The sequence below is a fragment of the Equus quagga genome, chromosome 6 (genome assembly GCF_021613505.1).
Source record: "Equus quagga isolate Etosha38 chromosome 6, UCLA_HA_Equagga_1.0, whole genome shotgun sequence".
Taxonomy (NCBI): Eukaryota; Metazoa; Chordata; class Mammalia; order Perissodactyla; family Equidae; genus Equus; species Equus quagga.
Genome location: NC_060272.1, coordinates 126,410,197 through 126,986,912, shown reverse-complemented (window position 1 = coordinate 126,986,912; position 576,716 = coordinate 126,410,197). Strand labels below are relative to the sequence as shown.

Here is a 576,716-nt window from a genome sequence, read left to right as displayed (position 1 = left end):
GATACTGTATAATAACATTTATGTAAATTTTAAATACACACAACAATGATATACAATATTTATGGATACTTAAGTATGTATGAAATGTTCAAAAAAAATGGATGGGAATGGGTAAACATCAACTTCAGGAAGAGTTGCCTCTGGAGAGGAAGGGGAATAGAGTGGCTTAATTATATCTGAAACTTTTTTAGTTCTTTAAAAATAAGATCTAGAGGAAGCCCTGATGGACTAGCGGTTAAAAGTTCGGCACATTCTGCTTCGGTGGCCTGGGTTCATTCTGGGTGTGGAACCACACCACTCATCTGTCAGTAGGCATGCTGTGGTGGCAGCTCACATGAAAGAACTAGGACTAGGGACCGGCCTCATGGCTGACTGGTTGAGTTCGTGCACTCTGCTTCAGTGGCCCAGGGTTTCGCTGGTTTGGATCCTGGACACGGACCTAGCACCACTCATCAGGCCATGCTGAGGCAGCATCCCAGGTAGCACAAGTAGAAGAACCTGCAATTAGAATACACAGCTATGTACTAGAGGGCTTTGGGGAGAAGAAGAAGAAGAAGGAAAAAAAAGATTGGTAACAGAGGTTAGCTCAGGTGCCAATCTTTAAAAAAAAAAAAAAAGAACTAGGATTTACAGCTAGAATATTCAACTATGTACTGGGGCTTTGGGGAGGAAAAAAAAGAGAGAGAGGAAGATTGGCAGCAGATGTTAGCTGAGGGTGAATCTTTCCCCAGAAAAAAGAAAAAATTGTGTTTTGGAAAAAAACAATAATAATAAGATCTAAAAGAACCATAGCAAAAGGTTAAGATTTTGCTTTATAAAATATGGGTTAGACCTGGATAGTTAAAACAGGTGTTTATTTTATTATCTTCTGAACTTTTCTACATTTTTGGAATATTACCTAATTTATACAAAATAAATATGCAAACTGAATAGATGTATTTTAAAATGTAGCCAGTATCCCTTGGGTAAAGATGTTAAAAGAAGTGGAAACAACTCCTTGTCTACATCTTTACAGTAATTCCCTTGGGTAATTAGTGTGCTATAATATATGATCACATTTTTTCTCTTAGCGTTGCAGATAATTAGATTATTCTGGAATCAGAAATCCAATGTAATGTTCAGATGTCTTTTAAAAATTATTATTTTTACAGTAACTACATTCACTGTAGGAATTACCAGCGCAAAATCTTGCCTTAGGAATTTCCCCTCAATCAGGAGTAGACACCAGGTGCTTCGTCTGTCCTGCATGATGGTCCCCTGCCCAAACCTGGCTGATCAAAAGATGGACACCTAACTCAAATGTAAAATTTGGATTTGAGGGATAAAGAGACTTGGAATTTTTGAAACTCTGACAAGTTAATCATGGTTATCTAAGGGAAAGTTTCACCGACATCTCTACTGAGAACCTAGTGGGTGTCCAGGTGCCCGCTTTTCCTGCGGCTTACTTGGGCCGCTTTTCACTGTCTTCTGCACCTACCCTACCTTCTTCTAACAAATTTCCTGTTTGGCTGAAGGTGGTCAGAGTCTGATCTTGTTACTGGTAACCAAAAGAACTGTAACGTATTAATAGAGAGTATTTTACTCACGTTTAGGTGACTGTGTGGAAATTTACCAGCTCTCTTCCCCCAATTTTCTTCAAAGGTGGTGTAGATAAATCCATTGATTTTGGCTTCTTTTACTCACCATTCACTCTATATATATTCAGCATTTTGTTATTAGTTTCTTACCTTCTTTTCTGTGCCCTAATCCCAGTTTCCTCCCCCTTCTCTGTTTATTATAAGTAATATTCCGTATTCTAGTCCTGAAACCAGATCTGTATAAATTCTTGTTGGTATTATATTTCATTTCTTACAATCTTCTATTTAATGGTAGGCTCTTCTTAATTTCCGTGTGTCATTTAAGGCAAATGAAAATAACATATGTTCCTTTTAAAAATAAAAAGCTTCTCATCCTTTCTTAAAGAAACCTATGTTGTTTACATGGTTTAGTTTTGAAAGGAGAAATTTAGTGTTTCCATTAAGATTCAAGTTGCTGTCTCTAGCTAATGGCAATTTTGTTTCCTCCTGTTGACAGAACTCTGATTTTGAAATTTATACCAGAGTTATAGATGGAACATTCTAAAGGATCTTTTCCCGAATTAAGTGTTTTCATTAAATGAAATTACTAAACTCCTCCACATATAAATGTTTTGTAACTTTATCTACCAAACCTTGTGAAAGAGGAAGGAAGATAAGGAAGGTTATAGAAGAGACATATGCCTGCTTTGTACCTTATTCACATGGTGATTAACGAGGGAAAACACTTGATTTCATACGTCAGCTAATTGGAAACTGGTTTATCACTTAACTCCACATCCTGGTGACATGCAGTGGAAAATGTAGAGAAAATGGGGGCATGTTGAGTGTCTGAGGATCACACTGTCCATCTTTCTTATTCTAGCAAGGCTTCACTTAGAATTATTCAATGAATTCAATTTGCTTCACCAACTTTTCCCAATCAGTTTTTCCTGCGGTTTTGAGATAGTTGATGGAGATTAGAGAGTAAGATTCTAAAAGCAATTTAGGGTGAAGATAAAAGTCCTTGAGAGCTTGAACACAGAGATTTGACCTCATTATCATTCTGCTTACCTAGATGAACCGATCTGCCAAAGCCATATTTATGTTCAGTGAAAACTAGGGAGTCTGAAGTTCTTTTCCCTTTTCACGTTTCCTTTAATTGATCAACGTATTTTACTCTTGGTTAAGGGAAAATTGGTTCAATTCAATGTGTTAAAATTTCATCTTTCACCATTTATATCTGCTTTACCTTAACAAGTTATATAGCCTTTACTGCCTCAGTTTTCTTATCTGCAAAATGGGAATGATGCTGGTTATAGTACTTATTACATAGATTTCTTATGATGATAGAATTAGCTAATGTGTGAAAAGTACTTAGAATAATGGAGATTTATCATAAATACATAGCAATAACTATGTTGGTTATTGTAATTAATATTATTTTTTTATCAAATATATCTTCTTTTTTGGTCCCATAATCACCACCTTAAGCGAGCGTTTCTCCACCCAACTCTTGACCAGTTGCAGAAGTCCTCTATCCTGAAGTCTGGATCTAGTATTTCCTATAGAAAAACATGTGGTATAGTGTCATGTGGATTCTTCTTGAAATCAGACAGACATAATCTGAATTTTGGCTCCTCCATATTCTACCTAGTAACACTTGGAAAGTTATTCATCTTCAGTAAATCTCGGTTAACCCATCTTTGTAGCCGCCCCTGACGCAGGAAGGGTTAATAATCACTGGAAAAAGCTGGCCAACAAACTGTGACCCGGAGGTGAGAAGGCCGGTTAGCCAATGACGGGTAAGACCTCCAGGGGGAGGCAACCTAAGACAGGCGTCAGTCGCCCGGGGGCACAGATGGAGACATGATATCGGGAGCAGGAGGGGCCGTTGCCTAGGAGGCCTTGCATGCTCCGAGATAAAATATATGAGCACATCAATAACATGATAATATCAAAACAGAGGCCAAGGGAGGGCTCCTTGAGAAATCACTAAGAATTCTTGGCATTCGCTAATTACTTCATCCAGAACACCTGTGTATGTTTAACAGCTGTAAGCTATGTATATATTGAAACGCTGGTTATAATAAACTCAGAGTGGCCATCAGTCCTCTCCGCATCTATCCTGATGTGTACATTGGACTGCGACACCAACAATCTTTAAAGCGTGAAGACTCTTAGGAAGACTTAGTATACAGTATGTATATTAGCACTGAGTAGGGGAGATCCTGGCACATCTCTAAGTGCATCCCTTTCTCATTCTGATAATATTCAAATACTTGGACTGGCATTTCAGGACCATCAAAACTTTTCTTTTCTTTTCCACTCTCCCGTTACTTTACTGCCCACTCTGCCCTCCCTACATATAATAAGGAAATGGTTCTTTGATACTGTGAAATCATTTGGACTCTCATTTGGACTCTAATTGGTTATCTTTATTTTATGGCTCCTCACATTTTATACTGCCTGCATCTCAAGGCTACGATGTTTCCTAGACTTATTTTTGCTGATCTATTGCTTTTACATCCTTTCAGAATTTGCAAATTGGGAACTCTCTTGCAGATATGGTTTATTGGGCCAGCCCATTTTTTTTTTAATTGAATGGAAATGCCTTTAGGTAAGGTGAGAAATCCACAGTGCATTGTAATAACCATTACTCCTTCACATCCTTAGGTCTCCTGCCTGGCCCCTGAAGCTATTGGGTTTATCACTGGAACTCCTTCTCTTAATTAAAGCTAACACAAATGAATCACTACCTTGTCTGCCTCCCCTCGATTCAATTAAAACCTTTCTTGGCCCCTTCATACAATCTGATATAAGGCAGAAAAAGTGAGTTTGGGGGTAAGACAATTGATTTTAATCTCTGCAGCGAATAATTGAATAACTTAGCAAGACTCCCTTGCTCATCTTTAAAATGCAGGAAGTAATTCTCAAATGCAAATAACAATTCTTCTCGGGCTATGTTGACAATGACCTAAAAGAACATATATAAAATAATCAACACAGTGCTTGATCCAAAGTAAGGAATCTATAGATATTAATAAACCCTCTGATCGGTTTTTGTAATTTGACAGGCGTGGGCATTGGGATTAGATAATCATCTACTTCTTCCAGCTCAAAAACAGTAGGAGACCCATGGAATTCCCAATGTTATAATTTAAGTATTCTCTGTTATATTTTCTTCTTATAATATAATATAATATAATATGGTTCTTTGTTTCTGCATAGTGCGTGTGTGTGTATATATATATATATATATATATATATGTATTATATTCAATGTACTCCTGTATACTACATTATGACATTTCTAATGCCATACTGATACGGCAGTTTACTACTCTTCTTGCTGTAAGTTTCTGTCTTTTTTATGGAGAGGAGAAGGAAAGAGAGAAAGATACTAACATGGTGGGAGCACGAGCTACAGGCTCCCTGCTAGGTCCTTTGCAAACACTATTGACTCTTGTTGACGGAAGTAGTCACAGATGGCACACAAGTGCCCGAGTAAAGGAGTGGGTGGTGGTCGACTCCAGAGAGGGCTCAGTGTCCCTGGAGCATCAGTCAGTGCGGTTTTCAGAGACCAGTACAGAGATAGTGTTAACTCAGCGCCAACTGTGTGGAAGTCACCAAAGAGAGCTGTCACTGCATTAGATCGAAGATTTCCGGACACAGTTGTTTTGAATTTGAGAAGTCCCTTGATAACAGAGCAGGCAGCTATATTAGATAAAAATGAGCTTGTCAAAATCATGCCATTATCACCAATTATTAACATTTCTTTTGTTGGAATCATAATGGTTTGTGTTTATGATTTAACAAAAGAATCAAGATCGTGTCAAACGAGCATGTCACCCTCCTCTCACATTCTAAGAATGGCCAGTTTGAAATTCGTGAAACAACACCTATTTTTACCTTATTGATTAAAAGCAAGAAAATGTGTTTTATTTAAAATGAATGCTCCACATTCAAGCATTTTTAGTAGTTTGTGTGCAAAGTGTTATATAAAAGGCATGTAGACTTATGCTAAATATGGAAAAATCAAGTAGGGGATTTTATATATTCATCCATCTATATTTTTTGTTAATACATTTTTATCACTGTTTCTGGGTTAAAACTAAAAAATCCATAAAATTTCTGAGGCATTCTAAATATGAGTGTTGCTCAGTCCCAAGTGGCCTCCGCTCACTAAATTATTCAGTGCTCTACATAAATGTGTCAAATTTATTCACAGGGCATAAATGAAGAGATCTGGTGCTTGATAATCCAGAACTGTCTTTTTAATAATGAATAAAATCTTTTGAGGATACTGCAAAAAGGATAACAAGTAGCCCTTAAAACTTTCTCTTGGTTCCAGAGTTGTGCTATTGTACATTTAGATCAAAGGAGATTTATAAGAATTTGGTCGTAAGCTAAGTAAAACATAGGCCTAAGTAGACATTTATTGGACTGATCAAGTTGTAAGTGGGAAATTCAGAGGCTTATTAAATCTGTCCAAGACACTTGGGGAACTTTGTACTTCGAAGTCTCATATTCCCCTTCTGTCTTTTATGCAATTGTCATTTCCTGATGTAATAAATATATCATTTGTCCCGTTATTTGTGTTTTAGAAATGTCTGCTCTCTTCTCTCAAAGATCATCTACAATGGAACATTTGGCAAAGGACACACGTTCTCACATTTGTCCCTGCAGCCTGCTTCTCCTCTGGGACTTGCCTCCTAACTGCTGGCTTTGTGCTCTGCTCTGGGTGTTTCCCCTCTGCTCCTTTCTGCCCCCTCCTGGACTATGGCCTCTTCTTTCAGACTCTGAGGCACAGGACTGTTGTGTGTGGCAGAGTTTACCAAAGCTTTAGGGATGTTGTTCTCCAAGTGTGTGGTACCAGCGCCATATCACCCACATCAGCATTGATGAGGTACAAACATGCTCCTCCCAGAGCTCATCGCTGCTCCCATGAATCAGCATCTATGAGGATCTGACCTAATAATCTGTATTTTCAACAAGTGCTTTAAATGATTCTTAATCACCCTAAAGAGAACTCTTTTGGGTTCATCAGTCATTATGTGGGAAAGAATCAGCTGTATAAAGTAGCAGACAATGTGAAAAACTTAAATTTGATTCTTAGTTGTCATTGTCCTGATGTTTTCTGGATATCCATGGCACAAGACTGACTCTCTTAGGGGACCACTTTCTCTTTAGGCCTCTCTGGTGGATGTGGGATGTGCTGCCCAGATTCTGCTTCTGGGAAGGCCTTGCTGTCCAGCTGTGAGGAGAGCTATAAGCAGACAGCTTGCAGCTGCCAGGTCCTTCAGGACCGACCTCAGCTGGAGAGGATACCTGTTTCCGTTCCAGCACCTGGTGACTGAGTGAGGGGGGAAAGGCCACTTCGGCCTATTGCAAGACAACCTTCACAGGCAATAGCCACTCCAGAGTTCCCTGCGTGAGGCTGTCTTGCCAGCATTACAGTTTGTCTTCTTTCCCTGCCTAATCCTGCTTCTTACCCTTCTTTTCACAGTTGTTGATTCCTAATAAACGTCTTGCACCCCAAACTCTGTCTTAGCATCTGCTTCTAGAAACTCACCCTGTTGTAGCCTCTGCCCATGGTCAAATTGTAGAGGCTTCTTCCTTCCTCTGAAAATAGCCCATGTCAGGCCTCTGGGCCTCTCTCAAACCACGAAGGTATGTTTCCAATATTTTTCTAACTTTAGAATTCACAAAATTTCTTGTTCCAACTGGAATCAAGCTTCAGCTCTGGGGCTGACTTTCCATGTTCCAGAGCACAATAGGTTGTTCTATTTTTCTAATACCGGCTTGGCCATCTACTCCTGCAATGATTTATGCTGCACTCCAACGAGAACAGTCAGGTTTGGTTTTAATGAGCATATTTGGGCACTTCGTTTCAGAGAGGTGAGACCATTTTTGTTGCTTCACCAACTCTGATATTTCAGTTTTTTGCATAATTAGTCTTCCCAGACCTCTTAATAGTTCTGATAACTAGATAACCAAACATCTAAAATTTTCCTTTCTATCTGGAAAGTTGACTCAGTTATTTAGAAAATGCTGTTGATTTTCTATCCTCGTTGTTGTCTGGACCATCTATTCCTCTGCCAGTGGATGTTGTTCTGACAATGGAGTTTCTGATTAGTCAAGCCATCCTCAAAAGGACCTCTCAATTTCACCGAAGCACACAAACATTTGACAGAAAATGTGTACCTCCTCCTAGACAGAAGCGCTTGTTTTTAATCTCGCTGCTGAGCCAATAGTATTCTCTGTCTTGAAAGATCACAGAGTTCATTTCAGTATTTTAAGGCAAATTAACCTCTGCAGACAGTCTGGGCATTATCTTAGGTAATGGAATGAAATGGTTTTCTGTTGGGAAATACTGCATAGTTTGAGTTATTTTTATCTTCCTACCACATTACTTCAAAATTAGCAACTGCATTTATTATTCATTCTTTCTCACATTGACATTGTCTAGCGGTCCTTTCTATTTAACCTTTTTGAAGGCTATCAAAAATATGTTCAAGTACTTTAGTCTAAAAGTATGTTGGTATAGACCTGACTCTTAGGTAAGAAAATAAAGCTGTTAAAGAAATAGAAGACTGCGTTTAACTGAAACATGAAAGAAACAAAAGCTAATAAGGATTTGGAGGTCAGTCCAATAGGTTAGGTAGGTGTCCACCTGGGCAAGGCGCCAGCTGATCACACTGCACTGACAAGATGCAAACAAATTGGAACACTTTGTGATGACAAAATAGATCTCATCTTGCCCAGATATAGATTTAACCCAATTTTTAAACCATAAGCTTGCTGGCGTAGTGAGAGCACCTACACATTTTTATTATCTAAGTCCTAAAGGCTGAGATCATTTCTTCATTAAACAAACAGATGTAAAACTCTTACTGAGAGTGATAATGGCATTGGTATTGTTTCTCTATGCTATGTGGAGGAAAAAGGCAAAGAGGACTGAAAAATGGTATAAAAGGTGAGTTTGTCACGGGTATAGCCATGTGTGATGGTTATAGGAAAAGAAATAAGACTTCTGTGTTTCCAGCCTTAGCAAACTGTTTTTTCAGAGTTGTACTATTTCTTTTGGATTTGGCCCCTCCCCCCGACACATACACTTTAACCCTAGCTTTCTGTCTAGAAATCCTTGCCAAATGTTGCAGCATCACTAGAAAAGAGAAAAGGATGAGGAGAAAAAAAAGAGTCAGGCATCCTGTTGAAGTATATTCAGCTAGTGGAACCTGTGGGATCTCGGGTTGTTTACCAGCTGCTCCTACACTCTCTGCTGAACCTGGACTAATTTCACAGCTAGAGTTGAATTAGCAATTCACATGGCATGCTCACCAGATGCTATTGAAGAATGTGCAGGAGAGAGCAGCATAATCACCCTGAAAACAGAATTTGAAGAGCACCTTGTCCTTTTAGCATCAGGAACTCAGCTAAACAAGATGACTGATTTATCTGTGCACCTCATGCCATTATTAAATAAGCAAAGATGAGAACGCTAGCATGATATTACACAACAGTGTTATTGGTATGAGTCACAGTACCTGTAATTTAGCAGTCACATTGTCTGGCTCAAACAGGTGGCACAGTCTGGCAGATGGCAGTGAGGATTTCTTTAAAAGATTCACAGTTTCTTGCAAATTGCTTGCCTTCTCTTTTCGCTTTCTAAAATTTATGTGTGTGTGTGTGTGTGCCAGATAATATGATATGAATCATATTCGTATACGATTCACATTCATAAGGTATGCGCTTTTATATTTTGAGGCTAAGTTGTTAATTATATATAGGTTCAGAATTGTACTAACTCCCTGATGTTTCCCCTATTAATGTTTATTCAACATTCACTCAACAAACATTTCTAAGTGCTTATATGCCAGGTACTATTCTAGACACTTAGGATATATTGATCAATATAACAGAAAAAAAATTCCAACATTGTGTACCTTACAAACTAATAATCACCCAGTTTATAAATATATTTTGCTTAAAATCAATTTTATCTCATTTTAATATTGCTATGTAATCTTTTTTAGGTTGGTATTATCTGATACACCTTCTTTTTATATCTTTAATTCCGACCTTACCGAAGGAAACTTTGTTAGGCATGTCTCTTGTAAGCATAGTATAGCTATTTTAAAAAAAAGGAAAATCTCTGCCTTTAAACAGAGAAATTTTACGTTTTTTGAGACTAATGATATATTTGGATATATCCCTTTATTTTGTGTGTGTGTTTTTTAATACTAAGCTTTCTTTGCTTCCTTTTAATTATTTTCCTTCTTTATTATTAAAGTTTTCTTTATACTCCTTTATTCCCTCTATTAATTTGAAGTTATGCATTCTGTTTTTATTATTTTAGTGATCATCTTAAATTTAATCGTTTCCTATTATCTTAACAAATACTTGTCTTAACCTTGTCGAATGTTAATGAACGTCTCTGTTGTTGTCCTCCATGTACCAAGACCTTAGAATCTTTTAAAGCTGATCACCCGCCTCATCTTTCGTGTCTATATTTTGAACTTAAATCCTCACAGTCATTATTATCAGTGCCTTTTATAGTCAATGCATTCATTTATTTATTTGCTTGTTCTATTTTACGCTCCACCGTTTTCTTCTGAGTTAAATGCCATTCTCTTGAAGTATGCCTGTCAGTACTCCTTTCAGCAAGATCTGTGAGTGGTAAATTCCCTCCTGCCTTTGACTGTAAATGTCTATTTTTACCTCACTCTTGACTGAAAGCCCAATGGTATGTACAATTCTAGAGGGACCAATATTTTCCCTCAGCACATTAAATGCATGCTTCCACTGTCCTCTTCTCTATTGTGGTTGATTGTAAGACTGTGGTCAATATAGCAGTGTTATTTTTAGGAATTTTAGGGGTTTGTCTTTTACATTTAGGAGGGTCTTTTTTTTAGTGAAATGTTGAAGTATGGGTTTCTTCCTTGCTGGACACTTCTGATACTCACTGTACTGCTTCGAGATTGATGTCTTTCTTCAATTGTGAATGATTTTCATTCACTGCACTTTGAATATTACCTCTCCGTCCTCCGTTCTCTCTATTCTGTTCTTACAGAATCACTACTGTGCATATATTATGACTGTCATCATACCCTCGTGTATAAACTTTGTTATCTTTAACTCTTTCTCTGTGCTGAATTCTGGGCAGTTCCGTAAGTTCTGTTTTTAGCTTACCAAATTTCTCTTCAGGTCTGTCAAATTTGTCTTTTAAATTTAGCTATAAAATTTTCTTTTAAATTTTACTTTAACGCATGTTTTAGCTTACTTTATCAAGCACTCCTCTGTGTTTGTAAAAGGAAGTTACCATGAGTAAACTAGTCTACTGTAGTGATGGAAATTCATGACCATTTTTCCAGTAAGTTAAATTAGTTTGTGGAAGGCCTCAAAGATAATTGAAATGATTTTTTATTCTAAATATTAACAAGAATCAATATGCAGGCAATTCTATTAAAAGGCAAAGAGAGGAGGAGGAGATCTGTATATTCTGAAAGAAACTACTAGTTTACTTGGGCTGATGTAACAAAGTAGCACAAACTGGGTGGCTTAAACATTAGAAATGCATTGTTTCACAGTTCTGGAGGCTAGACATTCAAAAATCAGTATATCAGCAGGGTTGGAGCCTTCAGATGGCTGAGAGGGAGACTCGGTTCCATGTCTCTCTCCTACCTTCTGTTGACTTGCCGGCAATCTTTGGCATTCTTTGGCTTCTGTTCCATCGCCCCAATTTCTGCCTTCAGTTTTACATGGCATTCCCCCTGTGTGCATGCCTGTGTCCAAATTTTTCATTTTTATCAGGGTATCATTTGTGTTGGATTAGGGGACCATCCTAATTACATCTGCAATTACCCTATTTCCAAATAAACTCACATTCATAGGTAATTGGGGTTAGGAATTCAACATATGAATTTTGGGGGATACAAGCCAACCCATAACAGAGAGTCTTAGAAGGAGGCAGCCTGAGTTTGGAGTCAGAGAGATCTCAGTTTGACGTCTGGCTCTGCCAGTTACTAGCTTCGATGAATTCCTCTTTTTCATCGTCTATAGAAAGAGAAAAAATTATTATGAGAATTAATTAATCTAATGTATACTAGGCACAATATTGTCTGCATGAATTACTTCCTCAGTGAATGGAAGATATCGTTGTCCTTTCTAACTGAGAGACTTGTTAGCCTCATATCTCTTCAAGTTCTGCCCTGGAAATTTATGTAGTTACCCCTGAAGGGAATAGGGAACATTTTAGCAGTGCCTGGAGTAGAATCATGTGGTGCGTATAAAGGAAATTCAGAGAACTCACTTGACAATGGTTCACGTTATTGAGTGATTACTGTGTCTAACCCAGCACCCAGCCCTTTACGTGCATTACCTTTTCAGTCCTCAATACTCCCCTAAGACAAAGAGGATGGTTACTTCCATTTTACAGATGAGGAAACTGACGCTCAAATAACTCAAGTGACTTGTCCCAAGTTACACTGCCAATGAGACTTGAAGCGTGGGTTTAAACTTCAGTCAGTCAGATTCCAGAACCCAAACTTTTATAACGGCTATAAAATGAGGAGACTGATTCTAAACCACATCTAAAAATCAGCCTTGTTACCTCTGAAGGCATTTCTATTACTTCTCACGTTTCTATAGCTTCCTAAGATTTCTAAATCACAATGGTTTGTATACCTGTACCAACCATTCAGTGTTTTGTCCTAAAAGTTACGCAGCAGCACATTTGTGACAGTCTTGCTACTGTGATACAGGGTCTGTTCAAATTCTATCAAGTTGATGGCTTGTTGGTGGGATCTTGACTAGATTTTCACTTGGAGTTTACATTTATCACAGTTTTTTACTGAGTTATAATACAATGAATATATTCAGCAGTTAGGGCGATATCAGTGAGCTCTGCGGTGACCCATGTGACCACCTCTGTCTACACCTGTTGCTTGTACATGATTTGCTTATTCAAGATTCTCTCGAACAATTGGCTTTGGGCAAGGAGAGAGATTCCTCATGCATTGGTGCTCAGCTGTACTAGATATGTAGTGGCAGCTATATTTTTGCATTGACCTTACTTTTGCTTTAACTAAACTGAAAATTACTTGAATAAATTTGTGTCTTCACTTAAAATATTTCCTTGAAGAAACACAATGTTTCTTTTTGTAAGGAGTAAGAATCCCTAACCAGTGAATATCTGTAGGCTTTTGAGTTACTTGGGGGAAGGAAGCAGTGAAAAGAATTCTAGTAAAAAAATAGGAATCATGTAAAATTCGGTATCTTATCTCTAAAGTCTCCCCACCATGTTACAGATCTGTTATTGGCAGTGTACCCCTTCAGCCTCTGGTGTCTGTTCTTTCAGAACACAGTCACTCCCTTACCTGCATTTTGTCTCTGGTCAAGGATACCCCAAACCTCGAATCCTGAGTGACCAGACCAAAACAATAGTCCAAATTGTCTTATTATTAAAAACAAAAAATAATAAAATAAACTCCATTATGTTCCTTGGCCAAAGAAAGCCTCCTTTGTGCAGGAGTCTCAGCTCTCTTGCTTAGCTGAGGCTGGAGATCACATCTTCTACCCCCAGAGCATTGAAAACCCAACACTAGAGTTCAGATCCTGCTCTGAAACCTCAACAGACTATCATGATATCAGGTACCTTGCCTCTTCTGGACTTGGCTTCTCCCTTTGTTGCTACACCTGCAGAGGTCCCTTTTCCTCTATTAGGTGCAGCTCTCTGGTTTAGCTCAGTGTGTGTGTGTGGACTTCACAGGACTCAGGATTTCTCTGTCTCTGTAGCAGAAAGGAAGGCTATTTGCAAAACCTTTGCCCACCTTGCTGCTGAAGTCCTTGAACACTTTCTATGTGTATGTATAATTTTTTATAAAGAAAGAAATAGATATGGATTATTTTTAATAAAATCAGGACAATATATGTCAGGCTTCCTTTGCCCAGCACCCCAAGAATGGCTTCTTGAATTTTAACCCCCTCCCCCAAAATTGCATGCTATTTTGTTGTTTGTGTACATGAGTGCATTTTTCTAGGTGGAGGGTTCATAGCTTTTATCAGAATATCGGTATAATCCCTGACCCATGCAAAACTCTGAGAAATATCAAATATAATTTTGAAAATGTGTTATCCTCCTTCAAATTATGTTATGACCATTACCCATTTAACTCAACATTCTCGTAAGGCATGCTTTTCAAAGGGACCTAGTATTCCATTGTATGAATATGATGAAATTCACAGTAAAATTCCTGAATTATTAGATTTTATTTTTTTTCTGTGTCGACTATGATGAAAAATACAATGAACGTTCTTGAAAAATAAATGCAGGAGCTTGTATCTAACCATTTCCCTATGGTGATTTCTTCGGAGTGGAAATTTTGGGTCCAATAGTAAAGTCATCGTTAAAGTTTTAGATACATACTGCTATTTTATGTTAAATTTATGCTTTTAAAAAGTATGTGTGTATACTAATTTTTAACTTTACTTAATCCATATAAAATAATGGAAGTGCTTCTTGAAAACATTTTGACAAAGCACCAGAATAATGTGCCATGAATAATAAGTAAAGATTTAAATTCAGCTGCATTGATGCTGCTGTACAGCTGAGATTTAAGTGTATACAGATATTTTTCTGTGATAGTACAATGTTCATTCTTATTCACTTGCTCCCAGTTTCTATATTTAATTCAGTAGAATAACCTAATGGCTATTTTTTGTTTGTTTTTGGTGAGGGAGATTGGCCCTGAGCTAATATCTGTTGCCAGTCTTCCTCTTTTTGCTTGAGGAAGATTGTCCCTGGGCTAACATCTGTGCCAATCCTTCCTCTATTTTGTTTGTGGGTCACTGCCACAGCATGGCTTGACAAGTGGTGTAGGTCCATGACCAGGATGCGAACCTGCGAATCCAGGCTGCCAAAGTGAAGGACACCAGACTTAACCACTATGCCACCAGGCCGGCCCCATAACGGCTTTTTTTAGTTTGCTACTTTTTCAGAGTGTAAGGGCTTTTAAGGAAAGCAAACATTATAGTAAGTAAACAGTATTGTATTGTGTAAAAAATAAGATAGGAAATTAAACCAGTTTTCCTAGAAAGAATGTAAAATAAGATAGGATTATGGAGTGTTAGTGAGAAATGGCAAAATCAAAGGAGAATTGCTGTAATAAAAGGCATTGGTTAGTTGCCAAATAGGAGAAAGAAAAAATCCCAGGGGGTACAGAAAATACTCCCAGGCAAGACCCTAACATGTTTTTGAGAAAATCAGTGAACTACCTCTAGTATCTAGGTGAGGAACTATACATCAGATTGAATGTTTGCATCCAAGCCTTCTTCCTTCTCTGAATCCGCACTCTTGTCATGGCCTGTCATGGGAAGAGTGAATTTTCCACCCTTTGACTTTGGGCTTAGCCATGTGATTTATTTGGCCATTGGTATATAGATAAAAACCATAGTTTGTTAGTCTCAAATCCAGCCTTCCAGAAATTTTGCATGTTTCCCCTTTTCCTCTTGGGCCTCTGCCATCACTTGAAGCAAGCATGCACCAGCCAGCCTACTGATTCTCGGAGCAAGAGGATAGACACATGGAGGAGGGACATCCAGCCTTAGGCAACATGAAGCAGAGCTGCCCCAGTTACTCAGCCTGCAACACAGGTGCCCCAGCTGATTCCCAAACTCATGAGCAAGAAATACACACTTATTTGTTGTGTGGCACTGAGATCTTGTAGTTGTTATGTAGCATTATTGTAGCAGTATCTAATTACTCCAGAGACTCAACTTTTCTTTACTGAGCTAATATTGCAAGTATGAACTTCCTATAGTTTCACCTAAGTCAAAAGAGAGTTCAGAAATAGCCCAAGAAACAAATTGTCAAGCAAAGGAAGCAATAGATCGAGCACAGTATGATGGAAAACAAAGGAATACAGGAACAAGCTGGAATGCTGTGAAATGGATAGGGGCCTTCAGCTGTGTTTGACTCAATTGTTCAATGTTGTTGATGGGTTTTTGTTCAAGAGAATTAGTTGACAACATTAGAAAATTTGTAAGGTGTCACATAAAAATCCTATTTCTGGCTTTTCTTGTAAGGTCAAAAGGGACAGCAAAACTAAGGGTCCCTCAATGCAACAATTGGCTGGAGTTGAGGGGAAGCTACCTTCTTAATGCAGGGACTGAGCTCTCCAGTTTACTCTAGCCCTCACCCAGCACATCTCCCTCATTTAGTTTCTTTTTTAGAGGAATGGATATAATAGTGTCTACTTTGTATGGTTTTGTGAGAATGAAAATAGAATACCTAGCAAAAATGCCTAAAACAAAGTAGGTACTCATTAATAATATCCTTTACTTTTAGGTATTCAGTAAAGGACAAGTCACTTAATAGTAGCAATTTACATATATTTCTTGTGACATAAAATTTCAATCAATTAAAATGCATCCTTTAAACCCTCTCTGAATCTCTGGATTGTATTTGGGTACTCAGCCATCCAAGGGTCGAAAAGAGCAGAATGAGAGTTTGTGAAAACAAGGCAAGTTTTAATTGTGTGCCTACCTAAGGTATCTTCTGAACCAATTTAATCAGAAGGAAATAAATTGCTAATCATATTTTCACTTAGATCAATTGATTCAGACCCCTCTATTGAGTTGAAAGAACCTAACAACGATAGATCAAATTTGTTTAGCATTTTATAGGTCACAGAGGAATTTCATATTTATTATGTAATTTTATCTTAACGTGGCATTCCAACATAGATATTTAAATCTGAAAGAGATAATGCAATTCCAAAACAGAAAAAAATCACCACCACATTTAAGCTACTTTTTAATTTCACCCATTTATCAATATTTCATGAGTGTCTCCTAATTCAGGTACTGGACATATTGAAGTAAATATTAGCTACCATTTGCTAAACTCCCATTATGTTACAGCTTTCTTTCATCAAAAAAAAAAAAAAATCCCTCATTCTCAACACAGCCTTCTTCAAAGTCACAATCCAGCGACAAAATGATGTATACAGTCCACAGTCACTTTCAAACCTAAGCACTGCCAGATAGTACATATAACATCTGCTGTAATTCATCAACCCAAGTTTGAGAATCTTGGCTCAATCAGAGCTTCAATGCTGTATTTGTGTCTGTATTTATCTCCCTTGTAAGCCCACGAGTGTCATGAACAGGGTCTGTGGTATTGCCTTGCCAAGACTGACAATGGGCAGGCCGGACGGCAGTCAATCGGAGGCACTAAACTTCATTGGAAATGTATGATGGAGGAGAAAATTAGATTTACAAGAACTCTCAGGGAGAGAAAGTCTATGGTTGAAAGAAGAACCTCCCATCCTCCACAATCAGGGGCATACTAAATAGTTTCCAGTGTGGGCTGGTCTGGTTCCCTTTCGTTTCTCTAGCTGAGCTCAGAGCTGAACTGTTTGGAGCTCTAGAGGAGGCATTGACCATTGGAGGTCCTCCAGCTTCTTCTTCTCCTTGGAGAGCTTCCCCTCTCCACCAAATGTTGAATAAATATACAATAACTACTTAAGGAATGTCAACTTGGTGAAGTGTCCTCAATCCCAGTGCAGGTTCAAAGCATTTGTTTTGTTTTGTTTGTTTCCTAATGTAAGAAATGAAAGTGGCTAAGGCCTCCTTTCCTCTGGGGGAAAAAAAAAGTAGATTTAGGAAGAAAAATCTGAGGAGAAATCTTGTGAATCAGAAAACATCAACAACAAAAAGATAGTTTGGAGACTTTCATCTCTCATGCCTTCCTTTAGCTGAATATGGGGAAAGGGCTGAAGCAGACAGGCTCCTACTCTGATTGGCTGAAATGGAACCTCTTTCTCTTCCTTGATTTCCCTCCCCTGTCCCCTAAGCCTGCATTCATTCCTTCAAGACCTCATTTCTGATGGATTGGTAGGGTTAAATCCTGTATCATGGGTGGAATTTGGACAGTGGGAAAGAGAGAGATTAAGTAGGGAAAATCTGTCCCACTTTCTTTCCTTTCCTCAGCCTAACCTCTCTGAAAACATAATAACTCTACTTTTCAGATGAGAAAAGAGAGAGAGAAAACCTCCGTTAAAGATCTAACGGCTTCTCCTCTGTAAGAAATTAGAATGAGGTCTCTGCTCTCAGTTCAGTATCTTGCCACTTCAACTTGCCTCAATTTTATAAATCTGAATGATTCTTATTGGAACATTACTGGTTTGTAAAATAAGGTAAAAAGCTCTCATAAGAGTTTAAGAAACATTTTTATGCTTTTAGATACAATAACTACAATTTTAACATGCTATTTTATTTGTTCAACTGTTAGCCCATAATATTTTCCAAATAAAAATGAATAATTCAGTGCTTCTTAAAGTTTTGTATTGGAAATGGTCCAGGATTTTCACACATAAAGCTGGTTTTTTGTTTCTTGTTTTTTTTTTTTTTTTACCATTGGAGACTCGAACTAAATTTACCTTATATCACCCTGCAAATTTCAAGAGCTGGCCCCTAGTGAATGGCAAAATCGGAGTTGTTTATTTAGAAATGTTAGTGTCGATAAGGTGAATAACATTTGGAAATTAAATGTGTATCCTAATGGCAATTTGCTGATAATAGTTTTAATATAAATATTTCTGATCTTATCTTTTATCTTTGTATTATGACTGAATCAAAGAAAATTATAGATAATAAGATAACTTCCAAAACGCAACTTCTCTTTATGCAAAAATCTACAACAGTTCATGCAAAATTTTCTTCTGCCTACATTTCAACAAGAATATGAAATCAGACAATGCAAATTGTTAGACATAATTAGAAAAAGAGGATACTGGTGTTTGGAAAAAAGAAAAACATAGAAAAAGCGTAATGGAAGGTTAAAGTCTTGAAACTTGGGGGGGGGGGGAATGACAATGTCGGAAAGGTAAGCAATGCCTTAGAACTAGGATTTTGTGAGATGGAAGGGAAAGTTTACTATAAAAGAGGCTGTGGGTATGCGCTTTGATAAGCCATTACTGTGAGGAGAGCTGATAATATTTTGGATTTTGTGGAGAAAGCTTAAGAAATCTTTTCTCAGAAACAGTTTTTTATTTCTCAATCATTTCAGTCATTGTTGGGGTTGCCAGATGAAATAAAAGAAGTTCAGTTATATCCATTTCAGATAAACAGTATATACGTACGTCCTATATATTGCATGGGGCACACTTATCTAAAAATGCTTCTGAAAATACTTATGTGAATTTAACTTGGCATTCTGTATTTTTATTTGCTAAATCTGGCAACCCTAGTCACTGTGCATCTCTGAGAACATGGCAGGACTTAGCATACGGGGATTATGAAGAATGGTATGAAACATTAGAAAAAGGACCAAGTACAGAAAAATATGCTTTTCAATATGTACTTAATATACAATGAAGTCTACATATATATATATATATAAGAATTGAAATTTTGGAAAAGGGAAATCCTGAGAAGTTTATCATGAACAGAAGATGGCAGAGGGAAATCAATCGTGGAGGTTTCAATACTACTGATTTAAAATGTATTATATGTTGTTGATGTTGTCTTTATGTACTGTTATTGATTTTTATTTTAGTGATGGAAAACAACATTAAGCCCTTTCATAGATTTATTCCTTTAATCCTATTTCCCCAAGAAATCTTAAATCCCTCCAGGTTTCATTCTTTTCACACAGTGGTTTTGGGAAGGGGCTCTTTAAAGTATGAAAGAAACAACAGTATAGTGTTAATTGGGTCAAACTGTGCATGGGGCCTTTCTGTTTGCTCTGATAGGAAATGGGCAAATTAGCATATTAATGAAGACATCACACTCTTTTCTTGCAGGGTCAAAGTCATTCCAATTTTAGATGGTTTTTATTTGAGCAAAACTGTATTGTACATTTTGTGTAAAATTTGGCAAGTGCGGTTCCCGCCTGAGGGGTGATTTGCCAAAATGGAAAGGCAGATGGTACATCATGATGTATTGCTATAAGCTAAAATATTTTGCGTTATCCTCATCATCATCCTCATCACTGTCATCATGCTTTTAAACTTGTCTGAAGTTGTCTGATCAAGAGCCATTGCTCACAATATTTCTCATTTGGGATGCCATCTTCTCCAGCTTTTCCTGGCCTGAATTGATCTTTCAGTGGTCATTTCAAATGCTCCATGGACCCTTTTTCACTCCCCAAATCTCCAGGATCATTTCCTACTGGTTCCTCCAGCCCTAATCATAGAATGTTAGAAGCGGAAAACACTGTCAAATTTAATCCTCTTATTTTAAAGAGGAAGAAATTGGTGCCCAGAGAGGTTAACGGATGGAGTCAAGATCAAAGAACCAGTTAAAGGACGAAGGGAAGAAGTAGGATTTACAATAAAAAATGTTCTTTAGCTTTCGAGCCCTTTTCACTCTTGCAGACCGTTTTACCTCATCATGTAAACTACTCATTTGAGTTTATATTTCTAGGCTTGTAGACCTGGAGAGGACCTGGGATTTAGCCTTACACTGTTCATTATATTTGCATTTATGTTATGTGTCTAACCAACCAGCTTCAAGTTTTTTTCAACAAACATTGCATTTCAAACTCTTTTGTATCTCCCAGAGCAGTAACCTGAGTTTCTAGAATGGGGTTGGCAAATACATTTATTTGCAATTGATTTTAATGTTTGCCTGAAGGGATAGTTAGGTAGGACTTTGTAGCCTCAGGAAAGTCTGCCATTTTGAATTAGAGATGTTTATGTCTACATCCTTGGCCACTAAGAATGAATTAAGGGCTAAGGAACATGATCCACTGAGCCATTAATGTGTGAAATCCATCAGACTCTTGACATCTTCAACATTTAAAATGCAAAGCCATTTAATGAGGTGTAAACTGAGCCTTAAATTGGTAATACAACTAATATGTGGAAGAATATGATTTTAATCTGAGTCTCTCTAATGCTAAATTCCATTCTAGATAAATGAATGTTAATTAATAATCAAAAAGGCTTATATTAATTGCATCTTGTGTTTACACTCTTTCCCATGACTCCATGGGTGGTATTGGAAGGAGAATGGGTCACTACAATGTTTAAGGTCTCCTTAGTTGCCGATAGACTCAACCTGGAGTTCCTGAAGGATGGAGGAAGCATGAGGAAATTCCAAAAACTGTTCCTGCAATTTAGAATTACTCTGAATGCTACTCAGGTTTAACCAGAAAGAGCACCGGTGGACTATTCCTGCTAGTAACTGGAACAACACCTATCCTTAGTGATTGAGAGAAATTTAGTTGTATTTTAAAGCAAGCATTGATTTGTCTGAGAGAACATTGATTTTTTTTTTCATAGTGAGACCAAATAATATGAAATGAGATGATAGACAGATGATTGATAGATAGATAGGTATATACTTTTGCCTGAAATAATAGATGGCGTGTTGACATTATTTTTCTTAGTATTTAGTAGATAGTAGGACCAAGTTTTAGTGTCTCCTGTGGTGTTATCTGTAATACCATTCAAAGACAATTGTACAAGACAACCCCTGTAGCTCCTTTGAATGCACAGACATCCGGGAGTGTTTTCACATTCCCAATACAAAGTGTAAGCGGTTTTCAGTTAGAGAACATGCCCCAGCAAAAGGATAAATGTTTACATCTGAATGAATGTGTCGATTCTGCCATACCAAATTCCAGCTGAGAAAGAATTATACATTGGCCTGTGTAATAACTAAACTGGAGCGTGTGGATTTTTATGTTGCTGCTGAGTGTTGTTATCGTTTTCTGTTTCTGAAAGTAAACCATGGACCTCCTTCAGCAAATCACAGACAAAAAGTCAACTCTGAAAGATAGCTTCTGACAAACACCCCAGTGCTAAATCGTGTGTTTCTTTACACTGCAAGTCATCATGTGGCAATTTTTAACTCAATTTGGCATTTAACAGAAAACCGAAGTAATTTTCTCAGAAGTCCAATAGAGCCTGTCTCTGCTGTGGTAAAATCCTAGAATCAGCATCTTCTCCTAAGTGGAGCAGAGGAGAAGATTCTGTTTACCCGTGGTTATGAGTTATCCCTCGCTGAGAGATTGCATGGAGAATCCATGACATCCGTCTGGAGAAGAAAGTAGTCCCAGAAATGAATTGGATATTTTTGACATTATTTACTGATTAGTTTGGAGCTAGTAAGGTGCAAATAACCCTAGGAGGAAGGACTCATTTACTTAAATTCATTTACAGTGCGATGTAAATGGCCCATATAAGACCTTTTGTTTATGCAGACATTCCCAATTTAGTCAACAACAAATAGTGAGCACTCATTCTGTTCTAGGTATTGTGCAGATACTAGAGATACTAGAACAAACATGACACAAGTCCCTGCTCTCTTGGAGGTCACAGTTTAAGAGGAAGGAATGACAAGCAGGGAGATAAATACCTTTCCAAGTAATGGAGGTCTCATAGAGATAAGCATACAGTGCGAAGGGAGTCCAGAGCGAGGGCCTGTAGCCCAGACTGGAGCAGTGAGAAAAATAGAGAAGGCTTCCTGGGAAATCTAGTCAGGCTTATAGCCCAGTAACACTTAGAGAGAATAGGAATGCCCTGGGACCTGAAGAAAGTGGAGCATGGAAAGAAAATGGTAAAAGGAAGAGGAATGGGAGACCCAGTATTTCAATGAAACTTTGCAGAAGCTGTGCGTGGTCAGGGAATCGTGGCTCCCTGAGGATATGGCCCCAATCTGTCTTCTTTGCCTCTGCATCTCCTGAATTTCAGAGGATATCTGGCACATAATGGACAATGAATAAATATTTGTGGAAGTAATAATGAAATGTTAATGAATACACATCTAAAGAGAGGAAGAGAGCACGTTGTGGGGCAGTGTAAGGAGCATCAGACAAGCAATCAAAGTCCTAGAATCCGGTCCCAGTCCTACAATTATTTAACTGTCATCAATTCTCCAAAGACCAAATTTGCTCACCTGTACAGTAAGAAGTTGGCTCCCTGGAGCATTCAACTAAAAGAGAATCCTTCCTAGCCTCACTGCAATTTTGAGCAGTATGGAAGGAAAGTCAGCTTTCTAAGATTGTCTACTGAATTTCAGAGCTGATGTTTCTAATGCTTTCTTAGTTACCAAGAATTGCAGCATTTATTTGTCTCTTGTTTTTAATATCCCAAATAGTTTTAAATTTAGATTGTATTAAGACATGTCAAAAGAGTCTACAATGGAATGATATTAACATCACAACAAATAATTCAGAATATTAGTATTCCTTCAAATTTTAGGCTCTACCAGGCATAACTCTCAAAAGAGAGGACAAGATCATTTATTGGAAGGAATTTAAATGTAAGAGTTTAAACATTTTACGCACATCTAGCCATTGAGAATAAAGGAGCTGGAAATCCACAATGCACAGGTAAACAGGAATCAGAGATTGATGTCAGTGCTGTTGTATGGCATGTCTTCAATGCCAACATTTTCTATATCATTGTTTATTGTGCTTATTCTAGAGTGCTGGTAAAGGAGATATGATGGAAAAGTTGAAAAATGTTTTTCTCTCCATTATTCTGGTCACTAGATGTAAAAATATTCCATGTACTACTTTAGTATAGGAGCTGTGTTAACTGATCATGCTAATTAGGTCCCTGATCATTGGTGGAATGCAATTATTTATTAATTCCAAAAATATTTGCAGAATACCTCTTGTGTACTAGGTACTCTTCGGGATACTGGGGAAACAAAGGTGAATAAGAGAAATCAAATGCCTGCCCTCAGAAACCTCAGAGAACTTGCATTCTAGTATGTGAGATAGACAAGTCAACAATAAATATGAAAATATCAGGTAATGATTGATGCTTCAAAAAGGAAAGCAAAATGATTAAAGCCTGAAGATCTAATGTATAACATTGTCAATATAGTTTACAACACTGTATTGTATAATTGACATTGCTAAGAGGGTGAAACTTTAATGTTCTCACCACCTATATACACATATGGTGATGGATGTGTGTTACTTGCCTAGATGGGAGGAATCCTTTCACAACGTATATGTATATCAGATCATCACGATGTATACTTTAAATATCTTAAAATTTTATTTGTCAGTTATACCTCAGCAATGCTGAAAAAAAGAATTTCAAAGAAGTCGGTGAAAAAAAAGAAAAGAGAACAAATTAAGGGCATTAAAAGTGACAGGAGATTACTTTAGTCAGAGTGGTTATAGAAGGCCTCACTGAAGGGGTAATACTTAGAGAATGAATGATGTGATCAAAGTGAACTGTGCAAAGATTTGGGGAAAGAGCATTCCAACTCCGGAGTACATTTCAAAGGGTAGTAAGGATGCAAAGGCTGCTGGAGTGAATCGAGTAAAGGAGACAACAGTGGAGGTGATACCTATGAGACATGTTACACTTCTAAGGCCATGATAAGTAGTTTGGATTTATTTTAAGTGTGATGGAAAGCTCTTGGAGTGTTTTGAATAGGAATATGATATGATATATACGTGTGTTTATATACATACAATATGTTATATAATTTATATTGAGAATTATCTATCTGTGTTTTACAATATATGTATAAATTATATATTATAATGCATGTTATGTGTGTGTGTGTATATATGGAACACCATGACACTCCAACAATTACAGTTTAAGAGAAAGATGAAGAACCAACCAAGGAAATTGAGAATTCAAGTCATTAAGTTAAAGGGAATATGGAGGGTAGACTGTCCTAAAAAACAAGAAGAGAAAATGCATCAACGAGGAGAAAATGATCACTTGTATCAAGCACTGCTGAGTTGAAAGCTGAGAATTGACCATTAGATTTGGCAGGATGGATGTTTTACTGGCGACTCTGCTGAGAACTTTCCTGGGAAGATGAAAGCCTGATCAGAGTAGGGTGAAGACAGAATGGGAGTATTCCGGGCAAGGTGACAAAGTCCATTTTGATACACCCTCTTGGTTCTTGTATATAGGAAAGTCAGATAAAATCTGAAAAGAGAGAGCAAAGACATGGCTGGGCTATTAAAAAAAAAAAAAAAAAAAACAGGAAAAACCTCCATGGACTAGAAAGGAAACAGGAAAAGCAAAGTGGTCATTGAAGAACTGCACCTAAGACATCTTACCTTAATCGTAGAACAATCTGACAGAGATTTAAAAATAAGTATGCCTAAGATGCTCAAAGGAAAATGAATTTTTCATTTAAAATATAAGAATAGGAAAATACTAAAGTAACAACTAGAAAAATAAAATAAACAGGTAAATATATCAAAAGACCTATCAGAAATTTTGGAAATAGAATCGTAGTAGCTACCAGAGGACAAATTACCTTGAGAGTAATGGCAGCAGACTTATTGTGACCTCAGGTCTTTCACCAGGAGCATTAGACAACAGAAAAATAAAGGAGCAACATCTTCAATGGGCTTAGGGAAAGAAAATAACAGTTAGATAAAATATTTACCCAGCTAAATACTTTTATGAGATTAGGCCAAAAAAGATATTTTGAAACATGATATTGAAGCGTTTACCACTCAGACCTTCATTAAATGTTTTAACAGTATCCTAAAAATATATAATTCAGCAGTGAACTAGAAAATATAAACATATAACAAGATATGTGCTCGAGTGACGAAGATTAATCAATGTACAAAATCTCTTAGCAGATTAAAGGGATAGAACCATATATCTTTTCACTACGTACAGAAAAAAAATTCAATAAAATCCAACAGCTATTCAGAACAAGTTCTTAAGAAGCTAATAAATGAGAATTTCTTTATCTATACAAATCTTACATAATTATGATTAATAATAAAATTTCAGAAACTCAAAGCCAGGATTCAAACAGACACCTGCCATTTCTACTTCTCTTTAGTATTTTGCTGAAGATTCTAGCAATAGGAAAACAGAAGAGTTATAAGAATTAAGAGGTTGAGGTAAAGCTCCCTTTTTTTCCATATGATGTGATATGTATATTGGAAATCAAAAAGAGTTTACAGACAAACTCTTAGGACTAGTAATAATAAAGGAAATTAAATAAAAATATGGTGGGATACAAAATCAAAATATAAAAATCAATAGCATTTTTATATGTAACTTCGAAAACAGCTGGTAAATGAACTGTGACCTAGACCTCACACTTTATAAAAAAATAAATTCCTCAAATGTAGAAGTATAAGACATCAGAAAAAACATAGGAGAAAATCTTTGGGATCTAAGGCTAGGCAGAAGTTCTGACTGGACACCAAATGCATGCTCCGTAAAGGAACACTTGACGAATTTGACCCCATCAAAATTAAAAATTATTGCTCTGCCAAAACCTCAGACTAGGAGGATGGAAAGATATGCTGCAGACTTGGGGTACAAATCGTTTTTCCTTCATGAAGATCTTAGGTGAGTGAAGGATGTATAATGCCCGTAACATTTCTTATCTGGCAGTTCTATCATTCTACGACTTCATTTATGGGGCTGTAACTTTTTGTAGCATCCTGAGTTTCCATAAACATGATTCAAAAGTTTGATGGTAGCAGCCACAGTACCCGAGAAAGGAGTAATTTGTTAAGTAGAGCACAGAATGTTCTGTAACTGCTTTAACATCTTGGGAGCTATATAGAACTCTGCATTTCCAAAAAGGAGAGTCCTAACCAAATACCCATATATCAATGGCTTTCGTTCTTTATTTACTTAAACAACTTATTGAAGAGATGAAGAAAACAAAAGAGAAAAACAAAAGATCTTGTGACAATATTCTTTAAAAAGGCAAAATGTTTATAGGATTCAACAGTACAAGAAAAGTAGAAGCTGCCACACGAATTAAGCAAATGCATGTAGGTGATTTGTTAATTAGAGGTGACAAATAAGTGTGCATGTGCAAAATACTCTTCATAGACTTTTTCTTGAATGACAGAGAGTAACGGAAATTGGGCTGGGAATCAGGAAACCTGAGTTTTCTTCTTGATTTGTTTTAACTGTTGGAAAGCCAGAGTTAATTCACTTCATCTCTCAAATTCATTTCCCCCTTTGTAAAATGGGGTGGCATCCTGGGGGCACCTCTGAGATCCTCTTCGAGCCAGAATCTCTCTGCCGCCCACCTGCGGGCTGTGGAGGTGAAACGACTGTGTCTCGTGCGTCACACTTTGGGAGCGTATTGGTTATGCCAGTGACTCACTGCCAGGGATAATACAGGGCGACACACAAATAAGATCCCAGAATCCAATTGGCATTTCTTTTCTCATTTCCAGAGTGCTATGTTCTAACAAGTTTAAAAGTTCTTCAATTTAAAAATTCCACCCCTGAAGCAAAGTGAATCAAAGCACTTGTGGCATTTGAATCTCTGTACCTTGGGAGTGATTTATTGTGTTTGAATTTTCATTGTGTTTCTATTGGGGGAAATAGGCTGCTGGGCAGAGTAAACATTTCCACAGTGCGAAAATATGCTCCAAGCAGCCCTGAGCATGTGCCAAGAAGTTCTAATGTTGCTTGAAAATTATTATTGCTCCATTAAGGATCCCTGAATTTCTGAATAGTCAATGTAACCACGTGATTAATTTATACTTCCCCAACTCTAGATGACTGCTTTCCAAATGCTCTTTAATTTCACTATATTTACAAAATAATTAAAATGCAATTTACCAGGTTTCAAGAGTGTTTGCCATAGATGTTCATAAATGTTTCAGGTAGCACCACTTTCTGAGTTTTTCCTAATAGCATCTTCCTCCCCTCCAATCCTTTTAATTCAACACTTAACAGGTACAGCAATTCTCATAAATAAACATGTAAATTGATTGAAAGAAGTGATTAAATGGCATTCGGAGGGTAGTGCTCTAGCATTTTTTTCCTAGAAAGTCTGTTAAATGTTTTCAATTAAAAAGAAAAGAGGGGAAACTCACAACTCTGAAATGAGGGTCTATGAATTAGTGATATTTTAAAGATCTGGCTCCCTTAGAATGGGTAGTGGCTCTGGTGGGGGTGGAGGGGAAAGAAAAAGAAGAGAGGGATTAGGTCACACCACTTAGATTCTTTCATCTGTGGAAAAGACCTTTCCACCTGATTAAGTGAAGACGAATGAGTGAAGAATCACAGTGTTCTTAATCAGCTTAATCACCTTGAAAAATTGAGGTAGCTGTTCTGCCTACCAGCCATGAAGGGCCTAAGTGATACTGGCCAAGTTGGTTCAACACCTTGATAATCACATTGTACATATTGTCATAGATCCAGGCTGACTACATATGCCCCTAACCTACTTTGAAATTACTCAGAATTGGCATTGTTACTAAAACTTGACAAATGAAAAAAATGACCTAAAAACAGGACTTACTGTTTTTAATGTTTCCAAATATCTTCCAGAATCTAACAGAGAAAGAGGGTATCAATGTGTCATCTGATCCAGGCTCTAGACCTAATGGAGGAGACATTTAAACCTGTGATCTTACTGCTTGGGATAGAAGGTTTTTAATAACAGTAACCCACAGTAACAGTGTCAGTAACAAGAAGTTAATGATGAGGGTGTCAGATATTGCTCAGTAGTTTTTACGCATTGCTTTCCTTTAATTCTTATTCATTTCTATGAAGTAGATACTATTGTTAGGTCACCTGAGACTTGGGGAAGCAGCTTGCAGATTGAAGTTTCTTCTCCAGGGCCACCTGGTGAGGAAGAAGTGGAGCTGTGAGGAATGCACACCCAGGACCTGTGCCTTTGGAGCCAATCTTGGCTCTCTCACCACCCAAGACTGGCTGAGTCAACAAGATGTTGTATCCCTTCTTTCTTATTTCCAAAACCATCAGCTGAAACTTAAAATTAGTTTCTGTTCTTTTCTTTGTGAAGGTAGTAGTGCCCCAAAATCATTTTGAAATGATTCTACTTATACAGGAAGCTGCCTCCACTTTGAAGAGAGGAAGTAAACGTATAAATTTTCCTATACCTGCATTTACAGATTTGTGTATCTCATCAATCTCTGGTTTTTCTCAAAAATACTTTTTGGTTATCCCTTCCAAAATATTTGCAATGTGGATAACATACACATAAAGAAGAAAAATAGACTATTTTCATGTAAATTTTATAGGACAATTTTCTGAATTGTTTACAAAACAATGTTGGCAAAAGAAGCTTCATCCAGCATTTTTGTTTAGCAGTATCCAAATATTGTAAGAAAAAGATTTTAACAAAGTATCTCATGGTAGAACTCAAGTGACAGTAAAACAGAAATGGAAATATTTACTCAAATGTTTATTTATATTGAATAAAAAAATACAAATTGTCTAGAGTGAAAATGCATTTTCTGTAATTGTGTTTTTTGCATGCATTTAAATATAAACAAGGAGATCACAGACATATCCGGAAAATAAGAATTCATAGGTTCACCCTGGCTGTGAAAGAATGGCTGTGCCATTCTTACAGGAAATACTGTGGATTTTAAGCAGGTAATAAGTATGTTTTAATTTAAAAAATATTCACTTTAAGACATTGTAACAATTTAAGTTGGAGTTAACCCACGGTAGTTATTGCATAAACACAAATTGATTAGTTCATTGATTGATTGGCAGACAAGATGAGAATACCTATACCTGCCCACTTTCATTCGCCTATTTGCAAGAAATCAAGTTTGCATATGGAAATTAAAACTTTCAGGAGTTACATGTATTAATAACAATGTTCCAGAAATTCTTTCAGTGAATCCTGTCAATAACATGTCTCAATTTCCACAAATATATTTAACTTTTTCACATTTCCAAGCCATAGTAAATAGTTGGGCACTTTAACGTGTAGATGCCTGAGGACAAGAGACTTCTCTCTATGACAGTGCAGGCTGAACAAATGTCGCTGTATTAATATCAGTTATAATTATGAAATGTTGCAATTATTATGAACTGACTTTAGAGCTGTTTTGTTTCTCTGCAAAAATACTTAGGTTTTATTAAAATATCAGAGTCACCAAAAATCTAGACCATGTATGTATTAGTCTACTAGGGCTGTCATAACAAAACACCGCAGATTGGCTGGCTTGAACAACAGATGTTTATTGTCTCTCAGTTCTGGATGCTAGAAGTGCAAGATCAAGATGCTGTCAGGCTTGGTTTCTGGTGAAACATCTCTTCCTGGCTTGTGGATGGCCACTTTCTCACTGTATCCTCACATGGCCTCTCTTCTGTGCTCATGAAGACAGAGAGAGGCCTCTCGTGTCTTTTCTTTTTCTTAAAAAGGCCCACCTTTATGACCTCATTTAACCTTTATGACCTCCTTAGAGGCCCTGTCTACAAATATAGTCACATTAGAGGTTAAACCTTCAACATATGAATTTTGGGGGGAACACAATTCAGTCCATAACAACACACAGGAAGCCATGTTTTCTCTTAAGCATCTTCAGTGCAGACAATGGTTGTAAACCACTGACATGAAGAATGTCCAGCCAGCGACATAAAGAGAAGGAAAGACATTCCATGCACATGGATTGGAAGAATAAACATAGTTAAAATGTCCATACTACCTAAAGCAATCTACAGATTCAATGCTATCCCAATCAGAATCCCAAGAACATTCTTCACAAAAATTGAACAAAGAATCCTAAATTCATATGGGGCAACAAAAGACCGTGAATTGCTAAACAATCCTGAGCAAGAAAAACAAAGCCGGCGGAATCACAATCCCCGATTTCAAAACATACTACAAAGCTACAGTGATCAAAACAGCATGGTACTGGTACAAAAACAGGTCCACAGATCAATGGAACAGAATTGAAAGCCCAGAGATAAAACCACACATCTATGGACAGCTAATCTTCGACAAAGGAGCTGAGGGCCTACAATGGAGAAAAGAAAGTCTCTTCAACAAATGGTGCTGGGAAAACTGGACAGCCACGTGCAAAAGATTGAAAATTGACCATTCTTTTTCACCACACACCAAAATAAACTCAAAATGGATCAAAGACCTAAAGATTAGGCCGGAAACAATAAGTCTTCTAGAAGAGAATATAGGCAGTACACTCTTTGACATCAGTTTCAAAAGAATCTTTTCGGACACTATAACTCCTCAGTTGAGGAAAACAATAGAAAGAATAAACAAATGGGACTTCATCAGACTGAAGAGCTTCTTCAAGGCAAGGGAAAACAGGATTGAAACAAAAAAACAGCTCACTAATTGGGAAAAAATATTTACAAGCCACTTATCCGACAAAGGGTTAATCTCCATAATATACAAAGAACTCACACGGCTTAACAACAAAAAAACAAACAAACCGATCAAAAAATGGGCAGAGGACATGAACAGACATTTCTCAAAAGAAGATATAAATATGGCCAATAGACACATGAAAAGATGTTCATCATCGCTAATCATCAGAGAAATGAAAATCAAAACTACACTAAGATATCACCTTACACCCGTTAGATTGGCAAAAACATCCAAAACCAAGAGCGACAAATGTTGGAGAGGTTGTGGAGAAAAAGGAACCATCATACACTGTTGGTGGGAATGCAAACTGGTACAACCACTGTGGAAAACAGTATGGAGATTTCTCAAAAAGTTAAAAATAGAAATACCCTATGACCCAGCCATCCCATTACTGGGTATCTATCCTAAGAACCTGAAATCAGAAATCCCAAGAGTCCCTTGCACCCCTATGTTCATCGCAGCATTATTTACAATAGCCAAGACGTGGAACCAACCTACATGCCCAGAAACTGATGATTGGATAAAGAAGATATGGTATATATACACAATGGAATACTACTCAGCCATAAAAAAAGACAAAATTGGCCCATTCGCAGCAACGTGGATGGACCTCGAGGGTATTATGTTAAGCGAAATAAGCCAGTCAAAGAAAGATGAACTCTATATGACTCCACTCATAGGTGGAAGTTAACATATTGACAAGGAGATCTGATCGGTGGTTACCAGGGAAAAGAGGGGGTGGGGGGAGGGCACAAAGGGGGAAGAGGTGTACCCACAACATGACTAACAATAATGTACAACTGAAATCTCACAAGGTTGTAATCTATCATAACATTAATTAAAAAAAAAAAAAAAAAAGAATGTCCAGCCAGGAAGATATTTCAGGCAGCAGTTCAAAGGTGCTCAATAGAGCTTCAGTCAAAAAGCAGCAAGCCTACAGAAGATACAGTAGTAGGAAGTAGTTGAAGCCATAAAGATTGCAGTAGAGTGGCTAAGTTTCATTATCTAAAATGCTTTGTGAAGGAGAGGGAATGTAAGACCTCAACTCCGGAAGTAGCAGCCCAACGGAAGTGCAACCAGGGGAAAATTAAGCTAGACTCAAGGACTGAGGTGCAAAGTGGAATCTCACTCAGAGGAGTAAGCAAACTCCTAAGGTAAAAATAGGGACAGAATGAGGCTGATTCAGATCTGAGCAGAGGGTTTCTAGGTGGGGGAAGTACAGGTCCAATATCACTAGACCCCCGGCACATGATTTCCTGGAAATCACACAAAAACTCCCTAAAGTTATCATTTACATGCCACGGATGACGTCATCTATGTTTAGATAGGTGAGAAACCAACTGGAGGGCATATGTGTAGTAAGTCAGCAAAGGTAGGGAGTAAACCTTGTTTTCTGTCTAAGTGTCGTGTCATGATTTTCTACTCGATAAATAAGGTTTCTATATTAAAGACAAGCAGAAAGACATAGAATATCTTACAAATACTCCCCTCCACCAAAAGAAAAGTATTGAAATAACCAACCTTCTGCACACTAGTCAAATACAGGGGAATATATATTCTGGAATCCAAGACAAAATTTAGGGGTAAATAAAAGCCCAACCTTAGTAGTTGCGTAGATATAAGTGCAAAAAGGCAGGAAAATCACTCCACATAAGAGCTAGACTTTAAAAAAAAAATCCATTAGCAAAGAAAGAGAGTACAAAGGCAGAGAAGGAGGGAGGGCCAGCAAAATGAATAAAGATAAGAAGGTAGGAAGAATTTCAGATCTACAGTTTCCTTGAGTACTTAGTACATGTCTGAAGGTGACATTTTAAAGTGCTGCCACAAGTCATCTGAGTAAAAGATTGCTCAACTATCGAGCCCTACAGAATAGCACATGCAAACGAGCACTTAACAAATAGTCTTTTCTGACGCTGATAATGATATAGTAAAGCTACAATCTGCCGTCATACAAATGGATGTAATGGAATTCTTGGAATTTCAACAAATGGATAAAGCAAGAGACTAAAGTACCAGGAGGGGGAATATATGTGTTGATAGCTTCATGTCAATACCATTTAGATTCCTAAATCAGTGCTTTAAGAAAGCTAAGGGTACTTTTGTAAATTCTAAATTTACAAAATGTATATATTCCTAAATGTATAGGAATTGAAATGAACCCAGACTACCCCACATATGTTTAACCTGTCCACTAAGAAAAAACTGACTTTGAGCACCTGCTATTTTTCTTTTCAAATATGACGAAATACATTATTGGAAAGGCTGGCTTTACCAGGAACCCTTCACTGTCATCCTAGCTTTGCTCTAAGTCACAAGATAAAATACTTGGATAAAATTCTTTGCAGAAAATCAGAACCTCCTTGTCCTACAATTTTTCAATTAATTTTTTTCCTGATTATAACAGTATTAAAGGCTCATTATTAATATTTTTTAGTTCAGTCTATGTAGTACGTGAAAGCCTTTTGAATTCCCTCATTTTGGATATAGCCACTGTTATCATTTGAATGTATGCTTTCAGAGGTTTTCCAAACAAATATAGACATATATAGGTGTCTGAGTACATGTATGTATTGTTTAAACAAAATTTGAATCGTATCTTATACAAGGTTATCAACTTAACCTTTTCTTTATTAAGATATCTTGGCCATCTTTTGCTGCCAATATATTATGTTAAACTTCACTTTTGGAGTTGGGGAAGATCAGGAATTCTGTTTTACCCGTGAAAGTCTGAGAGGTCTATTGGACATCCAAGTGGGATACTGAGTAGGTCATATAATCCTGGAGCTCAGGAGAGAGAAGCACTGAGTCCGAACACTTTGGGGTTGGAAAGGGTTGAGTTCTTCATCATTCCAGTTCCTGTTGCTATGGGAGTTTCTTATAACAGCCTGGGGAATATGCCCTGCCCTCCTGAAGGATTGTGCAGAGATAAAGACTCTTGGATAGGAAAGGATAATTCCGTATTACAAAAGGAGTCGAGCTTTTTTTTTGAATAACTGCTCAAAAAAAATGCAATAAAATTTATTCCAGACTCCTACTGAGCTATCCAGGACAAAAGGGTCTCAGTCAGTCAGAGGTGCCATCCATGGGGCATCTCCTTTGAAATCTCTCTTACCATCTTTGCTGCGTGCCTAGACCTTGATGCTCAAGATTCTTCAACTAGTAAGTTTGGAAACAAGATTCAAACCAAGTTTGTTTTTTTTTTTTAAATTCCAAATCCTATGAACTTTCCATTACACAGAGCGTTCTCTTTTCTTTGTAGTTCTTTTGAATTTTACAATAGTATAGGAAAGTAAATAAAATTGAATAAAATAAATTGCTTAATGGCTCTAGAGAAGTTGATTTCATGAATCTGCTAGAGTTGGTTATCCGTGGGAGGAATACCCTTGCAAGCAATCGGCATGACAATTCTTACACTCTGAACTATCCACATAGCATACACACCCAGACAGCAGCGGCGGTGCCTGGAATGAGCCTTTTACAGCTAATAGTGTAAGCAAAGACTTGTTTTGTGTGCTATAAATGAGTGAATAGTTATTTAAAATGAAGGAAGACAGACCAGCAGAGTATGTAATTTTTGGCTTAAAAGTCCTCAATTAAAACTAGAAGAAGGTCATCATTGCAGTTTTAGGATGTTGCTCCATTAATAATTCATTAGAACTTATTCTTACAATTGAACATGTTGAATATAAGGTAATATTCACATCTCACAAATGAAGAAACTGAGCCTCCAAAATAAAGACTTGCCTAAAGTAGCTTTGTTAGTAAAGTATGGAGCCGTTCAAACTGGGCTTCAGGTTTCTCAGGTGTGAAATGGAAAATTATAATTACCTGGGAAGGAGTATTGATATGATGGTCACATATAACTATACCATATAGATAAAGCACCTTGAAACCTGTATATTGCTACTCATATTTTATTGTTATTGTTAGTGAAGGGAGGAATTTTTACACTGGTCAGCACAAGTACTGAAGTTGGGTTGCTGCACCTACAGATATAATAGAAAAACCCAGAAATATCCTTGCATATGAATAATTCCTTTTCAGTTAGAAGATTTCAGGAATGCTGTTTACTTGATATCATCAGTGATTTTGGATGGTGGTTAGTTGCAACAAATGACTATTCCCCCCCACCCTCAATTCTGCCTCTTCTCTGTTATTAACCTGAAGAAATGAGATTGGACAATATATAGATCACTAATAAATATGTGATACCAAATGCGAGAGTAAGTGAAATAGAAATCACAATGGGTCCATATATAAAGAATCTGAAAATTAGGTTAGGCCCATTTTCCTAAGTCTTAGGCTCAGAATTAGGGTTTACTAATGCAGATTATATACTAGTTGCTAAATGTAGCAGTTGTTAACCTAAGGTCAAAAAAGGAAACATTTTGTTCCCTGAGGGACAAAAAGCCCTCCATTTCTAATGAATATTCATTTATAATTTATAATTCTAACTTGACCTATTTCTAAAAGAATTTATAAATTGACTCATAACAAACGGAAGACCTTCAAATTCAATATGTCATTGGTCACGAATTAAGAACTTAACTAGGCAGACATTCATCTTACCAAAACCTAGAAAAATGTTATAATGTTATAAACAATTTCTAGAAAATTTGCTCATAGCTTTTTTTTTTTCTGCTTTTCGATGAGTAAGATTGGCCCTGAGCTAACATCTATGCCCATCTTTCTCTATTTTGTATGTGGGATGTTTCCACAGTATGGCTTGATAAGTCGTGTGTAGGTTCGCACCCAGGATCCAAACCCGTGAACCCGGCCATCAAAGTGGAGCACGTGAACTTAATCACTACCCCACCAGGCCATCCCTGCTCATAGCTTTCTTAACTCTTGCTTGTCTAAACCCTTAAATGCTGTCAATGAGATTAAACCAAAGCTGCTGAGGTACATTTTGTTGACTTTTTGCTTTGGGCCCTACCTGGAAGTCACTTCTGTGTTTTGAAAGTTTCCTTTGTTCCATGAAAACTTTCTCATATTTTCCCCCAGCCTATGCTTTCTAGACTGTTTCTAGTAATGTTTTTTAAACATCAGATTTGCTCAATATGTATGGCCAAGTTATTACAGCTGTTTAATTTTTTAACCAATATAGTGACTTCATTTTCTTCTTCTATCAGTAGACTGGCTTTTTTTTTTTTTAACTTAATTCTTACTAGCTTTTAAGATTGTGTAAATTTCAGGTGTACATTATTATATTTCAGTTTCTGTATAAACTGCATCATGTTCATCACCAATAGTCTAGTTTTTATCCATCACATGTGACCCTTTACCTCTTTCACCCTCCCCCCTCCCCATTTTCCTCTAGTAACTACTAATCTGTTCTCCTTATCTCTGTGTTTTTTATCTTCCAAATATGACTGAATTCATATGGTATTTGTCTTTCTCTGTCTGACTTATTTTGCCAGGCATAATATCCTTAAGGTCCATCCATGTTGTTGTAAATGGGATGATTTTGTCTTTTTTTGTGACAGAGTAGTATTCCATCGTATATATATACACCACATCTTTATCCATTCATCCATTGATGGGCACTTGGGTTGTTTCCACATCTTGGCTATTGTGAATAATGCTGCTATGAACACAGGGATACATAAATCTCTTTGAATTGTTGATTTTATATTCTTTGGATAAATGCCCAGTAATGGAATAGCTGGATCATATGGTATTTCTATTTTTAATTTTTTTGAAAAATATCCATACTGTTTTCCATAGTGGCTTCACCAGTTTGCATTCCCACCAGCAGTAAATGAGGGTTACTGTTTCTCCACATCATCTCCAATACTTGTTGTTGCTTGTCTTGTTAACTGTGGCCATTCTGACATGTGCGAGGTGATATCTCATTGTAGTTTTGATTTGCATTTCCCTAATAATTAGTGATGTTGAACATCCTTTCATGTGCCTATTGGCCATCTGTATATCTTCTTTGTAAAAATGTCTGTTTATATCCTCTGCCCATTTTTTAATCAGGTTGCTCATTTTTTTGTCGTGGAGTTATATAAATTATTTATATATTTTGGAAATTAACCCCTTGTTGGACATATGATCTGTAAATATTTTCTCCCAGTTGGTGGGTTGTCTTTTTATTTTGTTGATGGTTTCCTTTGCTTCACAGAAGCTTTTTAATCTGATGTAGTCCCATTTGTTTATTTTTTCTTTTGTTTCCCTTGCCTGAGTAGACATGGTATTTGAAAAGATGCTGCTAAGACCGATGTCAAAGAGTGTACTGCTTATTCTTTCTTCTAAGAGTTTATTTTTTTGTTATGGTATTCTAAGTCCCTCTTAAACTGACTCACATCTACTTAGATAATTTGGTTTCTCTTCTTTCCCTAACTAGCATCCTTCAGTCCAGTCACTGTGGTCTTCTTGGTGTCCTTTTATGCTCATGACATTTTCTCTACTTATAGCGGCAACTTGCATCCACCCATAGTTCCTGCCTCAACTATACCTACCTCTTTACTTCTTTCTCCTTTCTCAATCTTATTTCCCCGCTAAGTTATAAACTGATTTGGGATACTGACAATGACATATTTTTTTCTGTGGTGGTTGTTCTTAGTATCTGGCACATATTAGGTGCATAATAAATATGTGAAAAATTATTTCTATTTTATCCGTTTTTGTGATGGAAATAAATGCATTTTTTTTCTTTTTGGGAAAAATGTAGTGGGGAAAAAATCTAACAGCAAAAGCACAGTGAGCCCAGAAACAGACGAAATAACACTTTTCAAACAACCACATTAGGACTGTGCCAGTGTAAACATGGCACAGTGAGGGCTTATTTTTTATCTTCCCAGTTTAGAAACCCCATGTGCACACTGGTGCCTTCTACACGTTTTTTGAAGTAGGCCTCTTGTGAAGCATTATGCCACACTATGTCTTATATGCCATGACAAGTTGCATTTTCCTACTTATGTTACTATATTTTTGGAATAGCTATGTAAGTCTGTCCAAATTAAAAAATCTAGTGGAAATGGAAAAGCTAAATAGAAATTCAACACAATATTTTAAATGTTTAAAAATACTACACAGACTAAATATATAAGTCTATGGGAAAAAGTAGATAAGTGATGGAGGAAAGATTTTCTCTTTGCACTATTCTATTCAGAAGGTTTTCTTAGCCTTTTGAAGTTGAGTCATTAAGAAAATAAGCTTTTTCCTAAAAGTATGTTTTGCAGTGTAGTTGCTAACATCAGAATAAATTACTGACTGGATGCACTATTATCTGGCCTTTGATGATAATTTTTCTGTTGTATGGAGCCCTAGTCCGTCCTTCACTTTTGGGGTTTGGAATCCAGAGAGGCAGTAAGAGAACTCTCCCATAAATTTCAGGAGAACCCCCCAAAATTACGTTCACACCTAAGCCACCTTTTCTTGTTCTGCTTTTCCTAATGTCTTATTTATTGTGCGGTCTTTCTAATTCTAATTTTTACTATATTTTTTTTCCTTTCTTTTTTCTTTCTGCTTCTACTGCCATCACAGTGTTCCCCGTAATTTCTCTTACTTATGATTACCATTCTGGCCTACACCCAGGGAAGGTGTGGCAGATAGAAGAATTTTATTGACTATTTCTTAATCTTTTCTTTACTAATACCAAATGATCACTGAATTCAAGCCATAATGTCTTCATTCAATTATTTTATATAAAAGCAAATATTAATCTATTTTTATATGACACTTTTCTATTCTCTATGAAAAACAGACCTTTTAAAAATCCCAAATTTATTTGCCAAACATTTTCTCTCATAAACTCTGTTCCTCTAAATATGACACTAATAATAAAAGAAGCCTTTTGACTTTAACTAGACAGGTCTTATATTCCATTATGCCATCCACCCAGAAGTAATGCTCGGTGGAGCATTATACATGATACCTAAAGGTGTGCTCCAGATGGAAACACCATCAATAGACTTTGTAAAAGCTCTACGCTTTGCAATACGTTGATTTCACAACTGCCCTCATCAATTATAGTGACATCTTTTAAATTAGGTATTTTATGGAATTCAATAGTTTATGTAAGTTTAATGTATTTTTATAATACATTTATGAACTTCTATATTGATTGGCTCATTTTGGAGACTGACTAAATTTATAATTAGAGCTGCTTAAAAGTGACTTTAATAGACTCAAAGTAATACAGAAGGTGTTTCTTTCCATATTGGTTAACAATAACAGCTTTTTGTTTAAGTCAAATTTGTAAAAATTACACCTTAATATGCAAATCCATTTTTTCATTACTGATGCAGAGCAAAAAAAGCCAAGAGAATAGCAAACACTAACATTTTGCCTCTAAGTACTCACGGACATAAAATAAATGAGGCTTAGCTATTGATTGTCTTTGGCCTACATTATCTGCCCAGGAACTATTAAGGAGGCTTTTCCATCTTCCTTTCATGCCTCATTTTCTCATACTATCTAATGAAGAGCTTACTTAAACTGTAATGTGCTACTCTCCCAAAAGTACGTTTTTATGGCACTAAAAAGCAATACTTGTGTATCAGGGGCTGTTTTTACAGCTACATTTATTGGCTTGTTGCACTGTATGAAATTATAAAATATTTTAGAGCTGGACGACATTATACATTCTTTTAATTAGTTTATGATTTTAAAGTTTATTCTATCAGTCCAAACACGCTGAATAACAGATATGACTGTAATAGTCACACGATTGTGAGATGCTCTCCTAAGCCCTCTGAAAATACGTATTTTATAATTCACCAATGTATATATCTTTAAGAAGGGTTTGTTGCGAGGTTCCAGTGATAAATATGTGTAAAAGGTATTTTCATTTTTGACAAACTGAGTTTAGTGAGAGTCCCTCTCAGAGGTTAATGAGTCAGCATTTGGGTGGAAAACCTGGAATTTCATTAGGAAGATCTAGGCTGGAAATAATAGTGTGTGAGTGTTCAGTTATTGAAACCAGAAGAATGAATGAGATCATTTGGGAAGATGGTGTGGCAGGAAAGAAGAAGTCAAAGGTGGAGTATTGAAAGTATTGCTATATAAGGAGTGGAGAATAAAGTAGTGTCTGTGAGACTGAGGAGTCAGAGAAGCGTACGGACCAGTGGAGGGTGGTGTCATGGAAATCTAGGAGGAAAGCCCATGGAAAGGAAGTGTAAGATATCACAGGAATAATTTCTTTTTTTGACGCTTCTGTTATCTTGAGACCTGGAAACCAAAGATAAATGTATTATCAATTATCGACCTTTTCCTTCCTTTGTCTTCCCTCTTCTCTTCCTTCCTCCCTTCTTCCTTTCATTTTATCTCTATTCTTTCCCTCCTTCCTTCCTTCCTTCCTTGCTAAATGACCAAAAAAATTGTATCTCACTTTAATTTGCATTTCCATGCTTATTCACAAGGTTATGTAATTATTGGCAATTTGCTTTTCTTCTGTGGAGTTTCTTGAGTTCTAAATCCAGTACATTCTAAGTCTGTAGGGAAATGGACAAAATATAGTGATCATAAAACAGGATGTTAGCTATAAATGTCTGGTAAATAAGTTTATCAAGTATCAGCTAGTAAGATATCAACTGTACGTAGATGTGGGTATGTGGGTTTTCTAGGTTTGCCTTTTGCAAACAGAACATAGATAGACAGCGGATTTTCTTTTCTCTGCCTGTCCTCTCCAAAATTTATAGTCTCCGGCTTATAGGGAAACCTAAATTCACATTCACATTTCAGTAATCACTGATATTTTTAGACTTACTGTTGGCACCTTAGCTTATCTATTTGCTATGTTTCCTTTTAATTTCTCTTTTTCCCCCTTGGCTTTGTTGGATTGATGGGGTTGGATCATTATTGGTTCACAGTTGCTTCATCCTATTTCCACTCTTTAGTGGTAGTGATTCTTAAGATTTTATTAAACTTTGAAAAGTTTTATTTTTCTACCAACATCTAGAATTAATCAGTATCTCTATCCTCATTCAAACAAACCAAGAAACTCAGCATGCTTTCTCTTTTACCTGCCCCTGCCTTATCCTTAGTTGAAATAAATAGTTCCTGATTGCTAACAATACGTGTATTATGCTTCAAATATTTTTTCATACGAGTATAGTGGATGACAAATTTGCTCACCAGTGTTGCTTGGATCTTACAGGTTTCTTATTTTGGAGTATGTTTTCATTTTGCTAGAATATATTCATTACAAATTTTTTCAGTTGGTTAATAGAATATTATAAAATATCTTTATTTTGCTTTATTACTTACATGGTATTTTGCTGGATATGAGATCAAGGTTTTTTAGGACATTTCGCTATTATTTCCTATCTTCCACTGTAACTTCTGAAGTATCATGAACTAATCTTATTCTCATTCCTTTCAATATAACTTTTGTTCTTTTTCTTGTAGCTTTTTGTCATTTGCTTTCTGAAACATGCTCACATTTCTACTTTTCTTAATCTTTCCACACAGTACTCAGTGATTCTCTTTCTTTTCATGGTCATCATATTTTTTTCCAATTTGGGGATCTTTAATTTATTCTATTTTATTAAAAATTTTCTCCTCATGATCTCTATAATACTCCTCTGGAAATCCTGTTAAATGAGTGTTGGAACATTCTGCCTCTTACTTCCACTGTTTTACTTTAATTTCTTTATTTTTTTGTAGTGCATTCTGAGATAATGTCTTACCTGAATCTTTCAAACAATTTTCTTCAGTTTATAGCTAATCTTCTTCTTAGCTCATGCAAAAAATTAGCAGCCTATTATTTTTATTTTCTTCGGAAATTATGTTTTAAAAATTGTTCTTGGGCCAGCCCTGGTGGCTTAGTGGGTACATTTGGTGCGTTCTGCTTCAGCAGCCTGGGTTCAGTTCCCAGGCATGGACCTGCACCACTCATCGGTGGCCGTGCTGTGGCGGCAGTTTACGTACACCATAGAGGAAGACTGACAATGAATGTTAGTTCACAGTGAATCTTCTTTATGAAAAAAGAAAAATGTTCCTATGGGTATGATAGTATCTTAAACCTTTGGGAATCCTAATCAAAATAGTGTTGGTTTTCCTCAAATGTCTTGGGATTCATCTTTTTCTGTCTATAAAGGAATGCAAGTTGTGATTTCAGGGACATGTGCTTAGTAATTAGGAAGGGGGACAAGACGTGTAATAAGATGTGATATGTTGGAGACACAACTCCACCTCTCCAATCCCAGCTCCAACTCTCATAGTCTTCTAGGCCCAAACACCCACGTGATGGCTCCACTCGGGGTTTCATCCTGGGACTAAAAGTGTAAGGATGGTGTAAGAACAAAACAGGAAGAGGAGCGGATGGCTCCTGAGTGGTTAGAATTAGAGAGAGAGGATGCCCCTTAAGGGGAAAAGCAATACCAAGAAAAACCTCTAATATCACAATTTACCTTCAAGTCTGGGATCATTTTCATTTACTGTCAACAAAGAGAAGTTTCTAGAAGGTGGCATATTTTATTTCACCTCTGTGGCTGTGTAGCTATAGCATCTGGTATGGACATATAGAAAGTTACCCACTCTTCACTGATCAATCTAGAAAGGCTTCATGAAAGAGATAGGATTGTAGAAGAGAGATCTTTTACAAGCATTTGTGGAAATGTCCTGTCTGTAAAGTGATGGTTCTTCAGTGAGAATGAGATGAAAGAATGTCATTAGTTTAACACCCAATGTGGCCGTGTACTGTGCAAGGTGCTTTTATGTATAACATTCAATTTTCAGAAGCATATCCTCATCACTTTACATTTGAAGAAAACCAGGATTAGTAGAGTTAAGTAACTTATCCAAAGTCGTTCATCTGGGAAATGGTAAGTCTGGGTTTGAATGTATTAATGTCAAAATAAAATGTAGATAATTGTTACCAGGCATTTGAATTGAACTCATTGCAGTAGCACAAGATATTTGCTTCTCATTTACTTAAGAGAAAAAGCTAAAGGAAACATATTGATCATTGACTGACAGGCTTTCCAAAGAACTACGAGCACCTAGGACTTTACCAGCTACATCCTTATATACATATTGAATAATAAGATCAAAAGACTGATCCAAATTCTCAGGTAGGACTGACTGAGATCTTCTGTCTACTTCCTAATTCTCCATGTTCTACTTTGAGTGCCTTAGGAAACAGACAAGCCGTCTGTCTTTCACACCAAGGCTAGAAAATGGCATTCTCAATTCCTCCTCTGCATTTCCAGATGACTTCCCGTTTCTTACCTATGGCTTAGAAAAGAAGGTGACAGTTATAGCAGTTGTAAAATGTTGGAGTGAACAAGCTTCTATTCAGGATCTGGATAAATGAGCCAAAGGCTACTTTCTTGTGAAAAGTACGTGCAAATATTATGGATATAAGTAAGTCAGCATAGGTTAGTCTTATTTCCAAGATTTAAAGAAAAAATCTCCAAAAGTCTTTAAGTAAAAAATATGAATCCTGGGATCCTTGGGTAGTCCTCATTGTTCACCTTAATCTCTACCCCACAGAATAGTATTCTTTGTGTCCTATCATTGTCATATACCTGTATGCTCTTATGTCTCTCACGTACTAGACACATGTTGATCAGGTTAGCTTAAATGTCTATCAGTATTCACTCTAAATTGAATATCCCATGAATCCATAATTCTAGGATTTAATGGATTTCTGTTATCTATTTGTTGTTTGAGTGACTTCTCAGATAAGTCACATATAAACTATATTACTAACTTCACTTACTCTGAAACAGCTAGGGAAGTCTTGGAGAAGGGGTCGAGAGTAGATACTACATTTATTAGAATATCTCCAAAAATTTATTATTTTATCTTCTCTATATGGCTGCTATATGCTCAGCTGGATGCCTACCCAGTTTTCATCCTCACTTGTCATCTTTGCTAACAGAATCTCCATATCGATTTTGGAAGCAATGTGTCAGCTATAAATACTTCTTTTTCTGGATCCCTGGCAATGAAAGGTGGCCATGTGTTGCATTCTGGTGAAAGAAATGTAAGTAGAAATACTAACAAAGGGATTCTCTTCAAGAATAAAAAGACAAAGCCTCATAAATAGAAGCGCTTTGCCCTTCTCCCTTTGATAATTCCCTTTCTGGCTGTCTGGAAATACAAATCATTGCCTGGAAATATAATAGAACAAAGACCACAAGGTAAAGACTATGGATTGGGTGGATAGGGGATTCTTGTGTCCGTAACGGCATACGTCTTTGAGCATCTCAGTCGGCTCAGGAATTTGAGAGAAATAAGCTCCTCTCTGGTAGAGTTGTTTCTGTTTTCTATTATTTGTAGCTAGGCCAATACAATGGGTTAATACTTATGTAAATTTATTAAATCAAACAAGCTACAATTATTTTTAGGATAATTACTCAATGTTGAGGTGGTTCACCACTTGTTTCTTTTAGGAGTCCTTTGCAGTTTGGCCTTTATTTTCTTCTTCTCTCCAGGACGGGGAGGACCTTTCCAAGCATTCTGTGTGTAGCAATGTTTCACAGTCCCTCTAGGTAGGTGCTGGTAAGAATTCAGAGACAATTGACGATTAGGGGTCTCTTTAGCTGAAACCATTCTGTGCAGCTTCTCCAATGGAGGGGCTAATTAACAGCTGTCAGTATTTCAGGAATTAGAAGAACTTTGGAAGAGACCCAAAATGATTTTTTAAAGCTCTACTTTTAAAGAAAACAACAAAATTAGACTTGACAGGACTATATGGTGTTTTACTGTAACCTGAAGCTACGTTATGCGGCTCCAGATTGCCAATAGCATATCCTTCATTACAACTGTGACGGCCTTTATATTACATCCCTCCTTTGCAGTAATTTTGGATTCTTTCTAAAAATGTGCTCCAGGCTAGCACAAAGCTTTCAAGTTCTCAGCGTATGAGTTAATGCTGTATGTTGTTGTTAATACTTTGTTTGGCATAGTAAGTTTTCCCCCTAAGACACTAAAAACTGGGAGCTGGATAGTTCAGACAGATTGATCAGACGTTGTTCCCCCATCTCACTTATTCTCACTGGCACATGCAGGATACATTCAACTCTGTAGAAAATTCCTGTCCAAGTCTGTTTCGACAGGGTCATAGCAGAGACAGCTGAAACTGAAATTTTGAAATCTGATGCAAAATTATTTTTGAAGATACCATTTGCAACAACACTGAGTGCCCCCTATACCGTGGATGCACACGAGAAACTTCCCAGAGGCTTAGTACTAGAAAAATTGTCTTCTGGTGATTGATATATTTGCTCATTTGCCACCAATAAACATAATGTCACTTTTCCTCCAGTTTCTCTTTTTGCTTCAGCTGTCAGGAATCCCAAAGCCACGATTTATGCCTAATCAAAACAAGTCATTTTAACTCATAATAGGGCAGTATTCTCTTTCTTTTGTTATTGTAGTTCTAACCTTTCTTCAGATTTTTATTTTATTTATTTTATACAGGAGCCTGTTTTTATATACTTCCTAAATCCCCCTTGGAACATAGTAGAATATCAATAAATCATAAATAAAACTTAAAAAAACAAATTATTGTTCCTCTAACTGGTTTAGATATATCAATGTTGTCTAAGAATGGCACAGTTTTCTATATGATTTTCAATGTTTGACTAGCCTCGATTTGATTTTAAAGTTAATGCATAAACATGATAAAAATAAATAAGTCAAATAATTTTAAAAAGTACATAATAAAAAGTACACTTAGTCCCATCCTGTGGTAGACAGAATATTGACACCCCCAAATGCTCATCTCCAACTCACCAGAACCTGTAAATGTTACCTTATTTGGTAAAAGAGACTTTGTAGCTGTGACAAGTCAAGGATTCTGTGATGGGGTGGGCCCAATGTAATGACAAAGATCCTTATAAGAGGAATAGAGGAAGATCAGACAGATGAGAAGACAATGTGACCATGGAAGCAGAGATTAAAGTTGTGTGGCTGCAAGCCAAAGAATGCCAGCAGCCTCTAGAAGCTTGAGGAGAAAAGGAATGGATTCTCCCCTGAAGCCTCCAGGTGGAACCAGCTTTGCCTTCACCTTAATTTTAGCTCTCGAAGACTAATTTCACACTTCTTACCTCCAGAACTATAGAGAATAAATTTGTGTTGTTTCAAGCCACCAAGTCTGTGGTAATTTACTGCACTGGCAACAGGAAACTGATACACACCTCAATACCCCATCTTACTCCCCCCAAATTAACCACTGTTAAAAATTTCTCATGTATTCTTCAAGGAATTTTCTATGCACATATAACCATATCCATATCATAAACAAATAAATCATACTGTGTGCATTGTGTTCTGTTTACTTTAGATTGATTTGTTTGATTTTCTTAGATTTTTGCAGTTACAAAAACTTTCACAATAAACTTTTTTTTACATACATCTTTGAATATACATGAGAGGCAAATCTATAGAAAGATTTTCTTAAAGTAGAATTATTAGATTATAGGTTATGAGCAATAACCTAGTGGCTTCAGTAGATCCTGAAAAATTATCCTTCAGAAAGATTGAACTAATTTATATAACCCCAGGATTGTGGGAGAATGCCATTTCTTCCCACTCTTGCCAACAGCATCAAGGTGTTGATCTTTAAGATACAGATTTTACATTGGCCATAAATTTCGGTTCTTCACTTAGTCTAAGAGTATTTCCTTGTTTCTGTTGTCTTATAAGTAAATAGAATTAATTAATTCCAGGTTACCTGTAGGCAATCTGTTTTGGTGGAAGGAGCACTGGGAAAAGCGGCTTCTAGTTCTGGCATTCTCGCTCACTGGGTGTATGACTCTGGGCAAATTGCTGATCCCAGTTGCTCACAAATATACCTTCCTATCAGATTTACCTGGGGAGCTTTTAAAATGCACACTCCTAGTTCACTCACCTTTACTTAATCAGAATTTCTTGGAGTGGAGACTGGAAAATTTGCTTTTTAACAAGCACTTGAACTGATTCTTATACAGCAGGTAAAAAGCAGCCTATGGACTGCACTTGGGAGCCACCTACTCAATATTTCTAAGTCTGACTGTTGTTTTCTTAAATTCCTGCAATATTAGCTTGCCTTCCTCTTAGGTTATAATGGGAACTGAGTGGTCCTTATTCTCTTGGGTCTGCTCTGCATGTGGAATCTTTAACCATCTTGCTGGGATGGGATTTGAAGGCAGTACATCCCATACACCCGTGTACCAACATGGAACTTTGGTGATTACTTTGACGCCAACACTGAATTCAGTACTTTCGTGCTCATTGACTTATTTTCATTCATTATCTTACCTTATTTGTGGATATTAGGGGTGTGGGAAGATTTGATCAATCTAGAAATGATTAAACACAGGGGGCTAATTACCCTTTTTCTCCTTAGGATTCTTAAGGGAGCTGAACATACAAAGGGCAATGTTAAATAAAAAAGTATATTTCACTTTATTGTCAATTTTCAGTCCAGACACAAGATGACCTGATAACCCTCTGACATACTCACCAGAATGGTCAAGTTATTCATTTCCTACATATAACACACTTACTGATGCCCAGGGCACATAGAATTCTCAGCTGGAAGTCACTCTCCAAGACACACAGGCTTTTCTGCTCCCACCAAGAGTCCATCATTTTGTTCAAAAACTTTTAGATGTCAGCTGTCCTTAATACTGATATTACATAATTTACTTAAACTTTCTATAAATTAATGAAATGTGTATGGGGAAATAAAAACACTCTGATTATTAAAACTAGGTTGAATGCTTTGGAAAACTATGGAAATGCAAATTGTCTTTATTTGCTGCTGATTTTTATTTATTGAAATGCATATTCATTTCTCAACCATTAGGGTAAGAACTAAATCCATTTCTATAAAGATTGATCTGCTTATTGGAATACTAAGCTTTCTCTCTTAAATAAACCACACCCATACACTTTTCCTAACCTCCCTAAACCTCAGCCTCATCAGCCAACTAATGCATTTAAAAGACTTTCATAGCACAACACAAGAAGACATAAGAGAACAAAATTCAGGAATATCTTCAAAAAGTAGGCCCATCACCAACATAACCAAAATGTTAAAAAAAAAAAAAGATGAAGGAGTTATAGAAGAAAGCTACCACCATCTTCCACAAGAATGACATCTTAAAGCATGATGGTTGCAGTCATTTATAAATATTGCCCAATCAGTATCCTAGAAACTGGCTCCCATTGGTGGTGGAAAGTGAAGAAACAAGGTGAGGAATTCCTCTTCTTTACCTTATACACATTGTTAGAATACAAGCTCTTTTGAGGAGGAGGTGATTCTTTCTTCATCTTTGCATTCCCAACTTCCTTGAAGCCTAAGTCTCAATAAGCATTGGCTAAACAAATACAAATGTAGAGGATGAAAAATAATTTTCTCTTTACCTTTCTATGTTCTCGGCTGAGAGCCCCCTGTAATGAAAGACAGATTAACAGAAGAAAAACAAACAAAAGTTTCATAATGTGTATACATGAGAGAGACCCAGGAAAACTGAGTACTCCTTCAAATGGTCCAAGCCATCACCTTAAATATCATCTCTGGCTAAAGACAAAAGATGTTTGGGGTGGGGAGGCAGTTATGGGAGGTTATCAGGCAAAGCACAGTAAACAAGGGTAAGGTTGTTATGCAGATTTCAGTGGATGCCTTTTCCATTGATAAGAGTTTCTAGAGATTTTGTCATCCTCCTCTTCCCTGTAAAGAGAGGGAGATACCCCTACAAATGGAGATTTCCCTAATCATTGTAAATGTCTTTGACAAAGGGTAACTTCGTGTTTTCAGAGCTTCCCCTGTGTCTTCTGTCTCCCTAAAGTAATTAATATGCCAAAGAGGCATATTTTGGGGTGACATATTTTGCTCCCCTTCAAAAACAAAATAATTTATTTTGAAACATTTTGTAACTAATTCCTAGGTAACACCTCATTTGATTCTCACAACTATATGGTGTAGATACTCTTTTTTTCTTATTTTGCAAGTAAGGATAAGCCAAACAACTTGCTCAATATCTAACCAATTAATGGTGGTGCTAAGATCCTAACTCAAGGATTCACTCTGGAGCTGGTGTTTTAACCACTAAACTGTATTGTGCTGCCGTAACTATCTTAGGATATATCACTTTAGATGATCCTGCTAAGAGTTGAACCGGTTTACAATATGATTTAATTAGTGAGCAATCAATTTTAATTCCTCAAGGGAGTGTCTCCCAGAGTATTTAGTAAGTTTTCCCATTTGCCCATCTTGGAAAGCAAATAGTGCGGTTAGGATCATAAAGAAACAGGAGATGCCACCATGGGTCACACTGCCCACCTACTTCAATATTCTTTTCAAGGAGTGCCATCAAAGGGTGACTTATGACAGAATGAGACATAAAATATGTAGCACAAAATAGCTCTAATTTGTTAGTAATCCATTCCTTAAACTAAGATTCTCAAATATCCTTCAATTTATTTATACTTTTAGTCCGTGAAAATGGGTTGTTATGTCACCAACTAGTTACCCTGAGGAACTCAAGGGTGGGTTTGGATATTTTAACTGTTTTTCCAAATTGTTTTTTTTTCCTTTTCTTATGTTAAGGAGATGTTGTCAACAATCACCCTGAACCAGATCAAGCCTTACCAGAGCTGCTATGCCTATGACCTTTGCCTTATTTTTACTGCTAACATCTCTCCAGGAGGAGCTTAGGCCATCTTACTGTAATCTGCAGTGTGTGTGGAAGCATGTTTTCCATCTGAGCCTGTGTAAGCGAATACCCTTCTCTCCCTTTTGAATATTCATTCCCCATCCGAAATAAATGGCCCTGCTTTCCTTTGTTTGGGGAGCCATGACTCTGGAAATGATTCCTCATGGTCTCCTATTTGCCACAAATATACTTTACTTTGTGAGACAACTACTTCTGGTGTAGAGTCTGATTAAACTTGCCAGGAGGGAACCCACTTTGGTTCGGTGACAGTTATGTTACTGCACAAAATTGAGATTCTCCTCCCTGATGCACGAAAACAAGCCAGTTAATTCTGGCATCAGCTTTTGGGAGAGAAATCACTTTTATTCTGCAAGATCAATCTGCAGAGAGACAGGGGGCGTGTTCCCTCAGATCTGTCTCCCCAATTCAGACTTTGGGGTCAAATTTAAGAGGTTAGGGAGAACAGACTGGCACATGGAAATGCTGGTGAGACGGGTTTTGATTGGTGGGCTTCAAGCATTTATGTTAAGGTTCTAAACATTTACGATGAGGTTCTAAAACTTTTATAGTAAGGTGGGGAAGGAATTTTAACACCTGAGCTTCCTGAATGAGGCATCCCTCGCTTCTGATAAGAGTCTAACTTCTAAGTTCTGGTCATGTCCTGGTCCTTTGGTTCCATGGGGAGGAGAATCTTTGATTCCCTGGTCATTTCAGGTCAAGGTTTCTTCTTCTGTGCGTGCTCTGGCTACATGAGTTTGCAAATTTTCTGAAAAAACAATTTCCCAATAACTCTGTTGATAAGATGGGGTCAGTTGAATGGGACCTCGAGGGCCTGCAGTTACAGTTAAAGCAAATTTAACTCAGGCGTTCCCTGTCTTCACATTGAGTTTGATCACCGAGGCTTAAAGAGGGAGAGTTGTTTTACCAAAGCCCTTCCCCAGAAATCTTGGATATCATTACATATCTTTAAACTCTCTTCTTGATGTCTTTTCAGGGTTCTAGAGACACTCCAAAATATTTGTCAAATTTTAAAAAGCATAAAAACCTTAAGAATCCGTACTGATATTTCAGCATCTGTAATTCTCATCGTCATGTCTCATGCAGCTTTTCACTACTCAAAATTATTCCCTTGGGAAAGGTAGAAGACAGCTTTATCCTAGTGAAATGATTATCATTTGGCTTGGTAAGAAAAAATATGTGCAAATGCAAAATAGATGTCTGCAGAGCCATACTTGAGAGCACAAATTTCCGAGCATGCCTTTTAAGAAGGCGTAATAATTTATTCTTTCTGTTTTGTTTTGTTTTTTAATCTATACACTGTGGGGGTCATATTAACAGCTGAGAAACTTCATCAAATCACAAACTTGTATTGACTGAAAACATTTTAGGAAGTTAAGCTGAAAAAATATTTCATAATTCCCCTCCCTAGTTAATGAGTTTGGGTTAATCTCTGCAGCAGCCGTATTTAACATTTATGCCACATCAACGATAAATTAGGATCAAGTCTGAATGCAGCTAACAGCATTCCCAGACCTGAGTTGTCATAGTACAGAAAAGATTAAGAGTTATCCTGCTGCTTATATTAGTCTTTCTTGTGGGTATATTTTGGATATTTGTATACACTTTACTCAAACTTCCACTGGGCAATTTGATATTTCCCACACATTTTATGTGTGTTGAGAAGGAGCGGAGGGTGTTTCATGGGAGGATTGATTATATTGAATTAGCTCTCATAAATTTGGCTTTCAAATATTTTTAGACAAATTTCCTTAAAATTTTCAGTATAAGAATTATAAATGCATATAACTCAAACTCTATTTAGTGACTTCTAAAATAATAATGTCAGGCTCATTGAAATAGAATTGACTTATCCTAAACCACCTTACCTACATTCCAGATCAGTCATACCTGATGGGTAGAAATTGACAATATCACTTTGCTCTTGAATGCACTCCCTGAATTGCAATGATGGGAGAAGCATACCAAAAACATACTTATCAAAAGATTCTAATGTTCCATGGACTCTTAGAAGACAGCCTGCTATTGGACAGGCACAGAAGATGAAACCAAGCTAATGTCCTGCACCAAAGGGACCAGTGTCTGTCTCCACAACATTGTCTGTTGAATTAGCAAGCGACTTTCACTTTGTTTGAGTATTCTACCATCCAAAGCAGAAACCCACTTTTTCTTTCTTAGTTTACTATATGTACTGTTGACATTTCTGACCCTATTCCTTTCTAGTACACTGACTTGAAGCCACCTTCTTCTAGAACTGCTCCTGCCCTCTCTGCTTGGCTCTGAGTATGCTAAATGTTTCTCTCTTTGTCTCAGCTAACTCAGTGCCCTTAAAACAGAGAATACCAGCACCCTACAAAAGAGAATCTGCTTCTATGTTTTAACTCTTCAGGGAATAACTATAAACTCTATCTCCTTCCCATAGATTATGATTTTATATTATTTTTATTCTTTTAAAAATTGCCGTTAGTGTTTTTTTTCCTTGGAGGTTGGGGTTGTGTTTCATGAGCAAAAAGAGAGTCAGCCCAAGATATTTTTGTGGCATTAAAGAAGTATTTGGCTGGATGCCTAATACTGCCAGCGCGCTGTTCAATATAAAAGGAGGAAATCTTTCCTGTACATGAGGGAACACCCTTTGAAGAAAGGAAATCTAAGTAACAGGAAACAACACACACACGTACACACACATGCACAGGTACATACATACCTATGTATGTATATGCATTTTCTTTTGGGGAAAGAAGAGGTTGGGGGAAAGAAGAGGTTGGAGGAAATGTCCAGGGATAATTTCTTAATTGTAATAAATGTATCTTTTCTCTAAATGACAGAAAACAATTTTAGTTTTTATCAAACTCAATTACTCAGTAAATATTTACTGAGCACCTATTGCTTTGCACCAGCCTTTTGTGACACATAAATTAGTTACCAGACACTCTCAGGCTGATAATGGGTCTGCATTTACTTCACTTGAGTGTAAGAAACCGGTGCACAGAATCTTCCACTTGTCACTGCTGTGCTTGTTTCCTTCAAGAAAATGATTGGGCTGAACAGTAACTAGTGCTACCCTCAAGCAGATTGTCAGCAGCAAGACTCAACAGTTCAATTCTGCTGGATTCCTATCAGGCGTGAGAAGGATATCCTCTGCTCTCCTCATCCATATTAAATTGATGTCTTTTCAGACAAACTGGAATTGATCCTGAAGGCTCGTGCCTTGCTCCTACCACAAAAGTTAGTCATTAAGAGCTGTGTCACCTGGCCCCATAATTAAATTCATGAGACCTCTGCTATACTAGTTGATGGGGTTGCTGAAGAAAAATGATTTGACAGCAGCAGAAATTTTTAGAATCATCCCCTCCAAAGTTAGTTGACAAGTTTATTTATTTACTTTTTCATATATATCTTCTGAATATGTTTTTCAGACTCCAAAAGTAGATGTCAGGCTCCCTTCTGTTCTCAAGTCTCCCAATATTTATACTTACAGTGCTGCACAGGCCCCATAGCAGTTGTAAAACCTTGTGGCTGATTATTGTATCGTGTTAACTAAGCATGTGGGAGTTGTGTGTACAAGGGGATGATGAAATCTTGTGTTTATATGTGGATCCTTATCCAGTGATTACGTGTTCAGGGTTGTGGCATGACGTTGCTACATAGTTTCTAGAGCAATAGAGGGCTCTTTATCTAAAATGGTGATAACTCTGACAAGCATATAAATACTCCCTTCTTCCAGCTGTCAAAATCCTATCTCATCAACTTCCCTGTCTCCTTCCATCTCCTTCATGAAGTGTTTTCCATCTTATTAGGCCATGGTGATCTTCCTCTCCTTTGAATTCCATTATCATTTATTGTCATCAACATTTGACACATATTTATACTGCTTTGAAATGTACTATCTTGTCTGCCTAACTAGACTGTAAGTTATTCAAGAGGAAGAGCTGAATTATATTCCTTTGCGTCATCCATATTGCCAAGCACTGTGCTATGTTCATAGTATGCATAACATACTATGAGCAAGTAAATAGGAAGACTGTGGGAACTGGAGAAACACTTTTCTCAGATTTATTGAAGATAAAACTATTTGAATATGGGCTAAATTATAATCAAAGACAGGACGCCTGACAAACAAGAAGTTTGGAACATTAAAATCACTTCCCAGGGCAAATTATAGTTTACGTGGGATCTGAGAGGTCATCTAGTGAAAACTCTCATTTGATGATTGTATTAGTCAAGGTTCTCTAGAGAAACAGCACCAATAGGATATATATATTTATATATATATATATATAGATAGATAGATATATGTATGTGTGTGTATATGTATATATGTGTGTGTGTGTGTGTAGGAAGAGATTTATTATAAGGAATCAGCTCACACAATTACAGAAGCTAGAAGTGCCAAGATTTACTGTGTGCAAGCTGGAGACCAAGGAAACCCAGTGGTATAATTTGGTCTGGATCTGAAGGGCTAAGAACCAGGAGGGCCAAGGGTAGGAAAAGATCTATGTCCCATCTCAAGCAATTAGACAGGAATGGCTGAATTCTTTCTTCCTCCACATTTTTGTTCTATTCAGGCCCTTAAGGGATTGGATGATGTCCACTCGCATTGGGGAGGGCAAACCACTTTACTGAGTCTGCTGACTCAAATGCTAATTTCATCAGCAGCACCCTCGCAGACATACCTAGAAATAATGTTTAGCCAAATATCCAGGCATCCTGTGATCTAGTCAAGTTGACACATAAACTCAACCATCGCAATAATGAAGAAACTGAAAGACCACACGTGTAGTGACTTGTCCACGGTTGCTCAGCTGGTTGAGAGGAGAATCATGACTTTCCCAGGTCCTTTCTCTGACAGATGTTTTTTCCATCTCTTACAGAGAGTCCAGTATTTTGGATATTTAGCAGACAATGCAGACAACTGATTGTAGTGTTGTCTGTGGGTTACAGACAACATGCTATAGGCAGCGCTGTCTCTCAGATACTACCCTATAACACCACTAGGCTTAAAGTTAAATTTTTTGGTCCATTAATATTCTAATGGTTAGTTCTTTCTCTGTCCACTTTTGCGAAGTGAAAATTTTATTTAAGTTTTGGCCTCATCACTCTTCACAAAAAGGAAAAATTTACTGTTATTCTCAGGGTGTTCTATTTCTGCTAGAAGCTTCAGAAATGTCATAGGATGTTCAATATATTTTAAAAGGAGACACTGACAAATTGAAGAACATCCAAAAGAAGGTGACCAGAATAGTGAAATGTCTGGAAACATGTCGTGTGAGGAATGTATCTGTCATTTTGCGTTCAAGAAAGTGGTGATGTTGAGTCTGAAAGATGCTCCATCTTCCTGCAGGGCAATGATAACTTCCTTCCCTTATTTGAAGAGCTGCCATGTGAAACTAGGATTCCATATTTTCTTAGTTCTAGAGGGCAAAATTTGGACCAATACGTGACAGGTACAAGAAGGCCAGCTTCCATTGTACATAAACAGACTTATCCAATAACCCAATAATTATCCAACAGTTCAGCTCCCTTGACGCCAAGGGAGCTGCACTGTGGGCCCCTTGTCAACAAAAGCCAGTATCCTCATATTAAGTGGGAGAGAGCCTGGATGACTTGAATCACTTATGACCTGAAGATTGTGTGATTATTTGTCACTAAGCTAAACCCAAATGGAGGACAACCAAACCTTACTCAGTAATTCCCACTCACCTCACTCCGGTAAATGAAGAGCATTTTAGGAAAGATCATGCTAGAAGCCACTGCTGCCACTGGAACCCCTGATTAATTGCCCAGGCTGTAGATAGAATTTAGCCTGTTATCTACAGATGATTCTTTCTTCTTCCCTAACCTATCAGAGTCCAAAGCTTTTCCTATAACAATGGAACAATACAGTTCTTTAGAAGTCTGTCTGCATTAATCTACATGAGGGAAATAGAATGTATTTAAAATAAATCCTTGTCCCCCTCATCTTTTTAGGTTAACAGTGGATATTCAGGGTGGCTTACATGAAACAAGTGTAATTTAATGAAATACAGCTTTGAAAGTGTCAGAAAATGAATCAAACTGTAAAATATACCAGAGGTTTTAAAATAAATAAAGTCAGTCATGTTTCAGTGTACTTGAAATAATGTTCACAGCAAGGCAACTTATATAATATGAATATTCTTTCACTTTTCAACTTGATTAGAATAGAAAGTACATATTTAACAGTTATTTTGAGGCCTGAATGTGACTCAAACTACCATTTCAGTTATAGTTTGTCTTTTTTCTTATTTCACTAAAGCAGCAGTCAAAGCTCAAATTTAGGTTTAATACAGATTTCATTGAGCACACAAGTTCCATGATGGAACTCATTTTATTAGACCCTACACTCAATACAAAACATCAATTGCAGAGGGTCACGCTGCATCTTTCTAGCTGTCACACCAATATCTTGCTGAGTGCCATCTGCAATGTCTCAGGTTCTTTATTTATCTTGGAACTCATTTAGTTTGATCTGAGAGCTATTTCCAAAATGCCTGCAGTACACAAAAAAGCACTTTATCAACAGTCCATTGCTTTGGAGATAGGAATATCACCAAGTTTCTCTCTGGTGGTGGAGATCTGGACAAATGATGATACGATGTTTAAGGAGACACAATCTTAATTCTAAGAAAACTCGTTTTATATTAAATGAATATACCTGTCCTAAACTTGTATAGCTAAAATGAGATTTGGACACTTTGCAACTTTTAAGTTTTGAAATGTAAAGCCAGTATTTGAAGCTGGCTAATTCTTCTTACGTAGCATATCAGGAATGTAGGTGGCTACCACCAGATGATGGACTTATTTTGGAACAAAGTAGCATGGGCTAGGTAGGAAATCTTCCTAAACCTTCCTTTTCCTTCTTTATTTCACACCTACCCTACACAAAGTGGTGAGCCAGATAAAGTGGCTGTGAAGATAAACCAAAATATGGCCCTGGCCCAGAAAGAGCTTATAAACAAACAGGAGAAATAGTGGAACACGAATGACTTAAAAAATGGCAGTAAATAGATAATGCTGTAAGAAAAGTATAACGATAACTTATACAGAGCAGGGAGAAGGCATTTCCAATTGAAGTTAACAGAGGGATTTAGCATTTGATGTGGGCCTTGAAAGATGATAAATATATAGAAATAAAGAGACTAAGACGAATACTCTTCTGAACAGAAATCAAGACAGAAGTCTGTGTTCAGAGAAGGAAAAATAAAGTATTCAAAAAGTGGCTAATCTTGCAATTTGGAGGACAAATAAGTTTTTTGGGGGGTATGGGCTCTGGAGGTAGAAAATTCAAATCTACTCTCTATTATTTATCAGCTTAACTAAAGGCTTAGGGTAGTTACAACATGTCTGGGTTTCAATAATAATTATTGCACAGATTGATTCTAAGAATGAAATTTCTCACAGCTGTGAGGATCTTTACAGTTTTCAATGCGCTTCTGCATTTGCCCATAGGGAAGTGAGTTTGAAAAGGTAGATTAAAGACAGTTGAAGTCTTTGAGCCCAAGCTAAGGAGTTAGAAATAAGACTCCATTCTCCTCCTTCTCCTCCCATAGTCTATGAGGAATGGGGAGGCTTTGAAATGTTTTGAAAGAGGATTGACAGCATTCCAGCTTTGAGTTAGAGCATTTGCTCTGGTGAAACTGGTGTTGGACTTGGTGTAGGAAGAGGAAGCAAGACTGTTGTTGAGGCAGATGACTCAGTTAAGAATTGGTTGCAGTAACAGAGACAAGAGGAGGTTCGAATCACAGCTATTGAGAGGTAGTAACGTTTCCTCAGGAAAGTCCTTCTACCCTCTTTCAAATCGTAGATTATAAAAGAGCATCAAGGCCTGAAATAAGAGTTTGGATCCTAAAGAGTTAAAATAAAGTCAGAAAATTGATTAGAAAGCGTGGAGGCATTTTTGGAGTAGATGGAATTGGAGAGAGACTGAAATCTAAGAAACCAGGCGGGAGGTGGTCAGACATTCCAGAAAGGAAGGATCCAGGAGAATTAAATTCTTGAATTCTTCCTCCTGGCAATACTTTCCCTCTCAACACTGAACCATCTTCACCCCCCGACACACACACACACATACTTCTACAGACAATTTATTTGTCTCTTTGCTTCTATCTGATATTTATCTTAAACTATTGTCATTTTTACCCCCATACTTGGTTCTTGCACCAGGAATTTCCCAAACCTTTTCCCATCTGCTTTTGAAAAGAATAAATGTTTCTGAATAAGTGATTTGGAAACATAATCATAATTAAGTCGCTTATATTGTAGAGCCATTTAAGTGTTTCTTTTTTAAAGAAGTGCTTGAAGAGAGTATTTGAAGATGCAGGAAATGAAAATGATAGGTTAGCTCTCAGAAGTAATGAAGCAAATGAAAACCGGTCCATTCTGGTTAAACTTCTTTTAGAAAGGAGCCATATTAACCTATTGGGCAGAGACTATACTTTTCCTGTGTTGTTAAAAGTTCTTGATTTGGTATTGAATCTAAGTGAAACCATTATTAAATTACAATAATTATAATATCAACTCTGGAAATTTAAGTGAACTTCATGTGAAATGATGACAATGCATAATCTATCAAACTAGAGAAGAGTAATGTATTACGGAGGTTGCAATTTTGTTTCATAAGTGGCCCTATTAAGTTTTTCCCCAAATGTAATGGAGTCATGATTCCAAAAAGTTCCCTTATATGCATATGTTTGTGTGTGTGTGTGTGTGTGTGTGTGTGTATACATGGTTCCGATAGTTAAGACATGCTTCAGTAACGGTACTCATAACGGGAGAAATGGTGATTGTAGGTATGACCAACGGTGACTATTTCTTTACTGGAATTTGGAGAAATGCATATGGAGTGTTTTGCTATTTGGAAATTTGGCTGCAAATATCAGAAATAAGAATATTCTTGTTACACGGGTCCACCTTTCTTGAAAACTTATTTCTTTCAAGATCTATTTATTTCCCTTCTGCCCTTTCAACAGTGATAAAACCTGTGCCTTCAGAAAGATCTTCATCAAGAATAATTCCAAGTAACATTTAGCAATGAAATGATCTTTGTTAAATTTTGGAAACAAGGGCTAGAATCAGTATTCTATAGAATTTGTAAAGATTTTTCCTGTGCTTTTGCAAATAATTCTTATTGTGACATAAATATATATTTTTTAATAAACTACATCATATAGAGGCTGAGTGTTCTGTTTTTCTTGTAATACTACTGGCTGCCTAAAATATCTTCCGTTAAGGAAGATATTGACTTGATTCTTCAAAAATATTAATTTTCCCTTGATTCGAAAAATAAAGTCTAGACTACCTGAATTTGAATCTCAGTTTTGCCACTTTTAAAGCATATGAGCTTTTTTTTTTTTTTGAGAAAGATTAGCCCTGAGCTAACATCTGCACCAATCCTCCTCTTTTTTGCTGAGGAAGACTGGCCCTGAGCTAACATCCATGCCCATCTTCCTCTACTTTATATATAGGATGCCTGCCACAGCGTAGCTTGATAAGCGGTGCATATGTCAACACCCAGAACCTGAACCAGCGAATCCCAGGCCACAGCAGCAGACCATGTGAACTTAATCACTGCACCACTGGGCCAGCCCCTATACCATGTAATCTTGAACTAATTTCTTCACCTAAAAACTCAGCATGTTAATAGCTTATTTTTTTAAATGAGAATTAAAGGAATTAATACATGCAAAACATTAATACAGCACCTGGCCATTAGTAAGTACCTAAAAATTAGAACAATTATTATTAACATGAATTTTATAAATTTATGAATTAAATGAAATAATATCACGTATATATGTATATGAAATTATACAAGCATGCATACTTAGCATGATGTATTGTAAGACAATAAATGGTAGCTAAAATTTTTAGGGTAAAAGATACTGGAAATATATAAAAAAGTGCAGAAGAAAGCAAAAGTTCCCAAAATCTTATTAACCAGTGACAAAAAGCCAATATTTCCTGTGTTTTGTTATGTATTATTAAATTCAAGGGAGCCTGCACTAGGTGACATCAAGATACACACGTTTTCAAAGCGAGGAAAATCTTTATTCAGAATTATTGACAGAGTACAAAGTAAATAAGAGCAGAAGTATGTAAGATTTGCTAACTGCTTGTTTAGTATTGTTGATCTCACAGTGGTGACACTTTTTTGAAATAGGAAAATGTAAGTTTAAAACAACTTCATCAGTTATAGTAACATTTTTGCAAATGGAAAACATACACATGCACACTGCATGAATTATTCAAGTACCATTTTGAAATCATCTGGAACTGCTACCTATCATCTGAATTCTTGTCCCAAAGTGTAGTCAATGGATCAGTGCCATCAGCATAACCTAAGCTTGTGATAAATACAGAAATACAGACTCTTGAGCCTTGCCCTAGACTCGTTGAACCAAAAACCTGTTTGATTAATGTGCGTATAAATATCGGGTAACTCATAGACACTTTAAACTTGAGAAACAATGTTTTACACCAAACCACACACACACACAAAATACAGAAACAAAGCTGAGTGAGGTTGCAGGTATTGTAGCAGAATGATTCATCTAGGGAAAAAAATGCTGCTAATTAAATTAATAGAATCTTGCAGGTTATTGTTTTGTGTGAATAAAACCAAAGTATATGTCTTATAATAATAATGCTGGGACCTTGTTGTGCAAGCTTACTTTAGTGCTGTTTGATAGTTACTGGTTTCCCTTTTGGCTTGTTATTGATCAGATATGTAGATAGGAGACAAGTGATTTAAAAGTCTCTAAATATTTGACCCTGGCCTATACATATTCACAAATATTCATGCACATTCCAGTCGGAAAGAGAGATAATAGACAATTAAACAGTAAATTAAAAATATGATTATAGGTTGTGATGAGAGGTGGGACGCTTTGGAGTATAAGGAAAAAACTTTGAGAAACTGACTTTTGAATGGAGACGTGAGGCATGAAAAGGATCCAATTGCAGAGCATTCTAGGCTTGATTTCCTGAAAAGCAAAGTCTTTAGATGCTGAACATCATGGCTTATTAGTAGAAGAATGTGTGGGAGCCCAATGAAAATGAGGGAGTGCTGTATAGGGTAATATTTGAGAGGTAGACTGTAGCCAGTTCATGTCAGAGCTTGTAGGCCACAAAAAGATGACTAGAGTTTACTCCAAGTGCAATAGAAAGCCATTGAAGAATTTTAAGCATGGTGATAAAGTGAAGATTTACGCTTCTTTAAAAAGTTTACCCTTGCCAGGGCCCAGCCCCGTGGCCAAGTGGTTAAGTTCACAGGCTCTGCTTCAACGGCCCAGGTTTCGCTGGTTCAAATCCTGGGCACAGACGTGGCACTGCTCATCAAGCCCTTCTGGGGTGGCATCCTACATGCCACAACTGGAAGGACCTACAACTGAAAATACACAATTATGTACTGGGGGGCTTTGGGAGGAAAAGGAAAAATAAAATCTTTAAAAAAAAAGATAGCAAAAACAGTTTACGCTTGCCAGAGTGTGAGCAATGGACTGTAGAAGGGGACACGAGTGGGATCCGTGAGTAGAAGGCTTTTGCTGTATCTAAGTGACAGACAAGGGAGGCTTCCCCTAGTGAAAGGAGAGAGCTGTATGGATTCAAGCTGTATTTAGGGTACCTAATCATCACAGAAAAGGAAGTTATTAAGGAAGATTGCCCCATTTCTGGCTTGAATACAAAGCAGAGGTGTCAATTTCCTAGGAAGTAGGAGAAGACCTAAGGAGGTACGTGGGGAAAATCAAGAGTTCCAATTTGGATCAAGTTTGAAAGATGGTATAAATCTTGAAGATTAAGAGAATGGGCTCTGGGAAGTTTCACATTGATTCTATTGATTACAGTGGATCTTGAATAATTTACTTAAACGATGCTTCAGTTTTTTCATCTTTAAAAATAGGAAAGATACATATACCAACCTTACAAGGTGGTTGTAAATATGAAATTAGATAATTCCTATAAAATGATAAGAACAGATCCTGACACATTGTAAGCAGCAAAATAATAATTATCACTATGATTATTTGTCACAAAAGCAGCAGTGTCAAGCAGGAATTCTGGTATACAAGGGTGAGGTTTACTGGCAAGTGATTGCCGTTCTAATTATTTTAAGAAAGTATTTCACCTCATTACACTTGTTTTGAGTTAATGAAAACTATCCTAGAATAGCTTTTACTGTTTTTTGTCAACTTCTCTTTGTCTCTCCTTTATCCTTCCCTCTTTTAGTGGATTGAGAAGGGGAGTTAAGGTGGATTTGGGAAGTAGGGTAAGAAGGAGAGTCATCAGGACAATGGAAAAGTCTTATTCTAATTTTAAAAGAACATTCCATTTCCCCTTTTCAACCTTACAATTACTCCAAAAGTAGATTCAGGCTTCTAATTGATTGTATTTAAATTTTCCTGCCTAAGTATATCATCATCATTTTCGATAATAGATTTTCAGATTTGTCTAATAATTATTAAATACTGAAACCACAAGGAATAATCTGTGACTTGCATGTTGATACATTGTCAAATGTTTAACCTTTGAAATGGCAGGTTTATTGACAGAGCAAAAATACTTTCTCCTTCAGGTCTGTTTTCTCCTTCTCTGCAAACAAAACACCATTTTGCCTTTTGGAGTTGAAGGTTGAAAATCTTCAGATATATTGTATTTAGACATGTTTCATTCATTCATCTATTTAATAAAAAAGACTAATTTAATGAGTGCCTGGGTTTTAGATACTTTGTCATGTTCTGAGAACTCCTAGATAAACATGACAATATACTTGATTTCAAGATGCAAAAACCCAAACACGAAGTGGGTTAATCTCAATTGTGTTTCTTTAAATGCTTTTACAGAACATGTTAAGTAAATCTGAATTATTATTGGTGTGGTCATTAATATATGAAAATCCTCCTATAATTTTTTAATATACTTTTGTTGTTGTTGGCAGCCTTGATATAGGCTTTTGAGAAGAGGCTCAGAGCAGAACACTGACGGTGACCACCACCAGCATGAGGACTCCAAAAAGTCAAATCGGTAAGTGGAAAAAGGTGACTCATGGGTATGTTATCTATGTGTCATTAAATCTGTTGACATTGTTTTTTATGCCAAAACATAGTTTACAAACAAAAATGAGAGTGCAGCTCTGTCTCATGCCACAGTTTCTATTCTGGTATTTATTCATAAAGCAACAAACATTTATTGGGTATCTAATAAATGCCAGGCTTCTTTTAGCTGAGATATCATTCTATTTCCAAAATGGCTATTACTTAGAATAAAAAACTGTATATTTATGCGAAGCCTTATAGTTTACAAACAATAAATGAATAAGTAATTTTGTTTAGTATTCACAAAATCTCTATAGAAAACAAGATAGAGATCATTAGTTATATGTTTACAGATGGAGCAGTTGAGGTCCTGAGAGGTTAACTGGCTCACTGGATGTCATATAGCTCAGTGTCTGTCAGACTCTGTGGTTAAGGAGCAGTTTATTTATTTAATTTTTTGCTGAGAAAGATTGGCCCTGAGCTACATCTGTGCCGATCTTCCTCTATTTTATGCATGATTGCCACCACAACATGGCTGATGAGTGGTATAAGTCCATGCCCAGGATCCAAACCTGCAAACTCAGGCTGCCGAAGCAGAGCATGATGAACTTAACCATTAGGCCGCAGGACCAGCCCAGGATCAGTTTATTTTTAAACTGTTTTAATCCATTACAGACTGAATGTTTCTGTAGAATTACTAAAAGATCATTGTCAGAGAAATGAAATGACTAAAAGGAAAACACAAAATACACAAGTCCACATTTTTATTATTATTTGTCATTATTCTAGAGATACAGAGTTACTCTGCCAAATGGCTATAAAAGTTCCTAATGCTTTCTCTCAATTTCTGTACTCCACATGGTGCAGACCAGTTAGCATCTGCAGACTGACGCTAGCCCGTAGACCAGACGGTAAGCCATATAGCACCAATAGAGCTAATATGAGGCAAATCTAGCACTCGATCCTAGACCTTCTGTCTCCTAGCCCAGGTCTTTTCATATTGCCCCATACTGCCTCAACATACAGCAGGAAACCTGCTTTATGGTCTAGGGACAAAAATATCAGACTCCAAATTGTTCAAATGAAACAGGCACAAGAAAACTGACAATGATAAAACATCTTAAAAGAATGATATGAAACAATTGATGGAAAGACTGAAAAAACAGTTGGAAGTTTATAGGAATGATTTCTTTTTTTATTCATGTATATGATAGATTGTTGAAAGAATTTCTCAAGATATGTTTTTTTTTTCTCTTTTATTTTCATTTTGTATATTCCTCAAAAAGAGAAGTTATGTTGTATTTAGAAGGCTGGGCCTTGTCAGTTCCCAAGTGATATATAGACCTTTTATAATTCTAAGACGTAAAAGTGGATCTTGGCCAGCTGCGAAATGAAAATGAACTTATCTCCCCACTGTATTGAAAGCGCCTGAAAATAAATGTTACTTGTTCATTTCGAAGACTACCATGGAAAACTGCAACACTTTCGGTGCAAAGTAAAATGCACACTGAGTCAGCCATCAAAATTGACTTTCTAAGATGGCTTTGTGGCATTCTCAGTTCTACTGAAAGGGATCCAAATATTTACATATACTATTTTATTAATAACTATTTTGCCATCTGTGTCAAAGTAATATTGCACAGATGTTCAGGAATAACTTGTGGTTGTGAGTAAATATTAGAGGAAGATTGAATTTTTCTCCAAATGATGCTGATGGAATGGTTTTTTGTCACAGTTTAAGATGTCAGAAATTGTTGTTGCTGCTGTTGATTTAAAGTTCTACCAGCTTAACAGCACTTGATGCAGCTTAAAATGGCTATAAGAGCATAGAGAAAGATGAAAATTTATTACAACATTCAAAACTGAGACTTTGAACCAATCTATTATTAGCTTCTTGGAAGACTCCGCATTGCTAAATTGAAATTCACAGTCTGAAGTAGAGCAAAACCACGGCCTTAAATAATAGAGAGAGACACTGTGCTCCTCACTGACTTTCTGCCCCCTGACTCAGAGATCCAAGATTTGTATGACTCAGAAAGTTAAGCAGTCATACCTGGGCACCTCTCTTCAATCAATACCTTTATGTTTATATTAGTTTGAGGATTCTCTCTCCTGCTCCCTCTGAAAGGGCAGAAAGGGAGGAAGGACTTAGAGAAATGCATCTCATCCAAGGAGAGAGAGATACAGACCCACAGGCACTGTAGGTGTGGCGATGATGGAAGTAGAGACAGTATCACTGTGTGTGTGTTTGTGTGTGTATAGTACTCCATCAGATCAGAATCAGAGGAGCACAGAGTGGGGAGAAAACATGATTCACTGACGTCCTAGTGGAGTTGTTTCAGATAAATGCCTGATATTCATTGGAATTTGGTCCCAAGGTTGTTCACAATCTACTCTTCAACTGTGAAGCTTAGATGCTGTTGTCCGCAGCCACAAAGGGCAAGGAATGACAGGTACCGCCAAGGCTACTTAGTTGTTTAAGCAATCAGAGTTTATTGATAAAGGGGAACAGAACAAGGAGTGGGGAAGCAAACAACAAATTGGTACTTACAACATCCACATTGCAATCAGCCGGGGAAGTCCCAAAAGTTTTACGGCGGGCGGGAGTGCCAATTGTCTGGGTCTGAGGCAAAGTGTCCTCTCCTCAGGGAGACTCCCAATTGTTCTATGCTTGTGACTCCTTTTTATTCTAAGATTATCTGGGTTCTGACGCAGGGTTTTAGGCAGTTGGATACTTTGAGTTATTTCTTCTTTTTCCCATGGATGGAATGTTTCTTTTTGTTCCCACGGATGGGATGTTTCTATAATCCAGTCAGGTGCCCATCAGGGTGGCCAGCCCAGACAAGGAACATGATGCAGGACATTTCCTTACTAACTTGTGCCTTGGGGTCAGGGCCGGAGTGGCCATCTCTGGCTCCAAGCCCAGACACATTCTTTCACATAGGCCCCAGATCCCAGTGTCCCTGGAAGGCGGGAAGGTCAATGAACTCTGCACAGATGCTTTCTGCTGAAAACCAAGTTATCAGTAGGACCAAGGGTTAAGAGTCAATCTTATGATTTGTCTCTTGAAAATCACTACCCTTCATCAGATTTTATCATGTTCACAGATTAGTAAACAAACAATAGCAACACCACCATCAAAGCCACACAAAATCTGGATAAGGATTACTTTGACATGGAAAATGAAAACCTCAGAGGTAAAGCATATATAGAAGAATGAGTTGATAGGGAAACCAAAAAAATATTTTAGAAATTGTTTGTCATCCTTACATATGCATTGATTGACTTAGAAATAAAAGCTGTAGAGAATGAAAAAGTTGAAATGCAAAGGATTGAAAGGAAACAGAAATTTTTTAAAGATTGGCACCTGAACTAACATCTGTTGCCAATCTTATTTTTTTTTTCCTTCTTTTTCTCCCCGAAGCCCCCCAGTACATAGTTGTATATTGTAGTTGTGGTCCTTCTGGTTGTGAAAGGAAACAGAAAATATAACAGAAGAATTAAATCTGCCTTTGGAGGCAACAAATAATATAATTAGATTTGTGGAAATCAAACTGAAGAAGAACTCCTAGAATGAAGAGGACAAGCACAAACAATGTAAATGATGTGAGAAAAAAATGACCGATATGGACAACAAAAATCAAACATGTAGTTAATTGTTCATAAAAAAAGAGAAAAGAATAAATAAAAAAAGATGCTCTAATCAGAGTCACAAGGGAAAAATATCTTGCTCAAGAAAGAAATAGAAAGGGTTTTCACCACTCTAGAATTTATTCACTAAGATCTGAGATTTTTTTTTACATTGCATGAGAATTTCTTATTATTTAAAAATTAGGAAAATCTAGTGATAAACCAAGACAAAAGATTATTTTGGATCTGATAGATATTTTGGGTTTCTTTTTAATGCTCCATGCTTCTAGGCTATAGAAGCTTGGTCTGTTGGGATTTTCTTGTGATCCTTAAACAATTTTGATAACTTTTGTTAACCTAGAAAATATTGATACTGAGTAACTGTCCATGTGTGAACATACATATAGAAAAAAACACTTGAAGTCAAAGCACCAGTGGAATAATTGTGACTTTTATTTTTCTATTTTAATCTCTTCTATTTTTTCTGACATAAAATAATCATTTATTATTGGTTAATTAAAGATTTCTATTGAAACATACTTCAGAACAGTGCACAAACCACAAGTGAACAGCTCAATAAATTATCACAAAGTCAACCAACCTGTGTAATAACTATTCAGATTAGGAAATTGAATATAACTAACATAATTAAAGATGCTCTTTTTTCTTTCTAAGTCATAAATCCCTATCCTCCATAAGATGACCACTTTCCTGAATTCAAATACTAAGGATTGTTTCATCTTTGTGTTTTATGTAAATGGAATAGTAGAGTTTCTACTTGTTTTGTTGTGTGGGCTCTTGTTCTCAATATTACATATGTGAGATTTCTATATGTAGCAGTAATGTAATTTTTGGTGCTGTATACTATTCCATCGTGGCCATATGGCTCTTACATTCTTATACATTTCTTTTGGGACATGCATGTGCACAGTTCTGTGGGATACGCAATTACTTATATGTGGTTAATGTGTTTATTTTTAATAGATAATGATACTTTCCCAAAATGGTTGTGCTAATTTACATTCCCATCTGCAGAGTATGAGTTTTAGTTGTTTCACATTTTTACCAACACTTGGCAATTATTAGGGATTTTTATTTAACAGCCTGGTAGCTGTGTTGTGATATTCTGTTGTAGTTTTAACTAATATTTCCATGATGACTGATAAAGGTGGTATTGCTACCCCACATCAACAATTCCCTAGATAGCCCCAAATTAAAAGATAAGTGGAAATTTAGAGGAGGTATTAAGAGAGGAAGTGGCTTTATTTACCTCCATTGAATGAATGTTTAGTCTAAAGGGATCTAAAATTCCCCTTTACATAGGAAAATGAAAAATTATATAAGAAGAATTAAATGTGTGCAATTAATGTGTGCATTAAATGTGTGCAAGTCTGGCTATCTCATTCAACTTAAGATTCAACTTATCAATTTTGCTCAACTTTTGCTTTCCCATTAGCTGTTTAATGCATTGCAATCTATCCATTTTGTCTTGTTTCATTGGGTACAAACCAATCTTATGACAGTAGAATTACAACTGAATGGTGATGATGAGAGTTTGTTGCAGGAGATTGATTACACACTCCATCTCTGTGTTGGGAAAACTAATTATTTGTCCAGCCATTTGAAACTAGGGATGGCACGCGGGCAATAGGCATGAAGATGATCCAGGAGGACAGCATGATTCTGACAGAGGGTGTAGGGCTCCCACCCATGCAGCAAGTGTGACAGCTCCATCACTTTCCCAGGCATTTTCTCTAGTGGGCTGTGTAACGGTCCATTTGCTTCCAGTACTATCAGTTTCCAGTGTGAGAGCTTGGCTGATATGTCATTGAGACAATTTGGATGTATATAATTTGATATTATGTTGTCAAATGGCATGCTTTTCTTTAAATGAAACCATATTATCAAAAATTAGCTAGATCAGATTTGTGGTTACCAGAGGAGAGAAGTAGGGACATAGAATGAAGGTGGTCAAAAGGTAGAAACTTCCAGTTATAAGATAAATCAGTATTGGGGATGTAATATACAAAATAATGATACAGCAGTTACCGCTGCTGTATGCTATATTTGAAAGTTGTTAAGAGAATTGATCCTGAGAGTTCTCATCACAATGGAAAAATATATATATAAATATATATTTTGTAGCTGTATGAGATGACGGATGCTAACTAAACTCATTCTAGTGATCATTTCACAATACATTAAGTCAAGCCATTATGTTTACACATTAAACTTATATAGTGCTACATGTCAATTATATCTCAATAAAACTGCAGAAAAAATAAATTAACTAGATCCAAATACATTTTTATCATAATAAAATATATATGATATAAAATTTGCCATTTTTACCATTTTTAAATGTACCATTCTGTGGTAGGAAATGCATTTACATTGTTGCGCATCTGTCGTCACTATCCATCTTCATAACTTTTCCATACACCAACTTCAATCACATGCAAACACTCTGCTTCTTTATATCTTCACTCCCCCTTTATATCTATTGTGTACTCATTAACATAGACATAACTATTTTTTATGAGTTTGTCTTTTAAATCCTATAGAAAATGTGAAATTACAAACCAAAATTACAATAATACTATTATTTATATTTGTCCATATATTTACTTTTACCAGAGAATTTTGTGTTTTCATATGACTTCAGTTACTGTCTAGCATCTTTTCATTTGAATGTAAAGAACTCCCTTTTAACATTTCTTGTAGGGAAAATCTAGCAATAATGAACTCTCACAGCTTTTGTCTATTTGGGAATATCTTAATTATTTTCTCATTTTTAAGAATAGTTTTGCCAAATATAGAATTTAGGTTGACATCTTTTGTTTTTTCTTTAAGCACTTTAAGTACATCATCCTGCTGCTTTCTGGCCTGCAGGGTTACTGCTGAGAAATATACTAATAATCTCATGGAATTCCTTGTATGTGATGAGTTGTTTTTTTCTTGCTGCTTTCAAGATTTTCTCTTTGTTTTCGGCATTTAACAATTTGATTATAATGTTTCTTAGTGTGGGTCTCTTTAGGTTAGCCATTTTGCAGTTCATTGTGCCTCTTGGATTTGTAGATCCATGTATTTCCTCAAATTTTGGAAGCTTTCAGCCATTATTTTTTCATATAATCTCTTTGCCCCCTTCTCTGACTCTGCCCCTTTTGAGACTTACATAATGCATGTATTGGTCTTAACACACTTATGAGTGTCCTGTAAGTCCTTTAGGCTTGGTACACTTTTCATCATTCTTTTTTCTTTTTTGCTTCTCAGACTCAATAATTTCAAATAACCTATCTTCCAGTTCACTGATTCTTTTTTCTGCCTGTTTGAAGCTGCTGGTGAACCCTACTAGTGAATATTTCAATTCAGTTGTATTTTTCAGCTCCAGAATTTCTATTTGATTCTTTTTTATAATTTCTGTCTCTTTTTTTATATTCTCATTCTCTTCATATATCATTTTTCTGATTTCCTTGAGTTCTTTCTCCATATTTTCCTTTAACGCCTATAACATATTTAAGACAGTTGTTTTAAAATCTTGTCCAGTAAGTCTGATGCATGTGTTTCCTCAAGGACAGTTTCTGAAGATTTACTTTGTTCCTTTTAATGAGCCATATTTCTATTTCCTTAAACGCCTTGTGATCTTTTGTTGAAAACTGGGCATTTAAGAAAGCAGCCAATTCTCTCAATCTTTACAAACTGGCTGCATGCAGGAGAAGACCATCACTAATAAGCCCAGTATAAAGGCTTAGGCCTGCTCAGGCATTTTCTGGTTATGTGTCCTGTCTGGGCATTTGTGTATACTTTCTCCTCCTCACTACCTCATCCACAATGTAGATCTTTGATTTGTTTCCAGAGCACCCCCAGAGCTATCTTAGTCAATCTATGGTTATTTACTTAATATTTCTGTCAGGTAATGAGACCCTGGAGCTTCCGAGTCTACCATCTTACTGATGTCTCTCACAGCTTCTCTTAAATTCTGAATTTCCCAAAGAGTCTTACTTCAGCTTCTCAGTGCCTTAGCTGTTCTGTTTTATTCTTCTGCCTGTTGTCTCTTACCCCTACGTTTCTGTGGATCTGCAGTGCCCCTGCAGCTTTCACATGCCTGCCACCACTTTACGTGGCTTCCAGCCTGAGATCTAAACTATGCTGTTCTTCCCCCATCTGAGTTCCAAGTCACAGAAAACAGAAACCAGTTCCTTGTCAGTGCACAGACAGATTAGAACATTGGAAATATGTTCTGCCCTCCTCTTTATGGCCCGAGGGAGGGAACTAGGAATGGACCAGTTCCTCCTGACTGTGCAGCACTGCACAGGGGAGGGAATGGGGTAAGAGAGAGTAGAAACACCAAAAAATTTCCTACTATTTTTAATGTGCCTTTTCCTGATTGGGCAATTGCTTGGTTGCTGTAGATCATTGACTGATTTCCAGATCCCCTATAAAGTTATTTTAATCCACATGCCGTTGTTGTTGTTGTTTCACTGCAGGGCAATAAGGGCTTGAAGCTTCCTAGTCTGCCATCTTCCTCATGATATTTTTTCATGTTTTGATCGAAATGCTTTTTGAATGTAATACAATATTGCCATTTCAAAGGAAAAGACTAATTTGCTACATGACTTTTCTTTGTATTATGTGATGCCAGTAAGGATTCTGTTGAATTAGACTTTTTAAAAAAAGTTCCAGTAGATCGGCCAGTTTCTGCTCATTAAAAATAATCATGTATAAATAATAATATAAAGCAACACTATTATTTACTTAAATTTCTTTCTAGTTTTCGTCTGTTTTTGTTCAAACATGAAACAGTCTCATAACCTTACTTTTGGAGGAAAGAGTGCACATTATGGTGTTGAAAGAATTATGGTTTGTTTTGGATATGATTTCAGCATTGACATAGTAGAATTCCAATGGCTGAAAAATATGTCATAAACCTGTCATCGTAGGGAGGGCAGAATCAGTAAGGTCTTCATGTAGACATTATTCCTACTACATTTTTTGCTACTGTCATATATGATTGAAAGGGGAAAGAGCAGAGATTGAGTCAACCAAGTTGGAGTTATTTTTGTTGATAGGTCAAATACACCTATTTTGTCTCTTAGCACCAGAGTTAGTTTGTAATTAATTCTCCATAAGCAATAATGTTAGTAATTTTTAATCAATATATAGTGCCATTCCCATAGTTAAGCAATATGCGTGTGAAAAAGAGTTGGGTAATTTTATTTATGCCTTCTGATAGATTTAATGAAAGGAAAAGACTTGAATGTAAGTAGCAATTCTAGTGAAATCAGTGCTGTACTGAAAATCTTAAGGTAGTGAGCTATTAAACTTGGATAGCCATGTCCTTGACCTTAAAATAAAAAGCTGATGATGGCCTTAACTAAGAATTTCTAAAAGCGTTTATTTAACAAAAGAGTAAGAAGAATTGAGAGCAAATATGGAGATTATGATCCATTCATTTAAGCATGTTTGTTTTCCCCAAGATTATACCCTAGATGTCATTTAGAGATTTCTCTCGCAACCATGGCTTTCAAAACAAGAACACGTGTAATTAATTTTACATAGACTACATAGACTTGTAATTAGATTTACATAGTTTCACTGTATCTTTAACATGCTTTAGAAACAAAAATCACTGGACATAATAGCCATTTAAAACAAATGAAAGTATCTGTTAGTGGGAGTTATTAAAAAGAGAAAATTTGAATGTCCATTCACCCAAACTACTATAACATAAAACTTAGATTTATTTTATATTAATGCATGTTTATTCTTCAAGAAAACTGAACATGGAAAAGCCCTTCTGATTTTATTATTATTATTCTCATGGTAGAAAAAAGAAAGGGAAGTTGTTATATTGTAACATTGGAATAGAATTTATGCCAGTCACTCTAAAGCTTAGATTCTATAATACATAGAAATTATTTTGCTTATTTAATTACAAGGAAAAAAACTCTCAACACTGTGTTGTGAAATCAGGGTTCATGGCATATACTACTAGGATTGTGAGGTGAAATAATTTCCCTGGACAGAATGACACCTTCTTCCCAAACTTAAGTGTTGGTGAAATGTTTTATCTTGATGAATTCTGTGGAAAACACTTGCAAGATATTGATCTGGAAAATTCATAGCAACATTCTTGATAATATATCACTGATGGATCCTCTCTTTATAGAGGCATAATGTGAAGTGTATTAAGATGAGAACAAGCTCATTTCCTGAAACTTCAAATAAACAAAAAATAATAATCTTTATTATAGCAGGAAGGAGTGAATACAAGCTACTTTAAATTTATGAGTTCCATTGAGAATTTTTTTCCTGCCAAGTGCACTCAATTAAAATAGCTAACAGACTTTCCAAAATTTCATTAAATCACCATATAGTTCCTTCATTTCATTTTTAATATTGAATTATAAAACTCTCTGATAGCTCATCTTGGCTTCCTCCCCTTCACTGAAGTGTATTAAGTGAATGTTTTTTCACACAACTACACACATGCAAGAACACACACACACATATATTTGCCTGTGTAAGTTAAAGTCCATGGTTTTTCATATATGGAAGCTCAGATGACTTTTCTACAGACCATTCTCTCCTAACTTCCAAGGCCAAATCCCTTCTTTAATTCATGTAACTTGGTGCTCTTCTCTGTAGAAAAAATAAGTACTAACATCTTATAACCCAGACTATCCATGGGCAAAATTGGAAGATATGTGAGTTTTTTCCTCATTTTCACTTTAGATCCCTTTTTTCAATGTTGTTTTTGCCATATAATCCAATGTCCTTTTGCTCTGCCATCTCGTACCCTTAATACATCAATTATATTTTAGGTGTCAGATAAAAAGAATTTGATAAATTGCTTCACATTGAATTGAAAGTAACCATGAAGATCTACTTGATAATGGCATTTTTCTTTAATAAGGAATATTGCATATCTAGGCGAGGAATTATAGACTCTCATGACAAAGACTAGAAGTAATATTTACTTAAGCTAAAATTTGTGTGATCATAAAATTTATTGTCCAAACCAAGAAATCCTTGAGCGTGAAAAGGACACTATTAATAATCACAGGCAGACAACAGTTTAAACCGGGACCCTCCCTGGCAAACTAGAAGCTATGGTCCCCAGTGTCAAATGTCATCCTCTAACCCTAGGCTTCTCCATCCACAGTATCCAGCCGTTCATGTGCTTCCCACGATTTGCAGACCTACGCTGTCTTACAAAACTTAAGATCAAAACAAATGGATGGTAGCACTCATTAAGGTGTCCCTGAGATGGCTTAGAAATCCTAAGATAGGCAATTTTCCAATTTTTAGTACAGAATATATGGCCCCTTGGAAAAACGCACTGAATTTAATTTCTGCTCGTTTCTACTCCTCACAACCAAGTTACTCTATGAATCCACGTAACTTCAGTAAGCTCCACTTCCTTGTCTGTAGAGTGATGGGGGCAGTAAGTAGAATAGAGGATAGCTAAAGAAATTTCCAGCACAAATAGTCTATCAGTCTGAGCAAGGGTTATCATAAGCTTTCATGCTTCCAATAAATAACAGAACAAACTGAAAAAGTCATTTATACATGATTGATGTGAATTTTTAGATCCCTCTAACAATGTTTAAAGAGAAAGTTGACAGAAACCTGCAACTCCATTTTTTTCCCTATTTATTGTCTTTGTTCATGCACCAAGTGTGCTTGATCTCTGTTAAACGTGAGATGCCTTTGAAAACTCGAGTGTAAGATTTTTTACTTAGAGCATGATGAATGTCAGTGCAGCATGTGACCTCTTTTATTGATCATGAAATGAAAATAAGGGCACTAGTTTTTGTTTTACTCATTCCCAAAACATCATTTAAACCATGTTGTCTGTAATAATTCTGTTTTATTTCCACTGAAAGAAGAGTATCAGCCTGGGGACCCTGGAATGGTTTCTGACAATAATAATGACAGCTATGTAGTTGCTCTCTCTTTGCCTGTGCAGTAATAGATAGCATTAGGGTCTCTGGGAAGTCTGCTCAGTTTCTCTGATTCTATGATAAGAAGGCGGCGTGGATTAGGACTAAGATTAAGCAAAGGTAAGTATAAAAATAAAAATTAAGATTAAGGATAACTTTGGAAGAGAATGAATACAGGTTTTAGAAGCAGACCAATCGAACTTTAAATCCTGGCTCCACAAGTGTTGGCTCTGTAACCTTAGACCAAGTTACTTCTTCTCTTAGTTCCTTCATATGTAAAATGGACTGTTGACATCTCACTCACAGAATAGCTGAGAAAATTAAATAGGATAAATAAGTAGAACTGTTGCCGTCACTGTAAGGTCACAGACCTCATGCCATTTGCTTTTCCTTTCCTGAGAATCTTGAACAAATACAGCGAGGAATTGCTACTTCAACTGCTGATCTTTGGCTCTTGAAGTTTTTCCTAATCTTTGTCTATATTAGACTCTCATAAACTACCCCCATGCAGTCTCTCTCCTCCACCCCAAATGAAAACACTGACAGCACTGCTTCATAAGCTGTGCTGATATCAGACCAGCTGATGCATCAGCTCTCAGCAACTGACTACTATCTTTCAGGACACCATTGGCAAACATTTAAAACCCATTAGAGCAACTGTTTTGCATGCTTTAAGAATCCAAAATTCCTTTTTAGTATTTTCTAGTTTTTAATCATTTTTAATGGAGAGAAAAGGATATGTGCCCAGCCTAAGTCAGGAGTACTTTATTTGACACAAAATGTGTTACTATCTTTGACAGAATAAATATAAACGTAAGATGCCCTACAGGGCTGGAACACACCATTTTCCAGAAATCCCCCAAATAACTGAGAGTGAGGATGAATGGTTGGGGGAAAACAGTGAGGTTGTGAAGACTGCTTGTCTAGCACTTTAGGCTCCGACGGAGGCAGATCAAGAATTGTCTCATTATCTCGATATCGTGTAATATGTTTCCTAATGCCCATCTGGTACGTTATTTTGATTTGTATTCTTTTAGAATCAACTTCAATTTTCAGTACTATCTTCTATCATTTTATGTTGTTATGAAAGTGAATCAAACACTTGTGGCAGACTGCAGATTTCTCTTGGTATTAGGGGGAAAAATGAAGAAAAAGAAGATGACAACAAGGAAGGAGAAGCAGGTGTGGATTTGTGCCCAAGTGTTTAGGATCATATTGTAGATAGAATGGTATCTCGACACTTTTACCTTTGGAGATTAATTTTTTTTAATTCACTAATATTTTAAACCAATTTTTAGTGAACTTGGAGTTGAGGACAAGAGACAGGGGAAGTTTGGAAGATGGCAGCATAGGACGGTCCTGAACTCGCCTCCTCCCATAGACACAACAAAACTGCAACTACCTGTGGGAGAATTTCCTCTGGGAAAGACATGGAAACTGGCTACAAAGAACCTACACAACAAGGGACAACACAGACAAGGGTGGAAGAGGCAGAGAAAGAGATCCACTGAGGAACAAACCACACCCTAGCTACGATGTTTTAGGGCCAACTGGCAGTGATCTCAAAGGCACAGAGGTTTTCCTGGAGGAGCAGGAGTTTCAAAATCCACATTAGGCACCCCAGCCCTTAGATCCAGCACCAGAGAGATGAGATCCCATAATACCTGGCTTTGCTGGCTGTGAAAAGCAATGGGGGGTATGCCAAGGAAAACTATAGAACTTCAGGAAAAGAAAACTTGCTCTTAAAGGGCTCACACACAGACTCCCTCTATCTGGAAACCAACACAAAAACACTAGATAGAAAAGTGCCTGGTCCCTTGATAAAAGAGACTCACTTGCTAAGCTCAGAATTCATCCCAGAGAGGCAGAAGGTGGCTGGGCTGACCCCCAGGGACTGAGACATTGGAGGGAGCCATTATGGTGACCTAGTTTAGTAGTGCTGACACAGAGGCTGGCAGGCATCATTGGAATCTTCCCTCCAGCCTGATAGAGCAGGGGTCCACCCCACCCACTAGAGCACCCAAGGCAATCAAATGTAGCCAGGCAGCTGGCAGCCCACCCCAGGGACTGGCACCACCCACCAGCAAGCATGCAGCAGCTGTGAAGACCTGCAGCAGCTGTGTGGACCTGTGGCAGCCTTGTGGGCCCAGAGCAGGACATGTCTGTTGGCTGTCACAAACAGCTACCTGGGGAATCTGCCCCACTTTCCAATGCCTGAAACAGTTGTGCACTGACACACATGGGGCCCACCTGACCCATTAGCCCGTTCATGCCAGAGGCATGCCCCACCCAAAAGCTAGCTGACAACAGCTGTGCACTTCACAGCAAGCAGGACCTGAAACCTGGCCCACCACCCCCCACCAAAATAGAGACAGCTTGCCCCACAGGGAACCACAGCATTTGTGTGCCCCCAAGCCTAGCAAGCAGTCACACTGGGGGCCTGACTCACTTACCAGCAAAACTGCAGTACTTGTGTGCTACTGAACTCTCAGAAAGCCATGCTGGGGGCTTACCCACCCATAAGTGCCCATAGCAGCCACACGTGGCCAAGCTTCACAACCAGCCAGCCAGGGGGCCAGCCTAGCCTACCCATATGTCTTCAGCAATAGCAACCCCACTACAACAGAAGGACACATTCAGCCCACACAAGGGACACCTCTGGAGAATTTGGCATGGGTGATAAAAGGGGAGCAAGCTATTGGGCCCTGTTACATAAAGCTGCATTTCCAAGTTCAGGAGACATAGCCAATATACCTAATACGAAGAAATAAACACAGAGAAAGAGGCAAAATGAGGAGACAAAGAAATATGTTCTAAATAAGAGAAGAGAACAGATCCTCAGAAAAAGAATTAAATGAAACAAGAGATAAGCAATCTATAGTATAAAGAGTACAAAATAATGGTCATAAGGATGGTCACTGATCTGGGGAGAAGAATAGGTGAACACAGTGAGAACTTGAAAAAGGATTAGAAAATATAAAAAAAGCAAATCAGAGCTGAACAATACTATGATAGAAATGGAAAATTCACTAGAAGGAATCAATACCAGAGTAGATGACACAGAAGAACAGATCAGTGATCTTGATGAAAAGTAGAGAAAATCACCCAAGCTGAACAGAGAAAAGAATTAAAAAGAATAAGGACAAGCCAAGGGACCTCTAGAACATCAAGTATACTAACATCCATATTATAGGTGTCCCAGAAAGAGAAGAGAGAGACAAAGGGGCAGAGAACTTATTTGAAGAAATAATAGCTGGAAACTTCCCTAACCTGGGGAAGGAAATAGACATCTAGGTACAGGAAGGACAGAGAGTACCAAACAAGATGAACCCAAGGAGGTCCACATCAAACACATTATAATTAAAATGGCAAGAATTAAAGGTAAAGGGAGACTCCCAAAAGCTGCAAGAGAAAGGCAACAAGTTACATACAAAAGAAACCCATTAAGGCTACCAGCTGACTTCTCAACAGAAACTTTATAGGCTAGAAGGGAGTGGCACAATATATTCAAAGTGCTGAAAGGAAAAAACCTACCACCAAGATTACCATACCTGGCAAGGTTATCATTCAGGATGGAAGAAGAGATAAAGAGTTTTCTGGACAATCAAAAACTAAAAGAATTCTTCACCACTAAACTGGACTTACAAGAAATGTTAAAGGGATTTATTTAAGTGGAAAAGGCAAGGTCACAAACAGAAATAAGAAAATTTTCGAAGGAAAAACGTTACTGGTAAAGGCAAATATACAGTAAAGGTAGTGAATCAACCACCTATAAAGCTGGTATGAAGGTCAAAATACAAAAGTACAAAAATTATCTATATTTTTGATAAGAGGTTAAGGTATACACGAAAATGAAGGAGGTAAAATATAGTATCAAAAACATAAAATGTGGAGGGACTGGCCCCATGGCCTAGTGGTTATGTTCACGCACTCTGCTGCAGGCGGCCCAGTGTTTCGTTGGTTGGAATCCTGGGTGCGGACATGGCACTGCTCATCAAAGCACACTGAGGCAGCGTCCCACACGCCACAAGTAGAAGGACCCACAATGCAGAATATACAACTATGTACTGGGGGGCTTTGGGAAGAAAAAGGAAAAAATTAAATCTTTAAAAAAAATTATAAAAAACATAAAATGTGGAGAGGGGAGTAAAAGTATAAGGCTGAGTAAGAGGTCAAACTTAGAAGACATCAACTTAATATACATTCCTATTTACATAGGTTATTATATATGAACCTCATGGTAATTACAAACCAAAAACCTATAATAAATACACAAAAAATAAAGACAAAGGAACCCAAGCATAATATTAAAGAAAGCCATCAAATCACAAGGGAAGAGCAGGAGAAGGATACAGGAATAAAGAACTACAAAAACATCCAGAAAAAAGCAGCAAAATGGCAATAAGTACACACTTATGAATAGTTACTTTTAATGTAAATGGACTAAATGCTCCAATCAAAAGACTTAGGGTAGCTGAATGGATTAAAAAAGAAGGCCTGTGTGTATGCTACATTCAAGAGACACATTTCAGACCTAACGACACTCACAAACTCAAAGTGGAGAGATGGAAAAAGTTAAGCCATGAAAATGAAAACAAAAAGAAAGCTCAGGTAGTAATATTTATATCAGACAAAATAACCCTTAAAACAAAAACTGTAGCAAGAGACAAAGAAGAGCACTACATAATGATAAAGTGAACAATTCAACAGAAGGACATAACACCTGTAAATATCTATATGCCCAACATAGGAGTGCCTAAATGTATAAAGAAATTATTAACCGACAGAAAAGGAGAAATAGACAGTAATACCATAAGAGAAGAGGACTTTAACACTCCACTTGCATCAATGGATAGATCATCCAAACAGAAAGAAAACTGGAAAAGCCACAAATATGTGGAGATTCAACAAAATTCTACTGAACAACTATTGGGTCAATGAAAAAAATCAAAGGAGAAATTTAAAAAATACCTGAAGATGAGTGAAAATGGACATACAGCGTACCAGGCCCAGCCCTGCTAGCCTGATGATTAAGTTCAGTGCACTAAGCCTTGGCAGCCCGGGTTTGGTTCCTGATAATGGACCTACACCACTTGTCTTTCAGTGGCCATGCTGTGATGGCAGCTCATGTATAAAAAGAAGGCTGGCAAGAGATGTTAGCTCAGTGCAAATCTTTGTCTCCAGAAAAAAAAAGAAAGAAAATAGAGTGTACCAAAATATACAGGATACAGCAAAAGCAGTGCTAAGAGAGAAGTTTATAGAAATACAGGCTTACCTTAAGAAAAAGGAAAAATTTCAAATAATCTAAGACTACATCTACCTTAGCAGACTGGATAATCAAGAAGAAATGGATAAAAATTTTAGAATCATACAACCTTCTAAAACTGAGAATCTGAACAGACTGATAGCTAGCAAGGAGATTGAAACAGCAATCAAAAACCTCCTCAAAAGCAAAAGTCCAGGACCAGATGGCTTCCCCAGTGAATTCTATCAAACGTTCAAAGAAGGTTTTTACCTATCCTTCTCAAACTCTTCCAAAAAATTGAAGAGGACAGGATACTTCTGAACTTATTCTATGAGGCCAACGTTACCCTGATATCAAAACCAAATGAGTACAACAGAAAAAAAGAAAATTACAGGCCAATATCACTGATGAACATAGATGCAAATATCCTTGACAAAGTATTAGCAAATGGAATACAGCAATACATTAAAAGAATCATACACCATGATCAAATGGCATTTATTCTAGTGATGCAAGGATGGTTCAACATCTGCAAATCAATCAACGTGATACACCACGTTAACAAAATGAAGAATAAAAATGACATGATCATCTTAATAGATGCAGAGACAGAATTTGACAAGATTTGGCATCCATTTATGGTAAAAACTCTTAAAAAAATTGGTATAGAAGGAAAATACCTCAACATAATAAACACTATATACGACAAACCCACAGCTAACAATCAATAGTGAAAAACTGTAAGCTCTCCCTCTAAGAACAGGAGCAAGATAAGGATGCCCACTTTCACCACTCTTATTTAACATAGTATTGGAAGTCCTAGCCAGAGCACTCAGGCAAGAGAAAAAAATGAAAGGGATCCCAAGTGGAAAGGAAGGAGTAGAACTTTTGTTTGCAGATAGTATGGTCTTATACGTAGAAAACCTTAAAGAATCCACCAACAAAACTGTTAGAAATAATAAAGAAAGAAAGAAAAGTTTCAGGGTACAAAATCAACATATAAAAATCAATTCCATTTCTATACACTAACAATGAACTAGCAGAAGGAGAAATCACAAATACAATCCCATTTACAATCACACCAAAAAGAATAAATAGCTAGGAATAAATTTAACCGAAGAAGTGAAAGACCTGTACACTGAAAACTATAAGACACTGTTGAAAGAAATTGAAGAAGACACAAAGAAATGGAAGGATATTCTGAGTTCATGGAGTGGAAGAATTAACATAGTTAAAATGTCCATATCACCTAAAGGAATCTATAGATTCAATGCAATCCCTGTCAAAATCCCAATGTCATTTTTCATGGAAATAGAGCAAAAAGAATCCTGAGATTTACATGGAACAGCAGACCCCAAATAGCCATAGGAATCCTGAGAAAAAAAGAACAAAGCTGAAGGTATCCCATTCCCTGACTTCAAAATATACTGCAAAGCTATAGTAATCTAAACAGCATGGTACTGGCACAAAAACAGACTCACAGATCAGTGGAACACAATCGAGAGCCTAGAAGGAAAACCACACATCTACAAACAGCTAATTGTTGACAAAGAAACTAAGAGCATACAGTGGAGAAAGGAAAGTCTCTTCACAAAATTGTGTTGGGAAAACTGGATAGTCACATGCAAAAGAATGAAAGTTGACCATTGTCTTTTGCCATACACAAAGTTAACTCAAAATGGATTAAAAATTTGTAGGTAAGACGTGAAACCATAAAACTTCTAGAAGAAAATACAGGCAGAACACTCTTTGACACTGGTATTAGAAGGAACTTTTTGAATACCATGTCTACTAGGGCAGGGGAAACAAAAGAAAAACTAAACAAATAAGACTTCATCAGACTAAAGAGATTCTGCAAGGCAAAGGAAACCAGGAACAAAACAAAAAGACAACCCACCAACTGGGAGAAGATATTTGCAAATCATATATCTGACATGGGATTAATCTCCAAAATATGTAAAGTACTCTCACAACTCAACAACAAAAAAGCACGTAACCTGATCAAAAAATGGGCCTAGGATCTGAACAGACATTTTTCCAAAGAAGATACACAGATGGCCAATAGGCACATGAAAAGATGTTCAACATCACTAATCATCAAGGAAATGCAAATCAACACTACACTGAGATATCACCTTACACACATTAGAACGGTTATAATCTGGGCTAGCCCCATGGCCAAGTGGTTAAGTTTTCATGCTGTAGTTTGGCAGCACAGGGTTTCACTGGTTCAGATCGTGGGCATGGATCTAGCACTGCTCATCAAGCCGTGCTGAGGCAGCGTCCCACATACCAGAACTAGAAGGACCTACAACTAGAATATACAACTATATACTTGGGGGCTTTGGGGAGAAGAAGAAAAACAAAAGATTGGCAATAGATGTTAGCTCAGGGTCAATCTTTAAAACAAAACAAACAAGAGAATGGCTATAAGCACCAGGACAAAAAATAACAAATGTTGGAGAGGATGTGAAGAAAAGGGAATGCTCGTACACCTCTGGTGGGAATGCAAACTGGTGCAGCCACTATGGAAAACACTATGGATATTTTTCAAAAAAATTAAAAATAGAAATACCATATGATCCAGCTATCCCACTACTGGGTATTTATCCAAAGGACATGAAATCAACAATTCAAAGTGACTTATGCACCTCTATGTTCATTGCTACATTATTCGCAATAGCCAAGACATGGAAGCAACCCAAGTGCCCATCGACTGATTAATGGGTAAAGAAGATGTGGTATATATATACAATGGAATACTACTCAGCCATAAAAGAGACAAAATTGTCCCATTCACAACAACATGGACAGACCTTGAGGGTATTATGTTAAGTGAAATAAGCCAGACAGAGAAAGACAAACACTGTAGGATTTCACTCATATGTGAAAGATAAACTAACACATGGAGAAAGAGAACTGATTAGTGTTTACCAGAGGGGAAGGGGGTTTGGGAGTGAGCAGAAGGGGTGAAGGGGCACATTTGTATGATGACTGACAAATAATAATGCACAACTGAATGTCACAATGTTATAAACTATTTTGACCTCAAAATAAGAAAAAATTGTCTACATTGCAAGGCTGAGTTTTCAGTATTGGGAAATATGTTTAAGTTAGTATAAAGCCATATTTTTGTAATACTTCTCAGATAGTTTTACAAACACACTAATCTGTCACTTTTCCATTGGTCTTTTATTTGGCAATCTCGACCACCAAGAACATGACTGAGATCCTAAAAGGATTCTGAGATTTAAGAACAGATATCACATCTCGTGTGGGTTTTTGCATATAATATATCTGCTCTTATATTATGCGTAGTTTCAACTGGTTCTGTTAGCCAGTTTTCCAGACTACAGAGAATTAGAAAGAGGCAGAGAGTCTGTTTAAGTCAGCTGTACCAGCACTGTCAAAAAGGGACAGCTGACAGAAGGGCAATGGATAAAATAAAAGACACACTCAAATGTACAAATTAGAAAATTTACAAAAATGAAATTATGATGATATTGAAGTTAATCCCCTCAACATAGAAAAATAAATATATGTCCAGTTTATTATGTTTAAGAAAGACATGAATATGTGATATCCCTTTTAAGAATGAATTTTTGCAAGTCAGCTGCTGGGCTCTCTTGGACGTGTTGCTTCATGTATGTAAGGTCTCTTGTCTGACTTCAGAAGATATTTTCTTTGGTAGTAACAATATGCAAACATACTGTCTTCACTTCAAATAGAAAAGAACATAAAAGAGTATTATGGTAATAGTATACAAACTTTAAGTCTTCGATATTTCTGGGTAACTCTCTTCTAAGAATGCCAAATGATCATGTATTCATTTGGTAATTACAGTACTTCCCGAGAATCTTCTATGGACCAGGAACACTGTCTGATACTAAGAGGGCAACTGTGAACAAGACATTATTCCTATCCTGGAGGAGCAAAAGTCTGTATATGACTGGGTCCATGCTAACATTCATACTGAATGTCCCTTTACCCCCTTAAAAACATGTAATGAGGTAACATAGCTAGAATTTCATGGCATATAGGCTCAGCCAATGTTTGTTGATACGGATTCAACTCACTGTTCCATTTATTCTTCTCAACAACCCAATGAGGCGAAAATTACCACTGTCCTTATTCACCTTCCACATGTTACTAAATCTCTTGAGCTCAGATTCCTTAACTGTAAAATAAATATATAAATGCCTAATTTATGGGGTATTTTGAAGAGTCAAGAAAAAAATTACATGTGAAATACATAGTTTGTATTGAGTATTCTCCATCCTTTCCTTTTAAATGCAGAGGATCAGATGAAAGAGCCAGAACATCATGGTAAAATTTGGTTTGTTTGCTTTTTGGAGTTTAGTTATGTCATTATTCTCATAATTTAAGCATCATTTACTTTTTTGCAAATTAATGCAAAATAATTTGGGGGCATACTATTGGAAGTGTTGGAATAGAACATGTATTCAGTGGTGCCAGGATTTTATTTTATAGATGATTATTAAATAAATTCATGTTGTTGCATTGAAATTCTGCAATGCAGAATCATAGTTCACATTTAGGCTCCATACCTTAACAGCTTGCCCCTGTATCCCAAATCCCCTAAGGAGAGGCATATTCCACTTTTGACTCTTCATGGCTTGTCTTTTACTCTTCTCCAATTTTTACAGTATCTAATTTTGGGGCAGAGTTCAAGATGAACCATGTGGTTACTATGTGCTGCCAGGTTGATCCGGGAAGGTTCAGGAGGAGGATGGAGGAGAATGTGAGGGGTTGTCTATGAAGAGTTAGATGAGCCTGCCAGTGGTCATCAACCAAGGACCCACCTACTGGCAAATGGATTTTGGAGAGGGAACTTCAGGTCCTAAGCAGATAAGTGGGAGTAAAATAGAGTTTTAGTCCCAAAGCTTCTTGAATTTTTGGTGACATTTCTAGATATGAAAAAAAGACCCAGACATATTAACAGTGATTCAGTTAATATAACTGAAATGCAGGACATCCCTCATGATGAGTAAGACAAGAATTTGTCACGGGACCAATAACAAGGCTGAAATGAAAACAATAGCAAATTTAGCTAATCAGCAAGTTGTTTTTGCGTTCCGAACACGTGTCTCACACTACATCAGGCACAGGGAGGGATAAAACTGTGGTAGAACATTGATCGAGCCTTCAAGCAATTTATAATAAAATTGCAGAAAATATTATTCTTCATTATAGAGAAATAAAATAAATTAAAAAAGAAACTTCAGAGAATTATTTGTGACAAATTTTTTGCTCCTGAGATAAATGTCACCTGGTACATTATGTGAGCTAAGGCTAAAAGAGCAATTTGTTCTTCATCTCTTAAAAGTAATCCTGCCGATTCATAAATTCACAGCAAGTGAGTTTTCCCAATAGTTTTCTCCTTACATACTGTAAAGCTGAACAGCATTCAGAGAAATTGATAATTATAGTCTCCTTTGTAGTTTGCCTTGTAAAATATTCTCATTACAATTCACTTTGTGGTACCCTGTCTGGATTGCTAATTCTTTTCAGTGAGAATGCTTTGGCTGAGTTGTGTTATTAATCAAAATTTATACCTCCTAGCAACTTTTTCCATGAGGGCCATGATGACACAAGAGAAAAGGAAGTCGCTAATGTGAAATCCATATACAATGTTGCTCTTTTTCTCCCTGGTGGGAAAGGTAGTTTTTGTATTTCTGAAACTACTGTTTACGTTAAAGCTTCCTTTGTGACTTGGTAACAATACTGAGGATTTAAGATAGTGGTGTGTAATTTAGTCTCATTAATATATCTTAAGACTTCGCTGTATGCTTTGCCAGCATTTCAGTCCTCTTTGAAAAGCCTTTCTTTTATTTTACTATGTGATGAGATGTGTAACTGGTCTTATGTAAGATACAATAAGTTCTGTGCTTATGCAACAGGACTGTCATACACAGAAACCATGAGCACTTTTTTTAACTGTTGTGACAGGAGAAGGTTTCCCCGTCATCTCCCTAGCTTTGTACATTTCTGTGATGCACTGCCTCACTGTTTTGCTTCTGGAATAGCGCTATGATGTGTCAAGTTTACTTAAGATTTAAGCGGCTACTTAACAGCACTTAAGCAATTTCAGGGACGTGCTCTCTCCTCATAGACTGTAGAAAATGGTCTTACTTCCACAGTTCTGGAGGCTTCCAAACTAAGGAATTGTTGAGAAAAAGTCACCACCTTTAGAGTAGAAAAGAGTCAAAAGTTATTTTGAATAAATACCTATGAGGAATGAATACAAGATTATTCATAACATGTATGTGTGGTAAAACCAGTGATCCTTCGTAATGGAAAAAGTAGTTTCCCCCTAAAGAATCATTGTTCCAAATCATTTCTTATATTTATACAAGCATTATATGTCCACTTTGTGCCATGCATATCAGAGAATAGAATCTTCATGGGTCTCTAAGAATGGTATGGGATGGAGTGAGAAAGATGGCCCTGCTTCTGATGTGTATGTCACTGGGCAATTTCTCACAGGACTTCTAATCAGTCACTTGTTGGGACTCTGGAAAGTAAGCAGTCAGAATTGGGCAAACCTCTGACGTGAAAGAAGATTTCAGAAAGCCGCCATTTTTCTTGATGGTCTCTCCAAATTTGTATTTATTCATAACTCTTCCTCCTCATAAATGTGTTTATGCATTTGGGAGAAAGGTACTACCATGCCTCTGAGGTAGAAGACATGGAGAGGATGGAGACACCCAGAAAAGTCTGATGAGGTTATAAGTGAGGCAATTGGCTGTAGAAGTAACTCTTGGGTTAGAGGGGGAAGTAAAGGACTGGCTGAGGAGCTGGGCCAGGCTCTGTAATGACGTTTGGGTTGAATCTTGGGCTTGGCACTAACCAGCATGTGACTTCAACAAGTTATTTTAGTTTGCTCATCTGCAAAATAGCGAAAGTAATGGTACTTACCTTCATAAAGTTGGTGTGCTGATAGAATAGCATAATGCTTGTAGAGCACTTCACACAGTACATAGCACAGAATGAACACTCAAAAATTACCAGCTGTTGTTACATGAATGAAATGACTACCAAATGCTACTTATTATTTGATAAACCAAAAGTCTGAGGATAAAAAATGGAAGGGAACCCAACCCATGGGGAATATGGACGGTGGAAGTACTAATATGCAGCACTGAGTTTAAAGATGAATGTGTCCATCTGGCACGTGAGGATACAGGGCCTTCCAGATACAGGAATCAGCATGAGCGGACAGAACAGCATATGGCTGAAAATTCCATGGTGTGTGTAGGGAACTACAAAGTGCTTAGTGTTGCAGGAGTGTCCTGTGCAAGGCAGGGGGTGGGGGTGGGAGATATGATTTCAGAACTAGGTAAAGACAGTCTCATGAAGCCCATGGTATTTTATATAAGGAATTTGCACCTGTCCCTATGGACAGTAGAATGCCATGATGGGTTGTAATCAGCAATCAATCATTGACGGTCGTATCATGGCCAATTCTCCCAGACTGTTATGAGAGCAAAGATTTAAATATTAAATACATTACTCTTGGTGTAGTCCCTTCTTAAAACCCTTCTTAAAACCCTTTCATTGTGCTATTATTATTTTTTATCCAATTGGGTGTTTAAACTCATCTTTTCCCCTTCTAGGCTCTTGACCTTGATTTCCTCCTGCACTCATGCAATAGATTTGATTGTGTCTTTGTTGTTTGTCATTTAACAACAAACTTGTTTTGGTTGCTTATTATGTCTATGTGTATCATCTTGTAGGCATGTTAGAAGCAGGGTAGATTTGTCCTCATTGTCCCCACACAAGCATTTAGATAGGAAATCATGCTAATATGAAAATATTGGATTTATATTAAAAAATGTATTCACTTGTATTAATAGTGTTTATCAGTTAGGACAAATAGTCCAAGATGCAACAGCAATTCATGTATTCTGGAAAAATTGTAAATTCAGAAGCACTTCAAATGTTAATGTCTTTTGTCCCTAAACCAATGCCTCCCACCATAACTCTCCTATAACTCATATTCTCTCTCTGAGGCAACTATGATGATTTCTTAGAAGCCAAACAAAGGGGAAATTTAATTTTAAACTTCAGAAAATGGAAAAGCAATAGAGAAAGTTAGTGAAGGGGTCTGAAAGTATACCAGAAACATCAAGGATAAGAGCAAAATGATTTTGGGGAATCCTTAGTGCTTGTTCTTTAATACTAATGGTTGCATTCTGAAATTCAGCTAAGGAAGATGAGAGGTGTTAAAAACTATTTTACCTTGTGTCCCAGCAGGTGGTTAAGTAGGGTTTTTTCGTTAACTCATTCATCTAAAGCTCTTTCATCTGTATTAAAATTGTCCCAAAGGAAATAAAAAACTTTCAGAAATATTTGTGATCCTTTATTTTGGGAGGAAGATCCATTTTCTATGATTTTTGTCAAGTGCAAAAAGCTATTTAAAGGAATTAGCTGTGATAATTCACTGTTTTGAATTGATTTCTTTTGTATTGCTTCGCACACTGCCATTTTATTTCATTCAGTTCAAGTGTCTTTATCTTGAAGTTTCATCATCAAAAAATCTATATAAGGTGTATATAATAATATGTGTATCCTAAATACTAAAAATCTGTTTAAAACACAACATTTGAGCACCTGCTTTTGTTACACGCTTCCTTATCTCTACTCTGCCCTCTAATATCCATCTTTTGCCTCATCATTGATCTTTTAAATACATTATTCTGCAGGGATTATATCAGCCTTTGTCAAAATTGTGTTTGAGTTTAGTGTTCGAAGGTGGTGTGTGTGTGTCCCTTTTTTTAGGGGGAGGGGTAGCAGACACTGCTTAAAATTAAGTACAAGGGTTTAAAAACAATTTTAGCAACATATCACAAAAGGAAATGGACAAATTTAAGGAAAGGAAAATTGGCTTGTGTTCTTATATACTGAGATTTATTGTTTGTGAATCTGGGAGTTAATGAAGTGAACTAATGAGATTAATTGCGCATTCTGCCATGTGTGCTGTTCCAAATCACCCCTTTCAAAGGTTGGTCTCTACTTCCAGTGACAATCTTATTACTCAAGACTGATTTTGATGTGTTTTTTAAAAGCCTATTTCCAAGCCCTTGGTCCACCTTAGTCTTTTCTTCTAATTGCACCAATTCAACCATGAATGCAGACAGACTGCAAGACAGCTGTGGCAAAAATTAAAGGCACAGGTCAATATTCAATATCTACGTGGTTCAGAAGAACCAGCTGAATGATAAAAAAAAAGAAAAAATGGCACTAATCAGGTAAACAACTCTAATGGCACTGACACTGAGCACAGAACTAGGAAGCTATTTAAATACTGTGCCATGGGTGCTGAAAGCGGATGCCAAAGAGGAGTTCCAACAATATCCTGAGCAACAGGAGCAGCAATGAAATAGAGGGCTCCACACACATTTGGATGAATATAGTCCAGTGTTGGCAAGAAATCTGGTATGATTTTCTACAAATGTGAATTGGGCCCCTTTAACTCCTTTTAAAAAAAAAATTCAGAGATTCCCCTATAATCTATGTAGTGATTTTAAACATTTTTTAAAGCAAATATCTCTAAAAGAAAAGAAGAGACAAAGAAGAAATTTCTTTATCTTGGAATTAAAAATGCATCTGAATGTTTCATTAACTTCACAATTTAAATGACTGTATTCAGAAATCTTACTATCAAGCAGAGCAGATAGACAAAAAAAACACATCATATTTCTCCTCTATATTTTAATAGCACACTGATATTACCTGCAACATGCATCCAATCATCCATTTCACACATTCAAAAAATATTAATTGAATACCTGCTGTACAGCCCAGAATATTAAATGAAGAAATCGTAAGTACCTCACTATATTTTCTCTCTTTATCTGAATATCTCTCCCAATAAATTGAATTTCTTGAATTTTTTTGTTATTCACTTTCATATCCCCAATGACTAACGTAGTGCTCCGAATATAGAAAATGATGAGAAAATGTTGAATGAATAAAAATATTTGTTAACAACAATTTACAAAAGTTTAACGTACATTGTGCCGGCTCTGGTGGTCTAGTGATTAATATTCAGTGCTCTGACTATCATGACCCAGGTTTGTTTCCTGGTCAGGGAACCATACCACCTGTCTATCGTCATACTCTGGTGGCTGCCCGTTGCTGTGATGCTGAAAGCTGTGTCACCAGTATTTCAAATAGCAGCAGGATTACCCATGGTGGACAGGTTTCAGCAGAGCCTTGAAACTAAGATGGGCTGGGAAGAAGGATTATCAAGATTTGATCCCTTGATGTGCCACCTACAGCCCTATACTGTTAATGGCATTGCTTCTCTTTGTTTTCTTGCTACTTCCATTGATCTGCCCAACATTTGAGTCAAACTGGATAATTCGTCATTCCCAGACCCCCCGCAGTTATTATTGTGTTTACACTTTTCTCACAGTCTTCCTTCTACCTGGTATGTAATTTTCCCCACATGTCTAATCCTATCAATCATTCAAGGCCTGGCCTACATGCCACCTCCACCTGGAAGTCATCTGTTCTTCAAGATCAGAAGGAAGTATATCTTCTTTTGGATTTCCATGGCATTTTTAGCTTTGCTTTCTTTTCTGGTCCTTTCCTGTTTTCTCATTTCTATTATGGTTATCTGCATTCAGATCCTCTCCTTTTTGAAACTATAATTTCCTTGGAATCAAGAATTGTGTTTTTTCCCTCCCCTTAGCATGTAAGTTTATACATATGGTAAGCATGCAGTACACTTTTTAATGGATATCATCTTCTACATGCATTTTAGCTTATCAAAACGACTTTAAAATGTAGGACTTTAAGTTTAATAGGCAAAATGCTTTCTGACTCTATAAATGTCTGTATGTGTATTAATAAAATCTAAAACTGCGTTACAGCAGGTTTTAAATGAATTTCTGTGGCTGCTGTTATTTAACTTTTACTGCCAGTCACATCATTGACCATTAAAAGCTGTAGGGTTTTTTTTTAAAATATCACCTTCTATTTATGAAGGCAAGTCTTTCCTATTTTGTATTTGTACAATTTTCAAACTGAAGCAGCATTTTAATGCTATTTTTAATTGTTGTCCTTTATTCTATCCTTTCACAATATTTTTGGATCTTAATCAATTCTACCAGTAAATAGACTAGCTGTCTCTCTCCCTGCCCTCACTCTCTCATTCTCAGCTCTGAATAACGTTCATTGGAGAAGATTAGCTTCTCTGTCTTTAAGCAGTTCATTGGTTAAAATGAACAGGACAGGGACAAGAAGAGAAAACCCTCTTCCAATTGGCATCAGTTGAAATCAGAACATTATGAATCCTCCAATAAGACCATAATTCTCCATCTTATCTACAAAAATGTCATAAGAGACATATTACTGTCTTACTGTAGTCAACATCTGTTCTTTTTATTTTCCTGATATGCCCAGTACATCACAATAAAAAGAGGTGAGTTCCTACATTAATCAGCTAATTTAAATCTCCATGTTATAAACCAGTTTACCATTTTGGGCAATTTACACAGATCTCTGGTGTTAGCTATACATTTATATTTTAATCAGTACTCACATAGAAGACCCTATTAAACTTTTCAAAATAGTGAAAGATAATAGTTTTGATCTAATATGCTAGGTTTATCCTAAATAAGCAACTTGCTTCTAGGTGTTTAAAGGGATTATTTTGGTTTCTTTTGTCCATACTTTTAGTTAGTATTACCTAAAAAAGTAAAAATAAGTAAATAAATAATTTAACAAGTTAATGTAAATTGTACCATCAAGGGAATTGACAGACATTTAAAATTGTACTTAAATAAAATCTATGATACAATAGGACATCATCATCATGGTGGCATGAGAGGATCCCTTTGTCTCTCCACTTCAATCCACAGGGAGTAAACATCCATAACCCAACACAGTCTACATTGCCCAACAAATCAGGATGCTAGTGAGAGCCATACATTGATACACATGAAGGTGAGTGGGTTGGAGCACATAGAAGAGGAGAAATGAGGGAACAGCAGAGGTGGTGCTCAGGACCCTCAACCCCTGACCACTGTGGCTGACCTGGCCAGCCCCAAATCCCAGAGAACCCAGTGGGCAGCAGCAGAGGAGTACATACAACTCCACCCAGCCAGCCTTAGCACTCACAGCCATGGGAGAGAAGCAGTAGAGGAGCCCTGTGATCCAGGGTTCTTGGCCACAGCTCAGAGCCTAGTAGCAGTAGCAGAGGCACACACAGATCTCTGACATCCTAACCACAGTGGTGTCAGTGGTCACAGGATAAGAATCAACAGCAGAGGTAGGGCCCACCTGGCTCTATCTGCACCCTCCACCTCCCCCAACCATGGTGGCAGAGCTTCTGACACAGGTGATCCTGGACACAGCAGAGTCATCAGTCATGTATCCAGTGACCACAGCAAAACCAGCAACAGAAAGGTATTAGCAGCCCACAGAGGCACAGGGGGAGATGATGAGAGTATTGGTGACACCCTGAATAGAAGCAGTGGAGGATGGAAGGTGCAAATCATCAAATATAGCCAGAGGCAGCTCAGATAAGAGAAACCGAAAACTTACAACATGGCACAACCTACTGAAATACAAAACAAAGACCTCTAGTCTCCAGTTGGTAACAAAGGTATATCTAAATAAGAAAAGTGTTTGCTACAATAAATGTGTCACCAGAGGAATAATTCTACAAGCATCACAAAAAACCGTGGTACCTTGGCATTATCAAAAGAAAATAACAGTTCTCCAGAAACCAAACATAAATTCATTGAATTCTTTAACTAATAAAGAATTCAAAATAGCTGTCATGAAGAAACTTAACAAGCTACAAAGAACTCAGAAAGGTAGTTCAATGAGGTCAGGAATAAAATCAATGAAAACCAGAATACTTTACCAAAGAGATTGAAACTCTAAGAAAGAACTAAACAGAAATTCTGGAACTGAAGTACCCAATAAATAAGATGAAGAATGCATTAGAAGGCATTGGAAATAGAGCACACCAAATCAAAGAGAGAATTAGTGAGCCTGAAGATAAAAACTTAGAAATGATGCAGTTAGATGAAAAAAGAACTAAGATTTCTTTTAAATGTAGAAATTCTACAAGAATTATTTGACTCCATTAGAAAGGGCCAGATAAGGATAATGGATGTCTCAGAAGGGGAGGAGAGAGAGAAAGGAGCAGAGAGTTTATTTAAAGAGATAATAGGGCCAGCCCCAGTGATCTAGTGGTTAAGTTCAGCACGCTTCACTTCAGTGGTCCAGGTTCAGTTCCTGAGTGCAGGCCTACACCACTATGTTAGCAACCATGCTATGCTTGCAGTCCATGTACTAGAAAATAGAGGAAGATTGGCAGTGGATCTTAGCTCAGGATGAATCTTCCTCAGCAAAAAAAAAACAAAGAAAAGAAAGAAAGAAAAGAAAAAGAAGAAATAATAGCTGAGAACTTCCCAAGTCTGGGGAAGGATTTGGGTATACAAATATATGAAGCTAATAGAGCACTCAATTATCTCAATACAAAAAGACCTTCTCCAAGATGCATGAAAAAAATTGTCGAAATTCACTGACAGAGAAAAAATATTAAAGGCGGACAGGGAGGAAAAAAACAGTAATCTACAAGGGAACTCCCCTTAGGATATCAGCAAATTTCTTAGAAGAAACACTACAGGAAAAGAGAGAGTGGAATGATACATTAAAAATATTGAAAGATAAAAACAGTCAACCAAGAATACTCTATCCAGGGGCTGGCTTGGTGGTGGAGTGGTTAAGTTTGCATGTTCCACTTCTCGGTGGCCCAGGGTTCACTGGTTCGGATCCTGGGTTCGGACATGGCACCGCTTGGCACGCCATGCTGTGGTAGGCGTCCCACAAATAAAGTAGAGGAAGATGGGCACAGATGTTAGCTCAGGGCCAGGCTTCCTCAGCAAAAAAAGAGTAGGACTGGCAGTAGTTAGCTCAGGGCTAATCTTCCTCAAAAAAAAAAAAGAAAAAAAGAAAAAGAAGAATACACTATCCAGCAAAATTACCCTTCAAATATGAAAGAGAGAGAAAGGCTTTCCCAGACAAATAAAAGCTGAGGGAGTTCATTACCACTAGACCTGCCTTACAGGAAATATTATAGAAAGCTTTGAGCAAGGTGATAAATAGACAGAATCACACAATTGTAATTCTATATGAGAATAGTTAGTAAAAGCTTAATTAGAAGATAAAGGTTAAAGGGAAAGGAAGCATTAAAAATAACTGTAACTACTTACAATACAAAAAAATGTATGATTTCTGACAACAAAAACATAGGAGGATGGAACCTACATAGATGAATGAAGATAAGATGCTATCAGCAGAAAAACAACGGTTTTATCTATGAGACCTTGTGTACAAACCATATGGCAACCTTAAAACAAAAATTTAGAGCAAAGGCACAAAACATAAAAAAAAATGAAACTGAGAAACAGATCCCATAAATCCACCAAACTAAAATGCCAGACAGAAACACAAGGACAAAGAAACAATGGGAATATAGAGTAACCATAAACAAAAGATAAAATGGCAGTATTAAGTCCTCATATAACAACAATCACTCTAAATGTAAGCATATTGAATTCACCAATCAAAAGACACAGAGTGGTTGGATAGATTTAAAAATAAAACCAAACAATATGCTGCCTGCAGGAGACTCATCTCAGCTCTAAAGACAAAGAAAGTTTCAGAATGAAGGCATAGAAGATAATACTCTGATAAAATAGCAACCAAAAGAAAGCTGGTGTGGCCATACTTACATCAGACAAAATAGACTTTAAGCCAAAAAAGATAAAAGACAAAGATGGACATTATGTAATAGTAAAGGGGACAATCCACTGAGAAGACGAAATATTTATTTTTATATACACACCTAATGTAGGAGCACCAAAGTATATAAAGCAACTATTAACAGACCTAAAGAGAGAAATTGACAGGAACACAATAATATTAGGAAACTTTAATACCCTCTTCCCTCAATGGATACATCATCCAGACAGAAAGTCAACAAAGAAACATTGGCTTTAAATGAAACATTAGGCCAGAAGAATGTAATAGATACATGTACAACAGTCCATTCAAAAGCAGCAGAATATGTATTCTTGTCAAATGCACATGAAACATTCTCAAGGATAGATCATATGTTGGGAAACAAAAGAAGTGTCAATAAATTTAGAAGGCTGAAATCACATCAATCAGCTTTTCTGGTCACAATGGTGTGAAATCAACTACAAGAAGAAAGGTGGAAAAGTCACAAATATCTGGAGACTAAACAACACATTACTGAAGAACTATTAGATCAATGATGAAATCAAAGGAAAAATTTAATACCTGAAGACAAATGAAAATGAACACGCAGCATACTAAAATCTATGGGATGCAGCAAACGTGGTTCTAAGAGGAAAGTTTATAGTAATACAAGCCAACCTGATAAAAACAAGAAAATTTTTAAATAAAAATTCTAACATTACTCCAAAAGGAACTAGAAAAAGAAGAAGAAACCAAGCCCAAGTCAGTAGAAGGAAGGAAATAAAAGTTAGAGTGGCAATGGGGAGAGTGACATCAGCATCGTGGCAGAGTGAGTCATTCACTTTTTCTCTCCCCTCTAAGTAACAACTAAATGGACATTCATTAACCAGCAGAGGATTCCTTGCACAGCACAACAGGACATCTGAGAGATCTATGCAGTTGTGCATCTGAAGATGGGTGGACTGGATCCCTAGGAGGCAGTGGAACTAGGTGAAAGCACCTCCCCCCAGTGGTAGCAAGCCAGTTCATGGATCCTCACACAGTGACCAGCGTGACTGTAGGAGGAGGCAGGGGCAGCCCAACCTGCACAAATATTTTCAAAGTGGTAGCCTGGTCTGTGGGAGCACCCACCATGCCATGGTGGCCTTGCCCATGGACATGCTTCCCACCAAGTAGTAGCACAGGCCCCACAAAGGCACCTGCCGCCAAGCACAGTACAGGTGAGAAAATGCCCCACCTGCTCAGAAGGTACCTTATCCATGGAGCACCGCAGCCCATGGGACACACCAAGTGGCAGCTCAGCCCCAGCGAAGGCACCCCTTCAGCCTAGTGCAGCAGCTCAACTGCCCCCCTGCTGAGTGCAGCAGCAGCTGTGCCCAGGCGAGAGCAACCCTCCAAGCACAGAGGCCTCGCCTATGGTGTGCGACCCACCCACCCAGCGCACAGGCCCTGCCCATGTGAACACAACCTGCAGGGCAAATGTGTCCAGTCTGTGGAAATGCAGGGCAGCCCTACCTGCACAACTTTGAGCAAATGGAGCAGGATCAGAAAACACAGCCCCTGCTCCACATGTGCCCTTCCCACCCCGCCCAGAGTGGCAGTAGAATCTGCGACCTGATACTATCACAAATATTCTGACAAAGGATCAATTTATCAGATGCCATGAAGAACTACAGTAACACTTCAGAGCAGAAGGAAAATGACATGTCTCCAGAAACCAATCCTGAAGTCACAGAAATTTACAATCTAAATGACAGAGAATTCAAAATAGCTGTCATAAGGAAGCTCAAGTTATGAGAAAATCCAAAAAGACAATTCAATGAGCTCAGCAATAGAATTAATGAGCAGAAGGAATACTTTACCAAAGAGATGGAAGCTCTTAAGGAAAAAAAAAAGAAATTCTGGAGATGAAGAGTACTGTTAATGAGATAAAAAATAATGTAGAAACCATAAAAAACAGAAGTGACATTATGGAGGACAGTTAGTGATTTACAGGATAGAAATATAGAAATGCTTCAGGTAGAGGAAGGGAGAGAACTAAGATTTTTTTAAAATGAAGAAATTCTTTGAGAAATATCTGACTCAATTAGGAAAAGAAACAAGGATTTTAGGTATTCCAGAGGGGGAAGAGAAGAGCAGAAATCTTGTTCAAAGAAATAATAGCTGAGAACTTCCCAAACCTGGGGAAGAGACTGGATGTACAAGTACATGAAAGCAATAGAACCTCTAACTACATCAATGCAAAAACATATATCTTCTTCACGGCATATAATATTAAAACTGGCAAAAGTCCATGACAAAGAAAAAATATTAAGGGCAGCAAGGCAGAAGAAAATAACCTACAAAGGAACTCCAATCAGGCTTTCAGCGTATTTCTCAGTAGAAATCTTACAGGCTAGGAGAGAATGGAATGATTTATTCAAAATACTGAAAGACAAAAACTTTCAGCCAAGAATACTCTATCCAGTGAAACTATCATTCAGATACGATGGAGACATAAAAGCTTTCCAAGACAAACAAAAGCTGAGGGAGCTCATCTCCACTAGGACTGCCTTACAAGAAACATTGAAAGGGGCCCTCCCCTCTGAAACTAAAAAGGAAAGGTTTAGAAAACCTTTAGCAAGCAGATAAATAGACAGACAGCATCAGAAAATTGCAGCTCTGTATCATAATAGGTTAGTTAATATTTTATTATAACATAAAATATAAAGGGAAGGAAAGCATCAAAAATAACTTTAAACACTTCAATTTAGTCACAAACTCACAACACACACAAAATAATTTGTGACAACAATAACTCAGAAGGGGAAGAAAGGGATGGAACCTGCTTAGACTAATGGAGATAAGAGGCTATCAGAAAATGGACAGTATCATCTATGAGATATTTTATACAAACCTTATGGTAACCACTAAACAAAAAATCGGAGTAGAGCCACAAATCATAAATAGAGAGAAAACTAAGAAAACCATTGTAGAAAACCACAAAATGGAAATGGCAGTCAGAAATATAAGGAAAAGAAGCAATGGAAATATAGAACAACCAGAAAACAAGAGAAAATAGCATTATTAGACCTTATATATCAATAATCACTCTAAATGTAAATGGATTAAATTCTCCAATCAAAAGACACAGAGTGGCTGGATGGATTAAAAAAACAAGACCCAACAATATGCTACCTCCAGGAAACACATCTCAGCTTTAAAGGCAAACATAGGCTCAGAGTGAAGGGATGTAAGATGATACTCCAAGAAAATGGCAAGCAAAAGAAAGTAGGTATTGCCATACTCATATCAGATAAAGCAGACTTCTTTTTTTTTTAAAGATTGTCACCTGAGCTAACATCTGTTGCCAATCTTCTTGTTGTTGTTATTTTTTCTTCTTCTCCCCAAAACCCCCCAGTACATAGTTGTATATTCTAGTTGTGAGTGCCTTTGGTTGTGCTATGTGGGACACCACCTCAGCATGGCCTGAAGAGTGGTGCCATTTCTGTGCCCAGAATCTGAACCGGTGAAACCCCATACTGCTGAAGTGGAATGTGCAAACTTAACCACTTGGCCATGGAGCCAGCCCCCTAAAGCAGCCTTGAAGATAAAAAATACAATGAAAGATAAAGAGGGACAATATATAATGATAAAAGGGACATTCCACCAAGAGGATATAACACTTATGAATATATATGCACCTAACACAGGAACACCAAAGTATATAAAGCAACTATTAACAGACCTAAAGGGAGAAATTGACAGCAACACAATAATAGAAGGGGACCTCAACACTGCACTTACCTCAATGGATAGATTGTCCAAACAGGAGATCAACAAGGAAACAGTGGCCTTAAACAAAATACTACACCAGATAGATTTAATAGAGATATATAGAATATTCCATCCAAAAACAGCAGAATACATATTATTCTCAAGTGCACATGGAACAACCGTGAAGGTAGACCATATGTTGGGAAACAAGGCAAACCAATAAATTTAAGAAGATTAAAATCATGTCAAGCATCTTTTCTGATCACAATGCCATGCAACTAGAAATCAACTACAAGAAAAAGGCTGGGGACGTGACAAATATGTGCAGACTGAACAGCATGCTACTGAACAACCAGTGGATCATTGAAGAAATCAAAGGAGAAATAAGAAAATACCTGGAGACAAATGAAAATGAAAACACAACATACCAACTCTTATGGGATGCAGCAAAAGTGATGCTAAGAGGGAAATTTATAACACTACAGGCCTACCTCCACATACAAGAAAAAATCTCAAATAAGTAATCTTAAACTACACCTAACAAAACTAGAAAAAGAAGAACAAACAAAGCCCTAAGTCAGCAGAAAGAGGGAAGTAATAAAAATTAGAACAATTAAATAAAATAGAGATTATAAAAACTATAGAAAAGATCAGTAAAACTAAGAGCTTGTTCTTTAAGTTAAAAAAAATTGACAAACCCTTAGCCAGACTCACTAAGAAAAAAAAAGAAGCCTTAAATAAAACTAAAAATGAAAGAGGAGAAATTACAATGGATCCCACAGAAATCCAAAGGATTTAAGAGGATACTGTGAAAAACTATATTTCAACAATTTGGATGACCTAGAAGAAATGGATAAATTCTTAGACTCATACAACCTCCCAAAAGTGTATCAAGAAAAAATAGAGAATCTGGATAGACCAACTGCAATTAAAGAGATTGAAATGGTAATCAAAAACCTCCCAGAAAACAAAAGTCCAGGACCAGATGACTTCTCTGGAGAATTCTATCAAAAATTCAAAGAGGATGTAGTACTATCCTTCTCAAACTTTTCTAAAAAGTTGAAGAATACGGAACTCCTCCTAACTCATACTATTATGCCAAAATCATCCTGATACTGAAACCAGACAAGGACGACACAAAGAAGGACCATTGGAGGCCAATATAACTGATGAACATTGATGCAAAAATCCTCAAAAAACTATTGGCAAATTGAATACAGCAATACATTAAAAGGAGTATACACCATGCTCAAGTGGGATTTCACCTGGGGACACAGAGATGGTTCAGTATCCATAAATCAATCAATGTGATACACCCATTAACAAAATGAGGAATAAAAATCACATGCTCAACTCAATAGATATAGAGAAAGCAGTTGACAAGATCTAACATCCATTTATGATAAAAACTCTCAGAAAATGGATATAGAAGGAAAGTACCTCAACATAATAAAGGCCATATATGACAAACTCGGTGCCAACATCATACTTAATGGTGAAAAACTAAAAGCCATATGTCTTAGAAGAGGAACAAGAAAAGAGTGCCTACTCTTACCACACCTATTCAACATAGTGCTGGAGGTTTTGGTCAGAGCATTTAGGCAAGAAAAAGAAATCAAGGGTATCCAAATAGGCAGTGAAGAAGTGAAACTCTTGATGTTTGCAGAAGACGTGATTGCATATATAGAAAACCCTAGAGAATCCATTGGGAAACTATTAGAAATAATCAAAAACTACTGCAAAGTTGCAAGGTATAAATCAGCTTACAAAAATAAGTTGCATTTCTATAGACTAATAATGAACTAGAAGAAGGAGAACTCAAGAATGCAATCCTATTTAAAATTGCAGCAAAAAGAGTAAAATACCTGGGAATAAACTTAACCAAGGAGGTGAAAGACCTACACACCAGAAACTATAAGACATTGTTGAAAGATATCAAAGAAGACAGAAAGAAATGGAAAGATATTCTGTGCTCGTGAATTAGAAAAATTCATATAGTTAACATGTCCATATTATCTAAAGCAATCTACAGATTCAATACAATCCCTATCAAAATCCCAATTACGTTTTTCACATAAATAGAACAAAGAATCCTGAAATTTATATGGAACAACAAAAGACCCTGAATAGCCAAAGCAATCCTGAGAGTAAAGAACAAAGCTGGAGGCATCACACTCCCTGATTTTAAAGTATACCACGAAGCTATAGTAATCAAAACAGCATGGTACTGGCATGAAAACAGACACATAGATCAATGGAACAGTACTGAGAGCCCAGAAATAAATCCACACATTTATGGAGAGCTAATTTTTGACAAAGGAGCCAAGAACATGCAATGGAGAAAGGAAGTCTCTTCATGAATGGTGTTGGGAAAACTGGACAGCCACATGTAGAAGAATGAAAGTAGGCCAGTATCTTACACCATACACAAAAATTAACTCAAAGTGGATTAAAGACTTAAATGTAACACCTTAAACCATAAAACTCCAGGAAGGAAACATAGTCAGTATGCTCTTTGACATCAGTCTTAGCAATGTCTTTTTGGATATGTCTCCTCAGGCAAGGGAGACAAAAGAAAAACAAATAAAGGTGACTGTGCAGCCACTATGGAAAACAGTATGGAGATTCCTCAGAAAATTAAGAATGGAACTACCATATGATCCAGCTATTCTACTTCTGGGTATTTATCCAGTGAATACAAAGACACTAATTTGAAAAGATATTTTCACCCTATAATCATTGCAGTATGATTCACGATAGCAAAGACTTGAAGACTACCTAAGTTCCCACTGGTGGATGAACAGATAAAGAAGATGTGGTGTATATATATACACACACATATATATATGATGGAATACCACTCAGCCATAAAAAGATGCAATCTTGCTGTTTGCGACAATATGGATGGACCTTGAAGGTATTATTGAGTAAAATAAGTCAGACAGGGAAAGACAAATACTGTATGATTTCACTCCCATGTGGAAGATGAAAAAATAAAATAAAACAAACAGATAAACCAAACACATAGAGAACAGATTGTTCATTACCAGAGGTGAACGGGGTTAGGGGGAGGCAAAAGGAGTAAAGGGGGACATTTGTATAATGACAGATGGAAACTAGACTTTTGGTGGTGAATACAATGTAATGTGTACAGAAGTCGAAATATAATCATGTACAACTGAAATTTACATATTGTTATGAACCAATGTTATCTCAATAATAAAGGACATTATCATTAAAGAAAAAGCTACGAATTTAGAATGCCTACTGTGTGAATGGCACTGTGCTCAGTGCCTTAGGCATGATGTCTCATCAATCTTCATCACAATCTTATGAAATAAACGTTATTATTATTATCATTATTATTATCCCATTTCACAGAAGGGAACCTGAGGTTATCTCATTTATTCAGCAGTTACTGATCCACTATCCTGTCTCTTGCACAGAGTTGGCCCTGTTTATACAGTCCTTTAATCTCATTGAATTTATGATTTGGCGGGAAGTGGAATTTCCATTACTCCTTATAGAAATCCGGAGCAACTAATTAGAGAACAAATCAGTTGGTTGCAGTTATGAAAAGTGCTACACAGAAATCCGGCGGCGTATGAGATTATGTAACAGATAAACCTGATCTAGTCTGGGGTCAGGGAAGGTTCCTGAGTCCTGAAGAATAAGAATTAGACAGCAAGGAGAGGTTGGCGGTGGAGTGGGGAAAGTGAGGGCAGATTATTCAAGGCAGGGAAAGGAACGTCAACAAAGGTGCTGAGAAGGGAAAGGAGTCTGACACTTTTTAGAAAAGTAAAAGGCAGCTATTGTGATTGCAGTGCAGAAGGTGAGAAGGGGGCATGAAGAGCAAACTGTGGATCATGCGTGGCCTTCCTGCAGCCCACCTATTAATTTTAGATTTTAGCTGAAAGAGAATGGGAAGACAGAAGGCTTATTTGCTTATTTGTATTTTGTTTGTTTGTTTTAATTTGGAGTGAACTACAATCAGATTTGCACGGTAAAAAGACCACTCTTGCTGCTCTTTAGGGAATGGACTAGAAAACAGCAGAAGAGGCTGAAGGAACATGAGTTAGGAGGCTTTTGCGGGCGTGAAAAAGAAAGATAACAGTGCCTTAGAGCAGGTAAGAACAGAAAGGATAGAGACAAGTGAATGGAATCAAGAGAAGTATAGGAAATAGAATTGGCAAGACTTAGTAATTGATTGACTGAGGTGATGAGAAAAAAGGAAAAAGCCAAGACTTGTCCAGCTGGGTGGTTATTAATTAGTTACCCAATGACAAGTGTTAGGGATTTGGACCTTGTTCAAAATTTGTACTCTTAATATTAGGCTTCTCTGAATCCCAGCTTAAAATGGTCAAGTATTCCAGTATTTGAAATTCTACAGTTTAAATTCTACCATATGAATCCTACAGTATAAATGCTTGGACATGTGTGACAACACGCTGGAGAGGCGTGTAACGCAAAATGGAGCATGGAGCAAACTGATGTTCTGTCATTCTGAGTTCACTGTGGTGACTCTTCAGAGTACCTTCAAAACATGAGATTCTTTCATTTCTGTTTCATTCTATAACCTGGAAGCAGCATTAATGATCATAATGAAGTTATTCAAGGTAAAATGAAAAATAAACATTCCCTAGGATCCTTGGATGGAGGAGAAACTTTTTTCCCAAATCATATTTTTTATGTGTAATTTTCTATCTCACTCTGTCTTATTGAAGAATGCTAAAATTTTGATGTGTCTTCTCAGATACTATGTAACCATTTGTGCAGATCAGGAGAATTAATCACATCTAAGATCAGGTAGAACCTCTCCTTTTTCAAATGGAAATACCTTTAGTAACGTGAAGTAGTAAATCGTAACCCACAATCATGGTCTTTTCCCCCCGGGTTAAAAGATAATCATGAAAAGAATTATAGCCACAGGATTTCGTCTTTACAAAGATTGCCACCAAGAGGTAACTCTGTCACTAGGCAGAATCGGGTGCAATTTTTTTTCCCTGTACATCCTCAAATTTTTGCTTAGATTTGCTTCCAAAAATATATAATTTCAGTTTTCTTCTCCAGCTTTGAATACTGTTTCCTGTGCAGTGTATTATATTTTTTAGATGTAGGCACGTGGACACTACACATTTTATTAAGATGAAACAAAGGGAATAATAAAATATGTGTAATTATTTTAAATGTTTACCGAGCACCACAGATGGTGACAGAGGTTTGTCGCCTTCACAAACCTACCACTGTGTACATAGTTATTTCTCCAGTTTATTCCTTTTTCCAGCAGAGGCAAATCAACATGATGCCAGATGATGCTGTATCTGTAGAGAATGAGCTAGTTCTGTGGCTTTAATTGCAATGCTCAATGTTCTCAGGACGAGGTGAAGGGACATGAATCTCTATCCCTGGGGGACATTGGGCAAAACATGGCAAATATCAAGTGAGACGTAATGAGTTGTTTTGCAGAACAGAAACTTCATCATCCCAACGGACAAGTGGCTCAATTCAGTGAATCAAGAACTAATGACAGGTTCTAAAAGTAAAGGCTAAGAAAGCGCATTTTAAGAGCATATATTATTATTAATAACATTGGCGGTGGAGTGGTTGAGAGCACAGCCTCTGGACCCTGGCTTCCAGCACCATTACGCACTAGCTGTGTACCTTTGGCCAAGTTGCTTAACTTAAATGAGGTAGTCACAGGGTTGTCAGGAGGTTTAACTGACATGACACGTGGAGCTCTCAGGACAATGCCTGGTACATGGTTGGCACTGCAGAAATGTCAGCTGTTATTGTTGTTACTCTAATGTGCCTATCCAGCCAGATTCCTTAAGAAGCACATGATGGGCACTTGGTAGAGGAAGTAGGGCAATTGGCACAAGAGCATACCTTCCTTTTCATCTTTCCCCATTTTGTCCCTTTTCTCCCATATACACACCCGTTGTCCTCTGATTTACTGACATACTGACATACCATTCTTTCCTCTTCTACTTGTGCACATACCATAGTCTGCGTAAAATTGTAACTAAAGTAGTCCTTACTTTAAAACTTATTGGTACATGCATGTTGGGGTCTCGTGTTTAGAAATTCTTGGTTTGTAGAAAACAACATTGTTCAGGCTAATAATTTTAATATCAAGTATATTAAAAATATACACTATGTAATAAAGTTCCACCAAAGGAAGCAATTCTCCACCACAAGATTCATATGTCCTCATAACCTTGGGATTATGATCCCGACCAATGAAAAGCCATGAGTTGTGGTAAGAATATATATAACTGACACTAGAATGCACATAAGCACTGATAGACTTCAAGACCAAAAAGAAGTGTACACAGGCCCAATTGTTCAGCAGAGAACCCTGGATCTCCTGCAGTAATCTCTTGGTTCTCTTTGCAAGGAGAGTCAATGTTTAAAGAAAGGAAAGACTGTAACTGTATCTAATTAAAACATTTGCTGCTTTGGTTTGAAAAACGGGGAGCTGGCACAGATATGGAGTAAAGGGAAACCTGGTGCATTGTTGGTGGGAATGCAAATTGGTACAGCCACTATGGAAAACAGTATAGAGTTTCCTCAAAAACTTAAAAACAGAACTACCATTATGATACAGCAATCCCACTTCTGGGGTATATCCAAAGGAAATGAAATCACTGTCTCAAAGAGATATTCGTGCTCCCACATACATTGCAGCAATATTCCCAATAGGCAAGAAGACATGGAAACAACTTAGGTGTCCATCAACAGATGAATGAAGAAAATGTGATATACAGTCATGTGCTGCATCACAACGTTTCAGTCAATGATGGACCGTATATATGATGGTGGTCGCATAAGATTAGAACCATATAGCCTAGATGTGTAGTAGGCTATACCATCTAGATTTGTGTAAGGACTCTATGATGTTATCACAACACATTTCTCGGAATGTATCCCTGTTGTTAAGCAACACATGACTGAACATCTATAATGGAATATTATTAAGCCCTAAAAAGGAGGAAATCCTGCCATTTACACAATATAGATGGACCTTGAGGGCATTATGGGAAGTGAAATAAGGCAGAGAAAGGCAAATTCTGTATGATCTCACTTATATGTGGTGTCTAAAAACATCAAACTCTTAAAAACAGAGAGTAGATTGGTGGTTACCAGGGGCTGGGGTGGGAGAAATGGGGAGGTGTTGGTACAAGGGTATAAATGTTCAGTTCCAAGGATCTAATGTACAGCATGATGACTATAGTTAGCAATAATATATTGTATTCTTGAAAGCTGCTATGAGAGTAGATCTTAAATATGCTCACCATAACAGCAACATCAAAAAAAAGAAAAGAGGTAATTATGTGAGGTGTTAACTAACCTTGTCGTGGTAAACATTTTGCAGCATATACATGTATCCGATCATCACAGTTGTATACCTTAAACTTATACAATGTTATATGTCAATTTTATCTCCATAAACCTGGGAACAAGAAACACCACAAAAAGGGGCATATAACACAGAGGAATAGGTGGTAAGAATTGAAGACAGAAACAGGTAAACAGGAAAAAAGCAGATCACCAAGCAGATATAGAGCACTGACCTGTTTATTTATTTTTTAAATTTATATGCACACAGTATAAAAAATTCTAAAAGTGGCTAAACCAAAAATTGAACAGTGTTTATGTCTTAATGGTAGGATGTGGGGATGGCCATTCATTCTTCACTCTTTTCTGATTAGTCTACTATTCTTTTCCAATGTTCTTAAAGAAGAAATAAACAGAAATGCAAAGTACGCTGTCCAAATGACAATTGTAGGGTCCATTTATTTTTATAATCTGTAAAACTGAACAATGTCTTTATGATGTTCAGGAAGTTCAGGAAATGTCTCAGAGATCCCAGGGTAAAGGAAAGAGCCTATAGAATTCAAACAAGTCAAATAGAAACAGATACGCTTACAAAGGCATTGCCAGTGGCAGAAAAGTTTTTATAAAACAATAATAAAATGGCCTAGTCAATGTAAATTTTGAAGAGTATTCTCGATAGAAAATAGTGGATGAAGTCAGGGGTGTCTGAGTTCAAGGAAGTCAGAGACAATTAACAGAATCTTAAGCACAATAAATTACAACAGTTTAATTTTTGCAGCCACAGCCACTGCTAGAGAGTTAGTTGCTTACAAGAAATCTCAAATAGTGAGTGACTTGAATAATAAATGGTTTAGTTGTTTAATAAAAAATGAATACTCATCATCAAGGAAAATAAATCAATGGGGTAATATGTTCTTTCCTCCTTGTTGTTAGAGAAGAGGATGTTTAGGAAAAGCCTGGTAACTATAAATGCAAGATGAAAGTGAAGAAAATCAATGTCCAGTACTTTATAAGATGGCAAGCTCCCTGTCCCGGGCAGTGTTTCTCGAAGGGTAGTGACTAGACCACTTGCATCAGAAATAAACTGGGAAATTTGACCTCTGACCACCAAATCAAGCTGTCTGGAGTCACAGAGGAATCTGCATTTTCATTAAGTGCCCAAGGTAAGTTTCACGTTCACTGAAGTTTCAGAACGTCTGATGTGAGCTGTCGGCTAAAATCCATCACAAATTAGCAAAATGGTAGGTTTCACACTTTGGTTTAAGCAAAGGGTTTCCTTATTTAACTGACAGTTTTGTTATATGTAAACTTCCTGATAAGAAGAATGGGCTAATATACCACAAAAAGGCCGATGAATTTATAATGCCGTGCTGGTATACAGACTTTTTGAGAAATGCCTCTAGGTCATTTTCATTCAAATTGTTTTATATATTCTGAATTAATATGTGAACTGGGAAAACCTTAAAATACCTTGTTCTCATTTGCATACCTGATAGAAATAAAATATTTTTGTTAATCACTGAAGCATATGTAGTATGTTTCAGCTGATTAATTTTGTGTTAATGTGATCCCTGTTTTTTTCTCCACTCCATAGCACAGTCATGGCTGAAACACAAAAGCATCCTCTGAGATATTTATGTCCCTTTAGTTATTATTCAAAGCTAAATTACTTTTATTTTCAGAGTTTTTCTTTTCTTGTTTCTCTCCTGTGGTATTTCTAAAAGGCATAACTTCAAGTTTAAAAGCTCTAGAAGGTTTAAGAAGCCAAAAAATGAGGAAAGACTCATCAGACCAGCAGTAAGAGAATATCAGAGGTAACCTTCCACCTCACAATTTAAGGATTTGTTTTTCCAGAGTGGGAATATTTCCAAATTCCTCTGAGGAGCTATACAACATTTCTCTAGAAACATACTTTTACAAGTGTCCTTGTGTGTTACAGTGAAGTACATCTGTTACTTTAATATAATCACACTTTTCACACCTTTTTATGTCTTTGAGTTATGAAATATAAAATAATCACTTAAGTATGCATATTTAATATTCCAGAAATTTCCTAAGCCTTCTATATCCCAGATACATCAGTTTGCAATGCACATTCTCCTAAGTTTGTTTTTGCTCTTTAAAAACAAAATAGTATAATTATGGTTTTGTGGAAAATAAAGTGACACTGTGTAGAAGCAAGATATTAGTGGTGTAAGTTAGCCCCCTAAGGACTGTATCAGTCTGTATGGGCTCTGTTATGGCATGGTAACAAGTAGCACCAAACTTCAGATTCTGAAAACAACTGAGATGTTTTGCTTGCTGTTGGCATATATCCATCAAGTTATACTCAGTTTAGGATCCTGGCTGTCAAAGAAGCCACTATCTGGAACATTGTTTGGCCCCATGGAGGAGATAATAATATGAATCATACATTGGCTCTTAAACTTTCCTCCCAGAAGTGACATATATCATTGCACAAAGCAAGTTACATGACCATACCTAACCATAACAAGCAGGAAAGGCAATGACATCATATGCCGAGGAGAACCACAAATATTTGCTGACCAGCGCTGTGAGCACTACAAAGATCCTAGTTTACTAGGTATTTTTATGATATTTTCCTTTCTTCTTACTTTCCCAGACATCCAAATTGTCTTTCACACCTGGATTTCTGAAATGTAAGGCAGAAGTATTAGACCTTCATAACCTTCAGTGGCATTATTGAAGATTTATAAGTGTAAGTCATCACCATATTTGCTTACAGCTGGTTTGGGAGAGCAAAAGACTAGCTAGACAATATCATTTTTCAATAACTGTAGAGGTCAATATAATGAGAGAGGTGATCATCATGAAAGACCTAGGCGTTTGGTGGAACAAGGAAAGGAGAAAATTAGATTACTGGAACCAAAGCCAATGTTTCCAACTTTATAATTTTGCCCACATTCCTAAACCACTTATCTTGTGATTCATGTGTGAAAAGAAAACTTTTTCATTGTATTAAATATATTTGGGAAAGGGAGAGGTAGCTAGCTCTACAGTGTTCGCAGTGAAAATTTAAACTGTTAAAAATGATATGAAGGGGCCAGCCTGGTGGCATAGTGGTGAAGTTTACTCACTCCGCTTCTACAACCCAGGGTTTGTGGGTTTTGATCCTGGGCACAGACCTACACACCATCCCTCAGGCCATGCTGTGGCAGCATCCCACATACAAAAATGGAGGAATATTGGCACAGATGTTGGCTGAGGGACAATCTGCCTCACCAAAAAAAAAAAAAAAAAATATATGAAGTGGGGCCAGCCCTGTGTCATAGTGGTTAAATTTTGGTACACTCCACTTTGGTGGCCCAGATTCGCAGGTTCTGATCCCAGGCGCAGACCTACTCTATGTGTCAGCCATGCTGTGGCAATGGCCCACATATAAAGTGGAGGAAGAATGGCACAGATGTTAGCTCAAGGCTAATCTTCCTCAAGGAAAAAAAAGAAGAGGAAGATTGGCAATGGATGTTAGCTCAGGGCAAATCTTCCTCAGCAAAACAAAAAAAAAATGACATGAGGAAAAATGAGTTAACATTGCCTGACAAGGTTTACTATGCTGCATTGGCAAATTATGAAAAGGTCTTCTGTGCCAAAGATGTTATGTTTGTCCTTAAGAACCCCTCTTTATCCTTTTCTGCCTGTCTATAGGCCTTGGAAGACTGACATGTATGGCTCCCTTACCCTTTGGCTTTTTGAGTTTAGACAATGGAGGCACCAACAAGAGTTGATGTGGGAGAAGAATGAGGTTGGCATATTTAATCCCCAATTCACTCTCTACTAGGTCTTCACAGGGTGGCTTCATCTCTTTACTAAAGGCTACAGCTTCTATCAGGTGGCCCTGGCCGTAGGGACATGCTTTCAAGGTCCCAATAACCATTCCTTAACCTTTCGCCTTTAGGTCTTGTGGTGGTGAGGACTTCCTGCTCTTACTAGTCCTGCAGGACTGCAATATCCCTTGTTTGTTTCCCACACCTTGTCACATCTTTATAAATATTCTTCCTTATCCATCTCTCCCAAACAGACTATTCTGCCTGTTTCCTGCCAGAGATCTAGCTGATCCAGTTACTATCTCCAGGTGTTATGACATATGTTTAGATCCACTGCCAACAATCAAACCTATTATATTACAAAGGTCTTGGCAGAAACTAATCTCCAATAAAATTTCATATTCTTTAGGTCCCCAAAGTACTTACTATTGTATAAAGAATGAATTTAAGTCCTGACTTTATCAGGTAAAAAAATGTTTGAAGTCCTTGCAACTGTATGTTGTTGCTATGGGTAATTTGTTCAAAAGCTTCTGAGATACTGTAGAGTGGGTTATTTATTATGTTAAGAAGGAAAGAGGGACTAAGTATTAATAAAAATCCAAGCTGAAAATCTTGATAACTGCTCTCTACCAGGGATCACTGCTGACAGACACAAACAGAAGCCCTAAGAATGAAAATAAGTGGCAAGAATGTTAAGCAACCTGTCAATCAATCAGTAAGTATTTGCTCCTCTAAAACCGCACATGATCTCAGTCCACTATTTCTATTGATTTATTCCAAGACTTTTCCAAGTTTTCTTCATTCTATTATCTTTCATCTTGATTTTTATTACTCTCCATGATTCTGACGCACATAATGGCAGTACTACTTGGTCTTTTCTTGTATCACTTTCCTCCTTAGTCTGATGCTCCATTCTCCAAGGAGAAAGCTGCTTCATGCACAAAAGTAGAAGGTATATTCTCTTTATAACACTATAAATCAAGGATCAAGATCAGGTGTCACATAAGCCTGCATTCCAGCAACCAATCTACATTGTTTGTCTTCCATTCCATTCTCAGTCTACGTTAAGTTCAGTAGGCCTTTGCAGAAATCTTAAAGTGAAGTGGAATGACAATTGGGCATCAAACTTCATGGTTGAGCTGATCAGAACTTTTGTGGGCAAGTCCTGTTTCATCTGTTATTTCACTTAGCATTTCTTTAGTCTTGGAAGATGGGGTACCCCAGCTTTTGCTAATTTAGTTTTCTTTGCAGCAAAGCACAATAACCCTTCTTATGAATAGTGATGTCCCAAACGTAGATATGATAGATGTGATTCTTAAGTTACGCAGTTCTAAAACTTATAGATCATCAAATTGTGAAACATTAAAGTGACTTGTGATAAGCAAGAAGTGAGTTACTTTACAATGAAAATTTAAAAGTTTTCCCTTTAATTCATAGCCTTTAGTGCTTATACTGTGTAGAATTTGGTCTCTAGTGCTTAACTCTTTTCTTTAGTGATTTTTTTTAGTATTTATATATTGAATGCTCAATGTTCTTTACTATTAAAAAAAATAATCTACAGGAGCTGGACCAGTTGCATAGTGGCTAAGGTCCCATGCCCCACTTCAGTGGCCTGAGGTTCGCAGGTTTGGATCCTGGGCACAGACCTACACACCACTCATCAAGCCATGCTGTGGCAGCATCCCACATACAAACCAGAGGAAGATCAGCACAGATGTTAGCTCAGTGACAATCTTCCTCAAGGAAAAAGAGGAGGAGTAGCAACAGATATTAGCTCAGGGCCAATCTTCCTCACCAAAACAAACAAACAAACAAACAAACAAAACTACTACATGTGACATGTTCCTTTTTCCAAAAAGTTAAATCTGCCAAAAAAAATAATAAATTTTTAAAAGTGAGTTAAAGTGTGAGAAAAGAAAAATGTGGAGGTTATACTGACTCAAGAGAAAGCACTGGGTTCTCTGAACTATCCATGGAATGGTAAGGTATATTCTTTGTAGGTTGGACCAATGGTATTTTCCTCTTCTTTTTCTTTTGCACAAATGTTTATTCTTGACAGAATATTTGCATAGAAAAAAAAGTCCAATAAATGTTTCAAAAAAGACAGAGAAGAATGGATATCTAAGCTTTGAATGAAACTAGAGAATGAAATAAAGGTGGGTTCAAATAATGAGGTAGAATAGGAAGAAAAGAGAAACATTCATATGTGATTGTTTTAGCCTTCTCATTGGAGGAAAGTATGATGACAGTTTTGGACCAGAAAGCAGAAAAGAATAAGGCATTTACGGAAAATGTTGAAACAGATGACCTCCAGCTTGGTAGACGCCAAATGCAGGAAAGAAAAAATGGCATTTCTCGAGTCTCTGATCAAGATTTCTCTATTTGTCTTTAGAAATATGTCTCAAATTTGTTCCCTTTTTTCCATCAGCACAACCCTAGGCTTAATGAGCTCTATCTCCTCTTACTGGGTAGTAAGACCTTAAGTAGAGGGGCCATTTTTTATTAATCTGCTTTTCCGGATCAGCAAAATTCCTGACAAATGGAAGCGATGCAAATATCTGTGAGATGATTAAGAAAAGAAAGAGCCTCAGAGACTAGTCTCTCCGTTCAGTGCCTAGTCCTCCCCGTTTATGTAGATGTGGAGGGTGGTAGCTGGGAGGGAAGGAGAGGGATTGCTAGCTTGGATGTTTTAATTTAGGAAGTCTGTCTGCAAGATCACATATATACTTTCCAACTCTCAATTTTCCAGTGATGCCTTTCTACCAAACCATCCCAACTCTCACCTGTGCCACCTCTCTGTAATCCACTGCTTTTTCCGAGAGATGATAGCCATTTTGAATGCTCAAAAGGTTATGTCTAAGAATGCTGAATTGTTAGGTCCAGTCTTTCTGACATCAGATTTTTTTCAAGAGAAACTAAGATTAGGATAAAATATGCGTATTCTTATTGGGTTATATAGTGCCATTTCCTACCTATTCCAACTCTCTCTAGAGATTAAAACAAGACTTCATACAACATTTTGTATGAATGGAATTGTGATTAATCTTCAGTATATTTGGCTGATAATAAATGGAAAATGTAGTTAAGCTGAAGTTAACATCTCTTTTATCAGCAATGTTCTGTTATGGAAATTAATCAGAATTAAATACAAACATAAGAATCCTTTATCTTAAAAGTACAATTAATATAGTCAAAGTGTATCTTATAACAACATTTTTCCATTCTAATTTTATGATTAATGTGATCATAAACGCAAAGAAAATGGAGACAGAATTCAGGTCTGAAAGCATTCAAACTGTTCTTTATTAGTTCTGAAGCTCCAATCAAATTAACTCATGTGAATAAATTCATTGTTTGTACATTTAAATTGCCACAAAATCAATCACAGTTAAGCTGAACTGGAAGCTATTAGAATTGCCTCTCTGAGCAGTAACAGGCAAAGTTTTACTTTGTGATTCTTCCGTCATCAGTTTCTTCTCTTTTTCTTGAAATTGCAGTTGAAATGCTACTCTTTTATGTGGAAAAGTAAATATTTTGTTATTTTACGAACTAAACTGGTGCTGACTAGGAGAGAATAATTTATTGAAATCCAATACAACTTCAGCTCAAATAATGTCTTTTAATGTCAAAGAGGGCTTTTAGTAAAATGCAATAAGTAAGTTTCCACAAATTTGACCCATAGCTAAATTATCTTCCTCCTATTACTTATTTTTTTTTAAGAAGAAGGAAAACTGTTATATCCCTTCTTTCTCATCATTAAATGTCTATGTCATATCTCATCTGAGTTACCTTCTGACTCTCCAGGCAGAGCTAATCACCCCTTTCCTATGATCCTATATTATTTTGTATATTACTTGCATGTTATATTATGCTTATTTCACATTATAGTGCATTCATGTTGTATTATGTTTATTTGATTACATGCCTATCTAGACATACATACACTGGATTCTGAAAGCCAGGACCAGATTTTAGTCACTTGTGTTTTCCCATCACCTACATGTTTAAGAAGAGAGAGAGGGAGTGTGTGAGTGAGTGAGAGCTACATTTCAAAGGAAAAAAATGTCAAGTATTTTGAAATAAGGGACTGAAACTTTTCCATTGTGCATTTGAGGAGAAATCAGGCTAAATTGGAATTCGCTTTGGATGAAACATTTAAGATAGCTCATTTAAGATAATTGAACTTCTGTTTATTACATAAAACTGTGTTTATAAATGTCAGTGTTTCAGCCACAGCATCTTTTGGAAGAGTCACAAAATATAATGCAAGGAGCCTCCGTGAGCTGGAAGAATGAACACAATTGGTCATATTTTTATCTTCAGAGACTCTTTTCCAGACTAAATAACAGTTGTTAAGCTACAAACTCTTTTTCTGTTAAATGTCGTAGTCAAGGGCCCCATTGCTAGAAATTCCGTGTAATTTCACTCTTGGCTAAGATATTAAAATTGTGTTTATTTCTTCCAAACAATAGTTTTATAGCTTGATAATTTCCAAATGTCTAAGGGATTTAATTTATAATTCGACTTTGATGGTTCTCACCTCTTTCTCCCTCTCTTTCTTCCTCCTTTCTTCAATATTCACTGTGCTAGACACTAGGTAGATGATAGGGAAACACAGAGAAATGTTTCAACCCAGTTAGGGAAGATATCATATGTATTAGGCCAACTCCTAGGTGACTTGCGATGATTCCTGATTCTTAGTATTCATGCCCTTATGTAATCTCTCCTCCTTAAGTGTGGGTTGAACTTGCTTCTAATATATGGAATATGACAGATGTGATTGGATGTCACTTCTGAGATTAGGTTATCAAAAAGACTGTGGCTTCTGTCTTGGGGTTTCTCTCTTCTTCTTGGATCACTTGTACTGGGATCAGTAAGTTGCCATGTTGTGAGAAGCCCAATGGAGAGGCCCACTGGTATGGTGAAGAACTGAAGTCCTTTGTCCAATGGCCCGTAAGAAACTGAGGCCTGACGACAACCACGTGAGTGAGCTTTGGAGTGGATCTGTCAGGTCCCATCAGTCTTGAAATGACTACAGCCCTGGTTGACACCTTGACTGCAACCTAATGAGAAACCTTGAACCAGAACCATCAACTGAGCCAGTGCTAGGTTCCTGACATAAAAATAAACTGTGAGAAAATATACATTTGTTGTTTTAAGCTATGAGGTTTTGGGGCAATTTTTTGTTCAGAAGGTGGTCACTAATATGTTGTTGAATGTAAACCAACATATTTATTATAACAGCATGCTAAAGTCCTCTATGGGATAATGTGGGGAAACCAAAGAAGTCAGATCTATTTAGGATCTAGTGACGTCAGAAGTCTTTTGAGTTCAAACTTGAAAGATAAGGAGATTTTCTCCAGGAGAATGATGTTGAGATGAGACGTAAATTACTCCAGAAAAAAGAGAGTTGTGTGAACAGAGGCTCAGAGATGTGAAACAGTATGGCTCATCCTCATCGAGTAAACTGTAAGTACTTTGTCATCCTTGTGTACTATGCCAGAACGTAGGAGGCAATATGGAACACGCATGTCGTATGCCATACTAGTAAGCTTGAATTTTATCCTGTGGGATCTGGGATGGTATATTGAAAACACAGTTGGTGCCTTTCACCCACCTCATTCACCTGGCTGGCACTCTCACCAGGGCCCTATTCTGTCAAGCTTTCAAGCATCCTGAGTCTTGTTCTACCCTGTGCTTTGGGCAGCTGCTATCAATCAATCAATCAGCATTGGAATGAAATACATGCGTATGAGCCTTTGAGAGTTGCATAAACTACCTAAAACTACACAAACACACAGACATTGTAGGAAATCTCCCTCCCTCTTCTCTTACTTTGGGGATTACTTACTCAGGGTCCTTCTTGGTGGGTTCTGAAATCAGACATGTATATCTATGTCAATGGGAGCAATTTGAAGAGATATATAACTTGTCTTTGTAGGTGCTTCAGGGGGTTGCAAAAGCAGTGATTCAATACATATTTGTTGAACTGAACTGTGAATCTTGTTGTACTCTATTTAGGCTATCCTCCATTTCTTGCTTTTCCTTCTCTTTTCTCCACTTCTCAACTTAGATGTGTCACTTCAGGTCCAGTTAAACATCATGGGCAGCATCTTTGGTAAGGTTAAGAAGCCACAAAAGAACAGACTGAGAAATGAAAAAGTGGAAGTACTTTAGTGGTGGTGGAAATAGTAATTAACTAGTTTTGTGTGTAAGAACTTGAAGACTGGTTTTTACCATCAATTTCTACTCTAAAGCTAAAGGACTCCTTGGGTTATTACAAATTTCTAGTATTTCAGGGCTCTCAATTGAAAAAGGTGGGGGAGGTTGGCCTATTGAACATTCTCATATAATATGATCAGTTATGCAGAGCTCCATATGATTAGTTTACCCCTACGTATTAAAGAATGGTTAGGAGGAGGTGGACCTTATCCACCAAAGAGAGAATAGTGTTTTTTGATGCAACTTTTTCAGCTGATTTATACCCAAAGGAATATCTTTAGAACTAACACATTGCCCTTAAACCATAGTGGGAAGAGGAAAGCTTTCACTGTTACTCTATTGCATTTTGGTCTAACATTTAAATCTCCTGTGTGGTGTTCAGAAGAACAAAAGTCTAGGGAATGCAATATATTCTTAATGTACTACGCCTTTGCAGCGTGTTCTGCAAACTTGCAGGGTGGGAGAATAACAGAGTACTCTTTATTTCTATCTCATTTTTCTTTAAACAGATAAAAGTGCTAAGCCAACATTAAAAACTTACTGAGCTGTTAAGATGATTTATTAGAATATTACTGTTTCCATTTTCCACGGCTGTGATATAATTGTCAAAAAAGTATGTAAGTAAACAGTGTGCTTTACTTTCAACCAAAGTTATTTAACAACTTAGACGGACAGTTAAGGCAAGACAAAGGATCATGATCTCTCCAGCTACCTGTTCATTTTGCTAGGATTGCTTTTGATTTTGAGGAGACAAGAACAAAAGTAGGATGTACTCATAGTTTACTACTTAATGCGACTTTATATTCTCCCTATTTGCACTTGATATTAATTTCATTATTATACAGATGAGGGAACACATCCTTTAGGAATTCAAGTAAGTTGTCAAAAATCATTCATAAACGACAGGGGTGGTTTCAAATCCATGTCTGATTCCAAGGCTTGTGCTCCTTCTTCTGTAACCAATGGCAACTACATCTGAGTCCACCGTGACCCTCATGAAAATCAGAGTCAAGCTTTATTACAACCTCACTGCTCTGATCAAAGCCAAATAAATCACCCATTTTGGAGTCAATTGAGGTTGATGACTGAAAACCCCACTACAGTGCCAAGTAGTTGACAAGGTCCAGTTGTTTTGATCAGATGACTTTCTCAGCAATTAGCCACTCTGATGAACCAGAGGGTTGATTAGACTTGAAAATAACCTACTTTTGGAAAATGAAAACATGGTCTAAAACAACCTTATAGTTTCCTTCCTCTAAGGAGAAGCCGCTGTTCTGCTCTATCAACCGGAGGGTGAAGGCAGACCAGATCCCCATTCCTCCTTTGTTTATTATTCACGTTGGGATTTCCTTAAACACTTTTCTCAAAGATTGCCCAAAGAATCCTCTCAAATATCAGAAACCCTTGTTCCTGATCCTGAGATGAAATATAAAAACTAAATAGATGGCTGTTTTGTTTATTGTTCTGTGAAATTACATTATTAGGAGAGGCATCATTTTAAATTAGGAAGTGATGCATGGTTGTAACTGGTTTCAACCCGTTACCTTTTTATGATTAAGGAATATTTTGCTGTGTTAAGAAATCCTAAGGAAATGGTCGTATGTATTTTCTGCTGCTCCTATCCTGGGTGCACCTGATTGTATTACACCCACAGAGTTAGTGCAAAGGAAACACTAATATGCTACCATTTGGGGGAATGCAGCATAAGGTCTAGAATGTATTTTCATGATACTTATCTTGGACTGATTTGACATTCACTTAAAAATCTGTAGAATAGGATCACGATATGCTTGGCACGAAGGCAATGTTAAGATAGAAATTCAAAACCCAGCCTTTAAGAATGAGACAAACCTTTGCTCTCTATCACTCTATCTCTATCACTTATTAGTTGTATGAATTCAAGCAAATGATTTAACCTTTATAAACAGCCTCAGTTTCCTCAGATGTAAAATGAAGATTACCTCATTGGATTATGATGAGGATTAAGGGAGAGAGCATGCATCAAGTGTGGAGTACAGAATGGATGCTCCATACATAACAGCAGCTATGTGCTTGAGTGGCGAAGGGATCTTACTCATACACGCCGGCCTACATACCTCTTAAGAAGTAACATGTGTGCTGGCAGGTGGACTAACCAACTTGCAAGAAACCCCTCAAACTTCCTACTATGCACCTACAGCAGACCCCTGAGAAGAAAGGAGCTGTTAATGAGTTTGCCATCTCCTCTATACCACATCTTCTAATATTTTAACATATTTGTATCCTTTTGAGTAGCTATCATACAGGAAGTGCTTGTGTGTGGTTTTTAAATAAAAGTGGAATAAATAAGTAGGAAAGAGAAGATTCCTTTGAAATCCAAAGTAGCTGAGAAATAAGGAGCAAGAGAGCAGATTTTCTGAATTGCCTCTCATGTGCTAAGTGCCAGTCTTCATTTACTTATCGTGATATGTGAGAGATAAAAAGACTGCTGATAGACAAGGCTATTCTTGACCCACTCCCCTCCAGACAGGGCATAGTTTGACATATTGTTGACAGTCTTTGTGTTACTATCGTTGAGCCGAATGATGGCAAGAGGCAGACTCTGGACTGTCTTGCTGATGTCCTTTATCCCCCACTCCTAGGATGGAATAAACTGATGCTCTATTTTGTAGACCTGTCAACCATACAGCAATGTCCTGAGAGCTTTACTCAGTCTTTATTCAGCACTTATTGAAGCCCTATTATGTGTCACGCTCTGTGTTAAAACAGTAGGCATTCACTGTATTCTTCAGCCATGGTGAATTTCTTTCATATTTCCTGGTCATGTTCTATCTCACCACCAGGCTTTTATACATACTTTTCCCCCCTCGCATTCATCCTCCAAACCTCACATTAAATGTTCTTTCTTCCAAGAAGCCTTTCTCGAACCCTCTAATTTCAGATTAAGGTCTCTCCGTATCTGATCTTATAGCACTTTACTCTTCATAGTACATATGAGGTAATGCAGTAATCATATATGTACTAGTCAGTGTTTCTAACTAGATATAACAGCTCTTGATGGTGGAAACCATGCTTTTTAATTTTTGCATCATCAGTCACTAGTGTAGAATCAATCAGTCAATATTTATTTATTGATGCTCAATAAATATTTGTTGAATAAATGAATGAGTCAATGAGATGAAAATTTAATGTTCTTGCCCTCTGAAAGGATAATAGTATTACAGAGAAAGAGAGACTTTTAAAAAGAAAGTTATAGGAAAATATATTAAGAGTTCTGATAAAAATCTGAACCAGATACTATTGGGTCATAGAAGAAAGAAAGGAAGAAGAGCTAACATCTGAGCTGGGTCTTGGTTGTTAAGGAGGAGATTGGCAGGTAGGTGACGGTCTATGCTCTTATTATTGCTAACAGAAACAGAAATGCTCCAGGCATGAAAGCAAGGAAAAGATGCTTAGTGTAATTTCCCTTCGTTCAAACACCCTCAGATTCCTTCTGTTGAGCTTCATCCTGCTGAATGGACCCAAACCTCCATTTAAGCCCTGTGCCTCTCAGGAGCAGCCTCTCTACCCTCATCTTTTATAAACATGGCGAAGGATATAAAAACATCATCACAATATACTTGTGTATTTAAAAACTTCTATTGACAGTGCTCACTTCAAACTAACAACAAAGCATTGTATTGAGCTGTTTTTCTAGCCATGGTGATAGAGTCTATGTAAAATACTTCCCATCCTGTCCACCTGCCAAAATAATACAGTTGTAAGTGTAACTTTGATTCACTAAACTTGCCGTTTTATTTTAAAAATCAACAAATAAGCTACTTGTTTTTCAGCTATATGAGAGCAGTCCTGGTATTACAAATCCAGCGTGTATTTCAAATGACGGTATTTTTAAATATTCTACACAGCTACTTAGTCTCCAGAAATATTGAGTAAATAGACTTTCTTCCTAGATTTCAAAACTGTCATGTGTCTGGCTTTTAGTATACTTCAAACACTACTGTAATTGGCCATCTGAGTTTCATAAACAATTGTGGTCACTTTCCAAAGTACATTTTTAAAAATTACGAGCAGATACTTTGAGTCCCTGAGTTGAAGCCAACTTTTTTAGGTATATTTTCTAGCTATCTAGCTAGCTACTCATCCACTATTTTATGCAAATAAATAGTCACAAGCATCACATGTTTTAAGATACATTATATGTTTGATATATAGCCATATAAATATAGGCACTATAATTTGGAGGGGGGGTTATTTAGCCTTTTAAAAAATGTTTATTGATAGGATAAATTATTATTATTGTATTGTAGTGTGTGTGTATTAATCTGCCATTTGACCTTCACAGGGGCAAAAAATAGAATTTTGTTTTAAGTAGTTGATTTCAGTGATACAGTTCAAAGTATCTTAAATGTGTTCAACTTCAAAACAAATGAGTCTATCTCTTATGAAGCAAAGCAAATTATAGTTATAGATGAATTTAATCTTGAGATGAAAATATGGCTGAAGTGGATCTCAAAAAAAGGCCAGCTGAATAGGCATTTCAAAAAGAAAGTAATTTATCTGCATTTAACAATAACAAAAAACTGTAGTCATACTCCAAAGAAATTGCTTTTTGAAAGAGTTCCCGTTTTAACTTCTCTGGACAGCCCTCATTTTGTGAAAATATATTTGATTAGCACAGGTTGTAGGCAGCTGGTACACTGAGTGTTAAGACATTATTCTTTGGAGAAGATTTCTTAGTAGGTAAGATCTCTGATTTTATTGTTCTGAGTCGTTGAACACAATTTTCCTTTTGATTTGATTCTGACTAGAAAAATGACTACCCCCCATTCCAAAAAATAAAAAAGGCTACAGTTGCAAAGGTACAAACTTCCAGTTATAAAATAAATAAGTCATGGGGATGTAATGTACAGCATGGCGACTATGGTTAATAATACTGTATTACATATTTGAAAGTTGCTGAGAGAGTAAATCTTAAAAGTTCTCATCACAAGAAAAAAAATTTTTGTAACTTTGTGTGATGAATGTTAACTAGACTTATTGTGGGGATCATTTTGCAATACATACAAGTATTGAATCATTAAGTTTTATACCTGAAACTAATATAATGCTATATATCAATTATACCTCAATTAAAAAAAATGCATCAAAGACATCCTAAACAAAAGGATAGGCCCCCCGAAAATACTATATTAGCCTTATAGGTTATTTAAATCTATTAAAAATCTATTAAATATATGACAAAAATGAACTTCCTTAAATTTCTTTTTAAACTATATTTGGCTATCACCCTTATCAATGAGTTCACATGATGGGAATGAGGGAATGTTCCAGATTATGATTAAAGGAAAAAGACCTACAGCATAACACAGTATTGAGAACATGTACAAGAGTTTCTTTTACATAGTAAGCTCTATCTAAGTTTTTTTTCCTTAAGATACAGAAAATAAAAGCATTTAAAGAAAAGAAGCTAACTACTCTACATGAAACATTAAATATGTTATTTGCTCCTCACTGCAGCTTTATAAAGTAGGTATTACTATCTTTATTTTATAAAGGAAAAAATAGAGACATTCATTCATTCATTTAAGATCAAAGAACCAGTATGTGGTAGGAAGGGCTCAAGTTCAGGCCTGTAGTGCTAGGACCAGACCACTCAACCACTGCACCACACTGCCTCTTGTGTAATCCCAGGCCTTACTTGTGGAACTCACTGATGTGAGAATAGGTAAATGTAGTGCCCGGTTTTACGAAGAGTGTAAAAGAGAAATCTAGCCTGGGGATAATAACTGGGATACTGGGTGAAATTGTGGTAGAAAAATATAGCAATTAACTTGATGTTCCATGGATGTGCTAAAATAATATGGATTTGAGTGTCAGTTACTTATTGCTCCATAAAATTCTACTGTAAAATGTGGCTTAAAAGCAACTACCATTAATTTAGTTCAGAATTCTACTGGACGGTTCTTTGGCCTTAGCTGGGCTGTGCTGATCTTAGAGGGTTTGATCACATGTGTGCAGTCAGTTGCTGTGTTAAATGTGGGCTGACTGGTCCCAGGTGGTATCCCTCTCATGTCTGACAATTGGCTGACTGTTGGCTGAGAGGCCTTGGTTCTCTTACACTTCGTCTCTGCTCCAGCAGGCTAGCCTGGGCTTATTCTCGTGGTGGCCACAATTCAAGAAAGGGCTCTTGAGGTCTAGAGTTGGGATCTGCAGAACTTCACTTCCTTCACCTTATTTTAGGCGAAGTAAGTTACAAGGCCAGCCCAGTTCAGTGGTGGGGAAAGACGTTCCTCCTTTTGATGAGAGGGGCTGAAAAGTACTGTTACCCTTTTTGCAATCTACCGTGGCTTGTGTGGAAGTGATCCTACCAAGTGGCTTAATTTCCTTAGAAGTTAGTATGGCAGACAATGTGGAAAAGAGGAGCAATGGATGCAAATTAGTGGTGCGAGGCCATGATACCAGCCTTAACCCTACCAGCAGAGATCTGGGAAAGAGAGCCCCCTTCTGGCCAAGGCACTTCATGATGTTTCCATTGAACGCTAACCTGAGAAACAGGGTAGTCAATGCATCTGCTTCTGAAATTAATGCTTGGAAGACAGGAGGAAAAAAAAATTCACTGTGCTATTTCTGTGAATTATATCCTGAAAAGGAGGAAATAACTACATATTCTACACCTTCTTTGCCCAACTCAAGGAGAACCACTATGAAGCACTTAGATTTTGGTTGAGTGAGACTACTCTCTAAACCAGATATCCCCTGTTTGTATAACGCAGAGAAGTATAACACAGAAGAAAATGAAGTATTGCCGAATTCAGCTTTATACATATGGGTAGTTATGATAAGAGTTTTCTAAGAATCATCTTGGAGAATGTTAAACCATGCCACTAGTCATCGTGGAAATTTTATTTTAAACAGAATTCAGCTAACTTGGTAACAGGTAACATTGTTAATTGATTTAATTTTCAAAGATGCAACTATAATTCTTTAAAGATAGCTGAGAAACCAAAAAAGCATTCACTGATAGCTCAGTTTCAGGGATTCATTTCCTTTTTAAAGATGTTTAGGCTGTTGATGACTAACTTGTATATTCTATTTCTTTTTCAGTATCTCAGGATAATTCGGAAAACATGGAGTTTGCTCTGACATGCAGAGTTTGGATATTTTCTTAATATTGCAGGGCACATTCCATTCCAAGTTTTACTCAGAAAGGGGAATTTTTATGAAGATTTTTTAGATTTCTATATTATCTCCAGATTTTCTCTAAATTCTGCACTTTTCTGTATCCATAGTAACTTTTACTCCATAATGATCAGGAAAATTGGGGCAGAAGAACAGACATTTGGTATTTACCATGAGAAATCTTAAATTGTAATTTGATGATGTATACCACCAACAGCTATATCATCTTCAACCATTCCAAAATCTTTGAAATACACTTAGTGTTTTTAGTCTTTTCCTAGCATTCGTACCTCAAAATCTAAGTCACAAAGAGTTTATTTACCAGATGGGAAAATCTAGTCCTTCTCTATATGGTCATAGAATAGTGATAAATACAAGAAAAGAAGGACCAGAAGGACCTACAACTAGAATATACAACTGTATACTGGGGGGAAAAAAAGAAGATTGGCAACAGATGTTAGCTCAAGTGTCAATCTTTAAAGAAAAAAAATAGTACTAAAGACAATAAAATAACAGTACAAACATGTTATTTTGGCAATTTAGTAAAAGAATAGTATACTTTAGCTATGTGGGATTTACTCAGTAAATTTTAAAAGATTGATTAAAATCATTTTGACTTATGTAACTCATCACATTTACACATCAAAGGAGAAAAATATATATGAATATTTTGATTGTTACTAAGAATGCATTTGTTGATGAGCCAGCCCTGGTGGCCTAGTGGTTAAGTTTGGTGCACTCTGCTTTGGTGGCCTGGATTTGGGTCCCAAATGTGGACCTACACCACTAGTCTTTCAGTGGCTGTGCTGTGACAGTAGCTCACATACAAAATAGAGGATCATTGGCAACAGATGTTAGCTCAGGACAAATCTTCCTCACCAAAAAAAAAAAAAGAAAAGAAAAAAGCATTCGTTAAATCAACAATATTCATTCATTTCAGATTTTAAAAGATTTTTTTTGTTTTTTTTGCTTGAGGATGTTTAGCCCTGAGCTAACATCAGTTCCCAATCTTCCTCTACTTTATATGTGGGTCGCCTCTACGACATGGCTGTTGAGTGGGATAGGGATCTGAACCCGTGAACCCTGGCTGCTAAAGTGGAGTGTACCAAAATTAACCACTACACCATGGGGCTGGCCCCAAAAGATCAGTTTTTATCATGCTGAAAAAGACTATCTCAAACCAATATTAAAAAACATATTGAATGATGAAACATTACAGACATTTCCTTTTACAATCAAAGATGCCTTTGTAATCAAGAAATTTCCGTTATAATCAAGAGGTTATGGACTCTGTTTACATTTATTAAATGCTTCCTATGAATCTACATTCTCTCTTGCAATCCCCTTGTGTACTTCAGGAGAATAGATAGTGTTTTCTCTCTCAGTTTACAGATGAGAAAACAAGGCAAGTATGTCTTAGAGAGGTAAAATAAATTGCCTAATGTTACATAGTTAAAGTTCAGAGTTACGACTTAAGCCAGATCCTTCTAATTTTAGGGCCCAGTCTGTTAAATCCTCAGCACTTTCATACCCAAAAAGAACACTAAACCCATGCTCAGGGCATCAACAACTTAGGAGCACCAAATGCATTGTTGAAACAATTTGATATTTACTGGTTTAAAATTGTAGTCCTCATGGGGGGAAAAAGTGGGAACTCTCATAGAATTCCTTATAATTATGGTTTAGTACAGTTTTCAGGCCAGCCCTGGTGGTCTTGTGGTTGAGATTCAGCTTTCTCTCTGCTGCAGCCGGGGTTTATTTCCTGGTCAAGGAACCACACCACCTGTTTGTTGGTTGTCATATTGTGGTGGCTGTGTGTTGCTATGATGCTGAAAGCTATGCCACTGGTACTTCAAATACCAGCAGCAGCACCCATGGTAGACAGGTTTCAGCAGAGCTTCCAGACTAGACATGCTAGGAAGAAGGACCTGGCCACCCCCTTCTGAAAAAGTTGGCCATGAAACTCTCTGAATAGCAGCAGAGCTTAATAGTAACTTCTGAGAATGGAGCCTGAAAATTAGAATCTCTACAGAACCATTAGCATGGACCTTTTCTTTGAAATCTTCATTTATTTCAACTTGCTTTGTGTTAGCTATATGTAAATGTGTCCAGTTTCTGAGTATGTACTGTCTCCCTTGGTAATGTCACCACAAACTCAACTGCAAGTTACTCAGAGCCATGCAGGAAGATCTTGGCAAAATCATCCCTATTCTTTCCTCTTTCGAGTATATTCATTCTCTTCAAGTTTCTTAGTTCTTTAAGTCTTCTCTTGGTATCATGTTCCCTATTATACCTTTCTGTTTGAAGGCACTGAGCCAATTACTATGCATCATAAATAGTCATTAAATAGATGGCGATAAGTATGACAGTTCTCTAGGACTTTCCATTTCTCTTCTTTCTTTCTTTCTTCTTTTTTCTTTTCGTCTAATCCACAAATAAGTTGGTCCCCTACCAAGTCCTTACTCTTTCAAGTGGAACTATAAAGAAGTACTAGTTTCTTTCTCAACTTTTCTTGTGGCTCATCTTTAATCTGAATATTCACTCTCCCCCCTTTACTTTGATATCTCTTTTACCAGTTCAGCCCCTCTCTACTTGGGAAAGAAAAAGGAAGTTGGAGAAGGGAAAGAAAATGCATGAAAAATGTGAATACTGGAAATCTCTGCATGTTGGCAATTTATCTGTTTGTTAGATCAGTCTGAGAGATTTAGATCTGAAATCTATATTTTAGAGTGAAAGCCTTAGGATACCAGCTATATTTTATTTATTGTCTTCTCTAGCATCAGACTCTAACATAGCTGAGTCAAATCTTGGCTCACTGGCATTGGAAACTAACACCAAGTCTTGAAGATGTCAGTGAGCACTATGTGTTACACCTCTGTGAGCTCCATAACTATGATAGTTAGATAGGAGAGAATATAATTTGGTTTTTTTGTATTTTAAAATTTCCTCACTAATGATGAAATCCAAAGAAAAGGAAAGGTATGGGAGAATTGTGTCAGAAAATTTTTTCTCTGTTGTTCTTGGAATCACTGAAATGAGATAGCATCTCATGTTTTGGTGATCTTCCTTCTCTATTTAACTTTCTCCCTCACTTGAGATGAATAACGATAAAGTGGAAGCATTTCTTCACCAAGGATGTAATTGTATGGATGCATCTTTGCTATCCTCTGAACTAATATTCTTTGCCCACTTAAGAGCCTTAGATAGATAACTTTAGGTAGAGCAACCCTGTGGGAATATATTAACTCTTTTCTCATCCATTGTTGATACCTTACTTCTTAGGTCTAAGTTTATATCTGAATCTACAATTCATCTTTCCGGACCAATTCCAGATTCCAGCTCTATCTCGTTATGTGGTACACTGCACTATAATTATCTTTTTACACCTACATCTCTGCCTGTGAAACTGGAAACTCTTTCAGACCAGAGTTGGAAACCTATTCATTTCTACATAACCAAAACCAAGGACCATGTTGGCTTTAATGGTGTTGTCTTTTAATGAAATGGGACTGAACTCCACTGAACTACAACCCTTCCTAATAGATCTTGGTTTAACCTACCCCATTGACTTGAAATTTCCATCGCCAACCCTTCCATGCCCTAGAAAATCAGGGACAATTTGACCTTGCCAGAGTCCTTCACAGACTAACCATTTTCCAAACAGACTTCTTTCATAAATTTTACATCAGTATGTAATTGAAACAGTCTGTTTATCTGAACCCTTTGCTATATAGCAAGAAACAATTTCTATCAGCAGTGATTACTTCTCTACCAGTCCAGAGTCACAGGTGCAACCTACACATTTATGGACTTGACACTCACGGTAAATTGTGTACTTGTGAAGAGCTGTGAGAGTATACAAATACATATGTAGATGTCCTTATATTTCTTTTATTAGTACAAAGAATTATGTACATACATATAATTCCTTATCTCTGATAGTATAGTAGGAAAACGTGTTCATTATGTTTACAAATACAAAAACCTTATGCTATTCACCATGCCTTTATCTTAACATCTACTGCTTAAATATAGACTAATAAATGCAACTTTTTAGACTGTGCAGCCCTCTGGGCAAAACTATTCCATTGTTTATTGCTTTCCAGATAGGTTCTGACCTTTTCTAAGATATTTACAGTGAGGGGATAACATGTCACAATTTTTCCTTGATAGATATTTTGAGAGTCTCTCATATGGGATTTGGGGCTGCGTATGCTGGAATAGAAGGCCTCCACTCATTGTAATTCATCTGGAGCACTTTGTTATCTTGAGTTTCCCTATCTCTCTCTAAAAATAATTAATGCTTCACAAAAGGTAATATCTCTTGAAGCAAGTTTAATTTAAAAATATATTTTAAGTGATAGTGAGGGGATGACACACTTTAGTAAATGGTAGATGTTCAAAATATTCTGAGAAACAGGTTTTGTGTGTGTGTGTATGTGTGTGTGTGAGAGAGAGAGGGAGAGAGAGAGTGTGTGTTTTAAATTCAGGAATTCACAAAGGAGAGAAAGCTTAGCAATTCTGTTCTTTTTCAGGAATGCTGTTGATTATAATGATAACTCCTGTGCAAGCTGATTAATCTAGCATCTTTAATTAAAGTGGATAATGATGAAGTATATTTATTTAACATAAAATGTTTGATTTTACTACAAGAATATAATTTTATGGCCTCGCTTGTGTGGACCGAGAAGGCGGATTGTTGGTATCTCTGCTGTAGCTCCTCCTGTCGCACGACAGTGCTGTGAGAGACATTTTGCTGAAGATTTTGGTAAACTCATTGAATAACGTGAAAATCCTCCATACAGATGTTTTGGTCGATGACAGACTGCGTACATGATGGTGGTCCCATAAGAGTATAGCACAGCTGAAAATTTCTTATCCTTACTCAGGTGTTTGTAGTGATGCTGGTGTAAACCAACCTTCGGTCCTTCAGGAAGGCACTGTTATCACAGGAGATGACAGCTCCATGCATGTCATGCCCCTGCAGACCTTCCAGTGGGACAAGAGGTGGAGGCTGAAGACAGTGATTCTGATGATCCTGACCCTGTGTAGGCCTAGGCTAATGTGTGTGTTTGTGTCTTAGTTTTAACAAAAAAAGTTTAAAATGTAAAAAAAAAAGAAACTAAAAAGTAGAAAAAGCTTGCAGAATAAGGATATAAAGAAAGGAAACATTTTTGCACAGCTGTACAAGGTGTTTGTGTTTTAAGCTGAGTCAAGAGTCAAAAAGTTCAGGTTCAGCCCAGTGGCACAGCAGTTAAGTTCACACGTTCCACTTTGGCGGCCCAGGGTTCGCCGGTTCGGATCCCGGGTGCGGACATGGCACCACTTGGCAAGCCATGCTGTGGTAGGCGTCCCACATATAAAGTAGAGGAAGATGGGCACGGATGTTAGCTCAGGGCCAGTCTTCCTCAGCAAAAAGAGGAGAATTGGCAGCAGTTAGCTCAGAGCTAATCTTCCTCAAAAACAAAAAGAGTCAAAAAGTTTAAAAAAATTAAAAAGTTTATAAAGTAAAAAAGCTACAGTAAGCTAAGATTACTTTATTATTGAAGAAAGGAAAATACTTTTTTATCAATTTACTGTAACTTAAGTATACTGAGTTTATAAAGTCTACAGTAATGTGCAGCGTTGCCCTAGGCCTTCACATTTACTCACCACTTGCTCACTGACCCACCCAGAGCAACTTCCAGTCCTGAAAGCTCCGTTATGGAAAGTGCCTTATACAGGTGTACCATGTCTTATCTTTCATACCATATTTTTACCTTAGCCTTTCTGTGTTTAAATACACAAGTACTTAGCATTGTGTTTCAATTGCCCACAGTATCGAGTACAGTAGCATGCTGCACAGGTTGGCAGCCTGGGAGCAAGAGGCTGTGCCATGTGGCATAGGTGTGTAGCAGGCTATACCATCTAGGTTTGTGTAAGTACACTCTGTGAGGTTCGCACAACAACAAAAAGTCACCTAACGAATCATTTCTCAGAACATATCCCTGTCGTTAAGCGACACGATTACATTTAAAATTACTTTTTTTGGTAAAGTAAAAGCTATATAGATAAATGGAGCTAATTTTGTTCAAGGCTTTGATTTAATAGAGTATAACGTATTTGGCAAAAATTGGAACTTGAATAATGTCTTAAACGCCTGTTGATCTTTCTGATTGTATTAGAGGTCACAATTACAGTTCATGTGTCTATACCAAAAAAGACAGGATTTTCATTCACGCACTCATGTAACAGTGAATTTTGGCACCCACTCTGTGCCTGCCACTGTATAGTAATGAGTGAAGCAGTCATGATTACAACTCTCATGGAACTTATTGTCTGATACTTGTTTTGTAAAAGGCTGGACAGACAAATAATTAAAAACTGATTAAGGAGTTGTTATAGAAAATGATGGCCTGCTTTAGCTAAGATTGTGAGATGACATTTAAACTGGGACCTGAAGAATGAGCAACCAGAGAATATTCAGAGGAAAGGACAGCACATTCAGAGACCCTGAACAGGAGAAAAGCTTGGAAGAGTGTTGGTGTGGCAGGAGCTGAGTGAGCTCCAGGGAGCGCATCATGAAATGAGACAGCAGACATGGGCGGGGCCATTTCATGCAGGATCTTACAGACCATGTTAAGGAGTTTGGGATTTATTGTCAATGTAATGAGAAGCCATTGAAAGTTTTGGAAAGTATTAACATCCAAATTTCATTTTAAATACATCACCCTTGCTGTTGTCCTGAAAAAAAGTATGTTGAAAGTGGAAACAGACAGTTTGGAGGCTAAATACAGCAAGAACTAACATGTGAATAGATTTATATTCTAAATGCATTGGGAAGAATTTGCTATTATGAGCGACTTGGGTGTGTATCTAGGTTTTCTTGTCTGCTCTGCATTTATCTCTCTCGTGTTGTGTGTAGTGTCATGCTGTTGTCGCTTAACAGCGTAATTAATGACTAACCTCCTATGCCATTAAATAATTTTCTACAGCATCATTTTTTAGACAAAATATTTCGCTGTCGAGATACCTACATTTACTTAAATAGCCCCTTTATTTTTGAAATCCAGAGTTATTTCCAATGCTCTACTAATAATAAATAACTTTTCAATAATTTTCTACTCACAAAATCTTAATGCATATTCTTAATGATTTCCTGAGGATGTATTATTGGTGTAAAGTCACCACTTTCTCGGAGACAAACATCCATCATTTCTGTGGCAAAAACCACAGAGCAGTGAGGACGAATGGAAAGGAGACTATACACAGTCAGCTTGGTTCACTCGTTAATAAATGACACATTGTCAGACTTGAGGGGTGCCCTCCACTCTCTCTCCCTCCACCCCCAAAGAAGATGATTCAAATTCAGCAGTTTAATGGATGATTGCATGTCAGGGACTTTCAGGGTTATAAACAAATTGTTGGAACTGCAAATGTTAAATCCATAATTGCTAAGGTGCTCTTTCTCTAATCTCCTTATTCTAAACCAGCTCATGGAGTGGAAAACCACTACCAAACAGCAGCCCCTTCATTCTGCAATGGAGTGAATGTTTGTGTCCCCCCCAAAATTCATGTGTTGAAACTCTTATCCCAGTGTGATGGTATTTGGAGGTGGGGTCTTTGGGGAGGTAATTAGGTCATGAGGGTGGAGCCCTCCTGAATGGGATTAATGCCTTTATAAGAAGAGATCAGAGAGCTAACACAGCAATAATGTAGCCCTCCAAAAACCAGGAAGAGGGTACTTGCTAAAAACCTGACCATAACTCCTCCTGATCTCAGACTTCTAGCTTCCAGAATTGTGCAAAATAAATGTTGTTTAAGCCAACCAGTCTAGGGGAAATTATTATAGCAGCCCAAACTAAGACAATTGCCCTTTTCTTTTTGCAACAGATTTTCAAGGCTAGCGAGCACATGGCAAGGGAAACTATTTTGAAATATCTCTATCTATATATGTGTGTGTTTAAATAAACACATGTACATATATTTTTTGTGTATATAAAATATTTCAGCTCATCAGTAGTTTATGAGTTTCCACTTGCTACAATGGCTAGATCAGATTAACAGAGGTGAACTAGACAGCCTTGTGGACCTTGGAAATAAATAAAATCTTAAAAAACCAGAGACTCTTTTCCCCCAAAAAATAACAAAGCATAGTTTTGAAAGTCTTATTATTTTTAATTCTTTTAGGTAGAAGTCTAGAATAGGAAACCTGGATGTGGAAAGCTCATGGAGTCTGTCCCCCTCACTTGTCAAAAGTATTTTATGAAAAAAGGACAAGCTGCTGGCTTGCTTATATAAAGGTCTGATTCAGTGCTAATATATGTCTTGGAGGAGGCAGGTTTGTGATTCACTTTATTAAGAAACACTTTCGATATTGGAGTTAAATAATTCTTATTAAATTAATACTGATTAAATTATAATATTAATACTTCTTACATTTTTTAAAGCCTCTTTTCAAAACACCAGTCCTTTTGATCATCATAATAATCAATATTAGTGGCAGAATCCTGATTTCAAGTGAATCTTATAATCAAGTATCAGTTTATAACACAGACATTAGCTCAGCCTCTTCATGAAGTGTTTGTGAAATAAGAAGGAGCAGTCCCAGCTCAACCTGCATAGCAACTGCCATCCCCAACCCACCCGTGTCTGAGCTCCCAGTCCTCAATTCTTAGTCCTGAAGCAATCTGTTGAACTCTTCGGCGTAGTGGAGCACAGCTGGAAAACCACTGTGGCAATCTGTGCAGGCCAGATGACACTAATAGAATCCTGTCCATTTCTCGTCTCCAGATGAGGAAAATCAAGTCCAGAGAGAATAATGATTTGTCCATTACCACAGAGCTACTGGGAGGGAGAGATAAGGGCAAGAAGTGTTTATGCCTAAAAGAGTTCTCTTTTCACTATGTTTCAATTACATTTACAAGTAGCTGTGTATATGCATTTTATGAGGAGAGAAGCAGGTGGCATAGAATATGAATAAAGACCTACCTGTGAAAACTTGGGCAAGTCACTTATCCAACCATAAAATGAAGGCTTAAATTATAGATAAACCCCAGCATATCTAAAATTAGTTATTCTATATTTATCATTTTAAGAAAATGACAAAAATGTATTAAAAGTTTATTATGAAAGTTATACTTTTTAATGAAAATTCAAATTTTAAAATACATATTTTGTATGTTATTTTCTCTTCTTCGCTTCCAAATATATTTTTGATGTAAATTCTTAAGAAACAAGGAAGCTGATTTCTTAATTTCATTTTCAGATTATTCGTTATTGGTAAATGGAAATGAAACTGATTTTTGTACGTTGATTTTGTATCCTGCTACTTCACTGAATTCACTTATTAGTTCTAACAGGTTTTTTGTGTATGTGGAATCTTTACAGTTGTCTACATATGAGATCACATCATCTGCAAACACAGATCATTTGACTTTTTCCTTTCCAATTCAGATGTTTTTTTTAAAATTTCCTTTTGTTGTCTAATTATGCTGGCTAGGACTTTAGTACTGTGTTGGCTATAAGTGGCAAAATTGGATATTCTTGCCTTGTTCCTGATGTTAGAGGAAAAACTTTCAGTCTATCATTATTGAGTATGGTGTTTGCTATAGGTTTTTCATATACAGCATTTATGATGTTGAGGTAGTTTTTTCTATTCCTACTGTTTTGAGTGTTTTTATCATTAAAGAGTACTGAATTTGTGAAATGCTTTTTATTCATTAATTGAAATGATTGTGCATTGTTTTTCCTTTGTTCCATCAGTGGGGTTTATTACATTGATCCAATTTTATATGTTGAACCATCCTTGAATTCCAGGAATAAATCCCACTTGGTGATGGTGTATCATCCTTTTAGTATGCTGCTGAATTCAGTTTTCTTGAGGGTTTGGCATAAAGGTTTATAAAGGATATTTCTATAGTTTTATTTTCTTGTAATATCTCTGTCTGGATCTGGCATCAGAACAACATTGGACTCACAGTGTGTTAACAAGGGTCCCCTTCTTTTCAATTTTCTGGAAATGTTTGAGAAAGATTGCTGTCATTTATTCTTTAAATGTTTGGCAAAATTCACTAGTAAAGCCCTCAGGTCCATGGCTTTTCTTTCTTGGGAGATTTCTGATTACTGATTAAGAAGATAGTTTTGTCTATAATAGCATAAAAAAATAATAAAATACTTAGGAATTAACTTAACCAAGGAGGAAAAATATTTGTACAATAAAAACTACAAAACATTCCTGAAATAAATTAAAGAAGACATAAATAAATGTAAAGACATCGTATATTCATGGATTGGAAGAATTAAAATTGTGAAAATGTCAACACTACTCAAAGTGGTCAACAGATTCAATGCAATCCCTATGAAAATCCCAATGACATTTTTTGCAGAAATTTAAAAAAATTCATCCTGAAATTCACATGAAATCTCAAGGAACTTCAAATAGCCAAAAGAATCTTGAAAAAAGAAGAACAAAGTTGGAAGACTCACATTTCCTGTTTTCAAAACTTACTACAAACTATGGTAATCAAAACAATGTGGCACTGGCATAAAGAGAGACCAAGATATACCAGTGGAATAGAATAGAGACTTCAGAATACCCTCTCATATGTATACATAGATCAAGTGTTTTTTACAAGGATACTACGACCATTCAATAGGGAAAAGACAGTCTTTTCAACAAATAGTGCTAAGAAAACTGGATATCCACATACAAAAGAATGAAACTGGACCCTTACCTAACACCACATACAAAAATTAACTCTAAATGGATCAAGGACCTAAATGTAAGACCTAAAATGATAACACTCTTAGAAGAAAACAGGACAAAAGTTTTACAATATGGATTTGGCAATGATTTCTTGGATATAACGTTAAAGGCACAGGTAACAAATGAAAAAGTAGACAAATTGGACTTCATGAGAAGTAAAATTTTTGTGCATCAAAAGCTATTATCAACAGAGTAAAAGGCAACCCACAGAATGGGAGATAATATTTGCAAATCATATCATTTCATGCGTATATGATAAGGGATTACTATCTAGAATATAAAGAGTACTCCTAAAACTCAACAACAACAACAACAACAGCAAAACCCCAATTTAAAAATGGGCAAAAGACTTGATAGACATTTCTCCAAAGAAAATATGCAAATGGTCAATAAGCACATGAAAAGATGCTCAACATCACTAATCATTAGGGAAATACACATCAAAGACATAATGAGATACCACCTCATACCCATTAGGATGGTTACTATCAAAGAAACAAAACAACGAGTGTTGGTGAGGATGTGGAGAAATTGGAACCCTTGTGCATTGTTGTTGGCAATGTAAAATGGTACAGCCACTGGAGAAAACAGGATGGCAGTTTCTCAAAAAATTAAACATAGATTTGTAATCTAGCAATTCTGCTTCTAAATATATACTCAAAAGTATTGAAAGTAGGGTCTTGAAGAGACATTTCTACACTCATGTTGGTAGCATTATTCACAATAGCTAAAATGTGGAAGCAACCCAAGTATCCAGGAACAGATTAATGGATAAGCAAAATGTGGTATATGCATACAGTGGAATATTATTTAGCTTTAAAATGAAGGAAATTCCAACATATGCTATAATATAGATGAACAATATGCTAAGTAAAATAAGCCATCACAAAAAGACAATTACTATATGATTCCATCTATATGAAGTGCTTAGAATAGTCAAAATCATAGAGATAGAAAATAGAATGGTAGTTGCCTGTGCTGGGGGTGGGGAGAAGGGGGAAGGGATATTATTTAATGGGTATAGAGTTTCACATTTGCAAGATGAAAGAAATTCTGGAGATGGATGATGGCATGCTTGCACGACAATATGAATGTACTTCATACCACTAAAGTGTATACTTAAAAATGGTATGTGTCCTTCATATTTGCTAAGAGGACATATCCTATGTTAAATCTTCTTACCGCACACACACAGAATAATAATGAAGGGAGAGGGAGGAAGCTTTGGGAGGTGATGGGTATCTATATGGTCTAGATGGTAGTGATGGTTTCACAGGTATACACTTAACTCCAAACTCATTGAGTTCTTGTATACATTTATTATGTACAGCTTTTTACATGTCAATCACATTTCAATAAAGTGGTTTAAAAAAATGGGCAAGATGGTCAATTTTATGTTATGTCTATTTTACCACAATAAAAAATTTGAAAAAAAGCCAATGGGAAAATTCTTCTGCCCCTCTGGATCCTTGACAGATTTTGATATAAAGCCTAAAGAAGCAGCATGTAGTTCACTAAACATCATTTTTCTCAGTAGTGTCTGGTCTTTAAATAACTAATCACAGCATATTTCTATATACCCCAGTTATAAAATTCCTACATTTGTTTTTGTTGTTGTTGTTTTTCAGTGAGGAACATTGGTCCTAAGCTAACATGTTGCCAATCTTCCTCTTTTTGCTTGAGGAAGATTGTCACAGAGCTAACATCTGTGCCAATCTTCCTCTATTTTTTGTATGTGGGACACACCTACAGTGTGGCTTGCTGAGTGGTGTGTAGGTCCACGCCTGGGATCCGAACCCACAAACCCTGGGCCACCACAGCAGAGCATGCAAACTTAACCACTATGCCACCGGGCTGGCCCCACATTTGTTTTTCAGAATGCTCTCCCCAACACCTGATTTATAATGATGTGTTGCAATATTTAAAGGAAAAAAGAAAATTCCTGGAGATAAGCAGCTTGCATTGAGAATGTATTTTTGCAGCTAGCAGTCTTCAGAGGTGTTTGTCTGTGACCTCTTAGCAATATCTTGCATCTCAGCCAGTTTTGATTGTCCTACATGTCGACGCTGAGGGGAAAGCTATTTGTAAGAGAACCAGACCTTTTCTCATCAATTCATTACTGTGAAGTTGTGCGTGTTTACTTCATTTGCAAAAATATTCTATAAAAAATGTTGACATTGTTGCCCAACAATTGACTTTTCAGGTTTGTATTGGAAGAAAAATGATTGGAAGTTCAAGATATCAGAGTAAATTGTTGGAGTTTATGTTGCAATATAAAGCAAGCAAAACATACGCAGTGCATTTTCCGCATTGCGTTGGTTGTCCAAAATTTTTCAAATATAGATTCTAATCAAGAACAAACTTTCTCTTACTATATTTTGTTGGTCTTCATCTTGGAAATAACGAGCAACTGGCAGTCAGGAAGCAACAGCCTCAAGCTCTCATTAATGGCAGTGCTTAAGTCATAGGAAGTCTCATGGGACTCTTAGCTCTGACACTCATTTTCGTTTTGTTTTATTGTATGCTTGTTTTTTAGTTAAGCAAAAAATCTAAATAGCCTTTCAGCTGGTTTGGGGAGCATTCTCATCTTTATGCCTATGCAGTCCTGTTAATGACGCTCAGCATTTTTATTTTAATACAAAAAGTCTTGTTATTTTTTAGCAGAAAACTCCCGTGAAACAAACAACAGTTCAACTCCGAGTGGTTCATGGGACTCCTAGCTTGCCTGTTTAGTAATTTAATTAAATATATGTCATAAAATAAAATGGAAAATAAATTTTTAAGAGGGCTGAATCAAATTTTAACCCGTTCTATATTCTTTCTTCCTTCCTTCCTTCTCTTCTTCCGCCCTCCTCCCTCTTGTCCTCCACTTCCTCCTGCTCCTCCTTCTCTTCTTCCTCATCCTCCTCTTTCCCTCTCTGTCTCTTTCTTAATAGCAAAATGTATGAAGTTCATCTCCCCGGGCTTCAGCTTGATCATTAGTGGACTGAAATTAATGGACCAGATGAAGTCTGACGTCCCTCCCTCTATGGCATACAATAAGTGATTCTAGGGGCCAGTTCAGGAGAAGGGTAACAACTCTACCAGTATGTCCTACTGTTCACGTGTCCTGGCACACTTACTGTGTGATCCTCAGTGCTCTGTTTCCCTTTACAATGTCTTTGAAAGATAACACACACATGTACACACACAGTCTTGCACATTTGTTGAGTCAACTTTGAAATAAGAAATCTGAATTTTAAGACTTCTTAAAATCTGAATTCTGTACATCAGACTCTCTACTGGGGAATATATTTAACCATTTAACACTTTTCAAGAAAGCCACATCAGATTTAATCAAAGTGACTCACGAGCACCACTACCAACAGCCCGGTTCAATATGAATTGTAAAATTGTACGCATGTGCGTGCTATCCTAAGAAATGAGTGACATGGTTCTGATTTACTCTTTCAGAAAGGAAAGCTGAGGTGGGCATTAAAATTATATTGTCTTGCCTTTCTGAAAGATGAGATGGCCGAACTCTATGTAAAAGTATCATTTTTTTTAAAGGCTTGCAACTCTTTTTTTTCTTCTTTTCTTAAAAATTGGCCCTGAGCTAACATCTACTGCCAATATTTTTTCTTTTTCTTCTTCTTCTCCCTAAAGCCCCCCAGTACATAATTGTATATTCTAGTTGTAGATACTTCTAGTTCTGCTATGTAGGACACAACCTCAGCATGGCTTGATGAGAGGTGTGCTAGGTCCATGCCCAGGATCTGAACCGGCAAAACCCTGGGCTGCCAAAATGGAAGGCACAAACTTAACCACTCAGCTACAGGGTCAGCCCCTAAACATATCATCTGAGTGAGAACTTGACAAGCATATGATCTCATAGCAGAAGCACAGGAAATAATTACTATCAGCAACTGGGCATACAACATGAACTTTTTCCACATTTTCTCAGAAAGTTTTAATTTGAACACATGAACTATGCTTTCTAGAAAAATGTGAACATGATAATAATTTTGTTCATAGATGCCCAATGAGAGTTAAGATGATAAGAAGAAGGGGCCAATTATTGTAAACCTGTCCTGTGTTCCTCATGTCATTCAGTAATATAGTAAAAATGACATTAAAGAAGATGAAATTCATTTCTAGTAATGTTTGCAGAATCTTTTGGAGGAAATGTTAGAAATTTAGGCAGTGCCCATGAGGCAAATGTTCTAAATTCTTTATTCTTTATGAATTTCAAAGCAATTCTCCTTTGTCATACACAAGGTCTGTGGACTGTGGAACAAAAGAACATCTTCCCATTTGGGTGACTTTGAGAAAGTTGGGAAACATCCCTGAGCCTGACTTCTCTCATCTATAAGTAAAGGAATAATCCTCTAGAGGCTTTTCAAATCTCCCAGTCCATGTTCCAACCAATGATACTGATAACACTCAAGATATTTTGAGTATTTCTTGTTGCCATACACTGTACTGGGTGCTCTATAAAGATATCTCATTAAACAATCATATAGAGGTAAATATTTACAATATTTTTACAATGTTATATATGAAGCAACTAAATATTAAAGAGGGTGAACAATGTATCCAAAGTCACCCCATGAGTTACTGACAAGATTTGAATCCAGACTGTCCACTGTCAAAGACAATTGCTGGTCTTACCCAACAGTCAGTCAGCACTGCCTCCCTTTATACACCACAGGGCTGTTGAAAGATTTTAAGCAAGGCAGTGAAATCATCAGATTGCTTCTCTTTTCTATCTTTCTCCCCTTCCGTCTCCCACTCTGTGTCTTCCATGACTCCATGGTGATTTATTTTGCTCAATCAAGGATTAGGCTACCTGTACACTATTTCAAATGCACATTGTTTTGCAAGTTTTTGTGCTGTTCAGATGCCTTGGCCTGCTAAGAAGGCTTTATTAGAGTGAATCTTATGGATTACTTGCTTCCACAGGGGTTTATGGGTGACATTCAGACACATACTTGTTTGAAAAATTACAGTGTTTCAGTAAACAGCAATGTAAGGAAAAAGCTAATGAATTGATTATAATGAAATTAAGCATCCTCTTAAAATAGAACCATTCTCCTGTTTCCTCTCTCAGCTTCCACCCTTCCCTCCTGCATGTGTCATTTCACACTTTCACACTTGTTTTGCTATCTGCTGCAAATTAGCAGGAACCCCTAAGAAAATTTGCAAGTGTTGGCACCAAATGCAAGTTTTATTTCTCAAGTTGTTGGCTGTGCTGTGGCCTTAGAAACCTCTCCTCTGTGATGAGCAGCATCTTGGCACAGGGAATTAGGTGAGTTGCAAAACCTCCATCCATGCCTTTAATGCTGGATAGCCATTTGCCCCCAAATAGAGTCACTCATGGGGAAGTAACAATAACCTTTGAATAGCGCCCTTATGCATGGGTGCTTAGCCGTTTCTGCCCCAACTTGCTGAGTTACAAAAAAGTTGATTTTCTATATCAAAAGTGAATTGTGCTATAACCTCACTTTGGCTCTGGCTCCATCTTACTTTTCTATCATTTTTCCTCTTTGCCTCAATTTTTTCTCCTTCTGTCTCTCCAAGTTTCAGTAAAACAATGTAGTTGAAATTCATTATTTAACAGAGTTCTGGCCAGTCAGATATCTTTCACCTGGACCAATGTTGGTGGGAAGAAAGGATTAAAATAGTCCTTTGTAATGCCTTTTTTATCTGAAAAAGCATGTTTATCCTAAGTCCATTCTTTAAGGTCCATGTTTACTTTGGACCTTAAAGAATAAATAGAAAATAACGAAAACAATTTGTTTGGGAAATACTGCAGATAGGCTCGTGTTTGTTGAGAAATATCAAGGTAAATCCTCTAAAGTATACAATGGTAAGAATCTGAATAAAGATAGAGTAGGGAGTGTTGTTTTCACCCATTTTTTAAATTGATTTGAAATTATTTCTTTATTGTTCACAGGTGAGAAAATAGAGAATGCCTAGAGAGAATAACAAGCTAATAGATCTGGCTAGAAATGATTGCAGATTAAGTATCTTTGGCAATCATGGGAGATAAAGTTGGGCAGGTAGGTAGTAGTCACATACCGGAAATCTTTAATGTAAATCACAACCAATGGACAATGGCACATCATTGACATTTTTGGAAACAAAGAAATAAAAAAGATAAAAAGGATTTTAAAGCATCGCTACTGCAGGAGGAACTGGAGCCATGGAGACTAGTTGGAAAACTGTTGGCACAATTAGGAATTAAAGTGCCGTGATGCTTTGCCAATAGCAGTCATTTAATAAATGCTTTGTGGCTCGATGAATAAAGGAATGGGCTAGCCTTTAATTTACATATGTTAGGTGAAATGAAAAATGAAAAGGAAGGAAGAGAGGTCATACAACAAAATGAGGGAGACAAATATCGATAGCGATGTGGGAACTGAGGAAAAGGACTCGAAAGTACCCTGAAGCCGGTGGGTGAACACCTGGTAGAAAGAGAAGGGCTTCTAAAGGATATTCTATAAACAATTGTCACCAGAACTGCTTTCAGTGGATAATTAAAACAAGCACAACAGTGCAGTTATTCGACTTTCTTTTCACTCTTTTATTTCTCAAATGTATGAGTGTGTGCTTGTGTTTGTATTTCTACTATGTGGTGAATGCTGCAAAGCTAATGATGATAGAGAGAAATCGAAGAGATTTTTCAGTTCTTCAGAGGAAAAGCTAGTTAGATGAAGGAGTAGGTGAGCTTGGGACTAGAAATAGTGAGTTAAATTGATTTAGAGCTGACTGAGCCCTGGGTGCGCGTGTGATGAGCCTGAACTCCCCTGAGGAAACAAGAAGGGAGAAACAGCCTCAGAGTTAACTACAATAGAAGATTCAGCAGGATCACTTATTTTGAAGGACCCAATTCTATTTCAATTAAGAGGACACATATTAATATAACCATGTTGAATAATAATGCAGTGTTTCTAAAGCCCAAGGGAAAATGAAAAATAAAATAAATGAAATATGCAAGTTACTTTAATACACATTTATGTCCTTAGAAAGTTTTAAGCCTACAGAATATTAAAAAATGTGTCAAGAGCCTCTGCTTGAGTTTCCAAGGCAGGGATTTGTTTTGAAGTGGTGCCTGTCTATGCCTCCTGAAGAGAAAGGCATGTTCCTTCTCCTTGACTTAGATCTCTTTTAATCTAATTGGGAATTAAATCTACTCTGAGCTGCTCCATATGAAATTCCTCAGTTCAAAGGTTCATATGCCAAGTTGAAAGGTGTAGTCCTCCTGGAATTTTGCACTGAAAAAAAGGGCAGTTCAGCTTCTTTTTTTTTTTTTTTTTTGAGCAAGATTAGTCCTGAGCTGACATCTGCCACCAATCCTCCTCTTTTTGCCGAGGAAGATTGGCCCTGAGATAGTATCTGTGCCCACCCTCCTCTATTTTGTGTGTGGATGGCTGCCACAGCACGTCTTGATCAGCAGTGCATGGGTCCGTATCCACGATCCAATCAGCAAACCTCGGGACAACGAAGCAGAGCTCGAGAACTTCACCACAACACCACTGGGCTGGCCACTCAGCTTCTTTTTTTTAACAGTTGTGTTCTTCCATACATTTCAACAGCTATTACTTTCTACTCTAGAGGTCACTGCAAGTCACTCATGGATGAAATGACCCAGCCTTGCCATATTTACGGTGGCAAAATGTCATTACACAAAGTGCAATAACAATAGTTAATTGTCAAAATTTAGCCTGAATGCAGACACTCAAATGACGCAAATGCCCCTGGAGTATTTTAGAGGAATCCAGTCCTTTCTAATTATACATCCTGAGATGGCCACATTCAGCCTCTCGACAGCCAAGTTTGAAATAGCTCAACAGGGCAGTGGTGTCGGTTCTCATACTTAATATTTTTTTCTTTTAAATATAGTTACATTCATTTTACTGTGTTAGACAAAGATAAAATAATCCATTACAAGAATTTGTTCCTGACATTTAGAATATTCTTTTCAGTAACACAGTTTAGAGGAAATAAAATCTATGAGATTTCCAGTTTTGAAATATTTGAAATAGAGTACCTGTTAGGCTTAATATTTAAAAAAAAAAAAAGAGGATAAAAAGAAAACTAAGTTAATAAAAAGTTAATAAATAAGTAAGCTGATTTTTTTCCTTTAAATTCTTGCCATGAATTGTTTGGAGAATATATTTACTCCTTTGTGATATAAAAGAACAACAGGTTGTTTTCCTAATACCAGAAAAAATTAGTAAGGCAAATAATCAAGCAATGAAGGAAAGTTTAGTTAGAATTGTGGACGGAAAGAAGAAAGATACTATGGAAAAAAGGAGATTGAGTAATATCACTTTTTTAGAGATGTGTTGGGCAAAATTATGAATGTTTATCAGCAAAAAATAGGGGTGCCCACTTTCATTTGTTCTTTAAGGAGGAGTGGTTTTGGCTTGTTGGGTCAGCTTCTGTGCTCTCTTTTTTAATTAAAAAAAAAAATCTCGGTAGGGGCTGGCCCCGTGGCCGAATGGTTAAGTTCGCGTGCTCCGCTGCAGGCGGCCCAGTGTTTCGTTGGTTCGAATCCTGGGCGCGGACATGGCACTGCTCATCAGACCACGCTGAGGCAGCGTCCCACATGCCACAACTAGAAAGATCCACAACAAAGAATATACAACTATGTACCGGGGGGGCTTTGGGGAGAAAAAGGGGAAAAAATAAAATCTTTAAAAAAAAGAAAATCTCGGTAAAGAGGTAATCATAGAGATAAGTAGAGAAAGCAGAGACACTAAGTTAATCTCTATAGTAAAGAGCTGGAGGAAGGACAGAGCTCATGCCCAGAAAAATAATCAATTTGATTTAAAAAGTCTTACCTTCACACTCCGCGTGTGAATCACCATGCCAAGTGGTTAGAGGGTGTAAAATTGAGTAAGACCCAGCCCTGATCTCCAACCGGCTCACAGTCTTATATGCAGGAACCAGATCACTATTATGCAAACTGCTACTTGCCAAAATTAATTGAAGTTTCATGTGTATTGCTTTGGGAGTCCAGGAGAAAAAGACGTTAAAGGCTTTTTTTTCAGGGAGGGGTGGTTTTGGAATAATTCTTAAAAACGATGGTATTTTAGTTATTCTTTAAAGACAGAATAGGGCCTCAATAGGTTTAGAAGAGGTTAAATAACAGCGTTTTAGGCAAAGACAACACCATCATCATGACTGTATCAGTCAGAATCCTGGCAGGACGGAAGGCGCTCAGATGATGTGAGTTGCCACTTCTAGCTGGAAGGAGCGAGCAAAGCGAGCTGTCAGACCTGGAGAGTAGCTGTAGCGTAAGAGGGTTGCCCTATAAGAACTGTGGCTTCTGATGGAATAATGCAACCTATCACTCTGCAAGGTGGCAGGGAGGGAGCACTGGGTATAAATACCTCCAGGTCCCTCTCCTCCCCCGATTCCTTTTCCTGGCGGAACCTCCCTTTGACCTGATCCAACCAGAAACCAGAGAGAAAGGAGCCCATTGACTAAGTCCATGAGTGTGGGCCTCCTGGGACACAGAGCCAATGAGGAAAGGAAGGAGCAGATCTGGCAAGGCACAGTCATCATCCAGCACAGTCATCATCATCTTCATCATCACTAAAGTTAGCAAGTGTCAAGGTATCTTAATGATGGGTTCACTTATGTTATCTCATTTATTTCTTACAATAATCCTAGATAGGGTAGTGTCTTTATTTTATACATTAAGAATCTGAGGCATAGAAAAGTCAAAAAACTTGCCCTTCGTACTACAACTGCTAAGTGGTGGAGACCAAATAATAATTTTTGCCAAAACCCTGCTTTTCTACTACACGTTCTGCCTTCTTTTCAGTGGAGGCTGCAAGTGTACAACATATGGGAATCACCTTTCCAATTAATATATTGCTGAAGCTTAGGGTACCCTGAGAAAGAAAGGAGAAGGAATGCACAGTTGGGAGAGCGTTGGCTCTCATTGTGCACGTAATACACCACTTTCAAGCGAGAGTGTTATAATCAGATGTGGGCCTTACGAGAGGGCTTTATAAAGGTAATTCAGAACTAAACAGAGATAACAGGTTGGGGGGGAGTGGAGGAAAGCAATGACCAAAGGGGACCCCGAAGAAGGAAGGGAGGGAGGAACAGAGAGAAAGCAGGAGGGAAACACGGAGGTAGGAAGAAGGAAGATGCGGGATCTACTTGGAAGATTATTCTCGTGACAAAAATTTGTAAAATCATCAACGATGGCTTTTGTTGCACTTATCACTTACTGTTTTTTGATGTCTTGATCAGACTTTCAATATTCTCTAATCTCCCTTTTTTAAATGTTTTATCTTCTACATTGTGTTATGTTTATATAGAGTATGAGGTTTTTCCTGTGGCTTTTCCACACTAACTTTCTTTTCAACAAATGGGGGCAAAGAAAGGATAATTATAAATAAAAAAATAGAATTTGGTCTTTGTTTTATAATGCTGATAACGTTTTATTTTTTCTTTAGTTGCATGGTTATAAATTCTCATAAAATGAGAAAATAGACAAGATAGAGTCCCAGGCTGCATTATGACATTGACTGCATCCCCGTCGGCGGGGTTTTAGAATAACTTAATGTTGCCCTAGTGAGGTCTTTGGTCACTTAAGTGCCAAAAAACGTCAGTCTTGCATTCAACCCTCATCATGTTTTCTAGTCTACAGAATACTTTGAAATCTTAATTTGTCGCTACATGCCCTTGACATACAGAATTTTTTATAAAATATCCCAATATTATGTCTTGTCATGTGTCTGCATTGTATATATGATTGTTAATAATGCACACACATTTCTATGTATTGATCTTATCGGTAAGAGCAGTCACCTTGATTCAATACCAATGAAAGAAATAAAAAGAGGAAAAATGATTTCAAAAGATCTCATCAGACCTTTCTAGAACATTAAAAATGAAAACGATGCCTTTCATATTATTTGCAGTTCTGCCTAACATTCAAGTGTCCTCATATTTTGTCCTAATTTGTTTTTAGGCCTTACCTGCTCCTGTTACCTTATTCCAGTCCTCTTAGCTTTCATCCTTTGTTTTCATTTTCCTGCCCCTGCATAAAGTTTTAAATTCTAGAAAGCTTACTTCAGCCCTCATTAATTACCCTTTCCTCTTCACTCTTTTTCTTCCATTGGAAATAAATAATGCCTTTAATAGCTGTTTGTTCAAGGTTTGAGTTATCAAGCACTATACATAGAATGATATTAACAAAAGCTTACAGATATGTTATGTTTGACAAGGCACTTTTAGATCCCTTAGTCATATTGTTCTTAATTCTTCAACAACCCATTGTTTGAACCAGTGGTATACTTGTTCATGTTTTATAACTGGCTCTTTTAGGTGGGAAGAGCCCTGGTTCATACTGTTTGCTAATTTCTATGATATAAATACAACCATCATGCCTAATTTCAAGCTACTGATGGAAAATCACTGAACACAGCGCTGGGAAGAGATGTTCACAATTGACTCCCACAGCTGGGATAAGCCAGTTCCTACACACCACTGGGACTGAAATTCAGGAAAACTCATGAGTGGTGTAAGCTCCCATAGATGATAAAAGACAGAGCTGGCACTTGGATCCAGGTCTTCTGACTCCAGATAAATTATCTGCACAAAATAGCTGTCGTTCAAAGATATGATTGTATCTTTGGTTGGTCTTTCTGGTGCCAAAGGGTCACAATAGAACCACTCCGCTTTAGCTGCCCCCATTGCATTCTGCAGTCCAATTGCATTGTATCCACGTGGATGCACCTGCCACTACTACTTGCTTCCAACAAAGTAAGGCTGAAAAATTAAAATGATTGGTTTTTTGGGCCTTAGGCCATTTATTTCAAATTTATAAACTAAGTTTTAATCCGTGTGTGGTATTGGTTAAATCATTACTTATATTAATGATTCTTCAATAGATATATTCAATATGTTCATTATGGAGATTCCTTTTAAAATGTTCCCACTGCAAATGTATCTGAAGTACAATCTTAGAATTCTGGAAATGGAATGAACCTTAAGTGCCCTAAAGTCAAATTCCATAATTTTTAACATGATAATTAACAGAATTCCCCACTTTGCCTCCCTGGGAACCTCTCCTAATAGTCTTTGCTAACTCCAATCAGAAACCTTCCCTGACTATCACTGGAACCATTAACCCTTAGCATTTCATAGTCTACACTGGGGTGGAAATGGTATCATTTATGGCTTCAATGTGCATTTCTTTGATTACTCAGAGGCTAAACATTTATTCATGTTTCCTGGTCATTCCTGTCTTTCTTTACTGAATTTTTCTAATCCTGTTCTTCCCCATGTTTCTATTTGTAATTGTTTTCAGCAGTTATGTGATTTTTTTCTTTATTAACTTCATATTTCATAATGTGTCTATAAGTCAGCCATAATTTATTTAACCAGTCCACCACTGTCAATATTTAAATAGTTTCCAGTTATTCACTTTCATAATTAATGTTATGTTAAAAAAAAATTTGCGCACATTTTTGTTATTATTTCCTTAGGATAAATTCCTAGAATTTAACTGGGGTCAAATGTTTTGTGAACATCTATGGCTTTTTCTTTATGTTGCCTAAGTTTCCACCAGGAAGGTTGGCCAGTTTATGTGTCCATCTTCTTGGGCTCCTCATATTTGCATAAAAATGCATATTTAGTCACTGTTTTGGGTCCAGTCTTGGAAAATTTGCTTCGGCAGAGGTTCTTCTTGAGCAAGATATCTGAAGGAACTAATCCTGTTGATGATGAAGGTAAGAAGATGCTGCCAAGCCCTCTGAAGCTTGAGCAAATATCTTTAAATCATATGATTCCCCCTCTTACAAAGGCAGAAATCTCTCTCTGATTGGGACTTTGAATTCTGGACCATGACTGAAAGAATTGAGATGGAACTAGAGTTTCCTTGAATTTTGTGCCTTATAGAATTTGAATTTAAGATAGAAGAGGATTGTTACAAGTAATATCACCATGATCTGATCATCAGAACATTCGAAGTGACAGTCCTTGAGATCTTTAACTTTGTCTATCTCCTAGATAATACTTGCATGCCATCTTTCAAAACAGAAATTTCCTAAATGGATAAAAATATAAAGAAAACCCAGGTTGTAGAAGCAAAGAATTATGCAAGGCGCATACCCTCTCCTTAGGCCTTCTCTCTGTATCTGATCCTCACTCACCTTCTTACCTGCTCTAACAAATGGAAAGTTTCTGTTCCTCTATAGTGAATTTCTGCTTCTTCTCAGTATGCTTCAAGGTTTTATCATAGTCTGTTGGCCCCAATTACATATTCAAAGCACTCCATTTTCTTCCTGCCTTTATAGCTTAACTCTTTTCTGAATAGATTTTAATCCCTGTTAACAAATTACCTTATTTTACATTTAGCCAAACTATACCTCAGCCAATTCTTACTCCAAGTCAAATTATCTAAGCAAGATTTCTGGAAAATAGAACCAAAAAAAGGAAATGACTACAGAAAGATTTATTCATAACAAGATTAAGCAAAAGATTTCTGCTAAACTTGTGCTAGAAAGTAAAGTGAATGGATTTGGATGTTAAAATACCATTAACACTTTGTAACTAATAAAATCAACCCATTTACTAAACACCTTCCAAATCCACTTACTGAGCTAGATAACAGGGCTTGTACATATCGTCTACACTCAAATGAGCTGTAGATTATGTAGTCTGACCTCCAGCTATTGTGGGCCATGCTTCTTCAATCCCCTTCCAGCTCCTGGTCAGCCTTTGTGGATAATCACAACACTGACTGATCTTTTCTGTCTCAGCCCCCAACTCAACATGTAGGGCAGCATTCTTTTAACACGCAAATTTAACTCCAGCAATAATTTTCTATGCTTCTCCATTTATGACTTTCATCACTCAATTTAAGTGGCATTTATTAAAGCCCATTAGAATGAATACCTGTGTAACAGCACTACATGCTATGCAGGGGTACAAAGGTCACAGAGTTTGATGAGATGACAGCTTTTATGGGAATTTTAAGGCAAATATACTTGAAACAGACATAGATAATAACAATAAAAAAATAGCAACCAGTTACTCAGTGATCTGCTAGGTATCAGACAAAATTTCAAATGATTTGCATTTTTTTTTCCTGTTTTTCAGAATAACCTAACAAAGCAAGTATTCTATGTCCATTTTGTAAATAAGAGAATGGAGGGTCAGAGAAGTTAAGTGACGCCTTCAAATTCACCCAGCTAGCAAGTGGCAGAGCCGTGTAGAGCTGTAAACTTACTAGACCTTAGCACGCCTCATTGTGAGGGACTCATCCACGTGATGGCATGCAATTGAAAATGCATTCACGTTTCACATTAAATATAATTTTTTCCTTTAAAGGTTTTTGAAATTTATTTCTGAAATTATTTACTTACAAGAATTCCACTCAATTTATGATGGGCTGTGATTTCTCAGAGATTTGGGGGCATACGTGGGAATTACTCTCAAATTTATTTTAAATATAATAATTTTTTTTTCTTTTAAAGATTGGCACCTGAGCTAACATCTGTTGCCAATCTTCTTCTTTTTTTTTTCTTCTTCTCCTCCCCAAAGCCCCCCAGTACATAGTTGTATATTCTAGCTGCAGGTCCTCCTGGTTGTGCTATGTGGGATGCCGCCTCAGCATGGCCTGATGAGCCATGTCATGTCGGCGCCCAGGATCCAAACCAGCAAAACCCTGGGCCACTGAAGCAGTGTGCGTGAACATGGCCATGGGGCCGGCCCCTGAATATAATAACTTTTTTATGAATATCAAGTTTAAAAATTATATGTCAGCATAACACATTTTGGAGACGTTACATTAAATATTTATTACTTTCAACTTTTCATATTGGAACCAATCTTTTTTTTGGTCTTAAAACACTTTTTGCCTTTGGCACTTTGATTTTAGTGCCTATCGAAAGACATGACCCTGGAACTGGGACTGGAACCCAGTTTTGTCACAAGTCAAAGTCTATACTTTTTATGTGTTCTGTTGCTTTAAGAAAAAAAGATTAAGGACAACATGAGGTAGCACACGTAGTATATAGAGTGCATCTGTGAGTGTTGAAGCTAATCTAGGTGGTGGAACGTGTCACATTACTATGGCTTAAGTTAGGTAATATTCTCCATATTATGCTTGCGTTCTTTATCACACAGATCTAAAGTTTTTATTTTTGTATATCTTATCCTCCCAAAAAGATCTTGAAGCATACGCATACTATTCTACTTTTGCTGCCTGTCCCACAGGACTTAGTGTGAGTTATGCTCATTATCAGGACTCCCTCCATGCCAAATGCCAGAACACTCCTTAGAAAAGTCAGTGTAGCCTTGGGAGGAAGGGTGTACTGATGAGGATGCTGGAGAGACAAACTTTCCCGAGAAGAATGTATAAACAAAGATAATGGATTCAGCGCTCTGATAAAAGTGTAGTATCTTTTGTATGTGTAAATTCTTATGGTAAGGTAAAGGATAGGCTAGGTAAGGAAAATGCTTGCAAAATCACCTAGGAAGGATGATAAATCAGTTTGGTTTTCCATCAAATATAAGTGAACCAAAGTTCTTTTCATCTCTCTCGCTTCCTACTCCCCTAGTCTCTGTGCAGGTGAGTCTCTGTGCTGCCTCCTCACTAGGAAACTAGCCAACTTGCTGGTTCTCAACACCTCAAGCGTATTTCCATCTCAGAGCCTCTGCACTTGCTTTTCTGTCTCCCTGAAACATCGTTCTCCCAGACAATTACATGGATGACCCTTTAATTTAGCCAGGACTACTCATTGTCACTTCCTAGCTAAAATAGTCAACTCCAAATGTAACATAAAATATTGAATAAAATCATAACATATGCTTACCAGACTATCTTGAATAATCAATTCCCATCTATCTCTATTTCCTTGCTTGGATTTACTTTGCACATTGTTCATGGAACATATAACTCAGACCTCTGTCATCAGATTAAGTGAGTCAATACATGCAAAGTGCTTAGAACAGCACTTGGCACCTGGTAGTTATTTTTTAAGTGTCTGTTGAATGAATAGTCACTCTCCCACATTTTTCAGAGAGGAAATGGAGTCTCAGAAGTGAGGTGCCACATACCTGGTTGGACAGGATGCTCAGTGTTCTGTTATGTGGCTCAAGGTCGAGTGTGAATGATGGTAGTTAACTGACCCTTTCTTCAGTCTCCTACTGCCCAATGGACATTCCGATTTTTAATATGTTTTTTAACTGAGACAAATGGATGGGAATCCTGCAAGGCACTTTTCTGACTTTATCAAACAAATCTAAATATTGAAGACCAAAGAGCTAAATTTAAGGTTTAATATTATTTTTTTACACACAAAGGGGAAAAATTTGCTGAAATTCCTACAACCTCTGGTAACCAAGCTCAATAAGTGCCTTTCAGGCTTTTCAAAATAAGTATCCATAATGTCCATAATGCCAGAGGCATGAACTTGCCCTATAGAGGCTGGGGCAACAGCCAAAAGGGACCAACTGTGATCATAAAACTTAACTGAATGCTAATGTTTTATCTGAAGAAGTTATAAAAATTTTGCATACAACTTTATGCTATATCTATATGGATTCTTTAAAATGAGAATTCAGCTTTTACTGCATTGAGTTCATTATAGCTTTGAGTTGATTTTTTTATTGCAGCCTAGTTTACCATAACAGGAGAGAAATTAGTAGTAGAAGTGGAGTGTGCCACAACATAAATCTGAAATATGTATCATTTGTGTGTTTTTTATACATATAAATATTACTCTAAGTTACCTACCACTCAATAAAGTTGACATTCCAGGGCATGGACCAATTTTCTCTAGTGACTTGCTACATGTCTGGCCATACTGATGTACACTCAGGGCATCAGGCTTCCCACGTTAAGTAGCAAGGATGTAAATTTTGTTTCACTTCAGCTATGGTAGGGATGGCTTCAATTCCATACCTTTGCTTCAATATCACAGTTGAAATGCTTGTGAAATACACTTTATGCAACAATATCCACCTCCTTGGCAATGAATACATGTTCTTGCTTTTAAACTTCGAATATATTTGGCATTTGAAGAAGGGAGAGAATGCCAATTTTAGGAGAGTAATATCACAATTAATAAAGAGACATTTTCCGGTACACCTCACATTGAATTTAATGGATGAAGTTTGTCATTAATAAAATTATTTTCATATTTGACTTTTGTTATCTCCTTTGCTTCCTATGAGCACATAATTGACCTGTTCTGTTTTGTGATGATAGAGCTTACTAGAAAGGATAGAATGAAAGGGCTTTCATCTGTATGCTTCAAGTGTGGACAGTTATCAGTTGTGATCGTGGCTTTCCATAGAACCTTTATGAAGGTCATGCTAATATTGTTTCCTATGTCAATGATTCTATGTGTTTTAATAAAATAAAGTCTGTTCTGTTCCCAAGTTCCAAGATAAGTGGTTGTTTGAGCTCTGATAATCTAATGAATGAGATAGCAATGGCTTCATGTCAAGTGGGAGTTAAATACAAAAAGATGGGGCGAGTTTAGTTTTTCTACCTTGTAATGAAATTAATACATTCTCAGCTGTGTTCATTGTACTAAAGAAAGAAATGACAAGGGGTTTAAGCTCAGAATTCTATTGCTAATTCTGTTCTTTCTTTTAGCTACACTATGCTCATTTGGAAAATGAAATGGATTATTTCCTTCACAGAGGATTTTCTTTCTTAATAAGAATGTATGTGTATAGTATTGGGTAATAAAAAAGAGCTCTAGGTACAGCTCAGTACTAATCATTTTTTTCGTACTTAGTACCTCTACCTACCTCCATAAATCTTCTGAGAGGTTTAGAAAACAAAAGACATCGAAGAAGGAAAGGTGATACTAATCAGCTCTCTTGTATCTGTCGACCGTCTTAACTAAAGAAATATAACCTTCTTTCATAAAGGCTATGATTTAGGAAAGGTTGTATTTACTCTAGTAAGAAAGGAAGGGAGGAAGAAAGCGAAAGAGGGAGACAGAAAGTAGGAAGGAAGAGGTGGAAGAGAGAGAGAAAATATTGATGGTGAGTGTAGTAGGGAAAGAAGGAAGAGGAGGCATTCTTCACTGTGATCTGATTCTGTTTCCATGACGGAGGAAGCAATCTCCATTTGATCTGTAAGCAGACACTACATTTCATATTCCTGAGAGCATTCTGAATTAGAGAATACTGACAGGGAAGTCCTCAAAGGGAAAAGGCCCAGCAGACTGGGGTTCATAGACTCTACGCAGAGTGAAACCCTCCACTGGCAGGCAACTTTGGGATCTATCAGATATGACTGATACTGACTCATTAATTCTAAGGCTACGGGCTGGGCACCCTTACTTTGGTGAATCAATTGGTGTCTTTATCTTGGTTCCCCTAGACAAAGACTCTGATGCAAAGATTCTACTGTAGGAAATTTATTTGGGAGTAAATCCCAAAAATCATTGGTGGGGGAGTGGGGAGTGAGACAAGGAAAAGAAAGGAGGCAGTAAAGGATGTGATATCAACCTCTTGGTAATTGGAGCTGAATCCCGGTGGAGAACTCTGGCAGCCAGCATGGGAACCCTTTCCTTGGAGTTATTCCAAAAGGCAAAGGATATGTATATACCACTCCCATTAGTCATTATTTGATGGTTGCTTGGGAGGGGGAAATAAGTGCTAATTTTCTGGCACCTCTGGCCTGCCCTGCTACACTGGGCACAACAATCTCTAAAGAAATCCATCAGGCAGAGAGGTGGCGTTGCTGGAAGCTGGAAGTCAGGCTGATGTGTTCCATATGGTAAGGCTCCATGTCAGCATCTGACAGTTGATCTTGCCTTGCTCTATAGCTATTTATCTACCTTTGTTACCAACTACCACTCCCTCCCATCTTAAGAGTAAATGTTTGGTCTTTTTATTTCACTCTATTGCTGTTAATATGATCAGCACCTCCCCCTAGCTTAGGGTTAAAATTTGAAGTTTTCATTGATTTGGCAATCAACAAAACACCAGACTTGAGTAAGAAGATGTAGGCTCCAGTCCTGGCTGCTCAGTTTCCTAGCTTAGTAAGCCACTTTCGGCCTCAGTTTCCTTGTTGATAAAATGGGGATAACGTAGTATAAGGACTTAATGAGATGATAGAAAGTGCTCTACCAAATGTTGGTCTTCTTACCCTATATTCTAGAATGTGAGCTCCAGGCGGGCAATATCTGTGCTTTGTTCATTCCTGTGTCTCCAGTGCCTAAAAAAATATCTGTGATTTAGTAGGTGCAGCACAGATATAAGAAATACTCATTAAAATAAGGTAAACATTGGAATAGATAGTCTTGAGTTCAAGTATGAGCTCAGCTCCTTGCTAGCTTCTTGATTTCAGGCAAGGTTTTAATTAAGAGACTTTTTCTGAGAGACTCCTCAGTCAAATATCTTTCTCACAAGGTTGTCTTGAGAATTCAGATTCATCCTAATGATATATTCTCCGTCAACACCATTCCCAGTCTCACCCTTTGGGTGAGTATTACCTACATCTAGAGTTGAAAAAAATAATAACTTGTTAAACTACCCATTCAAATTCTAATAGTCAAATCCTCATTTTCCCCTTTGAATAGAATTGCAATCATTCTATTGTACTGATATTCTATTCTGAATTAATAGAAAATAACTCAATATAAAATTTTGTATTTGATTCCCAAATTTACATTTTTGGAACAGAGCTTTGAATAATGAATATTTATTAGATGAGGCATATCTGGGGCTACTTTTGAAATATTCTCAAGTTGGTACATGGCAAGCACCTCATCTAACACCACACATATAGTGGGAGCTTAAATAGTTGTGGCAGTAGTTGTAAAAACCCTATTTATTGACCTCCTACTACACGGCAGTCCATATCGAGGCATTTAACAAACATGAAGTCATTTCACATGTATTGTACAAGGTAACTGTGATTATTCTTATTTTAAAGGTGAGGAAATTGAGGCACAAAGATGTTACCTAACTTAGCCAGGGCCACAGTTCTTGTCCATAGTAGGACTGAGATTTAACTCTGGTTTCTCTGACATCAAGCTCTAACTGAATCCATCACACTGGCCATCAATTGTTTTCTCCTCTTCAGACAACACACACCCTTACTGACAAAGCATTTGACCTTACGTCATCCAGATGAAGCTGAACTATTATTATTTCCACTCTACAAATGTGGAAATCACAGCTCACGGACATTGCATGATTCACAAGCGGACAAAGAGCTAATGAATAGCACAGATGGGACTCAGGAGTGTCTGACTCCAAAGGCAGTCTTCTTTCTCTGAAATGTGTTGAATGTAGAGCATGACTTTCTCTCAAAGAGTAGTTCTCCTTCCCTCATACATACTGTCAACTGGATCTGAATTAAACGAGAAAATAATTGACTAAAGATAGTAGTTGAGATGTTCTTTTATAGACAAATAACAGTAGATTCAAGATAAGTAAGGTCTCCTTATTAAGCGTCCTTTTCTACCCTTAGACCCTTAGTATAGTGCAGTCCATCTGCCTGTAGTAGGTACTTACTAAATGCTGCACAAATGAATCAACTAATTATTGGTGTATTCAAAAAATAATTATTGAGCACCTCTATGTGCCAGGAAGGTGTCAGGTGTCAATGAAGAACACATCAGCAAGGAAAAAACACATGATCCCTAATTCTAGAAGCTCTCGAGGCTAGTGAGTGAGGTAGACATTAAACAAAAACACGTGCACACTCACACACACACATATACACAGCCACACACATACAAATAAATACAGAATTACAAATTGTGATAAGAAAAAGGGAAAGAACAGAGTGTGATGAGGGAGACATATGGCATTTAGATGGGGAAGGCCTTTCTGAGGAAATAGCTCATAAATAACAGAATAACAGATGATTCTCAACTGCCCAACCCCCAGCCCTTAGGCAGGAATCCAGGCACTGGATTTTTGAATCCAAGATAATACTATCTACGTAAATGAAAGATCTAATTTCCAATAAGTTAAAACTGGGTCTGCACAAAGAAGCATGATGGAACTTTCTGAGGAGATGAAAATATCCTATATCTTGATCAGTGTGGTAGTTATTATTTGGATTTCAAAATTTGTCACAGTTCATTGATTTTTACAGTTAAACTGTGTGAATTGTATTATGCATAAATTATACCAGTATAAAGTTGATTTAAAAAGAAAACTAGATTCAAGTAATGGGTCAATAAGCAAGCAAACTAAAGATGAATTAGAATTATTCTGACAATTACTGCCTCTGTGTTAGAGGTTTCACATGCCTGGGAGTCACGTGTTGTTGGATGAGTACCTGCACATAGATTACTTTTCCATCTGGAACAATAGTTCTTTCTGACTTGTCAAGTATATCAGACATTTTTCAAACTAATGCTGCTAAGATAGAAGAGCAAAGAAGATAAAAGCTTTCTCAATGATGTGGTTGAATTTTTTTTTTTTGTGCTTTGGCTGCGTTTGGAAGGTTTTTATAGCACAAATGAATAATAACGAGCATCTCGATAATGCTTTTTGTTTATAAAATTCTTAGCTCTGAAGAAACCAAATGGCTTTGCATTCATGTCTTCATTAAATCGTTTCTACCTGAGAGAAGTTAAACTTGTATTACCCACATTTTACAGGGAGGAAATTGGAGCACTGAAAGATTTACGGGATGGCAGACTTATATATGTATGAAGGTCTATCAGGACTGTGTTCATAACCTCCTTTGTGAAGGTTGTTTTTTTCTTTTTTCATTTATATAGTATTCAAAGGAAACATTTTTCTATTCTGTGTGCCTAGAATAACATTTTAATCACTGGAGAGCAATGGAAGCTGTTCATAAACACCAAAGCTGGAAATACCGCTATTCCATTTCTTTATTCCATACTTGATAGCTTGATACATAAAGTGACTTAACTAGATAATTATTAAATAATACAAAGCTTCAGAGTAAACTCTCATTATGTATGGATGTGAATTAAGATTTCACAGTAAATGTTCTTCCATTGTTATTTGCCAAACAATTCCAAACCTGTTTGTGCTGAAAGAAATAGTTTAATTTTGTAGTCTCCTGCTGGAGTTGAACAGTGAAGAAGCTATTTGCTCACAACGTGTGGCCGTGTTGTGCAACGTAAGGCAGAGACTGTGGAAGCAGTGACCTGACGTAGAATACAGCCCAGGCATTTACTAGCCAGGCAATCTGGGGCCATCATGAGGAGTTGTAAGCATTAGAGAATATATATGCAAAAATACTAGCATATTGTCTGGCAGATAGCCAACACCCAAAAAACTGGTAACTGTTGTTAGTAAAATGGCTCAACAAGCTATAAAAAATTGGGTTTGATTCTAATAAAAATAGAAAACAGATTTCTCAGTTACAAGAGATATAAATTTTTCCAGACCACAAAAATATTTTCAATGTGATTTATCAAATTAGCTCGGGGCAATTTAACAATGGTCTAAATCCTGATACAGGGAGAGAGACAGGGAGGATGAAATGTGGAAAATGGTTCCAGGGAAAGATTAAGACTTAATTTCCTCCAAATTCAGAAATGTATGGTGCCCTCTGTATGCAATTCAAAATAAAGATATTATTCAACTGCACAATAAAATCTGTTGAATTTAAGAGAGTTTCTAGATTTTCCTGTTGCAGAGTTCTGAACGCATTTATCACAGTAAGGTTTTCTTTCCTTTTTTTGTGGGCAGCTAAGAAGCTTGGTTTCTTCTTTCTCTAGGAAGATGACTAGGACTCCCTGGGTGGCGCTATATCACTGGGGGTGACTATAGAGTCCTCTGGGAGACGGGGCAAAAGTTGGGGATGCTAATGTCTAGGGGTCCTGGGTAAGTGGGAGTGATGCCTCTGTGTCATGATTGTCACACTCAGGAATCTGGAAACCTAAAGGGCTGCACCTTTGTTTTAAGATAAAATTACCAATAGATCATCTACACTCCAGGGAATAGCAAGAATAATTGCCTTCCTTGAATCTTGATATTGAGTGGAGAAAAATAATCCCTAAGAATTTTAGTAAACATGAGCAGACCCTTATGTATGATTTGCAGCCTGAATTCATTCCGCTTGGGGGGATCCAGACAAACACTCAAGCCAAATGTTTAGTTTAAAGTTGATGCAGCTTGATATAGCCTCTAAATGAATGGCAGGAGAAAATGCAAATTATATTTGGGTGAATCCACATTGGGCTCAGGCATAAAAGAATTCCCACAGATAAAGCTTCAAGTTGGAAAGCTTTAGGGTCAAAAATCACAAAATACACAAGAAAATACCTTGAATAGGCATGTTACAGATGAGAATTAGGTATCATCAGCCTCATTAATTACCGGAGAGATACACATTAAAATCAAGAGAGAGATATTAAGATTGTCAAAAATGTAAAGTCTTATAATATCAAGATTTGGCAAAGATGTGGAACAAACAGAACTTTTAAAAGTCCGTGGTTCAAATAAACAGATTTGGGAAACGATTTGGCATATTGTAGTGAAGTCAAGCATATGCATACCCCATTGCTCAGCAATTCCAACCCTAGCATAAACCTAGATAAATGATTTCTTATGTGTCCTAGGACTCCTGAGCCAGAAGAACACACATGAATGTTAACAGCGGTAATGTCTATAATAGCAAAATAGTGGGAAAATCCCAAATGCCCATCAACAGTGGAATAGAGGGAAAAATGTGGTATATTCACATAACATAAGACTACACGGCAAGAAGAGAAGGAATAAACTACAGTTGCATAAAACAGCTCGAATCTATCTTATGGACATGACACAGAGAGACAAAAGCAAGTCTAGTAGGATATTGCAAAGTAAGATATTATGTTTAGGGTATTAACCAAAGTGGTAAAACTATAAAGAACAGTGAGGGAATAGTAAAACACTAAATTTGGTGAATGCAATCACGTTTGTGTGTGGGGGCGGGTAGTAGCTGGTATCAGCGATGGACCTGGGAGGGCCTTAGAATAATGAGATGTTATGTTGCTTAAACTACGTAATAGGTACACGGTGCTCATTATATTGTAATTCTTTATCCCTAACACAGTGTTTATAAACATTCTTATTGTATATCCAATATTTACTTACAAACACAATTTGTAAACTCTGTAGACTCAAAACTTGCCTGCTTGCCTTCTTATTGCCATATAAAATATAAAAGCTTCATGTATTATTTTATTTTTGTTGAAATCAAAATAATTATTTTGTTGATAATTTTTTTCACATATTCAGGCTCATGAGTTATTCTAAGAAATCCCTACCTTATAAAGAGACTGTCTAGAAAGTTTGTTTTTAAAATTAGAAGCTACATAATGAAGAACGTGTGACAGAAATTCTCATGTACCGCACGAGGCACTGCTCTGTTAACTGAGGGGAGCAGACATGAGTGTTCTCAGAGACTATTAAAGTGTTAACACTTTTTAGTTGAAGACATTTTATTAGTTGGAGATATTGCCATCTCTTGATTGAAATGGTATTAACCAATAAAAAGTTTTCTTCAGCTTTAGAGTTACTCATTGGGTTACTTATTTATCTCATCTTCCTTCATAATTATTTAAAATATATTTTTTTCAATTGCTTTGAGTTAGAAGAAGATATGTGCAGTTTTAGGGAAAGAGGAAGCAGAGGAAAATGAAGTAAACACACGTATACACACGCACGAGGCTCTCTTTTTCAGGTGGTTAGTGTCTTTTAGTATCAAATGAAGGTGCTGACTATAAAACTGGCCTTGCCAGCTGCACAGCAGTGTCAAAGGGCACAGCCAAGTTCAGCAGGATAGACTTGGGCTGCCCTCGATCTCTGTGAGAACATTATGTGTCCTCTCCCTTTAAACGAGAGCTGCAATGTATCTGACAAAATCTTTGCTAACAGGTGATCCTCAGGCCGGCAGAGGGCTGTGAAGTCACCATGTGCTATGTGCAAGGTTTCCAGTATTAAAGTCGGACTTAGTTGGGCGAAAAGACACTTCATGCTTGTTGATATTCCTCTCAAAGGCAATTATCTGCTGCTATCATGTTTGAGTTCCCAGAAGGCCTAGCACTGTAGTATTTTATTAATGATGTTCTGTAAGAAGATATATATTGAATTGTATTATTTCATTAAAAATAAAGTCCACACCGTTGCCAAGGATATGCAGTGCCCTAATAAATCCAAACCGTCATCCCTTTTTTCTCCCTGGGTCCATTTTCTTTTGGCTTCTTTGAATCTGGAGCTAAGCCCTGTTATAGTTATCCAGAAAAATATAGTAATGAAACATGCACATATATATTTGTCTATGATCGTATCCTGCTTTTTATGGAAAGAAACGCAATTCATGGAGGATTTAGCACATTCGAGACTTCCAGGGCAAGATTATATTTTGAATATTTATCTTTTGCTCACTTCATTTCCTTCTGCTTCATAATTTTCCCTAAGCTGCACATAGCTTCTTCCCAGCCACAACTCCTCATTCTCTTTGTCTAGAAAGAGGAAAACAGCATTATGAAGCATAACAGGATTTGTGCCTTCTCTATATTTCTTAATGCAGAGTAGAGGCAGGAAGTTGAATAGAACAATCTCTCCCCACCTGCCAACCCCAATTGTGAGTTCTCCTTATATAAAATCAACCTCTGTGTGAATTTACTTCTGTATAACTTTTCAACAGCTATGAGAAAACTGGATCTAGTCTATGTTGGCCAAGTGAATTTTAAATCACTTCAAGTGAGGTTAATGACAATCTGGTGGGAGTAGCCAATCAGGTGAAGCAAATGATATAGGCATGGGGATTCAGAGCACTGATTTTTTAAGAGAATGGAAGGAAGGTAAGGCTTGCCTTAAAACTGGCCCTAAAAACACGTCTTTGCATGTGTTAAATGCATGCCGCTGGAGGACAACCTCCCAGAATTTGTAGGTGTGCCTCTCTTGTTCACCCCGCTACTCCAGTACTAACTTTGTGCATCACGGTATAGACCTTTAGTGAATATTAATTGAATGAAAGAAGAATGAATAGGAGGAAATAGATCAAAGACACAAGAATCAGGTTAACATCAGATTTTTTCAACTGCAATACTGGATGCTAGAGAACAGTGGAGGGTTGTTTTTAAAGTATTGAAAGCAATTTGATACCCAGCTAACTGGTATTGAAATGTGAGGACATGGTATTCTTTATTATACAAAGCCTCTGAAACTTTGACAAAGACCCACACTTGAAAGAATTTGGATAAGTATTTAAATAAGAAAATAGGTAAATCTCAGGAGATGTTGCAAAAAATATATGGTGTTATAAAGTTATTTTATTCTTTGTTAAAAACTATTGTTTTAAAAATTGCTAAGAGCAAAAAAGAGAAAACATATCTAAACTAATACAAAATTAAAAGTCTAGAACGATAACGCAGGAGATGTGTTTGAGGATGTGATATGTGCTGAAGTGCTTGTTTTAAAAAATAATCAAGAAAAAAAGGGAGAGGATTATTACTTTCAAGACTATAGAAAAGAAGATCAAATCAAAATAAACTAAAACATAGAAGCAGGTTCAAATATGTCAGTAAATATAATAAAATGCTAACTGAAAAAACAAACCTAAATGTTTAAGTACAAAATGATTACTTTTAAGTTAAAGACCTCACATAGATGTTTATATATATATATATATATATATACTTTTTTATATGAATGCTTATAAATAGAAAGGAAAGGAAATGACAAATGTGAAATTCAGCATGTTGGTTGCCTGAGGAGATGGGTTCATTTGTTTGGGGTTAAGAAGCATATTGTCAATTTCCTAGTTTTTGCTTTGACGGTGGGTTTGCTTACTACATTATTAAAAATTACTAATTATCTAAATACAGCTTTCAAATTATCTAACTACAGTTTACAACAAAAATCAATAGTGTAGTACTCTTTATCACTAGTTTAATATTTGTAAATTTCCACATATGTTATATTGTATAATGTTTTATTAGAGTGAATATGAAAATACATAAAAGGACTTTCATAGGTTTAATTCTGCCCTCAAGCCTTATGACTTCGTTTTATACATTTGCATAAGATCATGGATTTTTCTACCCCCAATTTTTTTACCGTAAGAATTCTAGGCAAAGCTTAACACTGCAGGTAAGGTGGAAGAAAATGCTTGTGCAAAACAGCTGTATTTTCCAACTCAGGGCTTCCTTATATTAAAGTCCTTGTTTAATTAATTTCACACAATATTATCTGGTTGACTTGCTCCTCTCTCTAAACACCTCTGGGAATATCTGAAATATTGTAAAGATGTTCTTACAGAGAATTACTAAGCGTCATTAGCATAAATCAACATTCAACATTAATTTAGTGGTTGGATCTTGGAGGTGACAAACCCCTCTTTTCTTCCCTCACCTCCAAATTCCTGGCTATGTTAATGGCTTCATGTATTGGAGATTCTGTATGGACTGCCTCCAGGTGGAGATCAGAAGCTTGACTTCCCACTCTCTGGAATCCACAGTCCTCCCCATTAGTCTCTACTGCCTTGAACACGTTGACCTTTCTTGGAAACCTTCTTCCAACAAGTCCACAGGCTTCCTTAATATATGGTTATTCATGGGAGTTTAAGGAAGGGAAGAGAAAGCATTACCGGTGAAGAAAGGCCTATATATAAAGACAAGAGGCAGAGCAGAAATCTAGGATCTTGTGCACAAAAGAAGACTGGAGATTTATTGTATTGCAACTTTAGGAAGGAAAGGGTGAGTGCTGCCCACAAGGTGGGCAGAGGCCACCCCACGAAGGGCCTCAAAATGAGTGCTAGAGCGAATCATCTTCATCCTGCAGGTAATGAGGCACACATGAAGGATTTTAACCAGGGGACTTGGTTCTGGATTAGGTTTGAGGAAGATCAGCCCTGTAGAGGAGAAGAAGACTCCCCCTCCACAATTACCACCTTTTACTATAAGATTCCTATTCATTTTGTCCTTTTGGTTCTAATTGTCATGTATGTCAAAAATGTCCACAAATCTTGTTTGGAAAAAGATGTGAAAAAAATCACGATAGTATTTCTTTGGTGATTCCAATGTATCAAGCCCTTTAATTGCAGCTTCTCATTAAATCCTCACAATAGTTCAGTGAGGTAGATACAATTGATTACCATCTCCATTTTACAGATCAGCAAAATGAGGCATAGGGGTCATTAACTTGTCAAAGATCACACAGCAAGTTGAAGAGCCGTGTTGAGGCCGTCTAAAAACAGAGCAAGTATTATTAACCATACGCTTTAGTGCTTTCATTAAAATATGCTCCATGGCCTGTAGAACTTAATTACAGTATTCCTATATGAGGGTTTCAGATATTGAAGAGCTGCAGACTGCCTGTGAATGAACCCCATGAGATTCAAGGCTCTGCTCGAAATATTGCTGATGTACAACATAGGAAATATACGGTGTATTTACTTGGTATTCAGCTAGCTCTTCTTTTGATATTATTTTTCTCCTTAATATAAATGAACACCTATTAATGGTCCACAATATTTTGTAGGTGGTTCGCTAAGCTCATTTAATACATAGTTTATTGATGTGATTGTTTTACAAAGATGTGTCTAATGAGTTTTTTCATGTGAATCTTTCCGTGTGAATTTTTCCATGTGAGAACATCTTTATCTGAATTCTAGACATGTGAGATGTTCTACTAATGCTTTCATATTTTGAACGTCACAGATGATAAGTGCAGCTAGTTGATATAGCTTAATAATCAGAAACAGTGTTAGAGAAGAAATGGTACTGATATTTATTTTGTGTCTGATAAATGCCAAGCACTATCTGTATAGTATCCCACTAATTCTCAGAACAAAACTTGAGGTAGGTATTATTATCCCCATTTTATAGATAGGGAAACTGAGGCTCAGAGAAGTTAAGGAAGTTACCCAGCATTTCCCTGTTAATACGTAGTAGTGCTGGGATCCAACCTAGGTACATATGAGTCCAAAGACTCTGCTCTTTCCACTGTAATGTAGTCACTGTAATATGCTCACTACGTTAAAAGTATGCAGACATCTGTGCATATATAAACAGAAAAAGGAAAAATTAAAGATACAAAATTTTAAGGATGGCCTGAGCCCATTGACCCGTAGGACAGCCTCTAATGATTTGGCCAAAAATCTTCCCAAAATTTGCAGCTCTGAGCTTCTTCTCTGTACAACAGGATGATTAAGTTAGAAGTACAAAATAGATAGCTATCTGGGTGATTTCCTCAATTGTCTATATACGACCAATTTGTTCTAAGGTAAATATCTCCGTCAGCCCTAATTGGGTAGACTATGGACAGATAGTGAAGATTTCCTTTTAAAGCAAGAATTATAGTCAAAGTAACAGAGGACTTTATGAATAGCTGACCTTTGAAAAGATTGTTGCCTTCTTTTCTTCTTGATGGTGCCCATTCAGACATAGGTATGACCTCGTATGTTCAAGATACATGCATGTATACTCCAGCCCAAATTGCAAAGGACGCATTTGAGTTCCCCACAAAAGATAGTTATAATTATTCCCTGGACAGTGCCTGCATTCCCTGAGATATGCTACCTCCATGCATAGCCACACCCAGTTCCAAATTACATAGTATATTAACAGCTTCAAACTCTCCAACCAGTGGAGCCTGGAATTATCCTTGCTGCTTTTGGTACCTGAGTACCCACAGATTCACATCTTTTCCCTAGTTCTACCATGTTAATCAAAACTCCACCATTTTAGTTGTTTATTTTGCTCTGCAGTTTCCTTCCAGACTTGCTGCAACCCACTTCTCAATTGTTGCTCTTTAACATGGCCCTGAAAATGTCGACGGCTTCCTCTCTGAGAGTCCAAACACCATTCTATATAGCTAAGGATCACTGCCGAGGATCCTGTTCTGAATGACACCACTTTCTATGCACCAGTGTTGGACTTCCTTGGATATTGACTCAAACCATAATGGAATTTACATGTTCTTTTGGGCACTGTGTAGAGAAAACCCTTGACCGTGAGAAAGAAATACATACTCATGGGCAGGCCCCAGTCACACCTGAGCCCTACTGCCTATTCTTCCTAAAGAGCTTGTGTTGCTGTGGATCCAACATGCCTCATTCATGTGAAACACACATTCCTTCCTGCTTCTTTCTTGCTATTCCATCCTTGTTATATCATGTTCTTCTTATTTGAAGCCTCTACTACAGCACTTCTTTCATCTCCATTCCATCCTACATATAGCTGTCAAATTGATCCTCCCAGAATTTCACTTTGTTTATAAAAGACTTTTTGGCTTCCTATTGTTTGAAATAACCTGAAAAATATTAACTGTGACATAGAGTACCCTTTATAATATGGTTCTTCTGGTCTTTGCAGACATACCTCCTCTGTCCTTCCACACTCCTACCCTATGTGCTTATCCAACTTGACTGGTTTTTATTCTCTGATCACTCACCTTGACTCTTCTCCATACCTGAGGGAACTCCACCTCCTACTTCTCCATCTGTTTCCATTTACCAGTTTTTCCAGGCCTTTTCCTCCATGAACTTTCCCCTTTTAAAGAATCTTGCAGTTGAAAGAAAACCCTGAAGTCATTGAGTCCAAGAATTCATTTCATGATTTACCCCTCTAAAATATCCTCTGTTAATGGTTACCTAGTTTATGTCTGGTGGCAGGAAAATTGAGATGTATGGTACAGACTGTGTCTTATCTATATATTGCCAGTGTTTTGTACATTTTAGAAACATTGTATATGCTTGAAACATGTTTGCTAAATAAATGAATGAATGAATGATCGTTTATCTCAAGAAGGGGACAGCAAATTTTTTCTGTAAGTGGTCATATAGTAAATACGTTTGTGGGCTGTATGGTCTCTGTCACAATTACTCAACTCTGCTATTGTAGCAGGAAAGCAGATATAATGTATAAATAAGGAGCCTAAAGAGCGTGGCTGGATTTACCGACATGTAGTTTGCCAGCTCCTGTCTTAAGGCAGCACAAGCCATCTCGAGACGGCTTTTAGTATTCTTCCTTATGCTGCTTCAAATCTCTCTAGAGAAATTTTGTGATACTTACTCAGATGTTCTAAAACAAGGTGCATGCTTCCTCTGATCATGTTCAATTCCTTCAGCCATTCCGTATATTATTTTGAGTTTCTTCACTGACTTAACCTTTCTCCCAGGTTGCGTTCCATTTGTTTGTGGATCTCATAAAATCTGGTATCCAAAACAGAAAGCAATGCTCCATATTGACATGACAACCGAAAAATAGAAGTTTCATTTCCTACGTTCCTCTCTATACCACAGGTACAATAATAAAGCCTAAGATAGCATTAGAGTGGGGGGAGACATATCACGTTTCCTGTGGATTAATAAGTCATACTTCATTCAGTTCTATACTCTTACCTAAACCATTTTCTATTAAGTAGTGTTTTGAGGAAGAGAGGGCAGGGACCAAGCACAGAATCTCATATTTTTCATTACGTTGTTTTCTTATTTTCTTTTAAAAGACTGAATGATATTAAGGACCAGTTTGAAAGTAATAAAACACTTACAATGATGCTCGTCGAATGCGTTGTGTTACCTTTAGTTCTTCACTCATTGATTTGCCACCTTGGTCCTATCCAGGCTATCCTTTTTATTTCATCTATTCACACATGCCTTCATGCACTCATTCTAAGGTATGTATTGAGTCCTTACCATGTGCCAGTTACTGTGCCAGGCATGGAGACCCAATAGTGAGACAAACAAACACATTCCTCTTGCATGGTGCTTGCAATCTGCCTTGACACCTGCGCACACAATGCACCATGCAATTCCAGAACAGTCAACACAAGTTCCACATTTCTTGCTATCCTGTGTGATCTCTAGGATGTCCTCACTTGTCTGAACATAATCCCATTGTAGTCCAGTTTTCCATGTCTTTCCTGGTGTTAGGTTCTGGCTCATATTTCTGATTCCATTCCTTCTCCTTTGTCTTTCCATTGAAGTCTTGTCTTTCTGAATGTTCCTTTTGGTTCGCCTTCAGGGATGCTGGCTTGGATTGACCCGACTAGCTGTCTCTGATTTGGACCACCTCAAGTTGAACAACCTTCCTGTCCTAGCTTGCCTCTTGAGATTTAACTTTAACTCAAGTCAAGGAAGAATGTTGCCTAGAAACAGAGAACCAGTTGAAGACAGGGTATAGACTAAACCCTGGCCTCCTGATTCCTCGTCCAGTGCTTTTTAAACCACACTGCTCTGCTTCCCCAGAGTGTTAGAAAAGTATGAGTTCAAATTCGTTAACCTGGGCTACATTTGCCAGCTCTGTCAATAGGACCAAACCAAACAAACATAAAACAAATCTGCCTCCACTCTCTTGCAGATGCCCCCTCAGCACTTGCTATAAACTTCCTTCTCATCTCCAAACCACCTCCCTGGCCCCATGCTGTCACAAGTTCCTTCAAAATTTTCCCTACAAATTATAACATGGCCCCAAACTCCTCTCTGTTATATAATTTAAAATTAGAGAATTTTTATTTTTTTTAAAATGCATCAAAATAAAATTCTTACAATATCATTTTCTATTCTGATAAGCTCTATACTGGAGAGATCTTTGTGTTATAAAGTTAACCCTGTGCCTTTATATGTAAGTCTTTGTGTGTTTGTTGGTCTGCTTTTTGGTATCAATGATATTGTAGTGAACCATGACATTATCTGTACGGACAGTGACTCAGTGACATCAGTTCTGGGTGTCATTGGGAAAAATTGACTCTCTTCCCTGAATCTAAGAAAATTACTCACTTGAACCTGGGAAGCTATTTGCTGATGCCAGATGTACTGGCATTATAAGTCAAGGTAAGCTCCTTGCGAGTGGGTCATGTACTTTTATCTTCACAACCCCAGTTATAATGATGAATGAACTGATGTAAATCTATGTTGTTGTCATTCTAAACTTTCCGGGTTTACATGTTAATGACTTTGGTTAAGAATAATGAATGACCCCAGAATAAATTTAGAAGGTTCAACTGTACAGTTCAAAGGCCTTGTCAATCATTAGGTCTAGTAAAGGTGTTTTTGGAAGTCTGAAAGAGTCTTTAACCTAAATCTCACTGAGTGAGTCTACTGTGCAAACCAACTACTTCTTAGTGGGAAGTAAGTGCCATCCACTAACTTCGTGCTTTATTTGAAGTGTTTCCTAGCTCCTCGCTTTGCTTTATTGATCCATCTCCACTTGGGATGGGTGATGCAGCTTCTGTGGCGAGCTTCCTATCCCAGTTACTGCAATTGAAACCTTTCCCATCCCTCTGGTGTTTGAGAATTTCTCAAAAATCTCCCCCCCAAAATGGTGTAAATAACCTTTTATCCACTACATAAGAGCAAGGAAAAGAAAACTAAAGCTAGTAGGCTCTTCCTTGATGTGTAACAACCATTATCTGCCTCCCTGTGGCCAGGTGAGATACATTTCTTGGAATTCTCTTGTCTCACTTGTCTGTCAGAGGAATTTTGTCTAAGACTTTGTGTTGAGTTATCATGTTAAGGCTTTAATGCAGTACAGTGGTAGACAACAACACTAAACCAAAGACGCCACATACATTTAAATAAAAGAGTATAATAATTTGATCCAGAATTAAGAGTTAGTAAAGGAATGGGTGATGCAGAATTTCTTCAGGCGCAGCATGAAGACGTACAGTGATTCCCAGACTTGACACTAGAGAGATGGTGACCATTGAGTTGTACTATTCACTGGTTGTAAAATCCTGACTGCATTCTGTAAAATTGCATGGAATTAGGTAACTTCTGTTTTCTGATTGTAAAGACTGCCTTTAATAATATTTTACTGGACCGTAAATTGTTCTGAGTACATTTCATGCCTGATAAAATCCTTACATTTATGGTAGAAAATGTAAGCCTTTGTTCTGTAACTAATCTTTTAAGTTTTCTGAAACAGAGAAGTCTTGCATTTTTTTCCTAGAAAGTCTCATGATTAAAATTATCATATTCTTCTTTAAAAATAGGCTAGCATAATTAGAGATTTGGTTAAGCTCATCTTGAAATTAGTCTTGAGATATATTTTATAGGACATATATATATATATATATACACACGCATATATCCATACGTGTACATACAGTAATGGCCCCTTATCTGCAGTTTCACTTCCTGTGGTTTAATTACCCATGGTCAACTGTGTTCCCAAAATAAAATTCCTGAAATATTGTGATTTCTAAGAAATATATATCTGGTCATTCAGATGACCAAAACATATTTCTCATATATGTTTGGTCTTAGTCCACCGTTCTTGGCTAACAGCTCCCCAAACCCTTGGAATTTCTTAGGTGTTGAGAGAGACAGAAGTGTCTTTTGTTATGTTAATGAGGTGACTTTTGGACCCCACCCAAGGATGGGAGCTGGTTACAGGAGAAGGAGCCTTGTGACCAAAGGATTGAAACTTTCAATCCCATACCCTGATTTCCCAGGAGTGGAGAGGGGTTTGAGATTGAATCAATTGCCAATGGCCAATGACTTAGTCAATCATAACTAGGTAATGAAGCCTCCCTAAAAACCTGAAAGGACAGCTGGTCACCCCCCTTTCTTGGAGAGCCTCCCTCTTGGGGAATTCCCACGCCACTGTACTGTGGTTCCCCAAGCTCCATGAGGACAGAAGTTCCTTTGCTTGGGACCTCGGCCTGTGCATCTCTTCATCTGGCTGTTGATTTGTATCCTTTACTATCTTTTGTGATAAATTGGTAATCTAGTGAGTAAACCGGTTTTCCTCAGTTCTGTGAGCCCTTCTAGCAAATTAATCGAACCCCAGGAGGGGGTCATTGGAACGTCCATTTTGTAGGTGGTTGGTCAGAAGCACAGGTAGCAACCTGGGCTTTCAGCTGGCCTCTGAAGTGGAGGGCAGTCTTGTGGGACTGATCCCTTTGCCTGAGGAATCGGATGCTATCTCTGGGTAGATAGTATCAGAATTGAGTGGAATTCTCGGACACCCTGTTGTCATCCAAGAACTGCTTGTTGATGTGGGGAAGCTTATATAGACACACATGTTGAAATTGGGTCTAGGGACCTTTTGCAATTCCAGAAATAAACAATTCATAGTTTTAAATTGCACGCTGTTCTGAGTAGCGTGATGAAATCTTGCACCATCTCACTCTATCCCACCCAGGACACAAATCATCCCTTTATCCAGGGGATCCTTGCTGTACACCCTATCTGCTAGTTAGTTAGTCACTTGGTAGCCCTTTCAATTTTCAGATGACTGTATCGTGGTGCTTGTATTCAAGTCACCCTTATTTTACTTAATAATGGCCCCTAAGCACAAAAGTAGTCATCCTGGCAATTCGGATATGCCAAAGAGAAGCTGTGAAGTGCTTCCTTTAAGTGAAAAGGTGAAAGTTCTTGACTTAATAAGGAAGAAAAAAATCATATGCTGAGTTTGCTAAGATCTATGGTAACTTTTATTTCAGCATATTGTTATAACTGTTCTATTTTGTTGTTGTTGTCAATCTCTTATTGTGCCTAATTTATAAGTTAAACTTTATCATAGGTATGTATGTATAGGGAAAAACATAGTACACAGTCATGCGCTGCATGACATTTCTGTCAATGCCGGACTACGTATGTGACAGTGGTCCCATAAGATTAGTATCATACAGCCCAGGTGTGCAGCAGGCTGTACCATCTAGGTTTGTGCAAGCACTCTAGGAAAGTAAGAAATTTTACTCTACCCTTTTGGGTTTTTCTGGCTGGTCTGAGAATTAAATTGACATGAGACAGATTAACAGGAGAAAACAAACAAAAGTTTAATAACATATATACATGGGAGAAATCCAAGAAAACCAGGTAATTCACCAAAATGGCCAAAGCTCTCGCCTTAACCACATCCCCAGCTAAAGACAAAAGAATATGTTAGGGGTGGGGAGAGTCAGGGACTTCAAAGGGGAGGAAGGAAATTTACAGGGAAGTGAAAAAGAGCAAATGTTTGAGAAACAAGTGATTGGCCACACAGAAACAGAAGAACACAGAGGGGCGCCCAATAAACAGGCTTTTCTAGCTTCCTACATGTCTACTACCTAGTTCGTGTTATGGCAAGGTGATAGCTTCTTCCTGAGACAGGGTTTTTTTTTTTTTTTAATCTGAATTCTTTTAGGCAGTTAAGGGGAGGTGACAAGAAAAACTTTCTGAGTCTTTTGTTTCTTAAAAATGATCAGAGGCTGGCCTGGAAGCCTAGTGGTTAAATTCGTGTGTTCTGCTTTGGCAGCCTTGTGTTTGCAGGTTCAGGTCCTGGGTGTGGAGCTGGCACTGCTTGCCATGCCATGCTGTGGTGGCATCCCACATAAAATAGAGGAAGGTTGGCGCAGATGTTAGCTTAGTGACAACCTTCCTCAAGCAAAAATGAGGAGGATTGGCAATAGGTGTTTGCTCAGGGCTGATCTTCCTCACCAAAAAATAAAAAATAATCAGCCTAAAATGTCCTGATGTTAAAGGTACACATTTTGGGGTAGCAAATTGTGTTCCCCTTCAGTATACTCTATGGTGTTCTCACAATGACGAAATTGCCTAACAACACATTTCTCAGCACATATCCCCGTCATTAAGTGACGCATGACTGTATGTAGAGTTCAGCACTATCTGCAGTTTCAGGCATCCACTGGGGATCTTGGAATATATCCACTGCAGATAAGGAGGGACTACTGTATATATCTTAATAAGATTTTATAAATTAGTATATGTGTGTATATATAACTAATACTTAGTCTGGATTTCAAGAGGTGTAAATACATTAGTTTAATATTCCAATGGCAGTAATAATTGTGGATATTATGTTACACTTAAGAACACTTTCTGACTTAAGGTTTAAGCATATCATTATTCACTGTGTTTATTGCCTAGACAAAAATATGTTGAAAATTAGAATAAACTGTTCTTTATGGGAGACAGGAAAATATAAACGGTAGGACACAGTCATATCTGTGTGCAATTCTCAGCTCCATGTATTCTGAATTTTGTATTCTTGCTCTAGGTCATTCTTCCTGAGAAACAGTCTCTGAGATGGAGGTTTTTATGCAGGAAGTTTGTCGAGGAGTATACTTGGAATCAATATCATTATAGATGTCCCAAATAGAGAAAAGGGGCCTAGCCTTTGTACCCCTGTCGATCAGGTATTAGATGTGAGCTGCCTGTGTGAGAGTGAATAATCTTGGGTAAAGCAGTTGCCTTTGGTGGAAGGAGGGAACTTCCCAGAGAAGGAGTCAGCTGTGAGCCACCAGAAGCTAACACTTCAAGGCAGTTGGGGGAATGAGTGACTTGTCCTGAAGGCGATCTCGGTGATGTCCTGCAGCATCTACTATGTCCACTCCTTGCGATGCTTGGTTCTTCTTGCTGCATGTAATAAGTTTGTTCCATCTCAGAACAGTTTCTTCAGGATTCTGGTAGGTTGCCTTTTTTGATAAGACCTCCAAGACGAAGATTAGTGGGAACACAGCCCTGCCGGTGCAGCTGGTCTCAAGGCCACAACTATTCTCTCTCTATTGTCTTCTCTATTCTGCTACCCATTCTACACTTCCTATCCTCAGCCAGCACCTCTACTCATCTATGTGGCTTACCTTGTGGAATGGCGCAGACCATTACTGAGGGGTCTGAACCTCTCCTTACCATCCCTGCTTAGGCCATGGCTGCTGCAATTGTCCATTTACTGTCAAAAATAGACAGGGAAATAACAAGAAATGTCCCGTGGATACTGGAAATTCTTCCCTGCCCTCATTGTATGGCAGTAGCCCTACCTCCTGCTGATAATCAGTCAATTACACCTGCCAGGATGGTGACTTCTCTCCTTGCTGCCAGTCCCCTGGCACAGGAGCCCAAAATGATTGGGTGTTTAAGACATATCTTAAAGTTTAATGAGACTTCTGTGTCAGCTCACAAAAGTATTCTCCCTCTGAAAGCCAGGATCTTAAGATCCACATAGCCTAAATTTGTGGGAGCAGGAAGCACAAATTCCCCACTTAGGGCACTGGGAATGTTGCTAAGTTCAACCACTCTCACTTCTTCCCCTTGATTCCTAGACCCATGGACTCTATCTTTTGGGGATATAGTACCAAAGAATGGTCATTAATTTAGAGTATTTACCACAGCCTTTAGATGGCACCTCATCATTGCAGGATATCATCTCCAAGCTAACACTTCAGCTGCACCTTCAAAAAGTTCTTCCATCACTCTGTCAGGCCGGCAGCTTCTGGACCATGCAGGACGTATCAGGATGAGTAGATCCCATGATTATGCACCCACTGCCAAAGTCCAAAGTATTTCCACTGGTCTGAGGTAATATTATACAGTATTGTGTACTGACGTACCAAACACTCTACAGGCCCTTGGATAGTGATGCTGAACAATGCCCTGCCGGAAGGTAACCAAACCCTTAATTGGAAATTTTTTCAGTTCTAGTCAAAACAAATCACGACCCCTTCTAAGGTGGAAGAAGTCCAGTGTCACAATCAGCTTTCCATCAGGTGGCTGGTTGGTCTCCCTGAGGATTAGTGCTGAAATGGAGGCTCAGCATTGGTCCTTGTTGCTGTCACGTTGGGCAGCTCATCAACCTTTCCATGTGTGGGAAAACAGAAATCTATATTGTGTGGTCTACATGAAAGAGATGGGTTCTACTGAAAGAATAAAGGAGAGGTTATTCTAAGGCTCAAAAAAGAACTTAAAAAAGGAACTTATTGGGCAGGATATTAGAAATATAGTAAAGCTGGGAAAAGCATCAAGATCAGATCCTGGAAGTTTCCAAGCCGCATTAGATGGTAAACCAGTGGCTAGAATGTAGTCTACTAAAAAATCACTAATTTATATTTTTAGTTCTTGCCTTTTTAAATTTCCTGTATTATTTGCCCTGAGCTTCTGAGTTCCTTTTCAATCTTAGTTTCTTTTTGATAAAGACTGGCCAATTTGCCACGTCAGAAGAACAGAGGCCAACTTGGAAAACTGGGCAAATAAATTGCTTCAGTGAGTCTCATTTTCCTCATTTATAAAACTGAAGTCAAAAATACTTGCCTTGCAGAGTGTTATAGGACTTAAAAACGTGTTTAAAAACATGTCTATAAAGGGTCCCACTTGGTGGCACAGTGGTTGGCTTCATGCGCTCTAATTCGGTGGCCTAGGGGTTCAAGGGTTTGGATCCTGGATGCAGACCTACGCACCGCTTGTCAAGCTATGCTGTGGCAGACATCCCACATATAAAGTAGAGGAAGATGGGCATAGATGTTGGCTCAGAGCCAATCTTCCTCAACAAAAAGAGAAGGATTGGTAATGGATGTTAGCTCAGGGCTAATCTTCCTCAGGGGGAAAAAAAACTGTCTATAAAGTACTTGTACATGGTAGGTGCTCCATCTTTTCTTATTAATATTGAAAAAATCCTAAGTAATCACTACTAGGATAAGCAGGAGAAGATGGGGCTTCTATCCTTGCTTGGAGCCCTGGTGGCTGAGACCAGGCAACGTGGAAGTAAGGCAGGCAGATGAGATGAGGTGGCAGAGACCCACTTCCCATCCTATGTAGGCACTCACCCAAGAGATTTTTCAGTGATTGACCTGGGTCTGTTTTGTTTTGTTTTGAAATAGTATAATTTTTGTGTTTATTTTTGAGTGACCTTGATTCTATCCTTTTACACTTTTAAAAGTGTTTTCTGCTTACCAGAAAAAAAAAAATGCACTTTTGCTATAAACATTTCAAGTGCTAAGCATTCCTTTATCATGGGGGAAAAAGTTTCTTCCTCAACCTATTACTAAAAAATAAAGAAGTATTTGGTATCTATTCCTCTAGATTTTTTTCTATGCAAAATCAAATATCACATATACATAAAAATATATATTTTAACAAAAGCAGCATCATATTATGCATCCTGTTGCACAACTTGCTATTTTAACTTAACAGTGTTTCGTGGGCATTTTCCAGGGCACATAGTGTGAACTCATGCTTTTTAATAACTTTAGTGTCCTATTTTATTCTATTATACCATAAAGCATTTGGTGGACATTTGGGCTGCTTCCATAAGTTTTCAGCATTTAAAACAGTGCTACAATGAATGCTCTTATACTTCTAGTATGAAGTCTAGAAGTAGAACTGTTGGGTCGGAGGACATGAAAAATGTTAATCTTAATGAGTAATGCCAAATTGCCATCCAAAAAGATGGCATCAAATTTCTCTCTGAGCAGAGATTTTATTCCACTCTCAGGGTTAACGATACAAATTCCATCATAAGGAGTAAGGGTCACAACCAAGTGTCTGTCTGCCAGAGAGCAGACCACACCGCCATAGGGACTGAGAAACACTGGTTTTAGAAACGAGAGATTATGGTTGAATCAACTCACCAAATGTGCACCGGTGCCAGTGAATAAAATGGAGCTCATAGATAGATTTTCAAGTCTGACAGACTGGGTTTAAACCTTGACTCTACTGTTTACTAGGTGTGTGATGTTAGGTAAATTACTCAATGTTTCTGAGCCTTATAAAATTGGGATACTAATATTACTTACCTTTGGGGTTGGTATGTAGGTTAAATAAGAGACATATATAATTCACATATATGTGTATGTAATACACCCACGTTATATACGTGTCAGCCTGATTGTGTCATGCCTCCCATATAGCAAATATTAAATATTATTATGATGATTTTCCAGAATATATATCTGAGATCTCAAGAGGATATTTTATTTCAGTGTTTTTCTCTCACCTCCTCATTCCTCAAAGAGAACAATGACTAGAAAACATTGGTTGGGTAAATACTGCATTATCATAATTACAATTTCCCTGAGAAAAGTGGCTTGCAGTTTGAATATTCAGCATCATAATTACAATTTCCATAAGGAATGTAGAACAGTTATTATAAACAACACAATAATCACTTGGTCCATAAGGGAGAACAGATTATTGGGGGAGTGAGGAGAGAGAAGAAGCAAAAGCTTCTGTTCTAATCAGCATTCAAAAGTAGAAATACAGAACCTGAGAATAAATTGTACTAGCCTCTTGAAATACTCTTGTCTGGATTTATCGAAAAATCTTATCATGATGGCAAATTTCCATGGGTTGATTAAGTGCTGCCTATATATTTTGTCCTTATATATAATTTAGTTTTATCATTTTTATTAAGCATCCCCTCTCTACTTATTGTCATTCATAATTGCTCTGCCCCCAGGAAATTTAAAAAAGCAAACTATCGCAAAATACAGAAAGGACAAACTATTTAAAAAACAGTTTAGAGGGAGAAAGAGTTTTATCAGAGTATTTCTCTCTCCACAATTAAATGTATCTCCTTTGTCAAGGGAAAATGGGTAAAAGTTTTTTAAAAAATGTTCTTTTGATTGCTGTGTTGCCTTAATTGGCTTTCACTTAAATTTCCTTTTTTTTCTACTGTCTTTTTAAATTTTTTTCAGGTGAGATGAGTAAAACAGAATGCAGCTTTCAAGGTTGGTACTTTTCACGGTGTTTTAAAACCTCTCATTAATGTGAAACAAGAGTATGAAAGAAGCAGAGCAAAATATGTCCATTGCTTTTCACAGATAGTGATTAGAGGACATTATGCGTTAATGTTCCTCACTCATGTATGGAAAAGTACAACACAGATTGTAACAGAATGCAATAGAGCAATCAAACATAGTGCCTGATTCAATCCTTGGCAAATTTGTGAAGTTGGAAATATTCAATATTTTTCCACTCCATCCACCCATCCGTCCATCCATCTATCCATTCATCATTCCATCCATCCATTCATATTTTTTTCCCCAAATACTCATAACATACATATTGTGTGCAAGGCCTAGTCATCTGACTTCCATCTATTCATACTTTGTTTGCCTGACCTTCACCACATTCCCAATCTGACACCTTTTTCCAACCCTTCTTGCTGTCTCTGACAATAAACCTTCACCTGTTTCACAGGTCTTCAATTTGGCTTGCCATATCTGATAAATGAACAGTGTTTCCACAACATTGCTCAGCTAATATGTGTGTAGAGACGTCTACTCCCAGATAATTGGAGCAAGGGGGAAATCATCAGAGTGACAATAAGGAAATGACTTCTCGCTGTAATAATGAACTGTGTAATGTCTTTCACTATTGTGTGATATATATTACTATACATACATTATTATCATATATGTAGTATAGATATAGTTACTACCTATATATAGTAAGTTATAATATGCATTACCCTTCCTCAAAATTCTAGTATACAGGTCTTCTTTCCCTGTGCCTTTTAAGCAATCTTAAGACTTTCTAAGCAAGAACAAGTGTGTTACTAGTATAAATTTTAAGATGAGAAAATATTCTAGACACACGTGACATGGCTCTTTGAAAGAATGACAGTGGTGGATTGATGCAAACTTCACGGGAGCCAAGGACTGAATATTTTCTGCTGAACAAGGGCTAGTAAATGGAAATTACTAATGGAATTAATTAGTATAAGGAGTTGAGTACTTCTTACACTAACTCAGGATGGGTAAATATTGTTTTAATTGGGGGAGGGGCTGTTCCATTGTTTCATTTTAATGAGCATTAGTCTACTTACTTTAAAAAGGCTGTCTCAGTTTCCTGACTATCTTTGATTTCCCCTAATGATTTTTTTAAAAATAAGCCTTGAGTTCCACATCAGAACATTCTGCTACCAGAGGTGTTTTCACAAACTTAGCTGTCATAATTGGGAAGGGACTCTAGTGTCTGTCTGCCAATCTAATTTAATTTAACTAATCTAATCTAAAATAGTCTCAATTATCTCAGCCATCACTCTATTTAGTCGTAATACTTACAGGCAGGCAGTGAGCAGTGGTTGAGAAATTGGGCTCTAGAATCAGATTGCCTGAGTTTGATCCGGTTTACCCATCTACTGTTTGTGTGTTGGGTGAGCTTATTAACATCTCTAATATCTGATTCTCTGAGTTATAAAATGAGAGAAATACGAGTACTTACCTTACAAAGTGGTTGGGGAATACATGAGATGTATTTATCTGTCACTTTGGCGTATTGTAAGAATGCAGTGAATGATAGTTGTCATTATTATTACTTTGTTATTATTACTATTATTGGAAAGCATTATTATTAGGGGCAGGCAGCATCTTCACTTGTCTGAAATAAGCTTCTCTCATGGACTTGTCTTTAATGTCTCATCATCAGAGATGTATTCATTATATGGTAAGATTTTTGTTCCATGTGAAAATATAGATAATCTGGAATTGTCCATCAAATCATGAGATCTTGCTGCAGCAAACTGCATCTATTTTTTTTCTAAATATAAGATTTTGATAAATATTGCCAAAGTGAAGGAAATAAGCAATTTGAGTGATTGTGAGGGGAGGAAGAGAGAATTGGTGGTAGCAAAGAGGGAGTCAATGGAAGGAGGGGTTTGATGCCAACTTTTAAATCTTGCTCAGACAGAAACTAGCATCGTCTGTGCCTTTCTGTGCAGAGTCCCCTCATTCATGGCGATGTGAGGTCTAACAGATGGCCTAACAGGGGAGGCTGCAGATTGGTGGGAGAGAGGAAACTTTCAGCAAAGGTTGGAAGTCATTCTTCCATGGCAGTAAAAGTGATAGGAAATCTGAAAGGCATAGTGGAAGAGGAATATAAAGGGATGGAACCAGAGCCCTTCCTCTTGGTGAGATCTGGAAAGTGTTGTGTGTATGTGTTGTCCATGTGTCTCGGAGTAGATGGGAAAAGCCAGCCCTCCCTCAATTGAACTTGGCCAGTGACCTCAGACCAGGTCCCCAATAAGCAAAGGCCATCCAGCAGCAGCCTCTTGATGCTAGAGCTCATGGTGAGCCCAAAGGGAAGGGGTCTGAGTGAGAAGATCCCAATGACTTGGGACAACAACCACTCCAAAGTCCACTAGATTTGTGACATAAGGAAGGGGGATTTGCCAGCTTCGCACAAACCCGTAGATTCATTTTGACATGTGTTCTGGCAAGTATGTAAACATGTCAGACTTAGACTTTCTATAGGGAAAGAACCTTCTCTGATCCAATGGAGAAAATGACACTTCTAATTCAGTGTCATTGAAATTGCCAGATATATCATAATCTAATTAAAGTAAGATAGTACTAAAAATTCTTACTCTGGACTCTCAGATAGCAAGATTCAAAACTGAATTTATATGTAAACATAGAGGGATGAAAGGGTAAGGCAGCTCTGCAATGACAAAAGTTCTCATCTGTTAGGATCTCAAACATCACAGGGTTGAGATGGACTTCTGGTCTCCTCATTGGACTCCACAGATAAACGGTAGATCTTAATTATCTCCAACCCTGTGATAGTACAGTGGTTAAGGAGATACTAAAAGGAAAAAAGAAAATTCCTGATGGCTCCAGACCTACCTCTAGAAAACACTTAAATATTTGATTGAAGCAGCCCCCTTAGAACCTGCCTATGGCACACAGTCTGTCCCTACAATACCCCGTGGGCACTATGCACTTAAGTACGCTCTGTGTAGATGATTCTGAAGGCTTGTGCTAGCCCCTGTAGGTATGCTCCTGCCCTTCTCAAGAAAGGGGATCACAGGTACAGATTTTCAGATCTAAAAAATGAACTCAAAGTTATGCTATTAGTAGAAAAGTTAGGCAGAGGCAGGATGCATAGTGGACAGAACAATAGATTTGCTTCTTGCTGAATCAGATGATGAGACAGGTGATTATTATTAGTAGTAGTAGTATTATAGCGTTAACTGGCTTTTTAAATTATGAAGCTGTATTTCGTGTTGTTAGTGCCATTGAGTGGATTCTAACTCCTAGCAACCCTGCCTACAGCAGAGGGGAACCCTGCTCAGTGTTTTTGTGCCATCCTGTCATCCTCCAGCTTCATCCACCTTCCACTGATGCCCCGCTATTGTTCACAGGATTTTCATGGCCAATTTTTTGGGAAGTGGGTGGCTGGGTCTTTCTTCCTAGCCTATCTTAGTCTGAAAGCTCTGCTGAAACCTGTCCACCATGAGCGATCTGGTATATGAAATACAGATGGCATAGCTTTCAGCATCACAGCAACATGCAGCTGCCACCGTATGACAACTGACAGATGGGTGGTGTGGTTCCCTGACCAGAAAAGAGCCTGGGCTGAGGTGGTAAGAGCACCAAATCTTGCTCTAGAGGTTCTAAAGAACCACTAGACCACCAGGGCTGACCATGAAGCTATATTACCTTGATAAAAAATGAAAGCTGAATTTTTATTTTATTTTTTTTTTTTTGAGGAAGATTAGCCCTGAGCTAACTGATGCCAATCCTCCTCTTTTTGCTGAGGAAGACTGGCCCTGAGCTAACATCCATGCCCATCTTCCTCTAATTTATATGTGGGATGCCTACCAAAGCATGGTTTGCCAAGCAGTGCCACGTCCGCACCCGGGATCCAAACCGGCGAACCCCAGGCCACCGAAGCGGAACGTGCGAACTTAACCGCTGTGCCAAGTGCAAACTTAACCTGAGCGCCACCAGGCCGGCCCCTAAATGTATTTTTTAATATAAACTATTTTGTAATTTACTCTAGCTTTAAATCCTGGCCTTGCCACTTATCTTGGGAAAATCATTTATTCTTTTATTGTTGTTTTTTCTCGTTTGTTTGCTTATTGGATTTTATTTCGATTTTCCTCATAAAGGAGCTAATTCAGGTGAATGATCCCAGCTTAATGTCTGACGCAAAGCAGTGAGTCCTCCAACATTCGTTTCCATTTCCCTCTTGAAGGAGCTGGGAAATGTGCTAGCTGCTCTCAAATATCTGAAGGAGTCTCACGTGGAAGAGGGGTATGATTAAGCCTATGGTTCCAAGTGATAATATAAGAAGCCAGAAGGCTCAAGGAAACGTATCCAGCTCAATATAAGGAAGAACATTACAGTAAAACATGGCTGTCCCAAGGCCCGGGTAACTCATGAGTTCCTCCACGGTGGTTTTTCAAACATAGCCTGAGGATCATGTAACAGGGTGAAATACAGAGGAAATGGTAGCCCTGGAAGGTCAACCAGGTAATGTTCTAGGTTCTTTTTTCCTATGGACTGGATGATATTTTGTCCTGTTTCTATTCCATAAATGCAAAGACCACCAGGAAAGCCAGGGAAGCAGGCTGTAGTTATTAATGCAGTGCTGCAGAAATTATAAGAGAAAGCACCTGGCTATGACTGCTTTAAGCAGTAAGAAAAATGTAAAAAGTAGAATTACAACAATCTGAGCCAAACTCAACCCCAGATTTCACATTGTGAGAAAGTTCAAAGAGTCAAGGCAAGCTTCTAACATCTGGTTTGAAAGCAGCGCAGCTCTCCTGGGAAAGGACTGACCCAGTGCTGGCTTTCACTACGGACTCCATACTTTCCTATAACACACAAGCAGACTCTGATTTCTATATATCCTCTGCCCAGGAACACCCTTCCTTTCTCCCTCCCTTTGCCTCTAAGGCCTCTGGACTAGTCTCAAGCTAGGTACATTTCCCGTAGACAGAAGAAGAGAGAAACTAACAGGACCCATGACAGGTGGGAACTTTGTACCTCCTAGCTCTTGTCCTTATTCTTTAACTCTGAAGGAGAAGGTTAAACCCCCAACAGGTGAAAAAACCCTACAAAAAACCACTCTTCACTTCCTATGGCCTCATCTTCTCCCTCCCCTCCCCAGCTTAGCTTTCTCCCAGGTCCGTTCAACTGCCCTCCTTCTCCTCACCTGCTACCTCTGCAGTCGACGCTCACCCCGGCCTGCGGGAGCCCCTTCGAGGGCAGGAGCGGGGCTCCGGGATATTGTATCACAGGGCATTGCAGATTAACCTCCTGATAAAGGCTCTTCTTGTTTGGCTATGCAGCCTGTTTGAAGACAGGGACTGCCTCTGCAGCCCAGGTCCAGCTCTTAGCTTTTAGCCATATTTCTGTTGGCTGTCCATTACATGGGCAATTAATTCCAGTTAATTCATTCCAACTAATTTTTTGCATTCTGATCCAAGTGACATTTCTAATCTCCTGTCCTAATCTTCCTCTGCCCAGCTCCCTTTGTTCCAGCCACACTAAACTCTTCACATTTTCTCTCCTGAGAATGTCCTTCGCCTTGTCTCCTCTCTGGCATACACTGACTAGGGGGAACTCAAATATCTCCTCCTTCTCTGTGAGATCTTCTCACACCTCCCCATTCAAGCTTAGACAGGAATCCCTCTGTGTTTCCAGAACATTTAGCTCATACTTCAATCATAACATTTAACGTCTTGTGGTACAATTTATGTCTTTTTTGAGTTCATCTTCCCTGCTTGTTTTCTCAAATAAAAACATCCTATTCTTTTTGGTAGTCACAGTACCTAGCATAGTGTGTGATTCACAGCAAGAACCCAATAAATGTTATTTGAATGAATAAAATAAATAAGTAAATGAATGAGAGTATGTACTATAGCATGTGCCTTTTTAAACAACTGATCTAAAAGATTAGTTGTTAAACAGAGAAAGCTTCAGTAAGCAGCTTGCACATCTGGACAATTGTAATGCAAAATGTTTACTTAGGAGGCAAAGAGAGAGTCTCTTTTCCTGTGGAAATGTAAAAGAATTTTTGTTTCACGGAAAATTACATTGAAAAAAAAATAACTGTCTACAATATAAGAGACTAAGTTTATATCTTCAGGGACATTCTCTTGTCTTTTTATATTACAAGAGTGAACAAGATTTAAACCAAGCAGCCAGTGTGATGATTTTGCCAGACAGCTAATAAAGAGGAAGATTAGAGAGTTGTATAAAATGGCAGGTGCCTCGGCAGATTCCACGTCTTAGGCATTAAACACAGAACAAAGTGCTGCTGTTTTCTGAGGACCACCAAAAGTGCTTGATGTTAGCTTCAGCAGCACGGTGCCATTTTGACTGTCATGTTCATCTTACCTTGTATCCCGGTTAGAAAACAACATAGAGAAAAAATAAACCACACAGCAGTAGATGGTACTCAGAGCAGAGAGACAGCATCTGAAACAAACCAAACTCTTGCAAAAAAAGAATGAAAAATTTATAGTCAATCCCTTGTAACACATCCTTTGCTCCCATAGAATAGACTATAATATCTAATCATATAAAGCATCTCAAAGAGTCATCTTCAGAGGGACTCTGCATTCTACAGCTCACTATGTATTTCAGTCTCTCAGGGTGCTCAGAATTACTACCATTTCAAGATAGAAGAGAAGTGAACTGGGTGATATTTCTCTTGGAGACTCATGTGACCACCAGGGGCCATGGCCATCTTTACCCGAAGAGCAAATACAGAAAATACTTCCCATTTTTTACTTAATGAACATAATTACAACAAATATTTCCTCTTTTGAGCTTTTATTTTTTTTACCAAAAAGGCGACTTCAAAACCATCTCCTCCTTGGGGATAAAAGCAATGCTGGGAACATCGTGTGCATGAGTGCTAGAAGAGAAGCACAAGGCAGAGAGACAGGCACAGGTTACACAATAGAGAAGGATCTGGGTTTGGAAAGGAAGAAAGGAGAAAAACATTTCTTAGTACTTACTAAGCGCTGAGCATCATGCTAAGTGCTTTGCAAAGAATACGTCATTGGATATGTTTGCCTAATGTGAATAATACGAAGTTAACAAAAATACCAGTGTGTATAGTATGAAACATTATTTTAGATCAAACTGTTCTTATTTATAAGGCATTAATATCTGTAGAAGAGCCTGCCAGTTTATATCAAAGAAACTTAAACAGCACAGCATATACTGTTGGACTTAACTTTCAGATCTTAGGCTTGGGAGCCAAATCCAGGAGTCCAGATTCTTTATAGGACAAGAAGTTGAGCTTACAAAAGGATGTGAAAACTCCCTAGTCTTCACTGTATATATAAAGCATTGCCTCATATATTTCAATCACATGCTAATTATCATATAATAAAATATTTGTGTTCATCTGCTTAAATATATTTAAAAAAATCATTACTGACCTCAGACATCTAATGAACATAGAACAGTAGTCTCAGAAATTGATCATGAAGACAATAGTAGGAATATTTTTTAATGTACAATTGATCTGAAATAAAGGATTTTTTTCAAGTGAACATATCCATATAGTCTTATCTAACCAGCTAATGCTAGTGAATCCAGGCTTGGAGGGGATGATTAATTTGTGAGCCTGTCAAAGAACAAATAATAATAAGGCCCTTGTGTTCCACCTTTCATAGCTGGTGGTACCATCCGAGTTTCTTTATATTTCTAAAGAGACCCAAACCGCTGTTAATTAGTGTATCTATGACCTGAAGACCTGTTATTGGAAGCCAAAGATAAGTTAGAGAAATGTCCTGGATTGGCTCAAATCACATTACATTCCAGCAGAGGGGCTGCACCCTGCCCGTTCCTGGTAAACAATTGGATTCAGCTTGGTTTTCTGGATTTCTCACATGCTGTTCCTCCTCTCCATTTCCTCACCCTTGTTTTACTTCTCCTTCCCAAAAGACCATTGCTTATAGGTCGTGGTTACTTCACTCATCATTTATCTGAGCGTCAGCAGAGCATAGGGTCTAAAAATGAACTTTCTGGGATTGAATCCCAGTTTTTCAACTTACTGTGTATGTCTTTGGACAAGTTGCTTAAAATCTCTAAACTTGAGTTTCCTTGCCCATAAAATGGGGGATACATCCTAAGAGCTTCATAAATCTTAAAAAGTATAATCTTTTCATCATGCTTGACTTGCAGAGCTCTCCGATTGGTGTTGTTATGATGATGATATGATTACGCGGGGACAGGAGAAGAGTTGTGGAAGCAGTTTCCAAGCTCGTAGACTTTGTCTACACTTTGACCATATGTATAATCAGTTCCCTTGAGTTCTGAATTAGAAAATAAAGATGCAACAGACATCTCTTTGTTTGCTCAGGTGCTGGGAGAATGAGAACCAAATTCATATTGTCAGAATGAAAAATTTCTCAAAACACTTTTATTTTTATCTTAGCTGCTACAAGAGTTAGACTCCAATTCAAAGCCAGGTGACTTTTCTTACAGGCTTAGTTCTTCTTGTTCTTGCTTAGTCTTTGTTCTTGGTTTATCTATAATTGTACAATGTCCACTTGTATTTGACTTCTATGTTCCCTCAAATGCTTTTGAAACAAAACAGTGAAACTTTACTCAATGTCGGTGTCACAATCCAATGCACACATCAAGATAGATGCGGAGAGGGCTGATGGCCACTCTGAGTTTATTATAACTAGCGTTTCAATATATACATAGCTTACAGCTGTTAAACATACACAGGTGTTCTGGACAATGTAATTAGCAAATGCCAAGAATTCTTAGTGATTTTTCAAGGAGCCCTCCATTGGCCTCTGTTTGGATATTATCATGTTATTGCTGTGCTCGTATATTTTATCTCGGAGCATGCAAGGCCTCCTAGGCAACGGCCCCTCCTGCTCCCGATATCATGTCTCCATCTGTGCCCCTGGGCGACCAGTGCCTGTCTTAGGTTGCCTCCCCCTGGAGGTCTTACCTGTCATTGGCTAACCGGCCTTCTCACCTCTGGGTCAGAGTTTGTTGGCAAGCCTTTTCCAGTGATTATTAACCCTTCCTGCGTCAGGGGTGGCTACACTCAAGCCTCCAGACATCCTAGCATTAACTCCTCTCTCTCTCTCTCTCTCTCTCTCTCCCCAATATAGACCATGTAGGGGAATGATCCACTTAGTTTGTTCTATACCCATTCCCTGGGGACCTTTTTAAATTGCATATTCCCACACCCAGCCCTAGAGATTCTATTCTGTAAATCAGGGTGGAACCAGAAATCTATATTTTTTTAGGTAACTACTGTTGACCCAAGAAATTCAGATTTGGGCAATACTCTCCCACCTTTGGAGAAGCAGTGGCCTGTGTAGTGTGGTGAGGAGGAGCTGGAAATGAGCCTGGCTTCTAAAGGAGACCCTATCACTGTCTGTGTGACCTTAGAAATTCACTCCACCTCCCTAACATTCAGTTTCTTCATTTTGAAAAGATGTAGAAATCTATCAATGTCTGTTCTGCCTAATGTGAAAAGTCGCTATAAAAATTAAATGAAATAATATGTGTAAGAGGAAGAAAAAATCTATGAAATAATTAAATGACCATATAATTTCAAATTCTAGGACAGGGGCAATATGAATTTTTAGAGGCAGATAGCTTTTTTCATGGAAAATCAAAACCCCAGGGCTGTGACCTCTGACTGCTCCGGGTGGGGGAGAAACAAGGGCTCTAGGACAGTGTTCAATTGGGGGTCGTGACTCATGAGGGCACTGTGGATTGGTGGTAGCTCCAGAAATTTTTAAAATGAGTAGAATGGAGTGGAATAAAATAGAATGTGAAAGGATAGGACAATAGAAGATAGGACAGGACAGGGCAGGACAGAACAGGATAGAATAGGATAAAATAGAATAGGTAAGACAGGATAGAAAATAATCGGAAAACATTACCCACAAGAAGAAGAAATTTAAGATAAGGTGTCTCATATTTAAGTCTAGTTGTTTTTCTGCTGTATCCCCTCCCAGCCTATCCCTATGTATTTTGACCTGTGTTTGGAGATCATCCTTAGGAATGAAGGAGGTGAGGCAGTGGCCAGTGCAGGGGGCAAACAAGGGCAGCGAGCAGACAGCACCCCTGGCTGAGATTGAGTGAGGGCATCGGGAATATAGGAGTGAAGGACAGGAGGATATGTGTATCCTTCATCCCCTCAGAAGTCTTGTGGAAGGCACTAGACTTCTCAGATCATGTAGAAAGGAGTTCTGGAGCAGTTTCATTTGGAAATTTTTTAAAAAGAATGAACCTAGAAAGCTGGAGGTGGTGGGCCACCAGCTTGTGTATGCAAGCTTTGTGAACGACAAAGCTCACGACAGAGGGAAGATGGGACCTCGCAGGAGCTACTCATTCCTCGGTGCACCAGCTCCTCTACTACCCCCTACCTACCTCTACTGAAACCAAAGTCTAGGGTTATAATGAAAGATAGACCCTTTCTCTGGCTGCCAGATTAGACGTCTGAAAGTGAACTTTGAAATTCTTCTTTTCCATTTTAACGAAAACATTGCCCTACTTAGTAGCTAGGTATAGTTAAAATAGATTGTACACAATGTTTAGTGGTTACATTAACGAACACCATTTTGTGAGCTCATATCATGTGCTAAGTAGGTTACAACTATTATCGCTTATCTTCTAGAACCCTAGGAGAAAAGTGTTAGTGTATACACTTCATAGATGATCTTATTGAAGCTCAGAGAAATTAAATGTTTAGCTTCAATCCACGTTGATATCCAATGATAGCAGAATTCACCCCCAGGTCTCTACAATCATACACTTGCAGCTACCCTTCACTGCCTCAGCTCCGGCGGTGAACTGATGCTTTTGGACTAGTCTTGAAATGTCATCGCCAGTGCTCCAAGAGGGAAGCTTGTCTGCAAAGTCAAGTAATTAAGGTAACCAAAAGTGTTGTGCGTTACCCAGTCAGCCTCTGCTGAAAAAGCTCAGTGTCTCAACATCTTTATTTTATAACTATATGCATTGTGTATGTATTGTGCTTTTTTTTCCTCTGTGGATTCTAAAGGGACTTGGGGAAAAAAGCAACTGCTTATTCTTTTCTCTTTTAAATATTAATTTTGTGGCATGCTCCATAAATCTATTTGCATTCTGTCACCCAAATGGTAGTGATTGAGATGAAAAGAGCATCATGCTAAAAATGTATTTCTGATTGTACAAGGAATATAGTTATAAAATTAATCATTTCATATATTTTTGTCATTTCAGAGCCAGCATTAGGGCAAGTGTGTGGGTTGCAGCAGGTATGGGTGTTACTCTAGGACCAATGTTTTCTTTTTGTTTGTTTTGCATTTGGCACTCTAGAAGGTTGATATTAGTTTGATCCAGAATATATGGAAGAAGGTCTCGCTTGGAGAGAATATAGTATCCTCTGGACAACTTATCCCCAGAATGTATCTGCTGTGTGCATCCTGTGAGGGTTGTGATGAAAGAACGAGGCAACTGTGACCGGCTCTCAGAACTACGGGAATCTAGGAAGCGTGTTCCCAGTTCTCCCCCACACTGCATGGCAGAAAGCAGTTTACTAGTCTCCTGCCCACAGCTGTGAGAGGTGTAGGAGCTGTGCTCCCTGCAGTCGATGCTTTGGGAAGCAGAGCTTTGGGTTAGGTAGAGGAAATAGACAACAGAATTGCTGATTTTCAAGGGTGTCTGGCACAAGAAAATTTGCATTCTGTGATTCTCCTCACTCTCCCTAGTGTCTCAGAACAATCTGGAATTAGCAAGCCTTGACAACAGCTAATGAGAATGAACAGACTCACACAGATTCCCCTTTCACAGCGTTTGGATTCAACCTTTACAAGACAGGCAAATCAGCCCAAATAACCTCTTTTTTGAATGAATAAAAAGATTTCCTAGCCTCCAGCAGTCATCTCCTAAGAAGAGAGTCAGTAAAGAAGCTGAGCCGTAACAATGACAATAGGAGCTTAGACCTATAGAGTGTTTACCATTAAGCCAGGCATATAGTCTTCACATCAACCCTGTCACATGGGTACCACCACTGCCACCACCTTCATCATCATCATCTCCACTTTATAAATAAGGAAACTGAAGTGCAGAGAGATTACATTTTCTGCCTGTGGCCGCCATACCTACTCCAGGGGTCATGAACTCAACTACTCTCTCTGTCTCTCATGTCAGCATAAGAACTACAAAGTGTGTTTTTGAATTCTAAGCTGCTTTGTTGAAGTCTCCTCATGCTGAAACCTATGGAAAAGGGCATGGCTACATTTCATCACATCTTGGGCACAGCATCTGGTGAACTCTTCGTTCCGTTTATGACTCAGTTGACAAATAACGATTTAGAGTCTGCTACGAGCTAGACACTGTCACACATGACAGGAAATAGTGCTTGGTGGCTGAAGTGAACCCTGGAGCCAGGCTTCCTGGATTAGAATCTGCTTCCCAGTTGTGACCCTGGAGAAGTGATTTAACTTCATGTGCCTCAGTTTTCTCATCTAAAATTGGAGATAATAGTAATACCTTCCTCATAGCATTGTTACGGGTATAAAATGAGGTAATTGATGCAAATCAATTAAAATTGTGCCTGGCACAAAGTAAGAGCTTAATAATTTTTATTGTTATAGTTATTACTACCCTGTTTTTCAAGCTAAAACAGGGAAAATGGTTTTGATGTAGTTGTAATAGTCTAGATGGAGAGATAAATGAATTTCTCTGAATTCTATCCTTTTTGTGAAATTAGTTGAGATTTTAAAACATTAATAAAAATGCCTACAAATTTTAAAGGCTTTAATTAAGTTACCATTTTGTGTCCAAGGGATGCATGTCCACGTCTAATTTCTTAACTGATTTAATTCATCTATGAATTGATATAACTAATGTGTATTGTTTCCCTACAAGGTGCTGGGAACAGTGAATGAAAGAGTCTTGCACAAAATGTGTAGAATCCTTGCTCCATGAAAGGTTCCCCACTCTTTTCCACACATTCATATGAAATTATAACTAGCATTGCATCTGTCTATAAGTGATGCTGTAGAATACAGGAAAAGCGAGACCTCATTATGGATTGAAATATCATTTACTATATTTGTGCAGTTCATTTGCTCATGGTAAAAAAAGGTCATTATCTAAAGTGAAAATCTTGCCATATGATTATCTGTACCCCAATTCTTGCTTATATTAAATGGTTATAATTATTTACAATCAAAGAGATGTCTTCTTTTAAAACACAACAAATTTAAGGTTATATTTTGGGGTGAATATCTGTCATATAGAAAACCCAACATGTCTATGATGAGTGTTATACACAGCATTTCTAACAGTGAATATTTGCTCTACTTATAAATTAATCACAACATATACCATATAATGAAATTATATCCCTGAAAAGACCAAAGAGTAGCTGTCCCTCAAGTAAAATATTGATTCCTTTTTTATTTTTACTTTACTTCTGCAGCTGAAAGACTTCTAGAGGTTTAACCAGTAAGAGGCTGTATTTTCCAAGTGTCTTCATTTTACAGATGGTTAATTTAAAGCCTGTAGAATAAGTAGGCTCTACTCTCTTTACAAGCTTGAAAGAGCCATACATTAGAAGGCTTAATGTACTTCATCTGTTCTAATGACTAGTTAGTCATCCTGAGTGCTCACCAGGATCCCTGCTTCTGGACTGAATGACAACCAATGATGTGTTCTGTTTTGGAATGCATTAGTGCCATATTCTTTTATGGAAATTGATTGCATGGGAGCCTACATATGTATATTTAAATAATTAATATACAATTTGACTTTGAAGTTATTGTATAGCTCTTTTAAAATCCTTGGGGCAATTTTTAGCCCCCCTTCCATATTTTTGTTCCAAGAAATAACGCCATCACTCAATGGAAAGGGAAGTAAACTTATGGAGTGTTTCTCCGGAGGTTAGAAATAGGATCCAAAATAAGAGCTGCTGGGAGAAAGATTTCAGTGCAATGGGAGGATGAGCTTTCTGATCATTAAAGCTGTCTCTAAATACATTCTAATATTAGATAGGATCAGGAGTTCTTTGGACTTTTGTCACATAGCCCAAAGTGTTTGTTATAGTTTAAACCCTGGTCGGGGAAATGCTCCAGCTATTTTTTTTTTAAATCTACTAATTTTACACAGCTATTCTTGTTTCTTTGTACTTATATTTCTAAATTCTATTTTCTATTTCTCTTTGTATTGTATTTCTAAATCAATTGCAAAATTGGCTTGATAATTTCCAAAACATTTGTTGACACAGGGATTGTTATTGCAGTGAGTTTATAGGTCAAATTTGGAAATATTGAGTGTTTTTGTTGTTGTTTTTGGAAATACTGAGTTCTCTAATGAATAGATGTGGTGTGTTCCTCCTTAAAAAAGCCTATCTAACTGTGGAGTAGTGACCACCTGTCATGGGGATTTTTCAGGCAGAGGCTGGGTGATTATCACTTAGGAATGGGGTAGAAGGGATAAGACAAGTGGTAGGACATTTGATTAAATGCTTTCTAAATTTCCTTACAAATCCAGGACTTTGCTTTTGATTGTGAAAGTTCTAGTCTAGCCTAAAATTGTTTTCCTTGAAAAAACAATTGCATAGTGTCGTGATTAAAAGCACCACTTTTGTGATAAAAGAGATGGACCTAGGATCTAGTCCTTGCTGCCACCAACCAGCTGAGCGGCCACTAGGCACTTACTCAACTTGTTCACAGACAGTTTCTAAAGTTGCAAAAGAAGTACAGTATCTAATAAGTGAGTGGTGCAGGTTGAGTACATTCGTGTGAAAATATCTCAAGTGTAGTAGGTGTTCATAACGTGAAGTGTGTCTGGGTCTAACGATCTGAGAGGCCCTGTCTTTAAAAGGACGTCGAGAGAAATGATTGAGAAAAGAACCCTGGTTGGAACTAGGGAAACAGCTATGATATTCAATGACTTGTTTAAACCTGTAAATCTGTAGTGTCATGGGACCATACTGATGCATATTTAGTTTATAATAGCCAAATATCTTTGTGACAGATATATGACAGGTAAGGCACTTTAACATCTGAATGGATGAGGGGTTTATGATCGATGGCTTTCTTTCAGAGATAATTCCATAATCTATCACTAGATAAATAGCTCTTTACACGTGCTAGAAGTGATTAAAGATCTAACTAAATGCTACAAATACCATTGTAATTTTCTGCAAATCTGCTTTCCATCTCATAATCTCTCAGTTCGTATTTATCACTCTCTGCCAGGCCAAATTCACGTGACCAGTACAGGTTTTCTTGCATATTTGTGTTGCATGATGGTACTCATGCTTGTGGCAGTAAATTAAAGCCCTGGTGATAGATGTTTCCTCTTCATGCAGACATACTCATGCCCTTATGCAAGCCACGTTTCCCAAAGAGTACAGTGCGAGTATTACGTGCTGAAACTACACAAAAGCAATCTTTCTTAGCCTAGGGTTTCAGTCCTGCACTGAGAACCCTCCTGAAGCCTGCTGATCAGCATGCAGAACTCAGTTCCAGAGAAATACACAGAGATCTCCAGGGACCTCCATCCATCTGTGGGGGGAGATAGGCTCCATCTATAATTCTACAGACCCATCCTCACTGTTCTCCTCCAGAAACCTTTGTTACTTTGGAGGTAGAAATAGATGTTTGTTTCAGCTGGTGTCTAACACGTTTAGGCAGGGAATGCAAAAATGTTTAGCAGTTTACTTTAGGGGCCAAATGTTATTTTGGAAAAGGTAACTTTTCTAAAACAGCACACACCCACTCACGTACACACAGAGAAATACATTTGGGGTCTGAGATGTGTAATGAATCCTAGAACAATGAGACAAAAACAGATGAAATATAAAGACAAGTAAGGAGAATTGTAGATGTCTAGCCATAGAAGGATGTGTTTAAAAGATCAGTATCCTCTGGGCTAAAGATAGAAGGAATTTCTCTCTGTACAAGTGGGAGCTTCAGAATTTCTTGGGTAAGTCTTTTGCCACCGTTGATACGTGAGCACATTTCCTCTAGGATGTGAGTTAAATCACGGTGGGAGCTGCTGCATTCAAATGGCTCCAGTTTACAGTACAAATTCAGCGCTGCAAAATAGGCAGCTGCTCGTTTCAGTTGGCATTTCATTTTCTACGTGATATCATTAGATTCTATTTGGCTGCTTTTAGCTGCTGACAACACGTTCTGTGTATCAAATTTATTGTGAATTAGGAGATGATAGATGTGAAGTCGTATTAAAAGAGTTTTCAGTGTGAATTTATATATGGTAGAACAAATCTCTTATAAAACAACTGTAAGAAACTCTTACTATTTGAAATGCATAGCTCGTTTTCTATTTGGTCAAACAAGGGGATAAAATTTGTATGGTGTCGTTTTATTTATTCTGGGAGTTGTGGCTATTTAAAGTGACCAAAAGATACCTTGCAAAATAGTGTTTTAAAAACTCAGTGCACCGTTTGTCTTGAGCGGGAGTTTTGACATTTCACTGTAAATGCTACTCTTGAAGATTTCTGCATTTATGACTTGAAAGAATTTAAAAGTAAAATTGCATTTAGATTTCTGAAGTTTTAGAACTTCTAAGCCAATACACAATCATTTTGGTATGTAATTTTAGAGCCATAGGTAGTACTTGTGAAATGTTTATGGGCCTATATCGTGTTCACTTTACATTTCTTAAAGTAATAAATTAAACTTATTTGCATATTTACCATAAAATAAAGCAAAATTCATAATAATGAACATCAACATGAGACATCCTTTTATTTCTCAAACCTATTGGTATGAGCACTATCCTATCCCTCTTGAAACAAAAAGCCTATATATTTGAAAAACACAATGATGCATCTTAACAATTTTAATTAGAACTCTTACAAAGTGAACAACATATAGTATTTGCCTTTTCGTGAAAAGACTTTTTTTCAGATTAGAATCCCTGCTTATATTCTGTACCTATAATCCTATGAGTTATTTACCCAGAGCTTTCTTGTAAACTAATTATGCTTTTGAGAATAACATAGTCCAATGCGTTGAGGATCAGTGTCATACCAAATCCTTTTAACGGGATATTTCCATAAATGATCATGTTTAGCTGCATCAAGAGAGGAACAACATATAGTGGAAATATCCTTGAGGTAGGCAGAAGACTTCCCACTTCTCAGTAGTAACACTCAGCACTCAGGACATTTGTAATTGCTTGGTCAGTGTCTGTCTTCCTGCTCCAGTGGTTCTCAGCCTTGGAAACACATTGGAATTAACGCACACCTTTTACAAAACAATATTGATGCCTGGGCAGCACTCTAGTCATTCTTATTTAATTAATCCCAGAGTGGGGTCTGGAAACTGAGATTTTCAAAGCCCAATAACCTACCTTATTTTAACATGTAACCAAGAAAACCATTCACTTGACTGTAAGTTCAATGACAGGAGAGACCTTGTCTTCAGTGAATAACTCAATGTCTGGCACTGGCACACAGTAGACTCTAAGTGAATATTGGGTGGATGGATAGATGAGCAGATGGATAGATGGGTGCATGGGTGGTTCTGGACAAGTTCTCTTACCTTTATGGATCTTACTTTTTGGTACATATATGAAGAAAGTTGACCTACATATCTCTTCCTTTCATTCAAATGACTTACCTGAGAGCCTGCAGTAATGTGCCCGTCTGGTCATTGTCTCCTAAATTGAAAGGACCTTAATGGTAGCAACTAGAAAGTGTTTGACACCCAATAAAGCTTGTAATGAGTTTAGTAGTTTTTGCTGAATTAAATTATTGTTATGCATTTTACAAAGTCCCTTGTAGGGATTTTCATTTCTTATTCTTTTAAATATAACCATGTTATGTCCTGAAACATGTTTTCCCTTGGAAAACAATATGAAACTTATATTTTGCATCTACAAAAAGTATTCTTTTAGTTTATGATAAATCAGAAATCTGTGGAAGATGCCTTCAGTTATCCAAATTATTTAGTGATAATTTTATTTGTCTAAAGAAGCTATCTTCTGGGGCTGGCCTGGTGACATAGCAGTTGAGTTCTCGTGCTCTGCTTCAGCGGCCTGGGATTCGCCACTTCAGATCTTGGTGTGGACATATGCACCACTTATGGAGCCATGCTGTGACAGGCATCCCATATATAAAATAGAGGAAGGTGGTTACACATGTTAACTCAGGGCCAATCTTCCTTAGCAAAAAGAGGAGGATTGGTGGTGGATGTGAGCTCAGAGCTGATCTTCCTCAAAAAAATAAAAAGAAGCTATCTTCTATCAGTCATTTTCTTTGTCAAATAAATTATACTATTTAATTGTAATTGTTGTCATGATACATTTATTGTGAGAGGATTGTTTATATGAAGTCTTTTGCTATTTTTGTCTAGGAAATATTCATTTTAACTAATTCTCCCTCATTGTCACCATTGAGCAATTGGCAAAGTCTCAAAGTCACAGAAGCATTCAGATTTTATGCTTAATGAACCATGTTTAGAAATTCATGTGTATAGGCCACATTAGTGATTTTATTATAACAATGAAAGTTGAGAGGGTTTTGCTTTGATGAAAGAGTATTGGACAAAATCAAATCTCAGTTCACTGCAACCTAGGGTTTCATTCAAGCTTTGTTTCCGTTTAGTCATCCTTCAAAATGCCCCAGTTTTGTGATGGAACTTTAGAGGAATTAAACTTGAACATCTCAACACTATATAATTAATCATGATCAGGTTCAATTATAATTACTACTTGATCTAAGCCTGATAGTTTGATACTAGGCTCTTGTGGGTTACCCTATACTTGAATAGGTCATCCTGGCCTACCAGCAGGTTAATGTGTACTAGTTAATGAGATTGGCTAGAGGTTTCCAAACTTTCCAGGTCTGTGATGCCCTTAGTGTCTCAGTAATAGCCCAAAAGATATCTTTAACAATTCCATTTACCAAATAGGCCCAAATAACTTTATAAGTATTTATGTCCTAATAACTTGGTAGCTGGTTGAAAGAAATAATATACATAAATTAAAGGAAAAAAATTAATTTCATTCTTAAATAACCACAATTACTTACCAACCAGATGTATGTGCCTATTGGGCACTGCACAACTTCTCAACCCTTAGAATCATATTGGATGCTGTCATACTCCTTTCCTGTTCCAAATTCATTCTGAATGTGCTACTTGCTTTTTATCACATCAACCACTAAAAACCCAGCTTCATAAAGATAAGATGTCATGAAAAGGAATGAAGCAAGGTGTAATATCAAGACTGTGAACTACTGCTAGCTAATAATTTGTACAGTATCCAACGGGTGTCTATTAATACCGTATTTCCTCTAAAATTTTAAAATACTCGTTGGCACCTTTGTAAGCTTATTGCAGTGCTCTAAGATGCTTCCGTACACAGTTTGGGAGTTGAGGAGGTAAATTATTTTCTAGATTAGGCACACTATATGCTGAAGTTAACTATATCAGATGTTGGGCAGTAAGCTCTAAGGCAACATGGATTATAAACTTAATTTGCTAAATCTTTGAATCTTTATTAGCTGAAACCATCTGAATTAAAACTAGTATCTTTCTTTTTGAGAACAGATATTGGCGCCACCTAATCATTAATATATTTTTAAATTGAATGACCTTTTTCTCTGAGAATAAAGCTCAGTTCCAACAAATTTCATTCAATACAGAAAAACAAACAGGAAAGAATAAAAATAATCTCTAATCTTACCATTTAGGAATAAACGGCATCAACACTTGCATGTGTATATCTGTCCAGACACTGTTTTTCCTAATCATAGATAAGTGGACATGTACATTTTCATTACTTGTTTTAAAAAAATGTTTCATACCATTTTACAGTCTGTTTATTCACTTAATCAAATAAACCATATATTTGAGATATGTTTCCAAGTAGACTTGGATGTTTATATGTATATGTGAGATTTTCATAGACTTGCATGTATATATGTATATGTATATATATGTGCATAATGTGTACATGTTTGTGTGTATATATGTGTATATTGGATGCACATATCTACACGTATACATCCAGGTCTGTATATATGTGTATGTATACATATCTATGTGTGATCTATTTAGACTTGTAAATATGTATATATACGTATATACATTAAAAAACGTTAATGGCTACGTGGTATTCCACTTTTTGGTTGTACTATATATATATATTTTTTTAAAGATTTTGTTTTTTCCTTTTTCTCCCCAAAGCCCCCGGTACATAGTTGTATATTCTTCGTTGTGGGTTCTTCTAGTTGTGGCATGTGGGACGCTGCCTCAGCGTGGTTTGATGAGCAGTGTCATGTCCGCGCCCAGGATTCGAACCAACGAAACACTGGGCCGCCTGCAGCGGAGCGCGCGAACTTAACCGCTCAGCCACGGGGCCAGCCCCGGTTGTACTATATTTTATTTACTCAATTTTAACTGTTGGACACTTGAATTATTTTGAATTTTCCTTACTGCAACACACTAGGTAATAAAAGTCATTATAATCAAGCAGTTGTTGGGTTATTTCCCTAGGAAACATTCTTAAAAGTCAAATTACTTTAAGGGATACATATATTAGAAACTCTTCATATATTGCCAATTTTCTCCCAGGAAAGTTTTATGAATTTGGTTAATAGGTGGCTCCAAGAATATTTTTTAATAACGCAGTCATTCCTCACGTGTTTGGAATGTCACTTTTACCATGTAGTAAATTGTTTACGTCCATTTATTGAGTCTTTGGATTTTGTATCTTTTTCGTGAATCTCTTTGTCCACAGTGGCTTCGGTGCTATGATTTTTTAATTATTTTTCCTTTACAGCTGATTTCGATATATGGTAACGTAAGTCCATGTACTCCTCCAACTGATTTTTTTTTTTTTGAGGACGATTAGCCCTGAGCTAAGTGCCGCCAATCCTCCTGTTTTTGCTGAGGAAGACTGGCTCTGAGCTAACATCCATGCCCATCTTCCTCCACTTTATATGTGGGACGCCTACCACAGCATGGTGTGCCAAGTGGTGCCGTGTCCACACCCGGCATCCGAACTAGTGAACCCCAGGCAGCCGAAGCAGACTGTGCACACTTAACCATTGTGCCACTGGGCCGACCCCTCCTCCAACTGATTTTAATTAATATGTTCTTGACTAATCTCATCCGTTTTCGTATATTTGGTCTGTAAAATTACCTTCCTCACTGCCTCCACCCCTCACTAAAATGGCTTTAGGATTTTGGTTGCTATTGAATGGCGTTAATGGATTAATTTTGGAAGAGACATTTATACAAAACTTAGTGTTTTTCATAGACAGTTGTTATGTCTGTCCACTTATTTCCTTTAATATTTCTTATATATTTAAAAATTTTTTATATATCTTGCATATTTCTTAAGTTTAATGAAACTTTATATTTTTGTTTTTATTATGAATAGGATTTTTCAAATATATTTTCTTAGCAGTCTCTATTTGTTTATAATTAATATGTGGACAAAATTGTTTAAAAATTTTTAAGCAAGTCATCTTGCTAAACTAATGCTTCAGTATTTATCCCTCTTATTTATCATAATTCATACTAAATAATAACACTAATACCAAGACTTCTTTTCTTATTCTGGAATGCCTCTGGTGCTTTATCGTTAAAAGTACATCTGCAGTTGATTTCAGAAAAATGCATTTTAATTTAATTAAATATTCTACTGTTTATGTAATTAAAGTTTTTACATTTTATTATTTTTATGAAAGGATACTGAGCCTTTTCAAATGTTTTGGGAATATCAATAAAGATCATATTTACTTCTTTGCCTTTTGAATATGAAGTTAATAATGAAATAGATCATTTAAGAGGAACTGTCTTTGCATCCTTAGGATTAATCCTTTAAATTAATGTGTTATTCTTTTAATATATTCCTGGATTAAACTTGTTAATTTTCAATTGATATTTTTGCATATATAATATGAAATGAGATTAGTCTTTTATTCTCTTTATGTTTTATCATGGTCAGATTTTGGTCCCTGACTTTGTGCATTCTTCATAAAATGAATTGGGGAAGTCTACATCTTTACACTAGAACAAGAGTTGGCAAATACAACCTACAGGGCGATGCCTGCCCACCACCTATTTTTGTCAATAAAGTTGTACTGAAACACAGCCATATTGTCTACGCCTGTTTTCATCCTTTAACAGCAGAGCCAGCAGCTGCAACAAAGACTTCATGGCCCTCAAAGTCACTGTATTTATTAACTGATCTTTTGCAGAAAAAGTTTCCTTCCCCCGCTCTAAGATAATTACGGTTGCCTAGGACTTCTCCATCCTCTGAAAGTTTTGCAGAACCCATCTGAAAACTAAGTGAGCCTTTTCCTAATTTTCTTGTGAGAGGATAGCTTTTTAAGTGTTGTTTCATTTTTGTGATGTTTATTTATTTCATTTGTGTTTTAACAGGATCTTTTTGGTATTTTATCATTTACATTTTTCAATGCCAACACAATTTTCCAAATGTTAATATTAATTAGTAAAGATTGAATGTATGGTACCCTATGATAGCTTCAAAATTTTCTATCTTTATATTTTGCCTCTTCCTTTTTGAATGATGTATGTTTTAACATTCTCTTTTTATTCTTGATCAGTTATTATGGAGGTTGTCTATTGTCCTCTTAAAGAACCAACTATTAGTATTTATCAAGGATACTATTGTCTGTTTTATCTATGTTTATTTATATAACTATCTTTATTAATTCCTTCTTCAATACATTTTAAAGTATTTCATTGTCATTTTTTAGTTTCTTAAGTATAATAAATGTTTAGTTGAGGTATTCAAATTTTTCTTAACTATAAAAGTATTTGAAGTTAAATATTTTTTCTTTGAGTACCTCTTTGGCCAGATTCCATTTTTGTTATGGTTAATGTTTTAAAGAGTCCTAAATTTTTATTTTGATATAATCATCCACATGAGAATTAGTAATTTTTTGAGGAAGATTAGCCCTGAGCTAACATCCACTGCCAATCCTTCCCTTTTTGATGAGGAAGATTGGCCCTGAGCTAACATCCGTGCCCATATTACTCTATATGTGGGACACCTGCCACAGCATGGCTTGATAAGCCGTGCGTAGGCCTGCACCCAGGATCCAAACCAGCAAACCCCAGACCAAGTAGAGTGTGTAAACTTAACCGCTACACCACCAGGCTGGCCATGAGAATTAATAACTTTTGAAGTATTACTAGTCGTTTGCTTTTTTGTTTCTATTACTATTAATGTTAAATTTTATTTTATTAGAAATTATTGAATTTTTAGGCCTAATGTACTTATTTTCTAAATGCGCTATTAATATATGGAAGAAAGTATATAATCAGTATTTATAGGGTCCAGGTTTCAATATATGGTATTAAATCAAGCTTGTTAGATATTCTATATCCCTATTTATGTTTTGAATAATTGACCTATTTGACTTAGAACTGTAAGTTAAACATTTTCCTGTGCAATTTTTAATTTTGTATTTTTCTATATACCTTATAAATAGCTTTTAATTTTTTATATGTTCCCGTCATGTGCATAAACGTCCATGGCTTAGACTGTATCATGGTTTATAGGTTTTAATAGAAGAATATAAAAATCTTAATTGTGAGTTCTGTTTTCTGATATTAATATTGCTCAGTTTTTACAGCTTTTGCCTAATATATACTTCCTATATTTTTATTGTTATCCTTTTCAAAATATTAATTTGTTTTAGGTGTGATTCTTGTTAATATTAAATAGCTAAAATTTTCTTTTGATCATAAATTGAATTTATTTATCTTTTAAAAGGGAAATTTAAGCCAGTCACCTATATTGTGATAACTGATGTTTTGGTCTCGTTCCTCTTATCTAACTTTGTGTTATCTGTTGTTATGACTTCTTAGGACTTGCTTCTTCTCGTGTGCTAACCTTTCCTGTGATGATCAAGCGCTCTTGGTCTTCCCTGGCCTTCAACTACTATCCTGTCCTTTCCATGACTTGGAGATTTTATATCTAATTCTATTCTGTATACTATTACCTTTAAAAAGTTTAAAGATATATTGGCGTATTCCTTTATCAATTTGAAGAATGAAAATGGTATCAGTGGATTCTTCATTGAGTAAGATGAGTACTTTAGAAGTCAATACCTTCCCATCTTCCCATTTGTCACTGAAATAATCTGACAGTTTTGTTCTTTTTTTTTGTTCACATCATGCATCTACTTCAGGAATTATGTGTTTGTGCACACATTAGACTCAAACACCAGGTTAGTAATGGAATGTACAGGCTTCATGGGTTTAGCTACTATTTTCTCCATATACCTGGAAATGTAAGAAAGATTCTAATTATTATTGGTTTTGTTTTACTATCACTTTTCATGGTATCTTCCCTTTCTTGAACCTTTGCTCTCCTTGACTGGTTGGTTGGAATACCTTTCCAAGTGGGTTTCATTCATTAAGTCATCAGAAGGACACATAAGTAATACACAGTCTGAATGCTACAGATCTGAAAATAAATGCAGATCTCAAATGAATCATACTTTTACTTAGTATGTATATATATATAACTTGAGTCATACTCTTTTCTCCTCAAATATCTGCAAACATTGGTCCATTATGTTCTACAGAGGAGTTGAGAAGACTGCTTTCCATCTAATTCTATTTTCTTTTTAGGCAGTAATTTATACATTTTCCTCCCTAAGTGCTTGTAGGGTTTTTCTAAATCCTTTAAATTTGGAATTTCGCCATATCCAGGTAAAGGTCCTTTTTCATTGATTCTACCAATTCTTGGTGCCCTCTTTAACTCTTTCTCCAAATCAGAGGCAATGTTCCCACCTTTTAATTTCCTATTGCATGTATAGTGGAGTTGCTTGATATAGTTTCCACATTTTCGATTGTATTTTCTCCTAATTTCTATCTTTAGTCTAGCTTCCTAGTTTTTGCTTTCTGTTATTCCTTGATCTTATATTCTAATTTTCACTAATTCTATACTTTGGAAACTCCAAGTCTGCCCGTAACGGCCCCTACTGTGGTCTCTTTGTAATTATATGTAACATGCTTTGATTGCTGTCCTTGTTTTTAGATTCTTCCTGGTTAGTCACAGTCTGTTATTGACTGTATGTTTTTCTATTTTTATTTAAGTTTTGCTATTTAGAGTGTTTATAAAGTTCTCTCCCACTTCCTGTAGCACCTCTACTTCACTGGGGGACATTTCTTCTTAGGTTTCATGTGACCCACTTCTCTTGAACAACTGAGACTTTTCATTTCCTTTGGTGACTTTTCTGTCCACTCATCCCTACAGAAGGAGATCTAGCTTGTTCTTCAGCTATGAAAAGGAATCCGTCAAGAATTATTTAGGGTCACTGTTTCTGTCATTTTTTTTTTTGTTACAAATAGATGTAGAGACAGTATTTAAATTTATTGCAAACAAATTTATTTAAATTCTTTGACAACCTAAAGGGGCCCAGTAGTTTACAGAGTTGGGGATAGGGCTACAGTGGGTGCAGGAAAATAATTTTTTCCCAGGAATAATTTCTCTTTGAAATTTTGAAAAATTTGGAATTTTCATCCTTTGCTGAAATTTTTGAAAATTTGACAGTGGAGCCAGAAATGCTTACTCCTCTTGACATCTGATGGACATATTTTTTTGGTAATGTTTCCTAGTTAGTTTACCAGGCAATTCTTACAACCTGAGGACTGAGTATTGGCTGTGAGCACCTCTCTAATTCCCAGCCCATAGATAATGGCAATTGGTAGAAAGTCCTTGTGTGTTCTACAGAAACAGGGGAAGCAGTGGCCCAAACTCCCCCCGCTTGTTTCTCACTTGCACCACTTCTTATCTAAGGCCTCAAGAATTAAGGTACATGAGTAAGACTCTTAACTAGTTTTTAGCAAGAATATGGATTGTTTTTCTATTATGTTGACTGAGTCATTATAATGAGAATTTGGACAGAGTTTAGAACGCACTAAGTCTCAAAGGTGAGTTTAAATTCTCATGTCGGTCCCAAGTGCTTGTATCACTTTGCTTATAAATAGTTATAGCTACAGGACAATTTATGGCTCTTCACTTTTGTTAATTTGCCAGAACTCTCAAAATATTTCCCTCAACCCTTCTTGTCAGACCTACTTTTTGTAGCATTTCCAGCATGTAATAAGCAGAGCCAGAGATCTGCAAACTAAGAAATTGAAGAGATGTGCATGTTTTTCATTTGTTGGTTTGAGGGGTTGTGTGTATGTGTGTGTGTTCAATCTATTTGCAATTTATCCATAGGCTATGAGTAAAATATGTTTAACTTGCCATTATTGCCGGATAACGCCATATAAAACTTCATTGTATGACCTATTACCCTGGCTACCTTGAATGGTACTCTAGATTGCCAATCAAACAATACTTCTCTGTTTGACCTCACGCTTGCCTATTTCCTAAGTTCCTCTGTGGGAAACATAGATGGAAAGTGATTGTCACATAGTTTATAAAATGACCATATGGAAGTTCTGTGTTATGACTAGAGCAGACCTTTAAATCTATTTTGCAATCCCTTGGAAACCACCATCTACCCAGCAGAATCCCTTTGCTGCCATCAAATGTCTCCTGATAAAACCATTCACCTGAAACAAATGGAAGAATTTGATCACCAGGAGCAGCAAGACCAGTTCTAGCTGGGGGCTGGGGGTGGGTGGGGGGGGCATTTGTTTAAAGGAGGAGAAAATGCTCACTCACTGAGGGTCCTCTTGCTGGTTTCCCTTTTTCTAAAAGAGAATAGAAGAGTATGTTTTAATTATGCAGAGTCATTTGCAAACAATATTAAATTATATGTAAACCACATTTACGAGTCTTACACAACCTCCTCCAGAATATGCTTTAATTAGTAACAATTTTCCCCTCTTATATAGTGCTTATCTGAGGTTATTTTCTGATGGAAAAACCTCTTCAATATCATAGAATTGAACTCTAACACTTTACAGGGGAAGAAGTAAAGCAGAGAGAGAGGAAGCAACTTCACCAGAGGCTTAAGTCTAAAAAGCAGCCAGGAGGACTGACTGACTTAGCGGTCTAGAGCCTGACTGCAGGCTGTAGATTCTCGTACCACCAATTGGTGGTGGCTCACCGTTGCGTTGCTGAGATGAGAATCGTCCATCTCTGGTTGGCGGTGGGCATGGGAGGGTGGGAATGGCACATAGGGATGAGATTTTTGTGTTTGCTGGACTATATATACGATTTATACATCTATTAGGATTTGAGGCACCTGCCAGTAGAAATACCTGTTTCACAGCGGGAATAGGGACGTTAAAAGATAAAAGAGAAGGAAAGATATGGATTAGAAGACAAGGTTAAGCAAGAGCGGCGAAAGAGAACACAGACTGAGCCGCCATGTAGAGAGCCATAGCTCTATTGCAGAATTGAACTTGCGCTTCCTCGAAATGGAGAAATGGGAGACTCGTCATTTCTATAGTCAGCATTTTTTGGAGAGAAGGGAGTTAACACACAGTCCCTCAGAAGAACTAGAACTTTTCCTGACTATTAGTTTTAAGAAACATTTTTTTTCTTTCTTTTTGAGTAGTTGGAACTCTGTTGTAGAGAAAGCTTGCGCCTTCCAGGCAACTCATTCAATATTCGTCGTAACTCTACCCTGTGAGGAAGAAGGAAGGGTGGTAAATGTGTGATTAGTCACAGGGAGAATCTGAGGTTGACAAAAATTTAAACATGTTATTCCATTGTGAGTACATGTGCAAGTTCTACCCATTTGTAACGATGGGATACCAAAGTTGACCTCCTTCTGTGAACTTTATGGTGGAGTGGAAAAACTAAGTATTTGTAGTTAAGAAGCTGGTCTGGGATATTGGTCCGCTGTATGAGACCACACACACAGTGTATGAAGCAACACGCTATATGGCGCACGCAATGGTCAAAGACTGTTAAATTTTGAAAATAGAGTTTTTTTCTTTTGTAAAGATTGGCACCTGAGCTAGCATCTCTTGCCAATCTTTTTTTTCTTTTGTTTTGTTTTCTTCTTCTCCCCAAAGCCCTCCAGTACATAGTTGTATATTATAGCTGTAGGTCTTTCTAGTTGAGCTGTGTGGGATGCTGCCTCAGTGTGACTTGATGACCAGTGCTGGGTCTGTGCCCAGGATCTGAACTGGTGAAACCCTGGGCTGCCAAGCGGAGCACAGGAACTCAACCGCTCGGCTGCGGGGCCAGCCCCTGAAAAGGGTTTTGTAAAGTATAAAGCATTATACACCTCATAATTATTATCCTTTTAGGTACTGAGTATTCTTTTCAGAAAATGTCAAATACTGTACAAGTCAGATCTTTTCTAACTATATTTATTGCCAACATTGTTTTTTATTGTACTTTCCTCCAATTGTTTTATTAGCTCCTTTCCGTGGAGAATTGAGTCCTCATCGCTATGAAGTATATCTTTTCTTGGCTAATATTCTGTCTGTATTGTGTTTTAGAAGTCACCATCACAGAGTTGTATTTCACGGAACAATATTATTGCAACAATAACCAGTTGATTTAGGTGAGTCTGAATAGCAAAATATAGCAGTAACACATGACTGAAATGATTGGTAATATATACAGCAGTAACATACGACTAAAATAATGGGTAAGGTATGACTTAGAAATAAATCTCTATCTGCTGTCTTTTATTAGATTGCTGAAACAGCTTTTCTAGTTATCTCTGTTGTCAGCATATTTTTAAAAAATGAAGTTAGAAATTTTAGTTTTTTCATGTGTGATAGAGATGGATTTTAAAACGGCGCAGGCATATATATTGTATTGGTTGAAGATTTATCTCAGCTGAAAACTTGCTTTTTCTACTTATGTGAACTTTCTTTGCTCATTACACAATCTGGATAGCAGTACATAATGAGAAATTAGTCCTTGCTCTCCTTAGTTTTTTGTTTCATGATGTATTTTTCTTTAAGGACTCATTAGGTTGTTTTATTGCTATGCATTATATTTGCCCTTTAAAGAGAACCAAAAAAAGGCTGCATTGTGCTCTTGAACTTATTGCTAGATTTTCTAAGAAAATAATGGCGTGAAGGAATGATTCTGTTACTAAAATATCCTTGTGATTACTTCCTCTATTACTGGGCTGAGTGAACTATAACAAATTTTTCTATTAAAATGTTCTCACTATTTCACGTATTTTCTATAATGAGCATCAGAAGCTCATGACTCTTCTTCACGCTCTAAAGTTGAGCTGCTGTTCCCTTGAGTATTATTTTTTTCCTTGAACCGTTTTGTGCTGGTTAGAAATCAGCCAAATTCTTCTCAGTTACATCCACTACTTGAGTTTAAATGAACCAACAAAGGGGAGCCGTTTACTAGATCACTCTTGTTCAGAAAGTTTCTCAAGAATGTGGCAAAAAAGATATGTCTTACTCTTAAATTTCCTTTTTCCTCACTGTAAAACTCCCAAATAACTGTTGTTCTGTTTCTTACAGTGTGACGTATGTTGGAATAATGCTATTCTGACTTCACATCAATTTTTGTATATTTATAAATATTTTATACTCTATTCAGAGAGTATACAATGTGATTTCTAATATTGTGCATTTCATGAAGAGAGTGCCCTGCTGAGTTATTTCGTGTGTTATAAATATAAAACCAACTACTACTACTGAGGGCTTACGAAATACTAGACATTGTACTTACATAATTTATCTCATTTAACCCTCACGCTAACCATGTAAGTTAGGAATTATCCATCTTATATCCATAAGGAAACTGAGACTGAGCTCAATTACATAATTTCCCCATGGTCACACAGTGTCAGAATCAACCTGGTAACAGAATTGGTGCTCTTCACCAGCATTCTCTTCTGCCTGGTGGTGAAGCAATAGTGTGTCTATAGTATTTTCCTGTTTTACTGAGCTGCAGAGTTGCAGACCAGATCTTTTTTTGAAGCAGAATACAACTAAGAAAAAGGCTGACCAAGGGCAAGGGGCCAGGATGCCATGCCATTAAAGGCAGGAGTAGAGCCTATAGGCACCTGTGACTAAACAGGGTCTGGCACAGAGGGGAGAGCTTAGGTACAGTGACCCAAGTCAAGAGTTGCCTAGTACCTTTCCCCGCATGAACAGAGCTTCCCCCCTCTGACAAATAAGGACATGAGGTTCTTCTACTAGAGTCTTACATTGTTCCAACCATTGCCTGGAATGAGTAAACAATATTTGCTCTCATTTTTCAGGTACACACAGATTTTATTATAATACTTAAAATACAAATTTATTTTAAAGCATTATTGAATTCAGAGTTTTGTCTTCAATATTTTCTCAGTTGATAGGTGCTAAATTGACTCTTTAATGAGTGTAATTAAAATTAAATTCTGAGCCAGCCCTGATGAGCTAGTGGTTAAAGTTCAGTGTGCTCACCTCTTTAGTGGCCCAGGTGCATTTCTCAGTCATGGAGCCACACCACCCGCCTGTCAGTTGCCACGCTGTAGCGGTGGCTCACGTGGAAGAACTAGACGGACTTACAACTAAGATATGAGACTATGCACTGGGGGGCTTTGTAGAATAAAAAAAAAATGAGGAAGATTGGCATTGGATGTTAGCTCAGGGCAAATTCTTCCCTGCAAAAAAAAAAACAAAGACGTTCAGAAAATATGTTGACATTAAAATGTGTTCTTACATTCAAAAATGTTCACAGCCATAGCACCACTGGACTTACATGGTCCTGAACACTTACTGAGAGCTTACCGTTTTGCCAAATAAGCACTTTAAATGCACAACCTCATTTAACCTCATAAAAATCTATGTGGTAAGTCCTACCATTATTCCATTTTTCAGATGTGAAAGCTGAGCCTCAATTTGCAATTTCTAAATACTACCTCGCACAAATGGTTTTGTGGATATTAAAGTGGATAATAAATTTAAAACAGCACAGACTAAGTCTAAGGCAACAATGTTAACTGATTGTTATTAGTATTAGTTATAATAATAGTAGTGGTTTGTTCTTAATATTAATTCCTTTGAAGTCACGATCCATTAATTTTATTTGTAAAATTTATTGAAAATGTGTAGCATATCTGTTCCAAAAAGGGATTGAGAAAGTTAGCAAAAAGTCATACAGGAACATCTTGTTATGTCTGGAGAGTAAATGGAATCTCATTAGACATTAGGAAAACACAAAAGACTTGAAAGGAGTTCCATGCTTATAGAGTATGCTTTAGGTCATGCTCCAAGACTTGAGAGGCACCTATTTACTACTGTCTAGCATCATTTTAACATTTTTAGTTTTGTTTGTGTGTGTGTGGAGGGGGGTGCTGTCAAAATTAAAGTCATGGGAATTGGTGCTGTGTAATGGAAATGTAGTACATGGAAAAGCGTTTCTGTGTTAGATTAGTTAGCAATTAAAACATTATGAATCAGTACTAATCCAATTAACATGTTTTTACTGTTTCCTGGTAGGTAAAGATTATAGTTACTGGCTAACAGGGACATTCAAACATTTCAGAGTTATCATGGATAGAGGCTGAGCAGAAAATAATATGGTGGTTGAACTTCACTATTTTAAAAATGATCCGTTAATAACCACGTTCAGCCACTAATAGCTACATACAAAACTGGGGCCTCCACTTCTCCTTTCAATGCTTTCTCTCCCATGTAGTTTTAAATACTTGTCTTCCATCCATAAAAAATTGGAAAGAAAAAAAAATCATTCTGAATTTAGGGTGAAGAAACCTTTCAGTCTGCAACCTCTCAGAACTACCAGGCCTTTGTTTTTTTTGTTCCACAGAACCCAGGAAATTGCTGTGATTAGGGTTGGTGTTCAATAAACATTGAGAGAGAGAGAGGGTGAATCAAGCCCTGACCCTACTAGTTTAGTGAGTTACAAGGTGATTCATTTTATTGTATTTTATTTTTAATCTCAAATTTTTATTTTAATTTACAGGGTCATTTTTCCAGCTAAATCCTAGCATTTATTTTTAAATATTGATTTCTTCCCACTTTAAAAATGTAATACATGAGCCTTGCAGAAAATTTGTAAAATACAGAAGTGCACAATGACAGAAATTTTAAACATATTGAATCATATTTTATTACATCAGAACAGTTGGCTATTTAAAGAATTCCTGGTAGAAGTCAGTCTGTGATTTGTGTGGTCAGCCCAAAACTATCTTTGTGATATTTTTAGGTATACAATTTTCTTACTAAAAAAAAACAAAAAAAAAAACCTATGCTAGTAATAAGCAGAATATTTTAAATCTATTACTATACAAAAGTGGGTTTTCTAGATACTGTTTGCCCTGGTAACGATTAAATAGTTTTATCACAATCATACTTCTGAACTAAGAAATAGATGCATATGAATATGCCAAACTTATTTTTGACAAAGGTGCAAAAGCAGTTAAATGAAAAAGAGTTTCTTTAACAAATGATGCTGGAACAATTGGACACCTGTAACCCAAAAAATGAAACTCACCCTAAAACTAATACATTGTAAGAAAATATAATCTCAAAGATGGATTATACATCTAAATGTAAAATATAAAACTTTTAGAAAAGAATGTAGAGAAAATCTTTAAAACCTAGAGTTAGGTAAAGATTTCTTAGACAAAATATAAAAAACATATATGAAAAAGAAAAAAAGATAAGTTGGATTTCATCAAAATTAAAAACTTTTGCTCTGTGAATGGCCTTGTTACAAGGATAAAAGACAAGTCACTGATTAGGAGAAAATATTTCCAAATCCTATATCCAGCAAAAGATTCATATCCATAATATATAAAGAACTCTCTAAACTCAACAATAAGAAAACAAATAATCCAATTGAAAAATAGTCAAAAAACTTAGATATTTCACTAAAGAATATATATGAATGGCAAATAAGTACATGAAGAGATGTTCAACATCATTAGCCATTAGGGAAATGCAAACTAAAACCACAATGAGATCCATTACACATCTACTGGAACAGCTAAGATAAAACATAATGCCAAAATGTTGTCAAGGATGTAAAGATACTGGGTTTCTCATATAGTGCTGGCGGGTATGTCAAATGGTACAGCCTCTCTGGAAATCAGTCTGACAGTTTCTTTTAAAAAAATGTAACTATGGGGGCCGGCCCGGTGGCGCAGCGGTTAAGTTCGCACGTTCCGCTTCTCGGCGGCCTGGGGTTCGCTGGCCCTGATCCCGGGTGCGGACATGGCACTGCTTGGCAGCCATGCTGTGGTAGGCGTCCCACGTATAAACTAGAGGAGGATGGGCACGGATGTTCGCTCAGAGCCAGGCTTCCTCAGCAAAAAGAGGAGGACTGGCAGTAGTTAGCTGAGGGCTAATCTTCCTCCAAAAAAAAAAAAAAAATGTAACTATGTAATTACCACATACAGCAAGGTACACCTGGGCATTTATTTTACAGAGAAAAAAATTTTTGTTAACACAAAAACCTGTATGAATGTTTGTAGTAGTTTTATTTGTAACTGCCAAAAACAGGAAACAACTCAAATGTCCTTTAGTGGATGAATAGTTAAACTGGTACGTCCATGCCAAGAATTCTCAGCAATAAAAAGGGACAAACGATTGATACATGCAATGACTTGGATGGATCTTAAGGACATTATATTGAGTAAAAAGAGCCAATATCAAAAACTTGCATACTGTATGATCCTTGAAATAACACAATTTATAGACATGGAGATCAGGTAGGGAGTTGCCAGGGTAAATGGGGAAAGGGAGGAAGGGATGACTATGAATGGGCAACATGAAGGAGTTCCCTTGTGATGATGCAACAGCTCTGTAAGTTGATTGCACTGGTGGTTATAAGAATCTTATACATGGTTATAAGAATCTTTTCCCACAGTTACACGGGGAAAAAAATGTCACAGAATTATACACGAGCGCATTTAAAAATATGAGTGCATGCAAAAATGTTAACCATGACTTTTCTCTGCATCAAGAATATCACGGACTTTTCTCTCCATCAACCATGACTTTTCATTTGAGTTTTTTGTTTGGTACTTTCTATATTTTTCAGCTTGTTAATTGTTAGCATGTATTGTTTTTATAATCTAGAAAAATCATGTACTGAGTATTTTTTAAGGGAAAAAAAGAACATGCTTCCCAAACTGGGGTAAGATTACAATTAAGAAAACCCCACAGCCATGTGCCAAGCAGTGCACAAATCCACAAGATGTGTCCATTTTCCTGGAATATCAGTTTTACTTGAAAATTTGGGGTAGTAGGTACATGGGAGGAACTTTATTTTCACATTAAACAAGCATGAATATTTTTGTAGTATGTGAAATTCATGTATAGTTTTGACACATAACAGATGATTACAAAGAAATGTCTTGGTTGAAGTAAGTGCCTCAGGGCTACACCCCCATGTCCCTAGGGGTTTTGCACAGTCCTCTCCATGTTCATTCTTCTCTTAGATGAGAAAATGTAGGGAAGAAGGCATTCCTTTAGCACAAATATGCATGAGACTTAACAGTGCCTTAAAGGCTAGACTTTTGGTGGTTTCCATCTGCCATTTGCATGTTTTAGGAATGACACCAGCCCTGCCTCCTAGACCTCCAGCTAAGTCCTCTGCCTCAGAAGTTCTGGAGGGTGCGCATCAGAGTTAGTGGCTAGCTAGAGGAAGAGGAGGATGATAAAAATAATGGTAACTGTAGCAGGTAGCAGATAGCTCATTCCATCAACATGGATAGGCAGGAAATATCACATTTTTAAATTATCTTTAAACTAACTTCTCCTGGCCTTTCTCTCTCTAGCATGGCAGGGCATTCTGTCTCAGTCATTCCTGGACTTCCCCCACCAACCCCACACCACCCCTGCTCTGTCTTTGTGCCTGAATTCTGGTGTTTTAAATAACGTCAAGGCCTCAGGGAGGTCCTCCTTTCATAGCTAACCGGATATTGTCATGATGTCCACCGTCTTAATCTGCAGGATCCATGCAGGTTCATGGCCATAGTGCTCCAGTGCCTACTTTGGGCATGGGGATAGCAAGCTCAGCTCCTTGGAGCACATTAATCCATTCCCTCTGAGGTTCGTGACATCTTCGTGTTTCCAGAAAGCCAGGCATAAGACTCCACGGACAGTTCTCATTCAACCACTCTTCCTCCCAACCATACCAGAAGCCCATTCCCTAAGGAAAACACTTATTTAAAATGTACTACAATCGTGTGTTGCATAACGATGTTTGAATCAACAACAGACCACATATATGGCGGCAGTCCCATATACATAACTGGGTGTGATGTAGGATAAATCCTGTAGGTTTGTGTAAGTATGCTCTGTGATGTTCACACAATGACAAAATCCCCTAAAAACACTTTTCTCAGAACGTATCCCCGTCGTTAAGTGACACATGCCTGTATATCTCAGGCATTGTTCTAAGTGCCTATGACTAGCAACTCCTTTACCCTCGCAAGAACTCCATGTGGCCAATACCATTATTATTCCATTTACTAGATGAGAAAGCAGGCACAGAGTTCAAGTATATAATTTTAGATAAATAAACTTATACCATCTCATTGAACTATATCTTGAGGACATTTTTCCAGTTACATGTGTTAACTACTTTCCAGTTGAAAAAGCTACATTTTCATTGGTTGAATAGCATTTATTTTATTGTTGATTTAGTTTGCTAATTCCCTATCAAAAGAAATAGAAATATAGATTGTAAAAATAGACTTTGTTCACTCATACTACCTTTTTTTTGCTTATGTATCTTCTTTTCCTAAAAAGATTGAAAGTTCTCAGGTGATCCTCTTCATTATACTCCGTCAAATGTCTTGCAGTACTTAACATATATATGTGTCCACCACATCGTCTGCTAGAGCAGCTACTTGGTGTTCAGACAAGGCTTCAGGGCAGAAGCAGCTACTCTTTCTGCAAGGAAGCAAATCCTGCAGCACAGCGGGAAACCTATAATCAGATTTTCAAATCTGAAATATAAATCAACATTAAATAAACCTGATAATTTTGTTACTGTTACTGTGATCCAATATTATAGTTCCTTTTCTTTTATGAAACAGTGAGCCGACAAAATTGTATAATAAGGTCATTTGTGAGCAATATTTTCATTTCCTTTGCTCTTTTCAAATGGATGTGATGTTAGGTTTAATGCACTAAGAGGATGTCTGCTCATGTACACTTTTTAAATAATTTGGAGCAAGAATGGTACCCTTTTAGACTGTCTTACTGAGGATTTGTGTGGGTTTTAAAGAACTATGTATTCATAAACCAAAGGATATAGCAAGGCCCTGACACGATTACATTTTGAAAGTTCATTAACGATATCCTTAGAGTGCAACATAGCCTTAATATGCACACTTGAGAATTGGCTGGTTTTCAATTTAGTTTAATTTCCTGAATAGTAATGTACACTTTTCATTTGATGTGCTGCGAAAATTGAGTGGGTTAGCACTGGATTAGATGGAAAAAGAGTCTCTTATCAGCTCCATCAAGTTACCATTGTGACTTGACTTTGCCAGGCAGCTATCCTAAATGTCTTACTATTTTACATTTGAATGTACCTTAGGCTTCCACCTAGATTAACGTTATACAAAGCTGCCCTTTAAAAGTCTCCATGTGTCCTTGCAGAATTGCTGAGTGGCCTAGGTTACCCTCACCCTGATAGGTCTTTTTAGAGAAACTTTGCAGCAGCTGCAGCTATTTTTTTATCGAATCAAGGGTTCTTCCTGTTTAGTCACCTGTGTTTCAAAATCTAAGTGTTTGCTTACAATTGGTAAAACACAAAAACGGGCGTACGGCGTGATGTTTGCCTAACTCAATCACTCTTCTTTTTATATGACTCATCGCTTGTTGGAAGCTCATATTGTAATGTTTCCTGTAGATGGGCCTCCACTTTCCACTGACTGATTTTTGAAGAGACCAGCTGGATTCTGATCAGTAAAACTGCACACATTAAGGATAAGTATCTCTGAATCATAACATTTTCACTTTCCTGGTGAAACAGCTAGCTTAAAACCTCAGGGGAAGGACAGCTACCTGATCCCCATTTTCTTCTTCTGATTATATTGAATTATCAGATTACAGAACTAGAAAACAAGTCCAGAGGTCACTGAGTCAGCCCCTGCCCCCAGGTGATTATGTGTCTTCACAGGTCACTTCCTGGGAACTTTCCCTGGGCCAGTGTTACAGGTTTCCCTTAGAAACCTATCTAGGGATTTAAATATTCCTGCAGGCATGATCCAATTCTTTATGACTAAACAAGGTTCTTGCTTCACTCAAGATCCATTCTCTTTCTTCTGTTTTACTCTTTGGATGGGAGAAACCAGTCACATTTTTACAAGAACACATGCCCATCCTGAGGTTGGCTGTTACTAAACCTTTACCCCATCCTTTTCCTTACAGTACTTAATTTACATCCCATTTCAACAGGGCCAACTTAGATAGCACCACAGCAGAATGTTTTGACAAGAGTCCTTGTAAGAGATTTCTACCCATGAAGATGTGTTCTGTTTTCCCCTCCATAGAACCCCAGATGTGAGTGGCAGGCCAGGTAAGCTTTGAGGAATAAGCTCAGTGTAGTGGCTTCAGCTAGAAACTATGACCTAGGCCTGGTAGCAGCCTACTGGCCAGGTAACTGTGGGCAGGTCCTTAAGATTTAAATCTCTCTTTCCTCATTAACAAAACAAAGATGTTCTATCCGATTCATTACTTTATTTTATGTAATATTTTATTAACATTTCCAAAACATATTAGTATTTTTTTTAAAGACTTTAATTTTTAGAATAGTTTTAGGTTCACAGCAAAACTGGAGAGGAGGTGTAGAGATTTCCTCTATACTCCCAGCGCCCACACATGCATAGCTTCCCTCATTATCAACATCCCCAGGTGAGTGATACATTTGTTACAACTGATGAATCTCCATTGACACATCATAATCACCCCAAGTCTATAGTTTACCTTAGGATTCACTCTTGGTGTTGTACATTTTATGGGTTTGGACAAATGTTTAATGACATGTATCCATCATTATGGTATCATACAGAGTATTTTCACTGCCCTAAAAATCCTCTGTACTCCACTTAATCATCCCTCCTCCCCTTCTTCCAACCCCTGGCAGCCACTGATCGTTTTACTGTCTCCATAGTTTTGCCTTTTCCAGAATGTCATAGAATTGGAATCATACAGTATATAGCTTTTTCAGATTGGCATCTTTCACTTAGCTATATGCATGTAAGGTTTCTGCATGCCTTTTCATGGCTTAATAGCTCATTTCTTTTTAGCACTGAATAATATTCCATTGTCTGGATATACAGTACAGTTTATTTATCCATTCACCTACTGTAGGACATCGTGATTGCTTCCAAGTTTTGGCAATTATGAATAAGGCTGTTATAAACATCCCTGTGCATGTTTTTGCATGATTTACTACTTTTTGAAGGAGATTACAGTAGTCCCCTTTATCCACAGTTTCACTTTCCATGGTTTCAGTTACTCGTAGTTAACCACAGTCTAAAAATATTAAATGGCAAATTCCAGAAATAAATAATTCATAAGTTTTAAGTTGCACACCGTTTTGAGTAGCATGGTGAAATCTTGCACCATCCCACCCCGGGGTGCCCTGTATGTGAATCATCCCTTTGTCCAGAGAATCCTTGCTATACCTACTCATCCCTCCATTAGTCACTTAGTAGCTGGCTCAGTTATCAGATATTGAGGTATCGCAGTGCTTGTGTCGAAGTAACCCTTATTTTACTGAATAATGGCCCCCAAAACCCAAGAGTAATGATGCAGACAATTCAGAAATGCCACAGAGAACTGTAAAGTACTTCTTTTAAGTGAAAAGGGGAAAGTTCTCAATTTAATAAAGAAAAGAAAGAGAATTGTACACTGAGGTTGCTAATATCTCTGCTAACTTTTTTACAGTATGTTGTTATAATTGTTCGATTTTATTATTATTATCATTAATCTTACTGTACCTAATTTATAAATTAAACTTTATCAAAGTGTATATATATATAGGAAGAAACATAGTATATATAGCATTCAGTACTATCTGTGGTTTCTGGCATCCACTGGGGGTCTTGGAACAGTATCCCCTGCGGACAAAAGGGGGACTACTGTATTTGAATTTGAAATTTACTTTGAAAATTGTAAAACCTAATTCAGATGTAAAGATTTTTTATTGAAGGAGACGAAGGGGGTGAGCAGCGGATTAAAGAGCCTGTGCAGCCCCGGGGCATGAACTAAGATCAGTGGCTGGAAGGCAGGAGGCATGCAAATTTCAGGGCAGGGCCAGGCTAGGAGGAGGCCAACCAGTCACCCAGGGCAGGAAATTTAAGGAAGCACTTAACTTGGTCCTAGCACTGTTTCAGGACATTATGAAGAAAAAGCTCTGTTTTGTTATGTTTAATTTTTGTGCTACGCTTCCTAAACTGGTGTTCTATTGAACCCTGTTCCTCAAGGTGTTAATGTGTGTACTTCAAAAACAGTGTTGTATGGGGGCCGACCCTGTGGCCTAGTGGTTAAGTTCGATGCATTCTGCTTTGGTGGCTTGGGGTGGGTTCCCAGGCACAAATCTACACCACTCGTTGGCAGCCGTGCTGTGGCGGCCCACATACAAAAGAGAAAGATTGGCGCAGATGTCAGCTCAGAGCAAATCTTCTTCAAGCAAAGAGAAAAATTGGTAACAGATGTTAGCTCAGGGTGAATTTTACCCAGCAAAAAAAACACCAAAAAATTGGCGCCAGCCCAGTGGCACAGTGGTTAAGTTCACATGTCCTGCTTCAGCAGCCCAGGGTTCACTGGTTCAGATCCCAGGTGCTGACTTTATGCACCGCTTGTCAAGCCATGCTGTGGCAGTTGTCCCACATATAAAGAAGAGGAAGATGGGCACAGATGTTAGCTCAAGACCAGTCTTCCTCAGCAAAAAAAGAGGAGGATTGGCTGCAGATGTTAGCTCAGGGCTAAGCTTCATCCAAAAAAAAAAAATTAAAAAGAAAAAAAGACCAAAAACAAAAAAACACACACACACAAACATAGAAAGCAGTGTTGTGGTCAAAATACGATTGGAATGTAGTTTAAGCCCCCTCTCAGATATTCGAGTTCACATCTGCATATTACAAGCTCTGAGAAGGCCTGCAATAATAGAATTTGTTTAATCTTACTTAATATAACAGCTTCCATTGTGTTTCTCAACATTTTCAATCTTTCCTAAATCTGTAAATGCTGTGAAAACCTGACCTGAGTTAAAGAAAGAAAAGGTAGCTTGTCAGACAGTGTGGCTCTGAATCCTATATTATTTCAGTGTCAAGCAGGAACTAGATTATTAATCAGTCATATTACCCAAGATTCATTTTAAAGATTTATTTTATCAGCCTTCATGGAAGACTGTTAAAATTGCAATATTCCTATAAATCGTGTTGATATAATTCTAAAAAGCCATCACATTTGGTGGCTCCTAAAACTTAGGAAATATTTTATCCAAGGTAAAACCTACATTATTGACATAATCACAAGTACGGAGATTGTTTTATGTCTTGCTTCCTTCTAAAAAAGAGCCCTTTCGAAGAAGAATAGTACCATAGTACTAACTCAGATTATATTTTGGAGTGACCGAATAAATCACCAATAATTATCTAAATATTGCTTACTTTGTTTAGGGCTCTGTGCTTTTATCATATTCTAGAGTTGAAAGTAAAATGTCACTGTGGAGTCTTGAATGTTCAAATATGTATTAACAGAAGGTCTTCCAGAACTTTCCAGAAATAACTGTCTGTAGCAGACTGTGATGCTTACCATACCCTTATTGTGTTTACAAGGCAGTCTGGGTTTGCAGTCCATGACAGAGAAGAAGAATCCGTCTACTTATCCCTGGGCCCATAACAGAACGATTTGAGGAGCGGTGGGAGAGCATAGCTGACCGAAGAAAAATACTCAGTATAAGCCTTAAACAGGGGATAGTAAAAGGAAGACTAAACTAAAAAGAGACTGGAGCTAAGAGTAGGAGCCTACCAGATCTGGATGCTCTTTGAAAATTCTGTCTCATTTTTTAATGAGGCAGACTGAATTATGAGAGTTCGTATGTAAAGCTTACCTGAATTATTTTCTAGCCTCAAATTTGCTCTCGATATTGTAATGATCAGTTAAATTTGGAACACCACTTGTCTTTGAAGGTGAAGGTGGGAGAAGAGCATACTATGACAGCGCAAAAGGGGGCATTAAGAGATGCTGTGAAGTCCGGGCTCGACTGTAGATCTGTCTGCTCATCAAGTCCAGGGTAGTGACAGAGGCAAGGTAATCAGCAGTTCACAATGATAGATCCTATTTTGGCTCAGTCCATGTGTTTCAGGGCCATTATTTGTTCATTCAATTATTCATTCTTTTATTTTTTCATTATTTTAATAAAAGTTTAGTGAGCACTTACAATGCACCAAGCACATCCCTAGAGACTGGAAATATAGAGGTTAAAATAATGACTGTCTAATAATAGTCTATAATAGTGGTTCATCAATGGTAACAAATGTACCATTTTAATATATGATGTTAATAATAAGGGAAACTTGTGGAGGAGTGATGATGGGGTATTTGGGAGCTCTCTCTACTTTCTGCTCAATTTTCCTATAAATCTAAAACTGCTCTGTCTTAGTTAGCCTGGGTTGCCGTCACAAAATACCATAGACTAGGTGGCTCAAAGAAAGAAATTTGTGTCTCACAGTTCTGGAGGCTGGGAAGTCCAAAATCAAGGTGCTGACAAATAGTTTTCATTCTGAGATCACTTCTCTTGGCTTATAGGTAGCTGTCATCTCACTGTGTGCTCTTTGTGGGTGTGTGGAGAGAGAGGGCAAACTCTGTCATGTCTCATCTTATAAGGGCACTAATCCCATCATGAGGGCTCCACCCTTGCCCTCATCTAACCCTAATTACCTACCAAAGACTTCACCTCCTAATACCATCACATGGGGATTGGGCTTCAACATATAAATTTAGAGAGACACAACTCAATCCATAGCATGCTAAAAAAATAATAAAGCCTATTTTAAAAAATGTGTAAAAATAAAAAATATGCCTGTCTAGCAGAAGAGCTAAATACATGAATAGACAGTAATAATAGTGGGTGCTTTGCTGGAGACATACACAAGGTGTTACAGGACCACAGAGAAGGGATGTCTAATTCTGGAAGATGTCATGTCTCTATGAAGTCTTGGAGGACAAGCTAGAATTAGCTAGACAAAGAATGTGGGGACAGTAGTCGTGGCAATAGTAAGTAGGGGAGAAAGGAGGAAGGCCGGGAAGAAAGCTATTCCAGACACAGAAAATAGCAAGTGCGATGGTATGGAACATTTGTGTGTATGCTGTGACGTCCGACTTGAACCCAGTCTCTGATTCAAACATGTCTGGACATATGTGTTCTACCAGAAGTTAATTGGCATGAGGATTTTCAACTGGACAAGAACCAAACTTTTAAATAGGTGCCAGAAATAATGACGGCTGAACAGATAGAATGATGGATGCCCCTACCTCGGCCCCCTGCCCTCAAGTCTGAACCCAGTGGAGAGAAAGGAATTCAGTAAGAAGCAAAAGGGACTCTTTTCAAGAGAGTCTTTGTGAGACGTAGGAGAATAAGGAACTCTGCTTTGTACCTTGGGGGCAAATTGTCACAAGAGGAAAAGAAGGTCATCTTCTCCACTTTTGGACAGAACTCGAATGACCTCAGCACAAATAAAACTATAAGGAAATCTGAACTCCTTTGGCAATTGGGGACTGGGTTTGAGATTTGGGAGCACGGTATGTGAGTTAGAAAGTGTCCGGAGCAAAGGAATATGGCAAAATATTCATGAACATGAGTGAGACACCAAAGAAATATTCGGGGAATGATTTTCTAAGGCATATGGCCTAGTATTCTACGGGAATACTAGGGGAATGAGAATGAAAGTCTGAGGAGCTTCAGTCAAGGCCATTAATTTTATTCTATTAGTACTCACCAACTGGTGCAAATCAGGCTACTAGGTCAACAAAGTGAGGAGTTTTTATTAGATATTCTTTTTTGTCAAATGGCACCAGAGTTAATCCCAGTGGAACTTTGCTCACCATTTTTTTGTAGTCCAACCAGAAATCATTCCAGCCTTTAACTATCACTTAGTCACCTGATCAATGTATGATATTGAAATATTTTTAGCTTACTAAAAAGATGATTGACAGAATCCTACAACTTATTTGAATTCAGAACTACATGTGGTGTTTCTTATGTACATTGCATTACTTCCTTAATGAAGAAAATTAAAGTGATCTGGCATAATATGATTTTCCTAATGTTGTGCTTAGTGATTTAGGTTCTTAATGATTTGTTTTAATGCCATTCCCAGGACTGAAATTAAGGTTAGCATTCTAAATTACTGCCATCACCATGCTTTTGTTTTTCATTTCCAAAGATGGCTTTTTGTCCTTTTCTAATCTCTCTAGAAATGCCTGCTGCCTTCCATAGTTCTTAGAATAATAGCCAGCTCCTCAGCGATAAGAATCACATATTCCACAAGGATGCTGAAGGCCTGTGGTTGGTTGTGAAAGTATCTCACGTATTTCTTTTATTATATAATTAGTTTTGTCCTTGCTTCACAACTAACTCTTATCTAGTTACCAGAACACAGTGGACTTTTCCAAAATGATTGGCATAAATAATATCACTGACAGCTTTTTCCTTTCTTGATGCTTGTTATTAATACCCATTCTCTATCTATCAAAAGCCAAATAAAAGCTTTCTTCAAACTTTCCTCATCATGCTTACCTGAGGACTATTGTCTTGTTCCTGCTACACACCCTAAGAATTAGAGAGCCTTGTCTCAGTGATTTCCCCTGCATCCTCTATCTGATTTTCCTCTTTCTTCACTATCCTCCATGGTGATTCTTCTTGCTTCACATTTCTTGTGGTTCTCCTGGTAAGAGCTTTTAGATGCACGTGTTCACAGAACAGGAGAGTTTGAAAGGAATTTCTGGCACCCTGGTTGCTAAGAGCACATGTTGTACATTCACCAACTCTTCTATTTACTGGTGACTTCCTTGTTATCATGGCTTTCTAAGAAAGCTGCCAGTCCATTTTATCAGATGAAACTAAAATTAACCAATTATGTCATTACAATACAAAGCCCATGCCTGTCTGACATCAGTGTAGACTCACCACAAGGATGACAGAAGCAAGAGAGCTTATTTCCGCTATTTTTGAAAAACAAACATAAAATTTTGGGAGAAAATTTGCCAGTTTGATTGTAAAAGGAATTATGACCTGTAGTTATTAAACTGGGGAAAGAATCCTCCATATGCAGAGCCTTCCCCCAAGGGAGAAATTGTGTTGGACTATACTTGGAAGCAGAAAAATGAGAGACAGATTTTCTACCTTAACTCATAAGATGATCTTGAAAAAGCATTTCTGCTCAGATTAGTGCCTTCTTGGTCCTTGCAGACTTGCATTGCCTGAGCTTTTTTCCTCTTGCTAACTTAACACTCATCAGCTGTGGGTGGGAATGGAGGCAGCAGGCTAATGGGTGTTATTGATCTTTAGTTTCTAAGAGTTGAATGAGGTCCGTAGCCTTCCCCCAGTGCCCTTCTCAGTAATGGCATCTATCTGCCCAGGTCTGAACTGTGCAATCAGCATTCCATGATTACCAAATACATTACATATTGTGCCAGTTCTCTTGTGAACATAATCCCCGAGGAATATTGAACCTTCCTAATATTTGTGGATCACAGAAGCTGTAATTTAGGATTGGAAAAATCCTGTTGATGTCTTTTATTCAATTATTTATTTTTAAAATGTTATTGAGTATGTGTTAGGACACTGTGCTAGGTTCTGAGGATCAAAATACAGTGAGCAATTTAAATGTGGTTCCTGATATCATGGAACCTACAGCCTAATGCAAGAACCAGGCAATAAACAGATGAACAACAAATAAAATAGTTAATTACGGTAAAAGCTATATAAAAAACAAACAAGCTGCAGTGATATAGAAGTGCACATTTTTATAGATAAGAATGTCAAAGAAAGTAAGATTTAAGTGAACACAAAAGAAGTGAAGAAAGGAGGGGAGGATAGAACAAGGTTAAAGGCTCTGAGGAAAGAAAGTCATTGGTATTCCCTAGAACTAAGTACTTTATCTGCAGGTTTATAGAAATAGTTTGCATGTGTATATTGTGTAAGAAAAATTGCATGGGATGGAGTCAAACAGGCAAGGATGAGTTTATTCCAGACTATTGCGATAGGGGAGAGAGATTGAACTCAACTGATTGAAAAAAAAATAGGAGAGATTTTAAGCCCTGGGGTGAGCTGATGGGGGAGCACTGGAGGACATTAGGTGGCAGGTTGGTCAGTGTGATTAGGCCATCTGTATGTACTAATTGGTGTTTGTTAGGCTCAGACCCTCCCACAGAGACTAGGAGATGTGTGTGCCTTCTTTCTGACTGGTTACATTTCAAAGAGGTGACTCCCAGGTTCTTGAGAAAGACTTTCCTGAGTTGTAAAACTGAGAAGAGGTTGGGAGAAGATCTGGATCTCAAAGGGGAAGAGAAGAAATTTACAATTGAAAGTTTTCTAAAGTAAATTCTCTAAAAAAGGGAGTTCAGGGGCCTGTAGTGAGGAAGAATTTTAGTGTCTAAAGTTTAGTCAAGCTGAGGAGAGTGCTAAGCATGAGAGCGTGAGAGAAAGACAGAGAGAAGGAGAGGCAGAGAGAGAAACAGAGACAGAAAAAGAGGAGAGAGTAAAAGAGAGACAGAAGAGCTGAGAGAGATATTGAGAGAGTATTTTGTGAGAGAGATTAAAAGAGGACTGAGAGAGAACAGAAAGAGGGAGGGAGAGAGAAAGAGAGAGAGAGTACAGAGAGAGAGGAGAGACAGTATGGAGACAGAGAAAAGAGAGAACAGAGAGATAGAGAAAGAGAGGATGGGAGAGACTTGGAAATTCAGCTTACCATTCTGTAGTCACACTGTTGCTAATGACTATACCTGGCTCTCTCACTGTTAACAATCCAGTACTGAAACCAGAGGCAGATTCGGGTTTTGTGGGACCTGAAGATTATAAAATTTATCAGGGAGCTATTATTAGGAAAAGGAATGAAAAATTGCCAATACAAAACTAGGAATTGAGCCTTGACAGGGCCCCATGCCAGCAAGGGGCTCTGAATCCCAAGCTTTCTTAACTTCACGGTTAATACCCTTCTGACTCTAATTATTAGCCTCACTAATCCAACAGTTTGCATTTAGACAAATATTTTCTCCAGCATATCACACCAATGCTTTTGATTATATAAATGCCTGTGACTTCCTATAGAATCTTCAAAGAAAGAAAAAAGACTGAGAAAAGCATTTGTATCATTCAGTTTTCTGGTTGTTTTGCTCACCTGCCTGCTGTCATCGCCTGTTAGTATTTTGAGTAGCTTATATATATATATATTTATATAATGCCATGGATTATTTCTATCAGCTTCTTTAAAAATTATGTATCTGATTATTCCCTCTCACCCTCTTATTCTGATATATGACACCATTAGGCTTCTGTTTTTAAACCAGATAATGGTGATTAATTGCAACACCTTACTGCCCTGCGTCCTGTGTCCTGCCTTCATTCTCTGAAAACATATTTCCTTTGATGCTGCTCTTGAATCTTTATGGCTTATTTCAAGACTACTTCAGGTCTTTTTGTCTTACTTCTTATGTTCTTTTATCAGCGTGAATATAGTTATATCAGAAGACTTGGAATTTGCCTACAAAGTATGAAAGAGGTGGTCCTGGATAACATTAGGCCCACACATTTTATTTTTTATTATTTTAATTTAATTTTTTTAATTGCGGTATTATGGTTTACATTATATAGATTTCAGGTGCACATCATTATATTTTGATTTCTGTATAGACTACATCATGTTCACCACCCAAAGACTAATTACAATCCATCACCACACACATGTGCCTAATTGCCACTTTCACCTTATTCCCACCCACTTCCCCTCTGGTAACCACCAATCCAATCTCTGTCTCTATGTGTTTGTTTGTCATTGTTTTTATCTTCTACTTAGGAGTGAGATCATATGGTATTTGACTTTCTCCCTCTCACTTATTTTGCTTAGCATAACACCCTCAAGGTCCATCCATGTTATTGTAAATGGCAAGATTTCGTCTTTTTTATGGCTGAGTAGTATCCCATTGAGTGTATATACCACATCTTCTTTATCCATTCGTCTGTTGATGGGCACCTAGGTTGTTGCCAAGTATTCATTCATGATTTCTAAAAGTTTTTTGGTGGATTCTTTATGGTTTTCTCTCTATAAAATCATGTCATCTACAAATAGTGACAGTTTCACTTCTTCCTTTCCAGTTTGGATCCCTTATATTTCTTTTGCTTGCCTGATTGCTCTGGCTAGGACTTCCAATACTATGTTAAATAAGAATGGCAAAAGTGGGCATCCTTGTCTAGTTCCCATTCTTAGATGGATAGCTTTCAGTTTTACTCCATTGAGTATGATATTAGCTTTGGGTTTCACATGAATGGCCTTTATTATGTTGAGATATTTTCCTTCTCTACACATTTTATTCAAAGTTTTTATCATAAATGGATAGTGCATCTTGTCAAGTCCTTTCTTTGCATCTGTTGTGATAATCATGTGGTTTTTATTCTTCATTTTGTTAATGTGGTGTATCATGTTGCTTGATTTGATTATCACGTTGATTGTTGAAACATCACTGCATCCCTGGAATAAATCCTACTTGATCATGGTGTATGATCTTTTTAATGTATTGCTGTATTCAATTTGCTGGTATTTTGTTGAGGATTTTTGCACTGATTTTCATCAGTGATATTGGTCTGTAATTTTCTTTTTTTGTGTTGTCCTTGTCTGATTTTGGTATCGGGGTAATGTTGGCTTCATAGGATGAGTTAGGAAGCTTCCCCTCCTCTTCAATTTTTTGGAAGAGTTTGAGAAGTATAGGTATTCAGTCTTCTTCAAGTGTTTGGTAGAATTTACCAGAGAAGCGATCTGGTCTTGGATTTTATTTTGGGGGAGGTTTTTGATTACGATTTCAATCTCCTTACTGGTGATTGGTCTATTCAAATTTTCTGTTTCTTTTTGATTCAGTTTTGGAAGGTTGTATGATTCTAAGGATTTATGCATTTCTTCTAGATTATGCAATTTGTTGGCCTACAACTTTTCATAGCATTCTCTGACAATCTTTTGTATTTCTGAGGTATGCATTAAAATTTCTCCTCTTTCATTTCTGAGTTTACTTATTTGAGCCTTCTCTCTTTCTTTCTTGGTGAATCTAGCTAAATGTTTGTCAATTTTGTTTATCTTTTCAAAGAACCAGCTCCTACCTTCATTGATATTTTTCTATTTCTTTTTTAGTTTCTATTTCATTTATTTCTGCTCTAATTTTTATTATTTCCTTCCTTCTACTGATTTTGGGCTTTGCTCTTCTTTTTCCACTTCCTTTTGGTGCACTGTTAGACTGTTTATTTGTGATTTTTCTTTTTTGTTGAGGTAGGTCTGTATTGTTATAAACTTCCCTCTTAGAACTGCTTTTGCTGTAGCCCATAAATTTTGGCATGTCATGTTTTCATTTTCATTTCTCTCCAGTTATTTTTTTTTTTTTGAGCTAACATTTGCTGCCAATCCTCCTCTTTTTGCTGAGGAAGACTGGCCCTGAGCTAACATTTGCTGCCAATCCTCCTCTTTTTGCTGAGGAAGACTGGCCCTGAGCTAACATCCATGCCCATCTTCCTCTACTTTATATGTGGGATGCCTACCACAGCATGGCTTGACAAGTGGTGTCATGTCCACACCCAGGATCCAAACCGGCGAACCCTGGGCCGCCAAAGCAGAACATGCAAACTTAACTGCTACACCACTGGGCTGGCCCCTCTCTCCAGGTATATTTTGATTTCTACTTTGACTTCTTGGTTGACCCAATTGTTGTTCAGTAGCATTTTGTTTAATCTCCACATATTTGTGGTTTTTCCAATTTTCTTCCTGTAGTTGATTTCTAGTTTGATACTGTTGTGGTCAGAAAAGATACTTGGTATTATTTCAATCTTCTTCAATTGATTGAGATTTGTTTTTTTGGCCTAACCTGTGATTTATTCTGGAGAATGTGCCATGTGAATTTGAAAAGAATGTTTTCTGCTGTTTTTGGATGGAATGTTCTGTATATATCCGCTGAGTCCGTCTGGTCTAATGTGTCATTTAAGGTCGATGTTTCCTTATTGATCTTCTGTTTGGGTGTTCTATCCATTGGTGTAAGTGGTGTGTTAAAGTCCCTACTATTATTGTGTTACTATTTCTCCTTTTATGTCTGTTAATAATTGCTTCATATATTTAGGTGCTTGTATGTTGGGTGCATAGATATTTACAAGTGTTATATCCTTTTGTTAAATTGTTCCCATTATCATTATGCAGTGCCCTTCTTTGTAGCTTTTTACAGTTTTTGTTTTAAAGTCTATTTTGTCTGACATAAGTATCGCTACCCCACCTTTCTTTTCATTGCCATTTGCATGAAGTATCTTTTTCCATTCCTTCACTTTATATTTGTGAGTGTCTTTAGGTCTGAAGTATGTCTCTTGTATGCAACATATCTATGGGTCTTGTTTTTTAATCCAATCGGCCACCCTATGCCTTTTGATTGGAGCATTTAGTCAATTGACATTTAAAGCAGCTATTGATAAGAATGTACTTATTGCCATTTTGTTACTTTTTTTCTGGGTGTTTTAGTGGTTCTTCTCTGTTCTTTTCTTCTTCTCTTGCTCTCTTCCCTGTGGTTTGATGGGTTTTCTTTAGTGTTATGTTTGGGTTCCTTTCTCTTAATTTTTTGTGTATTTATTATAGGCTTCTGGTTTGTAATTACCATGAGGTTCATATATAATAATCTATGTATTTAACAATCTGTATTAAGTTGATAGTCTCTTACACTTTATCTCTTGCTAAAATCTCTATCTTTTGCTCTCTTCATCCCACATTTTATGTTTTTGATATCATTTCTAACCACTTTTTTGTGTGTGTATCCATTACCCTCTTATCATGGAAATAGATAATTTTGCTACTTTTGTCTTTTGCCCTCCTTCATATTAACTTCATAGGTGGTTGATCTGTACCTTTACTGTATATTTGCCCTTATCAGTGATTTTATTGCTTTTTTTGGATAATTTTCTTGTTCCTATTTGTGATCTTTTCTTTTCCACTTAAATAAGTCGCTTTAGCATTTCTTGTAAGTCTGGTTTATTGGTGCAAATTCTGTTAGGTTTTGGAAAACTATTTAGCTCTCTTTCCATTCTAAATGATAACCTTACAAAGTTAGTATTCTTGGCTGTAGGTTTTGATACCCTTACAAAGTTAGTATTCTTGGCTGTAGGTTTTTTTCCTTTCAGCACTTTAAATATATTGTGCCACTCCCTTCTAGCCTGTCAAGTTTCTGCTGAAAAGTCAGATGATAACCTTATTGTGTTTCCTTTGTATGTAACTCATTGCCTTTCTCTTGCAGTGTTTAGGATTCTCTCTTTATCTTTAATTCTTGACATTTTACTTATACTGTGTCTTGATGTGGGCCTCTTTGGATCCATCTTGTTTGGTGCTCTCTGTGGTTCCTGCACCTGGATGTCTGTTTCCTAGTTTACAAGTTTCCAGCTATTATTTCTTCAAATAGATTCTCTGCCCGTTTGTCTCTCTCTTCTCCTTCTGGGAAACCTATGATATGGATGTTAGTGTGCTTGATGTTGTCTCAGGGGTCTCTTAGACTGTCCTCACTCTTTTTAATTCTTTTTTCATTTTTCTATTCAGCTTGGGTGATTTCCTCTAGTCTTTCATCTTGCTGAGTGATCCACTCTTCTGTATCATCTACTCTGCTATTGATTCCCTCTAGTGAATTCTTCATTTCCATTTTTGTATTCTTCAGTTCTAGTTGGTTCTTTTTTATATTTTCTAATTCTTTGTTGAAGTTCTCACTGTATTCTTCCATTCTTCTCCCAAGATCAGTGCATAGCCTTATGACTCTTAGTTTGTACTCTTTAGCAGGTAGTTTATCTTTGTTTTGTTTTGTTCTTTTTCTGTGGATTTGTCCCGTTTCCTTATTTGGAACATTTTCCTTTGTCTCCTCATTTTCCCTCTTTCTATGTGCTTATATTTGTGTATTAGGTATCTCAGCTGCATCTCCCAATCTTGGAGAAGTGCCCTTATGTAAGAGATGCCTTATGCGGTCCAGCAGTGTGCTTCCCTCTCATCACCAGTCCCAAATGTTCCAAGAGTGTCCCCTGTGTGGGCTACATGTGTGCTTCTGTTGTGGCAGGGTTGCTCTTGCTGGAGGTGCATGGAGAGGCTAGGCTGTCTGGTTGGTTGTAATGTTCAGCTGCATGCACCTGCTATGGTCCCTTCAGTCACTTTATTGGATGGGGGGACACTCAGCACAGTTGGCTGCAAGGTCTAATAGCACATTTCTGCTGCAGTTTTTCTGTTAAGTGAGTAGTCCCCCAGATTGGCTGGTTGCTAGGCTTAGGTGCTGACTATTACTGTAGGCCTCCAGCCTGCAAGGCTGTTGTCAGCTCTCTCAGTAGTGCAGCTGAGTGGGGCCAGCCCCAGCCATGGCAGCACACAGTTGTTTCAGACTTTGGTAGGAGCAGCTGATCCCCTATGTGGCTGTTTGAGAAGGACAAGTCTGCTACAGCTGATAAACTCAACCACCTGCAGGCCTACACACCCTGTCAACACTGTTCTGCTCCATGTGCACTCCCACTCATTAAAGTGGACCCACTACCCTGCTGCAGAGGTCCCACACACCCCGCCTCTGTGGGCCCACAATTAGCCCAAGGGTTTACTGTTGAGTGGGGCTGGTCCCTAGGCCTGCCTGCCCTGGCTGAGCTGGATTAAATCAGTGCTCTAGTGGGTGGAGCCAACCCCTGCACTAACAGGCCAGGAGAAGATCTCCAATGGCATCTGCCAGCATCTGTGAACACACCTGTACTAGATCACAATAATGGCTGCTGTCAACGTCTCACTCCCTGGGCATGTGGTTCAAACTACCTTCTGCCTCACGGAGATGTGCCCAGAGCCTATCAAGTGAGTCTCTTCACCAAAGGACTGTGCACCTTTCTTTCTGGTGATTTTAGGTTGCTTTCTGAAATGGGTGAATTTGTGCATAGGCCCTTTCAGAGCAGGCTATCCTTTCTCTTACGTTTGGTATTCCCCATTGTATTTAATAGCCAACAAAACCAGATATTATGACACTCATCTTGGTTGTGCTGAGTTCAAAAGCTGCTTGTTATGGCAAAGCTCTCGCACTCAGATCCCCCACTCCTCTGTGGAAAGCTTTGTACCTTAAGATTTCTCCTGGCCATGAAGCATCTCAGCTAGAAGGTGGTTTTTTTCTCTCAGGAAAGGAATTTCTGTGTCTTCCACCTCAGTCAGCACTGACCCTTGTTCTGCGGGTTCTTTTTATCCAGTTTCCAGTTCTCTCTCAGGAGTAATTTTTCCAAGGGTAGTTTTAAATTTGTTATGTCTGTGGGAGGAGGTGAGTTCCGAGTCCTCCTATGCCACCATCTTCCCAGTAGTCAGGCCCACCGATTTTAAATTGAAATTTTCTTGAGGATATTTCAGGAATTCCACAAATTTTTCTTTACATATATAGCATGTAAAAACTATGTTTTAGAGGGTATAATAATAAGCAGCCCACTCTGAGTAGTATTATACATCAAATTTTAATGTGTTGGGGACCAACAATACCTGAGCACATGCTTCCAGGTTAACTCCCTTTGGGGCACAATGGGGTAAAGCTTTTCCTGTCATATCTCTCCAATCAATGAGTATTCTGAGATTTCAAGATGGGCAGTTTTTAAAAGCTCACCATTTGCCACTGCATATGCATAAATCAGGGTTTTCTCAACATATTCAACCAAAATAAGTTATTAAAATATGTGTTTGTCAGGACAACCTTATTACTTTCACTAGTTGATTCCATAAGTAAATATTATATCTTTGAACATATGAAATGAGAAATTTATTGAGGTACATATGATATTTTTTAGAGAGGAAAAGAGATTCTCCTTGCTAGAAAATTGCAAAATCATTTTTCTGTCCAGTGACTCACCTCAAGTCACACAGATAATGGTAAAGAATCAATATATGCCAGCATTTAAGATCCTGGCCTTGGATCCAGATAAACAGATCTGACTTTGAATTATGCCATACATAAATTTCTGACATGCAAGTTTCTTAACTTTTATTAAATTCACTGTCCTCTTCTGTAAAATGGAAATAGTAATTCCTATTATACAGGGTTATTGTGAAAATTATTTGTCTAATAAATATATCCTGTGTGCCTACCATGTCTGGGAACTGTCCAGTTTGCAAAGAGGTGTCCCACTCTCATGGAATCTTATGATTTAGTTGGGGGAAACATACAGACAACAAATATATTTTTTAAAGCAGTGAATAAAAACAGTTTGATATGACAGAAAGTTACCAGAAAGTTTTAGGTTGGGTGATCAGGGAAGACCTCTCTGAGGAGAGGACATTTGAGTTGATGACCAAATAACAAGAAGAATTCATCCATGAAAAGTAATGGAAGATAAACGTTCCAGGCAAATGGAACAGTTGATAGAGAGGCCTAAGACTGGGATGAGCCTGGTATGTCTAAAGAAGAGGAAAAGTGCCAGTGTGTCTCAAGTTTAGTGTGTGAAGAGAGGAATATTACAAGACAAAATTGGGGAGGAGGCTCGGTAAGTTGAGGTAAGGAATTTGGATCATTCTAAGCAGAATAGAAAGCTGTTGGAATGATGTTATTTATTTCATTTTATTTACAAAATAAATTTCATTGATGGATGTGTGAAGGATCATGTATTGAATTTAAATTGCCATTGTTTTTGTTTCCTTCATCTAGAATTCCATTCCTCATTCTAACATCAACTGGACTTCCTTTTGTGAAATGATCTCTTTGTTGGATGTAGTTGAGTGGGCCCTGAACTTCCCTCAACCCAGCAGTTGTCCTGAGATGAGTTGAGCATATGCTTCCAATCTGCGATTTGAACATGAAGTGGATTGACAATGAAATTGAAAATGTTTGGTGTCTGTTCATATTGAATGGACCTTCTCGTAGTTTCTACTTTCTATTCATATTTCTTACCTATTTCAAAATCTGCTTCTCCATCCTTCCCATTGAATTTATGAGTTCCTAATGTATTTCCAATCCATTCTCTTAACCATTGACAGTTTCAGTTGCTTGCAACCAGAGCCTTAACTAATATGGCACATAAATTCCCTGGCATATACTATGACCTCCAGAACTCTTATGATTAATGGTAGAACTGAGCTTGAACTCAGGTTTCCTAACTTTTGATCTTCATCAAACCAGCTTCTGTATGTCTTTTGGGTAGTTTCTGCTTGGCTATCAGCAGTTAGTGCTTTCTTCCTATAACATAGTAGACCTTTAGGGCTAAATTACCTCTAGAGCATAGTGTGACAAGATGTTTGCCAAATGCTTCAATTCTCAAGCAAATATCAGGCTTCTTGATTCTTAAATTTCAGTAGGCAATTTGTTTGGGTATTTCTCAGGACATATAAACAAACACATGGAATAGTTCGTGTTCAACTCTTTGTTAAGCATTTCTTTAATCAAAGTGAGTGTTTTAGTTTGAATGGGAGAAAGATGTGAATGAGTGCAATACATGAATTTTTTATTATTAAAATTGTTTTAAAGTAACAAAAATTAAAGCAACCTAAACTCATTCATCCTAAGAAGTGTGATTAAATGAGCTATATTTTATGTCATGGACTGGCAGCTGCAAGACAAAGTACATTCCATTACTGATGCTGTCAATCAGATCATACTATAATTCTGTACTCTAAGAATCTGTTTGTTACCGGAAGCTAGCTAAAAATGCTCCCTGAGTTTCAATGTCCTGCCATGATAAAACAGGGCTTTTTAACAAGAAAGAAATAGAAGGAGAACAGATGTGTGAAGGATTTGGCAGGTAAACAAACCCTATTCTCAGTCTGGATTGAGAGTCCTCTGTTGAATTGCATCTTTGAGAAGAGATCTTTTGAAGGGAATGAAGCTGCCATTCACAGAGAGTGACCTGGCTCTCCTCCTTAAACTATGCAATATAGTACTGCCTCTGCCTTTTCCATTTCTGTGCCCTGTGCTGAAATTTACTTTCCTATATTACTGCGCAGGGATTGTGATAGACAGAGTAATGACACCACTCTCATCACCCTAAAATGTCTACACCCTAATCCTTGGAACCTGGGAATGTTTTACCTTACATGGTAAAGCAACTTTGCAGATATGATTAAGATTACAAACCTTGAGATGGAGACATTATCTTGGTCAGCCCAATCTGATCATACAAATCCTTAAAAGGGGAGAATCTTTCCCAACTGTAGAGAAGAGAGAGAAGAGATGGAGAAGGAGAGATTTGAAGCATGAGATGGACTCAACCCACCATTGCTGGCTTTGGGAATGGAGAAGAGGACCGCAAGTCAAGGAATATGTTTGGCCATCCATATTACTTTTGAAATCTATATAGAAGTAGAAGTCATAGCTTTTCCATTACACATTGTGTTATATTAAATTTGAATTCGTCTGTATCTCTTGACTCTTGCTTTAAGTGTTTCTTCCCCCCTCTGTTGAGCAATTAATACTTTCTAGTTATTTCTAATAAGTGCAATAGATAAGTTGTCACTCACTGTAAGGATTTTTAAATTGTTACTTACACGAACAAGCTTTTAAGGCAGCCCTCAATTTTTTTTTTTTTTTTTTTGCTGAGGAAGGTTAGCTGTGAGCTAACATCTGTGACAATCTTCCTCTATTTTATATTGGGTCATTGTGACAGCACGGCTGACGAGTGGTGTAGGTCCATGCCCAGGATCGGAACCCACAAACCTGGGCCACTGGAGCAGAGTGTGCCAAATTTAACCAGTAGGCCATGGAGCCAGCACTACAGCTCTCAATTCTAAGGGTGCTTCTGCCACTCACTGACCATGTGAACATGGCAAGTAGCTGAACTTCTCTAAGCTTCAATTTTTAATTTGTTAAAGGTGGAAGATAATAAGGATTGTTATGAGGATTAAATGAAATAATGTTTTCTTGAGTGTTTGCTTGGAACAATGCCGAGCCTAGAGAAAGCATTCAAGAAATGGTGGTTTGTTTATTATTATAATTTTTAATAACATGAACATTTCCAAATGTGGCTTTTTATGACTTTGTATTTTCAAATATTGGGATCTCTTTTGGGGGACATGCCTGCTGATTAAACATCACATGCCCACTAATGCCAGGCAGAATCTCATCAATAGAACAGTCAATCTTTTGCCCTTTGAAGCTTGCTGTCATAAGAGACAATTTTGACTGTAGTTGTGGAAAAACATGAGCTTTAGCTTCAGCCAAACAAGTGTCATATTCTGCTGCTGATAATTGCAAGTCCTATGACTTTGAGCATGCCATTTAACCTCTTCAAACTTGGTAAAAATAATCTTCAACTCCCAAAGTTATTGTGAGATTTCTACCAAGATGAACACAATACACACTTTGCAAACATTAATTTTCTCTTTCAGAAAAGAAATTTGGAGATCTAAACAACAATACGATACAAGCTCATGAATAAATCAATAGTGTAAATGGAAACGTGTCTAATTTGATGCTTATGCCTGCACCTCTTTTTCAAGTGCTAATTTGCAATGCAGCGTTCTGTCTCAATGTAGGTGTCCTGAGATATAGGGAAATTAAAGAAATTCTTTCCTTTGCATTTCTTAGGTGTTTATGAAGGTAGAAGTGCTTTGAGTGTTTGTTGTTCCAATTGTGAATCAAGTCAGTCTAGTTGTAGCCTGGTATTAACTCAGCGAACCTTGAAAGGACATGGGAATCCTGGTGGGATGAAGGGCCAGGTACCTGTTTCAACTCAGTTGCTTCTTGTATGGCTGCAGCATGTGTGCATTACTCGCTGGTGGCCTTTTGATGTGGCTCACTGCACTGATGTCTGAGAGAAGGGCCCTTCAAGCTACCTCTTCATCTCTTCTTATTTTGATATGCTTAGTTCCAACAAAGATTGGAGCTGGATTTGACTAGACTGCATTACTGAGGCTGCAAAAGTTGGCCCATGCTCTATGTGGCAGACAAAAGTGTGACTTATACTAGCAGACTGGGAGCCTTTGAAAGTTAGCAACTGCTAACGCAGCTAGCTGTTCTTGTACTGTGTATGAATTAATACAATATTTCATCTCCACCATCAACTCACTTTTATGTGAACAAGGACAGAAGAAGAGGGAGGAGGCAAATAAAATTAGTGCCTGTTGAAAATATCTCTTTTTAAAAAATTCTCTTTTTCAAAGTAATGAAATGGCAATTCAATGCATTGCAATTTCAACTTCACAATATTCAAATTTCAAATTATGTTCCGTAGAGCTCTCATGGCCTACCTCAAGCTTATTTTACCTAGAACAGCTTTAGCTGTTTTGTATATTTTACTTTTAATGACAATCTAAAAAGGTTTTACTAATAAAATAAAGTTACAAAACAACATATTTAATCTAGGTAGAAACATTTGTTAGCTGCTTTCATAAGGTTTTTACTTAAGTCTTTCCAGGGCACTATTGTTAACTCCTGTAAGATCTTAAACTCCTAAAAGACAGGCTCTATGTCCTATTAATTTTTAATTCTCTCAAATTCTAATATAGAGCTTGCATACAATAGATGATCAACTTTTACAGAAATACATGTTGCCTTATCTGTTCTGCCCCTCCATATGTATTTAATTGTGTACTCTTATCAAAATTAAAATTTTTTTGGGCTGGCTCCATGGCCAAGTGGTTAAGTTCGCGCGCTCCGCTGCAGGCAGCCCAGTGTTTCGTTGGTTCGAATCCTGGGCGCGGACGTGGCGCTGCTCATCAAGCCACACTGGGGCAGCGTCCCACATGCCACAACTGGAAGGACCCACAACTGAGAATATACAGCTATGTACCAGGGGGCTTTGGGGAGAAAAAAGAGAAAGGAAAAAATAAAAAAATAAAATAAATAAATAATAAATCTTTAAAAAAAAGTTAAAATTTTTTTGTAGTATTTTCAAAGTATATACATAGAATAATTATCAGACAAATATATATAGAATAGAAATTAGAAAAGGACAAAATAAAAAATATAAATGAAGTTCTGGGATTTTCTTGCTGATCTCCAGTGGGCGTTTTTGTGCACCCTGGGCAGTGACACACTCCTCTTGGATAATATTGATGAGATGCTCTAAACCAGTAAATAATCCAATCGATTCTTGCTAAGCCTCTCTCTTATACTAACCATCCCATCTTCTTTACGTTGAAACCTAGGCAATGAATATAATTTTTTCAAGTGATAAAAATAGTTTACATTCCTTCAGAGAAAAGCAGCTGGCCAGCTAGAAAGCTTCCAGAAATAGAGGAGGTACAGAGAACAAGTTTAGAATGTAAATGTGCGTCCCATGAAAAGTTACACTACTTCAGACCAGGCATATGTGTCTATTAATCCTTCTCTGATTGTGTTGCCACTGGTTGTTTGGGGATTATTAGACTATCATAAAATATTCTATTCTCCTAAAATTTTTCCATATTTTAATCTTGCCATTGTTTTCTGCTGAGGTTCATAAATTCAGGTTTTTAATATGATATAACATGACACAGCTACAGAACAATGGACTGGAGAATATGATTTTGTGATGGTCACAAAGAAAGACCCAGCTCAGATGAATCACTTTGAGGAAACAATTTTATCCTTTTGGATGTCAGTTTCTTTATCTATAAAATAAACTTAGTGCCTTGAATATAAAAGGTGCACAATTGCTTCTTGAAAAAGGAACAGGAGAAAGGTGAAAGGGAGAGTTGGAATTTATGGTTAGGTTTCTTTACAGTTCTAAAATTCAATGACTCTTTGGTCTCTAAAACTTTGTTTTGAGTTTCAAGTTGGAAGATTTGGGGATTTGGTGATCAACTTTTTGCTCACAGTAACCATGGATCTGGCTGCATTCAAGCGTCGAATTCCATGTTACGATTATTTTATAGAACTTAACAAGATTAAAAGTCAGTCCTCTGGTCACAGTGTTCGAAGTTCTCATGGTTTTCAGCACCTGCGTCTGTCTATCCACATTGTAAGGCCCTCTTCAAGCAAGAACCATTCACATGCACACAAAAAGTACCATCAAGATGACTGATAATATGGATAGGACTTCTAGTTAATATTCATTGGCACTCCTTACATTCTCCTAGTTCTCAATTTGCATGAGGGAAGGCATTTATTACTTGACACTGATTTCATTTAAAAGCTTCAACTTGAGAAGCAACTTTCTTCAAAATAGAATTTGAGATAGAAAATGTTTGAAGGTGTTTCTGAGACCACACAGCCTCTCTGCCCGACAATCTAAGAATGGGATGCCTTAAATTCGATGATGGCAATGATTGATAGATTTCGATTTCTTCTAATCTTTACATGTGCAACTTGAGGGATTTCAATCATCCTTAAAAAAAATAGGTATTGTCAACTATTTCCAAAATTTAATGAACCCTTTAGAGTTGAAGCTTAGCAAAAGCTTCCTTCACAAAATATCGTGTACCACTTTTTGACTGAATTATTCTTCCACAAAATACCAAAACCCTTTCTTTGGGCCTTTTGGATCTTTCCCAGATTTCACCTATGATATTAAATGTGGAAATAGACCAGAGTCCCCCTTGTTAAATAAATATCTGGCTCTTTTGTGTGTGAAAAGCATCCTCTTGAAATGACTCAATTTCCTAGTTTAGTAGTTATGCTTCCAGATATAATTATGTATTAGCCAAGGATATAAATCCTCTCACTTATAATTATGTGGTCTCGTGAGGAAACTGGCTGTGCTGTAGGAAATCAGTGATTAGACTTTCATTCAGCAGAGTTTCTTCATCAGTCCTTGGAACAGGTGTCAGGATTAGTCTCTGTTGGTATTTTGCTTGGTACCTGGACTATTAATCAGTTTGTATGAAAAGTTGGGATGATATATTGTCTTTACCATAAATCCTTTGGGTTTTGTGGGTTGTCATGGCATTTAATGTAATAGATAATTCCCTTGGGGTCATTAAAAGCAAGAAGGTCAGGTTTGCCTTTTTTCCTGACACAGCACAGCTCTGATTAAGTGTAAAGGCACAAGGTGATTTCTTCCATTGTGAAATCTCCTATGGGATGAGAGTAATGTAAGTGATTAGATTATTTCAAATGGAACTGGCAAATGCAGTAAGCCACTTGTGAGTTTATTTCACATTAGCACATGCTAATAAAACTATTACAGTTTTCTCATAACTATGGTAATTGTACTCTATCCTGTGTAAAGACAGAAATACATTTTTTGGTAGACGGGAGAGGGACTTATCTGAACCCAGCCTAATGATTTTGTGAATACTACCAAGTTCCCTAATCAGAATAAAACGTTATAATACTATATAGTACTCTATGCATGTTAATACGTTTATCCCTATAGTAATCCTCTTATTCAGGTACTCTGCAAGTTTATCATTAATTTCAAAATCTAATTCATAATCATCCACTTTAATTTTTTAAATTTTAAAGTTTTTTGTTTTGCTCCTCAAAATCTGTCATTCAATTTCCACTAATCATTTCCCCATTCCCTTGGATCACCCTCTCTCCCTCTCACTCCCCATCTCCTTTCCTCCTTTTCATCTTTATTTATATGATTCACAGTTTAATAATGAAAAATTTAGGCAAATTTGTCAAGAGCCTATGTCACAGTTTTATTTCAAAATCTGCGAGGGGAGAGGGCTAAGCCAGCCAATTGAAAAATACTCCTTCTCAGTAAAGATCCTTTTATAGTAAAATGATTAGATAATCATTGCTATCTGGATACAAGAAAAAAGAATATCTATCTAAAGAACATTAGACACCTGACTAATAGCCAATGAGTGGTTACTTAATTTCAGAAGATGACTTACTATTGTTAAAGTTTATTAGAAATTGCTTAAGCAATTTATCAGGATTGTAAATTTCTTGCTAGAAGAAGGATGAGAATTTCTCTGCCAAAGAAAGTTCTGTCCCTAAACAGATTTTGGACAATTTTTCTTTATTAATTACTACAGATAGAAGAGATTTATCTACAAAGAGACTGTCAGATGAAATTTTATCCTTCCATTCCATCTGTTTTTTCAATCAGTGTTATTGAAATATAGTTTAGATATAATAAACTGTGCATGTTTAATGTGTACATTTTTTTGTATATTTTAACACATATATACACTCATGAAACTATCACCAGTCAGGGTAACAAACATATCTGTTATCTTCAAAAGTTTTCTTGTATGTCTTTTTAATTTCTCCTTCTTACTTTCTGTTCCCATATAAGGCAAATACTGAACTGCTTTAACTATAATTAGTTTGAATTTTTATTTTCTAGAATTTTATATAAATGGATTCAAAGAGTTTGTACATTTTGGGGAGGTAGAGGAGTCTGGCTTCTTTCAACATAATTGTTTGTGATTCATCAACATGTTATGTGTAACAATAGTTCATTCCTTTTTATTGCAGAGTAGAATTCTATTATATGGTTATGACACTCTTTATTCAGCCATTTGTTGATGGACATTTAAGTAGTTTCCAGCTGTTGGCTAATACCAAAAAAGTTGCTCTTAACAGCTGTGTACAACTCTTCGCATGGACATGTTTTATTTCTCGTGAATAAATACTTAGAACTTGAATGACTAGATCATATGGTTGGTGTATGTTTAACTTTTTAAGAAACTTCAAGCTACTTTCCACAATTTGGCAGGGGATAGAGAATGGGGGAAATAGAAAGAGGTTAGTAAAAGGGTACAAACTTTCAGTTGTAAGATAAATTAGATCTGAGGATCTAATATATAACATGATGATTATAGTTGATAACACTGTATTGCATAATTGACCTTTCCAAAGAGAGTAGAACTTAAATATCCTCCCCCCAAAGAAGTAAATATGTGAGGTTAATTAACTTGGTGAGGTTGTGTGGTGAAATATGTGAGGTTAATTAACTCAGTCCTTTCACAATGTTTACGTATATCAAATCATCATGTTGTGCACTTTAAATATCTTACAATTTTATTTGTCAATTACACCTCAATAAAGTTGTAAAAAAAGAAAAAGAACAAAATAGTTGTACTATTTTACATTTTCAGCAGTATTGGGTAAGAGTTTGAGTTCCTGCCTACACTTGCCAACACTTGGAATAGATAGCTAGGCTTTTTAATTATAGCTAATCCAATAGGTGTATAGTGGTATCTCAAGGTTTTATTTGCCTTTTCCTAAGGACTAACAATGCTAAGCATCATTTCATGAGCTTGTTTGCCATCCATATAGCTTCTTTGGTGAGTGTCAATTAAAGTCTTTGGTGGGTGTTGATTCAAACCTTTGGCTCATTTCTTTTTTTCAGTTCAGTTGTTTGTTTTCTTATGATTAAGTTTTGAGAGTTCTTTATATATTCTAGATACAAGTTCTTTATATAATTTGAAAATATTTCCTCCACTTTATAGCTTGTTTTTTCATTCTCTTAACAGCGTCATTCACAAAGCAAAAAGTTTTAAATTTTGATTAAATCTAATTTATCTATTTTTTATGGATCATGTTTTTGGTATAGTATTATGGAAATCTTCACCTAGCCCAAAGACATAAAGATTTTCTCTTATGTTTTCTTCAAGAAACTTCCTAGTTTTAGGTTTATGATCCTTGAGTGAATTTTTCTATATTATATGGTGTGAGGTCAGGATTAAAATTATTTTCCTTCTTTTTCTTTTTTGTATATAGCTATCCAATTGTTCCAGAAACAATTATTGAAAAGACTATTCTTTCTTCACTGAATTGCCTTTGTACCTTTGTTGAAAATCAATTATCTGTCTACATGTAGATCTGTCTCCTGGACTCTATATTTGTTCTGTTGATCTCGTTGTCTGTCTTGACACCAAACCAAACTTGATAAATATAGCTTTTTAGTAAGTCTTGAAATAAGATATCATTAATCCTCCAACTTACTTCTTAATTTTCAAAGTTTTTTGGGAGGGCTATTCTAGGTCATTTGCATTTGCATATTAACTTTAGAATCAGTTTGTAATTTCTATGAAAGTAAATCCTTCTGAAGTTGTGATTATATTAAATGTATAGATGAATCTGGGGGAAATTGATATTTGAACAATAGTGAGTCTTCCTACCCATGAGAGACAGTATGTCTCTACATTTATTTAAGGCTTCTTTAACTTCCCTCCTGAATGTTTTGTAGTCTTCAGTGTACAGGTGTTGCACATCTTTTGTGCAAGATTTGTCCCCATGTATATCACGTAATTTTATACTATTGTAAATGGTATTGAGGGTTTTTTGTAAATTTCAATGCCTAGTGTTTTGCTGCCAGACTATAGAATTACAATTAATGCTTATATGTGGTTCTTATATCATGCAATCTTGTTAAATTCACACATTAATCAGTTTTAGTACTTTCTGCATGGATTCCAGTGGATTTTCCACATAGACAATCATATTATTTGCAAATAAAGACAATTTTTTTTTCTTTCTTTTTTTTTTTTTTATTAATGTTATGATGGATTACAAGCTTGTGAAATTTCAGTTGTACATTTTTGTTAGTCATGTTGTGGGTACACCACTTCCCCCTCCGTACCCTCCCCCCACCCCCCCTTTTCCCTGGTAACCACCAATCAGATCTCCTTCTCAATATACTAATTTCCACCTATGAGTGGAGTCATATAGAGTTCGTCTTTCTCTGACTGACTTATTTCGCTTAACATAATGCCCTCGAGGTCCATCCACATTGTTATGAATGGGCCAATTTCGTCTTTTTTTATGGCTGAGTAGTATTCCATTGTGTATATATACCACATCTTCTTTATCCAATCATCAGTTTCTGGGCATGTAGGCTGGTTCCACGTCTTGGCTATTGTAAATAATGCTGCGATGAACATAGGGGTGCAATGGACTCTTGAGATATCTGATATCAGGTTCTTAGGATAGATACCCAGTAATGGGATGGCTGGGTCATAGGGTATTTCTATTTTTAACTTTTTGAGAAATCTCCATACTGTTTTCCATAGTGGCTGTACCAGTTTGCATTCCCACCAACAGTGTATGAGGGTTCCTCTTTCTCCACAACCTCTCCAACATTTGTCGTTCTTGGTTTTGGATGTTTTTGCCAATCTAACGGGGGTAAGGTGATATCTTAGTGTAGTTTTGATTTGCATTTCCCTGATGATTAGCGATGATGAACATCTTTTCATGTGTCTATTGGCCATATTCATATCTTCTTTTGAGAAATGTCTGTTCATGTCCTCTGCCCATTTTTTGATCGGGTTGTTTGTTTTTTGTTGTTAAGCAGTGTGAGTTCTTTGTATATTATGGAGATTAACCCTTTGTCGGATAAGTGGCTTGTAAATATTTTTTCCCAATTAGTGAGCTGTTTTTTTGTTTCAATTCTGTTTTCCCTTGCCTTGAAGAAGCTCTTTAGTCTGATGAAGTCCCATTTGTTTATTCTTTCTATTGTTTCCCTCAACTGAGGAGTTACAGTGTCCGAAAAGATTCTTTTGAAACTGATGTCAAAGAGTGTACTGCCTATATTCTCTTCCAAAAGACTTATTGTCTCAGGCCTAATCTTTAGGTCTTTGATCCATTTTGAGTTTATTTTGGTGTGTGGTGAAAAAGAATGGTCGATTTTCAATCTTTTGCATGTGGCTGTCCAGTTTTCCCAGCACCATTTGTTGAAGAGACTTTCTTTTCTCCATTGTAGGCCCTCTGCTCCTTTGTCGAAGATTAGCTGTCCATAGATGTGTGGTTTTATCTCTGGGCTTTCAATTCTGTTCCATTGATCTGTGGACCTGTTTTTGTACCAGTACCATGCTGTTTTGATCACTGTAGCTTTGTAGTATGTTTTGAAATCGGGGATTGTGATTCCGCCGGCTTTGTTTTTCTTGCTCAAGATTGCTTTAGCAATTCGTGGTCTTTTGTTCCCCCATATGAATTTTAGGATTGTTTGTTCAATTTCTGTGAAGAATGTTCTGGGGATTCTGATTGGGATAGCATTGAATCTGTATATTGCTTTAGGTAGTATGGACATTTTAACTATGTTTATTCTTCCAATCCATGTGCAAGGAATGTCTTTCCATCTCTTTATGTCATCGTCAATTTCTTTCAAGAAAGTCTTGTAGTTTTCATTGTATAGATCCTTCACTTCCTTGGTTAAGTTTATCCCAAGGTATTTTATTCTTTTCGTTGCGATTGTGAATGGGATAGAGTTCTTGAGTTCTTTTTCTGTTAGTTTATTGTTAGTGTATAGAAATGCTACTGATTTATGCACGTTAATTTTATACCCTGCTACTTTGCTGTAGTTGTTGATTATTTCTAATAGTTTTTCTGTGGATTCTTTGGGGTTTTCTATGTATAAGATCATGTCGTCTGCAAACAACGCGAGTTTTACTTCTTCGTTACCTATTTGGATTCCTTTTATTTTTTTTTCCTGCCGAATTGCTCTGGCCAGCACCTCCAGTACTATGTTGAATAGGAGTGGTGAAAGTGGGCACCCTTGTCTTGTTCCTGTCCTCAGAGGGATGGCTTTCAGCTTTTGTCCATTGAGTATGATGTTGGCTGTGGGTCTATCATATATGGCCTTTATTATGTTGAGGTACTTTCCTTCTATACCCATTTTACTGAGGGTTTTTATCATAAATGGGTGTTGGATCTTGTCGAATGCTTTCTCTGCGTCTATTGAGATGATCATGTGGTTTTTGTTTTTCATTTTGTTGATGTAGTGTATCACGTTGATTGACTTGCGGATGTTGAACCATCCCTGTGTCCCTGGTATAAATCCCACTTGATCATGGTGTATAATCTTTTTGATGTATTGCTGTAATCGGTTTGCCAAAATTTTGTTGAGGATTTTTGCATCTATGTTCATCAGTGATATCGGCCTGTAGTTCTCCTTCTTTGTGTTGTCCTTGTCAGGTTTGGGGATCAGAGTGATGTTGGCTTCATAGAATGTGTTAGGGAGTTCTCCATCTTTCTCAATTTTCTGGAACAGTTTGAGGAGAATAGGTATTAAGTCTTCTTTGAATGTTTGGTAGAATTCTCCAGAGAAGCCGTCTGGTCCTGGACTCTTGTTTTTGGGGAGGTTTTTGATTACCGTTTCTATTTCCTTACTTGTGATTGGTCTATTCAGATTCTCCATTTCTTCCTGATTCAGTTTGGGGAGATTGTAGGAGTCTAGGAATTTGTCCATTTCTTCCAAGTTGTTCAATTTGTTGGCATATAGTTTTTCATAGTATTCTCTTATGATCTCTTGTATTTCATTGGTATCTGTTGTGATTTCTCCTCTGTCATTCCTGATTTTATTAATTTGCGCTTTCTCTCTTCTTTTCTTGGTGAGTCTGGCTAGGGGTTTGTCAATTTTGTTAATTCTTTCGAAGAACCAACTCTTTGTTTCATTGATCCTTTCTATTGTCTTTTTTGTTTCAATATCGTTTATTTCTGCTCTTATTTTTATTATTTCCCTCCTTCTACTGACTCTGGGCTTTGTTTGTTCTTCTTTTTCTAGTTCTGTTAGGTGTCGTTTGAGGTTGCTTACGTGAGCTTTTTCTTGTTTAGTGAGGTGAGCCTGTATTGCGATGAATTTCCCTCTTAGGACTGCTTTTGCTGCATCCCAAATGATTTGGTATGTCGTGTTCTCATTTTCATTTGTCTCCAGATAATATTTGATTTCTTCTTTAATTTCTTCAATGATCCATTGTTTGTTGAGAAGCGTGTTGTTTAGTCTCCACATTTTTGCACCTTTCTCTGCTTTTTTCTTGTAGTTGATTTCTAGTTTAATAGCGTTATGATCAGAAAAGATGCTTGATATTATTTCAACTCTCTTGTATTTATTGATGTTTGCTTTGGTTCCCAAAATATGGTCAATCCTTGAGAATGTTCCATGTGCACTTGAGAAGAATGTGTAACCTGCTGTTTTTGGATGAAGTGTTCTATATATATCTATTAAGTCCATCTGGTCTAATTTTTCATTTAATTCTATTATTTCCTTGTTGATTTTCTGTCTGGATGTTCTGTCCATTGGTGTTAATGGTGTGTTGAGGTCCCCTACTATTATTGTATTGTTGTTGATGTCTTCTTTTAGTTCTATTAAGAGTTGCTTTACAAATTTTGGTGCTCCTGTGTTGGGTGCGTATATATTTATAAGTGTTATGTCTTCTTGGTGGAGAGTCCCTTTTATCATTATATACTGTCCCTCTTTATCTTTCTTTATTTGTTTTGCTTTGAAATCTACCTTGTCTGATATTAGTATAGCGACACCTGCTTTCTTTTGTTCATTATTAGCTTGGAGTATTGTTCTCCATCCCTTCACTCTGAGTCTGTGTTTGTCTTTGGGGCTGAGGTGTGTTTCCTGGAGGCAGCATATTGTTGGATCTTGTTCTTTGATCCATCCTGCCACTCTGTGTCTTTTGATTGGGGAGTTCAATCCATTTACATTTAGAGTGATTATTGAGACGTGGGGGCCTACCACTCCCATTTTGTGTCTTGTTTTCCGGTTTTTTTCAGTTTCCTTTGTTTCTCGTCCCATGGTTTAATCTGTTCTGATGTAGAGCTGCTACTCTCTGTTGTTGTCCTTCTACTTATCTCCTCTGCTCTTGGTTTTGTAGCCCCTTTCCTTTTTTGGATTTTTCAGGAATGAGGGTTTTCCTGAGGATTTCCTGAAGAGGAGGTTTTGTGGCAATGAACTCCCTTAATTTTTGTTTATCTGGGAAAGTTTTTATTTCTCCATCGTATTTGAAGGATATTTTCGCTGGGTAGAGAATTCTCGGCTGTAGATTTTTGAATATATCATTCCACTCTCTTCTAGCCTGTAAAGTTTCTGCTGAGAAATCTGCTGATAGCCTGATGGGGGTTCCTTTGTAGGTTAGTTTCTTTTGCCTGGCTGTCCTTAATATTTTCTCCTTGTCGTTGACTTTTGCTAGCTTCACTACTATATGCCGTGGAGTTGGTCTTCTTGCATTGATAAAGTTTGGAGATCTATTGGCTTCTGTCACCTGAAGATCCATCTCCCTCACCAGATTTGGGAAGTTCTCAGCCATTATTTCTTTGAATAGGTTTTCTGCCCCTTTCTCCTTCTCTTCTCCCTCTGGTATACCTATAATCCTTACGTTGCATCTCCTAATTGTGTCTGATAATTCTCGGAGAGTTTCTTCATTTCTTTTAAGTCTTGCTTCTCTCTCCTCCTCTGCCTGCAACAATTCTATATTGCCATCTTCCAAATTGCTAATTCTTTCCTCCATATTATCGGCCCTACTGTTCAGAGCATCTAGATTTTTCTTAATCTCCTCTATTGTGTTCTTCATTTCCAATATTTCTGTTTGGTTCTTCTTTATCGTATCAAACTCTTTTGTGACATAGCTCCTGAACTCATTGAGTTGTTGGTCAGAATTCTCTCTTAACTCATTGAGAATCTTAATGATGGCTGTTTTGAAGTCATCGTCATTTAGGTTATACATCTCATTTTCTTTGGGATTGTTTTCTGTGTATTTGTTGCTTTCTTTCTGTTCTGGAGATTTAATGTATTTTTTCATATTGCTTGATGTTGTTGATTTGTGCCTCCGCATGGAAATAGAGTTTAGTTGCTCCTTTCACTTGTTTCAGCTGCTGCGGTGGGAGGAGCAGCTGTTTATATTTCACCAACCAGGAATCCTGTCCGTAGTTGCTAACTGGGCCTGGGCCCCTCTTCGTAGCCACAGTGGCCCTTTGGATTCCCTCCTCTGCCGTGGGGGCCGTCACAGGGGGGCTTCAGGCTGCAGGTGCCTACTGTTGCAGCCCACCTAGATGTGCTCTCTCCTTGGGGTCTGCAACGGTGTTATGGGCTTTTCCAGCAGCCAGGGGTGGGATCACTTATATTTGTCGCTCCATTGCTGTCGGCACCCACCAAATCTCACTTGTCCTCTATAGGTCGCAGGAGAGCTATTGGCATCTTCTACAGTCTGTGGTTAGTACACCTAGCTATGCTGCTTTTGCCCTGGGGTCTTCCAGCCTTGTGGCTGGCGGCTGGGTGCCTTCTACTGGTGCTGTGCAGAGGCTTTCCCTAAGGCTGCTGTGAGCCTGTAGGGTTTCCCCCTAGGCTACTAAGCTGGGTCTCTGGAACTCTCTCCAGCCCCAGTCCTCTCTGAGATCTCCAGCAATCCCTAGCCTCACCGGGTGGGCAACGGCAGCTGGGGGTCGCCCCGCCCTCAGGGATTCTCTCCGGGCCTCTCCCGGAGCCGTGAATGCTCAGCGTGGCCCCTCTGCTAACGGCAGACAGAGAGTTTTGTCTGCTGCCCGGGCGGAGCTCCGGCGCTTCCCCTCCGGGTCGCAGAACCGGCCTTTGAAACTTCCCCCAGCCCCAGTCCTCTCCAAGATCTCCGGCAATCCCTAGCCTCACGGGGTGGGCAACGGCAGCTGGGGGTCGCCCCGCCCTCAGGGCTTCTCTCCGGGCCTCTGCCGGAGCCGTGAATGCTGGGCGTGGCCCCTCTGCCAATGGCAGACAGAGAGTTTTGTCTGCTGCCCGGGTGGAGCTCCGGCGCTTCCCCTCCGGGTCGCAGAACCGGCCTTTGAAAATTCCCCCAGCCCCGGTCCTCTCCGAGATCTCCGGCAATCCCTAGTCCCACGGGGCGGGCAACGGCAGCTGGGAGATCTCCGTGCCCTCCGTGTCTCTCTCTGGGACCCTCCGGGCGCCCCAAGCACCAGGCTGGATCCCCCCGCCAATGGCGGGGAGAGACTCTCCCCGCGGGCTCAGGTGTGCAACTCCAAAGTTTCCCTCTGCGTTTAGGAGTAATTGCAGGGGGTTTAGGTAGGGTTCTGGTCACCTGTTTCCACCGTCGCTCCTCTGTTGTGTTCTCGCTCCTGCCCTAGACGTGCGTGGATCCTCTGGGGGCGTCCGTTGGAAGAAAGCCACTTGCGGGTACCAGGCTGCCCGTCGGGGTCGGAGAGCCCTCACCTATTTCCACATCCTCCCGGAGGAAAGTCCATCCGCCTTCCGATGTATAGTCGCGTGGGTGTCTCAGACGTCCTGAGATGCTGTCTGGATATCCTTTGTCAAGCGATAAGTGTCCAAATAATTGTAGACTCGAAGGGCGAGAGACAAAGAGGACTACTCACGGCGCCATCTTGGCTCTTCTCTCTCCAAATAAAGACAATTTTACTTCTTTCTTTCCGCTTTGGACACTTTTTATTTCTTGCCTTATGAACTGGCTAGAACTTGCACTACAATGTTGAATAGAAGCAGTGGGAACTAAGATCCTTGCATTTACCTGATCTTAGGTGGAAAGAAGTCTTTCATCATTAAGCATGTTAGCTGTAGGTTTTTGTAGTGTCCTGTATCTGTTGACAAACTTACCTTCTAGTTCCAGTTTGCTCAAAGTTGTTTTTTCTTTTTTTTTTAATCAGGAGCCAATGTTGGATTTTTGTCAAATGCTTTTTCTGTGTCTACTGAGATGATCATATGCTTTTTCTTTTTTAGTTTGTTAGTATGGTTATTATGGTTACATTAATTGCATTCCAAATGATAAATCAATTTTTTCCAGCTTTGTTGATATATAATTGACATACAACATTGTGTAGGTTTAAGGAGTACAACATGTTGATTTGATACATTTATATATTGCAAAGTGCTTACCACCATAGCGTTAGCTAACACCTCCATCACATCACATAATCACCATTCCTTTTTTGTGATGAAAACATCTAAGATCTACTCTTAGCAACTTTCAAGTGTATTTACAGTATTGTTAAGTATAATCACAATTCTGTGCATTAGATCCCCAGAACTCATCCATCTTCTAAATGGAAGTTTATACCCTTTGACCAATATCTCCCCATTTCCTTCAACTCCCAGTTTCTGTTAACCACTATTCTACTCTCTGTTTCTGAGTTCAGCTTTTTTAGATTCCAAATACAAATTACATCAGACAGTATTTATCTTTCTCTGTTTGACTTATTTAACTTAGCATAATGCCCTCAAGGTCTGTCCAGGGTGTCACAAATGGAAGGATTTCCTTCTTTCTCATGATTGAATAATATTCCATTATTATATATTTGCCTTTGGCTATTTTGATTTTCTGTGGCTCCATACAAATTTTAGCATTGTTTTTTTCTATTTCTGTGAAAAATCTCATTGGAATTTTGGTAGAGATTGCATTGAATCTATAGATGGCTTTGGATAGTATGGACATTTTAACAATATTAATTGTTTTGATTCAGAAACTTGGATATCTATCCATTTATTTGTATCTTCTTCAACTCCTTTGATCAAAGTCTTAAAGTTTTCACTGTACAGATCTTTCACCACCTTGCTTAAATTTATTCCTGAGTATTATTGTTTTTGATACAATTGTGAATGGGATTATTTTCTTTATTTCTTTTTCAGGTATTTTGTTGTTTGTGTATAGAATTTCAGGAATAAACTCTACTTGGTCATGATGTATTATATTTCTTGTAATACTTCATTTTTTAGAGTACTTTAAAGTTCACAGCAAAACTGAGCAGAAGGTACAGAGACTCTCCATAGACCCCCAACCTCTACACATATGTAGCCTCCCCCGTTATCAACATTCCCCACCAATGTGATTCATTTATTATAATTGATGAACCTACATTGACATATTATAATCACCTGAAGTCCATAGTTTATATTAGGTCTAACTCTTGGTGTTGTACTTCTATGGGTTTGGACAAATGTGTGATGACATGTTTCCATCATTATCGTTATCATACAGCATAGTTTCACTTCCCTAAAAGTCCTTTGCCCTCTGCCTATTCATTCCTCCCTTTCCCCAATACCTGGCAACCACTGATCTTTTTACTGTCTTTATAATTTCACCTTTTCCAGAATGGTATACACTTGGAATAATACAGCAGGCAGCCTTTTCATATTGGCTTCTCTCACTTAGTAATATTCATTTAAGTTTCGTCCATGTTTTTCATGGCTTGATAGTTATTTCTTTTTAGTGCTGAATCATATTCCATTATCTGGCTGTGTCACAGTTTATCTATTCACCTAATGAAGAACATCTTTGTTGCTTCTATATTTTGGCAAATACGAATAAAGCTGCTATACATATATATCCACTTGTAAGTTTTTATGGGGATGTAAGTTTTCACTACATTTGAGTAAATAACAAAGAGCACAACTACTGGTTCTGGTTCATATGAAGGGGGTGTTTAGGTTCTTTTTGTTTTTCTTTTTTTGTTTTTTTTTGGTGAGGAAGTTTGATTCTGAGCTAATATCTGTTGCCAATCTTCCTTTTTTCGCTTGAGGAAGATTGTCACTGAGCTAACATCTGTGCCAGTCTTCCTCTGTTTTGCATGTGGGATGCCGCCACAGGATAGCTTGACAATGAGCAGTGTGTAGGTCCATGCCTGGGACCCGAACCAGTGAACCCCAGGCTGCTGAAGCAGAGTGTGCGAATTCAACCACTACACAACCGGGCTGGCCCCACACGTTCGGTATTTAAGAAACTCCCAAGCTACCTTCCAAAGTGGCTGTACCATTTTGCATTCCCACCAATTAATGAGAGTTTCTGTTGCTTCATATCCTCATTCGCATAAGTATTACCATTTTTACATATTATTGGTTTTGATTTGCTAAAATTTTGGATATGAATTATACTGCCTAAGCAAGTTCTGCCCCTAATCAGTTTTGGGACACTTTTCTTCTGTCTATAGTAGTCACTTCCTGCAATAGTTATTTCCTATCTGTTTTTTTATGTTTTAAAATTAAAAAAAATTTTTTTTTTAAAGATTGGCACCTGAGTTAACAACTGTTGCCAATCTTCCTTTATTTTTTTTAAAGATTGGCACCTGGGCTAACAACTGTTGCCAGTCTTTTTTTTTTTTTTTTTTTTTTTGTCTGCTTTATCTCCTCAAACCCCGCCTGCACACAGCTGTATATCTTAGTTGCAGGTCCCTCTGTCTGTGGGATGTGGGACGCCACCTCAACATGGCCTGACGAGCGCTGCCATGTCCACGCCCAGGATCCCAACACTGGGCTGCTGCAGCGGAGTGCACGAACTTAACCACTCAGCCACGGAGACAGCCTCTGTTTTTTTACTTTCAATTATGGGATTACCTCTCCTTTTTCTCACCCCCCTTTCTCTCCATCTCCTCCTCCACATGATAGCTCTCTTTATTCCTCCCACTCAGCAATTATTGTATGTTTATTACTTCCCTAATACTGCCAATCTCAGTGACCTTTCTAAGATGAACATTACTCAAAATCCTTGACATCAGGGAGGCTTACAGTCTAGTGGGGGGAGATAGACACTTTTACAAATAATTCAGATTCGACCTGGTAAGTGAGTATGACAATGTACTTCAGGAATCCTTACCTTTAACCAAAGATGTAACCATGGAGCCAAGACTAGTTTGCCACCTAAACAAATCGAGGAAAGCCATCACAGTCAGAGGAGTCAGCACATCAAAGGCTGATGAGCAAAAGCCATCATGTCCTGTTTGGGAAATTACTGTGGCATGGTAAATGAAGAGCCACAAAAGTAGACAGATTTCATAAATTAAAGGGCACTATGTCGTAGTCAAGGCATTTTAATTGTATCCTACTGGTGATGGCTGTCAGGTTTATATTTCAGAAAGCATTGGTTAGAGGAGCCTGGACTAGAGGCTGGGAAAGCACTTTGGAGGTTGTTTTCACAGTCAAAGGGACGAGAGGGATTCAGAAGATATTTAAAAGGTCGAGTAGATGCAACCTGGTGCTGATTGGCTATGGACATGAGGAAGAAAAGATAATTGTTTGTGTGTTTTGTTGTTGTTGTTTTGTTTTTATTCTTATTGGTTTAGTTGGTTTCTACACCTGTTGGATGGTGACACCATTCATTGATCTAAGAGAGGGTAAAAAGAATGAGAGGTTTTGTGAAGGGAGTTATTTAGTTTAATTGTGAATCGCCTGAGGTTGAAGTACCTACTGATGGCGGGGAGTGTGAAGCACAGGTGGTTGGAAGAAAAGGTCTGAAGTCCAGAAGGGATTAGACAGTCTGGAGTTAACAGATTTGTGAGTCACAATTGTTATGTCTGAGTTTGAAGAGTCCTTAAAGTGCATCAGATCCAACCACAAATGTACCTGCTTCACACAGCTCTGGGGATCTGAATGGACACCCCAGTAAAGTTCGCACCTGAAACAAAGAAATGCCATGTCCATTGGATAAGATCAGAAATGCAGTGACTGATCTCTCCCTGTGAGAAAAACATTAGACGCTGCTGTATGGCAGAAGTCCTCAGCTGCTGGTAACGAGGATACAGATCTTTTGTGCAGAATGACAAATGCAGATAAGACTCAGAATTTCACAGAGAAGAAATCTTGCTTTGATATCCGTTACATAGAAATTGCATTTCTCCTCTTATGCAGGAACCAACATCAGATAGAAAGATAGAAAAAAAATATTTAAAAAGTCATAATGTAGGTCATTTGTGTGAACTCAAAATGTGAAATTGGTTTGTCATAAGGGAAGATTATTTTTCGAAGGAAACTTTTCAAACAAACGTAAAAATCTAAAGAGTAGGGAAACATAGCTCGTGTATCTACCGCTACCTAATTTAGAGAAAATTAAAAAAGAAAGTACATATAAAACAGATAGCAACTGGCACACATAAGCAATATCAATTCTTGTTGGTGACCCCTCCCTGCTGGGAAATAATCTGTGACTTTTATGTCTGACTAAATGAAGAAAAAAAAATTAGGAGGATTAATTTCATGACTAAAAAATGGTGGCACCCTCCCTTTTCCAGTGTCACCATTGATAAAAGGGAACAAATGTGAAATTTCTAAAGCAGAAAGTCTCATAACTTTGATCAGTGAAAACTTCCCTATTTATACATTCTTGACATTTATATTCTTGATGTTTGTACTGGAAAATGCATGACTTACAGGCTGGCCTGGTGGTGTAGTTGCTAAGTTTGCATACTCCACTTCGGAGCCCGAGGTTCACAGGTTCGGATCTTGAGCATGGACCTAGCACCACTTGACGAGCCATGCTCTGGCAGCATCCCACATAAAATAGAGGAAGATTGGCACAAATGTTAGCTCAACAACAACCTTCCTCAAGCCAAAAGAGGAAAATTGGCAACAGATGTTAGCTCAGGGCCAATCTTCACCAAAAAAAAAAAAAAAGAAAGAAAGAAAAAGAAAAGGAAATGAGTGACTTAGATACAAAGCTTGCAAAATGCACCTAGCAGTCATTTAACAAATGCACTGAGCTCACAGAATGCTAAGCACTCATCTAGTTCTGTTGACTACGCAGAGGGCTATGCAACCTGGCTCCATGGGGAAGACAAAGCACATCCCTGAGATAAAGTTTAAAGAGCAGCATATCAACAAGTACAAATCAATAGTCTATAAAATGAGTGCCTAAGTGCCGAGGGGGATCCTTTGGAAAGCTTTCTTCAGAGCAATATGATAAACTAAAAGAGTTGTTGTAGTGGTGTGATAAAGAAAGACAAAGAAGACCAAAATTCAATTACAGAGCACTTAAGGCCGGACAAAGGAACAAGAAAACAGGGTTTGTGAATGTTGGAATTTCTTCTACTTTTTTGTAATTTTATTGTGGTCTTGCTTGTTTTAAATTCATGTGCAACAGTATTTTATCAGTAGGTTCTGTTTACCGTGCTCTGTCTAGAACCTACTGAACATTGTCAAAAGTTCATTTCAAAAAAGTTTAAATCAACATTAGTGAGGTATAATTTATATACAATAAAATGCATTCATTTAAAATTCATTTTTAAAAGAATACAAGTTTCTCAAAAATAAGACTATCTTTATTTTTAAAAAGCTTGTTTTCAGACTAGTCATCTCAGCAATAAGCAGAGATTACAAACAAAGAAGATGAGAAAATAGAAGAAAATTAAATCATTTGGAAACCATATTGATTTTGGTAAAAATCACTTAATTTCTAAGAATATTTTTAAAAGCATTATCTTTACCTTTTGTTTTCATGTTCCTATTCAATAGCATGTTTGAAGAAAGAGAAAGGAAAATTTTATTTTAAGCATTTTTTTTTCATTCTGGAAATTGGTATTAGAATAACGTTTCAAAGCCATGTCATGGAATTAGTACTTCCTATGAACATCTCATGGATGTCTCTTTGAGAAGAATACATTCATTTAATTTTGTGTACCTTCTTTGAGAAAACAAATGGAATGATAATACAAACATTGCGTGAAGCAACTTGTTGTATAAGACAATTGTGTTCGCCCCTCTGGCACAAAAAAAATCTGTTAACTTGTGATGTAAACCACAGGGGCTTGTATTGTGATGCCTAATGCACACATTCCGGTGGCCCCGACTCTATGTTGGCCTCCAGAAATATTAATGTACTATTAGAACCCAAGTGTTTGGACTTTTGGAATCGGTTTGACTCAATCAGTTAATGGGCTTATGGAGAAAGACTTAATAACGACACAAAACCATCACAGCTAGGAAAATCTTTACATAAGTCAACTGTGTGAATCAGTCACTTTATATTGCAGCTTTGCCCTTGGCCTATAGTGCTGTACTCATTGACAAACTTCATAAAATGTCACACTCTGGTCACATAGTGAGTGGGATATAAAATAAGGCCAATTATTTTGATGTGGTCTAATGTTGCTACCTTTCTTGTTTACAGATATATTTCAACAGATCAGAATAGAATAGATGGTAATATTTTTTTATGGGGAGAATGTGTGTTTTCATTTTCTCACATTAGGTATGTGAGCACCTAATTCCATACCTGGCACAACTGAGGTGCTCAGTTAAAATTTGTGGAATGAATAAGTGGGTTAATAGATAAATCAGTGATCAATGATCAGTGGAAAACCATCAGTACTGAAAAAAGAAAATACGCAAAACCTATCCCTACAAAGAAGGGATCGATAGCGTTGTTTCTGTATAAGGAAATAAAGCCATAGAACACGAGTGTTTATGCTGATTTCCTTGCTTTCATTCTTTTTAAGTATGAGAAGTCACACTAGGGCACAGATGGGTGCTTCCAAAGCAAGTAGCTTCCAAAAAGTCTTCACTTAAAAACAAGTTGGGGAGCTTGGAAATTATGTTTATAAACACTTCTCTGTCATTTGTTCCACTGGTATATGACTTCTCCCAATATTTTGCATGGCTGCTGAGAGACTGAAAAAGATTACCACTTGTGAAAATAGATTTGTTTTATAATAGAATTGATTTGATAATTTTCAGAGTATCTTCAAAGAAGAAAAGAGGTAAAATAATTTTTGGCATGAATAGAAACATTTTGCATCCAGAAATTGACTAAGGGTTTAAGCTTAATGAATATCAGAGCTTGGACCAATAGATTAGAAAATTGCAGCCATTTGTGTGTGCTTGGGTATTTGTGTGTGTGTGTATTTATGTGTATCAGTGATAGCACCTGATAGAACCATAACACTCCTGTTTTGTATCACAGAATGGTCATTTGGGTCCAGGTATATATGTCTCTTTTTTTCAGGACTTATTTTGAAGTGTTGCATTTTAGTCTTGGGTATGTACTCGACTTCACCCCCTTGCCATCTTACCCTTCTTGCTGAAATAGCACAATAGGATATCTCATTACTGTGTCTTTTAACAAAGTCTCCACATTGACTTCTGGGACTACTTGAAGCTCTAATGACAGGTGCATGAGGATATATCATTTTGTGACTTGTTAAAATCAGTTTTTGCACCTGTGTCCATGAATCTGCATCACGTAATCACTCACATGAGTCCCCCCACAGATTTAGAATAACCTCTCAGCCATTTCTGTTGCACTACTTAGAAAATAATAACAATAAATTTGTTTTTGTATATGCATAACTCAATATGGTTGTTGCAGCTAAAAAATATCTAGTAGTTATTGAAGGCTACCCTGGGAAGACCAATCTGCAAATCTCTTCATTCATATCTTTCTAAATTTCTCTTGAACAGGGTTATTTGTGTGGCAAGTATTAGTGCAATTGGTTACTGTATTACAGTTTGTATCCTGATATGGATAGTGGATGTATGGATAACGGATAATGGCAAGTGCTGTGGAATTGGCAGCACCTCACATAAGCCCCTCAAGGGTATTTCTCAAACACTGTCCTACAGAGATGATGCAATTTCTATACTGGGAATGTTGGCAGTGAGGTGTCAGAACTCACAAAGGAAACTGTCCTTGATCTAGAACATCATGTGGGTTTTCCTCTAGCTGCTGATGGGTTTTGCCCAGTTACCTTGAGAGTATTATGGGTAGAGTCAGAAAAATACTCTTAGTACTCCAAGTGGACACCAGCATGAAGAAGAAGGGGTACACACTATAAAATTTGTGAGTTTTAATATCAATAATGTTTATTTATACGGACAGCTTAAATAGATCAATAATAACGTGAAGAGGAGCATTCATTCTGCAAAATCATCTTCTGTAGCACATAAACTCAGTCTTCTGGCTTTAATGTCTATCAGCATCTTGAGAGGCGTTTACAGCCCCTCACACACTCCTTTATGATTCCTTTATTGATTATGTAGTGGCGCCTCCTGGACCTAGGACATGGTTCACTATTTTTCAATTAAAATGAAGAAATATCTTGTTCATTGCAGGTTCGTTTCAAGCAACTGGCTTGTGGGACTCTGAGAGATGCTGCTGCCCATGACATGTTGGAATTATCATGATCAGCTACCCAGTTTGGATTTCACCCAGTGGCCAAGAGCTTTGCATGGTAGACAGCAAGGGTCAGATTTATAAAAAGAGTAAACCAGGTAAGATTTTAAAGAGACACCTGATCATTTATCACTTGGTCTACGGGCATTAGTGTGCTGCCAAGATGTATTGAATAATGTATAGCTTTTCTATTTGTTTTCAAAGTTCACTGAACAGGTTGTTGAAGAATTGTGCTCCCTTGGATTCAGGAGACCGTGTATAGTAATAATTGAGTCCCTTTTTCTCTCAAGAGGAAAGAGGAGTTATTTTAAGATACACATGAAGAAGACACAAGAATACTGTGGATGCTGGTTTAATGCAGTAGCCATTGCAAGCTAAGGAGATTTGCTCCTTAAGTAACTACTCTGAACTATAATGGAATAAACAGTTGTACTTTTGAAGGCACAGTAGGCAAAGTGTTGCCTTTAAGCATTTATATTTTATGCAATATAGAGCTGGATCAGTTCATAGCATATGCTTTTACAAATACTGTGTGCTTCAAGGTTACTCCAATTTAGAAAATTATACTATTATTCTGCCTTTTATTTCTTTGAAAGTATTTATCATTCTAAATTGTGCTCATCTAAGTGTTATTTAAAATGGTGATATAATGACATACTCTATTATCATTGTGGCTCCTAGAATTTAAAATATTATACTCTTACTCAATTACTTTTTTTTCCTACTTTTGTCTGTTGTATTCGGGAAACAATTCTCAACTATTACCCACAGTTTGGGCGGATCTTCTTTCTCTTTAACTTGCTTTCTCCTCTCTAACATAATTTAAATTTGTTATCAACAATTACTTGGGGAAATCACAAGATATTCTTCTTCTCTGACTTTAAGATTATCAAAGCTTTTACAATGTCTTCACATTTTATCCATCCCAAAACAAGATTTTCTTTAAGTTCAACTATAAACACAGAAAGTAGGAGTAAAATTTATTAATCAAGAAAACAATGGAGGGGAATTAATTTAAGTCACTTGTCACTCTAAGTTTTTTACAAATCTGGCTTTTTTTTACTTTCTGAAAATAAAGTAAATGGAACTCAGTCAATAAATTATATTTTAAGATAATGATTTGGATATAAAAATGAGAACTTCTAAAAAGCTTGAAAATAACTGATTCTCTAAAGTTTAATAAATTTCCCTTCCCAATCCTCTAATGACTTATTCGTCTATAAGATAATATCATGAGGGGCCGGCCCAGTGGCACAGCGGTTAAGTTTGCACATTCTGCTTTCGCGGCCCAGGGTTTGCTGGTTCGGATCTTGGGTGCGGACATGGCACTGCTTGGAAAGCCATGCTGTGGTAGGTGTCCCACATATAAAAAAAAGTAGAGGAAGAAGGGTTGGAAATTAGCTCAGGGCCAGCCTTCCTCAGCAAAAAAAGGAGGATTGGCAGCAGTTAGCTCAGGGTTAATCTTCCTCAAAAAAAAAAAAAGAAAAGAAAAGAAAGGAAAAAAGATAATATCATGAGAGTACAAAACACAAATTGTCACAAATTTCAAATTTGTTTGAAATAGTATAGATCACCAAATAATGGTAGAAATCCTTAATTGATGAACTGAGTTAGTGGAAAATTGTTTGTCCTGTTAAGTGGCAAGGTGGGTTACCCGCATTTGGAAGAATTTTGCCAGTCTGTAAATAAAAGAAACATCAAAATGCAGGATGCATTTGTGGAATAAGGCTCAGCCTAGTTCCATGCTTCATAGCATTAGTATCTAGCAAATAATTATAGCAAGAATTCTTCATGATAAACTTCCATATTCTTAAGCTTTTAAGTCTTAATCTCTGAATCCAAAACAGACTTCATCCTGATTATGTTTATTTCAATATTTTCAACAAAATAGAGTTGCCTGTTAGAACATCAAACTTAGAAAGAAGAAGGAAGACAAAAAGAGGAGGGCTAAAATCAAATCTCTTTTGAAGGTAAATAATCATGTGACAGTGCAATTATTAGCAGTTATTTATCTTATCCCAAAGGAAGAGCTCTCCTCTATTGGTGAGATAAATATTTTTATTCTTTAGAATACCTTATCTTTCTGGACTGTGTAAGTCACCAACACGGAAAAAATGTACAACAAGTACTTTTGATCCAAGTATTATAAAAAAACATAGGTTCTTGTCTTTTTCCACAGTCTTTGGAAATGAATCCTGTTGATTAGGATCTACAGAGACAGTGCATTCCACCGTTCTGTATAAAAACATACAATTTAGCAGGACCCTCTGGATAGAAAAGATTTGACAGTGAATTCATTCATTTTCCCAGTTAAAGGTTAACTCTTTACAAATGAACAGAAAATTTATACATTACAGTTTTATAGTTTATATTAGTTCTAAATTCATTTTTGTTCTTTGTTGTAAGACTGGCAGTTGCGTTTTTATAGTGGTGCATGTTAACTTCTCCATAAAGTTAAAAGAGTGTCAAGGCTTCCCAATTCTGTTTCTCAGAAGTTTATAACAAAACCGTAAAAATTTGCACTGTTCCTTAGCTTAAGAGCAATTTCTCTTTCTTAAAGCACTTTTGAAGTAAAGGGTTGCCTAGCTCAGGATTACATTACTGTATGCTTGTCCATAGAAGGAGTGTGAAGCTATAAAGACAGCATATAAAAGGTGAGATTTTGCAAACACTTCTGATGATAGCGTGCTCCATGTAAAGGGATATGCAGTCTCCAAGGTGATTCATGAAAAACGTTTAAGCAGGACCTGTGTGTGCAGTGTGTCCCTTACTCTCTGCAGAGAGCGATGGACATTCTCCCCTGTGCAACTGTTCTTATTCTGAGGTCTTCGGAAAATAAAATCTTGAGAACTTAGTGAAGTACCTGATTCCATCATGAAAAGTCTCCTATGATCTTAAATACTTTTTGGCTACATGTTTATTTGCTCTTTCCAAATATTTTTTGGATGTCGGCTACATGTAAAGCAGTATGTGGCCAGAAACAAATTAGCAACCCTGCCTGCCCTGTCCTCACGTAGTTCATATTCACAAAGTAGAGCAGACGTGTGCATAGCTCAGGCCAGGACAAATGAACGAAAAACGTGAATGATATGTTTGAAACAAAACTCTCCAGAAACTAGGATGTAGGACTGTTAAAGCTGATAGGGGTATTAGAAGATTTTTGAGGCTTAAGAGGCATTTCAGCTGCACAGCTGAAAAGTGGGGAGAATTTTCATTGATGGGAAATGGGCGTGAAGACATTCTAGACTCAGGGCATAGTCTGGAAAATCATCATGGTGTAGAAATAAATGTTATGCTTGGAAAATGGAAAGCTTGACACTGGAGTGTAGGGAGGAATGAAAGAAGAGGATGGGCATAGAGGCAGGGGCTGGACTGGAGGGTTTTGCATGCACAGCTATGGTGGTTAGAAGAATGAGTGTGATGTAATCTAATCTATACTGTAAGAAAATGATTCTGGCATAAGGTGGGGATGGGGACAAGGAAGGTATGTGCAGAGAAAAGATAAACTAAAAATGCAGTTCCGTGAGTGCAGAACTGTTGTATGGTTTCTAGTCTGTTGCATCACCAGCGTCTAGAACAGCTGCTGCCCATCATTGATTCTGTTAGTCTCTGTTAAATGTTGGTTAAATGAATGTGTCTCAGTGATAATCAATAAACTTCTATATTTGAAACTTTTTCCTTTTTTAGAAATGGTTTGAAAATTCTTCATACAAAGGATGGAAAGAATTTAACTCGCTTTTCATCACACACAGAGGTACACAGGCATACACACACACACACACATATACACACACACAACTCTCTCCCAATATGTGCTTGAAATTAAACCTCAGATCCCGTTCCTAAAATTTATGCTTCAATTAAGATGGGGGCAGCTGCTAGCTTACTTTATTTCCCTTTTGAGACTTTTATCTCTCAGGCTTTATCCTTCCCTTCATCATTTTATCATCACATCAATCACTGTGTTTCACTCCTCAGGACGCAGCTTGCATCACAGGCACATTTTTATGGCTAGAAAGCAAACCTACCCTACTTGGCACATCCTGCTTGCTTAAACCTAATTAAGTAATTCCGCTGAAAGTATCACGTCCTTTCCATCATGATGCACATTTGGTCAAAATAATAGGGGACACTTTAAAGCTATGGAAAATGACTAGGGAAGGGAGCCTGAAGAAGACAAAATGAATGAACCTGAACTTCAGCCCACCCTTCTCTGACACAATCCTCTAATGAACCAGGGCGCGTTAACACCTCGGCTACAGGAAACTCCTAACTCACAGCATCGCTTTCACGCCAATTATTTTATTAAAAATTACCATTGTCATAAGGCTCCCGAGTAGTACACCAAACTCAGGACATTTTGTATGATTGAATCATCTATTTTCAGAGAGGTTCTCTTACAGTCAGGGAAAAATCCAAGAATTTCTTTCTAAATATCCATAGTTAAGGAAACGTACTTACGATTCACTAAGATATAAGATTCTCGAGACCGGGGTCTTCGTCTTTCTTCTCTAAGACCTTAATTCCAAAGCCAGGTATATAGTCAATAAACATATCTGATGAGTGAATGAATGAATGAATATCGAACGAAGCCTGCGCTTAAGATCAAAATTGCCACTTTTGTATTTTCAAAAGTAGGAAACATCTCTCTCTCTTGTTAGTGGGACAATTGGTATTTGGATCCTGTTGTCCCTTGTTAAACCACGGATGTCTTATCCTCTCATTTCAATACTGCTCTTATTAAGTAACAGATGTTTTAAGATCACACAGTGGTATATAATAGTACCCATGAAAGAGAGGTATGGAGGCTTAATCTAAAATAAAGGAGCAAGAAAAACAAAGAAAGGAAAACATTTATTAAATATCTCATTGCCTTTATAAATAAAGCATGGTTCTCTTTCACAAGCTGTTACAAGTATTGAATTTTTATTTTTTATAGATCTCAAATGCTTAGGAGAGAGAAGTAAGGGTCTGGCTTTTTCCATGCTGTTTGGTGTGGACTTCTCTGGGCAGAAGTCACTGGAATGCTGCAATCCTAGCAAGCTACTATTTAGAAGAGGCAGGTTATAGCAAATTGTGGTTATAAATATACTACCACATTTATAGGTATTGGCTTTAAGTAAGGCCTGGGTTTGAGTCCCAACTCTGACACTTACAAACTATGTGATATTGGGCAGGTTATTTTGTTTTCTTTTGAGGAAGATTAGCCCTGAGCTAACTTCTGCTGCCAATCCTCCTCTTTTTGCTGAGGAAGACTGGCCCCGAGCTAACATCTGTGTTGGGCAAGTTTTTTATCATCTCAGAGCTTTGATTCCCAATTGGTAATGTGAAGATATTAGTAGTGGTCCCATGGTGCAATTGCGAGGATTAAGTGCAATCACAGATGATTAAGTGCGATCATAGATAGGAAACACTCAGCAGAATAGCTGACACATTATAAATAAGGCTTTAATTATATTATTATTATTATTTACAGTCTGTATGTAGCAATTCTACCTAGGAGTCCATTTGTTTCAGCCAAATGTCAGAATATTTTACTCTTGATTCCCAGAAGCAAATAAGATGTGAGTACTTAGCAGAATGCCTGGCACCTCATAAGCACTCAGTAGTTGTGGTAGTTTATTGTTATTTTGTTACATAAGCATTTCTCTTCTTCAGGCTCTTTAAAGAGATCTTGGTCTAACCTATTTACAGCAACTTCCTTCTTAGGAGAATGACGGGTCTATGAGTTATGGTTAGTGTCGAGATTTTGAGATAATGTGCAGGTTTTAATCTTTTTTGTAGTGAGGAAGACTGTCACTGAGCTAACCTCTGTGCCAGTCTTCCTCTATTTTGTATGTGGAATGCTGCCAGGGCATTGCTTGACGAGCGCTGTGTAGGTCCACACCCAGGATCCGAACCAGTGAACCCTGGGCCACCGGAGTGGAGCATATGAACTTAACCACTATGCCACCAGGCCGGCCCCAAGAATGCCCTGTTTAACAATCTATTATTGGTTATATTATAATCATATTGCTGGGTGCCTTGATATGGAGGTAAATATCATTTGCTTTATAACCAAAGATCACCAGAATGGTTGTTCATACCAAATTATAGTGTTTAGAATCAATAAAACACATAGACAACTACTAAATGAAACATTAACATATATCTTAGAGTAGCACACAGGTCATCCTCTGTTGACGTAATTCTCTAATTTGGAAATACTACTTTAATATACACTCATGGAGACTATCTTTAGAAGTCCCTGACAGTAATCAAGCAATATGTATAATTATACCTTTGACCTTTTTTTTGTTACATGTATTTTATAAGAAAGACTGTTATTAATTTCGGAATGAAAGTTTAAAATTAAAACTACATTCAGCATGGTAAAATAATACCTTAAAAATTAACTGGCATGATTAATCTCACCACATGCCATCTAAAACCATACTAGGAAAGGAAGGGGGATAAGTCAAAACAATCCTGTGAATCTCTGGCCAGTACTTTGTAGACTCTTAGTTTGGGGTGGCCCCAGTCTTTCCAGTAAAAGACAGAATCTAGATCATTAGCTGAGAAATGAGGGAAGACAGTGTAGACCGGAAAACTGCCGTGGGAGGGGAAAATGAATCCACCAGAAGTGAATAAAAGGATTCTAGGCTTTGGCAAAGGGCCTTCCAGGATTGGACTGAGGGAAAATGCAATGAGCCAGGACTGGAAAGCAGCTCACTTCCCTCCGCCGGTGCCCTCAGTGAGGGGCAGAGGAAGCTGATGATGGAAAGAAAAGGAATTCAGGGCTGCGCTGTGGTTAGGGAAGTAGCACTGAAGCGATGGACTGTGGGGGTAAAGTGGAGGTAAAGCAAAGCCAAGCAGAGTCACACTGGGGGTTAACAGTTTGATCAAAACATGTGCAAGAGGTTTTGGACTGAAGGGTACAAGCAAAGGGAACGTTTCATTAGAAGGGATTTATTCATTCTGAGGATAAGATTTAGCATGAAATTAAGATACTGCTGGAGACAAACAATCTTTATTCAAGGTGAAGAAACTGAGACTTAGAAAGGTTAATAATTTTTTCAGGCTCACACAGTGAATATGTGTCAGGGTGAGTTTCTCTCCTAAGATCTCCTCTTTATAAAGCTTGTAAGTTTTCCATTATATTATTACGCTATTTTTCAGTTCTTAGAACTGACAATCCAATCTCTATGCCGTTATACATGTGTGCAAATTTGCTCTATTGTATAATAAATTTTTATAATATTGTATAATTTCCCTCTTTTTGCACGTATGCGTATGTTGCTTTTCCATTAATTTGAAAGTAGGTGAAGAGGTACACGCCAGAGTGTTTCTTTTTATGGAGATCCTGTTCATTACTACTAGTGTTATGATGGGCCCTGATTCTGAGCAGATGTTTGCTGATGATAATGTCAATAACAAACTGGTTTCTCCTTTTCAACAAAGAGAAGAAAATTTATGTACAAACTTCATATATAACATTTGGTATAAATGTTATATATAAATTTATATGCTCATAAATTGTTGTATATCTATATACATGACTAAATTGAAAATCACTTGAATAATAGTTTTTCGCCTATATAGAATATTCTTTCCCCTAACAGAGAACACTAGAGTAATTTAACAGATTGTTTTCCAACATGTGTTCTCTGGAACACTGGTCTGGAGGTATACATTCTGTGTACAAAGTGTTTTGTAGCCAGATACTTTCTGCTGGTGTGTTAATTTATGATAAGGACTGGCTCAAAAAGAAAGAGCTGGGGGTCAGCCCCATGGCCCAGTGGTTAAGTTTGTGCACTCTGCTTCAGCAGCCCAGGGTTTGGTGGTTCAGATCCTGGGCACAGACCTGCACACTGCTCATCAAGCCATGCTGTGGAGACATCCAACATAGAACTAGAATGACTTACAACCAGGATATACAACTACATGCTTTGAGAGAAAAGAGAAAAAAAGGAAAAAAAGAGGAAGATTGTTAACAGAGGTTAGCTCAGGGCCAATCTTCCTCACCAACAAAAAAATAAGAAAAATAAAAAAAAGAGCGAGCTTATGTTTGCCTGCCACATGGGCTACTCCTTTCCTGAATAATTAGAGGATTCTTGGTAATCAGAGGAAGGTGAATGGTTTTGAGCTCTTTTCCCACAGATTACAACTCTAGTGTTAAGAATGAAGGCCATGGCCAGACACATTCTCATTCTCTTTTCTCCTTCTCGCTCTCTTCCTCTCTTTTTCCCCTCTCCCCCTTCTCCTCCTCTTCCTCCTTCTTCTTTCTTCTCCTTCCTTCTTTTTTCTCTTCCTCTTCCTCATCCTCCTCCTCCCACCTCTTCCCCACACCCATACACATATACTCTCCCCTCTCTTCTCTCCTCCCCAACATGTGAACATGCTAACATGTTTTTCTTTAGACTTCTCTCTGTTTCAATCAAAAGAGACCATTATCTCCAGTAACATATCCTTCTCTAGATATGTTATTATCATCAATAAGATTATAATTTTGTTTTTCATTCAAGCAAAGTCTGGACACTATTCTCCCTCCCTCCCTGTCTGGCTGTTAACCAGAGAGACACTGTAACTTGAATGCAACTCCTAGAGAGAGTTCCTTTTACTGGAGAATTACCTTTCAGAAGGTAACCTCACTTTCAGACTCCTGGTTGTCAAATTCTATACGCCAGCTACGCTTTACACGTTCAAGATGCAGCCTAATTATTAAGCCCAAGCAAATGACTGTTAGGCTACACCATTAGCACAATCATTAGGAAATATTAGCTGAGAGTCTTTTCTGCAGGGGCACTGGGCCATGTGAAACAGTCTCCATTTCTGTCTGCTTTCACTTCCACACAGATTTAAGACAATCTCTAGTCTTAAATATTAACTTTACCCTCAGGGAGTTTATGTTGCCAATGACAAGCAGAGCAGATACGTAGCATTATCAGAAAAGGAGAAAGGCGGCACCATAAGTGCCAGGCAGGTACCTGGGTAGATGACAAGAACCACAGAGATTTAGAGGAAGAAAAAGTGGTGGCCTGGAGGCTTCAGGGAAGCTTCAGGAAGGAGGTGGAGTCACAGCTGAGCCTCAAAAAGAGGAGGAATTCGCTTTGTTATTTTGTCTTCAGTTTTATCCTCCACCCTTTCAAAGCTATGGCTAAAAGCAAATCTCAACATGTCATTCCTGAACCTTAAGGATAAAGCCCTTATGTCTTGATGTATCATAGAAAGTTCTCCGTGATCAAACCTCTTCTTATCTCTTGAGGCTCACACTCCCTAAGCATGCATCTTATTTGTCCTCATTGCTGTTGCACAATGTCGGTCATCCTCTGCCACGGATACCTGACTAACTCTTGTTTGTCCTTCTTGACCCCTTGAAAATACTTCTACCACAACTGCTTCTCTCACTAGAATGTGAGTCCACTAAGGCAGGGACCAGTTCTTATTCATCTTTGTTTTCCCAGAGCATTTGTATCTCACAGAGCTGGCATGTATAAATGAACATATGCCTTTTCTTCTCAATTATATCAAGACTAAGTAACATAATTCTTCATCAATTTTGATGACTGGAAATCAAAGCCTACTCTCCTCTTTGTCTTTACTTAGCTGAAATGCTGTTATGGGATGGTCGAAAAGAACAGCAAGTTCTAGAATGTTTAGTAAAAATGTTGTGGGCTGGCAAATATGATGCAAATTATCAGGAAGGAAAACAAAAATTCTATCTCCAGCACTGGAAATATTGCAAATGGTGTTGAAATGTGACTCAAAAATATGATTTCATAAAAATGATGGTATTTATCTGAGAAATTCAAAGTAGGTTGAAAACTAATTCTGATGGAAAAGTTTTAAGCGTTTAAATACCTTTTCATGATTCCATGTTACTGGAATTTAGCTTGGCTCTAAAGCTCAGTAAATTTCCTCCGGTATATCCTACTTGGATTAAACCATAATCAACATCACATATATGCCATGTCTGTCTAGACCTCTAATCTAAAAAGCCTTAAAGAAAGTTAAAAACTAACTCCTCACAATGTTATATGCCTCTGAACAAGTTTGTTCCCATCAGTCCATGACTTAAGTGGTCCTAAGGTCTTGGATTTCAACATTATTCTTCCCTGCCACATAATTTTCCTACTTCTGCAATGCAGGTAAGAAAGTATAATAAACAGAATCACGAGTATTACAAAAAACAAACCATATGCAATAATTAAGGTCCCAATGAGTATGTTCTTTTAGTTACTGGGAGTTAGACTGTAGATATTGAAAATGATGCATATTATTATGGATATGCAATAACTAAAATTAACATCATTGTGCATAGGTTTTTATAGCTGCTTGCTAGCAAATCTGAAACACTGCAAGAGGCATCAAAGAATTTCCTAGCCCCAGTCCCAACTTGCAGTAATTCTCAATGCTGTACCTAATAGAAAGTCTCTTACTCTATTCCTAAGCATCTCCTGGACATGGTTGGTGCAAATTCACTTGGCAAATCTGATCTTATATAAGCCAAGGGAGTACAGTTATTATAGTACAATGTCTAAGTTAACTTATAGTAATTTTTATTTCAAAAATAATGTTTATTTTTGTCATGAGTTTGCAGCAGAATGAAAACATCCTTCACCAGCAGAAAGAGTGTTTTCTCACTCTGATCTTTCATCAAATTCAATTCTTAATCAAGCCAGAGCCTTCCAAGATATATGACTTGGAGACCTTCCAAAAAAAAAAAAACTGTCCTGAAAGAGATGGTAAATTACAGTTTGATCTCATTTTTCCTAAATTCTGCACATGATTCACCCATGAGTTATAGTTGTCTCATCCTTCTAAGATATGTCCCGTAACTCATTCTAGTCAATATGATGCATTTACCACTAAAAGATTCATATCTTGGAAATAACTTTGTTTCAAACTGTGGTCCCTAATTAATCAGAAGGTAATTGCACTAAGTACCTCTCTAGTTGCTGAGTCTAATCATAGTCCACCCAGATGAGTCTGTGACTGGCCTCTCTATCTGGTGTTCTTTGTGAGATATAATCAAGGGCGTGATTTAAATGGAATTCTGTGATGGACATTGAAGTTCCCCCAAATGTTTGGGTTAGAAAAATCAATAGCAAATTCAGCTTGCCTTTTCCACAAGGCGTTTTATTTGCTGTTTGGAAATGGTGACAGATTTAACCAAGCATTTTCCACATGTAGAACCCAATAACTGGTTTGAAAATACCAGGAAGACATTCATAATTGAAGTCTAGGAACAAGTCTGTCACAAATCGGAATCAACTAATATCGGATCTATAGAAGTGAATATAAATATCTGCCCGATCTACCTTCAGAGAAGATGTCTCTATTAGTAACAGTGTGAACTTGTGATGTCACTTCCCCCTGTATTAGCTGCTGTCTACATCTGTATTTTTCTTTCTCACCATGCTATAAACATCTTAAGGTTGGGCACTGATTCTTTCCTATTCTAGTAATCTTCACTCACTTAAAAAAAATGGCTGGTACCTAATAGTCCCTTAATATGTATTTATGAATAAGTTAATTAAGAAATTGATGAAAGAATGAATATGCATGTGACATTTTATTACAGTCAAAATGTTTTAACAGTCAATAGAGGTTTTTAATGGTTAAAAGAAAAAGATATGGGGGCTGGCCCCGTGGCCGAGTGGTTAAGTTCGCGCGCTCCACTGCAGGCGGCCCAGTGTTTCGTTGGTTCGAATCCTGGGCGCGGACATGGCACTGCTCATCAGACCACGCTGAGGCAGCGTCCCACATGCCACAACTAGAAGAACCCACAACGAAGAATACACAACTATGTACCGGGGGGGCTTTGGGGAGAAAAAGGAGAAAATAAAATCTTTAAAAAAAAAAAAAAAGAAAAAGAAAAAGATATGCACTCTCTTATTTAATTTAGAAGTCAATTAGACTCAAAATGCAAATTTGAATATTACATTTAGAACACTGGAAGTAAAATTCTTTGCCAGTTCTTTTGAATTACATTCTCTATTAATCAATTAATTTTTAAAAATAAAATTATCTTCCTACTGGCAAAAAGTGACATTTATAGTGTGCTTTGGCTGTTTGTAAAGTTTACCCTGTTCTGCCCATGTGCCCCCATTCACCTTACCTTCTTTTTCAGTAACTCTCCCCGGGTTTAAAAATACATTAAGGCAGCTACTTTTCAGAGTTTGCTGCTCAGATGAGATGTTTTTGTATTTGAATGAAATTCTTCAAAAGGATGAATGCAAACAAAGATAAGTATTATACTGTGTCTGTTACTATTGTTATGAAAAAAGGAAATAAGTGCCAGCGTTGTTATATTTAAGAAAATCATCACTGGCTTTTACTATTCTAATCTGAGTCAATTCAAGGTCTGACTATCCCAGAAAAGAATCAGGCACTCACCAAGTGGCTTTTAGGGAAACATGTATTTTGCAGTTTTCTGATAGAAAAGTCATTACAGAAAGCTGGACACTGGCCTGGCACATTGCATTCACCACTGACCATTGCTTGCCTTGGGCAGGAAGAAGGACCCATTCTTCACTCTTCGTGAAATGGACCAGAGCATCATATATAGCATTTACTACAGGACGCATAAGAACCTGCCCCCAAAGCATTACCAACCTTTCAGATCACCCTGATATCTAAACAACTTTCTGAGTGTTTTACCTCCACTCTGAACCCTCCACAATGAAGAAGAGCAAAGGGATGTTGTCTTAATTGGAACTAAACTTGAAAGTAGCTATATACAAAGGAAACCACACAAAGATGATCTTCAGGTGATCTAATAATTTCATCAGTAGTTCCCAGTGTTTATTTGTAAGAACCTAATTTCACAACCTTCTAACATTCTTGTATTTTTTTGCATGTTTGTGTTCTCATATTACCTGAAGTTTATATTTGTTATAGTCATTAAGGCAATCAACTGTTCTTGTGAACATATTTAACTCCTTTATTAGACTGAGAGCTTCTTGTGGGCACTGGTGTAATTTATTTACATTGTAATCCAGAGCCTAATGAAGTATTGAACGTCTAGTGGCTCCCAATAAATGTTTGCTGAATTAATGGAGAGCTTTCTGCACACTATTTTTACATCATCTTCTGATGCCCATTCTTTTCCTTTCATCCACATCTTCAAATAACTTTGAAATTCTGTTTATTGCTTCATTTAACATTGCCTCAAAAAATCGTTCAGAAAACATTTGTTAATGTCTACCATGTTCTAACATAGTGCTTTGCTTCTCAGGGCTTGTTATACTCCCTTCATTGTTCTGAAGGAATTTACAAGCTAGATGCAGAGATAAGACAAAACCACATAAAAGACCAAATTACAAAAAGAAGGAGTAAATGACTGAGTAAAATGAAGACCATAAATGATATGAATATTGTGTGTTCTAAGATTATGCCTAAGCTACGTCCATTCAGGAGATTCATATCTGGAAAAACCTGAGGTTCTTTGGGAGCAGCTGCCAGAGTTGATGGGTTTGAAGGGCTGGGGGGACCTCCTAGGAGAATACAATCTAAACAAAGACAATCAGTAGACAAATGTGATTCCATAAGTAAGTCTTAGTCATCAGAGGGCAGGAGTGATGTGGTGAGCTGCTTGAATTTGTCCCTAACATAGCATTTCTTTTCACCATTTGGGAATTTTAGGCACAAATAAAAAGCTGTGACATAGAACTGAAATTACTGTGTAAGATATTAATATTCATGAAATATTATTCTTATACCTATAAGATACTGGGCACAAAGTTTTTAACCCGTAATAGAGGATACCAAAAAGGAATGGAAGCATTGTCTCCCACTTTGCCTTAGGAATATTGTCCAGAATATATGCTAACCAGACCAAGTAGTGTGTGAAAGCATCACAGATGTCATGCAGAGGCATCCATACCTAGTGGAGGTAGCAGTACCTACCTGAAATATCAGTGTTACCGACAAAGAGGGAAGGAGGAGCAGAAGAGTGTAGTAGCAGTTAGGCATATTTTTGAGTCCGTGTTGACTCCCTTTGGTGATACTTCAAAATACCTGGGTCAAGTCTCAACAGAGGGTATCAGCAAGGCACAGGGTACATACATAATAGATATTTAGAGGAAGGTGAGTTAACAGTGCAATCTGGAAAAACTTCACAAAGCAGGAAGAACTGGGTCTAGATCAATAAGGAGAAGTGAAGGAGTTGGGGAGAGGTGGTACAGAAAATGAAGATGAACACAAAGGAGTGTTTGTGGTCTGTATGGGAGACCGTGATCGTGGCCTGTGACTGACTGTAGCTCTGCGCACATTAAGAGAGGATGGTGAGCAACCAGAAGAGAAATGGATATCAGGGCCAACATTGAAGCTTGTAGCTACATCACCTCAAAAATCCAAAATAGTAGGCTTCTGATACCAAGATTTTAGGATTTCTCAGATAGTAAAGTACCTTTGATCCACAGGCATGTAGTAATCGCTTTGCATATTTTATCTTTAATTTTCAAAAGCTCTGTGAGGAAGTATTATGTTTATTCTCCATAAATCAAAATCAAGGCTCAGAGAGTTTAGGTAACTTGCCCAATGTGACACAGTAACAGGTGAGCCAGGATTCAAGACCAGCTTTGTGTAATTTCACACACCATTACAACATGTTGCTACCCTCTTCTAATCTTGCTCTACTCAACTCTCTGATCTCAACAGGGTCAACTCTGCCTTGAATCTTTCCCACTCTGTTTTATTTCCTTGGATAAAATAATGGTGAGTCTATATTACATAAAGATAGAAAAAATATTAATGATTGATCTCTCACTTCTTGGAATTAGTTCTTTTAATGATATTCACTTTACCTGATATTTTTTGAAGTTGCTGTACTTGAATTTTCCATTTTTTTCCTATTTCACGCCTTGCAATGAATCTGTCAACATCACATATATTGAGTGGTTCACCTTGGTATGTTAATGCTGTAGGAGAGAATGTGCTTGGTACTTTAACCAAAGACACATTCTTGTGCCCTCACTGACCTAGAGGCAGAGTTTAAGAGCTAAAGGAGATAAGAAGGGAGAAAGGAAATAGGTTTTACTAAGGAGGATGAGTCAGAAAAAAGAAGTGTTGAAGACAGATGAGACTGAAATTAAAGAAGGCCATCATGAGGGTGGAGCAATTAAGTTTGACTTGGTATACTTAGAAAATGGACTTCGGGTAGACAAGACCAGCATGCTGGCCTGGAAATGGACGTGACTTGAAGCTAGAGATGAAGATACCCATACTGACAGGAAATCAATAAAGGCTTTCTCTACTGCTGAATGAGGAGGAACCTTCTATCAAAATACCTGTGAGCACTTAACTTAATTAGTTTCAAGGACCGTATTAAAGCCACTATGAACACACTTGAGAATCACCAAGGGCATAAACTACTGTTGTGATGACCCACCCTGAGGAAAGATAACAGTAGTCATCGGAAATCTTGTTCCTGGAGTTGGTTGTAAAAAGCACCCTACTGCATTGGGTGTGGTTAAAGGCAGGCACCTATGATAGAGCAAGCCACTCTGCTGCCACTTCTGACTGCTTTATGTAAAGTTGGTTTAACGACACTTCATCTTACTGAATCAGTTTGACTTACCAAGAATAGACCAGAAAGAAATTGCATTTTACTAAAATGTGTGTGAATTTGTCTTGGAGGGTTGAAAAAATTGGCAGATAAATCCAATTCTAAGAGGTAAATGAAAGAAAATCTTCTATTTGCACAGGTCAGATAGCATTATGCGTGATATGCTTTTCTCCTACTTTAAAATGGGGTAAATTATCCAAGTTATTTATGAACTTAGTGAAAAAATTAGTGTGCTATCAAATAGATCTTGATATCAGTTTAACCCAAACATTAGACATGCATTTTCCAATTTCCAGAAGAAAAAAAATTCCTCCTAAATGGACATAAGTAACTTTTTTAAATGTACTCTCAAAAGTGGGCCTTGGAATAATATAATGGAGATTTGCATAAGGTAGAGTGGTGGAACAAAGAAGGGAAAGATTGAAAATGATTAGTGTCTAGGAAACATTATTTTGATACTTAGGGTTGGAACTAATTTTTTATGCTTTGGTGACTGAAGTAATATGATAACAAGAATTCTAAAAATATGTTCATAGATACCATCATCTGCAGTAAATATTAATTGTAACTCCATTTTAGCTTTCAAATATATCCATTCTCCCCATCTTCTCTGCTCCTGGATTGACGTAATGGCCTGTTAACTGTTCTGCACAGCTCAAGTCCAACCCCTGCTCAGTCGGTTTGCCATCAGATGGAGCTTTGTGTTTGGAGGAAAGTGGAGTTCCTCTTTTGTTCCTTGGTCTCTAGGTAGGGAGATCAGAGCTGTGCCTTGTGCATTTGCTAAGGACATTAGCTCTAAGCACAGTGTCTGGGCTTATGAGTCTAAACATTATAGTGTCAGAAGAGCACAGAGCTCCTATCGGGCTTACTCTTTAAATAGCAATACCAGGAACCACTAATTTAGGTGCAGCTACTGCTAGGGGATTAAGTTCCTGTGTTGGGGTTTGTATTTCTCCCCTTCCCTGGACCTAATGGGACCGTTGGGTACCCAAACTCAAGTAACAGCCCTAACCTCCTCTTATAGAGGAGTTAATTAGATGAAATAGTAGGGAGCTGAGCAAAATGAACACAATGTGGCAGAATTCAATTCGTGGTCCTCCTTCCTCTGATTGGTAGCTTAGAATCTCTTGTGCAGTCCTTCACTGACTTTCCTGGGCTCTGGGGTATTTGGGAGTTCGGGGAATGGTGCTTACTATTATGAGCTTGGTTACCAAAGTACTAAGTGACCATTTTCCCGGAATGAAAGATTCTGGATAGTTTTTGTGGCTTCCTTTTTCAAGTGTGGTAAATTTTAGTCCTGATTCATTTGTCTATACAAAAGGACCACTATGCTTTTTCCACTGGCAGAATTAGGTGGTAATTAAGAGCATAAAACCAGTGCCAATAAGATCATGAAGAGCCTCATTTATTGGGGTTACATTCAAGAGCAAGATAACTAGGGGGTATGAAATAGTCTTTTCTAAGGAGCAAGGGGACGTGTGGTCAGCTCACATGATAGTTAAGAACCAATTATATTGGTGTTAGGAGCAAGTTGGTTTCCCTTTTAAAACAAAGGTCAGCCTGCGAATATTGAGTACCTACCATGTGACAGGCATTGTAAGTTGTAGTGATGGTGAGGGACCAGAAGGAGTGATCCTAATGATAAGGACTATAAGAAGTTACATTCTAATGGACGGAGGTGTATAATAAATGATGTCAAAGGAAACTAATTTAAGTGACTCATGAAGAGGTTAAAGGCTTCATTCACCTGCTGTGGAAGGCAGGTGACTCTCGAAGTCAAGGTAGGGTTGGAATTTTACAGGGTGAGAAGAAGAGAGGGGTACTGTCCTGTGGTCTGGCTCAGGTAGCAGTTTTCATCTTCAGCTGCTGTAATTCTTGCTGTTGGAATGGTTGGAGGTTGTTTTTGTCATTGGGCCTCTTGCTCAGGGTCATCGTTGTAAAACCATCCACAAAACTGTCAGAACAGTTGTTTTGAAAGTTGCTGTGATCAATCTTGCCGTTTGCTGGTTAGTCAAGGGTCAGGGGCGGAGGAAGTAGGGAAAAAGGGGATAAAAACGGAAGAGAGGCAATTGGGGAAGGCTGTTCTCATTCTCTCACAGAAAGTACACAAATAAAGTATCTTCAGGGTTTGTAAATCCAATGAAGAAAGTAAATTCAGGGAAATGTAGAAGAGAGTTGTTAGGGAGACCTCTCCAAGGAGGAGACATTCCAGTTAAAACCTGACTATTGAGAAGGAGACAGCCATGTGACAATGTGGGAGATGTAGCAACTACCAATGCTCTGGAACAGTAAGCTTGTCATCTTCACGGAGAAGGAAAAACAAGGGAGATGGGCGAGACAAAGGCACAAGTAGAGAGTTCGTAGGTCATGCTTTGCTACTTGGGGACATGGGGACAGAAGGAGAAGTGAGGATGCAGGGACAGTCATACTTGACTGTGATTGTTTTCAGCTGGCATCAGCCCTTGCTGCGCCTGACAGGTGTTCAAGCAGACTGTGATGGAGTGTTTTGGAAAGGTGGTTCTCAATCTTCGAAGTGCATGGAAATCATCTGGGCATTGTGTTACAATGCAGATTCTCATTCAGAAGGCCTGAGATAGGCCCGTTATTCTGCTTTCTGATGAACTCCAAGGTCATGTTGATGATGCTAGGTGAAAGGCACCCTGAGCAGGAAGGCTTCAGGCTTCCTTAGAGACCTCTCTCTCCTCTCCAACCCCCCCCCCCCCCCCACTTAAGGCATCAGAATGGGAACAGCCATGTGTCCCTTTCTTTCTTCTTCACGGTTCATAGTACCACGGGAAGGCTTTTCCCTGGTCTACCCATTAGCCCACCTGAAACCACTGCGATCTGCTAGAGGGCTGGTTCTTGGTAGATTTCCAATTCAAATTAAAAAAAAAAATGATAGAAGCTATTTAAAGCACTTTCCCTCCAAGTGCCTTTAATGCAATATTTTGAGGTTGTTCTGTCATATGCCATTTACAAATTGGATGTTGTCTCTGAGGGAGAATAATCCTTGTTAAATCAAAAATTCCTGATTTTTCACTTTTTATTTATTTACAGAGTTATGTTTGTCTTCATTAGGAATCCTTTAGGCTGCAGAGGACAGACACTGAAAGTATTTGTCCCTCTAAAAATATGAGGAATTCTTTCTAAATTATGCTAAATAATTTAAAACTAATTTCTTCGTGGGAAAAAAAGGCATTTTCAAGTGCATGTATAGAAAGGTAGTAATTTGACTAAAACATTGCCTAAGCAAACTGGGAACAACAGGGAAAAATAAATTTCTCCTCTGTGATTAATCAACCTTGAAGTCCTAAGTATTTTTTACTATTCTGTACAAATACAGAGCAGGGGGGAAGGAGTCTAGGTCAAGAGGACCACGTTGCTGAATTGCAAGACCATCACGTGAATTTATGGGCTGCTTAATAACTGATGATAGAGAACAATGTCCATGCTCTAACGATTCTACTTTAATATTTTCCTTCATTTTTAGGGATGTATATTGTTTAAGAGCAACATTTTTAAGATATTAATGGGCATAAGTTCTGCTCAGCTACCTACTACAGGTGTGAACCTTGGCAAATTGGTTAGACGCTTCTGAGCCTTGAACCCCTCATCTGTAAAACTCTGGATTCTAGTAGTACCTCGTGCGGTTTGTGACAATTAAATAAGATGTGCATGTAAGTTGTAAGCATGGCATCTGGTACCGTGCTTCAATAGATTTTAGGCATTAATATTAGTAGTACAATTACTAATTATTATTTTCCCAGCAAGAACAAATCCAATTCAGGAAGAACTGGTTGGCACGGCCTTCAAAACATATTCGTGATCTGAAGCTCATACCAGCTGCTAATTTGCTTGTTTATTTCATTTGATTTTCCTTCACAGCACATAAGGGAGGTGGGTGGCAGAGGCTTAATTTATTTGTCCCTTTTTTTGAAAATGTGGGTTTTGGCTCTCGCGCTATTTTGAGGCATGGCCTGGCAGTAGCATTGGGGATCTGCACACTTTAGGGCGGTGGGAGGATTGTTAGCTCTCCTGGTGGCTTGAACTCGTCTCTTTTCCCAAGTGATCATCCTAGGTGTTAGATTGCCAGTGCTGCCAGCCAAAGGCCTCTCCTCCCACAGAGCTGGAAACACATGAAAAGAGCCATGACTCATGGGCTACAACTTTTTCAGCTGCTTGATAGAAGCACTGATAGGCTCAGCTCCCATGTTTTCATCACCCCACAGGCTGGCTGAAGGGGAAAGGGCTCTTTGGTTTTCAAATAAAGTGCTTCCCGAAGATAGTTGAGAGCAGCTGAGAGATACCATGGAAAGGTTAGGATGATGTTCCTGTTCCTGTGCTGAAGTCAGTGGAAAGGATGATCTGGGGTGGCACCAGGGTATCTTCGGATCCTTAGAGGTATGGCATTTGAAGTACTTTCAAATCTTTCTTTACAAACCATCAGAGAGTCCCTGCTTTCCTGCATTTCACCCAGTGTACTTTGCACATTTCTCTAGTAGCCCTTAAATCACTGTGTTATCTTTTGTTGTGGTTGTTGTAATTGGCCTCCTTGCCTTCTGTGGACTGTGTGCTCTGTGAGGGCAGGTCCTCAGCCTTTTTAATCCTTGGATCTCCAGCTCTGAGCTCAATGGTGGTAGACAATAAGTGCTTAAATAGCTGTTGTTGGCTACAGGGCTGGATGGACTAGTGAATGGGTGGGTGAATGGATTAATGGCTACACTGATGAAATTGGGGAAAAGAAAATGCTCCAGTGGATTGTGGTGCATATGGGAATCTCTGTGATTATTGGATGGATATTTGGTGGGAGGAATTATTGATTAAAAAGAACAGTTCTGAAGTTCAGAAAACTTACTTTGCTGTCAAACTTAGATTCATAGCACTTAGCTTCAGAGCAGCTATCTTGTCCATAAAACACCAAGTAATATTAGGGAGAATTTAAAATGAAAGAAGAAAGTGTCCTCAAAAGTATAAATGGATGTCTGTGACAGCCATGACATTTTAAATGAAAATTAAAACTGATTTGCTTTATTGAAAGGTAATATATATTGAATCTGTGGGAGATTTACATAGACAGAAAGCTTAATGTTCCATTGAGAAAAAGTGATCGAAGTTCATCCATGCACTCATTGAAATAGTGTTTGTTAAAGACTTACTTTGTACTGGATACAATGGACCAAGAGAAGAATTGATCCACATCTCAGTCCTCTGGGGCTTCACAGTTAAATCAAGAAGTAGACACATAAAAAAGTAATGGTAGTAGTAGGAAAACAGAGGTATGATCATGGCATTATGGAAACATAAGAGATGGGCACGTTTAACCCTGTTCAGAAAAATCCAGAAAGAAAAAGATGACATCTGAACTGGAATTTGAAGGATGTGTGGGAGTTTCCACGACAGGAAGGAAAAAGAGGTTGCTCATGTGCAAAGATAGAGGGGCTAGAGAGGGCAGGGTGCATTCTGGGAAAAGTGCAATACTTTTGTATGACCACTAAATTGGGCTGCGGTTGGGGGAGGTGAGTAGTTGAGATCAGAAGGACAAGTAGAGAAAATCATTCAGGACTTGTACAGCAAACTAAGGGTTCAAGATTTATTCCTCCATGTATATAACACATAACTGAAGAATGTGGTGATCAGTACTAATTGCTTTTCCAAATATTGAGAGGTAAGGCCTAAAGATTCTATTGTAGTTCCACTTTGACAGGTGGAAAAATATGTGTTCAGTGGTTATGTAGTCCTGACCTCATGTACTTTTAGTTCTTTTGGTAAAGGCAATTAATTAAAAACATAATAATGTGATTTAACTCTAAACCCTTGTGTCAATTTGATATATGTAATTTTACAAATCGGAAAAACTCCCTGGGAAAAATACCACCAAGGTTTTATTTTAGGCAACATGGAAGAGTTCTTATACTCAAAATGGAGTAATTGATAAGGTCAGGAATAAAATCTAGGACCCTGGGGTCCTGCCCATTGACTTTCTTGTGAGACCTTCCAGCTCAATAAATGCATAACCGGCAGACCTGGAAGGGGGTGTTTTATCTTCTTAGCTGTGTCATGCAAACTCTGTTCTATGGTGATGTGTCACCAAGTTCTCCTGTGTAGCTTTGAATACCTGTCTTACAAGATTTTCCTTTCCTTACCTCAGATAACTTCATGGATTTTTTTTGTAATTTAGTTTAAGATTTTCTTCATCTTTAACCAAAGAAACGTTTAATGAGACTTCATCTTAAAAATCAGTTTACCCAATTCTATCAGTGCATTAGAGTAATCACTGTAGAAAATCAAAAGATGATCTTCAGAAGCTGCGTAGATGTGTCTGATATTAGTTTGACCTGTATTTTTAGAGTCCCTATATGTACAGCCTTGTGTGTTTGTATGTGTGTGGAGGGTGTGCACAAATCACACGAATATTGGCAAATACTCACATAGTGAATACAGTAGTCCCCCCTTATCCATGCTTTTGCTTGTCATGCTTCAATTATCCACAGTCAACCACAGTCAGAAAATATTAAATGAAAAATTCCAGAAAGAAACAGTTCACAAGTTTTAAATTGCATGCTGTTATGAGTAGTGTGATGAGACCTCTGGTCATCCTGCTCCATCCCACCCAAGATGAGAATCATCCCTTTGTCCAGTGGATCCATGCTGTGCATGCTACCTGCCCGTTAGTCACTTAGTCTTAGTTATCAGATCAACTGTCACAATATCACAGTGCTTGTGTGCCAGTAACCCTTATTTTACTTAATAATGACCCCAAAGCAGAAGAGTAGTGAAGCTAGCAATTTGGATGTACCAAAGAGAAGCCTTAAAGTGCTTCCTTTAAGTGAAAACGTGAAAATTCTTAAGTTAATAAGGAAAGAAAAAAAATTGTATACTGAGGTTGATAAGATCTATGGTAACTTTTATTATAGTATATCGTTATAATCATTTTATTATTAGTTATTGTCGTTAATATCTTACTGTGCCTAATTTATAAGTTAAACATCATCATAAGTATGTACATGTGGGAAAAAACATAGTATACATAGAGTTTGGTACTATCTGCCATCTCAGGCATCCACTGGGGGTCTTGGAATGAATCCCCATGGATAAGGGGGGACGACAGTACTGCATTGTAAGGCATTAGTCTAAGTGCTTTTATGTTAATGCATTTAGTCTTGTGTATAAAGTGGGTACCTTTGAAAATCCCCATTTTATAGATGAGAAAACTGAGACTCAGAGAGATTAATAAGTAACTTGCTCAGATCATGAGCCAGGAAATGGAGGAGCCGAGAACTGAACTTGTGTTATCTGGGTCTAGAATCTGTGTTTCTAGACACTGTGCTGGGCTCCTGGGGTCCACAGTGGGAGGACAGGTCCTGTAGCCATATGGGAACTACTTCAGGAATACAGAGTAGGAAGAGAATCAATATCTGAGGTGATCATGAAGGGCTCAGAAAAGAGGAGACACTGAAACTGGGTCTAAAGGAAAGGTGAAATTTTGTCAGGTGGAGGTCACAATGACACTGCAGGCTAAGGATTGCCATCAGCAAAGGCAGCAAGGGGGAAGAGCACAAACTTGGAGGACATCATACGAAACAGTTTGTCAGGAGTGGAGGAGAGATTGGATGTAAAGGGAGGAGAAAAAGTTACTAGAAGGAAGTTGTAGTAAATTCTAGAGAAACTTAGAGCCCATATGGAAGAGGTTGAAATTCATTCTGGATGTGAAGGCTTGTGATTAGAAGTTTTATTTAATTTATTTGTTTAAGCAAAGGAGTAAAATGTGGGCAGCTGAATCAGGCAGCTATGCGTAACATTGATTAAATGGACAATGGGAAAAATTTGAAAGGAGAAAAAGCTTGTTATTCTAATGGATTTAAACACTTCAACAAGAACAACAAAAACAAAATTAAAGAGCAGAGATTTCTGAAGAATCCTGACTCTGAAATAAAAAATGAGACAATCTGGAACTGTGCTCTAGCAGAAAAGCTATAGTTCTGAAGGTAATGTCTTGCCCACTGTACAGAACAGGACTTTTTGTACCATCTGGAAATCTGGAAGGAGAATCCATTTTTCAGTTTCTTCCTGAACTTTGAAGCCATGAGTACCACAGTTCTTTAACTTCTCCTCTGTATTTTGATGATAGATTTGCCCAAGATAGATGTACAGAGGGGCACAGTTAGTACATTATTTTCAGATGTCTGTGGCTGTCCTGTGGTGTGGAAGGATGATATGCGTGCTACTGTGAGCTGGACGTTAATAATGGTCTTAGCTTACTCAGGGCACCAGGGAGCAGGAGTGACTGAGCGAGGAGAAGACTCGCAGTCAGTAACAGACATTCTTACCTAAGTCTTGTAGTTTCTGAAGAGGCACAGAGCAAGGATCTGAACCTAATTTGGGTTTCAGCTCTCTGGTTGGACATCCAGATATCAAGAAAAGCTATGAGGCCACAGGCATCCAGACATCAAGAAAAGACAAGAAAGAACCCACAAGATATACATCCAAAGAGAACTCTACAGTAGAGAAGAGAAAAGGCAAACCTCTGTCGGTTCTACTTTAATTGGACTTGAAATTAATTGGACTTGAAGTGTAATCAAATGTACATTTTCTAGGAAGCCAAGTTTTGAGAGAAATCTGGGAGATTTCAGGTTAGCTCTGGAAACAGCAGGATCTGTGTGGCCTTTTCTTTCCATTAGGTGGGTCACAATTAGTTGCATCAGAGAAAACGGCAGGAAAACTCATCTGGAAGTTGTAATGTTTTTGAGGTGATCCTCTGAGTCAAGTTTACTCTTTGTAAAACATTTTACTGTTCAAGTGATATGCTGCATTTAGATGACAGCCTCCTTACAATGCCCCAAAGTCAGTGGTCCTCTGGGGGTATTTCATCAAATGGGGACTTTTGGGTGATCTTCATGCCTCATTTCACTCAAGAGGAAGCTTTAATGAGCTAGAATTTAGGAAACATCTTGAAATGATACATAAATGGTGAATACGTTAAAGGAAAAACAGACTGAGTTCAAGTGTTATTAAACTACATCCGGTTTTAAAATTAATATTAAATTACTCAAATATGAGAATATAAGCTCGTGATGGAAGAATGACTACATGCTTCTGTATTTTCAAATCCTTTCTGATCATCTGAGATGCTGACCCTCTCTTTCCACTTTGAATGTGGCTCTGGGTTCAGTCAGCGTGTAAGGAACGGGATTATCAGGGAGCCTGGCAGGCTAAAGCCTTTAATCTTAACCCAAGGGTGCTGCCCGCTACGAGTTAGTCCAGGTGCTCAGAGAGAACTGCTGATAAGACCAAAGCTTTGCTTTGGGTTCATCTATGCCATTTTACTTACTTTTTTCTTTTGCCTTTTTTTAACTTTTTTATTTTGAAATAATCTTAAACATACAGAAAAGTTTTAAGAATCATACATAGAGTTCCTGTATCTTCTTCACCTGGAATCAACTATTTTTAACATTTTGCCACACTTGCTTCATGATTCTCTATTTATTACACATTTTTTTCCAGAACCAGTGGAGAGTAGGTTGCATAATTCATGCCCCTTCACCCTTTCATTACTTCACTGTGTATTTCCTAAAAGCAAGAATATTCTCTCACACACGTTTATTAAGGATGACCCTTTAATTTGCCAGTTGTCCTAATAGTATTATTTATATCGATAAATATAAAAACCTAGGATCAGGTATTGCATTTACTGTATTAGATCTTTGACTAGCAGCAGAGGCTACAGGGCGACAATTTTCAAATAATGTTTGGAAAGGGGCCATGGGAGAGTCAGATTTATTGAGTGCCTTTTTATCCTCCAAAGTGTTATGCCCGTGAAGTAGTCTATCAGTCAGGGTTCTCCAGAAAAATAAAGCCAATAGGATATGTTATATCCTAAAGAATATATATATTATATATTAATTATGCATAATTAATATATATTATATGTTAATGTATTATGTAGATGTGTGTTATATATAATTAGACATAATATACGGTAATGATGGTAATAACAATACAAATATTGTTGTGAGCACAATGGAAATGCATGAGGTTTCTTAGAAACTTGTGGTGTCACTATTCCTGGTAGGATTTAAGCATGGTTGGGCAAAAGAATGAGATGGGATTTATCTTTGCCTACAAGATTTTTAAATACTTTCCAATTCGTATATATATAAATATATGAGAGAGAGATGAATGAACACTGGGGCCAAGCAAGTTCAAATCCCATAGGACAGGCCAGCAGGCTGGAAACTTTGCCAGGAGTTGATACTGTAGCGTTGAGTCTGAGGTCTGCTGGGCAGGCCAGTAGGCTTGAAACTGAGCGGGAGTTGACACTTTAGTCTTGAGGCACAATTTCTTCTTCCTCAGGAAAGCTCAGTTTTCGCTCTTAAGGCCTTCCAACTGCTTGCGTGAGATCACCCACATTAAGTAGAGGGTAATCCACTTAAAGTCAACCGACTGTAGATGTTAGCCACCTCTACCAAATACCTTCACAGCAGCTAGTTTAGTGTTTAAGTAACTGGCCTAACTGAGCTAACACAGAAAACTATCAGAGGCAGAGATCATCACCCACATTTACACATGAGGAGTCTAAGACTTAGCCTGACTGTTTTTGCTAAGGCCCTCACTATGCATGGCTGAGCCAGAATACAAACCCAGTGCGTCCCACTCCAGAAACCTGTGCTTCTTCCATGGCACCCTTCTTGCCCATCTTCAGCATGGAATGATTTCGGGAAGTGGTAAGTTTCCAGTCACTGATGGTATGCAAATATAACCTGAATGACCAGCTAGCAAGAATGTTCCAGAAATGATTTAAGCCTTAAATAAAAACTTGCACTAGATAGCTTTTTAAGTTCCATTTGCCTTTATGAACCTATAGTAAGGGTTTCAAAATGTGTTTTTGGGTTGTTGTTTTTCTCTTATTGGAATATAACATTTTTATGCACAAATATTTTCTCGTTCACTTTGTACCTCCAATCAGAATAGACACATAGATTGCACCCCCCTTTTTTTCCCTAGAGCATACATTATTTAGAGTTTTCAAAGCAGCATTTCAAACTAGTGCTACTCTTCGGCAGATCTGTTAAGAGGTCACAGAGAAAATATGAGACTTTAGAGAAAAGCTGTGCTGTTCAAAATAAAGTGTAAATGACTTTTATGTAAATCTAAATTTTATATATCCAAATGAACCATTTATATCCTTTACTTTAATTCCAAGGATGACTTCATGGCTCAATTTTTTTTTCTTTTTTTATTTCACAGTAGAGCTGTAAATCAGAGCCCATGGTTTATCTTGACAATTTATCCGCAACATGAGAAAAAGTTTCCTTCTTTCTAGGGCGTTTTAATTAATAAATAATAATCATAGAAGTAATATTCACTAAGCATTATTAGGTGTGAAGTCCTGTGCTAAGGGATTTAGAAGCATTATCTTAATTATTCCTCATAAAAACTCAAAGAAATAAGTCCTTTTACCACTTCTATTTTAAGAAAAAAGAGCAGGCACAGGAAAGATTAAATAATCCAAAAAGCAAGATCCTACCCAGATGATGTGCAGGTGGATACTTTGTTTTCTAATTTTTGCTTAGTATCTTAGCATAAATGGATTTATTTTACATATAATTCAAATTGGCCTTTAAAAATTTGTGTTCATATTTCTGTAGATGATGAAGCAAAATAAGCACCTGGTCCCTAATCACCAGCAGATGGTTGCCAAGTTAAAAAATCAATTTATGGCCTTTTAACACCAAGTCCAAAGTTTTCCAGTTAAAGTACAACATCGTCTAATAATAAAACCCACTGTTATGACAGTTTAACATATGAAATTTTCCATTGGTTAGCAAATATTAATTTTCCATATTGCAGTCTATAATTACCATCACTGGGCAATTACCTGGTTCTTTGCTTGAGTAACATGTTGTCATCTAATTTTAAGGCAGGTTATTTTTTCTCTAGGGGTGTTTTTCACCTGGTAAGGAACAAAAGGCAACTTCTTAGTCTGATTTGAACTCTAAAGGAGTCTTATTAGAAACATGGAAAGGGCTATTTTTTCAGGTTTCACTGTAGTGAGATTTTGTGGATACAAATCTCCAATGTAGCAGAGGAAAATCCTGTCGGATTCAAATCCACAGGTAATGATTCAAATATTTCTGTAAATACGATGGAAATGCCGTGAGGTTTCTTAGTAACTTGTGGTGTCACTATTCCTGGTGGGATGTAAGCAAGGCTGGGAAAAAAGAGTAACATGGAATTTATCTTTGCCTAAATTTTAACATGCCTTCCAATTCAGATGCTTGTTAATCCTGTTAGTCTTCACTTTTATGTAATATACAGGACTCCTTTTGTTCCACTTGCCATTTTGAACAAGTATAATTCCCATTTTATAAATTACTATGTTGTGTAGGGATTGAATGGTATAAAATTTTTGCTGTTTTTACAGAATAATCTAATCTTATGTAGTTCTAGAACTATACATGATGGAACATTAAATAAAGAGTGCCAGTGATAAAGCAGTCAGTTCTAGGGCATCTTGTTGCATATGCTCTTGTATCATACTCCTACTGGTGCAGTAAATCCTTAAACACCTAGACCTAGAATTTCTGATGATGACATAGGGTTTTGATGGTGCCACAGGGGCTGTTACCAAATTCTGCTCAGATAGCATTCAGTGTGGAAGTTATTCTGTTACCACTGAACATCCAGCATTGCAGAGAAAGCAGAATGGGAGACTAAGGGAGAAGCTACCCTAAGATAAGACAACAATTCCTTTTAGAGGATTCATGAGAGGAGAGAAGCTCAAGAAATAAATCCAACTGTGCCACAGCTCGTAGGAATAGAGCTGACTAGAGAGAAAGGACTCTCTGCTGCAGATTTGTTTGAATATATGTTTCTACCACCAAGAATTAAACCCGTGTGTCTCTCTCAGGTCCACACACAACTACTAAGGATAGCAAAGCATCACAGCCTTCAAAGGGTCTGTCTCACAAGACTGAAAATCCCTGTTCAACTCTGATAAGACACTTAAAGTGGATCTGAGTGTCTTAGACAGAGAGGCTAAGTCTCTGAAGGTAGTATTAGAAGTTCTAATTCACGGGCCAGCCCACTGGCATAGGGATTGGATTCACGCATTCTGCTTCAGCAGCCTGGGGTTCACAGATTTGGATCCCAGATGTGGACCTATGCACCACTTATCAAGCCATGCTGTGGCAGCATCCCACATACAAAATAGAGGAAGACTGGCAACAGATGTTAGCTCAGGGCCAATCTTCCTCACCAAAAAAAAAAAAGTTCTAATTCAGTCACCATTCTCATGCCAGTCAGGATAGCATTTGGAATAGAGAGAAGCTTTAGCAGAGGATACAGAGATTTTCCAAAACAGAATGAGTTCCCTTAGGCAGTTCAGCCTGTTTCACCAATTCCCAAGTGAAAAAAAAATATTGAAAGTTACCATCTGATCCACTCTGAGTAGTATATGTGGTCTTTGTATATATAATTATACATACATTCACTCTTTCTGACAACATATTCATTATTGGCTGGGATTGTTACCATCCACTCTCTGAGTTTATGGAGTCTGAAGATTTTTCAGGGCAGGTCCATCCCATGTCTAGTATAAGTGTGGGGGCCCACGGCTCATTCTTGCTCTTATAGGTGTCTGGGGCTTCGTAAAAATGGAGTGCCCACAGGAGACAATATTGCTGACATCCTGCTAAAATCTGTGGAAAAGTTAGTCATCATTTTTGCTGGGTGGTACGATTTGTGAGAGTCAGTTACTGGTGCAGATGGGAGGGTCAACTGGCCAAGGCTTTGGAATTAGAAAAGGGAGAGTCTTGCTCTAACTGGGGCTGGTGGTTGCTACATATCGACTGAGCTATCCTGTGGCTTCTGGACCTTCAGATAATCTCTCTTTTGGTGTTCTTTTTGAGTTTCACACACTGGTCTTTCCCTTCCTGAACAATTCCCCTTGGACTTTCAGACCAATTTATATCCTCTCCCACCCCATCTGCCTCAACTGGTCTCCTTTTAAGCCAAGGAAAAGGCTTTTTCTCTTTGTTTCCTTCAGTGGGTCCGTCTCTCTCCTTCTCTCTCCCTCCCCCTGTCCATTCCTCTTCTCTCAAAAACCTTCTTCTGTTTCTCTAGTAGACCTTAAATGGCTCACAAATCCAGATTCCAAAGTATTACCAAGCAAAATTATCATTCCTTCTCTTACAGGGCTGGGAGAAATTACTCTTAAAACCTTTCCAGGAGGTGAAGGAAAATATTTCCATGACCTTCTGCCAGTACATAGAAAAAGAAGAAAAAGAAAATAATTAGGCTTTCAATTACAAGAGTCTGAACGTATGTACCCTACCATAATCGGATATTTTGGTTTAAGTTAATCTCAGCTAATTCTTACTTTATCCGGATTAAGTGCCAAGTTTAGGACTCTCTGTTGGTATTATAAAAGAGAAATTATGTATATTCTAACTGGCAGATTCTGTCAGGATTCTGGTACTGAGACCAGATAAGCAGTACCCCCTACAGAATAACACCTCAATAAAGACTTTCTCATCAGGGTGTGCTATGCAATGCACACACATGCCTAATTCTGGGGAAGGTGAAAATTTTAAATAATAAAACAAAACCCACACTCATTTATGTGAAAGACAAATAAAGGCAATAGAGGACCAATCCTCCTGTGATTTTCTTGTCTCAAAACTTGAACATCTTAACTTATGAAATATTTACTACATTGTTTGAAACGTCAAAGCCATGCATTCTGTAGGCTTCCAGGCTTCAGAAGAAGGCGCATTTCCTCTCAGATATGACTTATACACATTGCATAAGCTTTGGTATGGTTGGCAAGTCAGTGAACACACAGATGAGAAGGGGAAAAATAATACCCCAATGACTGTCAAAGATGTTCCCTATTGTAGCTCACAGCTTTTGTTGGGCTGTGGAATTCAGATTTACTTCTAAACCTCTCTGAAAAAACTCTCTGGTGAGATAGTTGTTAATCTCAATGCATTGGGAAAAAAATTCCTACAAGATTTTTTTTTTCATGAAGCATACATGAGAAGCCTAAATTGAACAGAATATTAAAGAAAGGGCTGCACAATTCTAATTGTCTGGAGTGGGGGGTGTTTGAATAATTTTTAAGCCAGCACAGTTTTCCATAATGGTCTTTTAATATATTTGTACAACAATAAAGTGCCTCATTTAATTTTAGATATCTTATATTTATTTCAGTAGCTCTCTATTTGTTCCTGAGTCCTCATCCTTGGAAAAATTAACCGAAGAGTCATAGGGGTGGTTCCTCTCTAAGGATGGAAGAAAGATATTTTTCTCCCTTCTTATAACCCTTAGGTAGAAATATGTATTTCAGGAAGCATTTTTACTCCAGTGAACATAGCAGCCTTATTCAGTACTTTTATAGCCTTTGTATTTGTGAAGTGCTTTAAAATGAGCTTGATTAGACACACACTCCATCATCTAAGAAAAAATCAATACAAGGCATCATTCCCACTTGACAGATAACATAGATGCATAATCATAAGGGTGTATTTATTAGCAAAGAGGTTAGTTGCCTGTTGAAGTTGGTCTTCCAAGTCAACGGAAGACAAAGGAATAACATTGTTATTCTGTAGTTTCTAGAGTATTGCCTTGCTTGCTTAGCTAGGCGTCTGCATTTTATGCATTAATCAACAACACCATAATCATTGGGAATGACAATTGCACATCAATAATTCATCCTCCAATGTAAGTACATAAAAGGATTAATGTTACATGGGCTCTAGAATGTAGAGAAGGAAAGGTCATTAAATGATATATTAGAACAACCGTGATAACAGACCAACAAATTAAACCCAACAGGAGAGATCAGCATTTGTTGGATAAACCTAATAAAATCTTGTGGTTTATTGATGTTGCTCCTCTATTGGGCAGAAATAGCTCTAGGATAAAATAGCCAGACAGTAAATAAGCATATGGATCAAAAGAGTTGCTGAAACACATGTGGAGATCAAGGTGGCTCAAAGTGAAGTTGTAAGTACAAATTTCAATAGATCCCTCATTGCCAAACGTCACACCACCTTTGGAATTATTTTCTGCTACTGAATTATTAAGAAACCAAGATTTTTTTCCTAAGCTGAATCAGAGACTTCTGGTAGTCATAATTTCAGTGAGTCTCTGGGAGGTTGTTTTCACTACAAACATCTTTTAAATCACAAAGGGTTCTTTCTCCTCTAAGGACCACTCTCCTGTAGAGTAGAATGGTCTTTTGTTTTGATGAATTCTTTTAAAAGACCAGTGGATATATGGATATATAAATGTATAAACATATGACTGATATAGACAAAATGGTAGATTAACAAGCTCTTTAAAGATTTTGTTTCATATTAAATGTGCATTAAGTCTAATAAATCTAAGACCGGCTCTATGCTATTTTGACATGTAAGATCAAAATGAATTCTACTTCCAGACATCCAATCCAAGAAACTATACAAAGATATCTTCCATAAAATTACTAATTGCTGAATTTATTTTAGGGCAAAAAGAAAACAAAACCTAAAAATCCAACACGGGGATTGATTACATAAAAGGTAATGCTTTCGTATGTATGATGGAATACTATGCAGCCATTAGCAATTATGTTTATGAATAATTTTAATGACTCAGGAAGATGCTTCTCACAATATATTAAGCAAAAGAAGGTAAAACAAGAATTATGCACAGTAGGATATTTTATGTCTTTCCATTTTCTATATAATGTATCTAAAAATTCTGGGGGGGAAATATACCAACATACCAAAACGTTTTAGAGGCTTTATGTGAAAATTTTATTTTTGTACTTTTATGTATGTTCCAAATTTTCTACAATAAGAATTAAATGTTACCTTAACCAACCTAAAACAGTTAAGATTTTTACTTTGTTGTTATCTTTTTTTTTTCCTGAGGAAGATTTCACACTGAGCTAACATCCATGCCAATCTTCCTCTATTTTTCAGTATGTGGGTTGCCAGTACAGCATGGCTGCTAACAGAGCAGTGTGGGTCTGCAGCCGGGAACCAAGCCCCAGCCACCGAAGTGGAGTGTGTTGAACTTAACCACTAGGCCACCGGGGCTGGCCCTGTTCTTATCATTTTAATGAATTGCCTCAGTTTCTCAAGCATGTCAAGCTTATTCTTTGGTGCTTGTGGTTCCTTTTGTCTGGAATGTTCTTTCCCTTTTCTCATGGCTGCTTTGCGTCATTTTACATCTATCCTCAAACATTGCTTTCTCAGCGAAACTTTCCAAAAGTACCCTATGGAATGTACTGAGGCCCCATCATTCTTATCCCATTATCTTGTTTCATTTTTTTCCTGGCTCTACCTGAAATTAAATTATTAACCTAATTTAATCTAATTATTTGTTTAGTTTCTATTGCACTAGTGAACAAATCCATGAGAGCAGCAGAAGACTTGCCTGTCTTGTTTAATTTTTAGTTCCCAGATCCTAGAACCCTACCTGGCATAAAGGAGGCACCAGATTCATATTTGTTAAATAAAAAGAGATGCTCTTAAAAACTTAAATTGAAACTTCACAGTGTGTATATAATAGCTGTCAGGGATATTGGAAAGAAAGGAACTGACATGAACCTACTATGTTTTGACAATTGGTGGGATGAAATGCATTTTACTTTTGAAGGAGAATATGAACATTAAGAAACTTGAAATAGAAAAATGAAGCAAGGGATAAAGATAACTTATAAAATGAATACCAACAAGTCCTACTCAGATGTGGAGTTGGGTCACAAATCTGTCTCTAAATCAGTGGTCCATATCTTCTTGTATTGGTTATAGACCCCTTTGAAGATCCAGTGAAAGATCTGAAACATTCCCTCAGAAAAATGCTCATGCATATCTGGTCATGTGCATGAAATTTTGCTCACAGTTTCTGTAGAGTCACAGACCACCGTAAGGGTACATGGATTACACAGTAAAAGCGACCGCTCTGTCCTGGCTGGCAAACGTAATAAATTATCAAGTTTGGGATCCATTGAGTTAAAAATCTCCCTCAAGGGGCCGGCCTCGTGGCCAAGTTGTTAAGTTCAAAAGCTCTGCTTCAGTGGCCCGGGGTTTCCCAGGTTGAGATCCTGGGCACGGACCTAGCACCGCTCATCAGGCCATGCTGAGGCAGCATCCCATGTAGCACAATCAGAAGGACCTACAGCCAAAATATTCAACATGTACTGGGGGGCTTTGGGGAGAAGAAGAAGGGAGGAAAAAGTCTCCCTCAAGAAGTTGGAATTAGTCTAACAAAAGAGTAAAAGTCCCACTTTAGCCTTCCATTGAGAGAGCGCATTGCATATCACATTTAGTCATGTTTTTTCATTCTTTTTTTTAATTGCGGTAACAGTGGTTTATAACATTATATAAATTTCAGGTGTGTATCATTATAAGTTTTGATTGCTGTGTAGATTACATGTTCGCTACCAAAAGACTAATAATGTATCACCACACACATGTGCCTAATTACCCCTTTCACCCTTCTCCCTCGCCCCTCCCCCTCTGGTAACCACCAATCCAATCTCTGTTTCTATGTGTTTGTTTGTCTGTTCACATTTAGTTATTATTATCTCCAGACCAGGAAATGGAGTTGCAAAGTTGAGGAACTTGCAAACTGGGAACGAGCATAGAATTTCACATGAAGTAAAGTCAGAGAGGAATGTTGGTCCTACTGAAGCAGGTCAATAAACGTTTCCTGGGAGAGATGGTGTCTGAGCTATATCTTGAAGAATAGTCATAATAATAAAATAGTAGTGTTTATCAAGTGCATTCCAAGTGCTGGGCACTCTACCAACTGCTTTACATACATCATATTTTTAAAATCCTCACAATAATCGTAACTTATAGGAAAAAGAAAAGTTCAGTACCTTGCCCCAGGATATTCAACCAATAAGTGGTGGAGCAGGATTTCAACCCGAGTAAGTCTGGCTGTCTTTCTTTGCTACTGCAGTGTATAGCTCTCCAGCAGGGTGAGATCTGAATCACTAGAAAAGAGTGGGAAGGACGTGCCCAGTGACGGGATGCTGTAACACCTGTACAGATATTACTGTGAGTCTAGAAATAGCTAAGTAATTTTGAGTACTAAGATCAAGACGCAAAACAATTTCCTCAGGCTGTACATAAATCTATTTTCACAAATATTTTGGCATAAAATTGAGAGGAAGAAGTATCATTTTCCAAGATAAGTAATGGATGGACTCGTAAATGAGGAACTCTAGTATATTTGGATTTGACATGAATTTGTCTATTAGATCGGGTGTTCCTATTGGTTGCTTGTAAAATGGTTGTTTGAGTGACAGCCTTCGAGGAACTTTATCTTCTAGCCGAAAGTAAAATTGTCTTTCAGTAAAAGGACAAATTTCTTAGCAGCTTTACAAATAAGTTAAAGATGGATATGATGGAAGTGGACCCTCTCTTGATATTTAAAGTGCCTCTAAAAGCTATCAATTGCTACGAACTTTAAGATTTTTCTTCATTGAGTGTCATGACGATAAGTTCTTTGTGCTGGATATGAAATAAATACATATGTGTCTATCTTTCATCTAGGCAGATAAATCAACCGCCCTGAAAGTAGTCTCTTTATTCTAGAAAACTGGATAGAGTGTATGAAGAAATAGTTGAGAGGGAGTGGTCAGGGGCAATCTTTGTGCACATTTTAGTTATTTTTAATGCCATTTCATTGCCGTATTCCAATAATACTGTGGAAACAGCCCCAAATATAAATGTTCTTTCATATATTCTGACAAATTTTAGACATAATAATAGTATTATTAATATTAATGTTAATAATACCTAAAATTCACTAAGCAACTATTATGTACCAGGAAGTATACCAAATCCTTAAGTATATTATAATTTAATTTACAGAGTTATGCTCTGAGGTAGACTTTTATGATCTCAGTTTAACAAAGGAGGGACCAGAGACTTGAGACCAGGAGGGGTTGTTAGATCCCCCAGGCTACGTGGTTAAAGTGGAGGAACTGGCATTTGGCCCTGGGTAAGACTGTTTCCAAAACCTGGGATTTTAGCTCCTACTATCTTAATCAATCTTGTCATTTGAATTTGAGAGAAGATTTTCTTTGTTTAACATTTATTTAATTTCCAGGAGGAACTGCTAAAACGGTTACAAAAATACAATAATGCAAGTAAGAGGGATCATTTAGTTTACTGCAGAACATACACAAGAATATATTTACCTATTGATTGAGCGAAGGAAATAAGCAATGTTGCCTCACTCACCTACCATGACAGATTACCATAAATTCTGAAATAATTGGTATGCACCAGTCTTTGTTTTCAATTTCCGCAAGGTCAAGGGTCGTGCTTCCATTGCTTTTGTGACGTCTCATTGTGCTTAGTACAGGGCCCTGCAGAGTTAAGTGGTCAAAAATGCTTGCTGACGCTTTTCTCATTGGACACTTGTCAATATCCTACAGTGTACTTTTAAGATTTAATGAGACTGTAATCTCATAAAAAGAAACGTGCATCTGTTCTAATACCCCATGAAAATCAATATATGTACTATAATGACTTGAAAACATCCATTAATTTTTCTCTGCTTTATTGAGGAAAATAATAACTATTTTTTGAGCAAGATGAGACATGACGATGTTCAGTTTGATAATTGTTCTGAAAATGCTTACTTGTTGCTTACCTTTCATTTCAATAGGTAGCTTATAAAAGCTTTGTTCTTTAAATGCTAGCTTCTTTTGTTTATTTATTTTTAATATGGGGAAATCGAGACTATCTGTTCAAGTTACTCTATAAATTAATGCCCTATCCTATTTTATGATTTGGCTGTATTCATGATAGCTTCCATATAGACATAATTAAATACCAGGATTCCCTCATCGTGTGCTTTTACTACTCACTATATAACTCTAACTCTCTGTTATTAATTTCCTCACTGGTATAAAGCAGAAGTTGAAAGATCATTTCTAAGGTTTTTATAGAGTGTATTTTCTGATGTTGTTCTATCGTGTATTATTTATTACTACATATATTAAATGTAGTATATATTTTCAGTAATTGATCTGATTTGACTGGATTTTGTCTTAAAATATGACTCATGATTCAAGATCAGACTAATTTTGGCTTAGAATGGAGTTGGGGAGGAAACACTTCTCCTCTCCCCTCCTAACTTCCTCTCACTGGTCTAATAATTGAATTGACATAAGACACATTAACAGGAGAAAATCAAACAAATGTTTAATAACATGTATACCTCCTGTTTACATGGGAGAGATCCAGGAAAACTTAGTATCTCCCCAAAATGGCCAAAGCCACCACCTTAAATACCATCTTCAGCTAAAGACAAAAGACAGTGTTGGGGGTGAGGGGAAGCCAGTTATTGCAGGTCACCAAGAAAGGTAGTGATGCAGATTGAAGTCTCTGCCTTCTCCATTGATAAGCCTTTCTAGAGATAAAGTCGTCCCCCTCTTCCAGGGACAGCTGAGGGAGACACACCCTTACAAATGGTGATTTCCCTTTCAAATGTAAAAGTCTTTTACAAAGGGTAACCTCTACTTGGTTTTCAGAGTTTCTTCCATGTCTGCTGTTTCTTAAAATTAAAAAGCCTAAAATAATCCTTGTGTCAAAGAGACATATCTTGGGTTGACAAGTTCTGCTGCCCTGTGGTGGAAACATGGTCTGCTGAATTCTCTCAACCATGGTTCCTATTTTTAAATAATTTACATATTCATTTGTGAATTTGGGCATTAGGCTTAGGGGTGCAATTTGGTATGTTCTAAGGACATTTTTTCTTTCTTTTTTTTTTGCTGAGGGTGATTCGCTGTGAGCTAACATCTGTGCCAATCTTCCTCTATTTTTTGTATGTGGGTTGCTGCCACAACAAGAGGTATAGGTCTGTGACTGGGAACTGAACCCAGGCCACTGAAGTGAAGTGTGCTGAGTTTAACCACTAGGCCACAGGGCTGGCCTCTGTTCTAATGACATTTTAAAAGTGGTATGCCATCTTCAGAGTAAGATGTTACAGTATGGTTTGTTTTAAAATTTGTTGATTATGGTTTCTTAACCTGCATTCCGTCTATGTAATAATCTCTGTGTAAAGCATTTCAAATGTTCTTTAGGAACGTAAAGAAGTGTATTTAAATAGTTTTCATTATAAATGTTTGTGCTTGTTCTGAAAATTATCTATTTCCAGGGCATACAAAATTATGTGATCTCAAAGAGATCTAGAATTTTAGAGTGGAAGGAAGCTTGTGGATCATCTACCTAACTCCACATTTTAGATAAAATAGAGGAACTGAGGTTCAACGAGATTAAGTGTTGGCCAAGGTCACATAACTATTTAGTGACAGAACTTGTATAAAAATCAAGATTTCCTCTTTCTTTAATATTTCTTCCTTCTACTTCCCCAATGAGAATAACTCCAGATATACAATCTTGCCCATAATTCCTGTGCATATTTTGCAGCTCAGTTTTTTGGTATATACACATTTAAGATTGCTTTATCTTCTTGAAGAATTGACCCTTTTGTCATTATATAATGTCCCTTTCTGTCCGATCTTTTTTAAAATTCTGAATTTAACGTGTTATTAGTGTATGTGTTAGGTATTATTACATATTACATATAAATATATAGTATATTAATATATGTTAATATAACCATTATTGCTTTCTTTTAAACTCTTTGGGAAATATAATTAAAAATAAAATTTCCTGCCAACCCAGAAAGCTCCTTCACAAAGGTAGAAAGACAATAGTTTTATCATTGAATAAGCATTAAGACAGAATGTGACGTGCATCACAGGCAATCCACTAAAGAGATAACAAAGACAGAAAGAAATCTATCCCTTTAATATAGCAGGTGAATACAATCCCATGTTTTCGGAATAAATAACTAATCCTCAAGTAAGAGGACTTAACATTGGGCACACACAGTTCATCCTAAATTCACCTGGTAACGAGGGTGACAATCTGTGTTTACTAATTGCCTTTATCCAAATGAAAATTAAACTTCTCATTCTTTAGGACAGGAGGTAGTTTTGCAACTACCCTGAGAAATTAAGTCTCATACCGTGGTAACTGGGAGATAAGAGCAATATCTTCTTTGATGATTACATTTCAAAGAGATGATTCCCAGGTTCCTGTAAAAAAAGATTCCTGAGTGTTTACACTGGCAAGAGGCTTATTTAGTTTTAAAAAGATTTACATACATCTCAAAGGGGCAGAGAAAGAAATCAGAATTCCAAGTTTTTAAAGTAAATGCTCCAAGAAGAAGGAGGGGGCAAGGAAAGTATATTTTCCTTTTTGTACAAGGGAAAATTCAATTTTCTTCTCTTTTAAATTTGTATTTACCCTTATAGAAAGGGTAAATACTCCAGGTGGAGGTGAAACCCAGGTTTCCCACTTGGCCTTTGTTGACCCCTGAGGCGGGAGTGCCCCATTACTGCTGAACGGATTGGGAGTTCTTGCTCCCCACTCGGTCTCCGCTGACACCATGGTGGGGGTGGCCTCATCACCGCTGCGGAATGGTGAAAGCCCTGACTCTCCGCTAGTCCTCCTCTGACACCCCCTCAAAGGGGAACAGGAGGGGTACCTCATTACTCCTGGTGGGAGTGGGATGCAGAATCCTCACGTGGCCTCCACTGGCACCTCGTTATTGACTGACAGGGATGAAAACCTCAGCTCCCTGCTTGACCTCCTCTGACAGTACTCTGTGGGGTGTTGGGTGACCTTGTTGTAGCATCTCAAGGGTGGGGGGCTCGCCTCCCCACTAGCCTTTGCTGGCATGAGTGGAGGTGCAGCCACAGATTTTTCTGTGGTGTTTGGCTGGAGTAGAGCAGTTATTTTCCCCAGGTTCCCTGCCCTGTGAAGCAGCCCCTTTCCTGATCCTTTCTCTAGAGAGCAGACTTTTGGGGGAACTTTTTGGATCTGCACCTATTGGTGCTTCTGTGTTGCCAGCTTCTTCAGCTCCAAGTCTGAGATATCTGGGATAAAATGAAAACCCAGGGAACTTACCACGGGCTTAAATTCCCTCGCCAGTGAGCCTACTGTCCGCTTTCAGGGGCTTCTTCTGTTTGTTTTGGATATACTCTACAGGGTTTTTATTTGGATTTAGCTGGAGAAACAGGGAAAGATATGTTCGCTTTATCTTCCCTGAAGCAGAAGTCACTCTGCATCTTCTGAAAACAGTGGCATGGAGGTCTTTGTATAATGAGAATTCAAAAGGATGTTGCTAACGTCCAAATATTCCAAACCCATTACTTGCCTAACCACTAAATTGGAAGGTCCATGAGGGCAGGCAATTTTCAGTTTTTTGGTGTTGGTGAAAAATTGTCCTTATAGTCAGGCTCTTCAGATCTGAGAGTGAATGTTGAAGTGAAGGATAATAGTTACGCACCCAAATGTTACCCCTCCCTTCAGAATATTTGTACCATTATTGTTGAAAACTTAAGATAATTGTTTGATCAAAGAAAAAGTGGCCCCCTTTTGTTTGATTAAAATTGCCTATTACTTCAGGAAGAATTTCAAAGGATTTCTCTTTTAAAATCTAAAACAAGTCAAGTTAATGGTAATGATAGGAGAAGAATTTTTGCTTCTGACTGAAAGAATGGTAACTCGTTTTTTTCCTTAATGAGAACAGTAAGTAAAAATAATTATTCATGCATGCTTGCCATCTCATTTAGCATTGATATAAAATTCTCTCCAATAAAACTCAAGTAGGTTTCTTTTTTGCAATGTTGGACTTTAGGAGGTTTATTATTTCCATTATGCTGTGGAATTTGATTATTCAATCAACCTACTTCAATCCAGAAAAATCTCTTACGGCCTATTAATTTAAGGAAACTTCTTTGTAAAGCACATGATTGTAAAATGAAGAAGAAAAGAAAAAAATGAAAGCTTATTCTTATTGCTTTCCTTCCTTCTATTTTTATTCTCTGTTTTAAATAATTCCTATTGCAATTCACTTGCCATAAGCTCATTAAACAGATTTTTAGCCACGATTATTCTAGAAACTTGAATAATAAAGATTAATATGCTGGATCCAAACTCAATTACTGGCGTGAGCATATCAAATATGTTAAACTTCCTTTTCAGCATAAAAAGTATATTTTCACCAGAAGAAAAGTACATTTCTAGGTTTAGTTTCTCTAGAGGGTTTTGGGTAAAACTTTAAAATTTTCCCTATGATTAAAATAGCCATATGAACCATAATCATTTAGGAATATATATATATATATATATATATAGTATGCTGAAAAAGCATTTCCCAAAGTAAAATATACTCTGCTTCTTATTTTTCCTAAAAAATATCTTCCCACAAATCATGTAAGTAAATATCTGGCTCTGCACATTCGTGTGTGTACATGTTTGGGGTTGGGAGAGGAGGTGTTCTAAGTGGCAGCATAGTCTGTAGTGGCTTTAGAAGACTTACTGTTTGGCTATCCCTTTCGTAGATGACTTAGATTAATAATAACTATCTCCCATCTTGGAATTCCAAAAATTCATTGAGGTCTGGATATCTAATTCTATTTTGTTTATAAAAATTGCTATTTCTCCACACTAGCATGGCTAAATGAGAAACCTACCTTCATTTGTTGAGTCAACGCAGGAACTTTTTTTTTTTTAAAGATTTTATTTTTTCCTTTTTCTCCCCAAGCCCCCCAGTACATAGTTGTATATTCTTCCTTGTGGATCCTTCTAGTTGTGGCATGTGTGGACGCTGCCTCAGCATGGTTTGATGAGCAGTACCATGTCTGCGCCCAGGATTCGAACCAACGAAACACTGGGCCGCCTGCAGCGGAGTGCCTGAACTTAACCACTCGGCCACGGGGCCAGACCCCAACACAGGAACTTCTAATGAGCACTAAATGGAAGTGACCCTGAAGATCACACTCACACTCACCCCACTATTCCATAATGATAGGTATCATTTTATTTTTCCTTCTTGATCAAGTCAGGCTTTTATATGTCTGTAGGTTATATGGCTTCCCACCGGATTTTATGTTAGGAGTTTGGGGTTGCCATTTTCTGCTCCCAAATATCTCCCTAATGGCACTGACATCATGCCAGATATATCTTCTGATAATTTGACTTCTGATAATTTGACTTAAGACTGTAATGGCCTTTGTAATATCAAAATTTTTTGAAGTAGGAAGTGGGTAATATATGTAGCTGCCCAAACTCTGTAGCTCAAGTTTGTTCAATTTATTAGGTCATCTGTCATTTTTTCACAAGGGATGGGGCAGAGGACAAAGATATTAGGATAATATTCATGTTGTTATATCAATAGAGATATGACACACATACATTTTAAATATCATACTGCCTCTTTTATGAGAAGGATAAGTCGTTAATTTATTCTCTTGATTATGGAGCCATAAAAGACTAAAGAGATCATTCCACATCTGGATGTCCCTAGGGATTTCCCATTGAAATAGATGACTAGTTACTAATATTCAAAGCAATGGAGTTGACACAGCCTTCTTTCCAACTGTCATTACCTTTCAGCCTTTTTCTGTGCTGAGTTCTCTGGAAAAGATGCCGTATAGAAGGGAAATAATTGTATATAATCATATATTAGCTTGGGGTTTGAATTTGAGAATGTAAGGGTGATGCATGTATTAAATTTACTTTTTACTTTTCTTTAAATATAAACGTTAAATATTAACATTGAAAATAGTAAAGAAACAAATAAGTGTAAGGGGTAGGTCTGGACATGTAAGTAAAGCATGAGAAGCATCCTTTTGGTGAGATGTCTAGCAATCAGAATATTTTTGGTCTTTTCATCATAAGTATGCTTAGTGTCTTCTACTAATCATTGAAACTGAGTGTCTTCGTGATCTCATCTGTAAAATGGACATAATGGCTCCTGTTCCTTACTTATCTTACAAGAATATGGTAAAGGACAATAGGACTTTTCAAGGAGCCTCTCAAAAACCATTAAATAAATATGAATTGTGCTATATCTATGTGGAAATATGTCCTTTGAAACCCGTTAAGGAAGAGAGTGTTAGATGCCTTAGAACTCCATATAATATAATATCTAATGCTGGTTTCTAAAAGTATAAGATTGCTGGAGACACTAATATTATTTTCTTTTTAATCTTAGAAGTTGGGATAATTACTAAATTCCAGATTTCTCACTTCCTTTTAATAAAAATATTTGTAGTTTCTTTAATGTGTCAGAGTCCTCTAGTATTTATAATTTTTAAATGCCAATAGAAAACTAATTTTCCCACATCACTCTTCTAAAAATTCAAATTTACTTGGAAACGGGTTTCAGACTTCTCTACACGGAAAAACCCTCTCTTGTGGAGGTACTGCTTTAAGCGTATGTTCCTAACTCCATCAATTTGCAGGCCCCCTTCAACCTCTAATTCAATGATATCCCTGCATATTTTTACTGTTTTCTTTGAACATAGAGGTGGTATCCTTCTTTTTCACCGAGGATAAGCTCTCGATCTCATTGTTCTCTATATTCAAACTTTCCGCTGTTTAACTCTGATCTGTTTTTCCAACTACATATTCAGATCTCCATGTTATGTGTTTTCACTGCCTTGTATAACAGCAATTCAAGAAATGTGCTGAGTAAATAATGGCTATAGTTGAAATTCTGTTTACTTGTCAGAAAAATATGATTTGTTTCAATAGTTAAGTTGCTTTGTCATCCTTTTTATTTGTTAGTCTAACCCTACAAACCATTAGAAACAAGCAAGAAAATATGGTGGGGAAAATTTTGATGTTAAAATGTATAAAACATGCTTAAGGTTAGCAGCAGTAGGAATATATGAAATGTTATAGGGAAGAAACAAAGTACAGGAAGATGGAAATAAATGGGTATGCAAATCTATTTCCTGTAGAGGAAGATGAATTTTACAAATGAAAATTATTTCCAAATTGATTTGTATATTTATTGCAATTCAATTAAAATCTCAGTAAATATTGTGGTTTTCAATAATGAAAAATTAAAAATTTTTAATCATAAAAACTGAGTGGTAATATTCAATATATCTTAAATTAGTAAAATGGAGATTTGCCCTATCAAGTATCTAATCGCATTATAAAGCTATAGTAATTGAAATGTAAGATATTAGGTTAAGAAAGACATTAGGCCTCAGAAACAGACCTGATGGAATCATTTCATGTAGAATAAAAATGACATCTGTGTCTTTCTCATTCTAGTTTTAGAAATCTGTCAACACTCAGTTTTTGAGTAGCTTTCCTAGTTGCGTTTACCTGTTTTATTTTATTTTTATTTTTATTTTATTTTTATTTTTATTTTTTCAAGGAACGAGTTCTTGAATTCATTTATCAATTCAACTGTTTTTCACATTTTAATTAATTGTGTTCTGTGTGTATATAAATATATATAATTTTCTTCATCCCTTTCTTTCATTAAATTTGTTGAATAAATTTTTTCTAAATTCTCCATTATAAAGCTTAGTTTTCTTTGTTCCTTTCATTATGTTGTCTAATAAAGAAAGCTTTTAAAACTATAAACGTGACATTATTAAGATACTTGGTTATACCTCATAAATTTTTCTATAAAGTGATTTAATTCTTTTTACATCTAATACAACCTGCAATTATGCAACTGTAGTTTAAATTTTCCCTTTAAACCCAAGAGAGTTGAGAAGGGATTTTTTATTTGTTTGTTTGTTGGAATTCCTGTTATTAATTTTTTTATTGCCTTTAGGTCAGATCACTGCTTTGTGCAAGGTGTTCTTTTGGGGAACTAAATTAAATTATTTTAATCTTGCAGTAGACTCTATTACCAGCTTTTATCAATGGACTATGGACACATGAAAAAAAGGTGAATTGTCTATTAGGATGGCACGTAGTTCAATGTTTGTTTCATCCATCTTAAATTCCTATGACCTCATTTCTCATTTTTTACTTGGTCTACAAAAAAGCTGAGAGATAATGCGTTAAATTTTCATACCAATAATATGTTTCTATTTGATTATCATTGTGTTTTTTACAGTTTTGTTGTGCACTCTTTGATGTGAAGTTATTCAGTCGAAAGTTTTGTGTTTCGTGTTTATTCATATATACTTTCTTTTTTATGTTTATTTGCCTTATTTTCTGTCTAAAATGAGTCCTGCCGCTGCTGGTGTTTTTTTGTTGTTCATCTTCTTTGCTTCTCTGATGTTTGTTCCTACTTTTATTTGAAGTCATTCTCTTGTAAACCATATTTATTAGGGTTTTCTTTTCTTTTTCCTTCTAAAGGTATCAGAGACTTTTATTGGGAAATTTAACACATATTTATTGTTATAACCCAAGGTTATTTGCTTTATTTTCAACATTTTAGAAGGTACATATACTGTTTGAACTTCTCTAACTTTTTCTTTTAAAAATCACCTTTTTAATGAAGAAAGAGCAAAAGGATATCTTTTAGCTTGTTCTATAAGGTAAGAGGAGGAATTTTGCATGCTTTTACTTCCTCATCCTTTTCTTGTATATATGTAAGTTTAAAATTCCAAAATATTTTTAAATTATCATTTTAAAATCTTATTTTACTTTAAGAATAATTTTTGACACAGGTTTAGTTCTGTAAACACATCTTCAGCTATTTTTAGATTTAACTTTATAAATAAGTAGTTTTGATATTTATCACAAATCAGCTTACAACATATCTCCCCATTCTTTAGATTAAATTCTTAAGCTGCTTGAATATATATTCAAACAGTATTTTAATGAATGGCACATAGATGTACTATTTCCTGACTTTTGCTGTAAGTATGAATATCGCTATATTGCTTGCTTGTTAATAGAAACAATAACTTTCTGGATATGAAGTTTGAATCCTAACATTTTCCCCTGAGGAATTAGAGATACTTAAACCAAAAGTAGAAATATATGTGTGAGGTGAAGTCATGATATTGTTGTGTGCAAAAGGGATCAGAGTTAGTCTGTGTAATTCCACAGGGCAAAACTAAGATCAAAGGGTGGAAGCTATATAGAAAGTTGGCTGCATAAAAAGTTGATCTCTTGAACACTTAGAGCTTTCTAAAGATGGAGGCAGCTGCCTCACATAGTCATAAAATGGACTACAAGTATTCCTGAAGTGATTTTCTACCCACCTTTCAAGATATTGTGCACAAGGAGTTTGTACTGGATTATCTTAGGAGGAGGGAACTTCCCTGTAGGTAGGTACCTGACTCCAAAAATAAAAAAAAATCATCCCGTTTTACAAGGGCAGTGTGTTACTCAGTAAGTTGTAGTTAGATGGAATCATTAAGATGAGACTTTATGTAAATTGAGCACTGATTGATTGATTGATTAATTGACTGACTTAATTTTGAGAAATAGGAAAGTCCTGGTTAGTTTGGGTAATTAATAAATAGTGTATTGTCCATCAGACTGTCACAGGCTCTTGCTACATGGTGGAAGGGGAAAGCTTGCATTTCCGGAATTCTGTAGATGGCTGTGGCTCCTTTGCTGCCCTCTTTCCCAAGCCGCCCTTTGAATGTCAGATGGATGGTAAGCTAAGCATCCATATTGCTCACACTGGAATCCCAAAAGGATTGTAACCAAAGCAAAAGCCCTCTGGTGGAAGATGTTCCCAACTCCATTACATAGTATGTGACTGTTAACTAGAGGGATTCTAAACAGTTCTTTTAGGAGCCATTTTATGCTTTTTTTAAGTTGCTGAGTCTCAAGTGTTACTTGGGTGTGCAGTCTAAATATTTAATGTTTAACACAGAAGAAAATAGAATGCTGCTTTTGTTGTTTAAGAACATATCCCAACCACATAGAGGGAAGAGCAGAACAAGAATATAGATTCTGCATTTCCATTTTAGAGAACTATAACTAAATGTACAATGCACCTTTCTCACTTTTAAATCTAACATAAATTAGAGCTAGGCCAGATGGCGTAAAGGAACCTGGAGGAAAATAGGAAAGAGAAGTCGAACTTCTATTATTCTTTACTTGAGCCCTGTTCTATCTACCCTCAGAGGAAGGGGCCCATAGTAAAGAAAGACCAAAAGCTTATTAGTATTTAAAAATACCTTGATGACCTCAGGGGATTTCTGGATTTCATTTCTTGTTCTGTCAACTCTCGTTGGGTTTGAGTACATTATCAGAGCTTCAAATCCCTCATCTGAAAATTGGAGGGGATATACCATATAATAATAATAGCTATTGATATATTGAGTGCTAAGCACTGTGTGAAGTACTTTACATGTATTATTTCCTTTAATCTTCACAACACCACAATAGGTTAGACGTCTTGCCCAACTGATGCTACAATTAGAACCTCAGCCTGCCTGAGAGCAAACCTATAGACCTGAAAGCAATAAAAATCTCAAAAACCCTACCTAGTTCTAAAATTTTGTGAGAAATTGCCTTAGTACTTACTAATGTCAATTGTACTTTAAATTGCCTGTTTCTGATGAAAACCACTGAGGAACCAACCACACTGTTCCTGAGTAACTTGGCATTCTTTCACCACTGGAAGGGCCTTTGGTCTAATCTCCATCACTCTTTGCATGTAATACATATACAATAATTTGAGGAAATTTGACACTTGTAAATATTCTTTAAATATTCAGTCTTACCACCTAGAAACATGGCATAGTCCTATAATTAGGATTTTTAAAAATATCTCCCAATATTTTATATCCTTCAGTAATAACATCTTAGTTCTAACACATTTCTTGTTAAATTAATTTATAGATATTTCATTTTTTTCTTGCTAGTCTCCTTTTCATTTATTGGCCCCTTTTCCTGCTCCTTTCTCTGCCCCATCAAATACAGATATTCAAAAACTTTCATCTTTTGGTTTCTTATACTCTGATTATGCCATCTCATCTATCCCGAAGATTACAGCTAACACCTGTATGTAGGTGACTTCCACATTTACTCACTGACTCAGTCTATGTCTGTAATTACCTGTGGCCTTCTCTACCAGCTATCATTAGCACTCCAAATTCAAAATATCCAGAACCAAACTCATTATCTTATTTCTGAGGAAAAATTCATACTTTTGACTTCCATATTTTGAGTAATGGCATTACAGTATGCATGCAAATTCAAAATGTTAGACTCAGCTTTGTCTTCTCTCTTTCTTTCTCTTTCTATATGCAATCCACAGCCAGGTCTTTAAACTTTAAGTTCTATGAAGTTTCCAGCATCCATCCCCTTGTCTCCATTTCTGTACTACTACCATAGTTTGTGCATTCCTCAACTCTTGTCTGGATTATTGTATTGGCCTTTAAACCAGTCTTCTTGCTTCCATCTTCTTTCTTCCATCCCAACTAGCCTGATAACCATCTTATTATTCTTTCTATGACACAACATTCATTAGTCTCTCTTCTTTTCAGGACCCATCTGTGGTCCACAGTGGCTGCTTGCCGAGCTGAGTACAAGGTCCTCAATTTAGAAGGCAAAACCCTCTTACTCCAATTTCCTTTCCATTTTTCTTTGCAGGTGAGTCTCCTCTTCAAGCCATCACCCTATCCTGCAATTGGACTATTCCTATTCTCTAGAAAAATCTGATAATTTCATCTCTCTGCTCTACTTGGTCATATTCCAGCTAATCCCTAAAGAACCTTCTTGCTTACCTCCACTACCTTCTTTCAGACTGAAGGTTATCTCCCTTTCCTCATATCTTAATTTTGAAAACTTATCATAGTATGACTTGAATATAAAGCTGTTTATAGACTTGACTGTTCTCCATTTCTAGAATGTTCACCTCCTTAAATGCAGAGATTGATCTTATTCAACTCTCCTTCTACTCATTGTTTTGTGCACATTTAGAGTTTTCCAAATATTTAGTAAACCAAATTAAACAGACTCAATTATCATAGGAATTGCCTGTGGTCCAGACTAAGAAATGAATTCCTCATTTTGATTGGATTCAGAAGGTGACTTGATCAAAATAAAACCTGAGGTAATGCTGGTTTCTTCATTTTGCCCTTACCTAATTCAAGTTTTAATTTAAAGTGAGCAGCTGAGAACCTCTGGTTACAAAATCCTGCTTGTCAATGGGTTTCTTATAGTTAAAACGAGTTGTTAGAAATGCATCATTGCACCTAGGTATTTGATTCAAAAGCTGTGATTTATGACTTAGACTGGAGTTTTATAGGAACTATGTCATATAATACCTGAAAACACCATTTATTTTCATGCGCTATTTAAATTGTACCCATACCAAATTAAAGCAATATTTAAAAAGTAATATTCAGCGCTTCCTTACATTTGCCACATTTTTTTGTCAGAGTAGAATTGAATCCAAAATTACTGAATGGGAAACATTTCTGCCGCAAAGACGTTTCTGTTGAATAATTAATCAAGCAAGAAATATGTTCAGGTATATATTTTTGTCTCTGTCCTGTGAATTTCATTTTTATTTTTAAAATGAATATATTCATACCCCTGAATTTTCCCTTTTGAAGTAGGATTCATAACATATCTCAAAACCAAACCCATAGCACATTTTACAAAAGGAAATATAGGTACAATTTTCCAATGAATGTTGTGAGGGCTATTTTTCCAAAATGGATTTAGACTGGAATATTCAGAGATAAAAGTGCCTTGGTGAAGATATTTGTTTATCTGATAGAAATCCAAACAAGGTCTTAGTATATTCTGTAGGAAAGCAGCAGCCACACACCTTAAAATAGTAGATAACCAGTTATGTTATTGAATGTAAAATAAAGTTGAGATACTCAAAGGTACCTCTTTGCTGTGTACGAATGATCAGAGTTCATCTTTTTTATGCTTAAGAGGAAAGCATTGACTATCTTAGTTTCATCCTTTGTTCAGAAATAGCTGCAATTCACACTGTCTGTATTTTTAATTCCGACAAATAATTGAAAAGTTTAATATCTCCCTTTATTACCAGTAATTTTTAAAATTGCCTGATTATTTCTCACATGATTATGAACCACAGAATAATGTGCTTTCTTTGTGGAGGGTGGATCCCCCCACCTCCACCAACCCCCAATTAGGAGTATTGATACAGAATTTTTGTTTCTTTATTTGGTTGGTTCTTTTTTTTGATCTTTTTCCTTTGGGATGGTGTTTTACTTGTTTGTTTATAATAGAGGCACTGGTTTGGCATAATCAGTAGCATCTTCACCTCCATTTCCGTGGAGACCAATTGTAGGCATTTATTAGGTGTCTGATGGTGATTTTATAGGTCAGAACTCTAGGATTTAAGTACCTTGTAGAAGGGAACAATCTAAACCAACCCATATGGGAACTGAACTTAAAACCAACAAAACCAAATGGGTGACTTGACAATAAACGGATCCTTTTCCTAGTTGATTTGAAAAATCAACTCTATTTGAAGCCATATTCAGGGCTTTTAGTCAAAAACATTTCTGAATATAATGCTAAATAACACTATAACAAATTCCATAGCAGTATTGTATTAATTCATTGGGACCTATTTAGATGAGTGCCTACTGTGCACTACTGGGACCCAAGACTCCCCTTTCTCATGGAATTTACTTCTGCATGATAAGAAACAAACATAAAAAACAAGGTGATTTCAATTGGTCAAGCTGTTCTGAAAAGCAGTATTACATTTTTCTAAAAGATTCTATAGTTAAATAAGTTTGGAAAATGTTGTGTCAAACAAAATTCAACCAGTGTTTTTCCTACAGGACTACTTAGAATTTTTAATATTTTAATCTTCATCATGAATCTTAAAGAAGGAACCATAGTACATGGCACTTCACAATCTTATTAGCCCGTGAAAACTTCTTTGCACTTACTGGGTAGCAGCTCCAGTGTTCTGCAGAACATGCTTTGTAGAGAGCTTGTCTACAACATGCATGAGCAACTATGAAAAGTGTAAATGCAAAAGTTCACAACAAGAAAAGCCACATATCTAGACTATTTTTCATGATAGCTTTCGAAGAAAGATAAACTGATTTGCCAAAACAGAACCTTAATATAATCTTGATAAAAAAAATCTATGACAGGCATTCTGTAGGCAAATTGTAATTTAAGGAATACGTATTCACATTGCCTCCAACAAGAAAAATAAATATATTGACAATTTGACAGCAATAATATGAAATTTTGCTTGGCATTATTTTTACTATTTATGAGACCTTAAAAAAGAACCTCTAAAATAAGGAATAAGGCAAGCATATCTATCATTTTGAAATATAAAGGAATGCAACTACACAAAGACCCCCAAGTTACATATCCAATCTTCATATAGGCTCAAGAAAGAGCGGGTGTAGAGAAAAGCAGCTGGTACTTCTGAGTATCAAGCTTCCTGAAACCAGAGACTATTTCTTTCTGGTTCTCTTTTATATGCCTACAAGGGTGCGTGGTGCATAAAGGCATCTTAACTACTTCAGTGGCATTTGGAGAATTATCAGAGGACAATAATAGGATGGGGCCACTAAGGCACCGGTGGCCACTGGATCAAGTCACCTAGACTCTGCAAAAGCCAATCCAGCTGTAGATGCTACCTGAGAAATCTGAAGGACTGCCTGGCTGAGATGATAGCCAAAGGGGTAAGTGATTAGAACTTCTGGCAAATAGTCACCAGTGAAGAAAAGTTTCAGGTTGTTCAAGCTTATGTGCAAAGTATGGTAAAAGGAAATTTGAAATATGTAGCAATCAGAAGTGGAAGCCTTATCCTTGGGTCTGTAATGACAAATAGCCTACATGTGATGGGATGGAAGCTCAAGGAAGGACTTTGGCCCCCACGAGGGGAAGAGTGAAACGCTAGTATATCAGTCTCATGTTCCTCACCCAATGTCCAGGGCAGAGATCCAGTTATAGGAGCTAAGGTTGTGGCAAGGGAGATAAAGCTATTAAATGACACAAGAGTCCTAGAAACCATGTTTATTCATCTCTGTTCTCGTGGAGAACACGTGTCTATTCCTTCTCAGAGTAGGCTTGGTTTTGGTTACCTGAGTACGGCTGATTTTCAGGCTGGGAAGCAGACTGGCCCTGATTGTTAGATGAGCGTTAGATTGAGTCACTGGAAGGTGTGGTCCACTTTGTAAATGTGCACTCAACTAGCTTAGAGATTTCATTTTTCTTTAAATAGACTCTACCCACATTTATGTAACTCAAGAAACTACATTGGAAATTCAAGATTAAATTCCTAACTTCACACAGGGTTAGATATCACATGTCAAAGCCGGGATCCTGACTCCAGGCTTTAGATATAGATGTACGTTTATCTGTAGCTGTACTGTCACATGACTCCAACCCTTTCCAAATTGGGTTTTATGTTTAGTCTATATTTTAGACTATTTTAAGAATAGATCTCCTTCTTTTTCCACACTATTTCATTAGAATATATAAGATACTTATCACCTCAATTCTCAAATTAGGTAATTATCCTATTTTTTTCACCTGGGTACCTTATTTCTAGTAACAGAGTATCAAAAAATAACATATCCCATCTTTTCATGGACACACATTTTTTTTTTCCTTATTGATCTTGCATGTTAAAAGTAGTTCCTATTTCCTGTCGTCATGGCTCTTTTCAATATCTGAGAGCCGAAATGTTCAAGGGGGTCTTTTGGACCAAGATCCACTGTAAATCAGCAAATATCTTTTATAGGACTCAAAATTGAAGGCCATTTCAGACCTCAGGGCAATAAAGGAGACAATATAAACTGCAGTTTGAGAAAATAAGAACATTAGAAGAATAAAAATATAAAGAAAATATTTCAAGAAAAATTGCTCCAAGACTCTATGTTAAAATAGTGACTTTTCTGTGGTGGTATCTACTCACACACAGGAAAGATATGAAAAGTATTCTGTGCAAAAAACTACTATGTTTGGAAAACGTGCACAAACTTATCGAATCGTTTTTTTTCTTTTACCCTTGATTTCATTTGTCTTTCTTTTCTCAACTTGAAAACCTCTTTTAAAATTTCCTAATAGTATATTACCTGAGAGAAGCCCAGAAATTATTTCATTTATGTTTTGTGTTTGTTAAAGGCTAAATTACCTAATCAATTTTACTGGGATTTCTTATTTCAGAAGTTCACGCTCAATAGAGTATGGTGGTTTTAAAAAAATGATATAAAAACAATAAACAACCCAACCCATTTATATTATGTATATATACACACACAGTAGATTTGTATTATATATGCTATATATATTATGATAAATTTAGTGCCAACATCAGCACCAATGATTTGTGAATTATATTAATAAATGACTATTTGGCCCCTCTCATTAATCTAAAACAAGTGTATTGCAGGTTTTTTATACTATTTTCTGTCTAAAATGTCTATAAAGTACAAAGAATGTTGGCATAAATATTCAAATTCTTGTGTTCATAAGAGAATAAAGTTTAAAATATCATCTGAATACCTCCAAATGTCTTTTTTTCATATTATGGGAAATTTTTCATTTATTGATCCATTTATTAGAATGAATGGTGTGTTATTTTAAACATGGCAAATTATGAAATGCAGTGACTTCAATTACGATCATAAATGAGCCATTTGAGTCTAAAACATATTGCTGGAGTGGAAGCCCTATTGTATTTTAATTAAAAAATTCCAAAAGATAGTATGCTGTATTCCATAAATGCAAAAAATAAAAAAAGAATATTTAAATATGTATGCAGGTATAATTTTTTGTTTTTCATTCTGAACACTCATAGTTATTCTTCCTCTGCAATTTCTGGTCAGTAGAAGTTCATCTGTAGGGATGTTTATGTTGTCAACACAGCAATCAGATTAAAGAAAGACCTTTTACAACGCAATCACCTCTACAATGGTCGTTTTTTGTAATGATGCATATCTAAGCGAATTGCGTCACTTTTTTTTCTTCCTTTCTTTCATTTAACTACTTGATAACACTTGTCTACTAACCACCCTTCCTTCGAGAATAATTGAGGTAATGTGCTGATAACGTTAGAAATCCCCAGCAAAATTCCAAATTTTGTTTTTAAAGGTCTGAAATGTCATCCTGATAAAAAATGTCATCTGTAGAATCCTGAATTAGAAAAGCCATCCATGGGTTGTGGACTATGGGGCCACATTTATTTATTTTGACTGTTATGGATGTAATAAATCATTCCAAAATAATGTTGACATTTATGCATTCTGCTAACATGGCAGTTTAACAGCCTGCTCCGTATACTGCTGCTTGAGTTAAGGATTTGCTATCACAATTCCCAGCTTAGTTCTCCCAATCTTAACACAGCAGACAGTGGTAATGTCAACCGCAGAAGTGCCAGGAGAGAAAAAGATGGATAATGTATTCATTTTTATGGGCGATTTTAAACTCCATGCCATTGAGCACATTTCTCTGAATGGCTTTCATAGCTCACAGCGTTTGCTTCTTTCCTCTTTCTTTGGGCTCCATGAAGCCTTTTCTGCTATAGGTATGGCTCTTGGTTTGATTTAATCCTGCTTTCTCTGCCTACCGACAGGTGCACAGAATGCATTAGCAACAAAGATATCATAATTGAAATCAATACCGTGACTTTGAAGGGTGTTTCTATGATGAGTTCTGGTCTCATGTATTTATATGCTGCCATAACCAGCTTGATGTAATGGATTAGACACTTCCATCAATTCAGTTCACACACATACGTGCACAAAGCTTGACTAACATTTCTTTTTACTGAGTTTATTGTTTAGCTCTTTGGCCTGCCAGTAGTTTGATTAGACTGAACCATTCAACCCATAGAAAGAAAAGATGCACTTGTTCTTCCTGGTCAAAAATGTGATTCAAGCATTACAATGAAAGTGCTTTAATTATAAAGCTTCTAATTCACATGTCGAAATGAGCATACATTTTGTTGATGAAAATAATCCATAATCAATCTATAAATGAAAATTTGGGTGAGTTTATTCTTAGCTAAGATCTGAGGACCATGGACTGGGGCCTTTCTTCCCAAAGGAAGAAAGGGCACCGAAGAAGTGGGGTGCACAAAGTGGTTATAGACCCCCAAACAGGATGTTTTACATATGATTGAAATGTCCCTTCCACAATAGTCAAAAGATTGCCCTGTTGGCACAGTGCTTGATGGACACAGCAGATAGTGTGTCTGCTATCTCGGCGGGCATAGCAGGAGGCAAGTCTGTTGTCTTGAGCTGGGTGCTCACAGGTGAGCCCAGCAATCAGTTCCTAGCCTAAGGAAAGATGCTTAATCCTTAAGGAAATGCCAACATTGGGAGGAGGAAGGAAGTTGCACCTTTATCTCAAGGGCCTTTGTTCTTGCCATAGGGAATATCTAAAGCAGATATACAATGCATGCTCAACAGCCAAGGTCAGGCCCTTTTGGAAAGACAAGGTCAGGCCGAATTAGGTTTACACCAAATGGCTTCCTCATGTACTCCAATATATTCTATTACTTGCTGTTTTTATTTGTCAATTTCAACTTATGACTGCTATTTTCCCTCTTGACTTCTAATCACTTTTGACTTTTGAAACTTTCATGGTCATCATTGACTGCCCTTATTTTCCTACAGTTATTCATTAGGTGAGCTTTTTCTAGCATATTGCCCTTCAACCACACCCTGATCCCTCAAGGACAAATGTTGAATCTTTGCAGATGTGGAATGAAGTGGAGTGATGATCTCTCTCTGTCTTATTTTCTTGTATGAAATGTGTGTATGAATTCTAAAGGAGGACCTTAATACTGGATACCACAGCCAGACAACCCACCTCTGAAAATGTCTTCCAGCTTTTGGAATTATCTTCATCAGCTAACATCCTGGCTCTGGTAGGGAAGGAGCAGCAGTAGCAGCCACACTCAGGATATCCCTGCCCTTCTTGCAGCCAACCAACCAGGAGAGAATTATGGCATTTACTGTAGAAGGCAGAGAATCTTTGCTTTTAAAACTCTCCATATCATTAAAAGCATAGTAGGGATGTGCAGAACATGCTATTCGATGCCTCTGATGCTCACATTTAAACTCTGGTTTTTAGAGTCTTGGAATGTACACTCATGTGTGGTTATAAGTAAATTACATTTTACAGACAAGTTGGGAAAATAAGCTGATTGGTCTCTGTAGGGGAGGAAGACATTTCCTCTACCCTCTCTGGGTTCGTCTGGCTGGAGAACAAATTAAATTCACATGAGACAGAATAAGAGGAGAAAATTAAACAAAGCTTTATAACATGTATACATGGAAGAGGTCAGGCAAGCTGAGCAACTCACCAAAATGGCTGAAGCCCCCACCTTAAATATCATATCCAGCTAACGACAAAGGAGGATGTTGGGGGTGGGGGGAGTCAGTTACAGGAGATTACCAGAAACAGGAATAAGATTATTATGCAGATTTAAATCCTTGCCTTTGGCATTGATTAAGAGTTTCTAGAGATAAGGTCATCCCCATCGTCTTCCTGGTACAGAGAAGGAGGCACCTTTACAGATGGAGATTTCCTTTACAATGTAAATGTCTCCTAACAAATGGCAAGCAAGTTCCAGCTGTCAGAGCCTACTTTCCTGTCTGCAGTTTATTAAAAGCAATCAGCCCCAAATAATCCTCATGCCAAAGAGACATATCTTGGGGTGGCCAATTCCAGGCCCCCACATCTCCATTTTGAGACTAGTATCTTTTCTAGTGTAGCACCAGATTGCCAAAACAGTGTGAATATATACACACCATTGGCCCTACTCTCAGAAAATGAACTTTCAGTTACATGTAGACAATTATGACCTACAGCTTTTATGATTATTTTACATATTTAATAGCTATATTGGTACCTGCTATCATTTTCCTAGAAATGAAGAAATGGGCCAGACAGAACTGTAGTACACCTTTATATTGTCATTCAGACAAAGCTGGAAGAGTTCCCAGAGGGACATTTCTGAAACACACTTTAACATGTTTCCCTGGAGAAAACAGAACTCAATAGTTGAGATGAAACAAATTTTCTTGTTTCCTTTAGTGTTTCCTTGTTTCTTGAATCCTTTAGTGTATTTTCAAGAGTAGATAAGACTTTATACAGATTGATGCAACATTCTTGGGTGAAAGTGTTTCCAAATGATTGGACATGATGCCTTGAAAGTCTGCAAGACTCCAAAAACTGTCAGCTGTCAGGAGGCAGATATCCAGACAGAGGAAATGTCACCGCCCAACAGCAATTTTTATTCCGTTGATTTTCAGCATGGAAATATAAAGGAATCCTTAATCAAAAAGTATTTATTCTATTTACTACTAAAGATGCCAACCTGCTTTTTTAAAACTTCTGTCTCAGTTCTTGCTCTCTCTAACTCAACATTAAAATTGTATTCGCCTAATATCTCAAAGTTCTGTTAAACTTAGGAAAAAAATTTCCTTTTTCCTATTCTTTAATTTCTTTAGATCTTCTGAATATAAATGTTAAACAGAATCTTTCTGTCCCTCATAAGCACATTTTAAGTGTATACCTAACAGTAAAGCTATGTCCATTCTTTTTAAATATAGACCTTGAATGCTGAACTAGGGAATATTGCATACTTAGAATGTAATTGATAATGCAAAATGCAAGCTAGAGGTTAGCTGTTTTTTTCTGTTAAACAAAGTCACCCTATTGTATTGATAGTAAGATTTTAAAAACCATTTCTCAGAGGTAAATGAATCCAATACTACATGGATAATCAATAAAAACATATAATGTTTAAAATAAATATGTATATAACTCTAGAAGGTATTTATAATATTTGTTGATTCCTAGACATTTATTTTTATTAAGTATTTGATAAGTGGCTACTTATAAACTGAGATAATAAGTTTACCTTTGTAGACAAACAGATAAGAGGAAGATAAATGTTTGTTACACAAATAAACTCTACTTCCTTTAAATGGGAAAAAAAAAAAACCTAGGACATGGGAACAAAAAAATGTATGCGTTTCTTAAGTCGCTCTTCTGTCGCTAGCTGCTATATAGAGCCTCAGGAAACCAAGCAGAAGAAAGGCGTGCTGATTCAGTTCATTTTCGGAGCTTATCTGTTTATTTTCCTGAAATTGTTTGATCACTCTGGCTTTTCATTTTCCTTATCTTTGTGACTGTATGGATTATTTCTGAAGATTGACTTGATATATCAGAATGCCATCTCTCCTGCCTTGTTAAATTTTCTCTAGAAAAACACAGGGGTTCTTAAATAACCATCTCCTTTCCTTCTTTATTGAAGCTTCTCCAATGAACTGAGCTCTCTAGGAACTTTCAAATAATGAGGATGACTAATGTTTATGCAGTTTCACAGGCCTGTTTGTATTCGGAGTATCCAAGATTAGAATCTGTTGAAGTGGGTAAGTAATAATATAGGAATGTATCTGCTATGCTTTGCTTAAGAATGTTGTTGCACAGGACGAAGCTTTCATGCAGCATCGGATTCAGGGTGATCATAAAGGAAAAGTATTACAGGATGAATTTTAAGTCTCTGTATTGGGTTTGCATAGTTGTGAGTATATCCGCGTATGTATGCGTGTGTTAGGATCTAATACAAAAGTTTTCTAATTAAGTGCTTTCTCTTCTATGACAAAGGATTTGTTATAGACAAATTCCTTGATAATCAAATTTCTTCACATTCCCATTGAAATTCATTTAGTTCAGTGCCATCCAATAGACCTTTATGCAATTATAAAAATATTCTATATCTGTGCTGCCAACACAGTACCACTAGCTACATATGGCTTTTGCATACTTGAAATGTGGCTAGTATGACTGAGGATCTGAATTTTAAAATTTTATTTAATTTTAATTAAGTTAAATTTAAATAGCCACTTCTAACTGGTGGCTACTGTTTTGGACAACACAGATTTAGTTGATATATGAATTCAGCTTGACATCATTAAAATCATTATTTTTTTGAGTGTATACAAGTAGCCAAGAATCTTCAGAGACCCAGAGCTAAAAGAGGATATAATTCTTTCTCTAGAATCACTTCATGTACACATTATACATCAATAGAATGAAACCAGTTATATTAATTAAGGGAACATGTAGGAGGCCATACTGCATAGTAGTTCAGAGTATAGGCTATGGAATATGAGAGACTTGAGTTCAAATTCTGTCTTTGACCCTCATTTGCCATGTTACCTTAGAGAAAATATTTAAATTCCTTTGAGTCTCCATTTTCTAAGTTGTAATTGGGGAAATAATAATGAAATCCTGTCTATAATAGGCTTATCATTCAACACAGAGAAGTAACAATGGTGATGATCCTGTGTGATGGTATTTTCTTCGTACGTTCAGACTCATTTCATCCTCATATCACTCCTATTAAAAATACTATCTGTATTTCCCAGATGGGAAAACTGAAGCTGAAAGTTATTATTTTCAAGGTCACATAACTAATCCAAAATTTGAATTATAAGTCTAATTCTAAAGACCCATTCTTTTGATCCTGCCACATTACCTCTTTTGGCAGTAACCAATTAGAACTCCAGTTAAAAGTCAAAACTATTCATTCTCAACTACAGGTATGTCACCCTGAAGATGACATTTAAGTCACATTTAAGCATGAGAATACTAAGCAGGATCCTAACCTGGACCTTTAAAATAAGGGAAGAAAAAAAGCAAGGAAGGAAGAAAGAAAACAATAAAGTAAGAAAGAAGGGGAGTAACTCTCCCTGAATCTATATCTGAGGAATATACATTTGCTCATTTCTGAGATAAAGAAAGCGGAGTGGGTGGCAGAGAGAACATGAATCACATGAATATGAATGACTCATCCCAAGCAGTCAAGCCCTGCCTCGCTCTGCTTACCTCTTTCAAGCAGGAAATGCAAGAAAAAGTTTGCAGAATATGGGTTCCCACCTTTCAACCAACATAACTCTGCCCACATCTATTCATTGCCATCCTTGCATCAGGCCTAGGCTAATCAAATTAGCAACTCCTTCCTCCTTGGAGTTGGGTGGGGAAACAAAGAAAAGCCTGGCCACAAGAGGGACCAAGTCCCTCCTCCTACATTTGGCAATGCCAGAAAGACCTTGGAAATATATCTTCAAAATTATTCCCCTACCTAAGTGGTAAACCCTTTGACAGGTGCTCTCTTGAATGAGAGTGATCTATGTTTTAACTCAATGGCAGGAAATAAAGTTACTTTCAAACTCAAAAAAGCAGAGATGGAATTGACATTTTTCTTGGTAAATCTATGTAATCTAAGTCATGATTCCTTACTGATAAGTAATTGACCCCTGATGGGCTATAGTAATTAACTGCAAGAGCTCGAGTAATCTATAATTTGTGTAGTCCATGATTGGTAGGCTGAATAAATAAATATTATGGATCCTATGAATATTTGTGGCAATTTTTAAAAAGCTTATGGATGTGGTTTAAGAAGGTAGAGATTCATTTAAAACAGAGAATTCAGAGTGCTTCTGAAATTATGCATTTTCTCAATCATCTTATGAGAAATACAAGCAACAGCTTCATGGAGGAATCCTTATCATTCAGAGTTTGGCGTGAATAGTATAGACTTCTAGGCTGGAACTCAGTTCTTGGCTCCATTATGGCCTTCCTGATAGGCTTGCAGGAGATGATGCTTCTTTCTTGATTATGTGATGTTTACACTTACATTTGAACTTGCTGTCTAACTGGGAGTTTCATGAAGAAATTAATTTAAAAACATAGTATTTCTCCAAATACCACAAAATATACACAGAAATAATCAGTATCCAGAACATAGATGTGAGGGGCCAGCCTCGTGGTGCAGTGGTTAATTTTGCACGTTCTGCTTCTCGGTGGCCTGGTGTTCACTGGTTCGGATCCTGGGTGTGGACATGGCACGGCTTGGCGCGCCATGCTGTGGTAGGTGTCCCACATATAAAAAGTAGAGGAAGATGGGCACGGATGTTAGCTCAGGGCCAGGCTTCCTCATCAAAAAGAGGAAGACTGGCAGTAGTTAGCTCAGGGCTAATCTTCTCAAAAAAAAAAAAAAAAAAGACAGAACAGATGTGAGTACAACATTCATAGAACTTGACCAATTTTATACCTGGTGATTTTCTTTTCTACACAAATTTTACATAGATGTGGAAGCTTGTAACTCAGTCCCTATTAAGCATACACATGCAGTTCTTTCACTTAAAATAATATGTTTTTTAGAAGAGTTACAGAACTTGCTATTAATTATAATATCACAAAAATATCATTTACCGTCATCTCTCCCCCAACTCATTAGCTCATCTGAATAGTGTCTATTATAAAGAAAATCATTTTTTTTTAATTCTTAAAGCTAAAGTTTCCATGTGCTAACATTATCCCATTAAACTGATAGAGTTTAAGGATAGGAAATAATACAATTCCCAATTACTGGATTAGGTTCTGCTTTACAAATCTGTGGTCCAGGGACTACTAAAGTATGGGGAAATTGTTCAGATTTTTGCCTTGAGCTTTATTTATTTATTTAAAATCCTCTGATTCAATGCGTTAAGTAGTTGAGAAATATGGCCAGAGCTGTAGCCAACGTGAAGAACCCAAGTCTATTAGAAATTGGGAAATATTGAGGTAGCTGGGTCTTAAGTTTGGTACAACCAGGTCAATGCGATTTACTCATGGCATAAAGAACATGGACTGTTTCTGTCTTTATAGGGTGAAGGAAATTCATTCAGGATTTCTTTTTCTTTGCATTAAAATGGCTTTAGAGTAAGTGAACTGGAAGTCTTTTGAATTACGTATGCTTATAGCCCTAAAGCTAAGAAGATAAGTTGATGGAATTTTTTATTTTTGTGTGAGTAGTTTCACAGCTTGTCTTCCCATGATGATAAGCCTGGGAGGGTGAATCTATTTTCTTCTCTGTTGAAGTAAAATATAAAATACACTGAGAAAGTTGTTCATTTACTGAAATATTTCCAGTAACTGGTTAACCACGCCATACGATTACCTCATTCCACCATACTCCTGAGATCTTCTAGAACTGTTCAGATTTATTGTAAATGTACTCTTTCCAAATGGAAAATTTATTAACTATATACTTAACTTTAAGTTCGTCCAAGACAGAAATATCTTTATCTTTTCATCCTAGCTTAATGTTGACCAGGAATTCAAAATGATTTTATTAAACTGGACTATAAATAAAGGTGAATTGATTTTTATATTTTCATTAAAATAAATCCAGAAGTCAGGAACCAAAAATTCTTTTTAAGACCATTAGGCAATAGATCCTGATTTTTATTTCAGAAAATATGGCCACTATCACCAGAAAGTACCAACAGGGTCATGAGACCAACTGCAGTATGAACAGCAATTCCCAGAAGAAACTAAAGCTAGGAGCTATTGGAAAGAGTTCTTAAGATTTATGTGCTCAGGACAGATGAATCCAACTGGCAGAGTGAGACAGAAAGAATGATATGTACAATCAATCTAACAGAATTATTTCAAACACCGAACCCAGGTATCACATATAGCAGGTGTTCAAAATATGTTTGATGTGTGAAAATCTCTAATGTATTAAAACTAAAGCCAATATACTCATAAATCATTTAGAAGGTGGATAAATAAGATCCATGAAAGGATGCTTAAAAAAAATCAGGATAGAGCATGGAGTTGGCAGCCCAATTCCATAACTGCTTTCAAGATTACATAAGCTTATTACAGAGATTTTTGTGCTGTGACTAGGAAGAAATATGGCATATGGAACACATGTGTTTATCTCTACTCCTTCTTGAAACTTCATTAATTTGACCATACAGGAACAAACCTAGAAAGAACAAAGAGAAGGAAAGAGGAGATGACAGCAGAGAAGGGAGATCAATAAAATGATGGGAAATGAAAAGTAGATGGCCAATTGCTAAGGACTTAGCAGAGCAGAGAAATAGGAAGCCGAATGCCCTCAGAGGGTGAAGCAAGTGTGAAGTGAGTTGTTAAAGCTATAGACTACCCAAATGCTCAAATTTATAGACATCCTGTGCCTATGAAGACATGGGTGAATGATGAGACTGAAAACTGGAGTATCGTTTGAAAGTCTGTAGAAAACACAGTTAGAAGCCCAGATCTCTTCACGCAACCAAAAATAGAGGTGCTTTAGCATCTAAAGAAATTAAATTAGGAAGGTTCTCCAAAAAAACAGATACAATAAAGGGAAGGGTAGGGACTATCTTGAACACAAGGAATGAGAATTAACTGTGAATCTCTCCCAACCCCACACTCAATTCTTTTTCTCTAGTCAGCCCCCACCAGAAATTTGCAATAAGACTTATAATTCCAATCTCCTCTTACCTCCTCCTTTCTCTGGAGAAATGGGCACAATGAATAGAGAAGATCCACCACAAGATGTATCATCATAAAATACTTTAAACAGATTTAACAAAATGTTATTTGTATTAACATATTAAGAGTTGCACATGATCCACCCTGGGGAGCAGCTGGAGTAGAGGACTATTATTTTTGGCCTTAAGCCTTGTGGTAATTTTTAAGGTCAAACTAAAAATTCTAAATGTAAAAGCCTCTTTTAATTGCATTTGGAATATAAATTGGCAATTGTATACTTATAAACTCTAAATGTTCTTAAGAATGACTATAAGCATTCTTACATTAGTTTTAACAGAAGGTAAACTAGACAGGAAGTAATGGACACTGTTCCAATACTGGTGTAGCAGGAGCTACATTCTGAGATGGGCTTGGAAACCAGGTGCAATTGGTAACATTTCCTTATGCCAAAAAGCAGACCTCAAATTTCCAAGCTACTTATCCATACATGCATGGAAATATTACCTGGACCCCATGAGGACATAAGGAACAGCCAAGTTTCATTGAAAAAAGAAAAAACCCTCAAGTTTCTCCTTCAGTTCTTAAAATATTGGCAGACACTAAAAGTCTATTTTTGGAATTAAACATAGCTAATTATTTTTAGGCATGGCACCAAAAGCTTTTGTCTTCAGATTCAGCAGTTTCCAAAATTGGTTTCTGTACTTTTCTCCTGGGCCCCTATAGTTCATACTCCGGCGCTGAGCTACATACATAAACTTCAAATATGGGAATCTCTTTTAGCTTTAATGAATCAGGATGGGGATTGAGAAAGAGAAAGACGGGTTAGAACGGAGGAAGCCTTTTTTGTTGTTAGATACTAGAAGTGAGAGAAAAGAGTTTTTTTCTCCTAATGAGGAATTTACTGGTAAGTTGTATATTTTATTTTCATGGCAAATGCCTCCTCAACATAAAAAATAAAGAAGGTCCTTAAGAAAGGGATAAAATTTGAGAAAAGATTTTTAAAGGCATTAATTAGCTTGTCTGAAATCCCGATAAATCCTTTACAATTTATATAAAGTAACTAAAAATTATGAAATTGGTATTTTAAGAATCCTAAATGATATTAAATAGTCTTAATCTTCTTAACAGGCTGTGATTACTCCAACTGACTATGTTTACAGTGGGAAATTGGAAAATGTATTGCATTTGACATGAATTTCTGTGCTAACCTGAAAGTACCTTTCTTTGAATAGCATTTGGTTGCAGGCGATCATATTAAAAAGAGCTGTATTTAGATAGACTGAAAAATTATCGTAGAAGTGTCATCAATAATGGCAAATACATAATGCATGGGACTTAAATCAGACTCTGTGATTAAACATCTAATTTTCTACGGTGTAACTTTTAAGATTTTCCTATCTTTATCAGTGAAAATTAGAGAAGTTGGAGAAGTATTGTTTATCTGCACCCCAAAAGGTGCACATAATGTGTCTGAAGTTGATTACCTATGGTCTAAAATGGAATTGCATAGTTTAAATCACATTTGTTTAAACTAGTAAGATAGTAAATAGAAGATTGCTTACAAGAAAGCTTTGGAACACATTGCATTACATCCTAGTTCCTGAGTGCTCATAACTTTTGATGTCCAAGGTAGACGAAGCTGCCATCTTCAAATAGTTAACATACTAGTTAATCACAGAAAACCAAAGAGCTAATAGGCTAAATAGGTTACTATTAGGTGGTGATGAGTGTCATGAAGGAATAAATATGAGGGTGATGATATGACCAAGAGTAACGAGTTGGGATAGACCAGGTAAGGTGTCTCTGTAGATGTGAAATTTGAGTTAAGATCTGAAGACAAGAGGATCCAGATGTGAACAAGTGTGGAAAGGAATCCAGGCAAAAGAATCAGCAAAACACAGGTGCATGTCAGAAAAGGAAACACCCAGGTGAAAAGTGCTCATTCCTGACTCTCCAAATGTGATCATCAACTTAGGTCAAGATGCTGTTGGAATAGAAATGTTTCTGAATGCCTATTAGTGAGTGAAATTGTCTAAATGTGGTGTAAACCCCAGAAGACAGAGTCTTAGCCATTTCTGTATCCCCCAGTACCTAGAATAGAGTCTGGTGTAGATTTGGGATTTGGAGCTCAACACATGCTGTTTGACTGGAACAGTCACATATCAAGACTGTTCTTTGTAATTCAGCAGCAATATCCTTTCACAAAGTTGTGCAGAAGACCAGTCTAATGGGCCCGTTTCATGTGTGGCTGGTACCTGGTTTTGACACTGACATGAGCACTCAAAACTCAGATGAAAAAGAATTCCCTTTATTAAAATGAGCCCCATTCAATCAGATAACTAATGGGAGGATTCTGTTCATGGAAGCTAGACCCACCGCTCCCCTGAAGCAGTTCTTAAAAATTTCTAAAGACTCACCTTTTGCCAGTTCCAATGGTCTCTTCTCTGTTTTCAGGTGAAACAGGCAGGTCCATGGCATAATTTACAGTGGTGCCTGTCAAGACCATGTATAAAAAAAAGAGTTAACATTAAATACACAAATTCTCCTGGCAAGAGTCCCATTTTAAGTAAGCATCTAATCTAAATAATACTTTGATGAAGAAAACCTCAATCCAGGACCTGGAACTGAGGGCTGGTCATTCAGTGTTACTCCACATACCAGCCACATGCAGTGAGTGCCTCGGAGGCTGCTTTGGCACGTGACTGTCTAAGGAGGCATGTAGCTAAGAATTAACTGAGAGCATGACCAGAATAAATCACCATGGAACTATAGTGGAAAAGATGATACACAAACAAGGAAAAGTGCACCAATACAGTTAGAGAAAGAGCATCACTGTTTCACAGTTTCTCTGGGTTGGTCCTTTTGTCACAGCACAAATGTAAAAGTGATAAGCATTATCTTTAGATAGATAATAACTAATCCTTTCCACAAAGAATTCTACAAAAGATTAAAAATGACAGGGAATACATATAATAAAATAAGATGGTGTGTGTGTGAGATATATATATATATATATAATCTGTGATATATATCTATATATCATATATAGAGATGGCTATAGATAAAGATACAGACATTAAATATAGATATATAGATATGAATGAGGTCTAGGAAAAATACAACTAAGTGAAAAATAGTTGCTACAGTGACATTGTAACCTGGCTTTGAAAATTCTGGAAGCCAACATCGAAGGGTGTTCTATCAAACACTAGCCCCTCACGACATTCAGTGAATAAAAGTGTTTGATGTGAAACAAGTTTTGAAAAGGCTGTATACACTCTGTGAGCCTTTTTGGAGATTCAGAGTGCACACCAGAATAGTAAAGGCTCTGATGAACCACAGGAAAAAAATGTGTATTTTTTTTCAGCCCATTGTTTCCCAAACATTTGACCACATAATCCGTTTTTACTTGTTTGCTTCTTTTTACATCCACTATATCTGCATGAAATAGTGTTCCACTGAACACCCTGGCATCTAGAAGCTTAGTGCTGTTAGGTTTCAGGGAGTTCACAACAAGTGTTGTGTTCCAATTAGAACATTTTGTGATGCAGATATATCTATTTTATTTATTCCATCTGTGCTAATACTTTGTATAATATGGCATTTTTCTTATTCTATTTATTGATCATTTTATTATTGACTTATTTTATAGTATATATTCCCTATAAGTCCATTCACATGCTTCATGGAAACCTTTGATGAGGTATTAACTAATAAAGCCAGGTTTATCACAATTCAGCCATGACTCTTTGGTTTTCAGTCCTTCTACATATCATTATGGGCTCCTCACTCTTCATCTCCCGCACCACCTGCCTCTCCTGTTTCCTCTCCTCAGAGCCTAAGCCAAAAGGGATACCCCTCTTTGTAACAGTTTGTAGGAGGAGGCACTGCTGTTACTGTCATACTTCAGTGGTTGGAGTCCATCCTCCTGCTGCCCAAGCCAAATAGGGGCTTCCTCCCTTGACTCAGCAAATTCTCTCCAGAGAGTTTACCACAGGGAAATGGTACTTACCAACAGTATCAAAGCATGGCTCAGAAGAGTGAAGATTAGAAATAAAATAAAGTCCCCCCAAAATGTTAAAATGAATTATGGTACCCGAACACATTGAAATACTATTTTGTCATTTAAAATCATCTTTTTTAATAAGAATACTCAGTGTTGCATCATTTTTTTCACTGCATATTTATTGTGTCAAATATAGCCTCAATCATTACATGTAGAAGACTACACGTTTTGTTGTGTAATTTGAAGGATGGAATTATTTCCTGCTTTTTGTTTTTCTAATTATTTGTAACTTTACTTAATGTTCCATTATTTATTGAGCACCTGCTAGGTTGAATACCGCAAATGTGTGCTAAGGTTATAGCAGAGAACGAAACAAAGCCGCTGCCTCACAGAGTTTACATTCTAGTACACAATACACCTGCACCATTTTGTGCAATAAAAAATAACTAAGGATTATTTTTAATGAGTTTTCCCACCCCCTGTTTGTGTACTGGATGTTTAGATAGAGAATATTTGCCTGAGGAGTGTCTATTACTATAGACATTCCAAGAATATTATTTTGTGCCGTGACCCAAGCTTAGAACAGAGTGATAGCTAGCATTTATCGAGCATTTACTTTGACCCAGGCACTTTCTCTATTTTTCTCCCAACTTGGATGATCTCTGTTTACATCTCTGAAAATAGGGGCTCACAAAATTCAGGTTACTTGTCCAAGATTACACAATAATGAAGAGTGAAGTCGCAGGAACAGGGTCTTATGCATTGAAAATCCCTCTTTTGTTTTGTTTTTTTCTAAACAATGTATATATATATATATATATATATATATGACTGTAAAGGAAAGGATAGTGTAAAAAGCCAGAAGCATTGCAACCACCTCCAGGAGAGCATCACCACCCTAAAAATTAGTGAATGAGCTTTTGCTTCCTAGTCTTTTCAGTGGTTTTCAGAGTGGATAGCTGATAACGTCTTGGATCAAAATTCCAAATATATTTGTTAAAATCACTGTCTGCTGGTTGCCATCTCAGTCAAACTTTCAGAAAGGGTATTATGGATTCAGTTGTGTCCTCCCCAAAATTCATGTTGAACTTCTAGCCCCCAGTACTTCGGAATGTGATCTGACTTAGAAATAGGGTCATTGCAGATGTAATTGGTCAAGCTTAAGATGAAGTTATACTGGAATAGGATGGGCCTCTGATACAATATCAGTGGTGTCCTTAAAAAAAGGGAAATTTGGACACAGACACACACGGGAAGAATCCCATGTGAAAATCGAGGCAGATATCTACAAGCCAAAGAACTCCAGAGATTGCCAGCAAAGCAGCAGAAGCTAGGAGGGAGGCATGGAACAGATTCTCTCTCACAGCGCCCGGAAGGAACCAAGCCTGCCAACACCTTGATTTCCAACTTCTAGCCTCTCAAATTGTAAGACAATACATTTCTGTGTTTTAAGCCATTTACTTCATGGTACTTTGTTACAGCAGCCCTAGCAAACTGATATGTAGGGGAACATGCATTTTTTAAAGCAAGCATCCCAGATGAGTCTCATGAACACTGAAGTCTGAGAACCGATGACCTAGAATCAACTCGTGAGACAGCGAGGAGGCCAGCAGGTGTAGCGCTAACTGCCACAGCAGTGGGCACATTTATTTTAAGACCTTCTGTTAAGATAGTAGGGGGATTTTAAAAGGAGGAGGAAGAGGAACAGGAGGAGAAGAGGGGAGAGGGAGGAGGGAAGGGGCTGTAGGGGGAGGAGGAGCGTCAAAGGGCAACTGAGCTCAAGCAGCACCATTTCCTCCTTAGGAAGGGAAAGGGACAACAAAGACATCAGAATCACAAAGACTGCAGTAAGATTTTGAATTAAGGAGGCAATAGGAAAAAAAGACCAAACTGAATCTTTCAGCCCCATAGTTAAAGCTGATAACCAGGGCAGTGTTCTTGCACAGTGATTTATCTACTTAATTAAAAGAAAATCATTTATCTGTAGAATCACCTTAGTTTTAAATACATGGAAATTGATCCATTGTTTTTAACCAAAGTCACTTTGAATAACTTTCATTTTCTTTTCTAACATTTTATCATGGGAATTTTAAAATGCTGTTATTATTCTGCATGTCGAAATTTGTAGTAAAAAATAGATGCTTGGAGGGTACTTATTTACTTATGTATCACTTCTGTTCTTTCTATATTAAATAGACCTATTGCAATGAAAATATTCAACTTCACAGAACTAAACTTACATGCATATTTCTATAAGGAACATCTTGCACGATATGAGTCATATCTCTGCAGAAAGTATATTCTGAGTAAATACTGAATTTTTAAAAATTAATTGTTTTTGAAGCCATATGTAAAGTTTGATTTTTCCTTAAGTAAACTATCTCTGCTTTGAGAAAATCATTGCTCCAACCTCCATGACCTGGTTCTTTTTTATACCATGAGGATGCTACCCCAGAGAAAGCCTGTGTGATTCGTCTTAGAAACTGAAGTCTTATTTCTTCTCCCAAATTTGGAGGCCTTTTTCTTTTCTTTCTGGAAGGAATAAAATGATAAAACTGGAAGGAAGTTTGAGAAGTCATGAAGTCCAGCTCAAACCTAGACACCAACCCTATCTTTTGCTTAAATAACTCTAGAGGGAAAGTTACCTATCTTAGTTTCTATTTTGTAGTTCAAAACCCTTATTGGCAGGAATTACATTGGCTTATATATTTATTGCATCATATATCCCTTAAGAGCTCTGTTACTTGTGCATGTAGAACTCCCTTTTTCTTTTAAACATTCCCTGTTGAGAGAGCATTTTGTTGCCATTTTTGTTTTTTTGTTTTCTAATTAGATTTCATTTTACACAGGAAGTCTCTTTTTTTCCCTAAATTAAGTTTAACTGACATTTAAATTGGATTTCAGCTCATACAAACTAACTGTATGGTCTTTATTTGGTTCTCTTTAAGATCTGTAGTTTTGGAGGTCATAACTATGTTATTATTATCGTCATCATCATCATTGGTAACCATTTTGAGGAACTGATATTTTCATGTATTGTTCTAGTATTGTATTCACTAGGAAGATATCCATCTTTTTATTATTGATAGAATGTCAGTTTGAAAATAGGAAATTTATTAGGCATTTGTTAATTCAGATTAGCAGAAATAGATATTGACTGGGAGAGGGACATTTATTTGAATTGTGAGAATCAAGCTGAATTACTTCAAAATGAAGAAAGTAGCCCATAATCTTCCAAACTACTGAGCATATTGGAAAAAATAACCCTCAAATTTAATGAAATGTATGTCTTCATCACAAAGCATTTATTAATTACCTGTTACGTGCCAGGCAATGTGTAAAAGTAGGCAGTGGAAATAAAGATAAGTAACAATCTAGAGGGAAATCAGGGGCCAGCCCCAGTAGCTTAGGGGTTAAGTTTGGTGTGCTCTGCTTCAGCAGCCTGGGTTCAGTTCCTTGGGTGCAGACCTACACCACTTGTCTGTCAGTGGCCATGCTGTGGTGGCGGCTCACATACAAAAAGAGGATGATTGGCAGCAGATTTTAGGGCAAATCTTCCTCAGCAAAAGAAAAAACAATAAAGAGAAGCCATATAAATAAGTGGAAGGTTGCAATGCTTGTCATAAGAACTATGATATGTGTACATACAGGGGTAGTGTTCTAACAAAACTAGGCTTCACAGAGAAACAGGATTATAGATGGTGACTTTTTTCAAACCATACATGGGAAAGAAATTATCTAAGAAGTCTTCATAATATTCTCAGCAAATCTTTCCATAAAGTCTTTAATTACGGTGAAGAGAATTGCCAAACTTTCACATTTTGACAGAAGCTGAGCCAGGAGCATGTCAGGACATCATTAAAGAGACAGCAACGGATGAAACACTGAAGGTCCATTTTGACTCTGCCATCCTATGACTCCGTGAGATTGTATATGGACATGATGACAACCTTGTCCTAAACTTTACTGAGCTGGACATTGGAAAGGCACCAAATGATAGGGTCATCATTTTTCTTAGCTACTGTCTTCCAAAAGTATAAATTATCTCCTTGACAGCTTTCCTCAAAAAAAAAAAAATGTATGAAACTAAAGAGTATAATGGAAAAAAATAATGATTCTTTTCAGTGGTGGTTGAGACCTCTTAGCAGCTGGAAGTTCCGCAAGACATTTCCATTTTAAAAATGCAGTTGGCATATTAAAAAAGGAAATGAAGAAATGGCAAAAGGAGTTGAAAAATGGAAATATTTTCTCTGTTTTTGCGTAGGTATTCATGTACCTAGTAAAAAGTTTGAAAAGCAAAAATGTATGATTAGTGAAAAGTAAATTCACTTCTATCTCCATTACCACTCTTCACTAGAACCAGCCTCTGTTACCAGTTTCTTGTACATCTATCCAAAGATAACTTACGCACGTCCAAGCATGTGGTGTAAGTAGATACATGCACATTTACACATAATACAAATGATAAAATACTGTAAACACCCGTTCTGTAACATGCTTTCAGAGATCTTTTCATATTTTTACATATAGAGCTCACACATTATTTATTTATTTTTTTATTAAGATTATGATAGTTTACAACCTTGTGAGATTTCAGTTGTACATTATTGTTAGTCATGTTGTGGGAACACCACTTCACCCTTTGTGCCTTCCCCCCACCCCCTTTCCCCTGGTAACCACCGATCAGTTCTCCTTGTCTATATGTTAACTTCCACCTGTGAGTGGAGTCATACAGAGTTCATCTTTCTCTGTCTGGCTTATTTCACTTAACATAATACCCTCAAGGTCCATCCATGTTGTTGCAAATGAGACGATTTTGTCCTTTTTATGGCTGAGTAGTATTCCATTGTGTATATATACCATATCTTCTTTATCCAATCATCAGTTGCTGGGCACTTATGTTGGTTCCATGTCTTGGCTATTGTAAATAATGCTGTGATGAACATAGGGGTGCATGGGACTCTTGGAATTGATGATTTCAGGATTTTAGGATAGATACCCGGTAGTGGGATGGCTGGGTCATAAGGTATTTCTATTTTTAACGTTTTGAGAAATCTCCATACTGTTTTCCATAGTGGCTGCAGCAGTTTGCATTCCCACCAACAGTGTATGAGGGTTTCTTTTTCTCCACAACCTCTCCAACATTTGTCACTCTTGGTTTTGGATATTTTTGCCAATCTAACGGGTGTAAGGTGATATCTTAGTGTTGTTTTGATTTGCATTTCCCTGATGATTAGTGATGATGAGCATCTTTTCATGTGTCTGTTGGCCATCCTTATATCTTCTTTGGAGAAATGTCTGTTCATGTCCCCTGCCCAGTTTTTGATTGGGTTGTTTGATTTTTTGTTGTTGTCACACATTATTTTTAATAAAACATTCTAGTTTACTATGAGAAATCCCTATTGATGGATATTTAGATTTTTTACCATATTTCTCTATGTTGTTCCTCAAATATATATCTGTGGAATAAACTCCTTAGAAGTAAAACGCTTGAGTCAAAGGATATGTGCAAGTAATTTTGATAGCTGTGCCAAATTACCATCCCAAAGTTTTAACCAAATTTCCCTCACATTTACACAATATGTCTACCAACACTTTTATCAGCATGGTGTATTATTAAACTTTTCCTGTTTTCCCCAATATTTTAGGCAAAAAATGGTATCTCACTGTAATTTTTCTTTGTATTTCTCTTATAATGAATGAAGATGTTCAGTGGCCTTTTGTGTTTTCTTTTATGTAAATTGTCTATTTCTTGTTGATTTGGCATAGCTCTTGAAGGTAATGAGTGCTTTGTGGTATGAATTCCAATATTGTTTTTGTGGTTTGCCATTTATCTTTAGGCTTGATCTTTTTTATGTCATGCAAATTCTCCTGAATATTTATACATTGAATTTATACATTGTTTCCTTTTAATAGTTTCAAAATGTTGTATAATACTTTGAAACACCTTCTCAACTCTGAAATTCTTGAAGAATTCACCCAGGTTTCCTTCCAGTTTTTATTGTTTTTATTCTTGTTAAAACTTTCGATCCATCTGGAATTTATATTGATAAGAATTATGAGATAGAAATCCAACCTTGTTATTTTTCCAGATTACTATTGACTAATAGCATTTTATTGAACAATCCTTGCTGTTCCTAATGATTTGAACTATCTTTATTTTATGTACTTTATTATATACTAAATTTCATTTTTGCTCTTTTTAGTCTATTCTAATAATATGTACCACACTGTTTTAGTTATTTTAGCTTGATAATATGTTTTAATATTATGTAGACTAGCTTGCCTTAGTTATTCTGTTCTTTTTCCTCAGAATTTTCCCAGAAATATTTGCTTATGTTTTTCCATATAAATATTACATTTAACCTATCTAGTGTTTTTTTTTTTAAAGGAAACTATGGGTATTTTTATTAAGATTCTATCAGTTTTTTTAGATTTAGGAGAATTGATATCTTTGTAATGTTGAATTTTCCTATCTAAGAAAATGGCACAATTTTATATTTGTGTAGTCCTTTTTGTTTCTTAGTCAATGTTAAGAATTTAATCCATTTAAATTCTTCATATTTTTTGTCAAACTTATTCTTAGATATTATATGTTTTTGTTTTCATTGTAAATGGAGTCTTTTCCCCTGATTTTCTTTGTAAATGACTATTGTTTGTATGCATAAAGTCAATATATTCTAGCATGCTAATTTTTAGCAACTATCTTGCACAATTCTCTTCTCTCTTTTTATAGTTTTAATTGGTTTTCTGTGCTCTTCCAGGTATACAAATATAGTTCTAGAAATCCTGATAATTATACTATTTGTTTTCAAATTTCTATAACTCTTAATTTTTTTCTCTTATCTAATTGCTTAGGCTAATAGCATTGGAGCAATATTAAATATTTGTGATGATTAAAAGAAATCCTTGCCTTAGTCTTCAATTTAATGTAAATGTCTCATTTTTAAGTATAATGATATAAGTGTATGTTTGTGTACATTTTATTATCTTGAGGAAGCATCCATATATTTCCATTTTATCAAGAGATTTTGTTAAAAAGAATAGTATTTATATATTTATCACATACCTATCTATAACAATGGAAAAAAATAAAATGATTTTTATGTTGATCTATTAATATGATCAATTGTATAAATATATTTATGTTGAAGTATTCGTGTATTCCTGGAATAAGCCACAGTTTTCCATGGATTATTATTACTTTATTATGCTGTTGGATTTGGTTTGCTGATAATTTATTTAGGAGCTTAGAGTTGATACATATAAGTGAGTATGATATGTAGTTTTGTCTTTGTGCACATTTTTACCATAAAATTATCCTCCCCCCACCAAAAAAAAGACAGATGTGAAATCTTTCTTTCTGTGCAGCAATTTAAATAGAACTGGATCTTTCTGTCCCTGAAAATGGTAGAATTCCTCCTATAAAATCATCTTTTCTAGAAACCATTTATTTATTTGTAAATAAATAATTTATTCATTTGTTTTTGGGAGAGGGGAGATGTTGGTAGAAGTTTTTTTGAGATCCTTTCTATCTACAATAATTTATATGTTCTGGTAACATTATTTGCTTAGAAAATAATCTGTTTTATCCAAGCTCTCAAATTTATGCATATAGAGTTGAGAAAATCAATCTTTCCAGTGTCTTTCAATATACTTTTTCTATTGTCATTTTTCCATTATCATTTCTTATCTTTCATATAATTATACTTTCAAAAATTTTTCTACACTAGATTAGTTAATGGTTTACCAATTTTGTTGCTGACAATATTATTACCCAAAGGCCTATTTCTTGAATTTGTTTACCAGTTCCATAGTATATTGAGATGGAGAAAAATACACAAGGATCGAGAAGACACAATAAACATTATTATTTAAGGTAGGTCTAGTTGATAGCTTATCAGGTTTCATGTATTTTTCTGTCAACTCTATTTTAGCTGGTTCCCATACATTTGATATGTAGTGTTTTCACTATTGTTTTCTAAATGTTCAGTCATTCTGACTTTGATTTATATTTTTACCAAAGTTATTTAAGAGAATATTTTCTCCCCTTATTTTCTGAAAGTAAATATTTGTGTTATTTTGTTTACTTTTCTCTGGTCTTATTAATCCTTATTAATCATTATTAATCCCATTTGTCCTACTTTGTTTTGATCCACTTGTTCTGTTAAGGATAGAAAGAGGTGAATTAAATATTCTACTATTAATGGGTTTCAGTTAATTACTCCATATATTTTCTGTAGTTTTGCTTTATGAGCACTGATACTATATTATTGGGTGCATAGATAGGAGTAATCGTTAGATTTCTGTGGATTGTACCTTCATCGTGATAAGGTCTTTTTCTTGTCTGACCCTTTTTGCTTTGAATTAAACCTTCTTTAAAAATGCTTTATAGTTGTTTACATTGGCAGGTATGTTTTACTTCTTCTCATTCCATAATTTCTGTGTCACTTTGTTTTACATACATTTCTCAGATAGCATTTAGTTGCAATTTTCTTTTTTATTGAATCTGAGAGCTTTCCTTCTAATTAGTGAAATTAGCAACTTTTTATTGGGATAGATAGGCTAGGTGTTTATTCTGTTCTTATGAGAGAAATATGTGAAGGGATTGAGAGAATGTACTCTGGAATCAGATTCCAGTCTTCAAATCCCAGCTCAACATTCAGTTAGCTGTAGAGCCTTTGGCATTTTACCTTCATCTCAATTTCCTCATCTATAGCATGGGGTACTACTGGTATCTTTCTTAAAATTATTATGAGGATTAATTAGGTTAATATCTGTAAAGGATTTAGAAAAGTGCTTGGCACATATTGTTTGCTATATTATTATATTTTAGGATATAATTCATAGTCTATAATCAGTTTCTTCTGTTATCTATTTCTTCTGATAATACAGAAAGTTTGGCAGATTGTATTTTCCAAGGAGGGCCACAACAATATCTCCCATTCCATATGTTACTTTTTGCAATTTGACTTTGACAATCCTTTTTGGAAAGATGGGGTCTATGTCTCCTTCCTTTGAAACTGGATTGGGCTTCATCTGCCTTGACCAATAAATTAAGGTAGAAGAGAAGATATGTGATTTCCAAAGCAAAGTCATAAAAATTCCATGCACTTCCATTTTACTACTTGAGCTGTTCACTCTGCAAAAAGGCAGCTGACATATAATCAGTCTGATTGCACAGAGACTACCATGCTGTAATGAAGCCGAAACTAGCTAATAGAGACCACATAGACAGAGTGAGATGCCTGGACAGCTCCTAGTTGCTCCAGCCCTTGGTTGTTCCACCTCCAGCCGCCACATGACTGGAATAACATAAGGGATCCTGAATCAGAACTCCTGAAAGTCTTCTCCAAATACCTCACCCACATAACATATGAGGGAGAATAAAATGATTGTTGCTGTTGTAAGCCAATGAGTTTCGAGATGATTTGTTATACAACAATAGCTAACCAGAACATACAGTTTCTATTTTGGTTCTAGTGATTACATTTATATCAATAACTTTACATGATACTTTTAATTTTCTCTTTCCTAAGAAAGTATCTATTGGCTTCCTTATGAGTTGACGGAATTAATACATTTCCACTTTCTCCCATACTTCACTGTCCAATTATAGTAAATAGATATTTTTACTTAGTGCTTATTTTTACACCTTTCAAACTCCTCAAATTTTTCTTATTTGATATTTCCTTAAATATTTCTTAACCCTAATTATACCACTTAAAAGGAATCAAATTACAATTTATTTTTTCTTGCTAAATCATGGTTCTTTAGCCTACTGACTATGGATGTGTTTTATTAAGACACTACCTCACTGTTGAAAACAGTTGAAAAGTAGAGATCTCAAGTAAAGTGGTTTTTAACATTAATGACATAACAGTGTCTGATTAAAATGCATCTTGAGTATCTATCACTCAAGTTATCTTTTATCTCCATATATATTTTTTAGTATTTAAGAAATCATAGGAGACATTAATTTCACTTTCGTACATTTCAAATAAGTTAGTTAAGAAAATTGTGAGAAACATGAGTAAGTTTGAACCAGAAATTTCTAATTAATCATATTGTACATTAAAATAACATGGCAAATGAAAGGCAGCCTTGGTAAATGTGAATCTAGCTGCTATATCTAAAAATGAATAGGACTACTCTGAGGAAAAGCATTGGGGTTGAAACTATATTTATAATAATATCATTAGTCGTAGCATGAAAAAAAATTTCACAAGCCATTTGAACTCAGCATAAATTTTTGAGAGCATCAGGGTAATCTATCTTTGCATCTTGATTCTTCTAGGAATAAATTAAATTTGTACTATGTCAGTAACCATCAAATGCGCACCATGAAGCAGTATATATTATGACATACTAGTTAGATTCTTTTATGTCTCCCCAATTATCTCTTGCCCTTAATGTTTTTAATACCCTTAACGGGTACTGTTGGAATTGTTTTTTCTTGTGTCCTCTGGGAAGGAAGCAGCAGCTTCAAAGACAAAATTTTGACACAGAAAAATATATTTTCAAGAATATTCAGCCTAAAGCATATATCAAATACTGTGTATTTGTGTAAACACTGTGTCAAAAGAGAACCCAGGTTGGCCACTCTGATAAACTGTTTAATCAGAAATAAAACCAGTAGTGCACATGAACATTTAGAACTTTAAAATTTATGACCCATAGACTCATGCAATGATGACATTTAAAACTACATAGAAACATGCTGGCTTTCGGTTAAGTCATCTGCACTAAGCAGAGACATGTCATTACCAGAGCCAGGCCAGAGGATTATGGCAAACCATAATCAGAGACCAAAAAAAAAAAAAAAAAAAGGGAGAGCCAGGAGGCCACAACTAAATAGGCAGGAATTATGGAATTATGATCACTGATCAGCCAGGGGTCCCATGTAGTCAAATATCTACTATTAATATCTAGGGAGACAGGGCACCAATGATTTGGAATTTATTCTGGGGAAGGTTGCTCATGCTAAAAACTTATTTATTAATTAAGTAATTATTTCAATGCACATTTTCTGTGTTCCTATTTTATGCACTTGAGAAATATGAAAAACCACTAAAATACCAGCTCTATTCATATAGATATACAGTCATTCACTTCATAACCACCTTCCGGTCAAGGGACTGCATATACAAGGGTGGTCCCATAGGTTGGTACCATATAGTCTAGGTGTGTAGAAGGCTATACCATCTAGGTTTGTGTAAGCACACCCTATGATGTTTGCACAATGATGAAATCACCTAATGACACATTTCTCAAAACATACCCCTATCGTTAAGCAACACGTGTGATATACATACACACATATCTGTGAGTATACATGTACATGAGTGTGCATATACATATGTGTATACAAAAAATACATGCGCACACTTACATTTGAGAGATGACTTTAGACTTGATCGATGGGAAAATGATGTTGCTATTTATTATAATGGGGAAGAATGAGGAAGAGGCAGTAAGAATTCAGATTTGGTCATGTTAAATCTGAGATTCCTTTTAGATATACTTATTTAGATATCAAGCAGACAGTCAGATCTACAAATCTAGTGCTCAGTAGAGAGGCCAAGGATGGATATGAACATTTGGGAGTCATCAGCATATAGATGGTATCTAAAGGCCAAGAACTAGAGGAGATGACTAGATAGAAAGGAGAAGGTGCCCTAGGAGATGCACTTTGGCAAACTTTAGTGGTCAAGTAGGGCATGAAGACCCAGGAGAGCAGATTGAAAAGTAGCCAGTGAGTCAGAGGAAAATCAGATCGTTGTAATTTTATGAATCAGGAGAAGACGTTTCAAGAAAGTGGTTAAATCTTTAGATGCTGCTGAGAGGTCAAGGAAGATGATGATAGAGATGTTACCATTGGATCTATCATTGAGGTTACTGGTGACATATATTCATCTCACATCATTTTCCTGATCATTGGGCATGTATGTAATAGATGCTCATTAAATATTCATGGAGAGGAAGGAAGGAAAAGAAGGAGGGAGGCAGGGAAGGAAGAAGAGAAGGAAGGAGGAAGGCGAAAGAGAAGGAAGGGATAGCTGGATAAATAATGTGATCAGCTGATAATGATTAACTATTTTTGACTAGACAAAAACTAATATTTGGTTTTGTGCGATGTTGGTTAGGGAGCAAAATCACAGGCAGCTGGCATAGGATTGGGCCTCTTTGCAGCAGATTTAAGAGGCCTAAGTTTACGTGAAGATCAATACTTTACCTTTATGAACTATATATAATGGTATAGTTTTATGCAGATCTCCTATAAATAGTCAAACATTCAGGAAAAAGTAGAATTCTGCAAACTCGATTGTAGAATACCTCCTTCCTTCATCACTATAACCAGGAGTTACTTCATTCATTTATCTGTTTTTACACAGAGATGTCTCCTTGGAAGTAAGCCCAGCCTTGCGTGCCTGGAGCAAGTGTAGCTGTGGAGCTTTCTCATGCTTTCTCTTAGACTCTGTTCAGGGGGCTCTGACTTGGGACTGGCTATTTATTTTAAAGAAATTAAGAAACAAACAAAAGCTGAGCAGCTGCTTTGATGCTCAAGACTGGCTGCCTTCAAAATGCTAATTGGCACCTGCCTGGCAGAGAGCAAGAGAATTCAGTTTCTCCATTATGCAGATCATTTGGTCGTCGTAGTGCAAAACAGCAAGAGAGCAGACGCTGTTTGGTACGTTAGTTATTAAATTCTTATAATGCTTTCATATCATTCCATTTTTATTGAGATGTTTCTTCAGCACAGGTATATGTTATCAGTTAATTTGGCCTAATTGTGGTTTGTCCTTCCCCAAATCCTCCTGATGAGGAGCTTACCTTATACCTACAGATTGAATAAATAGAAAACTGCAAATACCAGCAATTTGGATTTCCTGTGATGCAGTCCATTTTTTGGTTTTTGTTTTTTGCATATTGAGAAGGTTATGGAACTCATGAGATCCTGCACACGCTATGGATTTCCTCCCTAGAAAAGTGCAGATACATCTCAAATTGTACAGTTTAGGGGAATGTATTGACCCCACTTATAGACAGATCAGCTCAGAAGTTCTGAGTTATGGGAAGATAATTTGGCATCACAATCACGGTGGACCTGTGGAGACTTGAAAACATGGTTTCCTTGACCATACTGAATCAGAATTTCTACATTTGTTAAAGGTTTGAAAGCTTTGTCATAGGACAATCTGAATAACCCCACCTAGGCGTTCATGGACCCCTAGATAAGGAGGTCTAGTTAACTGTACCCTCTCTAAGTGTCCTGTTCTTAAACAGTAGGAAACACTGTGCCACTTAATTCTTTTTCCCCATCTCTTCACTCTCTTCACCCATCACAACCCACCACGCCTTATACAGACACCACACAAATGTTCATGCACACACACACACGCACGTGACACGCGCACACACACAGTTAACCAGAGTGGCTGCCTTGATCTCAAGAGCTTCGAGCTTTCTGTTCTCCATGGAATATTAGGCACTGGTTGAAGCACTTAAAATTTAATCATCTTTTAAATCTTGCTTCTTTCCCTCCAAATTAATATTTTTAAAATGATCATTGCTTTGGCTGTCTTTCACTTCTGAGTGGCTTGGGAAAATGTGTAAGAGTAACTTCAGGAACTTGTTCTGAATCTTCGGGGACCACCTGTACCTAACACCAAAATTGGCCTGAGATATGAACTTTTCTAGCACAAAGCCTCTAATCTTTGCCATGATTCTCTTCTTAACTGGTACAAACTTTAGACTCATCCTCTATTTTTTTTCTGTTCCTATCCCCCTTCCCAATCTTAAGCAGTTGCTTAAGATACGGTTTTTCTTTGTAGGTAACTGAGGATGGATTGTGTTCCAAAATCAGTTTGAAAGTCCTTTGTTTTGAACTTGGAGGATATGGTGGCATGATGCTCATACATAAACGGTGATGGTGCTCTTTCAGCCTGGAAGGCTTCTTTGACCCATCACAATGGGAATACCATTGTTTCTTGATTCTGGGAATAGGGAACCATGTGCTGTAGATATGGTGACCACTTCTGCATTTTTCTTGGCTTGTCCTCATATTCCAAACATTGTGTTTAGAAACCCTCACAATGTCTTGGAAATTCCTGTCATCTTTTTGACTGCCTTTTACACTCAAAACTGGTAGGAAACAAATCACTCATCCCCATTTTTGGTTAAAGAGGAGAAGATAATAGTAAATTTTCCATTCCTGAAGCATTGCTTTTCCCAGGCAAAACTACAAGATAGTAGTCTCAGATCTCTTCCTTATGGCACCATCGCCCCTGCCATTGCTATACCTCTACCTTAGGAGGTAGTGGTAAGAAAGTGTGTCCATTAATAATAGGAGCTGTTTACAAATATGATGTTGACAAGTTAGGATATGCTGCAGCTGAGAGAAGGATATAATTTAGTTTTTTAAAAAACATGCTATATTTTATTTGTTATCAGAAAGAATTGTCTGAACTCTTAAAGAAACAGGTAGTCAACTGTAATCTTCACTCACACAGAAGGAAAAGCCCTGAGTAAGTAAGTGAAAATGAACTACGTGTTAGCCTTGGGGCAGCTCACTTGAAAAACCCTTCAGCCTTTTAGTTCCGTGCAAAGGTTTTGAGCTGTGGACAGCAGAAGAAATGATGTGGCCTAAAGAAAGGCCAAGTAGAAACATTTAGAGTCCAAAGCAAATAGCAGAGAAAAATTAAAAAGGATTAATGAACCTATTCTAAAGAGCAACTAATTACAAGCTTGGATAGCTGAGGCCAGAAGCTATGAAAGTGTCTGAGGTGACTAGTACAAGGGAGCAAGATGAAGAAGCAAAACATAGTTTGGAATTATAAGGCAATTACCTAGTACTTAGGGGATTTGGTGCCTTAAATTTTTTTTTCTATTTTTAGCATAGAATTAAATCACAAGTTTAGACTATGGAAAAGCCTTAGAGATCATGCTATTGTACAAGTGTTAAGAAATGGATTGTGCACCATTGTCTAAATTAGTAAGTCTGCATGTAACACAAAAGATCTATTACTCTTTCCTTCTCTCTTTAACATTACAGCATTTATACCTACCCCAGATCTTTACTATGAACTCTAAACTTGAAATAAGTATTGCAAACCTAAGATGTCAGAAATTGGTCTCCTGATCTTCACCCCTAAATTTGCATCTCCTGCAATCTTTCTTTTGTTGGTTAGTGTCAATTCTCTTCATCTAGTAATACAAGCCCAAAACTTTGGAGTCATTTCTGAATCTTCTCTTTAACTTCTATCTGCAGGAAATCCTGATAAATCTATCTTTAAAATACATCCACATCTGCCTCCATGGGGTTGATACTGATCTCAGCCACCCTGATGTATTTCCTGGAAGATCACTGTAGTCTTCTAACTGATCTATCTGTGTCTAACGTTGACTCCTTCAATCTGCCCTCAATATGGCAACCAGAGGGATCCTGTTAAACGTATGTGAGATATGTCATTGCTCTGCTCCAAACCTCCAATAACTCCGTATCTTACTCCAGATAAAAGGCAAAAGAAAAACCCCAAAACAATAGCCTAGAAAGTCCTGAGGATTTTATCCCCATTATTTCTCTGAACTCACCTGCTACTACACCTCTCCTTGCTCATCCCCTCCAGCATCCTGGTCCCTTTGCTATTTATCAGACATGCCAGGGCTGCTCCCACCTCAGAGCCTTTGTACCTGTGTTTCCTCTGCCTGGAGCTCTTTTCTCCCCAGGTATCTGCATGGCTCCCTCTCTTACCTTTTTCACTTCTTTACTCATTTAAATATTCCTGGACCACCCTGTGTAAAATTATAATTCCAAACCTTCCAGCCACACCCAACAATCCCTACTCACTTTCTATGCTTTATTTTTCCCCATAGAACCTATCCCCATATATCCTATTATATATTTTTCTTATTTATTTTGTTCATTATCTGTCTCATCCATCCTGAACATAAGCTTTAAGGGAACAGGGAGTTTTTTTTCTTACTCTTTTATTCACTCCTGAATCCCCAGCACCTAGAGCAGTGCCTGGCCTACAGCAGGTCTTCAGAAGTGATTGCTGAATGAAACATATCTCTCATTTGTGATTACGTTAATCTAAACAGGCACTGAAGCAGTAGCTCTACTTGTTGTACCTCATAGTACCACAGAGTAAGATAAGAGCCTCCATGGGACTTGCCCTACATATCATAGGAGCCTCTTTCTCTTGTTCTTTTTTTTTTTTTTTTTTTGAGGAAGATTAGCCCTGAGCTAACTACTGCTGGTCCTCCTCTTTTTGCCGAGGAAGCCTGGCCCTGAGCTAACATCCGTGCCCATTTCCTCTGCTTTTTATATGTGGGACGCCTACCACAGCATGGCATGCCAAGCAGTGCCATGTCCGTACCTGCGATCTGAACCAGTGAACCCTAGACCGCCGAGAAGAGGAATGTGCGAACTTAACCGCTGCGCCACCAGGCAGCCCCAGGAGCCTCTTTCTAGTTAAAGAAATATCTGTTTGCATAGAAGTCTCCCTCTCTCCAGACTTCTCCAACCCCTCTATTAGAAAAGGCAAAGGCAAGCACAGAGACCAGGAGGGATGTGAATGACTGGATGAGGGACAGATAAACTGAAGGATTCTCAGACTCTCTCCTGGCTATCCTCTGGTTCAGCATCTCAGATGTAATAAAGTCATTTTTAATCCCTTCTATCCCTCTAGAAGAAGCATAAAAGAAGCCTGAGCCTTCTCATGTTTTTGTGGGCTCTACAGATCCAACCTGAGATCAGAATCTGGTACCCAGAAACTGCTTGGAAAGAAGGAGATGCATTTGTGAACCCCAGGGAGAGGGATGGATATCAGATGTGTTTCTGTCAAAAGTCAAATCATAAAATAAGGTCAAGAAGGCAAGGACATGAAGCTGGATCCACAATAGTATGATGGGGTCAGGAAAAGAAGTTTTGGTCAGATAAGTGGAAGATAGGAGAAGATAAATGGGTAAGGACAAGTCCCAAAGATTCCAACATCTGTGATGATAAGTCTCGGTTCTCTGGTTTTATCAAATCCACCTGGATAAGACCAGTTAGTGATCAAAACGTGGGCTTCCTAAAGTAAATAGCCTTTTATCCCTTTCATTTATCAAAATATAGTCTCAGAAATGACTCTTATATAAGCTATTTGTCAGGTTGTAGGATAAAATCTCAGATTCCTGGGGCCGGCCCAGCGGCATAGTTGTTAAGTTTGTGTGCTCTGCTTCAGTGGCCCAGAATTCATGGATTTGGATCCTAGGCACGGACCTACACACCACTCGTCAAGCCAGGCTGAGGCAGCATCCCACATCCAAAGTGGAGGAAGACTGGCACAGATGTTGGCTTGGGTACAGTCTTCCTCAAGCCAAAAGATGAAGATTAGCAACAGATGTTAGCTCAGGACCAATCTCCCTCACAAAACAAAACTCAGATGCCTGACAACTCCTTAGAATAACTGATTCAGAACGATATCTAAAAACTGTTTTTAAAAATCTTCCAGATAATTCTTATGGCCTATAAAGTCATAGGAGTGTCTTTAGCCATCAAAGCTTCAGATATGACTAAAAGAAAAAAATCTGTGAGTGGAAAAAATTATATTATGGCACTCCAATTTCCTAAACTGCATCCCAATCTTCTAATGGATGCTAATAGTGAGGAGTGGGGATGAAGACTCTCCAGGACAAACAGTTGGGCAAAAATTGGTTAAATATCATTACTGTAGGGCTTCTCACAGCCATGTATGACTTGTACTGATTGTGCTATACCATGGAGGGAATAAGATAGGCAATATTTTCCAAGCTTATTTTTTACTGTTATTCCCTTTAATCAAGGAGAATTATGCAGAATGAGTATTCTAGGAAACACGTCTGATTAACACTGACATAGCATTATGGCATTTACAAGACAGAATTTTTATTACAATTGTTAAGGCATGTAAGGATGCTTCAAACATTTTGCATTGTAACATTGAAAAAATTAAAATTTATGTGGCAAGATATTATTGCTTACCCTTTGCTGTTCACTCACTGGTGAATTTTGATAGAATGTGTTATCACTACTGAATTTATTTACCTTTAAAAGGAGATCCAGAAGAGAGCAAGGCTTAGATCAAAGGAATAATTTTCAAAAGATGCCGTTTTGGGGAAACTGGCACTTGGGATGGGTGCTAGTTCAGAGCAGCCGGGCCTTCCTCACAGTTCTTAAAGCAATCACCTGCTTCACTTACCCATAAACCCAGCTCTGATCTTGTCTCTCCAAAATTTTGGAAAGAGTTTTGTGTTGTTGTTTTTTTTTAATTTCTCCTGTCTTTCATCAGCCACCACATCATTAGTATGCTCTCCAGAGAATGAAGAATTTGTACATGAGTATCTGCCTCCTGGGTCGTACAAAGCAGCAGATGTTTTCTTGTGCTATGTGTAGGGGTACAGTTATTTTAGGCCTTTGCCATTTTGCTTTCTTCCTGAAAATTTGATGTTAAAGTTTTCTGTTGTTGACTTTCTCCTTTTAGAAGAATTTCCACATACTTTCTGAATTATGTCCACAGCCTGTCTCTCTCTACCTTTCTCTGTCTCTCTGTCTGCCTCCCTCTTAGAGTCAGTCTCTCTCTCTCTCTCTTTCTCTCTCTCCCTTTGTCCTTCATTTAGATAAACCATACTGTCAAGTTCAGTTTCAAAAGCAAAATTATTTAGGAATAGTGCAGCCTTAGGCAATACAGCGTAGTAGTCGAAGTGGTAGAAAACTGTGGGCTTTAGTGTCAGAACAGCTGTGTCTCATCATATCACTGTTGGCTGTGTTCCCTCCAGCAAGTTACTTGAGAGCTTGCATAGTGGGTACTATGCAAGAGGTTGGTATGTAACTTGTGGGAGTATAGAAAGCAATATTGAAACGGCACATATGCAAGTCCCTGGAATTTTCTTTTCTTTCCTTCCTGCTTCCTCTTTTCTCATTAATACTTCCTGTAAGAGACTTCTCCTTCCTGATTACCTTTCTGGGTCCCCCAGAACTTGCTCACATAGGTTCTAGGGAACCACTTCATGGTAGCCCTTATTGACCTTGTTCTTTAATCCAGGAATGCGATGGCTCATAAGCTTCCTTTAAAGCACCAACTACAAAAAGTGAGTGATGGCTGCTTGGAGAGTTGTATTGAGAAATGTTGAGAAGGGCTAGGGATCTGAGAACAGGAGCATCATGATTGGTTGGTAATGTCTCTCTTTTGCATGAGAAGGAAGTTGCCACATAGGAATCTGTCAATCCTACTCCAAATCTGTTTCTTGTCTTTCTTTTCCCAACTACATTTCACATGCTGACCCCATTTTCTTGGGCTCTTCCTGTGGCCTTCCAAAACAGTGTAATTTTACATAAGCTCTTTCCCAAGAAGATATCAGTTTTGGCTGACGGCACCTTGTATAATTCCTCGCAGGGACACTTACATATTTACAGGCTAGATCTAAATCTAATGGTAGAATTCCATGCAATATCCTTGCAACAGTTTTCTCTAGTCACATTATGCAACTCTCATCACCTGCTATAAGGTTTCTGCTGCAACTATTCAACTCTGCCCTTGCTGTGTGAAAGCAATCACAGACACTAAGTAAATGAATGACTGTGGCTATATTCCAATAAAGCTTTATTTACAAAAACTTGCAGCGTACTAGATTTCACCCACACATCGTAGCTGCTGAGCCCTGCATACCTTTCTGTGTATGCCAACTCACCAGTGATTCTGGATGCTGGGGCACAAGAATGGTCCCTGCTGCTGACATTCTCAGAGAAATCTGAACAGGCCTTGTGTTCTGTGACTTTCAATGAACTGTGAGCAGGGCTTGGTCCTGGCTGTCAATTTGAAAACTTTTCATTGGGCTTTGCAAAATTGCCTATGCCAGTGGTTCTCAAACTTGAATGTCCATCAGGATCCTCTGAAGGGCTTATTAACACACAGATTGCTGGCCCCACATCAGCATTTCTAATTCAGTAGATCTGGGATGAGCTTTGAGAATTTACATTTCTAACAACTTTCCAGGGGATGTGATTGCTGCTGGTCTGGGGATCACACTTTGAAAGCCACTGGCCTAAACTGTTCCTTTTGCCCAGAAAATCTGAGGTGCTCCATAATGAGACAACATTATTCAAGCAACCATGGAGCTTGTTAATCCTCCAAACCCTGTTCATAGAAAACTTCTTGCGTAACTTTTCTACTTGATCAACTGATATGTGCCTCCTATTGCAGGCCGCCCAGAAAGTATAACCTGAAATCACTGGGCATTCTGGTTGCTGGTAAGAGCTGCGGCTCAATGGAGCCCCAGACCGGCAGGCTTCCTGTGCTTGCTGTCTTCCTCTGGGTGCATCCATCTCTGCTGGCCAGTGGCAAGTTGTTATTACCTTAGTCTCTAGAGCAGAGGTTTAGAGGAATGAGTCTCTACCTGAATCTGATAAAAATCAAACAGCAGATTCCCTCACATATTAATATGATCTCAAGTTCCCTTATGATTTTGTTTTCATGAAAGTACAGAAGACTACATTGGCATATAGTTACCAATTTGACTGACCACATTAACTAGACCAATAAACAATCTATTGTTTATCTCTCCTTATGCAAATAGTGCACAACTCTGTGTGTGTGTGTGTGTGTGTGACATGTGACACTCCTGGTGTTTTCTTTATTGGGAGAGGAAAGAAAAAAAAAGTATTTATTGAACGAGTAGAACTGGCAACCATCTGTTTCCACCAAAAATCTTCTCACCAGCTATTGCCTGAATTCTCTCTCTTGAATCATGTTGCTTTGTCTGGAAAAGCTGCCCTTTAAGCTGTTGCCATCATTTATACCTGAGTGAGGATAAAGGGAAGATGAAATGGGAGGGACAACACAGGGAGAGAGGATGAGGGAGGTGAAGAGAAGAGAATAGGGAGGGGAAGCCAAGGAACTGGCCTGTTTCTGTCTTTTGCTTAAGAGTAACCCTAGTGACAAGTATGCTAATGCTAAAGAGAAGGTAGAATTTGCAAATGCTTGTCACAGACAGGTAGCTTTGTACACTCATATATAATATATACTTGGACATTTCCTTTAAAATCCACAAAACAGAAAACTGCACACTAATTCATAGGACAGATGCTCCAGCGAAGTGCTGCTGAGCTCCTTATCTCTGAAGATACACCTGGCCACGTAGCCACGTAAAGGAAGTTCACCTGAGGGAATTGTCACGTGGAATGGAGGCAGCCCTGTGGTGGCTGATCAAACAGACTCTGTCTTGCTTTTTCAGTGTTTTTCCTACCTTTATGTGCTGTCTATGGTTTCTAGAAAAGTTATCTGTTTTTACTCCCCTAATCCACCATGAAGCACCACAAGACTACTCCTTGCCGAAGGTCACATAGTGAGTGGCAGATCAATGATAGAGAAAGAAAATGTAGTTATGAGGGCTAATGTCATTACAGACATTTGAGGCTGTGATCACCTAAGCTATGCTTATAATAATACGTTCAAAAAAGAAAAAAGCTGGTTTACTTTAGACATTTATTTAGGAGTTATTTGATTCTTCTTTTTCTAAGTTAATATACTAAAGAGTTCTAACCACAAATGCCTGTCTAATAGGCTGTCTTAGAATCCACATTTTTCCTAGTAAGGAAAAAAGTAAAAAAGAGAGAACAAAATGAGTGAGACATTGTAAACCCAGGACTCTGTATGTTTCTGTCAGTGATTATTAAAGGGAAAATACTGTATATTTGTTTTATGATATAAAAGAAAATGAGTTAAAACTGAATGCTTCCACACACATCGATGGACACACATCGTAGTCCAGCTTTGAGAGATTTTATTGGCCATCCTATAAATCCTTTCAAGTATCAATTTCCAATAAAATATGGGAGGACCTTTAAATAAGTGGTTCTAGCAGACACCAATTCCATGTATTAAATAAAAAAAATTCACACTTGCTCCAAGCTGCTATCAATTCATTTTAGTGGGCTGTATTATATCTTCAAAAACTATATTATCCTTTGAGTCTCAATTTATCTCCTTTCAATTCTCTTTGGCTGATGTTAAAGGTGAAAATTGATATAGCCCAATGGAGCATGGATTCAGAAAAACTGAAAATGGAGTATGTACCATTTCCAACTTAGAAAGAAGATAATAGAAGATATTTTGCTGCACTACACTGTTCACTTTACTTCTCTTTCCAAGTGGAAAGTTTCTTGAATTGGAACCCGTCCAGCTATCAAAAATATTGTCTATGATGTGCATTTGACTAGAATCAATAATATTGTAATCACTAGAATAAAAGCACAAGAATCCAGCTATGAAAAGAGCACATTTATAGAAGAAAAACAACAGTCTAAAGGGAACATAACTTCCAGTGTCACCTTTAACTTGTGAAGATGGAGAGCAAAATGTTCTCTGAACATTGAGAAGATGATTTCCTGTTATCACCAAAGCTTTGTGCATATTCCTTCTCTGGTTATCAAATCATATTTCTGTAATGAATATTAATGCTTGCATCACTTTAAAACCAAAACACCTCTGTTGTCTAAATTAACTGACATCCTTTATCCATATTTAATATTTAGCAAGTTTTTGCAGAAGCATCTATTGCCATTTTGGTAAGATTTTGAATGCATAGTTCATTCATATGAAGCATTTCATCCTCCAAGTTCAATGAGACTGTAAGCCGTGGTTTCAAGTTTCCTCTTACTATGTGTAAGAGCCCAGGCATTTTAATATAATGTATACACTGTCTTCTCTGAGTTGTAATTTAAGTTTTATCACAACACTGCGGGAGCTGCTAGTGTCTGCAGCTTGATTTCACCCCATGGTCTATGCCCTGAAGTGTCAGGCAGATAGACAAGGCCGTGCCAATCAGTTTCAGCCTGTTCAAGCCCAGGGAGCAAGGCAGAGATAAAGTGATGGAAGGCTGATAGTTGATGATGATTTACAAGCAGGCTTCATAGCTCCCAGGACTTCAGGATCTGTCCAGAGGGCAGTAAAAGGAAGAAACATCTCCATTTGCATAGTTTCTTGTATGACTTCAAAACACCTGGTGGAGATTGGGAGGTCTAAAACAGATGCCCCTTTTAAAGATGAATGGAAAAGCAAACAGTGAGGAGCTGGCTGTAGAATAATGAATTCTTGGCACTGTCACCTATGACAGATAATAGTTCATGAGGAAGGCCTCCAAATCACCCACTGTTTGGGCTAGAGTTTCCTTGTCTGTAAAGCAGGGATGCTAACAAAACTTGCTTCATAGAGTTTTTCTAACAATGAGATTAAATGCCCAGCAGGGTGGCTGGTCCCTTGGAGTTCTGGATCCATTCTCTGTATTGCTCTGATTCTTTTATTCTCACCATGGTAAATCATCATAATATGTATTGGACATTGAATATGTTTCAGGCGCTGTGCCAAGCTTTACATTCATCATCATATGTAATCCACAAAAGAACTCAATAGAGTAGGTGTTTTTATTTCCACTTAACAGAGGAAGATGCTGTGGCTCAGAGAGATGCATAAAGGTTAGTAGTGGATTGGAGATTTGGACATATACCTATTAAGCAAGAGGTTCCTGAAGCATCTGAGTTTGGGAAACTAGAAGGCATAAATTCTAATTCCCTTAGGAGTCTTGAGAGTCAGAACCTTTTTGTAAGCCTCATTTGAACAAGCTAATTATATTCAAAGTCTCCTGGCCTGTTTCTATTCATATGTGTGCTCAAAGACCCCATCCTTTACAAAGGTTGTCTATAATTTTATCTAAATACACAGCATAGTGGGAACATCCTTTCAGAATACAACAGAAGGAGTCCTTCATGTTGAAATAACAAATGTATGTTCCCTAGCTGCGTCCCCATTTTTCCATAATAACATTTGCATTTATACATTCTTTAAATTTTAAGGGATGCCTAAGACCTGGTAAATGCTATCTCAATAAAATCAGAATGCAGGAGGCTTAAGAAGTAAGTAAGTATTATGGTGCTAATTTTACAGGAAAGGTAACCAAGATGAGGTCAGAACCGTATCTTAAGTCATATTTGTGTAGGGAGTTGTAAGGAGAGATTGACAATGCGATTCTTGGGTTTTAAATGATTGAATAGCATACATATATGAAGCACAGGCTACTGAGACCAAGTTCAGGAATTAAGACTACATGTGTTTTTGTTTTCTGTAAAAGCACAGAGAGCTGTGAGCAATTGTCTACATCGAGCCATCAATCAAGAAGTATTTATGGTGAGTCTTTGGTGTATTGAGCAGATCCTAAAAATTCTTGAGCTTTAATTCCCTCATCTGCCATATGGAAATAATAAAAATATCTGCCTCATTGGGTTGTTATAAGGATTAAATGAAAGAATGCATGTGAAAGCACTTTGTAAACACTAAAGTATTATACAAATGTCAGATATTTTATTAAATTCAGACAACTAAACCTTTATTGAGCATAATCTATTTGGTGATAGGAATGCAAAGACTAAAATGTAGGTTATTTTACTCCCAAGTATATAACTATCTAATAGAGAAAATATGTATCTTATCTAAACAGTTAAAATTCAGTGTGAAAGGTGCTACTACAGATATATAGATGAAGGTCTCTAGTGCTGTAGAAATAACATCACAATTAATTCAGGGCAAAGAGGCCATTTGTTAGAAAAGTTTCAGGTGAGAGTGATATATTAAGCTTTCTCTGGAGGTTGTAATAGAAATTTTTTAGGAAGAAAATATTCTAGGTAAGAACATCCTAGGTGGAAGGGACTGAGTGAGCATCAGTACAAAAGCATAGCAAGTAGTCTCTTGGGACTGGATTGTCAAAGACATGAAGAACTAGGAGGAGATGAGTTTAAAACTTAGGTTTGAAGGTTGTGTGTGAAGACTTTGAATGCAAGAGTTAAGAGTTAGAGTTTTTTCTTGAATAGAGTGAGATGTTGTGGAAATATTTTCAGCAAGGAAGTGACACATATCTTTTTTTGCTTGTTTTGAAAGAGAGGTAAGAGTGAAAGTGATGTCATCCCTGCCTTTAAGATGTTTATCTTTGGACTGAAGAGGTCATATCAATATATACATAGACATGTTGGCTCCTTAACCTTCACCATCAGGACCAGAAGTCAGGCTGAGACCAGAGCAGGAGCTTTATCCATTCTAGGCTAGAGTTATTGAAGCCAATACAGTCCATCTATAGATCAAATACCTACGGCTACAAGAGAGGTTCTGGAACAAACATCTTACTAAGAGTGAACTAGACCTGGAATCTTCCTTATCTTGCAGACCAGGTATAACTAACTCAGTGTTTGTCCTTGTGGTTTACTACATGTGGTCCAGAAGTATATTCCTGGATTGGGGTCCCATGAGGCTATTCCTGAACAAGGATCATATCTCATAGTCATTACATTCTAGAGCAGATATTATTATCTATGTTACTACATAAATAATAACAAAATACCTACAACAATGAGATGCCACTCATGAGGTTACCAATGTTTCATTGGAGATGTTGTATTGGATTGTCTGAATCACAGAGAAGTTAAAACCACGTTTCTGAGAATTTCTGTCTCCTATGGTTCCAAGTCAATGTCTGCTAATGAGAGGATCTTGTGAGATATGTATTATTGATACATATTAGCATATGTATATCCTTGGGAAACACTACTTCTAGGAATTCAACCCAAAGATACAATGAACAATGTGTGCAAAGATGCAAGTGCTGAGTTATTTGCCTCACATTAATAAATCATCTCTTTGCATCCAGTGCTGCGCTAGCTTCTGGGGACAAAGAGATGCATAAGACTCATTTGCTGCTCTCCTGGATCTTAAAGACCAGTTGGATATAATTTACTCCTCTTCAGGGCCACTCAACCATGCTAAGCTTCAGAGCACACCACTATCAAACCTCAAGTTACCATACCCAGTCTTACATCTCATTCTCTCAATCCTCATTCTCTGCCCAGTTCTAGTCGGTTCGTTCACTGTCCTCATGTCTTCATCTCTGCTTCCATACTCTCCCTTATCCTGTTTCCCTGCCCGGAATTTCATCTCTGCCTCTTACCTATCTGAAGTGTGCATATATCGACAAAATCAGTCTACACTTCAAGAGATCCGTGAAGTCTCATCTGATGACTACAGTTTATACTCACATCCCTTTTTCTGTAGTGCACTTATATTCAATATCACTTCATTGTTCTCATATTGTTTTGCATCTGCTTTGTCTCCTTGACTGGATTATAGATTCCTCTGTGGTACAACTGTGATTTATATGATGCTGCTAGAATTGACACAAGACTCTGGGGGAACTAGGGAACACCTAAGAAAATATTTTTGTTAATTCTTGTCTTTACATTTTAAAAAATAATTTTTAAAACATTGGGATACATTTGGATTTACCAAAAAGTTGCAAAGATAGTACAGAGATTTCCCATATGCTCATCAAGCAACTTCATTCTCCCCTAATCACGTTAGTTACCATGATACCTTTGCTAAAACTAAAAACCAACATTGGTGCATTACTATTAACCAAACTCCAGCCTATTTCCCACCAGTTTTTTCATTAATGTTATTTTTCTGTTCCAAAATCAAATCCAGAATGATGTTTCGCCTGTGTGGTTTGAAAATAAGAATATAAGGATAACTTTGATCATCTTAACGACCATGTTATAACAAAGTCTTGGTGCTTGGTTTTGATGACCATGTTTGAATTTACAATAATGCCAAATAATACCAATTTTATTGCCCCAGACTAATGAATAAAGGACAGAAAGTTACTGAATAGGAAAATGAAGCATTATTGCTATGTAAATGCCAAATGATGTCCCTGCCTCAGCACTGGCTGCATAGAAATGTACAAGTTTGTATTGAGTAGTTACCATGTGCAGGCATCTTCCATCAAGGGTAGAGCGATTAACAAAATGGACAGGACATCTCTCTCTATCCTTCTTCCCTCCCTCCTTCTCTCGTGTGCTTTCTCTCGCTTTCTCTATCTCTGTCTCTGACTCTCACTGTCTATCTTTCTCTCTGAGCTTGCGTTATATAAGGCTTAACAGTATATGCACATCTAAAAGCAAAAGAACCTTCTCTAGCAATGACTTCCATGTTCTAGTTACAAATGTTTGCTTTGCTTTCAAAAAAGCATTGTCATTAGCTATACTTAATTTTGTCAATTCTAATTTTATTGGGTTTTTAGTCTTATTGGCATTTAATTTTTAGTTTTTAATAGTTTTATAAGGACTTTAAGCATTAATAATTTACATCTGGCTAAATAATAGTATAAATTGACATAATTCAAGTTAACTCAGATTGCATGTTAATTTTTTTCCTTAAAAAAGATCTTGAATTTGAAAAATATTATTTAATACATCATGTATATTCCTTGTGTGGCATAATTAAGAATTGGGCATATTCTTTGCTTAATAAAACCTTTTAAAGATTTCTAACAATAACAAGAAAAATAATAGGACAATTCGCAAAGTCATGAATTTCTATTTGGTTTCCATTTCAAAGGCTACTATTTGATGGTCTTCTGCTTTGTTTAGCTGTTAATATAGAAGTTTGAATGACATGACAAGACAAACAATAGCTTTATCAGAATTCCCAATTGGCTACACAGATGGACAGGCCATTATAGCATTACTTTCATGAATTCATCCTAGTCTAGAGTCTTGCTCTCCATTTTGCAGGCCCAGCAATCTGATTCATAAGTGCACAGAGACTAGGGATGAAGGGCGCTCCATGTTTTCTCTTTCTCTCTCTCTCTCTCTCTTTGGAACAGTCTGTCATCATAATACCGTGTAGTTGATTTGTAATCAGAAGTTTGCTTTGGAGCTCCTGGAACCAGATCCAAAAGAGTTTGTTATATGAATCAAGTGTCCAGTGACGTTGGCTTAGGTAGCCTGACACACTCATTTCAATGAACACACATCTACTGTCAGAACCATAAGGACTGAAGCCTTGTGGAGGGTGTCCCTTCTGCTGAGGCAGTTTGGAAGAGCACTACTACCTTTTGCTTCTGGAACAGTCATTTTTGTCTTTCTGTCCTTGGCCAACCTATCCTCCTCTCACCATTGCTGACTGGCACATTTCATCATTAAATAAGTTCATCCACTCCGAAAGCTTCATTATAGACTAAGTCATTCTTTAAAGTCTTTCGTTGAAGCATTAATTTCATAAACATTTATTGAGTACCTTTTATGGCACAGAGACTGGTGAATAATAGATATGGTTTCTACTCTCACAGAGTTTATGGTGTACTAGGAGATACAACCAAGTGCTCAGGCAATCACCAGGCAGTGTGATGTGTGTTGTGATGGGAGTATGGGATGCAATAATAGAAGCTAAGAGAAGCATATAATAATAGACTTGAATCAGAGTCATCTCCCCATATGCAGTTATTGATTAGACTGAAATATGAAAGTTGATCAATAACCAGTTGGAAGAAGTGCTTATACTTATGTGGGGTGTTTTGTGTGTGTGTGTGTGTATCTGTGTGTGTGAGAGAGAGATGGAAAGAGAGAGAGAGGGAGATTTGGGAGGAAGAAGAAACAGCAGGTACAAAGTCTCATGAGGAAGTGGTATTTTGTAAACTGAAAGCAAATAATTTCACCTAGTGCTGTTCTGACTCATTGTGTGTTGATTTCATAGTTTACTTCTCCATCTTCAAGAAGGGAACATTTCTTTCATTTCATGTTTACAATTAATGCAGAAATGAAGGCTTATAATTCTGAATGGGTTCACATTTTGTAAATGTCGCAGCTCACACCAGGCAGCTGTCACCATCACTAAGCCAAATCCTCTACCAAGCAAGAAGCCTTTGAATAGCTTAACAGAAACATGGTACGTGCATTTTTTCATTCTTCTGTTCCCCTGCAGAAAACCAGCTTGGTAAGACCTTGCTTAGTGCATCCACATTGATACCTTAAGCAAGTATTTATTTTACTATCTATTATTTTAAGCTAAAAGACCTCAACTATTTTTTTTTCCTTTTTTGGTGATGAAGGTTTGCCCTGAACTAACATCTGTGCCGATCTTCCTCTGCTTTGTATGTGGGAAGCCTCTACAGCATGGCTGAGTGGAGTATATCTGCGCCTGGGATCCGAACTTGTGAACCCAGGCTGCTGAAGTGGAGAGCACAGAACTTTAACCACTCAGCCATGGGGCCAGCCCTATCAACTTTTTATAGTACGGATTTCTCCAATTTGAATATAATTTCCCTTAGCTTCGTAGACTTTAAAGAATTAAAATTTTTAAACAGCATTTGCAGTGAACAACGACTTCTAATACTGTATTCGTATTTTAGCCATTGAAAATGTAGACGGATAGGGAAGTTAAGGTTTTCTGACTTTAAATGAATAATTTACACCCCCAAGGGAAATTACCAGTAGCTAAACCAGGTAAAACATTTGAGACACTTATACCTATACATACTTATATATCAGTATATAAAAGTATATGTCAGACTCTTGATATATACACACTAGACTAAATAAATTAATTGAAAACATTTCCTTATTAATTAGACACACAGTAAAACTGAAACACTCTGACGCTCATTCTGTGGTTAAAAGGCCTGAGTGGTCGAGCACTTGTATTGTATGGCATTTCTAGATCTGGACGGATGCGTCATGGTTTCTCTATAGAGAATATTCACCTAAAGTTCAGATGGATAGTGGTCCTGTCCTCTTTGTGACAGTCTCTCCCTTGGAAATGCACCTTCCGTTTACCTAGTGGTAGATGAGTTGCTCATCTTTTGGTCACCTAGTTTCCATGTATAACCCAGAAATTTGGTTCTATCTCTTTAAGCCTCAGTAAAAAGAAGAGTTTTTCTTTGATTTTTTTTCTCCTGTTAAATCTCACTTTCCAATTTTCCACTCCCCTAGAGTTCAGCTCTCTGCCTCACAGTATCAAGTCCTGAAGTATAAGAGAGAAAATGGCAGTTATAAATGCATTTTGAGAAGAGTGACCTGCCAGTTCCTTTTGGAATTGAAGGTGAAAAAATGTGGAAAATGAAGGAGAGATTTAGGCAGAGTATTATTAGATGCTTAATTGTTGTTTTCCACCTCTATTTCACTGATAAGCTCCAGCAATCCTAAAGCATCTCATTTTCATATAGAAAAAAAAGACTCTTGAAATCTTTAAGCTGTCTTTAAAACTACCATCAAAGAGAGTATTTTGAAGGGGAAACTGCCTCTGCTGAATTGGAGCCTTCAGAATACACAATTTCAAAACAGTTGAGCACCCAGTGGCTGAATCTAATAGCCAGAGTCAAAGAGAATAGTTTCAACAAGTTTGTAATTCCACACGCTGGACTCCTGGAGTTTGGCATTGCCCCATTACTGCAGTCTGTGAATGCTGGAGAGAGAAGAGTTGGGCATGCATATAAGCAATCGCCCATAGGCAATATTTCAACTAGTATTTTTTTCCTTAACATTCATTTGTAGAAGATGAAAAAGCAAGCGATTTCTGTCAAAGACAAAAAAAGGAGTTGGAGCTAGAAGAAAGAACTTGAGGACGAAATATTTTTTTAAAAGAAAATCATAGCTAAAGACAATGACTTGAAGCCAGACCATACATTCTCAGCACTGGGAACTCAGAGCTCCTTTCTCTATCCTTCCTGAAAGTTTCTCTTCAAAGTTCCTCTTGTGTATGTAAACTGATGGGTTTGATTACAGATTGACTATTCAAGGATTAATGTGTTTTTTTTTTTAAGATTTTATTTTTTACTTTTTCTCCCCAAAACCCCCCAGTACATAGTTGTATATTCTTTGTTGTGGGTCCTTCTAATTGTGGCATGTGGGACGCTGCCTCAGCGTGGTTTAATGAGCAGTGCCATGTCCACACCCAGGATTCAAACCAACGAAACACTGGGCCGCCTGCAGCGGAGCACGAGAACTTAACCACTCGGCCACGGGGCCAGCCCTGGATTAATGTGTTTTTAATCGCAAAAATATCCAACATGTAGGTTAAGATTACCCCAGTGTCGAAATGTTTAAAATGAAGATAATAAGGCTCCCTACTTTGTAGAGTTCACACATGGACTCAGTGAGATAATGCATGGAAAGTACTTAGCATAGTGCCTGGTGAGTCCTCAATCATGTCAGATGGAGCAGCAGCAGAGAGCAGCAGCAGCTGCTACCGTGGTGGTAGATGCTGTGTTTATTGTATTTCAGCCACAACGGCTTCATGGGATCCAGAGGTCCATTTCTTTGGTCACAGTATCATGTTGGAATTGGGAGGGGGGAAAATGACAACAAATTATTGAGTAGTGAAAGCCTCAATGCATGTTTGGATAGTAGGCAAATCCTAGTCACGGATTTGGGGACTTCCGTCCATGCCCTAAAGGTGCTTTTCTTTTCCGTGTTCCTGGGTGCCCTCCAAGCCAGTCACCCTCTGTGGTGCCTGCAACAACCACTCTCCACAATTTGATGGGGTTTTCACATTGGTGAAGGACCTTCCAGGTACAACCTGCACGCTGCTCGAGCGTGGCTCTAATTAAATCTATTCTGCTGCAAGGAGCAGGAATTTTAAAGCTAGATTTAATAAAGAATAAAGAGGTCGTGCAAGAAGGACCTCTTGCCTTACATTTCCTAGTTTTTTTCTGCCTCTGAGTAGGCTGAGGAGAGCCACTAGGACCTTCTCACATCTCAGTAGAAGCTGACTTTGTTCCCTGAGAGTAGTAATAACTACTTTGTGGGAATTTTTTTGAGTGTTAATTTAGATAATATGTGTATGTAAAGTTACCTAGTAAAATGTCTGGCACAGAGTAAATGCCAATTATTATGAATCCTGCCAATAAGGTGTGAAATAATGGTTGTCACTGAGATCAGTGACTAGACTGAATGAAGAAGTCTAAAGGCCATAAGCTTGTTGCACATCTTCTGTGGCTCAAATATTTTCCTATGTGTCACTCATTTAGGCTTCACAACATGGTAGAATGTATTACCTCCATCTTATATATGAGAAAACTCAGTCTCAGAGAATACAAATAACTTGCCCATAAGAGAGAGTGTCAAATCTATAATTCAAGTGAAGGTCATTTGGCCTTAACAGTAAGCCTCTTTCTAGGTCATTGTGCAGACTCTCTCAGCACAAACCACTAGTCTCTAGGGTAGTGCCCTCATTTCCAGTGCATGATACTGTAAAAGGTGGTAGTGGATAAGCAAAAGCTGAGAAACACTTTAGCATGAAAGCACTGAGTGTGCAAGCATTGTCAAATATTCGGTAAGCGTGCATATTACTAGGGACTGAATTGTATCCCCCTAAAATTCATCTGTTGGAGCTCTAACCACTAGTGTGGCTATATTTAGAGAAAAGGCCTGTGAGGAAGTGATAAAAGTTAAATGAGGTCTTAAGGGTAGAGCCCTAATCTGATAGGGCTGGTGTCCTTATAAGAAAAGGAAGAGACACCAGAGTTCTCTCTCTTTTTCCCCCATGTGAGGGGACAGAGAGAAGGCAGCTGAATACAAGTCAGGAAGAGAGTCCCCACCAGGAACCAAATCAGCCTGCATCTTGATCTTACATTTCCCAGCCTACAGAATTGTAAGAAAGTAAATTTCTGTTGTTTCAGTCCCGCAATCTATCATATTTTGCTATGGTAGCCTGAGCAGACTAAGACACATATCCAATAGTGGCATCTCTTCTCTTCCTCTTGGTATGGTTATTCTGGTTTTCTTTTCAACTCCAGCTATTTTGATGAATGCTCCTATAAATATGAAAGACAGTTCTTGATGTCATGACTAACTTACATGCATTCATTCCACCAACATTTTTTGAGAGTAGAACTTGTGTTGCATGATGGAGATGCAAAATCAGGAAGGACAGTCCACCAGTATTATGGTGGTGTTTCTGGCATAAAAATGTGGGACATACGTGTGTGTGCATGTGTATGCATAAGCCTATGTGTGTGTATATATATGTACATGTGTGTGAGACGTATGAGCAAGACTTGAAGAGAAGAAAGAAAAAAGGATAATGAAAGTGGCAGAGTTAGCATTATAGATTGAACAGAATACAACAATGTCCGTTTACTCCAGTCTTGAGGAGAAACACAATGCTCTTGGATGAAGCCAGGGGAAGAAAAGGAACAAGGGCTTTAGAAAAGACAATAATAAGAAAGGTCCACGAATATGTCTTCTGCTCTTCCAGACAATTTCCTTCTTAGACAAACACCTGATTCTTACCTTGCTCCTGGGAAAGATGCTTCAACATTCTGGTGCTTTCAGATGGTTGATACAACAGACCCAGTGTCCTTCCCCAATTCCACTGTTTAGCCTTGAAGCCCCATGCATGAACAGTGATAATTCTAGGAGCAGTACAGATTTGTGGGTACTTTAAGGCAAACAGAGAGAAAGGTTCAGCTATGGAATTTTTATAGGTAGTTAATCTTACCTTTACAAATAACATATTTGACCACTGGAAGGCATTAAAGGATTTTTTGTTCCTTCTTTCCTAAACTACATATTCTTGCTTCTGTCCTGGGAAATGCCATGCACTGTCACCAGACTTTCCAAATCTTTCTCCTCCTTCCATCCTTAATACACCATCTAGGTTTAGCCCGCCATCACCTAATGCCAAGATAACTGTTACCAACATCCGCATTCCGATCATTCTCTCCAACACTGTGGACATGATCTTGTGACTCCGTGTGTAAAACCCTTCGGTGACTCTCCCTTGCACTCTGCATCAAGTCCAATGTCTTCAGACTGTCATAAAAGACCCTGCAAGCTTCAGCTATACTAAAATACCTACAGTTCCCAGAGGGTGGCAAGCTCTCCCTTGTCACTGATTCTTTGCGCATGCTATTCTCTCTGCCTAAAGAAGACTTCTTTCCCTTTCTTTACCTGAATGTCCCTACATTCAAGTCTTCACTTAGATTTCAGCCCTTCCAGATAGCCTTCCTTGATTCCACGTCAGAAGCGGAAACTCCTATGGGTTTCCAGAGTACCCACAACTCTCATCACATTTGATTGGGATTGTCTGTTTACTTATTTCCCGTCACTAGAAAATAGGTGCTGATGGCAAGGACTGTGTAATGTTCATTGTTCATTTACTGTCACAGTGTTCATCATGGTTACCCCTACCAAGCTCGTTTCTGTGCCTCAACTATATGTCAAATCTTCTGCTGCCTCATTTATTCATTCATTCATCCAAACATTCATTCTAAAATATGTATTGAATACCAAGTAGGTATCTGGAACTCTCCAGGTCCTGAGGACTTAGCAGTGAACACAACAGAAAGTAATTCTTGCCCTCATGGAGCTTCCACTGTTGTGGGGCTGAGGGAGATAATGAACAAAAGAAATAATGAAAATATAGAAGATATAGATAAGATACGGAGTGCTTATGAGAGTACTAAAGAGCGAGGTATAATCTTAAATAAGGTGACCAGTGAAGACCCCATGGAAAAGATGACATTTGAGCAGAGCATAGAAAAGAGCTAGACTTACAGATATTTGGGAGGAAAAAGTAATCCACACAGGAAGAAATACAGGTGCAAAGTTCATGCTATTATTTTTCACATCTAGTAAATAAATAAGCAAAATAAACTAAAACAACTCATTTTTTACCCCCCCTCCCTTCCAGCTCCCATTCCACTTTTCAGTTCTTATAAGCATTCTGTATGCAGTCTATGTCCTGGGCTACATATTATATGTACTTATTTATTTGCCTCTTATCTCTCTGCCTAGTAAGTTGCAAGCTCCATGAAGACAGGGCTTTTGTCCATTTTATTCACTGCAATATCACCAGAATTTAGAATAGCACCTGAATACGTAATAGGCACTTGATAAACATTTTTTAAATGGGTAAATTAGTGAATAATATGTTTTGAAAGAATAAATGAGCTAGAATCCCTGTGCTTATTGACATGTTATTATTAAATATATTTTTTTCTGGTTTTGCTTCCATGAAGTCTTATCTTCTGAAAGGCTCATTTGGCTTCTGGACTACTATACTTAAAATACAGTAATAAGGAATCTTTTCTACAAAAAAAAAAAAATTGACCCTAAACTTCTCTCACCAGCTTTACTTATCTTGAAGCTTATTTCAATGTTAGCAAAAAAGAAAAAAATCAGTGTATAGATAACGGCTTGAGTTTGCTCAGGTGGTCTTTTTTGTTCGGGGTGCTGCTGCCTCAGCTATATGGGAGAGTTAGCTGGATGGTCAAATATACAAATTAGAAATAAAGAAAATAATAAAGCTCTTTATACTCTAAAATAATATTTACAAAATGTTTAGTGCATACATCTGTCAGAGAAGTGGTTTTTGGTGTGTCTCTTTACCTGTGAAGGCGTGAAAGATTGAATTCATGGATACCGATGTGTGGTTCATTTGTAAATGGATTAGGAATGTGTGAAGGATAAGATATCTGAAGGGATTCTGGGTGGAAAAACCACACATGGTTATTCTAGAGTCCCTTGTGAGGACACCTCTCACTATGTGGAGATGGAGGTGACAACTTGTTTATTGATTATTTATATTGTCCCAGCTGCAGTCCCTGTGTGTTCTGATTGCTTTCTTTAGTGCAGTTCAGTGTCACAAATCTTTAGGCCTGGCCCCAACCATTCATGTAATCACTTACACACACCTCCAGAGCAATAATTGTTATATGTGTATTCCATACACATGGCTCTGCAGGTGTGTGACTTGGCCATATTGGAGACTAATTTATAGCCATTCAGAATCAAGTCAGTGCTTTTGAAAAGCAGGCTATTAGCAATGCAAATTAAGAATAAATGAAGCAATGGCAGTACCCATTATAAGCTACTTAACACATGAGATGCATACTCTTTTTTTAAAATTTTATTTTAAATTTAAAATAATTTTTTCCAGTTTTTTGGAGATATAATGGCCATATAACATTGTGTAAGTTTAAGGTATACAATATGGTAATTTGTTATAGGTATATATTGTGAAATGATTACCATGATAAGGTTAGGCAACACATCCATCATCTCACATAGTTAGCTTTTGTGTGTGTATGGTGAGATTTTTAAGATCTGCTCTCTTAGCAACTTTCAAGTTTACAATAGAAAATTATTGACTATAGTCACCATGCTGTACATTACATCTCCAGAACTTATTCCCTTATTCTTCTTGTAACTGGAAGTTTGTATCCTTTGACCAACATCTCTCCATTTTCCCCACCTCCCAGCACTTGGCAGCCACCAATATATTCTCTGTTTCTATGAATTTGTCTTTCTTAAATTCATTTATAAGTAAGATCATACAGTGTTTGTCTTTCTCTGTCTGACTTACTTCACTTCGTGTAATATCCTCCAGGTTCATCCATGTTGCTGCAAATAGCAAGATTCCCTTCTATTTTAAGGCTGAATAATGTTCCACTCTGTGTGTGCGTGTATAGACACCACATTCTTTATTCATCCATTGATAGGCACTTAGGTTGTTTCTATGTCTTGGTTATTATAAATAATGCTGCAATGAACCAATGAACTTGGGGATGCAGATATTTCTTTGAGATCCCAATTTTAATTCCTTTAGTTATATATCCAGAAGTGGGATTGCTGGATCATATGGTAGTTCTACTTTTAATTTTTTTCAGGGACCTCCATACTGTTTTCCATAATCGCTGTATCAATTGGAGGCATCACACTTCCTGATTTCTAACTATATTACAAAGCTATAGTAATCAAAACAGTATGGTGCTGGCATAAAAACATACACACAGACCAATGGAATAGAATCAAGAGCCATAATATATACATATATACATGCATATATAGTCAACTAATATTTGACAAAGGAGCCAAGAAAACTCAATGGGGAAAGGATGGTCTTCAATAAATGGTGTTGGGAGAACTGGATATTCACATGCAAAAGAATGAAACTAGACCCCTATCTTAGACCACTCATGAAAATTAATTCAAAATAGAGTAAAGACTTAAATGTAAGACCTAAAACCATAGAACTCCTACATGAAAACATAAGGAAAAAGCTCCTTGACATTGGTCTGAGCAATTATTTTTTGGATATGACACCAAAAGCACAAACAACAAAAGCAAAAATAAACAAATGGGACTACATCAAGTTAAAAAGCTTCTACATAGCAAAAGGAACAATCGACACAGTGAAAAGGCAACCTGTGGAATGGGAGAACATATTTGCAAACCATATATGGAATATGACATAATATGCGAAATATATAAGTAACTCATGCAACTCAGTAGCAAAGAAAACCCAAATAATCCAATTAAAAAATGAGCGAAGGACCTGAGTAGACATTTTTCCAAAGATGACGTACAAATGGGCAACAGGTACATGACAAGGTGCTCAACATCACTAATCATCAAGGAAATGCAAATCAAAATCACAATGAGCTTTCACCTCACACCTGTTACAATGGCTATCATCAAAAAGACAAGAGAATAAATGTTGGTGGGGGTGTGGCGTAAAAGGAACCCATGCACAGTGTTGGTGGGAGATGGTACTCAAGTTTAGAGAACTTGACTCTAAAGATTGGAGGGCAAAGGTAACAATTTTTTCTAGTTTCTAGGTTATTTTTCTAAAGAAGCCTCCCAATTACTATTTCCCAGTACCTCAGATGTGCTTAGAAGGTTTTTAGTCATACTATAGGTATGAGGACTTCATGATTCTTGAGAAGAGGCATATTTCCTGTTCCTGTTTTACAAGCAAAATAAAATCTAAACTATTAAGCAGAAAGAAAATTCATTGGCTAATGGAACTTAAATTTCCGGGAGCATATCTGGCTTTAAGCTTAGCCTTTGTCTGGACACAAACGATGTCAAGACACTCCCTTCTCAAACCTACAGCATACCAGCTTCCCCTCCAGAGGGCAGGAAGGAAATCTTTTCTCAGAAGTTCAAGCATAAATATGACTGAATCAAGTCACTGTTGCCAGAGCTATGCTCAGGGGCTGAGGTAGGTTAAGCATGACCCCCAGGAGAAAATAGGGAATAGTTACCAAAAAAGGCTGAAGGCATGCTGGCTAGCAAAACCACCTCATCACTCCTGTGAAGGAGCTTCCCAGTGTGGAGGGAAGAAGGTGACTACCATACCCTAATTGTTTGCAAACTTGGCTTTCTGTTAGAATCTCCTGGGATGCTTTTTAATCCATAGCATGCCAGTTTGAGCTATGTCTGCTTCAGTCATAATGGACTAAGCTACAACTAGACTTATTCTCTCACCATTATCAACCGGAAAACTGGACAAATATTTAACAAACCTGTTTTCAAAATTAGACAGCTCTCAGAGAATGACTGTGCTCCCTTAGAGAAGGGAAACAAGCCAGATAAGTCCTATGACCACCCAGAATTTATGCATAGAGTAATTTTAGAGAACATGGTACAGAAATAATGATCCTCAGCAGAGCAGGAGGGTTGTACATTCTTAAGAAGTTGAGTTGATTGGAATCAGAGCTTGAGGAAGCTGAGGTTCTGGAATTTGCAGCACAAAGAACTGGAGAGGAAGGAGCTACACTGAGAAAAAGCTCCAGGAATCTGCATGTACATTCCCTTGAGTCTTTTCCTGAATGATAACCATATACACATAGGTTGAGATTCCACAGGCTGGAAAAAGCCAACCAGGAATCCTTATTCTTAACAGTTCCCCGACTCTCAAAGAATTGGGGAAGTTTGAGTTCTGGCTGGACAGAGATGAGCGTCCTCACTGACCATCTGTGGCATTCAGTGGAGACCCCAAAAGAGTCACACCTGAGTAGGTAATCAAAGGCCTGCAGAATAGTAGGAGAAAGAGAAATAGCAGTTGTTCTTAATTTAGACAGGATTGATAGACTCCAAAAGCCTATCTTTCCCCCAGGATACAAGCACCCAACTTTAGAATTTGGGAGAAAAAATATAAGAAAAAATTATTGATAATACTATTGATTAGAGAAAAACCCATTACATATTTACGCTGTTTCAAATTTTACAGTCCTAGAAGGTGACACTTCTTCCATTCTCTAAATTAAAAAAAATTTCTTCTACATTCAATTTGTATTCTCCCTTTTTTGCCCTCTGCCCCATCTCAATAAATTATAATCATATTCTTCCTTTTCTGTCTGTCATAAATGCCACAGAGTCTTCCTGAGCATCCTTCTAACACCAAACAAAAAAGATCATCCCTCCTCTGACCCATTTTATGTGAATGTCCCATGGCTTCCAAACCTTCCTGAGTGCATATGCACCTGTTTTAGAATCGTGAAATAGTAGTTGTGCACAATAATCATATTTCTTAATGACTGTGAGACACTTATTGCACTAAGTACTTGTGCACCCTATCTCGTGTAACCTTAACATCAAACACATGGGATGGGAACGTTCATTAACCCTCCTTTCTCTATGGAGGAAACTGAGGCTTAGAGAACTGGTAGGTAGCAAAGATGGAGTTGAATGCAAACAATGTCACTCCAGAAAGCAAGTTCTTCAGCTCCACTACAGATGTCTTGTAAGTATTTTGTCTCTCCTTCTTCATTAGAAGCTCCTTGTAGACAAAGGCTGTGTCTTTTTTATCTTGGTATGCCCTGCACCTGGCGTAGTGTTTTGCGTGTAGTTGGTTATCGGCAGACATTTGTTGAATGAATAAATGCATGCCCACATGAAAATTCTAAGTAGTTTTTGAAAGGTGATGCTGTTATGAGTCATACCCAGGTAAGGGATGCTTACGGGGTAGCAGTATGCTATTGATGTGTTCAGTGGTTTTGTGTTCTGTAAATAACAGTCGGTTGAATTGCTTTTGATTTTTTTTAGATCATCTATTCTCTTTGCTCTGTGTTCCCATGGTACCAAGATTTTGAAGCAAAATATACTTTTTGACACATAAAATAGATTATGTTTTCAGAGCCAGCACATTTAGTGATCAATATTCTAATCATTAAGTATGAAATTTCTTTACTGGAGTGAGATTTAGTAAATTGAAAGGTGGAGAATAACTAAAGTCATTGAAAGGAAGCTTCTCTCAGCTTCTCTGGAGGGAAAAATGCCAGTTCAAAAGAAATAAAGAAAAAAAGGAAAACAATTACAGGCAAAACCACAGGCTTTACAAGGTCATTGATTTTTTTTTTTTAATTTCAGAATTCATTTTCTTGCATTTGTTTTTCCTTCCTTTAAACTTAAAAATTAATGGGGAGTGGCATGATAATGAATTTGAGATTTTGAATATTTTTGGTTAAGATACTATGTGGTTTAAACAGAGAGAACCAGGCATCTTTTGTGTAATGCCTGGGAGTCAGCAGTGGAAGGAGAGCAATGAATGATTCCACATTCTTTTTGTACCTCATCTGCCTCCACAGTCAGGCTCCTTAATGCCAAACTTCGGGCCCTGGATCGCCCTGGCGTGTCGTAGAGGCTGTGCAGTGAAGTGCAGCACAGTAACAATTTAGTGTACCATTAACAAAGGTTTAGCATGAAAGAGACCAATAAAACACTACTGATCCACTTCTGGTTTGAACAAATGTACAATGAACCATAAAAAACATTGTTCTTTAGAGTAATTGTAAATTTTGACTCTGCACTTGTCCTTATTTTAGAAGGCTGGGCTTACACTTAAAGTGTCTGTCAAAATTAGAAACGCTAACAAGGAAAAACTGAGAGGCCTATGTGTCTACTTTTCTGTCTAAGAAATCAACTGGGAGGAAGAAGGGCCCAACCTAGGAGTTGCCCAGAGATGAGGTTGGCGCTTCACTGCATCGAAGAGTCCAAGTGACTGGAGGCAAAGCTTTCCCAAGGGTCCTGTGGGAGTCATACTCAAGTTGAAAAGCCAAAGTTATTAGTGGGGAAGAAATGTATAGTAATAATTCGATGTGATGAGTGGGAGCCCTCCATCAGTATACAAGGCAAGAAAAAGAGAACAAAAGAGACGTGGAACTGGTCAGGAGCGCGCAAGAGGGTTGAAGGAGTAGTTCAAAGCCTGTGGGCTGGAACCAACTGGCAAGATGTCAAGAGCTTGCCCTGATGATGTGGTGCTAGCCACATGTATGGGAGTGAACCAGTCAGCTCAAGTGCATAAGGCAGTCCAGACACATTGCATATGGCACCTCCCTTGATGACTTTCTGGATTGTCTGATGTCAAGGTGACCTTTGCTTTCTTCATACTCTCAAGACATTTATCTGTAATGTTCCAATGTAATTCAATATTTTTCATCTTTGACCATAGAATGGCTCCAGAGACAGACAACCTGGATCCACATCTCACCTTATACACATTTTTGGCTGTGTATTCTTGGGCAAATTATTTAATCTCTCTCTGTGTCTGTATTTTCATCTCTAAAATGGAGATTATAAAAGTTTCCCTATCTTATAACATTTTTAAAGAAAGTTAATAAGTGGAAAATTTTAGGCTAGTTTCTGGTAAATAGTAACATTAAAAAATTATATTTTATTAATATTCTCATTATCATCTTATATTTTACCATAGTGTCTAGTGCAGCGCCTATAGATTGTCAGTGTTCTGTAGATATCCAGTAAATTACTGAATAAAAGATCATGAATAATAAGTTTGTAAAGTACCCACAGAGGTCAAAATAGTCACTTCTAGTTCAGATGAAAATGAACAATATTGATAGATATCAGCCATTTCTTAAAAAATGTCAGAGTGATAATTCCAATCTATGATATGACTAGTAGAATATAACTTCATTTTTTATTACATTTAAGCAAAGAATAATTTCCAACATTTAGAGAAAGTTTATTTTCTGATTAATTTTACATTTTTGACTTTAGATAAAAAATATAGGCAGAGCCAGACCTGATGGCCTAGCAGTTAAAGTTTGGTGCACTCCTCTTCAGTGGCCCTAGTTCAGTTCCCAGGTATGGAACCACACCACTCATCTGTCAGTAGCCATGCTGTGGCAGTGGCTTACATACAAGAACTAGAAGGACTTACAACTAGAATATACAACTATGTACTGGGGCTTTGGGAGGAAAAAAAAAGAGAGGAGGATTAGCAACAGATATAGTTCATAGCAAAACTTTCCCAGAAATAAAAAAAAAAAAATGGAGAAAAAAGAAAAATAAAATAAATATAAGCACAATCATTACCTCACCAAATACAAGGTGACCTACATACGTGCATCTTGATCAATATTAGAAGCCAGGGCCAAAAGATATCCTAATTCTGGGCTGCTATGGAAGCAATCTTGATTATACCAGGAAGTCAAATCAGTCAAACAATTGTTAAAAGACTTTTAGGGAAATCTGGTGAATTGTAAATAGGCAAGTTGGAGCCCATTTAGGCAGAAAATTAGGCTGTAGGTATGTGATGTGTGTGGTGGTGATTATTGAATCGGGCCAACTCTGCAGTCCACAAAGAAGGAAAAGTAACTCGGCATCATGATCTGTAGTCTTGGTAATGGTGGATCTCTGAACATATATTCTTTTATTTATTTATTTATTTTTGTTTTAGCTTAAGAACAAGTAAACAATCATTGAAAGAAGCAGCAAATGGAACCATCACACATTACTCTTAGGCCTTGTGATTGAATTCCCCTAGATCTTTCCATCTGAATTCTACAATTGTTTTGACTGCATTTAAAATTTCCTGTCCTTGGGGAATTTTTCAACCATTGGGTATCTTTATGGGATATTTTAAAAGGACAGGGAGACTTTGTGTATACATGACATTAATTTCAGGTTACCATTACGGATCTACTCACTATCGACCCCTGAGTGTGATGTTCCTCCAGGAGCTCACACTCAGTCTCCCTTACCTTCGACTGTTCCCTCTTTCTCAACTCCCACATAACTCCAGATTCTATTGATGCCTCCTTTTCAACGTTTCGCAAATCAAGAAGTAACTAACTCTTTTGTCTGGAATATTTATAATAGACTCATAAAGTGATTTCTACCTTTGGTTTCTTGCTCCCCTGATTGACTTTTCACACCCCTGCTACAGCTGTCTTCTAAAACACGAATATGAATATAACCTTCTCCAGCTTTAAAATTTCTAATTTATCGCTGTTGCTAAAAGCATAAAATCCAACCATCTCAGGCTTTACTTAGAGTGTTTCAGTACTTGGCTTCCCACAAGCCGCTTGCCCCACTTCATTCTTACCAGTGTTTAACTGTACGCTCAAAAAGATGTTCTCCTGTATCTCCGTGTCACTATGCCATGCCATATTTTTGTTGGGCTAACATGCAGGATCAAGCATATCTACATTAAGCCCCATTTAAGCAATAACTTCTACAGCCACATGCTGGGCTCTTAGAACCCTACTAAGACTGCCACTGTCGAGCCACCTCCAGAATAGAGATTAGTACACAAGGAGATACAAATAATGCAGAAAAAAAATAAAACATCTGCCTGAAATGCAAATTTTAATCCATAGTAAAGGAATGGTTAAATTTCATATTAAAATAACTAGTGTAGTAGAATTGTGACTGTCTGATCTCACTAGTATTTCTTCCTTCAGTGGGGGAAGACTTATTCCTTCACGGAAGCCATGTGGTTCTGAGAGGCCTTCCAGAGTATACCATATTTCTGCCTCGTCAGCTCTGATTGGTTGATCTAGTCTGTATATGCCCCAAGCCAAGTGAATTAGAGTCTTTTCCTGTGATGTTTCAACCAGACTCTGGCATGAAAGATGATCACCTTCATGTCAAAGAAAGAAGACCTGAACTATGGGAACTAGCAGGTATGTGAGTAAGCTTAAAAGCTTAAAAGGTTGAAGCTTTATTGGAGTCACAGAGAGCGGAAATGAGATGTAGGGTCTAGACATCAAGAGAGGGGAAGGAACAGACTTAAGTCCCTAATAGAAATGGCCCCTGAATCATTCTTGCTGTTCCTGTGTTTGTGTGAAGATTCCCTTTTTGCCTGAATTAGTTTAGTATTGGTTTCTGTCATTTGTAACCAAAAGAGTGCAGGCAAAGGATGAGTATATTATGGAATTTATTCAAACTGAGTTTGAATTCAATCAATCTTGAGTTTTTAGGATATAAGATAAAACTCCAAAGAAATCTTGAGTTCACAGCAGACCACTCAGTTCTTCCTGGATCTCAGAATATGACTCCCACTTTTCTATTAGGGATATTTTTTATTGTTGTTGTTGGAGCATGTTTTTTTCCAACTTTATTGAGGTATACTTGACAAATAAAAATTATACATATTTAAGGTATACAAGGTGATGTTTTGATATACATATACATTGTGAAACAATTACCACAATCAAGCTAATTAACATATCCAACACCTCACATATTTACAGTTTCTTTTGTGTGTGTGTGGTGAGAACACAAGACTAACTCTCTTGGCAAATTTCCAGCATATAATGCAATATTATTAACTAAAGTCTCTGTGGTGTACATTCGATCTTTAGAACTCATTCACCTTGCATAACTGAAACTTTGTGCCCTTTGACCAACATATTCCCATTTCCCCCACCCTCCCTTGCTCTGGCAATCACCACTCGACTCTGCTTTTATGAATTCGACCTTTTAGATTCCACATATAAGTGAGATCATGCAGAATTTATCTTTCTGTGTCTAGTTTATTTCACTTAGCATAATCTCCTCCAAGTTGTCATTGCAAATGGCAAGATCTTTTTTGAGGTTGAATAATATTCCATTGTGTGTGTGTGTATGAATGTGTGTGTGTGTGTAGTTTATATTATATGTAAAATCACATTATATATATAAAATAAATGTATATAATGAATAATTATATCATATAATAAATTAATTATATTTAATAAAAAGTTTATGTATTTTAAATAATTATATAATTCTGTATAATTTATAATATAATATATTATAATATATTATATTATATATATTATTATATTATTTAATATATATTATATATAAAATCACATTTTCCTTATCCATTCATCCAGTGATGGGCACTTAGGTTGTCTCCATATCTTGGCTGTTGTGAATAATGCTGCAGTGAACATGAGGGTGCAGATATTGATGGATCACATGCACTTCTATTTATTTATATATATATATATATATTTTTTTTTTTTTTTGGTGAGGAAGATTGGTCCTGAGCTAACATCTGTGCCAATCTTCCTCTATTTTTTTTACATACGGGATGCTGCCACAGCATGTGGGTCTGTGCCCAGGATCCAAACCTGTGAACCCCTGTGCTGCCAAAGTGGAGTGTGCAAACTTAACCACTGTGCCACCAGGCCAGCCCCCTCTATTTCTAATTTTTGAGGAACCTCACTAACACTTGTTTTCTTTTGCAATTTTGATAACAGCCATTCTAACATCTTTTAGTAAAGTGTTTTGAGGAACACTTTTTTATGACACTTTGGAAAATTGTCAATGTTTCTTGCTGGTCAATGATTAACTGGAAAAATGGATTGTTAGTGTTATTAAATAAATAGAAAATGTTGAATGAGTTTTTGCAGAGATGGAATGAAATGATGAAAATAGCTGGTGATGAAAAGTTCTGAAGTGTCATTTGGTAATATTCTCACAGAATCTAAGATATGCGATCATTAATGTCTGAATTCTGCAGCCTACTGGATAATGTAAGTTAAAAATCTATGCTAGCTACTTCCTATTATACATGAATTCTTCTCACTCAATTTGCAATATAAATGTAGGTGGGAAATTGTAATAATTGATTTTCTTTCTAGCTTTAGAAGGATCACTCGATTTCTGTCTCATTTTTTTATCAAGAAAAATGAAGCTAATAGTGTCTTTTAGTTTACACTAGTACTAAATAATTTTTAAAGAGTTTTTATTTAAAATATGTACTTCTTTCACTCATTTTCAATAAAAAATCATTGTAGTTCCACTTATTATATCTTTTTTACTTTAATTGGCAAAATAACTGTGGATAACAATATTAAAGTTCATTGCTAACATTTCTTTTCTTCTTAATTGTATTCTTAGCATAATTCATCTGTCTTTTTCTCCTACTTATTGTAGCCTGTTTCTTTTGTTTTTTGTTTTTTGCAAGTTGTCCTGGAAGCCTAGAGCACAACTGACTTTCCTTGAGAAATCCTACTGACCGTTAATTTTTATAAATAAGAACAAAGTTATATTTATACAACTTAAAGCCTGTTAGAATTATTTCACTCTATAAAAGTATTATGTGTTTATATTATTGTCTGAATCCTGCCCTCTATGTCTTTTGACCTTTAGCTGGAACGTTGGTCTAACTTTTGATGCACTGGGCGGGATTTTGTGGGGCCCAGGGCTGATTTGAGAAGTCCCCACATTGAAAACACTGGAGAAATAAAAATTGGAAGACTGAGTGACATCAACCACTGTTCAGGGACGTGGGTGTCCAAAATACCAGGAAGGGAATCAGAGGATAATGAAATCCTGGTGGACCGGAGAGGCTAATAAATTGGGATATGGACCCAAAAGCCAGCAATCGGTATGGTGTCTGACACTCAGTTTATTCATTCATTCATCCAGTAACTATCGTTTGATTTTACCAGGCACTGTTTTAGGTACTGAAGATAGAATAATGCACAAAATAGGAACAACTTACCCCTCTTTAGAAGTTAAGATTAAATATTCAGTGAACAAATGAATGGGTGTAGAAGAATGAATGAGTTAACAATGCACATTGGTAGAGTATCAAGTCACTGCACAGAAAATCACTGCAAGCCAGAGTCCTCTCTCCAGATATCACACAAGGTGGAGATTATCTCTATTGCAGTCCAACAGACTCCAGTCAGTGCAAGCAATATACTGACATGCTCAGTTCAGCAGATCTTCCCTGCCTCTTAGAACATTAAACAATGATCCAATTAACCTTACTGTTCTAGAGTCGCTAATTTCTTTTCACAGTTGCTGTAGATTCCCTTTTGTAAGGCAACACGTTCCCAGGGAACTGTGTTCACTGACAGTTGGGCAGTCATGATATCATGGCAGCAATCACATGAACCAGGATCTCATGTTCAATGAGTCTGGCTGTGGAGCTCCCAGTCAGTTATCTCTGTTGAACAGACATCTGTCATCTTTTTATAGTTAAAAAAAAAGTCTCAGAGGCCGACCTGGTGGCATAGTGGTTAAGTTTGTGCACTCAGCTTCAGCGGCCTGGGGTTCACCAGTTCAGCTCCTGGGTGCAGACCTACACACCTTTCATCAAGCCATGCTATGGCAGCAGCCCTAGAAGAACTAGAAGGACTTACAACTAGGATATACAATGATGTACTGGGATTTGGGGGAGAGGAAAAAAAAGAGGAAGATTGGCAACAGATGCTAGCTCAGGGCCAATCTTCCTCACCAAAAAGCATACCTTTAAAAACAAAATCTCAGTTACCCTATACCTGTGGGTAATAGATTACCTTATAAGAGAGGGCAAAGGAACTATATTCAATTATAGCAAGTGTTCTTAGTTACCTGAAGCTTATTGTCTTGATTTAGCTAAGCAGTCAGGTAAAGCAGGAAATGTGCCATTTTGTTCTTCCAAATAATCCCAGGAAATCCCAGGAGACTATAAAGAAATTTAAAACTTCATTTGTATTTTTAAACTAATCTGCTTTTTCCTAATGTTCAGGTATGAAAATCAACAAAATTTAACATCAGAAAAATGGTTCATAAATCAATCTAAGAAAAAATGAAATCTGCAAATATACCCATTAAAGCTTGTTTGAAACTAAGAATTAATTACATTTTTTTAGCTAAGGGAACTTTTACTTAAAATATGCCATAACATAGTTTCGGCATTTTCCCTGTGGATTCGCCTCAAATGTTTATAATACTCATCGGGAAACATTGTGCAGATCACTTTTTAAAATAATTCATAAAACAAAATATTTTCTTATTTACAATCCGGGCAGCAAAATAAGAAAATATTTACAATCACCATGTATACATAGATGAAGCAATTTGTTATCCTCTCAAGTCAAGCATGAAAATGATGAATTGTCTGAAAAGTTGGCAATTAAAGTCTGTCCTCATGCACGTGTCTCTGTGCAGCTTCCTTTTTGCTTTGTTTTATTGTTCTACTCTTATTTTTCTCTTTGATCTTTTTATTAATTTGTATCCCATTCTATTAAATATAGATATACTTTGGAAGCAACATAAAGGAACAAGGAATAGTCTAAATAAAGGCATGTTTCTCAAGCTGGTCCATTACTAATGGAAGTTAAAATTGGAACTAGCCAATTCCTCCTCAAAATGTACTTTGTGTAGGATGGTTCCTTAGCTGTCTTGTAACTGCACAAATTCTTCCCCTATGAAACTCACCCTTGGGGCACCCGTGAGAATTTCAGAGGAGCTCTAAGTGGAACTAGCCATTGGAAGGGCAATCTCCTCTTGTCTCTGCCTAGGATGGCCCTTCACTCTCACCTCAAGAGATATCCAAATACAAGCCACCCTCCCACCCCCAGCCTTGTCTATTAGACATGCGCCACTGAGCTCTGAGGTACTTTGAATCCAATTTTGAGAGAGAGAAGGAGGAGACAAGCTGAAGGAAAGACATGTGAGATGCTGAGGAAGGAAATGGCTGGGGAGAGGTGGAGCGTGCTTCCCTTTTCTTCCAGACTCCCTCACCAACTTTAAGGTCCCTCTTTTCTTTAACCTTCCTTTAGGATGTTTTCTCTTACCCCAAAACTTTTCATTGGCACATCAGAGGTTTTTGCTTCTAATATAAAGGTCTCCTCTGAGGAAGTTCTTGTTGATGAACCTGGCCAGAGCTTGGGCACTTCATTAGAAAGTTTTCCATTAAGTGTCTGCAGAATGTGAGAAAACCACTGTGTTTGTAAACTATTGTGATTTTCAAAAAGAGGCAACCTGAGTTGCTGGGGTTCACATGGGTGCAGTCATTCTGTTCCTGAGCTTTTCAGTCTCATAAACTTAATATTTTCATTTGTTCCCAGAGTAATAAGACTCTGAGGGTAGTAAGAGTCACAATAACTAAGCTTACTCCAGGTGGTTAATAAAATAACAAACCCAATGCATTTATCTGCAATGTTGCAATGTGGTTGACCACCTTCCAAGAGCTTGAACATTCATTATCTGGGCCAGTATCTTGGCCAAGTGCTTGGGAAACCAAATGTATAACCAGGAGTGTGCAGAGTGAGCACAGGATTATGGCAAGGGCAGGGATATGGGGCAACTGGAGAATTGGTGGGGCGGTACATATGCTAGGAGGAAAGAACACAGAACTTGGAATCACTATTGCCTTAATTCAAAGTTTTTGTCCTTCTAAGAAATTCTTTAAGCTATCTGAGCTCCAGTTTTGTATCTAAAACATGCAAATGAGAATGCCTGCCTTCTAGAGCTGTGAAATTTAAATAAGATAATGCATATAACACAGTCTAATGTTTGATTCATAGCAAGTGCTCAGTAAGTTACAGTATTAAACAGCGTTTCATTATTATCATTTTTACTGTACCTGAGCAGCCCAAAGATTCTTCCTTGCTCCATTAGAGAGTTCATTTTTTAGCAATTGGTATTCTTTGTCCACCTGAGGCTGTGACTCTTCTCTGGATATTATTGGCTAAATACTAATAAATTATACCTGTCTAGTCTCCATTTTTGTAGATGCAGTGCAAGTCAGCAATTCTTTTCCTTTATGATGTCACAGAAAAACCTGCATTAATTTATATTTTGATTTACGTGAGATTTGAGAGACATGCTATCATCACTGGAAAAATAAGACCTCTCTGACTTCCATTTGCAGAATTAGGATAAAAATGCCTATGTGACAAGATGGGTGTGGATATTTTGTGACTGAATGAGAGAATGTATTTAAAAATGCCTCACACACTGCCTGGGGCATAGTAGGTTCTTTAATGGCGATGATCAGATCTACTGAGTATTTAAAAACCATTCTGTGGAGTGCTTCTCACTGAATTATACAGACTATTAGTTTCTGTTGAAGGGAGTGGCATTTTCTGGCCGTGTCCCCAGTGTAGGGAGCATGCTCTGTACTTTAAAGCCACCACATCTGATATTATTGTTCCCCTCAATGTATAGTTAAGAGGGACAGAAGAGGAAATGGGGAAAACCCTTTAGAACCAGAAAGCAAGGATGGAATCCCCAAAACTTCTGAGATACTTGTTTCAATAAAGATCTTTTCTATTTTAGTGAACATTTCATTAGAAACACGGGATTCAAAACAGTGGTGGTCAGTCATCCGGACATACTACCGTGTGCTGTTATTTCCTCACATTCAGAGCTGATTTTGCCTCATAATTGTAAGCAGGTATAATCAACGGCTTGTCATTTTGTATTTATTCTGCCATTTCAGTGGAGCAGATTTTACAGAAAAATTCATTTCCGCAAACATATCCTATGTGCAAAAGTTTCAAGCAGGAAGTAGCATAATCAATTTTGTGTTTTAAAAACATCATTTTGACTGTCGTGTAGAGACTGAAGAAGAAAGTAAGAGTGGACATAAGGAAAGATGACTTGTTAGACTGCCTGCAAAGAGAAAATAGAGGGGTTCAGTGAGAACATATGGGACCTCTGATAGGCGTAGCTCCTCAGGACTGATCCTTCACTTAGCCTGTACATTCTCAAAGGCCTTGTTTCTAGTTACCTCTTGACTCATGGCTATGTCCCAAGTTGTTGAATTTGCTGGAAATGTAAGCATAAGGCAATTGGATTCTTTTGTAAATCGATTGTATTACCAAGATACACTTGTTTCCCCAAAAGTGGAAAACATTACGTGTCAATGGCTTGCATATTTTTATCTTTTCTTTAATGAATCTTAATGCTTTCAGAGAATTTGTCTGAAAATAAATAACCTACCAATAAATAAAGTACCAATAATGAGAGTTTCTGATGGATATTCACAAGGGAGAATTAAAATCCGGTAGCAGTTGCAATAGACCAGTATTTTTCACTTCTGCCTTCTCACAGCTAGGGATTCAGTGATTGAAAAATAAACCAAATTATTTCTAAAACTTCTGCTAAAAGGAAGAAATGAAACTAGTTCAGTGTTTGTTTGTTTTCCAATTTTCGTCATTAGAGAAAAACTGACCTTCATTCCAACCTGATATTGTGTTCTTCCTTGTAAGCCAATATTAAGGCATTCTTAGGATGGGATTATTATCTCTGTAAATGTAGTTGAAACACATATTGAAAGTCCATAGGTGTTTGAAAAGGGGATCTGCAAAGTGGAAATTCATAACCTTTGATTATAAATTGCACAGTATCATTCATTAGAACACAAAGACTTTCTTTTCATTATGGAAACACAGGGATTTGATACAGGTAGAATGTAATTTTGATGCCCAGAAATACAATACTCTGTGAATAAAGCCTCATATCCCCATAACAGGAAAGTAATATACAATCTTTCGTGTGTCTTTATTAATAAAACCGGCTCATAGGCATGGGTCCAAACACACCAAACAATACAGAATGGAAAATGCCATATTTTTTCCTGGAATTTCTTTACATTTGGATCAGCATGTGTTCACCTTTGATTTATAAGCTTTACAAATTGAAACTTGGCCCCACAGGGAAGGGAGCGAGCTTTATTTTGAGTAGAAAAATACTGCCTTAGTAGTTTGACCGAGGCTTAATTTTTCTTTATGGGTGAAAAAATACTATAAGTAAACAAATGGTCATGGTAATAAATACAGGCTCTACAGTTGTGTTTTAGATGGAAATTTGGATTTCCCCATCCAGCCCTCTGCCTCCCCATCTTCATTCTTCACCACTCAAAAAGATGCTCTCTTTCCATCTGGAGTCACTGGCTATATAGATGTTCATTATAACGCTAGCAACAGAATGGAGTGATTAAAGCAAGTTCGAGTCTTGATTCTCCATTACTAACTGTGGGTCCTTTACTTTTCCTAAACATTATTCTTCCCATCTTTAAGATGCAAATAATAGTATGAGAATTAAATGAGTGCATATGTGAAAATGCTTGGTAAACCTCAATTCATGAAGTTGAGGCAACTCTTGTCTCAATCATACTTGCTTTCTTTACTGAGAATTTCTTATCCATGCTCTTCTTTTTTTGTCCTCCCAGGATATAAAATCACCCTGGACTGTAGTGTTTTACTACCTAATTATTAATTTAATCACAACAAATTTAAGTTTAGGTGACCCAGATAGCATAGCTCTGGTATAAAGGAATGGAGGAGTGCTCTCTTCTCATCATATTTCAGTCTTTTAATCACAAATAATTGCATGTTTATTATTAAAAATGTGAAAATTATAGAAATGGACAAATTAGAAAGTAAAAATCTCTTGTGAAGTAAAGACCACTGGGTTACTTTTAAAGAGATACCCTTTTTATAGATGCATGATTTTACATTGCATGTTATTTTATAATTTACTTTTGGCATGTAAAAATACATTGTTCATTCAACATGCAAATATTTATTGAATATCAGTAAGTGCCAGGTAATGTTCCAGGTTCTGGGCCATGGCAATAAATAATCTATACGAGGTCTATATATATTGGAATTATTACCATTTTTACACAAAGACCTATCTCCATATATATATAGATACTCCATAATGTATATATGCAATGCTCACAAATGGGTATTCAGACTGTTTCCATTGCTTTTCACTTGGGAGGGAAAAAAGTAATAAGGAATTCATAGTATATACATCTTTCTGCATTTATGCAAATTTTCACTGAGTGAAATTACTAGGTCAAAATTATTAATATTGCTTATTTTATTAGACATTGCCAAATTGCCTTTTAGGAAGTTATGCTAATTTAAACTCCTAGAAACAATAAATGTCTTATCATATGACCCAAACATTTTGCTTCTCTCATAAATGAACAGTGAACTCTCTGGTTAAATTTTCATAACTTTATTAATAATTTGGAGCAGTCAGTTATCATTACCTTTTCCTCATTGATATTTAGCCATTTTATATATTATACGTATTAGTCCTTAGGTTTCTACTTACTCTGAAATTATTTTCTTCCAAAGTTGTTGCCTGTCAGTTTATGTTGCTTAAGGTAAACAAATAGGTGATTTTGTTTTTTATTATTTAAATTTATCAGTTTTTATGACTTTTGGATTTTGTCATATTTCAAGCATTTCCTACCCCCAAGTCACGTCCATTTATGTTTTTCCCTAGTACTTTGGTATTTTAATTTTTTACAATAAAATATTTGATTCACTCTGAATTTTGAGTAAGGAGTGAAAATTACTCTAGCTTCACTTGTTTCAGATAGCCTCCCATTGTCCCATTGACAGTCAATAACTAACTATTTTTCTACTAATTTAAAATGTCATTTTTATGTACATTAAATTCCCATACATACTTGGGTTTATTTTGAAGTTCTCGCTTTTGTTCCATTGATCTGTCTGCTCTACTAATCACTATATATCTTATATTTGGAAAGTTTATTAGGCCCTCATTACACTTAAGACTTATCTATGCATTATTGTGTATTTATTCTTCTAAATCGATTCTAAAATAATTTTGGTTGTATTTTTATCAGAGGGTAGAATTTCGTTTCTAGCTTAACATAGGGAACATTGATATCTTTACAACATTGAATCACCTGGTTAAAAAAAAAATATGTCCATCTATTCAAGTCTTCATTAGTTTATAATTTCTGCAACCTCTATATTTCTTATTAAATTCATTCTCAAGAATATTTACAGTTTTATTGCAAAGGTAAGTAGGATTTTTTCAATAAATTTTCTTATGATTCATTGTTTAGTTATTAAATTTTTAATAGTTCTGTTATTAAATTCAAACTCACTTCATTGTTTTGGGTTTTCTAGTTGTAATAATCATTTCGGCTTCAACAATTATATTATTTCCTTCTTTATTTAAATAGTCACTGTGCTATTGTCTAACTATATTTGTCAGCACATCCGGAATAATATCAGATAGCACTGGTGATTCTTCAGTTGATCTTGACTGTATTTGCAATGCTTCTAAAATATCACCATTAAGTCTAAACGGCATATTGATCTTTCGTATTTTATTTATATTTAGTGTGTGGGTGTATGTGTGCAAGTATAAATATAAATTCATATCTAGGTAAGAAAGTATTACATAATCCCCATTTATTAAATATTTTTATTAGGAAAGTGTTGGGTTTTATCAAATGCCTCTTAAGCATCTATTAAAGGGATTATACAGTCTTTTTCCATGGATCTATTCCAATAGTCAGGTACAGTTACTGAGATCCTAATATTGAAATAGCTTTGCTTTTCAAGAATAAACCAAATTTGGTCACAATGAGTTATTCTCACAATATACTGCTGAGTTTTATTTAGGTTTGTTTTTTTTTTCATTGATCATAGGAAGTGAAGTTAGTATACCGTTTTCTCATTTGGGTGTATTTGCTTTCTCAGGATTTGGTATAAGAGTTACTCTGGCTTTGTAAAATAATTAGGAATCTTCTTTTATTTTGCTGTATTTTGAAATATAAATATCATAGGAATTATGTGATCCTTTAAGGATATAATAATTTAATTTTGAAACTAAGTTTGATACTACTTCAGGAAGTAGCTCTTTGACAAAATTCTTAATATCCTCCGTGATTATTGACCTGTTAAGAATTTTTATAAGGTCTTAAGTCAGTTTTGGTAATTTGTTTTCCTAGAAAGTCGATCATTTTATCTGGCTTTTCAAACATTTAATTTCCTCCATGGCTGTAATTCTTCCCCCTCTATCAAACCACAATCAGTATTTGTACTCTGTGTTTGCTAGATTAGGCTAGCTAGCGGTTCTTTATTTTATTATCTTCTCTTAAAATACAAACTCTAGAGTTCTTATTCCTAACATTAATTTTTCTTACAGTTTTGCTCTTTTCTTTCTCTCTTGTCCATCATGTCTTTAGTAGAGACCATCTCATCTCCTACCTGAAAATGGGTGAGGAGCAGGCTAAGTCTCAGGAATTCTTGTTGTTTTAGTAGAGCTGCAATTGTATCCATATTGGAGGAAACAGATTTTTAGAGGGAATTTTCCAGAGATTAGTCTGATCCTCCTGACTACTCCAGCCTCACCAAATGGATGTCATCAATGAACTTTTCCAGAATTTCAGCCCCACATTCTCACCAATTGTCCTGCCTTCTGGATGTCTAGAGTCTTCTTTTAGTTTGTCCTTAACCTGACATTTCTAGGGATGAATAAAATAAAGGAATAGAAAACATAAAAGAATCCCAAGGAATGTATATAAATTTGATTTTACTCACATGGCTTTTCTGAAAATCAAATATCCCTGTCATTTTGTAGGGCAGACTTAATTTCCCTCTTCTGGAAGTCTTACAAGCTGTGTGACCCTGGACAAATTATTTAACTTGTTTATACCTCAGTTTCCTCAGCTGTAAATCGGAGATAGTCATAGTATCTACCTCATAAGGTTAAGATAAGGATCAAGTGAATTAGATGAGTTAGTATCGTTTAAGTGCTTAGAAGACTGCCTAGCGCATCCCGGCATAGAGTGAGCACCACTTCTGTGTTCATTTCAGAAAACGTTGCAATCACTGCGGATGGTAGGAGGATAGGATGGTTACATAGGACTTGTTGTTGGCTCTGCTACTTCCCAATTCTGACACGTCTTGAAGGCAGGATTGTTGGGGAAAGGAGCCCAGGGATAGCAACCCCTCTGTTGATTAATAAGGCAGTTTAAGACTGACTGCTTGCTCCTGACCTGCGGGTAGTTACATCTGAAGGGGGCTGATGGTGGTATAGTGGTAGTCCATAACCAGCGAGCAAGGCGTGCTCCTGTTGTGATTGGAGCTATACGGAGAGCTGAGTGGGAAAAGACTTTCTTTCAAGATTCTACTTAAAAATAAAAAGTGGAACTTATGAAATCATTTCTGACAGTGCCATACAACTTTGTCCCCTCCCATATGTCTTCTCAACAAAGACATAGAGATCGGGGCTAACCTCAGCACAGAGCAAATCAGCCAAAGGACCTCAGGCCCAGATAGCTTGAGGGAGAGCCTCATTGGGAAGAATTCTGATCAAGGGCTCCTGGAATATTGAGCCTTGGAGAGACTAAAGTAGTTTCTGCCACTTTTGCTGAAGATATTCATGGGAGAAAAGGGGGGTGGGGTGGGGAAGGAAGAACTTCTAAAATTTAAAACTGTATAAAAGGGACCAGCCCTGTGGCCGAGTGGTTAAATTCGCGTGCTCCTCTTCAGCGGCCCAGGGTTTCACGGTTCGGATCCTGGGCATGGACATGGCATCGCTCATCGGGCCATGCTGAGGCAGCATCACACATACCACAACTAGAAAGACTCACAACTAAAAATATACAGCTATGTACTGGGGGGCTTTGGGGAGAAAAAGGAAAAATGAAATCTTAAAAAAAAAAAACCTGTATAAAAAATGTTTAAAGAATGCATAAGACTGGGAACTTCAAAACTCTCTGTTCAAGTTTCACATTCAGTGAGGCACACGCAAGAGAGAGAATTTGTGGGAGAGGAGGAAGAAAGGAAATTAACACATGGTTTGCTCAAATATGAAGCAAATGTTTTCCAAGTCTTCACAACAATAGGTCAGAATCAGGTCTCAGAACTGAATTAGAGTACAGACACCAAGTTCTGACTAATTATAAATCAAAATTATTCTTTAAAAAGAGAGGATAAAGTGGTGGTCTTGAGAAAACAATCTTATGTTCTTAGAAAATACTATATAAACATATTATAGGCTACTGCATACTCTGCAGGATTGGATAATTGCTCAAAATACCCAAGGTATGCAGATAAATCCATAGTACCTCATAGTTTAGACTATAAATTATCTAGTGTATTAAAAATTCCCTGAAGTTATCACTGCCTTCTCTCTCTCTCTCCCCTCATCTTCTTCCCCATCCACCTCAATATCCTCCAGTAACCACTGGGATTTCTCATACCCCGTCCTCTTGAAACCACGCAAGAACAGAGCATTTCTTTCGATGGTCTAACACTCCTAGCTCAGAGAACACTAACAATACAATGAAAGATAGAGAAAGGAGAAGAGGTGGTGCTATGTTGTTCTGCTCGGGTGTTTCCTTCATGACCTGACAGCTCCCACACTCATTCTGCCTCTATTCTTCACTGGGTTTGTTTCTTTCAGTGGTATTACCTTTGAAAGGTTTCTACTGCAAAATATCCTTCTCATTGGACTAAATTAGCTATGGGAGCCCATCCGTGTTTTAACTGTGATTCAACTCAAACCCACACTGATATGATTCCTTTTTGCTTCTCCTTGTACTTCCTCACTCCCCAAATGTTTTATTATATACTCTTTTGCATAAGCTTCGATTTGTCTTGTTTCACGTTTGCCAAACCAGACCATTAACCCTTTGTAGGCAGGAGTCTCATGTTTCATCATTGTTGTTTGGTATTACTACCTGCTTTTACCCCATCCCCATCCTTCAGTACTCAGCAGAGGCTTAAACGTAGAGTCAGCAGGCTTTAGGCCACTCTTGGCGAACTGAACTGAATACACGCCCAGATAAACTCTACCACTTATTGTCCCAATTTCCCCCCAAACTGAAATTGACTCTTTAAAAAAGCTTACATATTGAAACTCTTATTCCTTTAATTATAGATGTTGTTACATTAAATCCTGGAACCATAAGAATTGAAATAGTGCCTTTTAAAACTTCCTATTCTCAGACTCCTCCCCTGGAAGATTCTGTTTCAGTGAATTGGTATAGATCTTGGAAATTTGTACCTTTAACAAGCATATCAGGGGATTCTGGTTTGTAGCCAAGGTTGATAAACACTGTCCTAGGCAAGATAAGCCTAAATCTGGGAAGTCCTGAAAAAAAAAAAGTATTTTTCTCATTTAAAATAATATGTCGTTCACCCCCAAACTCAAAGGAAACAGCAACTATTTTTATAACATAAGACCTTTATGCAACCATTAAAAGACTTTAAAGATCAGTTCATTTTCAGAGGGTTGTAAACTGATTTTATCTTTTTACGTCTTTCTATCCATCCACCTATCCATCTCTATCCATTTATCTGTCTACCTACCTACTACTCACCTATCTATTTATCTACATCCTATTTATCTATTATTAACCTCATTAACTTAAGGCATACCTGCACAAGTAGTTTATCCTTTCTAAGTTAAGCATATGCTACAGCAAGAAGTCACAACCAAAATTATTATAAAAACTAATTTGACCCAGAAGCTTTGAGAACTACCTGCTATTTCACTGAGTTTTTTTCTTTCTATTGAAATGATCTCTTGGGAATCTAAATTGTTCGTTGCCTTTTCTTATGAGTCCTTTAAGTAATCTAATAGGCAGTTCTTGTGATTAGAAATATTTACTTGCTGTTGACTCTAAAGCTTCATTTTCATCACCAGGCCTTCTATTTACGTGCCTTTGGTCTATATTAAATACCTCCTCTTTTCCCTTGATGTTTATCTTTTGTATGTAAAACTGAAGGAAAACCTCCTCCTTCTTAGTCATTACTCAGTCCATATTGAAAATGTAGAGCAATTTGATTTACTAGTTCGTTTCTCTATTTCCTTAACCCATTTAAGCCTATTTGCTCATTTGTCTGCTCCTTCCAATTTATTTTACTGCTCAATCCTCTGCTACTTGAAACAGAAGAGATGTGATTTTATTAGACTTCCACAAAAGGGATTATCAACTTCAAGATGTGAAATATCTGTGCAAAGCCAAAACAGCACTTGTCCTTTCTCCATCTTAAGTGTTTGGCTGGCTCTTCGTTTTCCAGTGTTTAGAATCTACATCTGATTTACCAGTTTGCTTTCTTTGGCTCTCTAGGACTCTGAATTTGGATTGCTTTAAATATTCCATTGGGGAACAAAGCAAAAGGAGTTAATGTAGATACCAAGTTTGGAAGTTTCCCCAAATTTACTGTTTCTTCTTGCAGTTAGAGGAAATGAGAGCCATTTCTGAGTAGGATTCACTTGCCATTCAGTTAGGGCCTCCTAGGTGGGATCTGGACAAAGAGCTAATTGACAGTCTCACCCTTACCTTTGTAGTTCCAGAAATTCAATTTTTGCCAATGCATCTGGAATTGATCAAATTGAAATCTACCTGAATAGATTTTCAGTCACGAAACTCCATATAAACCAAAAAGAAAGTCATTTATCCACAATGAGAGTTAAGACTGCCAACTGAACCACAATTCTTAGATAATCTGGTCAGCACACCCACTCCAGTTAGAAAACCCAGAATGAAAAAGCAAAGTCGAAGTATACTTGACAAGAAGGGAACCAGGTCAATGGGATTATTAGTAATCCAAAGGGCTAGTGTCCTTAACCTATCGGATAAATCATCAATACTTTAGGGTATTTCTGCCAATGAAACCAAAATCCTCAGGGTAGGAGGGTCAGAGAATTCTCTCCTTAAGTTACCACTAGCCATTTACTAATAAATTGAGATTCGCTTTACTCCATTTCATTAACCTAGTCTTTCTTCAGGTATGTAAGCACTATCGATAAGGTGTTTGCTTTCTTTGACATTAATCGTCTTATCTACTGTTTTCTGATCCAGACCCTTTGTTATATACATGAAATGTATTATGTTGCCTAATCTTGAATGAAAAATTCTCTGAAGTTTTGGGAGAAAAGTAGGGTCAGAAAAGTTAGGTAACTTACCCACACAGCTTGTAATAGGATTCAAACCCAGATCTGTCAACAACAAAACTCATGACTAAACATTTTTCTCTGTTTAAAATATTTACTTTAAGGAAACACTATACATACCTGATTTCATGTGTTGGCTTTACTCCTTTCAGTCTCAGAGGGTAAACTTATTAGGTATTTCTGAAAACACCTTATCATTAGCCATATATGTTAATAACATACGGTATGTGGCTTGATTTGCCACAGGGAAAGAAAGTAATCCCCCATTAATTTCAAAGGAAATAATTGGTCTTTGTGAAATATGCAAGAAAAAGAAGAAAGTTGGGCAACAAAGGCACTTTTTATTAGTAACCCATCCATGAAATCCTTCCGGGTTTCATGGTACCCTGGAAATGTGCTGGAGAATTGTGTCTGTTTTTTTCCGTACAGTTTTCCAATAGGAGTACTACTTGGTCAACAATTCTAGCTAAAGATTGCACTTGACAATGAAATACCATTATATGCATAGATTAACATGAAGAGATCGGAATGTATTCCACGGTGTAATAAAGTCTGCAGAAGTTAGTAACACAAATCAATGCAAAATGCCTCTTGGATCACTTGAAGTATTACATAATGAAACTTTTTACTGGATTTCCCCAAGCACTGCAAGACAGTGAGCATCCCTAGCTCTTGGCTATTAAATGCCACTAGTATCTTCCAACCTTGTGACAACCAATGTCCCTGTACCATGTTTGCAAATACCTCTCCTGTGGTGGGCAATTCTGCCCCTCATTGACAACCCCTGAAAGGGATCAGGAGTATGGATAGTAAAGGACACATTTCTAAAAGTTCTAAAGTGAGGGCCAGGCCCATAATTTCAGAAATATTAGTAAATGAAGACTTGCTCTATTTCCCACTCCGGCTAATATCTACGACAGAAGTAAGTTAACCTTCCTCTAATCAGCTAACAAGAACTTTCTTTTTGCATCCATGTTGAATAGCTGAGGCAATGTTCTGCGTTAGGGTACCCAGCCAAATATCAATTGAACTTTACTTGTTTGGACTCAAGATCGTATGTTTCCAGTATGAACTCTAATTTTATATTGTTGATGATTAATGATTATATTAAGTACATTATAGAACTTAAAAAAATAGCAAAGAACACTTTTCATTTATTTGAGAAAACAATCTTAATTTTTCTGCCATGTGCCAAGCCCTATAATATACATTAGAGATACATACGTGATTAAGAATTTTCCTGTCCTTGTGGACCCTACAACTTAGTATGGAAGGCAGAATATTAACCAAATAATTGCCAGATAGTTTGCTAAGTAATATAGGAAATGTATTTATAAAATCCTATGGGAAAATCCAGGGAGTGGTGGTAACTCTGTCTGTAGGGTTTAAGAAAACTTCAAAGAAGATACTTAATTTGAGTTAGATTTTGAAGTATGAGTAGAAGTTTTCCAGATGAAAAAGGGCTTGCAATGAGAGAGAACTTTATGAGCAAAGGCACAGGGTATTAAATAGCAGTAATTCAGTGAGGATAGAATAGAAAGAAAGGGCAGGAATTACTTTGCAAACTTCAAATCACTCTATCACATACATTAATCATATCTGGTCCACTCAGTAAACACCTCTGAGTTTGTGTTGCAGATTAAACTTCTTCTTTTTTTGAAATTTGGAGAGAAAAAGTGTTTCTGATCGCCAGTGGTCAGATTGTCCTGGTCTCCCTAGGCTCAATGTCTACAGAGAAATTAAGGAGCTATTCACAATAACTCAGTAGTTTTATTTTCTTCTGTTTTGTGATGTCTGCTAATTTTGAAGTGCAACATTTTAGGTCTTTAAATTTACATTTTCTTAGATGGAACATTAAGATTTTGTTTTGCTTGAGGGACCAAGGTTAACTTGCTATTGTTGTATGTATCTGCAGACACACAATTCTCCTGTAAAAATAATTTGTACTTCAAAGACATTTCAAGAAATTTAAGAAAAGTGCTTGTGAGGTGAATTGAATGTTATGAGACAAATATTTGCAATTAATAATCATGAGACTAAATATTTTCCAAGTGCATTAATAAATGAGTTCAATGGTCCTTTTGGATGACTCAGAATGACCCAGTTTTGCCTTTTTTCCCCCAAAATGAAAAAAGAGTTCTCTATGCTTATACTTGTAGTGTTTATTGTGTTTTTCTCTCTCTCTTATTTTAAATTTTGGGATACTTTTCTTAATTTCCAATATGCACATCTCAATATATTTTGTAAGCAATTTTTGTAAACCTTTCTGGTAGCAAAATTCCTTCACATTTTAAATTAAATCTCACAGTAGGAAGAAACAAATTCAATGAAAAGAGCCGAGTAAAGAATCTAAGCATTTCTATTGTTAACTGTGGAAAATGCTTCACTTTAATTAAAATCTGCATGCCTCTTATCAGTTTGCTTTCTGCATTTGTGCCCCAGTGAATATCCAGTAACATAGTTGATATACCAGGCTGGTGTCATAATTTGATGAATAGGAAAAGGGAATAAATTAAAAAGGATATATTCCATTCACATAATTAAAAGAGAACTTATTCCATATGTGTATGTGCTTACCCTCTGTGTGTACATTATATAAATAAGGTTATATGTAGCCTGCATTTTAACCAGCTCCAGAAAGCTGTTGGAAGCTAAGATTTCTTTTGCCAAGAGCAAATTGTCAATGGCCAAGGTTATGACTCTGGTGACGTTTTTAGTAACAACTGAGAAGCCAATATAGTCATTGCTAAGGTCCAAACCTTGCATCCCTGAGTTGCACAAGTGAGGCTCTCACTCTGCAGTGGCATATAATGATACTCTCGGCAGGGCTGCTCTAAGTTTTTTAATATTTAACTGACCTGGAAAATAGCTTCAGACATGATGGAACAGACCACACCCTCCAAGAAACCAGGCCTTTTTGAGTCATGGATAGTGAAGGGACAAACTTTCCGAGAAATTGACCATTAGGGGAGAAATAACCCATCCTTTTCTTGGACAAATAACGGTTCTTACACATTGGAAATGGGGGCAATACTTTTCTCATCTTCCTTGTCTCTTGACTTTTCATTTGTGAAATGTAGGGGAAGGTTTTGCTTTTTGGAATTCCAGTCTTTTGCAGACTTCATTGATTTATATTCATTAAAAATGGCCATGAATGCATTAGTTTATATCAATTTTTTAGGATTATTATAACAACTTATGTGCTTGTTAGTATTGGCACCATTAACCTTTTATATGATGTTCTTAAAAGAGGCTCAAGGAGTTTTACCATGAAAGGAAGTAGAATAAAGTTCATGATTATTTTAGTGAGTCACTAAAAAATGCCTGCTTTTCAAAGCAAGGCTATAATTCTTTAATCAAAGACTGGGAGCAATGAAAGAAATTTATGATGTCTCACTACATCACTTATCTTGGATTCCAATATGAAAAAATGGCCTCTTGAAAAAAAATGCATCAATTCTGCATTTGATGAGATGAGTAGAATTAAAAATTTTAATTCCCAGCTCTGTCTTTGACTGATTGTATTGGAAAGGCATCTTTCTGTGTCTCTCATTTAGTAGATACATAGACAAAGCACATTTTATAATCTTCAGCTATGTCTTTTAATACAGATAGGGATTTCTAAATTATTGCAGATGCTATTGAAGTAAAAGCAAAAGAAAAAACATCAGGAGAGTCCAGGAAGAGATACTGAGCACTGTTCTAAGTTAATTGATGATTGGTTTGCCTTTGATCTTTGGAGAAAGTCTCTGAAGTCAGATGGTGAAGACCAAGGGTCTTGAGTCAGATGGGGCTGACATCAGACCTCAGTCACTGGTTACTTTGATTTTAGGTGTCAAAATGATCTTGAGCAAGTTTATCAACTTTTCTGAGCCTTATTTTCTTTATCTATAAAACGGAGATCATATCTACATTCTATGGTTTTTATAAGGATAAACTTGTTAATGTATATAGAGCATTTAGCAGAAAAGAGTTTGACACTCAATAGCTAGTAGTAGCTATATATCTCAGAAGACTTTTATTTCTAACTATTTCCTGGAAGTGTATAATTCATGAAATTAACAGGAAAATATTCTCACATTTGAGTTTCTTGTGTTGAGCTTGTCTAATTATCCAGGTGTGAGTGATTTACTTTGCATAAATTCTCCGGAACCTCTTCCTCTTACCTTATGGAACCCAAGATACATCAGAATATTTTTTAGAGTAAAGGAATAATATCACTTTTATCATTGAAATTTGATTATATCTACTTTATCCCTATTTAAATGATAAAACCTTAAAAGATCATCTGTCTACTGTCATAAAAAACTAACTTTTCACTTATAATAAGAGCAAATGAGCAAATAAGACTTTAGAAGAATACTTTTCTATCAAATGTCTATTGGCTTTTTTATGTTAAAAAATTCCAGTAAAAATCCCAATAAAACATTTTTTTAAATCATGGAAAAGTATATATTCCATCCTAAATTATACCAGGAAACTTCTAGAACAATTGCCCACTCAAACCCAATATTTCAGACCTTAAATATGAGTGAGAAGGATGCAAGAACAATGATAAACCAGCTTACTGGGAATAAAATCAGGGAGGTTGATTCTGAAGGTGGCTTTAATTAAATTTCTGTGAGAGCAGAGTTGCTGGGAAGATATACAGGACCACTTTAACTATTAAGCACTTTTTCCCCCTAAAATCTTTAAAACTGAAAAAAATTAAATTGATATGTTTAACTAGATATTACAATTGACACTCGACTTGTATACAATTATATTAAATTTTATTAAGTGTGTTAAATGTGTGTATTGGGGTTCTGTAAAGAAACAGAAGCAATAAAAGAGAGATTTATTATATGTAGACTTATCTATATAAAATAATTTATTATAAAGAGTTGGCTTATGCAATTATGAAGACTGAGAAGTCCCAAGATCTGCAGTTAGGCGAGCTGGAGACCCAGGAGAGTCAATGGTGTAGTTCCATTAGCTCCAGTCTGAGTCCGAAGTCCTGAGAAGAAGCAAAGCCAATGATGTAAGTTTAGTCAGACTCCAAGGCAGAAGGCAGAAGAACAATGTTCCAGCTCAAAGACAATGAGGCAGAGTGTGAATTTTCCCTTACTCAGCTTTTTTGTTCGATTCAGCCCTTCAAGGAATAGGATAAGGCCCATCCACATTAGAAAGGGCAAACTGCTATACTCAGTATTCTGATTCAAATGTTAATCTCACCAGAAACACCCTCTGGGAGATACTCATAACAATGTTTTAACAAAATATCTGGGCACTCTGTGGCCCAATGAAGTTGACAGAAAAAAATTAACCATCACAAGTCCACCCCTTGTCGATTTAACATCCATATACATCTCCTTAAACCATGCTTAATCTCCAAATAAAGACAATAGCAAGGTCATAATTCTGCCTAACATGATATACATATCCTACACATTAACCACCTTTCCAGAAGAGGAGTCCTTGAGTGATTTGTTTTCTGCTCATCTCTTTGATATCCCATAACTTAAATATTATAATATAAAATTAATAACACTTAAATAATATAATATACATGTTACGTTACATGATAAGAGAATAAGAGAGGGAAGAAAGATTTTTATACACACACACATGTTCATAACAAAATAAGGAAGAAAAAGGCATAGTTATTATGGTCCTTGTTTCTGTAACTGGTCATGTGGTCATAGCATAGCTGGTATTTATAACTACCTTCCTCTACTACCCATTCTGTAATCTCTTTGCCTTCAGCCAGCACCTCAGCTGGTCATGGTTCTTTACTGATCGGGTGACCCAAACCTTCATTCCTGAAGTATCTGGGCCCCATTTGTGGTCCTGCCTAGATTGGGTTGTTGTAATTTTCCATTTACCTTAATCACAGGGCATGGTAATACTGGGAGATACCCTAAGGGGTCTCCTGTGTTCCAGACATGCTTTTCCTTACCTCTTTTGTAGAGTAGTAGTCCAACTTCCCCCCGGGACTCAGGATCAATCACTCAGCCAGCACAGTAACCTCCTTTTTTGCCTGTTGATTAAGCATGAGGAGTCCAAAGTTGCCAGCAGCAGTCTTCACTTCCAGTTCAATGGAATCACAGCAGTATCTCCTGGTGAAAGCATTTCTCCTTTTGGAACTAAGACTTCTAGGCCAGTAGGACATAAGGTCACAAGAAAATGAAGCAAAAATTTTTCTATTGGGGCACTAAGGGTAATTGTGAATGATGCCACTCCCATTTCTACCTCTTGATTCCTGGACCTGTGAATTCTGGCTATGGGAGAAACAGAACCATATATTGGACATTAATTCAGAGCCTACATAGCCTTCTAGAGAACCTTGCCCCAGCCCTGCAAGGTATTGCCAACTAGCTGGCACTGTTACTGAGTCTTCACAAGGCCATGCCACCATTCTATCAAGCTACCTGCTTCAGGATGGTGGGGAACATGATAAGAAAGACCAGTGAATTCCTTGAGCACAGGCTCATTGCTATACTTTTTTTGCTGTGAAGTGTGTTCTTTGACCAGAAGCAATGCTATGTAGAATGTTACAATGGTGGATAAGCATTCTATAAGTCCACAGATGATAGTTTTAGCAGAAGCATAGCATACAGAGAAGGCAAATCTGATCCAGAGTGTCTATTCCAGTAAGAACAAAAGGCTACCCCTTGCATGATGGGAATGGTAATCAACCTGCCACCAGATAGCTGGATGATTACCCTGGGAAATGGTGCCATGCTGGGGACTCAGTGTTGGTCTCTGCAGCTGGTAGCTTGGGCACTCAGCAGTGGCCATAGCCAAGTCAGCCTTGGTGAGTGGAAGTGTGTGTTGCTGAGCCCGTGCATAATCTCCATCCCTGCCACCATAGCCACTTTGTTCATGAGCTCATTGGGCAATGACAGGGATGGCTGGGAAAAGAGGCTGATGGTTTCCCAATTCAGGTCATCCTACCCACTTGATTGTTAAAACCTTCCTCTGCTGAGATCACTCTTTGGTGAGTTTTCACATGAGACACAAATATCTTCATGGTTTTTGCCCAGTCAGAGAGGTCTGTCCACATACCTCTTCCTCAAATTTCCTTGTCACGAATTTTCCAACCATGGTCCTTTCATGTCCCTGACCATCCAGTGAAACCATTGGCCACAGCCTATGAATCAGTACATAATTATACATCTTGCTATTTATCCTTCCAGGCAAAGTGAACAACTAGGGCTCAAAGTTCTGCCAACTGAGAGGATTTCCCTTAACCACTGTCCTTCAGGGATCTCCCAGAAAGGGCTGTAGTACTACAACTGTCCACGTTTGGGTTGCCTTAATATTGTGCAGGACCATTTGTAAGCCAAGCCCAAGTCTTATCTTCTTCTGATCTTAGAGAACTCACCATAAAGCCATAGGTACAAGCTGGAAGAGAGAAAGTAGTGTAGCAGGAATGGGAACCATGGGCATTTTGGCCCTTCTTTACGTAACTTTACTTGTGCATTCAGGGCCTTCCCAAGCCGGATCATGTAAATACCACCTCCGTTTGATGACAAAATGTTGCTGTGCACACCCAATTTTATGGCATTGTGGGTTAGATAACACCCAGTTCATGATGGGCAGCTGGGGTTGCACAGTAACTTGGTGGCTCGTGGTTAACTGTTCAGTTTCTGTTAAGGCCTAGTAGCAGTCCAAGAGCTGTTTCTCAACAGGAGGGTAGTTTTCTGCAGAGGATGGCAGGGCTTGTTAAAAAATCCTAAGGGCCTGCACTGTGATTAACCTTTAGGGGCCTGTCAAAGACTCCAAACAGCACCCTGATCTGCCACTGACACTTCAAGCACCAGCAGATCTGCAGGATCATATGCACCAAGTGGCAGAGCACCTTGCACAGCAGCCTGGACCTATTGTAGAGGCTCTTCTTATTCTAGGCCTCACTTAAAATTAGCAACTTTGGGGAATCACCTGATAAATGGGCCAGAGTAACACACTTAAATGAGAAATATATTGTGTCTAAAATCCAAAGAGGCCCACCAGGTGTTGTGCCTCTTTTTTGGTTGTAGGAGGAGCCAGGTACAACAACTCCAGCTTAGAAGGGATATCTTGATATGCCCCATGCCATTGGATCCCTAGAAATTTCACTGAGATAAAAGGTCCCTGAATTTTTGTCACTTTTATTTCCCACCCTGTGACAGCAAATGTCTTACCAGTAAGTCTAGAATAGTTGCTACTTGTTGCTCACTAGATCCAATCTACATAAGGTCATCAATGTAATGGACCAGTGTGATATGCTGTGGAAGGGATCCCTGTGCTAAATTATAACATAGTGCTGCAGAGTTGATATATCCGTGACATAAGAGAGTGCAGTTGTGTTGCTGGCCTTGCCAACTGAAGCCAAACTGCTTCTGCTGGGCCTTTGCATTTGCCAGATCAATAGTTGCCTACCAGGTACCAGGGGATGTGTTAATTTGCTCAAGCAAGGAAATCACCTCTGGCACAGCAGAGCTACAGTTGGAGTCACCCCCTCATTATGTTTATAATAATCCATTTTACAAGATTTGTCATTTCGGATCTTGTTATTTTACTGTCATTTTATAAGATCCATCTTCTGCACAGACCAAATAAGAGAGTTGAATGGGGCTGTGATGGGAATCACCAGTCCTACAGCCTTCAAGTCCTTGATGGTGGCACTGATCTCAGAAATGCTTCCAGAAATATGGTATTGCTTTTGGTTTACTATTTTCCTAGATAAAGCTAGTTCCATCGGCATCTACTTGACCTTTCCTACCATGATAGCCTTCACTACACAGGTCAGGGAACCAATGTGAGGATTTTCTGCCAGGTACTAAGTATGTCTATTCCACTTATGCATTCTAGAACTTGGGAAATAACCACAGAATGGTTTTGGGGACACATGGGCCCACTGTGAGATGGACCTAAAGTAAAATTCCATTAATCACTTGACTTCCATAAGCCCCTACTCTGACTGATGGACCACAGTGACATTTTGGGTCTCCTGGAATTAGTGTCAGTTTAGAGCCAGTGTCCAGTAGTCCCCAAAAGGTCTGGTTATTTCCTTTTCCCCAGTGCACAATTACCTTGGTAAAAGACTATATGTCCCTTTGGAGAAGGGTGACAGAAAGATTGACAGTATAAATTTTGGGCAGTGTACTGGGGTCCATCCTCAAGGAGACCCATCCTCCCCTTCATCAAGGAGTTCTGGGTCTGCAAACTGGCTCAATTCTGGAAATTGATTGAGGGGCCATGATTCTCTGTTTTTATGGTTCAGGTTCGACTTTTGTTCGCTTGACCTAAAACTATTCTGCTTATACAGATCAAGTAAGAATTTAGTAGCTTTCTATTTCATTTCCAGGAACACCATGATCAACTAACTAACACTATACATCTCAATTGCTGCTTTGACATTACTATACATATGGTAACTATGTCCACCTTGCTTTAGGCCGTTGAGTGCTACCACTTGGCCCCTGCCACCCCAAGATCCAATTACTACCATTGCATTTAAATTTCCCAATTCAGTGACTGTAGTTTCCAATGTAAGTGGAAGTTTTCACTGTTGTCCAAGGACCTATGGAGAATAGTGATCATGGAGCTCTTCAAAAATGCCAGGGCTCTGCTCACAAATTTGCATCTCACAATAGTGGTGAAAGGTGTGTCTTCTGGACCCTCCCAATGTGGATGAGTAAATTTTAAATGACAAATTTAGTCTAACATTCCAATCTCCATGAGCCTTTGAATCCCTTCCTCTACATTAAACCAAGACAGGTCTGGCATTTCTAATTCACTCACTGTGGGCCATTTTTTGGTCCCTGTTTCAGCTAACCAACCAAACTGTTAGAGCCTGTCCTAACTCCCTAAACTGCAGCGTTAAATACAGAAGCTCTGCTTAATGAACCCATATCAATAAATGCAGCTTGATCCAACTTTATGTTTCTTCCAGCATTGTCTAACAACCTTCTATTTTTTTTAATTTTTTTTAATTGCGGTAACATTAGCTTATAACATTATATAAATTTCTGGTGTTCATCATTATATTTCGATTTCTGCATAGATTACACCATGTTCACCACCCAAAGACTAATTGCAATCCATCACCATACACATGTGCCTAATCACCCCTTTTGCCCTCTTCCCTCCCCACTTCCCCTCTGGTAACCAGCAATCCAATCTCTGTCTCTATGTGATTGTTGTTATTTTGATCTTCTACTTATGAGTGAGATCATACAGTATTTGAATTTCTCCCTGTGACTTATTTCACTTAGCATAATACCATTAAGGTCCATCTGTATTGTCACAAATGCCCGGATTTCGTCATTTTTTATGGCTGAGTATTATATCATTGTGTATATATACCACGTCTTCTTTATCCATTCATCCATTGATGGGCACCCAGGCTGCTTCCAAGTCTTGGCTATTGTGAATAATGCCAGTGAACATCGGGGTGCATGTATCTTTACGCGTTTGTGTTTCCATGTACTGTGGATAAATACCCAGCAGTGGAATAGCTGGATCATATGGTAGTTCTAGCCTTAATCTTTTGAGGAATCTCCATCCTGTTTTCCATAGAGGCAGCACCAGTTTGCACTCCCACCAGCAGTGTATGAGAGTTCCCTTTCCTCCACATCCTCTCCAACATTTGTTATTTCCTGTCTTGTTAATTATAGCCATTCTGACTGCCATGAGGTAATATCTCATTGTAATTTTGATTTGCATTTCCCTGATAATTAGTGATGTTGAACATCTTGTCATGTGCCTGTTGGCCATCTGTATATCCTCTTTGGAGAAATGTCTGTTCAGATCTTTTCAGCCCATTTTTTGATTGGGTTGTTAGTTTTTTTGTTGTTGAGATGTATGAGTTCTTTGTATGTTTTCGATATTAACCCCTTATCAGATACATGGTTTGCAAATATCTTTTCCCAATTGTTAGGTTGTCTTTTCATTTTGTTGATGGTTTCCTGTGCTGTGCAGAAGCTTTTTAGTTTGATAAAGTCCCATTTGTTTATTTTTTTCTATTGTTTCCCTGCCCCAGTCAGACATAGCACTTGAAAATACACTGCTAAGACTGATGTCAAAGAGCAAATTGCCTAGGTTTTTTCCTAGAAGTTTTATGGTTTCAGGTCTTACCTTCAAGTCTTAATCCATTTTGAGTTAATTTTTTATATGTGTAAGAAAATGGTCTACTTTCATTCTTTTGCCTATGTCTGTCCGATTGTCCAAACACCGTTAATTGAAGAGACTTTCCTTTCACCATTGTATGCTCTTGGCTCCCTTGTCAAAAATTAGCTGTCCCTAGATGATTGGGTTTATTTCTAGGCTCTCAATTCTGTTCCATTGATCTGTGTGTCTGTCTTTCTGCCAGTACCATGCTGTTTTGTTTTCTAGAGCTGTGTAGTATATTTTGAAATCAGGGAGTGTGATACTTCCAGCTTTGTTCTTTTTTCTCAGGATTTTTTTGACTATTTGCCACCTTCTGTTGTTCCACATAAATTTTAGGATTCTTTGTTATATTTCTGTGAAAAATGTCATTGGAGCTTTGATAGGGATTGCATTGAATCTGTAGATTGCTTTAGGAAGTATGAACATTTTAACTATGTTAATTGTTCCAATCCAAGAGCAAAGAATATCTTTCCATTTCTTTATATCTTCTATTTCTTTCAACAATGTTTTATAGTTGTCAGTGTACAGATCTTTCACTTCCTTGGTTAAGTTTGTTCCTAGGTATTTTATTCTTTTTGTTGCAATTGTAAATAGGATTGTATTCTTGATTTCTCTTTCTGTTACTTCATTGTTACTGTATAGACACACAACTGATTTTTCTATGTTGATTTTGTATCCTGAAAATATACCATATTCATTTATAATTTCTAAAATTTTTTTGGTGGATTCTTTAGGCTTTTCTACATATAAGATCACATCATCTGCAGATAATGATGGTTTCACTTCTTCCTTTCCAGTTTAGATCCCTTTTATTTCTTTTCTTTCCTGATTGCTCTGGCTAGGACTTCCAATACTATGTTAAATAAAAGTGGTGATAGTGGGCATCCTTATCTGGTTCCTGTTCTTAGAGGGATAGCTTTCAGGTTTTTTCCATTGAGAATAATATTAGCTGTGAGTTTGTCATATATGGCCTTTATTTTATTGAGTTACTTTCCTTCCATACCCATTTTATTCAGAGTTTTTGTCATAAATGTATGCTTTATCTTGTCAAATGCTTTCTCTGCATCTATTGAGATGATCATGCAGTTTTATTCTTCATTTTGTTAATATGGTGTGTCATATTGATTGATTTATGGATGTTGACCATCCCTGCATCCCTGCATCCCTGGAATAAATCCCAGTAGATCATGGTGTATGATCTTTTCAATGTATTGTATTCAATTTGCTATTATTTTATTGAGGATTTTTTCATTGATGTTCATCAGTGATATTTGCCTGTAATTTTCTTTTTTGTATGTTGTCCTTGTCTGGTTTTGGTATAAAGGTAATGTTGGCTTCATAGAATGAGTTAGGAAGTTTCCCTTCCTCTCAATTTTTTGGAAGAGTTTGAGGAGGATAGGTATTAAGTCTTCTTGGAATATTTGGTAGAGGTTACCAGGGAAACCATCTGGTCCTGGACTTTTATTTTTGGGGAGGTTTTTGATTACTGTTTCAATCTCCTTACTCATGACTGGTCTATTCAAATCCTCTATTTCTTCTTGATTCAGTCTTGGGAGGTTGTATGAATCTAAGAATTTATCCATTTCTTCTAGATTATCCAATTTGTTGGAATATAACTTTTCATAGTGTTCTCTTCTAATCTTCCATATTTCTGAGGTCTCTGTTGTGATTTATCCTCTTTCATTTCTGATTTTATTAATTTGAGCCTTCTCTCTTTTTTCTTGGTGAGTCAGCTAAAGGTTTGTCAATTTCCTTTATCTTTTCAAAGAACCAGCTCTTAATTTCATTGATTTTTTTTCTGTTGATTTTTAGTCTCTATTTCATTTATTTCTGCTCTGTTTTTTATTATTTCCTTCCTTCTACTGATTTGGTGCTTTGTGTCTTTTTCCAGTTCCTTTAGGTGCATTATTAGATTGTTTATTTGAGATTCTTCTTGCTTGTTGAGGTAAGCCTGTATTGCTCTAAACTTCCCTCTTAGAACTGCTTTTGCTGTATCCCATAAATTTTGGCATGTTGTATTTTCATTTTCTTTTGTCTCCCGGTACCTTTTGATTCCTCCTTTGATTTCTTCATTGACCCAGTCATTGTTCAGTAGTATTTTATTTCTTCTCCACATATTTAGGCATTTCTACTTTTCTTCCTGTAGTTGATTTCTAGTTTCATACCATTGTGGTCAGAAAAGATGTTTAATATTATTTCAGTCTTCTTAAATTTATTGAGACTTGTTTTGTGGCCTAATATGTTATCTATCCTGGAGAATGTACCATGTGCCTTTGAAAAGAATATGTATTCTATGGGTTTGGAATGGAATTTTATGTATATATCTATTAAGTCCAACTGGTCTAACGTGTCATTTAAGGCCAATATTTCCTTATTGACCTTCTGTCTGGATGATCTATCCATTGGCATAAGTGGAGTGTTAAAGTCCCCTGCTGTTATTAGTTTACTGTCTATTTCTCCTTTTATGTCTGTTAATAATTGCTTTATATGTTTAGGTGCTCCTATGTTGGGTGCATAGATATTTACAAGTGTTATATCCTCTTATTGGATTATTCCCTTTATCAATACGTAGTGGCCCTTCTTTGTCTCCTGCTATAGCTTTTGTTTTAAAGTCTATTTTGTCTAATATAAGTATTGCTACCCCAGCTTTCTTTTCATTGCCATTTGTGTGGAGTATCTTTTTTTTTTTTTTCCATCCCTTCACTTATAGTTTGTGAGTGTCTTTAGGTCTGAAGTATGTCTCTTGTATGCAGCATATATATGTCTTGTTTTTTTTATCCAATCAGCCACCCAATGCCTTTTGATTGGAGCATTTAGTCCATTGACATTTAAAGTAGCTATTGATAGGAATGTACTTATTGCTGTTTTGTTACTTTTTTCCTAGATGTTTCAGTAGGTAGCTACATCTCCCAATCTTGGAGAGGTGGCCTTATGTAAAAGATGCTTTATGAGGCCCAACAGTGTGCTTTCCTCTTGTTACCACTTCAAAATTTTCCATGAGTGTGCCTTTTGTGGGCTACATGTGTCCCTGTGTTTTGGCAGGGTTGTTCTTGCTGCCTGTATGCAAGGAGGCTAGGCTGTCCCCCTGACCAGCTGGTTGTAATGCTCAGCTGTGTATGGCAGCTGTGGACCCTTCACACACTTTATCAGGTGTGGGATGCCCAAGCACAGTTGGTTGCAAGGTCTAATAGCACATTCCTGTTGCAGTTTTTCCATTAAGTGAGTAGGCCCCCAGCATGGCTGATTGCTAGGCTCAGGGGCTTACAATTGCTGTAGGCCTCTGGCCTGCAAGGCTATTTTCTGCTCTTTCAGGATTGCAGCTGAGTGGGACTGGCCCCAGGCATGGGAGCACCCAATTGTTTCAGGCTTTGGACTGTGGGACCAATCCCCATGTGGCTTTTTGAGAAGCACAAGTCTGCTGCAGCTGACAGGCCCCACTGCTCACAGGACCACACACCCCCTCAAAACAGTCCTGCCTTGTGTGCGTGCCTCAACCCACTGAAGTGGACCCAATCGCCCCACTGCAAAAACTCAACACACTCCATCAATGCAGGCCCACCCCTTGTGCACACTCTGCCCTACAGAAGCAGACACACTGGCCTGGCTACAGAGGTTCCAGGCACCCAACCTATGCAGGCCCACAGGTACCCCAAGGGGTTGCTGTTGGGTGTGGCCAGTCCCTAGGGTGGGCTGTCTGCCCTGGATGAGCTGGATTAAATCAGTATTCTAGTGGTTAGGGCCAACCGCTGCACTAACAGGCCAGGAGAAGAACTCCAAGAGTGTCTGCCAGCATCTGTGTCAGCACACCTGAACTAGGTCACAATAATGGCTGAGTGCCAATGTCTCAGTCCCTGGGGAGGTCACACCTCTCACCAAGATGTACCCAGAACCTATCAAGTGAGTCTCTTTTCACCAAAAAGCATTGTGCACCTTTCTTTCTGGTGGTTTTAGGTTCCTTTCTGAAACAGGTCACTTTATGTGTGGGCCCTTTAATAGCAGGCTTCTTTTCCTCTTAATGTCTGCTAGCTTTTCTGAGGGTATTCCCCCTTGTAGTTAATAGCCAGCAAAGCCTGATATTATGACACTCATCTCTGTTGTGCTGAGTCCAAAAGTTGCTTATTGTGGTAATGCTCCCCCACTTAGATCCCCCACTCCTCCAGGGAAAGATTTCCACCTTAAGATTGCTCCCAGCCAGCTGTGAGATGCCACAGCTCAAAGGTGGCTTTTTTCTCTCCAGAAAGAAATTCCTTCCTCTTTCACCTCAGTCAGTATCATCCCTTGTTGTGGGGGTTCTTTTTATCTGGTTTTCAGTTCTCTCTCAGGGTTAATTGTTCCAAGAGTAGTTGTAAATTTGTTGTGTCATGGGAAGAGGTGAGTTCAGAGTTGGCCTACGCCACCACCTTGACACCGTCTGTCTCACAACCTTAATATCCATTCCCGCACATGTTTCCCAGATTTCTGTCTTAATGAATTAGAAAACTCAAATAGTTCTCTTGGAGTTTAGATTATCTTCTCATGGGTCACACTTTGAACCTCACCTTTAGGGGCTTGCTGGGACTTGAATCTAGTTATAGGTCTAGAAGCAAAACTGGGTGGTATATGTGGGTCCTGAGGGTAATCAGCAATGTTTTGCATGGCAACTTCCTCTGGAGAGGCCATTGCAGTTTCCTCAGGCCACACAGAGTTAGTTCCATTAGTTGGAAGTGGACAGGCAGCTGCCAATGGGGTTGGGAAGGCCTCTTCTATTGGATGTGAGGAGGCTACTTCCACTGGGGGTAGGAAGGCCTTTTTCACTGGCAAAGAAGATTCATCAGAATTTAGGAGTTATTTTCCCCAGCTTCATCAGGGTCTTCTCACATGTCCCAGTTCCAGCCTACAGAATCCCATTCTTTAACAATCAATGCTTAACTTTAATAGTAGACACTCTGCAAGACTGGAAGTCCAAATTGCCTTGTAATTCAGCCAGGCACAGGATGAGATTCTACTTTTGATTTTCAACAAATTCAGTCCTGTAGCTACAAGAAATAAGGGTCTCCTTCAGTGCATATGTAGAAGGTTTCAGGTCATTTATGCTTTGCTTACACTGGGAGTACAAATCCCTGAGCTCGTTCTTTTTCTTCACTACTTTGTCCAATGACATTAGGAGCAAAATGTTGAAAAGTATCATAGACACAGTAACTAGCTCCTTGATTCTTATAAGTGGTGGATTAGGAGTATCCAATGGAGATATTTTGCATACTTCTATTGCCAGATCATGTCCTGGACTATCACTGCTCTCTTTACTACTGGAAACAATCATTAACATCTTCAAATCTAATCAAATTAGAGAGCCAATTCCAGAAACCCCAGAACCAAATCAGAAAACATATTGTTAATGTTCAGTTCCTCTAGGACCACTCTTAGTACCAAAATCTGTATTAGCCATGGTTCTCCAGATAAACAGAACAAATAGAATGATGGGTGGGTGGACAGTTGGATTGATAGATGGATAGATATGGATGGATGGATAGCTAGATTGTTTTAGATAGATAGATTTAGATGGATAGATAGATACATTTACATAGATACATTTAGATAGATACATTTACATAGATAGATACATTTAGATAGATTTAGATAGATAAAGTTAATGATGTTATTACTAGCTTGATAAATCAAGGTATGTAAAGAGCTAAAGTTTGTTACATGATTTTGGTGGCATCTATCAAAGCGACATACTAAATTTAAGTACTAGCACATTAGAACTAGAAGAAACCCTAGAAGTAAGTTATTTCTTCTTCTTCTAGTCATCAGACTTTCTCAAGTGCTGACTGTGTGCTAGGTGCTGGACTATATAGGCCTCTGGTCTCGTGGTTCCTACATTTCTATGAAAAGAGAAAAACAATAGAATTAATGAGTCAGTTGTGATTGTGATAAGGGCTATGAAGGAAATAAACAGGATGATGAAAGAAAGGATCACTAGTAAATACCTTAGATATCAGTGAGGGAAGGGAAGAAAGGCCTTTTATGACAGTATGTTGAGGCTCAGCTGTGGGAAGTTCTGAGGAAACAACGATTTAAATAAAAGGAGATCAATGTGACTGAGTGAGGGAGGAACAAGACTTGAAATTGGTAAAAGAGTGGGAACCAGTATTGCAAGACAGACCATGGTACAGATTTTGAATTTCATTCTCAAAGTTATCAGTGGCCATTGGAGGGCTTGAGGAATGGGTGGGACAAGGTATGATGTCCTTTTTGTTGTGAATTTTATTTTTGAGTGGATAAGTGCCACAGGGTTCATAAATAAAACAAAAGAAGAAGGTTGTGTTTTGTTCTCTTTCCTCATTTCTGTCCTCTGAGTCCATTTCTCTATTTTCCATCGTATCTATTCTCCCATGTGCTCCCTTTGATCTTGCCTTCTTTCTTTAATGATCTTATTTGTACTTCCTTGAGAAATTTCTTGAATTCTCTCTTGAATTCTACCAGCTCATGTTTTATCTCTCATTGTTGTCCAAACATCTCTTCCTTGAATTCTTATATTTCTTCTTTAGAGTCTTCTTGCATAACAATGACTTCGTGTATTTATTGAAGTCTATGGTGAAAAGTTTGATTTCATGTTTTATATGTTCCTTTGTGGGTTTTTTAGAGTATTTTTCATCCATTGGTATGTTTTGCTGCTTTCTTACCTCCTTCTTCATACAGTGTCTTTATAAGCATGTTGTGTCCAGTGCTGTTCTGTTACTTGTGGTTGAATGGATCAGATTTTACTGAATCAGCAATTTGCAAGAGGTTCCTGGTTGGTGGTGTAGGTAGTGTAAGTAACCTTCTCAGCTTTGCAGTTCAAGGGCTCCCTCCTCTTCTTCCCAGATTTAGACCATTTCCTTCCTGTATGGACCGTCTGAATTTATCTGTGTAGCCAGCTTTCTTTTGGCTCTCAAAACCTAAGGTATCCAGTAGTTTCTGCTTCCAGCTTTGCATGCCCTTGTCCCTATTCCTTCACCAGCCAGAGTTATGAAAGGAAACATCCTTGTGGTCCAAGGCAATCTTCAATTGTAGGATGTTTTTGGTGGCATTGTCTTTGATAGGCCATGGCTATTAGACACATCACCTTGGCAACTGCTGTCTAATGGCAGCCTCCTTATAACTTAGTCTTTTTTATTGCAGCTCCAGGGTCAACTTTAGCTTTTACATTTTTCTCACACTTAGGGAATATATCTGTGTTATGCTTTTGGAGTCTGCTACCTCTGAGTCTCCAGGCGCTTTCCACTCAGTTGCCTACCCTTCCAGGTGGCTCTGTCAGAACTCAGCAGCATTTAGTAGCAATAACATATCATTTGGAGTTATAGCTTCTCTCTGTCTCCTAATATTTCTGGAAATGAAAATGGAGCCATTTTTGTTGTTTTCTATATACTTGTTTGTTTCTTTCTTCTTCTCATGCTTAATAGATTCCAAGAGGAATGATGGGTTGTTTTTAGACAAACTATAACTCTATAAGAGATCTATAACCATGTTCCTAGTGATTTCTTTCCCTTTCCTTTTTTTAATGATCATTGTAGCTGCTAAATGAGAAACGGATTGTGGGTGACAAGAGTATGAAAAAGGAGAAGAACTTGAAATGACATCAGTAGTCCAGGCTACAATAATTTTGGCTAAGACTACAGTATGGTAGAGCAGATGATAACTAATTGGACTTGAGCTACATTTCAAAGATAGAGCGGATAAGACTTGGTAGATTGGGAGTGGTGTGTAAGGGAGAAAAAGTAATACAAGAAGAGTCCTATCTTTTTAGATTTGGGGAAATAGAATGGATGGGGATGCTATTTATTGAGAGTTCTTTTTGGACATGCCATTTTAGTATGTTGGACAATATTGTAAGACATCTGAGAAGAAATGTCAAATCTGGAACTGAAGTGATGCTTTTGGACTGGAGGTTTAAATTTGGGTGTCTACAAATTACAGATGGCATTTAAAATAGGAAATTTGATGAAATCATATTGGAGAGAGTTTAATGAATATAAAGGCCCCAATACCAAACCCTAAAGGACACCAGCATTTAAAAATCAGGGAAAGTGGAAGAGCCAGGAAAGGAGATTGAGGAGGAGTGGCATTGAGGTAGACAGAAAATCTCATTTTACTTAAAAGAAATCTGAGTTCTATGACCCATGCCTCCAAGCTGTCCATCAGTGTTCTCTGAGCTTATCTCGGAACATACTGCTCTTCAGCTCAGTTATCCAAGGTTCACTTCAAAAATTCACCCTTAGTGTGCAGGTTTGCCTGGAAATTAATATTTTTAATATCTTAGTTTTTAAAGTTAAAGCTATCTGTATGTTGTTAGCTTCAATTTCCTATCTCTAGTCCAGACATTTTCAGGGCTCATATGTCATCCTTCTAATTGACAGCTCTACTCAAAAGTCTAACAGGATTTCAAACATATATTTCCATAATTATAAATATAGAGCAGACATTTCATATGGAAAATAGGTAATTATTTTCTAGTTTTTGATGACAAACCATAGTAATAGATCATCTCCCAAACTCAAATATATAATACATCATAGTTGCATAATATATAATATGCTTTGAATATGTCTGGTACTTTCTGAATAATATGCATATTTAAGAAATAATTAAAACTTTCATATCCTTTTCTGTTCTTTTATCTTCTTAATCTCTTCAAAGGTTACTTGTGAATAGGACAATCTTGGCTTTCTTGGGCAATTTTGTTCAAATAATCCTCTTCTTAATAAATGTCAGCTGCTTTGTGGTTTGACATAATAAGCAGATGCCTATTTCTGCCTTCCTCTGTATTTTGACATTTAAGTTGCTTATTCTTAGGGTATTTATGTTAAAAAAAATGTGTATGGACTGAACATCTTCCCACAGCTCACTGAGTTTTCTTCATGAATGTGGAGATTTCCTTTTGATGGACAGGATTGTCTGCTCACATTGATGTGATGTCTCAGTTTGGAACAAGTGTCTGCTGTTGCTATTCACATAAGTGCCCATTGAAAGCAAACAAGTCAAGGTCAGTTATGTTTTCCCCTTGAAAAGTGTATCATCCAAATGAAGGGTATGAAATGTTCTGGGACCTTAATGAGATAGAGTATGTTCCATTTCATGGGATGACAGACTTAACCTCAGTCTTTTTATCGAGTCAAAATATGAAAGCCAAAAGCATCTGTAGTTTGATTACAAAAAACCTGATTTATTAAAGTGATAGGCTTCGACATAAAGGAGTAAAAATGTATAAAGTAGTTACTAGATAATTTATCTTAAGTGCACTTGAACATTTTTATCTGTCAAATCATGTAACCTCAGGAAATCTAAAGAACTGGCCATAGAAATGAAAGTTGTCTAGTTTAAATGCCTGAAATGGTTATAACTTGGACAACCATAACCCATGGCACCTGCCTTCTTGCCTGAGAAAGTCTCTTTAAATCATGGCTTTGATGAGAAGATATAATAGGGTTGGGGGAAATCACATTAATTAATTTATGTGAAAGTTTTTTTTCAGACATTATCACATTTTATCTTCCAATAGCTCTTAAAATAGATAAAATAGATTCAATAACATATAACTCAATATATATTTATAGTCCATCTTGTCTATAAAAATTTAGAAATGGTTTTCAATAACTCAATCAATATAATAACCTAGAAGAGAAAATCAGGGTCAGTGGAAACATAGATGGCATAGGGTATGGGAGGTATATCATATGTGCATAGCAAGCTTTACATATCTGTGAATTTCCTGAAATAAGTTACTAACATTAGGCTGCATATTTAACTTTGAACTTTTTGGCACTTATTATAATTATACGTCTTTTACAATGGAAGAGACTGAAGTTCAGAGAAGTTACTTAATTTGCCAAAGGGCACAGTGGTAGAGTAGTAGAGCTGAATGGTAGACCTGAGATGTGATCTTGGATTTCAAGCTTGATTCCCCCAAATCTACGCTCTTTCTATCACATTGGGCCGAGGAGTTTTCATCCTATTTTAAACTCATGTTTTCATCATAAGTATATCTTTCCTTCTTTGTTCAACCCACTGTTTCCCCCAAAATGCAAACTTCCCTCAAAGCCCCTTGGAGGTGTGATGTGCTGACAATTTTGTTGCCTTTGATTGTTTCCAGCTGAAGGACTTAACCCCTAGATGATGGGTCAGCCATCTACTATTATTGGAATCTGTGAGTGAGAATGTATTAAAACGCCTCTGCCCTCCAGCATCTGATTATTATGGGGATAAAACCAATATACATGAAACCATTGTAGAACAATTACCAGCTGGACTCTATTATTTATGCTTCTATAATCCACCTGCAATTTACTCTCTCAGCCTTAGATCTTCCTTCTTCCCTACGTTATATTCAGCTCATAAAATATTTATTAAGCATATACTTATTATGCTAGGTATTTTGGGGAGATAAAAAAGATGAGTGAGATACAATCTTTACATTTAAGGAGCTGAAGTCTATTGCCAGTGATAAGCCAAGCACAAGCATATAAAGTGGAGAAAGTTAAGTAACATAGAAGAAATAAAAAATGCAGTGGGAATTTCAGGGAGGAATATGTCCATCTGATTAAGAGGACCCCAAAAATCTTTAGGAACCAGATGGGTACTTTCTCTAGTCTTGAACAGTGTTGGCAAAATACATGACATTTGTACCACCACTCCCAAAATCACACCTTGGTCAATATCACTAATCAATCATGGAATTTCTTTTTTTGTTGTTGAAGCTGAAAGTGACTTTAAAATCTTCTCCCACACATTAATCCCAAGAAACTCTGTCAATTTGTCAAAGTTGGCAAGAGAGAGCAGACTTATTTGCATTTTTAATGTTCCTGATGAGGAAATATAGAGAAGGGTGGGCGCAATGAGAAGATAATAGAAGATAAGGAAGAAATATCAGCAAAGGCAGAGATACGAAAGCATGTACACGTTTGGAGAATTCCAAGTGTACCAGGTTGGCTGTAGTGCAGGCTATATATGGAGAGTGAGAATTGAAACAAATATCGATGTGGGGCCCTATTTTGGAAGACCTCAAATGGCAATTTAGGGATATATAAGCATAAACTTCCTTCTGAAGCCAAACTGAGCTACTTCTCAGAATCTAGACTTTTTCCATGATTACATATTTGGCCAGCATATCTGCAAAGAGAATAATGTCTTAAGGTGCTCAATCACCCCAAAATCTGAACAAACTAACCTTAAAATAACTCCCTCACCTTTTAATCTTCATACTATGGCACAAACTATTATTTATGAATAACTTTTATGACATGCTTCCTGATGCTGTTGGTTATATTAGCATATGTATGTGGCCTGTTTTTCCAGCTGGACTGTAAATTCCTAGGGGTGGGAATAATGTCCTATTTTTACGGACCCTTTATTAACAGAGATTAAATGATTGTTAGTGGACACATGGTGAAAGATTCATAAACTTGAATTTAGATCAGGAAGAAAAAGAACTTAAAGTTTAGAAAATCTGGCACTGCCTGCCAACGTAGCCCCTCCATATGAAAGCTGAAATACCTTCTACCGTCTCACAGCCAGAGGGACAGTCAAATAGAAGACTTATCGGTGGCTGACCTTCTTGAATTCAAAAGTAATACCATCATAGCAGAACAAATACAGTTGAATCAGAAAATAAGCAGCAAGATTCAAAAATCTGATGAAGAGTCTTAAGATCTGTTTTAGAGAGCCTGGAGTTCAAACTAGCAGTTAAAATTGAGGCACAGCTCTAAATCTAGAAAAGTCCCCTATTGCACACGGGAGTCAATGTCAGAACTGACAAAATCCGCAAGAGTTTACCTGAAGATCAATAAGTATATTTATGGGACCCTGAAACATGTGAAGTAGTCTGAAGAGGTTAGTCTGTGGCTTCTTGTATTTTAGGGGAAAAAAAGACAACTAAGTAAGAAGTCCATTGGAAATGAGTTATTATACCACAAAGATTCATATGTTCTGGATCAAATCAAAGATCTGTTTAGAGTTATTTCTCATTCTATAAGAGGAAAAGCCTATTTTTCTCCTATCTACTTTTCCTTATTTTCCAAGTATTGTATTATGAATGTTTACAATTTTATAAACCAAAAATAAACTTAATATAAAAAATAAAGGCTTATGACTGAGTTATTTTTTTAATCACCAGAAATATCTGTACATCAAATACCTGTATATTTGGTCAATGAAAATTTCCAAATTCGCAATTGGACCACTCATGAATACTAATTAGCTTTTTAAAAAAATTTTCTCTTTCCCCATATTGCCTCAGTTCAGGCAACTGATGAGTCATAGCTATTTAGTTACTGGAAGACAGGTCAAGTGAGTTTGGGAAGAGTCAGGGAAACGGTCCTAGATCCGTTCACACAGGGAGGATCTGGCGTATTGTGGGGACTGATTAGAGACACCGTCCCAAGAGTCTGACCAAGGGTCCATGCTTGGGAATCTCTCTTTAGATCATGGGTGCTCAGAAATCCTGCTGGAAGTCAGGAAACTTGGAGGAGTGAGGCAGAACCTCAAGCTGCTTGGGAGCTAAGGAGCACTCAGTTACATCATGAAACTAGACCCAAACATAAGGAACAAAGGGAACTGTGTCATATGGTTTGTCTCATGGATGCTGAAAGCTGTCTCTCTCCAGAGTTCATTGTCACACTGGCTCAGCCCCAGGTCAGAATAGCAGGGAGGGTAAGTCTAAGAGACCATAGTCAGCTTTGGGGTGCCACATGCCTGGAAGAATAAATTGCTATTAAAAAGCCCTTGCCCAGTTTTGGCTGAGAGTTTATAAATATTTTATCCTTAAGACTGGTCTGGTCTTAGAACAAGGTGCTGTAATAAGTAGGGAACTGATGAAAACAGAGGCAGGGAAAATTATATGGGGCTGATATCTATCTCCTGTACACATAAGAGAAATGCTAAGTTTGATTTATTTATACCTCTTTGGTGTTTTATGACAAATTGTAATTTGGGCACAATAATGATCGCCAATGCCAACTAGTTCTACTTCAAGTTCAAATTTTCTTTGCCAAGAGAACCTTCAGGTTTTGATAGAAAGACCCCTTATTGAGGAGTCAGAAAACCTTGGTCCTAGTGTCTGTTCTCTCACTCACAAGCTGGGTTTCTTTGTACAAGCCACTTTCCTTCTCTGGACCTTTCTTTCTTCATCTGTGAATAAAGTGGTTGAACTAGCTCATTTCCATGGGTAATTTTTCATCATCCTATTAAGCAGCCTGATATCTGAGCAGAGCCTTCCAGAACATTAACTAATGCACTGCCTATTTGGATTCTACATTTGGAGATTTGGGACAGCAGAAATCTGATTAGCTTTTTTAAGTGGAGACCCTTAATGAAAAGGCTATGTGACTGAATTTCCTTTCTTGGCTTTTGAAAAATCATACTTTCTTCCTTTCTTTCCACTTATTGTCTGATCTAGGTTTCTTCACTGTCTTCCAGTCTATCATTCTTTTTTTAGCTTCTTAACTTATCACCTTTGATTTTGGTTCATAGCAACAGGAGCATGAGCAACACACACACAGACATGGACATACACTCATATACACTCAATCTCATTTGATACTCACAAGATCTCCATGGGTTAGACATCATTGTCCCCATTTTGTCAACATAAGTCAGAGAAGTAAAGGAACTTTCTGAGGTCACATAGTCAGTGGCAATCCATTACACCAGCTCAGGTCTTTCTGGCACCAAACTCTGCACTAAATCTGAAAAATCATGGTAAAAGTGGCATCAAGTGTGTAGACAGCTGTTTCATTTCCATGCCAGGGAATTGCTCTTGGATATGGGGAAGAACATGCAAAGAGCCCACCCCAGAGAGAGGACTCTTCGCATGCCATGCTTTGCATTTCCTATTCTCAGATGTCTTGTCTGATCCTACATGAAGTGTCCTCTATCTCTGTCTTTGTGGCATTCCAACTGGGAAGTACTATTTTGTGCACTGCCTACATCTACAGTCCAGCTCCTGCAAATCAAGCATTATAGTTTTCAGTTATAAAATTTGAACTCTTGTCACAGCTACTGGTTTCATTTGGCTGTATTCAAATATCAGTGACAAGAAAGTTGAGGCAACGTAGCTCAGGAATTAAGAGTGAAGCTCTGGAATCCTACCGCATGGTTGTGATCCTGGATCTACAACTTTCTAGCTGCCAAGTACTTATCATCTCTGTGCCTCACTTTCTCCACCTGTAAACAGGGATTAAAAATAGTACCTCACAGGGTTTTTGTGAGGATAAGTGTCTTGAAACAGTACCAGAGACTATGTAATTAATGCACTTTTGCTTAAAATAACAAGAACCCTTAGAATTCTTTTTTTCCGCTGACATGTGCTGAGCACCCCTTTGACTCAGCCAAATGTCTCTTTACCAAATTAATAGTTAAGGCAGTATGAATAACCAGGGAAGCCACCACCATGCAATAGAAATACCCAGGGTATTGGAATCTTTTTCAGTTATCTCTTGTTGTAGAACAAACCTCTTCAAAACTTAGTGGCTTAGAAGAACAATGTTCAGTTTTTGATCATAATTCATCAATTTGGGCAGGGCTTAATGGGAATGGCTCATCTCCACTTCACGTAGTGTTGGCTATGGCAGCTTAACTGGGGCTGCTGCAATCTCTCATCCTCCAGGGCCTCTCTCTTCAACAGTGTAGTTGCACTTTACAGGGTCACTGTCTTCCAAGAGTGAAAGCAAACACTACAAGTCCCCTTAAGGCCTGAGCTCCAGAGTCCCAGAACATCTCTTACGCTATATTCTGTTGGCCAAAGCTGTCACAAAATAATCCCAGACTCAACAGAAGGGACACTAGTCTCCACTTCTCGATGGGAGCAGAGGCACATACATACAGTGAAGGAAGGGATCGCTAGTGGCCATCTTTGTAAACAGAGTCAGACGCAACTGAGCTCCAATTTAATTTCTTCCACCTGATACCTCAGGGACTTCGATGACTCTGTTTCCTCATCTTTAAAATAGCTCATTTTGAGATTGTGAGGACTAAGATAAGTGACGTATGTAAAGTGTCTAACACAATGCTTCATTCATAGAAAATGCTAAGTACATATTTACTTCCTTTTCTTTTAAATGAATCAAAGTAAACATAGAGAGTGTTCTTTCTCTAAAGGAGAGTAATCTTATTGCTCACCACTGAGCTTGTCTGGCTGAAGAGCTATTAACCGTACAAACAAATTTAACACCTGAAGAAAAGGAGTGCCACTGCCATGATTTTTGATTTGTCACTTATGTTTGAACTTGATGCTCATTTACTCTGTCTGTGGCTTGTTAATGCATATGGCAAGGCTCTGCCAATTGAGCAACAAGCCTCTAATTGTGTGACTGCCTATTTCTTTGAGGCACCCCCAGGGTCCCCCAAAGTGAACTTAATCTCTGCCTATTAGCCTGCAGTTTAAGTCAAACTATCTCAAACATAAAATTTATATTTGGGAATATTGTGCAGCAGTTTTACCATGGATGTGGTAATAAAGGGACAGAAATGTGACTTCATTTAAGGAGATTAACTCAAAGTGCCATAAACAACTCTCAGTGTGTTCTCTCAGCCTCGGTGGTCAGTCAGGATGGTTTTTTGTTCTCTTCTAGCCATCAGTTTTGGCTGTGTTCTGATTGAAACTCCTCCAAATACCCTGACAAATGGGATTATTCAGTACTTATTCTAGGTTTCATATTTTCATGATGGCCACAGCCCATAAAATATAGGTATCTAGAATTTTGAACCCTTTGAGATGAATTTTTATTGTAACACACTTTTCTAAAATACAGCACAGAATCCATCACCTACTTTGGCTACAAACATGGCATGGAGGAATTAATATCACAGACTGTTTCACAGGAGAGAAATTTTCCGCCCTTTCATCAAAATTTTCCTTTTTGACATTGTAGAGCCGCTTCATAGTTAAGGCTCTTCAATTAAGTCGGCTATGCTGAGATTAATCTGGGTGATTTGAACTTGAGATCCTATTGGTATGGAGTACAGGTACAGTTTGGTAGGTACTCAATTTTCCCTAGAGAGCGTTTATCACAAAGGATGGGACAAGTGTGCTGGCAATTAGAGACATCTGGGGAACGTAAAATCCAAACCTCTCGAACTGGATTTGGAAGTAACTGCTCTGTTCTCAGTGATTGATCAGCCTTAGGCAATACTATAGTCTTTCATTAATGTCGCCATTTAGTTTCATCGGTTCAGCCCACACTCTGTTTCCACAAAAAAGAAAGTCACTCAATTTCTTCCCCCATATTTCTTTTCTTATTTCCCTTGAGTTCTGGGCTTGGAAATCTAAGTTTCCCTTAATGATCTGGAACGGAAACCTCTCCTATCCCAGGGATAAGACTCTGAGAAAGCCCTGCAGTCACCAGCATATGTTTATAAGGTTGGGTCTCATTTGGCTCCAGAAAAATCCTAGAGGAACCATTATAACCCAGCTTCAGCATTTGGGCAGACATTCCTACCAAAGTCTTATCTCCAGAGTGCCACTAAAATATTCAACAAGTAAATGTGCTAAGTTTCTATGTATGTTCTATTTGAGCTGTTCTTTGTATCACACCCTTTGAAGCAAATACATTTGGAAATATATACTGCTGAAATAAATAGATGTCTCGGATCAATAGTTGTCTTTAAGTGTGGAAGAAATCGCATGCCCCTTATTTCCCTTTAAACCAATGGATTGTTATGCTTCTTGGGCTTTAGAAAGGTCTTAAGAAATTTATTGCCTCAGTTTCCCCATGATATTGAGAAGTTTAAATAGCCAAATAGCCCATGCATGCACACATTTTTCTTCCTCCTACTCCTTCCACTGTTTTTACTGAAGAATGTATACGTACTTGACTTTGTATTTTCTGGTTCCAAAGTTCTGGATATTCTACAGAAGCACAACTTCCTTTGACACTAAGAGATTTGAAATAGCATTCATGAGACCCCTGGCTGCCAACCTTCCTTTTACATGGGTATCTGTCTCATCCTATACATTTAGTGTGAATAACATACTGTCCTCTGTTTTATGACACAACACGTCATCTTTTGAGCCATCGTTCCTTATAGTATTGTTGGCATTATTTATATTTATTCACTACAAATTGCTTGAATTGAATGAAAAGCCAGGGCAAGGACGATAGAAGAAAGACATTAACTTTCCTTTGTTTCTGGTGGGTTTTTTTGTTTTCTGCATTTTCTCCACCTCCTTCTAACAGCTGCTCTGTGGCCCAACACATTGCTGATGAGTGTTAGCAGCTGCCTCGGTAGTGACCCCATTTCTCCGACAGGCAATGGGGTATTCCCAATGAGGCTGGTACTTTAACTCACTAGGGGAAAGAGGCTAGAGCTCTGTTTACTTAGAGGCAAGTAAAAATTCATATCTGGACCATATGTGTGAAACTATTCAAAAAAGAAGGAAAGAACAAGACAAATATAGTTTGTCCCTGAGGTCCTTTCTTGTTGTCTTTTAATAGGAGTGTGCAGATGGTATAACATGCACCATTATAAATGTAATATGTCTTGTGCTCAAGAAAAACTTCCTTTCTTTGAAACTGTTTGATTTTGAGATTACCAGTGATGGTAAACAATTACGTGCAGTCTTCTATTTCTGTAAAAAGAAGTAGATTAGTTATCCCAAAGTCTTTTCTTAGATTTTGTTCCTAAACTTTAATGCTTAACAGGTTAACTTAAAACATAGCTCTTAGAGTAGCAGGGTGGAGTCAAATTTTGGAATCCAGATGGGGTTAGAACTGTTCATTGTGACCACGGGTAAAGGCTGCCAAGCCACATGGGATTGTTAAGACTAAATGCTTCAAGGAATAGGCCACTTGTCCTTAAAGCCACGCCTTGAGAGAATCCACAGTCATATGCTAGCTACAAATGGCATCCCCATCACAGTGGAGATTGTATTTCTATTCCCTAAAATAGACTAAGACAAGGTTTATCCCTTAAGATATTCCATAAGATTATATAAGATTACTGTGCTTTTTCCATGCCAAGAATTGAAATTTTTTTAAATGTCAATTTTGAGAAGTTGAAGTTTACTTGTCCCTGTTTCATGGAAGGGCTCATATTTTGTTTAATTTCAGTCAGTCAGAAGATCACTTACAAAAGCCTTCTGAGTGCCAATTATGTGACCGACACCATACTCTGTGCCATGAGGACTACATAGGCAAGCGTACTGTTGAATGAAGTTAGGTCTTCTCTATCTGGAAAAGCTATCCTTCATTCCTGAGAATGCAGCTTTGGGAAGCACATACCTGCAGCTGAACAAAGAGAGAGAGAGGAAGAAGACATTGGGACCAGGTAGACTAGTGGAATCAATGCTGGAATCAAACGTAGATCGCCCATGCATTTCGTGTAGCCAGGGAAATCTAAGGGTTTTTATTTTTTAATTTCATCTTTATTTAGGTATAATTGACAAATACATTTGTAAGATATTTAAAGTGCACATCATGGTGATTTGATAACTCGTGTACACTGTAAAAGGATTCCCCCCCACTTCTAGTTAACACATCTGTCACCCCATGTATTTATCTTTTTATGTTTTGGGTGAGAACATTTAAGTTCTACTCTCTTAGCGAATTTCAATTATACGATATAGTGGTATCAACTATAATCACCAAGTTTTACATTAGATCCTCAGACCTTATTCGTCTTATAGCTTAAGATTTGTACCTGTTCACCAGCCTCTCCCTATTTCCCTCACCCCCCAGCCCCTAGCAACCACTTTTCTACTCTCTGAGTTTGACTGTTTTTTAAGATTCTACATATAAGTGCAGAATTTCCTTCTTCTCAGGGCTAAATAATATTCCATTGTGAATAATATTCCATTCCATTCCACATCTTCTTGATTCATTCATCCATTGATAGACACTTAAGTTGTTTCCATATCTTGGCAATTGTGAATAATGCTGCAACATAAATCTAAGTTTGTGCTCCATTTTTTAGGTGTTTTCTTCTCTGTATTTTGTTAATTAAATTGATTTTCTTTCTGAAACCTGAATATGATTCTACGAGAAATATTATTATCCTTAGTTTTAGTTTTAAAAAGTCTGTGATTTCTGAAGTGGTCCCCTTCCTCTATTTGGCATTGTTCAAGCTCTTCAGCTATTTGGGTCGACTTTGGTCCCAACAAGAAATAGGTGAGCACAAGAATGAAAGAAAATACTGACAAGTAACTCAGTATTTTTCAAATGTTGAAAATTTGGCCCAAAGATTTAAAATAAACACTAAAAGAAGAGAAAAGAAATTCTTTACTGCCATACATATATTCATATATTCTGACAGATTGGATATTTCTAATCATAGCATCAGAAAACAGACACCAGTAAGCATGCATTCTACACACCTCCTTCCCAACAAATGTCATAGGAGTAAAGAATGACATTAGTTAGAAATGTGATTTCATGTACTTAAGAGTACATGAAATAAGCTACATAATTTACAAAACATAACCTGTGGTTTCCTTAATACTATGATGGTGGTGTGGAAATGGAAAAGGAAAGGAAGGTGCTGAGTCAGCAGCATTTGGGGTCGGCTTGCTTTTTACTCTCAGGAAGAAGTCCAGAAGGAGGAATGATTGCACAGCATTCACACTGAAATCCACAAGCCCCTCTTCTGTAGCATGGTGGAAAATACGGGTTTAGCAAGCAAACATATCTGCTTCTAATTCCATCAGGGCCTGTGTGACCCTGGACAGGTTAGAGAAACTTTCTGCTTCTCTGTTTTCACACAGACAAAACAATAATGCTGAAATCACCCCTACCAGATGTGAGTTTTGGTGAGATTTTGTATTTATCTGGCACGTAGTAGACACTAAACACTTATTTTCCTTCTTCTAATCCTTGTGTTTGTATACATAGCTCTCTCACTATAAATTCTAAACATTTAAATAATTGTACTGTTTAAATATATACTGTACATATCGGGGCTGGCCCCGTGGCCGAGTGGTTAAGTTCGTGCACTCCGCAGCAGGCGGCCCAGTGTTTCGTTAGTTCGAATCCTGGGTGCGGACATGGCACTGCTCATCAGACCACGCTGAGGCAGCGTCCCACATGCCACAACTAGAAGGACCCACAACGAAGAATACACAACTATGTACCGGGGGGCTTTGGGGAGAAAAAGGAAAAAAAATAAAATCTTTAAATATATACTGTACATATAACTTAAAAAAATTGTACTGCTAATAATATCACATACTTTGTGTCAGTCTTTTCTAAAAATTACTTTTAATGGCTTTTCAATCTCCAAAGCTGGACACTAAGACAATATACACTGAAGATATGGAAGTTAGGAAATTAAGTGAAGAGAAGTATCATTTGCTAGTTTTGTGAAGGCTGGGAATTTCATGTCCTCTCCCAGGTCTGAGTTTTTCAGGTATGTCAATTCATTTGTTAGCTTAGCCTCTCCCATGTATAAATTGAAGATGATGGCATTTATTTTTGGCAATGTTGTGAATTTTTCAATTCTTAGGAATTTAAAAGAGCATTAAATATTACATTTTTGCAAGATATTTATTTTTAATAGCAGAAATACTGTGTATATAACTCAGCAGTTCTGAAGTCTTTGTGCTTATTTTCACTGATTCGTATTCTAGTGGAGTAATGACAAGAAATTATATTTTTCAAGTTCCCGTTTTTTCTTTATTCGCTAGTCTTTAGAAGAGCTTTTTTTCCCCTTTAACTAAAACAATCTTCTCAAAGATATATTTCATAAATCTTTGAGTATTTCTCTGAGGACCATTTTTGTAAGGCACACATTTTGGATTCCATTGTCCTATTGTCTTTTGTGGCTCTCTGCCAAGAGGCCCAGCTGATTTCATTTAGATTGCCTATCTACTGGCTGCAGGAGTTCCAAACACAAAAAGGACTAGGTCCTTTTGTTTCCCTGAAGGTTCCATGGGAGTGCTACCGAGTCCAACAAATAAAACAGAAAGCAGAAAGAAGTAAGGATAATCAAAGACAAAGGATTTAAACTTTGAGGAGGTTAAATTCCTTTTTAAGAGCAGAAAAAGAACAGAAGTCCTAAAAGAGCCTGTTTGGGTGATGCCTCCATCACGTGGGTGAAATAAAACCAAAGACATTTACCAATATTTAAAATCTACTTTCAGTTTAGTTACAGCTAAGTAAATTTGTCAAAGAATCTATGTGCTGCCAGAAAAAAGTCTCCACACCGAAAGGCAGTATATACACACTCTCTTCATAAGATTTTTTTCTCCATTTTTCTTTTCCCTTTATTCTTATTTTTTTCTAGTTTGTTTTATAGGATTTTTTTATGCCATGAATTTATTGTCTAGATTTTGTTTTGGCCAGGGGACCAAAACATTGTCTATTAACGTGTCTAAAATGTAATTTTGAGAGAAATAAAACAAGATCAGTTGAAACAGATTCTAAATAAGTTGATATAGAATAGATCTTTTTGAGTATGATGACGTGAGGGTTTGTGTTTTTCTAAGTTCAGGCAAATTTGCTTCTTCCTTTTTCTTCTTTTCCACATAAAATACTCACTGTTGTGAGCCTTAAACAATACCTCACAAAAGAAAACCCATAAAGCTCTCTGGTCTGGGCAAGAAGAACCGTAAATTGAAACAGTAGGCTTTTCCTCATAAGCTGGTTAGAGCTGTCAGAAGAATAATTGTGTGTTGTTTCCAGTGGAACTGAACAAGGACCTACATTTGTTATTAACTTTTTTCCATTTTGATCTAAAATTGCCATGAATGATAATCACTATATTGCTGCATCCACTGAGAATCAAGCTGTCGTTTGGTGGAGCATTTGAATTTAGCAGGGTGAAGGGGGGGGGGGACTTACAGTTGGACTTTAACTTGTGAGCCCCAAAAGAGGACCCTTTAACAATGAAAATCTCCAAAAACTTCAGTGTTCCCAAGTTTTTTTCCCTCTCAGTTTCCTTGGGCATTCAGCCATTAGAAATTAAGACCCGGTTTCCTTGGCAACAATAATGGCGTACAGGTCCTCACAACAGCTCCCTCATTCAGATGGTTAGCTATACAAATAAAGTTCCACAAAGAGATTGCCTCAGAATAAAAGAAAAAAAGAAAGACCGTTCCCTTCTATTGTGACAGGTGTTAAGGTATTATTCACAGGACCTCCAATTGGACAATGTGTTTTTGTGATAAACTGAATTTCCTTAGATTGGTTTTCCACATCTTTTTGTGCTTGGGATAGCAGCCCAGGCTTTTATAGTCTATTTCGTTCCTTCCTCAGTTCCATTAGCATCAATCCTGTTTCTTTCCAGTTTGTTTTAGGGGAAATTTACTTGTTAAGTTGCCATATTACCTTTTAAGGAACCACTCCTGACTGAAATTTAAGTATAGTTCAAAACTTTCAAAATTAAGTTGTAGTTTTTATTTGTTCCACCTTCCCCCAATCTTCTCTACAATGTGTATTTGGGAAGAAAGGAAATATAGTATTTTAACCTGTGGTCTGGCCTGTAAAATAAATGAATCGAGGTTGGATTGTTTCAACTTTGACTAGAAATCTGGAGGGTTTTTTTGTTGGTTTTCCACAGTGCATTTACCTATGTTTCTAAAAGCAAAAGTAATAGAGATGATTGGTTTTAAATTTTACTGGAGACAGATTGATAAGTATATTTTAGACTTTTAATTAATCAAATCCTCTATGATGTTTGCCAGAAAAAGAAAGCCAGACTACACGTAAGTAGTCCTTTAATAAATATGGAGGGGGTGTAACTCACATCATCTTAGAAGGAAGAACTAGATATCAAACACCAGTTACGATAAAATTAAGAAAAGTTAGCATTCATTGAGTATTCGCTCTGTGCCAGCCACAGTGCTAAATATCTTACTTAGATACCTTATTTATTCATCACCACATTCATTTAAATTACATGTTATTTATTATTATTATTGTTGTGCCCATTTTAGAAATAAAGAACTAGAGACTCAGATTATATGAACCAGCCCCAGGCTACACATATATTAAGTAGTAAAGCAATGATTCAATTCCGGACAGTCTAGTTCCAGAGCCTATGTTTTTAATTACTTCATTATGACTAAGTATCACATTTGGAAGTGATGTTTCAGTAAAGAAATGAGATTTTTTTTTGAGAATGAGACCAGCTAGTGATTGTAGTTCATGGGATACAAATTACCTAATATGAACCAACTTGCACATAGTTTGAACCCCTCACCCCAGCCTTTTCAACGTGGGTCTCTAATTCCATAAACCAACAACACAGCACTGCGTTCTATACAGACAATTGCTGATGCATGCACACTGGAATTCCAAGACAGGTCCAGGGGGACTGAATGATAAGGAACTAGGAACTGTCACTTTATCCTGCAGGATTTTTCAGTTAATCCTTTGCATTCATTCCATAGGAATGAAGTCCAAGGAATTCAACTCATTCAGTTCTAGAAATTCAAATTTGCTCAGTCAAATTACTTCTGAGTTCATAATGTGTACAGAGCCTTAGGCTTATGAAGATACCAAGATGGCCCAAATACTGATCTGGCATTCAAGGGTTGACTTAGAACTTTTGAATGGCTTGGAATATAAGGGGGAAAGAACTGGAGTAGAAATAAGGACATCTGGATACTGAATCTGTCTCTGCTACTATCTGCCTGAGTGAGCTTGTTTTATGGCTATTGGACTCAGTTTTCTCATCTATAAAATCAAATTTTCTAACCACTTTATCACCAACAGCCTCTGATTCTAGCTTCCTAAGATTCAGACTGTTCTAGACTGGGAGCCCTGACAAGTTCATCGGATTTGTTTCATCGGGTTTGTTCTGAAATATTTTGACCCACTTGTGCTTCCTTTTCAAGACTCAGATTTTGCCAGAATTTAATCAAATCGTGTTCTGCCTGTATCACAGACTCAAAAGAAATGAACCTCTTTTTGAAAACACTACTTTTTACTTTATTGCCAAAAGTGAAATGTTTTAACCAAGGTTTTCTTGAACTCAGGCTGGTAAAGATTCAAGAACCAAGGGCAAATTATACAATTAATTTCAAAGCCCTCACCATAAGTATGTAACATCAAGTTCTATATAAGATGTCATATCCTCCAGAATTTTCTACCCTGGGTCACTAAACAGAGGAGGGGTTTTTTACCATTAAGATTTCAGACTGGGACCTGCCCGGTAGCACAGGCCTTAAGTTCCCACCTTCTACTTTGGCGGCCTGGGGTTTGCCTGCTCAGATCCCCGCTATGGATCTATGCACCACTTGTCAAGCCATGCTGTGGCAGGCGTCCCACGTATAAAGTAGAGGAAGATAGGCATGGATGTTAGCTCAGGGCCAGTCTTCCTCAGCAAAAAGAGGAGGATTGGCAGCAGATGTTAGCTCATCTTCTGCGAAGATTACCTGTCAGCTGCTAAGCCTCCCAAGAATCACAATGAAGCTTCTTCTCATCATGCCCACTCTAAAGCTCTCTGATTCCTTACCTCCACCTTCCTACTACTTGCCATCCCTAAAATTAGACAACTTATTGAATATGTTCTTGCGCTGTTAGCACTGTAGCACTTATCTTCACTCAACTAATATTATGCTTATTATTTAATTTTTGATTAAAAAATAAAATTTCTGAAAATCTAGAGAAAACTTGATATTTTGTACTATATGTATTATCTGGCATCCAAGTAGGTTCAAATCAATCTAAATAAAATCTGCTATTTGTTTAGAGAAGTAAGACATGCAGTATTTTCCTGTCAGTTCTGCACACTCAATCCATACTCCTACACTCTCTGGACTCTTTCAGGCTTCGTGCCTTTATTCTTGAAGTTCCCATTTCTTGTTATTGTTATACTCTTCAGCCTGGTCTTGTTAATAAACACATTCATCCTGTAAAATGTGGCTTAAATACCACCTTCATATATCATGACTTCTCCAAAAATTATTTATCCCCCTCCCACATATGCCCCTAAAATTCCCAGTATATGTCTTCAGCATTCTTTCCTATTTTTTATTGAAGTATAATTGACATACAATCTCCTATTAGCTTCAGGTGTCCATCATTGGGATTTGACGTTTGTATACATTACGAAATGATCACCCTAATAAGTCTAGTTACCATCTGTAATGATACAAAGTCATTATAGTGTTATTGCCTATATTCCCTATGCTGTATATTACATCTCCATGACTTATTTTATAACTGGAAATTTGTACCTCTTAATCTCCTTTACCTATTTTGCCTACCCCAACCCCTCCCACCAGTTCGTTTCCTGTATCTATGAGTCTGTTTGCTTTGTTCACGTCTGTTCCTGCTTTTAAGAATGGAAGATAACTACACTTATTTGAACAATTGATATGGGGGAAGCCCTTTACATGTTATCTTATTAAATTATATTGATTGCACTACAATTATCTTTTTCTAGTCTCCCTGTTTCTAGTAGATTTTAAGCTCCTTGAGGAAAGGGGTAGCAAATATTTGCTGAATGAACAAATGAATAATTAGAACAATTACTCTGAACTAGCCACATTTTCTCTGGTTATTTTCTTCCTAAAATACGATTATAAGTTAATGAGACAGCTGGTCAGATTTAAAAATTCCCCAGAGCCATTTTTCTCCATGCAATTCGACTAGGTTCACATTTGTAAGGAGAAATTCATGATGTCAGCCGCTTTTGTTGTTGTTTTCATTTTTTGTAGCTTAGAGTAGAAGACTAAGCGTAGACTGAAGGCTCAGATAGCCTTGGGATGGCTTTGAGGCCGATCCTCATGTGTGGACCTCAGCACTTTGTTATTCCTTGCTGTGACTCAATTTCCTTGTCTACAAAATATGCGTAAAATATTTATCTCACAGCGTTGATGTATTAACTGGGAAAATCCAGCAAAGTGTTCAGAATGGTGCTTGACACTGAAGTATTTAAGGACTATTAGTTTTGATCCTTTGAGATTCTTATTGCCAGGAACTAATAGGCTTAGGTTGCATTCTGTACTATTTATTGCCTCTTTTATTCCTAACAACCCTAACAGGAAAAGTAACCTAGGCAGCACTAAGAGGCCTCTAGCTCAGAAAGTCACACTCCTGAGAGAGGGTCTAACGCTTCTTTCTCTTCCTTCTCTCCTTGCTGGGTTTGATGTTACTCTCAGATCTTTCTAAGTGAGATCATGGTGCCATGGAGTACGTATAAAGGATCAATGGCCAGTGTCAGGTGAAAGGCATTTTCCACTGCAGTCTCCTTACATGGGAGTATACCAGAGCATTAAATCATTGTATCAGGTGTGACATGCTGTTTAATAGTTCTAGCACACTTGGCTGCCTGAGGACACTTCAAAGGTGATTCTATCTGAGAAGAGAGAGCTGGCTTACACCCCTTTCCTCCAGTCTTTTCATGAGGGAAACAACCAAATTACAACTTTAAAGGGACCTCAGAGTCCATGTTCCCTTTCAAAGACGGCATTTGGTATTGAGTCACCGGGTATTACAGCTGTGAGAGAGCTTTCAGAATTGAGTGCAAAGGGAAAGCCCATTCAGGAAAAGCTCTGAGGCCCATATCTGTACACATTTGAACAAGGTTCTGGCAGTGCCACTGCTTTTTGCTCGCATTTGTGTCTGAGCATCAATGCACCTGTACTACTGTTATTCTCATATCTGTGTTCCTTTTAGAACAACTCTTATAGGCTATACTTTAGGCCCTTCAATTCCATGTTCTGAGACATGAAGTGAGTCTCTAAATGACTGCCTTTTTCTTAGAAGGGATAAGTGTAGGGGAGGTTTCAGTGGCTCTGAATTTTTGGCTTTCATGACTTACCTGTTTTCAAAAGTGGTCAAGCATATGGGATGTTTTATATCTCAGGAAAGAAATGCGCACACTGCCCCGAGAAATGAAGCACGAATAAGGTCAAGCAAACCAACCACCTGAACTTTACATCTGAAAATGTAAATCGGTGAATTAGCTCTGGTCCTCCTTGCTTTGTGCTCTATGTGGCTAGGAAAGTGTTTAGTCTTTGAATTTACTATTAAGAAATACTCTGTTCTATAACTATCAGGAGTAAATGGGTAATTATTGGAAGTAAAGCAGTAGAAATTATTGAAACAAGTAGATGAGATAGGAGTGGCTCAGAAATATGCAAATTAGAGATAGTCATAGATTTTCAAATGTAGAAGAGACATGAGTGAGGTACTAACCCAGCCGCATGATTTACAGATGTAAAAAATAATTGAGATACAAAGTTAAGTAACTTTATCAAAGTCCTGATATATCCCAAGATATGAAATTTGAGTTGGTAATACTGAAGAAAAATGATTAAAATGAAGGTTTTAAAAAATCGTTAGAAGTATTTTTTGTACCTTTTATACACTAGGAACTGTGACAGGTGCTAGGGATATAATACTGAACAAAACAAATACGATTCCTGCTCTCATGGAGATCTGACTGTTGAGTGAAAGATCCCAAACAATCATACAAATAAGTGTAAAGACACAATTGTGGAAGTGCTGTATGTGAGAGGTGCATGCTGGTAGGAGAACACACAATAGAAGAATGAAGTGAGATCTGAAAAACCACAAAGAAGTAGAAGAGTTAACCAGGAGGAGGAATTAAGGAATAGAGGAGAGGGGCATGGAGCATTCCAGATAAAGAAACACTGTGGAAACCTCATGAGAAAGCTCAGACTCTTCTCTTTGTGTAGTGAGTAGTCACATAAACATAAGACACAGGACTAAGATAGGGAGGGGAAAAAAGGTAAGTAAAATAACACTCATCTTGCCATGGACAAGGCACTTTTAGTTGTGTTACTTTATTTAATCCTCCCAACGGTCCTGTGATGTAGCTATTCTTTCTCCAATTTACAGATAAGGGAACCAAGGTTTATACAGTTTAAATAATTTGAGAAGGCTTCATAACTAGTGCATAGAACTGTTGGAATGTTGGATTTCTGAACACATTGTGGTCCTTCTGCGGATGGCGGAGATGGAGCGAGAGAGAGAGCTGGAAAGAGATGCTGAAGGAAGAGGCAAGTAAGACTACAACAATGAATTGGGAGTGCGTACATCACTTTACAGCCATGTAGCCTCTTCAGTAATTCCTAGGTCACGAATGAGGAGAAATAAGGAGTTTTCCACCTCCTCAGACTTTTTGACTCTATGATGGTATCCACTTAAGGGGGTGGGTTGGACACGGTGGGCCAGGAAAGAAGGCAACTTAAAAATTTGAAATTTATAGTAAGAGCAATTATCTGGCTTGAATAATTCCTATCTTTTTGTCCAACTTGGAAAAAAGTAAGACAAGTTTTCTAAAGATTCTTTTAAAATTGTATGGGCTTTCCTCTTATCTTATTCTGCTTGAGTTGCTGTAACAAAGTACCACAGGCTGAACTCCTAGAAACAGAGAGTGGAATGGCAGTTCCCAAGGACTGGGAGATGGAGGAAATGAGGAGACGTTGGTACAGGTACAAACTTCCAGTTATACGACAAATAAGTCCTGGGGATCAAGTGTACAGCAGGGTGACTATGGTTAATAATATTATATACTTGAAAGTTGCTAAGAGAGTAGATCTTAAATGTCCTCACCACAAAAAAAGAACAATTATGTGACATGATAAAGGTGATTGCTAAAACTATGGTGGTATGATATCATGGTTTATAACAAGAAATATGTATTTGGTCTTTGTCCCTGTCTCTGGGACAGACCTCCTAAAACCCTTGGAATTTCCTGGGATGGGAATGCTAAAGGTGTCTTTCATTAATGGAATAACTTTCAGAAAGCACTAGAGTGTGGGAACTTTTAGTCCCCCTTCACCCTGACCTCCGGGGAGGGGGAGGGGAGAGGTGCTTGAGATGGAGTTCAGTCACCAATAGCCAGTGATTTATTCAGTCATGCCTACAGCCTATATAGTGAGGCCTCCATAAAAACCCAAATGGACAGGGTTTGGAGAGCTTCCAGGTTCATGAACACACTGAGATGCAAGGAGAATGGTGCACCTGGAGAGAGCCTGGAAGCTCCACACCCTTTCCCCATACCTTGCCCTGTGCATGTCTTCTATCTGGCTGTTCCTAAGTTATATCCTCTTATAATAAACCTGTTATCTAGTAAGTGAAATGTTTCCCTGAGTACTGTGAACTGCTCTAGCAAATTAATGTAACCCAAGGCGGTAGGGGTTGTTGGAACCTCTAATCTATAGCCTATTGGTCAGAAGCACAGGTGACAACCCGGACTTGCGACCAGCACGTGAAATGGAGGGAGGGGGCAGCCTGTGGGACTGAGCCCTTAACCTACAGGATCTGACACTATTTCCAGGTAGATAGTGGCAGAATTGAGTTGAATTGTAGGACACCCACCTGTGTCTGATAATTGCTAGGTGTGGGAAAACCCCTCTACACACTGGTGTTGGTACTAGAATTATTGTCAGTGGGTAGTAATCATTTTGCAATATATAAGTGGATAAAATCAAAAGGGTAAACTTGCACAGTGTTATATGTCAATTTTATCTCAATAAAGCAAAAAAAAAAAATACCATAGGCTGGGTGACTTAAACAACAGAAATTTATTTTCTCAGTTACCAAGGTCAGAATTCCAAGATCAAGCTTCCAGCTTCACATAGCCTTTCCTCAGTTTGTGCACACAGGGAAGAAACAGATCTTTCTTCCTCTTCTTACAAGGCCACCAATCTTATTGGATTAGGGCCCCATCTCTCTTACCTCATTTAATTTTAATAACCTTCTAAAGGCCTATCTCTAAATATAGTCACATCGGGGTTTAGGGCTTCAACATACGAATTGATTCCGGGAGGGGGGGCACAATTCAGCCCTCAGTACCTCTCTTAATTGTTTCCTGCGTGTAATCACCCTGTTGAATTCTCTGGGTAGCAGTTATCACTACTTAGTATTTTTCATGGTCATTTATTTGTCTCTTTGGTTTACATTATTATTGTTTATCTCCCCAGACTAGAACTAAGCTTCATTAGAACACTATTTTGTCTTGTTTGTCGTGATACTCTCCGAGACTAGAGTAGTGCCTGGCACAAACAGGACACTAGAGAAAATTTGCAGAATGAAGAAAAGAGTTTATATTTTATGAGAGCTGCACCTGACAGCACATTTTCTGAGCACCTCCTAATAATGTGACTTCTCATCCGTACAAGAAAAACCACCCCCTGGTGTTTTAGAACAGTTCTTATGAGGGAAAACAGAAGTGGAGTATTTTTGTCTTCAGCTGTTCATGCATATTCTTACCTTCTCTCTAGATATCCATTACTGCATACCCAGAGAATAAAGTGTGCCAGTCTGACTTCCTAGCTCTAATTGCAATCAGGTTGGAATGATGAGTGATTCTGGGTCCCCATGCATCAGAGGATGTGCATATGGAAGGTTGATCAATGTCTAAATGGAGATGTTTTCAGTTATATAGTGAGCCCAGCAGTTAAAATATTTTTTAGCACACTCGTTTTGAGAGGAGGAGGTTGGGGGAATTCTGCTTTTTATTTTCACTATATTTTATCTTGTAATTATGAAGAATATATTTCTAGAATGAAGATAGAATTTTTCTTTCATTTCTTTTGAATGAGAAATATTGATCAGACTGACATTACCAAAGGAGGACAAGCATCAATATTAGCAAGGATGAATCAGAACTTAAGTATGGTAAATTCAAAAAGAAATGTGCAAGTCTTTCTGGAAAGACGTACAGAGAAAACAGAAACAGAATGATTGACATTATTTTCACCACAAGAATGGAGAAGCTAGCGTGTTCCAGCTTATGATAGTAGCATTATAATTGAAAAAAAAAATCATGTAAATGAAATGTTCATTAGAGGTAGTGCCCTGAGTGGGCTCTAGATTGGGAGGTCTGGAGAAGGGATTTGGATAAGGTTTGTGTGTCAAACCAAAAATGAGGTCATAAGAGGGAGAACTTGAATTATTTATAAAGGAGTTAATTTTAGTCTCTGTGCTAGAGGGTGGCTCTGAGAAATGCAGACCCAGTTGCTGATCAGTTTGGCATCTTCGCTTATTGGAATTGCTGGCTGTTGGCTATGGGGGCATGAGGCCAACTAGATGATGTACCTCTCATCATCCAGCAAGCTAATCTGGACTTGTTTACATGGTGGCTCAGAGTTTAAGAGGTTGAACAGATGCAGGCAAAACTTCTTGGGGCCCACGTTGAGAACTTGCACAGCCTCACTTCTGTTACATTCTGTTGGCCAAAACAAGCCACAGGTCAACAAAATTCAAGAGATCGAGCTATAGACTCTACCTCTTGATAAGAGGAGCTGCAAAGAATTGTGAGCATTTTTGTTATCTGCCACAGTGCATATACATAAAAATGCAGGTGCATTTTTCTTTATTTTTTTACTTAATTATGCTTTTCAACTGTCCATAAAAGTTCAAGGAATCTTATGTTATATCCTTATAGGTCATATAACTTCACTTTCAAACACCTTCAGTTAACAGAAATCTGTACCAAGAATTCTTTCTGAGCTCATGACTAATATAAATTTGGAGAATGCTAATGGCCTAGATATAAGCACATTTTAAATTGAACCCAGTAAAAAAATGTAGTAAGGCAAACCAAGGAGTATCTTGAATTCACTATGGATCCTTTGGATCCATAACATTCCAGCTTGGCTTCCCAAGCAGAGATTCTCAGAATAATCACTCCTAAACATGTGGCTTTTGCAGTTCTCCAGTTGCCAAATCTTAGTTCTTTGGTAAATGCCAGACTACCAGGCCTCCGTGGAAAGATGTCACTTAATTTTTCCTGTGTCCCATTTCTAAAGTAGTCATAGTAGCTACAAGCTATTGTGAATAAAAACTTGGAAAACATGCTAATGAACACTTTTTTCCATGCATGTGAGAGATAAGAAGGGATCGAAGTTGTATGCCCCTTTATGGTTTGAGATGCCCAATTTATCACTGAGGCTCTGGGGTTTAAGCGTCTGTCAAATCTGAATTGAGCTTATTTTTAAGCTGCTCAATTAAAATAACCCCTTTTGCCTTCCCAGCTGCAGTCTCTCACACTAATCCTTGTTTTGAAACTAATTAAACACATACAGCATATTTAAAATAAAATTACTGATCTGTTTGCCCTATTTTCCCATCTGTAATATCTTGCAAATGTTCTCTTGCTTAAGGCAAGTTTAAGATTTAGAAAATAAAGATCTCTTAAATTAATTCATCTTTTACCTCATTTCTGGCAGCTAGGGATCCCCTTCTCTGGTTTGTGTTTTTCAATCAGAGTTAGTACTTGAATTGAAAATATTGTTATTTCCACCACACCTTCCATGCTGCCAGTTTGCCACAAGGCTGTTTTGATCTGTCATTCAAGCACATATACTGTTTAAAATTGAAAGCTGTCTTTTCCCTCAGTCCCACCAGAAAGATTTTGTAGAAAAAAATACCACCTTTCCCAAGGCTTCTTCTAAGCTGATTTTAATTGACTGCTCCAGCCCAGGGGCAGACCAAAACAGTTGTGATTCCAGCATGGTCTCTGTGGCAGCCCACTAAAGCATTCAAAACACTCAGTGGGAGGGATAAAGGTGAGTTGGAGGCAAAGCTGATGGAAAGTTGGAAGGCAGAGGCTTCTATTTGTCACACCAGTCTCCAGGCGCATGCTCACCAGGGTTTATATTCCTGATGCATACTCCTAAATGTCAAAATAAATTATCCCAGAGAAAACAAGTGAGTTATCAAGGTTGACTGTTCTTGGCTTCCTGACTTTTCACTAACTCTTTCTCCTCCAGGACTGAATTTGTCATTAGTTGAGTTCTGATGGCAGGGCAATATAACCCACACTTGGCTTTTAGCAGCGCATGCTGACAAGGTAGAATTGCTGAGAAATTTGGCATATACGAGAGTAACCAAGACTCGCTGCTATTGAAATAGTTTAACTCTCCCAGAGACAAATATTTCCTTGTCAGTGGGCATTCTTGCAACCACTACCCAGGAGATTTAATTGAAAAGTTTAAAACACATAGAAGCAGTGGGGGAAATCCCCAGGAATTTAGGAATGATGAAAAAGTTTAATCTTTGTCAATGAAAAGTTGTTCTAATTTACTCTTCACACTGGGTGGTATTAGGCTGTGCAGCATTTACAATAACAAGCAATTAGAAGTCTTTTTTCCCCTTAGCAATAGCCTTGAAGTGACCTAGTTAAAATCATGTTTATAGTTTATTTTGAAGTGCTGTCTTGCTTTAATCTTGTAGACTAACATTTGGTTTCTCTGTTAGTAGAAATACATAGCCTTTAGCAAATTTAGGACTTATTAACAAAAAGCTGAAAACTATAGCTCTATGCTCACGATGTGCATCTAGGATGGATACCCCACCAGTGGCATAGGCAAGGTCTAATAATAGAGAGGATTAGTCCAGAGGTGGAGGGGGGGACAGTACTGGTGTTGGCTTGGGGAAGGAGCTCGTACGTATTAAAAACCAGCATCATCTACTGCTCTCTGTCCTTGTCTCATAGCCTTAGTTTACAACGTCTCCAGTAACTTCTTTTTATCTTTTAAAAAAAAATTTATATGAACATATTATCCCCATGCCCCAACATTTTTTAAATTGCATCATTTTAGAAAGTGTTCAAGGGAGACAGGTGTTCCCTCAGCTTCCTCTCACCTGCGCCCCAACTATCTGTATTCACTCGTTCGTATATTGACTGATGCAATGACTTTCTAAAATATGCCATCAAAATGTAATTTTGTGGGAAGAGACAGCAAATCCAAAACCATAACTTAAGAGTAAACCAAATCCTGAGCAAAGCCCAATCTCAGTAGAGCCTTCAATCCTAGAGGTAAGATATTGAAGGAGTTTATGGGATGGAAGTTGAATCAACTCAATGAAGACAAAACAGGTGAAAGTAGGGGATGAGAGGTGACTTTCCCTGAGATGAAGAGCTTCAGCCTCAATATCTATAGGGGTCCTTTTGCGTTGGTTCTATGTTGGTGAGGAGCCACTAATGACTGCAAACAAGCCTGGACAGCAGGGTTGGCTTTCGATACTTGTCTTCTGAACACTGAATATTGTGTTAATTTTCTTTTTGAGACTCAAACATGACTACATTTTACGTCCTTATGAAGGAGCTTTTAACTCCTCCTTCAGCATGTGTTCATTTCTCTGCAATCCACACATTATTCAAACCTTTATGTTAGCATTTACTACGTTACACTCTGGCTTATCTATTTACCGTTCCCTCTGCCTATCCAGACTAAACCGGGAGTAAGCTGTTTGAAAGCAGGGGGCATTGCATTTTCTTTGTCTATCTCATGTCTAACACACACTAGGAGCCCATAGTAAGAGTCTCTTGCTTCTCTAGACTGGGTGGTCCAGCTGGTATCACATTGGGAGAGGGTCTCATAAGTCACTCGTTACTGGTTTTATTCATTCCCTCATTTGTCAAATAATTTTTGAACTCTTAATGTGTTGTAGGTACAGTGCGAGGTGTGAAGTTTAGAATAGTGAGTGAGACAGTCCTTGCCCCTTGGAGTTTACAATCTAATGGGAAAATAATTGAAACAAGTTATTCCACACATAATATTTTGAATTAAATTGTGCTACAAGCTAAGAGCAAAGTACGTAGAGATATATGAGCAGGAAATACAGTAGATTCTGGGGGCAAGAACATCTTTGTAGAATTGATAGTTGGGGTCATACTTGAAGAATGTGCAACAGTTTGGCCTAGTGAGGAAAGAGTGAAAGAACATTCCACATAGAGGGAGCAGCATGAGGGAAGAACATAAGTTGAACAAGAAGATAAGAGGGGCTAGACCATAGCGACTTTCGGGGAGGCAGGTAGAAGATGAAGTCACAGATGGTTTGCTAGGACCAGATTATTCCTGGCCTCGAAAGCTACTTTGTCAACATGAGTCCGTATCCCAAGAGCATGGTTAGGGTTTTAAGAGCATTAAATAAGAAATTAATATGATGATATTTGCATTTTTCGGATCATTCTGGCTTTAATATGGAGAGTAGAACAAAAATAAATGTGACGTGACAGGAAGATATTTTCATGGTCCAGATGAGATAGAGTGGTGACTTGGCCAGGGTGGCAGCAGTTAAGGAGAGAAAGAATAGTATCAATACTGTCCCAATTTAGCCCAATACCAATGGGCTAAATCAGCAAGACTCATTCATTTGTAGCAAGGATTATACGTAGGAAGGAAAGGAGAAGGTTGAAACCTAGGTTTCTTTTATTCTTTACGCACACACTATTTAAGCCTACCTCACGGAGTGAGCACTATGCTCAAACTAAACGGAAAACCCAGAAAGGTCAGACAGATTGCACAAATATTTTTCAGAAATAAAAATCTTTTTGTTTATTGATACATGGTTGTGATGATTCAAATGGCATTTTAAAATCGTTACTAGATACTTTGCCCCACTGAGATTCTTAGTCTGGGGACCTATGATGGGGCTTAGGCTTTTGCATTCTAGAGGTGACAAGGTACAAAAAACTCACCTTGAGGACTCCTTGGTTATTCTGTGACTCTAACCATAATGCTGTTGTTGGTGCTATTGCCCTGCCTAGTGCATATGGTCTTTCCACAGTTTGAGCACGATGTCTTGAATTTAAAGGCAATGTGACCTACACTTTCTAGGGTTTGTACTAATTTTTGCTGCCCACTAGCAACATTGCAGTATGAAATACATTCCAAAGCCGGCCTAGAAGAGAACCCTTAACCTAAAGTTGCATAAAATAGCCATCCCCTCCTATCCATAATACAAACATGTTCACCGTTTCCTCTCATCACAGCAGCATCTATTCTCAAAACATTCTGTATCACAAATGAGCTATGAGCTCTTGTCCATATGTGTGCAAATTCTGGGTGCTTCATTTGCTGTGTCCCATTTAATATTCTTACCTTCTTGTGAACTCTAGACACCTTATAATGCATAACGCCTACCAATTGGTACTCCAAATATCTCCACGTGGAGCCAGGGATTCCTGACTTTTTCAATCCATGTGAGCCTTTGCCAGTGACTAGCATCCCCATATAAAAATACCAAAATTACACAAGGGAGATCGAGCGTACAGAGGAAAGGAGAAGGATCCATGCTTTAAAGATCTAACTACATTATATCAGGAAAGGTTAGGTGCTAAGAAGTATATAATCTGACACAAAGGCAGCATACAAAGGGACAAAAGGGAGCTAAATGCAAGCCAGACCAGTAGGGCAGGTTTAAGAAATGAACAGTGACAAAGAAATATGGAATCTTATAGATTTTTAAACATACGTTTTTAGGACAAATGAAGAGGAGCATCGGGCAAGGCCTGTCTGTAGACATTCCTTAACTAGGTGTCCAGCTTATCTCACCTCTTTCCTGTCAGGTCCTCTCATTTTTAAGCGGAACTTTACGTCATTTACCACCTACGTGCCATGGGAAAACACTTTAGTCCTGAGGTTGATAACTGAGTAGTTGAGGAGACGACCATTGTCCTCATACCTAATGCTAATTGAGTTGTGAAAACAGAATATTTTATTTGTTGTGGGCCCTGCTGGAGATTGTATGTATTCTTATGCTAATCTGTGTATTTCTCTTTAATGGCTTTTGTAGGTCACATTGAAGGTGTTTCTCTGTCTTCCAGGAGAAATCAGATGTTTAATTTCTTTCCAAACTCTGAATGGAAAATTTCCGGAGTTCAGGCATAATGTAAATGTTAAACTTTTAATTGTAGACTTCTAATTAGATTGTTATTAAAGTTTTAAAATATCATGTTATTGGTTTAGATATGTCTGATTGTCTTCTAATTACTTCTGAGATGGATTTTATGCAATTAGTGTTCTATCTCCATTCCTACTAAGAGGATACTAGGGTGAGTTGGGCTTCTAAGCAACCATAATTTAACTAAAAGGACTTTTGCTTTTGCTCTCTTATATGAACTTCGTGGGCCGGCCCAATGGCACAGCAGTTAAGTTCGCACATTCTGCTTCGGCGGCCTAGGGTTTGCCAGTTCGGATCCCGGTGAAGACATGGCACCTCTTGGTATGCCATGCTGTGGCAGGCATCCCACATATAATGTAGAGGAAGATGGGCATGGATGTTAGCTCAGGGCCAGTCTTCTTCAGCAAAAAGAGGAGGATTGGCAGCAGATGTTAGCTCAGGGCTAATCTTCCTCAAAAAAAAAAAAAAAAAAGAACTTCATGATTCACTTTGAGGGTCTGATAGAGTGGGAGAACAGGTGTAGTACAGAGGCCTCCTGCTTCTCAGCATGATTTCATCTCAAATGTTGTTAACGAAAGACATGAAAATGGAGCACTAGTCTAATGTGTAGTTTATTGTGTATTAGGATGCTCAACAGAAAAAATATTCACCTTTAGCACACATAGGACCCTTCCCATAGATTACTAAAGGTGTGGAGTCTTTGTAATATTATCAGAAGGACAGATTTTCCTAGTCTAAAATGTATAGATAAAATGAAATGTTTATTTTTTTCTCTCTCTTTGTCGCTTCGTCAGGCAAAACACAGCTTGATAGATTTTTACCGAATTTAGAGGATATGTTCAAGATGTCTTTCTCACAATATGAGCTGTGGTATACACTGAATTCACTTTGGAAGATTCTGGGTTGTGGAGATGGGGGAGGTACCCCACAGCGATAAAGACAAACTACTTCCTGTTACATCCTCTCCGGTAGCTTGCCAAAATGTAAGCAACAGCAGGGATATATTCATTTGGCCATAGCTAACATTCTCTCCAGCATCTCATCTAGACAGTCTTTCTAATTAAGATACTCTTCCTCCGTTGGTTGTCAATTTACGTATCTCATAGCCATTTTTTTCCCTAATAGGTCATGTCCATTATACCAAATTTTGTGAATTCTTATACCAAATCTTTTGGTTCTCAGGAGATATTTCACACTAATTATAAATAACATTTGGCCATCTGGCCTTTTCAAAGAGCTCTTTGTTTCAAGCACACTTATGAGTGTGTATCCTGTGCCAGGTCCTCTGCTGGGTACCAGATGCAAGATGTATTGGAAGATCCAGAATTTGTAACAAATATGGTAACTGACATGATAGAGTTATCTTCCTCAAGCATGTACCTTCGTTATAAGCTCCTAAAAAGTGGCTCTGATCTGATCTCCAAAGTTATGCGTGGTTGTAGATGGTTGAATAAAAGATGTTTGTTTTCTGGGAAAGGCACTCATATTTCAAGATCTTCCCAGGATGCGGTCAGCAGGCCTTGTCTCTCGTGCCTCAGTCTGCCAACACTAACGCTCCTGGTTGAGAGCGTAAAAACGATGCTCTAACGGCCAGGGATTATCTAGGCTAGCAGCACACCGCATTTTCAGACTAGAAGCTAGAGTTCTTAAAATGCCATTTCCTAGGAACGAAAGGGTTTCTTGAGGGTTGAAAAGTGTTATAATGTGACTGACATTAATATTTAATTGGAAAAATATTAAAAGTTTTGGCAAAGGTGACAGTTGAAGGAAACTGATATTTAGTGAGTGCTTACTCTGTGTTAATTGCCACGATAAATACAGTCTGTGAGTGACTTCTTTCAAGTCTCACAATGACCCTAAGATGTTGGTATGCTGAAAGCAAGTTACATGGCAGTGTCACAGCCTGCCTCACCCAAACGCCCATCTTTGTCATTATCAGAACAAAGAAACCTTTGCTTCCTGTCAGAGATTGCCACTAATGCTCCTGGTAATGACCAGGAATTTTTTCCACAGAGGTATCTGCAGCACTATGACAAGGAAATGAGTCCTTTCATTCTGGAAGAAAATGTACTGTATAAATTGCCTCTTACATGCCCATCTCGTAGGCAGCAGAGTCATAGAACTACTCTCAGAATTCCTGTAAAGGCAGAGCCTCAGCCCCACTGCACACTGCAGCGAGGGTAGCGAGCAGAGAGATGAAAAGCATGTGCTTGGAGGTCTGGCAGCCTGGGTTTAAATCTTACCTCTACCACTTGCTAACCCTGTGTCCCTGGCCAAGTTACTTAGACTCTCTTGGCATCAGTTATCACTACCATGAAATGGAAATGGTGATGGCACTTAACTCGTAAGGTTTTGATAAGCATTAAAAGCATATAAAGCTCTTAGTCCCGTGTCTGGTGCATGATAAGGGCTCAATAAACTAACTGTTTGTACGACCCCATGTTATAACATGTTCGCTATCGTTAAAGGATGTGACGTTCTTGTTATTGTTCGCCCAAATAAGGAAAGAAGCTGCTTGGTCTTGGATAGTAAAAACAGCCTTTCACTTCTCCCAGGCTTGGTCTTCATCCCATGCTAAGGCTCCCTTTCTGCGGTCCTCACTATGTTACACACTGTTTGTCAATGCGCAAAGGACTTAGACTAGAGATGTGCCAGGACTTCAGCTCCGGACCCCAAGGTAGGAGGTGCAGTGTCAGGGAAAGACGCCAGAGCCAGATGGAATACTGATGACTATGGTGTTTGTAAAGATAGAACTTAATTTTAAAATTTGGCTTTCATCAAGGTGCCTTAGCAGTGAAGGCCAGGATCTAAAGGCAGAGCAGTCCCAGCCGGGGCCGAATGTCAGCCTAGAAGCAGGTCAGTGTGATGCCTAGAACATATCTGAACTTCAGGTGTCGTCACTGTTGCCATTCTTTTAGCTCTTAGTTGTACTAGGGCCTTTTATGTGTGTGTGTACAAACGCACACACACAAGCACAAACACATATATTTTTTTTTTCTTAAAGACAATTTTCCACAGTTTACTGATCTAGCAGGCCTTTGTTCAGCGATTCACAAGTTGGCGGCATTCAGTCTAGCAGATAGAGAGGAGCTCCGAAGAGCTGTACAAGGCAAAAGATGTGAATAGACCAAAGTGAGAAGGAACAAGGAAGTCATACCTAGGCGCTGCTAATTGGTAAAATCAGGGCTACTTTCCTTATAGGGAGCAAAGGGAAGTCTTGGAGCCAAGTTCGGTATAACTTGTGCTATGCAAGCAGGTGCTGATGGTTCTTTTCTGGGAGAGGCAACATAGAAACTTAGTCAGGTTCCGGTTTGCTGATGCGGGGCCGAGTCTGGACACGTCAACTGTGTATATATTAATGGTTGGGAATGCTGCAACCAAAGAGTTCCTCCCACTGGTGTTAAAGTCTTATCCTTGCTAGCAATGGAGGAAATTGGGGCATATTGAAGGCTGGCAGTTATGGCTGGGCCACTCATGTCACAGGTCTGGAAACATGAACCAATGAGATTCTCTTTTAGATGGAATAGTCTCAGGAACTAGGTGAGGACCTTCAGTGTATTTGGCTCAAAGCTGCTGGCAAGGGCATGGGAGTGGGTGGGGGGAAGGAGACAGAGAGCCATGTTGATGCTCTTGGCATAGTCCTGTGTCTGAATGCTGAACACTGCATATTGGGATCTATTCCATGGTCATTCCAGGAAAAGATTACCCAGATAGGACCAGGATTAAATGGACAATGGAAGAATCTTACTCTGATTGACAGGTAACCTTTCAAACTTAAGGAACTCAAAAGAAAAATAATTTTCTCATAAATGTAATCCACTTATATATCTGCTTGGAAGTGCTTCTTTTTTTCTTCAATAGAAGTATTCAAAAAAGCAATGATTGGAACAAATATTAACAAAATACATAATGTTTTAAAAGTGCCTTGTTTTCTTCATGCATAATTTGTGTCTTGTTGTGTAATATTGTGTAACAAACAACTCCCAAACTAAGAGGTGTAAAACAGCAGCTAACTATTATTGTTTGTTTCTGAGTCTATGGATCAGCCTGGCAGTTCTGATGATCTGACCTGGGCCCAGTTAATCTCAGTTTATCTCCATCTGGGTTTTGTATGCATTTGTAGTCAGCTGGCTAATGGACTAGGAGCTAACTGGTCTGGGATGGCCTCAGCTTGAAGAAATTGGCTCTCCTGCACGTGTTCTCTGGTTCTCTGGAAGGCTAGCCTTGGCTTGTTCTTGTGGCAGAAGTACAAGAGAGACTGAGCAGAGTTTCACAAGGCCATGTGATGCCGGCACATGAAACCAGCACCTTGTCACTTCACTACACTGTATTTGCTAAAGAAAGTCATGAGGCCAGCCCCAATCTGAAGGATGGGAAAATAGACTCTTTTAATGGAAGGAACTTCAAAGTCGTGTTTGCGAGTGCTGTAAATACAGGGAGAGAAAGAATTGGAGCCATTTTTGCAATCAGTCTAGCACACTCGCTATGTAAATGTTCCCTGTTCTGACAGAAACTTCAGCCTAGAGGTAGATGTTATGAAACTGAATACAGTGACTCCGTTAAAGTCCCACAAGTATTTGGCCAGGTTGAAACTGGTTTTTGCTCTCTCATTAACCCAGGGTTTGCTGCATGGTACATACCATTTGGTGTATCTTTTTTTCTTTAAAAAATTACCATCAAGCTCACTTTAGACATGTATAAATTCAGATTTTTAAACTTGGAGGTAAAGTATGCCTGAACTAGCTTTACAGTCTCCCTAGCTTTTTTTGGAAGTTAGTTATATGGGCTGCCTATCTTGTAAAGATTGCGCCTCAGGACTCGTGGCTTTGAGTAGACAGCAATGGAATACAGGCTTCTCTTCTTTCTAGTTTCCAAGTTTTATCCTCTTTTTTGAATCTGAACCAGCATCATCTTTTCATTCTGAAAATAGTGGAGCATTTCTCCAGAGGTTTTTTGGATTTTTTTGGTTTTCTTCCTGGCTCAGAAACACCTGTGCACATACACACACAGATATTTTCTTTCACTTCAAAATATATTTTTTCAGATAAGATAATATATGCTTGTGGCATGACAAAAAAGGTTTTTGATGAAAAGTGAGTTCCCCTCATGCTGCTATCATGCAGCCCCGTGTCCAGATGGAACTGGGGTATATTCTTCCAGAGTTGTCCTGTGTATATGTAAGCAGGTGCAAATATTTTTACACAGCTGTTTACATCTCTTATTTTAATATAAATATGAACTTACTACACATATACATTGTTCTTTACTTGTTTCACTTATAACTTGTCTTGGAAATTTCCTCTCTCAGTACGGAGAGCTGTCTCGTTTTACTTACAAACACATGCCATTTTCAAGTATCCTGCAACCCCGGAATATACCTCTCAGGTCTCTTTACTTTGTCTCTCTTTGCCTGTTGGCAACATGCTTTTCTTGGGATTTCCATTGCCAACTTGGGGACTTTATTTGTCCCAAATGGGTCCTGCTATCTTGATCACTCTCACGAGGTCACAAGGTAGCCATCCTTCTTTCCATGTCCCACTTCCTGGGAAAGCTGGAATGTTTTCCATGGCCCAGGGGTGATTTCCCTTAGCTTTACCAGTGAGGCCTGAGCCTGACCAGCACTGGTTCCAACAATGCGAGGATCAGACCCCTCGGATAATCTTGCTTCTCAGTTGCTCAACCAGCAGTATTTCTTGCTTGTTTTTTGATACATAAGAATTGCATTTCATCAATGCCAAATGATTAATCTTACTCTGCTGGCTTATGCAGGTTAAAGCCAGTCAGGGACAGCTCTAATGTCTCAGAAGCCCTCAGAAAAGACACCAAGATACAGGAAAGACCCATTAAAGGTTGATGTGTCAAAGCCATTCCTTGTCCATTCTTGTGTATCCCAAAGGTTGTGGAGATGTCTGGAAGGGGTCAGTTAGAAGGGGCCCTTCTCCTCCTGTTGTCCCCTTGGTCTGGGAGTTGCAGATCAAACAAGACTTTCCAGGGTATGCCTATCATATCTCAATGCAATCAAGTTTATGTTTGGTAAGCATTTTATTGTGAAATACAGTATAATTTTTATGAGCATGAACTTCAGGGTCAGCTAGACTCTGTGTGATCTTAGGCAAGTTATTTAACCTCTCTCAGTCTCTGAGTCCTCGTCTGTAAAATGAAATTAATAATACTTCATAGCTCAAGGGCTATTTTGAAGATTAAATTAGATATGTTGTATAAAATGCTCACAGAGCATCTGATATGGCAGTCAATGGTAGCTATAACCTTGAACCGAAGGCCAGTGTGCCAGCTCTTGCAAAAGATCCTCTCGTACTTTCATCCTCCAGAAGCCCTCAGCTATTTCAAATCCATCCCAGTCCCGGGCTGTCTAGAATCCATGGGAATTATTTATACAGAGTCTCCAGCCCATCCACCTCAGCAATACCTAGCAGTGCTGGATGAAGCATCAAGTATGTGCAAGGCAAGGCCTTTGGTATTACACAACTAATCCAAAGAGTTTTACCTTTTTGTGGTTAGATACCATAGTATAAATGAAAAGGATTTGCCATCAGAGAGTTTAGTTTCTACCTCTTCCACTTACTACTGTGTAAAATTGGGCAAAATGAGCCTCAGTTTTTTCATACGTTGAATGGGAATAAGAACACCTACCTCATAGATTTTTAACAAAATATCTTCGTTAATTTGAGCAATTAAGTAAGATAATATGGATAAGTACTTAGCTGCTTACATACTACGTGCCTGTTAACTGATAATTTCCTTCCTTCACTTCAGCAAGTGAGAATGATGTTATTTAGTCATTTCTTTGGGATGGAGATATATCCTATTTGTTTTATTACAAAAATTGTACTAATCTTCTGTCCTGCCATCTTGAACTGTCATATAGGGCCCAGCACCTGAAGGTGTATAATAGAGACTGAATGAATGATATTTTTAAATTCTTTGTAAAAGACAAAGAAGACAAAGAGCTTAATTAGAATGACTCTGGTACCAACAAAGTTTGTCTCTTTTAGAAAAATGTAATACCCCAAACCAGACTATAACAAATTCTTTAAGACAGGATGCTTTGAGGGCTGTGTGTATAGCCATTCTCTTCCCTACTCTTGCTTTTCAGACTGCACCAATTCTCTTTTAATTAATATTTCATCAGATTGTACTCTAAGGTCCAAGAAGGTCTAGGAAGATATGCAGAACACAGTAAAATGACAGCATAAGAATTATTAGTTAATTAAAAAATGGATCCTAATCTTGATGTGATGTACAGTTACTCTTCTTATATGAATTTCCCAACACTTGTGTCATCTTAATTGTTCTTTATTCCTTTTTCACGTTGACTTATACTGGGTCAATTCCAGGTGTTGCTGTTATTGTAGTTAACACTTCTCAAGCAAAAGTAGTGGATATTGATTAATGAATATGTCTGATGGTCTTCTCAAGGTTACACATTGATTAGATTTTAATGTGACGTCAATAGCCAAAGTTGAGAAAGGGAGAGAAAAACACTTCAAACTGATCAACTATTTACTCGGTGCCAGGCATTGTGCCTGACATTTCACATGTGGTATATTATTTAATCTTCATAGTGGTCAACTCTAACCTGGAACTATAAAGAGAAGGAGATTCTAGGAAGTATAATTCCTGGCTTTCCCTCTGTGATGTGAAGTGAATTTTAGAATGGGGTGGCATATATGCCAATTCAGTAACAGACAATCCCTAGTCATCAAACTGTTACGAGGAGGAAGTGGCACCTTTTCTCATAATCTGACCACTCTGAAGGAGAACCTTTTCATAAAGAGAAAAAAAGCATCTTATAGAAGTAAATTCTCACCTCTACCCAGCGACTCAGCCATGTGAGAAGACTGACCACTCCTTGGAGTACCCAGGTTTGGTCTACAGAGTCAGAGGGGGCTGAGGCAAAGGCCAGGCATCACAGAGCCACACAGGGATATCCTGGGGCAAGCACCCAGACTTCATACCTACAGAGATGTCCTTGTGCTCACCAAAAGTGTGCTCTGTGGGGGAATCTTGTTCACAGACATGCTATTTAGCAAACCATGTGAGTTAAGAGTGTAATCCTACTCTTGGAGGTAGGCAGTGAAACCTAGGAGGAGTTTTCAATTTAGTGGGGGAGCAGGCAAGGAAGGAAAGAGTTATAATGGATCAGCGGTAAGACAGAGGTAAGCCCCTGGCGCTATGGGGGCCCCCAAGGATAGCTGGAGGTAAGGACAATAAGTGACAAATATGAGTCATTAAGATGATTCCAGAGGGAAAATTGGAACCCACTAACTCAGGCCTTATAAGGCTGCACAATTGCTAAAAGGGCATCTATAATTTTGGCTCTGATTTACCTGACTGAAAGATGATATGATGGCAGGACAATCCAGACAAAGAAGAAACTGTAGGAGTCGAAAAATCCAGGGTGAGAGAAAGAGATCCAGAGAAGGAGGGAGGGAAAGAGACAGAGAGAAAAAAAGAGAGAGACAGGGAGAACATTTCCTTTCTTTAACTGGGGCATTCCCCATTGTGAAGTGGGGAATAGAACTTAGTTTAAAGAAGTTAAATAATAAAACCCAGATTAGAGAAACGAAATAATAGAGGCCTTGAAAACCCAGTTTAAAGCTTTCAAAAGCTCTATTATTTGCTTACTTATCTACTGCCAATTTTTCATTGTAAAGCTCTACCCAAAAACTGTGCCCATGTTTTTTTAGCTAGAGGCCATACTCACAGCTTTGTAAGAATGAAAAAGTTTTTATTAAGATAGAGATTTGACCCTAAATCAGACAATCAACGGCAAAATTTTTAAACATATGACATTTCATAATTATGTTGCAGGTTTTGTGCTGGGCTTGGGTGCAGACTGGTTACTGTACTTGTGGTGACATGACATAATGTTCCATTACCAATTTGAGATGAAATCTTTCAAAATCAGCAATTGAAGGTGATAGTCCTAAAATTTCCTCGGTCTTAATAAGGTTTCAGAAGGTGATTTTCTATTTTATTTGCCTTTGACATGCTTCAAAAACCAAGGTGACATAGGAGCATCCAAACCTACTTCTGGCGGGAAGGCAAACCTCAACAAAATGAAATTATTAAATCCGAAGCTGAGTGTGTGATAGCACATGTCAAGCATAGAGCTCAGATCTAATTAAGAGTTTCTGGGATCAAGAAGTCCAATGTGTAATCAGAAAGCAGTACCTTAATTGATACTTGACTCCTTAAATTCTATTTGCATGGAAATGATAAAGACATTCCCTTAGTGTGTTCACTGTATATTGAGTCTGTATCATTGTATACATTTGCATTAGCTACTTTTGTATGACATAAAAATAAAAAGCACACTTACTTTAGGAAAAAAATTGCCACCATTCAAAGAGAATCTATTCTGCACTGCACACTCAGCCAGGCCATTTTCATGCATTACTTCATTTAATCTTTACAATACCTCTAAAATAGATTTCATTTCCCGTTGTACAGGGGAGGAAACTGATGTTCAGCTCCATTGAGTAACTCATCCAAGGTCACACAGCTACTAAGTAGCAAAGCTAAGATTCAAAACAACTCCCTCCGTCTATGTAGCCCATTCTCTATTCAGAATGCCACAAAACCTCTCTGAGTTCTGTATTTGATGTTACCATGAATTGTAATTGAATAAAATACTCTTCTTTGTAAATTCTGAATGTTACAATTGGGCCCAAATAAACACTTCCATTACATACCACCATAAAATCTATAGCCAACTCTAAAATTCAGGCACATTTTTTCTTTTATTTCCCTTTTGATGATTTTTGCAATGGTTCACCATAAGAGATGATTTCTTCCAAATAATTATTTGTATTAACCTGATGTAAATAAAATGTCAATGTCAAAACAATTCCTTTATAGTAGTGGAATCTCAACCAGAGGTGATTTGCCTCTCTTCCCGTCTGGGGATATTTGGCAATGTCTGGAGGCATTTTTGGTTGTCTTAACCAGAAAGGTGCAATTGCATCTGGTGGGCAGAGGCCGGGGATGCTGGTGAACATTCTACAATGCTAGAATAGGCCATGCAACAAAGAATTCTCCAGCCCTAAAGGTCAGTAGAGCTGGGGTTGAAGAACCTGCTTTATGGTGTTATTCTCAATTAGTGAATCCTCTGGGAAGGACATTCTGGACTCAAATTAATGAAAGTGCGGCTTGTCTTCTGTTCCTGGCTGCCCTCCCCTGCCACACGTAATCTACCCCACCTGCCGTCATCCAACCACTGAAGCCTTTTCCTTTTCAGAAGTCCTAAGTTTTCTTCATGACCTTCTCCCATTAAAGCTAAAAGTATCTGCTCTCAGTCATATTTCTTGAGTGATTAACACTAGCCTCTTGTTGACATTTAAGTACCCACACATGAAGCCCTTCTTAACTAATTCCAGAATCATTCATTCAACAAATATTTGAGTGTCTACTATCTGCTATCCTTTGCTCTAGGCTTTAGAGATGCAGTGGTAGCAATTACCAAAAGGATCCCATTACTCCACATACTCTTATGAAAGGAGATAGGCAATGAAGAAATAAAGAAGGTAATTGTCGTATAGAGATGCTTGCTTTGAAGATAGTTAAACAGGGTGTTCTGATAGTAATGGGGAGAGGTAGGAGGAGTCCTCATTGAGGAGGTAACATTTGAACTAAGATACAAATGATAAGGAATAAAAAAACATTTGCAATCAGGAATTGGAGAATTCCAGACAAAGGGACCAGAAAAATCCACAGTCTCTAAAGCAGGAATGAGTTTGGAATGTTCAAAGAATAGAGAGAAAGCCAGGGTAGTTTGATTCTAGTGAGTATGTAAGAGAGTGAGAGGAAAAGAGGCTGGAAAAATGACAGCAGGCCAGATGAGGTAGGGGCTCATATGCCAGGGTATAAGTGTAGATATTCTTTTTACTGTAATGAAAAGCTATTAGAGGATTTTATGCATAGACATGAGAAAATCTGATGTGCATTTTGCAAGGTGTTTGCAGACTATCCTATGGGAGGCACAAATGGAAGTGGGGAGACACATGAAAGGTGTTGGAAATAATGGGAGATGTTGTGGGCTTAGACTATAGTGTAACAATGGATGGACAGACTGGTTGTTATCAGGAGTTGTTTTGGAAGTAAAGCTGACACACTTGATAATGAGCGGCGTGTAAGGGGAAGGTATATCAAAGGTGACACCTGGATTTTGACTTGAGAAACTGGGTGGAGGATGATGCCATTTACTGAGATGTAGCACAATGACATCTGAACGAATTAGAAGAAAATCGCATGGTCTCTTTGGAGCTGTCTTATATTTGGTGTGACATTCAAGTGAAGATGTCAAGGATTGAGGATATGTGAACCTGGAAATCAGCGAGGAGATCAGAGATGAAGAAGAAAATTTGGATGTTGTCATCATTCAAATTGCATTTAAAACCTGGAACTGAATGAGATCACCTGAGAAGTGTATATTTATACAGAAGAGAGACTTATGAAGAAACTTGGACCAATCTGACCTCCAGGAGTTGACATCTATCCTTGGTAAAAAGAATTGCAAGTATCAGCAAGTAAACAAGAGATATTACATAGGGCAGTGATCTTAAAAAATTATTAAACTTACTTACTGTGCTCTAAACTAAACCAAAAGTATGTGTGTGTTCGTGTGTAGAGAGAGAGAGAACAAATTTTGAAATGATAAAGTAGTATTATAAATGTAAGGTAGCATTATTAGTTCTTTTAGAATAACTGAAAAAAGAGTCTAGGAAACCTGAAATACAAGAAATAAGAAATAGCCCCCAATGCCTTTGGAGAGGTTAACTTGTGCTGACCACATCCTTCCTGGGGTCTCTTTGACGCAAGCAGTAGAACCATTGCTTTTTATCATCACCCTCTTACTTTGAATACACTCTCCTCAAACCCTGGGCTTTTTACCTGGTAAGTTGTTCAGTTGTATTCAATAATTCATGCTTATATTCAAGTGTTAGACTTTCCAATTATATGTATGAAATTCCATCTTTCTAGGCTGTTGAGATTTTTTTGAAATCTGATTCTGCTATAAAATATATTAATATTATTTCCAGTTTCTTATCACCTGCAAATTTAACCAATACATCTTAACCAAAGTCTTAAAAGAAATGTTGGTCAGAGGACCAAGGACCTGAAGAGCTTTACCTCCCATTAGATATCACAACTCTCTTTAAGTACCATCAATTATGCAAACACCAAATTGTAAAAGCATTGAACCCCTATTTTCATCTTTATCTCCATTTTCTTTTTTACAAATTGTCTATCTGAAATATGCTCCCATTCTGTCTCATGAGATTTCATTAGTAAAAGAGACGAGAGATTTTACCCCCAAATCAACCAAGGTCAGTATGACATAAGTTGTTATTAGGAAATATATGGCAGCTCCCAGGATTGTCATTTTTTTTTGTAATTGATCACAAATCTGTTTTTAATATAGTCTACTTCAAAATCATATTTAGAAGTATCTTTAAGTTCACTAAGGTTTTTCGAAAAGATATTGTCCCAGTGACTATTCTTCACCCCATATTCCTCAAATATTACCAACAGCAACTCTGCGATATAACCTTCCATTCCATCTGGGAAGGAGACCCACTTTCTGAGAGTTACCTCACCTTAATTAGGCTTAAATATCCTCTTACTAATGCGTGTCCCTCTGTTACTACTCTGACCATCCTTACCCTGGACAGAGATGATGGCCTCAACGTGGGAGTAAAGGAGTTAAGTTTTTTCTCTGTCAACGTATCATCGGCATATTTTCAGGCAAGAGCTGGGTTGGTTTGTTTTTTTGTTAAGCTTTAAAAAATATGTACTTCTAACCACTGCTTAACCATAATATATGTGGCAGATAATTTACAACCACATCATTCTCTAGAGTTGAGGCCTAATCGTCAAATCAGGCCTTTTCTTTTCCTTCGAAAGAGCAGTAGGATAAGTTCATTTTGACAAAGGGAAGCAGCTGAAATTTGAGCATGAGTTTATCATCAGATTGAGGATCCTTTCTTCCTTTTTTCCTTTTCCATTTTCTTCTTTCTTCCTTCTTTCTTTCTTTTTGGCAACAATATCAAAGAATAAAGTAAAGCCCTTTGGAAATCTTTGGGTAACATTGGAGTGAGTTTTGGTTTTTAGTTTTTACAACCCTTTTACTCAATTTGGCTAGCATTTTAATGAAAATATTTTTTCCCAGTGGTGATTAAATAGCATACCTGTGTTGTGATTCCTTCATAGCCTAGAGTTTTTGTTCTTTCTCTCTGTGAAAAGATAAGCAAATGGCTTTGATCCATTTAATTAGATAGGTACATGGGTCCCTAGAACATAACAGACTTTAATAAATATTTTTGAATGAATGAATCTGAGTGAATAAATAGAGCTAATAAAATGTGACAAATATAAAATGTACTTACATGCAAATTCATAAGCTGTCCAACTCCTATTCTTTACTATACGATAGTATACAAAATGTGATCACATTTTAGGAAGGCCCATTAAAGTAAATTAAAATATATTTCATGTGATCTTTTGGACATGAATTTATCATACTCAATGCACTCCATCCCTTTTTTGTACCTATTCAACTCTAATTTCCTGTCGAACATCTTGAGCTGTTTAAGCTGTGGGCTGAGTACTCACTCATTCATTCTATAAGCAAGTGTAAGTGCGTACCATTTAGTGGGAATACATCTTGGTGCTCCATTGACAGTGTTCTTGTGGTTTCAGACTTTTTTCTCACTGTATGTCTACATGACCAAAATGTTTTTGTCTTAGAGTCACTTACTATAGTTCTATATGGGCTAGAAACCTCTGAGCTGTGCAGCCAAACTTTATTCAGTCATGTGAAAAATGTTAGTGAGAAATATCCCTAATTACTACTGTCACTACACACTTCCCATTTAAACATTGCTGCACAACTTCCAGAGTCTTTTGTTGGAGACCAAAACGATGGAAGGAACAAGAGTTAGAGTTTTAAAGATGAACCCCTTAGTTTAGCCCTTAAAAGAAGGCTGATGGAAAAGATGGTTTACCTACAGAGCATCTGCAATGAGCTTTTACAGGTAACTTTTCAACAGCAATTGTGGAATCCGAAAGACAGGGGAAAGGATCTTTAATGTGCTCCAAAACATAGCTGTCAACCTAAAATTTTAAACCAAATGGAACTGTTTTCAAGAACCAGAGTAAAATAAATTAAATGCTAGAAATTTTTTTTTAAAATTTTACCAACAAAAGACCTTTATTTCTAAAGAACACATTTCAGAAAGAAATAATTTATACCAGAGGAAAATCTGAGATGAAAAAAGGAAAATGAGCAAAGAAAATGACATATGTTGGTAACTTTAAGCCAATATCTTTTGAAAAACAAGAAAACATGATAATATCTAATTTGTAGGACCAAAAGTGGAAAAGAAAAAGAAAATTTGAGATAAAATATTGCAAAGCAGTGTAGAGGCTGGCCCGGTGGCATAGTGGTTAAGTTCGCACATTCTGCTTCAGTGGCCCGGGGTTTGTGTGGATCCTGGGCATGGACCCTAACACTAACCCTAACCCTAACCCAAAACAAGATTGATTGGAAAAACACAGAGATGAAATCTGAGTTGCAAAATAATTCACGAGTTGGACTCTAACTGTGAATAGACAGGGAAACCTTAACCAATGTACATAGCTTGTGTCTTCTATACATATAAGGAAAAGTATATATGTTAAAAGTTTCTCCTATCACTGGCCTAGTCGCTAACACTATCAAAACTTTAAGGGTTAATTCCCACTGTTAAATTTTAGTTATGGAATCTGGGAGCCAGGAGAGGGCAGCAGAGAACTAACCTGAAAGGTTTTGTTTTGTTTTAATATGAAGGGCACTTCGTTTATGAAGCTCTTTCATATACATGAACTTATGGCATCTCCACACCAGAACTGGGTGGTGGGGGACAGTTACTTCCATCCTCATTTAACAGACAAGGAAACTGAGACTTGGAGAAATTAAGTGACCAGTTTGAGGTGGCCCAGCTAAGGGGTGGCCCTTGACTTAAACTAAGGAGGAGAGTTGAACTTACATGCATTCTTCTCCTTCAAATGGTGGTGAAATCTTTGAGACGTCCAGTGGGTGATCAGGAGAAGAATTGGAGATGGAGTCTGTTAAGATCCAGGTCAGCCCAGGACCAGGGTATGTGGTGAAGTCAACATGAATCAGGATGAAGATGTGAAATCAGAAGTCAAACCAAAGACCTGGGGAGCTTAAGTAAATACCAAACCAGTCCCTGGTCACCGGAGAGCAAGAGACGGGCTTGAAGCAGATTTGGATGTGGGCCATAGAGGAAAGCGCAGACGGTATGTGGTGCTATCAGAGTGCCTGAGAACTCTGTGAGTACTGGTCGGGTCTCAGTCCCTGACCTTTCTGGTCTTTAAGTGGCTTAGCCTGGGATATATTGAAAAGCAGAACAGCTCCTGGCCCCTCCACAATAACACTTGAGCGAGACTCTGGGGTATTTTGTCCTGGTAAAGTTACGGATGAAATGACCAAAAGACGTTTGCTGTGTTCCTAACTCACTTCCAAGCAATTAAAAAAGAGAAATTCCAGAGAGAGAGTTTCTGCTTCGTTTACCAAGTAGTTATTGTTTAAAAGTTCAAGTCAGGAAATGGAATATTTTGATGCCCTACTGGGAAGGCGTATACGATACTTCCCTCCACAGAAATTGCATGAAACCTTTTGGCCTGATAGTTGTGATCTAGATGAAGGGTTACTTTGTGTTGTCGAGATTCATCCCTTTACCGAGCGGTCACTTCACAAAGTAAGCTATATAGCTGGGATTTTGAACGCTTTTGTTTCTGCTGAAACTCAGAGATGGGGAATGTTCTGTGGCAAAGGAGTGCGAACTCTACTTAACATTCTCCTACATGGCCGCCTCTCGGGAGCCCCCCTAAGAGGAAGGTTGAAAGGTGTGCCTACAGCGGTGTTTTCCTGGGGAAGATGGCTCTCAGAATGCAGAATAGAGAAACAGAGTTTTCTAGACTGGCCACAGTACGTGCAAGACATCAACTACAAATGTCAATAAATACAAGTCTTAAACTAGTCCTCCTCCTGGAAATCACACAGGAAAATGGAAGGATTCGGCATTCTTTATTCCTCATTTGGAATAAGTCATGTTTTGTGCTGGGTGAAGGGAAGAGAGGATATTTTGTAGGTAAGTACTGACGTGTAGGAGAATGATGGAGATAGGATTGGTATTTCTAGTTTCAAGAAAATCTGTGCTTCACCCAGACCATTATATGCACACACTTTCTGAGGACTTATGCAGCGTACAGTAAGATACAATACATTGAGGGCTGGATGGTTCAAACTCATACAGACATTTTACTAATGATCTGTCTTTGACTCTCTTTTTGTTTTCACTCTGGGATAGCAAATACAATTCCTAAATATATTTTTTTATCTATTTTCATATATACATTTATATTTATTCCCAGAGTGAAGAGAATGCAGCAAAGAGCTCAAGCTTTAGAATCAGATGGATCTAGATGTATAATATATATTCAGTTTTCATCACTCATTTATTAGTTGATTTTGGGCAAGGTAGATGATGTCTTTAACCCTATTTTCCTTCTCTATTGAGTAGAGATACAAATACTCACATTATAGTATTTATAAGGGAATTGAAAGCATATATATTCTGTGTTTGGTCTTTGAATGAAAGGCGTTAGCCAATCTGTTCTTCCCATGGTAGCCCGCATACACACACCCTGAGCTACCTCCCCTCCTCCAGGCTGCCATTCATAGCATTTCTGTCCTTGGAGTTACCCTTTGCTAATTTAATCAGCATTGCACTGACTGTATTGCCAAAAGGAGAGACAAAACCCTTTTTCCCAGGGAACTGACAGTCTAGTAGGCTCTCTATTCTCTCTTTCTCTTTCTTGCTTGCATCTTCATTCCACTTGTCCTCCAAACTTCACCTCAAGCTTTCCCCTTCCCTGAAAATTTTTCTGAGATTTTCTACCAAGAAAGGTGTGTCCTTTGAAATTCTGCAGCATTTTCCTGCCTTTGCTGCTTAGATGGCTTTTTATCTTCTGCTCCCCTGCCTTGTAGGGTTTTCTGTACATGTTCTTCCAGATTGCATGTTTCTGGAGGATAAAAGTTCTGGCCTATAAGCTTCAGAAGGGTAGCATGATTGGGGGTGTTTTATTCACTGTGTATACCCGGTAAGTATGGTGGGCAAAGAGCAGGTTCTCTATAAATATTTTGCATGAGTGAATGAATGAATGAATGAATGTCTTTGTATCTCTCACATCACTTTGTTGTGTTGGATATGGAGAATCGGATTTGCAGTCAAGAGTCTTAGATTTAAAACCAAGCTCGAAAGTTGACTTTTCCTCTCTGAGACTCAGCTTCCTAATATGTAAGATGGAAATAAGAATTTTGCTAACCCCTAAAGAGACGCTATCTGGAGATGGGACCTTTGGGAGGTAATTAGAGTTAGATGAGGTCATGAAAGTGGACCCTTCCGGATGGGATTGGGCCCTTATAAGAAGAGACATGAGAGAGGGAGAACACCCCCCCACCCCCAATCTACCTAATATGGGGCACAGAGAAGTCATGTGAGCACACAGTGAGATGGCAGCACAAGAGAAAACAGCTCAGAATGAATCTACCTTGCTTGCACCTTGATCTTAGACATTCCAGCATCCAGAACTGTGATAAATTTCTGTTACTTAAGCCACCCAAGCTATAGTATTTTGTTACAGCAGTCTCAGCTAAAACAGCACGCCTGCATGAATGAAGGAGTGAGAAGGAAAGAATATGATTCCACGAAGTCTGAGCAATTTAAAGGATTCAATCAAGAGGTGAATAAGGGCACTTTTGAGAGGACAGAGGCTTTAGTCATTCCAGATAACTAATTGATGCTTAAAGGCACTGTGCCATAACTTTGCTGAGTATATTTGCTGAGATCAGTTTTACTCCTAGGTTCAGGACATAATGGAAAGAATTCAACTGTATATTAAGAGACTGAGATCTCAGTGGGGGTCCGTGGGCAAGTCACTTTAACTCTCTGATCTCCTACTGCCTTATCTATAAGATGAAGATTAGAATGCCCAGCATATCCACCTCCTAGCATTATTGTGGTGATCAAAGAAGTTTATGTGTTGATAAGTGGCATATAAATTATTAATTGCCAATAAAATGAGACATACCATCAGTAGTATCATGCCATTAAAGACTCGTGGTTTGTGTCAGCCATTGCTTCTTAAAATTGACTTTCTTACCCAAGATGTACTTATGATCCAGAAATTCCTAGCATTGTGGAATTAATTAGAGTATTAACTTTTAATCCACAACAATCCTATGAGCCATGTTTTGCAGAGAAGAAAGTGTCCCATAGAGGCAAAATGAATTGTCCACAGCTTACTGATGGCAGAAGTAGGTTCCCAATATGTGTCCAATAATTCCAGATATGAAACTCTTTCCATTAAACTGCAAAGATCTGAGCTCTCTTGTTTTCAAATATAATAATTTTTATTTTTAATGAGACCTAGTTTCCCTTATTGTTATGTTCAATCCAGTGAAGATAATATCTGAGATTTTATGAAATTTTCTATTACCTTATTTAGGTTTTGATAAATGTGCAATATTCTTATTGGAACTTATTTTCAAGATGCAATATAACAATGGGCCCTTGCAGATAAGATTGGTAGGGCACCCGGATTGCTGATCTTTAATTTTTCACAAAGATTTTTAAATGGCCTGTTACTATAAAAATGTTTCATACCTGTAAGTAAAAAAGGTATGTGATCCCGCATATTTTAAAACTTTGGGTGCTGGCAGAAAATAAGAGAACTGAGCTGCATATTCCATATCTGCAGATATTACTTGTTAAGCAAATAATAAGATGGGTAGAGAGGTCTAAATTGTATTTAAATCTCTGGAGGAAGGATGGTGATGAGGTGTAGAATTTTAAAATAGGCTTTTGAATATAGCCTGTAACTAGGCACACGGCAGAAGTGAAGAAGACGTTGTTGCACTAAGCACCATTATTCTGAACAATAGTAAGAAGAATAAGCAAAGACATTGATGACCTCAGAGAAACATGAGTAACACATTACGGCTCAGATTATATTGACAGCCTAGCCTGACTTCCAGGAATTTAGAGCAAATTTGGTATTCAGAAGCCAGATGGGTTTCTTAAAGCCCCCTTCTATTTTTTAAAGATCTTGTTAAGTCAGCCTTGGAGGAAGAACAGAAGATATTTTTTTCTGGCCTGAAATAAATTTTCCTCCCTCTAAATCTTATCCTTCAATGGCAGTTCTGTAAGAAAAGACTAAGCCCAGGACTTTGAGTGGAGTGTGGAAAGGGACCCGGCTCGGTCCTCAGGAGCATTCCTATTCTCCAAGCTAAGCTTTCTGCCTAGGAAGGCCCCACGGGGCTGAGGTCATGATACAGTTTCAGGACCATGAGGAGCCCAGCTGAGAAGTTTCCCTCTAAGCATGAGATCATGGCCTCTTACTGTGATTGCCGTGGTGCCACCCCAGAACATAGATTTAAATAATCACACTAAACAGGCAAATAAAAGACAGGATCTCAGTATTCCTTTGACCAAATGAAACATAAGCCAGCCATTGATATTTCCCAGCATTGTTCTCTCTTGCCAATCACGAATATATCGAGAATATGATATGTGCCATCCGATCTGACAATCAAATCATGGAGAAAAGTCAGGCTCTCCCTGTGGTACCTAGTCACTAGGCATCATTCGCTTAAAGATAGAGTACATTCAGGTAACAGGGTGCTGGTTCTGCCACACTGAAGGCTTTCAGGGGCTTTGAATGGTCCAGATCCCTGCATCTTTGTACAGGACACACCTCTCTGATATGCTGTTTGGGGCATAACAGGAGCCACAGAAGAACCTCACTGCCTAGATTTTATCTTTGGTATGTTGTCAAGATCTATATCGAGAACATTATCTGCCTGTATGTGGATGTGTGTGCGCAAATGTACAACTGAATCGGAGTTCTTTCCTGTACCTGTGAGCAACTGAATGTTGCTGTGTTTAATTTGTGAGCTTCAGCCAAAATGTTCTTTTTCATCAGAATCAAAGCTTTATCATCACCATCACCAACAATTGCTGAGCCCTTGACATGGAGATAAAGGTAAGTGATATTAGCTCCATTTTATAGGTGAAGAAACCACGGTTTAGGGAGATTAAATAAATTCTAAAGTTCATGTGGCAAAATTTTGGCAAAGTCAACATTCAGAATCAGGGTCTATGACTCCAAAGGTACCACAAGTCACCACACAGCACATTGCATCCAACACACACCCACACCTACCCCAAGGAAGAGTTAAATCAGAGGATTAATAGAGGAGTTTTGTCGTTTAGTCACCAATATCTTGAATCTAACCATCTTAGGCTTTTAGAAGATGTGTATTTTGAAAATATAATGAAAATATACATTTTAGGTCATAAAAATATATTATGTATATACTGTTCAGGGTAGTAAGGACCGAACCACAATATATCCAATGCAAATCATTGCCCCTTTTACCACACAACTCTTAAATATGTACTTTTGGATGATTTCTGCCCACCCTTCCCCACCCACTCTCTCATTCAGAGTAGCCTCTTTTTAGGTCATTCATATATTCATTCAAAAAGTATTTGGGGAAGCACCTGCTTTGTACCAGGCACTGCCCTAGAGGCTGGATATACAGCAATAAAAACACAAATATGCATCTCATCAGAATACAGATGAAAAATGTGATTATTAAAATTGATCTTGAAAAAGTGGTTGATTTATTTTTTTATTTAGAGTCTAGAAAAACTAACAGTTTTCTCTCTCCCAGTCTCACTCAAAACCATACCCACAATTTTGGCTATGCATGTCATGCAAGCAGGGCATTATGTAGGTTCTATGGAGCTATCCGAGAGAGGACACGTGTCTGGCCCTCACGTAGCAAGAGCAGGAATGTTGTGCTTCCAAGAATTTGGATTTTTTTAAGACTCTTTCTAAGACTCATTCTCCGTAATATATCCGTTAATGCCTTAGCAAATCGCGATTTAATACGTGTGTTTTCCAGGTGTTCTATGGTGTAAGTCTTCAGGGATCAGCCATTTCCACCTGCAGTGCCATGCCTAGCAAGATCTGATGCAGAAGCCATTCGCCCAACATGCCAATTGGCAAAGGCACGTCGTTAGGTTTTGTTCAGGGAAACGGATTAGCCCTCTAAGGGTTAATTAGAAAGCGAGCCCCTTTCACGGCCTAGAATTGTTTACTTCAATCGTTTTCATGCAAACTGCCATGTTTCACTTGGGTACTAATTGTGCCTGATGGACCCATTATTTTGTAATCAGAGCGGTTCCTTGGCTAGCTCTCTGGGGATTAATTAAATGGATGAGGTAGTGCCCCGGATATTACTAGCAGACAGGACCACTTGAATTTCTCACCAACCGTATTGGAGAAAGTCCTGTTACTATGAACAATCGGGTTTCTCGGCACCAGTGGTGCCCTTCGCAGTTGGAGTTTATTAGGTTACTGTACCAAGACAAGCCTGGCTGATCCATCAGTGCAATCCTGCCTGGCTTGGCCCTGTTTCTGCTCACAGAGGACTTGTGCCAGTGGACTCTGGAATCCCCACCTGCTATAGGCAGCCCTGTTTACTGCAGAAGATGATTCCTGCTCCAGGTTAGATGTGTACACCTCGTGGAAATGGTGCCTTGAAGCCGAAAGCACTTAAAAGTTAGGAAAGCTGCCATCTACCTTGAAACACACTATACTAAACACAGCAAGAGACCACAATGATTGGTAAGGTGATTAGACATTCTCTAGTGATATTATGCCACTGCTGCTGCTGCTGATGCGGCTGACCTTGTAATCCGCCAGTCTTTCCTCCTCCTTTCAGTTTTTCTCCCCCTATTGAATTTCTGGCTCAAGACTCTTTGTGTAAAATGATCACACATTATTTTTTGTCTTATGTTATTTCTTTCTCTATTTTGCAACAAGCCCACTGAGATTTAATAACCAGGAGAGAGTATTGTGTCTTGAGGCGCGAATGAGGAGAATGGTAAATTGTAGAGCTCAGCTAGCTAAGCCCGTCTGCATTTGGGACCATTGCAGAAAGCAGCAAACCAGGAGAGAGGGATATTTTTTACATGAGGCTTTGTACTCAGATCCACAATATCAAATATAGTGAAGCATTTCTGTTGCATGTAGAAATGTCTGAATGTAATCATAAGTAACTTAGGAAAATGGTCTTGGAGAAGTATAAATCACTTTTTATGGAGTTAGCGCTTGCACAGAGTCTTCATATCAGAAGGACTGTGGTTATTCGAGGGTAGAAATGTAACATGATGAAAAGTGCACATGATGGAGTACAAAGACCTAAATTCAATTCTTATTTCTTCCTCGCACGAGTTGTGTGACTTGGGGCAATTCACTTTACTTCTCTGAGTCTCAATTTCCTTATCTTTAAAATGGGGATAATAATACTGACTTACTTTCTGCCACAGGATTTCGTAAAACTCGAACAGAGTTTCTGGCATATATTACATGGTTCAATGAATATTATGTGAATGAAAGGCTCACTGGAGTAAAAAAAAGTTCCATAAAAGTGTCCCAGAGGTATTAAGTGTTGTTTACAATCATATGTAAGGCTTAAAAACAAAAGAATTTGTAGTGATGGATGACATTTTATTACATTCTTCCACTTCTGTACACACAAACAAAAAAGTATGAATTATTCCTAGCTATGTTCTGCAACTTCTGGATTGTTCCAGAAACTAACCTGATAGTGAGGTCTTTTTGCTTTGGTTCTGTGATTTCCTTCGTCCAGAGCAAGAAAAAGGTCAGAGCAAAGTTGCTACATCCTTCTGAAGTGGGGTAGAATTTTGCAGTGTAGGATAAGGAGTAAATGTGGTACTAAAATATATTATGTATGTGACATGTCCAGAATAGGCAAATCTATAGAGACAGAAAGTAGATTAGTGGTTGCCAGGGCTGTGGGTGAGGAGAGGTGGAACTTTTTGGGGAATTGATGAAGATATGGTTATGACTGCATAACTCTATGAACACACTGAAAACCATTGAATTGTACATCTTAAATAGGTGGGTTGTATTATATGTAAATTATATCTCAATAAAGTTATTAAAAATACCTTTAGAAATTATATAGGTAGTATTATATATATTTATATATATTATGTATTTTTATATATATTAGGACACACAGTGCTAGACCTGGATAGATATTGATGGATATATGACTCTGAAGCGGACAATAGTGATTCCTTAATGAAATATTCTAATTGCAAAAGAGGAAGAGAGCAGAAGGTAATCACCAATCCTGTGGCAATGTAGAGTAATGCTTCTGAATCTGAAGCTGCTTCCTTATCTCACTTCTCTTTTCCAGTCTTGGGTTCTTTTTTCCATCTGTTTCTGTGATGTTTAAATATATGGATTCTATCAAGCCTGTCCCTCTGGGAAGTTCAGACAAAGCATTGATCCTAAAGACTTTCTGGCAGTGAGATGGAATACCTTTCATACCTGAACCATCCCATTTAGTCCCACTGCTTAAGGAATATATATAAAATACTAATAATGATATATATAAAATAATACATGTATTATTTTGTTAGTATGTATTATATATAATAATTACATATGTACATTTGTTGCACACCTAAGAAAAAATATAAATGTTTAATATAGATTTGATTAAATTGGAATAAGCCAAATTTTTAACATTTTAGAAATCCCATCGTCAGCTAATCTCAACTAATCTATTATATTTATGAGTAGATTTAAAGTCCATATTTTAAAATTTCTTGATAAATTTGGAAGTTTATGGAGGTTTTGTCCTAATTAGACTGTTATTGTGTATACCTTATAAATTGGCTGAAAGTTTATACGAGGAGTTGGAGGAAAGTCAATTCTGCAATTTTCTTATAGTCCATTTGTGCTTGTATAATTTGCATTTTTGCTTTATCTTCAAATTGTGGTTTGCTTGCAAGGAATTTTTTTAAAGACACTTGTTTACTTTGTGACATTTATTTAGCTTAAGCCCTGTGATAGAAACTATAAATTTACTTAAGCAACTGCAGTCTGTTGAAAAACAAGGACTGAATTAAGTCACCAGTTTTCTACCTACATATGGTAGAACCTCCTCTCTTGCCTAAAAATACCTTGGGAACCCTTTGCAACATAGACCATATTTGGGTGACAATGGGTATGTTATATATCCATGCAGATTAAAGTTTTTCTTAATTAGACAATATATATACGTAAGTTCTGTTTTCTTTTGAGTATGGCAGTGATTGCATCACACCCCAACACTCCCACCACTAGTGAGAACATCCAATTTTGGAGTCTACTGGAATAGGTTTCAGTGATGATGGCATCAAATATTTTGACCCATAAGGCGTTTTACTATCAACTAGCAATTAGAGTAATTCATTAGCAAAGCATAAGCAGCTAAGAGGGATGAATTCCAATTGGCACAGCCATTTCTTGAGAACTCACTAAATGTCAAATACTGTGTTTGTCTCCAGAGATATAAAAATGACCAAGTCATGTGTTTGGTTTTAAAGTAGCTCAAAATTTAATAAGGGAACCAAAGCATAAAAAGAAAGTTATGGTGCAGTGTGATATGTGCTACGATGTAACCATGCACAGGAGCAAAGAGGACATTAGGGAAGGCGGTAATGATCGAGTTGGTTTTTTGAAGAATAAGGAGTTAATTACATGTAAGAGAAGGGTATCCTAGGCAGAGATCCTGTTTGATTTTTGCCACAACCTATGGAAGAGCAGGCTTAAAGAGCAGTTAGTAAGTAGAAGAACTAGTATTTACATCCATATATTCTTAGTCCTCCTCCACACTACCTTGTCAAATGCATAAAAAAGAGAGATCTCTTCTTTACTTGGACAGTTCTTTTAAGATGCTTTTATAAATGGCAAGCGTTGTAGACAAGGCTCATTTAGCCATATAGATGGGAATTTCCCAAAGTGTATCTCGTAGAACACTAGTCCCTGAAAATACTTGGTGGCAAATTGTTCCATGGTTAAATGAACTTAAGAAAGACTGACACACCAGCCCCGGTGGCCTGGGGGTTAAGCTCAGCATGCTCCACTTCCGTGGCCCGGGCTTGGTTCCCGGGCTCAGACCTATACCACTCATCTGTAAGTGACCATGCAGTGGTGGTGGCTCACATACAAAAAAGAGGAAGATTGGCAGCAGATGAATCTTCCTTAGCAAAAAAAAAAAAAAAAAAAAAATTGAATACTCTGTTTCCTTCTTGTATATTTGAAATACACATTAACATAAACATAGTTCTGAGAAGCCCTGCAATTAAAAACAGAAAAAAACTTTGCTTAACTTAGTGGTTCCAAAATGAATTAAGCATGGAATATGTTTCAGCCCAAATAAATTGGAATACCTTGGAAAAAATTAGTGGAGCCAATGCCTTATCAGGACAGACAAGGACAAATTGGTTTAAGTTAGTCTGAATTTTTTGGTAATGGATTATCAGTAATCCCATTCATTAGTGTAAGTGCTGCAATTTCAAAATGGAAATAACAAACATTGTATCACCATGTAGATTTTTATTTTATTTCATGGTGTTCTTCAGTTGTTTTATACAGTGTCATCTATGGAAAGTACTCTTGAGATTAACCTAAATCAAGATATTCTCTGAAAATCTAATATGTATCCGTAAAAGTGATGTAGTGTTTATCTATGGTCTTGTCCATTTCTGTCATTCTTATAAGAAAAGAATGGATTGAGCTAGTTTTCACATGTCAAAGATACTATGACACTTCATTATAAAACAAATGCCAGCACCTCAGCTTTTCTCTGTATAGCTCAGGATTCCTTGGAGTTGCAAGTAGCAAAAATACAACTCAAATAAGCTTAAGCCACAGGCCCTGGTTATTCTGCTCCATACACCAACAGAATGGCTGGTGACATCACCAAGATCATTCTTAGAGCTGCAGATCTGAAAGTGCATTTTCCTTGATAGCTCCTGCCATGGGCTGATTGGCTTGAGCTAATTACTGTGCTAGGAGTAGAGTCAGGTCTGGGTCACGTGCAAATCACTGGGGCATCCCTGGAACATGGGGTGGAGGTATCAGATGAACCACATGAACTCAGCATATTTATTAAAAAATGTGGGAGGGTAGTTTTCCCATAGGAAGAGTGCTGAGACAGGACAAAAACATAAGCTCTTCACATTTGCCATATTCCCACTCTGAAACCAATACAGAGTGTGACCAGGTAGACTAAGTAAGACTTACTCTTAATTTTTTTAAATCAAATTATATGTATAGGCTTCAAGTAGGACTAAAGAAAGCTATTTAAATTTTTTAGAGGAACAGAATTTCTAGTATATATCTTCTTAAAAAAGATAATCAAAATTTTTAAAATAACCTAGCAGATGGTTAACAAAGGAGAATTTGCCTATTCTTTTCTTCCATGAAAACCTAACTGAAACTCAAAAGCAAGCCTACTATTTTATGCAACTCCAAGATATAGATGAAAAATTATGAGAAAATATATTGAAGCCCTAATGATCCAATGAAGAGTCCAATTCAATGTGGAAGCCACAAAAGGACTTTACAATTTACTAACGTGGGGCCTTATTCCCCTTCTTTCATAAGTTCTTATGCTTTATGCACAGAGTCTTGTGCAGATGCCCTTATACCCAACAGAGATGCAATACCGAGTGTAACAGAAGTGGGCAGTGCCTACAATACCCTGGCCGACCAGAGTCCACGGCTGGGACTGGCTTATCTGAGCAGGCCTTTGTTTCCCCACCACATATGCCTGCCCTGTCAGGGCCACTTACAGCCCTTTAAAATTGGAGAGAAGACAATACTGGTATGGGGAAAAGGAAAAGATTTTGAGGTCTTTTCCTTAGTCATAAGGACTAAGTCTCCAGAATGTAAGAAATTAAGCCAATTGGTACAGGAGGACAAATCACAAGAAAAGAAAAGAGTTTTCAGCATTTTGCTCTGAAATGCATTTTCTAAGTAAAGCATGTAATGGTTTTAATGGTTTCTGGAAATTCTTTTCTTTTTTTCTTTTTGGCTCTCAGTAAATAGTTTTTTGTTGTTGTTACTATCATTATTTCCATGGAATATTTAATGTTTTGCATTACTGATTAAATTATATTTCCTTTTCTTTCTTTTTTTTGGTTTGTTTTGTTGAAGTAACATTGGTGTATAACATTACATAAATTTCAGGTGTACGTCATCATATTTTGACTTCTGTTCACGTTCACTGCCAAAAGTCTAGTTTCATCCATCATGTACACATGGGCCCCTTTACACCTTTCGCCCTCCCCGACCCCCTTCTGGTAACCTTCCCTCTGGGAAGCTATATATTTTATTGTAGGTTTGTGTTGTTTTTTTTGTTTCATTTTAATCAGAGCAAATTATGTTTTGGTAAAGCCTATGTGAGGGGATTCACATTTTAGAGGAAAGTAGAGGGCACATTCATTTATATGACATTGCAGTATTAGGCATGCTAACAAAGACTGGGGGATGTACGAAAGTAGTGCCTAGTTAGTTGAATAGGCTGTATTTCTAAAATAACCGTATAAAAACCTAAAGCTTAGGTTTAGTATAAAAACTTAGGAATATGTTGAAAATTAAAAATCTTTGGAAATTATAACCTGTAATATGATCATCACTACTTAAGATTCAATATTCATGGATAATATTGATATGATGTTTTGGGGTTTTTTTAATAAATCTATTTACTGTAGTTTTCTATGAGTTAGTTCATAGGACATAGAACCTGTTCACCAAAAGAAAGACAAATTCAGATCAATGCCTCTTCCTTGTTTGGTTTATTTTATTTTGTTTTAGAGATAGGAAAAAAAGGGAATGATATAAAATTTTTCTTCTTGTTTCTAAAATTTTGGTAAATATAGACTGTGGAACTTCATGCTTCAGCCAATAAATATAACATATATTAATTCTCTAAAATCCTTCCTATCTTCTATGTCAGTGAAGGTGTGGATGGGAAGAAGCTTTTATATATGTATGTGGGTGTGGTAGTGACTTGTGGAGAATAAGGCAGGTCTTATCAAATTCTGTCTCATTCATCAGCTACTACTGATCTTTCTATACCCACCGTAGCCTCTAAGTAAAAGTGTTAAAAATAGCCAGGCCAACAAATCTACCAAGTCACAAGGAAAGACTAAGATGCAACCAGAGCACCTCTGGTTCAAATGAGTAAAAGCAAAAGAAGGTGAGGGAGGTTCCAGGTCCTCCGTGAATTGGTCTGTCTGGCATTCTTTCTTTTCTTGTGGTCAACATTTCTCTTACTACCCTGATGATACAGACTTGAAGGACCAGGGTCCCCAGTGACTCAGCATGGACACCTTGAGTTCTCTAAGAGGCTCCCACCCCCACATCACACTCATGTGCAGCTCTATTACATCCACAAGTCCACTCCCAGGATTTTGTTTCTGTTGGCTGGCCTTCAACCTGTTTCCTCTCTGCAGAAAGTTCTGGGTCAGTGGGAGAAAGTGGGCTAAGATCGCCCTGTGTAGGAGGTGTCTGGAATGAGTACATACACATTTTTGAGTAGTAGCATCGGCTAGTGAAGGAGAGGAAATTTTCACCAAACTAGCAGATGGGTCAGACATTGCCCACAGTTCCAAAAGGCAAGATAGCTATGAGATTTTTGTGCACAGAGTGCCTTTGGACACATCTCGGGAACACTCTTGGCCTGGTGTACTGGAGAGGGTTAGCCGTTTGAGTGTGATCAGTCATGGCTTGAATCACATAATTTTATGACCACAGATAAGTAACTTTGAGTTTCATTTTCCTCATTCCTTGAACATATATTTATTCAGCTCTCATGTCATAGAACATATCTAGCTAAGTGCTAGAGAGACAGACGTACATATGGCACAGCCTCAACGACGGGTAACTGATATTAAGCACAGGTTATATAATACTTGGCCCTCCTTTCTCCCCATGGCTATTGTTACTAATTGTTTTTATTTTATTGAGTATCTCTTCTGTAGCTAGCTGTAAAAATAATAAATAATAATAATAATAAAGCGGGAGCCATCATCCCCAACTGCAAGCAGCTCCTGGGCTGGCTGAGAAGACATAATCATCTCGGAGAATGGAGTAGCTCGGACCCTTTCCTGCCTTCAGCATTTGCATCCCTGCTCTTTAAAAATACCAATATCCAATTCCAATATAGACCTATTGAGTCAGATCGCAGGGGGAGACCTGGGCATCAGTTTCTTTTAAAGTGGTCCAGGTAATCCTAATTTGCCGACAGGATGGAGGACCACCAGTCTAACAGTTTGCAACCCTGAGACTGGCCTCAGTGCCTTGACTGTAGACACTGCCTGAACTGGAGCAAACTGCACATCCCAGGAAAGAACTCAGCACTTAGCAACATCACGTAAGCCCTCAGATTCTTTGAATTTGGCATTAGTACGTCTTTAAAAGTTGTACAGATTCAGTGTCTACACTATTAACTTTTATAAAAATACAGATAAATAAATACCATATATTAAATTGTGTACAATTAAAAGTTCTTGAGAAAATATGTCCTGGTGAAATTAATGTTTGCCTTCAGTCATCATCATCTTGCTTCTCCTGAACATCCCAGTTTTGTCTCTTGTGACCCTCTCCTTGCACCTTGTGATCCACCTGTACTGAACTGCTGGCCCCTCCCCAGAGGTTGCTACATGCTCTCTCTGGCCCTTTGCCTGTGTTGTTGCTGCTGCCTGAACCACTCCCTCCCCCTCCCTGTCATCTAATTCCTCTCCATTCTCCAGGGCTCAGTATTTGCTCTGCCAAATCTCTGCTGACCCTGCCTCCAGTTAGAGAGCCTTCCTGACTCCCGTTACACCTTACATGTCCCCTCTCTGGGGCTTATCACATGGTCTTGCCTATCTACTGCTCTGTATTCCTCTCTGGACTAGAAGTTTCATGAGGACAGGAAGCATACCTATATTAGTCACCATTTTATCCCCGTTTTCTACAGAGCATCAAGCCTATAATAGGCACTCAGTAAATATCTGTTGACTTGAATTTATTTAACACAGATTTTTATTTATGCACACACACAATGTGAACTACCCTATCAGTTATCTAGCTCCTGCAAGCCCAAATAACTTTCACATAAAATTTCCAAATAATTGGTATTTTCCTGTGAGGAATCCCTTTCATGCCAAATTTCATGCACTTCAGAACGAATAGATATCCCTTCTCTCCTGCTTACCTTTGACCTCCTTGGACTTGAATTCGTCATCTATGATTGTGAGACCCTTCCTGTCAGAAAGCTTGGGAATGAATAGCAGAGGGTCTTCATAGCTGTAAGAGCTGATTTCTCAGTCCCATCCTTGAGGACCATGCCACAAGTTCACATAAGAGAGTCATGCTATAAAATTAGGTGTCCGCTGTTGCAAGTGGTAAAGGACTTCCTGGAGGGCACTGTGCCCTCTCTGACAGATGGTGCTGGAGCCAGTCCTGGAGTGCCTCTGGGAAATGATGTGCCCACTTGTGAGAAGCAGAAGTCCCAGAATTTTACTGTTTAGCTTCTTGGAAGCCCCCAACCCCCCCACAGTGGGTACTGCCTCCTATGCGTGAGGTGTGAGCAAAGTGTGCTTTGTGTTGAAGCAGAAATAATGTTCAAATGATAGCCTAATAAACTAGTCATTACTTCTAATTGCTGATATTAGCACTTTACATTTCTATTCTCCAGGATTATTGTTGTTTTCCTTATTAAGCAGCTCTCAAACTTGTAGCACTTTCCTATTTTGTCAAAGATCAAGATGCCATAGGAATATATTTAGATTGTCTTTCTCAGAATTCATAATTTTGTTACTCAATTCACTACAGAGAACTGTGTGCTTCTTAATGAATTAAAATTTAAATCTGGAACACTAGCTGTGCCCAATTCACCCATTGCTGATTCAAAGCTCCTTAGCATATCAAATTGATAAGAGCGTAGAGAGCACAGCGCAAGAGACGACTGGAACCGTATAATGAGAGAGAGGACACATGGATTCTGAGGCAATGCCTACAGTGCCCAGGGCAATTGTAATTTTTGAATATTTTATACTTATTTTTATTAGGAACAATAAATTCCAGCTCTTTACTGTGCAAACTCTGTGTCCCAGGCTCTCTCGCATATTCTGAGACTGTGTATCCTATTTTTTTTTAATTTGGGTTCTGTGAAAGGTATATACTTATTCTTGATCAGATTCCTCCTTAACTCCATCATCTTGCAAATTCTTCAAATTCCAGTGATGCTGAGGTATTGGAGAGAAGAAGGATGATAGAGAAGAAAAGTGGTGCTTTGAAATTTGCAAGAGTATGATTGGAATCCAACTCTAAAACTAGGAAAGGTTTGAAGTCCTATCAACCCTCTCTTTCAGGTTTATTGTGAGGATTGAACGAGATCGTAAATGAAGCTTGAGTGAGGTCACCGGGATGTAATCAGCCCCAAGAGGCAGAGGTCTATGTTTGTTTGTTCCCTGTCGTATCTCCAGTACCTAGAATAGAGCCCAGTACATAGTATTCCCTTAATAAATACATTTTGGATAAATCAATATCATATATGTAAAATATCAGCCATAGTACTTGGTGCATAGGAATATTCAATAAATGGAAGTTGCTAGGATTGTTTCCAGAATTAATGGGAGACAGGAAAAATCTACTCATTAGAAAAGGTTTAAGGATGTATAATGCTATAGAGAGTCACTTTGAAAATGGATTAACTTTTCTACAAAAGACTGAGGATTTGTTATATCTTATGAACCTGTCCCAATATGTCTGAGTGTGACCTTTCATGTGGGTTCAGTCTTCCCAGTGAAGAAAACAAAATATACACTGGCTGATTGTGCTGGAGTTCTAACAGCCACGGTGTCTGTTTCTGTGATACCATGGATGTGGCTCACCTGTCACAGCCAGAACTTGTCTGAAGTGATGATTTTCACACAGCAATATGTAGAAAAATAAAAACATGGAGAAAATCTTGGAGAAAGGGGTTAGCTAAAAACAGAACTTTGTTTCATCCCTCTTATAGTCCATCTACACTTGTTACTTGTTGCTGATATGATAGCAAGCAAATGTTCAAATCTGGTGATTTTCAATGAAGGAATAAAGAGTCATAAAGTGAACATAAAATACTGTTCACTGAAAATCACCAAATTTGAACATTTCACTACATTCACACATGTGCTCTCTCCATATATATTTGTATCTATAGATATGAAATATATAAATATTTTAAATAGCGTGAATAATTGTAAATAAGTTACAGACATCATGGCATGTTACCCTAACCATTTAACTCTTTCAGCATCTATGTCTGAATACCTAGAACTCTCTTCTACATAATCTCAATAGCATTAATACCCATAATGCATGTAACAGTGGTATGATACTATTATTTTATTTATGGTCCATACTCAAATTTTCCCAGTTATCAAAATAATGTCCTTTTACCTGTTATCCTGGCATGGGGGGTGTTAGTATCCAATCGGTGATCACACATTGCATTTACTTGCCATGCTCTTTAGTGTCCTTTAACATTGAACTGTCTCTCACTTATTTTTAATCTTTCACAATATTAATACTTTTTAAGAGTCAGATTGTCTTACAAAATGTCCCCTTAATTGAGATTTGTCTATTTGCTCACAATTAGATATTAAGTGGTTTTCGTTAAGAGTCCAGATAGATGACTTTATATAACCAGCCTGTATTTTGTCTGTTTGTTTTTATGACCTTCCCTACCAGCATGTGAGCTCCTGACAGGGGGAGGCCATGTCTTATTCATCTCTGTAACCTCAGATCTCGGTGTAGTGCCTGGCACATGTGGGTACCCAATAATTCATCGTCTTCCCCCAAGGCTATTCCTTCTGTTCGTTTATCATTTTACTTGCTGTACTACCATCCACTCAACCACCCATTCTAGAAGGCTAGTTGCACTTGACACCTCGCTTTCCTCTCCTTTTTCTCCCACCTCTAAATAATCACAAAACCCCACCTGTTATACCTGCCGAATATTTCTCCAACCACTCCCTCATTTCCGTTCCTCTTTTGGCCTTTCTCGTCCTCTCCAGAACTACTGGAGCAGCCTACAAATGACCTTTTTACTTCTAGTCTTGGTCCCACCAAATCCAACTTCAAGTCAGTTTTCAGAATGACCCATTTAAAAAGCAAACCTGACAATGTTGCTTTCCTGACTAAAAACTTTAGGGGCTTCGCTGGTTTATGGGATGGGGTCCAGGCTCTTTAGCCTCATAAAGAAGCCCTCCCTAAGCTGATTGTCCCCTCCCTCCTATCTCATCCTGAATTGTACTTTTTGTTCCAGGAACATTGAAACCCTTGAAATGGGCTTAGTAACCTTGATTTGTTGAGGTCTGGGCATATATCAGACATCTAGCGCTTCCTTTACGTATATGATCTCATTTAATCCTTAAGTCAATTTGTGAGGTAGGTGGAATTATTTGCATTTTATAGATGAGGAAATGATTTGCATTATCCAGCTAATAAGTCGTAGAACCAGGACTTAAACATGAACCTGACGCCCTTGGCTTCCCTGCTCTGCCGAGGTTGTCTCTACTCCCATGCTACTCCTTACCTTCATGCCTACTCTCTGACGTAATGCCTTTCCCCCAACCACTTCTCCTTGTTGCCTGGCTAATTCTACTAGTCCTGTAGAACTCAGACCTTTTATTACCTCTTATGTTGGATTAGACGCCTTCTTGGTCCTTTTAAAATATCCTATAGAACTCCAGTGCTGTATTTACATTATAATTTAATGATCGCTTTAAATGTCTCTGTGTCTGTCCCACTAGACCACCAGGGTTGAGACCATATCGTGTTCTTCTTACATATGCAGAATAGAGTGAGAGTAACAACTCAGTAAACGTTTGCTGGATGAGTGCATGGACGACGAGAGCCACAGAGCTCTTGATGCCACCATGTCACATGTTGCTGACTTGGACAAAGTCTTTGAATACACTTATGAAGTTTACAGACACAAAGTTTCAGTCAAAAGAGATAACTAAGTTGTGTGACACAATTAGAATTCAAAATTGTCTTTAACTTGTACTGGAAATAGAATATAAAACTTTTAAAGAAAAATGCTTAAATAGTCATTTTAAAATGAACATAATTCTCCTCTAATAGTATTGGTATTTTTGCTTTTTACATTTTACATACACAAGCATTTACTTTGTTACTCTTAGGAGAGAATATATCCTACATGCATGTAAAATGCACAAATAAAAATGCATATATGTTGCTGTTTTCATTGATTATACTATTTTAAACATTTTTATATGTTCTTTACGATTGTCATTTTAATTACTGCATAATATTTCACTGAGTGGATTTTAATAAATCTAATCCTCTAATCTTGGACATTTATGCTTTTTTCAGTCTTTTGGAATCAAAGCTGTTTCTGTGCATCCATTTTTTTTCTGTTGAATTATATCATTAAGAAAAATGCTAGAGACTAAAATTACTGGATCAGAGTACATACATCTTTATTATTCTTAATATATTGCTTTCCAAAAGGGGTATATCAATTTAAATGATCATTATAAATAAATGAAAATAAGAGATTCCTTAAACTTTCACCAGCAGTGGGTACAATTTTTTAAATTTATTAGCTACTTTAATGAATGATGAAAGGTATCTCCAGGCTCCATCAAGGATTCTCTTTTCCCCTGTGTTTCTTAATTATTGATATTTTTCTGTGTAATTTTTGTGTTCATGTGGTGGCTTACTAGATTTTTAGGTCCTTGAAGTTTTCCTTCTGAATTTGAATGAACTCTTCATATATGAAAAATGCTAATTTGTCTGACATTTTCAGTACAAATATTTTTCTCAGTCAGTTGTTGTTATATAAAAAAATTTAATTTACATCATTTTTCACTTATGGGGACTTTCAATTTTTGTCTATTCACTTGTGGTAACATGTCTCTTTGAGTTTCTTCTATGGATTCTTGTATAAGGCATAGCGCCAATGCTTTGGTTTTCTAAATTGTCCTATTGTAACTTAATACAACTTATTAAATAAGCCTTCTTTGTCCCTTAACTGCTAACTTTTCCTATCTATTTTGGGTTTATTTCTAATTTTTCTGCTCTTTCCTGTTGGTGTGGCTTTCTGTAACTGTGTCAGTACAACGTCATTTGAAGTTCTCATACTTTTTTCCAAGTTTAATGTCTGATATGACTAGATTTCCTTCTCATTTCTTCTTTTCAGATTGTCTATTCTAGTTTTATCTTTTCTCACATTTTTCATGCAAATTTTGTTGAATTCTAAAAAATCATATTGCCATTTTGATTGAAATTGTGCTAAATCTGTAAATTTCCTTGGAGTGAGCACATAGAGTTATAGTTTTTAGTTTCACTGAGCCAAAAATTGTACCTGTCTATTTATTTTAATTTTTTTTAAAACTTCCAATAAGGCTTTGTAGGTTTCTGTAAAAAGCATTTGCTCTTATCTTGTACAGAGTAAACCTTAGTGTTTTAGATCACTTTTAATAAAATAATAATAGCTAGCATTTACTATGTATGTAATATGCAGCAGACATTATGCTAAGTGTTTTTTATTATTATTTCATAAAGATCTCCATAAGATAGCTACAGTTGTCACCATAATGCCTATGAGGAAAGTGAGGTTTAGGTTGGTCACATAATTTGTCCAACGCCACATGGCTGTTAAACGGTAGAGCTATGATTTGTACCCAGAACTGACTGACTTTAAAGACCATGTCCTTAACCACCATTCTATACTTAGTAAACTGGAATTATGAGCTGTTAAGATGATGAAATTTAGCCAGAACACAAGAAAAATTCTTGTGCTAAGATCAATATTTCAGATAGATAAGAAGAAGAAGGCCATATCTGTTCAGTTGTTTATAGATCTGTTACACAGTGTCAAGTAATAAAGTGACATGGTTGCTTTAAACAAAGTAAAGAAATCCAGTTCTGTGTTAACAGATACGTGATGTCAGTTTATGGAAGGGGATCGCACTAGTGGATCAACATCAAGAATGCTATGTTCTCAGCCTCATATTTTTTTTTGTTAAAGATTGGCACCTGAGCTAACAACTGTTGCCAACCTTCTTTTTTTTTTTATTTTCTATTTTTTTTCTTCTTTTTCTCCCCAAGTCCCTCCAATACATAGTTGTATATTTTAGTTGTAGGTCCATCTAGTTGTGGCACGTGGGACACGGCCTCAGCACGGCCTGATGAGTGGTGCCATGTCCACTCCCAGGATCCGAACCTGTGAAACCCTGAGCTGTCGAAGTGGAGTGCACAAACTTAACCATTCGGCCCCAGGGCTAGCCCCCAGCCTCATATTTTAAGAATGGTTTTTATAATAGAGAGCTTCATCAAGGGATGATAATGTGATAAATAAATAGGACTTATGTAGAATAAATGGTTGAAAGATGAGAATTGTCAGCTTGGTTAAAAGAAGACATCTGAAAGGCTATTGTGAGGAGGAGGGAATAAACATGTAGTGAACAGAAGTTTCAAGGTGGCAGATTTTGGCTGCAGGAAATTCTTGAAGAATTAGCCTGTCCAACAGTGAAACTGGTTTCCTCACAATTTAGTGAGTGTCCCATCCTTTGAAGTATTTGAGCGGAAACCAAAGGTTACACATAAGAGATTCCTAAATTGCAAAGGAAGTTGATCTACATTAGTGGTTTTTAAAGTGCGAGTCCAGGACCAGTAGCATCAGCTAGAAACCACAGTTGTTGGTGGACCCCATCTCAGACTACTGAATCAGAAACTGAGATGGAGCAGTGATCTGGGGGTTAAGAAGCCATCCAGATGATCTTGATGCACCCTAAGGTTTGAGAACTACTAACCTAGAAAAACTCTGATGTCCCTTACAACTCTAAAGTTTAACCATTCATACTATTTGTCATGCAGTATACTTTTATATCAATCAATATGATTATCAATTGTGTATTGCATCTAAGGGACGTTAGTTGTTGAAATAACAAAGGGAGCTGATTATAAATTGGTTTTATCCAATAGATGAATTCATGGTGTCAAGCCTGAGACAGTGTTTCAGCTGAACTTCAGGTATGCCGATAAAAGGTTGGAGGTCACCCATACACACACATCAAGCTGTGTCCACTAGTGAAGGCATGGATCACTCTCATTATATGTCTAAGTTTTTTTCCAAAGGACAGATGAGTAAGTGAAGAAAAGCTCAAGTTATCCTAGTTTTACTCTTTCTTTTTTATCATCAAACTGAACTGAAATCCTCTAGAGGTAGGTTGGAGTAGATGGGAAGTACTTTAAATTGAATTTCTTTTAGCTAGGGCACAAGAGATGCTGAGTTCCCCTTGTCTCTTACCATCTGTTTCTCCCACCATGCTGTGAGTTCCTTTGGGGTTGGGCCCATGTCTCATCCATCTTTGTATCTTCCACAGTGCTCAGTGCAGTGCCTGTAAAATGTTAGTGCTCAATCATTGCTTATTAAATGTAATGCATTTAATGTGGTAAACTCCCTGGGTTTGAAAAATATGTTTTTCATATGAAAGCAAAGTAATAGGATTAAATAAAGCAAAGAAGACTAGAACCCCAGGCTGCTCAAACCAAACATGACCACTATTTACATTTTAGAGTAATGATTCTTGATCTTTTCTCTCATTTTTTAAAGCTTTATTTTACATGGTTATAATCATACTTTGCATAAAATTTTGAATTCTTTTTTTTTCCCTTATCATTGTGTATTTGGGAATCAAATTACATGATACACTCACACGTGCAAAAAGAATGCAGCTTTCTAAACTGCTAGAGCTAACTAGATCCTTCTCATCAACCTAGAGGGTAATGATCCTTCTCATCAACTTAAACTTGACAATTAATGATACCTTAGTGTTTTCCAGGCAAACAGTGTGTGTCTGTGAAATAGTCAATAAAGTTCAACCTTCTCCTTCAGGGTTGAGTTAAATAAGCCCTTGGATGACTGAGCTTATTGCAGATAAATACTCAATGTTTCAGATTTTCTTCCCTCCCTCTGCTCCCTTACAAGATGGCATCTGGGTGGGATTTTTTGGCAGGGGGAGGCAGCTAAATAGATTCTGTGCGTTCATGGTGATGGGGAAAGAGGTCTCGGCGTTTTTTCTTTTTTCCGATACCTGGCTTCTGGTTCACTGGTCTTCCCAGAGGCCCCACACCCACTCTCCTGAGCCCACTGAGACGTTGCGTCTCCAGAATGCACATGTAGGGTCTGGAGGCAGCTGGGGGGCCTGTTCTATGCCCATCTAACTAGCCATCTTCATCAACCAGTTTTATGCCATCTCTGCTACACTACTTTGGATGTGGTCCTGAGTTGAAAGTGAGAAGCTTCCAAAGGCTGAAATGGAAACAGCCCTATGCTTTCAGATTTCTCTTGAACCTGTGGATAAGTCTACCCACCCCTTAAAACATCTGCCTCAGAGGAGAAGCCAAGACGTGTGAGCCTCCCATCTACTTCCCCTAATTCTTCTCCCTTCTTGTTTGGACTCTCCCCTGTGTTCACGTGGATGGGATGCTTCTTTCCTCTTCCTGTCTGGTTAGAACTACCATATCATACTGTTTATCTTGTATTTTCTCTACACTTAAAAAAATGAAACCAAACCAAACAGAAAACACTGTTATAAGGTCAAACATTTGATATGAAGAAAAGGGAACGTTTTCATTTAGTAGCCCTTGCTGTCACCCACGACCTGGCTTTCAGATTGCCTTTGTTCTTAGGAAAGTGTGACTTGAGACTCCAAGCTGATCCATGAAGCCGTAAAGTCTGAAGCAATACCCATTTTCTCCTTCCCTGGGGCAAAAAGCTCATTGCTCAGTTGCAACTTAACATGATTTAAGGGGAAAATAAAATATGTCCCTTTAAAATTTCTAAGTATTATATATTTTTAAATTATATCAAAAACACCCCTGCACCCTCTGGTGTTATATACTCTGCACCGTGATAGGAGATGTATTACCTTAACATATTTAATCCTTGGCTTTATTTCATCTTTTATTCTCATTTTACAAATGGTACATTGAGGCTCAAAAACAATTTTCCCTAAGTTTCACAGAGAGGACATTTCTTCAGCTATATCATGTACAATATTTCACCAAGTGGACTCACCACTGTTTATTTAACCATTACTCCATATTTGACATTTAAGTTGCCTCAGGTTGTTTTAAAGGCAGATTTACAACTCATAGTACAAGAACCTGGCACTTCGAATTCAAAGGCTACTTCAAACCAAATGGAGGAAAACCTACAGATTAAAAGAAAACTAAAAGATATATCAACAACCAATTACAATTCAATGACCTTAATTGAATCTTAATTCAAACACAACGTAAAAGAAAAATCAATTGGGAAATCTGAACATTGATTAAATGGATATTTGTCAATAATAAGGAATTATCACTTATTTTGTAGGTATCACTGGCTTTTAAAGAGTCCTTAGAGATATATACTGAATGATTACAGATGAAATGAAATCATGTCAGGACTGTTTCAATCTAATACAAAGGTATAGAGTTGGGTGGTGGTGGGAAGAGTAGATGGAACAAAATTGGCCATAATTTGATCATTGTTGAAGCTGGGTGATGGGTACATGGGGGTTCATTATCCCATTCTTTTGTATATGTTTGAAACCTTCCATAAAGAAACGTTTTTAAAAATGGAGTAACAACTAGGATGGCATTTGCTACGCTATATGAGCTGTGAGCGGGGAAGTATTCTTTTGCTCATATTATCAAGCAAACATGCATCTGCATGATTTTGTTTCCAGTTCCCCACCCCCTGACCCCTCCCCCTCAACCGCATTACTTTCACACACTATATGTCACCTGACAAATTCCTTTGGGGTGAGCCTTGTCACATGAAAATTCTTCCTCCACGTGGAGTGAAGAGAGGTAGTCAACATTCTTGAGTGATGTGCGTGTGTGTTGAGGGCACACGGTTAACGCAGCTGGCGAGCACAATGGTTCTCTGAAATAGGCCTTGCCAGAGCCTTGTTATCCTACTTCATGCTGCAGTTTTATCATGTGTCTGAGGAAGTGTTTCCCCTGCCAGGCAGGAAGAAAATTTGAAAATAAGTGCCAGCTTCAAATGCCCGGGAGGCACATACTGACGTCTTCTACTTGTCTGGTTGGTGAAGGCAGGCTGTCCTGCAGAGTGTCTCATTAACACCAGGGGCTTGGCCAGGCAGGGTGCCCCAATTTGAGCATGCGTGCTCTCTGGGCACAGTTTTTGTTCGATCCATGAGCTGTAATAAAGTACCTTGCATTAGACCCCCAGAGTGAATTTGCTTTCTGTAGAAATGCTTACACTGTCTCCTCTCCTCACCCTCCCCCATGCGACTGAACCAGGTATCTGTCGATTCCAGCTCCTCTGACATAGGAGGAGGCAACGTTCCAGTCGTTACTCTTTCCCTCTCAATATTGTTCAGAATTGTCATTCATACAATTATTAGTATTTGTCAAAGAAAAAAGGAGGGAAGGGGTCAAAGATAACATACATGGAGAAGAGGGAGAATGAAGACTGTAAGATATTGTTCGTTGCAGAATATGAATGAAGCAAGTACATTATCGTCTTGAGATTCTTGTGAGATTCTGAAATGGAGACAAAACACTGAAAAATAGATTAAGGATGTGAATTTTTCCATGAGGAACACATGAAATTTAATGTGTAGAAAAAGAATTCCCTTGAATTTCATAGCTTCCTTTAATACCCTATACAAGCTAAAGCCAAGATTCAGGATGAAAGGTGGTAGTCTTTCATTATGCCACTTTCTCTGCTATAGTTTCTCTACAAAATTCAAAGAAAGCAGTAGCATGCCATTAAAATATTCCCGTGACAATCAGTCTAAAACATATCTCATCATCCAGCTCCCAGGTTATATCAGGGACTTCTTCATGTCTTTTTCTCGCCAAACCCTATCGTTGGCCTTGTCAGTTTTATACAGGTTGACAATTCAGTATGGAGCACATTGATTTCTGCAGAGATGAGCAAGAGGGGGCAAGCTGTAGGTAGTGGTAGAAGTGGAAATTAACAGGTAGCAATGGGGTGAATTTTCTGCTCTGGTTCTTCCAAGAATAGCCATTATCAGCAAGTGCTTCAGAGTTCCAAACTGAAAGCAAATGGCAGAAAAGGAAGTATGAAATAACGCAGATCCTGACTTATTTGTATATTCCATTTTTACCAGCCTTTGTCAGAAACGAGCTAACTAACTAACTTATCAGTACGAAGCCGCGTACATCACACATTTTATTTAATTAAATCCTTAGAAGCATGTAGAGAGGTAAATTTAGTCTCTCCATTTTACATATGAGGAAATTGAAAATTTAGAGAAGTTGAGTGACTTACCCAAAATCATCCAGCTAGAAAGTCCCAGGGCTAAGCTTTCAAACTAGCTCTATCTGAATCTAACATCTGTTTTCTTTGTACTGCCCCTCATTGACTCTGTTACTGCAAAGGAGATAGCGCTGAAGTAGCTGATAGGTTTTGGAAGAAGAAATCTTTTTATTTGTGGTTGATGCCTATATCTATACTCCTTACTCCAGGCATTAGGAAGTTGCAAACTTTTCCATTTGCAATAATTATAACTACAGACTTGTATAAGGTAGGGCACCATAGAAAAGGAAAAGTATACAGAAACTGTGATCTGTCACTATTTGTGGCACCCTGAGCAAAAGCCTAAATTCTCTGTGCCTGAATCATCTCTACCCATATAAAGTAATTTGATTAGATCAAGTCTGAGTTATCTTTTTCTTCTGTAGTTCTCTTTTCTTAGCTGATGGATTGTAGATCTCAGTAAATCATAAGTGAGACTTTAAAAAATCTGAGTGCCTAGTTGGCTAGTTGGATTGGATTTAAAATGTCCTCTTCTTAAATCAACTTTCCATTTTAGCCTCTCTCTCTTTTTCTCTCTCACGATATATATAAATAAATGTCACACACACACACGCACGCACATACACAGACACCCAGGACACCCTACACTCTACACAATTAGCATTATTATATTTACTCAAGGATGGGAAATTCAGAGTAGGTTTCATACACAATGTGCATCAGGAAGGAGTGGTTCCAGGCAGTTGAGTTATTCAGCACAGTTTGAACATTGAGATGACAGCCCTTCTGTCCATCCCACTGTCCTCTCTTACCCCTTGTGAACTCATGGAGGTTGTTGATCCGGATCCAAGTCCAGAATTCTGGCTGCTTTGGAATGGGCCTGCACTGGCCTCCTCCCCCTCCAGACTCTGAGAAAACAGTTAATGAGGTGCAGTAGAAAGAGATAGATGTTAGATTCAGACACAGCAGGCCTTGGGTATTTTTTGAGAGGACATTTTTCCGCCATCCGCAGTGGTAACTTTCGGCATTTTGCTATATTTAGACTCTAGGTGCTGTGGAGGAAATGTTACCAGCAGTGCTGTGGTATCCTTACGCCTAGTGAGAGACTGAGACTCTTAGCTCAGTGAAGCCTTCCTGCCATTGATACTGTCAATATGTGACTGTCTTTCCTGCCAAAATGATAACTTTCCATGGGCACAATCTGAACTGTAGACATCCCTGTGTTGCTAATGCCCCCAGCTCAGAGCCTGATATGTAGTGGTCAGCACATCCAGAAAATAGCAACAAGTATTTTGTAGTTGAAGAAAACATGAATTTTGGAGCCAGACATCCCTGGGTTCAAAGTTCTGATTCTACTGATTACTCTGTGCATTTTGGGAAAAGTCAGTTTAATTCCTTGAGCCTCAGCTTCCTTCTCAGTAAAATGGGATTAATAAAATTCCTTGGAATGTTGTTTAAGGCTTGGAGACATTGTAGACAAAGCAGCTATTGAATAGTAGGCACTCAATGGGTGGTAGCCAACAGCAGTCGTGTGTAAGGTAGGCAGCACTAAATAAATGTTGGAATAATAGAATTATGATAAAGAGGTGGATTATAAACCACGGTGTCATAATAGAGGAAGAAGCTGCCATGAACCTATAAAGAAGAAAGAATTTTCTCATTTGAAATGCAAAGAAAAGTATTTTAACAATTGAGTGACTGTCTTGTGAGGTAGTGAGATTCCTGCCAAAAAAAAGACAAAAAGACTTCAAGCAGTCTTCGAACACTGGAAGTTGGGAAGAAAGTTACCCTGGAGCGTTGCCGGGAGACTTCCAGTCCAGCAGTTTTTGAAAAGCAGGTTCATTTTCAGCAGTGAAGCCTTCCCAGTCGAAACCAGGACCATCTTGTTCAAGACAAGTTATTAGTAACTTCCCTCTGCTGCCATTGCATAAATTCTTTCAGGGGAATTGAAGAGACCACAACTAACTTTTAAGGAATCAATCTGCTTTGCTAACATCAACAAAAAAATAAGAAGAAAGAAGGCAAAACGTAGTTTGTAAGAAAGGGAGTGATAATCATTCAACATTTGATTTACACTCTCAATGCCATGAATGTAGCCACCAGGTTTTGAAAAAATCTCCCAGGACCAAGACGAAATAGCTCATCTCATCTCCTGCTGACTAGCACGTGGGCTTCTGCTTGCTGCATGTTTTCATAAAGTTCCCATTTTCGGGGAGCGTGGCAAAGGTGTGAGGAGGAGCAAACTCAGCCCACGTGTGACCCCATGGAGCTGATGTTCCAGCAGGAGCACAAGGAAGCGGGTCAGGGAGGGGCACTTTCTGAGAGGAAAGATGGCTGACTTGGACCTTCTCATGAGCCCTAACACCAGAGGAATGGGGCACTTGTATTTGTGTCTATTAAGGAACAAAATTTTAATGAGGAGACTGTTGAAAGACTAAATTGTTGTGTCTGGTCCAATAACATCAGAAATTGAGACTTGCCATGATTGAGTCGGCCCCTACCCACTTGGAGAGTCAGCACCATAAAGTCACAAATCTTCTCATCCTTTCCTCTTCTGGGATGAATAGCAGATCTGCCCAATCTGAGATTGTTTACACACAGGGCCGTAAAGACTTATATATACTCTCGATGGAATTGTAAGAGGTCTGACTTTTATGGTGCCCTGCTCACTCTTTTACACGCACACACACACATGATCACACACACACCCGTCCTATGCTTCAAGATGGCCTAGATGGCACTTCCTCTGGTAAGCTTACTTTTATTTCCCCTCTCCCTCCCTCCCTGCCTTTAATTGTGTTTCTCTTATAAGTTAGAAAGTGTAATGTGTTTTCCTGCATTTTTCCCAAATGAAAATCTCAGGTTCTTTTGGCACTTAAATTTTTTATGTAGAACTTCATTTTTTTAATGACATAGACAAATCTATTGATCTTTTCCTTCATTAGCCTAATTTCTTGAAATTAAGGGCACAGCCTTATTCTTTTGAGAAACACTTATAGAAAGTTATACTTCATGAATGTCCAGTTTGTTGAGGCCCCACAGGCAGCCTGTACTTGTTTTTTAATTCTACGAGGTGGAGGAACCATCACGAATGTATAGAAGTCCTCTCCCTGGCCTACTAAAAGGATTCTGGATTTTTTGTAAACTTCTTCCCCTGCCCCACCCTCTGAAGATGATCTTTCCATGTCATGATCCTTTTTTGGAATTTCATGTTACAGAATCAAGATTAAAGACCCAGGAGAAGGAAACGCAAAATGTTCATTCAGAAAAAATTTAGAGAGAAATGCTGGGGAGCAAGCAACCCTGGTGTCTAAAGGAAGTGAATATAGAAAACAAATAAGAATTGTAATATATTGCTGTGGTTTGTGAATATCCTTCATAGGGTTTGAAAAATACAAGTAAGAACCAGCCCTGATGGCCTTAGAGGTAAAAGTTCGGCTGACTCTGCTACTGTAGCACAGGGTCGGTTCCCAAGATGGAATCACACCACTTGTCTGTCAGTAGCCATGCTGTGGTGGCAGCTCACATAGAACTAGAAGAACATACAACTAGAATGTACAACTAGGTACTGGGGCTTCAGGGAGGAAAAAGAAAAAATAAAAAGATTGACTATCAATTTTCATAACTAAAAAAAATACAAGTGAAAAACCTACATTTTTTGAAAATACATTTTGTTTATTGGAGTGTTTTTCTGTAATCTCAATACTGCTCTGGACTACTACCCATGTTATAATTTTATAAGAAAAGCTTTAAAAATTTATGAATATGAACATGTGCACATCTCTACAATGTTCCATAATGTGTTTTCCCAATACCTCAGATACTTGGCTTCCCACATCCTTTCCTTTCTCTCATCAGAAGCCCCTCTGGTCTCATTGTGGTTTCCTTTTCCCCAGCCACTTAATAAACAGTTACTTAAATGGACTGTGATAAATGTCTGTCCTGGCATGCTCTCAAATTAAATTCATTATAAATGTTGGGTTGCTTAGGCTAAAATGCCTCTTATCATCCCAGAAAATGAAATTACAGGCTCATTTTTCAAAAGTAGCTAAGAAGAGCCTGTAGTCATAAATCCTCTCATTGTGGAGGTAGTGTCACCTGGTGGTTAAGAGCTCAGCTCTGACACACGTCCTCATGGTTCGGTCCTAGCTCAGTTACTATTGTCTGTATAATCTTGGGAAAGTTACTTGACCTTGCTATGCCTCAGTGTCCTCTCCCAAAGGGAGAATATTAATAATGCTCACCTCACGGGGTTGTGGTGACCCTGTAAATGAGTTAGTTCATGTAAAGAATTCATAGAGTGGCTGGCACCTAATATGGTAATTGTACTCAAATAGGAGGTATTTTAAGAGATCATCCTAGAGACATTGCATGAAAAGTTGGTAGAACTGAAAGCAGTCATATTTGGTGATCCATATTTGAGTCCCTTGTTCTGATTTACCCATTCACGCATTCAGTGGTGATCCACTGAGCCCCTGCCATGGCAGTTCTGGTACTATGCCAGCAATCATGGCACAAAGATGAGTAAGACCAAGTTGTTGCCCACAAAGAGTTCACAGACTACAGAGGGAATCAGCACGTAAATTAAAATGCAGTGGGAAAGAGCAAGAATTTTCAAAGGCCTATAAAGGACAAAGCCAGTGTGAAGGGAGGCATAAATAAAACTGTCCAGGGGCTTGGGAAGACTTCCTAAAGGAGATGAAAGATTAGCTGAGTTGTTGAGGGTAAATAGGCACCTGCCAGGCAAACAATCAAAGAAAATCAATTACAGGCAAAGTAAATAGTGTACAAATTTATGAAATAGCTAACAATTTAGTCTTACTGGAATATAGAGTTTGAGTCAAGGAATTCAATAGACAGTTCTAGAATAGTGGACTGGAGCCGTGAAGGCCTTGTGGGCCCTGCTAAGAAGATAGATCTAAGTCAGAGACGACTGCTGTTTGTTGTGTATCTGTGTTCATGTAACTAGGGCTCCAAGCCGGAGTTGCCTGCATACCCTGAGCAGACACCAGTTATGACCAGGCAGATATTTGATTCTATCCATACTCATGTTTTCTTACATTAGCATTGCTCGAATGGAGTGCTTGAGTTTGGAACCTTGGAAACAGGAATTCAAGCAGGATAAGCAAAGCAGCAGCGAGGATGAATTACGCACAGATATATCCAGATGTGTGCAGAAGCCCTGATACAACTAATTGCAGTGAGCATTACAGCTTTCTCATTTAAACGCCAATTCCTCATTTATAGGGATTGAGAGTTTTCCAATTTCCAAGTCCAAGTTGTCTTTAGAACCTCTTGTACAGACTAAGCTAATCATCATTCTCTGTGTCTAGAAATATTCCAGCTTCTCACCTTTCTTCTGAATTTTTTAAACTAAGTTGCTAAGGAGCCTTTTCCCTCAACTTGCCTTTCATCTTACACGTCTACTTGCGTTTTTCCACTCATGATGTTTCAGTACGCTGCTGAAAGGGAACCACTTTCCTCCATCTAATTAAGTACTTGGGAGGCATCTTGGTTTAGTTTAGGTGGCACCAATCTTTGGGCTGACGTGTTCTCCCTCCAATTGTCCTTTGCAAAGCAGCACTTTTTCTTTGGACATTTTTCTAATGAAAACCATTTTTTGCCAAAAGATTATTGCCTTATTGATTATGAACTCTGCCCTCTAGACAGAGTAAAACCCTCAGCCATAGTCCTACTAGAACTCAATTGATAACTTCAATCTTTCTTGCTTTCCTAACAACCACAGTTGGCTAACCAGGAGCCCCAGTAAAGGATCTGGCTACCCAGCTAAAGTTAGTCCTACCCTGGCTGTTACATGCCTCCAGCCTGATCTCATGCCCCCCTCTCCTTTCCCATGAGGTGGAGCATTCATGTATCCTTTCACTTTTGGTAAAAAGGAAAAATGAATTAACTAATTGCTGGTAAGAAGATCGTCTGCCTCAGAACAGCACATCATTTCTACATAGTCTTTGCCTATTTTCCATTCTCAAACCTTCCCTTTTGCCTCACAATGGTGAGCACGAAACGAAATTATCCTGTTTAGTATGTGATGTGTTGGCTTCTATTATAATTGCTGCCTCACCAATAGAAAACCCCTTTGGGGCTTATTTAAATTCTTTAACTCTTTCCTGACATTCTGCAGAGAGGTTTCCTAAGCCTCAAAGCACTTTATTAAGTAAATAAACAAGACTGCCATCTTTGGCACTGTTCCAACCATAATCAATTTTCAAAATTGCAGGATAGGTATTGAATGACCACATCAACTACGTGATGAATCGGTATTAAATTAGTATCATATATTTATGTATTATTTAGTTTCTGCTGTTTCTATTCTTCCTTATTTAAATAATGATTTCAAAGCAAGGGGATATATCACAGCTAATAACAATCAGGTTTTACATTCATATAGAGTCTTCTAACTAATACTAAGTACAATACATTTTCAATATATGTTCCCCCACTGTGATGTCAGCTGTATATGTTTGAAAGATTGATTTCACTTCAATTTGAAAGTCCTAAGAGTCTTAGAATTTTAATAATGAATGTTGTCCCTGAAATACATGTAGTTATTAAGGATAAAGTCAAGGTACTTAAAATAAATTCTTCAACTGAAGACAGACCTGTATGACGTTTATTAATTTAATGTGTAATGGATAATAGCATTTGTGTCTCATTATCAAATTATGTTGAATTAACAGAAATTCCACTATTCCAGTTCACAGTTACTAACACTGGAATCTGTTATATTCTGCAGCATACCAGAAACAGTGTTATAATCGTCTGAGGTAGTCATATGAACTGTGACAGCCCTTCAGAAATGAGACACTGCCCTTGAAATTATTTATTGAATTGTTTTGAGAAAGGCATTGATATCCACAGTGGGAACACAGGTTCTGAATTCAAAGTAATGTCATTTAAAATATGTCCTATGAGGAAATTTATGGCTTGATCCATTTTGCCTATACAAATCCCTCTGAAGCATAAATCATAAAACAGAGAAAGAACCCGTATCAGCGGTGTAGCAGTGTGCTGACAAGAACTAGGAAACAAAAGCAACTTTAGACCGTTGTACCAAAAGACCCTGAGGGGTGGATTTTCTAGGGTGCTAGTGCTCCGAGCTAATATATAATTTTTTCTTCTTTAGAAAATATTTGAATATCAGAACAGGCACATTAGTTAAGGAGTTCATCGATGTCGTTAGTTCTGTGTGTTGCAATAGCTGTGGAACAGGAAGGAACGCCAGTGATAGACACACTTCACCTGCCTCATGCTCACAGTTAGCCACAGTCATCTTGTGCACTCAAAATTTGCAGCTAATACTCATTAGCAATTCCTACCTGATCCACCTGAAATGGTAGTTTGGTGCTGCTGCTAACGACTGGAGCCTAAACAAATAAGAGGAAAGAAATGGGCTCTGAAGAAGAGAAGACATCAAGTATTAGCTTAAATATTGTTTTTTGAACTCATAAGAGAAAAAATGATGTGTCAGTGGCTATCATCCTGAGAACTTTTTCCAGGGGATAAATCCTTTTTCTCCAAGCCAGGATGGGATGGATTCTCAGAGTTTGTACTACAGCCAAGAGATACTATTATTGTTTCCTAGGCTGACTCGCAAAGCCCCATCCTTCGAGTATCACACATGAGGATACTTGAGTTCTTTGTGAGTTGTTAAAATTCTAGACTTCTGGAACACAAAGAAAAGCCAGGCTGAGCTTTCCTAACTAGGATATATGTAAAATCTCCAACTAACTAACTGCCTGCAATATATACATTTTCGAAAATTGACAGAAAATGCTCCCTAGCAAGAGCGCTAAATGGAATGGGCTTCTGGGGAAACATTCTAAGTAGGAACAGGATCCCAAAGCAGAATTTCCAAAGGAAAGAAAATGAAAAATCAGCTTTCTTCTGCCCTTCACAGCTGCCCCTCTCCCTATTCAACAACTGGCAAAGGAGCTGTGTTGTTACAAGACACGCACTGGGGAGCAGAGTACCAGCTGGTGTGCAGGCAGCTGAATGCCCTGGCAAGCCCTGGCCCCAAGAAACCAACACTCACAGGTTTAAGGTAGAGGAAAAGGGGGAAATGAAGCTGATTCACTTAGGAAGAGCCTTCTAGACTGTAGGGAGGGCCAGAGACCTCCAGAGCAAATGAAGCTTCGCTAGGGCATCTCTAAGAAGACAGAAGTTCATAAAAATGAACTGCTCCTTCTTAGAGAAAACAATATTTTAAGTTGTGTTTACAAGAATAGAACTCACAAGGGCCCAGAGGAAATTGATGGACTGGGACAGGGGTGAAGTGATTTCTGGCAAAGAGATGCCCTTCAAGGACACTAAACACATCGCTTGGACCAAATTCACACCCAATTTCAACTAACTGAACTCGGCAAAGTCTTCTGCTCTCTTCCTGATAAATTTGATCCTGGTTATTTCTTCGTACTTTTTCACATTTCACAGATGACGTAGCTCATTAAGAAAAGGATTTAATCCTAGGCAGAATGGAAAAACTTCAAAAGTTTTAAGGTAATTGTTGGGATTTTGTCAATATGAAAGTAATCTATTCTGAAAATATAAAATCTAGGAGAAAAAAAGTCAGTCCATAATGAAATTACCTCATTGATATTTTAATGTATTTACTTTCCGGGAGCCTTTTTAAATTATAACATGGGAACTTACCCCCTCCCACTAACTGAAGCTGCCAGCCTGGTTTTCATTATGGCAGATCTGTGAGCCAGTGCAGATGGGTGAGAACCTCTGATGACTCCTAAGAAGAGATCCTAATGAAAGGATCTCCAACACTAGCTCATTTTGGAGGGCACTGACTCTTGCCCCACCTCTGACTTTCCATCATCACCAAGATTCTTTCAACTACAATAATTTAATAAATATGGTCCTGAGGACATGTTAGGAATTCAATGAGCATTTGTTAAAAGAATTCATAAACACCTACTTAGTGTAAACACACTGAACTGGGTCCAGTAGACGTGGGCAAAGGGAATGGAAGACACAGCTATCTTGACATACACAACTGACCCCAACTAAAAAACTAAAGAGATTATGGAAGCAAATGCAGAATGGTACAGGCTCTGTGTTATCAGTTGCAATAGTACTGGCTTCTGTTTGTGCTGTTTCCTAGTCTTCTAGCACGTTGCTCATCTCAGTTGAGAGCTGTAGGAGTTTCATTCGGATAAACAATGAGAGAAAAGATAGCAAGACTGCTCTCTCCTAAAATTTTTAGGCTCAAATTTCTTTCTCAGATGAGAGAAGCCTGGTGGAACTCCCCTTTTGAGAATTGTATCCCATTTGCTGCACACAGTTCTCTTGATGTGACTGACACCACTGATTGGATCGTTATGACTCAGCTAAACCAAAGTTGAACTTTCGGATGGCACAGTGTTTACTATTATGTCATAGGAGCTCATAGAGTGTTTCTGGCAAGATCCGCCTATGCCAACGTATGTTCAATAGTGGGTTATGGGTTCTCATTCCAGGATTCCGGGTTCATCACCAACTAGTTCTGTGACCTTGGGCACGTTGCTTGGCTACTCTGTGTCTCAGTGTTTTCGTCTGTGAAAGGGTTAAGAAAATCCATTATGCCTGCCTCAGCAAGCAACTTTAAGGACTGAAGGCAGAGAGTAGAAGATATTTTTATTACCTGACTATCTGTAGGTTATAACTAAATCCACAAAGAGTTGAATTCCCGGAATCTTGAGGTGTGTGAAGTTAGTTATGTGAATCGTATTTAATTGTTGACAAGGGCACATCTCCCTCTGCCTCCTCAGTAGGAGCCTCTCTATGGTCAGCATTCCTGCAGTCCTGGAGGCTGAAGGGGGGGCCGGGCGCTGAGAGAGAGGGCAGTGTGTGCATTTTCATAATATAAATAGGGCAATGAATGCCTCCTCAAGTGGAGTACCAAGAGAAAATAGCCTGAACCTGCCATGGGTTTTATCATGTTGTTTTTTTCCCCAAAGAATTGGATTAGGCCCTGTGTGGAATTGTGAATACACCTACTTCATGACAGGACGGCAGAGCAATCTGTTTTCAAAGGCCAGAGCTGTTTTTCCCCCAGCTCTGCAGTTTTTCTCTCCTCTCTTCATCCCAGTGAGGCTTTTTTCATTTTGAGTCAGCAGCCTGCCGGTAACAAAGGTACCCAGCTGTTCTCTGAGTTCTAATCTCCAAACAGCTTTTAATAGGTACTGCCTGCCTTCCATGCAGTTGGCTGCCACAATAACACACCAGATTGCAGGTATTTTAAGGAGGATTCGGAGGATTATGGTGAAGTGTGGTTTTGCCCCACAGTTTAAGAATAGAATTGCTAATGTCTCCCTGTAATGATTTGTTTTCCTTTGATGGATAAGTGGGTGTTCTGGACAGCTTGCTGCAATACAGTACTGCAAGGGAGCAGGCAGAGTTCTCCCAGAGGGACCCAACCACCCCGGACAGACAGTAACCACAGCTAACACCGACAGAGCAGCTTAGGTTATAGTTAGCTCGACTGACCCCACCCCAACAACAGCGCTGTGAGGAGATATCTCATGGTTCCTCTTTTATAGATGAGGAAGCTGAGTTTTTCAGAGGCTAAGGAACTAAGGTCACATAGCAAGTCCATGACCAACCCCAAGCTCCAATGAAAACAGTCTGTCAAAATCCATCCACTTCTAGTGAAGTGGGTAGAAGCATAGACAGACTACTCAGCTTATGCAAAACAAAACAAAGCAATACATGGGATGGTCCCATTTTATTTAGTGAGTGTCTCCAAAACCTAATACAAAACCCACAGCTGATACTGTGAATATATCAGAGAAATCACATCCTCTATATGGTCTTGGTCTCCAGGGACAGTTACTGCTTCTTCCATTTAAAAGACATATTTATATCCAAGAAGAAGCTTGGATATGGGGAGAACTTGACCTAACGTTATAAAGCTTCATTAAACTAAATTCCATTATTTATTATTATAGAATCAAACATCAGAATGGAAGAGCATGGAAGTGATTGTATGGTTTAAATCCTTGTTCTAGGGAATCCTTTGTCTCCCTCTCTAAATGCAGTGTGGCCCTGGGGAGTTCAGGAGCTTGTCCAAGATGTACCAGTAAACACAGGATTCTGAATTTCTGCTAATCAGGACAAGAGAGTGGGCTGAAGTTTAGCTCTGTACTGACTCAGAAGGTAATGTTTGCTAAGCAAATTAACAGGGTAAACACACTTTCAATAGAATAGTTAAGCTACTTAAGAGAATAAATTGCTTTCAAGCATCTATTCACATGCAAATGATTGATATACTAATTATAAGTCATTCTTATCTTTTCATTAAAGCCTGCTCCCTGAGGAACTCTATTAGGTACAAATTTATTAAGTCTCTGTTCCTGAATATGTATACCAGCATCTCTATCTTAGGAAAACAGACTATTTTAATACAGATTTTTCATTGGTCGGACAGACACCTGGCCCTCTTACCCGCCAAACCCAAATTAATATTTCACCAAGAAACATACATTGAGTGCATCCTACATGCTGGGCACTGTTAGGAACTGGCAGTCCAAAGGTGGGTAAGATACGATTCTTGTTTAGAAAAGGCCCACGGAAGTTTGATTCTGTTCTTTCTTCCCAGGAGGTCACACGTTTTCCATTCATGAATGTTTTTATGACCCTGTAGGCAGCACTGGCATGGGGAGGGAGGATTAAAGGTCACCTGATGGTATCTAATGTCATTCGAATACCATGACTCCAGATTAGTTTGTACTGTGTAGACCAAATAGTTTTGTCAACTGCCATGTAAATATGTTATCTCACATTAAGAAATTGAATTTTAATTTCCACGGTTAGTATTGTAATTCAGTATGAAGTAGAAAGACCCGGTAGCTTTTAAAGGAAAAAGGCGGGTCTAATTTTGAAGGACAGCTGTGTCTCTTCTGGTCAACATCTTTGGGAATTGAAGGGATCCTGTGAACAAAGTTTTCCAGTTATCTGAATCCATAGGCTTTTAAGCGCCAAACTTAGTTTTATGCTATCCATTCTGAATTGAAATCTTTTTCAGTGGATAAAGTACACTTGCATGCATTGTTGAACAGCATGTACTGACTTCTTCTATCCTCTTGGTTGTTCAGCCCAAAAGCCTGGGCCTTGGTCTTGAGTCCTTTCTTCTTCTCACACTGAATATTGGGTCTCCCTCAATATGTATCCAGAATCTGACCACTTCTTACCTTCACCTCCACATGCCACGTCATCCTTCATCAAGAGTATTCCAACAGCATTCTAAGTCTCTCTGCTGCTGCCCTTGACTCCTTTGAATCTCTTGTGATCCTTTACAATTGTAGGACATGTCAAACCCTGCAATGATTTTGCATCAAACGCCAGGTCAAATGGCCAACAGAGCCCTAGGTGGCTTGGCTTCTCTCGCTGACCTGTCTCCTCCTGCTCTCCCTCTTGCTCTGGCTGCCTCTTTGCTGTTTCTCAAACACACAGGCATGCATCCATCTTGGGGCCTTTGCATCTGCTGTTCCTTCCATCAAGAATGCTCTTCCTCCAGATTCCACCCATAGCTGCTGCCTCACTCCCTTTGAGTCTTCACCCTAATGTCATTTCACAGTGAGGTCCTCCTTGGCCTCCCATTTAAAACTGCTGGCACCCCGCCTGGGACTGCCTTCCCTCCTCTGCTTTATTTCTTCCATGGCACTTACCACTGACAGACTCTGTATGTCTCAATTATGTTGATTTCCCTCCCACATACACCAGAATGTAAGCAAAATGGAGGCAGGGATTTTTGTCTCTTTTGTTCACTGCAAGGTTCCGAGCCTTTAGAAGAATGCCTAGCACACAGTAAGCACTTAGTAAAAGCCTGTGTAATTAATTAACCTGTGAATTGAGGGGTATCATTACTAAACCCTAGTTGGGGCCCTGTCTGCACCCCAAGATGTACATATCAGAGTCTCTGCAGGGGCGAAGGAAGCATGTCTAGTTTGCAAACAAAGTAACACGATGGCCCATTGCTTTGATTTGTTTCCAAGTTTTTAAAAGAAGGATGGAGTTTATAATCTTTCAGAAATAGTCACTCAATGACTTCACAGTGTCATTTTCATCTATGTCTGCCTTTTAAAGATTGTCTGTAGATTGTCTGTTTCCTCCATCATTAACGGTATCACCTTCCCAAACTACATTCTAGTCTGTTGTTTATAATGTATGGTAGGGTTACAGCATGTCAGAATTTTGCCTCAAATAGTATTAATTAGCTTCAGAGAAAAATGTGTGAGAGGCTCACTCCCTCAGACTGAAGTGACTGCTTTACCCCAGGGTCACCGTGATACCAAGACCTTTCCAGCCACTTAACACCTGCTGTTAGATCCTTCGTGCACATTGGCTACTCCATGCTTTCTTTATTTCCTTTTTCCAAGCCGTTTTATATATTTGTGATCACCAGAGAAGGAAATGTCTCTGGGCCATTTTGTTTCATCTTGGGTGCAATTACAAAACTCCTGAAAAACAGACAAAGTTTCTAAGACTTTTCAAAATTCCTTAAATGCAGTGAGTCTATTCGTTCAGGGCGTTATACTTACTAGTCAATATGTAAATGTCAAACGTATTGATTAATTAAAATTCAACATTATTTGATAAAAGGCAATGAAGATAAAAATAAATATGCACTTGGTTTTATACTTTTCTATCTCAGAATCTCAGGAATGGCCTCACCCAGGGAAGGTATTTTCTCACAACCTGGTTTGCGGTAAACATGAGTCATTCATGCCCAAGTTCACATCTACCATGACTGCTCCTTCCCCGTAATTTTTGGCTTTTCCTGCAACTTCAGGGGCAGCTGGTTACAGCCTGAAGTATAAGGAGGAACCCCTTCTCCTGAGACATCAGGTTTACTTCTGTCTTCTGATCTCAGGTGGCCTTGCATCATCCTCTCCGATTTCTGGGATCCCAGATTCGTTTTCTTGCGCTCATCACTTGACATTTCTACTCTCCTTCAGTAGGAGACTTGCTGCTTCTCTAGGGACGGTGGAACTATTGTGCCTTTGAGCTTTGCTCTCTGACCTACAACCTTGATCCAACCAACAGGAAATGCTTTCAAAGTCATGTAATTGCACATTAATAATTAACAGTAATAAATACAGTTTGTTGAACAATGTCTACCTGCCACAAACTGTTCTAAGAGCTTCCCACACATTATTGCATTTAATCTTCACAGCACCCGTTGAAATTTATCCTTAATCTCCAAAACAGCTAACAATGCCCATTAACCATGATGAAATTGATGTGAAACCTATAGGCATGCATACTGAGTATGTGTATGTGTGAAAAAGAAAGGTGTATTTAGACAACAAGAAAAATATGTTTCTCCTTTTAGGTAGGAAAATAACAATTCAGAGAAGTTTTAAAAGAAACAAAAATCTAAACAACAATCTGCTACCTATTTGCTAATTATTGTAAGCTTTGAATATCTCAATATATGCTTTTGAAATTTATCCCTGATTACAGCCTTTCTCAGGTCACTTTTCCTGTCTTCTGACATCTTCTCCTTCATCTTATTTTTGACTGATCTTTGATTTATGAGTGTGGTTCCTTTCATAGCTCCTCCTGCTGCTGGCCTTCTGAGTGCTAAATTTCCCCGCCTGCCTCTCAATTTTGAAGCGGCTTAACCATTTCCCCCTCCAAGCGGATCAACAATCCTTGCATCTTCTCTCTGCTTTCTGTCTTCTGAGTAGCTCTGAGGAGTATCCTGCCTCTTTTTAATTTACACCTTAGTGATTCCCAGCGTGTTGGCCACACATCAAAGGCAGCAGAAGAGTTGAGATGCTTGTTAAAATTCAGATTCCTGGATCCCACGCTCAAGAAATGATGATTCAGTGGATATGACCTTGAATTTTTGCAATAGTCTCTAGTGATAGTGATATGCAATAATGTTTGAAAATCACTATTCTGTATGAAAAAGTATCTTATCATTTGCCTCTTAAAGGGGCCTTATGTTTTGGACACTTTAAAATCATCAAACAAACTAAGAACTAGATTTCTTCATCGGAAGAAAGACACAATGCTGGAGTGTCTCTACACAGAGGACATTTTATGCACTTACTCTCATGTAGGCCTGCCAGTCCTATTTCTCGAAGCTTCTATGAGCCTTCCTAGTAAGCACCTAATAAATACTTGTCTGTGCAGTGTTAGATGGGTGCCTTGGGGCCTGCTGCACCAAGATTAAATTGGTCCCATAGGCCCAGAGGAGGTAAATTTTGAATTATTACAAATATGTGCTGAGTATGACACACATATGCTTTACATGTAAATGTACACATACAGATGTTACTTTCAATGATCATATTATGTATATCAATATAGTCCTCTGTGGGTGTTATGTATATCCATTTGTATATGAACAAATATAGTATATATAGAAACCCAAATCCTACTTCTACCTTTTATATTTTAAACTCATCATGATATAACTCTGTTGCTATGGCAGCCAGAAGAGCTTGAAAAGCTGAGAAAGTAGAAGTTGAGAATGGAGGAGTATGGCTGCATTGTACCTGCCTGGTTGCTGAAAGGCTATGTTAGGAGTCTACCCACCCAAGCCTTCCAGTTTCATTCAAATGTAACTTCTTTAGCATGTTTTCCATTTGAGCCTAAACTCAGTCTCAGAATCATTCTTAACACGGTGGTCAAGGGGGTTAATACCAGAATATCAAATATAGCGTGGGTGATGAAAACAGTTTGGAGAGAAAAAAGACAAATACTATTTTCTTTTTCTCTGAACTCTCAGTGCTTAGCACAGTTTCTAACATCAAAGTACTCAATAAATAACTATTAAATAAGTGAATGGTTAAAAACGACTTTATTTGTGAATAGTTATATGACATTTAAGTTTGATTTCCTCTTTAGGATATTACCCGCCCCCCTATGTAGCTCATGGGGCCTGGACATAAATGGTGTTCCATCTTGGATATGTTGAGGCCACTGTAGTAGCTGAATTCTTAATTCAAGAAGATCACCGCCAATTCCTGGCTCCTGAATGTACAGAGAACTGCTCAAGGTCAGGGACAAGATGATGGCTCTCACCTGCTAGGAAGGCACGATGCATTTGTTACTGTCCAAATGCATTATATACACCCTTCACAGTTAATCCTCGCAGAAACTTTGTGAACTGGAATTTATTTTCCCCATTTTAAAGATGAGGAACAGAATACAGAAAGTCTGAGTAACTCTCCCAAGTCCGCAGAGCTCAGAAAGTGGTGGAATGTGGGTTGTCTGACTCCATCTGTAGTCCTGGCCTCTCCCCTTAGGCACAGTATCCTGTCTGTGTTGGATTCCCCAGTATCTGTCTTAGCTCCCTACACATAATAGGCACTCTGAAAATTATTCGTTTGTGATTCTGTGTAGCTCAATAAACCGGAATAGATGGATTCTAGGTACTCTAGGTAATTTGGGCATCATTTGGGCTACTCCTCAGTCAGGATAGCAGCTGGTAAGACCATGAACTCCTAAAGTCAAATTCCTGGATTTGAGTCCCTAAGCCACCACTTGTGAGACCTTGGACGCATTACTGAACTTCTCTGTGCCTCAGTTTCCTTATCTGTGAAATGGGAATGCTTGTTGTAAGGATTAAATAAGTTGATATGTGTAAGGCGATTAGAAGGAATCTGGCATAGCATAACCCCAGTTAAGTGTGTTCTAGGATTATTATTATTGTGCAGAAAGGAAAATCTAGTGTTCAGTGACTTTTCTGTTTGATAGTGGTTTAGGATGCAACAACAATGGGTCAAATTTGTGTTAGTTAGATGAGACTGGCCTGGTGCTTGGTCCTCTGCAGCTGACAGCCTGTCAGGAAAGATGCACAAATAGGTAAGTGCAATACGCTATGAGAAGCCTCATGTTGAATTGCAACACACACAGCAGGAGGTCCGAGCTGTGAGAAGCCTTAAATGCTGAGCAAGATTTTAGATAAGGGCAGAGCATGGTCATAATGGTCTCTGAGGCCCTTAAAACCAGCAATAGAGTAAATGAGGGATTCAAGGGGCAGACAGTGGGGGCCACGAAAATGATTAGGATGTGGTTATAGTAGTCCAAATGTACGGTTATAACGTCCCCATCTAGAAATACAGCAGAAGGGAAGGAATGTAGAGGTATATGGGATACCACAAAGGAAGAAGCAAAAGGGTTTATTAACTGACTAGGAAGAAAATATAAGGGATTGCTTAAGGACTTCCAGCTGGTTAGTTGCAGGGACGTATCCAGAATGCAAATCTTCTGACTTGGGGTCCCTAGGTAAGAATGCAGTCGTGGAAAGGCTCCCCAGTATTGTCTTTCCAGCGCCATCTGGGAACGTATTAGAAATGTAAATTCTTAGGCCTCATCCCATCAATCAGAACTTCTAGGGGCCCAGCAATCTGTGCTTTAACCAGCTGCCCAGGTGATTCCAAGGCCCAGAATGGTTGAGAACCACTGCTCTAGTTCATTCACTCATATAGCAGCTGTTTATAGAAGGCTGATGATGCCCTGGGAAGATAGATCTGCGCATCAGAAGCTGGGTCCCCTTAAGGAGCTTATCTTCTAGTGGAAGGACAAAACATCAAAAATTTCAAATAATCAAAAAATGACAGAAGCAAAAAAGTACATGAGCACATTTAATAGGAGGACTTAAACTTCCCAGAATATATAGGAAAAGGTCCCTGAAGAGTGGCAGTTAGGACGAATCTTGTGGTAAGAGCAAGAATTTCTCAAGTGAAAGTGCAGAGTTGTGGACAAGTGAAAGTAGGCCTCTGCAGCTAGGGCACAATAAGGAAAAGCAACAAGCCTGATGAGGATGAAGCATCAGCAGAGACCTGATCATGTAGGTTCCCTGGCCTTCATCCCACAGGAAATGGAAAAGCCACTGAAGGGTTTTGAAGAGGAGCACATTGATGAGATTTGCTCCTTTTTGTGTGTGTGTGCTGAAGAAGATTAGCCCTGAGCTAACACCTCTACCAATCTTCCTCCTCTTTATATGTGGGTCACTGCCACAGAGTGGCTGACGAGTGGTACGGGTCTGTACCTGGGATCCGAACCCAGGAATCTGGGCTGCTGATGCAGAGCGTGCAGAACTTAACTATCATGCCATGGGGCCAGCCCTGAGATTTGCATTTTTAAAAGACCGCTCTGGCTCTACTTGTGTAGATCATACTTAATACCACTGTAATCTACACAAGCATAAATTCAGCCATCCTTAGCAGTGCCCCAATACCCACAGAAGTCTCCAGGTTGTCTGCCTTCTGGGTGGGAAGCCCAGCCCTGACCCCTCCCTTCATATCCGTGTGCTTTCTGGCCCTAAAATTCTTCTAACTAGTTCAAAAGCAGTTATTAAGTTTGACTTTTAAACCGGCCTCCAACCATGAAACCACCAAGAGTTTCAGTTTAATTTCCCTTTCATGCCCATTCACACCTTGACTCCTTTTGAGAAAAACCAACTATTGATACTGATAATAAGCTCATTTTATGCTTTGGAAGGAAAAAGGCTCGGCTGAATTCACCATTAAATACACTCCTCTCTTGATGAAGTCTGCGTTTGAGTCAGGCACCTATTAGCTGAGAAAAAGAGTGTCCACTGAGGTATGAAATGTTTATTGTAGCTAGTTCCTGCAAGCGCTGCCGAAAGAGATAGTATTTTCAATGGCCGAAAGCCGCAATGCACAGGACATGAATTATGTATACCTATCTCTTTAAAACACATCAGCATAAATTATCCCACAGGGCAGACTGCAGGAACTGGAGGCCCCTGAAAGAAATATTTTGTCTTGGTCTTCTTGGCCTCAGAAACTTTGGGATGTGTAAGTACTGACTGAATGACATCCCACATCACAACCTTCAACGTTTGAGGGGGAAAAGGGGTAGGAATGAGCAGTGACCTGCATTTCTAAGCATCATCTGTCAAGGTACCAGTAATCAACACGTGATTATTATTCTCATCAGCCCAAAGCGTGAAAGTAAATTGAGTGAAAAAAATCTTCACATTATGTGAAATGATTACTGCCTTTGAGCCATAATAAACAATGATCTTGCCCCAGTGCTAGGCGGCAAAATAAACGAGGGCTGCCGCTGCTGGTTCAGCTCCAGAATCATTACCAGGCTCTACAGCCACCAAGCCCTCCCCTCCAGCAAGGACCTGATTTAATTATGAGGGCTGGGAACATGCTGCTGAGGTCCCCCTCTTTGGTGCAACCTTTGACTCCGTGCTGGGAAGCTGGCTGCCTTGCACAAGCCTCCTGTCCTCAACTCAAGTTCACATTCACCACTTGGCTCCCCAGCACAATGAGGGTGTTCATTAAGAAGCAGTGATTGTGGAACATGGGGACACACTTCTTGCTTTCACATGTTAGTTGCCAACCAGGTTCCAGCCAGTCAAGAGTCAGCAGGAAACACAATAAAGATGAAAGAATTGCCAAGGGAGACCCTGACCTTCCCAGAGAGTGAGGCTGGAAATTTGTGAAAGAACTCTCTGCTAGTGGGCCTGTTCCATCAATCCTTAGCAGGGTGGAGAAATGCTAAGGGTAGGTCTGAATGTACCCCACAGACTGGGCTGGGAAGAGCCACTGGATAGTTCATAGGATGCTACAATGATGAGTTCAGGCTTGGATTTCTGTTGTTCCAACCTGCAAAGCAGGGTCCACTGTCAGCCCACAGGGCACCTTTGTACAAGGTAAATGCTCTCTCTTCTTGCCTCCTAGGCTGGATGCCCTTGTGTAGACCACAACCTTCACAATTGTAGGCAGCAGCTCTGAAAACACTTAAATGTTTAAAATCAAAGTTTTGCTCACAGGTATCACCAGATATACATAAATATAAAAAGAAGACATCACTTCTGGTTTAGTTCCAACATATAAAGAATTTGGAAGTGGTCACTGCTGTTCTTACAACTAGAAAAGCTGGACAAACTGAAAATCAATGACTTTTCTTGGACGTCTCAGAGAACTGAGGATACAGGGCAAACCGCCACAGTGAAATCTGGAGAGACGGGTTGTTTCAGTCCGTTTGGGCTGCTATCACAAAACGCCATAGACTGATTGGCTTAAACAACAAACATTTATTTCTCACAATTCTGGAGGCTGGAAAGCCTCAGATCAAGGCGCTGGCAGATTTGGTATCTGGAGAGAGCCCACTTCCTGGTTTGCAGATGGCTGCCTTCTTGCTGTATCCTCACCTCGTGGAGAGAGCTCGCTCTAGTCTCTTCCTCTTCTTATAAGGACATTAACCTCGTCATAGGAGTCACCTTCATGACTGTACCTAAACCTAATGACCTCCCAAAGGCACACCTCCTAATACCACCACACTGGATGGTAGAGTCTCCACAATTTTTGGCCACAAACTATAGGAAAATTCAAATGGAATTGCTGAAGATAGAATGTGGACTAGCCAGGAGAAATCCCTGGGGGCCACGGTCTTGGGGGGACCTCCATAGTTTTGTGAGTTTTAGCTCTAGAAACCTCACCAGGTTCTCACAGTGAAGAGCAAGAAAGCTCTCCTCTTGGCTCTGGCAGGGGAGAGGAAGAATCACCCTTATGAGATACGCCCAGAGTGTTCTCCATAACAAATGTCAACTGTCCAGAGAAAAAGACTTCACTGGAGCCTTATCCCACCAGGGGAAAGGACATTCCTCTGACTCTGACACGCTCTAGTCTTCTTGTTTCACCTGGGAGGTAGGAAAGCTAAGAAATACATGTGAAGGTCATGGCCAAGAAACATAGGCCCACTAAAAGACTGAGATTAGTTCATAAGATTATAGAACTTCCCCCCACACACACTTTATCACCACACTAACAGTGTTCCAGTATATTTACAGTGGGTTACAGCTGAAAGGACTGCAAGGCGTAGACTCTATTTCAGGAGGAGGCCAAAACAGGGATACTAGAGAAATTTGGAGCCTCTAGTACCTGCAGATCTAGTAAACATTAAAAACAATCCAACTTCTAGCCAGATAAAAATTAAACTTATGGGTAAAAGTTTATTTACCTCAGCTCCTATTACCTGATAAATCATGTCCATCTTTCAACAAAAAATTGCAAGGCATGCTAAAACTCAAGAAAAAACACTGTCTGAAGAAACAAACATCAATAGCAGACTCAGATATGACACAGATTTTGGCATTAGATGGGGAATTTAAAACAAATATGTTAAAATCTCTAATGGAAAATGTAGAAAACATGCAAAAACAGATAGGTCATGTAATCAGAGAAAGGGAAACTTTGAGAATCAAAAGGAAATGCTATGAATTAAAAAGCAAAACCAAAGAATGCCTCTGATGGGCTCATTAGTAGAATGGACACAGCCAAAGAAAGAATCAATGAACTAGAAGACATGAAGTCCATAATAATAAAACTATTCTTATAAAACTTTTGTTTTTGTAGTCTTAGAGATGAATAGTTTATGAAGAAAATTCAGAACGTATAGACAAGCAAAAAGAATAAATTAGGAATTTGTCATGACTTTACCATTTCAAGATGAACCCTGTTAAATTTTTATGATTCTGACCACTTTTTTATTTGGCACTTCTTTTGCACTCATAGATTAATTACATCTGATTATATTATTTATCACTTATAATATTCTTGTTCATTGCCTTCAGTTTTTTTAATCAGTGAATTTTATATTTCACCAAAGTATCATGGAGGACCAGATTAAATTTCTATCTTTCCTTTGTTTCCTTCCACAGTTTTTTGCCAATGCTGCCTAGCCATAGTGAGCTTTTAGTGCATGTTTGCTAATCCATTGCTGAATAATGGGGAAAAAAATTCCCTGTGGCGCTGTAAGTTGGAAACTGGTATTTCTCAAAATATGAGCATCTGCCTCTGGTTGGAAATGTCATGTTTGTCAGATATAGATCATGTTCTCCATCCCATTCCCAAATAACATATCTAAGAATTATGCCCTTCTTATAGAGTGTGAAGTAGCCCAGGGGTAAGAGGGTTTGCTGCTCATGTTGTCCCTCAGATGGTCTGATCTAAATGCTTTGCAGTGTTGGGAACTTCATCAGAAACCTTGGGGATAATGCCAAGCCTCTGCTCACAATGCTGTCTAAGCTCCTGCCGTTGTTTCTACCACCAGCTTTTCATGTAATTTTAGGTTCCGTTTGGAACCCAAACAAATTCTCTGAGATTATCATTCATAGACATTAGCCAGAATGCAGAGGAAAAAGGAAATTAGAGTCAGGAAATGCAGGTCACTGGTCACAAAATTAAGTTCAAATGCCACTTTCCTAACGAAGCCTTCTTTGAACTTCAGAGAAGATACATTCCCCTTAAATATCCCTGATGTATCTTTTCTTGGGCCCCTTTTACTTTTCCTTCAAAATGGTTAACACAGTTTCTAATTAAATATTTGTGCAATTATTTGACCTCTTCTTTTGTAAAGTCAGAGTCCAATTCATTCATAATTGAATCCCGAATGTTCAGTACAGTCCATGGTGCATAGTCATATCCAAGATATATTGGAGTCAATGAATGAGTAACTAAGAGCTTGAGATTTCTTCACATGTCATCTCTCATCCTAGCATTGGTCTAAGGTAAGTTGGGATCATCGTCTGAATGATGGCTTCTCTTGAGAGTAGAAAGGGACAAAGACAACTCCAGTTTCGAGATTATTGCTGTTTCCCAAATGCATCTTCTGACTTAGTCTGCTTGTTAAAGCAGAACTACTCTGTTTGGTATCTCTGCCCTTTCACGGACATGATCTCTGATTCTTTCTAAGACCTGTTTACCTAGTATAACTAGGGCTTTGAAAGTTGCTGTAATCACAGTAAGTAATACTTATTGATACAAATTTTCCAGACAATCTTAAACACTTAGAATTTTAGAAGTAGAGGAAAGAGTAGTGGTCCACTCTTCTTATTTCAACATCAAACCTCAAAATTCTTTCATTAATGATTTGCTATTTATGGACTTGGCAGTAAAAATTCTGATTTAGTTTAAAATTTTCAATACGTTATTTTCCCACTATATGCTTGTCCTATGCATTTTTATAATTAAAGTGTTTAATAATTCTCCATTAAAAAATTGTGCACTCCAATTCTGCACATAATTCTATGAGCATGAACACATACAACAAATATCTAGATTCTTATAACCACCATCACAGACAGAAATGTCTCACGAGGACCCTTTGAAGCCAGACCCTCTCAACACATATAATGTGACCCAAAAGTCCAATTTCTAGAAATTTATTCTGGTGAAATGGAAACTAACATTCAGATAAAAAATAGTTCATGACTGTTTGTAGCAGCATTATACATAATCATCAGGAACTTGAAAAATCAAATATCACCACAAACTAAATGTTGTCTTTGTTATATTCTTTTTCTTTTCTATCCCAGTATAAAACCATCAGTGTCAGTTGGAAGCTGCTAATCTTTTCTCATTCTCCCAGCATTTGCTAATAGTGGGTTGGTTAGGAGTGCCATTAAATTGATCTAATTCAGGGCACTTGAATGTAGTTAGCTAATATTCTGATATTCTCTGTGCTCTAGTCTAGGTGCCTGAGCATGTATGAAGGGGCCTAATGGATCAGTGGCAGGAATTATCAAAACACCAAGAAGCACTTCTATCAAGAGACTATTATGCAGTTATAATTAAAAAACATTAGTCATGAATTTTTGTCACTTTTTTCCCCTTTGGTGAATGTTCTTTATTTTCTCCTAGCTCTGTAGGCTAATTCTAAAGAATAATTTAATTTTACAAATGCTCAAGAACACCAACTGTGTTCATGTGTTCCTAAGAATTATTTAATAAAGTCTTTAGATTAACTTTCTATAATTTCTGGGCAGTAACCACATCCTGCACAGTGGTGGTAATAAGGCTGTACATGCTAGAGATGCTTACTGACAGGTGGGCTTGCAAGATGTCAAGGCATTAAGAACTTCACTGCACAATACCAGAGCCTGTTCCTCTTCATCTTAGCAAGGCAGCTAGTTTCAGTTCTTTCTAGGAATTGAAGAAACAATTGAAAAGAAAAGGTGGGCAATAAATGCCCCATCTTTAACTAGAAATATCCTTATATCTAACAATCAGAAGACTGGTTAAAACCCTATCATCAATCAATTTGTAGTGCTAAGAGGATGAATAAATGACCTTGAACTTAGTGATTTCCAACTCCAAGTAAAAATCTTGGTACTAAAAAGAAGAATCACAAATCCCTTCTTTGTAGGAAACCTCCATTTCCTATTAGCAAGCTAGAACCCACCATAAAACAAGTCACAGCCTTCAAACTGGACAGCCAATGTAGATGTTTATTTATTTTTTAAAGTCATGTGTTTTTGTTTTGTTTTGCTTTGTTTTTGAGGAAGATTAGCCCTGAGCTAACATCTGCTGCCAATCCTCTTCTTTTTGCTGAGGAAGACTGGCCCTGAGCTGACATCCATGCCTATCTTCCTCTACTTTATACGTGGGACGCCTACCACAGCACAGCTTGCCAATCGGTGCCATGTCCACACCCGGGATCTGAACCGGCGAACCCTGGGCTGCTGCAGCGGAACGTGTTCGCTTAACCTGCGCAACTGGCTGGCCCCAACATTTAAAAACTAATAATAGAGCTACCATCAGCCTCTGCTCACCCTCTACCCATCTTTTCCACATTCCTCTGGACAGGTGTATTTGACAGTTATTAAAAATACTGATAAAAGGGTCAAGCCAAATATTTGCAGGATGCTTGGATGATTGATTGATTGGTTGATGGATTGATTACTGAATGACTAGGCTAGAGGGAGGAGTGACCACACTGGTTAAACAACAGCAGAGCTTTCCCTGAGAATAGTAGATGAGCAGATGAGCTTTACCTCGGTACTTCTTTCTCACACCACTCCTGTTATAAATTCCAATCATGGGGAATGTGGGGAGCCCGTCTCCTGACTCAGGCTGGGAGTGGGAGGAAAGTGAGAATGAAAGTGAAGAGTCAAAAAAAAAAAAATAAAGGAGGAGGAGGAAGATCAGAATTGGAAGGCAGAAACAGGGAAAACGATAAGTCAAATGTCTCATCTGTCACCACCCTAAAAACATGATTGAGACTAGAGACCCAGTGCCTAGAAAGAATACCCAAGTATCCGATGCTACAATATAATTGCATCATTTTATAGCTTTCAAATCAGTAAAGCAGTAGTTCTCAATGCACTAAGGCTGGACCAGCAATGTCAATGTTACCTGAGAACCTGTTAGAAAAGCAAATTCTCCAGCAGGTCCCAGTGCACATGTATGCAATCAGAATCAGGGTGGAGCCCAGGAATCTGTGTTTTAAGAAGACCCACGGATGATTCTAATGCTTTCCAAAGATGGAGAAACAGAAAAACAACAGAAAACTTAGAGAAGAGGGTATTTCTTTTAATAGTTGACTTTAGATGGACAGTTTTTGAATGGAGATATTGTAAATGGCAAGAAAAGGAAGTAGAATCCTTGGAGATATTACTGGATGTTGCCCAGGGAAGTGGTAACTATGAGCACAAGATCATCCTGAGAAAGCTGTGAACCCCAACAGAAATAACGCTGGTCTGGTGACTGAAGAAGGACCTGTGGAGGCAAGTGGCTCAGACAGGCAGTCTAGAGGGGTTGGTGAGAGACCAGCTGGGTGACAACAAGGAGGGGCTGTGTCCGCCTTGGAGGGATTCTTTCATGGGCATGAGATCAGGCTAAGTCACGGGAGACTGTGTGATCAGCATCACACTCCATTCACTGCCCTTGAATGGACCTTGGTAAGGGCAGTAGAGACGACTAGAAACTAGAAGATCTTGACTGAGTAACAAATCCTCCGCTGTTTTACCCTTGAATGGTAGATCATGAGAAACCTAGAACCCCTTTGGGTCATACTTTAAAAGCAAGGTAGGCCAGCATTTTTAAAACTCTCCATCCTTTCAAGGGTAGAGAGGGCATAAAGTCAACTGAGACCAACTCATCCCCACCTTCACACCCTCCCTATGAATGAACTCACATATATGTGAACTCTCACATGGATCTCAAAATTGCGCTTCCCCTCCAGTCTTTCCCCCACCACTGCCCAAAAGACAGGGAAGGAAATGTGCTTTACTTTGCATTGTGATAAGAGGAATCCAATACCCTTTAGTGAGGTTCTGACACAACTCATGTGGGAAAAAGTGGGGGTTGTAAACCACCAGTCTGGTTTAAAAGAAAATAATCACCAAGTTGCACAGGACCCTAAAAGAAGAAATACATCTCATGATCCTCTAATCACAAAAGTGACAGTGTGACTGTCCTTAAGAGGCTTAGAGTTGCCGGGTTGGACAGGCAGGGCAGTTGTTGGTGCACAGGAGCTGCCAAGTTTATGCTCTGTCTGTCTTTTTGGCCGTCCACCACAGGAGGCATCCTCCTCATCAGGCCACTTCTCCAGATAAGAATAACCTCAGCCATGCTTAGCCTGAGGCCGCTTCATAGTTTGTGACTCCAGGTAGAGTATTTAACCTCTCCAGCAAGATGACAATGTACAGACCTCAGCAATGCCTATGGTTGTGAAGCTTCCAATCCAAATACATATGAAATAAAATTCCATCACTTCTAATGCAAAAGAATGGAAAAATGACCTATGTCACATCACCCATCTGCCTGACCGTCCACTGTTAAAACACTAGGAGTTTGTGTGTGCAGCAAGTTTAAATCAAGATTCGGAGGAGTAGACAGGGGTTTACATCACAGAAATGCAAACTTCTTCCTGTTCTTAAAAGCTTTTCATCTATCCATCCATGCTCCCAAGTCAGGGATTCTTATTCTTTTCCCTCCACCCGCCATACTCCCAAATTCCTGCTCCTCTCCAATGCAGAACCATTTATACAGTACCCAATTCCTTTCCTGCAAAGACTCATGCCTTTAGGGCTTCACCTTCTAGTCCCAAAGGACCTATAAAGGAAATTTCCTATACAAATATATTTTCCTCCGTCAGAAGAATTCTGGTGCCAGCAGTTGATTTTTTTTTTTAATGCCACAAAATTCCAGCCTTTGTTCCTCACGGCTGATCTGAAAATCAATTTGACCTGAGTCCTTACTTTTGACTTTATTCCTTATTCCCTTGCTTCTGCCTACTCACACTCCCAATCCTCAGGCCAGCTGACTGACTTAATTTCCCAATCCTCACCCAGCTCTTCCTGGAGGTCACAACTGCTTGAGCCCTAAAACCTCAGGGCAGTAGGTGGTAGACAATATAATGTTGGGAGCCATCTTTGAGGCCATTTAGATTGCTTTTAAACAGTGTTCTATGGAACAGCATGGGGCCCACAGTGTTCTTGACTGCCTGAGGATGCTACAGGCGCCAATTTAGGAATAAATCAGCCAGAGTGGGAACCTCCACCCCCATTTGAACCAGGGAAACTGGGCTTTCCTCTGCTTTGTTCACTGAGCTTCCATGTAAGATTTTATTAAAAAAAAAAGTTTATAATGCTCGAAAAACAACCACCTGGTTTAATACTGATGAGGAAACTGAGACCTAGAGAAGTGAAGTCATAGTGTTCAGGCATCCAGTTTATAAACTGTGTTAAGGCTGAATCTGGCTGACCCAATGCTCTTAAAATTCAGGCAAACAACCACCCTACAAATCAATTATACTTAACTTTTTCATTAATTAGGACAATTTTATGACCCAAATTTGAATATATATATTTTTAAGAGTACAATTCAGTGATTTTTAGAATATTCACAGAGATGTACATTCATCACCACAATCGATTTTAAAACATTTTTACCACCCTAAAAAGAAACCCTGTACCCTTTGGTTAACCCTGTCCCCTTTGGGTATCCCCCCCATACTTCAGCCCCTGGCAGCCATGAATCTACTTCCTGCCGCTGTGGACGTTTTGTGTAAATGGAATCATGCAATAAGTAGTCTTTTGTGACTGATTTCTTTCACTTGGCATAATATTTTACAAGGTTTATCTATGTTGTCTCATGTGTCATTATTTCATCTCTTTTTATTACCAAAAAATACTCCTTTGTGTAGATATACTTTATTTATTCATTCATCAGTTGATGGACATTTGGGTAGTTTCCACTCTTAGGCTATTATGAATAATGATACTATGGATGTTCACATACAGGTTTTTGTGTGGATATTCTTTGTCATTTTTCTCGGGTACATATCTTGGAAAGGAATTTCTGGGTCATACGCTAAATCGATGTTACCATGTAACTTTTTGAAGAACTGCCAAACTGTTTTCCCACGAGGCTGCACTGTTTTATATTCCCACCAACAATGCATGAGGGTTCCCGTGTCCACGTGCCATAGCTAACACTTTGGTGGTTGTCCTTTTTATTACAGCCATCCTAGTGGGTGTGAAGTGGTATGTCACTGTGGTTTTGATTTGCATTTCCTGATGGCTCAGGATGTTGAGCATCCTCTCATATGCTTAGTGGTCATTTTTATGTCTTCTTTGGAGAAGGATCTATTCAAATCCTTTGCCCATTTTTAATTAGGCTATTTCTCTTTTCATTATTGAATTATAAGAATTCCTTATATAGTCTACATTAAAGTCCCTTATTAGATATATACGATTTACAAATGTTTTCTGCCCTTCTTCAGGTTGCCTGTTCACTTTTTTCCTGGTATTGTTTGTAGTACCAAAGTTTTTCATTTTGATGGAGTCCAGTTTATCCTTTTTTTCTTCACCTGTTCTTTTGGTGTTGTAGCTAAAAAGGCTTTACCTAACCCAAGATCATGACAATTTGTTCCTATGTTTTCTTCTGAGTTTTATAGTTTTAGGTCTTACACTTAGATTTATGGTCCATTTTGAGTTAATTTTCATGTGTACTGTGAAGTAGTGGTCCAATTTTATTCTTTTGAATATGGATATCTAGTTGTCCCAGGATAATTTGGTGAAAAAACTATTGTTTCTCCTTTGAATTGTCTTGGTACCTTATCAAAAATCAATAGCTATAAATGTAAAGATTTATTTTTGGACTCTCAATTCTATTCCATTGGTTGATACATCTATCATTATGTTAGTACCACAATGTTTTGATGGCTGTTACTTTGTAGTAAGTTTTGAAATCAAAAAGTGGAAGTCTTCTAAATTTTTTCTTCTTTTTCAGGATTGTTTTGGCTACCTGTATGCCTTGTAATTCCATATGAATTTTAAGATCAGCTTTTCCATTTCTGCAAAGGAAGCAATTGGGATTTTGTTAGGGATTGCCTTGAATTTATAAATTACTTTGGAGTGTATGTCCATCTTAACAATATTAAGTCTTCCAGATCCTGAAAATAAGGTGTCTTCCCATTTTTTTAGGTCTTCTTTTATTTCTTTCGAAATGTTCTGTCATTTTGCATTTCTTTTGTTAAAAGTATTCTAGTCATCTTGATGCCACATGGAATTGTTTTCATAATTTCATTTCCAGATTGTTCATTGCTAATGCATATAAATACAACTGATACTTATGTATTTATATAGATAGTGTATCCTGAATCCTTGCTGAACTCATTTATTAATTTCATAATTTATTAGTTTCATAATTTCATTTCCAGATTGTTCATTGCTAATGCATGTAAATACAACTGATACTTATAATATTTATATAGATAGTGTATCCTGAATCCTTGCTGAACTCATCTAATAGTTTTTTAGTGGATTCTTTAGGATTTTATATATACAAGGTCATATCATCAACAAGGAAAGATAGTTTTACTTCTTCCTTTATAATCTGGATGCCTTTTATTTCTTTTTCTTGCCTAATTGCCCTGGGTAGAAACTCCAGTACAATGCTGAATAGAAGTAGTAAGAGTAGAATTACACTTAGTTTTGATATATTTACTGTGATTTGGGAGGGGGATAGCTGTGCCCTCCTGATTATATTTGCATAGGTTACATTATATATTATACACATTATTTATTATATATGTATAAGATAGACAAATGTATATTTTGTAACAGCAGACAAGTTATAGTTACAGGGTAGACGAATATCAAAATACTGAGAAACATCATAAGGGAATTAGGTTAAACTTTAGTTTTTTCCATCAGTTTGCAACTCAACAATATAATCTTTGAGTTTCTCCCCACTTTGTTGTTTTTCACAGAAAGCCTGCCCACCTTTGCAGGCATCTCCTGAGAGTGGAGTGGAGTAATTTCGCTGGCAGATGCTATAAACTGGGAGCAGTGTTCAAACATGTAATAAAAGCCCCTGATTTCAACAAAAATGGTCATTCACTAAACATGCCTTGAGCATCTGCACTGCCCAAGCTCTGTGGAAGATGCTGCATGAACATTATCATAGGCAGAGAACAAACCTACCTGCTGAAAGTTTTGGCCCTGAGGCTGTTTGTGAGTGGCACCGTGATACAATGGAAAGAGACCAAACCAGGGGCCAGAACACCTGCTCTATAATCTTGATGTCTTCCCTTTGACCAAGTTACTTAAATGTTCTCATTGGTAGAGAAATCAGTGTAGTTTTCTATCCAACCATCAGAAGGTCATTATGCAAATAAAATGTGACAATACTTAGGAAACCATTCATTGCTCTGCAGCTCTCAGGTATGGCTGTTTCAGTTACACAAACTTTTAATAGGTAGGAGTTAAATTTTTGGAAGTTAGCTGTAAAAATTGTAGAAATCATTTCCTTTCCACTTTTTCCAACATTTTATTCTATTCATAAGGGCATCTAGTGACTGAGAGAGGGTCCACCAAGGGCATTTCATTTTAACTCTCAATAGAGCCATTTCACTGCTCTAGAAATAAAGATAAGTGGGGTTATGTTTTTGAGAGAAAATAATTAAAAAGACACTTTCGGGGTCAGGTTTACTGCTTGTCTTTGGAGTGGTAATCTGAAGGCTCTATTTGGTACTGGACAGTTTCTTTGCTTTTGTCATGCGTGGCTCCGTCTTTTTGCCTCTTCTGCCTCGCTCTTCTATCAATGCAATTATTTTCAAATCTCCTAGAAAAGCGTTCTTTCAAGTTTCAGTTATTATTGTGCATATTATCATTTCCTGGGTTTTAGGCCTTCTTGTGATGCAGCCTGCAAGGCCCTGGACAAGTGACTCTGGACTTTACTCCCTTCTTAAGTTAAGGAGTTGACTAGATGACCTGCCTATGAGCTCCTTTTCTATCGAAGATGCTTTCTATCTATGCATCTGTTATTCTGTGCTTTATAAGTGATTTTGTTTTTTAGAAAAGGAGTTCTTGACTTTAAAAAAGAATTTTTTAAAAAACCAGCAGACTAGTAAAATACAAGTTTGCTATATTACAAGTCACAAAAGGGTAGATGTCTTATCTGTTTGTTCACTTCAGCATCCTGAGCACCTTGTCCAGTGCCTAACACATATTAGATATTTAATGAATAATTGTAGCATGAATGAATGAGTGAATGAATGAAATGAATGAACTAGCTCAGTATATGTGGATTAGCTGCTCCCTAAATTTGTTCAATCATAAATATTTCTTGGGCATTGCTGTTCAGTTTTAGTGGAAGGCATTTCTGAGACATGGAGCCATGGAGGTAGATTGTGATGAATCATTTTAACATTCCTTGATCTGCTAGTTAGCTCCCAAACTGGCTGATTCCCTGAAATTTTCATTTCAGACAGGATGCCCTTAAGAAAGAACACACAGTAGGAAGTGTTCCCTAATAGAGTTTTCATCTTTCCTTGAGAAATCATTTTAGACATATTGGGGCAAAAGATACTGTGGTTAAAAGGGTTTGTTGGAATTAATATGCATCATCATCAAGTTCATGATTAAAATTACATTCCGTGGACAACTTGGATTTCCTAATGAAAAAAAAATCTTGCTGAGTCCCTGGATTTGAGCTTGTGTTCTATTTTTTATAGCTCTCATCTAATGCAAGCCACTTTCTACAGTTCTATAAATTTTCCATCTTGCTCTCAATGGTGGAATACAAGCTGTATGAATTATTTCAATCCCAAATCATTTCTAAAAGCAATCTCTTCATGATTCCTCCCTCTCAGAGCCCCTCTCTATTTTGATCTCTGGTAAGGATTTTTTTTTTAATCTTAGGTAAGGATTTCTTCCTTTTGATCCTCAGAAGGCTCATGTTTTCTGTGGCATTTCCCCCCCTTTTAAAACTGACTTTGTGCTTGTGTTTCCGTCTTGCATTCAGAGTCTCTTGGTTTGATTGATAAATGTTTGCAAGAAATATATCTCCTCTTTTGCTTTTCTCTTCCTTTTTTCCTCCCAAAAGAAGGTTTGCATGAGTAGCAAGCTCTCCTGGCAACACTGGCAATAAACCTTAATGTCTTTGGCCTGTGTTAGGCCTAGACCTTATCAGACTCCTTTTTGCCCAGTGATAATTGCTTATCAGTACATACAGGCCTATTCATATGATTCTGATGCCACTGGGGTTTACATCTCTAGGAAGATAGACAGGAAGTGCAGTCCACTGAATCCATTCTTAACAGTTTTAATAGAAACCAGACAAAGAAGGAATACTGAGCCAGGTTGACTACCTCAAAATGATAAGGCCATCGACGCATTTTTGGATGTTTTCTCATGAAGATTTTTTTCCTCTGCTTTGACTGGGCTGCCCTGGAGAGGTGAGGATTTGCAAAATGCATTCGTGTCAAAGCTACAATCAAGATAAAAGCTTATACATTAAAAATATATCTGTACTCACTGCCATTTTACTTCCCTCAGCGGCTGAAAGGAATCTCAGAGAGAAATCACCCGAACATAACACACTTAAAATACACAGGCCTACAGCCCAACAGGACACTTGGGAACAGCCACATTCTTTGAGTAAAACTTTGGGAAAAAAATATTGAACTTTTCCACTTTCAAAATAAGTATGTAAAGGTACACCAAAATAAGTACACCAAATTGGAGCATTGGACCCCAAATATCCAGGGACGTGTGGAGAACTAGATATAACCTATGGGGAAGAAGGGAGATAGGAAACAGAACTGGTAAGAGAAAGGGAAGGAGACGGAGGAAAAATTATGGAGTCCTATCTCGTTTGTTCTGACATCATCTCGGAGGAGTTAGGAAGCACGGATATGACTATCCCCTCCCCAGACCAGGATAAAAAAGACCTGGTAGACAAGTTACCTAAGGATAAAATGGCTACCCATTTTATAAACTTCTAAAATGTCTATGGTGAACACAGAACATTATAGAACAGTGGAAAATGTCTGATATGACTATTTGACTAAGGAACACCGAATTTGTATGACCTCAGATGACCACACCCTCTGGGAAGTAAAAAGTTTACCCAGGTGAGAGTCACATGCTACTAGCAAAACTGGTTCATTTTTCCTGTTTTTCAGGGGAGGGAAACAACAGTAACCTGCCACTTTCAGAAACACTGCCTATTTGTGTGCATCATGGAAATTTCCTCTTCTTCCTAAGCAAAGGCAGCCGAACTGCATGTGTCTAAAAGAAAACCTCCCATGTCTGTGACTATTCAGTATTATTGGGCTTCTTGATGGCTTTAGAAATTACGTAAGATAAATACACAAACCTGGTTCTATAAGGAACTCCTTTTGTGTACATACCTGCTACCCAGACACAGAGGGCTCTGCTGTGTTAAGTGTAATTTCTTAGGGATCTCCTCCAACATTTCTACTCCACCCATGCCCCCATTTCAAGCCATCCCCCATTTGGTGTCCTTTTCTCATCCTAGAAGATCAGTTCTCTCACCTATCTTCAAAACTCAGCTCAAATTCTGCATTATCTTAGATTTTAGTAATTTGTTCTGTTGCATTTTTGGAATATGCATGATGGACCAGAGAGTGTTCCAAATTCTGGGGATAAAATAATAGAGAAATAGACCCAGCCCCCACTCTCATGGCCATTACAGACTGGGAGGGAAAAGCATATTAATCAGATAGCCACACAAAAATTTAATTACAGACTGGGCTAGGTGTTCGGAGGGAGCCAGTTCTCTGAGAAAATATAGCGGGGGCACTCAATCTAATTTGGAATTCTTTTCTGACCTGGGTATTATACAATGGACACTCCTCCTTCTGTAAATGAATGTGCACAAACTCAAACTGAATTTAAGCAAAGTGACAGAATGTAAAAGGCCATGTGATCTAAATCCTCCTTAAATCACTCAGATAATTTATTTAAGCCATGAATGACATGGCAAAATTACTCAAGCTTTTCAGATTCTAGTGTACATATTCTATCAACAGAGTTGAATAGCAAATGGCCTAAATGACTCATCTGATAAGTGTCTCAACTTAGGTTACAAATTAGCTTAGATTTATCATGAAGACATGTCCCCTGGAAACTGATTATTTTGAAGCTAAGATCAATTCAATTCAATGAACTTTTATTGAGCATATACTATATGGACAATGCTGTGCTGCAAGTTGTTAGGGAAATAAAAGTGAATCAGACAAAATCCCTACCTTCAAGGAACTAATAATCTGTTGTCTATTAACAAATATGTTGAATTTAAATAACTTTTATTCTAGTATTTTAAATTAAAGTGTATAAAAAAAACACAAAGAGTTTGAGAACCTGTCATAGGAAGGGATTAATTCCTATGAAAGAGGATTAGGTAAATACTTCATTTTTAAAAGACAGTACACTGTATCAAAAAGCTAGGTTAATAAAGAGCTAATGATTCTAATGTTCCAAGACAGATATCATACAAGTTGTAGTTCTCATACTGAAGGCTAATTCAGTTATTTCATTGACCTTAAAAAGACAACATGTTACCTTTGGGTGAAATTATCCATTCGATGGGTTCAAATTCACCCTTTTTCCAGACAGCTAATTTTTAAAAAATACTTTGAAATCAGCAACATGTGCATTTCCTCCATGTTTGTATATAGCAGTGTTCAAAAGATAGAGAAACTTGGTTCCAACCAAGATAACTAGTTTTCATGTGCTTACATTTCTCCAGGTCTGCTGGTTTTGTTTATCCTGACCAAGAGACTAGGGAGCAACATAGACAAATGTTTACCATATGCTAAGTGAACAAAATAGCAAGCAAAGTTACATGACACATCAGGATTTCAACTATTTTAAAAATATTTAAGAATCTAAACACAGATTGAGTGGGAACATGGACAAATGGAAATAGTTATACTACAAAGATAAGAATGCTTTTTCCCTTTTTTAAAACATCTTTTTAATACCATAGTTATTTTGACTGGAAAATTAAATGAATTGGCACAATTAGACAGTCCGTGTCTGCTTCCTCAGTTGTAGTGCTTTCTAATTTAGAACCACTTGCTAGTGGATGAGTTTTATAGGAATGGGAATGCCACTGTGTTACATGTGAGTAGAAATTTGAATCCAAAATGCTGTTGAAGATTAGGAAAAAATAATGAGTTTGTCTAGTTAGTAATTCTAAACTCACATACACATGCATATATATTCAAGTTGAAACAAGTTGCAGAATGAAAGAGAAGGAAAAAGAAATGGAGGGAGGAAAGGGGAGAGACTATTTGTATCTATTGAATGCTGACTGTATGAGTTCAAGGTGGAGCAAAACAACACTGGAGATAAAGCTGCCGACACCATGTGCTCCCAGGACTCATCCAGGTCTGTTCATGGGTGGTTCACATCAGTGGTGCTCACATTGTGATATTCAGTCTGATTGATGGGGACAAACTGTGCCACTATGATTATGGGGCAGCAAGTTTTCCTCATACCTGTAATTATCAAGGTTTTTGTAACTTCTTATCATCACTTGGCGTTGGTCTTCTTAGAACATCACGGAAGTTGTAAACATTCTTTTGGTACCTCATTCTTTTTTTTCTTCTAACTAGATTGTAAGCCTCTTGTAAATGATGATTCAGTTTCTACTTCTTTTGAACTTAAGAGGAACTAGTAATAGGTAAGATCCACTTGTCCATTCCTTTTTTTTCCTTTCTCATGCTTCCTCTTCTCCACTAGAGATTTTCTTCGCTTTAAATAATTCTTTTCCAAATGGTCCTACCATTTTTCCCTGTACATAATATCTCCAAGAGAATTGCAATAAGATAAGAAAAGCATTCGACTAGAGCAAACGAGACCTAACTTTTAGTCATATGTCTGCCGCTAAGCAGTAGTGTATGTGACATTGAGGGGGTATTTTGCAACCTTCCTTGGCCTCAGTTTTCTTATCTGTGAATTGAGGGTGGTAAACCAGTTGAGCTCTAAGATTCTTCTTGTTCTATTCTGTAATTTGTGACTGTCTTTAAGATACCTTCTGACTTAGAAGTTCTATGAGTCTTTGGCCCTATTCAATCAATAGCTGTTCAAGACTGCTCTGTGGAGCCCCAGGGTTGTGTAGAGGTGCCTTGGGGGCTACTGTGACATGGGGAAGACAGCAAAGGGGGACCGAGCAGACTGCTTCAATCAGAACAGTTCACTTTGATCTATTTTAGATACTGGTCTTCTCGAATAAGATTTCATTTGAAGAAACGATTGCATGCTTTTTTTAAAGAAGTTTTGAAAACCTCTGTACTAGATTAAGAAACTTCCTTTAAAATTATGTAAAGATATGTGGATGGTGATTATGGATCCTGAACAGATGACGTCTAGAATTAAGAAAGATTGAATTGCTATGTAACAATCAGTCAGTCTAAAGTATTTTATAAAAGTAATTTGGAATTGTCTGGGAAGGAATATCAGCGTTAGCCACTGTTCAGCTAGAAATTAAGCTGACATGTCAGGAGAAGGAGACTAGGCAGGTGGGAATATGTTTTATATTAATTTGGGGCATTGCACAGTGCAGCGACTCCCAGCTGAGAGTGTAGATAAAGTTTCTACCAGGCTACCATGAAGAATAATCATGAGAATAGATAGCGGTTGTTTTCTTTTATGTGCACTTTCTTGGAAGATAAAAAAGACTTGTCAACTTTATGGTAGTTTCCCTACTTTTTAAAATTCTCCAAGTCTACAAAGTCCAAAAATGTCAGAAGTGTTTCTCTACAGCACTTAGCACAGTGTTAGCATTCAGGTGGCGATGAACAAATGCTTGTCTGATTGAATAGGGTGTCAAGAATGCTGAGGTTATGTTCTAGTAAATAAAGTTTAGCCATTTGATAAGCAAAGAACCATCCTGTGTCTAAAGACAGGATTTTCCACAATATCTTTATTGAAGAATTCAATCAAACCCCATTGACTCAGATTTTAGAAATTCATAACGAAAGATCCAGATGGAAAATAACATCCAATCTTCCTTATCTTTTTCTTCCTCTTTTTTTTCTTCCTTCTATTATGCCTATTAATACCACTGTTTGGCTCTGTGATATGTTGAGTCTGTTTTCTGAAGGCTGTCTAGTAAAACTAACCATCCTTTATAGTGTTGTTTCAGTTAAAAAAATATTGCAAGTTAGGAGAAACGGCTTACAAGCTGATTTTGGAATAGTGCCGTTCTGTAATTTGAGACCTGCTGCTACCTCTCAGATTTTAATATGATTCCTCCCATAACACTTCTTCAGCGAATGTGTGGTGTACAGGTTCTCTTTGATTCATGTCTGGTCTTTTCATTGAGTTCATCCTGTTGAGTATCTAAAATCAATATCACATCATTGTTGTATATCTGAGAAAGAGGTTTTAGAAAACAATCCAATCCCCTCAAAAGCTCATTTCAAGTACCGTAACAACAATTACTTGACGTCATGTATAAAGAATCTAATACTGAGTGAGAGGAGAATTTTTTCATTTAAAATCCATTCTGCCATCTAAGTATTTACGTACAATTTCATTATATCTATGTTGAATAAAATGTGTTTGAGAATTTCCAAGTCCTAGAAGTCAGCATCTACTTCCCTTTCTCTTGAGGTATAACATTCCTTTGGACAGTCTGTCTCTTATCAGACTTAGAGACAAACATCATGTATGCTGGCTTCTCTAACATTTCAAAGAAAGACTTCTGGCAGGGCATTCCCGAAGCCTGGGTGACAGTCTCTGTCAGGGAGACATCAGAGGAAACAGGTCACCCATCATAAATGTGTTGCCTCCAGGGCAGAAAGCCCCAAAGAGCATACCTCATATGAGATGTATCACACCCCCACATAGATATTCATACACATGTGAGTGCATGCACTCATACATACACACTCACATTCTCACAACTAGGTGCTATGGTTAAGTTGAAGGAGTTTAAGAAGGAATAAATTTCCACCTACGATGGTCCACCGAGCTTGGTGTATTTTCCATTTATATAGTGTGACATAACAAACAACTCCAAGATGTCGTGGCTTAAAATAATAATTCATTCTTATCTCTCCTGCACTGGTGGTTCTTGGCCTCAGCTAGGCAGTACTTACGTGGGTCCTCATATACCTACTCTCAGATGGTGGTTGAGACTGGAGTCACCTGGAGGTTCCCTCCCTGGTGCCTGGCCTGGAATGGCTGGAACTGCTCAGGGCTGGTCAGGCATCCCTACATGATGCTGCTTCACACTGCTAGCTTGAGCTTCCCCACAGCATCTAAGAGCAGCTGGCCTCCCCACATGGCAGCTGGCCTCCCCAAAGTGAGCAGTGCAAAAGACCCAGGTGGAAGCTGACAGGCTTGGCATGACCTGGCCTCAGAAGTTACATGGCACATTTCTCTGTGCTGTGTTGGCCAGTGTAGTCATAGGCCAGCCAAGATTCAAGTGGGAAGAGAAACAGACCCTACCTTTCAAGAGCAGAATGGCCTGTGCATGCAGGGAAAAAAGGAACTGATGGCTGTCATCTTGGAGGCAAGCTGCTGCAGTGGGCATCAAGTAAAGTTTATTATAGAATACTAACACATTATAATTTTTAAAATACCGACTAAATCATAAACTGATGTCCACCTCAGAAAAAAATCTTGTGTGACCGCTCTTCCTGAAACCCATTTAGAATAAATACCTTAGAAGTCTACACTTTGAAAGAGGTTTCAGCTGCTCCAGTGAACACAATTTGGGAAAGAATGACTTGCTTGGTGGCTAGAAAATGACTGCATTAAAGTAGTATCTAACTTGCTTTAGAACCATTAGATCTTAGAGAGAAAACAAACTACTGGCTTATTGGTAGTTTTCAGATAAGGCAAACAGATATGTTTTAGCAAAGATATCTTCATTGTAGTTAACCCCAAGATGGCTTCCTTTCAGCCTGGTACATAGTGCATAGTAAAAGCATATTGCCTGGCACATAGTAAGTGCCCAATAAAAATTAGCTTTAAATATTCAATTAAATATAGAGAATCATAGTCTGAGCAGAAACAGTACTTAGCGATCCATTAGTAAAGTGACTTTATGTTTTATCTTGGAGCCTGAGGCTCAGCAAGGGGAAGGAACCTACCATAGGCCACACAGCTCTTACGAAGAAAGCCAGATTGGAACTCATGTGGACTCAAATTGTCTCACTTGCTACAGAAATAATCACATCTCAAAGTGCTTAATGGCCTAGGAATTTTACCTCAAAATAAATGCCATTATATTTCAGTTGGAGTTTTGCTGAATTCTGTAGAGAACAGCTTGATTCTCAATTAACAAGCTCATGCATATCTTGTCTTTCACATCTTCCAGGTGGGTGCAAATTTGGATAATTAGCTCTGACCTTGAGTAGCCTATGAGGTTCACCCCATTACAGATGTTGCAGAAAGTTGTCCTGGGCTTTGATTAAATTTGGTATAAAACCAGCAAGAACCGTTATGCGTCAGAAGTAACTGATGGTTTTGCAAGGAATCTTGCCGAATGTATGTATATGAATATTAAATTCCTCTTTAGGAGATTAAAAATTCAATTTGACATGTCCCTACGCAAGAGGTGCTTTGGAAACCTGTGTCAACTAAAGCTGAAAATAACAGACATGTATGTGTCTGTTGTGAAAGTATAATCAATCCTTTTTTAAAAATAAGCATTTAATAAGCTCTTTATATGTTTTTAGACCTACGCTAGGTACTAGGGGTAAGTGGTAAAAGATAAAAATCACCTCCTTTTAAGCAATTTACAATTAAGTATAGTAGCAAAAACTAGTACTCATAAATACTTAGATACTAAGAAATGATCAGTTATTAACTTATGCTTAAAGAGACAGGAGTTAAAAGGAAAAAATATCATCCATTTAGGATTTGTCATTGACAGGAAAGACTTCATGGGAGGGGGGCAGCTTAATATGGACTTTGAATGATAAATAGGATTTGAACAGGGAGAAGTCTGAGTTAATATTGCTACACTGTTCATGGGGAACCAAGGAAGAGAATAAAATTTATCCACAATCCAGCCCCAAAATACTACTGTTACCAAAAAAGAAAAGCTATTTCTTAACCTGGGATGCATGTGAAATGGCAAAAGGAAAGACGAAAAAATCACCAAAATATAATCTATGATATTAAAAGAATTCTAAATTCACCTGTACTTTAAACATTATCCCCACCACCAGAAAACTGGACAAATGTTAGAATCATCCATAAATTTAGCATACCAGTCAGTAAATCTTTTGCATTAACCATGGTCAAGTGATTAATGCCTTTTATCCAGAGAATTATTGATCCTACAATTGGCTTCCTGTCTAATGACAACACATTCCAGTTAATACAAGGAGAAAATAGTTCCCATGGTTCCCACGTGTGGCCTTTCCAGTGGCATGGGGATTGATCCACACATCGACTCCAAGCACCTGTTATAGGAAGTCTGTCAGTTTGCCTTGGTGTCTCCTCTTCTTGAGTCAAGATCCATTGTAGAAAGTGGAGCTTTGTACAAGCCTCCATTTCCTTGGTTAATGCTTCCTGACCAAATTTTCATTTATTACAAAACTTGAAGAGAAGGAAAAACAGAAATACCAACCAGAAATCCACTGCTTAACCAATCCACTTCATCTTCCCTCACTGTCTTCTAATGCTTGTCCACATGCGCATATAATGTGTCTCCAGTATTAATCCAATTTTATTTGTTCATTTCCACTTACATTACATCATTGAACTCTTTTCTAATTGCTACGCAATCTTCTATGTTCACTAGTTTTCTGGCTGTGTGGATCCCACCCTCCTCTCTTCTCCTGTAGCACACCATTCTGAGCTCTGTTATTATATTTACCATGTTGTATAGCTACTCTAATCTGTCTTTGCTTCTTTTCCTTATCTTCTAGACTATTTTCACCAAGAGACCATTTCCTTTGCCTCTGCTCTAGCAATTTGCACAGGGTACGGCACATGGACTCAATAAATAATTGCTGGATAAATTAATGAAAGTGCATGCATTACTTTGAGCTAAAATCTCATAATTTATGCAGCCTTTGTTTCTATGGCTGAGATGTAGACGGTTTTCTGTTTTTTCACCTATCTATAGCCCCTCTTGGGATTAGTATTCAAATGTTAGAAAACATAAGGATTTGAGAAGGTATATAAACTGAGAGCGTGGTCAGTAACAGGTTAGAGCAAAGGATTGGAAGGGTGTGTTTAGTCAAAATTCGTCTACCTGATGGTGAGTTATTTGGGGCCACAGCCAACTGTGTTATCATTCTCACTTTTGCCAGTAACCTGACAGAAGCAGAAAAGTAATAGAAATCAATCCGAATACCCACAGTGGGAATTTCCCTTGATCAGGATGTGATTTACCTGGAGGTTGCAGTGAAAATGAGTGTATGATTTTGCCGACAACTGGAATCTTGTGGAAATTGATAGGCAGGTGAAAGAAGGTAGGGAACAAAGACATATTTTTAACAAATGGAAGACAGCTCAGCTGACTAATGGCAGGAATCGAAACACATAATATTTTAATATGACTGCCTGTTCCCCACAAAATAATGCAAATATCTAACAGGGCTTCTTTTGACATAAAGAAAATAAGATGCATTCCTCAACTTTTGTTCAAAAACGCCCAACTCTCCACAGGAGTCCTATGAGGTGGGAAAAACAGCTAGCAGCAATATCTGCCAAATGTGAAGTTACATAGTCCCTATGTTTACGTAGTCAATATTTTAGCTGCACTCCTCTGTGTTCAAAGTTGCCCTTCATGTTGTCTGCTCCTCCATCTTCATCTATATCCTTCTCAAGAGCAACCATTTCCAATGTTCTAAAAATAAGGATGCTTCGACACCTGGCATTTGCCCGCCCTTCAGAGAACGGTGTTAATTACGGTTCCTGGTAAAGAAGCGTGAGTGAAGCTCTGAACTGTCTTTGTTTTGATTTATCATCTGAGCACAGATCCTGAGGGCTCATGGGATAACTTAGAGGTCATCTAGTTCGTTTGCTTGCTCCAAGGTAAGAAGACCAAAGCCACAGGCGAATCATCCAGGAAAGAAAAATTACCCTGTCTCTAAGCATTTCAAAGAAAGCCGTAGACACTCTCAGTAACTCACCTCAGTGTGGAGAAACTCTTCTGTTTATTTGTTAGTTTATTGAACTTAACCAAATTCCTAATCTGATGATGTGAGCACCTGAATATAAGTACTTCGAGAAAGAAAAACAGAGCTTAGAATGATCGGTAGAGTTTGTATTCTTTTTCCTTGATCTTTGACGCTTTGTTGGCTCCTCTGTGTAGTGGTACCTGTGATGGCCCTGACCTGCTCGGTTGTATTTAGTAGGAAGTAAGCTGCGAGGGACTGCTTACCCCATGGAAAATGGCTTTTTCTGTCAGTGGTCCTGAGTTCCTTGGCTTCTTCAGCAGTGCAAACTCAGTTCCCTGATTTTAGGCACTGTGGGGAAAATGGATGCCAGATAGCAGAGGTAGTGTGTGATGTTCGTTTCCATGACACCACAGATGTCCTATTTCTGCAAAGCACTTGACTCTTCTTTGTCAGAGATGAGGTAGTGTATGAGTGGTTAGGCACACAGACTTTGTGTCAGACAGACGTGAGCTTTAATTCTCACTCTTCCACTTACTAGCCTTGTAACATTGGTCAACTTACACAAACACCAAATACTTTAATCTCCTCATCTATGAAATGGGATATTATTATTCCTTCTCACAGGATTGTTGTAAAGACTCATTGTGATAAAATACATAAAGTGCTTAGCATAGTGCCTGAACATAGTAAGTGGTAGTTATTATGAGTTTTTCTTTTTATAAATGTCCTTGCTTCCAACTTTTTTAATTGGCTACTTTCTACAGTCATGTGTCACTTAACAATGGGGATACATTCTGAGAAATTCATTATTAGGCAATTTCATTGTTGTGTGAACGTCATAGAGTATACTTACACAAAGCTAGATGGTATAGCCTGCTGCACACCTAGGCTATTTGTGGTATGTGTGTATATATGGTATGTATGGTCTGCCATTGACTGAAACATTGTTATGTTGTGCATGGCTGTTTATATACTGGCTGGAAGCTTCAGTGGATGAAATTCTCTATTGAAGTAAAAGAAACAGAGATATTGATGCCATTGCTGTGGTACTTTGCAGAGATATTAAAGCCCAGTGACATTTATAAAATATACTCAATGTACTGAAAAACTAGGTCATCATATCTATCCTCCATTTGTTTACATGAGGGCCATTGTATATCCACTATCGTCAGTCATAAACAAAAATTAACCAGTCAGAAACTAGTAGAAACAAAGAGACATTAGATGTGATTCCTGACTTCAAGGATTACTCATTCTATTAGGTTGAGTCATGTTGAGTTGCTATTTTTATAGATCAAAATGGTAGAATATTAGGAATTTCATAACATTCTGACCTAATTTCATTGACCTAATAATTGGACAATGTATTGATCAGTAAAAATGTAAGGAAGCATGTGCTGTTCGCTAAATGGAAGCTATTGACAGTTCACTCACAGGAATGACTACTTAATACATGCTAGAGTATTCGGGGTGGATTTATGCAGAAATGGGGCTTGACTGAGACCTCTAAAGCAGGGACTCCTTCTCATTCTGCATCTCTTCTCTTCTCTTCCATTCTATTGAGCTCTCCTAAGACTGGTACCAACACAGAAGCAACAGGTTTAGGGGGAAAACAGTAGACCTAAAGTCATAAAACCTGGGTTCAAATCCCTGCTCTCTCACTTTCTTGTGTGAACTTGGTCGAGTGATTTTACCATTTTAGGTCTCTATTTCCTCCTCTGGCCTAAATGGGAAAAATATCAGTCTTGTTGAGGTGAGAACTGAATGAGACAGTATATATAAAAGTGTGCAGTACAGTGTTTGACTCACAGTTATGTGTGTCCTTTTGTTCTGGTCAGGGTCTTTGATTCCAGCTGCACATAATGATGATGCAATTGCTGCGTAAATGATGATGATACTGACCTTCTGGAATGACTCCATGTCTGCCAAAAGTATTTTATCCCCCAGTGCCTGCCAGAGCCTTCCATTCATGGTGTAGTTCCTTCTATAGGTCCTATACACACACACACACACACAGAGTTCAGTCTGTCATTCATTCAACAAGCGCTTACTGAAAACACACTGTATACTCTAAGGATGAGGCAATGGACAGGATAAAGTCCCCATATGAATGGAGTTTGCATTCCATTGGGAAACTGGGCAATCAAAAATGAACAAATAAATGTATAATACAATTCCAGGGAGTGAGAGAGTCTTTGAACAACAATAAATCAGGGTGAGAGGAAAGGATAAGTGAAGCCTTGATGGGAGTTCTGAACTTAGTGAAGGAACAAGCCATGCAAAGATCTGAGAAAGAGCCTTCCAGGCAGAAGGAAGAGAGATTGCAAATGTCTTAAGGTGGGAAAGTTCTGGCAAGTTTCAAAATATCAACAAAGCTAGTGTAGCTACAGAGGAGGGAATAAAGGAAGAGGATAGGGAAATGGCAATATAAGTCTTGTAAACTGGGTAAAAAAGAAAAGTAAGAGTTTCTCAGGTGTACTTGGAAACAGTAAGGGTGAAGAGTGGGAGAAGGATGCCCTGATTGCTCTGGAGGCTGTATGGAAATTAGAATGGCAGGTCGGTGAGCAACTGTGGGGGAAAGAGATGAAGAGGCTACTGCAATGATCCAGGCAAGAGAGAATATGGCTTGAAGTAGGGTGGTAGTGGTAGAAGTAGTAAGAAACAGTGTCTCAATTTTTATTTTTTTGATATAGTGCAGTCCCGTTGCTGATGAAGTAGGTGAGGGGGCTGTGAGAAAGAGAGGAGTCAAGGATAGCTCTTGATTTTTGCCCTGAGCAACTGGATGCTTGGTGGTGCTATTTACAGAGTTGGGGAGACTCGGAGAAAAGCAGGTTTTGAAGGAGGTCAGCTGGGTTTGGGGAGGTTTTTCTGGATGTTCAAAGAGTCATAAATGAAGCTCGGTACCTCACTCCGTTGTAAGTGGAAATTTATGGCTCCACATGATTTTATGGAATCTTTCCAAGGCATTGTCTGAGCAACAGACAATATCACTCATGTGTAAAGCCAGGGGATTGCCTACACATGTACTCCCACTTCTCCCATGGCTGAATGATTTTTTTTGGCATTCAAAGTAAATAATTTCAAAGCATATATCTTGTTTATTTAAAATAACAGTGATCTAGGGCCATCATCTCAGCTGTTTGGGGCGTGGTACTTACAAAGCTGAGGTTGAAGTGCTAATCCATACTAAACCAATCAGCTTTTAAAGAGAGAAACTGTTCCTGACCATAGACATATTTAGCCACCTTGAAAATGTTTATCTTCAGATTCAAAACTAATAACTACTTATTAAGAAGATGTAGTATGACAAAAATTTGATGCATAAAGGTCAACTCATTTTATCTTCATAAATACGCTTTCAGGTGAGGTTTTGAACTCTGTTTATTGATTAGGAGACTGAGATGTGGAAAGGTTAATAATTACCCCAGGTTCACAAAACAAGTCGATCATAAGTGAGACTGAGTCAAAAAGTAGGAATTGCTACTCCCCACCCCTGTTCGATAGAAAACAGCTCCAAGAGTAGGTCTTCCTGACTCTGAGTTGAGAAAATGATCCACAGTCCTTATCATCTTGAATGGTGGTAGAACGATCTAGGAAAGGTGCCACACGTTTTCTCCCTTTGTCCATTTCTCACCATCTTTTGCTCCCTTCACCATAGTCTTAAAAATCATCATGTTACATATTACCTTTACAAGGTTGATTTTAGAATATATGATTCTACATCATTTGGAGAATAGTTTTAGAGCCTTTTGGGAGAAAGTGCTCAAGGAAGAAGCTCTCCTTGCTGTTGCAGCCGTGGTCTGCTTGCACGACCCTCCTCTCAAAGTCAGGCCCACATTCCCTTTCTTTCCTTTACATTCTTGTGCTAGGGCAGAGAAGCCCTCAGCCTTTCTGGCCCATCATAGGCCCTTAGTAAAAACTGTTGAATGAATGAATGCTCCCAGGAAGTCCCCACTCCTTAACATTCTGGTTAAATTGTGCCCAGACACCAAATAGATAACCTGAGAATATTGAACTCACTCCCATAACAGCTGTGAATGCCTTACTCCCTCACCCTCCCCCTGCCCTCTCCACCTGCTTCCATGGGCCATGGGTGCTAACTCTGAAAGCTCTCTGCCCCTTTGCCCCAGTCAATCATGTCTTTCTTTCTCTCTTTTTTTTTTTTCCCCAAGAACGCACTAAAGACAGTGTGTTGGGGGGCATGCAGGGGACGGCTGTCACTAAGAGACGTCATACCAGGCAGCGGGCTATCTTCTACTGTATTTTCCTTCCATGTTCTCTTGCTATTTCCTCTCTCCCTCTCCAGAAGGCAGTTCCACCCTGAGGCTTGTACATAATAATTCTGCCCAAACCAGTTTCCTGGGTGTCTCACCATTTACTACCCAGCAAAAGACTTTCCTCCAAAATGCAATTCCCTTTCTAAGAGGAATTCCTGAGAATAACATTGTCTATCGTCTGTTAGAAGTTGTGAGAATTTCCCAGTGGGAAGAACTTTCTCAGGCTAGAGAGGGAATTGAAAATCCTCAGCTGCGGTCAGTCAGAATGACAAAAGAACAGATTCGGTTTGGTTATTGCCATCAACCACTCACCTTTGCAATTTTTACCTCCCCACAATCTGTTTGTGCTTGATATCTCATTCACGTTTCTTCTACTCTGTTTACTGGAATATTCAAGGAGGTGTTGGGAAATTATAAGGAGATTTTTGCATATATAGATCACTATTTTCTCTGTCAATAGAATAATAGTAATAATAACAAAAATCTTGAGTAATGATAATAAACACTAATTGAGAACCACAAATATTTACCACCTACTATGTGCCATATATTGTGCTAAACTTTTTGAATTGTCTTATTAATTATTACCAATAAACTCCTGAGAGTTGAATATTATCATCTTCAATTTACAGATGAGGAAACAACGACTCGGGAAGTTGGTATCATTAATATACCAAAAGCTGCACAGTTAACTGTTCAGGCTAGGATTCAAGTCAAGGACTTCCAGAATCTAATTGCAGTGTCTTGTCTGTATATGAGAAAAAGAGGGAAAAACTAGGAGTAGCCTAACTTTTTATGTTGAATACATACTGTGAACCGTATGCCTGATGCCTTGCTATAGAGCTGCTAAATTTTTTTTAAGAGGAAAATAGGATCACATTTATTTACTTACTTAGGTTTCCAGCTTTATTGAGGTACAATTGGTATACAAATAATCAATAATTAGCGTATATAATTTGGTGAGTTTGGACATATGTAACATATATTACCATCACCACAGTCCAGGTAATAAACCTTCCTATCACCTCCAAAAGTTTTCCTGTGTCCTTTTGTTTTTTGTTTGATTTGTGATAAGAACACTTAAGATGAGATCTACCCTCTTAACAAATTTTTAAGCACATAATACCTTATTATTAACTGTAAGTACAATCTTGTACAGCAGATCTCTGGAACTTACTCATGTTGTATAACTGTATATTTTGAAATACTATTTTGACTGACTAAAATTATCACACTTTCACATCAAAGCAGATTTAGAACCCAAAAGAAGTGGGAGAGAAAATAAATACGTGTTGTATATACATGATGCACATAGCTGATGTGTTATGACATTCATCTTGAGGAATGAGAAGCTACTAGTAGACACACCCTCTCTCCTCATTCAGAAAGAATGTCATAACAGTTCTGTTGTCTCATTTCCATGTGTTTATGTCATACCTAAACTGTCGACTAAAATAATTCAGAGAGACACATGTGCCTAATTTCTTTTTTTAAACAGAAATGCTAACTTCAGTTTAACCTCTCCCCCCCAAAATGCCATTGTTTACAGCTTTTATCTTATAATTAAATACCCTATTCTCTTCTCCTCCCCAGCATCTACTGTGACACTTACAACTTGGGCACGTCAGTTAAACTCTCTAAGTCATTCTCCATTTGTAAAATTGGAATAATATTAATATCACCACATAGGGTGTTGTGAGGATTTTAAAAATAATAGAGGATGAATATAAACTGTTTGGCACATAGTAGATCTCAGTAAATGCCAGTCTCCACAAACTACTCTGCTTCTAGAATGTAAAATTTTAAAGGGCAAGAGCTAGCTATGACCTCTACTTCAGAGCTAGAAGCACAAAAAATGGATTAAATATTATGCTGGTTTTGTCAGTGCCCGATGGTAGAATTCCATCTCCTTAACCCAGAAAAGAGCGGTACTCTGTATATTCCTCCCAGACCTTAATCCAGAGCCCAAAGCTCAGATTTATTGACTGTTTCAACCACCAGGTGGCATGATAATGGAATGATAGACCTTAGATGTGTTTCCTTTCCAACTCAGAGCTTTGACGGACATGTGAAAATAGGTATTTGTAGTTAACAAGACAAATGTTCAGAAGACCCAATTCCATTTCCCCTGGCAGATTTCAGCCAGTTGTGCCACAGCTCATTGCTCACCTGTTAAAGCCTGGTTGGTTCTCTCATTCGAGGCGCATTGGGAAGGTCCAGAGGCAGCCTTCACTGCCACTGGTTGTTGTAAGACTCATAAGCCTGTGACTCTCATAGATCAATTTCAGAGCAGTATTGTGCGTAAACAAACACAATCTCAGCAACCAAGAGTAATTTTAAAACAACTCAAACCAGCATTACTCAATATTATGGAGGGGACAGGAAATCCCCCAGCAATAAATTTTAAAATCCCTTTTTGAGTTCTTCCCAATCCACTGCCCTACACAATACAGCTCCCTTTCTCAAACCCATGAAAACTCCTACAGCCCTTGTTTTCCTCCTCGTGGCTCTCTACTCTGCCCCTTTTCTATCATTTCTCCATTGCACACCCTGAGAACTGTCCAAGAGTACCCCATCTTGGAGGGGAAGAAGGGAAGGCTCTGACGTAGACCTTGCCAGAAATCTCTAGTGCATAAGCAGAGAAAAAAATCTGGGAAAACTCAAAAATTAATCACTTATAGTTCTTTATAAATTGGATAAAGACCCTTTTTCAGACATGTTTTATAAAAATATATCCAGTCTGTGGCTTATCTTTTTTTAAAACTATATCTTTCAAAGAGCAGTAATTTTTAATCTTGGGGGAAAAAAGTGATATGGCAATAAAAAGCAAACCATGGCAGAGTATGAAAAAAATTAATCACTCTATCTTGGCTCATTCTAACCAAACTTAAGTAAATGCAACAAACTGTGCTGCAAATTGCATGAGGAATACTGAGCTCTAGTCACGGAAAGCACTGAATTGGAAGTCTAAAGTTTTCATTCCAGTCCTTCTTGTGCCACCAATTAGCTATGTGAACTTTAAAAAGATGACTTTACCTCTCTGATTCTTCCCTTGCTCCCTGGAACCATGTCTTTATGTGCTTTTGCATCTCTGGTACCTACCTGACCGGGCCTGGCACATAGCAAGAACACAGTGACTTTTGAATGGATGTAAGGCTTATGCTGGATTTTCTGAATCCAGAGCAAATGCCTTATGGCCTATCCCGCTTGGTATCCCATTTCCTCACTGCTCCTCTTTTCTAAGATCCCACCTACTTCAAATGATTGACAAGCACTTCCAGTCTATGCACTTATGTTACAGAATACCAGTCTTCACCAGTTTCATTATTCTGATGATGATGCTAATATCTCTACTATTAACTAAAATTTTTGAGTTGGCATTTAGACTTATAAATCCTCTAAGTTGCATGCGTTTTTCAGAACTAGGTGGCAAAATTTCTACCCATTGCTCTGAAATTATTCCCCCTTTTCTCTGAGATGTAAAATGATATATATACGCTTAGTAATTGTTAGAATCATGATTTATGAAGATATTTCAAAGACTGCTTGGATGTATTTAATGAGAATGTATTTATTTTTAAGTGTTATGTGTTTCTGTGTGTCCAGTACATTGTGGGATGGTAGGAAAGACACAGTGTGTATTGTATGCTGCACCCACAACTGATGGGTGACATATGTAGCACTTTACAGTTTATAAAACACCCATATTTTCTGACTAACTCCTCTCAACTCTCATGAGGGCTTGGTATTATCATTAACTACAGTTTACAGATAAGAAACTGAGGCAGAGCATCATTTAAGTGACTTGTCCAAGATCACAAAGCTGAGTCTGAGATCACATGTCAGCTTTTTGCTTTCAGAACAAAATTTGAGCTGGGCTGGCACAGTAGTGAAGGGTACAGCCTCGTTGCCCAGATTGCTCAGTATTAACACCCCAATTTTGCTACTTATTGGCTGTGTGAGCTAAATAAGTCGTCACTTTACCTTTTCATGCCTCAGTTTCCCAGTATCAAAATGGGAAGAAAATAGAATCTACCGCGTAGGCTTGTTAGGGGAATTGAGTTGATAGATGTAACATTCTTAGAACAGAACCGGGAGGTAGGAGCGCTTCATAAGTGTTACTTTGTGTGTGTGTGCCTCTGTGTGTGTGTGTGTGTGTGTGTGTGTGTTCATTTGTATGCCTGTGTGTGTTTTCACTAGACTGAACTATTTCTCACATTTCTGGAAATCTCCTACACATTAGCTCCTGAAGTACATTTTTATTTCCTTTATACGAAAGAATTGATTCCTGGCAGTGGCCTAATTATAAATTATGTGGAGTATATTTATGACGAAGTTGTGAGTATGCATCAGTCCATCCTTTTGGGAACAGGGTCCCAACATGCAGAAGAAGAACAGAGACAAAACTCTGACCTCGAATGTAATCTTCATTAAGACGCTTCTCAGATAAAATCGCTACGCTTCAGAAGCTGATTGCCACGGTAACCCTGCAGCCCACAGAACATAATGCAAGCTGTAATTTGAAATTTCATACAGGAAGGAAAAGTTAGAGTTTTCCGCGAGAGTCTGTAGATCAAACACAAGACAAGAATGAAGTGCCTGTCCAGTGTATCAAGCATGGAAGCAGGCAGTGTGGCTTTGAGTTCTTTCCTCACCAATTTTATTGATTAAACTTCAGACCATCTAACACGGCACATGTTGCTTGGATGTCTAAAACCAGCCTTTGAACAAAGTGAGGAGACTTAATCTAAACAGTCAGGAAATAGAAATACTGTTCAAAATACTGTTCTGTTTGCCTTATAGCCGCTAAAACCAAAGGACCAAACCAAGTCTCAAAAGATTTTAGGGTTACATGTGATAAATTCTATCATTTGACTTGAATGTGCCACTTTGACTTGCTGGCCCTTAGCTAATCAAGATGGACATGAAGCTCTGCTCTCTGAAGGAGGCAGGAGCAGCAGCCCGGGGCCCTCCTGGGTAGGGTAAGACAGCTCCAAGGCCTACTGGCCTGGGCCCATTTCCTTGTCAGCCTCATCATTTATCCTTTCTCATCATCTTCGTTCAAATAAGGTCATGTTACAAAACAACTCTCATTGTGCCTCTGGAAGATACCATGGGGCTGCAGAAATAACGTGAACTTCAGGGTCGGAGCAAACAAAATCTGTTTGAGTCCATGTTCTGCTTTTTATTACGTTTGCGATAAATGGCAAGTTGCTTAGCCTCTCTCTGCCTCAATTTCCTTAACTATAAACAGAGATAAAAATATCACCTTACAATGCTGTTAGGAGGATTCAGTGAGATAATATATGGGGAATTGTTGGGCGCATATCAGGTACTTAAATGTTAGTTCAGAGAGAGAGAGAGAAACAGAAGGCAGTAGTATTAACTGGCTTTTAGAGAACTTCTGGAAAAATACAGATGGGTATCTGACTTGTTAATAAAATCTTAATTTGACTGAGATCAATGAAATCCCCCTGTGTTGACTACAAATACATACTCAACAGCAATCCCAAGGAAAACCTATCAGGGTTATTTCCTTTCATTTAAGAGCAATATAAATATTGATCAGCTCTCCTAATTGACCTGTGGTTTGCTTTCATACATTGAACTTCTGTTCAACACAGAAGCTGCAAATCTTCCAATTACCTTTAGTTCATAATTCATTATGTCACATTAGAAGCTAAACATGAACACAGAGTCCTCATCAAGAAAAAGTACCACTTGAGGAGCACTTCTCCTAGTGCCTCCTTATCTCTCTCCAACGCTGCCCTAGCCTCCTCACAGATGACCTGTGCAGGGCCAAAGGGAATATCTTCACTCATCCCAGGTAGGCCAAGCTCTTAGATCTGAAATCAAAGCAACTGCGTGATGGGGCCAAGAAGCTGCCCCCTCACTCAGGACCACAACTGAGCAGCACACCAACTAATGAAAAAGGAATATTAAGCCTGATGACACAAAGAGGGCTGGAAAAATGCCAAGGCAAACATATCCTGTTCCATAAAGATGGCTAAAGGCATGTGAATCATCTTGTTAATGGTGGTCAAAACATTCAAGATATCCCCTTTAAAGGCAGTGTCAATACCTTCTGTCTCTTGGACTTAGAAGCAAAATAATAACGATGTGTAATACCAGATGCCCAGAATCCTGGATGATGTGCCTCCAATGGCTATATCTTGCCATGTCTTTCTGGAAACCTGAGTGCCTCAGACTTAACCTACAAAATAGATTATTAATAAAAGATTTTCTTGCTAGTTCATTGCCAGCGAACTGAATGCATGAATGGCATTTGGCCTCCTGCAAGTTCGAGGGCATTATAGAGGCATGTCTTTCTCTACTTCTGGTTCAGACTGGCTTCATTATACACATTGTTTTGTTTCTCCTGCCTAAATGGGAATCCTTCCTTTGCACATTTGCCTCTCAGGATCAAGACCAAATTCTCCCCACTGTGTGAAGTATAAGCTAAAGCACTCTGAATAGGAGATATGAAGAATAGGCACTGTGTCCCCCGGGCCCTGTTCCCTTCATATGTCAACACAGGATGGACAGCAATCCAGCCTTCCGAATTAGTGAGAGATGACAGCTACCCACACAAGACGTGACTCCCGGTCTCAGGAACTACATTTCTGTGGACAGACAATAACACTGGTTTTCATCGCTTCTCATTTACATTAAGGGTTTGGTTTGCTTCATTCTGAGAAAGAGCTGGTTTTAGTTTTTTCCTTTGTAAGTCTTTGTCCTTTAATAGCATGTGATAATAGAAGTTTCCACTTATTATAAGAGGAAATCTTTCATTTTATTATTGTCATTAATATCAAAGGATCACATTAGAACACTCTTGCAAATTTTTTGTGGCATTGCAGAGGTAAGCTGGAGGGGAAGTAAATACAGAATTCTGCTTCATGTAAAGATCATATATTTTATCATACTGCTATTTTGTTTTCCTTTTTCATATAGGTAGATTATTAACAGGAGGAGAACATAAAACAAAATTTACAAGATAACTTAACAATTACTTAGTTGGTACAGTAATTTAAAAATATATATTTACACACAAAGCTTTTAATCCCAAAGACCACCCAATTTAATTCCTTGAGATCACATATGAAAAACAGAGAGACTTAGTGACTGTCCCAAGACCCCTGAGTACAGCAGGGAGCAGTACACTAAGCCAGGTCTTTCCACCTCACTGCATTTCCTTCCTACACGTGTTAAACTCATAGGAAACTGAAATAGGACATACAGATTAGTGACTGAGGAACAGTAAAACGGAAGGAAGGATGGCAAATCCTGGCATGAGAGTTGCCTCTAACCTTGCACTGCTAGTCCATCTGATCCTCCATCTTGGGGAGCCCACAACACTCAGCCTCAGAAGCCATCTCAACCCAATGCTTCAGGTAGTCATTTGCATGGATTGGAGTTGTTACACAATGTGAAGCATATTTCCCATTTCTGGTTCAGTAGTTAAGCACATGGAGTTCAGAATAGGATTGACCACTGTTCAAATTCCAGTTCCACCACTTACCAGCTCTGTGACCTTGAACAAGTGACTTAACTTCTCTGAGCCTTGAGTTCTTCCATAAAATAGAAGGGATGTTTTCTTCTTGGGGTTGTTAGATGATGCGTAAAGTGCTTAGCACAGTATACACCACATAGTAAGCTTTCCATCAATGATATCATTAGTTCAAAAAAACCAATCATTTTTCTATATTTTCCATTTTCAACTTTACAGCATTAGTTTTAGTAAAAAGGGTGTGGGAAGAGTTTTAGAGAGCTACCTGATTGTGTCTTAGCCCCTGATGCTAGATTCTATAGTCAAGATAATTGTAAATGAGTCTGGGAGAGACTCCATTTAGAAATAAAATCTAGATGTTAGGATCTGTTTGGCCCATTTCCAGCCACATTCTCCACGTCCCTCCAAGACATCTGATGCATTGAATTGCAGTTCAGCTAAAGATGGCTCATTTAGAGTCTAAAGAAGCCTGAAAAGTTCTTAGAATTCAGGATGGAACCAATACCAAAGCTGAATCTGGAGATGCAGTGCTCTTACATCCCATCCCGGGAGCAAAACGTGCCAGGGACGAAGACACACACAGTGTAGCCAAGGCAGAGAGGTGCTTTTATCAGACGTCCTTTCCAGAGACACTGCGGGAAGACCGAGCTAAAAGCAGTCAAGTACACGCTCAACTGAACCAAAAATGAAGTTTGCATCGACATCCCGTGGAGCTTGTTTGCAGAGCCTGAATCTGGAGCAGACAGCTTGCCACACCTCTTAATGCCTAGACTCAGCACCTATTTAATTTCAGATCTATTTCTTTCCTATCAAAAGTAAAAAAACAGTTGTTGTCAGCCTTTGGCATGAATTGTTCTCTGGAAAGCACTGTGCCAATGTGAGATTGTCAGTTCTATTGGATAGTGACATCTTCAGGCTCCCATGTGACAGAGGGTGCAGTTCAGATAATCACTTTAAATATTTCACTAACACAATAGCAAAATATTTTAAAAATGTGGACTGATAGGGCTGCTGCTGTTTGTCATACTCACAGTTTTTTATTTCCAATAAAACGTGTCTTCTGAGGATATGTGATCAAGAGCTCTTCCTAGAATATGATCATTTGTAATAGATGCTCCTGAATAGTTTATTTTTATTTATACTAGTAGGCAGGGAGTCATGGTAAGCTGGGGAAGTGCAAAAGCCAAAAATAATTTTCTATTGAGGAGATAAGGGTAAGCTACAGAAAAAACGGTTGGGTGCCCTTCGAGTTCCTATCTCCTGAGGGGATGCATTCGCCATCCAGGAGGGCGAGAATATTCCAGCAGCTGAAGCTTCCCTGGCTATCTGGGAGGTTTAATTCTCAGATCCTTACCATTAGGAGTGACTATGAAATGCCTCCTCCTGTCTTGTCTCTATGATGTGCTCAGGAGCATCATTTCTCCCTCTGTGCTTCCACTGTTTAAAAGAGAAAAATTGTAGAAAAAGTCCAAGTTTTAGCATAAGCCTAGAGTCTGCTTCCATGAATATTGCATAATTATTGAGAGAGAGCATCTCATGAATTTTCAGGTGTTTGCTTCCGATTCATTTTTTTTTCTATCTATGTAAAATGTCAATTGGAACAGGAGTCTTTGTTGCTGTCTTAGTGGAATCTTCTCACAGAGATTTATGTGCTTGGAACCAAACTTAGATCAAAAAAGATACAGAAGGTTCTGCCAAATACCATGGGAGTGGTCCAGCTCATACTATATTCCTGTCACACAAATAGTTATTTTCCAGCTAGGCTGACTTCTGGCCCAGCATCTCCTCATCTGGGGACTGTATAAAGGGTACCACCACATTTAGATGTGTACCTGCATACAATTTTCAAAATCTCTTTCCTGCAACTTAATCCTTTAAAAAAAGGGAAGGCAAAATTTTTCAGTAGTCTTTTAGAAAGAAGAGGCCATATATTGCAGTGGGTAAAAGTACAGATGATGAAGCCAGACCCGTCACTAGCAAGTGACATCAAGTATATTTCAGAAGGGCTCTGAGAATCAATTGTCTCATCCGTCAAACAGAGATATTAGCAGTACCTTCTTCAGAGAGCTGTGAGGAGTAAATGAGATGATACACAGAAAGAACCCAGCACAGTGTCTGGCGTTAGATTATAGCTATTATTTTATTATTAAGGATTTTTCTTAATTCGGGGCATTTGGTCTCAAAACTTATTCTATGGAAACACAAACTTTGGACCTACCTAAGTAGAAAGGAGTCATTTAATAAGTCGTGACGCAACAATTCTGTTGTAAAGAAGAGAAGAAGGGACTCTGCTTCAAAACTAGAGAAGAATTTAATGTCTTGTGAGAACAAGCCCCTTTCCTTCCCAAGGCTGACTTTCAGGCAGAGGTGTTGAGGACAGCGTCCTGTGTGGGGAGGCCAAGCAGCTCTTCACATAATACTCAAACTCAGACACCAGCTTCATCTGCTGTGACCAAAGGGCAGCGCAGCCGGCTGTGTGCCAGGAAGGAAGAGCACCTTCCTGTGTTGTTTCATTTCACAGCTCCAGCCGTCACTTCATTTACTTCCCTCTTGTGTTTGGGCAGGTTCACAGGTGGCAATTTTATAGCCTGTGGGAAGCTAATTAATAATAATTCAGATAAAGCGAACACTTTTCTTTTGGCAAGGGCGTTGTAGATCAATTTAAGTCAAATGTGTCCAGTTCTGTTAGAATATTAAACTCTTTCATAGTATTAGAGATACTATAAAATCCACATACTTTGTACGACCTGAATGGGATTAAAGACAGGCAATTAATCTCCTCTGCATTTTCTTATCAGGGAAATAGATTTTTAGACGTAGTTTTGTACAATTTGTAAATTATTTAGAAACTCATGTCCCATTTGCTGTATAAGAGATTTCTGTCCCAACTACAAAGTGTTATTAAAATGTCATAGATGTGCAGTCAATCTGTCAAAGCCAGATTTAATTATTTACTTTAACTTCCCACTTTAGAAATGGTGTCAGATTTAATCCCATTTGACCTAGTGATGCGAGTAGGACAGTTATTAATGTCTCCATTTGATAAATAAGGAAACTGAGAGATGGAAAATTAAAGGTCCTGGTGAGTTACCCAGTTAGTGGCAGGGCCAAATTAGAACCCAAGTCTCCTTCTTCATAGTCTCAGTCATATCCCACCATACGTAAAGGTTTTCCAAGTGATACCAGTCATAATAATGCCTTTCATCTACCTGCAAATGGAGATGTCTCCTTCTTTCTGTCGGCCCAGAGAAGACAGCAATTCAGCAAGATCAAGCCCCCAGCACAGCTAGAAATTGGGCATGGTTGGCGTATTTACACTATGGAAATTAGCAATGGGTCGGTTTCTGCCTATGTGCCATGACGATAACCAAGGCAACTGCATAGAGATTTTGGAACTCTACTACAAGGATTCTGATTTGGCAGGCTCTATTCTGGGTTCTGATTTAGTCTGCTTTGGGTAAAACCCACAGATCTGTACTTTTTGCATATATAACATATATTTAATTTATAATATATGTTTATAATGCATAATCCTATAATTACAGTATCTATTAATTTCAATATTTAAAATTTTTTTAATTGTATATCAGTCAAAATTCAAAAGAGACAAGAGGAGATATAATAAAATTTTTCTCTCCCACCTCTGCCTGTCATCAATGCAGTTCCCTCCCCTGGAAGTAACCAGTATTATGTCTGTATTCTTCCAGGGCTATTTTATTGACATACAGGTGAAGACATATTTAAGTATTTTCTTATATTTTACGCAAATCTAGATCATTTTCAACAAGCTCTATAGGTGATTCTGGTACAAGTAATCTTCAGATGATTGGTCAACTCCTCTGGAAAGAATACGGACTCTTCCAGAATACAAGAATTTCCAGTGGTGATGTCAGACAGTATTTCCCCAACTTAAGCGTGCACCATCAGATTTACCTGCAGGGCTTGTTAAAACACACACGGCTGGCCCTTCTGCTTTGAGAACAACTGATCTAAGGCAATATTTATTAAGTTCTACACTCTTAGCTTAAGTTAATTTCCTTCCCAAAATACATTATCAGTAGCCACAGAAACAGCAACATGTGGTCCTTACTAGTTGCAGGCACTGTCCTAAGCAATTTACATATATTAACTTGGTTAAGCCTGCAACAATCTGTGAAATAGATACTCTTATTATCCCATTCTACAGAGGGAAAAGCGAGGCAGACAGGTTAAGCGACTTCCACAACTTCATTCATTCAGGTGGTAAGTGCTAGAACCAGTCTGACTCTGGAACCCCAGGCCTAACCATCATTCTGCACTGCCTTCCAGTGCTCAAAACGAGGTCTAATAGACACTTGCTTTCAAGTCATCAGCACCAAATATAATTAAGAGCCTTTCTCACTACATAGCTCCCAAATGTGAAAATGTAGTAACACAAAAGGTAAATTAAATATGTACATTTTTAACAGAAGGAATTTCCATTTTAAGATATGCAAATAAAATTCCTTTTAGTTTTTCCTGTAATGAATTTGAGAAATTTTCAATTCACTTGCAGGTTTTCAGAAGCAATGAGCTCTGTAAAATGAAGCATACCAGTATTTTGTATCCAATAACAATTTTTTTAAAATACAATGGATTTGCTACCACATTTGATCACAAAGTTTATATAAAAAATTATGTACGGTATATAAAATACTGCCTTAGTTCATATATATGGAGCTATTTAATTCAAGGCCATAGGATCCAGTTACTATGTGTGGTGCATCCAACTTGCACCAGCTTTGCAAGAGTCAATTGTTAATTTTTCACAAATTTTATAAATATGCTAATGTCACGTTGTCAGCTGGAAATCAGCTGTGGTGGGAATATTTACACCATGGAAATCAGCAAAAGACAGAAAACAAGGCTTTTTTAATTTGGAAAACTATCTGTTAAATATTTACCAGCAGACCACTATTCCAGTAGGTCATGTGTCGCAAACCAAATACACATATTTTCCTTTAATAGGGGCTTTTCAAAAGAAAGATATTTTAAATAGTATATTACCAAGACTGGCACATTAAATAGAATGTTAATCACGGTATCAACTTCTTAACTTTAATCACTGAATTCTTGCCAGTAACCAAAACTGTGGATTAGACACACAGAATTGATCTCTCATCCCTTTGCTATTAAACATCTAATAATTATTTCTGTAGTCAAAGTCCCTAAAGCTAAACACATGATGAGGAGAAAGTGCTCCTGGGTCCTCACTCCGATAGTCCCAGGATGCAAATCAGAAGTCTAGATTTTTAATAAATGCTCTGGCAACAAAATGAACAAGGTGGAGTGTGTCTGGGGCAGGTGTGACAAATTAGTATAGCTTTTCTAAATCTCCTGTCTTTGATTCTTGTAGCAAGTGTTTCCTAAAATCAAGTAGCATTTTGGAATTTTCTGGTGTTAAATAGGCTTGGAATTCCCTAAAGATTGAGGTTGAGATTATTCAAACCTCAAACCTCAAACCCTATTGACCCTTTCTTTCCCTAAAGTGATACGCAGGAAACTAACTTTCTCTTTACTCACCTTAGTAATGGCTGCAGGTTCAGCTTTTGAGTGACTTAAACGTGTTCAGTGATATTTTAATTACCTACTCCCTGCTTGTTAAATCCAACTATCGACGGTCAAAAATTCCATTCAGTACATAGAATAGTGCTTTTACCCTGGGAACTTTAGAGCTATGATGATGCCTGAATAAAGGTATGTGATACCATGTGGCAGTGGACTCAGCCATGGTGACTAGCATTGTGTGGACGGCTGCAGGTTTTGCAAGGGCTTTCACATTATCCCAACAGTACCTGCAGGCCTTGGCGACTTAATGGGCAGGTGGATCTGCCTCGTGTTTTCACACATTGCTATCGTTCTACAAAACTACACCGACCCCCAGTGCTCAAAGCCACCCAAAAACTTTCTCTAAGACCTGTTATGACTCCTAATAAAAGAGTGCAGAGAAATAAGAGCTTCAGTTGGAGCCATTTTCCTCAATCCCAGGAAGAGTGGAAAGTGACCCAGATGGGGGTACCATTGAGGATCGCAGCTCAGGCAGCCTTTCTCCTGAATCCCCACCATAGCGGCCTGGAACCACCAGCCTCTGAGGTCCAGAAAGTACAAAGTCAGCTCTCTCATCTGGCATACCCAGAAATTTCTACTGGCATGGAAAAGACAGTAAAGCCTTCTATCCTTTCAGTTGGCCTCACTGGTGAAAAGATCTAGGCTTGGTGGCGGTGGTGAGCCAAATTCAGATCACAAGGTGTTGATCCCTGGCCAGGTGGGTGTGATCCCAGAGCCTGAGGTGTGGAGCAGTGACTTGTTCATGACAGGCAGAGGTGGTTAGAGGAGTTTTAGGAGGATTTTTGAGAAGATAGAGAAAGGAGCACTGTGATGTGGAAGGGAAACTTTCCTTTGTTAAACAAACTTGTAGAAAGTCTGTCTCTCTTGTCCCAGGTTTCCCAAACATTGCTGTTCTCCTCAGACAATTTTATCTAATTAACATCTATTTTTCACTTCTTTATGCAGTAATCAGCGTTCAATTACCGGAACCCAGCTGCTGATGCTAACAAGTACTGAAAAATCAAATTCATACAATAAGTCCTTAAATGCCCTCACCATCTCCTAACGCAAGACAAAGGAGTTTGCTTCCTCCACTGCTCCCTCTGTCTTTTACTATATACCTTCATTTGCCTTTTACAAATCCTTCTGTGACTTCCATTCCCTTCCAGGACCCATTATTGAAGGCCACAGGGAGAGGGTCAAACAAATGAATAAAAACAAACATGACACTAACACAGAAATTTCCATCTAAGGATGGTAAGGGACTTAAATATTTACATATTCTAATGTTTTTCATTTGGTTTTAAGGAATCAAACTAATTTTGAAGAGAATTTTATCTAAAGTTAATATTCACGTGTCTATTTGCTACAGAGAAGTTTCTCCTCCAGAGGAAAAATGGCCTCCTCAGTTTGCACATTCTTTAAGTGTTAGCTTTATAAGTGGTCATTGAAATCCTTCCCCAAAAGCCTTATAAACAAACTTGACTTATGCTTAACTAAATGGATAATTATTTTGATAATAATGATTAATTTTTAAAAGGCCAAATTACTAATTTTGTCAAATTATTTTTCATATGCAGTATGTACCTTTTATAATCCATTTTATAATAGGGGAAGAAGGGAAGGGCGGGTAGGTGGACGAGGAGAGAAGGGAGATGGGAGGAAGGTAGAATAAGAAGGAAAGATGGAGGGAGGAGAAAAGAAGAAAAAAGAGAAAGGAAAATCAAGGGAGAGAAGGAAGAGAAGAGATAGATTGTGACTTTTTAGATGATTGATGTGAAAAATACAGTTTATATAGTGTAGTTATAGAACTTTGGGAGAGACTTTGCTATCAAGTCAAAACGCAAAAAGAACCAAGATTTTCTAAGGGCTTCCTATATGCCAACTACTTGAACTCATTTAAAGAGCCAGCCCTCATGGTCTAGTGGTTAAAGTTAGCGCTCTCACCCTCACAGCCTGGGGTTGTCTCCCCATCAAGGAATCACATCACCCATCTGTCACTTGCCATGCTGTGGCAGTGCCTCACATAGAGAACTAGAAGGACTTATGACTGTGATATACAACCATGTACCAGGGCTTGGGGGAGAAAGAAAAAAGAAAAATCTCAACAAATCATTGAAAGGCATAGATATTATCCTTGACATTAGGAACTGAGTTCACATGTAGTGATGACACAGTTATTACCAGTTGTAAGATCAGGCACTGGAGCCTGATATGATTGTCCGAAACTTCCTATTCCTTTCCCATGTTGTCTGTTTTCTTGACTGTGTCTGTTTCCATGGCATACCATAATGTCTATGATTTCTTGATCATTCCTTGCTGATTCCAGGACTTTGAGCCTGAACTCAGCCCCCAAATTATAAGACTGTTGATATGAAAAGACCACAGTCCACTGTACAAAAGTTCTCTTCTTGGAGTTCAGAACAAGGGTTGAGAGTCAAAGGCAACATATTTCCTCAGGGGTTAATGGAATTCATAAGCATCACTCTTTCTACAGCAAAACAGGACACAAAAATCAACCTTGTTTCTTGAGGGTTAAATTGCAAACTTCTTGCTATTACAGTCCTCTGGCTGTCAAGATAGCAAAGCTCCCCAAAGGCAAGAGGATCTGCTCAATTCTAGCCCCAGACCTCTTACTTGATCTTAGACAATTTCTTTCTTAAAACTACATTAATCAATGAAGATCAAAAAACTACATTTTTCTTCAGATTTATGTTGAAAGTACTCAATTAGTTTTGAGATCAGCATCAAGGAGAAGAATAGTGATGACAGAATCCCCAAACCCAAGGAAAACACCAGCCTATGACTATCAGGAGGGAATCTACACGCTCCCAGGATAGTGGCCATATATCCTCCTTTGCCTGGGACAGTCTGTGTTGTTCATCTGTTACCTAGCATTATCATGAATCCTGCCCCTACCCCTTCAGAGAAGTGTCCCAGTTTGGGGGGTACAGTCTATGGCCACTCTACCTGTAGAAAACCTAGATCACTAGAGAGGACGCAAATGTACCTCCCTCCCAGCCACTGGGTTTTGCCATGCTGAGAACAGCAACATTAATTCAACGTTGAGACCTTGGTAAAACTAAAGCCAATAAATGATGTAATAAATGCTGCTTATGTAACAAATATGTTGAGAGAGAGTGTTCTTTGTTTCTTAGCTATGGCAGATCTATATGTTTGCAAAGATGGGCAGAGGAAGCACGGCTAGGCTGTGGAGTCAACAGGAGACCTGGAGAGCCTACCCTGCCACTTACTACATGGATGGCCTTGACCTCGCTGCTCAGCTCTCCCTAAGACTCAACTGCATATTCTGCTGAGGGGATAGGAATAACACCACCTACCACCCAGCGTTGTCTTTACCAGAGTAACTAGGGCTTTAGAGCCAGAGAGACCTTAGTTTAAATCCCACTTCTCCCATTTCTTTGCTGCATGACCTCATACAAATAAATTTAACCTAGAGACTCAGTTTCCTCATCTATAAAAAATTATAACAAGAACAGTTCCTATCTTAGCGGAGCTTGTTTTGAGGACCGAATAATATAATGCATAAAAATAAGCATTTCATAAATGTTTTTATCATTATTGTGAGATATAATATAGGAAGATACTTAAGACCTATAAATAATTTGTACCAGAAATGGTTAGTTAATATTGCCGTTTTTCTGGCCGCCCATTATTAGGTACTAACAGGCCTAGTTTAAATCATAGTTTTCTTATCTGAAAACCAAACTAAGATTTCACCTGGTTTTAAATACTCAAAGTTTTCACAGAAACATAACTTATGAATTATACCCATGAAGTGACTGAATTGAAAGCTCAAATGACATTGTTTTCCATAAAATGAAGTCAGAATTTCTAGAATTCATTTCTCTATGTAAGCCGGTTTATACTCTCTCTGAGCTCTTTCACACTTTATCGGGTTTTCACCTTCATTTTTAGTCATGAAAATCTGTTGAGCCCTTTATTGGTTTTCTTTTAAGACAATTTATCCAGAAGAGAATAATTAGCATGTATATTAGATCAAGGTAAACAAAATATTTAAGATAATGTGATTCCCTATAATTCCAGAGATGTCTACCAAAAATCAAACTGGCAAATATATAAAAGCTTCCCTAATATGTTTGTGTGTGTGTGCATATATAGTACATATAGTCTGTGTGTGTATGTGTGTGTGTGTGTATATATAATCTCAAAGGAGACACATAAGTACCAACTCAAACTCAAACATACACACATATACATGTATATATAAATTAAAGTTCTCAGCCCAAGGTGTTTTCAACTGAAAGAAATGAACCAATAATTCAATTAAGATGTGATTTCTCTGTTCCCTCATTAGAAATAACTCAATTGAAAGACAGAAGAATATTCATTAATACTCTATCTAATATTCAATACTCTCGATTGATGGCAAGCAATAAGATGAAAAGGAAAGTCCAAAACTGCACTGAGAGGAGAGAGTGAGAGGCGGAAGATGGGAGTGGCAGAATGTTGAGAATGTTGACAAAGGGCTTGAGTGTGTGTCCCCATTCCAGCATCTGTTAGATATTTGACTCTAATTATCCTTTCTGTCTTATTGCTCTTACAGAATTCTGACAAACGAAATATCAGAAGTGAAAAGCCTGTTACATAGTCTTTAATCTATTTCCCAAAGTGTGGGATGCGTTCCAATGTGGTACTCTGATTTTAGGAGGTACAAGATGTTTAGTAACCCTGAATTAATGAGGATGAAATTATTCCCTTTTAAGTTTACTGTCAATCCTCTGATTACAATGAGGGGAAAGACTCAGTTTTAACACCTCTCTAACCCTGGCCATTTTCCCAAATGGAGAGCAGGTCTCTGGTTCAGAGCCTTAGAAGATAAGAAATTTTAGCTAGACCATAATATTATTTTGTTTCCACTGTATACATTTTTTAAATTACTTTCCATTAATTACTTTCCATTTTGGTTTGCCATTTAAAATTGTACAATAAACTTTTACTTTTAGGGTATTTAGGTTTTAAAAATGAGTTGATTTGCATGTGATACACAATTTCAACAAAAGTCATGACAGTGGTAACAAAGGACTGACATTAGGAAACATTGTGCTTTGTTATTATTACCTATTAATAAAGAGTTACCGCTTGCTTTGTGCAAGGTACTGTGTTAACCACAAGAGCACTGTCCTCCATGTTTCCTCCTTCAGGACACAAATAGACCTTAAAAAGCACATTCACATATGAAAAGAGCTACCGCACAGATAGATAGGCCCAGGCTTGTGTGTAGTTCCCTTTCTAGCGTCTATGACTTAAGCCCTTTCTTTCCCACTAACTTACTTTACACTTGTGTTTGGAGGCACACGGTTGAGAATTGCTATTGTAAGAAGGCACGTAGGTGCCAATTCAAAGAGCATAGATTCCAGTAGAGCGGATAAGACATGTATATACATAATATATGGTAAGAAATCATGAAGTAGTGATAAAGCACTATAATATTCACAAGGAAAATAGAAATAGTGACTAAAAGGGGACTTATCTTCTGCCCTAACTTTTTAACCTGGCCAAGTAAATAATTGATGGAAGATATAGCCAGTCATGTCTATATATCAGTTATCCACTAGAATAGAGGTTTACTGTGGTTGAATTTCAAAAGGTTTTCATTACATTTCTATGTTCTGTTTTTTTCAAAATTAATGTAATGTAATGCACATTGAATATATTTTTTTAAACAAAAAACAAACGAAAAAACAATTGATATCATGTACTACAAGTAGTGGGCATTTATTCTAACATTTAACATATTGGTGTATTTTTTTGGTTTGTTTTTTTTTTAAAGATTGGCACCTGAGCTAACATCTGTTACCAATCTTCTTTGGTTTTTTTTTTCTTTCTCCCCAAAGCCCCCCAGTACATAGTTGTATATTCTAGTTGTAGGTCCTTCTAGTTGTGCTGTGTGAGACACTGCCTCAGCATGGTTTCATGAGCAGTGCTAGGTCCGTGCCCAGGGTCCGAACTGGTGAAACCCTGGGCCACTGAAGCAGAGCACGCAACCTTAACCACTCAGCCATGGGGCTGGCCCCTGGTGTATTTCTTTACAATCTCTTGTTTGATGTATAAGGGTATTTTTTCCCTTAATTACATTTGTAAGATAGATACAAATTTATATCCTACTTTTCTTGGTTAATTTTTTCAGATAAAATTTTTCCAAGTTATTAAATATCTTATATTTTAATAATAATAATTTTAATTCCTCAATAATGGTCAATTTAAGGGAAGGAATTACAGATAATGTAATTATTTCTCCATGACTGGACATTGTTTTAAACAATATTTCAGTATATTAAATAATATAATAAAATGAATCTTTGTTTAAAGCTATAATGTGATTCCAATTTGGGAAAATGATATTAATATCGTTAATTTGTTTACTGGAAAGAGTTTCCCTACTAGACTATTAACTGTTAGAGAACAGAATTGCATTTACTCATCTTTATGTTCCCAGCTCTGCCCCACATGTAGAAGGTACCTTGTATGTGTTTATTGAGTTGGATATACTTTCTTCTTTGATAGTTTCCCACTCTTTTTTGGAGGGAGTTCAAGCAATTATTTGACAGCCATTAGTTGCTAAAATAAGAGAAAGCACCCAAATATCTACTAAAGTTAGAGGCAAAAATCTGTTACAAACGTCTTGGGTATAAAAATTACATGTTCTTGCTTAACTTTTTTGCTGTATAGCTTTAAAAAAAAAAAAACCTGCCTTTTGCTTTCATTTTCTCATATAGAAAGTAGCCAGAAAAATGATAAAATACCTATCACCTAGAAACTAATAATGACTTAGTATGAATCAATAATAGGCATATAAACGGTCATTTTGGATGCAGTTCTCTATCTGGCAAAGATGGTTACATCACTAAGCACCAAAGTTGAACCTTAGTGTGGCAAGATGTGCTTGTGTTTGTTTCTCTAATGTGTAAGAAAAACAGCTGAGTGGCCAGCCCAGTGGCACAGCAGTTAAGTTCACATGTTCCCACTCTGGCAGCCCAGGGTTCACCAGTTCGGATCCTGGGTGCAAACCTACACACTGCTTATCAACCCATGCTGTGACAGGCATCCCACATATAAAATAGAGGAAGATGGGCACAGATGTTAGCTCAGGGCCAATCTTCCTCAGCAAAAAAACAAAGGAGAATTGGTGGCAGATGTTAGCTGAGGACTAATCTTCCTCAAAAAATTTTTTTAAAAATTAAAAACGTCTGAATGCAATCAGTGATATTTTACATAGATGATAGATAAAGTAACTTTCCAGATGCCTAAATCCTTTCTGGAATTACTTATAAATAAACAAATAGAAGCTTAAATATATCCATACATAGTAGATTGATACTAAATCAATTTATATTTATTTTGGCAGAGAATGGGTAGCTACTTACCAAACCCACTTTCTCCTCCTCATAGGCACATAGCTAAACTACATTTCTCAGCCTACCATGCAGAGGGGTGTACCCACATGACTGAGTTCTGGCTCATGAAATATGAGCAGAAATTATGAATGCTATTGTGAGGTGTGGTTCATGAAAAACTCTTAGCCATAATCCTCTTTGTCTTTCTCCATATGGAATGGGACCGACTTTAAAGATCTAGAAGAGTGTAGAGCCACAAAATATATAGGCATAGGTCCCTCAGTGTTTTCATGGAGCAGAACTAACAAACTACTGGGTTAAGCCACTGAGATTTCAGGGTTTATCTGTTACAAAAGCTGGCAGAAATTTATATGAGTTTATTTCCAGAGTGTTCCAGATGGGATTTAAGACAGCTATCTTGTCTGAACAGCTTTAAACAAGAAAGAAACTAAAATGTCTATGTGCCTTCAGCACAAACTAATTAAAACCAGGTAATCTCCTGAGAGATTCTCCTTCATTCTTGAATACCCACACTTCAAACAGTCCAGGTTTTCATACAACAATAGATAAAACTCTAGAATCTGAAGGGGAAACTACTTAGAATTCTCCTCCATTTTATCTTATTTTCCCAAGTAAAATTTAATAATCTTATGAAAGAGAAGTAGTGGTCCTCTGTGGTCACACATGTCATAGAGATGGGCCTGGGTGGATCTTGAGGACTGAGCAATTACCACAGAAAGGCAGCCAACCTTTTTTTGACTGACCTTTCTGACCTTTTTTTGACCTTCCAAAGTAAGGCACATATTTCATAGCTTTTCCTAACTCTACCGTCAGAAGGATTTGAGCAACTTATTAATACCAATTTTTGCCCAGGGTTGTGGTTACCTCACTTTTCTCATTTGTAATATGAGATACTTAAAAGCCCTTAATATCTACCTTAATTGATCAATCCAGTGCATCTATCTTGCCTACCCTGGAGGTGATGATTTACATCTGGAAAGGTTTTCAGTACTCCCTTCTGTTGAGATATTTTATGTCTAAGGGAGATCATTTGCAATATTTCCCTTTCTATAAATAATAACAGTAGCTATCATGTATGGAGCTCTGACTTTATATATACAATCACATTTTATTCTCACAATAATCCTGGGGGGTAGTTACTATTATTCCCATTTTAGATGTAAGAAAACTGAGAATAAGAAAGGGTGAAGATTTAAATATATTTTTATTATTGCATATCTATGCTCTTAGCCATTACCGTACACTGCCTTACAGATTCGGAACACTGCATATCATATTTGTGAGGCCATCAGGCATCTTAAGCCAACTACCATTTAATAATATTAATTTCAAAGAGGCATATCTCAAAGTTAGACAAAAACCACTTTCATCTTTAAAAGGTTTAAGTGGAATAGGCATATTCTGTATGTCCAAGTATTTCTATGTAGGCCAAGAGGGGACTCAGAACCGTAGGAGATGAGCAAAGAATTTGCATTTCAAAGAGATCAAAATAAACATAAGAACAGAGGGCCCTCCAGTTTCAGGAAAGATTAAACAGCAACTATTAATTAATGACTTAGGACAAGCTTTGCTAATTGTTTACTAGTTACTTGAATACAAAATGAACTCATGTTTTGAAATAGATACGGTCCAGTGGAAAGCTGATTCAGAACCATTAAAAAAGATATCAAGGCATAGCCCGTAGGGAAGATGAGGAAATTTTATGTTTTCCTCTATTTTTAAAAGGAAGCATTACTATAATAAAATCTGGGTTTTTTGTAAGAGTTATAGTTGCTATCTATTTGAGATGAGTTGTATTTAGTGATAACGTATGGGAGAGGATGGAAGAAGTACAGGGTAAAGGTTAAGAACACTGCCTTTGCAGCCAAAAAATCCTGCATGGAAACATTGGCTCCATTACTGTCTAGGCCTATAGAACCTTAGGCAAATGACTCAGCAAGAAGAAGAGTGCTTCCACCTTCTGAAGTCAAGAGATAAGTGCCCCAGTAGGATTTGTGGAATCCCTCAGTCTTCTACTATAGTTAAGAGCACATCATGACTTCTGTCTGACTTGTTCCCGGGAAATCTGGAGAACAAACATTGATCTAGATAGCCTCTTTGGTGGCAGAGTAAAGGAAGTCACTGCTGAGTTGGGATTTTCTGCACTGACAGGGTTTTTCTAGGCAAATGAGTTTTCCCCATGCCAAAGGAAGACGACATGTGGGAGAGAGCCAGTACGAGGGTTGTCTTAGGTCCTTTCAGTAATGCCACCTGGGAGGGTAGTAGGGCCTTAGCCAATACCATATAGAGGTGAATGTTCCTAGGGACTGCGGAATAACTACTCAACAAGCCAGAATAGAGATTTACTATCCAGATCAAGGGAACTACCAATGAGATATCCCTTGATTGTGGGTCCCGAAGAGCTCGAGAAATTGCCACATAAAAGGAATCAGTTTTAAAATCTACCAGTCCTGGAGAATACTAAATTATCTATGACCGTTCCAGTTAAATAAGAACTTTCCTGATTTCCTTACCTCTCCTGAATAAGTTACAAAGGGACAACAGAGGAAAAAAATTAAAGTGCTCTCTGACTGCATTCATGAGTCCTGCTTGTTCAATTTACTAGGTGTATGACCATTTTATACCAGTTTCATTGCATGGACTCATATTAACAGCTAATTTTCGTACAAATAGAATCTCATATTATCTATATAGGCTTCAAACTAAATGATAATTGCAAGCATCTAACCAAATAACTAGAGATCAAAATGTTATCTTCAGTTATTTACAGAATTGGTAATTTGCTTATGGTTAATTGATATGTATCTACAATGGTGGGTAACTGTTTACCTACCTGCATGAGCCACTGAGTAATTTTATCATTACATTTGTGCTTTTGTTTAAAAATATTATCTTATAATATGAAACACATTGGGTGCTCTCCAAATCTGGCTTTCATGTTGGGTTTCCATTTTCCCCTTGAATATTCTTCAAGTTTAGCCTTAATATTTAAAGTTTCAACTTCCTCTTTATCAGAAATGAGTAGAAAGAAAAAGATAAAAATACAATACTTTGGAGGGTACCTGGCGATCATGTAGAAGGATAAATTTTATTTCACAGAAAGAATCCAAATCCAATGTTTCCTGCCAGTTGGGGACGTTGGGTTTCAATCTCAAGTCTGCCTGGGTGCTTTAAAGAACCTAGGTAGCCCTGGTGAGTTTCAAGTCTTGCTCACACTAAAATTGATTTCCCTTAGTTTTCAAATGTTTTATACAACTTTCACAACTCTTCAGTATCTGATTTTGGCACAGACCAGTATTTCTAAATTTACAGTTTTAGACACCTAGAAGTTATCACCTCAGATGTATTCTGGACAACTCTATTCATTAAATCTTTTACTTTCTTTTCTTTCCCACCCTATCTCATAATCACCCACCTCTCTCCATTTGGGAAATAGCTTTACTGAAAAGGAAAAAGAAAAAAACCCACCTTATCATTAGCTACCGTGAAGGTTTAAAGAGATTTCTGTGCTATCCATTTATTGTTTTGTGCCCTTGTTCATTGCCAGTCAGAGAACTAAATTAATCATGGAATTCCCAGGCTAAGCAATTTATCATTACCTTACCATCCATCAAAGCAGCCGTTTCTCTTCTAAACTTTCTTTTTGAACAACATACAACAACCATCACCTCTTTCCTTTCTTATTTGTGTTTTTTAAAATGGTGGCTGTTTGAAACTCTCTATTTCTCTTTCTCCATTCGAGTAAGCTCTCCGTTTCTCCTTATCACTGAATCATCTGTTTGAGGATCTCCTTTTCCAGTATTCTCCTAGCCTGTCCTCAGAGGAGATCCATGTCTTTCTTTGGTATGCTTTCTGTCGTGATGGGTACTGCTTCAACAAACCAAACTATTATCCCACAAAAATTATAATAACAACAGCTATTATTATGTGCTAGGCATCTTACAGACACCATCTTTAATCCTCACATTTATTCTGCCTTATTATCACAAATTAACAGAGGAGCTGATAAGAATCAAGGGAGTTATCAGCCTACCCATGTCCCACAGCTAACAAATGTCTAACCCAGAATTTCAGCCAGGTATTTCTGAGCCCAAATTTTTGCTGTTTCTATTCTTCCATGTTGCTTCTTTCAGTCCACTTCCCGATGTTTTCGTTTGTGTTTCTTACATTAATAGAATGAGCTGTAAAAGAAATACCCGGCAGACAAAAAGTCTGAGTATGAAAATATCCAACTTCATACACTAAATTTAAAAGGATACTAATCATTGTGCCTGAAAGTCCCTTTGATCAGAATTAATGGAAAGGCCCTAGACAGCTCCCTACAGATTTTAGTTTCCTACTTTATTCTTTATGAAATGAAGTTCCTCTTGTCAAACCTTGGTCACAGTCGGACATTACAAGAAAGCTTTGATTGCAAGACTTCTGCTAGCAGCGAAAGCTAAATGGAGTCAGGAGTTTGCCCTTCTAGACTAAAACTGAGAAATATTTGTGATGAGAATAATAGAGCAGAACCTTCCTACACAGTTTCCAAACTACATCAAAGATCTATGATGAGATAGGGCCCAAAATTATCTACTTCTACCCAGCTGAAAGACAGCATTAGAATGAGAGAGGTATTCCAGATCTGAAGGGAGCTGGTCTGCTGCCTGCTTGCAGAGGGTTTATCCATCCTTCTTTGTGATGATCCTTTACTTTGACTGGAACCAAATAACCAATTTTTAAGGAAAAAAATACTAGATACAATCTACCTTAATTGAGCTCCTTTCTGGTTAAGTTGCAGCCATGATTGAGTTAGATACTGTCATTTCCATGTTAGACATACCCAGAACCAGATTAAGGGATCCAAGTAATAAAATAACTTTTTCCTAAACCATCACTGAAATAAATCAGAAATGGGACGCCACTTACCTCCTTATCTAACTGGCGATATGTCGACTGAAGAAACTCTGCCAGAGAAGACTGTACTTTCCTGTGGAATTTATTTAAAAAATGTCACTCTTTACCATCAATTCAAAATAAAGTGAAAAGTATAGAGTGTGTAATAAAACTTTTATCATGAACATAGAGTCATAATTGTAGTAGAAAATATATATTCCCTACTCTATCAAAGAAATACTAAAAAGTATTTGAAGAATATTACTTTCAAGGAGTAGGAAATCATCAATCTGCCCAGGAAACCCACACGTCATGGCCCAGTGATGGACACATTTGAGGGAACCAGGAATTCCTCATCCTGTTACTGCTCTTAAGCTTGCCATCTCAGTGATTGACACCAGGTCCCATCCAGTTGACAGAGGGCTGAAAATCACCTGTGTCTCTTCCTCTCCTACACCCCTCACAGTCAATCCATAACTAAAACCTTTCTGTTCTGCTTCAAAACACCTCTGGAGCCTGTTTACCCAAGCCTACGCCTATGACCCTGAGGGAGACCACTGTTATTCTGGTTTGAATTAAAGCAATAGCTTCCTGAGTTTCCAGCTTCAAGTTCTTCCCTCCTGTAAATCTATTTTTCACACTGCAGAAGGATTAATCTTCCCCAAATGTAAATCTGATCATATCAGTCTTTTGCATAAAACACTTTAATGGCCTGCCATTGCCCTCAGGATAAAGTACAAACAGCTTATTGCAGTTTGCAAGCCCTTTGTAAATCATTCGCCTAATTACCTCTTCAGCCTGTTTTCTTTGCATGTCTCTCTAAGCATTCTGGACTGCTTTAATTCTCCAATCACAGAGTGTTCTCCGTTGTTTCCATGGCTTTGCACACACTGCTTTCTTTGCCTAGAACTCACTATATCTCTCTCCACCAAGGATGGGGGTGGTGGGAGAGTTGTAAATGGAACTATACTGTTGCAAGGCTACTAGATATTTTACCTGAAGCAATTCAATAATAACTAAGTAGATTGTGATAAATTAAAGATGTGTACTATAATCCCTGGGGCAGCAAATAAAAATAATGTAAATAAATATATAGAGAAAGTCAAAAGAAGAATTGAAATTGCAATACTAAACACTAATTAATTAAAACAGAATAAGACAAGACAGGAACAAAAAAATTCAAGCAACGAATAGCAAAATGGCCTCCCTAAATGCAATCATGTTAGTAATTATATTTGGTTTAAATAGAGCAATCTAACAAAAGGCAGAGATTGCAGAGATCATCCAACTGAATCAAAAGCAAGAACTAGCCATGTACTGTCTATAGGAGAAGCTCTTTAACTACAAAGACACAAATATGTTGAAAGTGAAAGCATGGAAAAAGAAATACCATGAAAACATGAAGCTTAAGAAAGCTAGAGTGGCTATATTAATCATTTAAAATGACTTCAAGACAAGAAGTATTACTAGAGACAAAGATGGACTCTTTCTAATGATCAAAGATTAACCTAAAACAGAGTCAAAATGAGAGGTAGAGAGACATTTATTTTGGGATCAAAGAATTGCAGTTGGAGGTACACAGAGTCAGGTAGCAACCCAAATACTGTCCCACTAGGGAATAAGAGGCAGGGGTTTTTAAAGGTAAAAAAGGGAGGTTTACATTACAAAGAATGTTAATTGGAATTGTCCGCAGAAAGGTAATCTTGGGTAAACATAATTGACTGCTAAAACTATACCTAGAAGAAGGCAGAAGTCCTTCCCTGTGATGAGCTGCAGGTTTCTTTCAGCATTACTCAGTTCAAAAGTTCATATTCTGCCCGATGAGGACAATGAGGACCTGCACAAGGCCCATTTCCTTAATGGCTTCCCAGCTCCATGTTAAAGCTCTTAGACATAAGTGACCCTGTTTTGTTTCACATTTCACAAGATCGATACATCAGAAATCAAACATGTACTTAATATCAGAGCTTCAAAATACACGAAACAAAAACCTACAACACTTAGGGAGATAAAGACAAATTTACATTCATAGCTGAAGAATTTTACAGACATCTCTCAGCAATTGACAGAATAACTTTTGAAAAATAAGGATTTGGAAAACCTGAACAACACAACCAACCATGTTATTCTTAATGACTTTTACAGACCGCTACACCCAAAAACAGCAAATGCACGTCTTTTTTTTTTTTTAGATTTTATTTTTTTCCTTTTTCTCCCCAAAGCCCCCCGGTACATAGTTGTATATTCTTAGTTGTGGGTCCTTCTAGTTGTGGCATGTGGGACGCTGCCTCAGCGTGGTTTGATGAGCAGTGCCCTGTCCGCGCCCAGGATTCGAACCAACGAAACACTGGGCCACCTAAATGCACATCTTTTTCAAGTGCAAATGGAATGGTCACCAAGATTGATTGTATGCTGGTCTGTGAAACAATCTCGGGAGATTTCAAAAGACTGAAATTTTGCAGAATCTGTTCTCTGATCACAACACAATTAAATAGAAATTTTAAAAAACCGTAAGATTCTAGAAAAGATCTCAATACTTGGAAATAATCTAACTCAATCCTAAACCACCCATGAGTGAAAAAAGGAAGCGCACAGTAAATTAGAAAAACCTTTTGACTGAATGATTATTTTTTAAATATATATTAAAATTTGTGAAATGCAGTTAAGCAATGCATGGGGGATATTTGTAAGTTTTAAAAGCTGCTATTAGAGAAGAAGAAAAGTCCAAAATCAATGATCTATGGTTCCACCTTAAGAAGATAAAAATATTAAAAGAGCAGACTGAAGCCAGATGAATCTGTACCAAACGTCTACGTATATTAGTTAAATTATTTCCATATTATACATCTCTAGAAAAAAAAGGATTCATAAGATTTGGAGGTGTTGGATATGTTTACAGCATAGATTATGGTGATGGTTTTACAGATGTATCCTTATCTCCAGACTCATGAAGTTGTATACATTAACTATGTACAGCCTTTTATATGTCAATCCCACCTCAATAAAGTACTTTTATTTTATTTTTTTATTTTTTGCGGAAGATTAGTCCTGAGCTAACATCTGCCACCAATCCTCCTGTTTTTTTTTTTTTTCCTGAGGAAGACTGGCCCTGAGTTAACACCCGTGCCCATCTTCCTCTACTTTATATGTGGGATGCCTGCCACAGCATGGCTTGACAAGCGGTGTGTATGTCCGCACCTGGGATCCAAACTGGCAAACCCAGGGCTGTAGAAGTGGAACATGCGAACTTAACCACTGCACCACCAGACCAGCCCCCTAAGGTAGTTTTTAAAAATTATAAAAAAGGCTCAAAGGGATGAAAATATTGAACTTAGATATATTTAAATTTAATATACCAATTAACCTCCTGGTTTTTATACCTGAACATCTTGAAGATTATACCAGTTTATGCTCCTTCTATCAGTTCCTTCTACCCATGTTAATTCTGGGTAAAAATAATTATTGAGCTTTGTCAATCCGACAAGCAAAAATGATATACCTCTGTTATTTAATTTGCATTTCTTTGCTTACTAGTGAAGTTGGTCATATTTTTTAGTATTTAGTAGCTGTTTTTAGTTTGTATTATATTCATTGCCTAATTTTCTATTGACATTCACCTCTTTTCCTTATTGATTAATAAGAGCTGTTTATTTACTACTACTTTTAATCTGTCATCTATTATACGAGTCTAATATTTTCTCCAGTTTAGCAATTGCCTTTGTGTGTGTCTGTGTGTTGTTTATTTGCTTGTTCTACTATTATTTTTTAAACGTATACAAATAGACTGTTCACTTCTTGCATGATTTCTAGTTTTATTCATAGAAAATGCTTTTCACCTCTTATTATAAAATTATTGAATTTTCTTCTAGTATATTATTTGCTTTTGAATTTTAATTCTTAATTCATTTGGAACTTATTTTATTTGAGCAAGTCAAGTAGTGTGCAGCTTTTCCCACTAAATGTCTAGCCAATCATTTATATTTTTCTAACTGAATTAAAATGCCACCTTTTGCATATACTGACTTTTCAAATATATTTCAAATATAATTCCCTACTCTTTGTTTCATTGACTATATATTTTTGTTTCAGCATTATGCTGTTTTATTATTATAGTTTTGCAACTTATGTTTAAATATCTTGTAGGGTAAGTCTGTTTTCATTACTACTATTTAATGTTTCTGATTATTCACGTATTCATAGTCTTCCAAATGAACTTCAAAATTAATTTTTCAAATCCAAAATATTATCTTTGTAATATATGTATTTACTGAGAAAGAATTAGTGTCCTTAACAATATTGGATCTATTAAAATACATAGTATATCCGTCTTTTTAGTAAGTTTCATTTTGTTTCCTCAGTGGAGCTGAATAGTTCATATTAAATTTTGTGTAGTTCTTGTTAAGTTTAGTCTAAAGAAACTGATTTTTTTTCCCAGGGATGCTGTGACTGAAATCATTCTTTATAGTAATATTTTTTTAATTTTTATATATAAAAAAATATTTTTATTTTGTAAAATGTTAACTTATTCTCTAATTTGTTCTAATAATTTTTTGGTTGATTTCCTTTGATTTTCAAGACACACATTGTAATTTGATCTACAAACGATGATAGCTTTGCCACATCTTTTCCAATAATTTTAACTCTTATGTTCCTATGCAATCGATTTTGCTAGTGCTTTCTGAGTCTTTGCCTTGTTTCTACATTTTGGGGCATTTTTCTAGTGATTCACCATTGAGTTGTATCCTAATTATTTCTTTACAGACAGAGTTGTTTAGATTTAGATAGATAGAGCTGTGCATGTAGACATATGTGTAAACTCTGTGATTAGAGAATTGTACTCTTATACTATTTGTTCTTTTATATCTCAGGAGTGAATATTGAAGTTTAGCAAATATCTTTTTATCTAAAAATATCATATTAAACTACTTAACCTTGTGTAAAATATAGTGTTTGTGGATGAGGCGTACTCCTGGGGGTCTCAGATTGAGAAACACAGCTCAACACACCTCCTGCTATTCAGTTGAGCAGTAAGGTCAATGCCTGCTTAACTATCAGCATTGAAACATACTCATTTCCGATCTCATTTGATAGCTATGTATTTTCAGTTTACAGGTTCGCTGGGTTTGAATTTGAATACGAAAGAATGAGAGTTCACTTGTTATCTAAAAACATTTTTTTCTTAAAATTTTGATTCTTCCCACTCTTCAACATTTACCCTAAAATCTTAAAGAAAGCCTTTTTATCATCATAGCCATTAGGGTACCTCGATTCTGCCTCATCTCTATGATAAACGCAAAGAATACAAGGAGATTTTGAGGAACTTTTTGTTTACCTCACAAAAGAAAACTCTTTCATAAATCAAAATTTACTGTATTCCAAAAGAGGTATACCTTCTAATTGAATTTTTTTTTTAAATAACAAATTTAAATATGAAGAAAAATGTCCCGACCTCTTGCATTGAATGTAACTTTATTTTGTCCTTTGAACCAAGGGGCCTGATGTTGACTAAGCTTCTGTTAGCTTCATTTTGAACAGAGGATGACATCCTAAACATGAGAGACACAGACACTGCTTCAAACTGAATATGTTTCCTCTTCGTCATTGACCTCTGTTTCTGTCATTTGAGTTCAAAATAGAGCCTCTGGTGAAATGTACGCTGTTTTGGCTCCCAGGCTGTGCCAGACACTGTACTTGTCTCTTTCTAGTTGTCAGACACTGAGGAAGCTGCTATCACCATGCCCATTATCTCCATTACAACCCAGAAGACTGAAGAACAGGAAGGGAAAGCAACTTATCCAAGACAATTGGCTAATAATGGCAACTCTCAGGTTTATGCCCAGATCTGTGTGCTTCCAAATCCAGGGTCCTTTCTATTGGCCTTGCTGTCTTATTCACGTCCTTTTACTTATCTGTGTCCTAACTCAACTTCTCTTCCTGCCCTCTTTTGCCCCTTCTCCTGCAGACCCGTGACCAAAGTGTAGACTAAGAAGTGGAGTCATGCTTCACACGGCCACATCATGTTGGCAGCCATTCCTGGGTCTGGCTGTGGTGTTAATCTTCATGGGATCCACCATTGGCTGCCCTGCTCGCTGCGAGTGCTCTGCCCAGAACAAATCTGTTAGCTGCCACAGAAGGCGGTTGATCGCCATCCCAGAGGGCATTCCCATTGAGACCAAAATCTTGGACCTCAGCAAGAATAGACTAAAAAGCGTCAACCCTGAAGAATTTATATCATATCCTCTGCTGGAGGAGATAGACTTGAGTGACAACATCATTGCCAATGTGGAGCCAGGAGCATTTAACAATCTCTTCAACCTGCGTTCCCTCCGCCTAAAAGGCAATCGCTTGAAGTTGGTCCCATTGGGGGTATTCACAGGGCTATCCAACCTCACCAAGCTTGACATTAGTGAGAATAAGATTGTCATTTTACTGGACTACATGTTCCAAGATCTGCATAACCTGAAGTCTCTAGAAGTGGGAGACAATGATTTGGTTTATATATCACACAGGGCCTTCAGTGGGCTGCTTAGCTTGGAGCAACTCACCCTGGAGAAATGCAACCTAACAGCAGTACCAACAGAAGCCCTCTCCCACCTCCGCAGCCTCATCAGCCTACATCTGAAACATCTCAATATCAACAATATGCCCGTGTATGCCTTTAAAAGATTGTTCCACCTGAAACACCTAGAGATTGACTATTGGCCTTTACTGGATATGATGCCTGCCAATAGCCTATATGGTCTCAACCTCACATCCCTCTCGATCACCAATACCAACCTGTCTACTGTACCCTTCCTTGCCTTTAAACACCTGGTATATCTGACCCACCTTAACCTCTCCTACAATCCCATCAGCACTATTGAAGCAGGCATGTTCTCTGACCTGATCCGCCTTCAGGAGCTTCATATAGTGGGGGCCCAGCTCCGCACCATTGAGCCTCACTCCTTCCAAGGGCTCCGCTTCCTTCGTGTGCTCAATGTGTCTCAGAACCTACTGGAAACTTTGGAAGAGAATGTCTTCTCCTCCCCTAGGACTTTGGAGGTCCTGAGCATTAATAACAACCCTCTGGCCTGTGACTGCCGTCTCCTCTGGATCCTGCAGCGGCATCCCACTCTGCAGTTCGGCGGCCAGCAGCCCATGTGTGCTGGCCCAGACACCATTCGTGAGAGGTCATTCAAGGATTTCCATAGCACTGCCCTTTCTTTTTACTTTACCTGCAAAAAACCCAAAATCCGTGACAAGAAGTTGCAGCATCTGCTAGTGGATGAAGGGCAGACGGTCCAGTTAGAATGCAGCGCTGATGGAGACCCTCAGCCTGTGATTTCCTGGGTGACACCTCGAAGGCGTTTTATCACCACCAAGTCCAATGGAAGAGCCACTGTCTTGGGCGATGGCACCTTGGAAATCCGCTTTGCCCAGGATCAAGACAGTGGGATGTATGTTTGCATTGCTAGCAACGCTGCTGGGAATGACACCTTCACAGCCTCCTTAACTGTGAAAGGATTCGCTTCAGACCGCTTCCTTTATGCGAACAGGACCCCAATGTACATGACCGACTCCAATGACACCATTTTCAATGGCACCAATGCCAATACTTTTTCCCTGGACCTTAAAACAATACTAGTGTCTACAGCCATGGGCTGTTTCACATTCCTGGGAGTGGTTTTATTTTGTTTTCTCCTCCTTTTTGTGTGGAGCCGAGGGAAAGGCAAGCACAAAAACAGCATTGACCTTGAATATGTGCCCCGAAAAAACAATGGTGCTGTTGTGGAAGGGGAGGTGGCTGGACCCAGGAGGTTCAACATGAAAATGATTTGAGGGTCTACCACTCACACTATTGTTTCTGTGTCATTGTTGGTAACCAGTAAGACAGCCTGGCACAGTAAATTCCTAGATTAAAAGGCAGCTTAGTGCAGCTGCCCCTGTGTCAAAGCAGGGTCCATGGAAGCAGGAGGACTTCTTATGGAAACTCTCCACCGAGAGGCAGGCAGGCACGTGTCAGAGCCCTTCACACAGTGGGATACTAATTGTTTGCATTGCAAATATTGGCATTCTGGGGATCTCAGTAATGACCTGAACCTTTGACTCATGCTCATGGACAGTTATTCAACATTTTCTACCACTGCAAAAACAAAAGAAAAAATAAAAAGGAAGAACCTACAATGTAGGATTTACATATTAAAAAGACACATTTGTCTAAAACATATTCTACAGAAAAATTTGTATCTATGATTATCATTTGTTAAAGCCTTGCATCATACCATATTGTTGGTTCAACACCACAGAGAAATTAATATATTCTTTACTCTTCTTTTCTTTTTTTTTTTGAAACATATATGCTGTATATGTTTTAAAGCAATATGAATGAGAGGTTATGCTTTTAGTTACTCTCCACTATAGATCCATGTGTGATTTCACCTTCCTTTACATGCAGATAACCCTGAGACTAGATCCCTGGAGTTATGGGCAGAGATGTGTTGAAAGTTGCATTTGTCCGATGTAGGATGCCGAGAAAACAGGACCCAAGGCAAAACTGCTCAACTGTGTTAACTTCTGTTACTATAAATAAAGGCATGTGCCTAGTTTTGATACAGAATGGAATATTTTTTATACTTGTAATATCACACTGGACCAGTTTACTGTAACAAAGCCCTCGGTTTCTCCAGAAGGTGGCGCACCACTAGTTATACCTGTAAAATGCAAGGTAGGTGTTAATGATGAAAACAGTCCGTTTAACCACAACTTGGTTTTACTTTCATCCGTTGCTACTAATGGGTTAATAAAAAATGGAAGAGGATGTAATCGTTACATATGCTCATAGGGTTATAGTCACCTCGTAGCCGAGATCAAGAACTCAGATGTTTAAAAGCTCTCTGGATAAGGAGTTTCTCTCAGATACCACCACAAACCAGGGCGATCCATACACACATGATGTTAATCCAACTACAGATCTGTGTAGAACGTGGTAGCCGTCTGAAGGCTGGACTGCTCCCACTCAATGGAAACACCTGGCTCCTGCCGCTCTGATGTTGTCTATTTAAATACTATCCGCACAGTGTTACCTTGAATGGGCAGCTTCGGGGTTTCTCCCTGCTTCCTTACCAAGTAGATATTGGTTTTTATTTTGAAAATTATCTTGTGCAGACAAGAGGAATCTGTCTTGTTTTTAAAGAAGTGAGGAGAAACGAGGATTAAAAAGCACTTACTGATTTTTTTTTTCTACAGAGGAAAGCTGAGATTACACCCCTATAAATATGTTAAATTGTGCTGACACATTTACTCCTCTGACCCAAGGGTATTTGCCCAATTTAGTTTGTATTAATGATTGTTACTCAAAGTTAAAACATTATAGTTTTTTAAAAGATGGCATCATGCCATTACCACCAATGATCTGGTTCAAATGAGACAAAATTCCATTTGGCCAAATTCCATTCCATTTGTTGAGTGAATGGCTTTCAAAGCATATATTCGTATGATCTGAGAAAGAATTGACTATGGAGTGTATTCATGAAGTGTAATATATTTAAGCAGCATAGGTCAGATGTGAAATTTCTACACTTTACACATTTTGAGAGGGACCGGAAAATGAGCCCGCTTTTGGAGAGCATGTAAGATGGAGCAGAAGGTCTCCTGGGTCTGTTTTTGACATATCAGATTGGGGGTTTAACTTTCCAAAAGCTGGCTTCTTTTTTCAGTATTTGAAATTTTGAGGAACTTCAGTAAAATTAAATTGAGTCTAATAAAAAAGTGACAGTTCCAGAAACTGTTTTGCCTATCAGGCAATCGCACAGTTACGCCCATTTCTCCCTTAACAAAGGGTGAAAAATGAGACAGAAAGATTGAAGAATTGCCTGTTTGAGTCATTTTTCATTTGACTTTCCTAGTGATTATCATAGATCTTTGAGAAATTCATTTCCTACTTATGGCAATTACCTTATTTATATCTAACAATACAAATCAAGATCTGCTGTAAATTTTATCACATTTCCAACTTGTGTACAAATGGAATGGGGTCTTCCAAATTTAAAAAAGAACACAAAGTGGAGAGAGACTCTTGCAAAAGTTAATAGAAAATACTTTATTTTGTAACATTGTGTGGAGGACTTCACTAATTGTCCAAGATAAACAACAACAAAAATAAGAGAGAGAGCAATTAATAAAAGGGCTTTGTGATTCTAACTGCTATTTTCTGTGAAAATAAAAATTCACCAGAAACATCTTAGTCAAATGAAAGTGGATTAAAGTTAACCCATCCATGAAAAGATTTAGTTAAAAGATTTAGTTATTATTCCATTGGAAGAGAAAGATTGCATTTCCATACTCTGATCCATGGAACAACAGGTGTTTAAAATATTAATAAGCATTCTTCCAAAAAAAGAGTCCCATAGACAAATAAGTTGGGAAAATGCTGCATTCTGTAACCACCTCTTGGAGATTCAAAATCCATATGAGCCTAATAAATCTGCTGAAAAGTCCTGTAAACAAGAATTCAGCTTAATATTATTTACCCTGAGATTTCTCTAATTTAGTTGAGCCTGAAGCACTTCTTTTTATGATGTAACTGTTAACACCTTGAAAAAGTAGACTTCCATAGAACCCAGTTTGGTCAACACTGGACTAAAGTAGTACTCTTCAGAAGTGTTTCTAAACCCAGTGTTCCTAATAAGAGTAAAATTACTATTTGAATTGGTCTCCAACAGATTGCAAAATATACACCACCTGCATAAGTGATCTGATCATAAAAATATATTGGCCAGATATCGCTAGGAGACTACTACTTTCTCCCGAAGCATCATAGTAATGGACTTACAGTTAATTGAATGGCCACTTAATTTTCTACATTCTCACTATCGGTACAGATCTTAGGTTCCTTTTTATGTCTACAAAGCTCTGATCTTGGGTTCCATTGACTGTAGTTCTGGGGCTCTCGTATTGAGTTTCACAAAGGGAATTTTCCCTTATGGCTTCAGATTACTTCTTGCTTAGATCATCCTAGACCATGGTAGAGAACAACAGCTCCGAGCAACACATGGGCCAAATTTTCCCTTTAGCAGTCATCTCTGAGTCGTCTTCTTCCCAGAGGATTTTTCTCAAAGTATCCTAAGAAGAAATGCAGTTGGTTTGGCTCAGCATTTAGTTCTGGGTTGACCAGTTCTCTGAATATGTGCATTAAGCATTTTCAGAAAAGTATTTTCTCTCTAGGTATTAAATCTCTTGAAGCAAAAATTCCCTGACTAGAGCCCTAATAGTCTGAGAGATGTGATCCAGGTCCCCAAATGTCTGATATACCTGTTATTAGAGTATGGTAACTCACCAAATGATTTGGCCTAATGTGTTCCTGGCAAGGGAGTTCTACTTTTCCAAATTCTCATATTACTCACTTTGTTTAACCTCTTTCCATTTTCATTGCACTTATAATTATGAGCCTTTCAAATATTCTCAAAGTTTGAAAATGTAAACAAGAATTGCCAAGACTTGGGCGTCCTAGTTCCTGAGGACATTTGTCAGAACTCTGGTTTTGCTCAAGTTTCTCAGAAACTTTGCTTGTCACCAACAACATCCCAGTAGCACAAAGGCATTCAGGATTTGCCCTACAATGTTGAAGGTGGATTCGTATTTCATTATTCTGTCAAATATTCTGCTCTCCTCAGTTCTCAGAGCAGCCCGGAAGTTACAGTCTGCTATGACTTTTTTTTAAAAGATTATTTAAATCTCATCTACATTGAAGCTTGACTTTTGCCATTTTCCATGACGCAAGTAGGAACAAATACATATTAGAAATTGCAAAAGAGAGGATGTGATCTCGAAGGAACATTGAGTAGAGCCCCATGTAATTTAACTTACCCTTCCAGGTCTCCCTTCATCTCTATGTCAAGACATTTGTTCTAACTTCAGGGACTGTGCTCAGAAGCTGTTCAACAACATGGAATATGTCTTGAGGCTTTCTAGGAAAGAAAAAATTCATCATTTTCAGCTTAGAAAGCTACGGCTTGACAGAAAGATACATCAAGGGTTTAAAGAAAGGTTGCAGAGAGAATCTTGGATCCATTTTAATCCTATTTCCAAAACTTAATTTTATAGTTATTATCTTCTAACTGAAGAAGTATCAAAGATTATGGTCTTCTTTAACTTTCATCTGTGTCTTTTTTATCCCTGTTCCTTATGTCCTGGTCACCTTTATAGCTCACATGAGCTATTCCAAATAGATTCTATGGCTTTTGAACCTAGTAACAAAACCTGTAAGCCAAAGCTAGTCATTCTATTCAGTCCATAGGTAAAGATTTATCATCTTTATTACTGGGATTAGGTCCTAGAAACATGCCTCATTAGACTAGTGCATCATGTACGTGGTTATTTCCATTGACTTTCCACCATTGGCTTTGGGAGCTTCATCCTTTCTGCTAAAATTCTTCATATTTTCTGATTGAGGAGCTTGGGAGTTATTCAGCCTTTGCGTGTGGAAAGCCTTAAGGAATGAAATCCTATCTCACTTGAGGATTTCAGACTTGTATGCTCTGGTGAGGGAACAGAGGGTGTTTCCTGGTAGTTTGGCAAACACTTGACATGAATCTCTCAGTTGTTCTCCCATTAATTCCTTCAAAAGCCATTCCCAAGAGAGCCTGCTCATTCTCACTCCAGGACAAGTAGGACCCCAGGGAAGGGAGAGCTTCACCACCTAGGTCCACACGCTCGAATGATGGTTGATTAGCCATGATATTTAGCAGCGTTACCTAACAAAAACTGGGTCCAGGCTTCAGCCTAGACTTGCAAGATTTAGCCAAGTAAACTATGTTCTAAGTCAACAATTAATGGCAGGTTTTCAAATCTGAAGTTGGTTTGTCTGTTTCAGGAGCAGTAAATGTAGCTGCATATTTTCTCAAAAAATGTTAGAGAATGAAAACTGCTTATTTTGTGGGAGCTTTTCAACAGATTGCCTAGGATAAAATGTTTGCATCAAAAAGAAAAAGAAAAAGACATGATTAAGGAGTTTGTAAAAGGTTTATTTTTCTAAAACAGACCTGGAGCTGATGTTCCCCTTTCAAAATATGAGAATCTCTTCAAGAAAACCTTGCATGTGCCCCAGACTGCCCTTCTGCAGCTTGCCAAGGTCCTTAATCCTCTTCTCCCTCCCCGCACCGCATCTCCCTGGAGAACATCCTCAACAGGAAGCAGGAAGAGACCCAGGACTACAGACTCCCCTGAGAGAGCCCACAGAGCGAGGAAAGCTTTGGTATTCCCTCACACTCCTGCCTCCTTTCCTGAGCCCACAATCGAAATGATCCCTCATTCTCCAGCTCTGCCTTACTCACCGATGTCACCTCCTAGCTGCTGTCATACCTCATCAATGAAGGCTCTCTCCAGGGATTAGTCTTTTTTCATTGGTACTCAGAAATTCTTGGGTAATTGTTAAACTGGAAATTGCTTTTTAAAAAAAACACCTTCCAGCCTATCTCGCATAACACTTTAAACGTTAAGACTTCCCGTTCACATAATCACAAGCTGACAGCAATCTGCAGGTTGAGTGATTCTGATTTTTTCTCTCTCTCTCTTCTGGAAGCAGGTGGGTTGATATAATACCAGCCTTAAATAGAAGCTTTATTTATAGCCTTAGCAGAATGAGAAAGGAGCTGGCTTAATCAAGAGAGTTCTGCATATTTTAAGGGAGGCTTTACCTTTAATATGCAAAATAGCCATTAGAAGACAACAAAAATGCAAATTTATAGTCTGCTAAATTGGTTAACTATATTAATTCCAATAAGCTTCAAAGATATCTTTCCATACTGAAAATGGGTCTGAGTCAAAGATTTTTTGCCTGTTTCTACAAAAAAAGGCAGAAATTTGGTTGCCATGTTAACTTTTTTCATTTTCTTGCACACTTCTTATTCGAAATTGCTTTAATATCTTCAACCTCCACTGTAATATAATCAATACACTCTACAATACCACATACTCAACAAATAATGATTAAGCAGGAGATTAATTCAGACTTGCAAAAAAAATTCTCCCAGTCTTTACAACAATGTGTGTCCAGCCACACAGTGATTCATATCCATATCTATGTGATGACAAGAGATAGGAATTGAGACATGAACAAACTTTGTTTAGAGGCTATTTAGAAGAAAACACTCTGTTTTCCTAAGGTTATAAAATCTGGTGTACCACACACACGTGGGTTGTTTGATATGCAAGTCAATTGTCTTATATCTTTTCCATATGGTATGGAATGCCCCAAATCATAATTAATTAAAAAGCTATTGTTTATATATACATATATAAATATGTGGGGTAAGGTGGTTTGTTTTTTTATGTGTTTAAAAATGTAACTTTTAAAAGTTGTTAACCTTGAGCAGAAGGTGAAAAAAAGAAATAGAATGTGTGTCTATGTTTTTCTTTAATGTCTTTTATGAAAATCTTATTCTGGGAATATCCCATGATTGGAAGCTACTAAGCAACGACCTACAAAACTTTTTTAAAATGCCTGATAACTTGTTTTTATTCAAAAAATTAGTGCTAATGACAAAAGTATCTTGATTTAGGTTTGTATCTCACTATTATTGATTTATTGTTGTGGGCATGTTCTTTTCAACATGTAAAAACAAGTTGACTTATTTTCTTAACATGTAAAATTAGTTAAGAGGATGTGTTTTCCTTACTGATGTAAAGGGCTTAAGCATCTGGCATCTCAGTTAAATCCAGTGGGGTATTCTTAAGAAAGGAAATGTAATAAAAGACAATTGGAGTCATATATCAGAAAATATTTCCTTATGGAAAGAGGTAGGTTATATGAGCCCTACGGGGAACATGAGGTTGCTTAAATATCTTTAACACTGTTATTAGATCAAATAATCTACAAATAACCTCCAGTCAGAGAAGAAGCAGGTCCAGTGGAATTTGATTCTAACTCCAGGGTGGGTGGAGACCACTCAGAGGAATCAGAAGCTAGGCTATCATGTTCTTCCAAAATTACCAAGGGCCATGGTCTGACTTGTGAAGATCTAGGTAGTATCAACCACACTATAAAGATATTCTACTTTAGTAAAGATAAATCCTGTATCACTTGCAAAATTATGTCAAACTCATTTGACTTGCTTACATGAGCAAGTAATAGATATGACTTTTGGCATGAAATATATTTGAGCAAGAACTGAAGCATTCAGCAAGGCATATATACAACAACATCTTCTATCAAGGATTCAAGACATCGTGTAAGATAGGAAGCCACAAAAATTAAAAAGAGAAAATCTTTTCTCTCATCTTCAGACAAATTGGTAACAAGAGGAGGAGAAGGTTGTCTAGTGTTAAAGAAGAAAAGAATGGAAAATGTGCAAACTGCTCTTGTGCAATCTTTCTGCTGAGAATGGAGGTGCTCTCTCCTCATTTTTGGGACCTGATGGAACGAGCTCTAGGGAGATGTGCTCAGGGAGCTGTCATTTTACGGTATCATCTTCACCCCCTGTAACTTGTTAGCTGTCTTCCAGTGAAGAGGGAATAAGTGGAGGGAGAAGCTCAAAGCTGACAGGAACGGTACCTGGAAGTCGTATTGATAAATGACAAGAAAGCCGGGGATTCACCTCCAGGCACAGCAAATACTCAAGTTCTGAGACTGCTAGCAGGAAATTCACAAAAGGCCCCTTTGCTATTCTTTAATTGCAAAATGAAGAGCTTGCCGTCACAGAGGGATTGCCTTCTCCTTGAAGATTTTCTTGTAATGCCAGAGCTGCTTGGGTAAGAGTCACACCTCTAATAGCAAGCTTTCATTTTATATTACTAAACTAGCATGACTAAAACAAAGATTTTTCATGAACACGGTTTTGAATGTGTTGGGTACATACCTCTGCCAACGAATAAATCCCAAGTTAGGTTATCCGGTAGATTCACTGATCAGGGAGAAGATGGGCCCAATACTTTGACTTGTACTTAACACAATAGGAAGAAGCTCATACAATAAAGTCAAATTTTTAAATGAAAGCTAAACATACTTTTATCTCAGCAGCCTGGCTTCTGCCTTTGTACTTAGAAAGACATTCCGGCCATGTGCTGCTTCATAAATTAGAAACTCATCATACTTTGTGTTTTTGGAGGGTTTTGGGGTTTGTTTTTTCCCCTTATTTGCCTCAGTCATGAGCATACTGCTCCAACTATCTGGCTGCTAATGTTTCTGTGTCATTTGGTATAGTCGAAATAAAAGTTACGAGTTCCGACCTACTCCCTTTAAGGCAGTTAAGTTTATGATACAACCCAATATTCTTTTCCTAATTACCTCATTGTCAGACCTAAAACCCAGGATGTGAAAATTAATGTGGAATAAGGCTAAGTTAAGAAAGAAATTGAGCAACCTTAATGGGATTCCTGAAGGGAAATTTAGCTAAGAATTCTGCCACTGATTGGTGGAAAAGCTGAAAACCCTGGCGGCTAGGGCTTGTCGCTCTGGTGCCTTTCTTCAACTCGTATAAACAACTAAATGCAAAAATTAGGACCGTCTATCAAAAAATTTGGATTGAGAAGGAAATCCCTTGGTACAGCTATGCAGGCATTGTTTCATTCCATAATACTCTCAACTGGGTAAATCAAAATGTTGGGACATGTCAAATCTCTCTAAATATTCTTCTCTCTAAATGTACAAATGCCAGATATACACACACATACATATACACATGCATACATGCATACAGACGTACATATTACTAAGAACCATCTGGAGAAAGATAAGGAAAAAGAAAAGGCAGTTGGAAAATATGTGGCTTACCTGAGGATTCTCACTCTTCTGTTTGGCCTCTAACAAGAAAAACTAAGAACAGAACACAGTCACTAAGGAGTCAGGGTCCAAGAGATGAAAAACCAAGGAGAGTCTCCACAAAAAGCAACATACTACTAAACATGTTACCTCTTTACTTGAAAGACCTAAATCTTATATATGACTGCAAAAGTTAGGTCTAAATTGAATATATTGAATAATTTTGTTCATTGTTGCATTGGGAGATAAATCTATTTGCCAGATCCCACTCTAAGACAAAGGTAACATTTGTATGAGCCTTTTCTAACTGCAGCATCACTAGTCATTTTATTCCTAAGCACAAGAAATCAAGCACGCTAGTACCATAGCACAGAGGCAATTCACTACATTTAATCTGTTCCTTTAGCCACGGGCTATTAGCTGGATATACAAAAAACTAATAGGTTACATCTATTATGTACATTCAGGGCTCTCACGAAAGTTAGATAAACACTTCTTTAAACACACACACAAATCCATACTATGGTGTCTAGAGCTTCTTTAAGCTTCACTGCGTATCAGTTCAAACATCTCACTGGGAATTAATTCACTGAACACAGAACAAATGTACCACGCAAAGAGATTACCAAGTCAGTTCCACCATCTTGATTTACATTAGAGCTTCTATTTTAGCAACACCTAGAGAATCCGCTTGCCTCTACATCAGTGATCTCAAGAGCCTTCCACGGCCCTGCATAAGAAATTTGCTGGTATTAACCCAGGGCTGGTTTCAACACATGGCTACTGTGTTCTGACCTGAGTCTTCTGGAGTGAAAAAATGGGTTCACGGAAACGGAAAGTCACTGAAAAGTGTACCCTGGCTGGTGAGTCAAGAGAAGAGTGGTTCATTGTCTTAGTTCAAGGTATCTTCAAAACAGCGACTGATAAGAACAGGAGAGCACCAGATTTTCAAGTGAATGACAATGAGAAAATAGGTAGATATACAAGGGAATCTCATCTGAAGGAAAATGGATGGTGTTTATGTATGGGGCACTGCCTCTAAAACTGATCTTCATAGCTCGGGTTCTAAATCAATAAGTACACAAATTCTATATCAAAAATCGCTTTAAATGTCTATGTATTTATATCCTTTTAAACGCTGCCAGTATAAGCTCAAATACATGCCCACAGAAAATTAAGGAATCTACTTAACTCTTTGCTTCTTATCCTTGATTAGAAACTGGAAATCAGATTTCTCCAGCTTTTGTTTTAAAATACTTAAAAAATTTAATTTTCCGTTATCCAAGCACAATCTCCTTTCATTTTTTCACTCATTCATTCAACTATTTAATCATGCAACATCTACTGAGTATCCATTATCATAGTAATTTAACAGCACATCAATAAATAAAGTTGTTATCAAATTGTGGTCCACACTTGAATCCTGCATTTCTCCACATTAACTTCTTTGGCTTCCTTGTTGATCACAACCTGTTATTCATTCTGTCATCCAAATTATGTGGTTTAGAGATGGGCCTTAGTGTCCAACTGGCCAGGCATTAATCTGGCTTTAAGGACCTACCTGCTTTAATGATTCACTCTCAGGGAGTCAGAATAGTTAAGTACTAAAAAGACAAGGATCTGGAGGAAGAGTTTCCAGGGCTCTGTCACTGGGTTCATGTTTCTTTATGGACAAGCTACTTAACATCTCTGCATCCCCATCTCTCAAAATGACCATAACACTACCTACCTCACAAGGCTGCTGTGAGGCTTACCATGAAAGCATGAGGGAATGGTATGTAGAACTGGGGGCCTATTACAAAGGTGCTACAGGATTTACAGTGGCTGGACAAAGTCATTGAGTATGAGGCCCTCTTCCCCTGGGCGTGCCAGGTCTGCCAGGATATGTCTACTCCTGTTTACAACAAGAATCTAAAATGGCATTGACCATCAGTTGGCCTGGTTTATCTTTAACATGACCTCTATACAACCTCTACAAGATTCATCGCAAACCCCCCTCTCTTTGAAAGATGCTGGCTTGGAAAAATTATTAAACTAATTTCAACAAAGGATAATAAAATGATTCACTTCCAGGTGCTGGGGGTGGGGGAACAATTATTTATTTCAATATGAAACAAGAGTTTGAATGGATATCTTCAAGGGGATGCACTTTATTGGAGAAATTTATTGCCCAGGGCTTTCTGTTGTTTTCAGTCTGACTCCCCAGCTTTCTGTACCATGGTTTTAACACACATTTCCTTTTCCCTTTTATTGGAAGGGAAGCTATAATCCTCCTCATTTCATGACGATTCTTTTCATGCAGTCTGTTTTGCTCAAAGGACAAATTTTTTTCAACAACTATTGTAATTATTTTCTTAGAGGGCCATTTTTAATTGCCATATTGTTTAGCTAAGCCCTATTGTCTTAGTGTCCTTCAAAACTGTCAGTTGCTTTAAAATACAGGGGTGGGAGGGGGGAGCTGATAAGCACATTGTTGTAATTGATTTGTATGTTTGAATTGTCTTATCAGAAAACAAGGTTATGAATTTCATCTGTTGAGACAAAAATAAAATACTTTCCTAAAAAAAATTGTATTTGGTTTTTGGATGTTCTAAAACAGCATTTATTCTTCTCTTATTTTGTTAATGTTTCATTAATAGTGTTGCATTATTCATCATATATTATAATAGAAGCTTAGCCTTCTACATTGATTGGTATAATGCAATTCTTTATTATATGTACTCGGGAAACCAAAAATAAAATTGTTCAAGATTCAGAATTGAAAGGAATCAAGAAGAGCCCATTCTGAGGGATCCGCAATTCAAGGCTGACTGTGGAATTACATAAGACAGATGAGTGTGAAGAAATAGCCCTTCCAAGGTATATGGTAGCATGACCTCTTTTTTTTTTCCCCCAGCAGAAAATGTCACTGCAAGTAATGAGAAATGACCAAGAGATGTTATTTCTGTCAGTCAGGAAACTTTAAGAAATGAGATGAAAGTAATTGAGCCTAACTTAAGGAAAAAAATTTCTGGGCCACGATTCTGCCATAGTAATTTAGAGGAATTTTACCAAAAAAAAAGTCATTGCTATCTTAGCTCAGGCTGCAATAACAAAATAACATAGACTGGGTTGGTTAAATGACGAAAAATCATTTCTCACAGTTTTGGAGGCTGGAAAGTCCAGGATCATTGAGGCCAGCATGGTTAGCGTCTGGTGAGAACTCTCTCTTTGGGTTGCAGACAGCTGCTTTCTCAATGTGTCCTCATATAGCCTTTCCCTGGTGCATACACATCGGAGATAGAGAAATCTCTTTCTCTCTCTCTTTTTAAAAGGCCCACCAAGGGGCCTTATAAAGCCACCCAGGTCCTATCAGATTATGACCCCACCCTTATGACCTCATTTAACCTTATTTTCCTCCTAAAAGCCCTATCTCCAAATAGTACCACATAGGGGATTAGAGTTTTAACATATGAATTTGGGGGATGGACACAATTCCGTCCATAGCAGTTGGTTTCTACACATTCATCAAAGTCCTACATCATCGTTATTTACCATGAGCGTGAGAGACAGTATATGATATTAGGAAAGCAAATTACAAAAGTGGATATAAACAAGTAAAGACGCAATGAAAAAGGATTTCAACAACCTGCAAAGATTCCTTTCCTTGTTTCACTTACTTTACCACTCCCTGACTCTTCAAGACTCTGGCCTAGTTGTCACTAATTTTCTGTAATGACATGACTTTTCATTCTCTCTCACCAAAGGCCTTAAAGGGCTGTGTCTTCTGATTTCTCACAACCCATCTCTGAATTTATTTCGTTTCTCAAAAAAATCTTAACTTTTTAAATTTATTTCTCTCTTGCTCAATGTCATTAATTAACTTCCTTTTGGAATACCCAGCCCTCATCTGATGCTCCTCTCAAACGCTTCAAGTTCTCTTTTGACTGTGACCTCCTCCCCACCCACTAAAGAAAGCTCTATACAGAGTCTATTTCAGGGGAAAAGTTACGTCAGTATTCTCATCATGCTTCAGAATTTACTCACATCCAGGTCAGCAGCACCATTTTCATTAGCAGACTGGTTCACCCATGTGAGCAAAGCAATGGGCTCCTTGCTTATCCTCCATAGTTATTTTTGGTGGAAAGTTAATTGGAGTGCTCTTGTCTTAGCCAGCACCACAGCATTTGCTGAGACCATTTGCTTGACCTGAAGAGTCCTGGTGAATAAAATGTGGAAACCGAAACTCTCTGTTTGAAGAAGATAACTGCCTAAATTAAAACTTGCTCAAGATGCCCACAAGTTCCCCTGTGGCTGTTCCTACTGGGTTTGCAGATAGCACAGAACCAGGGGGCCAGGCTCAGTGTGATAAGCCAACATTCGTCCAGTATACTCATGTTCTGTGAGGTTCCCAGTGAACCAAAATGCTGTGTCAGAGGCTGGGCCACAAAGACTTTGTCCCACACTGGAAAACAAAGTTCGAAAAATCCAAGAGAGGTCAGGGAAAAAGAGAGTCCTCATGTAAAACAATTTTACTTTCTCAAAGATTAGATTTGTGTTTACTAAGCTAGATTTCCTCATATGAAACACTGTCCTTTGTGTTTTGTGAGCACTACAGTGGTCAAGGCCACGGTGATTTCTGAGGCTGGAACCTGAACTTCTTAACCCCTCATATCCTATTGGTCTACATCTGACCATTAGTTAGCTAAGCTCCTCAAACATCACTCTTTCAAAGGTCCAGAACGAGACATATGACGCTAAAGCAATTAACAAGGGGCCACTGTATTTTATTTTTCCTAATTGTAAAGGTATACATAAAGTATACATACTTGCTCACTGTAGAAATTTGGGAAAATACAGAGAGGTCGGGGAAAAAAATCATTTATATTCCCATCTTTCAAAGGCAATCAGTTATTATTACAGTATAATTCCTTTTGGTCTTTTCAAAATAATAAACTAGGTCTTAAAATAGAGATTTAAATTGTTTCACTGCCACCACCATGACTCCTTCCTGTTCTTGCTCTTGTTCCTTCCCCTCCTTCTCTGCATTAGACACTCCAGGACCTCCAGTGAAGTGTCAACAAAATAACGCCAAGAACAGAAATAAGCTGTCTCCTCTCTCATTCAGGACCCCAGAAAGGGGTTCTGAGAAAATCCTCTGTAGTGATCACGATGGGAATTGTATCCCTAAAAGTTCATTTTCTTAAAAAAAAAATTGCTCCTATGCAGGTTGTCTCAGAAATTTACAGACCCAAACTAGAGGCAATAGCGCCTACCAATTACCAGGCACCTATCGCGTACCTGGAACTTTCCAAGAACAAGCTCATTAATCTCCCTGAAGCCCGAGAGGTGGGTACTATCTTTTTTTGTTTTATAGGATTGTCACCTGATTGTCTAATTCCAAAATCCATCTTCTTTCCACTCTGCCATGCTGCCCCCAACTCTGAAATGTTTGAAAGTAGAACAAAACCTTACAATCATTTCACAAGGAGGCCACTGACTCTCATTGCCATGCACGCACCATTCAGCTTCCAGAGCCCCCTTTGCTGCTGGTTGAGATTTGTTTCTTTTTGGTGTGACACCTACCTCCCCACCCCCTCACCCCACCCCCCAACATAGCATCCCTGGATCTCTTGACATAGCATCCCTGGATCTCTTATTCATTCCCCGGTATTCTTTGCAATAATATCCAGCCGGGTGAACTCTCTTATTGCTAATGTGGATCTCATGAGGGATGCTCTGCAAATGCAATTGTAATTTGATATTAATTAAAAACTAAATGACAGTACAGTGTGCCCTTTGCTTGCCTGCTTGTAAAAGCTTACTGACTGTCTTAAAGGGCAAAGGAGCATCTTTCTTCCTCTGAAGGCATCGTCTCATGATTGCGATCACAGCCACGATGGGGAAAAAGGTTCGCTCCTCATCACCTTCAGAAATCTCCTGCCCTCATGTTAATAAAACCTCTTTTCATTAGCTGGTCTGGGAAATTGATTATGTAACCCAAATACAACAGAGGCGTCTAGGTTTTTTTCTGACATATTTTTCTCGATGGGAATAGGATTTTCCTGGAATTAAAGTAAAACAGAAGGTAAACTAGAATATGCCACCCATAGGTAGAGCAAACCCTATCTGTCCTTTACAGGAAATCATCTCTGTTCTGTAGAACTTCAGTTTTTTACAGAAGGGAGGTAATTCTTGGGGTAAATGGAACAAAGAAGCATATTTGCTTAATTTGGGAGCATCGGGTATTGAGTAAGGCTGGAAACTCTGCTAACTGGGAAAGGAGAGAAGTAGACACTGCTCTCTCTTCCTAAAGGTTAGTGATACAGATGGACACCATGTGGCAACTCTGGCCCAACCGCCACAACTACCTCCCCCAGAAGGGTAAAATCTCCTTCGCAACCACCAGGAGAGTAAAGATCATTACAGCGGTGGCCTGCTGGTGGGAGGTAAAGCAATCTACGCATGCCCCTGGAAATTCGTCTCATTCGGGGATGGATAAGCAGAATGACAGAGAGTGGTTCCAACACAGAAACCTTAATATATTATTTAGGTCTCCATTTAAATGCCTGCATGCTAAACAGGGATGAGGCCAACTGTCCGTGGATGCTTTTGCAATCTTTACAATGCTACAGGGATTGTTTATGTGCCTTCTCATCTCTGACATTTTGTCATAGCATGCCTTCATGTGTCAGAGTTACTGCATATATAGTACTCTTCTCAAATGGCTTATATTTTCACATATCCCCGGGTTGGTATACAGAGAAATCCAGAGAAAAGGCTTCCCTCTTGGGTGCTTTCAGTGAGTTTAGAAACAAGTAAGCTGATAGCTGGCCTCTTTGTAAAGCATTCACTCAAGTTCTATCAAGGGCCTGCTCTGGGTCAGCTGATACCCTAGGCTCTGGGGATCCTGCATTAAACAAGACACCTGGGAAAGGAGACATCAAATCACTGCATGGTTTTAGCTAATGCTCTGTGTGCAAGTCCTTCGGCAGGCTGCCTTTTATCCCCACCTCAGTCAACCTTGTAAGGTAGAAAACAAGGTACGCATACGAGCTCTGTCAGGGGAAGCGGGCACAGAGCCCAGTGATACAGTGAGGAGACCTCGGCCAAAACTGTTGCAGGCCCAAGGTTCGACTCTACTACCAAGGAGCAGCTCTCCTGTCACAAAAATCTCATGAGAGAGGCCTGTCCAAAATGAAAAGTCTTGAGGTTGGGCTAATACAGACACTCCCCACTTTAGAAATGTCTTCGAGAAATAGGAGATGAAGTGATATGTGAAACTCTCCCCATCCCAGGGAAATGCTTACAATGGTGGTGAGGGTTGGGTGAAGTCAACATCCCCATGGTGGACGGATAGCCTAACACAGAGCTGGGCAAACAGCAGGTGCTCAGTAAAGGTCGGTCAGATAAGTGGATGCATAATCTGAAAAGACACGATGCATCATGAAGAGCATATTCAGACAAGGATTGGGAGCTTATCTGCATGAAGCTCTTTGACGAGTCGTTCACTTTTTATGAGGTTTATTGGTGTATATTTTTAATTACACAAATAATAAATATTTACTACAGAAACATTAAAAAACAGTTAGGAAACAGAAAATTTTAAATTTCCAAATAACTCCAACATGAAGGGATAACCTCTGTTAACATTTAAGTGGCTAAATCAACATAAGCGTAAATCAGTTTTCCTATATGCAGATGTATTTTTAATGAATATATACTGTTCCATAACTTCTTTTCATTTAGCATTTTATTGTGAATCTCTTTCCGTTTTAAATGGCTGCACAGAATTCCACTGTCTAATTGTACTATAATTTATCTAACCAATGCCCTGTGGTTGGATAGTTAGATTGTTTCCATGTTTTTCTTATTATAAATGACCATGTTCATTATCTTTGGAACTAATCTTTGCTCGTGTTCATAATGTCTTCTGTAAGCTAAATTATCTGAAGTGGAATTGCTGAGTCAAAATTAATGCAACTTTTTGAGGCTTTTGGTAAGTAGTGATACCACAGAGGTGCCAATTTATAGTTTGAGCAGTAGCAATGAAGAGGACTCTTTTCCCTGAACCCTCATGAACTACTTTAGGTTTTGAGGAAAGCATCTATAATAAATATTGTCACTCTGGCCTTCTATGTTAAGTACACTTAGATCCCACCTGACCCTACATCATCATCCTACAATAATACTACACTCTTTGTCTACAATATTTTTCATCATCCTGTGTAACTTCCTCTCAAATTCTCACATCAAGAGGCACGTACCTAACAGGTGCTTTTGAGTTCAACAACTGGTCAAATCCAAACACCAGTATTCACTTGGCAACAGGCAAGAAGATTCACTCAGTCATTTATTCAATAAATACATAGTGAATACTTTTAATGCACCAGGCACTCTTCCAGACTGTGCTACAAAAACACTGAATCAGATAGATAAAACCTCTAATCACAAGTAGCTTGTATTTTGATAGAGAAGAGAGAAAACATTCAAGTAAATATACAATATATCAGGTAGCTATAAGTGCTACATGATGTTCTAGATGAGGCAGTCAGAGAAGTCCCTTGTGAGGAGACACCTGGATGACCTTTCTGATCAAACCATGCTTACATCTGGGGTAAGAGATTGACAGAAAAAAGGAAGAGCATGCGCAAAGGTCCTGAGGACAAAGGGAGTTTGACACATTCAAAGAAGAGCAGGAACACCAGTATTACTAGAGCTAAGGGGAGAAGACAATGGTGGTAAGAAATGAGACTGAAGAAGGGGCCAAAGCAAGGAGGTCCTGAGAGGCCATTTAGAAGACTTTGAACTTCCTTCTAAATGATGGAAACCATTTGAGAGTTTTACACAGGGGTACACAGTGTGATCTGATTTACACTTTCTAAATCTCACTTGGACTGTTAAGTGGAGAATAGACTACAGGCCAAGAGAGAAAGTGGGGAGACAAGTTGAAAAGCTCTTGTAATAGTGTCAGCAACCAGACATTTCAAGCTCTTGAATCCTGTTTTGGAAGGAGGGAAGAAATTAAAAAATGACACGAATACTCATGGTTGAAAGCAGAATCCGATCATTATATTACCTGGCTCAGTGACTAAAGGATGCCTGGTCATCTCTGTGTCATCACTTCTACTGTCGATTGGATTGGTTTCCCTGTGAAGGTGTTGACAGAGCAAGTTATGAGAATTGCTAATGCAAGAGAACTGTGTCAGCACAGAAGACATATGGCTCAGGAGTATTAAGCCCAAACTGTCACAAGAAGCCTGAGTCTGTATCCTCCTAAGAAAGAAGTGAAATAACTGGGTGGGAGACTCCAGGGAAATTCTGACCTGCTCATTCTCTGTGACTCTCCGCCTGTCTTGCTACTGACCAAGCCGGGCTCTGGAATAAGAACTGAGTTGAAAGCAACAGTATTGCAAATCTGAGAGTCTGGTTATTGAGCTATTTATAATCAAATGTCTATTAGGAAATATTATGAAAGAGCTAAATGAAAAGTTTGTTTCTATTTCTAGAAACCTGTTCACTGAATATTATTTAAGCTTTTGAGGGAGTAAAAGAGGGATTAACTTTATCATTTTAAAGATTTTTATTTTTTCCTTTTTCTCCCCAAAGCCCCCCGGTACATAGTTGTGTATTCTTCGTTGTGGGTTCCTCTAGTTGTGGCATGTGGGACGCTGCCTCAGCGTGGTCTGATGAGCAGTGCCATGTCCGCGCCCAGGATTCGAACCGACGAAACACTGGGCCGCCTGCAGCGGAGCGCGCGAACTTAACCACTCGGCCACGGGGCCAGCCCCGACTTTATCATTTTAAGGGTCATTTCATTTTTCCAGTATATAAAAATGGGACAGACTGCCTTTCTTTTAACAATCACACACAAAATTTAAATTCCTTCTGAATCCACAAGGACACACAATCAGCAAAAATCTTGGGAAAACCAAAGCGTCCGGTTCTTTGTATGCCTATTTTTTCAAGTTTTTCCTTTTAATTCCCTCTGACATAAACGTGTAACGCTGAGAATCTATGCTAATGAAGAGTGTGTCCACAAGATGTATAATGCATGCCTTTTAATTAGTTAGGTTGCTATAATTGATTAACATTTTGCCTGTGCAGGACCGTTACAAAGAATGAGCAGTGAAACACTCTATGCATCTAGTCCCTGTGGGAAAGAATAAAAAAGCCGCAACACTGCCATTGTGGAACATCTGCACTGCCAAAGTGAGCCAGCATAGTCCTATGGAAGCCTGTTGGGAGGCACCTTACGCAGCTTAGAAAGAAGCGGCAGAAATAAAAGATGAAATCAAAGGGCAAAAGGTCCAGAGGAATGAATATGGGAAACATTATAAGGGGTGGAGTGGGGAAGATCAAGAAGAATATAAAGACTATAAAAACAACCCTAACTCTGTAAGGAATCTGGGGCAGATGGAGTAGATAGAAGTTAAAGCTGAGAAAAAAGAGAATGCAAATTGTGTGCACCTATGTGTGCACAGACATATGCATATGTTCAGGGATACATGTGTGGGTACATGCATAGACATAATTGTGTGCAGAATGACAATAACAGAAATTAACCATGGAAATATAAGGCTCCAGCACCAGCACCGATCCTGCTGATTTGGTGACTTTCCCCAGGGCCAGATCCACCCAGTGCAGCATTCTAGCAATCATGCACTTGCCACCTTCTCTGCCCAAGGTGAAAGGAAGGACCATTTATCATTGGTTCCCCAGCCACTTACAGAGTGTGTCCTATGTCTGAACCTGTGCTGGGTGCCAGGGAGACAGTGCTAAAGAAGGCCAATTTCCTTGCTTCGAGTTGCCTACAGTCCAGTGGGAGAGACTACAGCAGACAGGCAGTCAGGGTGCTATGACCTCAGAACAGGAAACTAGATAAACGTAGATCGCTGACATAAAACTCAGTCAATTTGAGCAAGGACTTCCAGCATGATTTATCTCTATCCTTACACAGTCATATGAAAAGTGGGTGGGAAAAAGGATTTTCCAGGCTAAAGGAACATCCTGTGCTTGAGAAGAGAAGAGTTGGGGCATTTTAAAGAAACGTGAATAGTCCAGGAGAATGGGGAGCGAGGCAGTGGATTGGCAGACTGAGAAATGGCAAGGTGGTCAGGCAGAGGCCAGATCAGGGAGATCTCTCTTGGGGGCAATTGGTTTAAACCAAGTTTAGCAAGTTTATTGACTTTAACACTTCTCACTGACCACACAGTACAATGAAATTCATTATGAGTTTCCAAGTGAGGGAGACAGTAGGCAGAATTCCTTAGGGTTTCTTTTTTCCCCTCACACTACGCTTTTTCAGCAAAACACTTATTCACATCTTAAGTATTTAACATAAGACTTATTAGACACAGTGAGAATGACTAGCCAGGATAAATACATTTGAGCTTAGCTCTGGGCCTCCCTAATCTACCCCTCAGCCTACCTGTTCTGATACTACAAATTCCTAATCACCAGCACTGTCCACCAGTCCTGCAATGGTTCTATTTTCCTTTTACAATCATCTCACTCTTCCATTCTCCCTAAGAGCAATTTCAAAATTCCTCTCAAACTTCCAATCTTTTCCTCATTCCTCTTCACTCTCAGCAGATAGCTTCCACTTTACAGAAATTGAAAGCCATCAAATGGGAACTCCTCAGTTTCCTGCTACCAAATTCCTAGTACTCCTACATCCACACCCACCCCCCTCCCATCACGATAGAGGAACTGTCCAGCTCCCTCCATATTTAAATCCCATCCGTCCATTATTTCAGTAAATTTACACTCTCAAGTCTCACAAAAGTCTCCCATTAAGATGACAACACTATCCACTAACCACATTCCTCCCCAGCAACTAATTTCTCTCCTCCTCTTTTTTTTTTTTTCTCTCCTCCTTGTGAAGATGACGTAAGTGGAACCATATTAAAATAGAGCTGGAGCAGTCATTTCAGAGGAATTGCCTTAAACATCTTGTTTTCTTTATCTTCCAAACTGGACCAAACTGCCAATGTCTCTCACTGGGGGAAAATATAGAGTTGGAGTAATGTAACAAACATCTATGCCTGAACCAATGGCCAATATATCATGACTTTTCACCTACAACCAAAATAACACATCTGGGAACCAAACAGTAGAAGTGTGGAAGGTACCTCTCTGTAAATACATTTAATGGCCCAAGCTTAAAATATTTGCATCTTGATCCCATAGTCAGCATTCTGTTGGTCCACGGGTTTAATACTTATGGGAGGGACATTTCTACCAGAGCATAGATAATATTTCCACTAAATGAACACAGATTTTCAGTATGGACATTTGGGGACTATATATCTTGTGCAAAAAAGGAGGTCATGGGGTTGGCTGGGGTGATTGACACTGGCAATAACAGGAAATAGTGTTGTTGCAATCCAATGGGGGCCATAGAATTTTGAATCCCAGAGGATACCTTAAACTACCTCCTGTATCACTCCGCTAATGTTACAGGCAGACTCTCTCAAACTACCCATCGGTAAGACCACCACAAACTTTGTCTTCTCAGAAATAGATGTTTAGGTTACCATACCAGGTAAGGAACCTTGACTATCTGAGATGATAAATAGAAAAAAAGGTAAAGTGCAACAGTTAATAATAGGAAATGCAAATAGCAGTTCTGGCCTCATGACTCACTGTAGAAACAAACTGGTGCACCTACTTGTGTGTCCTTGCTTGCTTCTCTTCCCTCTTCCTTTCCCTTGCTGCAGTCATGTGCCGCATGATGATGTTTCGGTCAATGAAAGATTGCATATACACTTGTCCCATAAAATTAGTACCATATAGCCTAGGTGCGTAATAGGCTAGACCATCTAGTTTTGTGTAAGTCCACTCTATGATGTTCGCCTAATGATGCATTTCTCAGAACACATGCACCTTATTAAGCAACTCATGATTGCATTTATATTAGGTATGATGCTGGTGGTTACCTTTGCCATTTACTTCATAAGTTGCAGAATATTGAGGTGGATTCATGGTAGGATAAAAGGGAAAAGAGACATTTCCCAGAAATCCTAGATGTAAAGAATAGAGATACTCTATTACCTCTGCATGAGTTTTGGATATGGACACTTCTGGCATTTATTCAGTTATTCATTAATTCAACAACATATACCTAAAATAAATGCCAATCTATTTATGGTAGTCCAAAGAGTGCTAGGTCAGGAAAGGTAGTTTTCAAACTTGATTCTTGAGATCTCTCCAACAAGTTATAGCAAGACTTTGCACTGGCTAAGGTATGGGAACTGTATATTTACTGTGTCCTTGCACAAGCAAGGACAAGGACTTCAGCAGCACATAATTACATTTCCTGTCTCTTAAATCACAGCCATCTTTATACGAGTGTCATATACTCTGTTTCAATCCTTGCATGTTTTATAGTTTGTGATTATTCCTGTAAAGGAAGATAGGCTGGTAAGCCCATGATAAATTCCAACAAAACTTCCTGCATATTTAATAGACAGCAGAATTTGAACTGCAGATGAAGACATGAAAGGGGCCAATACATATTTCCCTGGAAATACTGCTCCATTCACCATGTGTCTGGAGACAATGCCATTTGGGCTACAGCGTTTTCTGCATGCAAGTTTTATCCTTGCAAGCCAAATGGGGGTGGTTTTGTTACTGTTGCATCTGGTGTTCTGAGTTTCCAAAGGGAAAAGCATACATCTTGGCAGACTTTGATTCCAGCGCCTCCACATTTCCCAAAGAAGCTGGACATTGGAACTGAGGACAAAATTCCTCTGTAAGCATAAATATTCTTTGCAGAGCTTGTTAACCAAAGGAAAATGAAGAACCTTTATAGTGACTCCTCATAAAGTTACTCAAAAATGTTTGAGGACAAAATCAATGGCATTCATTTATTGAGCACCTTTTATGAAACAGACAACACCCTGCCCTAGATATTGAGCTCCAAAATAGAAAACCAGAAAGCTACGCATTTGAAAATGTTAATTGTATGTTGTGGCAAAAACAAAAAATCATCTTTATGCCCAGCAATAAGAGAACGACATAGTAATTATGGCCTATCAACAAGCTAGAAAATTTATTCAACCAATAAAAATGATAATTTTGAAGATTATAAAGAGGTATGAACTTCTTCATGATGATATGGTAACGAGGAAAGAGCAGAATTCAAAATACTACATGCAATGTAGATCTGAAATTAGATCTGCAAAGAAAGATGGGTAATACAGTCAAGGAGGATAAACATAGTTCTTGATGAAGGTTAGTGAAATTAAAGTTTTCTTTTTACTTTTCAAATGTTAATAAAATATCATTGATTTATAATCTGTTCAATTATAAAATTATAAACTACTCAATCATAGAGTGCTCTTAGAGCTACAGAACAGTGTGATTTGTTGGCAGAGGGAGAGGAAGGTAGGAAATACAAGTAAAACTTGCCCCATGGCATTTTTGGTTTATAATAAAGTAAAGCAAATGCATTATAAATATCAGTGAACAATACAAGACCATTTGTAATGGAGTTCTAAGGTCATAGAAGAAAGCAGACAAGTGTAAATAATCAAGAATGGCTTCAAGGAGGAGGTAGGACATCACCCTGAAGAAGACGAGGGTGTGGATAGGCACAGGTGAGAGAGGTAGACAGTTCAGCAGATAGTTACACACACAGAGCAAAGGCACTGACACAGAATCACGGTGGTGTCTTATCTTTCTTTGCCCTGACAAGGCACAGGCCTAGATAATGGGAGAAGAAGGAGGCCCCTGATCAGAGGACAAGATGAGGGATGCTGGAGATTAGGCTCTGTTTCTACTTCTACCTCAGACACATGAATAACTGAATAAACTAGAGTTTCTCGTGTGGGTTGATTTATTATCTGCTTAGCAACCAACACCATCATATTCTTATCCTATAGCCCTTCAAGATCACTAATATCCACATCGGTACTCAATTGATGTTGGCTGTAAGAAGTCAAGATTGATTGCAAAGATGATCCCTCTTATGCAAAACTAGCTCTCTGGAGGACTGTGGGTCTGGGGGGTTGGGGGGTCTATGTTTGCTAAGGCTGGCATGTTTGCCGGTGTCCTCCCTCATGCCAAGGAGTGCTTGCATAAGGCTGGAGTGACCTATATAAAAGAACCATTAGCTGGTGGACAAAGATGCCACATACTGGTTCATCTTGCTAAAGTCAAAATACCATGTGAAACAAGTCTTAAAAATCTATAGATTCCAATTGCAGCAGTTAAAAATAGGGCAGAATTCTAGAAAAGCAGCCCATTATCCAATATAAGGTCATGTCAATCTGACAAGGTAAAAACCTTTATAGTTCCTTTTGCAACTGAAATTTCATTCCTTTTATATTTCCCAAGGCTTAACCTTTTTGTCCTCCCGAGTTCTCAAACAAACAAGAGAAAAGATAGACTAAGGCATAGAGGCCAAAACACTACTTTCATTACTTTAAAGGTGATATTGGACAATGTGCCTTAAAACTGTCTGCAACAGAGCTTCCTAATAATCCAACCCAGAATTCAAAGATTTACCCACCCAGACACACAAACACAACCAAACTACAGCATGGACAGACAGAGGGAAATGGATGCTCCCTGCAGCCAGGCAGCTTCCAAAAGAAGGGAGAGAGGATGAGGCAGAGCTGCACATGTCTGTTTCTCCTTTCGAGCTCACAAATCAGATATGTCACTCCGCCTCCTCTCGGGAGGGGTGAATGAGGAAGCAGAGAAAGGCCAAGGTCTCACATTGGTACAAGTCTCTCCAACTTGGGAGAAGGCATCAGGAGTACAGAGCAAAAGATCCCCACTCTATCCCAAGAGACAAGCCTTGGCAATTTTTTTTGCAAGCATGTCCATAGAATACATTCCTAGCAAAGAGGCCTCTAGGTCATTTTTATCTTCTTAAATATTGCTAAATTTCCCTCCAGAAAGTTTGCACCCATTTTCTCTCAACAACAAAGCATGAGGATTCCTATTATCCACCTTCTCACCTCTAGTTCTGGATACCATTAAACATTTTTATTTTTTCCCATCTGATGGGAAGGACCAATGGTATCTCATTGTTGCTTTGATTTGCATTTTCCCAATTATGGATGAAGTTGAGCTCATTTCATTTTTTTTCTTATTAATTGCATTTACTTTTTCCATAAACTGTCTTTTATGTGCGTTTTATTTATTTTTTTAAGGTTTCCATCTTTTTATCACTGATTTGTACCAGCTCTTGGTGAACTAAGGGAGGTAGTCGTTCATCTTAGGTGTTGAAAATCTGTTTTCCTACACTGTTATTCTAACATTTTTTTCGCCATTACTCAACTTTAAATTTTTATGTGTTTTTTTCTGTTATGTTTCTAGAAATATAATGCTTGCTTTATAGAGGCTCATCCAGCTAAATGAACATAAGAGTGTAGATTTAACCAGATTTCTTTCCCAAACTTGACAATAAATAATCTTTGCTATCTTTTTAGACTATGTCCAAGGCTTCCACAGAGGGTAGGAAGACCTCTAAGCCATTTACCTGCTTTTACACAGCAGGTCAGATTTTATCTATTCCATTAATAGTGCTCTGTATAAAATTTCTTTTTTTTAAAAAAAGTGAATGCTGCTAAATTAGGAAAAAAAGTTGAAACTCATTTCTCTGTTAAGTTATGATTTAGAAAACCAGACATTGACACCACCAGTCCATTTGAAAGCCAAACTGACTTCTAAGAGCTATACGCTGAAAGCTGTTTTCCATGTTCCCTCCCCTTGTCCCTCCTCCAGTCTCCCACTTCCAGGTCCAGCTAATGTTCACTCCTCTGAGGGAGGAGGGCACATTAACCCACGCTTGGGCTTTGCAGATTCATACGCATACTATGTTTTACGATTTGTTTAATGAAATGGTGGAGACCGTGGGGAATAGGACCAGAATGGAGAGAGAGCCAAATGGTCATCTTTTATCACCTGCCATTGCAGATTCTCCTCTGGCAGGCAAAAATGGCTGCAGGCACTTGTAGAAGCCAGACACCTGGTCTGGAAATCTCCCACGGCAGGAATGTCCAGCTGCTGAGGGCACAACTCCTAACCTTCTGGTAGCCATTGACCGGGAGGTACCTCCTGAAATGGCTGTGTTTCGCGGACCCCAGAAAAGAACCACATGTTATGTTCATTTAAGTGGCGCTTGACAGTGAAGACAGCATTCCCATATGCAGAATTTCACCAGGGTATAGTGACCACATCACTGGACTTCTAGTCAGAAAATGAGCCTTCTGATATAATAGTGTGCACTTGGAGATAGGCAAATGTTTCTTCAACAGGACACAGAAAATAATAACCGTAAAGGAAAAGACAATATATTAGATTTTATTAAACTTAGAAGCTTCCAATCAAAATAAATTAACTTTTCCTCTTACTTTCTTTAAAATACGTACGACTGCTTAAAGTAAAAATTACAACATTGTATCATGGGGATAAAGCAGGTTTCTGTGGAATACACATAGTGGGTCTTTTCTGTCCAGTCTGACTATCTTTGTCTTTTAATTGAAATGTTTTGATTATGTACATTTAATACAATTATCAATATCATTGGGCTTAAATCTACTATCTTGTTATTTGTGTTCTATTTCACCCTCTGGGTTTTGGTTTCTTTTTTCCTATTTTACTGCCTTCTTTTGGGTTGACTATTTCACATGATTCTTTCTTTCTCCACTATTGGCTAATTGGCTTTACCTCTTTGTTTTATGTTTCAATGGTTATGCTGTGCTTTATAATATGCATTTTTAATATATCTCAGTTTTACTTCAAATTATATTATGTCATGTAATGTATGACTTCTACAAGAGTATAATTCCAGCTACTTTCGATCCTTTGAGCAATTGTCATATATTTTACTTCCACATATATCATCAACCTCATGACACATTGTTATTTTTCTTTAACCATTCAATTATTTTAAAGGAGTTTTTAGAATGAGAAAAAATTATTTTATATTTATGGATACAAAAATCTTCAATAAAATATTTTCAGATCAACTCTAAAGATATGAAAAAATGGTATTGCATCATCACTAAGGAGGATTTGCCTCAGAAATGCTTGGTAGTTTTAACATGCAAACATCAATTACTGTAATTTACCATATTAATAGAATAAGAGTGAAATTCATATAATCATCTCAAAAGCTGCAGGGAAAACATTTGACAAAATTTAATACCCATTCATAATAGGACATCTCAACAATTAGAAATATAAGATAACTTCCTAAATCTCATAAAGGGCATCTCTGGAAAATCTGGAGCTAAAATTATACTTAAAATATTTAAGGTTTTCTCCTTGAAACTTAGAACAAGGCAAGGATATTCACTCTCAATATGATCATTCAACATTTTGATGAATCTCCCAGTAGTGAAATGAGGCAAGGAAAAGAAAATAAAGATAAAGACTATAAAAGAAGAAGTCAACTATCTCTATTCATAGATTACATGATTGCTTATGTGGAAAATTCTAAGGAATCTACAAAACAACTACTAGAATTAATACCTAAATTTAGCAAGGTTCAGGATACAAGGTCAATATTTAAAGTCAATTATATTCTTTTGTATACTAGCATCATCAATTGGAAAATTAAAAGAACAATTTCATTTATAATGGCATAAAAAACTATAACACATATATTAAGGAATAAATTTTACAAAAGACCTGTAAGACTCCTGTAATAAAGACTATAAAACTGCCAAGTGACTAAAGATGACCTTAACAAATGGAGAGAGATACCATACTTATGGATTAGGCTATTCAATATTGCTTAGATGCCAATTCCCCCCAAAATGATCTATAAAATCAGCACAATCCTAATCATAATTCCAGTAGGCTCATTGTAGAAATTGACAAGCCAATTTTAAAATGTATATGGAAATGACCTAGGATAGCAAAAGCAATCTTGAAAAGAAGAATAAAGTTAGAAGACAAATACTATCTGATGCCAACCTTCTATGAAGTTACAGGACAGTAAGATATGGACATAATGATTGACAAAATGGCCAATGGAACAAAACAGAGAGTCTAGAAATAGACCTGCATGCATGTGATCATTTGATTTTTCACAAAGGCACCAAAGAAATTCATGAGGAAATCAAAGTCTTTACCACAATGATGCTAGAACAGCTGGATATTCACACGGAATAAATAAACTTTGCCTCCTACCTCACACTACTCACAGAAACTTATTTGAGATGGATTATGGACTTAAATGTGAATGCCAAAATTAGAACGCTCATAAAAGAAAATAGGGCTACCACCTGAAGGGAGAAACTGCTTCTTCAACAAGACACGTAAAGCAATAACCATAAAAGAAAAAACTGATACATTAGAATTCATCAAAATTAGAAACTTGTGCTCATCAAAAGACACCGCTAAGTAAATAAATAGGCAAGTGACAAACTGGGAGAAAATACCCTCAAAACATATATCTGACAAAGAATTGGTATTGAAGATGCACGAGAAGTTTCTACAACTCAATAATAATAACCCAATTCAAAAAATGGACAAAAGTCTTGAACAGACACTTTGGAAAAGAAAATTTAAGATGGCCAAAAAACACACAAAAAGTACTCAATACACTCATTCTTCATAGAGATGCATATTAAAACCACAATGAGATACTACCACACATCCACCAAAATGGCTAAAATTAAAAAGACTAATGACTCCAAATGTTAAAGAGGAAACGCAGCAATTGTAACTCTTAGAAATTATCAGTACTTACCAAAGAAACATAAAATCATATGTCCACGAAAAGTCTTGTACAAGAAATTTCATAGATTTATTCATACTAGGCAAAAACTGGGAACAGGCCAGACATTTATCAACAGGAAAATATATTTTTAAAAAACTGTGATATATTAATATACAAAATACTTCTCAGTGATAACAAAGAATAAATTTCAAAAATATTATACTGAATGAAAGAATCATTTCACAAAAGACTTCATACTCTAGGCTTCCATTGATATGAAGTTCTGGAAAGGACAAAACTAAAATACAATAAACAAAAGATCGGGACAGGGTTTGCCTCTGGGGGTAATCCCAGGACTGGGAAGGGGCATGAGGGAATTTTCTGGGATAACAGAAATGTTCTATATCTTGACTGCAGTTTGGGCTAGCTAGCTGTATGCATTTGTCAAAAGTCATAGAATAGTACACTTAAGATTTGTACATTTTATTGTAAGTAAATTTTGTCTAAATAAAAGCACTGTAAACCAAAATTTAACTATAATTAATGATATGCATACTGACATATTTAAGGATAATATGTACTAATATCTGCAACTTTAGAATGCATCAAAAATTGATTGATGGATGGATAGATGGATAAATACATAAGGGAACAAGTACAGTAAAATATTAATGGCAGAATATGGGTACACTTCTTTCAAATTGCTCATGTGTTTGAAAATTTT

General features: G+C 37.7%; 1 protein-coding gene across 1 annotated transcript; it reads left to right on the top strand.

Annotated features, from left to right (window-relative positions):
* Window positions 1-185,148: 185,148 nt before the first annotated feature.
* Window positions 185,149-547,514, top strand: LINGO2 (leucine rich repeat and Ig domain containing 2). The gene is made up of 3 exons (XM_046665127.1): window positions 185,149-185,201; window positions 252,763-252,921; window positions 545,554-547,514. Exon 3 carries the CDS (start codon window positions 545,589-545,591, stop codon window positions 547,407-547,409), a length of 1,821 nt encoding a protein of 606 aa, XP_046521083.1. The 5' UTR covers window positions 185,149-185,201; window positions 252,763-252,921; window positions 545,554-545,588; the 3' UTR covers window positions 547,410-547,514.
* The last annotated feature ends 29,202 nt before the right edge of the window (window positions 547,515-576,716 follow it).

Coding starts and splice junctions, on each gene's coding strand:
- LINGO2 (XM_046665127.1), top strand. CDS start 545,589: ATGCTTCACACGGCCACATCATGTTGGCAGCCATTCCTGGGTCTGGCT.